The following is a 487,587-nucleotide window of genomic DNA, read 5'->3' on the forward strand; positions in this document are numbered from 1 at the left end:
CAGCACCACAAAACCAGCTTTACAACAAATACTAAAGGAACTTCTCTAGGCAGAAAAGAAAAGGGCACACCTGGAAACAAGAAAATTATGAATGGAAAAGCCACCAAAAAGGCAAACGTACTGTAAAGTTAGGAAATCATTCACACACATATATCTAAACCAATAATCATGAGAAGAGCAGAGTACAAATGCAGGATATTGGAAATACATTTGAATTTAGGAGAATAGCAACTTAAATAAACTTGCCTATATATAGACAGCTATATCACAAACTCATCGTAGCCACAAACCAAACATCTACAATAGATGCACACACACAAAAGAAAAAGCAGCCCAAACACAACTCTAAAGATAGTCATAAAATCACAAGAGAATAAAAAAGGAAGGAAAGAAAAACGACCTACAAAACAAATCCTAAACAATTAACAAAACAGCAATAGAACATACATATCAATAATTACCTTAAATGTAAATGGATTAAATGCTCCAACCAAAAGACATAGACTGGCTGAATGGATACAAAAACAAGACCCATATATATGCTGTCTACAAGAGACCCACTTCAGATCTAGGGACACATACAGACTGAAAGTGAGGGGATGGATAAAGGTATTCCATGCAAATGGAAATCAAAAGAAAGCTGCAGTAGGAAGACTCATATCAGACAAAATAGACTTTAAAATAAAGACTGTCAGAAGAGACAAAGAAGGACATGACATAATGATCAAGGGATCAATCCAAGAAGAAGACATAACAATTTTAAATATATATGCACCCAACATAGGAGCACCTCAATATGTAAGGCAAATGCTAACAGCCAAAAAAGGGGAAATTGACAGTAACACAATAATAGTGGGAGACTTTAATACCCTCCTTACATCAATGGACAGATCATCCAGACAGAAAATCAATAAGGAAACACAGACCTTAAATGACACATTAGAACAAATGGACTGAATTGATATTTATAGAACATTCCATCCCAAAGCAGCAGAATACACATTCTTCTCAAGGGCACATAGAACATTCTCCAGGATAGATCACATGCTGGGCCAAAAAGCAAGCCTCGGTAAATTTAAGAAAACTGAAATCATATCAGTATCTTTTTTGACCACAATGCTATGTGATTAGAAATCAATTACAAGAAAAAAAAACTGTAAAAAACACATTCACGTGGAGGCTAAACAATATGTTACTAAACAACAAATGGACTGTTGAAGAACTCAAAGAGGAAAGTAAAAAATAACTAGATAAAAATGACAATGAAAACAGGACAATCCAAATCCTGTGGGACACAGCAAAAGCAGTTCTAAGAGGGAATTTTACTGGAACAATCTTACCTCAGGAAAGAAGAAAAATCTCAAATATACAACCTAACCTTACACCTAAAGCAACTAGAGAAAGAAGAACAAACAAAACCCAGTGTTAGTAGAAGGAAAGAAATCACAAAGATCTGAACATAAATAAATGAAATAGAGAAGAAGAAAACAATAGAAAAGATCAAAGAAACTAAAAGCTGGTTCTCTGAAAAGATAAAATTGATAAACCTTTAGTCAGACATCAAGATAAAAAGGGAGGGCTTCCCTGGTGGCGCAGTGGTTGAGAATCTGCCTGCCAATGCAGGGGACACGGGTTCGAGCCCTGGTCTGGGAAGATCCCACATGCCGCGGAGCAACTAGGCCCGTGAGCCACAACTACTGAACCTGCGCGTCTGGAGCCTGTGCTCCGCAACAAGAGAGGCCGTGATAGTGAGAGGCCCGCGCACGGCGATAAAGAGTGGCCCCCGCTTGCCGCAATTAGAGAAAGCCCTCGCACAGAAAAGAAGACCCAACACAGCAAAAATAAATAAATAAAGATCCTTTAAAAAAAAAAAAGATAAAAAGGGAAAGGCCTCAAATCAATGAAATCAGAAATGAAAAAAAAGTTACAACTGACCACACAGAAATACAAAGGATCATAAGAGACTACTACAAGCAATTATATGCTCATGTAATGGACCACCCAGAATTCTTATTAAGGTACAATCTTCCAAGTCTGAGCCAGGAAGAAATAGAAAATATAAAGAGACCAATCACAAGTTCTGAAATTGAAAATGTGATTTTAAAACTTCCGACAAATAAACATCCAGGACCAGATGCCTTCACAGTTGAGTTCTAACAAATATTTAGAGAAGAGTAAACACCTACCTTTCTGAAACTATTCCAAAAATTTGCAGAGGAAGGAACACTCCCAAACTCATTCTATGAGGCCACCATCACCCTGATACAAAAAAACAAAGATACCACACACACACACACAAAAAGAAAATTACAGGCCAATATCACTGATGAACATAGATGCAAAAATCCTCAACAAAATACTAGCAAACCAAATCTAACAATACATTAAAAGGATCATACACTATGATCAAGTGGGACTTATTCCAGGGATGCAAGGATTTCTCAGTATCTGCAAATCAATCAGTGTGATACACCACATTAACAACCTGAAGAATAAAAACCATGACTGTCTCAATAGACAGAGAAAAAACTTTTGACAAAATTCAACACCCATTTATGACAAAACTCTCCAGAAAGTGGGTATACTGGTAACCTACCTCAATGTAATAAAGGTCATATACGACAAACACACAGCTAACATCACACTCAATGGTGAAAAGCTGAAAGTATTTCCTCTAAGATCAGGAAGATGACAAGGATGTCCATTCTTGCCACTATTATTCAACATAGTTTTGGAAGTCTTAGCCATGGCAATCAGAGAAAAAAAAAAAGAAAGAAAGAAAAGGAATCCAAATAGGAAAAGAAGAAGTAAAGCTGTCACTGTTTGCAGATGACATGATACTATACATAGAGAATCCTAAAGATGCTACCAGAAAACTACTAGAACTAATCAATGAATTTGGTAAAGTAGCAGGATACAAAATTAATATACAGAAATCTCTTGCATTCCTATACACTAACAACAAAAGTTCAGAAAGTGAAATCAAGGAAACAATTTCATTTACCATCACATCAAAAAGAATAAAATACCTAGGAATAAACCTACCTAAGGAGACCAAAGACCTGTACTCTGAAAACTATAAGACTCTGGTGAAAGAAATAAAAAATGACACAAACAGATGGAGAGATATATCATGTTCTTGGATTGAAAGAATCAATATTGTGAAAATGACCATACTACTCAAAGCAATCTACAGATCAATGCAATCCCTATCAAATTACCAATGGCATTTCTCACAGAATTAGAACAAAAACTTTTACAATTTGTATGGAAACACAAAAGACCCCAAATAGCCAAATCAATTCTGAGAAAGAAAAATGGAGCTGGAGGAATCAGGCTTCCTGACTTCAGACTATACTCCAAAGCTACAGTCATCAAAACTGTATGATACTGGCACAAAAACAGAAATATAGATCAATGGAACAGGATAGAAAACCCAGAAATAAACCCACTATATATTTATATATATATATAAATATCTGAACCACTTTGCTGTACACCTGAAACTAACACAGCACTATGAATCAACTATACCCCAATATAAAATAAAAATTAAATTAAAAAAAAAAGAAGTCTTAGAAAACACTTCAGAAGAAGAACAAAGACAAGAAATCTCAAGTAGTCCGGGACCATACTTTTATATTATATGAAATTTAACACTTCATGAAAATAATAGAACATAGAACTTTAGTGTAATAAAGTTAAAATGACTATCCTGACCCATTCTCTGTTTTTTAAAAGTTTAGGAAGCAAGAATAAAAAGCAGCAAATAATTGTGGTTGAATCCTAAGTGATTTCACTGTAGGCAAAAGAATAATAAGAAATAAGATAACACCCTTATAAGAAGAAAAAAAATGCCAGAAAGGCATGCTAGCAAAATAGGGTAAAAACTTTAACCTTGTATTTCAAACTCAGCTAAAAAATTAGAATATTATAGAAGATGGGAAAATAAAAACATAAATCAGAATTAAATGTAAGTAAGGAAGACTTCTGGATTTAGTTCCAACACAAAAAGATCTTAGAAGTTATCACTCCATCACAAAAACAAAATTGCTGAACAAACTAAAAATCAGTGATATTTCTTAGATTCATCAGAGAACTGAGGTTACAGAGCTGCCTAGCCAAAATCTGAAGAGACATATGAATGCAGAAAACCAAGTGGAGACCAGCAAATCTGAAGCAGAAGCTTTTGGAGCCAGCAACCAGTGGAAACAGTTAAATAGCAATTTTGATGAATTTCTGGAGGGTGAAAGTAGGCTAGCATGAGAGATTAAAAACTCCTGGGGCCAGTGGACTCTCATACTTGAGTGAGTTTAATGTCCAAAAATCCAACTAGGTTCTCATGGTTACAATTAGAGAAAAATCCTCTCCTGTTTCTGGCCAAAGAAGGGAAAAGTGACTATTTTAAAATATTGCCAGAAGGAAAACTGTATTACCAGAGCCTTATCTACATGCAGGAGGGGCACCTGGTCAGCTCTAATCTCCTCCAGCTTTCCTATCTCAAATAAGGGGGGACACACATAAAAGCGGCTAAGAAGCACTTCTGAAGGCCAGGCCCACTAAATAACAAAGATTTAATCGTAAGATTAAATGTCATGATTTCTCCTTCCCACCACCTTTCCACCATTTGATAGGGCTCCAGGATAATGACAGCTAGTTACAATGGAAAGAGCTGCAGGAAACAGACTCTTCAAGAAGTTCTCAGGCAAATCCAAAGACAGCAGGGGAGAAACCAAAATAAGAAAACTGGAGAATACTGACTCCTCTGGCATCCACAGTTACAGCAAACAGTAAACACAGCTCAACTCCTAGCCAAATTAACATAAAACCTCACACTAAAAGCCTAATTGTCTCAGTTTCTATTACACAATATATTGTTTCCAGCTTTCAACAACATAAGAAACTATTATACAAGGCATGCTAAAAGGCATAAAACACTCAGTCTGAACAGACAAAGCAAGCATCAGAACCAGACTTAGATTTGATATAGATTTCAGAATTATCAGACAGGGAATTTAAAATAACCATGATTAATTTAATAAGGGCTCTGACAGAGAAAGTAGACAACATGAAAGAACACATGGGTAATGTGAGCAGAGAGGTAGAAACTTTAAAAAAAGAGTCAAAAGGAAGTGCTACAAATCAGAAACACTGTAACAAATGAAGAATGCCTTTTCTGGGCTCACCATAGACTGAACATAGATAGCTGTGGACAGAATCACTGAACTTGAAGATATATCAATAGAAACTACCTAATGTAAAATGCAAAGGGAAAATAGAGCTTTTAAAAATGGAACATAATATCCAAGAATTCTTGACAATTATAAAAGATATACATGTAATTGTAATACCACAAGGAAGAGAGAGACAAGGCAAAAAGAAAAAAGGAAGGAAGGAAGGAAGGGAGGAAGGGAGGGAGAAAGAAAGAGGCAGGGAAAGAGGAAGGAAACTAAAAAAGAGAGAAATATTTAAGGTAATAATGGTGAATATTTTCAAAAATTAATGACAGACACAAAGCCACACATTTGGCAAACTCTGACAACACCAATAATTACATCAGAAGGAAGGAAGGGAGGGAGGGAGGGAGGTGGGGAGGGAGGGAGAAAGAAAGAGGCAGGGAAGGAGGAAGGAAACTAAAAAAGAGAGAAACATTTAAGGTAATAATGGTGAATATTTTCAAAAATTAATGACAGACACAAAGCCACACATTTGGCAAACTCTGACAACACCGAAGAGGATAAAACCCAAAATATCCAAATGCAGAGTTATGATATTCAAAAGCACAAATCCAAAGACAAAGAGAAAATCCTGAAAGAAGCCAGAGAATAAAACATCCTACCTGTTGTTATGGGCTGAATTGTGTCCCCTCCAAAATTCATATGCTGAAGTCCTAACACCCAATGTGACTGCCTTTAAGTAGGTAATTAAAGTTAAATGAGGTTATAAGGGTAGATTTAATTCAATATGACTCGTGCCCTTATAAGAAGAGAGACAGACACCAAGGATGGACATGCAGAGAGAAAAGGCCATGTGAGGCCATAGCGAGAAGATGGCCATTTGCAAGCCAAAGAGAGGAGCTTCAGGAGAAATCAAACCTGCCAACACTTTGATCTTGGACTTTTAGCTTCCAGAACTGTGAGAATATAATTTTCTATTGTGAAAGCCACCGAGCCTGTGATATTTTGTTATGGCAGCTTTAGTAGACTAATACATTTATAGAGGAAAAAGATAATAATTACATCAGACTTCTCATAATAAACTAGGCAAGCAACAAGAGAGTAGAGTGAAATGTTTAAATCATTGAAAGAGAATAAAAACTAACCTGGAATTCTGAAGCCAGCAAATGTATCCTTAAAAAGTGAAGTAGAAATATAGAGTTCTCAGAGAAGTAAAAATTGAGACTATTTGTCATCAGTAGACTTGCCTTGCAAGAAATGATAAAAAAAAGTTCTTCAGAAAGAAAAGGATACAGGTCAAAAATTCTTATCTCCAAAAAGAAAGAGAGCACATTAGAAAAGGAATAAATACAGGTAAATAAAATATTTTCTTTTTTGGATTCTTAATTGATCTAACAGATGATGACTTGTTTGGAGTAATAAGAACAATGTATTGGGTGATTATGTTATATGGATAAGTAATGACAGCAATATTATATGGAATAGGAAGGGAGAATTGTGAAAACTCAGTTATAAAGTACCTACCTTTCTTGTGAAACAATAGTGTTTTTTGAAAGTGAACTTAAATTATTGTAAATGTATATTGCAAACTCTAGAACAGTACTAACAAAAATTTAAAAAGAAGTATAATTGCAATGCTAAGACAATAGAGAAAATGGAATTATATTACGCATTCAAATAACACCAGAGAAGTAGACAATAAGGGAAAGACGCAGAGAAAAAAAGGATAAGAACAATAAATACAAGATCATTATAATTATGGTAGATATCAACCCAACTATACCAATAACTTTAAATGTGAATGGCCTAAATATACCAATTAAGAGAGAGAGACTGTCAGAGTGTATTAAAAAATGTGTATACTGTCTAAAAGAAACCCACTTTAAATATAAAGACAGGGATAGCTTAAAAGTAAAAGGATGGAGAAAGATATACTATGCTAACACTAATCAAAAGAAAGTTGGAATAGCTATATTAAATTCAAATAAAGCAGACTTGAGAACAAGGAAAAATAACAGGGATAGAGAAAGGTGTCACATAATGTTAAGGGAGTCAATTCCCCAAGAGTAAAATACTGAACATGCATATACCTAACACAGCACTAAAATACATGGGAATAAAACTGATAGAAACGCAAAGAGAAATAGGTAAATTTACCAAATATAGTTGGAGTCATCAATACCCTTCTTTCAGTTTTATAGATCCAGTAAGCAAAAAATCTTTAAGGATACAGGTGACCTTAACACCACCACCAATCAGTTGGATTCAACAACAATGGAATATACATTCTTCTCAAGATCACATGAAACATTCACCAAGTTAGACCACATTCTGGGCCTTAAAACACACCTTAAGACATTAAAAAGAACAGAAATAATGCAAGGGATGCCTTCAGACCTCAATGGAATTAAAGTAGAAAACAATAACAGAAACATAGTTGTAAAATCCCACAATATCTGGAGATTAAACAACTTACTTCTAAATACCACATGGGTGGGAAAAGAAGTTTCATAAATTTTTATAATATTTTAACTAAATGAAAATGAAAATAAAATGTATCTAAAATTGTAATATGCAGTGGAATCAGGGCTTAGAGACAAATTTATGGAATTGAATGCATATATTACAAAAGAAGAGAAATCTAAAATCAATAACATAAATTTCCACATAAGAAAATAGAGCAAAAAGAGCAATATAAATGTAAGTAGAAGAAAAGAAGCAATATGTTTAGAGCAAAAATCATAAAATTTAAAACAGAAACTCAATACAGAAAATCAACTAAATCAAAAGCTGATACTTTGAAAAGATCAATAAAATGTATAAACTAAGAAAAAAGTGGGAAGACATAAATTACTAAAATCAGAAATGAGAGGAGATCACTATTGGTCCCATGGACACTGAAGGAATATTATGAACAATTCTGGGATCACAAATTTGATAACTTTGATGAAATGGACCTATTATTGAAAGACACAAACTACTCAAACTCACACAGGAGAGATAGAATACACCTATATGGATAAAAGAAAGCATCAATAAATAATAATCTTCCAAAAAGAAAGCACCAGCCCCAGATGATTTCACTGGTGATTAGACTAAATATTTAAGGAAGAAATGAAATCAATTCTCTATAATCTCTTCTAGAAGACAGAAGCAGAGGGATTACTTTCTAAGGTATTTTATGAGGCCAGCATTACGAAAATACCAAAACCAGATCAAGACATTACAAGAAAGGAAAAGAAAGGGCCAATCTCCCATGAATGTAGATGAGAAAATCCTCAACAAAATATTAACAAATCAAATTAAGCAATGTACAAAAGGAACTACACAGCATGACCAAGTGGGACTTATTTCAGGTATGCAAAGCTGGTTCAAAATTCAAAAATCAGTCAATGTAATCAATCACATCAACAGGCTAAAGAAGAATCATAAACTTATCAATAGATACAGAAAAAGCATTTGACAAAATTAGACACTCAGTCATTATAAAAACTCTCAATCAGCTAGGAACAGAGGAGAACTTCCTCAACTTGATAAACAACATCTGTGAACAACCTATAGCTAACATCATACTTAGTGGTGAGAAATTAGATGCCTTTCCCCTAAACGTGAGAACAAGGCAAGTATGACCCCTTTCACCATTCCTATTCAATACTGTATGAAAATTTCTAGCTAATACAATATGACTTAAAAAATAAAAGATATATACATTGGGAAGGAAGACATAAAGCTGTCTTTGCAGCTGACATGAGTGTCCTATGAAGAATAATCCAAAGAACAGAAAAACAAAACAAAACCTACTGGAACTAATAAGCAACTATATAAAGGTTTCAGGATATATGGTCAATATATGAAAGTAAATTTCTTTCTTATATACCAGCAATAAACAATTGTAATTTGAAATTAAAATTAGAATATTAGTAACATTAGCATCAAAATAATGAACTACTTAGGCATAAATTTAACAAAACTATACAGGAGCTATGTGAAGAAAACTATAAAACTCTTATAAAAAATCAAAGAAATTTGAAACAAATGGAGAGATATTCCATGTTCATTGGCAGAAAGACTCAATATGGTTAGGATGTCAATTCTTCCCAACTAGATCTAAAGCAATGCCAATTAACATCTCATTTTGTGGATGTGAAAAACTGATTATAAAGTTTATATGGAAATGCAAAATTACCAGAAGAGCCAAAACAATGTTGAAAAAAATTGGAGAATTAATTCCAACACTTACCATAAAGTTAAATTAATCAAGACAGTATTCACTGAAGACTAGACAAATAGATCAGTGGAACAGGATAGAGAACCCATAAATAAACCCACACAAATGTAGTCAACTCATCTTTGACAAAGGAGAAAATGTCATTCAGTGGATAAAGGATCGTCCTTCCCAGAAATTATGCTAAAACAACTGGACATCCGTACACAAAGAAAAGTTGAATCTAGACACAGAACTTATACCTTTCACAAAAATTAACTCAAAATATATCATAGACTTAAATGTAAAGCACAAGGCTATAAAACTTCTAGAAAATAATACAGGAGAAAATTTACATGACCTTGAATTTATTTGGCAATAAATTTTTACATATAACATCAAAAGACTTTTCCTTGAAAAAAAATTAATAATTTATACTTTATTAAAACTAAAAACTTCTGCTCTACTTAAAGACACTCTTAAGAGAACAAAAAGACAAGCCACATAATGGATGAAAATACTTACAAGACATACATATGATAAAGAACTTGCATCCAAAATATACAACAAACTCATAAAGTTCAATAATAAAAAACAAATAAAAAACAATCCAATTGAAAAAATGGAACAAAAGAATTGAACAGACACTTCAGCAAAGATGATGTATGGCTCACAAATATGCATTAAAAAAAAGATGCTCGGGCTTCCCTGGCGGCACAGTAGTTGAGAATCTGCCTGCCAATGCAGGGGACATGGGTTCAAGCCCTGGTCTGGGAAGATCCCACATGCCGCAGAGCAACTAAGCCCGTCAGCCACGATTACTGAGCCTGCGCGTCTGGAGCCTGTGCTCCGCAACAAGAGAGGCCGCGACAGTGAGAGGTCCATGCACCGCGATGAAGAGTGACCCCCACTTGCCGCAACTAGAGAAAGCCCTTGCACAGAAATGAAGACCCAACACAGCCATAAATAGATAAATAAATAAATAAATAAATAATAAAATAAAATAAGATGCTCAACAGCATATACTAATTTCAAATTAAAACAACAATGAAGTACTACTACATACCTATTAGAATGGCTAAATTCCAAAAACCTGACAACATTGGCTCTGATGTGGAACAACAGGCACTGTCATCTTTGTTGCTGCAAATGCACAATGGTACCACCACTTTGAAAGACCATTTGACAATTTTTTAGAAAGCTAAACATAGTTTTACTACCTAACAATTTACTCCTAGATATTTATCCAGTGGAATTGAAATCTTATGTCCACACAAAAGCCTACACATGAATGTTTATAGCAGCTTTATTCATAACTGTCAGAAACTGGAAGCAACCAAGAAGTAAATAACTGGATATACAAACTGTGGTACATTTATACGATGGAATATTACTCAACAATAAAAAGCAATGAGCTACAAAGTCATGAAGACACATGGAGGAACTTTAAATGCATATTACTACCTGAACAAAGTCATCTGAAAAGCTAAATACTCTTCAATTCCAACTATCTGACCATCCTGGAAAGAGAAAAGCTACAGAGAAAGTAAAAGATGAATGGTTTCCAGGGGCTTAGGGGAAGAAATGAGGGATGAATAGGTGTAACACCCATTTATAGGGGATTTTTAGGGCAGACAAACTATTCTGTAGGGTATTATGTGACATTATGCATTTACTAAAACCCAAAGCCCTGTACAACACAAAGAATGAACCTTAATTTAAATTACTGATGTTAGTCAGTCATAATATATAAATATTGGTTAATTATTATAATAGATATACCACACTAATGTTTGATTCTAATAAACAGAGAAACTCTCTTGGGTGAGGGGAGATTATGGGAACTCTCTGTATTATCTCCTCTGTTTTTCTGTTAGTCTGAAACTGTTCCAAAAAAAAGTGTATTGTAAATAAAGTGATAGAAGCCAGAAGAGAATTAAAATAAAAGAAAAAAGCATTCAGAAATAAAGATTAAGCCAAAAGAAACACAAGAGTAAAAAAAGTCAATATACAGTAACTTAAGAGGAATCGGTGAAAAGAAAAAAATGAAATAAAAGAGAAATGTAGAAAGAAATAAAAAGTATTAGAGTGAAATTGATAAATTAGGAGCTAGTAAAGAAGCTCCAACATATATAATAGAAGTCCCTGGAAAAGTAAAGCAATGCAATGGAATAGAACAAGAGCAACAACAAAAAGCTGTAATTCAAGAAAATGTTTCAAACATAAGGTTAAGATTTGAAACCCCATATTGAAATGATTCACCACGTTCCTGGGAAATTGACCCAGAACAAATAATATCAAGTGTGGTAGCAGAATAATGGTCCCCCAAAGATATCTGCACCCTAATCTCCAGAACTGTGTGTTAGCTGCCTGACAAAGGGACTTTACAGGTGTAATTAAGGTTAAGGACCTTGAAGGAATCAAGAGGGCAGAGGACCTGTAGCTCACTTCCTTCCACAAATACATCAAAAATACATCTACAAGTGGATCGATTCACACAGAACATCTACTGAATGCTGGCAGAAGACCTCAGACTTCCAAAATAGCAAGAAAACCTCCATGTAACCAGGTAGTACAAAAGAAAAAAGAAAAAAAAGAGAGCGAGAAAGGAATTCAGGCGGGACCTGTGCCCCAGGGGAGGAGTTATGAAGGCGGAAACGTTCCCACATCCTGGGAAGTCCTCTCACTGGTGGGGAGACCAGCCTGGATGGAAGGGGAGCTTTGGAGCCAGAGAGGAGAGTTCAATAATAACCAACCAATCTGCAGAAGGCAAAATGGAGAGCAACTTGCACAGGTGGTCAGTACCACCACCCTGAGCTCCCCAGACTGAGACACTCATCTGCAGGTGTTTGCAGGGGCTCAGTGCTGAAGCCTGGGCTTCAGAGGTCAGATTCAGGGAGAGGATCTGGGTTGGCTGCACAGAGCCAGCCTGAAGAGGCTGGAGTGTGGCAAGTGAAGGTGCACTAGGAAGAAGCCTGGGCTCACTGGAGAGTCAAGGCACCATTGTTCGGGGGCATGAGAGAGAGGGGCAGGACTGCCATGGGAGCTTCTTTCCCTACATGCATGCTCTCAGGCAACAGAACACCACCTAAAAGAGTAAGTAAACTGGAGACAGATTGGTGAAAATCACTGCTGCAGAACAAAGTAAAAAGAATGAAAAGAAATGAGGATAGTCTCAGAGACCTCTGGGACACAATTAAACACACCAACATTCACATTATCAGGCTCCCAGAAGGAGAAGAGAGAGAGAAAGGGCCTGAGAAAATATTTGAAGAGATTATAGACGAATACTTCCCTAACATAGTAAGGGAAACACTCACTCAAGTCCAGGAAGTGCATGCAGGAGAGAGAGTCCCATACAGGATAAACACAAGAAGAAACATGAGGATACACATATAAATCAAACTGACAAAAATTAAAGACAAAGAAAAAATACTAAAAGCAACAAGGGAAAAGCAACAAAAACATACAAGGGAATTCACATAAGGTCATCAGCTGATTTTTCAGCAGAAATACTGTAGGCCAGAAGGAAGTGGCATGATATATTTAAAGTGATGAAAGGGGGAAACCTACAACCAAGAATACTCTACCTAGCAAGGCTTTCATTCAGATTTGATGGGGAAATCAAAAGCTTTACAGACAAGCAAAATCTAAGAGAATTCACCACCATCAAACTAGCTTTACAACAAATGCTATAGGAACTTCTCTAGGTGGAAAAGAAAAGGCCATACCTAGAAACAAGAAAATTACAAGTGGGAAAGCTCACTGGTAAAGGCAAACATACAGTAAAGGTAGAAAATCATTCACACACAAATATGATATCAAAACCAGCAATTGTGAGAAAAGAAGAGTACAAATGCAGGATATAGGAAATTCATTTGAAATTAAGAGACCAGCAATTTAGTATAATCTTGTATATATATAGACTGCTATATCAAAACCTCATGGGAACTGCAAACAAAAAATCTAATATAAATAAGAAAAAGGAATCCAAACACAACACTAAGTATAGTCATCAGATCACAAGAGAAGAGAACAAAATAGGAAGGGAAGAAAAAACATGTACAAAAGCAAATCCAAAACAATTAAATAAATGGCAAAAAGAACATATATATCGATAATTACCTTAAATGTAAATGGATTAAATGCTCCAACAAAAAGACATAGGCTGGCTGAATGGATACAAAAACAAGACCCATATACATGTTGTCCATAAGAAATCCACTTCAAATCTAGGGACACATACAGACTGAAAGTGAGGGAATGGAAAAAGGTATTCTATGCAAATGGAAATCAAAAGAAAGCTGGAGTAGCAATACTCATATCAGACAAAACAGACTTTATAGTAAAGGCTGGTATAAGAGACAATGAATGACACTACATAATGATCAAGGGATCAATCCAAGAAGAAGATATAATAATTTTAAACATATTTGAACCCAACATAGGAGCACCTCAATATGTAAGGCAAATGTTAACAGACATAAAGGGAGAAATCAACAGTAACACAATAATAATGGGGGACTTTAACACCCCACTTACATCAATGGACAGACCATCCAGACAGAAAATCAATAAGGAAACACAGGCCTTAAATGACATATTAGACCAGATGAACTTAATTGATGTTTATAGAACATTACATTAGACAGCAACAGAATACACACTCTTCTCAAGTGCACGTGGAACATTCTCCAGTATAGATCACAGGCTGGGCCACAAATCAAGCCTTGATAAATTTAGGAAAACTGAAATCATATCAAACATCTTTTCTGACCAAAACACTATGAGATTAGAAATCAACTACAAGCAAAAAAATGTAAAAAACACAAACACGCGGAGGCTAAACAATATGTTACTAAACAATCAATAGATCACTCAGAGGCAGGGAATATACAAATCAATTTTCACTGCAAAGTAAAGGAGCTGTTACAGTGGAGGATTACTGGACTGAATGGCAATATTATGACATAGTATGAGTGTGTTTCATGTTTGGTAATTGCAATCATTGTTGCTTTTGTTGTGGTCATCCATGTACAATGCCTGGTGTCAGTCTATTTATCTCTTGTAAAAATAAAATACAGTGTGTGTGTGTGTGTGTGTGTGGAAAAAAAAAAAAAAAAAATAGATCACTGAAGACATCAAAGAGGACATCAAAAAATACCCAGAGACAAAGGAAAACAAAAACACAATAATCCAAATCCTATGGGATGCAGCAAAAGCAGTAGAACTTAGAAAGAGGGAAGTTTATAGCAGTGCAGTCTTACCTCAGGAAACAAGAGAAATCTAAAATAAACAACCTAACCTTACACCCAAAGCAACTAGAGAAAGAAGAACAAACAAAACCCAAAGTTAGTAGAAAGAAAAAAATCATAAAGAGCAGAAATAAATGAAATAGAGAAGAAAACAATAGAAAAGATCAATGAAACTAAAACTGGTTCTTTGAAAAGAAAAACAAAATTGATAAACCTTTAGCTGGACTCATTAAGAAAAAAGGGAGAGGGATTGAATCAATTAAATTACAAGTAAAAAAGGAGAAGTTACAACTGACACACTGGAAATACAAAGGATCATAAGAGACTACTACTAGCAACTTTATGCCAATAAAATGGACAACCTAGAAGAAATGGACAAATTCTTAGAAAGGTACAACCTTCCAAGACTGAACAAAGAAGAAATAGAAAATATGAGCAGACTAATTACAAGTACTGAAAGTGAAACTGTGATTTAAAAACTTCCAAAAAACAAAAGTCCAGGACCAGATGGCTTCACAGGCAAATTCTATCAAGCATTTAGAGAAGAGTTAACACCTATCCTTCCGAAACTATTCCAAAAATTTGCAGAGGAAGGAAAACTCCCAAACTCATTCTTTGAGGCCACCATCACCTTGATACAAAACCAGACAAAAATACCACACAAAAAAAGAAAATTACAGGCCAATATCACTGATGAACATAGATGCAAAAATCCTCAACAAAATACTAAAACCAAACCAAATCCAACAACACATTTAAAGGGTTACACACCATGATCAAGTGGGATTTATTCCAAGGATGTAAGGATTCTTCAATATCCACAAATCAATCAGTGTGATACACCACATTAATAACTGAAGAATAAAAACCATATGATCATCTCAATAGATGTGGAAAAAGCTTTTGACAAAATTCAATACCCATTTATGATAAAAACTCCAGAAAGTGGGCATAGTGGTAACCTACCTCAACATGATGAAGGTCATATATGACAAACCCACAGTTAACATCATACTCAATGGTGAAAAGCTGAAAGCACCTCCTCTAAGATCAGGAAAAAGACAAGGATGTCCACTCTCACCACTTTTATTTGACATAGTTTTGGAAGTCCTAGCCATGGCAGTCAGAAGAAAAGGAAATAAAAGGAATCCAAATTGGAAAAGAAGAAATAAAACTGTCACTGTTTACAGATGACAAACAGTGACATGTATGATACTGTACATAGAATATCCTAAAAATGCTACCAAAAAACTACTAGACCTCATCAATGAATTCAGTAAAGTTGCAGGATACAAAATTAATACACAGAAATCTCTTGCATTCCTATACACTAACAACAAAAGATCAGACAGAGAAATTAAGAAAACAATCCCATTTACCATTGCAACAAAAATAATAAAATACCTAGGAATAAGCCTACCTAAGGAGGCAAAAGACCTGTACTCTGAAAACTATAATTCACTGATGAAAGAAACTGAGGATGACACAGACGGAAAGATATAGCATATTCTTGGATTGGAAGAATCAATATTGTCAAAATGACTATACTACCCAAAGCAATCTACAGATTCAAGGCAATTCCTATCAAATTACCAGTGGCGTTTTCCACAGAACTAGAACAAAAAATTTTACAATTTGTATGGAAACACAAAGGAACCCGAATATTCAAAGCAATCCTGAGGATGAAAAGTGGAGCTGGAGCAATCAGGCTCCCTGACTTCAGACTATACCACAAAGCTACAGTCATCAAAACAGTATGGTGCTGGCACAAAAACAGAAATATAGATTAATGGAACAGGATAGAAAGCCCAGAAATAAACCCATGTACCTATGGTCAATTTATCTATGACAAAGGAGGCAAGAATATACAGTGGGGTAAGGACAGTATCTTCACTAAATGGTGCTGGGGAAACTGGACAGCTACATGTAAAAGAATGAAATGAGAACATTCTCTAATACCATACACAAAAATAAACTCAAAATGGATTAAAGACCTAAATGTAAGGCCAGATACTATAAAACTCTTAGAGGAAAACACAGGCAGAACACTCTTTGACATAAATTGCAGCAATATCCTTTTGGACCCAATTCCTAGGTTAATGAAAATAAAAACAAAAATAAATGGGATCTAATGAAACTTAAAAGCTTTTGCACAGCAAAGGAAACCATAAACAAAATGAAAAGACAACCCACAGAATGGGAGAAAATATTTGGCAATGAAGTGACTGACAAGGGATTAATTTCCACAATATACAAACAGCTTAAGAAGCTCTATATCAAAAGACAACAACCTAATCAAAAACTCAGCAGAAGAGTCAAACAGACATTTCTCCAAAAAGATATACAGATAGCCAGAAAGCACGTGAAAATATGCTCAACATCACTAATTATTAGAGAAATGCAAATCAAAACTACAATTAGATATCACCTCACACTGGTCAGAATGGCCATTGTCAAAAAGTCTACAAACAATAAATGAAGGAGAGGGTGTGGAGAAAAGGGAACCCTCTTACACTGTTGGTTGGAATGTAAATTGGTACAACCACTATGGAGAATAGTATGGAGCTTCCTTAAAAAACTAAAATTAGAGCTACCATATGATCCAGCAATCCTACTCCTGGGCATATATCTGGAGAAAACCATAATTCAAAAAAATATATGCACGCCAGTGTTCATTGCAGCATTACGTTGCAGTTCATTGCAGTTCACTACAATAGCCAAGACATGGAAGCAACCTAAATGTCCACTGACAGAGGAATGGGTAAAGAAGATGTGGTACATATGTACAATGGAATATTACTCAGCCATAAAAAGAACAAAATAATGCCATTTGCAGCAACATGGATGGACCTAGAGAGTATCATACTAAGTGAAGTAAGTCAAAGACAAGTATCATATGACATCACGTACACGTGGAATCTTAAAAAAATGATACAAATGAACTTATTTATAAAACAGAAGCAGACTCACAGACTTCGAAAACAAACTTATCGTTATCAAAGAGGAAACGTGCAGTGGGGAGGGATAAATGAGGAGTTTGGGATTAACATTTACCCACTACTATATATAAAATAGATAATCCATAAGTACCTACTGTATAGCAGAGGGAACTCTACTCAATACTCTGTAATAACCTATATGGGAAATGAATCTGTAAAAGAATGGATATATGTATATGTATAACTGAATCACTTTGCTGTACACCTGAAACTAACACAACATTGTAGATCAACTATACCCCAATATAAAATAAAAATTAAATTTAAAAAAGTCAAAAGAAAGGTTAAGGACCTTGAGATGAGATTATTCTGTGCTATCTGAGTGGGCCCTATCTAATCACACGAATCCTGAATGGAGGAGAACTTTTCTTGGCTGTGGTGGGAGAGCTATGTGACTATTGAAAAAGGATCGAGGGAGATATGATGGTGCTGGCTTTGAAGAGAAAGGAAGGGGTCCATGACTAAAGGAACGTGGGTAGCCTCTAGAAGCTGGAAAAGACAAGGAAACAGACTGTCTCGTAGAGCCTCCAGAAAGGAATGCTTCTTTGTTGATATGTTGATTTTAGCCCAGTGAGACCCATTTTGGATATCTGACCTAGAGAACTGTAAGGTGATAAATTTGTGTTGCTTTAAGTTGTTAACTTTGTGGCATGTTATTACAGCAATAAAAAAAATCTAATGCACCAAAAATATTTAATAAAATCACTGGACCTTAAAGATAAAAATTCCAAGCAAGAAAGAAATTCAGATTGCAATTAGACTTTACAATGGCAATGCTCTTGAAGAACAGCAATGACAGGAGATAATGGAGTAACTTCTTTAGGATGCCCAAAGAGCAAAGTGTGAGACAGGAAATTATATCCAGTTACCAACAAATTGTTAACAACATACAAGTTCATGAATACCCTTAAACCTTTCCTGAGGAATATTCCAGAAAATGAGCTTCAGAGAACAAAAATGACTAGGGAGACATCAACATAAAAACTATTATGTCCTTAAAACTAAGATTGATAGCATAGGAGAAAGAAAATGCAAATGTAAAACCTGAATATTAAAAGAAAATATGATACAAGGCATGAAATATTTTCTCTTTAAAAAACAAGAACTGTTACCTAGTTCTGTCTACTGAAAAGGAAAAAATGACCAACCCAGGTGTGGCATGTGAAACTAGTTCCTAAAATCCAAGCTGTTCTCCACAGACTGGACCATTTTCTACTGAAAAGAACCTGAGGATCTTTAGAAAAAAATGTTGTCCAGGTCTGGGACAGGAAACATGCAAGATACCTGAAATATCTTGTAATACAACATAGCCATGAATCTATCAAAAACTATTTGTTTCAAAAGACCTCAACAGCCAAATTGAAGAGCCTCCCATGGGCTAAAATGATTTAATTTGAACACCAATGAAAATAGTAGATGCAATGTACTGAAGTATATTAAACATTTACTTCCATGAATTTATTATAATACCAAAAAAAGAGCTAACTGATCATCATCAGAGTATACTAGGAACTGAACTCATTATTTTGGAAATGGGTACATAATGAGAAAGAATCAAACATCTATCCTGCCTTTCCCATACTACTATACCATTGGGTAACCTAAGAGTAGATCAGCGAAGTTTCACTTTATAATAGTATTCCAGCTAATAAATGAAGAGGGAAGAATAGAGCTAGAATATCACCATTTTCTTCCCTAATGAACTATTTGATTTAAGCATTGAGCATCAAGGTCTGCTAACATCACAAAAGATAGAAAATCAGATAATTTTTGCCTTCTGATAGAACACCCCACCACCCATGAAATTGTCTTGGAAACATATCTAATCCAAATCTGATCAAACCTCTAGATCAACTACCAATGTTCAGGATATACAGAAGACAGAGGAAGCTGTTCAAGTACATAAAAACAACCTGTATTACTTTAACAGCAACACAACAAAACCAAGAAATAAAAGAGGGAGAAAGAAGTAGAGACAGAGAAGAAAGCCAACAATTAAAAGAAACTCAGTTGTTGGTGGGAATGTAAATTGGTGCAGGAAATATGAAGCACAGTGTGGAGGTTCCTTTAAAAATTAAAAATAGAGCTGCTATATGATCCTGCAATCCCACTCCTGGGTATATACCCAGAGAAAACTCTAATTCAAAAAGATACATGCACCCCAATGTTCACTGCAGCATTATTTACAATAGCCAAGACATGGAAGCAACCTAAATGTCCACCAGCAGATGAATGGACCAAGAAGATGTGGTACATATGTATAATATTAACCAGTCATAAAAAAGGAGGAAATAATGCCATTTGCAGCAACATGGATGGATCTAGAGATTATCATTCTAAGTGAAGTAAGCCAGAGAAAGACAAATATCATATGATATCACTTACATGTGGAATCTTAAAAAATGATTCTAATGAACTTAATTACAAAACAGAAATAGACCCAGACATAGAAAGCAAACTTATGATTACCAAAGGGGAAAGCAGGGGGCAGGGGGAATGATAAATTAGGAGTTTGGGATTAACATAAACACCCTACCAAAGTAAGGCCCTTACATACAAATGAGTTACATTCCGAAAGCACGTTCGTTAAGTCCAATTTGTTCGTAAGTTTAACAAAGTTAGCCTTGGTGCCCAACTAACACAACTGGCCATATAGCACTATACTGTAATAGGTTTATAATATTTTTCACACAAATAATACATAAAAAACAAACACAAAAAATAAAGAAATCATTTTTAATCTTGGAATCATTTTTAATCTCAGTATCTTGAAAAGTACAGTAGTACAGTACAACAGCTGGCATACAGGGGCATGTTTGCATCTTTGAAACCTCACAACGTATGTGGGGGACTTACCATATATATAAAATAGATAACCAATAAGGACCTACTATATAGCACAGGGAACTACACTCAATATTTTGTAATAACCTATAAGGGAAAAGAATCTGAAAAAGAATGTATGTTAAAAAAAAAAAAACAACTTAAAAAAATCAACTTTCACATATGGACTTATTTGTGTTCTGATTCAAAAAAACTATAAAATAAATACATTTATAGCATTTATGAGATAATGGGAGATTTGCATGCATACTGGATATTTGATAGTATTTTTTAAAGTGTTGTTCAATTTTTTTAGCTAGGATATTGATATTTTTATTATATTAATGAGTTCGATCCCGTCATCCTGTTGGGAAGAAGTCAGAGGTTGCAGGAGTGTCCCCACACCAGCTTTCTGGAGGAGTCCGTGGCTTTGGACTTTGTGTCCCAGCAAATAAAATTGCCTCGAATCCAGGGCAAAGGGTATTATGTGCCGTCTAAGGTTGACTTGATTAGCCTCAGTACTGGGACAACATTCTGACCCCTCTCACGTGTCACTTCCTAGTTCTCCCAGGAGCATCTCTCATGGTAGAAATGAAGAACTTAGCAGAGTTGAAGAAGGCAGGGAGAAGTCAACAACATACCCATGACTGCACATCACTTTCCCTGTGCATGTTCCAGTGGTGCTGAAAGAACAGCAACAATAGTCTTGGACCTGAAGGGGTCTATAGGGCAGAAACAAAGGATGGCTCAGCAGTGACCTTCACAGACCATATGCCAGGAGCAGCCGTGTGGCTGACAGGGTCTTGGTGCTCTGGCTAGGTGTCAGGCCTGAGCCTCTGAGATGGGAGAGCCTAGTTCAGGACATTGGTCAACCAGGGACCTCCCGGCCCTACGTAATATCAAACGGCAAAAGCTATCCCAGAGATCTCCATCTTAATGCTAAGAACCAGCTCCACTCAACAACTCAGCAAGCTACAGTGCTGGACACCCTATGTCAAGCAACTAGCAAGACAGGAACACAACCCCACCATTAGCAGAGAGGCTGCCTAAAATCATAATAAGGTCACAGACACCCCAAAACACACCACCAGACGTGGTCCTGCCCACCAGAAAGACAAGCTCCAGCCTCATCCACCAGAACACAGGCACCAGTCCCCTCCACCAGGAAGCCTACACAACCCACTGAACCAACCTTACCCACTGGGGACAGACACCAAAAACAACGGGAACTACAAACCTGCAGCCTGAGAAAAGGAGACTCCAAACACAGTAAGTTAAGCAAAATGAGAAGACGGAGAAATACACAGCAAATGAAGGAGCAAGGTAAAAACCCACCAGACCAAACAAATGAAGAGGAAATAGGCAGTCTACCTGAAAAAGAATTCAGAGTAATGATAGTAAAGATGATTCAAAATCTTGGAAATAGAATGGAGAAAATAAAAGAAACGTTTAACAAGGACCTAAAAGAACTAAAGACCAAACAAACAATGATGAACAACACAATAAATGAAATTAAAAATTCTCTAGAAGGACTCAATAGCAGAATAACTGAGGCAGAAGAACGGATAAGTGACCTGGAAGATAAAATAGTGGAAATAACTATCTCAGAGCAGAATAAAGAAATAAGAATGAAAAGAATTGAGGACAATCTCAAAGACTTCTAGGACAACATTAAACCACCAACATCCAAATTATAGGGGTTCCAGAAGAAGAAGAGGAAAAAAAAAGGGACTGAGAAAATATTTGAAGAGATTATAGTTGAAAACTTCCCTATTATGGGAAAGGAAAGAGTCAATCAAGTCCAGGAAGCACAGAGAGTCCCATATAGGATAAATCCAAGGAGAAACACGCCAAGACACATATTAGTCAAACTATCAAAAATTAAAAACAAAGAAAAAATATTAAAAACAGCAAGAGAAAAGCAACAATTAACATACAACAGAATCCCCATAAGGTTAAGAGCTGATCCTTCAGCAGAAACTCTGCAAGCCAGAAAGGAGTGGCAGGACATATTTAAAGTGATGAAAGGGAAAAACCTACAACCAAGATTACTCTACCCAGCAAAGATCTCATTCAGATTTGACGGAGAAATTAAAAACTTTACAGACAAGCAAAAGCTAGGAGAATTCAACACCACCAATCCAGCTCTACAACAAATGCTAAAGGAACTTCTCTAGGCAGGAAACACAAGAGAAGGAAAAGACTTACAATAACAAACACAAAACAATTAAGAAAATGGTAACAGGAGCATACATATTGATAACTACCTTAAATGTAAATCGATTAAATGCTCCAAGCAAAAGACATAGACTGGCTGAATGGATACAAAAATAAGACCCATATATATGCTGTCTGCAAGAGACCCACTACAGACCCAGGGACACATACAGACTGAAAGTGAGGAGATGGAAAATGATATTCCATAAAAATGGAAATCAAAAGAAAGCTGGAGTAGCAATTCTCATATCAGACAAAACAGACTTTAAAATAAAGACTATTACAAGAGACAAAGAAGGACACTACATAATGATCAAGGGATCAATCCAAGAAGATAGAACAATTGTAAATACTTATGCACCCAACATAGGACCACCTCAGTACATAAGGCAAAAGGCTAACAGCCATAAAAGGGGAAACCGACAGTAACACAATCATAGTAGGGGACTTTAACACCCCACTTTCACCAATGGACATATCATCCAAAACGAAAATAATTAAGGAAACACAAGCTTTAAATGATACATTAAACAAGAAGGACTTCATTGATATTTATAGGACATTCCATCCAAAAACAGCAGATTACACTTTCTTCAAGTGCTAATGGAACATTCTCCAGGATAGATCATATCCTGGGTCACAAATCAAGCCTTGGTAAATTTAAGAAAATTGAAGTCATATCAAGTATCTTTGCCGACCACAATGCTATGAGACTAGATATCAATTACAGGAAAAAATCTGTAAAAAATACCAACACATGGAGGCTAAACAATACACTACTAAATAACTAAGAGATGAGTGAAGAAATCAAAGAGGAAATCAAAAATTAACTAGAAACAAATGACAATGAAAACATGACAACCCACAACCTATGGGATGCAGCAAAAGCAGTTCTAAGAGGGAAGTTTACAGCAATACAATCCTACCTCAAGAAACAGGAAACATGTCAAATAAACAACCTAACCTTACACCTAAAGCAATTAGAGAAAGAAGAACAAAAAACCCCAAAGTTACAGAAGGAAAGAAATCATAAAGATCAGATCAGAAATAAATGAAAAAGAAATGAAGAAAGTGACAGTAAAGATCAATAAAACTAAAACCTGGTTCTTTGAGAAGATAAACAAAATTGATAAACCATTAGCCAGACTCATCAAGAAAATAAGGGAGAAGACTCAAATCAATAGAATTAGAAATGAAAAAGGAGAATAACTGACACTGCAGAAATACAAAGGATCATGAGAGATTACTACAAGCAACTATATGCCAATACAATGGACAACCTGAAAGAAATGGACAAATTCTTAGAAAAGCACAACCTTCCGAGATTGAACCAGGAAGAAATAGAAAATATAAGAGACCAATCACAAGCACTGAAATTGAAACTGTGATTAAAAATCTTCCAAAAAACAAAAGCCCAGGACCAGATGGCTTCACAGGCGAATTCTATCAAACATTTAGAGAAGAGCTAACACCTATCCTTCTCAAACTCTTCTAAAATATAGCAGGGGGAGGCACACTCCGAAACTCATTCTACAAGGCCACCATCATCCTGATACCAAAACCAGACAAAGATGTCACAAAGAAAGAAAACTACAGGCCAATATCTCTGATGAACATAGATGCAAAAAAACCTCAACAAAATACTAGCAAACAGAATTCAACAGCACATTAAAAGGATCATACACCATGATCAAGTGGGGTTTATCCCAGGAATGCAAGGATTCTTCAATATACTCAAATCAATCAATGTGATACACCACATTAACAAGTTGAAGGAGAAAAACCATATGATCATGTCAATAGATGCAGAAAAAGCTTTTGACAAAATTCAACACCCATTTATGATAAAAATCCTCCAGAAAGTAGGCATAGAGGGAACTTACCTCAACATAACAAAGGCCATATATGACAAACCCACAGCCAAAATCATTCTCAATGGTGAAAAACTGAAACCATTTCCACTAAGATCAGGAGCAAGACAAGGTTGCCCACTCTCACCACTATTATTCAACATAGTCTTGGAAGTTTTAGCTACAGCAATCAGAGAAGAAAAAGAAATAAAAGGAATCCAAAGTGGAAAAGAAGAAGTAAAGCTGTCACTGTTTGCGGGTGACATGATACTATACGTAGAGAATCTTAAAGATGCTCCCAGAAAACTGGCCTTCCCTGGTGGCACAGTGGTTGAGAGTCTGCCTGCCAGTGCAGGGGACACAGGTTCGGGCCATGGTCTGGGAGGATCCCACATGCCACGGAGTTGCTGGGCCCGTGAGCCACAACTACTGAGCCTGCGCGTCTGGAGCTTGTGCTCCGCAACAAGAGAGGCCGCAACAGTGAGAGGCCCGCGCACCGTGATGAAGAGTGGCCCCCGCTCGCTGCAACTAGAGAAAGCCCTCGCACAGAAGCGAAGACCCAACACAGCCAAAAATAAATAAGTTAAGAAAAAAAAGTCCATATATCGCAACTAAGAAGCCCACATGCCACAACTATAAGCCCACATGACCCAGCATAGATCCCATGTGCCGCAACTAAGACCCAGCTCAGCCAAAATAAATAAATATTAAAAAAAAAAAAGATGCTACCAGAAAACTACTAGAACTAATCAACGAATTTGGTCAAGTAACAGAATACAAAATTAATACACAGAAATCTCTTGCATTCCTATACACTAATGATGGAAAATCTGAAAGAGAAATCAAGGAAACACTCCCCTTTACCACTGTAACAAAAAGAATAAAATACCTAGGAATAAACCTACCTAAGGAGACAAAAGACCTGTATGCAGAAAACTATAAGACACTGATGAAAGAAATTAAAGATGATACAAACAGATGGAGAGCTATACCATGTTCTCGGACTGGAAGAATCAACATTGTGAAAATGACTCTACTACCCAAAGCAATCTACATATTCAATTCAATCGCTGTCAAACTACCAATGGCATTTTTCACAGAACTAGCACAAAAAATTTCACAATTTGTATGGAAACACAAAAGACCTTGAATAGCCAAAGAAATCTTGAGAAAGAAAAACGTAGCTGGAGGAATGAGGCTCCCTGACTTCAGACTATACTACAAAGCTACAGTAATCAAGACAGTATGGTACTGGCACAAAAACAGAAATACAGATCAATGGAACAGGATAGAAAGCCCAGAGATAAACCCACGCACATATGGTCACCTTATCTTTGATAAAGGAAGCAAGAATATACAATGGAGAAAAGACAGCCTCTTCAGTAAGTGGTGTTGGGAAAACTGGACAGCTACATGTAAAGGGGTGAAATCAGAACACTCCCTAACACCATACACAAAAATAAACTCAAAATGGATTAAAGACCTAAATGTAAGTCGACGCTATAAAACTCTTAGAGGAAAACACAGGCAGAACACTCCATGACATAAATCAGAGCAAGATCCTTTTTGACCCACCTCCTAGAGAAATGGAAATAAAAACAAAAATAAACAAATGGGACCTAATGAAACTTAAAAGCTTTTGCACAGCAAAGGAAACCATAAACAAGATAAAAAGATAACCCTCAGAATGGGAGAAAATATTTGCAAATGAAGCAACTGACAAAGGATTAATCTCCAAAATATACAAGCAGCTCATGCAGCTCGATATCAAAAAAAACAAACAACCCAATCAAAAATTGAGCAGAAGACCTAAATAGACATTTCTCTAAAGAAGATATACAGATTGTCAACAAACACATGAAAGTATTCTCAACATCACTAATCATTAGAGAAATGCAAATCAAAACTACAATGAGGTATCATCTCATATCGGTCAGAATGGCCATCATCAAAATATCTACAAACAATAAATGCTGGAGAGGGTGTAGAGAAAAGGGAACCCTCTTGCACTGTTGGTGGGAATATAAATTGATACAGCCGCTATGGAGAACAGTATGGAGGTTCCTTAAAAAACTAAAAATAGAACTACCATACGACCCAGCAATCCCACTACTGGGCATATACCCTGAGAAAACCATAATTCAAAAAGAGTCATGTACCACAATGGTCACTGCAGCTCTATTTACAATAGCCAGGACATGGAAGCTACCTAAGTGTCCATTGACAGGTGAATGGATAAAGAAGATGTGGCACATTTATACAATGGAATATTACTCAGCCATAAAAAGAAAAGAAATTGAGTTATTTGTAGTGAGGTGGGTGGACCTAGAGACTGTCATACAGAGTGAAGTAAGTCAGGAAGAGAAAAACAAATACTGTGTGCTAACACATATATATACAATCTAAAAAAAAAAAAAAGGTCTAAAGAACCTAGGGGCAGGATAGGAGTAAAGACGCAGACATAGAGAATAGACTTGAGGACACGGGGAGGGGGAAGGGTAAACCGAGATGAAGTGAGAGAGTGGCATGGACATATATACACTACCAAATGTAAAACAGACAGCTAGTGGGAAGCAGCCGCATAGCACAGGGAAATCAGCTCGGTGTTTTGTGTCCACCTAGATGGGTGGGATAGGGAGGGTGGGAGGGAGACGCAAGAGGGAGGAGATATGGGGATATATGTATATGTATAGCTGATTCACTTTGTTACATAGCAGAGACTAACACAACATTGTAAAGCAATTATACTCCAATAAAGATGTTAAAAAAAAAAATGAGTTCTTTTAGAGACACATACTGAAATGGAGAGATGAAATAATAGGATGTTTGGGACTTAATTCAAAAGTTTACAGGCTGGAGAAAGTAGATACATTATAGGCAATGCGGTATAGTACAAGAGTGGATAAATGCTGAAGCTGTGTAATAAGTGATTTTGTTATATTATTCTATTTTCAAATATGCTTGAAATTCTCAACAATAAAAATATCTAAAAAAAAATCCAAATAGTATTTGCATTTCTCTAGCCTTCTGATGATTATTTCGTTCTTCAAGATTACTATAAGTGTTACTGAATAACATCACGAAGCATTTTAAGATCTCTAAGTAGTTTGGAATATAATGTATATGGAATTGGAGATCCCAATATACGGACATTTCCCTCTTAACTATGTTTCCTTCCCCCCTTCCAGACTGACGATTATGGATGAGGAAGATGGCAACAAAGGACTGAGACAAGATTAGCTTAGCCTTGGCACAGGGTCAAAGGGAAGAGCTGTCATAACCCAGCAGCCCTCCAGGAATTTCTCTTCTGAGACAGGTTAGCCTTGAATCTAAATTTGAAGTAGACATGATTGATTTTCTTTTAACATTGAGTAAACCCAACCTTCATTTGGGCCAAGAGGGAAGCTACAGATAGATGTTGCAAATATTACAGCTTTAGAGTTCTTAGTAGCTGAGTTCATTGCTTTGTTAATGGGAGTACATCATTTGTTTCCTTTATACTGAATTTAAAAACCTACAGTGCTTGCTTTTCTCATTTTCACTAATATTATCTCACAATAATTTTAAAGACATTTGATGTTTTCTACCTATACTCTCCAATCTCTGAATAATATTTCTTACATAATCTTTGTGAAGGGAGAAATGTTAAAATGTATTAAAAGTTATATTCTATTGTCCCCTAACTTGAATTTAAGTGCTTAATTTGAAGCTGTTTGAATTTCTAGTTTCTCCCCTCCTGGGGATGAAACTGGATGTAGCAGTAGCATACATCCAGCTGCAGGAAACTACTGGCAAGCACAGCAATGAATTTTCACTGAAAACCCCCAACCCTGAATGCTTCATTTTTCTTTTCTTTCTTCTTCTTTTTCCCCAAGAAATCCCCTATCGTATGAGATACATGAAGTCATTTGTACCAGAATGCTTTGCATAATAATGGTCTCCTTCAGGTTTTCTGGCTCACCTAGAAAAATCACTAAGGAAAACTGTGAAAATTATCCAGTTTTCACTAAAACTGCTCTTATTCTTCTAATTTCTTTTTAGCAATTTTATCTTTTTAAATGTAAATACTTGTAAGAGTATTTACAGAAAAAGATATCCAGTTATTAACATTTCAGGTATAATTATTACTCTTCCTAATCTCTACCTTTTCCATGGAACAGTTTTCTTTAGAAGAAGTATTATTACTTCCCTACTTGGGTGGGCCCTCAGACATCTTCAAATAAATGTCTGTAGGTGGGACTCTCTGATTATAAAGGCTGAGTGAAATTAATGTTTTTAATGTACCAAGGTGTGAAGTATGAACTTCAGCTGGCTTTCCATAAAGAACTCTGTTGACTCCGTGTTTGAAGCTACAGAATATCTGTCTCGAATGTCGGTATTTAAGCCTTTTACTAGCTCTCGTGCTAATCAGAGAGGAGAGCCTGCAGCTTCGTATAACGTGGAGTCAAGAGTGCTGACAAGCAGCTTATCAGCGTTAGTGATAACCGCTGTGTTTCAGCAGCCAGGATCAGAAGACGCTTTCCACGTTTGCCTTCTCTTTTTCAGAACTGAATACTTAAGAAATCAGTAGACTGTTGTCAGGAGCCTTGCCTGCAAGATGCTGCCTTTGAGGATGTTTGCAAGCCTTGAAAAGAGTAACCAGAATGCATTCCATTCCTTATGAATTTCTTAGTTTATGGGAAGGACGGAATTATAAGGTGTCCTCCTAGGGAACATTAGACACATGTAATATTCTAATCCTTTTCTGTATACCTGCATATCTCTTAAGACTGTTATCATATTCTGAAGCATTTCAAAAGATGCAGCTTTCAGGGTGCTGATGTCAAGCTACACTTGCCCCTGACAAGTGGGGTTCTGAGTTAAAACTTCAGAGCCCCTCCTGATCCTCCAGTTTATAAATCCTTGCTAAATTTAGAAGCCTTGACTTGGTGAACCATCTTCAACACAGAGAAGTGGTTCCACTTATGAATCATTTATTAATTCATTTTCTCATTTACATTATGGGTCAGTCAATATTATTTACTGAGCATCTATTTTGTGCTGTAAGTACTGGCTTACATGCTGCTCATGTACAAGAGGATAAAACAATCCTGAAAGAACTCACAATCCATGGAGGATACAAACATAGAAGCTTTGATCAAGTACCTCTGGCAGCAAGGGAAAGAACAAAGAATGCTCCTTGGGCAGCAAGGCAGGCTTCCCAGAGGAGGTAACACTTACCCTAGGCCTTAAAGAACGAGGATTCTGTGAAAAGGAGTATTGGTACCTTTTATAGTGTGTTCTTTATTGTGCCAATGGGGCCTCTCCCTTGCCCACTGAAAAAATAAAAAATAAAATAAAATCATGATTGTAAGCTAGTAACAATGCTTTGATCTTGGGTGTCAAGAAATTCCATCTCCAGAAAGTCCCTGTTAAAATGTGAAGGAGGTTGGCTCATTAACTCATTTATAGGACTTTTAATAACTCTCCTGTTACATCACAGAACTGATATGAGGTTCAAATGATAAGATATTTGGGAAATCACATTCTTTGTCAATTGTAAAGTACAATGCAACTGTTAGATATCTGTGATCCTATCACTGTTGTCATAGTAATACCATTCTTACTGTAATAAGGATTATTTTATCAGTTTTCTGGACCCTGGAAACATAACTTGGAGAAAATCGAAAAACACAAATGGTTTTGAAATATTTTTACGTTACCTCAAAGTGGATATACTTCGAAAAAGGTTTATCAGGGAAAACTTTGTCATAAAGAAGTCCTTTTGTGCTACCAGGGAGACAAAATAACAAATAGGCTAGATTATCTCACCTAGTTTAGAAATTACAATGACCTCCACCTGGTGTTAACGTGATGGAATTTCAGGGTCCAGCCATGCTCCCGTGTTTCTACAAGGCGGCTTTAACCTTCATCTGTTTTCTCCACCCACAGGTCGGCGCAAAGTTACCCAGCGGCTAGCCTACACCCAGACTTAGGGTGCCAACAAATCAGAGACCCCAAAACTATTTTTGAAGGATGATATTTGATATTTCAATTAGAAGCATCGAAGTTAAACATTAAAACAAAAACTCCGTTGCATTATCTCAGTCTTCATTTATGAATTAAGAATTGTTTTTATTTTTAAGACATGTGGGAGAGGTACCCCAAAAGTTTCTGTGTTTAAGGCTCCCGGAAGGTCTTCAATTGCCCCAACCGGGAGTTTCAAAGCGCGTTCACAGTTTCCTGCGGTTCTAAACTCCCGTAAACCGAGGGAAGAGTGGACGCCACATTCTCTGAGCATGTCTGCCCTGGACCCCGAAGGCGGACACATGGTGCTGGACGGACAGGAAAGGATATTTGCAAACCTGAGGCCACTCCTGTGGGCGCCGGCACCAGCACGCAGCAGCTCTCCGCCCGCAGGGCGGTTCCCGTCTCCTAATAACACGTCCCACGTTTGAAAGGGGCCTGGCCCCCAGCCTTCCCGTCTCCCCCATGCCACGCACAAGAGCACGGATTTGAGGTGCACCAGGGGTACCCAGAGTGTGCAAAGACCCCCTTCGTACCTTTCTCCTGGTCTGAAGTAGCCCCCGCTGAGGTCAGGGGAGACGGGGCGCGCCAGCCCGCAGAGACTCGCGTCCGCCTGGAGGGGCCTGAGCGGCAGGAGAGCGGACAGGACTCCACCCCCTCAGACGCGCCTGCGCAGAGCGGTCAGCGGGCCGCGCCCAGCCGTAAACCCAGCTGAGAAGGTGAGGGCGGGGCTTAATGCTGGTGTGGTGATGTAGTCAGAACCCACCCTGGCAAATAGAGCAGGACGTTCAAAGTAGTAGCTTCCCCCCACCTGACATTTCTAAACTCCCTGCAACGTTTCTTACAAGCCCCCTTTCCTCTTGCGTCTCTTTCTTTTGCACCCACAGCTGCTCCTTACCTTCGGCGGCAAAATTCTCCCAGTTCCGGCCATGACTCCTGCCTTTGCACAGAGACCCCTTTCTCCTGCTTCACCACCACGTGCAGTCGCTTCATGACGACATTCTGTCACGGGAGCCCAAAGTGAGAGAGCTGGTGTGGAGCCGGCAGACCTCTCCTGCGGGGGTGCAGAAGCGGAGGGCCCTGAGAGGGACACTCTAAACATCTGACGTTTTGGACAAAAACTAATTTTTGCCCCAGCACAGTTGTCACTTCCGAAAGCTGAACATAGAGCCCTAAGTATTTGGGTGCAGGTGACGCTGAGAATCTAGGGCAGAGTCTCTGTGGGTCCAGGAAAAGCACCCCCAGAGTCGTGACTACCCTCGGAGCCACCACTGATTGGAAACCTACTACGCGCCCGGGAGTTTTACGTATTTCAGTTTTCCTCCGAGCGATGTGATGGGATGGATCTTATCATCCCTGCTTTGCAGCTGAAGAACTAGAGGAAATCAGGGAGCCTAAATGACCTCCGGCTGATTACAGCAGGCAGCATGCGGGCCCCATGCCTGCAGCGTTCAGGCCCGCGTTTCCCCCTAAGTCGCACTATGTCCACGGGGAGGGTGTTAGAGGCGGTGGTGGCTCCTCAGATAGACAGAGCTTTGCCAAAGACAACAGGCCCGCCTATCTCCCCCGCGTGCCAGGCCTGGCCCAGCCTCTCTATAGATTCTGAGACTGTTGACATCAGCACACTTTGACCTGCCCCGGGTGGGACGGGAGCTCTCCCCTCTCACAGCAGCCCTGGGGGTCTGCTCTCCAGTGCGCCGGCAAAGGGAACAGCCATCTGGGTGGCGGCCACCCACGCCAGCTTTGGGGCAGTTCAGGCCAAGGACTAGAAAGCGATCCTTCTCTTCCTGACTCTTCCCCTCTCCCCTCCTTCAGATGGGAAGGTTCACATTTTTCTTAGAGGTAAAGGGGGTTAAATCTCCATGGGCCATTCTTTGAGCTGTAAAACAAAACAATAAAAAGGTTCTGTAAGCCCTAACACCTTTTATACATTTTGCAGTTAAAAGAGAAGAAAGAACAGTGCGCCCCTTGCAAGACACTTAGATACTTTCCACTTGAACCTCTCACATTTCCATTTTTCTACACAGCCTCCAGCAATATTCTTAATTAGGGGCCAATATTTCCTTCTTTCTAAAATAAGTAGTATAAACCCTCCCATGTTCCACTTTAAGGGGAGGGACATAGAAACACTTAGAGGCTGTTTGTATTCTGTTTTTCATACTGAAGTGATCCTTGTAAAACCCAGTTCACTTTAGAATTAATGGCCTTTTTCTCATGCTTTAGGGCAGAAGCTGATCACCAGTCTGGGTCAGGGAAAACACTTCCCGGTGTAGGATTGCAGAGTTAAATGTGTGGTGAGGAATGTGGGCTTTACTTTGATGCTCCGTTGCAGGTGCTGCAGGACAGGGCACTGCATCCTCTGTTTCTCCAAATGTGCCGGTGGACAAGCTAAGACCACCGGAAACACCCACCCCACGAGCCCCTCTGATGGCCCTGAGTGGACAGCAGGTGTCTGTAAGTAAATAGTCTGGACTCAACCAACTGGAACGATTTTTTACACTGTGTGAAGGACTGTCTTTCTGGGGGAAAAGGGGCGGGAAACCCCCTGTGCCCTGACCACATTTGCTTTCACTCAGAAGTTGCCAACATATCTTTTTATTTTTTTTTTTTGGTACAGATTAAAACTTGTGTTTCTGTTTTAAACTCAAGCACAGGGAAATCATGCGTTCCCTGAAACAGAGGAAATACTGAAAGAAAGATACAGGTCATCTAGGGATTTAAATAATTTAAATGGAGATGGCTGCATAGCTATAAAGTTGGCCAAATTTTATATTCTAAAGCAGTGCTAGTAGAGCTTCCCATGACAGTGGGAATGTTCTATATCACTGCTGTCAGATATGGTAGCCACTGGCCACGTGTGGCTCACTTGAAATCTGGCTAATGTGACTGAGGAACTGACATTTTAATTAAATTTAAATTTATATAATCAAATCTGGCAAGTGGCTACCTCATTGGACAGCACAGCTTTAAATTGTAGGGAGTATTTAACATTTGCTGTGATGAGCGTCTTAAAAGAACATTAGCAAATTCAGTGTGGTTTCTCTACTGTTGATTGAATATATTTTGTCTCACACCAGGCAGGGGTTTGAAGTCTGACAAGGTTCACAAGGCAAGAAGAGGCAGCAGCTGTGTGCTTTCGCTCCATCTACAGCCCTGCCTCAAGGTGATAAAAACTAGCCCAAGAAGTGTTGAGAAACACTGGTTCTGACTCTTCCACTCACTCTCACTTCTAACTTGCCTCATTACACTGTGAATGTAAGAGAGACTTGTTAGAACTTAACAGTTGAGGGAAGACTTTGTGGTCCATTTCTACTCTCTCCACTGTTTTTGAACGACCAACAGTATGAAAGAGTTGAAAAGGCATATGGCCAACTAATTGCCAAGATAAAATAACTCTCTTTAGGTTTTTCTTTCACTTACTTTTCTTTGCCTCATTTTTCCTTTTCAAGGCTAATTTTCTTCTTTCTGGCTTGATGATCATATTACTTTTCTAGGGCTGCCATAACAAATTATTATAAACTGGAAGGCTTAAACACAGCTATGGAGGCTGCAAGTCCACGATCAAGGTGCCTGCAGGGTTAGTTTCCTCTGAAGCCTGCCCTTGGCTTTCAGATGGCTTCCCTCTTGCAGCCTCTTTACAGGGCCTTTTCCATGTGTGCTTGCATCCTTGGTATCTCTTTGTATATCCTAATCTCCTCTTCTTATAAGGACATCAGTGAGATTGGATTAGCCCTCACCCTAAGGGCTTCATTTTAACCTAATAACCTCTTTAAAGGCTGTCTCCAAATACAGGCACATTTTGAGGTATTGGGGGAGAAAAGAGTAGGGCTTCAATAAATGGATTTGAGGGGGGGATACAGTTCAGTCCATAATGCTGATGATAAGTAATATTCTATTTTTTGAAGAGTTATACATTTCTTAATTTATAATTTTCATGCTTCAATTAAGAATAAAGAACTATCTATCTTTGGCCATTATCTTTGACTTATAAGTAGGCATATAACACAATACGTAAAAATGGAAATTCTTCTGTTTGTTCTAATTCATTAATATAGGATTAAAATGTACTGTTTATCTACCACATTCTTTTTATAGCTAGTTCATCCTTGTCAAAAGTAAAGGGAAGTAACAAAAAGAGAAATTCTTTTTAAAAATATGCCTAATTTGGATGTTGAATTTTATCAAAAGCTGTTTTTGCATCTACTGAGATGATCATATGGTTTTTAGTCTTCAATTTGTTAATGTGGTGTATCACTCTGATTGAGGATATTGAAAAATCCTTACATCCCTGGGATAAATTCCTCTTAATCATGGTGTATGATCCTTTTAATGTTTTGCTGGAGTTGGTTTGCTACTATTTTGTTGAGGATTTTTGCATCTATGTTCATCAGTGATATTGGCCTGTAATTTTCTTTTTTTTGGTATCTTTGTCTGGTTTTGGTATCAGAGTGATGGTGGCCTCGTAGAATGAGTTCAGAAGTGTTCCTTCCTCTACAATTTTTTTGGAATAGTTTCAGAAGGATAGGTGTTAACTCTTCTCTAAATATTTGGTAGAACTCACCTGTGAAGCCACCTGGTCCTGGACTTTTGTTTGTTGGGAGTTTTTAAATTACTGATTCAATTGCAGGAATGGTAACTGGTCTGTTCATATTTCCTATTTCTTCCTGGTTCCAGTCTTGGGAGATTGTGACTTTCTGAGATTTGTCTATTTCTTCCAGGTTGTCCATTTTATTGGCATGTAGTTGCTTGTAGTAGTCTCTTATGATCCTTTGTATTTCTGTGGTGCCCATTGTAACTTCTCCTTTTTCATTTCTGATTCTATTGATTTGGGCCCTCTCTCTTTTTTTTCCTGATAAGTCTGGTTAAAGGTTTATCAATTTTGTTTATCTTTTCAAAGAACCAGCTTTTAATTTCATTGATCTTTTCTATTTTTTTTTTAGTCTGTATTTCATTTATTTCTGCTCTAAACTTTATTTTTCCTTGTACTAACTTTGGATTTTGATTGTTATTCTTTCTCTATTTGCTTTAGCTGTAAGTTTAGTTGTTTATTTGAGATTTTTCTTGTTTCCTGAGGTAAGATTGTACTTCTATAAACTTCCATCTTAGAACAGCTTTTGCCGTGTCCCATAGGTTTTGGTTTATCGTGTTTTCATTGTCATTTTTCTCTAGGTATTTTTTGATTTCCTCTTTGATTTCTTCAGTGACCCATTGGTTGTTTAGTAGCATATTGTTTAGTCTCCATGTGTTTGTGTTTTTTGCAGTTTTTTTTCTTGTAGTTGATTTCTAGTCTCAGCATTTTGGTTGGAAAAGATGCTTGATATGATTTCAATTTTCTTAAATTTACTGAGGCTTGTCTTGTGGCCTAGCATGTGATCAGTCCTGGAGAATGTGCCATGTGCCTTTGAAAAGAATGTGTATTCTGTGGCTTTTGGGTGGAATGCTCTATAAATATCAATTAAGTCCATTTGGTCTAATGTGTTATTTAAGTACTACGTATCCTTATTTTCTGTCTGGATGATCTGTCCATTGATGTAAGTGGGGTGTTAAAGTCTCCCACTATTATTGTGTTACTGTTCATTTTTCCTTTCATAGCTGTGCATATTTGCCTAGGTATTGAGGTGCTCCTATGTTGGGTACATATATATTTACAATTGTTATATCTTCATCTTGGATTTATCCCTTGATCATTATGTGGTGTCCATACCTCTCCACCTCTCCTGAATGCAAGCCCGCCTGCCTTCAAAGCCAGACATTCTGGGGCTTGTCTTCCCAGTGTAGGATTCCCAGCTGAGGAGGCTGATGTGGGACTCAGACCCCTCACTCCTTTGGAGGAAGCTCTGCAATTTTGATTATCCTGCTATTTGTGGGTAGCCTACCTGGGAGTGTGGGTTTTGACTATACAGCATCTCTGCCCCTCTTACCCATCTTGCTGTGGTTCCTTCTTTATATCTTTAGTTGTAGGAGATCTTTTCTGCTGGTCTTCAGGTTGTTCTCATCAATAGTTGCTGTGTAAATAGTTGTAATTTTGGTGTGCCTGTGGGAGAAAGTGAGCTCAGGGTCTTCCTGCTCCACCATCGTGGCTACCTCTTGTTTTGTTCATCTTTGAATCTCCAGTTCTTAGCACGACATCTGTCTTACAGTAGATACTTAATAGCTTTGTGTTGAATGAAACTGAATAGAATATCACTAGTCAAGATGGAAGAACCTTGGAAAAGTCTTATACCTCTCTGTTAACTCTCACATGAGTCTGATAAATTAACTATCCCTTCATTTGGAGATGGCTGTCCACTAAATATTCACACCAGGCATGCAAAACTCAAAATAGAAGGAATGGTGTTGAGCTTAGTAGCAGTAAAACTAAAAGTCTGAAACTAACTCTGAAGTTATGATGGAAGTGGGATGGAAAGAAGCAAGCAGTCAGGAACTTGTTTCTAAAACTCAAAGCCCAGGAGGAGGTTAATCCTGTAGTCATTTCTGCGTGAATTATGGGTAAAGGTTCTCAAATTACAGTACAGGAAGTTATTATTACATGTTCTTTGGAAATGAATGTAAATGTGAAGCTTTTTATTAAGCATAATTTCTTTCTTTACATATTTTTGTCCATTAATAAAGTGTTAACAGTAGAGATTATTGTGAATTTTAAGATTTAAACTGAATAATATATACAAGCAACTGACATTTCATTTGTTCCATAATTGCGCTACACATTTCTTTAATGATTTTGAAAATGTTAGCATAATGGGAAAAATTTAGAAGTTGTTTAAAGCTTATTTGTGCTTAAATTATTTGATAGAATCATGGCCATACTTGACCTTTGGCACACTGTAAAGTAAGTTATGTTCTCATTTTTTGATATCGTGAATACTTTAAATGACATGGTCAGCAACATTAGAATTTCAACATAATTCGTTGCATCTTATTTTGTGATATGTCTTGGGTGCCCTTGATTGAGGGATGAATTTTTTTTTGTAACCCTTCTCCTCCTGTCACATTTTAAATGTCACCAGGCCAGTATTTATATAATTGTATATATAGATTGTATAATTATATATATCATTGTATATAATTTATATAATTCTCCCTTCCCACCCTTTACATCCATTATACCTCCCTCCACATGAGAGGACATTATGCCTCCCTGGACAGTAAAACAATCTCCTTTCAGGATAATCGACTCCTTTCAGAAATTTCTGTGTTCTGTGTTTTGTGCAATCTTCTCTACCTCACCATTTCTCCTCCTAGGTAAGATTTCAGATGTTATGTTTGATTTCAATTAATTATGTTGTACTTAGCAGCAAATGCAAGACATTTGGTGATTTTTTTTTTCATTAAATGAGCAAAGTGAATAATTCTGCTGTTTAGAATGAATGTGAGGGAACTATTATTATATGTACTGGTTTTAAAGTCAGACTTGTATGTTCCAGACATGTTTGAATGATTCAGAAAATGTGCATTTTGAACAACCTCATTGTGGGTTGGGGAGTGTTAAAAGCCTTGGAGGTCTGGACATTCATGAAATTGTCAACGAAAGAACGGGTTGGGGTGTGAGGGGAGGAGGAGGAGACCCTTCAGACAGCATCAAATCAGTGTATTTAACTTAACTGCAGTGAATCAATACATAGAATGTGAGAGTCAGGGAATCTACCAGAGATCCAGGAGCCACCAGCTAACTCAGTTTGCTTCCTTGTTTTGGGTGGAAGAAGAAGGAAGAAAATGATCAAGGAGTGGATTTTAAACTCAGAACAGAAGAATTTATGTTGAAAAGTAAATAGTACCGAGCAAGAAAAAGTCAGATGACGTGTCCTCTCACAGGTTACAAAGGGCGACTATGCTGATATCGGAGGACTGGGACACAACAGTTCGTGGGGGAAAATGGCTACATCTGCGTAAGGATGTTTACGTTATCCTGCCAGTTTCTTGCTAGACAGAGTTTCACCGTCCACATGCCTCTGCAGGTCATCAGTTAGAGTCCTGTGTGCGTGTCTGTCTTGGAGGATCCTGGGGCAGCCAGGCCCCCGCCTCTGTGTCCTGAGACTGGGCAGCTCTTTGGGGCAGGTGGAGAGCATCGCTTGAACTCTTGGAGGGAGTCGGTGCACGTGCTTGGGAAGGTGGTCTGGACAGAACAGAGGACTCTGAAGACGTGAGGGGGGGGGCAGCAGGAGAGCCTAACCTCCTAGTGTGCTTGAGGAGACTGAAAATTCTGGGAAGTGCTGAGCACGGCGGGAGCTGAGTTACTGTCGCTGCTAGTGAGATTGGCAGAGTCACCTGTGGGATCCAGGTCGGGGTAAGGGGACAGTGCTGCTGGGTGAGGCAGCTGCTGGCCTAGGGACCTTTAGAGGACGCAGAAGCACATGCCACCCCCCTCCTCCAGCAGCGGCCTCTGGAGGTCGGGGCTGCCCCGCAGGAGGCACTGCAGCCTGGGTGGGGCTCTGGCACCACCACTCCTGACAAGGAGGAGACACCTGTAAAGTCAGCACAGCCTAGGGAGACCCACCCCCCTCTACCCCCCAATAGGTCACCTTCCAGGGATGCGGGTGCCCTTTATTATCTTGTCATAAAAGGGAAAGTGGAGATGACTGATTGATATCGCTCATGAAGATAAGAAAAAGCAACTTTGCCCCAAGAACATTATAGGGATTGGAGTTTCAGAGGTTCTAGAGGGGGCTTTGAGTTAATGAGTCTTTTACTAATAAACACCAGAAGAATATGGCTGGCAAAAGAGGGTTACACTCAGAAATTTAGTGGGAAACATACTTTTGTTCTCTATGTCTGTGTCTCTATTTCTGCTTTGCAAATAGGTTCATCTGTACCATTTTTTCTAGATTCTACATGTATGCATTAATATGTGATATTTGTTTTTCTCTGACTTACTTCACTCTGTATGACAGTCTCTAGGTCCATCCACGTCTCTACAAATGACCCAATTTTGTTCCTTTTTATGGCTAATATCCCACTGTATATATGTACCACATCTTCTTTATCCATTCATCTGTCAATGGGCATTTAGGTTGCTTCCATGTCCATATATGGACACCAAGGGGAGAAGGGGGGTGGGATGAATTGGGAAATTGGGATTGACACATACACACTACTATGTATAAAATAGGTAACTAATGAGAACCTACCGTATAGCACAGGGAACTCTACTCAGTGCTCTGTGGTGACCTAAATGGGAAGGAAATCCAAAAAAGAGGGGATATATGCATACATATAGCTGATTCACTTCATTGTACAGCAGAAACTAATACAACATTGTAAAGCAGCTATATCCCAATTTAAAAAAAGTTTAGTGGGAAACAGAAGTTACAACACACAGTTGGATTAAACACAGTTGGTCATAAAGTTCATATTTATGTCCAGTGCCCCATTTCTTCAATTATTGCTTCAAATAGTTAATGGTCACAAATACCTGGGTTTTTTTTAAAATAAAGAGAGCCGTTTCTGGAGAGAAATGATACTTACTGGATTATAAATCTTACTCCACAGCTGAGGACAGAGACTTGCTAATTCCTCCACACACCCTGACTGGCATCTGATAGCAGCAAAGAGAAGTTGTTATAGTCTTAAGGAGAAAAGAAACTGACTTTAAGAACTGAATTTTGGATATCTAACTTGTAACAGTGATGAAAAATACCACAGCAACCCAATAATCTGTTTTTATTTTGTCTGTGTAATTGATTAAATAATGTGAAGTCTGTTTGCTTAGTCTCTTGTCAGCAATGGCTTTCATGCAAAGTGACTATTTTTGATCAAATTTATTCCTGAACACTACTGGGATCTACCTTGAATGCTGAGCTAAGAATTGATCTACCATCGTGAAGCATTTCCCACCTAGCTTCATTATTTCTAGTTTTAATTTCTGGGTCAGAGAACACAGAAAGAAATATCCTCTGAGAAGAGGTCCAATCATCCTCTTTAAAATAAACAGAATATTTATTACACAGGTTTTAAGATTAACTAACTATTCATGGCAACAGTGTGTTTATTTTTGTAGCCCTTCTGAGTCTTTTACAATTGTCTCATCTCTGGACTAGTAACCCTTGAAGGCAGATGTTAGATCTACTGAAATGCATTCAGAAGGTCAAAACAATATTCATGTAAGTTACTAGAACTCCATTAAATCTAAATAAATGTAATTTTATCACATGGACGTATTTGGCTAGTTTCTTCAAGAGAGAGGTGCTGGAATTAATTTGTATTTCATTTCAAATGATTTAAAGTGGCTTCTACCAATTCGGATGACAATATCATATTTTACTTTCTCATTGAAAACAATATTTTCTTTATTCTTTTTTTCCCATGACAAGGCCTCCCGTTCTACCAAACTAATAGTATTCTATCAAATGCTAAATAAGCCGACATAACTGGAATCTCCTCTAATCAGTGATTCTGGTCATTAGATGCTTCAGATACTTAATAACTGTTAAATTGATCATCCTTGCTCCTCTTCAAGTTTGGAATTTTAAGTCCTATTACTGCAGATTCAATAACTGAACTACATTAGTACTTAGCAGTGCAGGGATATTGAATTGAAATCCATGTACTATTCAGATCACCAGGCAAGAGGACCTTTTGGCTTCTCTTCTGTCTATCAGAGAATTAAATACCAATTCATTCGAAAAACAGCAAAGACTTTTAAAAAAATTGAGCTTGAGTTCACGTGGGGATACCTATATCCCAGATCTCAGAGATTTAGTAATTTTGGGAACCTCATAAAAGCAACCTTAAGAGTTAGGCTTAACTGAACTTTTTCATATGACAAAGTATTTTCATATTAAACCTCCTCTTGGTGGTTAGTATTTAGTTATTTACCTTTTTTTTTTCTTAATATTTATTTATTTATTTATTTTTGGCTGTGTTTGGGTCTTCGTTTCTGTGTGAGGGCTTTCTCTAGTTGTGGCAAGCGGGGGCCACTCTTCATCGCGGTGCACGGTTCTCTCACTATCGTGGCCTCTCTTGTTGTGGAGCACAGGCTCCAGACGTGCAGGCTCAGTACTTGTGGCTCATGGGACTAGTTGCTCCACGGCATGTGGGATCTTCCCAGACCAGGGCTCGAACCCATGTCCCCTGCATTAGCAGGCAGATTCTCAACCACTGCGCCACCAGGGAAGCCCTGTTATTTACCTTTTTTGCACAACTAAACATCCCAAAATTATTCATATGGAGAGCAATTTTTTTGTTTGTTTTTTGGAAACAGGACTGGCCTGGCAAAATAAGGTTTCTGAATGATCTCTGGGGGAGCTCACCTAGAAGGTATCTGTGGATACCTGTCCCCGCCAGTAAAAGGCTTTTGGATGTTGACTGTGTCACTGAATGAGTTGACCTATGACATCTCCAAATCCATGACATGAAGGGCTGAGTCACCACAGGGTTCAGGAGCACCTATGCTTTGGGGACTTTTACCAACACATATACTTGTTTCCATTTGGTGTTTACTTTATTTCAGGCTGAATAAACTTCAGTTTTGGAGCCTCGAGCTGCAAACCATGAACACCTCCAGGAGGTGCTTCTTAGAGCTGAGAGAGGTGGATTCGGGAGCAGTTTTCAAGGATAGTTTGTCACCCAACCCCATGGCTGGTTCTTAAAGCGGCTGTCCTCAGGCAGGTACTGCCAAATATATTTGATAGATGTCGTTCCCAGGTTTCTGGGACCACATAAAGCAAAGCCTGGGCACCAAAATTACAGACGAATGGGCTTAAATTGGAGACTTGCATTTTTGACATTGCTTTTCAATGCAATGCACAGCAGTAAAAGTTGCACTTTTGCTGGAAGCCGGTTGAAATGTGAAAGGTCATATTCACTCCAGAATTAAGGAAAGTTTCATGATTTGAATCATACCCCTGTCGAGCATAAAACCAGGTAGAGTTGGCTAGCTAATCATCATCAAAAGGACGATTTAAACCGAGAAAGATTTAAACTCAGTCTTTCTTGCTGGTGATGATTGTAGATGATTGTGATTCCTTAACACAAGAGGTTTAAGGAGTAATGCTAAAAGGCTGGGTAAAAAAAAGTACTCTCTGTAAAGAAAACTTGTTTTTTTTTTTTTTTTTTTCATTCTTATTGCCAGTTGTTTGGGGGACTGAGGGACCTGAGACCTTTGATTTATTTTCTGACAGTTTTATTGAGGACATACAGGTGGTCTATACAGTTCATGGCAGTCTTACAGATGAAGTGATTTCTCCAGTCGGATGGGACTGCCATCACAGGGGCAATTCTGAGACATGAGAACAACATGAAAAAGTAACCTTTCTTTGCACGAAATCTGCTTATTTTACAAATACATCATAAGATGGATTGGAAGGGGATTGGAGGAGAAGTTACCCATGGCATTGGTTTGGCAGACCAATGAGTAGGACAAACCTATGTTTGTCTCCAAAGGCTCTTAAAGTGAAGATACAAGTTCCTCTTTCCAAGAGCTGTCGTAAGGTTTAAATGAGCCAGGATGCATGTAGAGTAGCTAAATATAGTCCTGGTCCTTAGCAAGAGCTCCCCAAAGGATCCCTCACTGTCACTGTAATAATGGAAGTGTTCATTACATTGATTCATTCTAGTTCTGCCTCTAGGTACTGTACCAGTTACTCTTCAATAACTGCAGCTAATACTGATTGATAATGATAATAATTGTGCTACCCGGGGCCAAACTTCCTCTGTCTGAGATGAAGGCCTGTTAAACAGTGGTCATTTAAGGAAGTGAAATAGGGCAGGTTTGACGGCTGGTTTAAGTTACAGTCGTTTGTCATTTCCTGCTGCCCTTTGCACTCACTGCGCCTACAGGAGCCGTGCGAGAGGCCCCTTGAAGGACCCTTCCTGTCCCTCCTTGTAAACACACACCAGATGTGCCTTTTGCATTGGCTGCCCGGCCAGGGTTCACCCAGGGCAGGAAGCGGGATGGCTGTGTCCCCTTTACACCCCAGCCCCTAAGCCTGTAGATGGCTGCGCTGGAAGGACAGGGGACCCTCAGCCGCCCAGACCAGGGCTTGGAGTGAATGGATTCTCACCATATTTCCCGCTCTGAGAGAAATCAGCATGTGTTTGTCATCTTTTATTAATATTGGGCTAATTATCCTTACTCTGCAGATGAATACTGCATGGCCCACCGGTTCCCAGAGCAGCAGTTTTGGAAGCAAAGGAATTAGAAGCAGATGAGTCCTGCATCCTGCTGTGTTCTTTGGTTTGCCTTGTTGGTGTGGACAGGTATGTCTCAGTCACCAACCACCATGTAACAAATCAACCTAAACCTTAGTGACGTCAAACAATGATTTTTGATTTCTCTTTGATTCTGTGGCTTGATGGGGTTGTTCCTCTGCTGGTTTCACAGGGGTCACCATGTGGCTGCATCCAGCAGGGAGGGTGGCTGGGAGCCTGGCAGAGCTGAGCCTCTCTCCAGTTGGTACATTCACTCCAGACTTCACAGCATGGAAGTCTCAGGACAACCATCTAAGGGAAGGAAAAAAACCTGCAAGTCTCTTGCACCTAGCATCATTTCCATGACATGCTGTTGGTCAAAGAAAGTCACAAAGCCAGCCCTGACTCAGGGGATGGCAAACAGACCCACCTCTTGAGAGGAGCAGTGGCAACATCACAATACAAACAAGCATGAGAGGAATTGTTTCCACCATCTCTGAAACCAAGCTAACACAAATTGCAAAAATACATATGATGTGAACGTTACATCATCTGCAAATATTTTCTCCCATTCTGTAGGTTGTCTTTTTGTTTTGTTTAAGGTTTCCTTTGCTGTGCAAAAGCTTTTAAGTTTAATTAGGTCCCATTTGTTTATTTTTGGTTTTATTTCCATTGCTCTAGGAGATGGATCCAAAAAAATATTGCTGTGATTTACGTCAGAGGTCGTTAATCCATTTCGAGTTTATTTTTGTGTATGGTGTTAGGAAGTGTTCTAATTTCATTCTTTTACATGTAGCTGTCCAGTTTTCCCAGCACCACTTATTGAAGAGACTGTCTTTTCTCCACTGTATATTCTTGCCTCCATTGTCGTAGATTAATTGACCATAGGTGTGTGGGTTTATTTCTGGGCTTTCTATCCTGTTCCATTGATCTATATGTCTGTTTTTGTGCCAGCACCATACTGTTTTGATTACTGTATCTTTGTAGGGTAGTATGAAGCCAGGGAGTATGATTCCTCCAGCTCTGTTCTTCTTTCTCAAGATTGTTTTGGCTATTTGGGGTCTTTTGTGTTTCGAAAAAATTAAAAATTTTTTTGTTCCAGTTCTGGGATTAATTTCCAAAATATACAAAGAGCTCGTACACCTTAATATTAAAAAAAACCAAACAACCCAATCAAAAATGGGCAGAAGACCTAAATAGACATTTCTCCAAAGAAGACATACAGATGGCCAACAGGCACATGAAAAGATGCTCAATATCACAAATTATTAGAGAAATGCAAGTCAAAATTACAATGAGGTATCATCTCACACCAGTCAGAATGGCCATCATTAAAATATCTACAAGTAATAAATGCTGGAGAGGGTGTGGAGAAAAGGGAACCCTCATACACTGTTGGTGGGAATGTAAATTGATACAGCCACTATGGAGAACAGTATGGAGGTTCCTTCAAAAACTAAAAATAGAGTTACAATATGATCCTGCAATCCCACTCCTGGATATATATCAGGAGTAAACTCTAATTCTAAAAGATACATGCACCCCAATGTTCATAGCAGCACTATTTACAATAGCCAAGACATGGAAGCAACCTAAATGTCTGTCAACAGATGAATGGATAAAGAAGATGTGGTATAGATATACAATGGAATGTTACTCAGCCATAATAAAAGAAGGAAATAATGCCATTTGCAGCAACGTGGATGGGCCTAGAGACTATCATTCTAAGTAAAGTAAGTCAGAAAGAGAAAGACAAATATCATATGATATCACTTTATTTGTATCTAAAAAATGATACAAATAAACTTATTTACAAGACAGAAATGGACTCACAAATATAGAAATATAGAAAACAAACTTATGGTCACCAAAGGGGATAGTGGGGGGGGCGGTAAATTAGGAGTTTGGGATCAGCACATATACACTGCTATATATAAAATATATATAAAATAGGTAAATAACAAGGACTTACTGTATAGCATAGGGAACTATGTTCAATATCTTGTAATAATCTATAATGGAAAAGAATCTGAAAAAGTATATATATATATATATATATATATATATATATATATATATACTATAATACATATTATATATATATATCTGAATCACTGTGCTGTCACCTGAAACTAACACAACATTGTAAATTAACTATACTACTATAAAAAAAAAGTTAATTAAAAAAAAAGAAGAAAGTCACCCCAACATTGGTGATGCAATTACTAGACTTTTCTACTTAAGACGAGGTTTATCTTGTTAAACATGGTTCAGTACAAATACTCCATAGGTCTAACTTGGAAGCATTCTGACATAAGATATTGTATATCTAGCTTGTTCAAAGATGCAGATTAGACTTGCTGGGCTAGTCAGTAAGTAACCTCCTATATGTTTGACACGTCCACATGGAATCATTCATTTATTCATGCCTGCATGCATTCATTCATACATATATTTGAACATGCATTCCTATGTGGAGCCCTGAACTAGGCACTGGAGGAGGGTGAGTAGCCAGATTAGTTAGACGTCTTTTCTACTCTTAAAGTATTACCATCGACAGTTATCTTTTTCTTCTTACCCTTGCTGATCCCAACAGGACCAACTTCTCCTCTGTGATTTTTTTTAGTTTGTAGTTTTTTAAAGTCAGCTACTTGGGTTTTTTTTTTTTCTTTAAGCAAGAGCTCTTTTTGTCCTTTCCATATAAGCCTCTATTAAGAAGTTGTAACTCTAATGGGATGTAAATGTAAAGAAAATGTCTTATGGCATGCTCCACATGCAGACACCCAGAGACATCCATTTTCTTGGACAAACACTTAAAACAATATGAAAACTTGAGGGAAAGCCAAAGATTAAGCCATTAATAGCTACAAAGCTATTACAGTTTAGTAGCAGGAACATCCAATGACAACTCACGCAAATCTTGGGCACTTTGGGGTTTTGCTGGTGGCAGGCACAAATAACATTCATTCATTATTTGTACATTTATGCAGAAAATATTCATTCTGTTTTTATTGTACATTAGGCCTGTTTTAAATGAGGGATTTTGCAGTGAAAGAAAAAAAAGTTCTTGTCCCCATGTAACTTAAATTTTAGTCAGGAGAAACAGACAGCAAAAAATACGTGATTTGTCATGTAGTGATAAACAGTATGGAAAAAAATAAATAAATAAAGGCGCTTCCCTGGTGGCACAGTGGTTGAGAATCTGCCTGCCGATGCAGGGGACATGGGTTCGAGCCCTGGTCTGGGAAGATCCCACATGCCGCGGAGCAACTAGGCCCGTAAGCCACAACTACTGAGCCTGCGCGTCTGGAGCCTGTGCTCCGCAACAAGAGAGGCCACGATAGTGAGAGGTCCGCGCACCGCAATGAAGAGTGGCCCCCACTTGCCGCAACTGGAGAAAGCCCTTGCACAGAAATGAAGACCCAACACAGCCAAAAAAAAAATTAATTAATTAATTAATTAATTAAAAAAATTAAAAAATAAAAAATAAGGAGGACAAAAGGGAATTTTCTCACTGCACGACTCCTAAAAAAATTTAAAAATTAAAAAAAATAAAGCAGAGGAAGATGAGGGGAAACCAGCGAAGAGTCCGAGAGGGGCTGGACAGTGGGGTAAAAGGAATATCAGGAAGAAATGGTGTCCCATTGGGTGGCAAGTATTTCGAGAAAGGAATGACCGCTGTTTCAAAGGCTGCTGAGATCTGAGGATGGGCTGCTGTGTTCGGCAACGTGTCCATTGGTGACCCTGACACGAGCTCTTTCGTGGGGTGGTGCAGAGAAAAGCTAAATCAGTTTGATTTCAAGAGAGAAAGGGATGAGAGGAAGGGGAGACAGAGAATATAAAACTCTCTTATGGACGTTTTGCTGACAGGCATAGTGAGGAACGGGATGGTAATTGGAGGGAGATGGGGCCACAGAAGGTAATTTTATATGACAGGAAATATGGCAGCATGTTTGGTGCTATTGGAAATGATCTAGTACAGTGGGAATGCTGATGATGTGGAAGGTAGAGGGGCGATTTCTGGAGTGGTGTCCTTGAGTAGTTGAGGAACATGCCTTGCTCTAGAACATATATAAAAATTCATGTTATTAATTTTTTGAGCATATATCCAAAGTATATCGGGTTGGCCAAAAAGTTCGTTCGGGTTTTTCCATAAGATGGTACAGAAAAATCCGAGCGAACTTTTTGGCCAAACCAATATATGCATACATTTAAATTTTTTATTTATATACTACTTTAATAGCATGCTATATGCATTTCAAAACACATATAAAAATCTAATTAAATCTTTGGAGGAAAAAATACATAAATAGAAGGCCCAGTATTTTCCCTCCAAACCACACAGATAGTCTTACACACATGCTCCTTGAGGTGCGTGCACTGTACTTTGGGGTTCTTACCTTTAGACAAGGTCACTGTCTGACACTGACTTATCAAAAAGCAGTTGGAAGGAAAGAGCTTGGTCCTTCAGGTTTGAGAATAAGAGGTTTCCTTTAATTCTGTTTTCTGCCTCGGAAAGTGTTTCGACCTTAAGCAACACCTTACAAAGGGCAAGGACTTTAAACGTAGCGCTTGAGGTGATTTAGTTAAAACGTTCTTCAAATGCTCCTAGAGGTTACTTTTGTCACATGTAGTGTCACAACATGCAAAAAAAAAAAAAAAACTCAGAAAGAGGAACAACCACATGTCAATTTTTATTTGTGGATGGTGAGTCGCTTTTTAACCATAGGTCTTTCCCATAACTTTCTCGAATCCATGACTGAAGGACAAAAAATGTGCATCTCCTCATAGGTACAAACTAAAACCTTTCACCACATGACAGGAAGAGTGAGAGATGTGTCTTTTTTTTTTTTTTCTGTAGTTTCTGTGTGAAAAAAATGCAGTTGCCAGCTGATGGGCAAACTAAAAACGTGTCCCCAAGTTGCAAAGAGTACAGAGTGTAAATGTCAGGCACTGGAGCTTTTCCCAGAAGTCACATCCTCAGGAAGGTATTTTTGCTAATTATGAGGCTGAAATTATTGGCACAAGACACACTGTTCCGTGATTGGCTAACATAATACAATAAAACGATGGTGTCAAGTTGAACCACTATGAACATCCGTACGGTGGTCAAAGGAGTCCTTCCCACAGTTTCAGTGTGGTTCCAGTTGTAACTTGATGTCTCCAGGTTTGTCAGAAAAACACTCAGGTACAAGTGTCCCATTCGCAGTGTGTGGATCTCTTCCTCTAGAGACAGGATGGTCCTAAATCAGCCTTTCCATTGCAGGGGGAGATGTCATGCTCCACATCTCCACGCGAGAGCCATCCTTTTCCTGACGGCTCGGGCTGTAGGACCCCTGAGTTGCCCTCTTGTTGGCGGCAACGACAGAGGCCACCACTGCCAGGAAGAGGATCAACAACAAGGCTAAAGTCACTGAACCGATGGAGGCGAAGACGTCTGAGAGCAAGTCGTCTGCCAACTGCAAGGATAGAAATAATTGTGATGTGAGTTACAGAGCAAAGGAGAACGTCCAGGTCAAGGAACTACCCTGGAATGGAAACCAAGCAGAGCGCAGGTGTCACTCAGTGCTGGAGAAAGATCAAGGTGTGGAAGGAAAGTCAGGTGTCCTTATTCCCAGATCATGAGAATGTGACTGTCTCTAGAGTCCAAGGTCTAGAGGCAGGAGACATCTACTGTGTCTTAATTTCAGTGACTGGCGTCATTTGTGTGACATCAAGGCCAAAGGATGAACCCACACGTTTATTTGTAAAATAGTTCTGCATCTATAGAGGTGTATGGCTCACAGTCTTTCGACTCCCTTGCAAAAAGTTCTGATTTTGCACTGAAAAAAAATGGTTGTTTTACAGCCTTTCTTGGGAAAGGAAGCAAATTAAATTAGTTGGGTCTCATGGGAAAGATCTCGAGACATAGGCTGGGCTGCAATGTGCTGGTTTCCACAGTCATCACTTTGACTTGGATTCGATGTGACAATTGAATGGTTGTGAAAACACACGTGCGCCACGTGGAACCAAACCTGGGAACAGAAAACTGCAGGCAGAGCCCCGCACGGAGGAGCTGGGTCCTGGACTCTCAGGGGTGTGCCTCGGACAGAGTGGTTTGCCTAATGTTGATTCCAATGTGTTTGCCAAGCACTTTTTAGCAATGGGTAAAACGAAACTGATTTAGCTGCACAGAAATATTAAAGACAGGACACAGTTGCTATTTGAATTTTTAATAGGTTTTCAAAGAAATATTTCTGTCAGGGTAAGTAAAAGCAGAAGTAAACTAGTTTACCTTCTCATTTAGCTTTCTCTAGGACCCACTCCCTGTTATCTAACCAAGCTACTGTTATAAATGTAATCTTTGTTAGTTTAACACCCTAGGGAATTTTAAACACCTTTGTTTTCCTTTGTGTTTTTAATTTTGCTGTTGTTGTTCACTGTGCTTTGATTTAGACATTATATAATTAATATAATCCTATAATACTGTACCTCTTCATAATATTGTCTTGGGTGTACTCACTATGAGCCTTGTTTGAATGTGCTTCATTAGTTTCCTCACTCATTCAACAATGCTTATTGACTATCTGCTATAAACATTGAACTGAGCTAGGAGATAAAAATAGAAGGTAAGTCAAAGTCTGAAATCTGGAGCTCAGACACACATGCACATATACACAGATAATCATACATTAGAAACACGTTATGATAATGTCATAAATGAACTGCATAGGGGTGTAGGTAGAGTAATATTGGAATGTGGCATGTGATTACCTTTTGAAAGATAAATGAACATTCAAATAGTTCGAGCAGGAAATTCTACTTGGATGAAACAATTTGAAATCAAAAGGGCAAGAGTATATAAAAGTCCTTAGAGTTTGGGGAAACAGTAGGAAATCCGGCATGACCAAATGTATTGTCCATAAATGTGTACGTTTGAGTGGGAAAAGGATTTAAAAAGTTGGTGAGAGATAGAACTATAAGGTAGATGTATCTGGACAAGAAATTTGAAAGCCACACTAAAATTCAGACTTGGTCCTGAGGTCATTGGGAGCCAGTGAAGGTGTTTAAGTGAGAGCATGATATGATCAAGTCTGTGGTTCATTAAAACTTGGCTCTGGTAACAGGGTGGAGGGTGGGTGGAAGTGAAGGTGGGGCTGGAGGTGGAGGAAATAGGAGTTTATTGTATTAGTCGTGGTGAGATGACCTCGGTCTAAGTTTGCCAGTGGAGTGAGACTTGAAGAGGAAAAGGTGGAGAGAGACTTGGGAGGCAGAGTCACTCCACGGCAGACTGTGCGAGCAAGGCTGGGGAGGAGCGGAGGGAAGGCAAGGATGGTCACCACAGGAGGTGACCCTGTTGGCTGGGGTCTCATTAACTGGGATAAGATACACAGGAGCAGAAACAGGCGTGCATGGGAAGACTGTCCTTAGGCTGGGAAAAGCTAGCGTCAGGTTCCTGGGCAACATTCAGGTGTGCGCTGCTACTCTCCACATTATTGTCTAAAATTCTGGGTCACAGCAACTTTTCCAGTTATTGGAGAAAAGCATATAGAGTTTCATAGAATTCAGTCGTTCTTGAGAAAAATTGTTTACCTCAACTAGAGGGCAGGTTCTCCGGCCACACTGTGTGGCAATGACATCCTTTATCTGTAGGGATAACTGTGGGCTGGGACAGATGAATACAGCCATAGACCTGGCCTTGAAAGCTCAAGAGTCTGGGTCTCAACAGGACAGATGGACCCCTTGGTGTTATCTGGGGACCTCTAGATTGTGTAACCCTCTTGTTCCTAGATGCTGAATTCTCCTTAATCTGTCCAGTAAACTGTGTCATCTTTGGGAGTCAATGGTTGTTCTGCTGGGTGGGTGAGTTGGGAGGGTCCACACCCACACAGAGAGGAGACGAATCACTTGGTTTGTCTCTGTTTTCTAAACTTCTCTGGCGTCTTCTCATTTGGGCTGAGAATGATTGCACGGGGAAAGCTAATGCCGCCCAGACCCTCGCACCTGCTGCCCTGCAGCTGGAGAGGGAGGGGACATGGCAGGTGCAGGCGCTGAGTTCTCATTGGGACCACAGTTCTGGCAGAACCAGAGGACTGATCCGCTTCACTTATCTCGGGACCTGTGGGGAACCAAGGCTCTTGTCTGTAGAGGCTCCACTGCTCTCAGCAATGTGGAGAGAATGGAAGGGCCAGCTCCAGACCCGAGAGAAACCCCCTGCCTCCACCGGCTGTGCGCTGAGCGGGGGGCCTCAGCCAGTACCTGCAAGACCCTGGGTTTGATCACCTGTAACACCAGGTCCTAGCATCTACTCCCAGGGATGGGAGTCACGAGACACAACAGATGCAAAAGCCAAAGAGAATGTCCCAGAGTAAGTTCTCAGCACAGGAGAACGTGAGCAGCCCTGAAGATGTGATGCATCACCTCGCTGATTTCATTTAATTCTGAAAGATGAACTAGAACTCCCTCAATGCCTTGGGATACGACCCGGGAGCCAACCTACAAACCTAACACGGCAATTCCGAGCTTCAGATAAAGTTTTGGATGAAATGGCTGCCCTAGCGATATCAGATAGGGCGCGTCACTCAGCTTTGGTGGGGAGCCGAGGGAGTCGGAGTCTGAAATCGCCTCTGGAGGGTCCTTTGCTTTTGAATTCCCCTGGCTGAAAAGCCTTTTTTGCTCTGCTATTCTTCAACTGGGCTTAAAATACACAGCCCTGGAATGGGTCCTTTGATAACTGAAACTGCTGGGACACAGGAACTGACAAGGCCGCCAGGTGTGGACCGTCCTGAAAAGCAGCGTGAGTTTAAGGCCAGGCCTGTTTGGATGGGTTGTGCTGCTAATGTTGCACTTTTGAATAACCTTTTTCAGAAAAGATAGACCCCAAATTCATGAAAACTTCATGTAAAATTACTTTTCAGGTGGCTTATGCTGCAATCTGTATTGTTACCATCCTGTTTAAATGTACATTTTATACGTGATCACATGAAACTGTGGTGACTTTGAACCCCCCATCTGCAGAATAAAATAAATAGGTGCTTCACTTTTTTTCCTCCATGGAAGATTCATTCTGAAACATTGACTGGTTGTGGCCAAATGTGGCCCAAGGCAAGGATGCACGCTGGCATTCTCAGGGGAAACTGCCAAACCTTATTTTGAACCTTCTGACCTGAGCCTAGGCTAGAACTCGCTGGAAATACACATTTGCTTTTTTTCCTTAAACTCCAGAAGAGGAATTCTATACTGTGATTCCTCTGAGGGGAGACTGGAAACAAAATGCACTTGCGAAACAGACGGAAATGGGTTTGAATCCAGTTTTGCCACTGGTGTCCTACACTTATCTCTGCCGTTTGCCCACCTGTAAAGCGGGGGTGACAGTTCTGTGTCCTAGGCTTGCTCTGAGACGTGGAGCTTCCAGGTGTGCGGAGCTTCTCTGAGGGGCAGGCTCAGAAGGGAAGTCAGTCCTTGCGGTCACTCCTGTTCGGCACTCTTCAGAGTGATGACCCTTCCCCGGCTGATTTCCCCGGCCCTGCTTGGGCGTCAGGACACCCACGAGATGCCACCCACTCTGGCAACAAGTCGGGACTCAGAGCCCAGGCTGGGAGCCGAGAGGGGCAGCCGCTGACCTGGAGCTGGCAGGGGCCTGGGCCATCTGGCCGTCAGGGCCCACAGCCCCTCGCTAGCTGACTGCTGGTCAGTTCATCTGATCTTGAAAGCACAGAACGAGCTGGCTTGTCTGGAAAGGAAAAGTAATGAGACGCTCTCTGTCCTCAGCACCAGGATCCGCCTGTCCTAATATTTAGGGCCAATCTGGAAAAATGTGAAAACAATAAACACATTGGAAGGAGCCTGGAAAAACAGGATACCTTGGGAAACTTGACCTCCTATTTCCAGGTGAAAGGAGGTGAAGAAGTTACAGCTTTGACTTGAAGTGAGGAAATTCTAGGACTGAGGCCGTGGTTACCCCCTTAGGGGCATATTTTTCTCACGACAGATTTTGTAAAATCAGCGGAAGTACGTTTGTAGTTGAAAAAAGCAGAAATGTTGGGAGTTAAAAACTGGCTCCTGAAAAACACTAGGGTGGGATGAATTCCCCAAATCCTTCTTAGAATTCAGTTTATATGTCCGTTGTGTGGAAATATGTGGAGACAGTTGAAGACAGGAAGTTAGAACGTTTGGATGTACTAGTTGATTACAGGTTATATTCCAGCTTCAATATGTGAGTTTCTGAAATGTGTGTGTGTGTGTGTGTGTGTGTAGTGTTACACAAGTACATAATAGTACGTTATGTACTATTATGAACATTAGTGATTAATGGGAAAAATACTTTAAAGATGTTGTGTTTTTACAAAGCCGGTTATAATATTTACCTTCTATCCGTGTATCTAAAGTGAAATGAGGACATCTCTTTGACTCTCATCCTTCAAATTAAAAATAAAGAAGAGATAGAGAGACAGAGAGAGACAGAGAGAGAGAGCAAGCAGTTCTTATGAATTACTATTGTAACAAGTAGGTCTTCAAGTTGGTGGATGGTAAAAAACTCCCACACAGACCTGGGTCCTTGAACTATCTCTTATTAGTGAATTGCTAGGAACAGCCGTTTCCATAGTAATATTGAATATGTGCCAGAACTCTGTTTTTAAAATGAATATCGCTGCAGCAGCCAATTTTCAACCATAAATACACTGTCCACTTTACAGTTACAAGGGGGGAAACGGGGTACTGAGAAGCTGCAAGCGGGGCCTTGGGGCAGCATCCTGGCACGGGCAGGGGACCACCCAGCAGATGCTCCTGCCACCCTGTAAAATGCTCAGGACCCGGAAGCGTGGCAGCCACGGAGCCCCTCCAGGCCGCTGACGGCTGCAGGGACCAGGGACCAGGGGGCGTCTGAACTGCAAGCCCAGTAGCATTTTCTCCTTGGTGCTCCCATCTCTTCAGCCGCTGCTCTGCCTCTCCCAGAAGACACACAGGCTCTCAAAGGAAACCGACATAGTCTTTCAACCAATTCTCACCAAGTAATTACAATTCCTTACAACTCTACTAACTGGGGACCGTCCTGACAGCCTGGTGATGGAGAAACCCGGCGACACGAGGTGGTTCCGGGCACCAGCCCCGCCCCCGGAGGGGTGCTGTCCTGGGAAGCTTCTAATGTGATTTCCACATCAGGCCCCACCGAAGACGTTGGAATTGCTACTGGAAATTTGGTACACGCGAGACAAATCAGAAGAGGAGCTGGTCCAGCACAAGGCTGCACGTTTGGGGTTCCAGCCCTAGTAGAAACCATCGCTTCTTTCACAACTGACCACCAGCCCACGCATGACGTGTGTGGGCTTTTAGGGGAAGAGCACCATAATTCTGAGATTTGAGGGGTGCTGTGACACTGGTCGTGAAGGAACACAGTTATTCCTGCATTCAGCAGGTGGTTCTTGAGCACGCCCTCTGTGTGAGCACAGTGGGAGCTAGAATACAGCGGTGAGCCCGGCAGTTCCCAACCCCACCCGTCTAGTGTTGGGTCTGGAATTCTTGCCCCGATGTCTCACAAGCTCTTTCCTACTCAGGACGCCACATGTTCAGCATTAGCATAGATGCAGCTAGAAGTCTGGAGACACAGCTTTCCTGTGTCTCTCTCCTTAAGCAGGTGGTATAAGTGATATAATTGTTCTCCTTGGAAGACCAGGCCTTATGAATAAAAATTCGCTCTTTGCCTCATACAAGAACCAAATCCCAGCGGCCCAAACTCAGATTTCATTATGTTTTTGTAAATTTATTGTTTGAAGAGAACTGCTGCCCTTTCTGCTGACCCTGGGTCAGGGGGGTTACCAGATGTTGTACGCACAGAAACGTTTAAATTCCATGTAGGAATTATCACATCCTGTCACCTTCTCAGGGAGGCCTTGCCTGATCGCCCTCTTTAACCGTAATCAGCTTCATCTCTCTCCAGCACGTCGCGCCCTGGGACACCTAACAGTTCATGGGGGGCGTCCCTCCCCTCCCAAGGCAGAAGTTCCATCAAGGTGCAGCTCCATCCTTCTGCCTCCCAGCCCCTGGACCGGCATCCGTGCCCCAGGGACCCCGCGGTGATCGCCGCTGGGCGGAAGGCTTGCCCAGCAGCACATGGCAAGCTCTCAATTTCACGCACAGAGCTTCTCCCCGGGGATTCCTGCAGGAGGAAACCCTCGGCCTGTGACCCACAGGGGGAGAGACAGCCGCTCTCTAACTCCGCTGAAGGGTCAGGGCGCCTTGGAGGGGCTGCGGGCAGACACTGGCGGGGGAGCAGGGGGTGGGGCAGATCAGAAACCACGTGATCAAAGAGTGAAGGGGTCTATTATTATTATACAACTTGGCTACTATTCCTTTCCGTGGAATCAGCCACAAACAGTCTGCTTTCACCTTCTCCTGCCCCAGAGCCCGGATGGGAATGTCGTCAGGTGACACAAGCAGGAGATGCGAGAGATCTTTTTTTTTTTTTTAATACCATTTTCTATGTGTGAAACATTCTTTTTGTCTCCGCTAGGTGACCCCCTGGACATTATCATGGCCCATTTTGGTCTCAGAAAACCTGGGTAGACAGTCATACTTCCTTTCCTTCTCTTTCTCTCTGCATTCCAGAAAACAGTGGTCGCCAGCTGAAGACTCGGGGTGTGTAGTGCGCACCGCACTGGGAGCTGCCCACACTTGTGTTTGTCAGTCGGACACCCTTTCCGTCTTCATTATTTTACACCGGGATCCACTCAGAACGCAGGCCCCTGCCCTTCCGCTCGCATTGCTCTCTTGTTCATTCTCAGGGTCACAACCTGGTTAAGACAGTAACTGTCTCTTACGTGGCTGGTTAAACGGTCCTCTAGCCATTCTTTCTTGCCCCAGAATCTACCCCAGCCAGACAGCCCTACAGAAAAATAAAAAAAGAGCTTGCTCACCTGGCTGGGAAGCCCACGGGTGCTAACCGTATCAGTGCTAACCGTGTCAAGCCTAACCTGCTGAGTTTTAAGTCAAGGCTCCTTTTGACTTTGCCCCCATTTCCCTGTGAAGGTCAGCATCAGCTACGCCCTGCACGTCAGCAAAGCGACTGTCCTTACCCGCCCTTCTCGAGCAGGGACCAGCCTCCCTCGCCCCTCCCCCGCCCATGCCGCTCCTCCAGGTTGAACACGCCCTTTCGGGAGACCTCTGCTCTGCTCGGAGCACCCTGGGGCTTAGCTGCCCTCTGCAGATCCCCCGGGGACCCCGCGGGCTCCCCTCCCAGCATCTCATGCCCGGAAGCCCAGGGCTCAGCAGCGTTTACAAGAGCTGCGGCCCGGCCTGCCCGGCGTGACCTGTCCCGTGCACTTGAACGTGCTGCCCTGTTCATCGGGGGTTAGGCCACCCTCCACCCCGCCCCTCAGGACTGTACGGATGAGTATCTGTTTCCTCTGGAACTTTCCGACACGACAAAATGCAGTGCTTTGCACGGAGCGGCCGATCAATTGTTATTGACTCACCCACTGGTAGTGCTCGTGGCTCTGTTTAACGCCTTGATTCGATTCTTTTTTCAGTCGTCGGGAGACGTCTCTACTGCCGGGAGCTTATTGGTGGGGACATCGTTCACCCATCAGTTCACGCGCTCATGCACTCACGCATTGTCAGTGAACGCCGTCACCGTGGCAGGCAGCTCCCTAGGTCCTGGACACACGGGATCCAAAGGCATAGGCAGCGCCTTTAGAGTTCACCGTGGAGTGACGGTCCCGGGCCGGGCGGCTACACAAACCGCCACAGTTCAGGCGACGGGCACTCTGTTAGAGGCGAGTATGAAGGGAAGAAAGAAAGGCCAGAAGGTGGACTTCATGACATGCTCCAGTTTTCTTAAAGGGAGCTGCTGGGAGAAGGAGGTAAGGAAGGGTGTTGAAGGCAGAAGGAAACACCACGATCCAGCGGGAGAGAGAAGGAGAAGCGGGCCTGGGCCTTTCCTGCTTGCCTGGGAGGCTGGTGGAGGGAAGTGCTTCTTGCTTCTGCAGAGCCGCACGCGGAGGAGAAGCAGCAGCCCATGTGTCAGGAAAGCGTTCACCCAACCTGGGCAGTAACCCAAACAGATTCCCCTCCAGGAAGCTTCTCTCCTCTCCCTCAGCGAAGCAGAGGCCAGAATCGCACGCGCAATTTCATGGATATTCTCTGCAGGTTCTTTCCTAGCACATCTGACCTACACCTCTTCTAAGAAACCTATCAGCCTCATATGCCAGGAGTCCTCTACTCACCTGGGCTTTGTAGGACACAGAAGGATTTAAATTTCTTTGTACCCCTTCTCTGCCATGGTCTATAGATTTTAGAAGGTGATTGATAAGTACATCAACTGATTTTATACAACATTTCAAAAGCAAGAGAATATCCAGCAAACAAGTTAAAAAAGGCAGGGAGACTTCTGAGATTAAATCATACTAAAATGACATGACAACTAACAACTAAATGCAACTGATTGTATCCTTGATCAAAAAAAAAAAAAATCTAAAGGACAATTTTGGGACAATTAGAGAAATCTGAACGTGGATAGTACATGAGATGGTAAATTTCTTGAATGCCATACTGGTATATGGTTGTAGAAGGGAGTCCTTTTTCTTCGGAGACACTTGCTGAAATATTTAGTGGTAAAGTGTTACAACATCTGCAACCTACTTTCTAAAGCTAGAGCAAAAAATGTATGTATATAGAGGTAAGAAAGGGAGCAAAATATTAAAGAACTGTTGAAACTGGATGAAGGGTATGTGTTCACTGCACTATTTTTTTTTTCTGATTTTCTTTAGCTTTCACTTTTTTCCCAAAAAAGTTAGAAAAGTAATACTTTTAAAAATGATGTTACAGTGAAAATAATTCCTCTAACCCCCCAATTTGTGGATCTTGCTTCTTCACTATCTGTTTGTTCTTCTGCTACTCTGGGCCTTGCTGATTTCTCTCCCTGCTATACTTTTATTGCCTAGTAAATCTTGTTCCCATCGATGGTTTTATCTCCCATCTAGACACTGAAACATTCATGGATCACATCACATGCCAGTTTCCTCACATATTTGGCCCTAACCCTCCTGCTGGAGCCTAACGCAGTGCCAGGCACACAGTGGGCGTCCATGGACTTTCTCACCATCTCCTGGCATCGTCCTTCCTGACCTAAAAGCTGTACCTTGGTCCTTTCCTCACTTGGAATTCTTTCTTCTTACCAACTTTCTTCAGTTGGTGAAAAGCTGCTATTAATTCATTCTCACATTAAGCAGGAGAAAGAATGCCAAATCCCCAACATCCTTATGGCTTATCACATGTCCTTTTGGCAAAGGTAATCTAGTCTGTGTCACTGTATTTATTGCCCCCAAATCAGAACCAGTTGCCAGAGTAATGAAGGTCTATTGGTTTGTGTTGGCTTAATCCACGTCAGGGGGGCTTTAGGGGCATATAAGGATAATTTGACCAGCAAAAGGAAAGCCATAAAAATGATCAAAAACGCTAACAGATATGCTGAGAACACCAAGCTTATTTTACTGAGGATTTATGGCCAACTTATCAGAAAATTATTTGGTCCAAGTCTACATTCAAATAGGTCCCTCAGTAATTCAGCAAAGATTCCAGCCTCTGAAAAAAACAGCCTCTATAATGAGATACTCCAGTAACCCCTAACTTGCAGCACATGTAGTTTAATTTTCAACAGTTGTGAGACTGCAGTAAATCCAGCTTTTGAATAACTAGTTCCACTGATACCTCAGACCTGCATTAAATTAGCAGAGCACGAAGATCAACGGCATCCTCTCTCCTGACATACCTGCGTCCGTGTTTATTAACCAAATCGAGCTTAAATGTCTGACCTCCCCCACATGGCAGCCGTGCCAGCGCCTGCTGGGTCCCAGCAGAAGTGAGTGCCAAGTCACCAGGCTCGGCCGCATGATGTCAGCTGTGCCCCAGGCCCAGCTCTGGAGGTTGTATTTTATTGACCAGACTCAAATTGGTTTCCCCTCGTGCAGGGGATAAAGTGTGGCATCAAGTCACCCATGTGAAATATATTACCTTAACTTTGACAGCTTGTCATTGAAGTCCTTGTTTATATAATCTATTGTGCCATTTACTCTATTCTTATTTTACAAAGCAAACATAGAAATAAAAACCCTTGCTTCCAGTGTTTCATGGACGAATGTCTATACCCTGTACCTTCTCTTAAATAATCTCAGAAGTGGCTATTTCTATTGTCACTGTCGGTTTACATCAAATTATCAGATTTTCAGTTTCAAAGTCTGCCTCGTGGAAGATGAAAGATGCATTGCGTGCTTTAACGGGAATCCTTTCACGGCGCAGCTCTCTCCCTTCCAAATCGTTTGAGACTTGCTACGTCTAAACAGGGAAGGAGCCTGCCATGCTGAGGTTGGTCGGATCCAAAGTGAACATTCCTAAATCTATGAGCTTGTCACTACTTAGAACACCAGGGTATCTTACCACCAGCAAAGATAGAAACCTTCATATTGGGAAGATGGATTAGAGTAGTATTTAGTTTTAGAACTAAAGAGTTCTTTCAGAAGTCAGGCTTTCAAATTCCAAATAAGCCATTTGGTAAAACTCTATGGCAGGATTAAAACAAAACAAAACACAAACACAAAAACCTTGTGTCTGATTTTGTTAATAGTCCACCTAAATGTCCCAAAATGCAACTGGGGGTAAAGATCTATTTACATTGGTATTGAGGATGTACAGCCTTCCTTCTTGGAGGGACAAAAATAAAGTCTAACAGCATTTAACTCAGTCTAAAAATCCTGCTGAACTACAGTTGCCCTATCTCTATGTATTAACGTAGCATAGAATTTAACAGCCTATTATAAAATGAGACCAGACAATATAGCTGTGCTGGTTATTTTACACTTTTGGAGCTCTAAGTGTATGTACACTGTAATTATGATATACAACGTGTCTGCATTGCCTTTTGAAATAACGGTTTAGGAGATTCTTGCCTGAGCAGTTCTCTTCCTTCCCTACAAAGGGCTCAAAGGACGACTCTTCTCCTTTTGCCACTGACTAATTTCTAGTGACTGTTTTAATAAAATGAAGATCAGATTCTGTTTCCTATCCAGTTCAGAGACCTTTTTAAGAAGAAATAAGATAACCCAGCTAACATGTTAAATTGTGTTTTAGTTCTATAATTTGTCGTTAATATTCCAAAATGTAAGACTTTTCTCTGGATAATCTCTGCTGATTGCTGCATTATCTCATATTCTGTGTCATACTGAAATTTTAATTATTTACATTCTTTTTTTCCCCTGAAGTTTGGAGTAATTGCCTAAAGAATATTCCCCTTACTAACTTAAATAATTTGAAACATATGGAAATTTTGTTTTCTAAACTCCCAAAGAGACTGAGAACTGAGAATTCAAACTATAAACTAAGCCTCTTCAGTTTTGTTGCTTCTTTTTCCCAGACCCCAGAATAACACTTCTCTCCCACCTTTATAAAACATTTCCCTTGGGTCTATAACTTTTTTCTTCCACCACCATTTAGATGACTTGTCCTCAGGGATATGGCTGTGCTAAGAGCCTCAGGAAGAAAACCAAGATTAGTCACCAGGCTTGCAGAATCCTCCCCGATTCTGTTTACGAGGATGGCTGCCAATTCTCCAAACGTGCTCTGCACTCATGTTCTTTTCAGGGTCACTCTGCTCGCAGAGCACAGATTAAACACACAGCCTCGGGACTCTCAGTGTTGTGAGGAGAAGCATTTACATTCCACTGACAGCGCGGGGTGTCAAAGGAAGCCATCTGCTCTGATTTACCGACACAAGGGATAGCTACGGCTCCGAGAAGAGAAAGAGAGTTACAACGCGGCTCACCTCAGCCAACCACTCCTCTGTGTGGCGGACCTGGGGAGGAATCGCCTCCATATTAAGAGGCATTTTTATCCTTAGAGGTTCTTAGAGGTTGGCCCTCTACCCAATGGTTTCATTGTTCTCTTTTATTAAAATGTCTTTGCTACCGTTTTTTAGGCCTCTTACCCTGGTCTCAGGAACCTAGCATAAATCTAGTATTTCTACTACAAGGTGGCAACTAGATCTTTGATTATTTGTGCATTCTACCCAGGCCATTCATCTTTTTGATATTCTACAATGAGATCAGCTGTAAAACACTTTGGAACTAAAAGGTGGTACATAGGGGAAAAAGGAAAAGTAATTAAAACCTGAGGACTTAATCTTTCCCTGGCATCTGACATGTCACCTCATTTTAATCTTCATAATAGTCTAATGATACAGAGATCATTGCCCTTAATTAAAAGATCTTTTAAGCAATTTGTCCCGAGTAACAAATTACTTAAGCAGCAGATCCGGTACCCAAATGGTCAGGGCTTGTTCAGTTATGCACAGATGCATCCTAGGTAGAGCACTATATAGATGTAACCCCAAATCTACCCTGAATTTCAACTAAGTTACCCTTATTTGACATATTTACACACTGAGAGATGAGTAATAATAGTTATTTTACACTTCAGGTCTCCTGCTATGGACAGCACTTATATAACCAGCTGCGTTTCCCTGCTTATTGGTGTTGGTTTAATTTTTTGGGACTTTGCATGTCAGAATAAGCTCCAACAAAGTAGGCTGAGAGGTGGAAGGATTTTGTTTGTGAGTTCTAGGAAGGTGCCCAGCACACAGAGGCTGTCCGGGAGGTAAGCTGTCTCTATATACTGTGCCTGCATAGACCCTGAAAAATTCAGGGGGAGAACAAAGAAAAGGACCCATAATTCACAACTTTCAGTCCCACGCTTTTAACACCCCAGCATGTCTATCAAGAAATAAAACAAGGAAACAATGCAGAAAATCTCCCAGGGTTGTTGCTTGTATAAAACAGCCCCATGCTCCCCTCCAGTTTCAACACAATGTTATCAGGCGATGATTAAGAAGGTAGCTGTTTCCTCGCTTCACAGTGTCAGAAAACAAGGTATCAAGCCAACAACTCCCTTTGTAGGTGCAGCACTGAGACTGCAGCCACGTATTGCTTCCAACTGTAAATATTAATGGTGAAGAAAAGAAAGAGATCTTCCCTGGCTCTGGGCTGCCTGAGCTCAGCAGATTACATGACACTCTGGCATGATTTGCTGAGATATAGATAATTGAACTTCTTGTTAACAAGTTTCCATGTATTTTTTACTCCATCAGCAGGTTCTTGAATCAATGCCTAGATTAGGTTTGACTAACATCAGCACAATTTGACTTTGACGGAAAGTTTAAAATTTATAATTAAAAATTGTACATCCATTTGCTAATTTCCAAGTAAAAGGAGCTAATCCTTCTGGAAGCTACAGCATTTATACCTGGTTCCCCAAAGCACATCGGTTCTTTTGCTTCCTCCTGGATGAAGAAGTCTATAATGCTTTTAGGACACTGGGGAACACTTAGGGGCAAACTAAGAAGGCCTTTCACATTTCACCCACTGCCAAAGGATTTAAGCTTTCCATGAGCTTGGAAGAATGACAGGGTTGTTTTTATACTCCTTTTGAGACACTAATTTCAAAACCATTATATAGGAGCTCCTATTTTATTGTAGATTTTAAAAAGTGGACTCAACATTGTTTATGTGAAAACACGCATGCATATTTTACTCTATATAAAGTATATAAGTATGATTTATAGTTCCTGCACTCAATAAATGCCGGTTGATGAGGATGGTGATACAGGAGTCCCTAAAATGCACTTAAGCTGTCCCACTGCAATGGCACATTACTACCCATAAAAAGTCTGACGCAAAAAGGTTATCCTACACTACCATGTACAAAATCAAGGAAGGCAGCATTACCTGGGTACAAAAATGTTATAAAGTCTACCTACTTTTATTTATAAGAACACGCTTTGAATTGTGTAGCAAAAATTCTAATTGGCATATTCTCAGCCGTGGACTCCTACAGTTCATTACATGCCATATTTCTGTCTTATTGTGTGATTTCAAGATCCATACTTTTCTATATTTAGAAAGCTGCACTCAAACAGAATATAGCATCTTCTGCTCTCCTGTCAACTTCAGAGTTCATGACACATTGTAGGTGCTCGAGTTCTTTTTGACTGAATTGACAAATTAGATAGCATTGTAAAACAAATGCAAAAGCAAACTTGACATAGATGATGAGCAGCTCCTGATCTATCCAGGTGATACTTGGTTTACTTGTCAGGTAGAGAGGAAGACCTGGTAGATCTGCACGTCAAGGCCCACCTGGACCTCACTTTGAACTCAGAGAACTCAGCAGGAGCCTGTCATTGTGATTGCAATCCGTGACCACTGGAATGAGTAAATCAGTGAACAAATCCTTAAAAGGGAATTGGACCAAGGATGGTGTCCTCGTCAAATCTGCTCTAGCTAACAGTGCCATGTGAGTTAATAAGTGGGACACAGCCTACTCTTCCCTCCCAGAATATTTTATTTGAACAGGGAGCCACTCAAATGCTTTGCCCTTTGTAAATGCACATCACCTTCATGACTCTCACAATGCCTCCCAGGCTCTTTACATCCCAGAATGCCTCTGTACAAAGGTGCACGTTGTAGTCCCAACCTCTCCCGCCGCCGTGGCGGGAACCCTGCCAAACACGCCACCATTTCTGTCTCAGGGCAGAAGACAAATTATATGCAATTACTCAGAACCTGTACCTCTTGAGCTCACCCCACAAGGTGAGTGGGAAGCTCACAGTCATCACTTAGGGTTCTGCAAATACAATATTAAACTGAGATGCTTATATTGGTTTCTGTAATTCAAGAGCATTTATTTTCGTAATTTAAGTGGCAATGGAGTTATCCCAGTTCAAACACACATGACCTTTACCCTCAAGAAGCTGCAAATTAGGATAATGTACATACTGCCAGCTGTGAATATCTTTAGCATTCACAGGACTTAATTGGTAAAAATAAATAGGTACCGGATTCCATGAGAGCCACAGAGCAGATTTTACAATCTATTTTCCATTTCCATTTTTTCATTTTCTCCCTGGAAATGTTCTTCAAAACATTCCAGAGTTCCCTGGATGCAGTTTGTCTCATGAAAAACTTGCATTTCTGTAAACTATATATAATGGTACCTATTTCAAACACCCATTTTACAATTAAGAAATGCTAACATTTCTGAAATATTTGGGTAGGGCAGTCTGCTTAAAAACAATCTCCAAGCGTTGTGTTTTATAATTTAGGAAACAGAAACCCAAGATTGTATTTTGGAGGAAAATCAGTGATGAGTCTGAGTAAATCACTTAACTTGTTTGGGCCTTAGTTTTGGCATCTGTAAAGTGGCAATAACATTCCTACTGATGTTAGGATTAAATGAGATACTACACGTTGGGCACTTTTGGTCATCAGGACAGCTCAACATCAGAGAAGGCCCAGCTCTCGGAGGAAGAGACACCAGGGGGCCCTGGTCACCTGGTCCCTGAGCCAGTGGGGTTTCCTGGGCTGGTGACTCTCCTTGGGCAGTTGATGGTCCACTTTCAGAAACTTCTGGCTTCCTTAGCTCTGAAAATAGATGGCACTAACCACAGAAATGCTTCAACCACCTCCTGCTTGGTCTAGGGTACATTTTATAAGGATTTGCACAATTGGGACATTTAGAAAAAGTGACTAAATGTATTTATTAATTTTATGTACTTTAAGATGATGAATGATAGCAGCATTAGTCTATAGCCTCAAAGAATCTTTTTTTCATGGTGCTGATCCAGGGAATTTGCTCAATTTTTAGGGAAGGGAGACAATCTGAACCTCCTCAGACCAAAACATGCCTTTGGTCCTTTGAGAAGAAAAGGGAGAGCATCATGGGCCTGAAAATCCTCAATTAATGAATAAGAACTTTAGAAAGATACAAATGAAGTTTAAAAAAGATGCTTGGGCTTCCCTGGTGGCGCAGTGGTTAAGAATCTGCCTGCCAATGCAGGGGACACGGGTTCGAGCCCTGGTCTGGGAAGATCCCACATGCCGTGGAGCAACTAGGCCCGTGAGCCACAATTACTGAGCCTGCGCGTCTGGAGCCTGTGCTCCGCAACAAGAGAGGCCGCGATAGTGAGAGGCCCGCGCACCGCGATGAAGAGTGGCCCCTGCTCGCCGCAACTAGAGAAAGCCCTCGCACAGAAACGAAGACCCAACACAGCCAAAAAATAAATATAAATAAATAAATTAATTAAAAAAAAAAAAAAGATGCTTAAAGCAAATCGTAGTTAACAAAACTATGCCTAGAGGAAATTTTAATTAGTAGAAATCAAAAATTAAGTTAAAGAATATGTGCCTTTAATAAGCTAGTGAAAAAACAGCCCCCACCCCACCAAATCTATTCAACAAAACTTCCTGCCTGAACAGCATTATTTAAAAAAAAAAAAAATAGAATATGTGGAGCAAGGAACAGTTTGTATTAGCTTGAGTTCCAATAGGAAAGAATAAGACTGAGAATATCATTGAGGCGTTTTCATCAGTCAAATAAAACCATCATTAAAGAAAGGTGCTACCATTTCTGGTGGAAGGTAATCCTTCTAATCAAAGTGAGTGGCAGCCCACAGATAATCACAACCTATTGGAAATAATTTAGAGAAAAGCATGGAGAGGCCTAAATCATGTTATTAGGAAATGACTCTTCCTTCTCGGGCTGGATTTCAACAGGAGCTTGGATCCATAATCTTGCCCTAGGTTGAATTTATCTGATTTTACACCCCGTCACTTCCCAACATCCTTCATCTGTCCTAGTCAGGCCTGGTCACTCTGTGTACTTCACATCATCCAAACTTTGTTCCCACAATCGCATCTTTTCTTGTGACCTTTCTTCTCTCTTGAATGCTCTCCCGTTTTCTGTCCTCCAAATAATCTTTCTTGTATTTTATGGTCTCGTTTAATTCCCATAACCTCCATGAAAACTCCCCCTCTTGGAACAGCTCATAGTGACCAGACTTCTGTGAATTCATACTGTGCTTTTACTCAGTAACATAAATTAGGGGCTGTTTTCAATATGTCTTGTAGTTTCTCTTTTTCCTCTGAAACTAGATTGTTATTTTCTTGAAATTCTTCGAGTAGGGATTGTAGATTATATTTCCCTGATTCCCTGCCCTCCTTCCTCGCTCCCTGTGTCCAGCCCACTGTCAGACAGGTTGTAGAAATGCATGTGTGGATGCGACGGTTACTTTGGGATGCGATGGTTACTTCTTTGACTCTCGGGGGCAGGCGACGGCACGGACTCGGCAGTTCCCTGCATCGTCGTGGGACTTGTGAAAGGACAAAACTTTGGATTTCCTGCTGAGAGGCCCAGAATGTCAGCTCATCCCACGGGAGCAGTTACTGCAGAAGAAGGTGGCTCAGAAGGAGGATGAGTTGGCAATGAGGAGGAGGGAGTGGACGGCTCAAGCCTTCAGGTGCAGCTGAACTCGAAAAGGGTAGAACATTTGGAAATTTCTTTGTGAGGCTTGTCTGACAACCAGACAAATTGTGAAAAATGATAAGCTTTGGTCTTGCTAATGGTGCTCTCCAGGCACATATAGGCATTTCATCCACATCCCTGGGCACGTGTGGCAGCCGTAGGGCCCTTTCTACTTGGGAAGAATTCTAGCTCTTTCCCGGGTCCTCCTTTTCTCCTGGCACCGCCTGAATTTCTTCGGCCTCTTTCCCTCTCTCATTGCGTAGGGCTCTTCAACAGTCTGTCCGATGTTTATCATCTTTTGGGATCAGTGCCATAAATCTCCTTCCCTCTCTTAGGTCTTTAAAGCCTCTTTCCGTGATCCCGAAGGAAGTCGATGGCTCTGATGGCTGTTCTCCAGGTTTCCTGTGTCAAACCCTTGAGATGCAGATGTAGTTATACAAAGAAGAATTCATGATCATCTAGGCAGTGGGTAATTATAAATGCAGCGTGGCCCTTACACACGAACGAGAACTTGGGATCCTGAGCTCTCTTTGCTAACAGGCACACAACTTTATTTGTGACTTAATTTCTTCTGTGAAAACCAATTTAATTAGCCCTTTGGTAACAAACAATCAAACAAAACCAAAAACCATGTCAGGAAAACATGAGGTTTTTGTTTTGTTAAGAAAATTCCTACTCATTCTAAGACCTGGGTCAATTATCTTCCATGCGTAACCTTCCCTGCCCTCCCCACCTCCGCGTAAACCCCATACCACAAATCATTCATTCGTCCATCTATTTATCCCTTCAGTAAGTACTGAAGCACCTGCTCTGCCAGGCAGGATTGCCAGGCACTGGCAACAGCCTTCCTGAAGCTCACAGCCTGGAGGAGCGTCTGCACTATTGCTCCTGGGTAAGTGGGGCACACGACCCAGAGCCTGGATGCTCGGTGCTACACCTTCTGAACTGGATCTGCTTGGGAAAGGTGCTTAACCTCTGACTTTGTGTTCTCATCAGTAAAATGGGAAGATAATACCACCTAAGTCTTGGCATTTTTGTGACAAATAATTAAGATAATGTGTGAGATGACCTTAGCATAGTGGCTGGCTCAGAGTAAGCTCTACAGTTATTAAAACTTTATTAGCCTTGTTACCATTAAATGTTACGATGGAGGTGTGTTTGGGATGGTGTGGGAGCGTGAAGGCACTCCCAGCCCTGACGGGGAGGGAGAAGAGAAAGGAAGCCTTCACTGGCAAGTTCTGAGCACATATATACTTGACCAGGCAAAGAAGGATGAAATGAGAATTCAAAGCTCACAGAGCAAAGAACAACAGATTCTTTAAAATGCCTTTTTTCAAAGTTGCAACAGTGGTCAGTTCCTACTGGTTTTAGAGGAGGTGAATTAAAAGGACATGGATTTTAACAATTCAACATATTCATCTTTGAAGAGAAGAAAACTTACACTCCTCTCCTGAATTACTAAGATTTTTAGGGTCCCTATCCATTCTGCTATAATGGAATGCTTTCCTAAAAGCAAAGAGGAAGTCAAATTAAATATATCCCGGAGGGCTGCTCTGAGAGTGTCCTTGGGTGTCCACGTGACTATGTTACAGGTGAGAGCCCACATCTTTATGAATCTAAGCTTCCTCTGGGAAATGGTTCAGGAAAGAGCCAATTTATATCAAATTTCCCTTCAACATGAATAATAGGGTTTCTGTGCATTTGTTTCTTGGATGGAAGTAATGTTCCCCTAATGGAGAATGTAGATCACTTATCCTCAAGACCCTACCATCACCAAAGGGGTTACTAAAGACCAAGCCTTGCCTTTTTCATTCTGTGAATTTGGCGGGGGAAAGTGGGCCAACTTTCTGTACTTAATACGCATTATCAGTTTCATCTTAATTTTAATAACTATGGGACAGGCTGAATACACACACATACACACAAACGGTTCTCAAAGTTAGAAACTGCCACTTTGAACTCACCTCAAAAACACTTCATTCATTATATTAGTAAGTTAGTTAATATTTATTATCTACTATACACGACATCAAGTTGGCTATTGAAAAATGTGAGGGAACATACTAGCTTTAAAACAGATGTTTTCCTGAGTTTTAGGTATCAACCAGAGTGATTTCATTCATTCATCAGAAATTAATATGTGCTTTGCCACTTTGAATAACAAATATACGGGTACCTCAAATTTCCTTTATAACATAGTCTTGCTATCAGCATAGGATTATCAAAAAATGTTAGGGGAAGTGGGTGGAAGTAATATTATTCAGAGATTTATGTGCAACTAAATTAAAGTCAGGTAGACAATGAAACAATCATGAATATGCTTTCCAAATGATCAAATATAGTTTTTTGCAAATAGGCTGTTTGTTTTTGGAGGAGTTATATTTAATACGGCGCTTCCTTCCTCTATACAGTTAGTCTCCAATAGATTTCCATCCCACGTGAAATAATCTGTGGTTCAGTAATTAGAATGTGAGAAGAAGATAATAGCCATGATCTTTATGCCCTTTTATAAGGAAAGAATTTTTTCTATTTTCATCAAGGTTGGGAAAATAATATACATATAACCCATAAATATACATTATGAGTCACAAAAGTGTCAAGGAAAAACAAAGTTAAAACAAGTACCAAGGGCTTCCCTGGTGGCGCAGTGGTTGGCAGTCTGCCTGCCAATGCAGGAGACGTGGGTTCGAGCCCTGGTCTGGGAGGATCTCACATGTCGCAGAGCGACTGGGCCCATGAACCACAATTGCTGAGCCTGCGCGTCTGGAGCCTGTGCTCCGCAATGAGAGAGGCCGCGATAGTGAGAGGCCCGCGCGCCGCGATGAAGAGTGGCCCCCACTTGCCACAACTAGAGAAAGCCCTCGCACAGAAACGAGACCCAACACAGCTATAAATAAATAAATAAAATTAAAAAACAAAACAAAACAAGTACCAATTTCAAGTCAGGTATCTTGATATTTAAATTTGTTCACATATGAAATTTCCTAGAGTGTGCCCAGTTTTTGGCTCTCACAAAAAAGATTAGCAATGGATTCAGTGAGCTGCAGCCTCCTTTCCTAAAGCCAGTATAAGTCAGTCGAGAAGAAAATCCATACTGTATAAGAATTTACACACTCCATTTTTGAAAAGAAAAATTAGGAGAAACTAAATTCATGTTATGTTAAACTAGACGACATCATGATATTCACTTGCATACTAGTAGTCTTCAGTTTTGTTGATCACAACTCTGTTTTTAGTAGATGGAACCAATGCCAAAAGTTTTTCTTGAGTAAAAAGCAAGGGGAATAACTCAAGAAAATGACAACAAGATGCAATCAACTTCATTATTCACTTTGAGTCATTTTGGTAAGTTAATTGGTTTGTAATGTGGTCATCTGATTTCTAAAATGATCTGTGATCGACTTCAGTGACGTTCTGAAGAGAATGGAAGTGTGTCAGGTAGGGATGATGCTTCTCCGGGGGGGAATAACTAGGATGTGTTTCGGTTTTCCTAGAACAATGTCAGTTCAGGCTGTTGTGCCAATGTAATTATGAATAGTGCTTCCTTTCCCTCTCAAAGTATTCCAGTTGAACAATAAATAGTACAGTCGTCCGTGTCATAACCAACACATGTCATTACATTCACTTCAAATATCTCCATGGTTTACGAAACTGGAGAACTGCATGGGTGGAGCTATGCATGGAAGTCACCCAGTTCCCTTAGTCTAAGCTCTTCAGAGCAGGAGCACATCTTTTGCATATATTTTAGTTTCTCACCAAGCTTGGCTGAGAGCCTCGTTTATAGCAGACCCTTGATAATGGTGGATGAATGGGTAAATAACGGATTTTAAAAATCAGTTTCCACAAAGTCCAATATTGTAGCAAGGCAATGATCACTTTAGGGAGATTTTTTTTTTTTTTTTTTTTTTTAATGATGAGAATTGGTTTGACAGGTAGCTAAAAAGCTGTATGATTTGGTTAGCTAGTCAACTCAGCGGCAAACTTCAATCTACACCAACCAATTAATTCACTTACGCCTGCAATCCAGGAGCCCTGCTCTCTATCGCCGGTTTCTGTTCTACTTTGCACACATGAAGAAATGTGTTCTGAAGGTGAAACTCTATGTTACATGATTTCTGTGAAGCCGGTGGCGATGACCTCACATTAAGAAATGAAGAGCATTAATTATAGTTGGTGAAGCAGAAATCTTAATAATGTGTGAAAAGATGAAAGGAAAACAGATTAGTGAACTGAATCAGACCTGATTTCAGTGACTGAGATACATCAAAATAATATTTAAGAACCTTTTCCTGTGTTAGTGCTATATTTACTCCTTCCTGAATGCTAATTAGTGGAAAGTCAGTGAAAAGTGACGGGGCTTTTTAAAATTGTGATTTGAAGAGAATGTCATTCTGGGTGCCTCTTTCCTGAAAGTCAAATTGAGAGCCCAGAGAGACTGCTGTTCAGAGAAAGATGCTGTGCCCTTGGCCAGTGCTCTGTTCCCATCAGGAGCCCGAGGATGTGGGCCGGTCGGCGCCACCCTTGACATCAGCCCTCTGGATCAAACACAACCTTAATCCTCTCAGAAACCATGCATGACTCTGTCATTCACAAATGACCCCAAGTCCCTGCCGAGTTTATTTTTCTTTTCTGCTTTGCTCTCTTAATTTAATGAATTTTGCTTAAGTTTATTAGTATAAAGAAGAATTTCCTATCACTTGCTAGATTTACTGTGTTTCAATGAATTGTTCCCACCCTGAAAATCTGGGACTTTCTGAACAAGTTCCCTCAATCAGGCCATCTATTCATTTACATGAATGTTCAGACTCTTCATTTAGCCAGGATAAAGAGTAATTCTGTTGTTAGACACATCTGCCCACTCCTCAAATACCCTGTCTTCTATTATACAGTCACCTCCCTTTTCCTTCCAGAGGTGTCGCAAACAGTCATAGGCACCAAAGTTTTAGGGTTGAATTGGAAAGAAGTTCCTGTTTGGTTTTCCAAACCATTCTTGATGATGGCTGACATTTTTTATTTTTGCCAATTTGGACCATAATAACAAAGGAACTCCTGGTAATTATCCCTACATCCCCTTCCTAATTGGTGACCTCAAATTTTTCTTTAGCATGAGATTTGGGAATGGAAGACTCTGATGAACCCAGGCTCTGATGTTTCCTATACATTTGGCCTTGAGCAATTCAGGTAACCTCTTTAAGTCTCTATGTATCTTTAAATAAAGATAATGCCTCTCAGAGTGATTATGAGGGGGAAAAACTGGAGTTATTAATGTAAGAGCCTCTCTTAAATTGAAAGCAGTGCTAGTATAGCTGTGCATATCATTTATTCTCAATTTCAATGGAGTCACGTATTCCTTTTCCTTTTCTACCTTTTCACAGCAATTATTTTAGTAGTAGAAAATGTGACAATTTTTAACCTCCCACCAAAGAAAACCACAGGACCAGATGGTTTCACTAGTAAATCTTACCAAACATTTAAAAAAGAATTAACTCCAGACCCCCCTGGCAGTCCAATGGTTAAGACTCCATGCATGCAGTGCAGGGGGTGCGGGTTCGATCCCTGGTCAGGGAACAAATATCCCACATGCCGTGCAATGCGGCCAAAATAAATAATAATAATTATAAAAAAATTAAAAATATAAAAATAAAGAAAAGAATCGACTCCATTTCTTCTCAAACTTTTCCAAAAAAGTGGAGAGGAGAGAACATATCCAAAATCATTTTATAAGATTAACGTGACCCCAATACCAAAGCCAGACAAAGACACCACAAGAAAAGAAAACTACAGGCCAATATCCTTGCTAAACATCAATGTAAAAACCACAACAAAATACTAATAAACCAAATCCAACAACATATGAAAAGGACTGTACACCATGACCAGTTAGATTTATCCCAGGGACGCAAGGATGGTTTGACATATGAAAATTAATCAGTGTAATACACCACATTAACAGAATAAAGGGAAAAAAATCACATGATCATCTCAACTGATGCAGAAAAAGCATTTGACAAAACTCAATACCATTTTATGATAAAAACACTCAAAAAACTAGGAATAGAAGAAAATTACCTCAACACAATAAAGTCCATAAATGAAAAGATCACATACTCAATGGTGAAAAACTGAAAGCTTTCCCTCTCAAATCTGGAAAAAGGCAAGAATTCCCACTCTTGCCACTTCTATTCAGCAGAGTAATGGAAGTCTTAGCTAGAGCAATTAGACAAGAAAAAGATATAAAAGTCTTCCAAATTGGAAATAAGTAAAATTTGTCTGTTTGTAGATGACATATGTAGAAAACTGTAAAAACTCCACAAACAACTTGTAAAACTAATAAACAAAATCAGCGAAGTTGGAGGATACAAAATCAACACACAAAAATCAGTTGAATTTCCATACACAAACAATGAACAACTAATTAGAAAAGGAAATTATTAAAAGAATCCTATGTATAATAGCACCAAAAGAATAATTCACTTAGGAATAAACTTAATCGAGGAGCTGAAAGACTTGTACACTGAAAATTATAAAATATTAATGAAATAAATGAAAGAGGACACAAATTAATGAGAAGACATCCTGTGTTCATGGATTGGAAGAATTAATATTGTTAAAATGTCCATATCACTTAAAGCTATCTACATATTCAATATAATTCCTATTAAATTCCCAATGACATTTTTTTCAGAAAAAAAAAAAAAAAGCTAACATTTATACAGAATCTCAAAGGGCCCTGAGTAGCCAAAACAATTTTAAGAAAAAAGAAGCCTGGAGGCCTCACAAGTTTTGATTTCAAAATATACTACAAAGTAATCAAAATAGTATGGTACTAGAATAAAGACAGGCATATAGACCAATGGAACAGAATGGAGGGCCCAGAAATACACCCTTGGATATATAGTCAGCTGATCTCTGACAAAGGTGCCAAGAATACATTACAGGGAAAGGATGGTCTCTTCTCAACAAATGGTGCTAGGAAAAACAGAAATCCATGTGCAAAAAAGCTGATATTAGACTCTATCTTACACCATACACAAAAATCGAACTCAAAGTGGATTAAAGACCTAAACATAAGACCTGAAACTGTAAAACTCTTAGAATAAAACATAGGGGAGAAAATCCCTGACGCTGGATTTGGCGATGATTTCATGAACACAATGCCAAAAGCACAGGCAACAAAGGCAAAAATAGACAAGTAGAGCTACATCAAACTTAAGAACTTCTGCACAGCAAAGGAGACAAACAACAGAGTGAAAAGACAACCTATGAAATTTCCAAGAAAATACTTGCCAACTCTCTTTCTAATAAGGGATTTATATTCAGAATATGTAAGGAACTCCTACAACTCAGTAGTAAAAATAAATAAATAAATAAGCTAATTAGAAAAGGGGGGAAGGACATGAATAGACATCAAGCAAGGCATACCCTCTCAGAGCCTTAGACTCTTCATCTTTTATAGAAAGAAGCTGGACTACATGGTTTACGAGAACTTTTTAACTCTTTTATTCTCTGTTCTGCATTAATAACTCAAAATTCAGGAGAAGCATCCTGGCACTTATCAGGCCCTTCTTATGTGCCAGGTAAAACAATATGAAGTTGCTATGTGTGCAAAATATGCAATTTCATGTGGTTCTGTCTAATATTTCAGTGTCATGTACTTCCGTGTAATGACTGAAAGAGAATTAACTTAATATTCCTTTAGAGGACACCCTACACTTACAATGGAATATTTTTCTAACGTCATGATTTTACCATAAGAGTTAAAAAAGAAAAACACCACCCAAGTAAACTTTCCCAGATGCTCTATTTTTCCCCCGGCTATTGCCTTGATTCTATTGCACATCTTGCCTGAAACTGATTGATTGCAGAGCAATGCCAACCTCAAAGTTTGCTCTCAAAAGCATGTGAAGAACAGCACAAGCATCCAGGCCCAGTCCATTCTTGCTATGGATGATAAAGATGCCTTTCAGAGGGTGAATGAGGCAGAACTGATGGTGTTCGTCTTTCAGTTTCAAAGGAAGCAGCATAATAGATTATTGTATCTAAAAATATATTCTTTTTTTAAAAAATTTAAAAATTAATTAATTAATTAATTAATTTATGGCTGCGTTGGGTCTTTGTTGCTGTGCGCGGGCATCTCACTGTGGTGGCCTCTCCTGCTGCAGAGCACGGGCTCCAGGCACGCGGGCTTCAGTAGCTGTGGCTCGAAGGTTCTACAGCTCAGGCTCAGCAGCTGTGGCGCACGGGCTTAGTTGCTCCGCGGCATGTGGGATCTTCCCGGACCAGGGCTCAAACCCATGTCCCCTGCATTGGCAGGCAGATTCCTAACCACTGTGCCACCAGTGAAGCCCTAAAAATATATTCTTAAGGAAATTTCTCATTGTCAAAAATTTATTCACTATAACAAGGCCCAAGGTGTTAATGATATAAAAATCCCAATCTTCACTCTTAACGAAAGTATCAGGTGATTCTGGTCAGTTACTTGCCCCCGACATCACACTTTCCTCAACTAAAAAATTCAAATGTCATTTCTAAACCTAGCCTATAATCTTGTTGTTGTGAGTAATATAGATAGGAATGTTGAGAAATTTCCTATGTACAAAGTGCATTAATTGTGCTTAATCAGCTAATCATAGACGCTTAAGAGTGGTCAGGTCCATGCATTGCTCTCAATTAGTGACAAATATTTTCTGCAATATTTATGACATACTGTCACTTAGTTTCTATTTGAATGCTTCCAGGGATGGGAGTTCACTTTGGTGCAAGTCAATGCATTACATTATTGAATAGTTCCAGTGTTAAATTCTTTTCCCTTATGCTGACTTGAAATATTTTTCCTATAAATTCTATTCCTCTGTCTTATTTCTGCTCCCTGTATTAATATAGAAAAAATCTACTTTTTCATTTTCATGATAACAATTCAAGCATCTGAAGGCAGTTTCATGCTTTCCTTAAGTCTTCTCTTTCTAGAGAAAACATCCCCTATCCTTAGACTGTTTCTAAAATGCCTTTCCCTAGGCCTGGAAGTCATCAAGGTTTTCCTTTGAATGTGGTGCCTGGAAGTAAAACCTACACTTCTGAAGTGACTTGGTCAGTACATAAGTCAGAAGGAAAACAATAACCCTTGTTCTGGGACCAAATGCTTATGTTAATACAGTTTAAGACTAACTTCTTAAAATTATAGTTCCCACTTCTGTTAAGGACAATGTAGCTTCTATTAGACCAACATTTTAGCATTTCACAGAAATAGAAAAAACATACTAAAATTTGTAGGGAACCTCAAAAGACCCTAATAGCCAAAGCAATCTTGAGAAGGAAGAACAAAGCTGGAGGCGTCACACTTCCTGATTTCAAACTATATTACAGAGCTAGAGTAGTCCCAACAGTATGGTATTGCCATAAAAATGGACACATAGATCAATGGAACAGAATAGAGAGCCCAGAAAAATCCTGCACATATATGGCCAATTAATTTATGACAATGGAGGCAAGAATATAAAATGGAGAAAGAATAATCTCTTCAATAAGTGGTGGTGGAAAAACTGGACAGTTACATGCAAAAGAATGAAACTGGGCCCCTGTCTTATACTATACTGTATTAAATCAACTCAAACTGGATTGAAGACTTGCATGTATAACCTGAAACCATAAAACTCCTAAAAGCATAAAACTTCTAGAAGGAAACATAGGGGGTAAGCTCTAAGACACTGGTGTTGCCAATGGTTTTCTTTGGATTTGACACAAGCAAAAATAAGCAAGTGAGTTTTATGTCAAACTGAAAAGCTTCTGCACAGCAAAGGAAGCCATCAACAAAATGAAAAGGGAATCTACAGAATAGAAGAAAATATTTGCAAATGTATATCTGATAAGGGGTTAATATCCAAATTATATAAAGAACTCATACAACTCAATAGAAAAAAACCCCAAACAATCCAATTAACAAATGGACAGAGGATAGGAATAGACATTTTTCCAAAGAAGACACACAAATGATCAAAAAGATACATGAAAAGATGCTCAACATCACTAATCATTCAGTCAATGCAAATCAAAACCACAATGAGATACCACCTCACACCTGTCAGAATGGCTATCATCAAAATGACAAAAAATAACAAGTGTTAGAGAACATGTGGACAAACGGGAAACCCCCTCATGCACTGTTGGTGGGAATGTAAATTGGTGCAGCCACTATGGAAAACAGCATGGCGTTTCCTCAAAAAATTAAAAATAGAACTACCACATAATCCAGCAATTCCACTCATGGGTATTTATCCAAAGGAAATGAAAATAGGATCTTGCAGAGATGAGTGTATTTATATACATACAGTTGACCCTTGAACAATGCGGAGGTTAGGGGTGCCCACCCTCCTCAAAGTAACAAATCTGCGTATAACTTATAGTCGGCCCTCCATATGTGCCGTTCCTCCATATTCGTGGTTCCTCCATATCCATGGCTCCGCATCCTGGGTGTCAACCAACCTCAGACTCTAGCATTCTATATTTACTATTCAAAAAAAATCCGCATATAAGTGAGTGGACCCTCGCAGTTCAGACCTGTGTTGTTCAAGGTCAACAGTATATATAATGGACTATTATTCAGTCATGAGAATGAAGGAAACCCTGCTATTTGCAACAGCATGGATGGACTTGGAGGGCATTATGCCAAGTGAAGCAAGTCAGACAGAAAAAGACAAACACCGTATGATCTCACTCATATATGGAATCTAAAAACATTGAACTCAAAGAAGCAGAGAGCAGAATGGTGGCTGCCAGGGGCTGAGGAGTGGGGAAAACGGAGAGATGCTGGTCAAAGGGTACAAACTTACAGTTATAAGATGAATAAGTTCCAGGGATCTAATGTACACCATGGTGACCATATATAGTTAATAATACTGTATTATTGAAAGTTGCTAAGAGAGAGGATCTTAAATGTTCTCACCACAAAAAAGAAATAGTAATCATGTGATGTGATGGAGGTGTTAGCTAATGCTAAGGTGGTCATCATTTTGCAAAATACAAGTGTATGAAACCAACACACTGGACACCCTAAACTTACAGGATGTTATATGTTAATTATATCTCAACAAAGCTGGAAAAATACTAAAAAAATACAAGTGAACAAATACAAAAATACAAAAAAAAAATACAGATATGGAGAATAAAATGCAAAAGTTCAATAGATCTATAATAAGACTCCCAAATGTATACTCCCAGCTTGCCATGTCTCTTGAACTTCAGACTGGCATATTCACACTAACTAGTAATTGTACTTGGATAGTCCATTGACCTTACATGTATTCATTTATTCAATTAACAAAATTTTAAAAAATGAGATTCACCAAATTTAACTTTTCATGTACTCAGATCTACAGCTTCTCCCAAACAATCATAAGATCTTACTGCTTCAAACTTTGTTAAATGAAGCCCTTTCTCTACATCCCGTTTCACTATAGAAGGTAGCTAAAAGTGCCCTGCCTTTTTGTCTGTACCACTGCAACAGCCTCCTAAATGTGTCTTTATGGGTCCAGTCTTGCCCTGCTTTGAATCCATTCTCTCCCTAGAAGCCCAAGTAATCTTCTAAAGTGCAAGCGTAATCATGTCACCTCTCTGTTTGAACCCTATCAAAGACTCTCCATTGCTCTTAGGAAGAAAAGCCTAGGTCCCTGACACGGCTTCCGAGGACTCACTTCCGCTGACTCTGCAGCCTCAGGCTTACTCCGCCCCCCCCCGCCCCCCGCCCACTTCACACGGCCACACCGCACACCTCTGCAGCCCCTTCTGCTGACATGCCCCCCGCTATTCCAGCCCTCCTGACACAACCTCACGTCTGTTCGCCTTTGAATCTCAGCTTAGGCTTTGGGACTTTCTTTGACCTTCTGCCTTTAAGACTGGGCAAAAATGCCCCTCCTCTGTGCTCTTCTAGAGCTGGCACTAAGTTCCATCCTAACACGGACCCAGGAACTCTCCTCCTCTGTTGACCTACATCCTCTATGACAGCGGTCCCCAACCTTTTTGGCACCAGGGACCCATTTCGTGGAAGACAATTTTTCCACTGACCCCGGAGGACGGGTGTGGGGTGGGGGTGAAGGGGGATGGCTCAGGCAGTAATGCCAGTGATGGGGGGATGGCTCGGGCGATAATGTGAGCGACGGGGAGCGTCAGGTGAAGCTTCAGCTCACCTGTCCACCGCTCACCTCCCACTGGGCAGCCGGGCTCCTAACAGGCTGTGGACCGGTACCAGGGTTGGGGACCCCTGCTCTACAAGACCCTCAACGTATGGGCAAGTGCTGTGTCTAATCTACAGTTGTATTCTCGGTACCTAGTCCAGGGCACAGCACATAGTGGTATTCATCAGATATTTGTTGAATAAATCAAAAGACTAAAGTGGAGAAATGAAATTAGTCCGTGTTAGTAATAATTTTGGTAATTGAGAATAATTTTCGTATTTCTTTCACTGGTTTTCTTCCTAAATTACTAAACTCAAATTTTATGTATAACCATTTCTAGAAGAGGCTCCATTTAAATTTTGCGAAATTAAAGCTGAATAACTTCTGCTTTAAAACTCAGACATGGCAAAAGGATCTTTAAATACAATTTAGTGAAGAATTTGGAAGGTGAGAGATACTGGTTGCCCTTAGATTGAAAAAAATATGTATTTATAAAAGGTTTATCACAGTCCCTGGCACAGAGAAGGTTCTTGATAGTGTTAAGTGAATTTGTCTTTCTGTGCTGTCAAAACACTAATTTCTCCAAACCTCCCTGTTTTCTCAACTTCCCTGTTCTCCAAAAAGGAGGGTGATAAAAACCACTCCCCATGTACACACACACAGAAGGAAGAGGCATGGCCAAAGATAGAGATATAGCCTTGTTTAGTTCAAATATTGAACCTTAAAAAAGAACAAAATAAAAAAAATTTAAATCCAACTACTATAGGTTATGCTTCAGAAATGGAGTCTAGAGGAGTTTGTGTGAATTTCTGTCACTCAGGTGAGACGGCCCCTCCTCAGAGCCAAGTTAACTATGGCCAGCGCTGGTGGGGACGATGCAAATCAATAGTAAGGATAATTGAGGATGTCATCAATACTAGAATTACAACTAGAGGAATACCTGCCACAGAGGGAAAGTATCAATACATGGAACTTTGACCTTGACTGCTGCAGGTGTTTACCTGCAGTAACACATCAGGGGAAAGAGACCACAATTCAGGGTGATCAGCACAGGTACTTCTGTGTTCATTATGTGGGGTGTGTGTGTGTGTGTGTGTGTGTGTGTGTGTGTGTGTGTGTGCGCGCGCGCCTGGCTTGTGGACATCTTAACGTGCAAGACACAGTCAAGCCAAATGAAGACAGTTATCAGAGGATGAGGAGTAGAGATACAGAAACAATGGTTTTATTTTTCCGTGCAAATGTGCAAAAGCCATAGTCACACACAATGCAATTGAAAATACAGAAGAAGACAGAGAAAAGGGAGTGTTTTTAAGTCAGCTATGACAAGACATTGGAAAACAGAAAAGCAACTACTGACAATTACGGTGACAACAGAGGCATCAGAATTGTACAGAGAAAGAGATGGTGAGTGATTCTTAAATATATTTGGAAGGAAACATGTTACATTTGGCATGACTTATAAGTATATAATTACGGATATGCCCAATGGGAGCAAATGTGAAAACTGTACACGTGGTCTTTGGCTGTATCAATTTTATGCTTACTTAAGATAATCTGGGAATGCAAATATTGATGGGAAGGTTTTCCCCATGTCTCTTGCCATGAAATCTAGCTTTGGAACAGATCAGCTGAGATGGCAGGATGGCACGTACTGTGTGGAGGCGAGGGGAGCGGAGAGTAGAAAGGAAAGACTTCAACATGAGTCTCTCCCAGTTAAGTGCCTGCCAGCACTCCACAGGATAAATTTGCTGCATAAAATCCTCTATTATTGTTGAAAAATAAAACTGAAGATATTTCTTTTGCTTTTATAGTATACTACTTCGTAATTCTGATTTCATGGTATAGTTAAGTTTACCTTGGTAATTTCCACAGAAAAACAAATTTCTTAAAACAATTGGAACTAAATGAGTATTGGATATCACACAGTGGATAAATTACCCTCACATTTTCAAACCAGGGCAGCTCCTAAAGACACAAACACATTTACAAAATGATATTTGGTGGGCCATTGTTATTATAGTTGCTTTCTAAATTAATTCATAGGATCAAATTATTTTCCCTTTAAATGAACACAGATAATGGCTCCTTTGGAAGGAATAGCCACACAAAGATATTTAGCATAAATGATAACATGCAGTGTGGAAGCAATAAAACTATTAGCAAATAAAGTTATTTTCTAATTACTATTTTATATACTCTAAGCAAGAATATATTAATCTTTGCATATCTTATTAATTTACTTTGTAGATCTGTCATTTCAGGTATTTATTTCTTAAAAAAGTCATAATGCCAAATATACTTTGATTATAATAGGTACTATGCTTTTTTTCTCAGATAGTTGAAGAGGATAAATTTACTTGCAAATTTTAGAAAAATATGCCTCCAAGAAATTCAAGTTTTATAATTTACATTTTTAGTGTATGCATATATAATAATGCTTATTTCTTTACTGAATATGCACTGAAAAGCAATTGAGATTAGTCCATTTGATAGAAATGTCAATAAGCTCATAAATCTATAAGCAATTAACAAAAAGTTATTATTTGGATAGAAAATATTGTAGGAAAAAGAAATGGAGAAAGGTTTTATCTGTCATTTTTTCTGAGGAAGGAAGGTTTTTATGGAATTGTAAATTATACTGGTGAGGTATATAACTTGAGAATTGATACCAATTGTATCACAAAATTTTCTTTCTAGATTTTGAGGGATTTCATGGAATTTCCCACTTTCTCTTTATATATATTTTTTAACTTACCAGAGAACTGGCAACATGTCATCTGAATAGCTTGTATAAGAGCATAGATGGATATAAATAGTTTAATCAGTAATTTTCAAATTGTCATGTCATGAATAATAGATAGGAATGAAAGAACATAAATGACTGAGGATGAGGGCAAATGAGGGCAACTTATATTGTAAAAGTACACACAAGAATGGGGTGTGGGAGAAAGTTGTTTCTTACTGCAGTGGTCATCCAAATACAGAAGCGCTAAGAATGATGGCATATTTGTACTAAATACTCTCAACAGTGAGATGTTTCTGCTCATATTAAGAACAATTCTTTTTTTGCATTTAGAGCCGGAATAGGTAAATATTTGACATACTCATAAAGTGCTTGCAATATGCTTAAAATAGTCCTTGAATTTATTTTAATTTTCAAGATGGTTTTTATTTCAAGGCATCTCTTGAAATTCATGGCTTTAAAGTTTGGGAATGTTCACAGGTACGTCAATAATCATCCTGTTCACCCCACTCGACCACGGGCTCATCATTCATGCGCAGAATGAGGTAAGAAAGAAGCTGGAAGAGGTTCTGCCAGAGCAGGAGGGAGACATAGAAGGAGAGGCCGCTTACGTCCAGCTCACAGCGCGCGCCGGCGAAGGCCAAATCACAGACGCACTGGAACTTGTTCAGCAAGTCGTGGCACTGGCCTCCATTGAGGCAGGGATCGGAGGCACACTCATCAATGTCCTTTTCACACCTTGAAAACAGAAACAGCAGAAACCCGGGCCCCAGTTCAATAAATTGGCTGTGAAATGAATGGGGAGGGAGAACGCTGGCCTGATCCACATAGAACAGCAAGGTATAATTGACCAGTCCCCATGCCCTTTGTTGTATATGCTTGATAACGTGGGAGATAATCTTCAAAATTCCTTTCACAAATTTTTCTTTTAATGAAAATAATTTGTACACACACACACACACAGTTAATTAGAAAGAGAAAACAGGTGCAAATGTCTAGAAACCAAGACAAAATGGGGCCATGCATAAGTCAATTTCTCCCTCTAGAGTGTTAGTGTCGTTGCCACCTTATAAAAGTTCAGTTTATTGGGGTACACGGGGACCAGGAGAGTGAGCTGTAGTTTTTCAACCTAGCGTCTACAGACCAGACCTCCACTGAAGCTGTGAGAATTCTAATGCATCAGTGCCCCCAGGCGAAGGGGTAAAGCCCCTCAGAAACAGAAAAAATGTATTTGGTTTATTCTGGGAGATTTGGGATTATTATCCTTGGGAAACCCATTTTTAACCAAAAGCCAAAATAGGTAATTAGAAGCTTACACTTGCTAATAAATCAGTTTCATAGCTAAGTGTAATTTTTGCATGTTCAGGTAGAATGATTCTCAAAAGCCAAATTTTCCAAAAACAAGTGATATCAATTCTAAGGTAAACAGAAACTTTCCTCTTCCCCGGGACACTGTCATTTTCCCCCTAATTTTCCATGAACTACTACGTGTTTTACCCAATCACTCCCCAATCACTCACTGAGTAGATATTTATTTAGCACTTACCACGTGCCAAACCCCCTGCTAGGCCTTGGGATAGACGGGTAACTGAGGCGTCTTTCTTACTTTGGGAAATTCATACAAAACCTCAGCTTCGGGAATCTCTACAGAGCAGCTCACAAGGTTGAAGTCCACTGTAAACAATTTTTCATTCCCCACCTCCTAAGAGGTAAGCGTGCGTGCCTGGGTCATCCACTAATCCCTAGGCTCAAACTGAAGGGATGAGGTGGAAGGTTGGGCAGGGCCAACCCAAGGCATAAAGGGAAAAAGATTTCTTCCCAGAAAAACAGCTCCTTATCCCCTTAGATACCAAGCATAGCTGAGGCATTTTGTTTTCCTTTTTTGGCTTAGGCCTCTGGGCTGGAAGGAGGCTCCTCTGATTAGACCGGAGCATGACATGGCGGTCCGAGGGAGCCTGCCGAGTACTGCCTGCCCTGGGTGGGCCAGAGTGTTCACAGCATCCATCGCGCACAGCCTGCCAGGGGGACAGCACGGAGCTGGAGGTCTCACCCGACACAGGAGAAGGCAGTTGGTTAGAGGACAGCTTTTCAATATCTTTGGACTTTATGGAAGTCACATCCCCCTAGGCCTTGGGAGACTGCCCAGTATTTTCTAGCTTTCCTCCAGCTATTCTTTCTCTGTTTCTTATCTACTTCTCTTTTGAGCTGAACAGTGCACAATATACACACAATCATTATAAACATTATTGGAGCTTTCATTAGAGGTTATGAATAGGTAGAAAATCAAAACAAATAAATCCATTGGCATCCAGTGCATTAACTAATGACGGAGAAGGACTTTGAAAGCACAGAATCCATGGGACATGTGTTCACTATTTTAGAAATCCATTTTCAGTAGAGAAGTTTATCCGGATGAAAAGACTCCTGGGAGAGGAACAGAAACGCTGAGCTTCCTTTTCGTACCACATTTCAAGTCAACAATTTGAATTTAAATGCCAGATCCCTCTCTTTTTTTAAAAACAAATAAAACGTTGGAGGAAAGGGAAATGTTTGTTGTAAATAGGAATAAGGTGTGAGTAGTGGAGAAAAATAAACCAAGGCTTTGAATGAGTTCTATGCATTGACCATTAAACATTAATGTGCCATTAAGCATTAAATGGTGACATTGAAGGCTGGAGGTAACCAGCACTTAAATATATAGTTAAAGTGTTGTTCAAATTTTAGGACAAGAAAATCTTTGCAGTGTTTTTGATATATGTGGAATTGAAGGCCAACCGAATGGTCTCTGGGTTAATAATATGGTGCAATGAAAAGTGGGACGTGACTCTAGGCTGCACACCTCCGTGCACATGGATACTTGGACCGCCTGTGCCGCTTAGAGCCAGCCACTGAGAGCAAGCCGTGATGGCAAGAGCTGGCTAGCCTTGTCATTCAATGTCGGAGGGAAAAATGCAGGTGCGGCCGAGATTGCCTGCTGTTTTGTAAACCTGGCAAAAGAGCTGTATCTCTGTGGTGCCCAAAGAACTGGTTGAAAAAAAGAAAATTCAAATTAATCCAAACTCTAGTTGTTGTGGAGCAAAAATATACCATTATTTTATTAACTACTCTTTTGGGGAAAATTAATTCAGTCAAGATCTCTTTGTCCAATGTGTTGGACTTGAATTGATCTAATTTGTTCGGAGGAAGTTTGATCAGAGATCAGTATTATCTTACCCTGGATGATATATGAGATGGAGGAGAACTCTTTCCCTTTTCTTTTAAGTGTTGCAAGTAAAGATTTAGTCATACATTTATGCCAGCACATCCACAGGTGAGCAGAGGCTTTGAAGGCAGTGCAACCTTGCAGCAGCACGTGTCTGGATTGGCACCTGACCTGTCACTTAACCTCTTGGCTTCCGTTTACACAAATGCAAAATGGAAATAATAACAAGTAGAGACAATAGTAACAGTAACAATAATAACAATTTGTCCGGTGCCTGGCATAGCACTAGAAAAATATGGCTAAGTATCTCTTACCTGCTGTTATAGTATCTCTACCTTGTAGAGCCCCAGTTCGTTACCATTCTGGGAACATTGATCCCCTTGGGAATCCGATAAAAGCTACGGAATATGCACCTTCTTGCACTTGACCTCACCTCGGCCAGTCAAATGCATATGCAAATTTGCCTGCATGTTCAGCAAGTCACAGACCGAAACCAGTGATCAACCCCATACCGACAATCCCGGCATTAGGTACCGCAGAGCTGAAGGGTTTCTTTGGGAAAGGTAGATTCATCTGGATAAAGTGTGTATACTTTTAGGGTTGAAGGTAATTCTAGGGGCAATCTTTAAGGTTTATTACATTTTACCTTCACCAACAACCGTGTTTGCATCAGGTACTAGAGTTAGTGGGACAGAAACATACATCCAGAAGTACCTCTAAGAATAAACAATATTACATTTTACCGTTTTCGAAGACATATTTCCTTAGTTAAGTCTTGGCTAAAAAAGTGTTCTTGACTTTGACCTAAACTATACTTTTTCTTCTTTTTTATTGTTTGTCTCTGTCCAGACCTATATTTCAGCATGGATTTTCCTATGGGAACTGAGATGAAAAATTAGAGGAGAAATAAACTTTGCATAATCTCGCTGTTGTTCAGCCCAGACTTTTCTCCTATAAAGCTCTGCTGCGACTCACCATTCCCCAGTGAAACCCGGCCAGCACACACATTTTACTTCACCCTGGACCTCTGAGCAGTTGCCGCCGTTATAGCACGTGAGGTTGGTCTTCTCATTCCCACAGACTGCTGAGGGTAATCGGGTGTATCTAGAGAGAAAAGTAAGAGCCACACTGTTCATCTTGCTCATTTCATTTATGAAAACGTTTTAGAAAAGTTCATGTATATAGTCAATGCCAAACTAACTAGGTACTCAGGCTGGCTGAGCCACAAATGCTTAACTGTGCTGTTTTGTTCCAGAATCACCTTCTCAGTCCACAGCTCCTGCTGGAGGCCTGCGCTGTACTGAGCATGGCTATCCATCTTCCACTGCTACCCAGTGTTCCTTCGTGAGATAAGATCTAGGCCGGGGGTGGCAATAAATTTAGCGCCGGAAAGAAACTTGCTATAGCTAGGCCAGAGGAAAATTGCATCTCTATAAAGGCCAGGAGAGAAAGGACAGGACTCTGGTACCCAAGCCCTCATGTGATTTCTCCATTGCCTTTCACAGCTGAACTCCAGTTGCCCTGCCAACACTTGCTGCCCCCATCTAATAACACACAGCTCAGCAGAATGCAAGCCAAGTGCTGTCCAGGAGGTTTGTACACGGCACTCAGTGGTGACCACATGTGAATTCTGAGCTTGGCTCTTTTGTTTATCAACAGAGCTGTATATATTAAGGAATCCTTATAAGGGGCAGAACAAATTGTTAGAAGCTAAGCAGAACTTTACTGTGTGATAAAATCCAGTGGTGTGAAGGGACTGGTTAAAAAGATTTTATGGTGCTCAGGTCCTTCGACCCACTGTGCATGTTATGCATGGAATTGGATACATAGTTAATATTCAGGAAATATCAGATGAATTTAATTTGTCCTTCTGTGCGCGCTGCAGCTAAGATGGAGAAACCGGTCTATATGATGTTAAGTGTGTCTCTTCCCACAAGAGCTAATCAATTCGACTTTAAAAAGAAAATATCGTCAGGACTTTTCAAAGGAGCCAAAAGTGTCAACCAGCGTTGAAAGAGGTCAATTAGCAATGCAAATATGAAGCTTTGTATACACCAAATGTTCAATAAACAATTTTGAATCTCATTACAAAGTACTTTTGAATCAAAACTTTAATCTTTGAAAACTTGACTTTGATGAATCAGGCAGAAAAAATACTGGAGCACTGGTTACTGGGGCATATATGTTTATTTTACTTATCCAAAGTCACCAGGGCAGTACTATTAATTTTGATCCTGAATGTCTTTTGCTTTTAAGCATTCAGATTACCTGTTGGCAAATGAGTCGGTTAACTCATGAGAAGTGACATTTTATTGGAATGTCAACACTCAGCACCTAACCCTGTGTCATGCCTTCACAGACTCTGAACAGCAATAAATGTTACGGAGACAAATACATCTTCTTATAGGTGTGGCTACATATTCTGTCTACTAGGAGATTCATCCAGTGAAGGTACCACTTCTGAATTAGTGTAACGTCTGCAGGCTGCCAGCCAACTCCAGGCCTTCCCGCCCACGTTCTAGAATCTATTTCTTGCTAGAAATAACCGTCTCACGTGCCTATAACAACTCAATTGTTTAGTGAATTCAAAACAAGTATAAGTTATAAAAACAATAATGAATTCTACTTACATACAAATACTAAAGCAGTGTGACTTGGCAGGAAAATACTCATTCCTGTTTCTACTTATATTACATGAAACGGATATGACTGCCAGAACTAAGCTTTATAGTTTTAGAAAAAACTGTGAAATGCTTTGAAATGGGCAAAAGAGATCACTGGGTATTCTTTCAATGGAATGCTGGGTGTTATATAAAAGACCCTCTAAGATTATCTGATTTTTCTAATGTGTATGACTCAGGTTTTCTTTACCAAGCTAGTTCACAACTCTGTAAGTTGTAGAAAATTATAGTAATACTAATGGATCCTGTTCACTGAAGTGCAAGTGAATTTGAAGCGATACAGTCAATTGTCACACTGCAGAAACAGTGTGGTTCAAATACTAATTTTGTTGCCCTATAGGCTATTACACAATTTTGCATTTATTGGTAAATTCATTTCCTCATCCCTATTTACAAGTGTGTATATATATTATATGGACATATTTATGTATATGATTAGATTATCCTTTGACATTTTGATTTTTATCTTACTGGTTCCCTCATTAATTAATGACAAAGTCATCAAAACGTTCATTCTGAGAGTCATGATTTCACCTTTTTGAAATTATACTTTAACATAGTCTTTTCAGAATTATATGAGTTTACCTGCCTGAAATACCCCAGAGCATTCTCTTAGGGGTAGGAGTCATGCTTCCTCCAACAATACTAAAATTCAGCTCTTGCATTTGTTGTAAATGTTATTTGTTTCCTGAGGCCTTAAGGCTGTCAGACTCTGGGGCTGTAGGTCCTGAGACATTCTAACAGAGATGACTGAGAAAACATTTTGCTCAAAGTCTGGTCCAAACCCCGCCCCTCCTCTTTGTAGAACATGCCAGCAGGTGAGATCCTGTCTTCGCAAGACCAAACTGTGATGGCCGTTGACTGTCACCCCCTGCTCAGCACAGCCTGTATGTTCACACCTGGGCGGAGAGCTTTCCAGTTTGAAGATGTAGAACACAGCTCGAAACACACTTTATGTGGATATTATGCTCACCTGCAGAATCTTCCTGTGAAATTTCCAGGACAGCGGCAAGAATAGCCACTGGCGTCACTGACGCAGGTGGCCCCGTTTGCACACAGGTGACTCTGGCAATTGTCTACATCTGATTCACAGTTCACACCGGTGTAGCCAGGCTCACACCTGCAGCGATAGCCTGCAGCTCTGTCGGAGCAGTTGCCATGGATACAGGGGTTTGAAAGGCATTCATCAATGTCGAGTTCACAGTGTGCCCCTGACCATCCCACGGGACAGGTGCAGTGATGAGAACTGTACGTGTCTTCACAACGTCCTCCATGCGAGCAGGGGTCGGGATTGCAGGCGTTTAACTGCAAACAGCCAGTAACCACTGGATGTATAGAGATTTTGAGAAACTGCTCCTCCTGAGGTTTCCTAATGAAACCATGAACATTTTCAAAGTAAGAGAGATAAATGCCACTGATTTCTATTGTACTTAGACACCCTCGCAGGCCCTGCGTGTTGTCACTAGCTCGCTCACCCACATAAATGTTTATATCATCCTTCAGGAAGTTGAGACTCCCAGTAGCAACTGCGCTGGTCACAAGAGGTGTTCGTTGGTCCACTTGCATTTGCCACCTGGAAGCCTGGGCCCGTGGGTCTGTCATGGAGAGAGTCACTTGGTGCCACACGCCATCATTCACTGACTGCAGACTTGTCAGGCTCAGCATGTAAAAACTGTTGCCACTTTGCAGCTGAAATAATAACTGGGAATCCCGAATGCTAATATTAAGGAATTCAGGCTCCTTCTCTGCGTGCAATATGATTGCATTTGCGTCCCTTGTTCTGAAACCAAATGTGATATTGGTGAGTTCTCTGGTAATATTCCCATTGCTCCTGAATAATATCTCACTGCTTTGTCCATTAAAAACAGCATTTGCGATACCTAAAGAGAGGAGGCAACGCCAATCAGCAACTTTACTAAATCTGTAATGTTTGCCTAAGTACCTTTATTGACATTAATGATCATCACGATACTACAGTCATGTACTGATTGTTTGATACAGGCTAGGCACTCTGTTAGTTGCTTTTATATTATTTTTAATATAAAGTTATCGAATACAGGTTCATTATTATTATCATCTCTATTTCACAGAAGAAATTGAGACTCACAGAGGTTAAGTAATTTTCTCACGGTCAAGTGGCTAAGAGATAATTAAGCCAGGATGTCAAACCTGGGTGGTCAGATGCCAAAACCCAAATCATTTATTTCTTTTCCACTGAAATGCAGTACCTTCTAATGTTATTTTACAGCTGCTCCCACAAATAAAGCATTGGTTACCCATTTTACACATAAAGAAATCGAGCACAAAGAACTCACAAGTCTAGCTATAAACTGGGCCTCAAGTGACACAGTTAATTAACAGTGGAGTCTGGCTTCTGAGTAAGCTGACCGGGAGGCACTTAAAAGTAGCATTCTACATGACTGATTTACTACCTGGCAAACTCCAGTTATGCGCCGAGTTACCAATCTGTGCCTAACTCCAAGTAGCATCCTGTGGCTGGGCAAAATTATACAACCGTACCCTCCGCTCTAATACACGCCCACATACGTGTGACCACGTGGGACCACAGCACTTTTGGGCAATCTTATTGCATTTTTCTGTTAGACTGTTTTTCCAATTCCACAAGATCACTCGTTCACAGCTTGCTTTATCTCTTAAAATATCTAACCCTATCTGTTTATGATCTCCTTTGTCACTTTCTTGAGAAAACAGGAGAAAGAAGAACTGCTTCAATTTCCCACCTAATCTGTAAACCTAAGAAATCTGGATCCACTCTGCTTTCCATTTGTTATAATGATTGCATTGTCCTTATTCTCATCTGTACAATAATAGAAAAAAGATCTCCTGTTCTCTGCCCCTGGTTCCTGACACAGGGCTTCTAAAACCCTGGTGAATTTCTAAGTGATAAGAGCGTTGCACAGGGAGCATCTTTGTTCTAATGAGACAACGACTCTGGGTGGGCTCCTGGATGGAGCCTGGATGCAGGCTGGTCATCAGGAAGACCAAGCCATGATTAGAAGCTTGAAATTGTCAGCCCCAGCCCATCTTCTGGAGAAGGAAGAGTGCAGAAAATGGAGTTAATAATTGGTCACGCTTACATAAGGAAGCCTCCATAAAATCCCAAAAGCATGGGGTTCAGAGAGCTTCCAAGTTGTTAAACATACCCACGCTGGAATGGTCATGCACCCCAACTCCTCGGGACAGAAGCTCCTACACTGGGTACCCTCCCAGGCCTCGCCCTATGTATCTCTTCATCTGGCTGTTCATCTGGGACCTTTATCATATCCTTTAATAAACTGGTAAACAATTAAGGGTTTCCCCGAGTTCTGTGAGCTGCTCTAGCAAATTAATTGAACCGAGGCAGGGGTCGTGGGAGCCTCAGATTTATAGCTGATCGGTCAGGAACACAGGTGACAACCTGGACTTGCGATTGGCATCTGAAGTGCAGTGGGGGGTCTTCTAGTGGGACTGAGCCCTTAGCCTGTGAGATCTGACACTATGTCTGGGCGGATAGTGTCAGAGTTGAATTAAATTGAGATAACCAGGTAGGACACCCAGCTAGTGTAGCAGAATTGCTTGGTGGGGGGACCCCCGCATATCAGGTGTCAGCAGTGCTGTGCGTGTATTCCTACTGTGGGTTTTCCCTACTCAGGTGGGAAACTGTAGGTGCTCCAGCACACATCCCAGGGCAACTCTCCCAGTCACGCCTTGGGTCCCTTTCATTTTCACCTTTTTTAGATATTACTTCTACACGTAACCTCTTTCTGTTCTGCATCATCATTTTCCCTCCCTTTTTGTTGCTTCCCATCAGCATAAGAATATGTTGTAATTGCTCCGATCTTAAAAAATAAAAACACAGGCAAGACCCAAGAGCACTACCCTGACCTCCCTCTACCCTGTTGCTTTCTTATTTCTCTAGTTCCTTTTCCAGCAAAACTTCTCCACATAGTTTTATATTCACCTTGTCTCAACTTTCTCATCCCCCATTTTCTTTTTAATACCTTCAGCCTTGTTCCCCATCACGTCACTGAAACCACTCTTGTCAAGGTCACAGTGACCTCTGTGTTACCCGATCCAGCAGTCAATTCTCTATTCTCATTATCTTCCAGCTTTCAGTAGAAATTGACCTTAAGACACTGTCTTTACCTCATGTGTGGGTCACCACACCCAACCTCGAACACTTTATTCTACAGCCTATTCCAACCACTTCTCAGTGTCCTGGCTTCTGTTGCTCTGCAGAGCAATGTACCAACCATGCCTTAGCTCAACACCTCCACGGTTACCATCACATCTAGAAAGGATTCCTAAAGCCTAAACATGGCGGACAGAGTTTATGTGACCCGACCCCTCACTCTCCAGTCCCATTTCCTGCCACTCTTCCTCATGCACGTGCTACCACCACAAAAACTTCTTGCTATTTTTTGAAGACGCCAAGCTTGTTCCCAAACCAGGCCTTTTACACTTGCTGTTACTTAGACATGATATTGGCCCCCGGTCTTCCCATACCGGACTCTTTCTCAACAAAATATGCGCTCAAATGTCACCTCCTCCGAGATGCTTTCCCCAACTATCCAAGTGAAAATGTTCCCCCCACCCAATCCACTCTCTTTTTAATTACTCAGCTTTATTTTCTTCATAGCATCTTGTAGCTATTTGAAATTATATTGTTAACTTTCCTACTTGTTCCTTGTCTGTCTTTCCTCACTAGAACATGAGCTTTTACGAGATCACGGAACTTCTCTGTCTAGGTTCTCACTAAACCCTATGGAGGGAACATTGCCTGGCAGAGAACAGGTGCTCAGTAAATATTACTAAATGAATAATCTATAAAAATAACTCAATCCTTAATTCTGAAAAGTGAGATAATGATTAGAAACCACAGCAGGAGTAAGTCCAAGGGTATCATTCAAGTGTATCATTTGACTGGATTAACATTTCACTTGATTTTATTGCTTTTGACTGTGGTGTTTTTTCCCAGCAAGTTTGGGGTTGGGATTAGGCAGGAAAAGAGCAAGAAGTGTCTCATTACATGTTTTTGCATAAATGTTAACATGACAAATCTCATTAGCCCTCCAACTCCTGAAGGAAGAATACTGTCTGTCATGCTGTATAAACTAGTTTCATTGACAGACTGAGCACATGGAAATCACTTCTTGTGATCTGAGTAAAAACCGCAGTGCACGTTAACATTTATACTTTGCCTTTTCTTCAGGGAACTTTATCATAATAAACACACCTGTATCTAAGGTGGGTTGTAATTTTTAATTGTTTTCGGATAGGATACAGAGATAGAAATGATTAAGTACTAAAGGCAAACTCCGGGTAATGCACGAGCTATACTCTCAAGAGTATGTTATTCTAGCAGAACTATCTTCTCAACACATCTCACTAGAAATAAATACAATAGTGTCATGAAGTCACATCAAATGAAAATTATACAAAATAGCAAAAGTGAATGCTAGGGTTTATACCTATCGGTTAGGAAATTTTCACCCCTCCTACTAATTTACATTTTCTCCCTTCATTAAGATAAGTCATACTTAAAAAAATGTTACTGAGACTTTTTGAAAGGTCAGAGGCAAACTTTTCTACTTTCTGTAGTGGCAATGCAGTAGCAGTGAAGATCATTCACGCCTTTCTGACGTGGGGCATCCAAATCCTTTATGTGGACACGGAGGGCAATACGCACCCAGGGTATGGTTCTTGGACCGCCACTGTTTTTAGAAACCCTACTCTTTTTTTTCCCTGTGAAAATGTTCAAAATGATTTAAACCCTATTGTAGAATATAACTGGGACTGAGAACTTTAGTATTTCTGTCAAAAGTTAACAGTAAAATTAATAAGTAGTAAACTATTTTAAACAAGCAATTCAGAAGGCAGAGCAACGGAAAAGGTGTCATTAAAGTTCTGTGTCATATTAGAGGCCTGATCTCATTCTTTACGCAAATTCATCATGCTTTATTCATGTGTGTAGCATATTATTTCTTAAATATGAAACATAAGAGTATGTGTATTCTTTTAGAAACCGTTCCCCAAGTATATACACTGTGCAATACATTTCACATACCATTTTGATATATGATTTTAAAATACAGAAACATAAAAGTAACTGTATTCTCATTCTCAGTCACTTTGGGGCTTGGTTGTTGATTTGGGCCTCAGGTCAGTCTACCCCCTAGCTCCAGACCATTATTTTAGTGCAGTGTTTTCCAAGGTATCTTATGTATTTTTTTAATTGTATGCAGATAATGTAATTTAAGTCTAGAGCAGTTAAGTGAAAATACTGAGCTAAATTGAAGAAAAATATATATTCATTTAACAAATATTTACTGACAACCTCCTACATGTTTGGCACTATTCTAAGTGCTGAGAGTAACGTGGGAAACCAGACAGAAAATCTCTTTCCCTTTTGAAACTTATATTCCATCGAGGAAAAGATGATGAACAAGTGAACAAATACCTGTGTAACAAAACATCCAAGGATGATTAGAGCCATGAAGAAAAGTAAAGCCAGGGAAGAGGGCACTTGGGTAGAAAAGGGAAGGGAGGGATGAGGCCCTTGGGAAGCTCTGGGCTGAGAGAGTTCAGGGTAGAGATGGTGACAGTGCGTGGGAGCTAACTGCTGGGGTGAAAGAACACTGGACAGAAGGACATCGGACGCACATTGAGTAAAACTCTTAGAGGGCTTCTCCCACTATGAAAGGAAGCAGGAACGTGGGATGGTGGCTGGTGGGGATGGGAGGGATATCAAGGGAAATAGTTTGTAATGAGGAAATTTGACAGTATGTTTATATACTGAGGGGAAAATTGATGATGCTGGCGGGTGAGAGAAAAATTTCAGAAGCAAAATCTTTGAACAAGGGGAAGAGATTAGAATTGAGTGCGAACATAGATGGTTGGCTATAGACTGAACTGTGCATTATTTGAACTAGGAGAAAAGACATACTATAAATAATAGTGTGGCTACTATGTAGACCTGTCCAAATTGTAAAGATAGTATTCAAATTGCTAACATTTGGGAAACTGTGTTCAGTAGTACTGAATTTGGGCAGGAAAACCGTTCAGATTGAGGGAAATACTCATGGCAAACATCAATCGAGTGCCTACTGCGTTTGGCTCTCTACACACGAGGTCATATAATCATCACACACACACCCAGAGTTACCTACTTATCAAGTAGACGTTTTATCCTTTTCTTACAGAGGAAGCTTTAGATTGTGGAGACGTATGAATTGCCAGAAGCCTCATAGTTAACCAATGACAATGTGCTCACACTGGCACTTTCACTCTGTATTGCCAGTAACAAGAAAAGAAAAGCCAAACATCACCCGGTTAATTCTTTCTCTAGAAATTAGTCTTATATTAGTCTTAAATCTGTCTTAAAAGACAGATTTTCTGTCTGGTTTCCCACGTTACTCTCAGAAATTAGTCTTAAATGATCAAGGATCTAGGCTTGGTGCTGCTATGACCGCCGTTTCCCACTCAGAAACCCAGGGGCAGGATACTGCCCAGAGGCTACTCTGGCTTATTACACTCCCATTAGGTTTGTTATACCACTACTCGCGTAGGGAGAAGCAGCTACACGTTTCTCTGCTGAGCTGGAGTTGTCTGTATTCTTTTTCTGGGTTGACTCATGGAACAACTGAAATGCCCAGCTGAACTGGATGGTGATAAGTTTGAACTGCACTTACATTCAAATCCTTGAGGCACCGCCTGGCACTGGGCCCGGGGAGGACACGGGCTGAGTTCACACCAGAGAACCTCCTGGCAAGCTTTCCCGGCTGTGTTCACAGGGCAGGAGCAGGAGAAGTCGTCCCACAGGGAGTGGCAGATGCCTCCGTTGTGACAGGGGTTGGGCTGAGCAGACAATACATCAAAGGCATAAGAAGCACTGGCAACTAAATATGGAAAAGACCCCGTTAATCTGTGAATGCTAATTTCCTACATATTTACATTTCGAACTTTTTATATCCATTGGCTGATAAATAGAATAAAACTTACTGCTACCATTGAGAGAGAGGAAAAGGGAAATAAAGAAAAATATATAATACTGATCTCCTGTAGCACAAGGAGGATTTTCAAAGGTGTAATAATATTCTCTGTAATTTATAAATTACCAGGCACTTTCACTGTCACTAACGATCGTTTGAGTTAGAGACTTTTCCTCCTGTTTTTACTGGTGAGGAAACTGAGGTCCCTTTCGTTGTCCAAGATTCTATTAAGAGTCAAACAGGGAGGTTGGTACTTGGATCCTCTGGGTCCCCAGAGGAGTGACACCACCTCCCCTCCAGCTCTGCCTCTGAATCAGAAGCGTATCATAATTTGAGTTCTCACAAGGTGTCCCACAAAGTTTTCAAAACGGAAGTATTGATAAAGGAATTTCTGAGAGCTCCGTCTTTATTTATGCCCATTCCACTGTTAACATGTGATCTAGGCTAGTGACCCAACCTTTTTAAACGCCAATTTACTTCTCTATAAATAACATCAATGGAGAGAATAAAAACGCCTGCTTTGCACAGTAGTCCTTCCACAGAATGAAATGGATTGATCCATGGAAAATAGTGCCAGGCACATTGGAGGTGCCCCTCTAGTAATGCTACAATGATTCATTTTTATATATTTAGAAGCAAGCCCAGTACATGGCAATAGCTGGAGCTCAATAAATGTTCAACAGATATAAATGCCTTTCCTTTTTTTCCTCTGAAAACTCATGCAGAGCTGACAAATTTACATATTGAACTAGCTTTCAGAAGAGCATACAAAATATACAAAGTAAAGCATGGGCTCTGAGTAATTATATTACAGAAAATTTCAAATCCAACTCCCAGAAGGAAGTTACCTCTCACATTTTTTTTCCTTATTGACTTAGTAGATGTTCAAAACAATGGTAGGTGGGCATTTAAGATAAAGTTAATTGTATCTTCAAAATGAATTAATTCAGTTAAACCTCTGGGATGCCATTAAGAATCTGGGAATTAAAATACAATTATTCTTAAGTCATTTGGTTGTAGAAGATGTAGTTATCTTGGTTGGTTAAATGGACCATAATGGCAATAAGATCAAGGCCGTACTTTCATGGCTCAACATAAATCCCTGAGTCCTGCTGGGAAAGTACGGATGAAGCATTATTCTACGGCTGGTGGGTCAGTAACACCATATTCACATACAAAGAACAGTTATAATAAATTATCTATTTAATAAAATGAAACTTCTAGCACACACTATGGACATAGTTGGTATGAATAATCCTACCTCACACAGGTTGTCTCTGGGACAGCCTTGGGTCACATTGACAAGAACAGCATCTTGGGCTGCGTTGCTCGTTGAATTTGGGAAGAATTCCAGATTTTCGTTGTTTAACCTTATATCTTGAATACAGCCTTTGAAGAATCCACCATTAACTTCAGTCTCCTGTCTGTCAGGCAGTCCACCAATGTAGAGAACGTCTCCTCTTTGGAGTCTCCACGTAGGAGCAGAAATAAATCCTAGGTTTTGTGACGACTGATACAGTTCGATTCTATTTGGCTTGATTTTCAAAGATATCAAGTGGACATTTCCATCGCTGAGAACAAATTTTACTAATGATTTGGGAGAACCTGGAGTCAGCATTGCTAGTCTGCCATGCTCTAGCCAAACACGGATGTATTGGCAAGTGCCGTTTTCCAGAGCTAGGAGCAAGCCCGATGGACGATGTGTTCGAACAAACATGGAGAGCGTGAAGGCCTCTCCGTAGCTCTTGTCAAGATGGAAAGCAGCATATCCAGTGGAGTCGTCTTGGCCAAATCTGCCTGCCACATACGCTTTAATAGAGGAGGAGAGACAAAGAGGAAACATCTGAAGACCCACAAGTAATGCGTATATATATATACACATATATGCACAAATACATTCATATTTTTAAAAGTTCAAGACAGGCTTATTCAATAGAATAACAATTTGAAAAGCCATCCCTGACTTTCTGAACTTCTGAGTTTACTTTATTCTGAAAATAACTAGATTTTGGTTTATAGTTTATAGTGGAAGTCCACTGATCACAAAGAGAAAGAGAAGATTTCTGCACCGATAAACTTTTGAACCTCTTCCTCACTGCCCTAAAAAGGTGGGGCTTAAACGTGGAATATCAGATACTACTGCACTCCAACTTGATTTGGAGAAACTTGGGGAGCAAGAGCTTTTCCTGCAACACATGTAAGCAAACTGTTTGAGCAATCGTCATCATTGCTATTTGGGGGCATGCCCAAACAAATGGCATCAAACCTGACTGTTCCTTGTAAAGTACAGAAACCAAGAATTAGATTTGCAAATCCTCTTTTGGGAAGATACCCCTAATAATATTAAGAGGCAAGGCAGTTGAACAAAGGAAGAGGAAGACTCTTCCTTCTGTGGTCCTGGGTGGGTGAAGGAGAGGCATGGGGCACAAAGTACTAGGGCAAAGCTGAGTTTTGAACTCACGCAACATTTCCTGTGGACAGAGAGGTTTCTAATGCATTGATGTGGCAATGCTATTGATGTGCATCACCACAAGAAAACTCTTGAGAAGTATAAAAATAAATGCTGACCTTCAAAATCATTGATGATATAGTAGGAACAAAAGTTCTTGTACTCCTAAAACTTACATTCCATTTGGGTGGAGGTTATATAATCTGTCAGGTGGTGATAGGTTCTTTGATATACAAAAACTCAGGCAGAGAAAGGGACTAGGGAGAGCTGAGGGTGGGAGTGAAGTTGTCATTTTAAATGGAGTTGTCAGGGAAGAACTCTCTGAGAAGGTAATATCTGAGCAGAACCCCGAAGAAAGTAGAGATATTACTGCAGAAATTCAGGAGATAAATGATGGTGGCTTGGATCAGTGGTCATGGTGCAGATGGGGAGAAATGGTCAGATTTTGGAAATATTTTGGTAGATCCAACAGGATTTTCTGGGGCAAGTTGCTCTCCAAGGCTTTTGGTCCAAGTAACTAGAAGCATTGAGTTTCCATTTGCAGAGATGGGGAAGAAAACAGGAGGAACAGATTTGGGGGAGAAATGAGATTCCATATTAAATTTGAGATGCCCTATTAGATATTCAGGTGGAAATTTCTAGTCAGCAGTTAGATATAGAGGTTCAGGGGAGACATTCTGGGCTAGTCATAGTAATTTTGGATGTCAGTGTAAATGTGGCATTTAAAGCCCTAAGATTGGAAGAGATCACCAAGAGAGTGAATCTAGAGAGAGAAAAGAAGAGGTCCAAGAACTGAGCCCTTAAGCATCAGACATGTGGAGGTAAAGGAGATGATAAAAGAGTAAGACAGAAAGAGAGCGAAGGGAGAGTGACACCCCATAAGCCTAGTGAGGAAAGAGTTTTCAGGAAGAGGGCGTATTCAACTGTGGTAACTGTTGCTGAGAGGTCAAGGCAGATGAGGACTGAAAAATGACCACTGAATCTTGCAATCTGGAAATCACTGATGAACTTGACAAAAGCATTGTCTTAAACATATTGCTATCTTCAAGTCTTCACATCCCAATCCTAACCAGAAAAAAAGCACATTCCACCATGTTTAAATGTTGTCATATGGTTCCACTGAAGTTTGAGCAAAGGTGGGACATATTTTATTTTAGCTGAATTATAGTGAAGCTTGCTTAGGTAACCATCTGTGTTTGAAGACCTTCTGCATAAAAGTCTGCATTTTCAGAATTCTACCTTGATTTCCTACAGGAACATTACATTTTGAATCTGCATTTGGAGACCACCTGCTCCAGGCAACTACAGGTAGCTTTCAAAGTGCATTGTTAGATGTAACAATCTGTTTGAAGAGGCTAACATCTCTGAATGCACGGCAGCACTTTCATATGAGATAAAATGCTCAATAAGAAAATGTGGCTCTTGAAGTTCCCGAGGTTTGGGAATATGCACAGAATTGCTCTGCCTCAGGGGTGGTCCCCGCTGGTCATCCTGGGACGCCTGCAGCATCACTTTGTGGATCCAGATGAAAAGACAGACAGAACACAGAGCTGTTTCTTTTTCTCAGAAGCTTGACTCTCCAGCAGTCCTATTCTTCAGAAATCACAAGCAAGTAGTCAGAGCCCGTGATTTACTACATGATTTTAGAAACACCTGACGCCATATATGACTTGTCTGTGGACACGGAAAGAATGATTCTCATATGTGTTGTTGATGTGTCATGAAGAGGGACGACAAATAGGGATATGAAATAACCAAGTTTTAATGATTGATGGACCACAACAAGAAGAAACTTATTTAGAATAAATAAAAGCCACTTGGGTCTAAGTGCACTTCATTGGTTTAGGGTGGAAGAAGCAGAGATCTGTGGCACCAAGAGGGAGAACAACTCAAAGTGAACCAGTCATAGAAGGTGGCTGGCCAAAGGTCAATGGGGCATTAGGCTGCAGAACAGGAGAACGTTCTCTGGAGTGAGAAGGTTCCAGTCCTGTGTCACTCTTCACTGTCAGGCACATCTAGGAGCCAGATAAGCAAATGTATTCCAGAGCAAGCAAGCGGCTGACGGAGTGTCTGAAAACGATGTCAGGTGGAACACATTAGAAGAAACTGGGTGTGTTCAGCATGATAGGAGTGATGGCTCGGATAGTACAAGACACTTTTCTTCAAATATTTGTGTTCTCAAGAGGAAGACATGTAAGTAAGGTTGACATTGGCTTCAAGAGTAACAATGCTGCCAATGACTGGAAGCTATAGGTCATCATATATTATTTTAGTACAGAAAAGACAACTTCTAGGGGATTTCTGGGAAGATGGAGTGTGAGTGAGTTTCCCATTCCTGAAAGTGTGGAAGCAGAGGTTTGGGCCACTACACTTGGGTGCACAACAGTGTAAAAAATTCAGTCATGAAGTGAAGCTCCTTCTATATCTAAGAAACTCTAATTCCAAGCAGATAAGAGTGTCAAAGCTTAGATGGACGACTGAAGATAAAACATATGTCAGTTGCCTCTCTTAATCAAATATTCTCTAGGAGGGACGAGGTCGGTGATACCTTTATCCTGAACAGTATCCTGGAAGCTCCACGTTCCTGGACACAGCCAGGGCGATAAGATCCACTGCGATGACCCTGCAGACAGCTCTGGGAACTAAGCTTTGAGAAACTCTTTTCTGAATTCTTCTTATGGAGACACTTGATCATTTTTAAAAAATCAACTTTAAAATATAGGAAGCCCGTCTGTCTGTCCTGTTTAGTCATCCAGGTAAATCCTCCATCCAGTCTGCTTGCTCCTTGCAATGGGTACCATGTTTGGGAAACGCTGAGCCAGGATCATGAACTGGGTGAAGTTTGCCTTGTACTTTTTAGCCCATCTCCTCCTGAACATCTATGTACAATGACAGGAAGATTCCAGGTTGTCCTTACAGCTTGTAAGCATCTTTTGTGATGGGAATAAACTCCCCAGCAAACATTCCTCAAGGATGATAGCAAATACAAAATACTTTAAACTTATGACTAAGAGTGATATGAGAAATATAACTTTTCTTAAAATTATACCAAGAATTTTCAGAAAGGGACGATTTTACAGAACTTACTCCCTAAAAAGATATCTTCTGACGCTAAGCATTTTCATGAGGATTAAACAGTTTCTAATAGTGGAGAGGTGGGGAGCAGCGGGGGGAAAAGGAAACTGGAGGAAGAGAGGGGATAGCTAACCAATTCAGGAACTGGGCTTAAAGACTCTGTGATTCTCCAAGTTGGAAAAAATAAATTAAAGGAAACCAGAAGCCACGGGATTGGCATCCCTTGAATCTATTTACCAGGACAGGTAGCATCGCCACGGTCAGTATTAACCTCATGGGTCGCTGCACTTGGAAGCTGGTCAAAATGAGTCAGCATCTGTTTGTTATTTTGTATATGTAGTAAAAATATTGCCTTGGGTCAATTAAATTTTCCTTCAAAAAGTGAACATTGCTTCAGCATAATCTCCCCCTTTCTCCTTTAAAAAAATCACAAAACAACTTGCCATTCCCTTTAAAATATTACATAGAGCTAGTAGACGCCAGGCCTCATAGTCAAGCAGGTCCGTGATTTGTAATGAATATTGTGGTCAGGGGGAGACCCGTGAATAGCTTCTAATAATTCTTAGCCCTTCGTACACGGAGTAGGGTATAGACCAAGACTGGTTTCAATTTTACTTCATATAAAGCAAAGAAGACTATTTACCAGATGTTGTCCTATTTCAAGTTACTCTCAAATCTTGGGGTAAATTACAGCTGCACTTCAAAGCAGTCTGTTGCAATTACCTTTCCAACATTTGCAATGCAAGAGAATAATAAAAAGAAACAGGTATGTACTGATCACTATCAACAGCAGTCTTTGGAACAATGTCGGAAGTAAGGATTTTGAAATGCATTTCAAACTGATTTGCTAGAGAAATTAGATCAATTAGTTTATGGCATCTACCAAGTTTCAGTGTTGTTACTTTTTTAAAACTTTTTTCTTTCTTATTTTCTTAAGACACGTAGGTAGAATACCTGTTTTCTCCAATGCAACTCTGGAAAATACACCTTTGAATAAAATTGGTGGTTTATAAAAGTGCTAAACTTAAGCATGATTTTGGAGCTAGTGTGAATTGCATAGAGAGGAGGGCAAGGAAGTAACTATGTATTGAGAGTCTACTATGCACGCGGCATTGTGCTAGAATTTGGCATTGACTAGTTTCATGTCTAACGGTCCTGTTTTTCCAAAAAGATCACTCCTCTTTCAAATAAGATTTACAATAAATTTCTGACACACAACAAATGGTAGAATTGTAATAGCATTTTGTAAACACCAAGATGTAAACCCATTTGGATGGGAGCTATGGGCTTATTTTTCACTTCTCTGCATGAGTGAAACCCTGGTGTCCTATGAATCCACTCAGATTTAATTAAGGTACATCATCAGCCCCTTCATTTTCCTGTCAGTGGGCAGCCAGCCGCAGAGTCCTGAGGGCTCCTGATGATTCATAAGCAGCAGGAGCGGCCCAGCTGTTTTGTCCCGGCTCTGCTCTGAGGCACAGCCTTCCTGGCGCCCGGCCCCTCTCACCTCTGTGACAGCTCCGGCCTCGGTAGGGCCGGTAGCAATCACACTGGTAACTAAGCCACAAGTTGAGGCAGCGTCCTCTGTTGTGACAGGGTTGGCTCTCACACCAGTCCTTTCTCGTGCAGCCTGCCTTGACATTTAATGACCAGCCGGACGAGATGTTCTCCGGGGTGATGGGATTCGAGTCAAGGTGAACATCTTGGAGGCAGCCCACAAGCGAAGGTACGGATGGTCTATTATAGACGTTAAGCAGAGCAACACCACTGTGGGCTGTTCCCTCTGGTAAACCCCCCAAAAAGGAGTTTTGTAAAGCACATGTTGACCCATCGCTTCCAAATGGAGAAGGAGCTCTCGTGATGCATGTCCCCAGGCAAGACTCGTCAAGTAAGGCAAGGGTCACAGCCTCTGCAAACGTCACCTCCACTGCATGCCACTCTCCATCGCTGGTGTTGTGGGAGATGAACAGGACCACCTCTGGCTGATCCCTGACTTGAATTGATAAGTGGACGTAGCCACTGAGCAGCTCCAGTATCACAAACACGTCCCTGTCACCTCGGAAAAGTAGAAGTGCCACTGGCTGGACAGTCTGAAACCTGAGGGCTATTTTACAAGCGGAGTCCTTGGCTGTCACTGAGCCACTTGGGACCCACAGGAAGCCATCACCCTCAAAAGAAAGTGTGGTGACCGTTTCACACCGTGACCCAGTATAGCCAGAGGGACACAGGCAGACGAATCCATGCTGGCCATTGCGGATGTGAGGTATGCATGTTCCATTATTTAGACATGCGTGATCAGCACAGCTGAGGAGCAAATCAGAACAGTCCCTTCCTCCATAAAATGCTCCCGAACGGTTATCAAATGGGCAACGGCAAGTGTAAGTCCCAGGCAAGTTCTCACAAGTACCACCGTTTTGGCAAGGGCTTGAAGAGCACTCATCGACGTCCTCTTCACAGTGGACCCCTGTTCGATGATAAAGAATAGATTGAAATTACATATATTCAGATCAAAAATAGAACTTTCACATAATCTTCATGTACAATCTTTTGGAGGTGCAGAACCGGCTCAGGTGTAGGACTGTTAACAGAGTGAAATGTGAACAGAGATTGAGGAGCTGACACCGATTCTATCATTCTGCATGGATGGTGCACAGAAGTGCAGTCATGGCGAACCCTGAATTCTCCCTCTAGAAATAGGTTATTTGCCAAAAAGGGTGGTTGACTCAAACTATCATTGTCAGATATATATGTGACACTGAATATCATAAACATTTTTTTTAAAAGAGAGAGAAATAGATTGCTATTGGGAGCAATGCTAGACACAAATTATTTACTTGGGGACTTAATTCCCAGATATTGTTTGTCTTGCCCTGGGCTGCTAATTTCACTCTGTTCTACTTGGAAACAGCGATCTGCCTTCTCCATTTTTTGCACCTCCCCGTAATCCCTAGACACACAGACAGTCCAGACAACTCTCTCTGTGGAGGGCTTCTGAGGAGAATGGAAGGTCCCATAACTTCCTTGCCACAAGTCTAGTATAAACCATGAAATCTATCAAATAACAAGTTCTGGTTTCTAGTTTCTTTACTTTCTTTTACTCTTTTTCCTGGTTCTAAATCAAAAAAAGGTATCTAATTAGAGAATTGTTAGAATTCATTTAATCCAGGTAACAAAAAGAACTATAACACTTTTTAAGAGTGATGGCTATTGCTTTTTAATGAAGTTCAAATGAACAAATAGTGTTAACAAAAACTGACACATGTATAGGACTCTGTGGCTTCGACGTTATGTGTTTGTGTTTACAGCAATCACCCGAGGTTTTCAAGGCAGATAGGCTTAGCTCTCTTTCACAGACAACACTGAGGCTTGGAAAGATTGACGTCTAAACTCCAAAGCACTTCTACAATCTGGTTTTTAAAATCCAGTCTGACACTTTGTTTTTTAATTGATAATTTAGTCCATTCTTGTTTTTTGTTATTACTAACATGTCTGTCCTATTTTCCCATTTAACTCCACGCCTAAATGTGTGCTTCATAAATTTAACCAAAGGCTCCTATATTGATAATGTTGGATCTGAATCCCAGCTAGGCAGTGAGCAGGTTACATTTATTTTTTGTGTCTGGGTCTTCTGATCTATAAAATGGGGTTAAAAATAGTACCTGTATCACAGGGCTTTTTAATGGTTAAGTGAGTAAAGACACGTAAAATGCTCATAACATTGCTTGACATATAAGTGACTTCTCAGTAAGTGTTGGCTGTAATTAAAAAGTAATAACCAAAGAAATTACCCTCACATGACAAAATCAAATAGCACTGTCATCATTGAGAGAGACTATTTAGAAAGTGTGGGCATACGGAATGACCCACAAATTGCATAACTTTACATAATGAGAGATTTACTTGGACAGCATATTAGGCTGGAATCTCATTAGATCACGCTCTTCACGAGGGAAGGGAAGCTGTTTGATTTACCAACGTATGTCTAAACCACAGCACGATGCCTGGCTCACGTTTGGCATTCGGTAATTAATTTTTGTATGAATTGATTAATGACGACCTTTGTAAGGTGATTAAAATTTTTATACTGCATTTAACCTGATCTAATCCAGAGCTCAAAGTGCTCTTTTTGTGTCTATTTTCAGATAAACTTACCCAATGTTGATTTTTGCCCACAGCCATTTATGTACCATACATTTAGACCCTTGATTGGACCCTCCTGTACTTATATTTTACTTTACTTAGATTACTTTCATACAATCTTTGTTAATCCAAAAGTATTTCAAGCTCCGTGAAAGCAGGGAACGTGTTACAATCTTAGAGTCTCCCACAGTCCCTGCACAGTGCTGTGCATATGTGTGTTATAAAAAGCTGGATGAGTAGAAAAAATAAAACTAAATCAAACTGATTTATGTGATCTATAATCATCCTCATAGGCAACAGAACCGACACAGAAATTAAGGGCTATATTTTAAAGGAATGTTAGAATGCAAGTTTCATTTAACTGAACTTACGAAAACTTCAAACTTTTGTATTAGAAGATAGTTTACTTAAATTTGATTTTCACAGGATTTTGAAAACACAAAAAAATCAATCCATAAGCATTTAATTAAGAGGAATGCTGAATAGCTCATGAGTTATAATTGAAGAAAAACTCTTTTTTCCCACCCATTGTGCCTTTAAACATATTTAATGGGGGATAAAATCTCCCACAGACCCCAAGTCTTTTCTGTTCAGCCTTGATTAATAATAGTCTTAAGATCACATTTTAAAGACCAATAATGAATAGGATGGCCAGTCATAAGAAATGTAAGTTCCAGTGCAGTTTGGAATTGAATCTTTTTTCTTTGTCTGTTAGGTCAACTTCAAGCTGTCTTGAAAAAGGACCAGGAAGGGTTCCCCCTTCTTTTTTCCCTCCCCTCCCCACCTCCAGACTTCTGCCTGAGTGTCAGAAGGGTTCAGAAAGTTTCCCCTGACTGGTGCTGGTGTTAGATGGCTCCACTCTCTCTGAGACTGGCAGGTGTTTCAAGGTGACTTTTGTCCCGGGGCTCTTTGTGGGGTTCTTGGAGCCCCCTGGTCCATCGCTCCAGCTGAGACTCCAACCAGCAGGCCTTGTTCTCACATTGTCCCTCCCCCAGCCCCTTCCTCATTGGTTTCCTGAGGTCTACTTGGCATCACCAACTCTGTCTGTTGTTCTTCCTGCACCTTCTGAGGGGGACCAGGACCCGTTTTACACTGACCACTGCCTGACACTCCTCCCGTGATTCCCCAAGGACCCCAGGTCCACGGGCCTCTGCCCTGCAGGTGGAGGGGAGCATGGCTGCTGCCCAGCCCAGCCCAGCCCAGCAGCAATTCCCCTTCCTTCTCTCTCTTTCCTGCTGCCCCAGGTGAGCAGTCACACCCTTTCATCTTTTTCTTTTTTTTGAAAAGACTTTTCAGAACTGCTTAGACTCTGTGTTGTTTATTACTGTCCAAATACATGAAGTTCTGATGAAATAAAATCATGTGGTACAGATAAAAACAGGCCATGAAAGCCCAGAGTCATTAGAGGGCCAAATTGCAGACCACCCAACAGTTCACATTTTAAGAATTTGAAACACCTAAAAATAGATAACGTGGTTTCTGAAAAGGAAAGAAAGAGAAGGAAAGATGAAAGGAAAAAAAAAAAGGAGAAGAAAAGGAGGGAGGGAGGAGAGAAGAAACCATTCAGGAAATGTTAGCTTACAAGAATACAGAGCTTAGAAAGAAGAGGAAAATGCATAAAAAAATGCATAAACTTTGTGCAGGTTAATGCAATAGTAAACAGTAGAATACATAGGCCTCCTAATACTTTTGTAATGGCATACATATAATGTCTCTAGCAGTTTTCTAAAATATGCAGACAGATAGAGGACCTTCAAGATGGCAGAGGAGTAAGACGTGGAGATCACCTTCCTCCCCACAAATACATCAAAAATACATCAACATGTGGAACAACTCCTACAGAACACCTACTGAATGCTGGCAGAAGACCTCAGATTTCCCAAATGCTGTGTGGCTGACAGGGTCTTGGTGCTCTGGCTGGGTGTCAGGCCTGAGCCTCTGAGGTGGGAGAGCCGAGTTCAGGACATTGGACCACCAGAGACCTCCTGGCCCCACATAATATCAATCGGTGAGAGCTCTCCCAGAGATCTCCATCTCAACACTAAGACCCAGCTCCACTCAACGACCAGCAAGCTCCAGTGCTGGACACCTGATGCCAAACAACTAGCAAGACAGGAATACAACCCCACCATTAGCAGAGAGGCTGCCTAAAATCATAATAAGGTCACAGACACCCCAAAACACACCACCGGACGTGGTCCTGCCCACCAGAAAGACAAGATCCAGCTTCATCTACCAGAACACAGGCACTAGTCCCCTCTACCAGGATGCCTACACAACCCACTGAACCAACCTTACCCACTGAGGGCAGACACCAAAAACAACGGGAACTACAAACCTGTAGCCTGTGAAAAGGAGAACCCAAACACAGTAAGTTAAGCAAAATGAGAAGACAGAGAAATATGCAGCAGATAAAGGAACAAGGTAAAAACCCACCATACCAAACAAATGAAGAGGAAATAGGCAGTCTACCTGAAAAAGAATTCAGAGTAATGATAGTAAAGGTGATCCAAAATCTTGTAAATAGAATGGAGAAAACACAAGAAACATTTAACAAGGACCTACAAGAACTAAGGAGCAAACAAACAATGATGAACAACACAATAAATGAAATGAAAAATTCTCTAGAAGGACTCAATAGCAGAATAACTGAGGCAGAAGAAAGGATAAGTGACCTGGAAGATAAAATAGTGGAAATAACTATTGCAGAGCAGAATAAAGAAAAAAGAATGAAAAGAAATGAGGACAGTCTCAGAGACCTCTGGGACAACATTAAACCTATCAACATTCAAATTATAGGGGTCCCAGAAGAAGAAGAGAAAAAGAAAGGGACTGAGAAAATATTTGAAGAGATTATAGTTGAAAACTTCCCTAATATGGGAAAGGAAATAGTCAATCAAGTCCAGGAAGCACAGAGAGTCCCATAGAGGATAAAACCAAAGAGAAATATGCCGAGAAACTTATTAATAAAACTATCAAAAATTAAATACAAAGAAAAAATATTAAAAGTAGCAAGGGAAAAGCAACAAATAACATACAAGCGAATCCTCATACGGGTAACAGCTGATCATTCAGCAGAAACTCTGCAAGCCAGAAGGGAGTGGTAGGACATATTTAAAGCGATGAAAGGGAAAAACCTACAACCAAGATTACTCTACCCAGCAAGGATCTTATTCAGATTCACTGGAGAAATTAAAACCTTTACAGACAAGCAAAAGCTAAGAGAATTCAGCACCACCAATCCAGCTCTACAACAAATGCTAAAGGAACTTCTCTAAGCGGGAAACACAAGAGAAGGAAAACACCTACAATAACAAATGCAAAATAATTAAGAAAATGATAATAGGAACATACATATCAATAATTACCTTAAATGTAAATGGATTAAATGCTCCAACCAAAAGACATAAACTGGCTGAATGGATACAAAAACAAGACCCATATACATGCTGTCTAAAAGAGACCCACTTCAGACCTAGGGATACATACAGACTGAAAGTGAGGGGATGGAAGAAGATATTCCATACAAATGGAAATCAAAAGAAAGCTGGAGTAGCAATTCTCATGTCAGAAAAAATAGACTTTAAAATAAAGACTATTACAAGAGACAAAGAAGGACACTACATAATGATCAAGGGATCTATGCAAGAAGATATAACAACTGTAAATATTTATGCACCCAACATAGGAGCATCTCAATACATAAGGCAAATGCTAACAGGCATAAAAGGGGAAATGGACGGCAACACAATAATAGTAGGGGACTTTAACACCTCACTTTCACCAATGGACAGGTCAACCAAAATGAAAACAAATAAGGAAACACAAGCTTTAAATGATACATTAAATGAGATGGACTTAATTGATATTTATAGGACATTCCATCCAAAAACAGCAGATTACACTTTCTTCTCAAGTGCTCATGGAACATTCTCCAGGAGAGATCATGGACCTATCCTAGATCATGGATTTGTGACCTTTGGTCACAAATCAAGCCTTGGTAAATTTAAGAAAATTGAAATTGTACCAAGTATCTTTTCTGACCACAACACTGTGAGACTAGATATCAATTACAAGAAAAAAACTGTAAAAAATACAAACACATGGAGGCTAAACAATACACTACTAAATAACCAAGAGATCACTGAAGAAATCAAAGAGGAAATAAAAAAATACCTAGAAACAAAGGACAATGAAAACACGATGGCCCAAAACCTATGGGATGCAGCAAAAGCAGTTCTAAGAGGGAAGTTTATAGCAATACAATCCTACCTCAAGAAACAAGAAAAATCTCAAATAAACAACCTAACCTTACACCTAAAGCAATTAGAAAAGAACAAAAAAACCCCCAAAGTTAGCAGAAGGAAAGAAATCATAAAGATCAGATCAAAAATAAGTGAAAAAGGAATGAAGGAAACAATAGCAAAGATCAATAAAACTAAAACCTGGTTCTTTGAGAAGATAAACAAAATTGATAAACCATTAACCAGACTCATCAAGAGAAAAAGGGAGAAGACTCAAATCAACAGAATTAGAAATATAAAAGGAGAAGTAACAACCGACACTGCAGAAATACAAAGGATCATGAGACATTACTACAAGCAACTCTATGCCAATAAAGTGGACAACCTGTAAGAAATGGACAAATTCTTAGAAAAGCAAAACCTTCCGAGACTGAACCAGGAAGAAATAGAAAATATAAACAGATGAATCACAAGCATTGAAATTGAGACTGTGATTAAAAATCTTCCAACAAACCAAAGCCCAGGACCAGATGGCTTCAAAGGCAAATTCTATCAAACATTTAGAGAAGAGCAAACACCTATCCTTCTCAAACTCTTTCAAAATATAGGAGAGGGAGGAACACTCCCAAACTCATTCTACAAGGCCACCGTCACCCTGATACCAAAACCAGAGAAAGATGTCACAAAAAAAGAAAACTACAGGCCAATATCATTGATGAATATAGATGCAAAAATCCGCAACAAAATACTAACAGAATCCAGCAGCACATTTAAAGGATCATACACCATGACCAAGTGGGGTTGATCCCGGAATGCAAGGATTCTTCAATATATGCAAATCAATCAATGTGACACACCATATTAACAAACTGAAGGAGAAAAACCGTATAATCATCTCAATAGATGCAGAAAAAGCTTTTGATAAAATTCCACACCCATTTATGATAAAAACTCTCCAGAAAGTAGGAATAGAGGGAACTTACCTCAACATAATAAAGGACATATATGACAAACCCACAGCCAACATCGTTCCCAATGGTTAAAAACTGAAACCATTTCCACTAAGATCAGGAACAAGGCAAGGTTGCCCACTCTCACTACTATTATTCAACATAGTTTTGGAAGTTTTAGACACAGCAATCAGAGAAGAAAAAGAAATAAAAGGAATCCAAATAGGAAAAGAAGAAGTAAAGCTGTCACTGTTTGCAGATGACATGATACTATACATAGAGAATCCTAAAGATGCTACCAGAAAACTACTAGAGCTAATCAATGAATTTGGTAAAGTAGCAGGATACAAAATTAATGCACAGAAATCTCTTGCACTCCTATACCCTAATGACGAAAAATCTGAAAGAGAAATCAAGGAAACACTCCCATTTGCCATTACAACAAAAAGAATAATATACCTAGGAATAAACCTACCTAAAGAGACAAAAGACCTGTATGCAGAAAACTATAAGACACTGGTGAAAGAAATTAAAGATGATACAAACAGATGGAGAGATATACCATGTTCTTGGATTGGAAGAATCAACATTGTGAAAATGACTCTACTACCCAAAGCAATCTACAGATTCAGTGCAATCCCTATCAAACTACCAATGGCATTTTTCACAGAACTAGAACAAAAAATGTCACAATTTGTATGGGAACACAAAAGGCCCCGAATAGCCAAAGCAATCTTATGGAAGAAAAACAGAGCTGTAGGAATCAGGCTCCCTGACTTCAGACTATACTACAAAGCTACAGTAATCAAGACAGTATGGTACTGCACAAATACAGAAATATCGATCAATGGAACAGGATAGAAAGCCCAGTATAAACCCACGCACATATGGTCATCTTATCTTTGATAAATGAGGCAAGAATATACAATGGAGAAAGACAGTCTCTTCAATAAGTGGTGCTGGGAAAACTGGACAGCTACATGTAAAAGAATGAAATTAGAACACTCTCTAACACCATACACAAAAATAAACTCAAAATGGTTAAAGACCTAAATGTAAGGCCAGACACTATCAAACTCTTAGAGGAAAACATAGGCAGAACACTCTATGACATAAATCACAGCAAGATCCTTTTTGAACCACCTCCTAGAGAAATGGAAATAAAAACAAAAATAAACAAATGGGACCTAATGAAATTTGAAAGCTTTTGCACAGCAAAGGAAACCATAAACAAAATGAAAAGCCAACCTTCAGAAGGGGAGAAAATATTTGCAAATGAAGCAACTGACAAAGGATTAATCTCCAAAATATACAAGCAGCTCATGCAGCTCAATATCAAGAAAACAAACAACCCAATCCAAAAATGGAAAGAAGACCTAAATAGACATTTCTCCAAAGAAGATATACAGATTGCCAACAAACACATGAGAGGATGCTCAACATCACTAATCATTAGAGAAATGCAAATCAAAACTACAATGAGATATCATCTCATACCGGTCAGAATGGCCATCATCAAAAAATCTAGAAAGAATAAATGCTGGAGAGGGTGTGGAGAAAAGGGGAACCCTCTTGCACTGTTGGTGGGAATGTAAATTGATACAGCCACTATGGAGAATGGTATGGAGGTTCCTTAAAGAACTAAAAATAGAACTATCATATGACCAAGCAATCCCACTACTGGGCATATACCCTGAGAAAAATCATAATTCCAAGAGTTATATACTACAATGTTCATTGCAGCACTATTTACAATAGCCAGGACATGGAAGCAACCTAAGTGTCCATCGACAGATGAATGGATAAAGATGGAATATTACTCAGCCACAAAATGAAACGAAATTGAGTTATTTGTAGTGAGGTGAATGGACCTAGAGTCTGACATACAGAGTGACGTAAGTCAGAAAGAGAAAAAAAAAATATCGTATGCTAAAAAAAAATTGTTCTGAAGAACCTACGGGCAGGACAGGAATAAAGACGCAGATGTATAGAATGGACTTGAGGACATGGGGAGGGGGAAGGGTAAGCTGGGATGAAGTGAGAGAGTGGCATGGACGTATATACACTACCAAATGTAAAACAGATAGCTAGTGGGAAGCAGCCGCAAAGCACAGGGAGATGAGCTCGTGCTTTGTGACCCACCTAGAGGCATGGGATAGGGAGGGTGGGAGGGAGATGCAAGAGGGAGGAGATATGGGGATATATGTATACGTATAGTTGATTCACTTTGCTATACAGCAGAAACTAACACAACATTGTAAAGTAATCATACTCCAATAAAGATGTTAAAAAAAATGCAGACACTAAGGATCATTCTAGATAAAAATACATATTTCTTTAAAGGGTGGGCGTGGGGGAGAGGAAGTATGGTCTTAGGTCAGATCTCCACAGATGTACAAAGATGAAACTATGTTTTTTTGGTAATTCTAGCAGATACAGCAGCAAAAGTTTGTTGTAAGGATGTTGGCTGGTTTTCAGAGGGTTACTTTCAAATATAACATTACAGCTCCATGTGTAAAAAAATCTTTGTGATTAGTTAATTTTATTAACCCTGAAAAATGTCTATATTGACATCTCTTTCTAAGGTAAAATAAAAGTAGCAGAGTTGTGAATGGGTAAGGGGTATAAGCTTTAAAACAAATGTGAACCCTCTTTGGGTTCCTCTCACACAAATGGTACAGACTCTTAATTACAATAAACTTCCTTAAAAACCTTTTATATTCCTCAGGTAGGTGGAGAATCTAGTCTAAGTTGCACTTCCCCCTCTCTCCCCAAATTTAGGTGAGACTGGAGTCTCCTTGAAGCTGCTCCCACTCGTTGGGGTTACAATGTAGCCCCCAACCCTACACTTGAGGGCTGGGCTACAGCTCGGCACAGTAGCAAGTCTCCAGAGAAAACTCTGCACAGACTCACTCCTTCAAACTGCCTCTCAAGGGCTTCCCTGGTGGTGCAGGAGATAGGAATCCGCCTGCCAATGCAGGGGACACGGGTTTGATCACTGGTCTGTGAAGATCCCACATGCCGCGGATCAACTAAGCCCGTGCGCCACAGCTACTGAGTCCGCGCTCTAGAGCCCGCAAGCCATGACTGCTGAGCCCATGTGCCGCAACTACTGAGGCCGCACACCTAGAGCCTGTGCTCTGCAACAAGAGAAGCCACCGGGAGGAGAGGCCCGTGCACCACAACGAAGAGTAGCCCCCGCTCGCCACAACTAGAGAAAGCCCACTCACAGCAACGAAGACCCAACACAGCCAAAAATAAATTAAAAAATTAACTCTTAAAAAAAAAAAACTGCCTCAAGAGTTTTCACGTACACTTGAAATGAGCAAACATTTCAAAAGCCTAAAGTCTGTCATCTGTCTTGATTTTGACATTCTGCACTATAGTCTCTCATTATTCACTTTGGTTCCTGACAGCAACCATATTTTGACCTCTTAGTTGAAACTTTAATTTACTGTTTTCTTAAATTTACAAAATCCCTACTCTGTACCCGACCCTCACAGAGGATTGTAAGAGACTCAAAGCAGAAGAGACAGACCTGACCTCTATATGCTTACAGTATAATGGAAATACAGAAATACACTGACAATACAGAAAATGTATACGGCAGGTTCTCAATGAGTATATGGAAAATATGTGAGGATCAAACTCGGGGAACATTAGAGAAGATTTAGCCAAGTTTTAAAGAAAAAGCACTGAATAAGAAATCATCACAAATCTTAAGAAAACTCAAAATTTTAAATTACATAAATAAACAAATGCTGATTACATATCTACTATGTATAGAATACTGTGGATAACATGGAATAAAAACTGGTCCTTGCCCTCAGTGAGTTTAATGGAAAAGCAAGACAAATTTGTCAAAAATTAAATGATAGTGTAAATCAAGACAACACTCAAGAGAACACTGAACAGTGTATAATGGATTCCAAGTGAATCCAGCTGCTCTGGAGAGAGAGAGAGCTCTTCAGGCTGGGCTGGGCTGGGAAGATTTTGTAGTGATAGGATTTTAGATAGGTTTTCAAGTATGACAAAGATCGGCAGAAGTAAATGAATACACAAAAACTCTTTCATGGAAAACCATACGCCATTTTGAGGTGACAGTGCGTTTGACAATCTAGTTGGGATGGAGGATTTACATAGGAAAAGCAAGTCAGAAAGATTAAATGTAGCCAGAGTGAAGAAGGTCTGGAATTTAGGGAGTTTTAAATTATTTTTTAAAAATTAATTTGTTTACTTATTTATTTTTGGAAGGCAGTGGGGAATAAACTGGTAGTTGTTGGATAGAAGACCAAAGTGGTTTCTTGTAAAGACCAGTCCCACAGGGATCTGTAACAGAGTGAAGTGGGAAGAAACCAGAGACAGGAAGATGCTAGACAGTTGTTAAAATTGTCCACACCTAAGATTATGAGGGCCTAGTATCAGACATTTATTCCTTTATAATTAACAGTACCCTTTCATTTACCATTGGTCAGCAAATAAGTACAGAGGGTGATACTTTCTTTACGTTTGCTTACTGTATTTTATCTTGTAATTACTAAAATTTATATATTTAATCTTTCACAACATAACTATCAATCACTTGATTATGTATTTTCTTTAAATATAAACAGAGAAACTAGTTTTAAATTTTACCTTCATGGAGGAAAAAAAAAAAAAAATAAGGAGAGAAAGCCCGTATTTAGGTCAATAGTCTGAAGAAAATAAGAAGAATTAGATATTAAAAGTAGAATGATACACAGTAATTTATGCTTTTACTTTGTTTAAAATCTGTTCTGTTGACATCTCCAACATAAAATAAGGTTAGACATATTTATTTGATGGACCTGGAAAATTAAAGTAGGAAGAAAGATTGAAACTTATTTTATTGGCTATTTGACTGGCTCAGCAAAGAAGATCTGCTGTCAATCAAGATAAAAGGATTAGGCAATATTTGTGGGATTACCTGTGTCATTCAGTCTTCTTAATTGTGTATTTTAGTTGACAATGAATTGGTTATTTATGTCCATGTATTTATAGTACGAGGTGGATTGCTTGAAGCTGACTGTTATTTTGTTTATGTGAAGTCAATTCATTTAATTCAAAAGGGTCACTCCTTTTATTTTTCTAAAATTCTTTTATTTGCATATCTGATTCTATGATAAGATTGCATTTCAAAAAATAATCAGGATAGGGAATAGTCCTATTACCTGGAATATCCCATATTTACATCAGAATAAATTATATTAATGGATAAAAAGGACAGGCTTTATGTTTAATATAAATATCATGGGCTATTAAAATGACCTTGCTATATTCCCACTTTATTGAAAGTCATGGTTAATGAAGTTATCAGAAAACTATTTCTACAAAAACCTATATACATATAAGTTTCATCTTTCTCTATTTTAATTGACTTAGGTGGGTTTTTATTATTTTAATAGATAGAAATCAAGAAAAAATTAAAGTCCAAGGACTCCTTGCATAAGTATTTCCTTTACTCATTACTTTCTGTTCCTCAAAACTTCTAATTTTCAGTTGATAGTAATATCTAATATAGCATTAATAGTAGTTGCTAAATAAACATCTTAAAAACTCTAACAATGGTACCAATTACCTTATACAAGTAATAAGAAAAGAGTGAGTTACCTATGAGCACCACCATTAAAATGTGAAAACCTTGTGTCCTGGCTCCAAACATTTTTCTGTAGAAAAAGAGATATCCATCCAAACACCTACTAGGTTGACAGGACCAGTTTCTGATGATTTTCTTCCATTTCCAAAAGTGTGTCACCTTCTTCTTTCAGGCAGAGTGTGAGGACTTAGTTTGGGTGCCAGATCCGTGGGGCTTAGTGTAATAAGACCCGTTTGTGCTGCTTACCAAGCAGACTTGTGACATTCTTAGTGCCTACTTACACATGGGGCCTCCTCTTTTTAAGTCACGAGAGTGAACACTGACACTTTTATCACAGAAAAATGAGTTTTGGGGGACTCTACGGACAGATTGCCATTTTTGGTAACTTCTATTATGGAAAATTAGAGCTTGGTTTTATCTTTTTCTTCACAACAGAAATGCGGTTTTTTAGTTTTGTTTTAACTCTTTTTTGTTCTGTTTTGCTTTTGAATAGCAGTTAACAAATTCATGGCAACTTCAAATCCATTGAATATCTATACATGGAATTGGAAAAGAGAAATCAAGAAAACAGCAGGGGTTTTCATTAGACTTAACAGACCGTGGCAAAAGAGTTATTTGTGCGATGCTCTCAGGCTTAAATTCCACTCTCTATGAAAAAATAACCATGCTCTACTCGTCTTAAATACAATGGTATTTGATTTTGTACAACAGAACAATTTGAACAGGCGAGGTGTTTGGGATGTACTTAGAGTAATTGGTGCTTGACATTTTTTTTTAACATTTTCTGAGAGGCAGACCTGAGGATGTGCAGAGGTTTTACTCGGGCAGTACAGGGTGAGACATCACCAAGCCTTAAAAATCTGCCATGGATCTAAGCCTGGTGAGCTGTGGTGGAAACCAGGTGGTGAGGGAGGCAGGAAAGAGACAAAGCCGGAGTCCTTGCAGTAGTGTACTTCTTCACTCGTTTGTCATTGGTTCACCTTTTACCTGTGACCTGTGCTGGACAAATGTGCTCCATTCATTTATTATTCATTCAACCTTTTAGCAGTGCTGGAAATAGGATGGTGGGTAAAAGGAGCCTGGGTTCTGCTTCACGGGGCACACAGGTTGGCCAAGTTTACAGCCCTAGGGAGAGCTGGGCAGACGGGGGCCTTGGGGACTGCAGGACAAAGCTAGGCCATGGGGGCTAGAGGTGAGGATGGGGTGGGGAAGACAAGCAACATATTCAGAGTTCTGATCAATGGATCAGCTCAGAGAGACGTTTCCAGCAATCATCAGGGAGCCAGGATAATGAAGTAGAATAAACAGGGAACAGGAGCCTTGAAAATTGATTTTCAAATGCCAACTTTGATACTAGGCTAGGAGAACCCAGGCGAGTAGCTATTTTTTTTAAGTTGAAGTTTATCTATAAAGTGGACATAATAAAACCTATTAAACGGTTACTTTGTGTGAACAAAATGGGAACTACAATTGCTTGGGGAATAGTAGTATTTTAAAATAGTTTCAGTAGTGTGAGTGTGTGTGTGTGTATGTGTGTGTGTGTGTGTAATGAATAGGTGAACTTGAGCATAAATGACTTGGATAAAAATATAGAAGGCTTACCAAATTTGCAGGCAACATGAACTTGTTAAAGATAATGACTGCTCTGAAGCAGAAATGATGGTCCAACCCAGCAGTCACTTCCCCAACTCATCCCAGCCACCTTCCTTATGGGGAGAACATGCCTCCACTGAAAGCAGATCTTTTCCCCCTTTCCTGTTTACCCATTTCTGTCCCCCTCAACCTTAAAAAACCTAACTATAGGAATGAGATTACTAAGCAATTGAAACTAACTTTTGACTTATGCTCTCCTGACTGCACACCATGCCTTGTCTAACTTGTTGATTCTTTTCCTAGATAAAAAGAAGTAAGAATGAAGAATTAAGTAGTTAAAGAATGATAAGCTCTCTACCCCCAAGAGCCCCTAAGGACTCCTGCAGGCTGGTCACATGGACAAGATAACATCTGAAGAGAGAGTCACCCAGCCGTCAATTGATGGAGAATGATGCAAAACCCAAACTCCTGCCTTGATGATTCACTGAGATTCTTCACTCCCCCCAACCATTTTTCCTTTTACAAACCATCAGGGCTCAGAGAAGAAATAAATGAAATAGACACGAAGAAAACAAGAGCAAAGATCAATGAAACTAAAAGCTGGTTCTTTGAGAAGATAAACAAAATTGATAAACCTTTAGTCAGACTCAACAAGGAAAAAAGGGAGAAGACTCAAATAAATAAAGTTAGAAATAAAAAAGGAGAAGTTACAACTGACACCACAGAAATACAAAGGTTCATAAGAGACTACTACAAGCAACTATACGCCAATAAAATGGACAACCTAGAAGAAGCATGCAAATTCCTAGAAAGGTACAACTTTCCAAGACTGAACAAGGAAGAAATAGAAAACATGAACAGACCAATCACAAGTACTGAAATTGAAACTGTGATAAAAAAACTTCCAGCAGACAAAAGTCCAGGACCAGATGGTGTCACAAGCGAATTCTATCAAACATTTAGAGAAGAGCTAACATCTATCCTTCTCAAACTCTTCCAAAAAATTGCAGAGGCAGGGACACTCCCACGCTCATTCCAGGAGGCCACCATCACCCTGATACCAAAACCAGGCAGAGATATCACAAAAAAAGAAAATTACAGGCTGATATCACTGATGAACATTGACACAAAAGTCCTCAACAAAATACTAGCAAAATGAATCCAGCAACACATGAAAAGGATCATACACCATGACCAAGTGGGATTTATCACAGGGATGCAATGATTGTTCAATATATGCAAATCAATCAATGTGATACACCATATTAACAAACTGAAGAATAAAAACCATATGATCATCTCAGTAGATACAGAAAAAGCTTTTGACAAAATTCAACATCCATTCATGATAAAAATGCTCCAGAAAGTGGGCAAGGAGGGAACATAACTCAACATAATAAAGGCCATATATGACAAACCCACAGCCAACATCATTCTCAATGGTGAAAAGCTGAAAGCATTTCCACTAAGATCAGGAACAAGACAATGATGTCCACTCTCACCACTTTTATTCAACATAGTTTTGGAAGCCCTAGCCACGGCAATCAGAGAAGAAAAAGAAATAAAAGGAATACAAATTGGAAAAGAAGAAGTAAAACTGTCACTGTTTGCGGATGACATGATACTATACATAGAGAATCCTAAAACTGCCACCAGAAAACTGCTAGAGCTAATTAATGAATATGGTAAAGTTGCAGGATACAAAATGAATGCACAGAAATCTCTTGCATTCCTATACACTAATGATGAAAAATCTGAAAGAGAAATTATGAAAACACTCCCATTTACCATTGCAACAAAAAGAATAAAATACCTAGGAATAAACCTACCTAAGGAGGCAAAAGACCTGTACTCAGAAAACTGTAAGATGCTAATGAAAGAAATCAAAGATGACACAAACAGACAGAGAGATAGACCAGGTTCTTGGACTGGAAGAATCAACATTGTGAAAATGACTCTACTACACAAAGCAATCTACAGATTCAATGCAATCCCTATCAAATTACCAACGGCATTTTTCACAGAATTGGAACAAAAAATTTTACAATTTGTATGGGAACACAAAAGACCCCAAATAGCCAAAGCAATCTTGAGAAAGAAAACCAGAGCTAGGGGAATCAGGCTCCCTGAATTCAGACTATACTACAAAGCTACAGTCATCAAAACAGTATGGTACTGGCACAAAAACAGAAATATAGATCAAGGGAACAGGATAGTAAGTTCAGAGATAAACGCACGCATCTATGGTCACCTAATCTATGACAAACGAGGCAAGAATATACAGTGGAGAAAAAGACAGTCTCTTCAATAAGTGGTGCTGGGAAAGCTGGACAGCTACATGTAAAAGTATGAAATTAGAACATTCTCCAACACCATACACAAAAATAAACTCAAAATGGATTAAAGACCTAAATGTAAGGCCAGACACTATAAAACTCTTAGAGGAAAACATAGGCAGAACACTCTCTGACATAAATCGCAGCAATATCTTTTTTGATCTACCTCCTAGAGTAATGATAATAAAAACAAAAATAAAAAAATGGGACCTAATTAACCTTAAAAGCTTTTGCACAGCAAAGGAAACCATAAACAAAATGAAAAGACAACCCACAAAATGGGAGAAAATATTTGCAAATGAAGCAACCAACAAGGGATTAATCTCCAAAATATACAAACAGCTCATGCAGCTCAATATCAAAAAACAAACAACCTAATCAAAAAATGGGCAGAAGATCTAAATAGACATTTCTCCAAAGAAGACATACAGGTAGCCGAGATGAACATGAAAAGATGCTCAACGTCACTAATTATTAGAGAAATGCAAATCAAAACTACAATGAGATATCACCTCACACCAGTCAGAATGGCCATGATCAAAAAAATCTACAAACAATAAATGCTGGAGAAGGTGTGGAGAAAATGGAACCTTCCTACACTGTGGTGGGAATGTACACTGATACAGCCACTATGGAGAACAGTACGGAGTTTCCTTAAAAATCTAAAAATAGAGCTACTATATAATCCAGCAATCCCACTCCTGGGCATATATCTGGAGAAAACCATAATTTGAAAAGATACATGTACCACAATGTTCATTGCAGCACTATTTACAATAGCCAGGACATGGAAGCAACCTAAATGTCTATCAACAGAGGAATGGATAAAGAGGATGTGATACATATATACAATGGAATATTACTCAACCATAAAAAAGAACAAAATAATGCCATTTGCAGCAACATGGATGGACCTAAAGATTGTCATACTGAGTGAAGTAAGTCAGACAGAGAAAGACAAATATCGTATGATATTGTTTATATGTGGAATCCTAAAAAAATGGTACAAATGAACCTATTTACAAAACAGAAATAGAGTCACAGATGTAGAAAACAAACTTATGGTTACCAAGGGGGAAAGAAGAGGGGAGGGAGGGATACATTGGTAGACTGGGATTGACATCTACACACTACTATATGTAAAATAGATAACTAATAAGGACCTACTTTGTAGCACAGGGAGCTCTACTCAATACTCTGTAATGACCTATATGGGAAAAGAATCTAAAGAAAAGTGGATGTATGTATATGTATAACTGATTCACTTTGCTGCACACCTGAAACTAACACAACATTGTAAATCAACTACGCTCCTATAAAAACTAATTAAAAAAAAACCCATCATGCCTGAGCAGAATCTTCAGAGTTAGTCTCTAGACACGAGTCCACCTTCTCCCCAGATTGCTGGCTTTTCTGATTTAAGCAACTTTCCTTTCTACTGACACTTGCCTCTCGAATTATTGGCTTATGAGTGGCCAGCAGCAGAACCTGGGTTCAGTAACACCACCATAAATGATGCAAATGACAAATATATTCTTTCACATCCTCCTTTACAGCTGGGTCATGGGCATGTGACCCAGTCCTGGACAACAGGACCTGAGGGAGCTCTGCTAGGGGGACTCTGGGAAGGGCTTTCCTTGCTAATACGAAAAGACATGCCCCTTTAGTCTGACGTCGTCTTGTACAGATGTGTTCCCGGAACTGCATTAAACATGCTACAGCCATGGGAGATACGTTCAAAACACATGGCAGGATACTGAGAATATGAATCCTAAATTTTCCTAAAAATAATAGATTTTCCTGAATTTATAATTCATTATAAGTTGTGTATTTTCTTTTTATCCAAAAGCATCCTAACTGAAGATGTTACACTTATCAGGATCAAGAAAGATCTGTACAGGCAAGAATAATGTACTCTAAAAGGAACTTTATCAAAGAAAAATGTAAACTTGTACATTTTATCCTTACCTTAAATTTTATTAAAATTTAAACAAGCCTGAGAAGAGTGCATAAAAAACTGGATAGGACATGAGAATGAGGATTAAAGAAAACAGTGGGATGTATAGCCTGAAAATGTGTATTACAGTTAGAAACAGATGTAAACCCAGCACCACAGATAGAGCGAAATAACATGGCACTTGACAAAAAAAAAAGAGAAAGAAAATGAGGATTTTAACAGAATACATGCAGATTTAGAAAACATTACGTGAATACATGCAAATTAATGTCTATATGTCTAATATATTACTGAGATTTCCAAAAGGAGGGAAGAAAAAAATGAACAGCGGATAGAGGAAGGAATAGAAGAGAATAGAAATAAAACGGGCGAGCCAAGATTCCCATGCGAACCAGACAAGACAGTTTCCCATGAGCCGAGGAGAAGAGTTAAGTCTTTTCACTTGAGATTAAACAGCCACAAAATTGGAGGAGACATAGTTTATCAGTTGAAGACATAGGAGCTTCAACTGATAATAAACTTAATAACAACCAATAATAATTATTATTAACATTTATAGAGTGTATTACAGTTTATGGTTTACTTTCATACATATTATCCCAATTTATCTTTGAAGTATGGATCCATGGTGATGTAGCTTCCAAAATGTTATGTGGCTTTGGGGCTTTCACAGGGAATGATAGTATCTAGGGAAAAGAAAATGATAATCCCTCTCAAATTCCAGATTTGATCTCAAAATATTTTTATTGTTTTGAATCCTTTAATGGGAAAAGTTAAAACATGCACAATCCAGTAAGAAAAGCTGTTATAATTGTAACATATTACAATTGAAATCATGTCACTAGAGAAATTCTTGAAGAAAATGAGGATATTTAACCCAGAGAAAAGCGGGCACTAGGGCACATCAGAAGGGTCAGCATGGAGCTGAAAGTCCATCCCATGAAATTCTTTGTTTGGTCCTACCAGGGAAAAGTGGCACCAATGGTAAGATACCATAGGATGTTATATTCATGCTCACTACACAGAATCTCCTAGTAATAGATGCTGCAAAGCATAGAATCAGCTGTCTTGAGAGACAGGAAGTTTCCTGACCTTGAAGATGTGCACATTTAGAAAGGATTGCCATTCAGCATGGATGTTACACAGGAAATTAAAGAAAAGATGGGCTATAGAGTTCAGTGGCCTCTAATGATTTTTTTAGCCCTGAGATTCTTTCATCATTTCTAAGTAAAAGATGTGCTGTATGCATCACTGCTAAGGAAATAATATAGGCAGAGAACATGCTGAATATAATAAGCTCCAACATCTTCATAACCTTGTCACAGCTTTTAAAATCTGTACAAAGGAGAGAGCAGTATGTCCCTTAGAAGGCTGCTACAAGGAATCCATGAGACAGTTGTTCTAAGCTTGTGGGTCCAGGTCCTGCTAGGGGCTTACCCAGCACTGCCTGTCTTGCCAAAATCTCCTACCTCCATTTTTATTTGCTCAAGAGGGTAGTTAGGCTTTTTGGTATCCATAATTTACTCTGAGTTGATTACAGTTAAATTTCACATTTCCAGAGGTCACTGGAAGTGATCTCGACCATCCAGAACATAATCATGAAGATATATTCTAAAAGCGTCTATGTTTAAAAACAGAGATTGCAAATTTATTAACTATGTCCTCAGGCCCTTGTTCACCATTTATTATGATTTTAGACACAATTAAGATAAGCTTGATTATCCAGTATCCAGGAAAAGAAAAGGGGAAGCTACCACGTATATTTTTAGCCACAAGAAATGAGAGTTGAGAGCTGGACAGTGAATGTGAGTAGATGGAGCCCAAGGTCTGTTCCAGGCACTGCGTGAAGGGTCTCAGCTACGTGGACATTTCATTATTTCAGTAACGACAGAGTGTGTTGCTACCTTCATTTCACAGATGATGAAACTGAGTCAAGGGGTGGTTGGTGCCCCAATCAGCCTAACTCCTGAGATGAGCCTTTTTCTTTTCTTCTAAGTCATGCTGCCTCCAAGGAGAATAATACAATGAGCTGGCATAAAATAATATAGGACAGTATAGCACTTGGGAGACATTGAAAACAGGAACAAAATCAATATCTATCTTAAGGCCTCATCGCATAGGACAATGACATAACATAAATCAATAACAAAAGTCATCAATAAAATACATAAGTGCATGCAAACTTTTCCACCCAGAAATGCAAGAAAATGTGTAATATATTTCTGAAATATTTTAATGCAAAATGGTTGAAAGAAAACACATTTTCCCACAAGAATTATAAAAATGTGTTATGCCTTTTACATTGGCCACCCCCCAACCTTAATGACATCAGATGAACATGGTTCTACCACTGGTGATTATTTTGTTTATTAAGACATGTATGTGTACAGCATAGTGCATGGGACTGTTTCTTCAGCATCCACTCCTTTGATCTATTTCATTATTACACTATTTTAAAGTTTTGATTCAAGAGACACATACACACACTCTCTAGACCTGACATTTGTTCAGAGCCATACAGCAGCTCAGATAAAAATACCGAGCCCAGAGGAAGATTTGATTCAGTCTATTGTGTGAAAAGTATGCTGGGATCTTCAAACAAAAGACAAAAGAGCCGCAAAAAAGCTTTGCATTTCAGGTCTATGATTCACTTGATTTTTGCACTTCAAAAGTCCCACTTTGAAGCCCAGTGGAGATGAGGGAGTGATTTTTAGTTATTTTATGGACTAACAAGTAAAAAATACAGCATTGCACATACTCACGCTTGTTTTCTTTACTTTGAAAAGTAATTTCAGAGAAACTCAATCCAGTTCAACCAGAACTATCCTAATTGGCTTTGATCAGTAAATCATCAGAAACGGCTCTGCTCTTGCTTAGTCCTTTTCCCCCTCTTCTTGTCAAAAGTGAATGCTAAAACACTCAGGTTATGATGAATTACAAAAACCTGCTTTGTGCTGGGTTGGATGCGTTGCTATTCCCCGTAATGTTTGCTTTCTCTCTGCCATGGTAAGAAGTGCCTTTCCATTCTTTGGTAGTGACAATCGTTCTCTCACACATTTATTAATATTTTGTTCTGCACAGCCACAAAATAACGTCCAAGGCTGAGGAAATTACTGACCTGGTGAGGCCTGACATTCAAGGCCGTCTACAATCTGGCTTTTATTTACGACACCACCCCTGCCCCCATCCCCGGCATTACTTTCCACTGCCCGCTACATAAAGGGTCTGTACTAAAACACTTTTAGTAGAATGAAAATTGAAGCACATTCAAAGCGTTCTCCCTTTCTCCACTTGTTCAAAATCCCAACTTTCTTCCCGGGTTCAGCTTAGCGGGTGTTCCGGCCTATGGAATGCCTTCCTTGGAAAGTCTCAGTGACGCTCTGCCCTCAACAATCCCAGGCTTGTCTCCATGGAACCCAGAATTGACTATGTTGTAGTGCTATTTATTGTTTAATATTTGTGACTTGCTTTCCTCCAACTGCACTGTAATGTTTGTAAGTATGAATGCCTCTATCTTTACTTTCTAGTTCACTGCATTATACAACAGTACTGATACTGTAAACAGTACTGCACAATGGTACGGTATAATGTGTGTATTTCTGATGAAATGTATGCAGTACAGTCCTATGTTTTCAGAATTAAAGCAAACATGCATTCAGTCTTTTTCATACATAAAAGAAAAGTCTAATGTATTGGAAGATGACTCTAGTCTTTATTCAGGTGCTCTGGACCTGGCGTTCACAGATGTCTAAAGCACCCATGAATGGATGTTTCAGGTCTGCCAACCTCTTGAAAATATATGAAATATTTTGTGATTTGTTACTATTGCATTTTCTGGGGAGAACATTCACAGTAGTGACTCTTTAAAATTTAATATCATAAGTATCATTTAGTGGGGGGGGGGTATGTGTTTAAAAATGCAGATTCCTAGGACAAAGGACCAAATTTTGATGTATAAAGGAAGATGCAGAAGATTTTAGGAGACTGCACTATGTTCATGATAATATGCAGGAAAATCTGGTTTCTATGTGTGACATAATAAGAAATACATATGGTCTCTACCCCTGGTTCCTACATAGACCTCCTAAGACTCTTATAATTTCCTGAGTGATGGGGTGTTAGGAGTGTCCTACACAGAGGTCCTAAACTCCTTGGAATTTCCTGGATGATAACACTGGCTTTTGTTCTAATGAGGCAACTTCTGGGGGGCTCCTGGATAGCTTCAGGATGGGGGGTTGGTCACCAGTAAGACCAAGCCGAGATCAGAAGCTTGGAACTTTCAACCCCACCCCATAGTCTCCAGGGATCATCCCTACGTGATCAAGCCTCCATAAAAAATTCCTAAACTACGGGGGTCACAGAACTTCCAGGTTGGTGACCACCTCAAGGTGCTGGGAGGGTGGCCTGTCGGAGAGGGGACTGAGCACCAGTCACCACCGCCCCCTTGCCCAATGCTTCGCTTCCATTTTGTTGTTCCTGAGTTGTGTCCTTTATAATAAGCAAAAATGAAAACACAACATACCAAAATTTATGGGATCAGCAAAAACAGTACCAAGAAGGTAGTTTATAGTGATAAATGCTTACATTAAATTAAAAAAAGAAGATCTCAAATACACAACCTAACTTTACACTGCAGGAAACTAGGAAAAGAAGAACAAACTAAGCCCAAAGTTAGCAGAAGGAAGGAAGGGAAGATTGGAGCAGTAATAAATAAAATAGAGAATAAAAGCAAGGGAAAAAATTGATGAAACTAAGAGTTGGTTTTTTGAAAAGATAAACAAAATCGATGAACTCCTAGCTAAACTAACCAAGGCAAAACAAGAGAAGACTCAAATAAATAAAATCAGAAATGAAAGAGAAGTCATTACAACGGATACCACAGCCTTAAAAAAGAATGAAATCCTGCACATATGACAACTTGGATGAACCTGGAGGACATTATGCTGAGTGAAATAAGCCGGAAGCAGAAAGACAAATACTGCACGATCTCACTTACATGTGGAACCTAAAATAGTCAAATTCATGGAAGCAGGGAGTGGACAATGGTGGCTGCCAGAGGACAGGAATGAGGGGGAGATGGAGAGTTATTAGTACAAAGTTTCACTTTTGCAACATGAATAAGTTCTAGAAATCTACTGTACAGCATAGTGCCTACAGTCAGTAATACTGTATTTTATGCTTAAAATTTGCTAACGGGGTAGATCTTATGTTCAATGTTGTAGCAAAATTTTAAAAAAATTTAAGAGGCTAGATCTCATGTTAAATATTCTTACCACAATAAAAATGTAAATGGTAAATATGTGAAAACATTTTAAATGGCTAAAACTGTTTTCAAAAGCAAGTCATTGAACATAATGATTTATTCCTGCTTTATAACTAAAAAATAAAAATAAGATCTTATAAAAAAATACTAAAAAATGTAGTAAAAATAAATACTGTTCAAATTTTAAATTTTGGAAGTAGAAAATAATAAAGGATCAGAAGTGGTAAATAATACAGATAAAGGCAGAGATTATTGAAGGAGAAAGCTTAATACAGAGTAGAAGTGAAAGGTTCAAGAGCTATAAGAGTTTATTTCCATGGAGGGAAAAAGATAAGTAAATAACATAATAAATTTACTCAAGAAAAAATGTTAAATTAAGAACAAATAAAAAATATACTGTAGAAACAGATACAAAAAATAAAATATATAAAAGAATACCATTTAGTAAAAATCGCTACTCATGAACTGAATTACAAAACAGAACAGAGTCACACATTTAGAAAACACACTATGGCTGCTTAACGGGAAAGGTGAGGTGGGGTGATGCATAAAACACGGGTTTGAAATTAGAACAGATACCGTTCCATAAACCAAATATGTAATAGACAAGACCTACTCCTTGCTCAGTGAACTGGACTCAACAGCCCCTATTCACCGCACAAGAATATATCTGACTAGTAAGAATCTGAAAACCTATGTATTGAGATCTCTCTGTAAGTGAGTCAAGTGGGTGTAACGCGGCATAAACACAGCAGTGAAAAGCAGCTAAACCCCATTACAAAAATAAATTACAAAAAAACCCCAAAAAACCCCAAACAAACAAACAAAAAGAATACCATTTATAATTTATAGTAATACATTCAAAAACCTGAAAACAATGTATAATTTTCTGGGAAATAAAAATGATCAAACTTGACTAAAGGAGGAATAGAACGAGATAACAGCTAGGTTAAATATTTCAAGAGGTGTTTACCAAAAAAAGGCTCAGGTGCTAAACAGTTTTTATAAATTAATAATAATCCCCATGTTAGATAATATCTTCCAGAAAAAGATGGAAAAGTATTCAAATCACTATATTTAGCTATCATAAAATCAGCATCTAAATGTGAGATTATCCAAAATAGAGTATAAACCGATCTTATTTATGTATATCGTTACAATAGCACTATTGTAAATAAGATACTAAAAAAAGTTTTTAAAAAATTTCTGCCAAACACTATTTTTAAGATGTGATCAAAGTTAACAACACCATAGGAAGTCATATTGATAGTATGTGCCCTTGATATGATATGATAAGAAGGGACTCTACCTCTGTGGTCTTCCTTCCAAAAACATTTTACCCTGCTTTTATCATGAGAAAAACATCAGACAAGTCCCAGCTGAGGGACTTTCTACACACCTGACCAGTACGTCACAAAACCAGGAAGGTCATCGAAAATAAGGAAAGTCTAAGAAACTGTCACAGCCGAGAATAGCCTAAGGAGACACGATAATTAAATGTAGTGTGGTATCTGGGATGGGGTCCTGAAAAAGAAAAAAAAGACATTAGGGGAAAACTAAGGAAATACGAATAAAGTATGGACGTTAGTTAATAATAGTGTATCAATATTGGTTCATTAACTGTGAAAAATGTACCATACAATGTAAGAGGTCAATAATAGAGGAAACTGGGTGTGGAGTGTAAGGGGACTCTGTACTATCTTTGAAATAATTCGGTATGTGTAACATTGTTCTAAAATAAAAAGTATATTTATAATGCATTAGAGGAAATGCAAATTAAAACCACAATGAGATACCACCTGACCCATTAGGATAGCTACTACCAAAAACAGAAAGTAGCAAGTGTTGGCAAAGATGTGGAGAAATCAGAACGCTTGTACATTGTTGGTGAGAATGCAAAATGGTGCAGCCACTATGGAAAACAGCATGGCTCTTCCTCAAAAACAAAAATAGAATCACCATACAATCCAACAGTCCCACTTTGGGTAAATACCCAAAAGAATTGTCAGCAGGGTTTCAAAGAAATCTCTGTACATCCATATTCATAGGAGCATTATTTATATGAGCCAAAATGTGGTAGCAGCTCGAGTGTCTGTCGATGGGTAACTGGATACACAAAATGTAATATATACACACAAAGGAATACTATTTTGCCTTTAAATGGGAAAAAATTATGACACATGCTACTGATGTCTGAACCTTGATGACATTATGCTAAGTGAAATAAGCCAGTCACAAGAGAAATACTGAAAGATTTGAATTATGTGAGGTACCTAGACTAGTCAAATGCATAGAGATAGAAAGTAGAATGCTGGTTGCCAGGGCCTGGGGAGGGGGGCTCTAGGGAATTGTTTAATGGGTGTAGAATTTTAATTTTGCAAGATGAAAAGAGTTCTGAAGATTGGCTACACAATAATGTGAAGGTACTTAACATTACTGAACTCTACACTTAAAAATGGTTAAGAAGATATGTTTTTGTTATGTGTACTTTATCACAATTAAAAACAAAAAAAGTAAAAAATCAGAATGAGGAAATCTTTTAAAAAAATTATTAAAGGAAGCAACTCAAAATTCTGATCGTTCCAGAAATTCAGACGATTTAGTACTAGAAAATCTGTCAATAGTTTACATTCAATATGTATAACAGTAAAAACATGATTCTTTTAGTAGGTGATAAAAATCAGTTCAAAAAAATCCAACCCCATTTCTAGAAATAACATTCTGTTAGAATAGTGAGGTGGAAGCATGCAAGATCAACATGATAAGTCCATCTATCTTTTACCAGATATGCACACGATGGTAACAGACTAAGGTAAAATCTGGAACCCAACATGAGTTAACACTCGATTATATTTAATTGTAATTAATTACACATTAGTTACTCTTAACACATAATTACATGTAAATATACCTTTTGAGATTTGTCGGAAGGTTTGGTCATTATAATAAGAGATGAAAAAAAAATTGTAGCTATTGGAAAGAAGAGTTATTTGCAAACAAAACGTAATCCTTTTTTATGCAGCATTTAAAATTGAGTCACTCTCCTGGGCCCTGAACATTAGCTCATTGTATCCTTTTAGTATCTCTGAAATACAGACATATTTAGGTATCAGGAAACTGAGTCTCAGAAAGGTGAAGTTCACACAGCTGGCAAGTGACAGAGTTCTCACTGGAATCTCTGCCCATAGAATCCTAAATGTTACTTTGTTTCATTAATCATGCAGTTTCATGTAAACTGCAGCATCTCTGATTTACCAAAGCAGAGATTTAGTCCACCCGAATTATGTTTTCAGAAAATACTTGAGAGGAGAGAGAGAAGAGGGAAAAGCAGAAGAAATATACCAAAATATTTCTGAGTGAGGGATTAGGATTGTTTTCAGCTTTCCTCATTCTTTTCAGTAGTTTCCAAATTTTCTACAATGAGCATATTTTACATTGCTTTGATTTCGAAAATATAACAGTCATTATATTTCAAAAAGCAAATACAAAAGCATCCAAGCCTCTGGGAGCCAAATTAAAAAAAAAAAAAAAGACAATTTAAATTAGGGCTGGCTAAATATCTGAGTGAGAAATCTTGATCATCAGTGAGGCTGAATGGAGTTTTTAGTTTTGTTTGCATGGTTTATGGTTTACTCTGGAAGAAAAAAGCCAAACAGGTTTTGCAAGAGCACTAGAGATCCAAGAGTTCTGCAAAGGGGCTTAATGCTTCTGTTTTTAAGATGTATCCTTGTTTATTTTATCATTTTTGAATGTTTTACTTCTGGTTTCTGTTGGTGGCTCCTGTGTTCAAAATCTCTGACCCACTTTAATGACAGAAGCTATGAAGGATGCAGCACCATCTAGTGGTAACTCAGGCTAACTGCAGAACCACTGATTCATTCATTAGTTCATTTACTCCTGGGATAAAAATGGCTGTTTGAGTAGTGTGAGATGTTTTGCTAAACCTTTTGTTTTCATTGATTTGATCCTCACACACGGTAGGCAGACTTCTGACATGGCTCCCAAGATCCCCATTCCTGGTATCCACACACTCCTGTAATCCCTTCCCCTTGAGTCTGAGCTGGGACTGACTTGCTTCTAAACAACAGGATATGGCAAAGGGGATAGGATTCACTTCCGTGATTATGTTAAAAAGATTGTGACTTCCATCTCGCCAGATGACTCTCTCTGTTGGTGACTTTGATCAAACTGCCATTGTTAGAAGGCCCTCAGTCCAACCACCCTCAAGGAATTGAATCCTGTCAACAAACACATGAGAAGGTTTGGAAGCAGATTACATCCCAATTGATTTGTGCTGGATTATATGTTACCTTTATTATGTTCTTTCTGCTTGCTTTGGATTTAATTTGCTTCTTTTTCTGATGTCTTATAGTATAGAAGCTTAGATTATTTATTTGAAATTCTTCAAACTTTCCTAATACAAGCAATTAATTGTATAAATTAGGGATGGGTAAACTCTTTCTGTAAAGGGCCTCTTAGTAAGCATTTAGGCTTTGTGATCCATATACCCTCTTACAACCACTCAACTCTGTATTGTTGTGAAAAGCAGCCATAGAAAATAAATGAATGGAAGTTTTACAAGAAAACTTTCTTTACAAAAACAGGCAGTGGTATGAATTTGGCCAGTGCACTATAGTTTGCCAACCCTGCTATAAATTTCTGAGATCAGGCTATTTTTTTAGTATTTTAAAGATGTCACATAAGACATAAGGCCTGAAAGTCTACTAAAATTCCTATCTTTTCTTCTCTGTATGTAATATCTCTTTTCTCTGGCTGACTACAAGATTTTCCCTTTCTCTATAGTTTTCAGCAGTTTGAAAATGATGTATGTAGGTGTGCGTGTGTGTGTGGTTTCTTTCTAGTTTTCTCTGATATTCTTTAGCTTGGGATTTAATGTCTTTCATTATTTTCAGAGAATTCTTAGCCACTTTCTTTTTAAATATTTTGTTTGTTTCATCTCCTTTCTTGCTTTTGCATCAATTATAGGTATGTTAAACTGATATTGTCCCAAAGCTCCTGAATGTACTGTCTTTTTTTTTTCTTTCAATTTTCACTCTTTTTATTTTCTGTTTATGTTCAGTTTGGATAGTTTCTATTTGTCTTCAAGTTCACTGACTCCTTCCTCAGCTGTGCTGAGTTTACTGATGAGGTTGTAGAAGTAACTCTTCCCTTCTAATACTGTATTTTTTTTTTTAAATGTAGTCCAGTTGTATTTGATGGTTATTGGAATTTCCATCTCATTGCTGAAATTAGCAATCTGTATATTGTCTGTCTTTTCCACTAGATCTTTTAACATACTGATTAGAGTTATCTTAAAGGTCCTACCTGCTACTCCCGGCATCTGGGCCATATTTGGGTCTCTTGCTCTTTCAGTGGTTGCCATGTGCCTGAAGCACAGAAGTCATCTCTCTGTGTTCTTGTCTCCCTGGTGGTGAACTGTTGCTTGTCGTTGGGTGCTGGCTAGGCTGGTGGTAGGGGCAGGGGTGTTCTCCGTTGTTATGGGGGAGCTTCAGTCTTGGGTAGAGTTTGTGGCTTAGATCTTGGGGTTGGGGCTTTTTAGGACTCCCATCCCTCCTGCCCATGGCAGCCAAATCCTGCCTTGTGCATGCAGCTGATCTTGTGCAGGACAGAGTTTCAATCTCTCTCCAGTGGTGGGAGACCTCCAGTGGTATTGGCATAGGGTTCTGGCTGGACACAGGGTTCTCTCCTGCCTCTCCTACAGGATAAGAAGGTTTTCTTCTACTCTTTCCTGTGCCCTGGAAGGACCAGGTTTGCTGCTTTATGTGGAAACTGTAACTTCAGGCAAGTTAATTAAGGTCTGAGGCCCCACCTTCCTTCTCTCTACAAGGCTGATAATAATAACTACACCCCAGGGTTGGTATGAAAACTAAATGGTGTAAACCATGCTCCTCGACTGCCTCGTAAGTCAGAGTTATTTATTCCTCTGGTTGCCTTAGGATTGCATGAAACACACAGATGTGACTTGGAGATACCCCATCTCATTAGAGCATAGCCTAATACATAAATGGGATTTCTGGTATAAAATGTGATTTCTGTGAATGGCTTAGACAACCTACTGAATTTAAAATGTTATCACCACCTTTGGAGAAATAGAGACTGACAGCTAATGCTGTCATTGACCAGACATGGTATCCCTGTGTTGAAACTGACTTTAATGAAACTGAAATCAACAAGATTCCTTGAAAGGGAATAGCAAAAAGCAAACTGAAGATTACAGTCATTAGGATTATTTTTAAGAAACTAAATTATAATTTATAATTATAGAAATTAATATATATAATTATAATTTGTTTTTTTAATTTCCAAGTGGTTTAATATGTAAACTACAATTTGGTTATAGAATATAACTCAAAGTATACTAGATTTTTCAAATTTAAAATATTGTTATTACTTTGCCACATGGCTTAATAACTATGTGTTATGAATGAAATGAACATTTTTCATCTGATACATAATAAAGATTTTATAAAGATGATTATGAAAATAACATATATGACATACTGGGAAAACTGGATGAGACTGTACTCTCTATATATATATTTTTAACATCTTTACTGGAGTATAACTGCTTTACAATGTTGTGTTAGTTTCTGCTGTATAACAAAGCAAATCAGCTATAGGTAAATATATATCCCCATATCCCCTCCCTCTTGCGTCTCCCTCCCACCCTCCCTTATCCCACCCCTCTAGGTGGTTAATTGATATAAAATAAGTACTCTTATAATATCTATATACATAGAAATTCTAGATATATATAATACCACCCAAAACTTCATAAATTTTGTGTGACTTTTTAAAAAGGCTGCCTATACACTGTTTATATATAATGAGATTTAAAAATTGGTCTTGAGACCATCATTGTAGTTTTGAACGAAAAAATATATTTCAACTGAACCACCTTTTGTTACTATATATTCACTCTTTATTCTGTTTTTCTAATGCTTATTTAAATGCACTTTGTAGAGGTAAGCATTTCGGAAAAAATAAAGTAAAAGAACAGACCAAAGTGACTTAATCTCATACAAATTCCATTCTTACTAACAGAAGCACAGTTTATAAAGGCCTAGGATTGTAATAATATATCATAACCCAAACATCTGAAATTTCGTTGGCTGAAACATGATCTGTAGTAATTGTTTGAACCACTGGTAATTACTTTTTTTGTAAAAGTTCGATTATTTAAATCCTTTAAATCTTTAGACCTTTTTTAGTAAAATAATAGTATTTTTTTCCCTTTGGTTTCACCTCTTAAACAATGAATTTTTATCCTTTGAAAAAATGACCACTTTTTAAGCAATTAGTAGTGCTGACGATACCTGGTGTATTCATCTAGATTTGCAAAGGAAAATTGAAAAGAGCTCAGCTATTTAACTGCAAATATTAGCTACTGAGCCACTGTAGCTCCCCTTCTTCTGCTACACTATTGCTGGGTCTCTACCTGTGGATTCTCTCCCAACCACATCGTGGAGGTTGGGATTCTGAAGGTATTAATTTAGCAGCAGCAAACGTAGTTTTAAGAAACAGTAGTTTATGTTAGTTCCCATGACTGCTTCTAGAAAGGAAGATAAAACACTGAGCAAGCAATTCTATTTTTTGTCTGTGTTCATTCCTGTGCCTCTTTTGCATGTACTTTTAAATTTTAATCTATTTTAAGTCTGTATCATAAACTCTATGGAAAAAAAGTTTGATTTGATTTATAGTCCTAATTATACTTATGTTGTAATAGAGATACTCAATGTAATTATCCAGTATATGTTTGGATATGACTACAGAGTATACGTATTTGTACATTCCCAGGGCACCAGGTAAGGACTTTCTCTCCAGGTGCCAAGTTGAAAGGCGGCCTGCATTTGTAACCTGATTCGCTACTTGGCTACCATGGTGGCAGCTCCAGAAAATGACATTCCCAGCTCTGCAGTTGCACTTTCTCATTTCCAGTAGGACTTAATTTCCTTGCGAGGGCAACCTCCCTGGTCCACTGCAGATCTGTCGAAGTTTTATCCAGTTGCACATCTTATATTTGATCAATGGTACTTTTTAAAGTTATATTTTATTACAATCTCTCTGTGGTCATATTGACTCATTTAAGTGAGGCTTTAGGGCTTCGTTGTTCTACGTTCCACGTTTTATGAAACTACTTTCACGAAAACAATTCATTCCCTTACACTGTCTCCTTTTCGTGGTCCTTGGCATTCAACAATATGGCAGCAGAGATTGGAAAATGGGTATCCAGTAATAGCACCAGGAGAAATAATTATTATACCTTACTAAGAGGAGTTAACATTCCAAGTATCAGTGTGAAATGTATTTGTTTCCATTTGGACTATTTTCAAAAAAAATTTAATATATACTTTTTCCAATCTAGCCAAGCTCCCAAGTTCGTCTTATTTTTACATTGTGCTTAAGCACATAATTCTGTATATATATATTTTTAATTAATTAATTAATTAATTTATTTTTGGCTGTGTTGGGTCTTCGTTTCTGTGCGAGGTCTTTCTCTAGTTGCGGCAAACGGGGGCCACTCTTCATCGCGGTGCGCGGGCCTCTCACTATCGCGGCCTCTCTTGTTGAGGGGCACGGGCTCCAGACGTGCAGGCTCAGTAGTTGTGACTCACGGGCCTAGTTGCTCCGCGGCATGTGGGATCCTCCCAGACCAAGGCTCGAACCCGTGTCCCCTGCATTGGCAGGCAGACTCTCAACCACTGTGCCACCAAGGAAGCCCAATTCTGTATATTTTTAATGCAATTTATTTCTTTCCTGTTCAGAGTGTGTTCAAGTAGAACAGGTTGAAATATGGAAATTATGGAAGTAAATTATTTGTGTTTCATCATAGCACCAGTCCCTAACAGTCTGTAATTATGATCCAGTTATCCTGCAGGTTTTCTCATCCAGCTACGCAATCTCTGAGGTCTTAGCTAGAGTAAGATATTAGGAGCTATTTTCCTCACTTGCAAGTGGCAAAACTGATATACATATATATTTTACATTAAAATTTATACATTTATATATAATTGCATGTAAGTGATTTTGGGTTTTTTTTGTCTTGTCATCAGAGAGAAAAATTAGAACTTCAGGTGTGGAATAAGAGTAGAAGGAGGCCCTCAGGTGTTGGCCACACCATCCTGGCACTTTCCACAGCTACCAGGATTCCTGAGCTCCCTTCTCTCTAGGATGTGGGCACTACAGGATGCTGTATCCTGTACCAGCCTTCAAAGCCCTCCCTGGCCTCACCCCTAATTTCCTCTTGAGTACATCCATTGCAACAAAATGTGCCTTTGGGTGCCTTTGCAGGGAGATCCCCCAAGTTTCAGCTGCAAGCTCTATAAGCAGATAGATCCCCCATCACACGCAGACCTGGACCCTCTCAGGTACTGACTCTCTCTAAGACATGAACTTGACTTGTCACCCTGATGTCTATTACTATGGGAGCGTCTAGCCCTTCCTTCCTGACATTTTTCTCAATTCTTGTTTGTTGCACCCACAAGCTGACTCACCAGCACCTCTTGGAGAGCCTTTCCATCATGGCAATACACTTCTGGGAACTGGTTAAGTTTAACCGCAATAAACAAGAAGTCAGCGCCTTGGATGTGCAAAACCCAAGAGTGGAATTAATTATAAAGTTTCAGGATGCAGCTCTCAGAAGCAGAGATGTCTGCTGGTCTGTGGAGTTATATACGGTGCTCACTCTTCTTGTTAACAGCAAAACTACAAGCAACTACAAACATCCTTTTCCATTTGAACTTCTGATGTGATCATCATCCATTACAGTGACAACTTCACAGCAGACACTTGGTTTGCATTTCTATATCTATACTCTTCGAAATGATACCGTTAAACAACTCCTCTGAAGGGAATCAGAAGAAGTCACAAGAAATTTGTGAGACTCTGTGTGGCTGTGGACCCTTTGCCCCTCTATCGAAGTGGGGTGAAATTAGCCCGTGGGATCAACAGTTATTACAGCAGGTGGACAGGTCAACAAGGCAAGCGACTTGATAAGCCTTCTTTCCTGAGGGCGCCGCCCTAAAAACAAATCTGTTTTCCCTCCAACAACCTCTAGGGGAGTTTCAGAACGTTAGCTGTTTGATGAATACCACTACTGAGAGAAATTGGGGTGTTTCTAATGAGCCATAAAAGGAATTGTGTTTCTGGTCTCTAGGTGAATTCTCTTGCTTGTTCTAATTGCAATTGGCATGCAATCGCTCCTGCTGTCTGTTAGGAAACTGGCTCTGCCTTCAACTCTTGCCCGGGGAAACAGTTTCTTTGGAAAGTATTTAGACAAGTCCTAGGAATTAAAAAAAATTTTTTTGCTCCAAAATATATGAACCTATATGAATACATGCAATGGATAAGTAACTATGCTTGCATGACCTCATTGTTAAGTCCTATCACAGCACATTCTTAAAGGCCTCAGGCTAGAAAAATGATAATTTTAATAGGAAGTGTCTCTATTTAAAAAGACATTTGATCACCAAGAATCAAGGAGAAACTCTTGGGTTGTAATTTTTATGAGAAAGGAAGGGGATTTAAATATTTTAATTAGGCTATTTTTTTTTCTTTTTTCCGCTTTATTGAGATATAAATGATCTATAAGCTTGTATAAGTTTAAGGTGTACAACGTGATGATCTGATATACATATATTGAATATATTGAGGAATGGTCACCACAAGAAGGTTAATTAATGCCTCCAGCACCTCACATACTCTTGTGTATGTTTGTGTGTGTGAAAACTTTTAAGATCTACTCTCTGAGCAACTTTACATTATATAAAATGGTATTGAGGACTCTAGTCACCGTGCTGTACATTAGATCCCCAGAACTTATTTATCTTATAGCTGCAAGTTTGTACCCTTTGACCACCTTCCCCCAATCCAGGAGAAGTAAAGGTTGCCTAAAAATTATAAGAGTAAGAATAATACTATGAATAATAATGGTGTATTTATAATAGTATATATTATATTAGAATTAATATTAATGAATGTATCTATATTGATGTCAATATATTAATATATTCTATTAACATTAATGTTATATATAGAATATGTATTGTTATAGTATAATATATACTAATATATTATTATTATTACTATTATAAATAACCTGTTGAAACTAGTACCCTGAAGAGTTGGAAAAAGACTCAAGAAAGAAGAGAAACCTGAAAACTTACTTCCTATTTCATAATTTTACATCTTACATTATATAACATACTTTTCTGATAGAATATCAAAGAGAATTACAGAGAGCATTTTCTAAAAATGCCTCATTTATCTATTTACATTAAAAAAAAGACATTGTTTTGGAAAAAGCAAATCCTCCACTGCTTTTTAATTTAAATTACAATTTGGGAATCAGTAAAACAATTTTAACAAATGACAATGCACAATTGTACAACTAATTCAACAAATTAACAACAGCAGTTCATCTCAGAGGCTAGAATTTGTGATATGGGGGAAAAAAAGGTTTGCAATAGCAACATTTCAGAGGAAAATTCCCTTTTTAGAGACAAGTTACGTGAATTAACGAGCTTAGCTGACTAAATCACATCCCTTCCTCCCTGGAAACTCCTCAGATAGAAGATCCTTCAAAGGTTTCTGCTGATCCTCTGAAGTGCAGAGCAAGTCCCATTTTATTACACGTCTCTCCACCTTTAATGAAGGAGATTAGTTTTTACTTTTATTTTTTTCTATCCAAGAATCTTTACCGGAGAGAAAAGATAACTGGCTGAGAACAGGTGGTACCCAAATCTCTCTAAGGCAGTGACTACCGCATGCGGGCAAAGGAGCAATATAAATAGCAAAGGGGGTCATTCACATCCTCATTATCCGTAAATGCTAAACAATTAAGTGTGAAATGCTTTGGGGAATAATTTAGGTAAAACTGCCTTTATGCTCTGCAAGCCTCACAGTGAAAGGTATTTCTGCGCTCATTTGCCCATTTTTTTGTCAGTGCTGAGGACTTCACAGGGAGCTATGGAGGCCTGGGGGACTCATGAATGTTAACTGACTTCAAGCAAAGGCTACACCTACAGAACGTGGAAAGTATATTTAAGATGCAACTCCATCTCAAGACAATATGCTCTGAACTTAGAATTAAGGCAAGGGTCGTAAAGTGAGATGCCCACACACACCAGGTGACCATCTGAAGAGGCAGGGCTGTTTCCAGGACCAGCTACTGATGCCAGGTTGTCAAGGGGGGACGTGGGCCCAGGCCTTTGGATTTCTCTTTTCAGGGCACAGCATGGCCCACCTGGGAGTGCAGGGAGCCCAGTGGTCTGGGTCCAGGTCCCCGCTGTGCCCTGTGCTATCTGTGTGACCCTGGAAGATTAGATACTGAATCTCTCTATGCCTTAATTTCCTCATTTGTGAAATTTGAATGATGACAATGATAGTACTTCAGAGGAGTTTTGAGAAGAGAAAAAAATGAACTCTGAGTTTCATGGCAACCGAGACAAAAAGAGAAATGCCTTGACTTTTCTGAGGTCACATTGTCCCACAGAGGGAAGCAGCATATCACACTGTTGAAAGAAATTTCTTTCACCTCTGAACTCTAAAATTTCTTAGAAGGGTCTTTGTATAAGTGACATTTGACAAAGACATTCAACATTTAACAAAGAGTAACTAACTTAAGTAGCAGTTCTATGGAAAAAGTAAAGAATTTCTATATGCGTCAGATCCTTAATTCGGCCCTCAGGACCAACACTAGGCACCTAGTCATGTAAAGGTATTTGCAAGAAGCAGGTAAGTGGAGAGGGTAGCAGTTTCAGATGCATCTTAGAAAATCTCAAGGGAAGAATTGTGAGCATGATCCCTATTTTAGCCTTCCCAAATATCAAGTTTTAATTGGGGTTCATATTGAAACTCTATAGTGATACAGATATCTTATGTGTTGACTGAAAGAAGATCCATTTACTGCACAAACCAAAGAGGTGTGTGGGGTGGAGGGAGGGGTAAGCAAGTGAGAGGGAAGAAGAACATAGGGGTGGGGGCCAAGAACTCTCAAAATGTAACTTTGGGCCCATTCAAGTCCTTGAATGATTCTGGAACAGAGCTCCAGAATTCTGCACCAAAAATAGTGGGCAAATAACCTTAGCCTAGGAGATTTTTCAGGGAAGTCATCAGTTTTCTATTTCTGCTATAGAAGAATTTGAATCTAACTCCTGTAGAAAGGACTGCATCCTGGGAGGTCAGGGAAGTTTAAAAAAGCAGCAAAATGTACCCTGAAATGAGTGCTTATGTATATACCTTTATTTTCTTCCTCCTTCCCTAGAATGTAAATCGCACAAAGGCAGAGATTATTGTCTGTTTCATATTTTCAGGACATGCAACAGTGGCTGGCACAGAGTCTGCTCTTACTATTTGTTGAGTGCATGATCATAACTGTTATTGTACATCCAGATACATACATGTGTGATTTTTTATTCAATGATAATTTTGGTTTGGGCATATTTTTTAATTTTGCAGCTTCTGCTGGATGCAATTGATAAACAGGTTCACTTGACACTTAAAACAGGCTGCTTTATAACACAGATGGTCCTTTGGAAAATGTCTTACCATCTTAGAATGACCACTGTAGCATCTTCTCTGAGATTTGCTTTCTTATGCCAATAAATAAGTAAATTATTAAATGAATTAACAAATTTGAAATGTCTATATATCATTAAAAGAGGTGAGACATTTTCACTGAATTCATTCATTCATCATTCCCTTATTACATACTTTACCAGTTATCAAGTCTGCATCAGACATGGTGCCAGGTATTAGAAAGGAAATGGTGAGCCTCAATATCACTGCCCTCAAAGAGGACACATGATGATAGAAAATACTTATATTGGGCTTTCTCTGCACCAGGAACTGTTCTAGGCATCTTGCACATATTAACTCATTTATTCCTTATAAGCACTGTGTAAATGAGGGTAATATTTTATCTATATTTTGTAAGTGAGGAGCTAGACAGACACATAGATTAATTTGCCTTTACACCAAGGAAGTCTGGCCCCATGGTCCATGCTTCCAATCACCATCAGTTTCTCTTCACTTGGCTTAATAAAGGAATGCCTAGCACAGTGCTAGGCACACCATATGTATTTGAAAATTGCATATTTAGCCAAACTTCTTACAGCCTAAAGGAGGAGAGGCCATTTGGAAAGCATCAAGCCCATCTGTGGGGAAGAGTTTACTCCTTAAAGCCCATAAATTATTCAGCTCCCTCACATTAAAGAGTGCAGAACACTTTTAAGGAGCTCAGCTATCTCACTGGTTGGTATGTACTTGACTTTGCCAATCAGCATGTAAATTTACAAAATTTTTCATGTGAGTTAAGTGGTTGTGTTAAGTTTTCATATTAATTTGAGGCAGGAACAATGCTCGTTATTGCTATTGCAATGAGTTATGCTGTCATCTGACAAATTGAAGGCTATAGGCATAACCTCTTGTGTCTTTAATCATTTTCTATAGATTCGTGGTTTGACCAAATCAATTATATACATTACAGCCAGAGAATTTATTACAAAGGACAAAAATTAATTATGTTTATCGAGGAAGCCCTTTTAGTTACACGTATACAAATTAAATTGATGTCTTAATTCTCCATGGAGAAAACCTTTCAAAGATATCACTGTAAGGCCCTAGAGAAAATACTTACTTATTCTGTGCATCTGAAAGAATATATGTGTTTATTTTCTCAGCATGCTTGCTATGGTCTAAATTTGTTGGTGAAATATGTAGTAAATGGGGATTAGGCAGACAATCTGAGTGAGCCAATTATAATCATAATCTAGTCTCATCTTATCTATTATAATATATTCTTTAAAATCACTGAAAAATTCTCTTATTACTCCAATGTTCACTGCCTGAACAAGCTACAATATTAAAATGGGGGAGGGATGAGAGTAAACCAGAATGAGGGACCCATTTAACAGAAGTTGCCTGAAGGTGCCAGTGAGGTATTGCTTAAATGAAGAGTCATAAAGCTGATAGTAATTAATGATTTGTCAGGATCTAAGAGGAATAATTCAAAAGGGAATGGCTGTCAGATGAGATACTAGGGTCATGAAAAGAAACATACCCTTCACTGGAAACAGCGAGGCGCTGAGGAATCTCTTCCTTTTTCTACTGCTTTGAGAGGCATGATTTGCGTGCTAAAAATTCTTACCAACAAGGACAGTTCAACGAGGAGAGATGCGCCAGACACACACGGTGCTGGCTCCTGGGCCCTCTCAGTCCTGCTGGGCTGCTTTGTGTAACTTGGCATGGTGATGTGTTCAGACTGGATGGATCAAAGCGCCCAAGAGCCAACTGTGAGAATTCAAAGGCAAAAAAGGCTTCAGATGATCTGGAAGTTATCTTGGTGCAAAGCTTCCCGGTGTTTTAATTTCTTGTAGCATTTTACCTTTGGGGCTTTGCAGAATTTAACTGTGGTTGAAGTTAAGTGCTCAGCTGGGTGCTTGCTTCTATCATTTTTCCTAATGAATGCACTACGAGAAATTGGATTATCTTACTTGAATTTCCTTACCTATTTGTCTAAGCTGTTCAAATCTTTTCACTGGAACAAATTCTCTGAGCTTCTTCCCGCTTCTGTGGGGGAATAAGAGATACAGGGACGCCCTTAACTGCTAGATAAATCTAGCTACTTAAGTGAAAGACCACAGCTGGATGGCTGCTCCAAGCAATAGTAGGAAAGTGGGTTAAGAGAAGAAATATAGGGCCTTATTAAAATTTCAAGGGCGATTGAGACAGGCAAGATATAATGAATGGTATTGGAGTTTGGCCAGGTCAATGGTGTTAAAGCTCACTCAAAGAAATAGATAAATTTGAGGCCCTGGCCTTTGTTTAACCTCCCATCCAAAAAATGATTCTCCTTTGTCAAAACTTTTGATGATATTCCAGAATATTTGTTTAATAGGTGACGCAAAAGGAATGCTGCCTTCAATTTAATCACCTTAGGCTCTGCAGAACCCAGGTGTTAAGTAGAAAATTAGACAGCTTTTATCTTTATTTGCCTTTTTCTTCCTACTTATTAAATCATTGAAACAAAGTAACATATTAAAACATTTAAATCACAAAATGAAACGGTCACATATGGAAGAATATTAAAGAAACGAAGTTCCCCATCATGAAAAGGTGCACAAAAAATGAAGTCTTAACTCTATTGTTGAATATTGGGTGCAGAGTTACAAAAAAAGTTTTATAGTCATTATCTAGGCAGCATCTTTGCATTAAAATAAAATTATGTTAGTTTCAATAACAAGAGGCATAAAAATTTCAGTATTTGCCAAAACTAACCCAAAGAATGAGGGTAGGTATAAATTTTCCATCTTATGAAACTTATTCTAACCTCCTACCAAGATGTCACTGATAGTATTCTAAATTTATAATAAAATATTCTATAAATATGGAAAACAAAAAAGCCATCCTACTATTCTTAATGTGCTTCCTGAAATTGAAAAGTCATTTTAAAGGGTCTTCTAAATATCACCTTCAATGATAATTAGAAAATAGAATTTCATCGTGCACGTTTATAATTGCCTTGTGCTACCACGAGGACATTGATCTTTAGTTTGTTTTTTACATACATTTTTAGAGTTGGAAAGAATCAAAGAAGTCATCCAGTTCAACCAACCACTCAATGCAGGATCTCATCTTTCCTACCCATGAGCAATTCCAATCCCGTAGAACCTTGTTTCTTCATGAGGATGCTTGTACCATTTGTAAGACAGCTTTAATTGTTTGAAAGTCATTCCTTTGAACTGAGTTTTGCTTTTGTTACTACATACGCTGATTCTAGTTGTCTCCTTCAAAAGAGAGTAGCATATGTTTAATCATTATCTTGATCTGGATTCTTGATACATGAGTGTGCTCCCTTTACAACAAATTTATGAAGCTATAAATGTATGACGTGTGCACTTTTCTGCACATATACTTCGATAAAATGTTTACAAGAAACAAAAACAAAAAAAGGAAGAGGAATCACCATATCTGGATTAGTGTGGTTTTCCAGGAGAAGGTAAACTACAGTTTTAGGAGGGAGGCTTCTAAAGAAAACCCATGAAGAAGACTATACTATATACATATGGCTTTAGCAGCAGAGTATCTGTGATACTTATGAAATGTTTCATTCAGACCTTCCTTGTCAGAGTCAGACCATGATGAGAGGAGTTGAAAATGAGCCTGAAATAGCTTCATTACATAGCTTTATCTCAGAGGCATTAAAAGTGAGTTTATTTCCTCTTCTGTCAAGAAGGGTTGACAGAGTTTTGGATTAGGGAATTTGTCATATAAAATTTTAATGAATTTATTAAGAACCATTAAAATAGAAAAAGAGAGATGTGAGCAAAGCAAGAGAGAGAGAGAGATTGAGAATGAAGAAAGATGGGAGTAAACCAGGCTAATCTATATCTATAAAACAGCTATGAACACTCTTGAGAAAGAAGAACAGAGCTGGAGGTATCACGCTCCCTGATTTCAAACTATACTACAAAGCTACAGTCATCAAAATGAGTGGCATTGGCACAAAAACAGACACATAAATGGATAGAACAGAATAGAGATCCCAGAATAGAGTTAAATGCACACATTTATGTTCAGTTTATCTATGACAAAGGAGGTAAGAGTATACAATGGAGAAAAGATAGCCTCTTCCATAAATGGTATTGGGAAAACTGAGCAGCTACATGTAAAAGAATCAAACTGGACCACTTTCTCATACCATATACAAGAATAAACTAAAAATGGATTAAAAACTTAAATGTAAGACCTGAAACCATACAATTCCTAGAAGAAAACATTGGCAGTAAGCTCTCTGACATCAGCCTTAGCAATATTTTTTTGGATATGCCTCCTAAAGCAAAGGAAACAGAAACAAAAATACACAAGTGAGACTACATCAAACTAAAAAGCTTTTCACAGCAAAGAAACCATCAACAAAATGAAAAGGCAACAGCTGAAGGGGAGAATATATTTGCAAATAATATATATGATAAGGGGTTAATATCCAAAATATACAAAGAACTCACACAACTCAACACCAAAAAAAAAAAAGATTAAAAAATGGGCAGAGGATCTGAATAGACATTTTTCTAAAGAGATACAGATGGCCAACAGGCACACGAAAGATGCTCAACATCACTAATCATCAGGGAAATACAAATCGAAACCAAAATGAGATACCACCTCACACCTGTCAGAATGGTTATTATTAAAAAGACAACAAATAACAGTGTTGGTAAGGATGTGGAGGAAAGGGAGCCCTCCTGCGCTGTTGGTGGGAATGGAAATTGGTGCAGCCACTGTGGAAAACAGTGTGGAGGTTCCTCAAAAAATTAAAAATAGAACCACCATATGATCCAGCAATTCCAGTTCTGGGTATTTAGCACCCACCCCCACAAAAGAAAAGAAAAGAAAAACCACCAAAAACACTAATTCGAACAGATACAGGCACCCATATGTTCACAGCAACACTATTTACAACAGCCAAGAAATGGAAGCAACCTCAGTGTCCACTGACAGAGGGATGGATAAAGAAGATTTGTAATATGCAAAGAAATATTACTTAGCCATGAAAAAATAAAATCCTGCCATTTGTGACAACATGGATGCATCCAGAGGGTATTATGCTAAATGAAATAAGTCAGACAGAGAAAGACCAATACTGCATGATCACACTTATATGTGGAATCTAAAAAACAAAGCAAACAAACAAAACAAAATGAAAACAGACTCATAGATACAGAGAACAAAAGGGTGACTCTTAGAAGGGAGGGGATGGTGGGGGGTGGCTGGGCAAAATAGGTTGAGGGGATTAAGAGGTACAAACCTCCAGTTATGTAATAAATAAGTCAAAGGAACGTAAATGCAGCATAAGGAATATGGTCAATAATACTGTAATTACTTTGTATGGGGCTAGATGGTTACTAGACTTACCCTGGTGATCATTTCATAATACATGTAAATGTCAAATCATTATGTAGTACCCCTGAAACTAACATAATATTGTACATCAACTATATTTCAATAAAAGTGGTGGTATAATTTAAAAAAACAGCTATGTAACTACCTGGAAAAATTCAAATAATAAACACATATTGATCTAAACTGTGAATCCAATTTAAATAAAAATCGACTTCTTTGTGGAGAGCTGGCAATCTTGCTTGGATGGGTTTAAAAAATTTTAAACAATGGCTAACATCTGCATGATTGTATGATATTTGGAAAGTATTGAAAGTTTTACGTATCAAAAAGGGCCTACCCATACATAGCTTTATCCTATCGCCTTTCTCCCCTACCCCACACACACTTTGGGAGATAAACCAGGAAAGTCAAACTGGAAAAAACAATCACAAAACATTGTGGCCTTGCCTTAAGAAGCCCACTCAGCAAGGGCAGCACTACTAAAACATGTCACTGGTAAAGCTACTTTTGTCACAAACCAATGAACTAAAAATACTTAAAGATAATGCCAAAGGGTAACAGCAGGTACAGAGCTGGGGCAGCCTTGCCTTAAGTGGCAAAGTGCTTCATTGTACAAATGATTGTAATCACATTCCCAATAATAACTCCTACAGATTTGACATTATCCATTAGAAAGAAATCATGAAATCATAAAAAAGGACTCAACCAAATTTTAAAGGATTTCATGGGTTTTTTTAAATAGATATTTACTGGAGTATAATTGCCTCACAATACGGTGTTAGTTTCTATTGTACAACAAAGAGAATCAGCCATATGCATGCACATGTCCCCATATCCCCTCCCTCTTGAGCCTCCCTCCCATCCTTCCTATCCCACCCCTCTAGGTCATCGCAAAGCACCAAACCGAACTCCCTATGCTATGCTGCTGCTTCCCACCAGCCAACTATTTTACATTCCGTAGTGTATATATGTTGATGCTACTCTCACTTCACCCCAGCTTCGCCCTCCCACCCCATGTCCTCAAGTACATTCTCTGTGTCTACCTCTTTATTCCTGCCCTGCAAATAGGTTCATCAGTACTTTCTTTCTTTTTTTTAGATTCCATAGATATGTGTTAGCATATGGTATTTGTTTTTCTCTTTCTGACTTACTTCACTCTGTATGACAGACTCTAGGTCCATCCACCTCACTACAAATAACTCAATTTCCTTTCTTTTTATGGCTGAGTAATATTCCATTGTATAGATGTGCCACACCATCTTTATCCATTCATCTGTCGATGGACATTTAGGTTGGTTCCGCATCCTGGCTGTTGTAAATACTGCTGCAATGAACATTGTGGTGCATGTCTCTTTTTGAATTATGGTTTTCTCATGGTATATGCCCAGTAGTGGGACTGCTGTGTCATATGCTAGTCCTAGTTTTAGTGTTTTAAGGAATCTTCATACTGTTTTCCATAGTGGTTGTAACAATTTACATTCCCACCAACAGTGTAGGAGGTTTCCCTTTTCACCACACCCTTTCCAGCATTTATTGTTTCTGGCTTTTTTGACAATGGCCATTTTGACTGGCATGAGGTGATACCTCATTGTAGTTTTGATTTGCATTTCTCTAATAATTAGTGATGTTGAGCATCTTTTCATGTGCCTCTTGGCCATCTGTATGTCTTCCTTGGTGAAATGTCTATTTAGGTCTTCTGCCCATTTTTTAACTGGATTGTTTGTTCTTTTGACATTGAGCTCCATGAGCTGTTTGTATATTTTGGAGATTAATCCTTCATCTGTTGTTTCATTTGCAAATATTTTCTCCCATTCTGAGGGTTGTCTTTTCATCTTGTTTATGTTTTCCTTTGTTGTGCAAAAGCTTTTAAGTTTAATTAAGTCCCATTTGTTTATTTTTGTTTTTATTTCTGTTACTCTAGGAGGTAGGTCAAAAAAGACCTTGCTGTGGTTTATGTCAAAGAGTGTTTTTCCTATGTTTTCCTCTAAAAGTTTTATAGTGCCTGGTCTTACATTTAATTCTTTAATCTATTTGGAGTTTATTTTTGTGTATGGTGTTAGGGAGTGTTCTAATTTCATTCTTTTACATGTAGCTGTCCAGTTTTCCCAGCACCACATATTGAAGAGGCTGTCTAGTCTCCATTGTATGTTCTTGCTTCCTTTGTCATAAATTAGGTGCCCAAATGTGCATGGGTTTCTCTCTGGGCTTTCTATCCTGTACCATTGATCTACATTTCTGTTTTTGTGCCAGTACGATACTGTCTTGATTACTGTAGCTTTGTGGTAGAGTTTGAAGTCAGGGAGCCTGATTCCTCCAACTCCGTTTTTCTTTCTCAAGATGGCTTTGGCTATTCGTGGTCTTTTGTGTTTCCATACGAATTGTAAGATTTTTTTGTTCTAATCCTGTGAAGAATGCCATTGGTAGTTTGATAGGGATTGCATTGAATCTGTAGATTGCTTTGGGTAGTATAGTCATTTTCACAATATTCATTCTTCCAATCCAAGAACGTGGTATATTTCTCCATCTGTTTATGTCATCTTTGATTTCTTTCATCGGTGTTTTATAGTATTCAGAGTACAAGTCTTTTGCCTCCTTAGGCAGGTTTATTCCTAGGTATTTTATTCTTTTTGTTGCAGTGGTAAATGGGAGTGTTTCCTTAATTTCTCTTTCTGATTTTTCATTATTGGTGTATAGGAGTGCCAGCGATTTCTGTGCATTAATTTTGTATCCTGCAACCTTACCAAATTCATTGATTAGTTCTAGTAGTTTTCTGGTGGCATCTTTAGGATTTTCTATGTATATTATCATGTCATCGGCAAATAGTGACAGTTTTACTTCTTCTTTTCCAATTTGTATTCCTTTTATTTCTTTTTCTTCTTTGATTGCTGTGGCTAGGTCTTCCAAAACTATGTTGAATAAGAGTGGCGAGAGTGGACATCCTTGTCTTGTTCCTGATCTTAGTGGAAATGCCTTCAGTTTTTCACCATTGAGTATGATGCTTGCTGTGGGCTTGTCATATATGGCCTTTATTATGTTGACGTAGGTGCCCTCTATGCCCATTTTCTGGACAGTTTTTATCATAAATGGGTGTTGAATTTTGTCAAAAGCTTTTCCTGCATCTATTGAGATGATCATATGGTTTTTATTCCTTAATTTGTTAATGTAGTGTATCACATTGATTGATTTGAGTATATTGAAGAATCCTTGCATCACTGGGGTAAATTCCACTTGATCATGGTGTATGATCCTTTTAATGTGCTGTTGGATTCTGTTTGCTAGTATTTTGTTCAGGATTTTTGCATCTATGTTCATCAGTGATATTGGTCTATAATTTTCTTTTTTTGTGATATCTTCTGGTTTTGGTATCAGGGTGATGGTGGCTTCTTAGAATAAATTTGGTACTGTTTCTCTATCTGCAATTTTTTGGAAGAGTTTGAGAAGGACTGGTGTTAGCGCTTCTCTAAATGTTTGATAGAATTCGCCTGTGAAGCCATCTGGTCCTGGACTTTTGTTTGTTGGAAGACTTTTAATTACAGTTTCAATTTCATTACTTGTGATAGGTCTGTTTATATTTTCTAATTCTTCCTGGTTCAGCCTTGGAAAATTGTACCTTTCCAAGGATTTGTCCATTTCTTCGTGGTTGTCCATTTTATTGGCATATAGTTGTTTGTAGTAGTCTCTTATAATCCTTTGTATTTCTGCAGTGTCAGCTGTGATTTCTCCTTTTTCATTTCTGATTTTACAGATTTGCGTCCTCTCTCTTTTTTTCTTGATGAGCCTAGCTGAGGGTTTATCAATTTTGTTTATCTTCTCAAAGAACCAGATTTTAGTTTTATTGATCTTTGATATTGTTTTCTTCATTTCTATTTCATTTACTTCTGCTCTGATCTTTATGATTTCTTTCCTTCTACTGACTTCCGGTTTTCTTTGTTCTTCTTTCTCTAGTTGTTTTAAGTGTAGGGTTAGATTGTTTATTTGAGATTTTTCTTGTTTCTTGAGGTGAGATTGAACTGCAATAAACTTCCCTCTTAGAACTGCTTTTGCTGTGTCCCATAGGTTTTGGGTTGTCATGTTTTCGTTGTCATTTGTTTCTCTGTATTTTTTTATTTCTTCTTTGATTTCTTCAGTGGTCTCTTGGTTATTTAGTAGCACACTGTTTAGCCTCCATGTATTTGTGTTTTTTACAGTTTTTTTTTCCTGTAATTGATTTCCAATCCCATAGCATTGTGGTCAGAAAAGATGCTTGATACGATTTCAATTTTCTTAAATTTTCCAAGTCTTGATTTGTGACCCAAAATGTGATCTATCCTGGTGAATGTTCCATGTGCACTTGAGAAGAAAGTGTATTCTGCCACTTTTGGGTGGAATGTTCTATAAATATCAATTAGATCTATCTGGTCTGTTGTGTCATTTAAAGCTTGTGTTTCCTTATTTACTTTCTGTTTAGATGATTTGTCCATTGGTGTAAGTGAGGTGTTAAAGTGCCCTACTATTATTGTGTTACTGTCAATTTCTCCTTTCATGGTTGTGAGCATTTGCCTTATGTACTGAGGCGCTCCTATGTTGGGTACATAAACATTTATAATTGTTAGATCTTCTCCTTGGATTGATCCTTTGATCATTATGTAGTGTCCCTCCTTATCTCTTATAACAGTCTTTATTTTAAAGTCTATTTTATCTGATACGAGTATTGCTACTCCAGCTTTCTTTTGATTTCCATTTGCATGGAATATCTTTTTCCATCCCCCCACTTTCAGTCTGTATGTGTCCCTAGGTCTGAAGTGGGTCTCTTGGAGACAGCATATATATGGGTCTTGTTTTTGTATCCATTCAGCCAGTCTGTGTCTTTTCGTTGGGGCATTTAATCCATTTACATTCAAGGTTATTATTGATATGTATGTTCCTATTACCATTTTCAAAATTGTTTTGGGTTTGTTTTTGTGGGTCTTTTTCTTGTCTTGTGTTTACCACTTAGAGAAGTTTCTTTAGCATTTGTTGTAAAGCTGGTTTGGTGGTGCTGAATTCTCTTAGCTTTTGCTTGTCTGAAAAGCTTTTGACTTCTCCATCGAATCTGAGTGAGATCCTCGCTGGGTAGAGTAGTTTTGGTTGTAGGTTCTTCTCTTTCATCACTTTAAGTATATCCTGCCACTCCCTTCTGCCCTGCAGAGTTTCCACTGAAAAATCACCTGATAACCTTATGGGGATTCCTTTGTATGTTATTTTTTGTTTTTCCCTTGCTGCTTTTAATATTTTTTCTTTGAATTTAATTTTTGTTAGTTTGATTAATATGTGTCTTGGTGTGTTTTTCCTAGAGTTTATCCTGTATGGGACTCTCTGTTCTTCCTGGACTTGGGTGACTACTCCCTTTCCCATGTTAGGGAAGTTTTCCACTATAATCTCTTCAAATATTTTCTCAGACCCTTTCTTTTTCTCTTCTTCTTCTGGGACCCCTATAATTCGAATGTTGGTGCCTTTAGTTTTGCCCCAGAGGTCTCTGAGATTGTCTTCAATTCTTTTCATTCTTTTATCTTTATTCTGCTCCTCGGCAGTTATTTCCACCATTTTGTCTTTCAGCTCACTTATTCGTTCTTCTGCCTCAGTTATTCTGTTATTGATTCCTTCTAGTTATTTTTCATTTCAGTTATTGTGTTGTTCATCTCTGTTTGTGTGTTCTTTAGTTCTTCTAGATCTTTGTTAAACATTTCTTGTATTTTCTCAATCCGTGCTTCCATTCTATTTCCGAGACTCTGGATCATCTTTACTATCATTACCGTGAATTCTTTTTCAGGTAGATTGCCTACTTCCTCTTCATTTATTTGGTCTTTTAGGTTTTTACTTTGTTCCTTCTTCTATGACATATTTTTTTGCCATCTCATTTTTTTTTTAATGAGTGGGATTGTGTTCCTGTTTTGCTGGTTGTTTGGCCTGAGGCTTCCAACACTGGAGTTTGTAGGCTATTGGGTAGAGCTGGGTCTTGGTGCTGAGATGAGGAACTCTGTGAGACCTCACGCCAATGAATATTCCCTGGGGTCTGAGGTTCTCTGTTAGTCCAGTGGTTTGGACTCGGCGCTCCCACCGCAGGAGCCTCTGCCTGACCCCGGGCTCGTGAATCAAAATCCCGCAAGCCGCGTGGGGTGGCGAAAAAAAAAGAGAGAGAACAATAACAAAGTAAAAAATAAAATCAGACTAGGAAACTAACAGATATGTTAGAAGGAATGTAAAAATAAAATATAGATGAATCAACAACCAGAAGGTACATCAGTACCACAATAGTAAAAAAGAGGAGGAGGGAAAAGAGAAAAAAAAAGGGGGGTGGGAAAGGCCTTGGCTGTAGAGAGCGGGGCCTAAGCAAGGGTGAGGTTTGGGTGGTGGGTGGGGCCAATGCTCAGGACCCACAGGGCTGGAAAAGGCCCTGAGGGCCTGGGGTGTGGGGCTTAGGCTCAAGGAACAGAAGGGGCCCAGGCGTGTCCTCCACCCCTGGTCTTGGAGGGCAGGGTACCTCACCTGGGAGCCCAGCAGGCTTCCTGGGCTCGAGTGGGCAGGGCAAACGCCCTCCTCTCCTCTCCTGCTCCTCCAGTCTGGGGTCTGGGAGGGCCCCTCCCATCTGCCTCTCCTGATCTCCTTGGCCTCCCTCCTATGCCCCCAGGACCAATGCGGCCAGGGGGAGTGGAGAGGAGGGGGGGGGCCTTGGAGGGCAGGGGACTGTCCTGGGAGCTCAGTCGGATCTCTGGGCCTGAGTGGGCGGGGCAATCACCCTCCGCTCCTCTCCCGCTCCTCCTAGAGGGCCCCTCCCACCTGCCTCTCCTGATCTCCCCGGCCTCCCTCCTGTGTCCCCAAGGACCCAGGTAAATAAGTAGGTGGTAGAGACTCAGTCTTCCCTGGGCACTCAGCATCCCTGCAGATTCTTGATGGATGTACCAAGAATGCAAGACCCTAACCATTCTTTACCTGGGCCAATACTTAGGGTTGGTTTTTGCAGCAAGGAACTTTGAGGGATGAGGTTACATCTCCCTTTGGGACAAAAATCAGACTGGCTTGCTGCTTGCTGTAAAAGCAGTGGATTCCCCAAGTGATTGCTCCTCTGTGTGATGCAAATTCACTGCATGCACCCCGTCCATTTGAGCCCATCTCACATCCCTGTAAGACTTGCTTGCTGGCAAAGTCTATGTGAACACAATGCTCAAGCTGCCTGCTGTGCTGTGAGTAATAAAGTCCTTTGTCTCTGACACGAGGTTTATGTCTTCTGTCAGAATCGATGAAACAACAGGCTAACTCACTGGCTATAAGGAGGGTAAAATTAAATCTCAGACCCAACAGTTATGGCAACAAAGATGAGATGCTGACAGAGACACAGCTTTCTGGAAGAAGAATGTCAAGGGCCCTTCAGGATGGGTTCAGGGACAGAGCACGACTCTCTGGCCTCTCCCCCAAGTGATGGGTGAGACAGGGAAGCAGGGGACCTGCATCATCCTACCTAAGATTGAGCAACAGGGGGTAGCATTAAAATAAGCAGCCCCAAATGATGCCCTGGTGGTTGTCAGATCTCCCTGGGCAGGAGGAGGAAGGGATGCTGTCCTGGCAACAGGCAGAAAGCCCCACAGCTCCAGCTGAGTGGCAGCAGGTGTGTGCTGCTAAGTCAAGGAGAATTGGAAGCTGGAATAGATTCTGTCAACAATGAGGACCTTGCTATTCAGTACAGAACCTCCGATAGACCAAAACGTTATAGGTTGGTTTGGATGAGTCACAAGCAGTCACATGAAACTGAAACTGAATGATGCAAAAACGTACTGTCTGGTGTGGACCTGCTGTCTCCCTCCATGACCCTTGGTACCTCCCTCCCCCTGTAACATGACTTCAGCTGCTTTAAGGACAAATATCCCTGTCCACACAGGACCTTGAGTCACTATCTCACCCAGAGGTGGTGCTGCTCTTGCCTGGTGAGCCTCCTTTGACAGGGCAGAGGGCAGGGCGTGCAAAGGGCAGAAACGAAGGGGCCTCCCAGCCCAGGGGCTCACCAGACATCAGGAGACTCTGGGAAGGGAGTAGCTCTGGCGCTTGGACTCCATCCATGGAGGACCAAACTGGGTGAACAGCTTTCCGGCAACCCTCCACCCTCTTCCTCAAGGGCAAACCTCCCCCCACCTAGCACTCCTGCACTCCCAGCTGGGAGACTGTGTGGGTTTTTTGGTGGCTGTTGCTTTAACTCCTAAGTCACCATGGGTTACAGTCTTTAGTCTGTGTTCCTGAGATAAAAATGGCATCCAAATTCAATGCATGGAGTTTGGATGGGGCTGGTGGAGGGAAAGGATAAAGTGACCTTATAGGTGGGAACCCTGGGCTGAATCGATGCACAGCTGTGGCTTCCACATCTGTACATATAATGGAAATAATGGGTTCTATGCCTGCACTTCCCCAATCCAGAAGTGTCAGAGGGGTTTCTCCCATTTAGGGTTTGCCACATTGTCCCCTCCAGGCTGGTGCAACAGAAACAATGTAGAATCTGAGGAGGAGAAAGGAGTATCAGAGCTTTAGATGCTGGGGAATTGATAGAGGCTGTTTCTCTGTATAATATACGTGGTCTAATCCAATTACACCCCTCTGAAAACAGACACACACAAAGGCAGCTACTAATCTCTGTTGCAACTGAATGCACCCGATTCATGGCAACCTGCGACTCTCGGACATGACAGATCCATTTTCGAATGGTCAACCTGGACTTCAGTGCAAATACGGAGAGGACCTTCAGGCCTTGTTGGTCAAATGGGAATGATTTTTCAAGATCACGGCTGATTTGGTCTTAGCAGCATTTCAGTTTTACATGAAAATGTGGCAGCTATTCCTTTGGGGAACAAAACACTTTATTCCCCATTCAACTACCTTGAATATAACCACTTACTCAACGGGGCCCTCCATCCATAGAGATTAGGATCCTCTTATGCCTGGGCCTGATCAGGCCAAGTTAAAGGCTGATGGTGTTCATGGGAAAGCATTGGTCATCCTTCCCCAACAACTCCAGAAAGCTGAATGAGATAAGGGCTGGTCAGCACAATGGCCTGAATGGAAAGCTGGTCCTCCTCACCTTAGCCAACAGTCCTATGCACCAGGCATTTTATGTTTTTACTAGTTCTTGGGCTACAGTTAATGATCTGCCACTTGGAAGACCACAGGCTGGCCAGTTAAAGATCCTCCTCTTCAGGGCCTTCAATTGTGGAAGCAAATTTCAATTGCCCATCGGACAGTCTGGTCCAATCACATGGATCACCAGGGGAAGGGCCCATTGTCTGATGAGGTTGAATCAAGATGCTCATCAAGCCTGAACCACCCAGATCACTGCTGTCACCGCCTGGATCCATTCTTGTACCAGACAAAACAATAGGTCAACCATCAGGGAAGACATGACTGTGATCTAGAAGGACCACTGTGTGCCAGACTCTGACTCCCACCACAATTGGTCCAATAGTCCAGCAGTGAAGGAGGTCACATTCCACAGAGGAGCATTTTCCTGTCTCCTCTTAGAAAATCGACTAGTGGATCTCTGACTCTCCCTGGGGACTGCCATTGGCACCTTGCCACTAGAGATACATTTTCAGGTTATGTTGTTGCTGTTCCATTCTGATCAGCTGACTCTAGTTTTCAGCATTCCAGACCATCTGCAATCTGACTGTAGCATTTTTTTTTCTTATAAAGGCCCCCAACAATGGACGGATAGTCAAGATAAACAAAGGACATTCCACACTCCTTTATTCTCTGATAAGGCTGCTGGCACCACTCAGAGGTGGCACAGACTTTTAAAAAATTTCATTGAAGTATATTTGATTTTTTTTCCTTACTCAAAAGCCTTATGTCTTCTGCCAGCATCCATGAAGCAGTAACACACTAAGTTATGAACTTGTAAGTAGGATAAAATCAAATCTCAGATTCAATAGATTTAGTGGACGGAATATGAGGTGGTTCTTCTCTGACTGAAATTAGAAACCTGATAATCAACTGAGGGTAACAAAGAGGGAGGAGGTAATGGAAGTTTGAAGAAAGAGAAAGTATAAAAAGGTATAAAAAGGTCATCTTGGGAAGTAGAACTCGAAAAGGAGTGTTCTCTAAGGGCTAGGAGTCTCCTTGAAATTTGTGGTCATAAATATCAAGTTATACTCATCAGTTAAGTGTGTGAGTTGTGAGTTTTTCTCCAGCCACACTCAAATTGCTTGTAGGTGTGCAGAAGATGAAGTGTGAGGTTTAATCTTATGTGTACTTTTGCCAAGTAAGTACAATGGAGAGAGACAGGATCTGGGGAGCTGAGGTTATATGCAAGGAAATAGTTGCAGTATTAGACTGAAGTCTTAGCTGAGACAGAGGGTGAGGCAATGAATAAAAAATTGGTCGGAACAATTGACTAGGTGCAATGAAAAAGTGTTGGCATGTAAGTGAACTGGAGAAATGGAGGTTATGGTCAGAGAATAGAACGATGGAAAATGAGGTTTTTAGTGAGTTATTGGTGACAATAAGGTCTAGATTGTGACCACATAAGTGGGTAGAAGTTGCTGGGTGGCAGTCAGAGTCATTTGGAAATAACGAGGTCTAATGACTTGGAAATAAGGTTTGCAGGGATATTCCATATGGATGTCTCCAAGAATGATAAGTAAGATAATAAAATCTTCGGTGACTAAAGTGAAGGTTCCAGGGGGTGGGAGGAGGATTGTAATAAGGAGAAGCAGTAGGTGTCATCGTATATGAAGACATATGCTTCCAAATGAGTTGGGGATTTGAATGAAGAGGGAGGAGCAGTTGCTTAGAGGTAGAAATAAAGTGAAAAGGACATTGAGTTGACTTTGGGGACCAGTCAAACATGGGATTTGGGAGAAGAATAAAAAACAACTGCCATTTGAGAGGGCTGCAGAAGAATAGTATCCTGAGAATATAGCTAGATTGTAGCTAAAGCATGTAGGTGAAAGAAATGTTTGAAAAAGAGGTTGAGGAGAGTGATAACTGAGTTTATAATAAATTTTGAGATCTTTAGCATATAGTGGGACGTTCAGAAAAGGATGGGAAATCAGGTGAAATTAGGCAATGGCCAGAGCATTTTGGCATCAGAGACTAGGGTCTGATGGGCCGGAATGCTGGGACATCTGTGAGTGATGGAGGTAAACTGACTGGTAAGCCACGGTGAGACCATTCCTGAGGACTTCAGAGGAAGTTATAGTCAGCTCTGATTTCAGCCTTTTCAAGAATAGCTGCTTAAGTGCTGACTAGGAAGAGGTGAAGAGGACCACTGTGGAAGGAGGGGTGGTTTTTACCAAGAGCAGGTATAACAAAACCTTTCATGGGAAAAAGAGATCCAACTCTTTAGTCAGAGATTTGGTTGATCTAAGGTTTTGGATGCTTTCCCAAGGCCTGGGACCTGAGCTGCTCAGGGCTGGAGTAAAGCTCCAGACAAATGTGTATGTGGAGGTGGTCAGGGAGGCGGATGGGGTTGGGGGAGAAGGGTGTTTCTGAAGAGTCTTCCGTGTTAATGTCAGAAGACAGACTTTCTGAATAAACAACCACAGCAGTGGACTTTGGTAAAAGCCATAATCTTTGATTTGGTCAGTTGGCGGTCACTAATGTTGTTCTTTCTAAAGATTAGCATGCTTAAAGAAACTTCGGGGGATCTTGAGCAGCAAGAAGCAGAATGGGGTTTCCAGATGGCCATTCTCACAAGCAGCATACACGCAGCTGGCCCGGTTATATGCAGGCTTGCTGTGTGGGCTCCTGTAAGCACAATTCCTAGTATCTTCAACCTCTTCTCTGAACATCTGTTTCAAGTCCTTGTTCTAACAATACCTGGCTATTACTAGAGAATGGTACTTCCCTTACAGGTTTTATAAATGGCGGAGGCCCACATCTCTCACACAAAAACAGAATCCAAGTTGCAAGGACAGCGCCTGTGGCATGACAATGTGGATTATTGAGAATTAAATTATGAATTTCCTGGTGAAGGATTTGCAATGGTTTTATTCTTTAGTTTTAGAAAACTGTTTTCTCTTTCAAATACACGTTGGCCAAAATCCTTGATTTGGAGAATTGACATCTGTCTGCTGATTATCCATTTGAGAGCTTTTCCTTAGCTTGTTTGAGGTTAAGGCAACAAAATAATGCTTACTTAATAAAGCAGCCACAGCCCGTGAAGCCATTGTTACCTGTCTCTGTCCTGATGGTCTCACAGACATGTCCATCTCTGGATCTGATCTGCATTTGATCTTCCAAATCATGACTGTTAAATTTCCCTACTAGATATAATATCTTTTTAGATAGTAGGTAGTAAGCATAATGAACATGATTTTCAAAATCAATCTATGTATAAGGAAGTGACACACCTTTCCTAATTGTTGTAGCTAAGAGAGCAGAATCGAAAGTAGTACAAGCAGGAATGTGCTCATACGTACTATAAAGAGTTTTGTTTATAGATGTTAATATTCATAGTAAAAGCAAAGGTAAATGAATTGGATTAATCTACTGAAAATATTAATATTAATAAATGTCTCATTAAGTAAATAAGGATGGAAGCAAAGTTGGCTCTTTTAGGGTTACAGCTTTATATGTGTATCTAATATCTGTTCAAGTTATTTAAGATCTATACTCTCAAACTTGAAATTGTAAGTAAGGAAAAAAGTGCATCTCTAAGAACAGCGAGCCAAAAACAACAAATGAACAAATTCTATGGAAGATTTCTCTGTAGGCAGGAGATGCTGACTGCCCCATATGCTTGCTTCATTGCTTCACGAATACAGGAAGGTTTCAATGTTACATGTTCGGCCCTATGTGCCTATTTTAGTTGGATTTAGGTAGAATGACAGGATTTAACTTTTAAGGAAAAGTGAACACTTCATTTTTAACAACATTGTGCTTGAGGCAGATGAACCTGAGAACGAGAGACCCCGTGAACAGTCACTTTGCCAGGTGGCACTCATCGGGGTGTTTATTGTTGAGAACCCCTCTATTTCTGCCTGAGGCTTGAAGCCAGGACGTCACAGGATCCCCTGCTGCACTGCTTAGTTCTTCCCATGCACAGAGCAGATGGGTGAAGCAGAATAAAATCCCCACCTCAGAGGCAACAAGGTAGCACTCCAGAAACCAGCAATGGCGTTGCTCTTTGCTGGAGTAAATGCTAATGGGAGTTGGTGAGTGAAAGTTAGAGCTGAAAATTGGACTTGTCTTACAAGCAGTTGGGAAGCTTGTTAAAGGTATTATCACTATCACATTTTGATAAACAGAAACAAAATGTTCACATTAAAAACATGAGTCAATTGTTTCCAATTTAGCTTGGTTAGAACACGATGCTTCAAGGGTAAGCACACAGGTCATGAGATCCTTTCTTAATTTTTAGAAGCAACATGATCATTTGTATTAAAAAAACTACCAAGTCATTTGGATTCTCGTAATTTCCACTAAATTCTATCTGGCAAAAATAGCATAAATAGGTCCTCTTTCCTGATTTCTCTGACTGTACCTTTTTATGGCTTCACTGTGGCAGTTATCGTACCATCTTGTATTCTTGTGCATCTTTTTCCTCCCACTCTTTCACTTTCCTTTGGGAAGAGACCATGTATTTTCATCATTATATCCCTAGAACTGAGTCCAGTGCCCCAAAGTGAAAAGTTAAAACATGATAGAAAGAAGCAGCCAACATTCCTTCTAGTAGCGGTCAAGGATGGTCATACAAAATAAAGATAATTTACAGTTTTGGACTGGACTGAACAGTGTTTTTCAACTACAGGCCTTCTCCAATTATAGATTTATTTAGTTTACCATTAAAATTATGTGAATATGTGGGTCTTAAGTAAACCCACAGACTTTAAATCAAGTGTTTATGCACCATTCTCATTTCAAGTTGAGCATTGCAGCTATAGGCACAAACTGGCTATGGCAGTATGTGAGGATATTTTGCCAAAGAATATTTTTTAATGATTTTGAGATTATTAGAGAAGAGTGACCATTATTGCATCTAGGCTCATGAGTTTCCAAGTTTCAGTTCTGATCATTAAAATATCTAAATGGATCTTCAGACTTTTCTCAATCATCTTATCAAATAATACTTCTGGTTTCTGTGGGCTCAACTTGCCTTACCTGTTGAAAGTCCCAGAAGAAACCCTGGTAAAAGCTGGTCCCCCTTCAGAGGGGCTTGGTTCCTCTCATTAGGATTCTCTGCCCCCTTTTACCCATGTTTTCACTATTTCCCATTTTCCATGGCTTTAAGCTCTATTTCTCTCTCTCTCTGAGTACTGTCTTCAGGGACCCTCAGTTAATTTCTACTCTGGTATATTTCACTTTCACATTATAACAAAGCTAAAAAATTGCATTCAATATCCAACCACAACCATTTTCAATTTGGAACATAACTGTACATGTAGTAAAGAGCAACAAATACATCCTTAATTATAATTAAAAAAATGGAAACCTTTGTAGCTATATTTAACAACTCTAAGGGTTTCTTTGAATGGAGCTCTGTCATTAAATGTATTAGTCACAATTATATTTTTCATCATGATGGAAATTTATTTTAATATAACAAGTGATAGAACTGCAAATATGTATAGCTTGCAAAAAGTAAACTGTGTCATTTATATGCTCAGCAGAGATCAGTGGGAGCCCCGGTGACACCAGATATACCAAGCAGACTAAACTAACACTGCCACAGTTCTGAAATTTAACTGATTATTGGACCTATATAGCCCACAAAAGTGGGCTATGACCTGTTTGCCCAAAATAAAAAGGTGACTGCCTGCTAAAATTTTAAAAATTCAAATAAGACCAATAGTTTCCTAGCATAATATCCAAAATGTCCTGGATACGACTGAAAAGTCACCCATCATACCAAGAATAGGGAAAACCACAACTTGAGTGAGAAAAGAAAATGAACTGATGTCATCAACTCAACATAAGCTGAATCAGATTTTGGAATTATCTGACAAAGATTTAAAGTAACCATCATAAAATGATTTAATAAGCAATTACAAATTCTCTTGAGATAAAAAGGAAAGGTAGATAAAAGGAAAAATAGAAATAAAAGGAAATAAAAGGAAAAATAGAAATTATCAGCAAGGAATTAGATGCTACAAAAAATGGAAATTATAAAACTGGAAAATAAAATAGGAGAAATAATCAATTCTCTGGATGGGTACAATAGTAGAGAGTAGAAGAAAGAGAAAGAGAATAAAATTAGTGAATTTGAAGACAGATCAATCGAATTTACCCATTCTAAACAAAGGAGAGAAAAACAAATGAATAGAACCTCAGGAATCTGTGGGAAAATAGCAAAAGACACAAAACTTATATTATCAGAGTTGCAGGAGAAGAAAAAGAGTAGGGCTGAAAGAGCATTCAAAGAAAAACTTGGCTAAAGAGATCCTAAATTTGGCAAAAGACATAAATCCACAGATTTGATAAGCTGAGTTAATTCCAAATAGGAAGAACCCAAATAAATTGACACCAAGACACATCATAAATAAAATTCTGAAAACTAAAGACAGAGTTGAAGGTGTTATCACTACCACACTTTTTCTCTACAAGTAGCCAGAGAAAGGCTGCCAATTTCAATGATAGCAGATTTCTCATTTGAAACCATGGAGTGCAGCAGGAAGTGATGTAGAATTTTTCAAATGCTGAAAGAAAAGAATTGTCAACCATGAATTCTATATTCAACAAACTACACTTCAGGAACAAATGGGCAATAAAGACTTTCTCAGATAAAGGAAAACCAAAAGAATTGTCACTAGCACACCTATTCTTTTTTTTTTTTTAAAGATTTTTTTTTTTTTGATGTGGACTATTTTTAAAGTCTTTATTGAATTTGTTACAATATTGCTTCTGCTGTATGTCTTGGTTTTTTGGCCCTGAGGCATGTGGGATCTTAGCTCCCCAACCAGGGATTGAACCTGCACCCCCTGCATTGGAAGGTGAAGTCTTAACCATTGGACCGCCAGGAAAGTCCCAGCATACCTACTCTTAAAGAAAGGCTAAAGGAAGTTCTTTAAACAGAACGTAAACAGTAGAATAAGAATCTTGAGGCAAAAGGCAGAAAGGAAGAACAATGGAGAGGGCAGGTAAATATAATAGAACACTCTTCTCTACATGAGTTTCCTAAATCATATGTAATGATTAAAATAAGGATTATAATACCATCTTATCCTCAAGACAATGATATTTTAAAGTGGGGAAGACAAAGGGACCTAAGTGGAAATAGAGTTTTCCTCCACTTCACCCAAAATTGCAACATGTTAATACCAATAGGCTATGATAAGCTACATGTGTATATTGTAATACCCAGAACAACCACTATGAAAGCTACACAATACAGCTGAAAATACTATAAATAAATCAAGATGAAATCCTAAAAAAAATGGTCAAGTAACCCACAGAAAGATAAGAAAAGAGAAACAAAGAAATCAAACAGAAAACATAATAAAATGGCAGAGTTCACCCCTAATATATCAATAATTACTTAAAGGTAAATGGTCTAAATATATCAATTAAAAGGCAGAGATTGACAGAATAATTTTGAAAAAGCATGACCCAATAATATGCTTTTTAATACGCCATTTAGAAGAAACTCACTTCAAATTCAATAAGTAAGTTGAAAGTATAAGGATGGAAAAAGGCATACCATGCAAATGTTAATTTTTTAAAAAGGCAGGAGCATGATTATTTATGTAGAAAATATGAAAGAATTGACAAAAAATCTCCTGGAACTAATAAATGATTATAGCAAGGTTGCAGAGTACAAGGTTAATATAATACACAAAAGTCAATTGCTTTTCTACATAACAGCAATGAACAAGTAGAATTTGAAATTAACAACACAACACCATTTACACTGGCATCCCCAAAATGAAATACTTGGGGCAGCCCAGGACTTCTTAACTCATATAGTCATTTTTGGCTGCTCTTCAGAAATTAAGGCCAACACACTTCCCTGAAACATTTCACTGCCTCTCCTGTTTGGATCTGCAGATTCTTTGGTCAACCATGTTCTTTTATCTGATAAGGCAACATTAGCAATGGCCTCTGACTTTGATAGAATCTCTTCTTTATAACCCTAAACCCAATAAAAAATTTTAGAACTCCCTTACCTTGTTCCAAGAGGGATTTAAAGTAGCTGACAAAAATACTTACACTATACCAGGATCAAACAATTAAGAAAAAAAAAAAAAGGCAAATGTAAGAAACAGAAACAGGAAATTTAAATAATCTCAGAGGTGGGGTAAATACAGAAATATATTCCAGAAAAACATATATGCTTGTAGAACCCACTTTTACCTATAAGATTTCTGGCATCTTACATTGTTGGGAAATGTGATGTATTGCAAGATTTATTTCATGCTTTTTTTCATTTACCAAGATTTATTTGCACACATTTTACTAGGGGAAAAAGCATGAAAGCTAGAAGCTATTCAGGAAAAACAATACTTATACTGATGTTGACACTGGAGAGGCTTTTCCCCTGTGTGTTTTTCGTAGAGGGGACAGTGAATAAGGAAATCTTCTACAGCAACCTTACAAGCAAACACTGCCATCAAATAAATAGACCCCCTCCCCCTTTTTTCTTATTCCTTATTTTCTTTCCTCAGAAATCCCCGATAGCAGCTGAAATATTTTCCTCAGATATCACTGGATCTATTGAGAAAAGAATAAGATAGAAATCTAGGTTGTAATTAGTTTTCTCAGTGGTATCCATGCAATTGTAGGTAAGTTGCTACTCATTACCAAATACGGGACTGTCTCCAAACTTCTGAAAATTTTCAGAAATGGGAGCAGACACAAACACAACTGTTCATTGGAAAACATACGTGCACATTTCCTCTGCATTTTAGAGTAAGAATGCTGTAGAACAAGATAGAGTCATTTAAATTTGATATAGGGAACAACTTTAGCTATAGAATAGTGGATTACTTGAGACTAGATAATTTTTCTGTGTAAATATAAGTATGTTAACTTATTTAAGCAAATTTGAATAACATAAAATGTAACATCATTATAAAATTTCATGACATAAAAATTCCAACATTTTCTGTTTATAAGGTGAAGAATTTGAGTCAGCTTCTAATTCCCAGGATAATGTATACAAGTATTTCCCCTTTCGTACATCTCTTCTATCCCTATTTTTAACATTTTCCTCATGATCTGAGGAATTACAATATGTGAAATAAGGTATTTTTCAGGCCCACAAGGGGGACCCTTTGCACCACAGCAACAGAGGTTATACGACACAGATCTCACTGCTCAGCCACCATTTGGTTGAATGCGTGATCTGCCATCAAACGCTAGAAAGTCAAGGCATCTCCCCAGCCCTGGGCCTCACCTGTGAGTCCAGGTGGACAGATGCAGATGTAACCTGAGGCTTCGGGGCGGCCGGACAGAGACAGCAGCTGGGCAAGGCGCCCATGCCCTTCCCCTGAAGACAGCTCCACGCATTCCCCATCAGACTGGCAGGGGCTACTACTGCATCCATCGATGTCGGTCTCACACTGGGCCCCCGTGTATCCTGCAGGATAAACGTTCAGAGAAGCTGCTGAGTCAGAGCCTCTCAACCATAGAGTATGTGCCTGACCGGAGGCTGGCCACTGTGCTGGCACCAGTTAACAAGGTGCTGGGCCTCCTTCAAGGAGCTGGCAAGGGATCTGGTAAGAGAGGCTTCCACGAACATGAGTAATAGTAACAATGGAGTCACTCCTATAATATCGATCAATGCTTTTAATAAAGATTGGATGAACAAGGAACTTCAGGATAACCTTGATCTAACCTGGACATTTTAACTAGACTCCAATTCCTCAAATATTCCAATTGTTTGAATGTTAAGCAAGAAAAAAAAAATGATATATTTTTCCAGAGAATAGCTGTAAAGTCAGCAGGATCTACAAAGCCAACCCTAAATTCTTCTCTTAAAACTCAAAGTAAAGGTAAATGATTGCTTCTTAACACTCAGTGAGACAATAAAAAATTGATTTGTATTTGAATGGATTTAGCTGGGTCATTTTATTAGGGACAAGAATAAAAACAATAAAACATGAATGATTTAGTACTTTATAAAACATTTTAATATTAAATATAAAAGAAAGTCCCTACCAGAACTATTCCTCTGGTTTTACATACATATGCACCTGTTAAAACTATATATGTATATATTTATTGTGTGTGTGTTAACATAACTGGAATTGTACTGCACGCATCCTTCTGCAACTTGCTTTTTGAACTCCCTTGCACAGTCTATCCATGTTAAATTTACAATCCAGAATTGTAAAAGTTATAAATCAAATCATGGTATTTCTTTACTTTAAAACCATTCAATGGCTTCGCTTTTCACACAGAATAAAATTTAAAATCCTTAACCTGACCGGCCCTTTATTATCTGGCCCTAATCCTATCTCTGCATTCCTGTCCCTAGAATGTTTTCTACCCCAGGGCCTTTATAACATTGTTCCCTCTCCTAGAAAACCATTCTCCAAGGCTTGGATAACTCTAAGCTTTCAGGCTCCATCTCTTATTACGTTCTCTTTTCCTCATGGTCAGATCTCAGTAAGATCCTTTTTTCTCTCATATACCCAATTCTTTCCTTTCATTGTCTTACAATGATTGCTATTATGTACTTACTTTTATAGTTATCTCTTAAAATTTATTTACATATATAGCTTTCATTTGTTGATGTATTTGATAGCTGTCTCCCTCAACAGACTGTAAGCTCCACAAAAGCAGGGACTGTTTTTTTATTCTCCACTCCAGGACAGAGCAACACCTGAGTAGTAGGCCTTCAATCAATATCTGAATGAGATTCAAATAGTTCTAATCAATAATTTAGATGATAATCCTAGCTTAGCAGATAAACTAGAGAATTGATAACTCTTAATAAGCAGATAATGAGAATATGATGTGATCGCTTATTTTGTAATTTTAATATAAACCTGAATGGGGCCCTATGTCTAATCGTAAGCACAACATAAATTCTGTTGCTCAACAATATAATACTTTTGTCACATTTGACCCCTGGGGTCTTTGTCAGCGGTCTGAAGAAGAAACTTAGAGTTGAAATGGAAACTGAAAGCACATGTCAGATCAAGGTCCCACAATCCTTGGTAGAGACCCTCCCCCAGAACCCTCAGTCTTTTATGCCTGAATGTCTACTTTTTAAGTGCTTCTATTTCATACTTAAGGATCTACAAATATTCACTAAATAATGGTTGTCACAAAACCATTATAAAAACTTGTTGTGCTACAGTCGACTTAAAGAAAGTTCTGACTATTTTCAATTTTCTTCTCATTCTAAGTTTGAAGACTCATACACAGGCCAGGTTAGGAAGTAATTTAGAACCTTCATAGGTCCTTTCTGGCTTTCCGGCTCATGCATTGTCTTATTCTTATCCTGAACATTAGGAGGGTTCTGATTTATAGTCTTACCAGTCCTGTCCCCACCACTGGGGCCCTGTGGGGATTCTGTTTGCTGTACCCTTTAACCACGTATATAAATAGATTCCTCCAATCAAGGCTACATTCAATAGAGTTAACAAGTTTTCCTGTAAAACTCTGTACAAAGAAACAATATGATGCTGAGTCAAGAACCCAGGGTTCTTAAATTATATCTTTTTTTTAAAAAAACAAACCCAATCTTTTCTGGGTAACAGGAAAACTTTCAAGATAGGCATTTAAAGTGAGTAACCCTTCTTGTAATTAATTACTCTTGAAATGAGGACCCTGGGCAATGCCAGCAGTGGATTCTTGCCGTCGTGCTCAGTGGCAGTGGTCTCGTGATCCAAAGGAATGGGCTCCTTTTCTTAGATATGGAGTAGCCTGTAGCATTAAATCTTCTCTTTCTATATAACTGTGAGAATTGGGTACAAAGACATTCTGAGTTTTCTCTTTAGGTAAAATCACCATCCATCCAGCGACCCAAGAAACGCAGAAGTAGAACTGTCCTAAATCGGTGTCCCTTTCTCAATCCCCTCATCATTTCTACCTCCTAAAGTGCTCTCATGGCCATCCATCCCCTCATCTCCACCCTCACCACTATGGTCTTTGTTCTGGCCAGTTGGCTTATCTCTTATTTAAACTATTGCAGAACTCTCACCAGATTCCCTGCCTTCAGCCTTATTTCTCTCAATCACCTTCCACTAAAGTGCCAGAGAGCTCTTTTTAAATTAACAGGTCAGATTATGTTACTTCTCTGCCCCGTAGTTTGCAGGGCAGACAAACAGCACTGTGATCCGGCTTCAGTCTCATCTTGCTCCCCAGCCCCATCTCTCTACCCTCAGCCCTGCGTAGTCCAGCATTTTAAACAATCGCTCAAAGTTCCACAATTGGACATGCTCTTTTCCATGTGTGCCTGCTGCCCTTTCTTCTTTCCCTCTTCTTTTTCTTCCTCTCTTCTATCCTTAAATAAGTAATGAGCTGCTACGTGCTGGCCATAGGGTCTAGAATGGCCAATCTCCTAATCTTAGTATCTAGTTGACATTTATCGAGTGCTCCCTATGGTCTAGGCTGAGCTGGGAGCTCCTTCTCTATTGCTGGAATTATCTCCACAACAACACTATGTGGTAGATATTATTATCATCATCTCCGCTTTATCTATCGATGAGGACACTGGGGCTCAGAGCAGTAACGTGGCCAAAGTCACACAGCTAGTGGGTACATTTCTGGGATATGCTTAGTGATCTTTCAAGTTTTCTAAAATGGTGCCTCCTTGGTCAAGCCATCCCTGAACTTCTTCTCTCCTTAATCCCTTTTACAGAATTTAATAGAGCTTCTTATTGTACCCAAAATTGTACTGTACACATTTTTTTCACACTGTATCCCAGATAGAATTTAAGCTCCTTGGAAGGAGGAACGAAGTCTTTTTGATTGCCAGATTCCTCATATGAGGAATCATGGCCCTGAAGTCCATGTGGCTTGAACGTATGGAACACATATTGGTCTTTTTTTTCAATAGATCGTTATTGGAGTATAATTGCTTCACAATACCATGTTAGTTTCTGTGCCCTAAAGGCTTTGTAATGCAGCCAGGCAGCTAAGAGGAGCGGCCTAAAAGAAGACCAGGACTGGCTTTGCTGTGCAACATGCTGGTCTTCTTTTAGGCCGCTCCTCTCAACTGCCTGGCTCCATCACAAAGCCTTTAGGGCACAGAAACCATCTCTCGTACACAGTTTCCACCTCCTGGTGTACAGCTTGGGGTGTAGTAATACATAGCTGCCTTTTCTTTGAGTACCTAATATGTGCCAGGCTCTATTTCTATAATTTTACCCCTCACAACAACACTACAAGTAGTTTTTTTGTTTATCCTTCATTCGCGGATGAGAAATTTAAGAATTAAGAGGTAACTCACCCTAGTTTACTTGGTTAACAAATGGTGGACTTGTCCTGCTCCCAAGCTGTCTGCTCCATGCCCTGCTTAGGGACTGAGGTCCTGCCCAGAGTGTTGATTGAGTGTTGAGTGTTGGTTGATGACAAGAATGTGGAATAACATGTTTTGGAAAAAATTCAGTATTACAGGGCTCCTGTTGATTCAAGTGTTACATACTGTTTCCTACTGACCAGAGCCAATGACCAAAGGATAAAAATATACCCTATTCGTTATCTGGAAGTGGGAAGACACATGAGATACACAGATTTCTGAGCCACAGAAGAATTCCAAACTTCCTTTTATACTTTTATGTTTGTTTTGCTTTTACCTACAAAATGTATTTAACCAAAGCGTGTTACACGTGCCTCAGGCAATGAGATGTCTTCCCATCAGAAGCTGCTACTGACAGGACTAACCCTGGTCGCCATGCCTCCTCCCCAGCCACAGGGTCGTCCTTTCCTCAGACAGTAATGTGAGTGGGGAGGAGGGGGTAGATGACCAGCCAGCTTGCAACAGCTAGATTTTAAATTATCATAAATTTATCAGTGTTTTCCAATGGATCAAGAAAGAAGGGAGACAAAATGCTCTTTCATTTCTAGCAATAAAATCCTAGTAAGAATTAGGTTAAAATATGTCAAGCAGGGTCATTGCCAAAATTAACATCAATATTTACGGGTGGCCTGTTGATTCAAGTATCACATACTGTTTCCTACTGATTCTGGTATCACCTCTACACTCAAATCTAATTACCTTTTAAGTGTAATTTTTAGTTATGGTTTATGTGTGTGTAACTTGTATTGCCTTTTACATTATAAAGGGATAGGAGAATACACCCATTTCTGGAATATCATTCTATACCCTTTATGGGGACCATTATGATCACACTGATTGACTCCATGAATTATAACACAAGCACTTGGGATTTTAATAGTGTTTCATGTGTTTTAATATATTCTAGGCGTCAAGGAAAACATCTTGGAGGAAAAGGAAGCACCTTCCAGTGAATTTTACTCCACGAAGACCATGCTGAAATTGACCCTTCCATTGACTTTTTTTTCCCTCTGTGTTTTCTTCCAGAAGATTCTGATGATTGGGCAGCTTGGTAACCTACTTCAGACAATGCATAGTGTAGCAGTAGATATGTTTGAGCACTGAAGAATACAATTAAATTAAACAATGATAACTAGAAGAAAGAGTTGATTTTAAACCTTTAGCAACAAGAATTTTTAGTTTCTATTTGCTATAAGCGATTTGTTTCTATTCTAAGCAAAAAAAAAAAAAAAAAAAAAATGGTGGAAGATATTTTGTCACTTACCAGGCCAGCAGTGACAAGTGTAATTGTCAGCACTGTCCTCACATGTAGCATTATTGTGACAGGGTTTTGACCAACATGGAGGCATCAAGGTCTCACAATGTGTCCCTGTGAATCCACTACCCATGCAGTTACAGCTGTACCTGGAGAGTAAAATGAAATTGTCACATCAACTCTTGGTCATATTGAGATCAAATATTGTTATCCTGTCTCTTCACTTGTCTATCAACCCCAGACCCATGGCATGGTTTTAATACTTATCAAAAACCTTGAGGAATCATCTCTATAAGGCTGAAAGCATTATGCATTTCCATATTAATAGCTTTTTATCTTTAAAATTTTACAGTACAGTTTTCAATCAAAATTATTTGGAAACCATGATTGTATACTTCAATTTCCTCACCCATAAATTGAAGATAATAGTACCTTTGTGACAGAGTTGTTGGCGTAATTAAATGTGCATATAAAGAATGGACACGGCATGCCAAAGGGCAGAAAATACTGAATAAAACTACTGAATAGTACCAAATAAAGTTGTTAATACTGTGAAGCAGTAGAGACTGATTTATATCATCAAGGCACTTTTTTATATAGAGAGCCCAGAAAGAGGTCCCTTATGAAAAATGAAACAATAAATTATGAAAAAAACAGGAAAAATTCTCATTATATAAATTGTGACTTATGTTTTCTTATTTTCAGAGTACAAGAATATTTTAGTCTTGCTATTTGTAATCATTCACTGATTAAGTGGGATTACTTGACAGACCTAAAATACAAATCTGTTGGGGAGAGTTGTTCACTTTATCAAGAATAGGCTTTCAATTTAGACGGTCTCTCCTCGAGGATCTAGTATCACAAAAACATGGGCTTACACACTCAGCTTAGATAAAATGAGTGTCTGGGGGGAGGGATACCTAGTACTGTATAAAGAGTAACAGTCCTGTTCACCACGGCTGTGTGTCTATTTACCACCAACACAGATATTAAGATTTCACTAAGGAAACTTAAATATTAGCAAATATAAGTGACTATAATTTTTATACATAATTTTGCTAGCTAGAAATCCTCTATTCACTATTCCATTTACTTAATTAAAAATATCTACTACAAATCTACTATGTGTAAGACATTGGAGACAAGAGCCCTGTGGTCACGGCTGGCTAGTGGACCTCAATTCACGGAATCAGTCTCCATTTGAATCTTCCTTTGTCTGCAAGAACCTTTCATGGGGTATAGTTTCTGACTTTCCCACACTCCTCATAGCAAATGTGTTAATTTTTTGCTGTGGGAAAATAAAGTCAGGTTGTAATTGCTGACCTTGCAATGATCTCAAAATTTAGGTCATAAGAGAGATGTGGATACAATAAAAAAATTATTCATGGCACACATTCAGGTGAAGAGAGGAAAGCTGGCAGGTTCAGCCTTGCTCTGTTTGCATTTCCATAGGCATTAAAAGCGTTGTGTGCCTTCTGTTCTGATGCTTTCTGGAAACAGTGAAGCATGGCTGGGAGACCATCCTCCTTTGGTCTGGAGCGCTTGTGTGGAAACTGCCTTTCTGGTCTATGTGTTGCCCAGTTACCTGTCTCCAGGCGTGAAGACTCATGCCACTGGAGAATCATTTGGGTGTAACTGAAAGTCACAGGCAAGACGTGGAGAATGGTTATAGTTTACAAAAAAAATGTTCTACCACTTCGCTCTATTTAAAATCACATTATTTTCCTGGGTATATATGAAGCACACGTGCCTTTTATTACTGCCCTTTTGAGTCTGATTCACTTTAAAATTCAGATTTGGGATAAATTATATCTTCTTTATTAAATAAAGGAAAGTTCAATTCTAGGCCTCCTTTTTCAAAGAATTAACTGTGTGAATTTGTGGGGGGGGGTGGGGGGGCCACCTAACTTCCCTGAACTTTTTAGACTCCTTATTGTAAAGGGGGAGCTTTAGTGCCCATCTTGCCGTCCACTGAGCCACTGAAGGATCTGTCAAGGCAATATTAAATGCTAATGCTGTTAAAACTTGTGTTTAATAACTTGATGCTTGTGGTTTAAATAAGTATTAGAAAGTTCTTTCAAAAATATTTATATGAATTCAACTACTATTACCCAAATTTATTGTATGCGTCATATTAAGGTGTAATTTATTGTTTTATTTTTGTTTTTGTTTTTACTGAAAAGCCAATGATAGACTCTAATTTGGAACAGAATTACATGGCTACTTCTCATTGTTCTGCTGTCTTCAAAGTATTCACCCAATTCTCCAAACACCTAGAAATTCAAGATATAATTAATTTAATATCAACGCCCTTTCCAACACTGTTTATATAAAATTCCTAAAGGATTTATTTTTCACCACTTGATTTATATGCTTGTTATTTTATAAATACAATCTTATATTCACATATAGCTTTGTTTTTCCATCTACAAAAGATACGGAAGGTAGATTCCATTTGTTTCATGGATTTGGAAGGCTGGCGCTTTTCTGTAACAGAACCAGTTCAAGACTACTACAAGAATGACTTGGAAAATGCTCCCTCTTGAGACAGATGGTGTCCAAAGGTTGCATTATTTTAATAAAATGTGAATGTTACAACTTTTTTATATTTAAAGTATAAAAAGCAATCTGCACATTTTAAGCCAGCGATGTGAGATCTCCAAATTCACCAGAATGACTGGTGCAATAGCTTCTGGTCAGTGAGTTCGCTCCAAGCCAACGACCCAAACGTAGGAGAAAATGTACCTGTTGGCTCCATCCACGCACAGCCCCCCATGGAGACACGGCCCACTGGCACACTCATCAGTGCTGAGCTCACAGCCATCACCCAGCAGGCCGGGGGCACAGTCACAGAAACGGGCCTCCACAGCATCCTGACAGGTTGCACCACTGAGGCAGGGCTGGGACCGACATTCATCAACTTCCAATTCACAGTTTACACCTTTTAAAAAAGTCGGCACAGAAAAAAAAGGCAAAGTTTTAGCAAAGCGTTAATATTTTTGCTCTTTGGCAATGCTGTACTTAGCAAGGCTCTTGTGAAACGTGATGTTGCCCCAAATAATTTTCCTCCTTAATTGTAATTGATATTAACTTTCTGGCATGCGTGTGGGACGTTCACAAAGCACAGCAGCTGTCACTTACAAAGAACTATTGCATACAACAGCTCGTGGCTTTTTGGTCCGAGGACACAAATCATTCTTAGGACAAAGTAATTGTTTACTGTACTTTTGTTGGAAGCCTGAAGGGGACCGGCCAATGTCTTTAGATTATTTTTAATAGGTGTCATATTGAACAGTGGGTAAAAGCTCAGACTCCAAAGCCAAACGGCCTGGGTTGGGATCTTGGCACAGTCTCTTTTAGCTGTGTGACCTTGGGAAAGTTCCTTAACCTTTCCTTACCTCAGTTTCTTCACCTGAAAAATGGGACCAATAGTTGTAATTACCCCATAGGATAATTATTACAATTACAGTGTGTTCTAAAGTGTTTATGATAGTACCTGGTGTATACTAAGTGTTTGCTAGAGAAAAAAAAAGTACTTGTTCTTTCCACAAAATTTATTGTACAAATATGATGTGCAATTCTTTCCTTAAGTGCCCCTTTTGCACAGAAATATTTACATTTTCTATAGTGTTGTAAAATGCTGCTTTTAAATAGAAAATCAATTTGTGACTTAAACTCATTGTAATTAGTGGTATTATTAGAAGCTACTTCATTTTAAGGTAATGTTGCATTTTTAAAAAATCTGTATTTACCCCCTTGCCCAAATAGTAGGTGAAGATTATTTTCTAAGCAAACCAAGTTTAAGATTTACAAAAATGGTCACACTGAGATAGCAAACTACCCCACTGAATCTGCCAAAACAGTATCTGATACACAGTCATCAAATTTTCACATAGGTTTTAAAAGACACAAAAGGGGGGCTACCTATATTTGCCCATCTTTATTCCTGTGCCTATGACCCAGGGTAATAAATTATGTATTAAAATGATATTGAGGAGTTTTCAAATAACTCAGAGGTTTTTAGTAGTTTGATTGATATTGTGCCCTCTTTCCTGATAGGAAATACAATAGGATATTCTAACACCACCTGCCATTTACAACTGTGACTAGATTCTACAAATGCGGAAGTGAAAAGAGACGCCAGCATATTAAATTTGATTGTTTACTGAGAGGAAAAAGAACTTAAATTTTATATCACTAAAGATGGAAAGTTGTGGAATAGTATTTGTTGCAGGTAAACGGCCTGCCATTTGAGGCTATTTCTCACCCGGTCTGTGAATGAGATTTTCCGTATCTGTTTCCATTGGTATCAGTAAGGGCAAGAGAAAGAGCCACCGAACTGTCCGGTGGAGTCCTGTGTCTCACTCTGTCTCTGAAACAGCTTTTCAGCAATGTTTCCGTATCTTTTTTTCTGCCATGTAAAATAACACAATAACAGATACCTCTTTTTTAAATACTTTCTAAGAATATATGAAAGATAAAAATGATACATTATTTTTTTAAAGTTTTATATAATTATTTTTTAAACACACGTAGCAACTGAAACTATAATGTGTTAGCACGCCGTTAAAATGACACTGATCAGTCAGGACTAAGAGAGAACTCTGCCCACCCCGAAAGGATCCATCCCTGTGGGCTCCTGGGGTGTTCTCTGAGCAGACGGCAACTGGCGCTCATTACGCAGCTACCATGTGCACATGCAGGGTGAGGTGATTTCACATGTGTGCTTTTATTCCATCCCAACACACTTAAGGTACACTGACTTGCCTGTGTTCCATAGCTAGTAAGTGACAGTGTCTCTGCCATCCCTGTCTCCTCCTAGTCAATCCACCCCTCCATAATACCTTTGGATTATGTCCTTTGGTATTTTAGTCATCTATATCTGCTGAAAACTATTAACATATAAAGCCAAACCAGTGGTTTAAAGCTTGTTAACACTTTCCTAAATTTTATTTCATAATTCAAATAAAATTCATATATTCATCTGTTATACACCCAGGTTATTTCCTAATGCTTAAGAAATACATTATAAACCATTATTTTAAATACTGCAGCTCCATTTATAACAGTGTCATTCAAATGCTTTAGCTTTAAAGTGATCCTGATGCATGTATAAGAACGTGTTTCAATAACTTAAATACAGTTTCAGTTCAAACAACTATTTACTTTGGATTTATTTGATTTGTTTGTATTACTCTTAATATTACTTAACAATGTGATTCTTACTGCAGCTTTTCACTGCTACTGATATGGAAAAAAAAAGAGATTTGGTCTATGTCTGCGTGATGTCAAAATGGCTGGGTGAAAAGTGATAAGTACAGTCAGTCATCCAGATGTTTTTGTTTTTCCAGATGCTTGGCTTCATAGGTAAAACATCTGGAAAACTAACTATGATTTTCAGTTTTCATTTGGATGTTTACTGTTACATGCATGCAGCCATTAAGTATAGACAGTTAATTGACCTTCAAAAACATACCTACACAGTGTGGTCCAGTCTATCTGGAAACATTCTTTTTATGACTAGTGTTACTATGTATGGCACCATGTCATTATAACTCTAGGTAGCAGTAGAAATTGAATGCAGTTACACTGAGTAGCACTTCTGTGGCTGATTGTCTAATAAATGGAAAATTCATAACTGTAAAATTCTTTCACAAAATTCATCCAGGAACCCAACCAATCTGTTGGAATAGGTTTATAATTCTGTATGAAACAAAAGAAAAACTCCCTGCGCACCCTGCTCATAGCTGGGAAGGCACTAAGAGGAGGAGCTGGAGAGAGACAGAGTTTAGGATGGAGCACGCCATCCATAACTACTGCCTAAACCACCAGCCAATCATCAGAGCAAACACGACGGGAGAGACATCACCCCTTTCTAAAACATCTCTGCCGTCCTTCCCCCTTGCATTCAGCTCACTGCTATTCATACAATAATGACAATAAGTGTAGCCAGAGGACAAAAGCCTCAGCTCTACATCCTGGAAGTGGTGCAGCCCTGCTCTGCTCATGGCCCACTTTTTCTCTCGAGCGTTTCCTGACTCTGAGCGGCATCTTCCTTTGTGCTTCCTCTGCACTCTGTTCAGAGAGAGATTGTAATTTTTGTTTACACTCCTCCTCCCTGAATAAATTTTGCCTTAGTCATCTTTATATTTCCACGGTCCGGCACAGCGTCCAGTGCCTTGCAAGGCTGTGATAAATGTTTGCTGAGCAAATAGCATGTGTTATTTTGTGCACTCATTCAACAAACATTTGTCAAAAGCCAGAAACTACATTTCCTCATAAAAACTATTTCAAATGGCTCTAGTCCTGAGCAAAGGCTTGAACAGTGTTTAATTGCCTTTACATGACACCACCAAAAGTTGGTCAATTTAATAACTAAGAGCATATAGAAAAACAACCATTTTCCTTTGATAAAATAAAGATACAGCCTGTGAAATTCAGAATTTCTCTTTAGGCTGTTATACATTATTTTCCTTTGAGGTCTGAAAGATAATTGTTATGGGTATATTACATGGTGAGTAAAATTTGAGATATCTAGGTAGGTGCTCACAGAATCAGTATTTAAGTGTTATTTAAACTGGTGTCATATATTGAGTATGTTTATATAAATATGGACTATTTATTAAAAATTATTCCCGGTAAATTGATGTAAGTTCATCAAGTTTTATGTCTTAATTTTATAATCAGGATTATACTTTCAGTAAAAAAAACTTTCAATAGTAACGATAATAATATTATTTCTCATGAAATAAGCTTATATTTTATAATATATAATACTTTTATTTTTTCCCAGATTATTTTCATGACCATTAAATTACCCACTTGATTCATCACAGATGCTTCAAAGTGCTTTAGTTGATCAAAAATACATTTAGGCATGATGGAACATCAAGAATAGGTTCTAATCTCCACACTGACTGAAATTCAAAATATGCCTTTAATAAATGCCACTGTAATTGCAGTGTCAGAGTTAGCTACCTCTTAGAATCAGAGGTGAGGACTACTGGAGAAAGCTCAGAGAAGAACATGAAGAATTATCAAAAAAAAAAAAAGCTCTGATAGGAAATTTAAAATGAGTAACCGTCATGTGATGCAGAGAAGTAGGGTAAGTTTCAGGTGTGGATGTGAAAGACGCTGCATGACGATATGGTTGACCTAAACTTCTAAGGAAGCCTGCATGGTTGCTAGAAATATTGTGAAGGATAGACCCGTGCCGAATAATCTGGACATCCCGCCAGAGGGCAGAAGAGAGCAGGCCGGGGAAGGTGTGCTCTCGTTTCGTTTGCGTGATCTGTGATCCTTCAGTGTTCATTTCTGTCCTAAATTTTAAAGGAAAAAAGGTGCTATTGTGATACTTCTCTTTCACTCTTTCCTCTCAAATAATAGTCCATTTACTTGGATTATTGTATTACTCTCCATTGGGCACCCTAATTCTACCTTAACCTCTCCCTTCAGCGTATCCTCAACATAATAAGCAAAGACATTTTGTTAAAATGCAAGTCAAGGGACTTCCCTGGTGGTCCAGTGGTAAAAAGGCTGCCTTACAACGCAGGGGACGGGGGTTCGATCCCTGGTCAGGGAACTAGGATTTGGGGGAACTAGGATACCATATGCTATGGCGCAACTAAGCCCACGTGCCACAACTACTGAGCCTGTGTGCCTCAACTAGAGCCCGTGAGCCGCAAACTACAGCCCCAGGCACTCTGGAACCCGTGCACCACAACGAAAGATCCCGCATGCCTCAATGAAGATCCTACGTGCTGCAACTAAGACCCAACGCAGCCAAAAATAAATTAAATAAATAAATAAAATGCGGGTCAAACCATTTCAGTCTTCTGCTCAAAACTCTCCAACAAGTTTGGGATTAACAGATACTCACTATTACATATAAAATAGATAAACAACAAGGACCTATTGTATAGCACAGGGAACTATATTCAATATCTTATAATAACCTATAATGGAAAGGAAATCAATTCACTTTCTTGTACACCTGAACCTAACACAACATTGTAAATCAACTGTACTTCAACAAAAATTAAAAAAAGCAAAAAACAAAAAACTCTCCAACAACTTCCCATCTCACGTAGAGGAAGAGCCAAAGTCATTACCGTGACCTGTAAGTCTCAATAATCTGACCGTATTATGTCTCCTCCTTGCCCACTCCACTCCAATCACATAGATCTCATTGCTGCTTCTCCAACATTCCAAGGACTCTGCCTCAGGGCCTTTGCATCCGCTGTTCCTCTTCCAGGGGTGCTATTCCACAAGGCATTTGCCCGACTCCCTTCCTCACCTCCCTAGAACTTTATTCTCCTGTCAACTTCTCAGTGAGGCCTTCCCTGGTCATTCTACCTAAAGTTTAATCCCTAATTCCCTCTATTTTTGTTTTACATTTTTCCACTGAGTTTATCACCACCTACCCTACTACATATTTTTACCTACCTATTACTTATTTTATACATGTCTATCTCTTCCTTCTTGAATGTAAGGGGACTTTTTCATCACTTTTCTTATTATATTTACAGAAACAAAACAATGCCTGACACATTGCAGGGACTCAATATATACATATGTGCTTGTTCACTAAATTAATGACTGAATTCAACAAATATTTATTTTTACCCATATCATTTATCTGGAACTGTTTCCAGTAATAAATAGTATATATACATATGTATATACTGTATATATAAAATAAATATATAAGTATGTAAAATATATAAAATAAAATATAAATATATTAAAATATACATATAACTACTTTGTGTTGACTTTTTCCTCGTCTCATAAAGTTTGTGAAATAAGAATCAAGGATGCCACATGAGAATCCATGTAATTGTCTACATCGGTGGTTCTCAAAGTGTGGTCCCCAAACTAGCAGCACCGCCTGGGAACTTGCTATACATGCAGTTCTTGGACCCCACCTCAGAGCTATTGAATCGGAAACCGTACTTTAATAGTGAGTCTGTTGCATGCTAAAGTTGGAGAACCACTGGTAGAGATTATAAATTCATTAAGCTGGAAATGGCAATTGAACTTTTAATGCATTCTCATTTCCGTATTAGGGATTTCAAGTTTTTTGTTGGTAAAATAAGTTTGGAAATATTCCGGCTTTGATAAATGTCAGCGAGTCTTCTTCCTAGGGATGGTACACCTACTCTTCCCTTACATGCCTATACCCCTCTTCCAGGCCTGGTCCTCATGTCTTACACCTGGTCTTGCAATGGCTTTCTAACTAGTCTCCATGTGCTAACTGGTCTCCGTATACTAAGACATTTTCTTGAATATAAAGTGAATTTCTTCATATATTTTTGTTTCTGAAATAGAGGTGGATCTTACAGTCGATAAGTACATTTAATATAGTGTTTTCTCTTATTTCCCAAAAGATTATTTTTATACCAAAGATCTGTTTTACAGTTGAGGAACTAAGATATTTTCCTATACTGTTTTGCTTCACCGTGCATCCAACTAGCCTTCCCCCTGCCCTCCTGTAGCTCTATTTTTCTCATGCTGCAGGCATTTTAACGTGAAAAATGTTCATTAGTCAATCGGGCTAATTCTAACGAAGACTTCAATTACAGAATGATCCATTGCAAGCCCTTGAACTAAAAGCAGTCACATGCTCAAAGCTAATATTCTTTTCATTTAAAAAAAGTTGTCCACTGTTCGCTTTCAGCTGAAACGGAGTTTTTGCTTATGCAGCGCAGATTCCCGCCAGCACCTTGAGCGCCTCTCGGAGCCCGCTGCTGTAGCTCATGAATCACCCGGGAGGAGGGCGCAGAGCAGAGGAGCCCCGCAGGGTGAACCCTCTCTCCAAGTGCTACCACTCTTTCCTCTCCTGCCTCCCTGTCTTTGAAAATTTATTGCGTTTTCTGGCTGTGCTGCTCAGAGGAACGCGGGCTTTTTCCTGTAAGCCGGGTTCTTTATGATCACTCTAAATTTGGACATAGCCCGCGACAGCTCGGGCCTGTGATATAGTTTCCGGGATGCGTCAGGAGGGCCGGGGCGAGCCGGAGCGTCTGCGAACCGGTGCTGAGGGCCGAGGGCTTCCTTCTGTCCTTTTCAGCTCCAGCTTTTTCCCTGATTCTATAGACCTTCTTTGGGTTTCTCATTAATTGGCCTGGGCTGCCATGAACACTGGCAACCACAGGACAGCGCCAAAAAAACAAGCTTCCTTGAGGGTCTAAAGGTTGGGACCGTGCAAGAAAATTTTCCAATTAGGTTCACATAAACTTAATTTCTGGCTCCCAGCCTGGCTAGAACCATCAGCTAAATGTGGTTCTCGGGAGGCAGAAACGAGCACCTCTGGCTCAGAGCTCCGTGGGGAGTTGCTCCTGTGCAGTCAGACCTGAGAACCACGGAGGAGATCCCAGACGCGGGCTACCTCACTGTGGGAGGAGACTGGTGATCAAGCCTAAATCACACCTATCTGAACAAGCTTACCCAGCTAATAATAGACCTGGTTCTTACTGCCTTCTGAGTCGTTCACCGAAATGCTGTTTGCAGGTAAGTTGTAAGTATGTCCCTTGAAAAGCTGAAATAATAAAATGTAGCTGATTTCTTGGAAAACAAAAGGAGAGTATATTTAAATAGGGAACAACACTTTTATATCAGGGTCTGGGCAAGGGAAGTGTCCTCACTGTGGACTTTGCGTGCTTTAGCGAGGAAAAGGCATTGATTCTTATTAGGCCCAGCAGGGATACGATGCAGCCACAGGATACATTAATTTACTGCACAGTGAAATGCCTTATGATGGAGTTTTACTACATTTCACATTTGGGACACACCTTTGACATTTTTTATGCCTAAATTTAAACCACTTAAAAGATTCATTACAATCCAATTAAATTAAAATGTAAATGTAAAAACACGTAGACTGTAAAACATAGTTTTTCAAGCTGTGTTTCTGCAATTATAAGACTGTTTCAGAAAACTGTAGTTAAAATGGCTGAAACACTTGATCTCACATCTATTCCTTTTAGTCACCATTCAGGATATTGTATTAGGAGCAGGAAACCAAAGATATTATCTTAATAAGCTATAGTGGTTTTTCAATGTGACCTTTATAAACAGAAGCAATCCCAAACCAGCCCTACAAAAATTTACTTCTCATTTTTATTCAAAAATTAATAAAATTGATTTTGGTGGTGAGCACACGGCAGTGTATACAAAAGCAGAAATATACTGTTTGTATGAAACATATAATGTTACTAATCAACGGCACCTCAATAAAAAAATACTTTAAAAACTTAATAATTGAAATCAATTGCTATAACTCAATTAAAAGAATGGATATGATAGTATGGCATATGAACAAGGGTTTTTTTCATGTAGAAGTACTGTTTTATAAGCTCCTTTAGTATGCCCCATAACTTTTAGCATAGTATTGGTAATTCAAAGGCACTCAACAAAATAATTTTCCACTTGACACAAGCATTCTACCACCGTAAAGTATGCATAAAGTAAAAGAGAAAGTAAAATCTAGTTTAATATCTATTTATTATACATCAGTTTCATTACTAGGAAGGGTGCCCAGAAAGATAAGGAAGAATTAATTAGAACAATTCACTAACAGTTTATTAAGCCACCATTATTCACTGTGCTGAGTACTACTCTTTTTAATTCACTAACTTAATAAATACCCCCAAAGTATTGATGAATTAAAGAACAAATATAAGAAATGACTTCTTTCAAAACTAACACTTTAGTGGGAGGAGACAAAAACACAGATATCTGAAGAAGAGGACAGAATACAGGAAGTTCTTTAATAGAGGTGCAAACTACTATGGAAGTAATAAATAATCGTAATTACTACATAGCTACTAGTAAGTCAGAAATACTTCTTGAGCTGGGTGGTGAACTGAGGATTGAAAGTAAAGAAGAACTTCACAGATTAGATATTGTGAATCGAGGAAGGGCCTTCCAGAAGGATGGAAGCCACTAGAATAAAGAGTGAAGATGCCTCGAGGAAATAGAATTCTTTGGTGGAATGGTGGGTGGAGATATGACCAATAAGTAAGGGACAAATTATGGAGGGTTTTTAGTGAGACATTAAAATTGGTCTCTATGTAGTGGGGAGCTCTCAAGGCCCTTCAGAAGGGAACAACACAGCCAGGTCTATTTTAGAAGGATTATTTTGGAGGCATTGTTCAGAACCAGTTGGGGAAGATAAGAGTACATTCTGGAGAATGTACTGTGCTTCACACAAGAGATCTGACGGCATGAGGCAAGGCACTGGTAACAGAGTGGATGAGCTCAATTTCAGAGACCTCCTGGATGTCAAAACAACAGAATTTGAAGATTAGCTGCAGGTGAAGGTCAAGGGAGAGGGAGCAAATTTTATATCAGAGCCACTAGGGATATGTCTACTTTGTAAAATAGACATTTCTAGAATCTGTAATATTAGCAAAATGATCCTGGAGGGTTCTGGTACAAATTTTGAAGGGGAATATTTTTTAAATAATTATATTGCTTAGCATACTTGGAAAAAGAATGACAAGACCAAGAAGTAAGTGTCAAAGGGTTGGGAAAAGTCAAGTTGAAAGCCAAATACCCCAGGAGGCTACAAAAGTGGCACGAACTAAGGGAAAAAGAGGCATGCCAGGAGAATGATGTCACAGAGCTAGTAGTTAGGAAGCCCGGGAAAGTGGTGAGCAGACGTTAGAACGAACGTGAGAAAGCAAAGACCCGTTACAGTAGATGGAAAATCCACAGAGTAAAACGGTGTAAGGAAGAGGGTTGGCATGAAAAACTGACCTAAATGGGCAGCTGACTCAGGAGAATGGCGGGAGGGGGGAGGAATGGAGACTGAGCGTGAGGATAATGAACAGCACGTAGCCTTGGAATGAATGAGCTGCTTGTTACTCTATTACTAAATCAACATCAGCAGAAACTTTGTGAATAGGTATGAGGGACTATTACTTGCTATTTCCAAGAGATTCAACAAGAAGTGACTTCTTTATGAGTAAACTCATGACTTATCCACCATGCTCCATCAGCCTTGCTATCCTTGGTATGTTTATCACACTTCGACACTAGAAACCCATCTACCCATATCCATCCTGTGGCCTGCCCCCACCAGGCTGCGGTGGCAGGAGAGGGCACATGTTAGGTTAGCTAGGACGAAGGGCATCTGCTCTGCCGGGGAGCCTGTACTGCCCTGACCCGGAAGGCTAGGTCCTGCAGAGCCCACTAATTCTAGGCTGAATCTATGTTTTAAACAATGTAGGACTCCATTTAAAACAACGACAGTGACAGTACACAAATGCTTAGGCTCAGTGGATTTTTAGTAGTTTAGGAAGCTTTCTATCTGTTGATGAGTTCCTGTCAAGGCCATTTTCATAAGCAGTTGGATGGGACATAATAGGTCACTTCTGCTTCTGTCACATTAAAGAGAATGCTAATTACATCATCTGGGATTCGAGTGGAATCACACTTACCGGAGTAATCGTGGGGACAGATGCAAGTGTACCGTCCTATCTCGTTGAGGCACGTGGCCTCGTTCTTGCAGGGCTCTGACACACACTCGTCCACTTCCAAGTCGCAGTGCCTGCCTTGATAGCCTGGGACACAGAAGCAGGAGTAGCCATTGATTCCATCCCGGCACACAGCACCGTTGTGGCAGGGGCTGGACGCACACTCATCGTGGTCCAGCTCACAGAATCTTCCGGCATATCCAGCAGGGCAGATGCACACAGGGTGCACAGGGTCCTGATGGCAAAAGCCTCCGTGTTGGCAGGAGTTGGTGCTGCAGGGAGCAATGGCCGTGTCACAGGTGGTCCCACTGTACCCAGGAGGACATCTGCACAGAACCCTCCTCTCTCCTGGGGCGCTCACACAAGTGGCATTTCCTGGACAGGGACTGGAGAAGCAAGGGTCTTTCTCATGGTCACAGTCTTTGTCCAAATTAATGGCCGTGCCTGAACAATGGCAACTGCCATCTTTGGAAAAATCCTTGCATGTAGAATCGTTTTGGCAAGAAGTTGAGAGGCACTTGGTGTCATTTTTATTGCAAAAGGAATCTACAAGGAAATAAAAAATATCAGGATGAAGCTTACAAATAAATGGTGGACAATAAATTAAAGAAGTTCCTTCTTTCTGCTCTTCATGCATCTCAAAGAAACTCAATGAAATACATAAATGACTGCATTCTGGTGATGAATTTGTCAAATGATGTCTAATAATGACTTTTGTCATTAATGATGATTTGTCATTTTTTTTCATAGAGCTGCTAATAAGAAACAAAAATGGCTGGTTTCAGATTCTTTGCTTCTCCTGCATTTTCCTTTCTCAGGTATAAGTGCTGTTGAGCAATGGGGTGAATTGTTAAATTGTCCCATAAATCCCAAATTTTGAAATTCACATTCTCTCATGGAGAATTTTGGGGGTATACTGGGAGATGAGATACAAAATTGTCTCTGAATATACGAACTGAAACTAATATTTGAATGAATACTATACTTTGGCTTATGACTGTTTATCACAATCACCATTTATGCTCTAAAAAGAAAAGCATAGAAAAGTAAAAATATAAAAATAAAAGAAAATACCAACTATTTGTGGAAGGTCTACTCTCTGTACCAAGCATGTCAGGTGTTTCACAGATATTATTTATAATCCTCACAGCAACACAATATTGTGTACATCTTACAGATGACAGATTAAGTCCCACTGCAAGGAAGCAGATGCTGTAAAGTTTATGAACTTTCAATTTTCTGAAAGCGTCTCTGTTCTAGGGATACATTTTAAAAATTCTAATTGGAATGATAACCTGCAAGAAAGCAAAAATTCTATGATTCTTTTCCAAATTCATTGGCTATCTGCATGTGTACAAAGTTTCCCTGAATCTACACACATTATGATCACAGAGAATCTTTATGATTTGGCAACTCAATTGCATCAGCTCACAAAACACTGTCTTTTGCATGTGGATTTATCTAATACATCATTCTCTTATTTTTACTTCCTGTCTCACAATATTACTCACTAATGAAATAGTGGGTAAGAGTATAGGCTTATAATTTTAAAAATTACAAAATGTATAGTTTGCTCTTATGAGACATAAATCAACTACTTTCAGAAGAAAATAGCATGTAAACTTTGGTAAATATGTATAATGATAAATTTCTTTCCTCTCTTCCTGCAGAAAGAGAAGATTTTTTTTTTTAACATCTTTATTGGAGTATAATTGCTTTACAATGGTGTGTTAGATTCTGCTGTATAACAAAGTGAATCAGCTATATGTACACATATATCCCCATATCCCCTCCCTCTTGCATCTCCCTCCCACCCTCCCTATCCCACCCCTCTAGGTGGTCACAAAGCACTGAGCTGATCTCCCTGTTCTATGCAGCTGCTTCCCACTAGCTATCTGTTTTACATTTGGTAGTGTATATATGTCCATGCCACTCTTACTTCGTCCCAGCTTACCCTTCCCCATCCCCGTGTCCTCAAGTCCATTCTCTACATCTGCATCTTCATTCCTGTCCTGCCCCTAGGTTCTTCAGAACCTTTTTTTTAGATTCCACATATATATATTAGCATACAGTATTTGTTTTTCTCTTTCTGACTTACTTCACTCTGTATGATAGACTCTAGGTCCATCCACCTCACTACAAATAACTCAATTTCGTTTCTTTTTATGTCTGAGTAATATTCTTTTGTATAAATGTGCCACATCTTCTTTATCCATTCACCTGTCAATGGACACTTAGGTTGCTTCCATGTCCTGGCTATTGTAAATAGTGCTGCAATGAACACTGTAGTACATGACTCTTTTTGAATTATGGTTTTCTCAGGGTATATGCCCAGTAGTGGGATTGCTGGGTCATATGGTAGTTCTATTTTTAGTTTTTTAAGGAACCTCCATACTGTTCTCCATAGTGGCTGTATCAATTTACATTCCCACCAACAGTGCAAGAGGGTTCCCTTTTCTCCACACCCTTTCCAGAATTTATTGTTTGTAGATTTTTTGATGATGGCCATTCTGACTGGTGTGAGGTGATACCTCACTGTAGTTTTGATTTGCATTTCTCTAATGATTAGTGATGTTGAGCATCCTTTCATGTGTTTGTTGGCAATCTATATATCTTCTTTGGAGAAATGTCTATTTAGGTCTTCTGCCCATTGTTGGATTGGGTTGTTTGTTTTTTTGATATTGAGCTGCATGAGCTGCTTGTAAATTTTGGAGATTAATCTGTTGTCAGTTGCTTCATTTGCAAATATTTTCTCCCATTCTGAGGGTTGTCTTTTCATCTTATTTATGTTTTCCTTTGCTGTGCAAAAGCTTTTAAGTTTCACTAGGTCCCATTTGTTTATTTTTGTTTTTATTTCCATTTCTCTAGGAGGTGGGTCAAAAAGAATCTTGCTGTGATTTATGTCATAGAGTGTTCTGCCTATGTTTTCCTCTAAGAGTTTTATAGTGTCTGGCCTTACATTTAGGTCTTTAATCCATTTTGAGTTTAGAGAAGTTGTTCTTTTTAATGTGGTCTGGCCACCAACTGGGTGATGAGAAGATGGAGAACATAATGATTGACTGGTTCATCACACAAGAGTGAGAAGATTTTCACAATTATCTTCCGTGGAGTCTTCCTGGCAGCTGACAGTTTTCCTCCAGTGCCTGAGCACAGAAGGTTAACATATGCTTATATGTTATCAGGAGGGTTGACCTGAGAGCAAACCTTTTCTAGTCCCTATGGAAAAACTCAACTAATCATCCTTTCATCCTTTTACTATAGTTTTTTTTTTTTCAGGTACTGGTTTTCCAATCACATCTTCAAATGTATGACTGGCTTCTAGTTGTTCGTGTCTTAGCTACAATGTCACTTCCTGAGAAAAGCTTTCTATGAACTCCTTTTCTAAACCTTTATTGTTTTGCTTTCTAACACATATGAAATGTTCTTATTTCTTTGTGTATATGTTTGTTTTCTGTTTTCCTCATTACAATCTTAGCTCCATGGAGGAAAGGGGAAGACCTTGTTTCTGGTATTTCCTGGGTCTATAACATTACCTGTTACATTGTAGGTGCTCAGTACATACTTATTGGAAGAAAGGGGAGAAATGTCACCACAGAAACATGGAAGGAAGAGTGCTGTGCGATCACAGGGCCCAGGGCAAATGTACCAGGGAAAACCTCACTGAAGAAAAGGTACTTGAGATGTCTTTTTAAATGAATGCAAGTGAAGGAAGGGTATCATTTTCAGAAGAAAGAAAAAAAAACATGAGAGGTACTGGCATTCTCTGCCAATAGTATGAAAAGTATGAGGGTGTAGGGCAGAGAATAGGGAGGAAAAATGAAGAGATATTTAATAGTTCAAACATTTGGGAGTACTTAAAGTTCTTGTGTCCAAACTGAAAAAAGACAATCAAATATTACAAGTCTGCTCTCTTAACTCCCACCGTCAAGGGCCTATTATGAAATTATGTTTTTGATTTTGTTCTGTTTTGTTTCATTTGTTAGTGGTAATGGTGATGGTTTTTTCCTTCCTTCAAAAATCAAGAATCTTCATTTAAGCCATGAATTGAAGCATTTGTGTGGAAAAATACACAGCAAAGAAATTAGCATTTATATCCAAGGCCCTTACAGTGCAATTTTAAAAATAAATTTCTAACAACATTTGTGTAAACATTTTACAGACGTAAAACTAAGTTTTATAAGGAATAAGTTATTTGCACAGTGTCATAGAGAGGTGGGATTTGAACCTCTGGTTTGTCTGATTCCAAAGTCCATTTCTTTTTACTGCATTATTTTAGAAGTTAGGATAATTTGGGTAGAGTTTCCTACTTAACCATGGTGATATTCACATAACTGTTACATCTGCTGCCTTCCAAACCCCGTGGAAGACCTAAAGGAATGGCAAATAAGCACAATGAAAAATGCTCAACATCATTGGGGAAACAGAAATTTAAAACAGTATGACTACACACCCATTTGAACGGCTAAATGACAAAGATTGACAATACCAAGTGTTGGGAATGTGGAGAAAATGGAACTCTCCTTCATGCCCTCTTTATTATAACTGATCTTTCTTGTCTATGTATTAATAATTGTATTAGTCTTTCAAATAATGGACTTTGACTTTGTAGAGTTTGTTTATACTATCTTTTCTGCCCTATACATTTCTGCTTTTGCCTTATTTTCTTAATTTTTCTTTCTTTGGATTTAACTTGCTGTTTACTTTTTCAGATTTTTTCTAATTTATTAAGTTAAGACTAAAATTTTTTTCTCTAAAAACACAGCTTTACTGTGTTTCTTACAATTTCTTTTCATTATATTCAGAATGTTTTCTAATTTCCATTGTGAGTTCTTCTTTGCCCCATGGAAAATCTACAAGAATCAATTAGATCAAGTTTGTTAATTGTGTTATTTAGAGTTTCTATAGCAGTACTCATTTTTTTCTACTTTTTCTCTCTGTTGAGAATGATGCATTAAAATCTCCCAGAGTGATTATAAATTTTCTATTTCTCTTTTTAGTTCTGACAATTTTCACTTTTATATTCTGAAGCAATGTTCTTATGTTCATAGACATTCCGAATGGTTACATAATCCTGCTGGTTTGACCCCAGTATATTCATAAAATATTCTTTTTTGTCCTTAATAATGCATCATACCTTAAAAGACTACTTTTATCAATATTAATATTGCTATATCAGTTACATACATTGCCGGGGGAAATTCAAAATGGTGTAGCCACTTTGGAAAACAGTTTTGAAGTGTCTTATAAATTTAAACATACATTTACCATGTAACCCAGCAATCCCACACCTAGGTATTTCCCCCAAGAGAAATGAAAACATAATGCCCATACAAAAAATTGCTTGCAAAATTCTTAACAACCTTATTCATAATGTCCAACACTGGAAAAAACCCAAATGTTCATCAACTGGTAAATAAATTCTAATATATCATATGTTGGACTACAACAGAGGAATATAAAGAAACAAATTACGGATCCACAGAATAACATGAAGGAATCTCTGAAGTATTATGCGAAGTGAAAAAGCCAGACCTGCTGATGATTCCATTTTTATGTCATTCCAGAGAAGGCACAATTATAACACTGGAAGCAGTTCAGTGGTCACCAGGGAATGGAAGTGGTTGAAGGGACTTAATGCAAAGGGGCATACAGGAATTTTCATGGAAACATTCCGTATGGTGATTGTGCTGGTAGTTACTGATCGTATGCATTTGCCACTTAAAAGTGTTGAGTTTTATTGTATGTAAATTATACCTCAATAAATCAGACCCCCCCCCCAAATCCTAAAATAATACAGAAAGGAATAAGTCATCATAAACTTGCAAGAGCCAGGACAGAGGCTGAGGAGGTAGACAGCCAGAAATACACATACACATACACCCTGGAAGTGGGCGAGCAGTACTAGCCTTAGGAAGCCAGAGAGAGCAGACACCAGGCCAGCTGTGGGAGAATCCCAGAACCAGGCCAGTTTACGCCACAGAGCCCCAGACAGGTTCAGGAATTAGGCGTTCCAGGTACTTCTGAAATGATCGTGCAAGTGGGGCTGAAAAAAGGAAGGTTGTCTGGATAACTCATTGAAAGCAGTTAGATGCTCATATTCCATCTCTCACACTAGGAAACTGCAAGTCCGTTTCTCCCATGAAGGCAGATTCAGAGACACTGGTGATGCAGGAGTGGCTGGGTCTGGTCTGAGGAGGGAATTAAGTGGATGTCTATACCGAACTGTGAGGCACTTCCCAACCTCATTTCCAATTCATTTCTAAAAATGCCAGAAACCAGGTTTACACTCCAAGCAGGAAACAGAGTTATTTCTCTTGGCCAGCCTGAGTGAAAATACTTTCAGATACTGATATGGGATGTCATGCATTGAAATGACCCAGCCTGATCACTCTAGAATAAATCCTAATAAGCTGGCAGACCCTAGAACATAAAGAAAGAGCTTTCAAATAGCTCTTTAATAAGAGCTATATATGAAATGTACATAAGTATATAGGGCATAGTTATCCTTTAATTATACTTTAAATTATACTCTAAAAAATAATGATAAATGAACATTTTTGTATTCACTAATCAACTTAAGAAACAATAGTACTTCCTTATTATATATGAACAGACTGTATGAGATTTCCAGACATTTGAGGAAAGCCTCTAACTAAGATCAAACACAAAGACCAAAACATATTTTTTTTTTAAAAAAGTAACTTGGAAGAGGCAAAGACAGTGTAGGGAGAGGACCAGAACTTATGTAAATTTGAGAATTATTATTTTTAAAGAGTCAAGAAAAGATATAGCAGCAATGAAACAAGTAGAAGGGTTATAAAGATAAACTTCTAGAAAACAAGAGATCTTTGAGATTAAAAATACAAGTAGCAGAAATTTAAAAATTCAGTTGAGTGATTGAAAGTTAATGCTGAGAAAAATCTCCCCCACCTCACCCCCACAAAAGAATTACCAAGAGATTGGAAATAGGAGGTAGAAAAAACAGGGAACTAGAAGATCAGTCAAGGAGGAATTTCGAAATGAGACACCAAAGAAAACAGGGAGGAGGTGAGGGGGACAAGGAGAGGAGGGGGAAGAAACTTAAAGTTATGACAGAATATAAAGAATGTTCCTATCATTAAAAACAAGTGAGTTTACAGATTTAAAGTTTCTATGACATGCCCTAGAAAACGAATGAAAAATAAATCCACAGCAAGGCACATCATTTCCCTGAGGTGGGACAGGAAACAGTTCATTCACAAAGTAGCAGAAATCGGAATAGCATTTGATTGATCAACAGAAACACTGGAAACTAGAGGACATTAGAACAATGCCTTAAAAATCTTGAAAGGAAATAACTTCTAAATTAGAATTCTACGCCCAGCTAAACTATCAATCACATTAGAAGGGAGAAGAGAAACATTTTCAGGGATTCAAATTTTCACTTTTCAGGGAGCTTCTTGAAGATATATGGGCCATGGAAATGAGGGTGTAAGCCAAGACAGAGAATGGAATCTAGGGTACAAGGGATCTAACAAAGGAAAGGAGCAAAAAATGTTACTGAAAATAGCTCCCAGATGGCAGGTGTGCTGTTGGCTTAGAGATTAACCAGCCCTGAGAGCAGAAAAAGTGGAGCTCCAGGAAGGATTCCAGGAAGAAAAATGCACAGAGTACCACATGTTAGAAAATTAAACAAAACAATTGAAAAAAACCTCTTACCAGTATTAATTCTAGGAAAACTGAATGTTGTACAAGAAAGGAAATGAAGTCATAATATACCATGTAACTGAAGAGAATTCTTTATAATAACAATAATGGTAATAATGTAATGATATCAAGTAGAGCTGGGGGAGTGACTGTGTGTGTGTGTGTGTGTGTGTGTGTTTGAGACCTGCAGGAAGGTTCAATCCACTTTTATCATAGTAGAATTCCAAGAGATTATGCCAGTAGCTAAAAGTGAAAAATAAAGCCTAGCCTATTATTTAAAAATATATAAAGAAGAACTGTAAGAAAGAGCAGGAAGAGTTTCAAGTAGTTGCTTCTGGGGAGCGCAGGCTGGGAATGAGAAGCAGGAATGCGGGTGGTAAGAACTGTACTATTGTTTCCTTATAACTCTCAGTAACTTTTAAAGTATTACTGAATAAATGTAATATAAAATATCCTTCAAAGCAAAATAGGTAGATTTATAATATAGTCGCACACACACACACACATGCACACACACCCATCGCTTTGCTTACATGTGCACTTTGAATTATGTTTTCAGTGCTGGTACTGGACAAGACGATCCACCAAGCACATCCTTTTACTGGGTCTTCTCTGGGGGTGATGTTGTTATTGGCACCATTTGCTGTCTGGGTTTATGGGTGTGTCCCTAGGTGAGATGCTGACAGGCCCTCTTGGAAATGCGGTCTGTGACCTAGGCATTATTAACTGATGCTTCAGCTACTAAACAAGCAAAGACAATTGCCTATCAAAAAGAAAATAATATTTTTCAAATATAAAAAGGAACTGCAATTTACTGTCTTATTAAAAACAACTAATTAAATAGCCAACTAAGGAAATAAAAGCAGAATATGCACAGACCAATGATGGGAGTGTCATGAAGTAAGGGTTATGATTATTCCAGTTTTGTGCACCTAAGTTGAAAAAGAATCTATCATATATACTATTATATTATACCATGTACACTGTGTGTATGCTCAGTGAACAACAAAATAATTCTTATAATGATAATACCTTAAGAACAAGACTTAAATGGACATACACACAAAAACCTTATATAGGAAGAGAATTTTGTTTCCAGCTTTCCTATGAGCCTTAGACACAGGGTAAAAACTTTACTGGGTGTGAAGTGTAACTGATATTCTCAGACCAATTTATAGAGTATGCCAAACTATTTTCTTGTAGTAAAGTCTGCCATCTACTGGATATTATAAGAAGTTCTAGAATAATGGATTTCAGGCTTTTTCGTTTTTCTTAATTACAGCAGAACTCCTCCAAGGAAAATGCCATGAGTAATCCCAACACACAAAACTGGAATGTGGACCAGCTCAGGCTGAAGAAGGGGAGGAGACCTTGCAGTCCAGTCACTCAGCCTCCCACACTTTCTGGAGATGCCTGCAGGGAGCCCTTAGGGGTTGAAGAGCAATTTGAACTCTCTGTTCAGGACAAAATAAAATATTTTATAGAGTTGTTGTAATTCTTTTGTATTTGCTATCTTAGTATTGCTAGTGCTAAAAACATATGCATATATTTTAATATAAATATACATTATATATACATTACATACAAATACATATACAAATATATATATGTATTTGCTGAGAAGGAAAAAGTAACTTGACCAGTTTTAAAGACGATGAGTACTCAAACTTTAGTATTTATGTGTGTGTGTATTTTCTAATAATTCGATTTACTTGGAAATTGCCATTTTGGTAATTTAGCTTAGTTATAAGGTAGAATATATTTATTCAGAGCAATGAAACACTGCAAGGTGATTTTAGGGAAAAGCATTTTAATATCTCCGAGATTACTATCTATAAAGAGTACTCATTCCTTTGTCCTTGATGGTTTTAATGTACTTATCTATGAAATAGACAGGTAATTCTCAGATTTAATAATCATCAGTCAAGAATCTGAAAATTTTATCAACTTTCTTTTTATTACCAATATTTTTGGCAACGTCTGGACTGGCCAACCATAGGAGACTTGCCAGAGAGGGAGAGAGGGTGCCGGAAGAGGAGCAAAGTCTGTGAAGTGAAACATGCCCTATCAATCCTGGCTCTGCCACGCACAGCCTCAAAGAAGGAGAGAACAGTAGAACCCACTTCTTAGGGGTTTTGTGATGATTAAGTCACTAGATTTAAATGCTTGGCAGCTCAATAAATGTTAGGTCTTATTGTTATAAGATGCTTAGAGATCGTCTGGGGTTCCTAATAGAGAAGTTACTGGATTAATACAAAATATAGCAATAACAATAATAACAAAAAAAGTGCCATTTACTAACACATTGTCACTGCAGCAATTTTATTTTAGGAAACAAAACACAGACCTAAGTATACGCTTACACGGAGAGCCTACCGATGGGCTCATTCAACACACACCAGACACTTTTCCCGTAAAGTACCTGGAGTTGCTAAGGATCAAACCGAGGTAAACGCAGTTTAGACGTAGGAAAAAAATCTGCTCTCACCCAAGAGTATCTTACCATCTCACTCTATGTTGAGTACCATTTAAGTCTGGGGCTCAGAGAAATACCACGTGAAGTGAGAGTTGTGATAAGGGTTTTACTGTTCAGAGGATCTGCTATATCCTTGTGTTCCTAGTGCCTATTCATGCCCAGCAAATGCTCAGTGAATATTCTGTAGATATTAATAGTCAAAGCCATGATCCTTACCTTAAAGATGTCCCTTGCTGTATAAAGTGTATATATGTATACACTTTGCATGTGTACATGTACACGTGTATGTATTTGTAGGGCTAACTACTGACCCTTGTTTTTTTTGTTTTTTGTTTTAATTTAAATGCCCTCTTATACAACTCTTATTAGTCTTTTCCTAGGATTTATTAATCAAATTCTCCCCATATCACTCTCTAGTCCTCATTTTTATTGATATTAACTCTAAGAATCAAATCTGTTAGCAGAAGAAGGAAGGGCTGTAGGTGGAACTATTGTTATTGCGCATACCTGGGTTAAATTAGCAGTTTTAAATACGCCTCACATTTAAGTAGATCAAACACTCACCTGTACTCCCACTATTACAAATAAAGTGTTCTGAGCTCATTGCTCTGGGGCAGGTATTTTACTGTGTTGTTTCCTCAAACTACTGAGACATGGGCAGGGACTGGGGAAAGCTGCTGCCTGGGACGGGAGCAGGACATGCCCACTGCAGGATAAAGTAATTTTTGTTAACATACTATGGCACAGGTTTGGTTTTTTTTTTAATGTTAATTATATTCTTAATATACATTTAACCTAATTTTACCTAAGTAAAAATGGAAGATGAATTGAGGAATTGTGACCATAAATTTGATATTCCCAGCAACATCTACTGAATCGTTTCTGATATTCTTTCATATAAAAGATCTTTTCCTATAGAAGAATAAGTAAACATTTGCTAGTGAGTTGTTTTTATTTTATTTGTACTTTTGTTTTTATTAAGAAACAACAAAGTCTACTGTCTTTATATAGATATTTTGTTTACATCCTTGATATTTTAGAAGTTAATATAGATTTCTATATTTCATTAAACCACATCTCAAAAGCCACTACTGATTTCTATAATTGGAATAGCCATTGCCTTAGTAAAGAGGACTTAATTCAGCTGTCAAAGAAAAAAATTTTTATTCAAGATTTATTGTCTCTTCCTTCAGAAATTTGGTAAATCGGATGGCCCTTGTCATTTTGGTGAACCACCTAACAATTTCAATCATAGTTTGGATTTCAAACAGCAAATATTTGGGACGTTCAGGTTTCAAATTATCCATGATGAGTTGCCTTTAGAATGAAATAGAAGTTACAAACAACGCTACTGGAGATAGAGGAGAAATTTCCAGATTGAAGAATTTCAACTTAGGATAGTGTCTGGTTGAATTTTCTTGAGCCTGGCATTCTGCAGAGACTGAAATATAACTCCAGGGTCGGGACTGGCCCGGGGAGGATGAATGTGGCAGGAGGGGCAGATCTTTATTTGGGAAATAGTCAAATAGCTTGCACGTGGTAGGTAATCAATAGAAATTTGTTGAATAATGGATGAATGAGCAAGAAAACCTGAATTATCATTTAAGCCTCGCTGTGAAGCTCCTATTCTCACCTCTTTTGAAAATCAAGCAGAGCAAATCATCGGGTAAATCACTTACTTTAATGCACAGAATGATAGGCTCACACGGGACAGTTAAAGAAGTAGATGGGCCCTTTAAGACCATTCCTTTCCTCTGCATTCCTGTGGCCTCTAAAAAACTAGGCATTCACTCTCTCATACGTAGCTATTTCTATAGACATGGTTTTAAGTTCTAAATTAAGGCCAATTTAATGTAATGGCATGAGTATAATTTTGTGGTAAGACAGACAGAGGTTTAAATTTTAGTTCTGCTATTACCCATACCTGTGGTCTTAGCAGAATCAGTGTCATGGAGCCTGTTTCCTCATTTCTAAGGGAGATACTATGTAGCCATATGCACGGTGCTTCAGAGCATGGACTTTGGAGCCTGGGTTTAAATCCTGACTCTGCCACTTACAGACACCGTGAGTTTTATTGAGATAATTAACACCTCTGTGCCTTAGTTCTCATTTCTATAAAAGCGATGCCTACCCCATAATTTTACTGTGGAGATTAAATTATTTAACGTAAATAAAATTCCCAGCAGTGCTTGTAACAGAGAGAGCGTTGTCACCCAATTTGTATTATAGTTATTATTGTTATTATCATGAGGGATAAAAAGTATAACATACATAAAGTTCTTTATAAAAATGTATAATCAGTAAGGATTTATCAGTATTATTTGTCTTCCCTTTCAATGCAGAGTCCAAAGCATAGTTGCCTTGGTCCCCTTCTACTGACAAGCACAGTACCTTGACATAGTGGGTGCTTGGTAAATAAATGCATGTTTAATAAAAGAATGAACCCAAGGAAAATGAGACTATATGATATTGGAAAGAGTTAATAGTTTTTGAGTTCTGGGAAGTACAAATTTACTGTCATCACACATTCTTGAGAATCTGTCCTCGTGGTTCATGTAGGAGCCCAGCATGGCCAACTGCAAATTTAGCACAGTTAACTCACATGCAAACTCTGAAGCACCACTTTGCTGCTCCAGTTGAGAAGATTGTGCCAAAGCTCACTGGTGTCACCTGCATCTCACCTCCTCTATAGAGTGTCCATAGACTCACCAAGAAATTTTTCCACAAAGGTATTTTAAATCCCCTGCGTATGGTTGCCGTCTTGCTAGGTGCTTTTATGTACAATTTCTGATCATTAACATTGTCACAGATGAAATCAGGGGCCTGCTTCTCCAAAGCTTTCTTTTGCTCTCAAATCTTCCCCATGAGAATAGAAGCCTCTGGGTCCTCATCTACACAGAATATGCCTGATCACAGGTCTGGATGGGATCAGGTCTCTGTCAATAGGGTCAGGGTGATGGACCAAGTACATCCTGCCTGTGGCTGTAATCACACACACACTAACCCCAGAGAAGGTGCCCTGCCCTGTGTCATCCTTAGAACATGACTAAATAATGCAAACTGTGAAGGTCATTTTTACTAAATGTCAATCACTGAAAGTTTTAATGAGGGTCTAATATGTTCCTTTGACATTAAATTCATTTAAAGCTAATCAGGCCTAGAAACTCTGACCTTATTATAATCCATGTACATTTTAATAAGGACAGGCTTTTAAATAACCCCTTTTATTTAATGGAATACTTACATTTTACTAGCTCCTTTGCCTCTAGCGAATTGAAATTCCCACAGAAAAGCTAAAAATGTTCTAAATGAAGAGAAAAATAAAGTTTTTTTTCCCCACTCCATAAAGCCACCATTTATTTAACCGATCAATGATCAACAGACATAATTTCAATATTAATTATAAAACCATCATGCAGAATAATTTAGCTACATGGCACTTTTGTTCTAAAAAGGCACCTGAAAGTTTAAATATCTTCCATTAGATTTTTATCAGATTTTTAAATAATTATATTATACATAACTATGGTTAAAGAAAAAAAATAAAGAAAATTGGTAAAGTAAGTGAAAACAGCCCTTCAAATTTTAGCTTGTTCCACTGTACACCAAAATAGTATGGACGATATAAGAATGAAAAAATTAGAATAATCTAATGTTTAATTTTATTATTGATATTACAAAAATGCCTCCAATTTATTGGTTTCTGGGGATAAATGTCACATTTAATTCTTATAGAAAAAATATGAGGTTGGAGGTATTAGAGCCAGTTTATAAGTAAGGAACTGAGATTCAGGGATGTTAAATAAATTCCCCAAAGTTATGCAGCTAATATGTGGTAGATTAGGATGCCAAGAAGACTTTAAAACATTTATTTGAAAAAATCCAAAAAATGAATATAGAATCATTAAAAGGAAGTACCTAAGAAGTATCTAGATAAGCACTTCTCACAGTTTTTCATTCATATGAACCACGAGGATCTCATGAACACTGCCGATATTCTGACTCACCAGTTCTTTCAGGGTGAGGCCTGAAAGTCAGCATTTCTAATAATCCCCCAGGGGTGCTGATGTTGAGGGTCCAGAGACTGCAATTTAAATAGCAAGCATCTCTACCTTGTCCAACAGACGTACAATGTGAGCCACATATGTAATGTTAAGTCTTCAAGTGAAAAGTATAATTTAAAGACACAGACGTAGAGAATGGAATTAAGGACATGGCGAGGGGGAAGGGTAAGCTGGGACGAAGTGAGAGAGTAGCATTGACATATATACAACTACTAAATGTAAAATAGCTAGTGGGAAGCAGCTGCATGGCACAGGGAGATCAGCTCGGTGCTTTGCGACCACCTAGAGGGGTGAGATAAGGAGGGTGGGAGGGAGGCAAGAGGGAGGGGATATGGGGATATATGTATGCATATAGCTGATTTACTTTGTTATACAGCAGTAACTAACACAACACTGTAAAGCAATTACGCTCCAATAAAGACGCTAAAAAAAATTATAATTAAATTAAGAAGTAAAAGTAAGCAGGTAAATTAACTTTAATAATATGTATTTTAGGGACTTCCCTGGTGGCACAGTGGTTAAGAATCCACCTGCCAATGCAGGGGACAAGGGTTTGATCCCTGGTTTGGGAAGATCCCACATGCCACGGAGCAACTAAGCCCGTGCGCCACAACTACTGAGCCCACGTGCCACAGCTACTGAAGCCCGCACGCCTAGAGCCCATGCTCCGCAACAAGAGAAGCCACCACAAGAAGAAGCCCTAGCACCGCAACAAAGTGTAGCCCTCGCTCTGAGCAGCAACGAAGACCCAACACAGTCAAAAATAAATAAATAAATAAATTAATTAATTAATTAAATTTTAAAAAATAATATATTTTATTTAACCAAACATAACTAAAACGGTATCATTCCAATATGTAATTAGGGTTAAAAATTAATCAGATATTTACATCTTTTTTCATACTAAGTCTTTGAAATACTATGTGCATTTTACACTGACAGTGCACCTCAGCCCTAGCTAGCCACAGTTTAAGTGCTCAGAGCCACACGTGACTAGTGGCTACTATGTGGGACAATGCAGATCTCAACAGTTTTCTCATCATTTTGTACAGGGAACTAATGTCTAGAAAAATTACTTTTGGTTATAATTATGAGTAAGCCATTAGTCCTCTAGTATTTAAATTATCTTCTTTTATGACATGATTATAGCAGTAGGCATGAATAAAGAGGTGTCAAGGTACTTTCTGAGAGTCTATTAATTACGATGTCCATTCAAATCGTGCACATCCTTAGAAGCCTACGTTCCCATGAGTCGTTCCCAGATCTTTGCATTCTTGTTGATCTCCTGGCCCGAGCAGACACAGAACTTATCATTGTTAAGACAACATCACACTTATTTATGAATTTCCTGAATTGTTCTGTTTCACGTATGGAGACGTCTTCATAATTAGCAAACGAACACTTTAAGTTCAGGAACTAGAACATTCGATTCTTCAGTCTGTCTGTACATATGCTCTGTGTATTCAGTTCCCACCACACTCGGAACACTAGCTCCTGAATAGTGCAGTAAGTCCACGCTGACTGTTTGCTTTGCTGATTGATTGGTTTTCCCCCGGGGGGAAATTTGTTCTGCTCGCTTTAAGGCTCACCGCACTGGAACAGAAAGAGAATGATTTGCTGGTCTGGTCACTGTAGGTTGTGAGCCAGACTTGGGAAAGCCCAGGTTACTGTGGTTACTAGATAACCTGGAAACCATCGTGAATACATTTCATTTTCTTTTTATTCAGCTAAAAGCCCCGTGACACTGAGTGCAGCAAGTACAATGCCCTTGCGCCTTTGGTCTGGGGAAGATTCTGGAGTGTGGATGGCCCCCTGCCCGTGTGCCCTGCCTTCTGAGCAGGCCCTGGGGTGCACAGGCACGCCTCAGCTCCGCTGCACACCCCGTGACACACATGGAGGATGGGTCTCCATCTCCCAGGGGCCCATTGGGCAAACGCTGCCCCAGAAGGCTGTGGCAAGCGCACACGGAATGAAGGCTGCGCCTTCATGACCGAGCACAGAACACCAGGGGAACGAGAGAAAACTCAGAGGGAGACGCGCGATTGTTGACATCCTCCTGAGAGTTGAAAGACAGTGTCTCATATGGGAATTGGCAGCTTAACTGAATAGAAAATAATAAAAGTATAAGGATAGTTCTATTGTAGAAAATGCATAGAATTGAGCTACATGTGCAGACATGAGACACTGTACCTTGGATGAAATCACCTGGGCTGAAATATGCCCATAATCATCTCTTTTAGGAAGGCATGGCTTGCCTTTGCACTTAAAATATTATGGAGGGAGGGGGTGGATGGGGAAAGAAGAAGGATGAACTCGAGCAAATAATTCATTAATTTTTAATCAATAAACTTAAGTAAACTGATATTTTGCTTAATAACAGAAAATGTTTTTACTTGACATGATAATTGTTTTCAAAGTAAATCCCATGTATTAGTCATCATTGTATATACCTCCCATATCCAGCACAGAGTCGATAATCAGTAATTCATAATGGAACTGAACCAAGCAAGCTTAATCCTTATCTCCCGAAATGTAACTGATTGTGTCACTAAATTTAAGCTTTCCGTGTGTTTTTCTTTTGAAAAACTGTCCCCAGCCCACCACCAACTATTCCTTCATCATATACCTGGTGTACACTCCCATTAATCTTTCACTTAGAAGGGGCTCTTGAATGATACTTATGTATGAAACGGGAGCCTTCATTTTCTTCTGTGTCATTTTTTACCACGCTAAAACAATAAATTCAAAACAATTCCAATAAACTTCCTTTTATAATACCTAGTAAATTATAAGTCAAATAGAAACCATGCCTAATTTGAAGCACATCTGACGTATGAGAGAATTGATAGATGCTATAGTGAGGAGTATTTACTGCTTTCCACATTTTGGGGCAATACAATGAAAGAAGCAGCTTTAAAGACTACTTCAATTTCACAATGCAGAAACAGAATAAGGATGCTATCAATTATTTTCTGAAATGAAGGAGCCTAAGATCCTATCAGCTAAAGCCAGGTCTCTATAGAAAAATAAAATGTTTAATCTTTATAACATAAAAGCAATATTTTAAAGGCTTCCATCAAATAAGCCGACTAATATTTTATCCTCCAAGAAGATGCTAATCTTGTGGTATAAAAGGGGTTAAGAGACCCTTAAAGAATCTATTTACCTCAGGTCTATTTCTAAAGCACCCTATCATGTTGTTATAGAAACTACTTGTGGCTGAAAATCTCCCAACATGATTATTGCTATAGTAACCACCAAATGACCAGAAGCTAGTTTTTGATCCATTTGCCATCACCCCCCACCCCTCTCCAAGATAGTTTTGCTTCTAAATGCTCCTATTGCTGGAAACAAAGGAGAAAAAAAAGGGTAAACAAATTTAATGGGAAAGAAAAGAAGACACAGAGAGAGAGAGACAGAGGAATGAGGGCACATTACAAGCAATAAAGAGATCCAAGGTATTTCAGTTTTACTTTGTAGAGAAAAGAAATATAACTAGACAAACAGACAAGCTTTTAAACTGGTGACCAAATCTCTTCATTACCATCTGTTCAGACTCAAAGTGAGTAATAAAAAATTAGATGTAAAATATTGCTATTCTCATATTTTTAAAGCCCCCATTGGACATTTTAGAGAATTTCCCAATAGAATGTATGCCTTTGCCTGGTGTTGTCTCTCCTAGTTTAAATCAAATTGAATATAAAACGTAATTTTCTGGGAGTTCCCTGGAGGTCCAGTGGTTAGGACTTGGCATTTTCACTGCCATGGCCCGGGTTCAATCCCTGGTCAGGGAACTAAGATCCTGCAATCCACGTGGCACAACCAAAGAATTTTTTAAATTAAAAATAAAATAAATAAATAAAAGGTAATTTTCTTATAATAGTTTCTTATAAGATATTAAGTCCTAATATGGTGTCATACTGAAAAAGTCATGTTTTGATAACCATAATCTAAATTCATCTCCTTCCCCACAAGGTTGCAATCATTTTTAAAATTCTCATATGATATTAAATTTTGGCACTGTTTTCATGTAAAAATGGCTTACATAAATTAAACCAAACAGAATTATTTCTTTACTTTCTTTATCATACCTCAGACTTTATCTTTTCATGTTGAATTGCCTTGTCTGTTAATAAATAACAAATTAGTTAGTTGGATTTTATGGTTTTTAGTTTTAGAATGCTAGCAGACACATACATAAAACTGACTTTGAAATAACTCAAAATCAGATTTTTTTGACACAAGGATGATGATGGCAAAAATGTTTAGAACCTCTGTCACCCCCATGAAGATCTTAGAAATATCGAGGGTTGGAGGGACTTGCCAGGAAGATGGTGGAGTAGAAGGATGTGAGCTCACACCTTCTTACAAAAACACCAAAATCACAACTAACTGCTGAACAGCCATTGACCAAAAAATGCTGGAACCTACCAAAAAAAGATAAAGACAAAGAAGAAGACACGGCGAGATGGTAGGAGGGGCACAGTTACAATAAAATCAAATCCCATACCTGCCAGATGGGCGACCCACAAACTGGAAACTAATTATACCACAGAAGTTCTCCTGTAGCAGTGAAAGTCCTGAGGCCCATGTCAGGCTTCCCAGCCTGGGGGTCTGGCAATGGGAGGAGGAGCCCCCAGAGAATCTGGCTCTGAAGGCCAGCGGGGTTTGATCGCAGGAATTCCACAGGACTGGGGGAAATAGAAACTCCACTCGTGGAGGGTGCACACAAGGTCTCATGTACACCAGGATCCAGGGAAAAAAGTAATGACATCATAAGAGCCTGGGCCACACCTACCTGATATTATTGGAGGGTCTCCTGTGGAGGTGGGGAGTGGCTATGGCTCACTGCAGGGACAAAGACACTAGCAGCAACAGTTCTGGGAGTACTCACTGACATGAGCCCTCCCGGAGGCTGCCATTAGCCCCACCCTACAGCCTGTAGGCTCCAATGCTGGGTTGCCTCAGGCCAAACAACCAACAGGGCGAAACACCCACCTGCCCATCAGCAGACAGGCTGCTTAATGTCTTCTTGAGCACGGCCCTGCTCACCAGAGGAACAAGACCCAGCTCCACCCACCAGTGGGCAGGAAGCAGTCCCTTGCACTGGGAAGCCTGCATAAGCCTCTTAGGCAGCCTCATCCACCAGAGGGCAGACAGCCAAAGCAAGAAGAAATAAAATCCTGCAGCCTGCAGAACAGAAACCACAATCACAGAAAGTAAGAGAAAATGAGACGGCAGAGGAATATGTTCCAGATGAAGGAACAAGATAAAACCCCAGAAGAACAACTAAGAGAACTGGAGATAGACAATCTACTGGGAAAAGAATTCAGAGTAATAATAGTGAAAATGATCCAAGATCTCAGAAAAAGAATGGAGGAACATATGGAGAAGATATGAGAAATATTTAACAAAGACCTAGAAGAACTGAAGAACAGAGATGAACAATACAATAACTGAAATGAAAAATACACTAGAAGGAATCAGTAGCAGAGTAACTGAGGAAGAATAATGGATAAGTAAGCTGGAAGACAAAATGGTGGAAATCAATGCTGCAGAACAGAGTAAAGATAAAAGAATGAAAAGAAATGAAGGCAGTCTAAGAGACCTCTGGGACAACATTAAATACACCAACATTCACATTATAGGGGTCTCAGAGGGAGAAGAGAGAGAGAAAGAAACTGAGAAAATATTTGAAGAGATAATAGCTGAAAACTTCCCTAACATGGAAAACGAAATGGTCAACCAAGTCCAGGGAGCACAGAGAGTCCCAGGCAGGATAAACCCAAGGAGGAACACACCGAGACACATAGTAATCAAATTGACAAAAGTTAAAAACAAAGAAAAATTATTAAATGCAACAAGGGAAAAGCAACAAAAAATGTACAAGGGAACTCCCATGAGGTAATCAGCTGATTTCTCAGCAAAAACTCTGCAGGCCAGAAGGGAGTGGCACGATATATTTAAAGAGAAGAAAAGGAAGAACTTACAGCCAAGAATACTCTACCCAGCAAGGCTCTCATTCAGATTTGACAGAGAAATCAAAAGCTTTACAGAGAAGCAAAAGCTAAGAGAATGCAGCATCACCAGACCACCTTTGCAACAAATGCTAAAGGAACTTCTCCAAGTCGAAAAGAAAAGGCCACTACTAGAAACAAGAAAATTATGAGTGGAATAGCTTACTGGTAAAGGCAAACATAAAGTAAAGGTAGAAATCATCTGCACATAAATATGATATCAAAACCAGCAATTGTGAGAAGAGGAGAGCATGAAAGCAGTCTATTGGAAATGCATTTGAAATTAAAAGACCAGCAACTTAAAACAATCCTGTTTATCTATAGATCGCTATATCAAAACCTCATGGTAACCACAAACTGAAAATCTACAGTAGATACACACACACACAAAAGGAATCCAAGCACAACACTAAAGTTAGTCATCAATTCACAAGAGAACATAACAGAAAGGGAAGAACAAAGACCTACGAAAACAAATCCAAAACAATTAAGAAAATGTCAATAGGAGCATACATATCGATAATTACCTTAAATGTAAATGGATTAAATGCTCCAAACAAAAGACAGACTGGCTGAATGGATACAAGACCCATATATATGTTGTATACAAGAGACCCACTTCAGATCTATGGACATGTACAGACTGAAAGTGAGGGGATGGAGAAAGGTATTCCATCCAAATGGAAATCAAAAGAAAGCTAGGGTAGCAATACTCATACCCGACAAAATAGACTTTAAAATAAAGAGTTTTGCAAGAGACAAGGAAGGACACTATATAATGATCAAGGGAACAATCCAAGAAGATATAACAATTGTAAATATATATGCACCCAACGTATGAGCACCGCAATATATAAGGCAAATACTAACAGCCATAAAAGGAGAAATCAACAGTAACACAATAATAGTGGGGGACATTACACCCTGCTTTCATCAATAGACAGATCATCCAGACTGAAAATCAATAAGGAAACACAGGCTTTAAATGACACATTAGGCCAGATAGACTTAATTGATATTTATAGAGCATTCCATCCAAAAGCAGCAGAATACACATTCTTCTCAAGTGCACATGGAACATTCTCCAGGATAGATCACATCCTGGGCCACAAAGTGAGCCTCAGTAAATATAAGAAAATTGAAAGCATATCAAGCATCTTTTCTGACCACAACGCTGTGAGATTAGAAATTAACTACAAGAAAAAAACTGTAAAAAAAACAAACACATGGAGGCTAAACAATATTCTACTAAAAACCAATGGATCACTGAAGAAATCAAAGAGGGAATCCAAAAATACCTAGAGATAAATGAAAATGAAAGCACAATGATCCAGAACTTACGGGGCTTAGCAAAAGCAGTTCTAAGAGGGAATTTTATAGCAATACAATCTTACATCAGGAAACAAGAAAAATCACAAATAAACAACAAAACCTTACACCTAAAGCAACTAAAGAAAGAAGAACAAACAAAACCCAAAGTTAGTAGAAGGAGAAAAATCTTAAAGATCAGAGCAGAAATAAATGAAATAGAAACGAAGAAAACAATACAAACATCAATGAAACTAAAAGCTGGTTCTTTGAAAGGATAAACAAAATTGATAAACCTTTAGCCAGACTCATCAAGAAAAAAAAGGGAGAGGACTCAGATCAATAAAATTACAAATGAAAAAGAAGTTACAGCTGACACCACAGAAATACAAAGGATCATAAGAGATTACTACAAGCAACTATATGCCAATGAAATAGACAACCTAGAAGAAATGGACAAATTCTTAGAAAGGTACAATCTCCCAAGACTGAACCAGGAAGAAATAGGAAATATAAACAGACCAATCACAAGTACTGAAATTGAAACTGTGATTAAAAAATTCTCAACAAACAAAAATCTAGGACCAGATGGCTTCAGAGGTGAATTCTATCAATCATTTAGAGAAGAATTAACACCTATCCTTCTGAAACTATTCCAAAAAATTGCAGAGGAAGGAATATTCCCAAACTCATTCTATGAGGCCACCATCACCCTGATACCAAACTCAGACAAAGATATCACAATAAAAGAAAATTACAGGCCAATGTCACTGATGAACATGGATGCAAAAATCCTCAACAAAATACTAGCAATCTGAATCCAACAATACATTAAAAGGATCATGCACCATGATCAAGTGGGATTTATCCCAGAGATGCAAGCATTTTTCAATATCTGCAAATCATTCAGTGTGATACACCACATCAATAAACTGAATAATAAAAAACATATGATCATTTCAATAGATGCAGAAAAAGCTTTTGACAAAATTCAACACCCATTTATTATAAAAAAAAAAAACAACTCTCCAGAACTTGAGCATAGAGGGAACCTACCTCAACATAATAAAGGCCATATATGACAAATCTACAGATAACATCACACTCAATGGTGAAAAGCTGAAAGCATTTCCTCTCAGATCAGGAACAAGACAAGGATGTCCACTCTCGCCACTTTTATACAACATAGTTTTGGAAGTCCTAGCCACGGCAACGAGAGAAGAAAAAGAAATAAAAGGAATCCAAATTGGAAAAGAAGTAAAATAGTCACTGTTTGCAGATGACATGATACTATACATAGAAAATCCTAAAGATGCTACCAGAAAACTACTAGAGCTCATCAATGAATTCAGTAAAGTTGCAGGTTACAAAATTAATACACAGATCAGTTGCACTTCTATACACTAACAATGAAATATAAGAAAGAGAAATTAAAGAAACAAACCCATCTACCATCACATCAAAAAGAATAAATTACCTAGGAATAAACCTACCTAGGGAGACAAAAGACCTGTACTCTGAAAACTATAAGATACTGATGAAAGAAATCAAAGACGACACAGACAGATGAAAAGATATACCATGTTCGTGGATTGGAAGAATCAATACTGTCAAAATGACTACACTACCCAAGGTAATCTACAGATTCAGTGCAATCCCTATCAAATTACCAATGGCATTTTTCACAGAAGTAGAATAAAAAAATCTTAAAATTTGTATGGAAACACAAAAGATCCCAAATAGCCAAAGCAATCTTGAGAAAGAAAAACTGAGCTGGAGGAATCAGGCTCCCTGACTTCAGACTATACGACAAAGCTACAGTCATCAAAACAGTATGGTACTGGCCAAAAGACAGAAATATAGATCAATGGAACAGCATAGAAAGCTCAGAAATAAACCCATACACCTACAGTCAAGTAACCTACGACAAGATGCAAGACTATACAGTGGAGGAAAGACAGTCTCCTCAATAAATGGTGCTGGGAAAGCTGGACAGCTACATGTAAAAAAAATGAAATTAGAACATTCTTTAACACCATATACACACACATAAAAAAAAGATCAAAATGGATTAAAGACCTAAATGTAAGACTGGATACTATAAAACTCATAGAAGAAAACGTAGGCAGAACACTCTCTGACATAAGTCACAGCAAGATCTTTTTTGAGCTGTTTCCTAAAGTAATGGAAATAAAAACAAAAATAAACAAATCAGACCTAATTAAACTCAAAAACTTTTGCAACAGCCAAGGAAACCATAAAGAAAACATAAAGACAACCCACAGAATTGGAGAAAATATTTGCAAACGATGCGACCCACAAGGGATCAGTCTCCAAAATTTACAAACAGCTCATGCAGCTCAATATCAAGAAAGCAAATAACCCAATCAACAAATGGGCAGAAGATCTAAGCAGACATTTCTCCCAAGAAGACATACAGATGGCCGAGATGAACATGAAAAGGTGCTCAACATCATTAATTATTAGAGCAATGCAAATCAAAACTACAATGAGATATCACCTCACACTGGTCAGAATGGCCATCACCAAAAAAAATCTATAAACAATAAATGCTGAATAAGGTGTTGAGAAAAGGGAACCCTCCTACACTGTTGGTGGGAATGTAAATTGGTGCAGCCACTGTGGAGAACAGTATGGAGGTTCCTTAAAAAAATAAAAATAGAACTTTCATATGTCCAGCAATCCCACTCCTGGGTGATATATCTGGAGAAAAACATGGTTAAAAAGGATACATGCACCCTAATGTTCATTGCAGCACTGTTTACAATAGCCAAAGACGTGGAATTAACCTAAACGTCCATCGACAGATGAATGGATAAAGAAGATGTGGTACATATAAACAATGGAATATTACTCAGCCATTAAAAAGAATGAAATAATGCCATTTGCAGCAACATGGATGGACCTGGAGATTATCATACTAAGTGAAGTAAGTCAGACAGAGAAAGACAAATATCATGTGATATTGCTTATATGTTATATGCAAAATCTAAAAAAAAAATAATATGAATGAACTTGCTTACAAAATGGAAACAGACTCACAGACTTAGAAAATGAACTTCTCTAATGTGTCAAACAGTGCATGACACACAGACACACAGGAAATACTTAATACCACTTTGTATGTGTGACTAGTTTGGTTATTTTGATTGAGCCAGTTAGGTACAAAATGCTTTTCTGTGATTACTCAAACCAGCTGCAAAGACCATACTCACTGTGATCACAGACAGTGCATTTATCTTTCTTATCTAGTCTTGAATCACATTCTTCTTACACCTGAACACATAATTAAATCAACTCGTTTTTTCTGATTATTAAGCTCCCACTGAGTGGGAGCTCTAACAATTTTAAAGGACAACTGCCTTTTCTCAGTGTTCACTTCTGCCCAAGACAGAATAGCTGGCACAGTCTTGGCACACTTGTCCTGCCAATGTAAACAACTAAAGAAAAGTAAGAATATATGAGGTAACTATTTTCAGGCATTGAACATAGTGCAGAACTATGATTTGTGTTAGAAATCAAAGATACCTAGGGCTTTCTGGGCGTGGAATGACTTTAATGCTGAGAGGAGTACAGTCAGAGAATCAGCAGTGTTTCTGAGCTCAGGAGGATAAGACCAAGTCATAGGGCTGCAGAAGCAATTACAGTTTGCTGGTCAGAGCACCAGAGAACAAAGAGACACTCTTACGAGGGCCCAAAAGATTCATTATTCATCATGGATTGTTAGGAAGCTTACCAGATATCATCTGCTGAGAGACTGAGATAAATTAAAATACCAAAAAAATAGACAGTTGGAGTTCTAGCCCAGCCAGTGTGGAGAGACTTCACTGGACATCTCAAGCATTGAGAAGCCAGAAAAGCCTTGGTTTGGGAGTAAAGACCACACCATTGAAAAAAGAAGATGCTATAAGTTCAAAGCCAAAATAGAACAACTCAAAGAAAAAATAAAACCAAGATTTATAAGGAAAAAACTTTAACTGCCTGACAGAACAAAATTCCAGATCCTTTAAAGGAAGCTCACATAATCAGGAACCCCTAGAATTATCATCTGACCATCCAGCATATAATAAAAAATTAGTAGACGTGTGAGAAGTAGAAAAGTGTGACTTATAACCAATGAAAAACTAGTCAACAGAAATAGATATTGAGATGACACAATTGTTGAAATTAGTAGACAATAACTTAATATTTTTAAGGACTTAAAGAAAGGATATATAGATAGCAAATAAGATCATGCAAGTACCTTCAACATCTTTCATCATTATAAAAATGAAAATTAAAATCTCAGTGAGTTATCACTACATGCCTATCAGAATAGCTAAAATTAAAATAGTGACAACAGCAAATGCTGGTAAAAGTGTGGAGAACCTGAATCACTTATATATACATTGCTGGTAGGAATGTAAAATGGTACAGCCTCTCTGGAAAATAGTTAGGCAGTTTTTTATAAAAACTAAGCATGCAAGTATCATACACCCAGCAACTGCGCTCTTGTTCATTTATCCCAGAAAAATAAAAATTCACATCCACATGGGAAGTTGTACACAATCGTTCATATCATCTCTATTCATAATAGCCCCAGGCTGGAAATAACACAAATGTCCTTCAATGAGTGAATGCCTAGACAAACTGTGGTACATCCATATCATGTAACACTACTCAGGAATAAAAAGGAACAAACTATTGACACATGCAACAACCTGGATGAATCTCAAGTGAATAATGTTGACTTATAAAATCCAATTCCCAAAGATTACATATTATAGGATTCCATTTATGTGACATTCTCAAAATATTTTATAACCGGAGAACAGATCAGTGGTTGACAGGAGTTGGGGATGGCGGGGGAAGAAGGTTGTGGAAGGGAGGTGGGTATGGATGTAAAAGAGCAGCAGGAGGGATATGTGTGGTGATGGAACTGTTCTATATCTGAACTGTAGTGGTGGGCACAAAAAACTACACATATGATAAAGTTGCATATGATAGAACTAAACACACACACATTTCACATCCAAGTAAGTACAAGTAAAAAGGAGGAAAAAGGAATAAGAAAACAGCAATTTAGAAGGCCAAGAATCCTTTTTTTGCGACACCTTTGTCTGGTTTTGGTATCAGGGTAGTGGTGGCTTCGTAGAATGAGTTTCGGAGTGTTCCTCCCTCTGCTATATTTTGGAAGAATTTGAGAAGGATAGGTGTTAGCGCTTCTCTAAATGTTTGATAGAATTCGCCTGTGAAGCCATCTGGTCCTGGGCTTTTGTTTGTTGGAAGATTTTTAATCACAGTTTCAATTTCAGTGCTTGTGATTGGTCTGTTCATATTTTCTATTTCTTCCTGATTCAGTCTCAGAAGATTGTGCTTTTCTAAGAATTTGCCCATTTCTTCCAGGTTGTCCATTTTATTGGCGTAGAGTTGCTTGTAGTAATCTCTCATGATCCTTTGTATTTCTGCAGTGTTAGTTGTTATTTCTCCTTTTTCATTTCTAATTCTGTTGATTTGAGTCTTCTCCCTTCTTTTTCTTGATGAGTCTGGCTAATGGTTTATCAACTTTGTTTATCTTATCAAAGAACAAGTTTTTAGTTTTATTTATCTTTGCTATTGTTTCCTTCATTTCTTTTTCATTTATTTCTGATCTGATCTTGATGATTTCTTTCCTTCTGCTAACTTTTGGGGTTTTTTGTTCTTCTTTCTCTAATTGCTTTAGGTGTAAGGTTAGTGCACTGTTGGTGGGAATGTAAATTGATACAGCCACTATGGAGAACATTATGGAGGCTCCTTAAAAAACTAAAAATAGAACTACCATATGACCCAGCAATCCCACTACTGGGCATATACCCTGAGAAAACCATAATTCAAAAAGAGATATGTACCACAATATTCATGGCAGCACTATTTACAATAGCCAGGACATGGAAGCAACCTAAGTGTCCAACGACAGATGAATGGATAAAGAAGATGTGGCACATTTATACAATGGAATATTACTCAGACATAAAAAGAAATGAAATTGAGTTATTTGTAGTGAGGTGGATGGACCTAGAGTCTCTCATACAGAGTGAAGTAAGCCAGAAAGAGAAAAACAAATACCATATGCTAACACATATATATGGAATCTAAAAAAGAAAAAATGGTTCTGATGAACCTAAGGGCAGGACAGGAATAAAGACACAGATGTAGAGAATGGATTTGAGGACACTGGGAGGGGGAAGGGTAAGGTGGGACGAAGTGAGAGAGTAACACTGATGGATATACACTACCAAATGTAAAATAGATAGTGGGAAGCAGTTGCATAGCACAGGGAGATCAGCTGGGTGCTTTGTGACAACCTAGAGGTGTGGGATAAGGAGGGTGGGAGGAAGACGCAAGAGGGAGGGGATATGGGGATATATGTATGCATATAGCTGATTCACTTTGTTATATAGCAGAAACTAACACAACATTGTAAAGCAATTATACTTCGATAAAGATGTTAAACAAACAAAAAAAAGAAAGCCAAGAATCCAAGAATCTTAGCAAACCCTAATCAAGATTAATACAAGGAAAATCATACCTACGCACATTATAATAAAACTACTTAGAACAAATATAAAGTGAAAAATCTATAAGATGCCTAAGGATTGAGTATAGGAAAAGAACCAGAAACACACTGCCTATAGACGAAGGGATTGACGACTAATCTCTCATTAGAAAAATATGGAGGTCAAAAGTAAACAATGGAATGGAATCTTTGAAGTGTTTAAAGAAAAACAACTGTCAAGCTAGAGTTGTATACTGGTGAAAACATCCTTTAAAATTTTCAGGTTAAATAAAAGTATATTCAGATAACAAAAGCTGAAAGTCACAAGTATATCTGATTCTTCAGGCTGAAGGGACATGACATCAGAAGAAACTGGTATCTATAGGAAGGAATGAAGAGCACTGGAATTAGTACACATTTCAGCATATACAAAAGGCTTCAGATGCTTTTTTCCTAATTTCTTGAAAGAAAACTTACGGTTTGAACCAAAAATAATCATTGCATTATGGGGTTTATTCATACATAAAGGTAAAATATATGTCAAGAATAGCACAAAGGACAGAGACGGTAAAGAGTTTTTTTACTGTTGTAAGGTATCTCACTTTATGTGAAGTGGAAAAATATTAACTCTAAGTTGACAATGGTAAGTTAAGGATACATACTGTTACGGTAAGAGCAGCAATTCTCAAAGTGTGGTACATGGACATCTGGGGTAGTGAAAACTTTTATATGGAATTCATGAGGTAAAAGTTATTTTCATACTATAATTAACACATTATTTTCCTGTTCACCCTGCAGTGTTATTTGTCCTAAAAATTTACAAGCAGACAAAACTAATCATAACAATGATTACCTATGGGATGTAGGAAATGACTGGAACGTGGTATGTGGTATATTTTTGGAGTGATAGAAGATTTATTATCTCTATTGTGGTGTTGCTTATACGAAGGTATATATTTATAAAAATTTATCTAATGATACAGTTAATATCTGTGTACTTCACTGAAAGTGCATTTAACTCATTAAAAAAAATGAAAAATTTAATACATCTAAAAATAGACCAAGGAAGACATGAGTCATTTGAAGAAATGCTATTAATTTACTATATTTCTGTTTGATAGTCAATATTAAGTTGAAATACAATATTTTCTTCTCTAAATAATTTAATTTTCTCAGTTTAAGCCATAGTTGACAAATGGCTTCTAGAGTTTATAAAAGAAGTGGTATTAATATTAATGAGCATTTTCTTAAAACTGCTTAGTGTTTTAGAGTCAAATTAGATCTCTGCTTCAAGGCCTTTTTCATACAATATTGATTTTTTTACTTTTTAAACAAACATTTTACAGTATTTAAGATAAAATTAATATAAAATTTAGTATTTAATTTTTATATAATATTTGATATATGAAAATAATAATACATGTTCAGAATATGTAAATATAGTACTCAAAAATTTTCGTGTTTCTACATTCAATTTGACAGATAAGAGTTCTGGTCCAAGATGATGACATAGGAGGCTCCTGAACTCCCCCTTCTCCCATGGACATACTGAGTGTATAGATACACATGGAGCAATCCCCTCTGAGAGAAATCCAGAAAATAGTTGAGTGATTCCTACACATTGGGTGAATGAGAAAATATCCACATTAAAACAGATAGGAAAGACTGAGACACACTCTCACCATAAACCTCACTGCCAGCACAGCACCAAACAATCAGGACGGAACTCTAAACTCTCGGCTTCTTTCTGAGGAGCAAAGTGTTTGGATCCTACATCTAGCACCCAACATTTAAGACTCCCATCTGAGGGACGGGCCGCCTCCAGACACCTAGCTCTGAAAACCAATGGGACTTGCATTCATGAGACTCACAAGACTATAGGAAACAAAGAAACAGTTCTTAATAAGCTCCAAAAAACTCACCATGGATATCCCCCCAGGATTCAGTACGAAGGGAACAGACAAAAAAATACCCACCTCCCTTTCTTTCCCTGGGAAGCATCTATTTTTATACACTAAAAGCTGCTGCCTGCAAGTCAGGCTTCTAATTTAGCAAGCGTCTATGGGATGACTGAGCTCCTCCCTGGAAACCAAGGAAGCAAGCCTATGGACATCTTCCCTCCCCTCTCCCTCTAGCCTGCTCCAAGTTGTCAGTATCTCTCTGGGGGGAGCTTATAAAAATATCTGGCACTCCAACTTTTGTGGCCACTGCCCAAGGGATGGGGCTCTGGATTGCCTGGCTCTGATAGCCAGTGGGGCTTGCATTAATGAGTTCCACAGATTGGATCAAACAAACAAGCAACTTTTAATGGTCAAAGGAGAACTCCCCATGCCCTGTGGATATAGATGCAGGTCAGATCATGAAGGATGAGAACAAGAGAGAAAGAAAGGGACAAAGTAATCTAAAACAACCAAAAAACAATTAACAAAATGGCAATAATTAGTCCATACCTATCAATCATTACTCATTAAATATAAGTGTACTAAATTCTCCAATCAAAAGACAGAGAGGCTGAATGGATTAAAAACAAACAAACAAACAAAAACAAGACCCAACTATATGCTACCTATAAGAGACTCACTTCAGCTTTAAGGACACACACACTGAAAGTGAAGGGATGGAAGAAAAATATTCCATGTAAATGGAAGCCAAAAGAAGGCAAGGGCAGCTATACTCATATCAGAGAAATAGACTTTGAGCCAAAGACTATAAACAAGAGTCAAAGAAGGTTATTATATAATGATAAAGGGGACAATTCATCAAGAGGATATAACATTTGTAAATATTTATGCATCCTACAAGGAACACCTAAATTCATAAAGGAAATATGAACGGAAATGAAAGGAGAAATAAACAGCAATAAAATAATACTAGAGGACTTCAATACCCTACTTTCATCAATGGATAGATTATCCAGCCAAAATCAAGAAGGAAATGTTGGACTTGACCTATACTTTAGACCAAACAAACCAGCCATTTACAGAACATTCCATCCAACAGCAGTAGAATTCACATTCTTCTCAAGTGCACATGGGACGTTCTCCAGGATAGAGCGTATGTTAGACCACAAAACAAGTCTTAATTTAAGACAACTGAAATCATATCCAGCGTCTTTTCTGACCACAATGATACAAAACTAGAAATGAATTATAAGCCGAAAACTAAAAAAATCCATAAATATTGTGCATGTAGGTTAAACAACAAGCTCTTGAACAACCAATGAGTCAAAGAAGAAATCAAAAAAGAAATCAAAAAATATCTTGAGACAAATTAAAATAGAAACAGAACATACTAAAATTTATGGGATGCAGCAATAGCAGTTCTAAGGCAGAAGTTTATAGTGATAAACATCTACATTAAGAAAAAAGAAGATCTCAAATAAACAACCTAACTTTACATCTCAAGGAACTAGAAAAAGGAGAACAAAGTAAGCCCAAAGTTAGTGGAAGGATGGAAGTTTAAAAGATCAGAATGGAAATAAATGAAATAGAGAATAAAAAGACAATAGAAAAGACCAGTGAAACTAGAAGCTATTTTTTTCAAAATGATAAACAAAATAGAGAAACTTTTAGCTAGACTAACCAGGAAAAAAAAGAAAAAGGACTCAAAGAAATAAAAATATATATGAAAGAAAATATATTACAACTGATACCACACAAATACAAAAGGTCATAAGAGACTACTATGAACAATTACATACCAACAAATTGAACTACTGAGAAGAAATGAATGAATTTCTAGAAACATACAACCTACCAAGAATGAATTATGAAGAAATAGAAAATCTGAGCAGATCAATTACTAGTAAGGTAATTAATTCAATAATCAAAAACCTCCCAATAAAGAAAAGTACAGGACCGGATGGCTTCACTGGTGAATTCTATCAAACATTTAAATATTGAATAATACCAACCCTTCTCAAATGCTTCCAAAAACTAGAAGTGGAGGAAACACTTCCAAACTTATTTCACAAGGCCAGGATTACCCTGACACTAAAGCCATACAAAGATACTACAAGAAAAGAAAACTATAGGCCAATAACCCTGATGAACGTAGATGCAAAAATCCTCAAAAAATATTAACAAACCAAATTCAACAGTACATTAAATGATCAAACACCATGATCAAGCAGATTTATGTAGGGATGCAAGGATGGTTCAACAGCTGCCAATCAATAAATGTGATTAACAAAATGAAGGATAAAAAAACATATGATCATCTCAATAGATGCAGAAAAAGCATTTAATGAAATTCAATATCCATTCATGATAATAACTCTCAACAAGTTGTGTTTACAGGGAAGATACTTCAACATGATACAGGCTATATGTGAAAAGCCCATAGCTAACATCATACTCAGTGGTGAAAAGCTGAAATCTTTTCCTTTAAGATTAGGAACAAGACAAGGATGCCCATTTTAACCACTTTAATTCAACGTGGTACTGAAGTCTTAGCCACAGCAATTAGGAAAAAAAGAAAGAAAGAAAGAATGGCATCCAAAATTAAAAAGAAGAATTAAAATTATCTTTATTTGCAGATGACATGATATTATATATAGGAAACCCACAAAACTCCACCAAAAAAAGTTTTAGAGCTAATAAAAAAATTCAGTAAAGTTTCAGGATACAAAATCAATATACAAAAATCTTGCATTTCTATATATTAACAATGAAGTATCAAAAAGATAAAATAAGAAAACAATCTCATTTACAATTGCATCAAAAAGGATAGAACACTTAGGAGTAAATTTAACCAAGTAGATCTGTATAGCGGTAACAAAAAGATTATTGATAAAATAAATGGAAGAAGACAGAAATAAATGGAAAGATATTCTGTGTTTATGATTAGAAAAATTAATATTGTTTAAATGTCCATACTACCCAAAGTGATCTATAGATTCAATGCAATCTCCATCAAATTTCCAAGGGCATTTTTCACCGGAATAGGAAAAAACAATCCTAAAATTTGTATGGAACCATGAAAGACCCTGAATAGTCAAAGCAATCTTAAGAGAAAAGAACAAAGCAGGAGGCATTTCACTTCTTGATTTCAAACTATATTCCAAAGCTATAGTAATCAAAGCAGTATGAAATTAGCATAAAAACAGATACATAAATGAATGTAACAGAACAGACACATGCAAACACATGCATGTATGGTCAATTAATTTATGACAATGGGGCCAAGAATATACAATGAATAGAGGACAGTCTCTTTAATACATTGTGGTGGGAAAACTGGGTAGTCATGTACAAAACAATGAATTGGACCACTATCTTATACCATGTACAAAAATTAACACAAAATGGATTAAAGTCTTAAATGTAAGACCTGAAACCATAAAACTCCATAGAGGGTAAGCTCCTTGACAGTGGTCTTGGCAATGATTTCTTGGATTTGACACCAAAAGCAACAAAACAAAATTAAACAAGTGGGACTACATCACACTAAAATGCTTCTTCATAGCAAAGGAAACCATTAGCAAAATGAAAAAGGAACCTACAGAATGGCAGAAAATATTTGCAAATCATATATCTGATAGAGGGTTAATATCCAAAATATATTTTATATAAAGAACTGGTGGGCTTCCCTGGTGGTGCAGTAGTTAAGAACCTGCCGGCCAATGCAGGGGACACAGGTCGAGTCCTAGTCCAGGAAGATTCCACATGCCGCAGAGCAACTAAGCTCGTGCACCACAACTACTGAGCCTGTGCTCTAGAGCTCGTGAGCCACAACTACTGAGCCCATGTGCTGCAACTACTGAAGCCCATGAGCCTAGAGCCCGTGCTCTGCAACAAGAGAAGCCACCATAATGAGAAGCACGTGCACTGCAAGGAAGAGTAGCCCCCGCTTGCTGCAACTAGAGAAAGCCCATGCACAGCAAGGAAGACCCAACACAGCCAAAAATAAATAAATAAATAAATAAAATTTTTAAAGCCCTGCCCATTAAAAAAAAAAAGAACTCGTACAACTCAATAATGAAAACAAGAAAACAAACAGTTTGATTTACAAATGGGCAGAGGAACTGAACAGACATCTTTCCAAATAAGACATACAAATGGTCAGCAAGTACATTAAAAGGTACTGAACAACACTAATCAGGGGAATCAAAACCACAATAAGATTACCCCACACCAGGCAGAATGGCTATCATGTAAAAGATGAAAGAGAGCAAGTTTGGCAGGGGAGGGGAATGTGGAGAAAAGGGAATCCTTGTGCACTGTTGCTGGGAATGTAAACTGGTTCAGCCTCTATGGAAAACAGTACGGAGGTTCCTCAAAAATTTAAAAATAGAGCTATCATACAATCCAGCAATCCCACTTCTGGGTATATTTCTAAGGGAAATGAAAATAGTATCTCTAAGAGATATCTGTACTTCCATGTTCATTGCAGCATTATTCACAATAGCCAAGATATGGAAACAATCTAAGAGTTTGTTAATGGATGAATGAATATAGAAAATGTGGTAAATATATACAATGGAATATTAAATTTCAGCCATAAGAAAGAAGGAAATCTTGCGATGTGTGACTCTATGAATGGAACTTGAGGGCATATGCCACGTGAAATAAGTCAGAGAAAGACAAATATTGTATGATGTCACTTATATGTGTAATCTAGAAAAGTCAAATGCGTAGAAACAGAGACAAGAATTGTTACCAGGGACTGGGGGGTGAGGGAGAACAGGAGATGTTGGTCAAAGAGTACAAATTTCCAGCTGTAAGGTGAATAAGGTCTGGGGCTCTAATGTACTGCATGGTGATTATAGTTAATACTACTATATTATATACCTGAATGTTGCCAAGAGTGTAGAGCTTAAATGTCCTTACCACAAAAATAAATGGTAATTATTTGATGTGATGAAGGTGTTAGCTAACACTATGGTTGTAATCATTTTGCAATACATTTGCGTGTCAAATCAACACATTGGACACCTTAAATTTACACAGCATTATATATCGATTATATCTTAATAAAGCTGGACAGAAAGAAATAAAACATTAGTTTTCCAGGAATCTAATGTGATTTGAATTCATTCATTCATTCTTTCACTATTTCCGTAGTAGGTAGAAGAATAGCCAAAAAAATTAATACACTTGCCAGAAAGTTTTTTTGTTTGTTTGTTTATTTACTCTGAGTTAGGAATGTACTAAGCACTGTGGTTTTTCCAACTACCATTTATTGTGGTATCTATATTTATCGTGATAACTACAGGTGGTGTATCGTTATTTTCTTAGGTAATTGTTATGGAAAACCTCTAAATTTAACACCATCATGAATCTTTTCAATTATTACCCTGGCCTTTCTGACTCCAAATTCCATCCTCTTTCCTCAATATCAGGCTCGCTTTCTATTACTAGTTGTATACCTATAGGCAAGTTGCTTAATCCCCTTTTATTTTAATCTCTTCATATATCAAGTGAGAGTAATAAAAACCTTGCAGAGTTGTCCTCTAAATTAAATGAAAAATTGGTAAACACTCAGCGTAAAACGTGACACGTCCTAGAAATTCAATTAATAGTATAGCTTCTTTCCTCCCCTTACCCTACTTTCTCTACTAGGATATGTGCCCCAACAGAGTAGAGAAAGTGCCTTAGTCTTTTGTGTGGTTGCTCTACCTGTCGAAGAACCTGGCATATAAAGGGGCTTAAATATGTTTGATGAGGGAAGACAAGTCTAGGCCTGTTATTGGAGTTAAATAATGTATTACAGCTACCTCCCCAGAGTTATTTCTGCTCTAACCCTGGAACATTTACATTGCTTATTATTCTGAAATTATGATTATTCAGAAGACTACTGTATGGATAGCATAATATAATAATTCCTTCAGGAGAAGCCTTCCAGAATTTGCATCAATTTATGTCAATATTTTGTCAGTAAACAATTTATTTGGCTTCATATTACAAGATAAAATCACAAAAAATAGTTGTTCTTATAGACATAAATCATCTGTTTTACGAAGAGCCTCTTTTCTGAGATTTTTAATAGTTTTTGAAATTTGATCTGAATTTATAAACATATTGGATCCTGATTTTACATTGGTATATATATGTATAACGTTTCTTCAAATTACATTTTCCTTTCTTTCACTAATTTTAGCTGTGCTATTTAATGAATCTATTACCTTCTTGAAATGGAACCAGACAAAATATTGTGGAAAAGCACTCAGGTACTTGATATATTAAAGAAAGTGAAAAATACAAGGATGATATTAAATGTTGTTATGTGTAATTTCTGGAGAAACAGTATAAAAGCACTCTCTTTTATTTGAATGGATAATGGCCCCTACTTTGTAGCCATACTCTGTTTTTCCTGCCCTAATGTGGTTTTATGAATGGTAATTTACAGAGGCATTTACAGAGGCAAGGGTTCAAATGCAGATTTGTCTTAAAATCCCTACACTATCCAGCATTTGATTACAGTATTGGCTATTCAACTTAGTAAACATCTATGAAATGACTCAAATGATACCCAGTGGCGTGCCTTGACTAATTTCAGACAAGGAACAAATTTCAGACAAGGAACAAATTTCCTTCTTTTCAAACAGTTATGAAACAAATATTATTGAGGTAGTTTTTGGTTCTCCTTAAGTAGGAAGCCTTAGTTGTATTGTTTAGGATGTACAGTTAGCTGTAAGTAAGATGTCAACCTTTGGTTTTCAACACTTTAACTGGATTACCAAAGTATCTTTAATCTCTCACACCAGTTTCAGTGACAGATTATGATATCATATAAAAATAAGTACAAATAGTTGTTTAGAAAAAGAATAAATCTTTAAATACTTGGGGTTATTTAAAAGTTGCTTTAATTACTGGAAACTTTAAAGAGATTTTGTTGTTAATTCTGCCAGAGATAGAAGGTTCTTTCCCAATGAAATTTTCTTAAGTTAAAAATCATTTCTGTAGCTGTGTTCTGTGCATGTCTGAGTAAAAGATAAGGGTTTTCTCATACTTTCTGCTTTCTTTTCTGTAAATGACAGCTAAATTATCATGTCCTCGATTTCCCGTAAATTATATAACTTAGGCATGCTGCTCCACATTGGATAAAATGAAAAAAAATTTTTAACATCCCTGAAACTAGAAAATAAAAATATGAAAATAAACTGTAGGATGGAAGGATAACTACATACTAACTGTTCATTAGTTGCTACTAAATAAAACACACCACAAAACACCATAGAAATCAAATGAGTATGTAACCCGTTTCATTCAGAGGTTTTTGTCTTGCTTAAGAAAATCTTTTTCTTTCCAAGATTATAAAAAAAGTTCTTTTATATGTCATTCAAATATTTTATAGTTTTTACTATTCTTGCTACTGCCTTAGAAATATGAAATTATGTCAAAATAAAAATATTAAGGTGAAAAAATTATTTTGTAGCTTAGCTTTTCAGGTTTAGATCTTTAATCTTCTGAAATTTATTTCTAGGCTTGATGGAAGGCAGGCGCTGTGGGTGAGATTATTGTTCAGCAAAGTATTCGTTCCTTTCCTCACCTCCGTGGTAGAATACACTTCCCCACTACTTGGATGTTGGGTTTGGCTGTGTGACTTGCTTTGACCAAAGGGGCATCAATAGATATAATGCAAACAGAAGCACATAGTGTTTCCTACCACCCCACGTTGCCTTATACAACGTTGCCTTATGTATTGATTTTTTGTTAAAATAAAAGTCATTACATAATTAGTATAATTATGCGAACATGGTTCTCAGGTGAATACTCTAGTAATTCTATGGTTCACATAGAACACTCTAATTATATATCCATTAGTATATTCTTTCATTTTTATTTACTGAGTTTTCTGTATAACTAGCTCTCATTGATCTAGGAGGTTTGTGACAAAACACTAAAGTTACTCTCAATACAGTAAAAACACATTTTAAAAATTTATAAATCCATTCCCTTTTAGACTACCTGCTCAACATGTTAATTACATGGCTGTTACTCTGAGATTTCCCTTCACGTCATCTTGGGAATTGCTTTTCCCTGTAGCCTGTAGTCTTGCACCAAAGCAGCAGCCTGCACATCCAGGGGTCCAACAACTTCCAGGAGGAGAGGCCCTCAGTTTCCAACTTAGTAAAGGAAGAAGGATTTAGGTACCACAACCTCCTACTAAGGTCTGATAATGGGGAAGGCAAGGGGAAGAGAATGTTTTCTTCTTTGTCCCCAAATGCTCAGATTTTCTTTTATATTTTTCTATTCTGAAAATTGCCAAACCAGCTGGGCTTCTGTCATTCCTTGAGGCAACAAGGAGAGTCTCAAGAGAAGGATCTTCCTTGAAGTCTGACCTAGAAATTTTAATTATTTTGTTTTCAACAGTGTGGTGACTTCTTGTAATCCCACACTGCAGGGTAACCTCTGTGGACAGGGAACTGTTATCAATCACATACATATAAACACCATACCATCTCACTGACGCTGCTCATCCCAAATGAAAAAGTTAAAAGAAGACAGCTATGCACCGAAAATCACTCATTGAACCTATTTTAATTTTATCAGCCAGTGGGCAAGTGTGGGTTTTTTTCAGTTTCCTTTTTAAAATATGTTGTTAGACCAGCGGATGTCCACTTGCTAGAAGTGCTGTATACTACATTCAAGAGCCTATATTAACGCAAGTGTGCTTATACTATCGTGCTCTGTGTTCTAAGCTTCCTGAACCCTCACTTTGAACCACTACAGTCAAGAAGTAAATTTCTCTAAATACTTGACTCCAGTGCTATTCTTTTGGAGGTAGGGAAGCAATAGAAGTAGCAGAAGGAAAAATCCACTAAACAGAAAACCTATGCCAGCCTAGGTAACAACTAGGAAATGTTGTGTGTGTGTCAGAAAGACACAACAGGACGTTCAAAGATCTTCACAGAAGTCCAAACTACCCTAATAGTGAACTACAAAATGTAATACTGGGAACAGAAAAATCTGTCCTATTTCTCTCTTTGAGCATCAGTGGATATACACTTGCACACTACACACACACACACATATACATACATATATTTTTTATACATTTATATATTCATATGTTTTTGGATTTATATATTTACATTTTTTATTTTTATATTTTATATATTTATAAAAAGCATTTGTTATATTGTGAAATGTTAAACATATATAAGGAATTATTTCTCTTAAAAATCTCTATCACCACAATAGTTAACATTTATTGAGAATTTGTTAAATCAGGCATTTTTAAAATTTAACCCTCATAACACCGTTAAGAGATAAATCTCATTCTTCTCCCTATTTTACAAAGAAATACATCAAGCGCTATCACTGGCATCATACTAAAAATAACGTGAGCAACAATAGATAACTTTGATTGAGTCCAAACCGTTTGCTAGTTTTCTAAGCACTTTATATAGATTAGCTCATTAGCTAATTAGATTAGCTTCACAGTAATTTTATGATGTAGAACTGATTGTTATTCCCATAATAGGACAGCATTTAAGTAATTTGCAAAAGATTACATAGCTAGTAAGCAGAAGGGCCAGGTAGAGGGAGAGTCAGGAATACTGCCAGGGTCATCAGGTTAAGCTAGGACGGGCCAGAGCCTGACGCAGCCTTGGGGCTCTTGCCTACTGCACCTTCAAGCTCTAGTACCATTAGATTAATGAGCAACCTGCCATCCACTAGTGTAGGTCATGTACCCATCAGTGACAGTTTATGGACATTTCTGTTCATTGTTTTTACATTTTAAAATAATTAAATAAAAAATCAGCATTTATTGAGCACCAACTGTGGTCTGCGTGTGGCTATGATTTAGTCACCCTCCTGCCAGGCTTCTCTCTGCGTTCATAGTTCCTGCCATTTTTTCTATGGTATTTGTGTGTATTTCTCTCTCCTCTTTTAGACTCAAGACCTAAATGGCAGAAACCACAGCTTCTATCCTTTGCATCCCCAGGGCCTTGCCTGCTGTTTGGCACACATTGTTCTGTTAATAAACATCCATTAAACGGACTGAGGTGCACATGTAAAGCCCTTTAATCCTTTCCATCTTGTAAAACAGCTTTTATCATTCTCATTCACAGTTGTGAAAACTGGTGACTGGGAAAATATTCTGCTGAAGGTTTCTGCCACTTAGAAATAGGTCTGAAACTTGAACCGGGCAATCCTGATAGTGGGTCTAAAGCTTTCACTGCTTCTCAGCTCCACAAGCACTTACTAAGTTCTCTGAAGACTTGTGTAAAATATTGTAGGTAAAGTGCAAGGCAAATAAAACGTGCTTAATAAATGTTAGTTATTGTTGTACTGGCCTCCAGGTAGCACATGGATTCAAAAGAAATTCGAACGGAACAAATAAAAGTAAATGGGCCTCCATTTTACACCTAAGAGTTATTTTCACAGTTATGGGGGGAAAATTGTCAGGCTACACAAATCAAGTTTCTTTTTCAGTGTGTTGCTAAGAGCACAACTGACAACATGGTATGAGTAGAATAGGGAATGTTCTACTGTATTTGGTTGTAATGGCTATTTCCGTTTGCCTGCTTTAGAAAAGAGCACCTGTGAGCTTTCATTAGCAGTGAAAATGACTGGATGACATGGAAGCACACAGTGAGCCCTCCGTGTACTTGACTTTGGGTGTTTACATCATCATTTTCTGTGCCATTTTCCTTTTGCTGCAAGTAAATTTTCAGCAATGGACCGATTTCTCTTTCTTCTTTGATCCTTGGCTCTTGAGACGTCTGTGCCCAAGTCCCGCGCTCAGCAAAGAATTCTCTTCCCACTGTCTCACTGTTCCACACAACACCCACCCGAACCTAAACTGCCACCCACCGCACGTGCCAGCCTCTTTGCCTCTGCCTCTCAGGGCAGTATTTTCGATTTCCTGGCCAGCCTGGACCGTCCACTACGGGATAAGTTCTCCCTCAGGGTTTAGAAAAACCCTAAATCTCAGACAGGAGAGCTCTGCCGCAGTTATCGCGATGATTCCCATTCTTGATAGTTCAAATATGCTATGTTTTCTCCTAGTTTCTCCTGATTATCGGTTGGAATTTTTTCACAGCTTCCCTTCTTTGACCATTTAATTTCCCTCCGACCCCCTGGGACCTATTATTCTCCTCCATCTTGGACTTCACACCAGTTTGCATCTCCGTGTTTAGCACTGTCCAGAGGCTCGGGGCCAGGTGCCTCCTCTGAAGCCGGATGACCTTGCGTGTGCCCATCTCGGTTGCTTTCCTGGCTCAGAGCGGTTCCTCTGCTCACGCTCCCCGAGGTTGCTCATTATCAGACACTCTTTACTGATGCTGAGGCTGAATCCTGTACTGCTTTTTTTTGCCTCTAATCCTCTTTGGTTTCACTCCCTATAGTTCAGTAACAAAGCTCTTCCCAGAATTGAGCCTGAAAATGCGGAGGCTTGGTCAGTTCTTATTTTGGCTTTTTAATTAGATCCCAAATATCAGTTTATAAAATGAATAATTCATCACCTGCATTAGATAGATTTTTCTATATCATATTCTTTAAAATACAAAAAATTGCAATTTGGGGGAAATATTTACAAGGATTGAAGGTGTTTGAATGTTTTTAAGTTCAAGACTGTAAAGTGTTCAGGTGCAGTTAATACTGATTATCAAAGACACCAAGAAGCTGATTATAAAAGTCAGATAATTCTTCAGGTGCTATAGTAGTTTATCCAAAATAAAAGTTATAAAAGGACCCTGGTGAAAACTTGTAGATTATTAGCAGTCATCCATGTAATTACTATTCCTCTCTCCCTCTCACATTATATATATTTTGTATACATATTATATACATATATAAAATATCTTGTCATCATCCTAACCTCCAAAAATCCTTTTAGAAAACACAATTACGTATTTTTAAATCACTTCAGACATTTTAATTTGCTGTATTACTCCACAAAAAATTTTAAACACATATACACACTCTTCACTTTTATTAACACCCCATAGTTATCCTCTCTTTAAATTAAAAGCTACTGATTCATTAACAAACATGTTTATACACTTGACTCCCATATACTCAAAACCAATGAAGATAATTATTAGATGGTATTAAAATTACACCATATATAGACTCCACATAGGGAGAAACTAAAATTATTTAAGAAAATAACCGTAAAAATTAGAGACTGTGTATTAGAAACCATATGAGGAAAGTGCCCCTGTGAAGATAACAGACTTAAAGAACATTAGAGCACAAAGCAAATGCAGATACTGCATTAGGGTTCAGTATAGAACATTAAAAAACACTAAATATTTTAAGTACAAACAGGCAGTACAGGGAATTAGATGCAAGCAACACCACTGGAGGGGATCAAGAGTGGGCTCCAGCTGGGCTTCAAATGACTTCCAGAACTCTACAGAACTATCCTTGACTCTGCCACTGGAATTGCTGAGTGCAAAACACAGAGCCAGAGCAATGATCCAGGGACTAGGACTGCCCGGCTGTCACTGCCACCGTCATCACAGTCTTTGCCACAAATGCCTCTTGACAACTAGGTAGTGGGCAACAGAATGCTGTTGCCCAAATCCTTCTATCATCACGGCTGGGCAAGCCTGTACACACAGCCCAAAAGAGGAAGAGGGTTCACTTCTGCCTTCCAAGTGCTTTTAATTGGTGGAACCTAATTTACGTATAGAACCCTACCTGCAAGGAAACAGGAAAGGCAGATTTTAGCTTTCCAGCTTCCACAATGCAGAAAAGCACAGAGGAGGAGGGTGGGGTGAAGGATGAGCAAGTCAGGCCACAGCACCTACACAGAGGTCACCTGGATGAACTCCTCTAATTCACAGAAGATGAATATGAGGATCATAGAGGTCAAGCAAGAACATGGTGGGGCTGAAACATAAATCGCCTTTATTGACTAAATCCATCGTTCTTTTTTACTGCACCCCACTGCCATTCACAGATCAATCTCTCCCAAATGTGGTTAAACATTTAACGTCATTTAAAATTAACATCAATATATTTTTAAATGTGGTCATTAGAAAGGCAGGTATCAAATTGCATTTGAATTACTTTTTAAAAATTAGATAAAATTATTAAAGGGTATATTATATTCAATATAATTCAATTCAAAAGGGTATATTAAATTCAATATTTGAGGTCGGTACTGGGAAGGTTTTAGGAAAGGATGGTCTTAGTATCATAATGACCTAGAATTACCTGATATGTCCTTTTCCACCAACAGGACTATCACACATCAACAGGTATTTTCTTCTATTTAGTAAAGGCATGCTGAAGATCTGTTGAAAGATCTTTAGAGTGTTGCCTTTTTATTCTTCTGAAACACATCTAAGTTTAAATAATATTTTTTGAACAGTGTTTTTCCCAAGTATATGATAATCTCTTTTAATGTTACAATAAGTTTAGCTATTAGAAAAAGGTAAATAGACACGGGAAATCTAAAGAGACTTATTTAGAATTTATCCATGCATAGCATGAATCAAAAGAGCTGAATTTTAGTTTGGGTTCTATCATTAACCTGGCTAGGGCAAGTGACTTATTTTCTCAAGGTCTGAATTTCATCATATTTAACCTCGAGATGATAACACCTATCCGACTGGCCACTTAACAGAGGTGTTGGAGAGAGTAAAGCTAGATAATAAATATTTATAAACAATGTCCAAAGCTATATGCAAATACAACATGGCACTATTATGTGTTATTTTACTTTTCCCTGTTAGGAGTAATAACTCTTTTGCTTCAGAGTAAAAATAAACAGAAAAAAATGACCAAGGTCTCCTCTTCATTAGGAATAACTGGTCTAGTCATTTGGATTTGGGCTTCATTTTAACAAAAAAACTGATAATGAGAAAGTAGGATGCTACAGACCAAGACACAGAATGCTTGTATTTAGTGCAGCTTCATGAGAGGTGAGAAATTTGGAAATGTGTGTGTTTTAGGTAAGCCTTGAGAATGGATCTTTAATTATCAGGAAGAACTTGACATCCCTTCCCACTTGGCTCCTGTAGCCTAAAGGGGTGTTTAAGTTCAAGAGTGTGTTCGGTTCTTCTGATTTTAATTTGATGTGATTTCTAACACTAACAAATTTTAGTTCAAGCTGACCTAAAGAGGCTCTTGTGCCCTGTGTTGATATTCCCCTACGGCTGTCCTGAGATCTTGTCTGGTGTTCTTTTACCCTGGCCTCTGACCCCACCTTGGATTTTCTACTTCCTACTGTCCATTTGTCAGTCTGAGGCAGACCAGCAGACCTCACCTTCACTCCTGACACTTAGCTCACACTTGGCCACATTTTACCCTCATCTTGTGTGTTTTAGACCCTTTTTAGGCCTTTATATTTCTTAGTTTTTGGTTAATTATGAGCTTTATAACTAGATCATGGTTGCAGTCTATGGAGTCCCGCTTCTTTTATTCAATATAGGTTTTTAAGATTCATGCATGTAGTTGCATTAACAGTAGTTCATTCATTTTCAATATTCTCTAATAATCTGTAGTATAAATATATCATAGTTTATTTATTCGTTTTCTGGTCAAGGCAGATTTTTCTTTCCTAGATTTTTGCTATTAGGAACATTGTATGAACATTTTTGTACACATTTCCTATTGCACATACACACTGAAGATTTCTCCTCTAGCATGTACTGGTGGAATTACTAGGTCTTAGAGCATATTTATGGTCAATTTGTAAAATAATGTCAAACTGCTTTCCAGAATGCTTGTGCCCATTGATACTTCCTTTAATAATATGCAAGAGTTGCCCTCATGTGGTCCCACAGTCCCATCTAGTTGGCTTTGTAAAACTTACTAATTTTTACCCAACTGGAAGCAAAATGGTATTTTTTGTGACCTTAACTTGCATTTCCCTGAGTACTAGTGAGATCGACCGTATTTTCTTATATTTTTAGCCATCCATGGTTCCTCTTCTGTGAAACAACTCTTCACGTCTTTGACCCATTTTGTTATTGGGTTGATTATCATTTTCTTATTAATTTATAGAAGTGCTTTACATAGTAATTTTTTGTTGACTATATACACTGCAAATTTCTTCTAGTTTGTTGATTGTTTTTTTCACATTCATTGTGGTATTTTTGATAATTACAGTTTTTAATTTAACATAGTTGAATCTAATCCCTAATTTGCTTCATAATTAGAACTTCTGTGTCTTTAACAAATGTATTCCTACACTGAGGTAAGAAAATGTTCTTTTGCTTTTTTTAAAAAGCTTAAAAATTTTGCTTTCATGTTAAATTATTTAATTTATTTGAAACTGTCTTTTGTGTATGAATAAGACAGAAACCAAATCTAAATTTTCTATATGAATAAATAATTGGGCAACATCATTTAAATACAGTTTATTCTATTCCCAGTGATTGGCAAGACCACTTCTGTCATGTACCATTTTCCATCTCCATATGGGTCTTTCTGAGCCTCTGCTTTATTTATTCACCCCTGAGCCAATTTCACACTTTCTCAGTTGTAGTATTATAAATCTTGCTATATTATCTGGTAGGACATATTCCTACCGCCTCATTATTCTTCCTCAGGGGTGTTTTAGCTAGTCTTAGGCCTTTTGTTATTCCACTACATTTTAGAATCAACTCGTTAAGTTCATCCAAAACACTCAATCAGGAAAATTATTAGACTCACGTTGCATTTATAGATCATTTTGTGGAGAAACTCAACTAATATTTTAAGTTTCCTGTCTCCCGAAGCATTTAATCTCCTTATCCCTCTTTTTTCACCCTCAGGAATTGCCTAGTATCCTTCTTTGCAGAGGAAAGAGAACCTGTGAGAGACCTTCTTCAACTTCTTAGCACCAACTGTACGAAGTAATCTACATCCATGTCCGTGTACTCCCCTTTCCTTCCTGTTACCAGTTTACCAGCTTTCCTCTCCTTGTCCAAGGAGAAAACACTACAGTGCTCAGAATCAGGTTAAAGAACCTGAGTCTTGCCTCTCTGTCTACAACTTCTCTCTAGAAGCATGAAGCATGTTCCAATCTTTGTTAAAAATAAAACACAAGCAAAGAAGTAAAATCCATAGGATAGCCCTCTTTTCTACCCATTTCCCTGTTGCTACTGCAGCATCTGTCTTCCCCTCCTAACAGCCAAGCCTCTCGAAACACTTGTCCATGCTGACCGTTGACTCTTACTCAGCTTCTACTTAGTACCCAGTCAGCTGTCATCTGATTACTGCTTCACCACCCCAAGAACCTACCCAAGCCAAGGTCACTGGTAAAACTCATGGAGTCATTTTCTGACTTGAAATCTTGTTATTCAAATTCTCTGGTCTCTCCCTCTTGCAAGTTACCCTCTCAAGTATTTCATAATTCCACACTTTTCTGACTTCTCTCTTATCCCCTTTAAGCTCTGCAGGCTCTTTTGTGGATTCTTTTTTTCTCAACCTGTCACTTAAAATGAGTATTCCTCAGGGGCCCTCTTCTCTTCTCCCTGTAAACTGTCCCCCTAGGCAATCTTTAACCATCACGTCTTCACTTGCTACCTATAGGTTGATGTCTCTCAAATCTGAATTTCCAGGGCACCTCTCTTTCCTCCGCTTGAGGCTTATGAGTCTAACTCCCTATTTGACAGCTCCATTCTAACTCAACTTACAAGCATGAGACTCCTCTAGTCATCACCTACCCCTGCACTCCCCACCCAACACTTCTCCTCCTGCCATATTCCAGAGCTCAGCTAGAAAGTTGATGGAAGCGCTGGCCACACAACTGACCAAAACAGAATCCTGACTGTCATCCCTGACTCTTTCCTCTCTGTTATTCAACACACTCAGTGATTCATCAGATCTTGTAGACTCTAATTCATACCTATGTAACAGCACACCTGGTATTCTCTTGGTCTGGAAAGGGATAGTTAGGATCAGGTGATCAACATTAAGGAAATCATACCGTTTGAATATCAGGACTGTTAGACAAGGTCCAAACAGAGGACAGAGGACAGAGCTGAGATCATGGAAAGTAATCAGTGAGGTTTCATGTGCCCAAGTGTTCACAGTAGAGAATCAAGCCACAGGATTCAGTGACCCAATCATGGAGAAACTCGATGTTACAGGATTAGAAAATCCAAATACTGAGGCTACCAGGTCAGACAGAACCAAATTCATCTATTAGGAATGGAGAGCAAAGAAGGGAAGTCAATCAAGGAAGAGACTTGGTTATTGGGAGAAAGAGGTCCTTGAACCCTGCGTTTCAAGCTCAGATAAGTGGGGTCTCAAAATTAAACCACTTTGCTGTGTTCCCGAGGTCTATCACTCTCCTCTTACCTGGAGACTTCAGAATCTGTGGCAAGGCAGTTTTGACAGAATAAAATATAAAAGAAATTCAGTGATTTCATTGGATAATAAAAGCAGAAATTAAAATTTACTGGTTAATATGTGCCAGGCATTGTTTGGCACTGTCCTAAATCATTTACTCATGTCAGTTAAACTTCATAAAAACAACAAACAATTTAATGTAAGTATCATTATTAGTCTCATTTTACAGATGAGGAAACTGAGGCTTGGAAAGGTAATTTTCTCAAGCTAAACATCTGGTAAATGGTGGAAACAAGCTTTAGCCCCAGCAGCCTGGCTGAAAACCCTCTGCTCTTACCTTCTATGAAAAGTGTTTCTTGTTACTACACCTAAGAACACCTTCTATGAAAAGTGTTTCTTGTTACTACATCCAAGAAGATGAAGCAATTTGTATTTTATAGCAGCGGTCCCCAACTTTTTTGGCACCAGGGACCGGTTTCATGGAAGACAATTTTTCCACGGACCGGGGTGGGGGGGGATGGTTCAGGCGGTAATGTGAGTGATGGGGAGTGATGGGGAGCGGTGGGGAGCGGTGGGGAGCGGCGGGGAGCGGCAGATGAAGCTTCGCTTGCTGGCCCACTGATCACCTCCTGCTGTGTGGCCCGGTACTGGTCTGTGGCCCAGGGGCTGGGGACCCGTTTTATAACTTAAGCAGTTCTGGGACTCAGATTCCCCAGTCGGGTGTTCATACTCTTAAAGCCCCATTCTTCCATGCATTAATGAAGGACTATATCTTATCTTGTCTGAGGAGAAAACCAAAAATCTCAAAAGAGTTCAAATGCCATCTTTCTTAGAGCCAGCGGCAGAGACAAAAGAAACCCCTTTCCAGCTATGCAATGCCTTGCTTCACAGTAAGGCTGGCTTTGCTTTATGAAGACACAGTATTTACTAGGAGCATCCTAGGCACATCTGGTCTCAAGCAGAACTAAGATTAGATCTCAGACATGTGTTGCACTTAAAAGAAAATCTAATTCACAACCTTGTTCTATCCAACAGATATTTCCATTAACAAGTCTTAATCATGGAGGCGGAAGAAGGGAGGGTGACTAAAACAAAGCTGCTGAAATACACAGCAGCTATTACATGGAGCACTGCCACAGATCCGGAGGCTTGGAATTGGGCCATTAGCAGTAAAATACAACCGACAGCACTTAACATGACGAGGCACAAACTCACTGAGACTGTAAAGCCCTTGAGTGTCTGGTCCCATGATTCGGCTCAAAGATTCTGCATCCTACGACATTCTATCCTATAGCAAGATACTCCCCTCTGCCCCCTGTGACCCCAGGTTCAGCTGCTCTCACCTTCTGGCTATCCCAAGTTGCTCTCAGTCTTCCCTACTCTCTGTCTGACCCTTGCTCTTGCCTGCCTAATGGGACTTAACACATTTCCTTGGCTTCCAACTTCAGTCCTGTGGGAGTCAGACGTTCAGAACCCGGATGACACCACCCAGTGCCACCCTCACTCAGGTCTTGGACTGGCTGGAGGCCAGGGGCAGCCGAACAGCATCTTCAGACACTGAAAAAAGGACTGGAATCAAGACTCCTACATCCTGCCAATAGGTTGAAAGAAGTTTGTGGTTTTGTAAGAATTCGGAGTATATCACTCATACCATTTAGGGAAAAGTTACTCTCCCCGTCCAAACAGTCAAGTAAAACAGTCTTAGGTCTTGATCTCACACAGACTTCCCAGGAGAAGATAGACAGGACAGGAAAGACTGGTATGTAATAAAACATGTATGTATATATAATATTATGAATTATACATATATATGTAATCTAAAACTTAAATAAATAAAGACAAGTTGTCTGGGAATGTGCTCTAGTTAGCACTAGGCATGCTAACCAAAAACTCTGGGAACAGAAAAGACCAATATAAATAGATATGAACTCTCTGACTAATTCTGCTTTTACTATAGAAAGATAATAGCATGAACTAATATCCAACAATGTCATGAATTTTTGATGACTGAATTGATACAAAAGTCAATTGAATGGAATTTTATCATGTAATTTGAGGCTATTCTGAATGTGAGATATTTGCAATAATCAAGAACATTAATTTGAAAAGATAGATAACCAAATAATATTGGAAAATTAAGGAAATATTGAGATATTAAATTCCCTAATGTAATTACAAGCTAGAATAAACTACTTAGAAATGTCTTCTGTTTGTTAGCCCACAGTGATAAGGAAAGTAAAACTCAATCATTAGAATGGAAGAAAAAGACATATATGTCTACTCTCTTACGTATTTCAACTTTTTCATTATTAATATCCCCATTCAAATGGAGTTTTTAAAGAGTATATTGTTCAAGAAATGTATTATCTTACATGGGTATTTAAATATTACTGATTAAGGTTTAAGATATTGTCATTCTGGTTCTTGAAATTATTGCTTTTACTTAGGACCTATTAAATGTGAACTTACAGAAGTTGCCAATTTTGAATTGCCTGTGAGACTGGCATATATATAAAAAAAGAGATGATTAATGCTTATAGTGTATTTTAGTTTCATCCCTTACTTTGAAAAGTATTTATTTTAAAGAAGGATTCTTTCTTCATTAGAGTCCATTACAATTAAAAAATGTACTTACATTTACTGCCAGGGAGCCAGGCACAAGAAACACAGTTTCCTGTGATAGCATGTCATTTTAACAGATAATTTTACTTCGATAAATGGATAATTAACTTCTACTTTTAGCAAGTGTCAAATGTACATAAACTTAAAATCCCCCCCCCATTATAAATACTCAGAAATACTGAATCCAATCAAACCAAAGTTATTTAAATGTGTAAGTGAAGGAAAGGGGGATCAATCAGGTGACACAAAGGCAGGAGGAGCTGCAAAGCAGCAGGAAGATTATGTACATCGACACTGTGTCTGTCCTGGTGGATGACAGGAGGGAGCGAGGAGGAGGGAAGGTGGATCCTGCACATCAGGAGCTTGGTTTTTAATGTCCAAGGAAAGCAGCTGGGGATTTGGAACCAAGGTGTTCTGTGAAAAGAAGGCCTAGCAAACAGTATTCCCCACTGTCGGTTTGTGGTGTTGGGGAGCAGCACTGAAGCTAAGGATGTCGGGGTCCTTGCACACTTGCTCTCCAAGAAATCAAACCCCAGGACTGTGCATCTGTCCCAGTTACAGCAGCCATATGATCTTCAGTCCCCTTCCCCCAAATACACACACACACACACACACACACACACAAGAAAGGGAGCAAAAACAACTGGTTCTAAGCCAGCGGTACACTTGGCCACTTGGCAAAGGCAAATAAAAGAGTATTCAGAGGGAAGTTCCCATAACTCAGGTCACAAAATGTTCTCATAAAATAAATAAAACTGAATAAAAAATTTTTTAAAAACCTCTCAAAAGAGTCTCACACACACAAAAAATCATGAGTTATTAAAAAAAAGCAATGAGTTTACAGAAGCAATAAACAGGAGACTAAATTCCCAACTCTTGAGATAACAGACCAACATATATAACTTTTATATAACTCGATAAAAATAACTATACATGTATGTATATATACATACATATTTGTATTTTATTTGTCTTTGCATTTGTACATGTATTTTATACATACACATATACAGTTGTATATAATATATATTATACATTTTAAAAGAAATTGAAATGGTAATACAAAAAAAATCATATATTGAGTTAAAAAATAGGTACTTTTTAAAAGGCAAATAGATCTCTTGGGCAGGAAAATGTAGCCACTAACATTTAAATCAATAAATTAAACAGAGCTGAAAAGAAAAAGAGAAAATATGTTAGTGAAGTTAGCAGGTTCCAAGGACAGAAGAAAAAGCTCCAGTATTCATTTAAAAGGGGTGCAGAGAGAGAACAGAGAATGCGAGACAGTATTTAAAGTGATAAAAGTCTCAGATTTCCTCAAAACCCATAAGAGGTGTAAAATTCAGATTCAAGAAGCCCAAAAAGTCTTGAGCATGACAAATAAAATAAAAATTTAAAGAAAATGCCCAAGCAAGGAACATCATAATATACCGAAGATGAAGAGAATGGATTAAGTAACCAGAAAAAGAAAAAAGAAGCTCCAAAGGAACCAAAATCAGGGTGAGAGCAAAACTCTCCACAGAAAAAACTGTGACCTGAAGACAGAGACATGATAGCATCAAAGATAAAATACCATTCAAGAGTTAAGGAGAAAATAATGACATTTCAGAAGGATGTTTCCCACTTATTGGCCCAACTACAGAAGGAAAAAGAAAACTGAAATCAGGTGGAAGAGGTAATATGTCAAAAGCTTCGATAAGCAAAGAAATTGTTAATACATAAATACTAACTGGATTAAAAATAATAACAGGGCTTCCCTGGTGGCGCAGTGGTTGAGAATCTGCCTGCTAATGCAGAGGACACGGGTTCGAGCCCTGGTCTGGGAAGATCCCACATGCCACGGAGAAACTGGGCCCGTGAGCCACAACTACTGAGCCTGCGCGTCTGGAGCCTGTGCTCCGCAACAAGAGAGGCCGCGATAGTGAGAGGCCCGCGCACCGCGATGAAGAGTGGCCCCCACTTGCCGCAACTAGAGAAAGCCCTCGCACAGAGACTAAGACCCAACACAGCCATAAATAAATAAATAAATAAATAATTAAAAAAAAAAAAAAAAAAAAAAATAATAACAAAATAGTAAATTGATGGGTGTAGACGAAGGAGATGCAAGGAAAATACACAGTAACATACAATACGTTAGCATTGTGGTCAGAGGTAAAGAAAATAAGATGCTCATATTATTCAATAGGAGTGCAGGGATATTTATTAACTTCAGACTTAAAAAAATCAGATAGTGTCTTTTAAATTGTAAGGACAACACTAAAAGAATAGAAACAAAATAATATTGTCAAATCAGAAGGTGGGGGTGGGGAAGGAATAAAAAAAACTGCATCAACCCAAAATAGTGCATAAAAGGAGGGGAAGGAAAATGAGACTGAAAAAACATGGTAAACAGAAAGCACAAAATAGGATGACATAAACAAACCCAAATGTATTAATAATCACAGTACATATAAATGAACTCAAATCATCAGTTAGATGATAGAAAGTTTCAAATTAAATATGAAATCGAAATTTAACTGTAGTTTCTGTGCAAGAAATTAACCTAAAAACATGATGATACAGAAAGGTTGAAATGAAAGAATAAAAAAGTTATCTCAGAAAATTATGAACCAAAATAAAATTGGTGTACCTAAATTAATACCAGATTTTATATAAAAAGCATTATTAGGAATAAAAAAGAATAATTATAAATAAAATAATTCACCAGAAAGATATAATTATGAACCAGTAGGCACACAAAACAAAGCTTAAAAAGATGAAAAATAGATGGAATGACAAAGATAATTGTCCACATCCTTTTGCCAACCATGTGAAAGATTTTTAGCTCAGTAATTTCAGAAGCTGATAGGTAAAGCATACCAAACTTTCTAATAATTAATATGATATGGTATCAGTACAGGGGTAGATAACAGAAGAGTGGAACTTAAGAGAGAGCCTTCATTTAGAACCATGTGTATATGCAGAGGTATAATGACAAGTCAGTGGGAAAATAATGGACCATTCAATAAGTTATAATATATCAGGAAAAGGATTTTAGTTGCCAACCACAGAGTCTTCTCTGACTACTTTAAGCAGAAAAGAATTTTATTAAAGAATATTGGGTAGCCTGGGGCCTCTCTTGAAAGTCAGAGGTCTTGGCTCTGAAGTGTGCAGCCATCCCACAAGGAATGCTTTAAGAGAAACTCCATTGTCTCTGCATCTTGGTAACTTTCAGTATTGGATGCCAGAATTCTGCCCACTTGTGTTTGAAGAAAAAACAAACAGCTCCATCATCATCACATCATGCTTCCCTGAATATGTTATACCAATTCCATTGAGCCGAGCTGCCATTTCATCTGTTCACTTCCAAATCAAAGTTTCATGCATATATTATGTCTGACTGGCAGAGTCTAGATGTCGTGCCTTGTGTTCTAGCCACCAAGCAGTCTGACTCTTATCTTGAGAGGGGATAACTTATAAAGTGGGAAATTGCCTAAATACAAAAAGGGTTTTCAAATATTGTTGTTCAGCAAAACTCATGTAATAATATGCACGCCTACTGGCCATCAACATGCACCACTGTTCCATGCCTAAACTTCAAAAAATAAAATAAAAAACAATATACTCCCGCCTAACAGAATGAAGTTATTCCTCCTATAAAAGAAAACGCCAGAACGCTCTCTCCTCCTATGTCCGTCATTCACAGCATCCTCCAATTCCAGGATCTATGAGTGCAGTGGTTATCCATTGTTGCATAACAGATCACCTCCAAAACAACAAACATATTTTAATTTACAGTTTCTTTGTGTCAGGACTCTAGGCAAAGCTTAGCTGGAAACCTCTGACTCAAGGTCTTTCATTAGGCTGGGGCTGCAGTCTCATCTGAACGCTTAATGAAGGGAGGATACATTTCCAAACTCACTTGTGTGGTTTTGGCAGAGTTTAGTTCCTTGCATGCTATTGGATTGAGGGCCTCGGTTCCTCACTGGCTTTTATCCTGGGGCCTCAGTTCTCTGCCATGTGATCCCCTCCACAGGAGAGCTCACAATATGACAGCTGGCTTCTCTGAGAGCAAGCAGGCAAGAGAAAGGGAGAAAGCACCCAAGGTAGAAGCCACAGTTCTTTGTAATCTAATCTCAAAAGTGACATCCCATTGTTTTTGTGTTGTTTTGTTCCTTAGAAGACAGGTTCAGTCCCTTCAAGAAGAAGGGATTTCACAAGGATGAATATTGCCGGGGGATCACTGTGGGCCACCTTAGTGTTGCTGGTTGATGGTTGATCACCATACTGGTTGATGGCCATTTCTCTCCTCATCTAGTGAAAATTCTATCCTGACCTTTTGTAACCCATGACCTAAACTATATTAACCATAAACAACATTCCCGATATAAAATAGAATAGAAATGGGGAAAGGAGGATACAATTTTGTATAGAATAGCATGATGGTGACTGTGTTGCTAGAGACTGTGTTACTTTGATAGATATGGTGGGTAGGAGGAACAAAACCCAAGTACAGAATAATTGTCCATTTCAGTGGGAGTAAATCACTGCCACCTCCACCTCAGAAGTGGTAAAATATAATCAACCTGCCATCAGTACCTCACTAGCTACCTATTCACCCAGGGGGAATCTGCTGACAGTCTTGTCTTTGTTCCTCTGTATGACGTGTCTTTTTTTCCTCTGGCTACCTTTAAGATTTTCTCTTTATCACTTATTTTGAGCAAAGAGATTATGATGTGCCTTTGTATAGTTTTCCTTATGTTTCTTATGCTTGGGAATTTGGAGTTTGTTGGGTGGGTTTTTTTTGGTTTTTTTGGGGGGTGGTTGTTGTTCGATCTGTAGGTTTATAGTTTTCATCCGCTAGAAAAGTTTGGCCCATGGAGAACTTTGGCCATTATTTCTTCCAGTATTTTTTGTCCTCCTCCCCTTCTGCAGGGACTCAAGGTATACATATATTAGACCTCCTGAGGTTGTAGGACAGCTCACTGATGCTCTGTTTTGGTGTGTTTTTCTGTTTGTTTTGCTTTGCTTTCTTTTTAAATGCTCTTTCTCTCTGTTTAATTTTGGACAGTTTCTACTGCTGTGTCACTAATCTTTCCTTCAATGTCTAATTTGCCACTAATCCCATCCAGGGTACTGTTCATCTCATACATTGTGGTTTTAATCTCTTTAAGTCTGACTTAAATCTTTTCTCATACTGTCCACATTTCTACTTAACTTTCTGAACATCTGGAATACAGTGGTAACTGTTTTAATGTCCTTATCTGCTAATTCCAACATCTGTGTCCGTTTATGATCGGTTTCGATTGATTTTTCTCTTCATTTGGGTCTTACTTTCCTGTTTCTTTGCATGCCTCTTTTATTTGTGAACTTTACCCCTGTTAGGTGCTGGTTATTTTTGTCCTCCTATATATATTCTTGAACTTTGTTCTGTGATGCAGTTATTTGGAAGTAGTTTAATCCTTTCAGGTTTGCTTTTAAGATTTGTTGAGTAGGACAAGAGTAGGCCGAGTCCAGAGCTAATTATACCACTACTGAGGCAGGTTCCTCTGTTTACCCAATGTCCCGTCAATCATGAGGTTATCTAGTCTGGCAGGTGGGACAGGTACTCTTCTCAGTCCTCTGTGAGTACTGGGTGCTATTATCTTCGATCATTTCAGGTCATATTCTTTTCTGGGTCTTGGGTAGTTTCCTCATATGCATGAGCTGATCAGAACTCAGCTGAATATGCAAGAGGAAGCCTCTGCATGCCTCTGGTCCTCTGTCTCTGCACAGCAATCTCCTCTCAGGAACTTTATACTGAGAATTCTTTCTGGCAGGGTCTCCTCAAACATTCAGCTTCGTCCCTCAGTTCAGTGATTTGCTGGGCTCAGCTTGGGTCCCCTCACCCAATGCTGTTTCCTGGAAACTCTCTCAAGGTCGTAAGCTCAAGAAATTTTAGGGCTCATCTTGTTTGTTTCTCATTACTTGGAGATGACTGTCCCTTATTACCTGATAGCCATGTCTTAAAAACCATCATTTCATATATATTGTCAAGTTTTTAATTGCTTCAGACAAGAGGGTAATTCCAGTTCCTGTTACTCCATCTTGCTCAGAAGTGGAAGTGCCCTTCAGAATATGACATTTAATTATTTTTTTAATTTTTAAAAACTTTATTTATTTATTTATTTATTTATTTATTTATACTGATGTAACATTGGTTTATAACAGTATATAAATTTCATGTGAACAACAATATTTTGACTTCTGTATACACCACAGTTTGCTCATCAGCAAAAGTTTAGTTTCCATCCATCACCATACAGTTGACCCCCTTTACCCATTTTGCTCTCCCTTTATCCCCCTTCCTCTCTGGTAACCACTATTCTTTTCTCTGTATCTATGTGTTTTGTTTATTTATTTATTCCTCATATGCATGAAATCATATGGTATTTGTCTTTTTCCATCTAACTTATTTCACTTAGCGTAATACCATCAGGGTCCATCCACATTGTCACGAATGGCAAGACTGTATTTCTCTTTATGGTTGAGTAATATTCCATCGTGTGTATACACACCATGTCTTCTTTACCCATTCATCCATCACTAGGCACTTGTGTTGTTTCCATATCTTGGCTATTGAAAATAATACTGTGGTGAACATAGGGGTGCATATACCTTTTTGAATTAGTGCTTTTGTATTCTTCAAGTAAATACCCAGAAGTGGAATAGCTAGCTCATATGGTCATATATCTGATAAGGGGTTAATATCCAAAAATATACAAAGAACTCATCCAATTCAACATCAGAAGAACAAACCACCCAATTAAAAAATGAGCAGAGGACCTAAATAGACACTTTTCCAAAGAAGACATAGAGTGGCCAACAGACACGTGAAAAAATGCTCAATATCACTAATCATCAGGGAAATGCAAATCGAAACCATAATGAGATACCACCTCACGCCCATTACAATGGCTATTATCAAAAGGGTAAGAAATAACAAGTGCTGGAGAGCATGTGGAGAAAAGGGACCCCTACTGCACTGTTGGTGAGAATGTAAACTGGTGCAGCCACTATGAAGAACAGTATGGAGATTCCTCAAAAAATTAAGAATAGAATACACTTTAAATGCAACATAATCTTTAAATGTAACGAATTTCTATTTTTTTGCACTTGGTTTTTTTTACTGAAGTTTAACTGACTGAGAATTTTATGTTAGTTTCAGTTGTACAATGTAGTGATTCAATATACATTATGAGATGATTACCATAATAAACCTAGTCACCATCCATCACCATACAATGTTATTACAATATTATTGACTATATTCCCTCTGCTGTACATTACATCTCCATGGCTTATTTATTTTGTAACTGGAAGTTTGCACCTCTTAATCCCCTTCTTTTATTTGTTTTTACCCAAGTTTGTATAACTAAGAAGGAAGGCAATTCCTGGTGGATCATTTGATTAGTTGTATTTCTTTTTCCTTCACGAGTAGAGTGAAAATTAGAATTTTCAGACAAGACTTAGATAAATTGAGCATGAGTGAATTTTGCCTTATTACTGCCTCCAGCATCTTTCTTTAGCATCTGTCTTTCTCACAATGAGAAGTCAGTATCCCCGTGCTGCACTGGGGTCAGTCAGGGTCCCCACTATAGGGGTCACGATAACCAGTTTCTTATGCTTACAATCTTTTCCAAGCTCTCCACAGGTGATCTACTTTAGGTCTTGTTGTTTCAAGTCTCTAAGTTAAGAAACTGAAAGTAAATCTATGTTGATGGATTGATGAATTAACGTGGAATTTTCTTTTCATAAATGAACCTTCTGGAGAGTTTGAACTAACAAAAGCAACAAACAATGGGGAGAAATGTCAGGTATTGCAGCAGGAGATTTGGAGAAGATACCAGGTTGGTTACAGTAAGTTAAAGTTACTCTACTGTTCAAAGGGCTAGGACCAATTTTATTATATCTTCCCAACTAAGGGTTTACAAAATTCAGCCTCTTTATCATCAAGTTCTACCTTCCTTTCTTTCTTTTTTTTAATAGGTCTTTATTGGAGTATAATTGCTTCACAATACTGTGTTAGTTTCTGTTGCACAACAAAGCAAATCAGCCATATGCATACACCTGTCCCCATATCCCCTCCCTCTTGAGCCTCCCTCCCATCCGCCCTATCCCACCCCTCTAGGTCATCGCAAAGCACCAAGCCGATTTCCCTATGCTATGCTGCTGCTTCCCACCAGCCAACTATTTTACATTCTGTAGTGTATGTATGTCGATGCTACTACTCTCACTTTGCCCCAGCTTCGCCCTCCCACCCCATGTCATCAAGTCCATTTTCTATGTCTGCCTCTTTATTCCTGCCCTGCAACTAGGTTCATCAGTACCATTTATTTATTTATTTAGATTCCACATATATGTGTTAGCATATGGTATTTGTTTTTCTCTTTCTGACTTACTTCACTCTGTATGACAGACTCTAGGTCCATCCACCTCACTACAAATAACTCAAGTTCGTTTCCTTTTATGGCTGAGTAGTATTCCATTGTATATATGTGCCACATCTTCTTTATCTATTCATCTGTCGATGGACATTTCTTTCTTAATTAACTCCTATTTATTCAGTCTATATTCCAGAAATTCATTTTACCTGTCCTGTGACCTCTGAATATATGATACAATGTGAATTTTTGGAATTTCAAAAGCATATAAATATTACACAATAAATGAATCTATCAACCTAAGTTTAATTTGAGAATTCTCTGATCTTTATGAACTTTCATTCATAAATGTCCAATACTCGATGAAGTAAAAAATTAATAGAATTCAAAACAGTTTTCCTTTTACCCGTGAACCAGAGACAAAATGACTCAGATAGTTAAATAATCAAATCAAATATTCATTATCTCTGATGACCATAAGGCTTTCCTTTAAATTACAGATATAAACAAAATTTTTATAAAATTATAATGCAAAAAGTGAGATCTGTGTCAGTGATTTCTTTATAAAATCACGGGGCTGGGTGGTGCATTAAGAGGGCATCCACGGCACCCGGGGTCCTTGGGTACTAAGAACCTGTGATCACACTGAAGATTAATTGTAAAAAAACACTGTGACTTTACTGTGCTGGCTAAGAAGTCCTAGACACACACACAGGCCAGGAAAACTTTATAAAAAATAGATTCTTTTCTAATTCAGAGAATAAATAAAATTAAATTAGTAATTCCTTAAAAGTAAGATTTATTGAGACAGCTTTAATTCTATGTAGATGATTCTCTTCACTATTTAATCAGCATGTGTGTTGCCCTGGCAGGCTCGTCCTCTGGTGAAAATGGGAAGAGGTTGCCTCCTGAGTCAGCATCACCTCTCAAAACTTCTGGACTATGATCTCTCAAAAACCCTTGTTCCCATCACTTTGGCCTCAGCAGGGAGGCAAATGCGAGTCACAATATACTGTTCATAGCTCAGTTCCACCATTATTACCATTATTCACAATTCCACTCCCCAAGGCTAGAAAAGTAATGAAATCTTACAGAAAGTTTGGAGGGACAGAGAGGCTTTAAAATGCGGTAATACAGAGGAGTTAAAATTGAGACTCTGACATTCTCATTCCTCGCCCTTTGAACACCCCACGGAGAGGAACGTTTCACTGGCTATTTTTCTCCGGAGGCTGTGGCCTCTGCCAAGTTGACCAAGCTCTCCCCCCTCCTCCATTTCTTTCCAAATTCTCTCTTTTTACTCTCTGACCCCCAAATCCATGGTCACTTATCATTCGAAGTAGTTTAGCCATCATTTCCTTGCACAATCTTCTTAGAAGCCATGCCCTTGGAGCACATGGAGCCTCGCCTTTCCACTCCCTCCAACCAATTATCCCAACTACCATCCAGGTCACTTCCCAGCCAGAGGGACTTCAGTGTTGATCAGAATCATCCTTCACAGGTTAACGACCATCTCACACTTCAGTAGCCTTCACTCCTGACCTATTTCAGCCACTTACACTCAAGACCACAACTTGTCATAATCCCTCACTCCCGCTACACTGAATTGTTACATGACATGATAATTATTGACCTGCAACACAAACTGCTTTCAAGGACAGAGTAGGTTTAAATTTTACTAGAAGTGAAAGGATTGTGACAGAGAATAGGGTGAACCTCTGATTTCAGCAATGATCATTTTTAAAAAACCATCAAGGAAGAAAAGATATGTCAACCAAGCAGTGGATTTCCTTGTTCTCTTTTTAAAACAATTATAGTATTATAATGAACACTTGATTTATCCATTTTTGAAAGACAAATGCAATGATTGTAAGATTTTTACGTGCTTACTATGTGTCTGTGTAAAGCAGGCCTGAAGATTTGACCTTTAGTCTTGCAGCAGTAAATGAGGAATAGTTGCATCTAAATCAGATGCAAGATAAGTGAGAATCCCATGTCCCAGACTACGCACTTGTAATCATCGTTAAGGCTGTCTATGAGTAACTGGGAACTAATGGAATGGAGCTGTCCTGGAGCATGGGGGCTATTCACGTCAACCTGGGGAGATGTGACCCACAGAGGGTATAGGCACAGGGTTCATTATAAAAGCTGAAAGGACCTCAGAGCCGATGGCTACCCCGGGCTGAAGCTGTGTCTAGTCAATTTTGCCCCTTGTGATGCCACACACCCAGTGTGCAGGATGGCCAGGACATTGAGAGCTGTCCCTAGGAAATATAGGACTACTGCCATGTTGTTTTGTGTGCCATGATGCTTGTCCTGCAAACTTTCTTAAAGATAACCAAAACTGGTGCTTGATGAAGCCTATGGTGAATTTTGAGTTTGACTGTCAATCTGAAGTTAAGACCTCAGCTCCTGGTAGAGCAGAGTGGATGTCGCGCATACGTGAATTTATTCAATCCTCACAATACTACAATGCAGTTGGACATAATCACCATTTCCACTTTGCAGGAATGGAAAACGCAGAGTTTAAGTAAAATGGTTCAAGGTCACTCACTTTACAATTGAAATAAACTATTTCTCATTTCTTACATATTTTTGAAACTGATTTCTAAGTATATATTTTTAGCATCTTAAAAACAGCAAATATTTACTTAATATTTTTGTCCCTATATAGCTCCTTCTGTTAGCAGAAGCTCTGTGACTTAAAATTTAAGCCCACAATTGTTGGAATACCTATACTATTTTGAAATAAAATTTATTTTAGTACAAATACTATTCTATGGTGATTAAAAATTTTACCTATTTTTTACATCACATATTGTGTGTTGTACATGATATACAATTTGACATCCCGCATGGGTTTTTTATCACTTACAATTTTTTGAGAGGCAAAAGTTAACTTCTGAATAAGTGTTGGCATTCTTTCCCTCTTTCTTTATTCACTAGAGGAAATTTGGCTTTGTTTGCTCATCTTCCCTACCCCTCCCCTAACCTCTATGAAACATTTTATCCTCGCCAGCTTTGTTCCTGGGTTTTTGTGATGCAAAATTGATATAATGGAAAAGGAGAGAAATGGAACTTGAAAATCTAAGACAGGGAATTTTTATGAGAGTAGAGATTTATGTCCAAGGGGCAAGAAAGGGGGGCCTATGAGGACTTCAAGAGAAAGGAGCTTTGGGGAGGCTGAGAGACTGGACTTTGGGAAGTAGTCAGAGATATTGAGAACATAAAAATGGAAAAAGTATTTTTTGAAGTTTTTCTGTGTATTATATTCTGTATTTATTTTTTTCTTAAGAGACCCCAGAAAACATTTGAATTATTTTAATTTCATTTTGGTTACTGGATTTTGTTTGTCTTTGAAAGTTATCTCTAGATACCAGAGCATAAAGCAACACAATTTATGTTTCAAACATTTTCTTAGTACAAATGTGCTTGATTGATTTCATTAAAGTTATTCCTAATTTCCCACTATATGCAAATGTTATGGCTACCTTGGCATGTTAATCTTTGCCCTAATTTTCAATTATTATTTTTCTAGAAGAGTTTCTAGGTCATTAGGTATGAACATTCTTATTTAAGGCTTTTGATACACAATGTGAAAATATTTTATAGAACTTCTCTCAGATATTTGTGTGCCCTGTTCCTGTCATGGAAAATAGTCCATAGTGTGGGCTCAATGGTAGTTATTGAATTAGCAAGTGAGGATTCGACTCTTTATCTGTAACTGAGTTTCTCCCTTAAACTTTGGAGGGGCGTCTCTAACTGCCTGATGGACATCTTCACCTGAATGTCCCAATTATATTTCAAAATAGGTTTAAAGTGTAAGCATGTGACGATGGCCATAGCACCCTGAACGCGCGGGATCTTGTCTGATCTCGGAAGCTAAGCACGGTCGGGCCTGGTTAGTATTTGGATGGGAGACCGTCTGGGAATACCTGGTGCTGTAGGCATTTAAAAAAAAAAAAGTGTAAGTATGCACCCTACTTTCTTCCTTGCCTTTATGATTTCAGATGATGACGTCATAGTATTATTTAAGGTGGGCAAGCTGGAGGCCTGGAAGTCATCCTTCACGATACTCCCTTTCCCTCTCTCATTTCTCATCAAACATGAAGCTGATTTCCCCCCGAAATATTTTAAGTCCACCCTTGTTTCTTCCTCCTTACTATAACCACACCGTTCAGGTCCCCACCATTTCATTTGAGGTCTCTGACCTACAGCCTTGCCCTCCAGAACCTGCTCATTGTGGCCATGTCAGTGTTCCTGTTTCAAGTCCCTCAGGGGCTTCCCATGTCCTTCACTGGCACTTCCCAAACGTGTGCCCAGAGTAGGTTACAGGGATGCCGGAGCCGCAGGCCACCAAGTGGTCACCCTTGCTGTCAACAGTCCTGACTACGCGGTAAGCGCGGTACACATACATTATCCTTTCTCTTTGGACCACGGTGTGAAAACACCTGGGCACCTGTGACTATCTGATCACTGCCCACTGCGGCACTTACAGCCTCTTCTCGTGTGCACCCTGCCCACAGCCCCTCATCTCACGTCACTTCCCCGTTCCCTTTTTCTATTAATAGGTCCCAAATGCACTGTGCCCTTGACTGCTTCTCGCCTTTTTCTTACCCCTGTTACTCCCCTACTCTCCCCACTTCTTCCCTCATGCCAGTTTTCACCACACTTTAAGAATCAATCATTTACCAACTCCTACTTTGTTAAACTATGGATTAGTGTCTCAAAGTCTAATCTGTAAAAGACATGCATCACAGTCATGTGGGGTTTGTTTTTAAGGAAAAGAAAAAACCTGATTCCTGGGTCCCACCAGGAATAATTGAATCATAACATCTGGATTTAGAACCCATAAAAAAAAATCCATCATTTAAATGACCCCGTTTATTTTACACTTTAAATTGTGTAAACCACTGCTGTACACACAATCTCACTGACCAATTTAGTTTACAAAATATGGTTACTTATATTCCATAAAATAGCAAAAGAAAATAGAGTTACCTAAGAAAATGTTGCCTTCATAAAATATGAATTCATCAGCTTTGATCAATTAACAGTGAAATATTTCCCAGGAAAAGGACATAATAAAAACTATCCTTCATCTAAAAAATAAACAATTATATTGATGGTAGGCACACAACTGACCCTAAGAATTAATGAGATATATCTTTGTGACAATCTTCACTCTAAACAATTCCAGTGTTCATGATTACCTATTGAGGGGGAAAAAAAGCCTTAGAGAAATGTGCTTAATAGCATACATGGTCAGTATGATATTTAGATTTTTTGGAAGTCAGTTTATTCCCAAAGTTCATGGCTCTTTGAAATTCACCAGTCTCACAACAAATTCCCTTTGAGAATATACAGTATGTTGATATTTGAAATTATACTTGTAGCACATGCACTGGTGATGAATACATGATACGTAGTCTTTAATACCTTTATTTCTTATGGTTTAAGCAATAGGTCATTATTCACAGGTGGAACCTATTCACAGGCTGGCTTGATGATGTTCCCACTGCATCTCTCTCCTTTGATTATATTTTCTGATTTCTCATTGCCCATTATATTTGCATTAATGTTTTTCTTCATCAAGTCCAAAGTCTGGAGGCAGACTCTGATGCTGTTTCTACCCAAAGGCTATATAATTCAGGGGACCAAAAGTTTTAAATTGTCCAGTGTACCAAAATTTAGAAGGTCTCATAAATAGTGCAATCAGTATTTCCAAATTCTGACTGTGCAATTTGGCATTCAAATCTATTTTTACTCAAATAAACTCTTAAAATTTTAATATGGCTCAGTTTATCTTTTGAATAATAGATTCTTATAATAGTGAGTTTGATGCAATTCTCAGGCATTGATACTTAAAATGTAAAGCTTTGCATTTTATTTCTCTTCTCTTTCCTTACCCAGCCTCTCATAGAGGTGTGTGACATTGTGATATAATAAGAAATATTTTTTTTAAGTTTTCATCCATGGTTCCTGGCACATAGCTCTTCAAATTCTTGTAGTTTCTTAAGAGCCCTGGGAGCATCATTTTTATATTATTTGGTCTTTGTCCTTGGTTCCTGAAATATCGATAGTTCCAGTGATAAAGGCAAAAGCAGCGCCTTGTTACTCATAACAGCCCTTTCAAGCACACCAGTGTTTATGTTAACGAGGTGATTTTGGAAAACCGCTAGATAAACACCTGACGGGACCTAGTTGCCAGGGTAACCAACCAAGGGATTAGAGGGTTGGAACTTTCGGCCCCATCCTCTGACCTCTGGGGAGGAGACACGGGCAGGAAGTTGAGGTAATCACCTGTGATCAATGATTTGATCATCATGCCTACGTAATGAAGCATCCATAAAAACACCCAACTGTGGGGATTTGGAGACCTTCTGGGTTGATGAACCCATGGAGGGGCTGGGAGGGTGGCTCACCTGGAGAGGGCGTGGAAGCTCCGAGTCCATCCCTCCTGCCTCCCACACCTTGCCCTGGGCATCTCTTCCATCTGGCTCTTCCAGAGTTGTATCTTTTTATAATAAACCAGTAATCTAGTAAGTAAACTGTTGTTTTCGCACTGAGTTCTGTTAGCCACTCCAGCAAATTATCAAACTTGAGGAAGTGGTTGTGGGAACCTCTGATTTATAGCCAGCCAGTCAGAAGCACAGGTGACAACCTAGACTTGCAATTGGTGTCTGAAGTGGGGGAGATGGGAGTGGGACTGAACCCTTAACCTGTGGGGTCTGAGCTAGCCCCAGGTAGACAGCGTCAGAATTTAGTTGAAATGTAGGACACCCAGTTGGTTTGCACAGAGAATTGGAGAATTGCTTGGTGAGGGCAAAACTACCCCACAGCTGGTGACCAGGGTGTTGACTGTGTTGGGTGCGAGAAGACTGGTGAGTAGAGGGAGAAACAGTTTTTCCTTTCAAGTTTCTAAGGATATCAGTAAATGAAATGAGGATGGAGATAACTAGGAATTTATAATATACAAACCGGATATGCTATTGCCTAAATTCTGAGTTGAACTTAACCTCAAAATATAATTAATTTTATTAGGGTTAATGACTTCAGAGCAAGCTTGATTATATTTCCTTTCAGAAAACATTTCTTCATATCACAAGATTAGTTAGAGTTTTTGGACTAAATTTTCTCTATCTACATTGGAAAAGAATGCCTAGATACATGCACAGATCTCTGACAAAACTTTAAAGTGTGATTATTCTCTTAGACAACAATGTGTGAACAGCCTTTACACATCTGTCCACCCCACTATAGTGTAGATTTGCCTGGAGAACAATGGTATTTTCTATAGTCAATACCTTGCTCATATTAACTACTTAATAAATATTTGTTGAAATGTTTGTCAATGTCAGTAAATTTTTAATATTCATCCTTAATGTTTATTTAAACAAATTTGTATAGAAGTTGCCCTCTGGAAGTTGGAAACAAGGGAAAAGTAAAGTAGACCATACTATTTGTTTCAAATATTTTCTGCCTTAATATATCCCTAGTTCAATGACATCAGGCTTAGCAACATGACCTGCTTTGATGAATTAAATATGAGCCAGACTGACATAGGTCACATACACACTGAAGCCATGACATGGTTCTACCAACGCTCTTTCCCTCTGTTGTGAAAACACCAGTTCTAAAAAGGGATTACCTCTTCAACCTGTGTCTCCAGATGAAGATACATGAAGTAGAGTTACAGTCAACCTGCCCACAATATGTGGTGGGAACAAAATATAAACCTTTGTTGTTGTAAACTGCTAAGATGTTGAGTTTGATTGTTGCAGCATAATCTAATGAAAGCTGCATCATACAGGGTGAATTACAAAAACACTCGATCTATATTTCTGTTTTTGTGCCAGTACCATACTGTCTGGATTACAGTAGCTTTGTACTATAGCCTGAAGTCAGGGAGCCTCATTCCTCCAGCTCTGTTTTTCTTTCTCAAGATTGCCTTGGTTATTCAGGGTCTTTTGTGTTTCCATACAAATTGTAAACTTTTTTGTTCTAATTCTGTGAAAAATGATACGGAACAGGATAGAAAGTCCAGAGATAAACCCATGCACCAATGGTCACCTAATCTATGACAAAGGAGGCAAGAATATACAATGGGGAAAAGACAGTCTCTTCAATAAGTGGTGCTGGGAAAACTGGACAGCTACATGTAAAAGAATGAAATTAGAGCAGTCTCTAACACCATACACAAAAACAAACTCAAAATGGATTAAAGACCTAAATATAAGATGGGATACTATAAAACTCTTAGAGGAAAACATCAGCAGAACAATTTCTGACATAAATTGCAGCAATATCTTTTTTGATCCACCTCCGAGAGTAATGAAAATAAAAACTAAAATAAACAAATGGAGCCTGATTAAACTTAAATGCTTTTGCACAGCAAAGGAAACCATCAACAAAATGAAAAGAAAACCCACAGAATGGGAGTAAATATTTGCAAACAAAGCAACTGATACGGGATTAATCTCCAAAATATACAAACAGTTCATACAGCTCAATATCAAAAAAAAAAACCAAACAACCCAATCAAAACATGGGCAGAAGTTCTAGACATTGCTCAAAGAAGACATACAGATGGCCAAGAGGTACATTAAAAGATGCTCAACAACACTAATTATTAGAGAAATGCAAATCAAAACTACAATGAGGTATCACCTCACACTGGTCAGAATGGCCATTATCAAAAAATCTACAAACAATAAATGCTGGATAGAGTGTGGAGAAAAGGGAACCCTCCTACACTGTTGGTGGGAATGTAAATTGGTACAGCCACTGTGGAGAACAGTATGGAGATTTCTTAAAAAACTAATAAAAATAGAACTACCATATGATCCAGCAATCCCATTCCTGGGCAAATATCTGGAGGAAACCATAATTCGAAAGGATACATGCATCCCAATGTTCATTGCAACACTATTTACAATATCCAGGTCAAGGAAGCAACCTAAATGTCCATTGATGGAGGAATGGATAAAGGAGATGTGGTGCATATATACAGTGGAATATTACTCAGCCATAAAAAAGAACGAAATGATGTCATTTGCAGCTACATGACTGGACCTAGAGATTGTCATACTGAGTGAAGTAAGTCAAACAGAGAAAGACAAATATTATATGATATCACTGTTATGTGGAATCTAAAAAATGGTACAAATGAACCAATTTATAAAACAGAAATTGAGTCACAGATATAGAAAACAAACTTATGGTTACCAAAGGGGAAAAGGAGGGGGGGATAAATTGGGAGATTGGGATTGACATATACACACTACTATACATAAAATAGATAACTAATAAGAACCTACTGTATAGCATAGGGAACTCTTATTCAATACTCTGTAATGACCTATATGGAAATAGAATCTGAAAAAGAGTGGGTGTATATATGTATACGGTATAACTGACTCACTTTGCTGTATAGCAGAAACTAACACAACATTGTAAATCAACTATACTCCAATAAAAAAATTAATTAAAAAAAAACACTCTTTACTTATCCAAGCCTATGATTCCATTACTTAGAATAATCATGGAATCAAAAAATGTGGATCTCACAGGAACCTGGTAATTATATAATCTACCCCCCTCATTCTACAAGTGAGAAATTAGCGTAAAAGATGCATTCATGGATATGCAATTAACTAATGATGGGCCAGGGCCCAAATCTGAATGTCCTGACTCTACTTATTTAAAAATTAATGCTGAATATAAATATTTGTTCTTCATATTAAAAGGATCACTAAAATTATAGACAGATATGAAATCAAAATAATGAATTCCCTGTATGAAAAAGTTATTGCTGCTAACTCACAACTGATTTTTCCAGTAGTGATGCTTGATTTGCTAAGAGCTATTTCCATTCTCTCTCCTTGTGTTCAATGCGACAAATTCGAGACCAGCAGATCAGACTGACCAGTACTCATTGTATACACTCGGTCTCTGTGCCAAGCAAACAGAACCACACTGAGATTGAACAATAAACCCAGCCTCATTAGCACTCTGCTCTCACTAATTTGCCTAAAGTGGACTTATTTTAAGGATCAAAGAATTTTGGATTCAGAGAAAAGAATCATTCATTTGGGAATTATCAGCACAATTATGTGAAGAACCAAAAAGACCACAGAAAGTTTAATCTAGGTTACATAGGAGCAAGTTTTGTCTCTGCAGATATTAGTCACAGGAGTGGAATAGCAGTTGAAACTGTAAACATTTTTAATTTGGAAAAGTTTTAAAGGTGAAATGGATACTCAGTTATCTAGGACTAATTTTTTTCAAAAAAAAAAAAAACCACCCTGATTTGTAGTGTTTGTCAATTTCTGTGATGCAATTACTTCCACCGTTGCTCATTGAAGCCACCAGCAGTTTAATAACTGGCTTGCAAAATTCCTGAATGTTTAACAAGTCTTGTCTTTTGTGAGCTGGTATGAGGCTTAGAACCTGACAGGCCTAGGATTAAATCTCAGTTGTATCACCTTGTAGCTGTGTTTTAGGTATATCGCGTAAGCTACCATGGTCTCAGGTGTCTTAATTGGCTTAATAATAACTACTCTGTAGGACTCCAGATATGGATAACAAAACCCCTGAGACCTCTCCTGCTTTGCTCTTTTTTTGCTTAATCCAATCCAGCAACGTTGGACACCTGGATACCTCAGACACTCTGGGCACACTCCTCCCTCAGGACTAGTTGCCCCTATTTTCTTTGCCAAAATGGTATTCACCCAGGTAACCTCATGGCTCAGCTGCTCTCTGTCTCTCATCCTTTGCTTTTCTCCAGAGCACTTATTGCCAGCTTATAATTACATATTGTACTTATTTGGTTTTTGAGACTTATTTGGTCTCACCCCATTAAAATATAAACTTCACAATAGCAACGATTGTGGTCTCTTTGTTTACTGCTGTATCCTCTGAGCAGTAGCAAGCATGTAGACTTAATAAATACTTGTTGAATAAAGGAGTCAATGAAGAAATGAGTGAGTAAACAGTAAACTTTAAAATATTTATTAATTATCCTATCTCGAGGCTGGGGACAACTAATCTTACCTTGATTTCCCTCTAGAACCAATAAACTTTCTGCTCCAGCCAAAACATTTTGGCTCTGAATAGTCATGCTCATTCCTACTGCCATGCCTTTTCTTGTTTTTTGGTCCCATACTGTTATTATTCTAAGTACACTGGCTTGAGTTTTCCTTGTAATAGAACTTTTCCGAGAACAAAAAGAAGGCTAGGGAATATATGACAACTTACCTAACACATTGCTGGAAAACTTTGGAGGAGTCACTGCTTTTTATTAAATTGGGAAGGAAACCCTAGAAGACTGATAAAGGGTGTTAACAATATCAACAACCTAGTTCTAGATGACTAAGTACATTCCTTCCTCCAATTTCACTGTTATGGCAAAATCATAAGAAGAAGATAAAGAATGACATTATATTAATAAACACAACAAATAATATATTTACAACAAAGTAATTTATAATCATTGTTTTGAATTGATAATGAAAGACAGTAATCTTTTGGTGCCCCAAGTAACAAATACAGTTTGTGAAAGAAAAGTAGGTTAAAGTATTGAACATTCATGTAGGGGAAGAGCGCTAAGCTATTTGTCCCAAGAAAATGTGAAAACACATTTATGCCCAATTCTGGTGCCACTCTCTATATTAACCAGACTCTAATGTCATGAGAAAAATCTATGTGGGAGGAAATTTCTGAGCCCTCAATTCAAAACCAAAGGTTTAATGTGTGGAAGGTGGGGATAGTGTAAAGAATGAGGAAAAATAAGAGAAAAATATGGACATATTACACTGAGCACTTATAAGTTTAAAAAATCCTTTTATAATTCAATTTGCATGTAAAGTTAATTTTGCCCAATAAAAGTGGTATTAATCAAGCAGTTTCATCATAAATCAGAGTTTTATTTATCATAGATATCATGGGTTGAACTGTGTCTCCCAAGAAGATATGTTGAAGTCCTAACCCCTGGTACCTGTGCCCTGTTTACTTTATTTGTAAACAGGGTCTTTGTAAGTGTAATCAATTTCAGATGTGGTTATTAGCACGGGTATGGGTCCTAACCCAATATGACTGATGTCTTTATAAAAAGAGGAGAAGAGCTATAGACAGATGAAGGGAGAACACCACATAATTATATAGGCAGAGCTTGGAGTGATGCAGCTGCAAGGCAAGGAATGCCAGGGATTGAAGACCACCACCAGATGCTGGGAAGAAGCAAGGAAGGATTTTAGAGGGAGCAGGGCCCTGCTGACACCTTGATTTCAGACTTCTAGCCCCCAGAACTATGAGAGAATGAATTTCTGTTTAAGCTACACAGTTTATGGCACTTGGTTATAGCTGCCTTAGGAAACTAATACCATAGCCCCAAATTGGAAGCAATCAAGATGACCTCCAATAGTTGAATAAACAAACTGTGGTACACCTATACAATGGAATATTATCCAGTGATAAAAAGAAATGAGCTATCAAGTCACAAAACGTCATGGAGAACCCTTAAATGAATTTTGCTACTTGAAAGAAGCTAGTCTGAAAAGGCTACATATTTTATCATTCCAATTATATGCCATCCCGTAAAAGACAAAACCATAGAGACAATAAAATGATCGGTGATTGCCCAGGGGTTGGGGACAGGAAAGGAGGGTGAAAAAGGTAAATCACAGGGGACTTTTAGGGTAGTAAAACTATTTTGTATACTATTGTAATGGAGCATTTGTCAAAACCTATAGAACCTTAGAGCACAAAGAGTGAATTTTATTGTATGCAAAGATCCCAGGAAAGAATGTTGATTGTGACACACAAAAAATGTATAAAACAATCACACAGAAGGGGGTGGGGGAAAAGGTGCTGTCCTAAGGAAACAAGCAAAGTGTTAAGACTAAAGACAAAAGGAAATGCACATAAGTAGTGTACTCAAATTGATAAGGGTATTTCTACAGGATTATGGGTTAAGAATTTGACACTCCTATATACTTTACATACTTTTAAAATTTTATTTACTGAATTTAAACAATTAAGTAAATGAATGGCAGATGGCAGGTTTCTCACTGTTAGAGTGGGAATTTACAGACAAGGAGGGGGAGGAAGCTAGAACGATCCAGGTGGTAATGAAGTTAGAGGCATCAACATAAACTCATGTTTAGCTTAATATATGCACCAATGTACATATAGATACGTGTAAGCAAATGTGTATATACACACATATATTTCTGTGCTCTATCAGCTGAGATGGCCTAAAAGAAATGATACCCCAGTGGCACCAAGCACACCTTACATTCAGATAATTGGTTTCTATTGCCATTCTCTAGTGAAAAGGAACCAGGGCTCACGGGAGCAATGGCTTATGGTGGGACTGGGGCAGGAAATACACAAGACAAGTCTGGAACATCTTGTAGAGCCAGAAAGTCAGGAAGTAAAGCACCTCACGTTGATAGGGAGTAGGATAAAAGAGAACAGGAACCAAGTGAAGGAACGCCCAGTGGCCAAAGGTAGAACAACTTGAGAAACAAAACAGTAAAGTGTATTAGATAGTAAGTATTAGACAGTAAGTATTAAACAGTAAAGTAGTAGTAGTATAACCCAGAGTACACAATAAATATCCATGACTCCACAGTGACATAAATACTCGAATAAATTAATAAACGGTGGAGAAAAGCCAAATCTCCCATGCGGAAGAATCCCAGGTAATTTATGTAGATGCTCTGCTCTCCCAGAGGGGAGCATAATTCTCCTCTCCTTAGGTGTGGGCAGTGCATAGTGACTTCCTTCCTAAGAAGAAAGTACAGAAAGGGAAAAAAGAAGTTTACAGTGGAGAATCCTGACAAATACCATGTCCCAAGTGATCAAGGTCAACATCAGAAGTCATAAATCAAAAAAAAAAAAAAAAAAAAAGGAGAGAGAAGTCATAAATCATGTTGATTGCACAGATCCTTGATGTGATATCTTGAGAATGACATTTTACCTCTGTGGTCTTCCTCCCAATAACCCATAACTCCAGTCTTACCATGAGAAAAGCATCCCACAAATACCACTATTGGAGGAGCCTATAAAATACCTAAACAGTACTCCTCAGAATTGTCAAGGTCATCAAAAACCACACCAGAGGAACTGCCACAGCCAAGAAGAACCTAAGGGTACTTGACAACCAAATATAACATGATATTCTGAACAGAATTCCAGAATAGGAAAAAAAATATCGGGTAAAAAATCTAAGGAAATCTGAATAAACTATTGACTTTAGTTAATAATAATGTATCAATATTAGTTCATTAATTGTAACAAATCTACCATACTGATGTAAGATGTTAAGAATAGGGGAAACTGAGTATGAGATATAGGCGGCCCTCCTGTACCATCCTCTCAATTTTTCTGTAAACCTAAAATTATTCTAAAATAATAAAGTCTATTATAAAAAATAAAACAATGTAAGGGTTAAAAAATAATGCCAAAATGTCATGAGTAAGGAAGATATTCAATTCTTATAGCAAATGCTATAAAAGTTCCATTATTCATTTACTCATTTAATAACTATTCCTTGAGTGACTACCCTGAGCTAGACAGTAGCTACCCACTGACTAAGGATATATCAGTTAGCAAAACACCCATGGTTTCTACAACCATGTCTTACAACCTCATAGGTAAAACTAAGTCAACACAAAAGTAATATTTTCAAATTTTGGTACATATTATGAAAAGAAATGCAAATTGTAATGTAAGTATGTATAGTGAAGCTTAATCTAATGTGAACAGGGATGGTGTGAATGGGGAAGACGGATACTCTCATTTTCATCTTCTAAAAGGAGAAACTTGGGCTTCTCAGGGATTTCCAATAAATCAGCAGTAAAATATAAAAGAGAACTAAAAACCCTGATTGTTCTTATCCTCTCGAATTTCAAAATTTGATATTGTAATACCATTAATGGTAATTTTTGAAAATCACCAAAGGTGAATAAAGAATGCAATTCTCCTGAAAAATCTGATTCGCCTAAAATAAGCCTCAAAAATTACAAGCTAAAATTAATTCTGCTGCATGATTCAGGGAACAGTGAGTAACCTTCATGAAGTAGAGACTTCTACTGTAAACTGATGAGATAATTGTTTAATTTATGAAGAAGCAAAGATATCTTTTTCTCACTCTGATAATTCTGTAAGCACTTTACAACATGCTGCTGCAAAGATGTTAACTGGAACGGTGAATATAAAAGTTTCAAATGTTTCTACATAAGTAACATTTTAAAGAAAATTAAGACGATTACTCCCTAATGAATAACATCAACCTTCTCTGACCTACTGAGCAAACTCAATTATTTCTTGATAGCGGCATTAAGATTGAATAAATACGACCATATTTTGTCTTTATAGATTCTATTTCTTTATACTTTAGGTAGATTGAAAAGAAAGCATTCTTTAAAATAACTCTATTCAAATTCAGCTACTTAATAATTGCCAACAGGTTCTAGAAGATGGGATGGTATCCCAAAGTCTTTGAAATTATTCAAGTAACTTTAATAATAATTTTATCAAACCACATTTCACTTGCATACTATGACCACACTTTGAATATGGGTTAAAACAATTAATTTTAAATTAAACTAGATGTGGAATTTACATTGACAATATTCAATTTACCTCCAAATGCATAAAAGACTCATGAAATACAGCTATCAATCACTTTTCTAATGCATGGTAGCTCTAATAAGGTAGTCTCTTTAAAGCTTTTCACCACAGATTCATGCATCAAGGTCACAGCATGCCCCTTGTAGGAGAGCAAGGCACCACTTTCATGAAAAAATATAGCATGGAGTCAAGGGTCACTCTTTTCTCTTAATTTTAAAAGAATGTATTTCGAAGTTCAAGAAGAAAAATCATTGATTCATTGAACGCATATGATCCAAAGAACTAAAATTTTCTGTGTGCTTTTATTGTGTTCTGAGCAGCGCGCTAACCCCTCCGCACTATCCCTTCAACAGAGTCTGTACACGTCAGCTAAGAGCACAGAATCCAGGGTCGGACCTCTGGGTCCTAGTCCCAGGTCCACCATTCACTGCAGCATGGCCTCGGGAAAGTAAATAGCCTCGCTGTGCCACTGTTTCTTCAGCTATAAAATCGAATTAATGACAAGTTCTACTTGTCGTGTATGTTAAATGGAAATAATGCTTGTAAAGCTCATATTGCTTATTTTCTCTCCTAAATAATCCTTCCGAGGAGAGAGAGAGATGTTTATATCTTACAACACTGATGACTAAAGTTCTCAAGAAAGATATATTGGGTAGTGTAGAACTTGTGATCACCTGCATTTGAAACAGAGAGCTTGTTGAACTACATACTCATGGGACCTACCCAGACATACAAAATATCTGGGGCTGGACTTGAAAGGCTGCATCTTAAACATTCCAGCTCTCTGCTATGTATCCCAGGCTGAGATACCTCGGATAGCCATCTGATTCTATACAATACGGATGATTATTATCATATCTATCTTATGGTGGAGTTGTAAGAATTAAATGAAATATAGCATATATAAAATGCTTAGCAATGTCAGCAACTTTTACTATTAGCTATTATTTTATTAATATGGCTGGAATATAGGATCTGTGTCATGAGTACTAAGAGGCAAGGGCGGAAAAGAAGGCTGAGGTTGTGAAAGTTTTCAAGTCAGTTAAAAAAAAAGTCTAAACTAAGTGTTTTGACAAGGAAGGCAATATCATCACAACTTGCCAGCAAATATATTAACACAGATAAGAGTCTGCCTGCCTAAAAATTAAACAAAATGAGGCTTCAAATTTTTTTTAACTAATAAAAATATTGTGCTAGAGAATATATCAAGTAATTACAAAGTACTTATTTAAAGACTATCAATAAATAATCCCCCACTCAAAGAGAGAGAAAACAAATTATTTGTATGTAATTTCAGTTGCACAGTTGAGCCCCTAAAAAAAGAGATGGTACTCTAGAGGTTACATATTCATCTCCTTAAAAGCTAAGTGCAGAAAACACTAGGAATTAGAATATACCCTGCATTGGAATTACAAAGGTCTTTGCCATAAAATGTACTGTAAACTCACTTCATCTTGCGTTTTACGTGTCTTGTCATTTCTTTTGCTCCATTTCTACTCCCACGTCTCAAAATATCGCTTCTGTGCCTCACTTCCTATTGCAGGCGGCCCACTTTAAGTTTCAAGGAGGATGAATACTATTTAAATAACAACTCTTTTCAATAAGTACCACTGTGGAAAAAAATCCTGAGTGTGTGTGTATGTGTTGCGAATTTACTGTTCCTTCCTTTAGTTTGGCTTGGTTTTTCTCCACTTGGCTTCAGCTGCCTTAGCTATAGCATCTATTCCTGTTTTCACCAAACCTCTGATATACGCTCAGCTGTAAACCATACAAGTAACAGTCTCGCTGGTGCAGCCACAGCAGGTGACCCAGATTACACAACACTGCGTTCTAACACCAAGGAGTCTTGTTCAACAGCAGCTGTGCTATGGCTTTGCCTTATTGATATTCAGATTTGACAGACACAAATCACATGGCCCCTTTGACAAGCACACACTCTGCCTGTCTTTGTTTTAAACATGTTCAATAGCTACTGTCCTTCATAAACACACAGCTGAGGCTGTTGGTCTCCTCTGATTTTCCACACTGCCGTACATCCAACAACATTATCTCAGAAACATTACTCTTGTTTTTATTTGGGGAAGTTTGTGGAATATGACATCTCCATTTATAAAACAGAAGCACATACAATAGAAAGGAAGCCCATTTCTCTCTGGCAAAAGAAATGCTTTGAACCATTATCCTTTGGGGAAAATTGAGACTCTATCTCCTTGATTGTGAGAGCAAATGTTGGGACACAAAGTTCTTTAAAAGTGAAGATACATACACAGTATTGGGAATAAAATGCTATATAGCTTATGATTAATTTCCTTTTAAAGAATATCAATTACAAAGTGCCAGATCTATTCCATAAAAGTATAAATACAACAAAAAACCTTCCCTATGTGGCCATTTCAATCTCCTGCTCACCACTCAAAAGGTCGAAAAAGAACATTTTCTATTAGAATACTTACTGGAAATCATAGAATCAGAAAATTGTTCACACTGACTGGTCCCACTGATTTGTTTAACACAGGACGCTTGCTCACACCAAGTTCTTTTTACTTTTTTTTTAAAGCCTTGCATTTTGTAGAACACACAACACTACACACTATTCCCATGAAATATTTAAAAGTCAGGAAATTGCCAGAAGTTCAATAAATGGAAGAGGCTTACTTTTTACGGAGATGAGCAGTGAGAGACTGAGGCAGAAGATGAGAAGGTGGGCAACTGTCTGAAGCGCCATGGTCTCGTGGAGGACGTGCTCCGACGTGCTGGTGGTGGTCTGGTCCCTGTCCAGCTCCCGAGCTCTGCCTGACTCAGAAAGAAGCCAGAGTCTCAGAGCCCCTGGGTGCCACCTCTGTCCCTTCCCCTCTTACAGCTCCCTCACAGAAGACTCGGGGACTTAGATTCGGAAAGCAGTTGTGATTCTTGGCATCTTACTTACACAGGAGGATGAGGTGATTTTTCAAACCTGGTGCAGATTTTTTTCATGCTGGACTGGAGTCATCCCCCCTCAGACCTTGTGTACTACTTTCCTTCCTTTAACAATGCTGCCTGAAAAGGGCCTGCTTTAGGTGAGTGTCCTGAATCATTTTTAAAAGAGGAATTAATTTCTGATGACCATCTAGGCACACAATCATTATGATCTGGCAACTATTAAAGGAACACCCTGTATTTCTGTATATTTACCTTCATCTTCAGAACACAATTCACAGACACGTCACTTTTTCATCAACATACTCTCACAACTCAGTCAGATTACGGTTGTTGATAAAATGGACAGAGTTCTGGAGATTATTTAGAAGCAGTTTTTCTTCCATAAACCTAGAGCCCATTCCTAATCCTGTTCATGATATTTATATCCTCTGGGATTTCTTGAATTTTTGCTTTACCATAATTGTTGAATGCAAATATATTTGTTTATTTTTTATATATACTTATGCTAAGTATTGTGGTATTTTTCTTCAGATTAAATTGTTCAAGTCCTTAAGACTGTATTTTCCTTGGACACTTCACGGAAACATCTGTAGTTAAAGTCAGATGTCTTATTCTCTAAGGTTAGTGCTAGTACACGGCCTTGCTCCGTTGTTAAAACTGGCTACTTGTTACACTTAAAATGCAATTTACATTTCAGATTTTGTGTAAAACTTGAGAGCTCTGTCAGAAGTTTATGTATTTTAAAGTCTCTATATTTCCTGCTTGTGTATCTAAATAGGGAATAATATTTTGATGGCTTAATGTTTTCTACTAATGTTATATGCTGACCCACTCCCAGAGGATTTTACTTGCTATAGTGGGGCTTATCCATTTTAGTTATTTATTTCTTACAGAGTTCATGATAGTTATTGTTTTTAAAGATTTTCCCCTATAATGTAAATAATTTAGCTTGAGCAATTTAACAATTAGAGTAAAATAATTACAGATTATAGAGGCAGTATTAATCCTCTATTCTAATCCCTGTATTTTATCAGTTAGAGAATGAAAATGCAGAGCAATTATACTGTCTGCCCAGAGTCATCTAGAAAGATATGGCAGAGGTAGGACTAGAGTCTCCCCATTGATTTCTAGAACATTATGCCTTCAATAAACCCTATGGTTTCCATTTCCATCTTTATTCTTACATATCCCTTTATGCTTTTTGCAATGTGGACTCTGGGAAATCCACATACTGGAATGACCAAATCTTCCATCTGTCCTAAAAAGGCCTCCAGGGAGAGATGAATAGGCAGAGCACAGAGCATTTTTAGGGCAGTGAAAAATGCTCTGTATGATATTATAATGATGGATACATGTCATTATACTTTTGTCCAAACCCACAGACTGTACAACACCAAGAGCAAGCCCTAAGGTAATGGACTTTGGGTGATTATGATTTGTCAATGTAAGTTTATTTAATAAAAAATGTACCATCTGGTAGGTGATGCTGACAATGGGGAAGGCTCTCCATGTGTCGGGGCAGGGCGTATATGGGAAATCTCTGTACCTAACTCTCAATTTTATTGTAAACCCTGCTGGCACAGTGGTTAAGAATCCACCTGCCAATGCAGGGGACACAGGTTTGAGCCCTGGTCCAGGAAGATCCCACATGCCGCGGAGCAACTAAGCCCGTGAGCCACAACTACTGAGCCCAACTGCTGCAACTACTGAAGCCCGCGCACCTAGAGCCCGTGCTCCGCAACAAGAGAAGCCACCGCAATGAGAAGCCTGCGCACCGCAGAGAAGAGTAGCCCCCGCTTGCTGCAACTAGAGAAAGCCCGCGTGCAGCAACGAGGACCCAACGCAGCCAAAAATAAGTAAATAAATAAAAATTAAAAAAAATAAATTAAAAAATAAAACTGCTCTAAAAAATAAAAACTTAAAAAAAAAAAAAAGGGCTCCACCTTGGACCTCATGGACCTCAAGGCTAAGCGAGTGACAATGTACAAGACCACTTGATAGACTGGAGAGGAAATGAAGGGCTCCAGGCATAGAATCTGACGGTACTAGAAAACTTTCTGTAAAGTTGTGTTATGAGTGTCACAATTAAAGAGGCAAAGAAGATTTGGGTTTTTCAAAAGACAAAATTATCAAAGATAATAAGTGGTTGGGGAAACATATTACACAAAGAATGTTTGAAGAAATTGTATACGTTGAGCTTGAATATAGGAAAATAATCAGATATAGCTATTAAACAAAAGAGTGAATGGCTACTATGTGTCAGATTTGGGGCAAGTTAGGAAATCTTTACAAAAGAAGTAATATTTAAGCTGAATTTTCAAGTGTGGATGCAACAAATAAATAGAGGGAAAGTGGTGTTTAACGGCTCTTCAGGAAAAGGGCATGTGTATAGGAATAGAGGCATACAGTGGATGGGCAGATCAAGGAACTGAAAATATTCTGATATTGCAGACATACAAGTATGAACAGGGCAATGTCAGCACATAAAACTCAGTAAACCACAAAATCAAGGTAGTTTAACTTCTAATATGAAGAAAGGAAACAATCAATAGGTTTTAAGCAGTGGATTGGCATAATTTAATTAGATTTGCATTTGGAAAGATAACTCCCATGGTCACGTGGCAATGACTGGCAGACGGCAGATGAGAAGCATGGAAACCAGTGAAAAGGATGTTGTCATAGCCCACAAGAGAGCTGATGGGGCCCAAATTAAATCAGACAGTGGGGAGAGCAAGTAAAAAAAAAAAGAGTAAAAGTAAACTAGATAGATCAAAAGGACTGAGGTAGAGAATAAGGCCACAGAAAAGCTATAATTTTTCCAGCTTGGGCACTTGGGATAATAGTAATGCATTCACAGAAATAAATAATATAGACAAGGGCTTCCAAACAAGAAGGAGCAAGCACTCTCCTCCAAGTCAAGCACATTGAAATACATGCATTTGGACAAACTATAACTTTTGTAAAAATACACAGCTTAGCTCTAAAAAAGGGGGGAGGGGAATATCCAATTGGGACAGAAAGCTCTTGCCTTTTGGCTTCATGCAGGGGACCAATTCCAATTCCTCCCATTGGCCTTGGAATGCAGATTGGAAGCAGGACTCCTACTCTTGAACGTGGATAGAGGGCTCCCTGTGAGAAACAGGAACCCAGACCTGCCCCATGCGTGAACCTACAGCATGTGGAGGTCTCAACTTGCGCTGAACATGGGGTGCAAAATTCTAAGCCAAAAAACTTATTAAAAATAAAAAGGAAAGAAAGAAGTACTTGTTTGGAAATAGGAAAATCAATGGTCCAGTGAGAGGAGCCTGATAGGAACCATTGTGTGGGAATGCTGTAACTCACTGTTCACACAGGGTTCCTGTGGAAGGCAGCCTCTACTGAAGATGAGCTCACAGTCTAAAACTATCGATCAAACTAGAAACCCGCTGCCATAAGAGACAGAAGACATGACAAATGGAAACATTCACACTCAAAAGACTCAAAGAAAATGGAGCTATCAGAGGAGACTTTAAAATAACACTATAAAATGTCTGTTTAAAATTTTTAAAGAGATAAAAGAATGCATGTATTTCATAAAGCAAGAAGACATCATAAAAAACAATTAGGCCTATTAGAAAGTGAACCAAATATAAATTCTAAAAATGAGAAGTAGTCAGTGAAATAGAAAAATTCAACTGATGGCTTAAATGGTAGACAACACTACACTCAGCTAACTAGGAGACGGTTCTGAAGAATTCATCCAGAATAGAGCAGTATGAGATAATGAGATGGTCCAAAAGAATGAACAACGAAGAGAGGTAGAAAGCTCTATTCCAGAAGAAAGAAGGAAGAAAATGGGGAGGATGTAATTCCTAATGGTATATATTTTTTAAATATGAGAATAAAAAAAGTGACTTCTTGAATTTAGAAAAGCCCACTGAGTCCCTAGAAGAAACCATATTTAAAGTGCATCAAAAATAAGTGAAATAAGACAAAGTGAACAAAATAAAATCTTAAAGGTCAATATTTGTCTCTAAAGTTAAAAAGTCTACCGTGGAATGACAATAAAAAGTACTGAAGACTTTTCATCAATAAGCTAGATGTCATAAAACAAAGAATATAGGAAGAGATGAAGGTGTATAGATATAAATAATAAGTACGGTTTTAAAATATGTTCAGTTTGAGGTGCCTATTCAAAAGCAAGATGAGGATATGTGATAGGATCTGAAAATACAACTCCAGAATTCAGGACAGCAGTTCTTGGTGGAATAGATAGGTGTCATATTAATGTACAAACATTTGCTGAGTGCCTGTTGTATACCAGACACCAGAGTAAACATCAGTAATTCATATATATGTGTTAGACAGTCTCATTGCCCTTATGGATCTAAACTCTAGTGAGCAGATGCAATCTAGTGAGAAAAAATACTTCATCATTCAGTTACTTGAGGTTTAAAATTGACTTAATAGAGTGCAAAGAGCGCTGGTTATCTTCAGCTGATTACCTGCTCTGGACTGCAGATTCTTTCCTGGACGCTCTCTCGTTTAATACCCACAGAACTGAATCTCCATAAAGTATATGAAACTATCCTGATTCGACAAAAGAGAGACTGAGCCAGTCAGGTCAAACATATAATAAGTGATAGAGTTCAGATTCAAACTCAGTTCTATTAATCTATTGTTCTTAATTCTTGTCATGATAGTACTTATTTTTAATTATATAAGTAAATTATAAATGTATTCTTGTAAAAATACTCTAAAGAATCTTTGATGAATACCAATCTCACACTCCTCCCCAGAAATAACCATTGTTATTGTTTGTGAAGATTGTTTTATAGCATTCTAGACTACAGGTTGACAGATATATAGATGATTGATTGATAGACTGATAGACAAATTATTTGGCTTCTTTTCATTTTTTCTTTTTAAACAATGATGTTATAGTATGTGTATTATTATGCAACTTTCTTTTCTCACTCAACAATATGTCTTGGGTATTTTTGCACATTATTAAATCTACCTAGCGCACACTTCTGTGTGTGTGTGTCTCCAGGGGGTCTCGCTCCAGGAGTCTATGCTGACCACACAGTCAACCCCCGCCCCACCCCAGGCCCTCCTCCCTGGACCCACTTCCCAGGGACCTAGAGACCCCCCCGGGCCCTCAGCCTTATCTCCGGGATCCACAGGGCTGACAGGGTCCAGCCGGTACCTGGTCATAAGGGACTTCTCCAGCATCTGTCTGCACAGATCCGCACAGAGCTGGAAACTCCTGCGCCTAAAATAGCTCCAGGCCAGGAGCAGTGGCTCCATCTCCAGACCACGGTGGCCAAGGGTCACAAAGGACCAGGACCTGGCCAGGGAGGGCAGGGGGCGAGAAGCAGGTGGTGTGCAGCTCTCCGGCTCACACTTTTTAACGCCACATGGCATTCCACAGGATGGATGTACCATAGTTTAACTATTTCTTTTTCTGGGTGTCAGTGTTGTTTCCAATTTTCTCTATGCAAACAATAATTTAACAATAATCATTTTACACACCTCTTTTGTGCAAATGCACAAGAGTTTCTCTAGGGCAAATGCCTAAAAGCAGTAATTTTAGGTTTTAGAGTATGTTCATTTATAACTTTAACAGATACTTCACAAAATGAGGTGACCAATTTCAACTCTTCTCAGCTGTGTGTGAAGGAACTTATTTCTCCACATTTGCCCAACATTTGATAAAATCAAATGATAAAACATATATCTAGGGCTTCCCTGGTGGCGCAGTGGTTGAGAATCTGCCTGCCAATGCAGGGGACACGGGTTCGAGCCCTGGTCTGGGAGGGTCCCACGTGCCGCGGAGCGGCTGGTCCCGTGAGCCACAACTGCTGAGCCTGCGTGTCTGGAGCCTGTGCTCCGCAGCAAGAGAGGCCCGCGCACCGCGATGAAAAGTGGCCCCCGCTTGCCGCAACTAGAGAAAGCGCTCTCACAGAAACGAAGACCCAACACAGCCAAAAATAAATTAATTAATTAAAAAAAAAAAATATATATATATATATACGTGAATGACCAAGCCACACTTCTTTCTTAAAAAAACAAACAAAAAAAATATCTAAATCTCAATGGGGAGGGGAGTGACTATATGAAACAAGATTGGATATTTGGTGATAAATTTTGAAGCTGGTTATTGGGTATGTAGAGGTTCATCATGGTATTTATTTTATTTTTGTATAGGTTTTTAAAATTCGTAATCAAAACCTGAAATTTTAATTTGCATGTCTTTCATATTTAAGAAGACTGAACATCTTTTGAACATTTGTGCTTTCTCTTCAGTGATTTGCCAACCCATATCTTGTTCGCTTTTCTATTAGCTTTTTTAAAAATTTATTTATTTTGTTGTAGATTTCTTTATAAAGTTGGATCTTAATTCTTAGTCTGCTACAAGTGTTAAAAATATTTCCTCCAAATAGATTGTCCTTTAAATTTGCTTATAGTTTTTATGAAGTTTTAAATTATTATTTAAAAATTTATCTGTCTTACACACATTTATTTATCTTATTTTTTATGTCCTTTGGTTTTTGTCTTATTGAAGAAAAGACTACAGGATTACTAACATAGGATCTGCTGTCTTATTCCAATATTTATTTTAAATTTAAGACAGAATCTTATTAAATTTTTTTGTTTTATGTCTTTAATCTGTATGTAATCCAATTTTATGAATGTGTAACTTATAAATCTAACTTTATTTCCAAATGGATAGCCAATGTTCAAAAAATTTCCCTTTGTATTTCAAATTTGAAATCGTGTATAAAATTCCCATCTGTACATGAATCTGTTTTGTTTCACTATTCTTGTGTGTATTTCTTTGCCAATGAACTGAGTTAAACTTAAAATAAGTTTGTTATCTGGTATGGTAAGCCTACTTGAATCTTTCTTTTTAAAATTTTGCCATTTCTTGCACAATTTCTCTTCCAGGTAAGTTTTTGTAGGCAGTTTGTCAATTTCCATTCAATAACTCCTATGTGGATTTTAATGGGGATTGCACTGATTGTGTAAATTAATTTGAGGATAATTTATATCTTTTCGGTATTGAATCTCCCCATATCTGAATAACCATACAATATTTAACACATAATAAGTCATTATTATATGTCAAACACTTTTTTAAGGCCTTTCCATATACATTCTTTCTTTTATTCTCTGTCATACCACTATGAGGTAGGTTCTATCCACTTTACAGATGATAAAAATTTGCCTCAGGTGTCACGGCCAGTAAGTCACTCTGGAAGAGGAGAGAATGTGATGTATGAAGGGGACGGAACCAGCAGCCACATCCTAGAGAACACCTATGCTCCAATATTTAATGATTGGAGGCTGAGTCAGAGATTTAAGAGGAAGAACCAGGAGAACAGAGTACAATGGAAGCAAAGAGGGGAAAGAGGATCAGGAAGGAGAAGGTAGTGGACAATGAAAATGCTGCAGGAAAACTAAGTCTGATAAGGACCAAAATGTGCCAGATGGATTTAACAGTAAGGAGATTTTTAGTGACCTTGGTGAGAAGAATATCAATGGAGAATTGGGACAGAATTCAACCTTCACTTATTTTTTTTTTTTAACATCTTTATTGGAGCATAATTGCTTTATAATGGTGTGTTAGTTTCTGCTTTATAACAAAGTGAATCAGCTCTACATATACAAAACTTCACTTATTTTTATGAGTGAATTGAAAGTTAGAAAGTAGAGACAGTGAATGTAAACTACACTTTCCAAAAAATTGGTTGCGGAGAAAACATGGGGTGGGAGAGGCAAGGTTAAAAGATGTGTGGCCAACTGTGGGGGACACTAAATAAAGCTTTCTGATTAGAGACTTCTTAGGTGCCAGCCAAGTCTATGTTACACATGTTCTGTGACCTATGAAGAAGCAGAATAGAGAAAGTGAGAAAAGCAGTTTTCTCCTCATCAGAGAAAGTAAAAAATTATATATTAAAATTTTCCTCAAAAGGGTTAGAATTTCTTTCCATATAGCTTCACTCTACTTGGAGCTCTTCTAGTTCTAGAATTGATTTATAAATCTTTAATAAAATATAACAATTCCAAAATTTTGGAATCAGTGGGTATTTCCTAACACATAAATTTCTACTTTATATGAATTCCCTTTTGCTGGATCTGATAAGATCTTGTCTTTGAAAATAATGTCAGGGACTTCCCTGGCAGTACAGTGGTTGGGACATCGCCTTCCAGTGCAGGGGGTGGGGATTCAATCCCTGGTGGGGGAACTAGGGTCCCACATGCCTCGTGGCCAAAAGGCCAAGGCATAGAACAGAAGCAATATTGTAAAAAATTCAATAAAGACTTTAAGAATGGTTCACATCAGAAAAAGAAAAGAAAAGAAAAGAATGTCAAAAATTATCTCTACTAATATAAATTTAAGTGGTCAATATTTCTTACAGAGGGCTGATAAATATGCCAAATTTCATAGGGCAATTTATATGTAATGTCTAATTTTCTAAATAATTTCAATATCATAAATTGTAACAAGATATAAATGGAGCTTAAGGATCATCTTAACACTGGGTTTTGATAACATACTGTCAGGAGATTCTTGTATTTAATTCATTTTAACCCTGTGGTTATTATTCTATTTTGGATTCCTACAGTCTAATATTTCCATTTTGCATTATTTTTGTTTATGCAAATGATCTCTATTATTAATGATGATTTCAGTAATCTTCTTCTCAAATGCTGACTATTTTCATAAGTAAAGGTTATTTGTAAATTATATCCAAAAATAAATTTCATATCGAGTTTAAAATCTATTTATTCAAAGAGTAAGAGCTATTTTTGAATCCTGAAAAGTCTTTTAACCTTGATTCTTCTTTATTCATCTTATTGTTTTCTGATTACATATCACTGATGTTTATAATGTTATCCATTTTCCGGTAGTGTTTACTGAGTTAGAGAGCTTTTCATTTGTGATTGCTTTGTTTTAGATTTTGAAAAATTATAGACTATAAAAACAAAAAAGAAAGCTAGATTTCATGAATGGATTTTAGTTGCTGGTACAATCTTTTATTCAATTAAATAAAATAAGCATTAATTTAATATGAGCATTATCTATAGTCTGTATAGATAACACAGACTCTACAGATTTATAGAGAAGTAGGTCTCGGTTTCCTTACAAGTACAAGAGAAATGATATAAAAGGAGAGAAAACACTCTATTAATTACTACACCAGAATGTACCCAATACCAACGCTAAGGCTTTCTCTTTCACAACGCCATAGCCCCACAGGGAGTCAAGGACTCCACCCTCTGTTTCGGGGAACCTTCCAAGTACCCTGGTTTTTTAATAACAAGGAGTTAAGGACACATGGGACAGTTGGGGCCAAGTATAGACCAGAGTCACTGGGCATGAAACAGAATTTTCTGTTACATAATCAACAGGCCACAGGCAGTTTTCAAAGGAAAGTCTTCTAGAATAGCCTGGAGAATAGCTGACCAACTCTTTCACATGGGTAATGGATAATATATGCACACAAGGATGGACAGGCATGGTTTTAGACGTTGGTTTAACATCCCCATGGCTCTCTCATAGTTAAGCTGACTCGCTCATCTCTTTCTAATCGACTCCCATGCCTCCCACCCTCAACCAGGTCCAACTTGTCCTTTTGTCTCCTGTCACTGCCTCTCCAGTTCCAAGCCCTATTACCCTCTCTCTATGCCTCCACATCAGATGACCTTCATCTAATCTCCTCTGGGGTGGATGCTGAGTCCCATATTTTAGAGAGTCCAACATACTACAGATATAAATATATATATATATAAAAATTAAAAAAGGAAAAATGACAAAATTATACATGACAAGGGAGATACAGTGATTTAACTCAAAGGAAGTTTTTTAAATTCTAAGAGATTACTTTTTACAACTCTATGTAAATAAATATGGAAATCTAGATTCAGTGCATAATTTCTTAGAAAAATACATATTATCAAAACTGAACCCCTTAGAGACAGAACAAAATAATGTTTTTGTGTGTGTGTGATTTATCCAGCAAGGGCCAGTTAAGGAAAGTACCACTTTATATTTTCTCCCATACTCCTCTCTCTCTCATTCACCAATTCCCACACTCCTCCTGCTCTGGAATTAAACCTCTCAATAAAACGTTAGCGCTTAAGCCTTGCTTCATTCCAGGAAATCCAAGCCAAGGCACACAACCTGATAACCTGTTAAAGAGACTCTGTTTTAAAATGTAGGTTTTATTATTATTCAGGTATAGTGAGGCCAGCAGATCAGAAGATGATTGCCACTGAAAAGATGGTTTGTTTGTTATTCACAGTTCCCAAGAGGAGGGGGCACCCCATGCTAGGCAGGGCCACACAGGAAGCACCATGGTCATCCAGGAGGCAGAAGGAACAGTAGGAAAATGTGTTCCTTCCTGTTTCTGCAGGAAGGAACAGGTGAGGCAGGGTAAGCAGGTTTAGTTTAGAAGATAAAAAAGGAATGGGTGAGGCAGGGTAAGCAGGCTAGTTGGAATAACTGCAGCAGGCTCTGGGGTGTAGAGGTCATCTTTAGTGGTCTGGTCCCTGATCCTGGAGTGATATGGGCAGGAGAATAGTGGTCTGGAGTATGAGTCTGATAAAGGAAGTGGTGGGGTGTGGGCTCTGAATTGGTTACTTTGCATCTGAAAGGCGTGCTTGCAGAGGAGTCTTACTATTTCTAGGAATTGGCTAGTCCTGGGAGGGGCAGTTTCTCAGTCTCTCCAAGGTCAGAAAAAGTTGTCAAAGCATCGGAAATACAGAAAATGAAAAGGTATGGTGAATTCAGACACTCAGTAACATCCAAAACAGTGGATGAAGTTGAAATCTCAAAGTTCTGTGTAGAAAGCTTGTGAAGGATATATTTTCTGTAGAATATATAACTATGTAGTTATATAGTAGTTATAGGTAGGTAGACAATAAATAGAAACATGATAGATAGATGATAGATAGTGCAAATTGTCACCCACCATCTGGTCTACAAGGATTGAGTCATTAGCCACTGCATTTGCTGACCTATGGAACACCCTGAAAGAAATTCAGGGTGAAGATCAGGAATGAGGCACTCTGTGCTCTGGGGAAATAGGCAGAATAGGCCCTCAGATAGTTAGAAATACTTCAGGAAAATTATTTTAATGAAACTGGACTCTTGTATCTCCTCATATTAAGAAAAGTACTAAACTCATTAACTGAGATATCTGTTCCTTGTGATTAGCAGTAACCTTCTACCAAGATGTATGCTGGATTACACGTACCCCTTTTCTAAAATCACATATATACCAGCCTCTTCCCCTACCTCTTTGGAGCAGTTTCTCAGAGCTGTATGAGAGGCTGTCTCCCAGGCTGTAGTCCTCATAAGACACCGAATAAACTCAACTCACAGCTCTTACATTGTGTGTGTGTGTGTGTGTTTTCAAGGTGATAGTTTTGGCAACCACAAAAGGACTCAGAGCAGATTTTTCTCCTTCCCCTGAACTCTGTGAGGACCCAGTACCAGCAAGGGGCTCCTTGTGCCTGTCCACCTCCTTGGTGAGTCCAGATGAATTTGGGTGAGTCTCTCCTCGTCTTGGATCACCCATCTTGGTTAAAGATCCTGAGTTTATTCAAAGGTGGTTAAACTCCTTGCTATGAGGAGCTGGTTATCCTTGAACTTAGGTTCAAGACGAGGCACCGTATTCCCCAGTTGAGAGACACTAGGAAGATTTTGCTCAGTTGAAAGGCACTAAGGAGGTGTGGACCGTGTAGGTAGGAGGCTGACCTGACATTTTTTCCCAGTTCAGCTACTTTAACAGAATTGTTGGGATGAAAGTGAAGATACCATATGAGAGCTCTCAGCTCCGAAGAGAAGGGACAGAGCTTCTCCCAGCCAGTTAGGGCTTTCTCAGGCAACTGAGAAATTTACAGGAGTGATGGAGGCTAGTCCTCATACTATGCAGCAGTCCCACAGGGAAACCCACTCATTAATTAAAAATTGCTCGTCCGGGGACAAACAATGTAGGAGTTGTCCATTCAGTGCTCTAAACACCCACGGCATTTCTAGACTGCTGGAGGGGGAAACCGAGATACCTAAAAGAGATGAAACAACGCTAGGGGGACACCTAGAGGAGTTAAGTTCACAAACAGTCCATCAACCCACTGTACAATTTCATTAGTAATTTTATCTTGAAACCAACTTTAAAATGGGGAATAAAGTTTCCCAAACAGAGAGACAAGGGATGTCCGATAGCCAACCTCCAACTAGTACTCCAGCCAGGTTTATGTATGAAACCTGTACTTGCAAGTAGTTACTTAATTGGGAATAAAGAAAATGCTGCCTGAAGTGGCCAAGACGGGGCTCTTGTGACATTCCAAAACTGATATCTCTGTACATAGTTAGAGAAAGCTAGCTTGATAAAACATCTTTTCAAAATTCTGACCCTAAGGAAACAAAAGTCCTTCTAGGATAACTTGCTTTTCTCTCCCTGTGCCTTGAGATGTAAATGTTCTAACAGGGCTCTCAGGAACACTTGTCTTATCTAGACCACCTCCAATTCCTGAGACTGAGGAAAAAAACAAAGAGAAAAGAGGCCTTTTTAAACTCAAGTGGGTAAAACTTAACTTATCCAAACTGTTATTTATAAACTAGTGAGTTTTATATTATAATACCTGATTCATGACTAAGTTTTAAAAATGAAACTATGAGATCTCTGGTTGTGTCTGTCCGTCTTTCTGTGTGCATATTATAAATATGATGTGTCTCACTTCCAGATGGTTTTGTCAAAATTTATAAATGAGCTCTATTTAATTGGCATAAAGGAAAATTAACTGCTTATATAAATTCTCAGAAGGATAAAAGAAACTAACCCAGAAGAATGTCAGGTTCATGTGATCTGGGAAATATTCAGTATTAAATTAATATTTGGTATTAAAGTTAGTTTAAGTTTGTTAGTTTAATTAATACAGACATGTCTTTAGAGCCATCAACATTAACTATAATACTTTTATTGTACCTAGGTTTACTAAAAGTCAAATAAGATCTTATATTTTCTGTTATGGAGTTTGTCAGCAAGAAAAGTTACTTGATATGAGGAAATTTTTATAAGTAACTTGAACATAAATGAGATCAGAGTTTTTAGGTGAACTCTTTAGGAATAATTATGTTTTAGGAATGTCTGCTTAAAAATAGTTCCTCTAGATTTTTGGTAACTTGAAACTTTAGAATTTGGCTAAATTAAATTAAATGATGGAAGTTTATTAAATATCTAGATCATTCCCAAATAAAATAAGATAATGAAACATTAATTACTGAACACAGGCTTCCTTTTGCAGAGAAACTGAAGATATTTAGGATTATTAATAAATATGAGACATTTTCTATAAGTACATGGTTTTTAGAAATTATAAATTGTATTTATAAGTTTGCCATTCTACAGAATACTAGTGTAAAAGACAGTTTATAATTGCTTATTCCTTAGTTTTCACTAGAAATTGAGGTTTTTAAAGGGTAAGAGTTCTAATTAAACTATGCAATAAAACTACTAAAAATTAATAAGAAAGGGATTTTACCTAAAGTTGGTTATTTCTAAATGGGAAAGAAAATAAAGGATAAATTAATACAGATATAAAAAGTTATAGAAGGTTAGTGAGAAAAATGAAAGGAATTCTATGTGTGGTCAGGACTGACTAAAATTAGAATAAAATTAATTGAGTAAATTAATTTTAATATTAAGGGTAAGATGGTGCAAAACCTGAATTTCATTTTCTCTCTGTTAAGAGCAACCAAGTTTTCTTGAATTATTGATCTGCTTTTGATAACATATTGTAAAGTTTCTTTACCTTTTATGTAATCTGTTGTATCTTTCTGTATTTGCCTTTGAAATCTTTATTGTCACTTGACTAAGTGAATAAGTATTGTTTCACAGTGACCTATGATCTTATTTGACCAAGTGTTTTAAAACCTTTGATATCTTTGACAAACTTCCTCAAAAATCAAACTCTAAATGAAGTGTTGCTGACCTGGAAATTACTTTGAAGTTTTCCAGAGGGACCCTGGAACGCTTCAAGAGATTTGTTTTCTCTTCTTATCAAAGAAAGATATTAAACTAATTAGGCTTATTTGGTATGTTAAATTACATGGGAAGCATCATCAAATGAGTGGTGATAAACCTTCTTAGATTATAGTGCATGGATAAATGTCATTACTATAAATGTTCTAGAAATTATATAAAATTCCTAAAATTCAGATATGTCCTACTATGTTATCAGTCATAATTCTAGTTATTATCTTAAAATAGTGTATGCCACAAAAATAACCACATTTCTTTGTCAATTACATTATAATCAGGTCTTTAACCATGCCTTTTTAAGTCTTTTGTCATTTATAGACAGTTGTTTTATGCTTTTGCAAAAATGCTTCATCTGCAAGAAGATTCACTGAAAGGATTTTTTGACAAGCACAGGTTTCTGATAACTTTCAAATCCTTCCTGGGTATGAACTGGGTAACAAATAAAAGAATCCTAATGAAAAACCTGATGGCTTCATAAACTGCTAACAAAAGATCAAGATCAACAAGGGCTAGTTGCATGGCTGAATAATAATTTTTATGACTTTTTGTCTGAAATATTATTGGCTTTAATCTTTGTTTTCCAGATATAAGAAACCTTTCTCTTTAAGCTAATTATGACTTACAGCAATTTGGTAAGTTATTCCTTTGTAAGCAAAATTGAAGCATTTATCTTTCCTTTCTACCTGATCCCTCCAGAATTTGGAAACTCTTAGTGAGTGTTCTTATTTTCATGGCAATAAAACTAGTTGCATAAGTCCAATAAGAGTCTGTTCTTCTTATAATAGGACATAATTGGAAACATTGGCTTTGACTGGAATGTCATATTTGAGAATATGCATAGAATCAGATATGACCAGACAGCTTTAAAGAACCAAAGTGTACTTTCTGGAGCCATAAATTCCCCTGGAAAAACAACCTGGTACCTTGCTCACAGGTTTCCCAGGAGCCTTACGAGGTAAATAAGGAAGGCCACTTCCTGGCAGGTGCAAGAATCTCAAAATATTTTGGGGACCTTGAGAAGAGAGGAATTCACCCAAATCTATAGGTATTACAGGTGAATCTAATGGCAAGTCCTTGGCATGGCTTTCCTGGCCTTGAGAGGCCTCTTAAAGTTCAATCTGAGGTTCCAGGGCAGTCAATTTAAAAGAATCTATATGATTAATTATACTTACTACATAATCAGAACAAGTTTATTGAAACCAGACTTATTTAGCTAACAAATTAGTCTTAATTTGGCTATCTTGGGTAGAAATTAGGGTAATTCTACAGAGAAAAAGATTATATTTCAGTGGATATTAAGTTCTGGTGGTGTTGTCTTTGAGGTAATAAATATGTAGTAAATATACTTCAGGTGGTATATAAACATGATATATAAATTGAGCACAGTTCTGGGAGGAGGACAGCTTTGAAAGGGAACAACTAAAGGCAGAGAGTCAAACTAGGAGGCTAGCACAATCTTCCCGTCAGAGATACAGGGTCTAGACCAGGGGACTGAAGACTTTCAGAGGGGAAGAATCAATTCAAGAAACAGTGGCAGGACTTAGTTATCGATTGAGAGTGAAGAGTGTGGGAGAGAGAGGCATAAAGGATGATCCCCAGGCTTCTGGCTTTGCAGACTGAGATGTTTAATGAAGACAGTAGAGTCAAAGGAACATGGAATTATTTTGAGTTTAAAGGCTAGGTAATGTGAAAATTTAAAAGAATACAAAAAATAAAATTTTTTTACACATAAAAATCTTTTGCTAGGAAAAGCACATGTGCGCGCGTGCGCGCACACGCGCACACACACATACACACACACACACACATAGTACAGAATGGATACAAATAAAGCACATAGCAGAGCATATGCTTCCACAAGCCTACACAGCAGATTGCCTGGTACAACAGCGGTGCTAAGGAGGCATGCCCAGAGTCAGGAGGTTCCAAGTTGGTCCATTCAGAACAGAAATTCAGCCAGTGGTCATGCCAGGAGGCACTGGGCTAGACCACAACGAGGAGAATTCTGACATGATATACTTAGGGTATTCAGGGCTCCAAGACCATGGACTGGGTTCAAACCAGGGGCTTAGGCCCAGAGTGGGAAAGGGAGACAAATCAGCAAGTCCAGGCAGAAGCTCAATGTGCTGAAAAAGTGTGAGAGGCAGAAGCTCAATGTGCTGAAAAAGTGTAAGGTGAAAGAATAAGCTTGATAGTCATGTGAGAAAACATGCTAAGGGCAATAAGACTAACTCTGGTTCCCAACTTGTACTGCTTTGGCAAAAATGTCTGCAGCTCTATGGGGCTGAGTCTGCACTTTGAAGTTCCCTAACGAATAGCTGAGACAGCCAGATCAAAGCAGTCGACCGACAGGTAGAAGAGTCCTTGTTTCTCCAAAACGGGCATAGGTGCCAGGAATCCAGATGCACTGGACGTGGGTGCCGTCTTACAATTACTAATGCTCATTTCCAACCAGGATCTGAACCATGACAGGTATTGATTCTTTTTAAGACTTTTTTTTTTGATGTGGACCATTTTTAGTCTTTATTGAATTTGTTACAATATTGCTTCTGTTTCATGTTTTGGTTTTTTGGCCACGAGGCATGTGGAATCTTAGCTCCCTGACCAGGGATTGAACCCGCATTCCCTGCATTGGAAGGTGAAGTCTAAACCACTGGACCGCCAGGGAAGTCCCAACAGGTATTGATTCTTGATAAATATTTTTCTTGGCTAGATCCACATCTAAGAGCTTAGAATACTTAGATTGTAAGTAACAGGTAACCTTAAGACAATAAAGAATTTATTGGCAGAATACTTAATGCCTCACAGGAAGATGAGAATTTAGGAGAACAAGTTTGAATAGAGCGAAACCATGGTGGTGCTGAGTCAGGACAATAAGAATCGCATAATTTCATCAGGATAATACCACTCACATGAACGAATTTGAATAATCTCCCCCATTCTGTCAAAGTCGAGGGAGAGGGAACCAGAGTGGCCTACCTAAGTAAGGCAGGGCTGTGCACCTTGATTTGCCACGCGGTGCTACCAAGCTACACCAAATGGAAAAGTGAGAACTCCCCCAAAGGAATTTAGGATGCTGCTCTCAAATGATGGGGAAATGGATGCTGGCAACCGAAAGGAGCAAATGCTCATTATAAACCTAAAGAGAAAAATATTAATGAAGAATCCATGACAAGGCTGAGTATCCTTAAGAGGTTTTTAAATTTAAACAACGACAAAATCCAATGAATAAATCACTGTACATTGTCACATAAAAATTACTCCCCATTGAAGAGACTGCCCACCACAAAATTACTAGATACATTAAAATGTACTTAGTTGTGTTACAGAGTTCTGCAAAAGTTTAACTGAGAGATATTTTCTAGAATTGTAGAGAGAACACAAATATAAATTTGTGAAGTCACATAATAAGATAAAGGCAATTATTCAATTAATTTATTGGCATATATGAACTTACTTTATTCAAACCTTACAATTGCCTTTAGAAATTATTATCTTTCATAAAGATATATATAGACATCTTTTTTATTGAAGTATAGTTGATTTACAATGTTGTGTTAGTTTCTGGTGTACAGCAAAGTGATTCAGATATATACATATATAGCTGAATATATCTGAATATATATATATATACATATATATATATATATACATATATATATATATATATATATATATATATATATATATATATATAAATAAACGTCTTCATAAAAACTGACTTCCTGAGTTCAGGTGGCAGTCCTGATTCTAGTGAATCTATGTCCCTACTCAGAAATTAAAACAGATGAGGCTCTTTTGCTCCTTCTCCTCATTCAATTATCACCACCACAGAAAAGTAGAAATAGCAACAGAGCTGGGATTTGAGCAGGAGAGACAATATAAAAAAATACATTCTATTCATACCATAAACCATTGTGACACTACTAAGAAAAGAACATGAACAATTCTGACAAGTTGTCACCACTGACATCAATATTAATTTCTAAAATCCTTACTGGACTAAAACTTTCAGCACCCTATAGTACTTTTTTTCTTCTATCTTGCTATAAATAATGATTACCTAGAATTTTTTGTGCATCACTCAGGACAAGGGAGGGCAAAGGAGCACAGAGGGATTCATGTGCTGACCCTGGCCTTCAGGGGGCCTTGGTACCATACCAGGTGAATAACTGTAAGGTCCACGAGCCTGCAGAATCTCCAGGAAACTTTTTATCAAATACTAGGGCTGTGGACTTCTTCCCAATAATTACTCTTATATCTATAAATAAATGTATCTACACCTCTGTGGAGGAGGAGGAAAGATGTATGAACTGGGAGGCTGAAGAGAACAGAGTGGAAGCTCAGAGTCTGGATCCATAGCTACCCAAAGCTTCTTCACCACTTGCGTCCCCAGGACATTTGGGATGAACTCTGAGACTATTTCAGCACCCAAGTGCTCAGTACTGAAAAAAGTCCCCAAATCTCAGATTTATAATTTCGACCTCACTGGCAGTGGCAGAGGAAGGTGTCAGCACAAAGAGCTGTTAATTCTTTAAAACCTTGATAGTTTTTGCAAATGAAACTATAGCCTTAAAAATTCAAACCCGCTAAGAAAAAATTCAAAACAAACAAATTTAAGAGTGATTTTAGTTTACCAAGTGAATCTTTGCTTTGTAAAGGATAAACCCATACACTATTTTCCTTCCAAAAGTGTTGGGGATTTTTCCTTCTTTATAAAACACATTTTGTGTGAAGTATGGCAGATATGAGCACTCAAATCTAATTCTACTGTTGCAGCATTCAAAATCATTTGTCAAGTCCCAAATATATACCAGTTTTGGAGAAAACAAAGATAAATTAACCCAGTTATTTACATTAAGAGCTCATATTAAAATCGGTGTAGACAACCATGAATACAATGAATTGTAACATAATAAGATAAATGTTTTAAAACATGTTCAAAGTGCTATGAAAGCATGAATGCAAAAGTGATTAATTCTGCCTGAAAATTCAGGGACAACTTCCTGGAAGAGATGCCATTTTAAATGGACTTTTTAAGAATAAGTAAAACTATGCCAAGAAACAATGTGTGATAAAAGTATTCAAGACCCAGGAGACAGCAGAATATATGAATGTGTTTGTGGAATCAGCAAATAACTGGGATTGGCTTGACCAGGGGATGCTGAGAGGGAAGGACTGAAAGATGTCTGGACGAGGTGGACTCAGCAGGTTTTGTGACCTGGAATGCCATGCCAAGGAGTTTGGAGGGTCAACAAAGGATCATAAGGAAGAGAGTAATATAATCAGATGAGTGGTTTAAATTTAAGGATGATAATTCCAGCTGCAGTGTGATGAATAAAGTGGAATCATCTGGATGATAGGGACTGTGGTCATTTGATGCAGGAAAAGGGGGGGGAAGCTACGGCCTGTGGTCATTTGATGCAGGAAAAGGGGGGGTACAAGCTACGGCCTGTGGAACAACTCTAAACAGCTGCCTATTTTTATATCACCTGCAAGCTAAGAACGGGATTTTACATTTTTTAAATAGTTGCAAGTTTTCAATAGAATAATATCTAACACATAAAACGTAAAAATTACATAAAATCAAATTTCTGTGTCCATAAATAAAGTTGTATTGGAGCACAGCCATGTATTCACATTCATGTTGTCTACAGCTGGCTGCATTCACAATACAGAGGCGGAGCTGAGCATTTACAACAAAGACCACATGGTCCACAAAACCTAAACTATTTATGACCTAGCTTTTTACCGAAAAAGTTTGCTAATGTCTGATCTAGGGTTCAAACAAACTGGATGGCTAGGTCCAAAATGAGTCATATTCAGAAAGATTCTACCACCAGTAGTAAAGTATCAGCATCACCGAAAAATATTCATTGTTCTAGATATTAACCAAGTTCAAGCTCTGGTAACTGATAAAAATCCTGAATACAGAAAAATATCACTACAAGAGAATATTGGGTAAGCTGGCAGTAAGCAGATAATCTAACTCTCCTTCTTCCTAACACCACAATACCAACTGAAATGATTTTTTAAAAACATTAAAATATTGGAAAGCTCCATATTGCACTGAAGACTTGGGGAGGAAGCTAGCTCTATGGGACAAATTTCAAGGAATTTCTAACAGAATGTTTCTAAGACAAGACTAAAGAAGCCAGGGAGAGTCAAGCACACAGCTTCCATTCTGGAGAAAGTGATCTTATTTGTCAGGAAATAAGTAAAAGAGATATTTTGAGGAACAGTGATTAAAAGCACAAGACTCGATGTCAGCCAGTCCTGTCTATAACTCCATCTCTATAACTTCATTCACTAAATGTGTATTTAATGAGTATTGACTGCATACCAGGCAATTACATGATATTGCACAAGCTTAACATCGCTGAACCTGTTTCTTAAAAGGTACCTTATAGGTCTGCTCTGAAAATCAAATAACAGCCACCTCCAGCACCCTGCAACAAGGACAACTACAAACACTTCTACAGAGCTTCCCACGTGCTCAGCATTGTTCTAAGCACCTTATATGTTCATTTATTTAAATCCTTACGACACCATTTTATAGATACGGAAACGGTAGTAAACGAAGTTACGTAAATTACACGAGGTTCCACAGCTGTGTGTGCAGAACTGGGATTGGAAATCAGATGGTCTGTGTACAGGGCCCATGTTCTCAACCACTGCGCTGCACTATTTCTTCAAATCAAATAAAATATGAAAAGCTGCACAATGTCTATGTTTTGATTGTTTAGTAAATGATGGTTATTTCCATATTTTACGGAATTGCTTTAATCACTGATACAGAGGTGAAGGCTACCAAGTGGACAGAATGTAGGATAGATGGAAATCACTTTGCTTGAAAACCTTTACATCAAGGGCATTCAGAGAAACTCACCAGGAGAATCAAGGGAAGGAAAAACCATATCACACAGAAAACAACATGGCGAGGAAGCACTCCTTACTAAGGTGGGGCTCTTCCCTGATGCGAAGAGCTGTGGTCCCACGAAGGATGGCAGACACATGTGTCCCGAACGGAGGCTGGTATAAAAGTCAATTCGACTGAGGAAAGCTACTGCGCAGCACTGGGACATCACGAGACACAGGACTGAACAGAGAAAACGTTCCTCTGCTATAACCACACAAGGCCTCTCTCTATGCCCCTAATAGTGCTGAACTGTTATAATTTACATCAAGCAACCCTCCAAAGTAAAATCTGGAAGGGGACAGGAACAGAATGTCCGCAAAGGACGAAACCATGGAGTTTTATGGAAACTATTAGTTTCCATACTAGTATTCAAAAATGAGTAAAGAAAGAAAAAAGGAAGTTTTGCACTATGTTTGAAATTAAAAAATATATATATTTACTTACTAATCAAGAACTAAGAGATGAGAGGAAGTGACTGAATAAAGGGGAAAGCATAAGAAAATGTCACAGAAGAATTGAAAATCAGTTTCAAAAGATTTTTCTTTGCCTAATGCTATTCATCAAGATAAATTTCTGATGGATGAATGATTTAAATGAAAAATATAAGACAATAAACAATGCATAATAGAATATAGATGCAACTATGTAATTTTGGGATGGGGAAAACTGTCTTTAACTAATACCAAAACAAACCCTTTAAAGGAAAATTATTAATATATTTGATCTGGTTGCAAAGCAGATGAAAAACTAAGAAAAACAATGGTAAGATAATTCCAGGTGGGCTTCCTCCTATCACAGGGCCTCTGCACATGCTGTTCTCTCTTTGTGTAAATGCTCCCCTAATTCATCCTTCGGTGCCTGGTGTCATCACCAACTGTCATTTCCTCAGGCAGGCGTTCATGGCCTAGTGTGTTCATTTCCTGGGGCTGACATAACAATGTATTATAACTGGGGGACTAAACAACAGGAATGTGCTTCCTCACAGATCTGGAGGCTACAAGTATGGGATGATGGTGCTGGCAGGGCTGGTTCCTTCTGAGGGCTGTGAGGGAGGGATCTGCTCCAGGCCTCCCTCCAGCCTCTGGTGTTTTGCTGGCAAGAGTTGACACTCCTTGGCTCCTGCTGCCCTACCCCAAATTTCCACCTTCATCTCTACACGGCTTTCTCCCTGGGTGCATGTCTGGTTCCAAATTTCCCCTCTTTATCAGGATACCAAGTCGTATTTGATTTGGGGCCCGATCTACTCCACTATGTCCTCATTTTAAATAATTACATCCACAATGACCCTATTTCCAAGTAAGGTCAAGTTCTGAGGTACTGGGGGTTAGAACATCAGCATATGAATTTGGGAGAACACAGTTCAACCCAGAACACCTACCTAAATCAAAGCCTCCTTTTTATATTCATTCTTCAAATACCAGGAAAATATTCCTTTCCTTTGTCCCATGAGTTAGAATTATACTTTTACAATTGTGTATGTTATTATTTTATTAATATCAATATTCTCCACAAAACTGTAAGCACAATCAAAGCTGAAATTACCTCAATGACAAATGGAACATCATTCATTTGTTCACTCAACGGATAGTTTCCCTGTGCAATCAATGCCCTGGGCAAGGTGTCAAGTATACAGCAGCATGCAAGTCAGGATAATCCTTACCCTCCTGGACCACCAGATTTAATAGAGAAGCAGACGATAAATAGATACGTAGATATATAGATAGATACACAGACACATAGGTACCTAAACTGCTAATAGATGAGAGAGAGAGAGAGAGAGACGCCACGGATGATGAGTACAGGGACAAGAGATGCACTGCTGAACAATGCTAGCAAGTACATTTTACTTCCTGCCCAAGTTTTCCCTTTCACCCTGAAAAAGTTTCATTCCTGGCTCCTCCTGCCCTCCTTCACTGCAGGTTTAGTCTCTAACAGTAAGCAATGGAAGCTAAGGTTATCAGTACACTGGAATCTCGCTGTCTCTGTCTCTGTCTTGTCTCTGTCTCTGTCTCTTTCTCCCTCCCCGCCACCAACTGTGTAGTGACATCCAGAACTCATTTACTGCTGCTAAATTCAGTCTCCAGTGCAGGGATTGATGCTGAAGCCTGGAGTCCCAGCCTCCCGCCTATACTCGGATGCACGTGTGGTGGTTTTGCTTAGTGTTTAAAAGCATGTACATAGGTATGTAGACAGCTCTGCTCTGTGTCTTTTTGCATAACCTAGAGCAAGTTGCTAAATCTATGTTTCCTCATTTTTAAAGGAGGAAAATAATAGTTCCCATTTATGATTATTGTAATTATTAGGGTATACACAGGGAAGAGATCTCATAGCTCATTCCCTGGGATCAAAATTCACCAACTGTCAATACTTTTTTTTTTTTTAACGTTTTTATTGGAGTATAATTGCTTTACAGTGGTGTGTTAGTTTCTGCTTTATAACAAAGTGAATCAGTTATACATACACATATATCCCCATATCTCTTCCCTCTTGCGTCTCCCTCCCTCCCACCCTTCCTATCCCACCCTTCTAGGTGGTCACAAAGCACCGAGCTGATCTCCCTGTGCTATGCGACTGCTTCCCATTAGCTATCTATTTTACATTTGGTAGTCTATATATGTCCATATATACACTACCACTCTCTCACTTTGTCCCAGCTTACCCTTCCCCCTCCCCGTTGTCCTCAAGTCCATTCTCTAGTAGGTCTGAGTCTTTATTCCCGTCTTGCCCCTAGGTTCTTCATGACCATTTTTTTTTCTTTTTCTTTTTTTAGATTCCATATATATGTGTTAGCATACGGTATTTGTTTTTCTCTTTCTGACTTACTTCACTCTGTATGACAGACTCTAGGTCCATCCACCTCACTACAAATAACTCAGTTTCGTTTCTTTTTATGGCTGAGTAATATTCCATTGTATATATGTGCCACATCTTCTTTATCCAATATACAATGGAGAAAAGACAACCTCTTCAATAAGTGGTGCTGGGAAAACTGGACAGCTACATGTAAAAGAATGAAATTAGAACACTCCCTAACACTATACACAAAAATAAACTCAAAATGGATTAAAGACCTAAATGTAAGGCCAGACACTATCAATTTCTTAGAGGAAAACATAGGCAGAACACTCTATGACATAAATCACAGCAAGATCCTTTTTGACCCACCTCCTAGAGAAATGGAAGTAAAAACAAAAATAAACAAATGGGACCTAATGAAACTTAAAAGCTTTTGCACAGCAAAGGAAACCATAAACAAGACAAAAAGACAACCCTCAGAATGGGAGAAAATATTTGCAAATGAAGCAACTGACAAAGGATTACTCTCCAAAATTTACAAGCAGCTCATGCAGCTCAATATCAAAAAAACAAACAACCCAATCCAAAAATGGGCAGAAGACCTAAATAGACATTTATCCAAAGAAGATATACAGATTGCCAGCAAACACATGAAAGAATGCTCAACATCAGTAATCATTAGAGAAATGTAAATCAAAACTACAATGAGATATCATCTCACACCAGTCAGAATGGCCATCATCAAAAAATCTACAAACAATAAATGCTGGAGAGGGTGTGGAGAAAAGGGAACCCTCTTGCACTGTTGGTGGGAATATAAATTGATACAGCCACTATGGAGAACAGTATGGAGGTTCCTTAAAAAACTAAAAATAGAACTACCATACGACCCAGCACTCCCACTACTGGGCATATACCCTGAGAAAACCACAATTCAAAAAGAGTCATGTACCACAATGTTCACTGCAGCTCTATTTACAATAGCCAGGACATGGAAGCAACCTAAGTATCAATACTTTTTTTACTAACTCCACTCTTGATGGATTTTTCCACTCTGGACTTTGCCTGCTATTTAGAATGTCAGTGTTAGCCTGCTTCTCTCACCTGAGTTGACCTCCCAGAACTTAGATTCTGGCTTCCTACCTGTTCCCTCCTGCAACATTTGTCTTCTCTGACCTCGCCATTTTGACTGCCTACACCTATCAGACCGCTAGTTTTATTCTATCAGGAAAAATCTCGTAACACCCTTTCTGAAAGCTCCCAACACTCCAGAGTGCAGGAAATAAGACCTCACACTCAGAACATTCATCTTCCTTAAATACTACTCATTACTTTCAGTAGTTCCATACTACTTTCTATCACATCATTAATTATCATCCACAGCATTCAGAGAATCTGTAGTTTACATCCCTCTGCTATCTAATCGTATTTCCTGCTGTCCCTTCATTCAGAAATGTTCAGAAATCTGTACACGCACCATTCACAAAATAAATAGCTTTGTATCAATCTTTCCTAATTTGAAAATTTCATGTTCTATGTACAAGATTATTCATGGCTTCATTGTAATTATAAAATATTGAGAAATTTCCCTCTTATAAAAGGGACATATAGGGAGGGGACTGGTTAAAATGTATGGTCTGAGTATTTAATGAAATACTAAACAGCTGTTTAAAAAAAAGAATAAAAGTTATTTATGAACTTGATCATAAAATATTCCAAAAGACATTGTGAAAAAGCAATGTGAAAAATGGTGTGTATAGTAAGTATGTAACATTTGTGTTACAAAAAGAAGGGATTATAATTACATGTGTCTGCTTATATATGCATAAAATATCAGTAGAAGAATTAAAAAGAAAAACCAGTAACTTTATTTCACTTTGGATAAGACACCTGGATGGTTGGAGACACAAGTGAGTTGGAGATTTTTCATAGCATGCCTTCTTATACTTATCTTTCTTAATTTTGAAATTTATAATTATAGTACTTATTTAAAAATTAGATTAACAAAACGTTTCATGATTTATTCTGAGAAGCCAGTTTTGTCTGTGGCCTTTAATCACACCTTGTTTAAAAAGTAACATTTTGTTTTAATCCTGTACCAGAGTTTAATTGTTGTGAAGACATTGCAATCAATAATAAAGATTCAAATTAAAACTAAAATTTACCTATCTGTGGGGATCTCATGAATTGGCAAATATGTAGGCAATGCTAACTGTATCATAATTTAATCCTTACCTGCTTTTTTTCACTATTTATTTTAACATCAATTTCAGAAACATTAAAATGTAAGATAATAATAATATTATTATTGTAAGAAATAGAGAATTTTTAAGGCTTAGCCCAAGTCTCACCTCCAGGCGACTCTCACCTGTCTCATTGAGTTCCTTCTTCTCTTTTGGAGTTTTTTTGTATTTAAAATATTTACCACACAATTTAGAGTTGGCTACAATAATCACCATTTATCTAACACTTATCCCCACCCTGTATGTTAGGTAGTATTGTCCTACTTTACAGATAAGAAAATTGAGGCCCAGAGTCCTTAAGTAATTAAAAGAATTCAAAATCTGGTTTGTCTGACTCCAGAGACTGGATGCTTCCCACTCAGGCATATTTTGTTTTGTATAATTTCTAGTTATTTCATTTGCTAATTCTGTAACAAATTAGCAGTAAGATTTCTGCAGATGGGAAAATTGGCAGTGCTTGGTTTTGTCCTTCACAGACCAAACTCTGGGAATTATTCTTCATAAAATGCTTTTACATGATGAGGGTATATTTTGTTGAAAATTGTGATGTTTGGAAAAAGAGCCATTTAATATACATGTATAATTAAAATGTACAAATATCTTTCCAGGCTTCAAATATGCAATTTTGAGTGATATTAATGTAGTAATCTTTTGGTGTCACAATATTTTAAAATGGCAATCTTTACAAGAGTTTATAACATGTATAACTACTATATAGTTAATAGTTAATAACATTCATAGTTAATAATATTCTCCTGGGCTTATAGGTTTAATATTTACCAAAGCACCTACTCATGGTCACCTAGATTATTTAAGGTGCAGATTTGTGTGATGATTGTTTTTCCCAGGTTCCAAAGTTTAAGCTGTTTTTCTTTAACATGCAAACTTCCCCTGAGCATTTTGCATTTTACAGACCAAACAAACCAATTCAGAGAAGATGCTGGCTACCCTCTGGGGAGCACCTGAAAGCAATGGTGTGTGGTACAGCGCTGCTTACTTTTGATGAATTCCTCCATGAAGAACATGTTTTCTCCGCCTTGCCTGGGGTTGATACCACCAGGGAGCAATTCCACTGTCACTGATGAATGCTAGCTAGGTCAGACCCTGTCAGTGCAAATGAAAGTCTTGTGATTAGCATTCTGTACCTTCTTACTAATGAACCTTCTAATCATGAAACCTGTCTGTACTTATCATAATCTTCTAACTGCTAAGTGCCCTTGAAAGGTTAGATAAGTGGGAAATAGTACCATTGGTTTGGTTTTTTTTTTTTTTTTCTTGCAATATGCCTTTCAAAGTTAGTTTGGTGCTTGCTTTTAGGACTCTTAGAATTGGTCGACATTATGACAGTGACAACCTTGGTTATACAATTCCAATATGCAAATGGAAGTTACAAACACACAACAATTATGTATAATCATAATGAGAAAATTTTTTGGAAACATTCAAGTTTTGAGGGGAACATTTTGAGAGTAGAAAAAATATTTAAGAGTATTTGTACCAGACTTTGCTAGAAAAACATTTAATTGGAAAAATTATAAGTGAAAAACGCTTTGCACTAAAAAGAATTTATTTTTTAAAAGGGTGACCTTGAGGTCAATGTTTAAGGAAAAGTTAATATAACCTGAGTAGCTTTTGGCCTAAACTCAAAAAATGTATACATTCTTAACTGCTCAAGGATGTATTTGTGACTACTTCAGATCAACTGCATATCTCATTTAATCTAAGATGTCATCAACTATAAGCTGCATCATTATTTTTTATATTACTAAGAAGGAAAAAATGCTGCCAATTAAACTATGACAAGGTATTGATTGCAAGTCACATCAGAGATGTTAAAATATACGGAAAGATACTTCTTAGAATTGATGAAATAAGTATTGTAAAATAATAAGTATGGAAAAAATATGGATACTAGGGGTAGGAACGCAGGAAACCTGTAGAAGTATCACTTTTCCTAACCAACATTTCAACCAAATCTGTATTCACCAGGGCCTAAACCTGAATAGAGTCTATCTGAATTTACACATCCTTTATTCTTTTAATTTTGATTGAGGAGGTACTCTACTCAGCTCTGCTAATAAAGTTCTAGTAATTCATTCTGTTATGTGATCCAGGGGTCAGCAAATTTTTATAAAGGATCAGATAGTAAATATTTTAGGGTTTTGAACCACACAGTCTCTGATGCAACTACTCATCCTCAGCCATTGTAGCACAAAAGCAGCCATGGACAATTAAAACTTTACTTATAGACACTGAATTTTGAATTTCATATAGTTCTCATGTGTCATGAAATTTTATTCTTCTTTTGCTCTTATTTCAAGTATTTAACAATCTAAAAATATTCTTGGGACCTCTTCCAGGAGAATGGAATATACATATTTTTTTCCTATTCCTTCTGCTAATTACAACTAAAAACCCTATACATTATACATATAAAGGAAACATAAGAGACTCTGAAAGATAGAGCAAAGCAGACTGGCTAGTGGACTCGAGGCTCAAGAAACGATACGATGATAAGCTCTTTTTTGGGGTTTTTTGGCCTTATATACCCCAGACTTGGATCTGAAGAAGCTAGAAATTCAAAAATGCCAACAGATGTAGACAAATAAACGTCGAGCAAAAGCCTGAACTCTTTAGCCAAAGGACCAGAAAAGAGGGAACCTAGCAAGACAGACATGTCACTACTGATCAGATGGACAATAAAAGGAAGTACTATGAACAACTCTGTGCCCCCAATCTGGTAACTTAGATAAAATGGACCATTTTCTTTAGAGACAGAAAATACAAAATCCATACAAGAAATAGTAAATAATCTGAAGAGGCCTATATCTATTGAAGAAATTGAGTCAATAATCTTCAAATAATAATCTTCAAAAAATAAAAGCACTATGCCCAGACTGTTTTACTGGTAAATTCTACCAAACATTCAATGAAGAAATGATACCAACTGTCTACAGTCTCTGCCAGAAAGTAGAAAGACAGACTACTTCCTAACTCATTCTATGAGGCCAACATTACACTAATGCCTAAAACAGGTAAAGACATTAGAAGAAAGAAAAACTTCAGGTCTGTATATCTCATGAACATAGATGCAAAAAAACCTCAGTAAAATACTAGTGAATTGAATTCAAAAAATATATAAAAAGAATTATACACTATGACCAAATGGGATTGATTCCTCATATGCAAGGCTGGTTCAACATTTGAAAATCAATGTAATAAACCACATTAAAAGCCTTAAAGAAAAAAAATCATATGAGCATATCATTAGATGCAGAAAAGCCTTTGACAAAATTTAACTCCCATGCATGATAGAAACGCTTAGAAAAATAGGAATGGAGGGAAACTTCTTCGACTTGATAAAGAGCTTCTACCAAAAACTCCACAGCTAAATAGTGAAGGATGGAATGCTTTCACCCTAAGATCAGGAACAAGTTGAGGATGTCCACTCTTAACTTCTCTTATTCAACATAGTGCTGAAAGTTCTAGCCAGTGCAATAAGGCAAAAAAAGAAAAGAAAAGCCATACAGATCATACTTACACAGTGTGTACAGGGCTACTTCTCAAGTTCACTCCATAATACATAAGGCTATAATCACACAGCCTTACTTCTGTCCATAATGTGTTTGTACTAGAGCTCATAAGAGCACAACTATGTGATAAGGTTGAGAATTCCAACCTGAACCAAAGCTAGAACCAGGGGATAGGCCACAGAGCATGGTTTCAGGATAAGCCTAACACAAAATAGGAAAGAACGGCCCCAAGATTCACGCATGGCTTCAATCAGGTCACCAGAAGGGTAGATGAGAAAAGGATTTTATTCAGAAACTCTAGTCATTAATAAATGTCCATTTTTCTTGGAAAGACCTTTGGATCACAGTGTTTGAGAAGAAGGATGGCCCAGTATCCTGGTTCCTAAAACCCTTCTCCTTGTGAGTTATTTATCTATACTCTGGCTCTATAACAAACTACTCTAGAATTTAGGAACTTAGAAATCTGATCATTTATTTAATTGTGAGTCTGTGGTCTGAAGCACTCAGCTATCTCTTCTGGCTTGCTCATGCCTCCAGCACACTCGGCTGGTGGTTTGGCTGGTGGGCAGATGACTAAGACGGTCTCACTCACATGACGGATATTTGGCAGCATGGGTACCTGGGCCACGTGTCTGTCATCACAGCAGGTTAACACAGGCTGTACCACATGGTGCTCACAGGATTCCAGGAGCAGCAGGGGAGCCAGCCACAGAGCACTGCATATGTCAAGCCTCTGGAGTCCTGCCTTTGCTCGGTGATCAGGTCTAATTATCCCCATCAGGATGCTGACGACTGTCCCTGCCTGCTTGCCTGTTAGCATGAGGAACCCAAAGTGCCCAGCTGGCAACTGTAGCTTAGAGTTAGTGGGACCCAAATGAAATAAGTTCCCCTATGAAATCAGGTCCTCAAAACACACTTCAGTGTCTCAGAGTTGCAGGGACAGAAAGTACAAGTTCCCCAACTGGGTCCCCAAAAGGAGGACAGGTTGGGCCACTCCTGCTTCCACCCTCGGTTCCCACATATTTGCCCACTGGGGACACAGAACCACACATTGTCACTGATTTGGAACATACATTACATCCTGGAGGATGACGTGAGCTGACTTCTTAATTGTGCTTTTGACAGACTTTTTCATCATTCTGTCAGGCCAGCAGCTGTTCAGTGACATGGGATATAACTGACACAACCTGTGGATTCCAAGGGCACATGCCCACTCCTGCCTCACAGAAGGGTCCAATGCAGCTATGTTGCCACCAACTGGCAGGTGAGTTTCCTCATAGAATGTTTCAGTGCTGGCCTCCATTGCCGCCAGTTCGGGCTTCCAGGAGCTGCAGAACTAGACAGATAAGCCTTGGTGAATGGGAGCCCAAGTTGTTGGGACCACGAATAGCTTTCATCCCTGTGCCCATGGTTTCTCATTCTTGCAACCATATTACCAGTACAGGAGTGGCTGATGACAGAGGCTGGCTGATGACAACTGGGTGAGTCACTTTGTCTGTTTAGTGCTTCTTCAATAGCGGATACTTTCAGATGGTCATTTACAAGTATATGGTTATCTATTGCTGTGTGACAAAATCCTCTGACACTTGGCAGTTTGAAACAGCAAACATTTATCTGCAACGACTTCCACTCAGGAATCCAGAAGCAGCTGGTTCTGGTTCAGGGTCCCTCAGGAGGTTGCAGTCAAGCTGCTGCCTAGGGTTGCAGTCTGGGGACTAAAGGGTCCATTTCCAAGGTCACTCACATGGCTGTTGGCAGAAAGCCTCTGTTCCTCATCACATGGGGCTCTCCTGTGTCCCCTGGGTTCCTCATGATATGGCAGCTGGCTTCCTCCAGAGGAAGAGATATAAGAGAGAAGGAGCAGGAAGCTACAGTGCCCTTTGTAAACTAGTCTTTATTCTATTCATTAGAAGAAAGTCTAGCCGAAAGTTGAGGGGAGGGAAACTAGGCTCCACCTCTTGAAGAGAGGAGTATCAAAGAACGTGGGGACACTTAAAACCACTACCACAAGTGGTACAAAGATCTTCAGACTGTGTGCCCACTCCCATAGGTCATCCACATGTCTCTACTCTACCCTACTTCTTTGTGAAGGTCATTCAGGTTCTCTGAGAAGCAGACACAGAGATAGAGTTAGGAGAAGAAATTAATTTGTTGGAGGAAGGGAGGTAACACCCATGAAAGACAAAAGGAGGAAACAGAATTTGGCAGGGGATCAATCAAATCATGATGCAGGATGGACAAGTTGTCTGACAGCTCAGTGGGGAGTTCTGGAGCAAAGAACTCATTAGAAGAGTCCATAAGAGGGATCTCACACTGGGCAGAAACGGCTAGGCCCATGTACTGCCATCTTATTCATTGGCTTCCCTGAGAAGACCATGACCTTGTCTCAAAAGTTAGGTAGATATCGAATAAGAAAACAGCTACAGATTGTTACCAACCATACCCTAGTTGCATCAGGAGAAATATGTTTGGCTCCCAACTAGGTGGCCCTTGATACATCCTTGACCGATCTTGATGGCTAATGGGCAAGTGTAACAGCTATGCCCTAAGGAAGGCCTGGAAAGCCAAAGGCTCAGACCCATCACATATTGGGGTCTAGGTCAAACCACCATTAATCCACCTAGAACAGCTGAGGGTGAGGGTCTTAGTAGAGAAGAAAGATTCAGAAGACCAGTGATATCACTTTGATTAGCTGCAATGGAGGCTGCTGTGGTTAGTGCCACTCATGTTCTCCTTAAAGATTCTCCCAGGAAAAGAGGCCCTCTAGAATCCTGAAGGAACAGCTCCTGGAATGAATATGAAGAAGTGGATCCAAGTCCCATGAGGGGTGGAACGTAGATGCCATGGGGCTTTTGAAGTATCTGTGCCCTCTGTCCCCGCTTATATCTAATCCACAGTGTAACATTTCCATTTCAAACTGGGTTGCTGCTGGGGCCCCGACCTTATGACTTGGTGTGTTTGATGGAATCTTTCTCATGCTGAGCAGCCCTGGCAGCAGGGCCATCTCACGATTCATAGCCAGGCATTCCATCTCTACCAGGGCCCAGTAGCCCATCTGGATTTGTTTTCCAAAAGCTAAATAATTCTCCACTGCAGATGGCATGGCCTTGCTTCACAACTCCAAAGGCTTGCATTGAGATTCTGGAATTTGACCATAGATTCCACACTGCATCTTATCTCACAGATACATCTAAAATAATACGGTCTGTTGAGTTGTATTGTCCAAGCAGAGGTTGCATCATCTGTTGGTCTTGCATCAGAACCCCTTTCTGCCCCAGGCCTCACTCAAAACTGTCAGCCTTTCATGTCACTTAATATTTGGGCTGGAGCAGTATTTCCAAGTGTGGTATAGTCTGTCTCCAGAACCCAAGGAGGCCTCCCAAGCCTTTTGCTTCATTCTTCATGATGGAAGTTACAAGATGCAAGAATTTGTCCTTCACTGTGAAGAGTATAGCCTAACATGCTTCAGACGACTGGACCTCTAAAATATTACTGATGTAGCAGGTCCCTGAAATCTCATAGCATTAATCTCCTTCCCTCTCAAGTAAATGTATCTTATCAATGCATCCTTGATACTTATCATTTCTTGCTCATCCAGTATGATTAGCATTGTGTCCTCAACATAATGAACTAGTGTGTTCGAACAGTTTCAGATCTTTCAGGATTATATTATGACAGATGACAGAGGAGTTAATATAGTCCTAGGTCACGACTGTACATCATACTTTTGTCCATTCCAAATGAATATGAAATGTTTCTGATCCACTTTTCTATTTAGGATGAAAAAAATACATTTGCCTGATGTATCTACTTAAGTTCTTTTTTAAATTGGCTCTAGAAAAGGTATTCTTTTATGTCACAGCAACTGCAATTGGGGCTAGTACTTGACAGAATTTATAGTATCTACTGTAATTTTCCAAGGACCATCCGCCTTTTGTAGAAAACAAACTGGTGGATCAAATAGAAATACAGGGGGGACCACCATCTCTGCATCCTTTAAGAGTGGTAGTAATTTCTGCCATTCCTCCTGACATTGAATAGTGTTTTTTATTCACTGTCTTGGCCACAATAGCAAGTAATTTCAAAAATTTCCACTTGACCTTCCTCACCCACCCATCCTCAGGCCAAAGAACCAAAGTGAGGGTTGTGTCAACTATCAAGTATGTCCATTTCAATTATACTTTCAAGGAAGGGAAATAAACAATGGGTATACTTGTGGAACCAGTGGACCCCCTGTGAACTGGATCTGGGCCAGGATTCCATTACTTGGCCTCATATGACTTCAGTCTAATAGGAGGGCTGTGATGAGATTTGGGGTTTCTGAGTAACAAAGTCAACTCAGATTCTGACTTTAAGCAGTCCTTAAAGTGTTTGGGTATTCACCTTTGTCCTGTTACCCAAAGAATTGGTCACAGGTTCTATTGTGGTAGTATTAGATAAATTATTACCATATACACTTTTCAAGAGTCCTTCCCATTGGATACCTGACCTCTTCTTCACTCAGTGGGTTTGAAAAGTGGTTCAAATCCTAAAATTGGAAAAGGAATCATGAGTTTTTTTGAAGCAACTGGCTACAGCCTCCTGGTCATCCATCCTTGATCTCTTCTCACTGTGTAGACTGAGTACTGTCTGTGTGGGCGGTCCATCTGTCTTGCCTCTTTGGGGCACTATGTTCTGGGAGCCACAGCCTCTCCATTAGTCAGCTCTCCTGACTGCCACTCAGACCTTTCTCCTCTTTACCGTAAGGGCACCCACCTGACTCCTAACTGTGAAGCATGGCCATTTGGTCTCCACTGTTTTAGGGGGTCATCCCCATTAGTTAGTCCAGTTCTTTAAAAGTGAAGTCTTTCCCTATAGCTGTTGTAACACATTACCAAAAACAGTGGCTTAAAACTACACAGATTTATCCTCTTGCAGGTCTGGAGGTCAAAATCCAAAATGAATCTCACTGGGCTAAAATCAAGTGTTCACTTAGCTGCATTCCTTCTGGAGGCTCTAGGGCATAATCCCTTTACTTGCCTTTTCCAGCTTCTACAGGATGCCTGCAGTCCTTGGCTCATGACCACTTCATTCCAACCTCTGATTCCTTCTCTGACTCTGACCCTCCTGCCTCTTTCTCATAAACACCCCTGTGATTACAGTAGGCCCACTAGAATAATACAGGATAATCTCCTCATATCAAAATCCTTAATCAAATCTGTAAAGTCCCTTTTGCTATGAAGGTTACATATTCACAGGTTCTGGGAACTAGGTCTTGAACATCTTCGGGGGGCCATTATTCTGCATTCCACAAAAAGCATCTCTTACTCTCTGGCCTGGGGAGGAGAGACTGAGATTCTTTCCAAGGTTGGTACCCCCCTCACCAGCTCATTCCTCATTGTGAACCATGAATCCTCTAGGCCCCCTTGGAAACAGGCCTCTGGTGGGCTTCCCAGTCTTATGTGGTGTATCCACTCTAGCATGCCCACTTTGCCTAGTCTTTCACCATCTGGGATGCCAATTCTGGCATTTCTACCTTGCTTGCGGCTCCTCACTTTCTCCATGGTAATGCCAACCTTTCAGCATGTTTGCACTGTTTCCCAGGGTTCTTGCCTGGGTGTTAAATCTTGCATCCTCAGAGAGTTATCCCATATTATACTTTATCCACTTTACGATACATCCCCCTTTGACTCCAGCGCCCTCAGAATCCAGTTCCATGCTTATTCTCTTGGCAATAGGCAAGTAGAAATCTATATAAGATAAGTCTGGCAGCAGGTAGGTGGAGGACACTCTTCAAGTTTTAAATGCAAATTATGAAAAGCATTGGAAATAAGATGAGGAGACAGTCCTGTCCTACTTGCATTGGGCAAAGGTGTTGTTTTCCTTAACATAAAGCCCTCAAAGTCATTTATCTTAAATTTTACTTTATTTTTTAAGGGTTTGATTTCTGTTAAAGCCTACCCACCTGTGCTGTCATTTAGGTGAGACCTCAAATTGAGTACATGAAGCAAACCTTGTGTCTTATATTTTATGTTTGTATGTATAAATCTTATTAAATGCTAAGTGTCTTTAACACACTTTATTCAGTGTACAGAGTTCTACTTCTCATATGAAATGCCCCTTCCATTCCCCTCCTCATCTGTATTTTTAGATCCTCACTGAAAATTATTTTCTTATCAAATTCATCTAGTTTTAGATATTGCTGTACTGAAGCTAGTTTCTTACTGCTCTAATTTATTTAAGTCCTGGATTTTAGGTGACAGGGACTCATCATCAGAGACAAGTTGCTGAGGAATAAGAAGAAAAGAGCAAGAGCTGAGGAGCAGACAACTCATCTTTCCTACCTTTATTTCACTCACACATTTTTTCACTCCCAGTATGTCTTTACCTAAGTGTCTTCAATACTTGTTTGCTCTCCCAGCTTTTCTAGATCTACATATTCTCCTCGTAGTTTTAGGCCACTTTGAAAGGAAATGATCTGAGAAGGTGGGAGAGAAAGCAGAAGAGCTGACTGGAGGCTCTTTTGTCCTTCCCTCGTGGGAGCAAGACTGCGAATGGGCTGGACTCTCACTATAAGAGGTGAAGTGATGGAGGACATCAGAAACAGAAACCCAGACGCTGAGCTCATATTCCCTTTGGTGTGAGGCCCCATCCCATGAATACGTATTTATATGTAATACAGACAACTCAGTGAATTTGCTCTCAGCCTTAGGATCCTGTTGCCATAGGACTGCCTAAAAAGTCCAGATCTCATATTCATTTTGCAGTCAGCTCACAAAAGTTTTAAATATCATATTTGTATCATTTTATATCCAAGAAATATATTCAGAGACAAACAGCTGGAGGAAGGTTGAAGCATTTCCTCAAATGGATTCATGTCTTAGTCGCTCATCTTCTAGTGAGGAAGTGTTACTGTTGCCTTGCATTTCCTGAAAGCCATTAAAGAATTTGAAAAATGAGATTGGGTATACAGATTAAAAGTTTTGAACTAAAAACCATAATTTTACTTTAAAATATTTGTGAAGAATATTGATGTCAAAATGCTTTTTAATTTTTTGTAACAGACTAAAACAAAACTGAAGGCTATTTTATGAGTTTAAAAATGTATGATTTTAAAATGATAAGCTAGCCTTAGGACCTGCGCAGAAGGGGAGAGGCGGCACGTTGAAAGGAGGGCCTCTGGAGTGTGGAGTTCCCTAGTTTGGAGGAAGATGGTCAAAAGTGCATTTTTTAAAATGTGACATGTGAGGAGGAACCAAGATGGCGGAGTAGAAGGACGTGCTCTCACTCCCTCTTGCGAGAACACCAGAATCACAACTAGCTGCTGGAAAATCATCAACAGGAAGACACTGGAACTCACCAAAAAAGATACCCCACATCCAAAGCAAAGGAGAAGCCACAATGAGATGGTAGGAGGGGCGCAATCACAGTAAAATCAAATCCCGTAACTGGTGGGTGGGTGACTCACAGACTGGCGAACACTTATACCACAGAAGTCCACCCACTGGAGTGAAGGTTCTGAGCTCCACATCAGGCTTCCCAACCTGGAGGTCCAGCAATGGGAGGAGGAATTCCTAGAGAATCAGACTTTGAAACGTAGTGGGAATGGATTACAGGAATTCGACAGGACTGGGGGAAACAGTGACTCCACTCTTGGAGGGCACACACAAAGTAGTGTGCATATCGGGACCCAGGGCAAGGAGCAATGACCCCGGGGGAGACTGAACCAGACCTACCTGCTAGTGTTGGAGGGTCTCCTGCAGAGGTGGGAGGTGGCTCTGTTTCACCATGGGGACAGGGACACTGCAGCAGAGGTTCTGGGAAGTACTCCTTGGCGTGAGCCCTCCCAGAGTTCACCATTAGCCCCACCAAAGAGCCCAGATAGGCTCCAGTGTTGGGTTGCCTCAGGCCAAACAACCAACAGGGAGGGAACCCAGCCCCACCCATCAACAGTCAAGTGGATTAAAGTTTTACTGAGCTCTGCCCACCAGAGCAACAGTCAGCTCTACCCACCACCAGTCCCTCCCATCAAGCCTCTTAGATAGCCTCATCCACCAGAGGGCAGACATCAGAAGGAAGAAGAAATACAATCCTACAGCCTTTGTTTGTTCCTTTGGTGGAACAAACACCACATTCACAGAAAGACAGACACGATGAAAAGGCAGAGGGCTATATACCAGATGAAGAAACAAGACAAAATCCCAGAAAAACAACCAAATGAAGTGGAGATAGGCGACCTTCCAGAAAAAGAATTCAGAATAATGATAGTCAAGATGATCCAGGACCTCGGAAAAAGAATGGAGGCAAAGATCGAGAAGATGCAAGAAATGTTTAACAAAGACCTAGAAGAATTAAGAACAAACAAACAGAGATAAACAATACATTAACTGAAATGAAAACTACACTAGAAGGAACCAATAGCAGAATAACTGAGGCAGAAGAACAGATAAGTGACCTGGAAGACAGAATGGTGGAATTCACTGCTGCAGAACAGAATAAAGAAAAAAGAATGAAAAGAAATGAAGACAGCCTAAGAGACCTCTGGGAAAACAATAAACGCAACAACATTTGCATTATAGGGATCCCAGAAGGAGAAGAGAGAAAGGACCCGAGAAAATATTTGAAGAGATTATAGTCGAAAACTTCCCTAACATGGGAAAGGAAATAGCCACCCAAGTCCAGGAAGTGCAGTGAGTCCCATACAGGATAAACCCAAGGAGAAACACGCTGAGACACATAGTAATAAAATTGGCAAAAATTAAAGACAAAGAAAAATTATGGAAAGCAGAAAGGGAAAAATGACAAATAACATACAAAGGAACTCCCATAAGGTTAACAGCTGATTTCTCAGCAGAAACTCTACAAGCCAGAAGGGAGTGGCATGATATACTTAAAGTTATGAAAGGGAAGAACCTACAACCAAGATTACTCTATCCCGCAAGGATCTCATTCAGATTCGATGGAGAAATCAAAAGCTTTACAGAGAAGCAAAAGCTAAGCGAATTCAGCACCACCAAACCAGCTCTACAACAAATGCTAAAGGAACTTCTCTAAGTGGGAAACACAAGAGAAGAAAAGGATCTACAAAAACAAACCCAAAACAATTAAGAAAATGGTCAGAGGAACATACATATCGATAATTACCTTAAACGTAAATGGATTAAATGCTCCAACCAAAAGACACAGGCTTGCTGAATGGATACAAAAACAAGACCCATATATATGCTGTCTACAAGAGACCCACTTTAGACCTAGGGACACATATAGACTGAAAGTGAGGGGATGGAAAAAGATATTCCATGCAAATGGAAAGCAACAGAAAGCTGGAGTAGCTATACTCAGATAAAATAGACTTTAAAATAAAGAATGTTACAAGAGACAAGGAAGGACACTACATAATGATCAAGGGATCAATCCAAGAAGAAGATATAACAATTATAAATATTTATGCACCCAACATAGGTGCACCTCAATACATAAGGCAACGGCTAACAGCCATAAAAGAGGAAATCGACAGTAACACAATAATAGTGGGGGACTTTAACACCTCACTTACACCAATGGACAGGTCATCCAAAATGAAAATAAATAAGGAAACAGAAGCTTTAAATGACACAATAGACCAGATAGATTTAATTGATATTTATAGGACATTCCATCCAAAAACAGAAGATTACACTTTCTTCTCAAATGTGCACGGAACATTCTCCAGGATAGATAACATCATAGGTCACAAATCAAGCCTCAGTAAATTTAAGAAAACTGAAATCATATCAAGCATCTTTTCTGACCACAAGGCTATGAGATTACAAATGAATTAGAAGGAAAAAAACGTAAAAAACACATGGAGGCTAAACAATACGTTACTAAATAACCAAGAGATCACTGAAGAAATCAAAGAGGAAATCAAAAAATACCTAGAGACAAATGACAATGAAAACACGACGATCCAAAACCTATGGGATGCAGGAAAAGCAGTTCTAAGAGGGAAGTTTATAGCTATACAAGCCTACCTAAAGAAACAAGAAAAATCTCAAGTAAACAATCTAACCTTACACCTAAAGGCACTAGAGAAAGAACAAACAAAACCCAAAGTTAGCAGAAGGAAAAAATCATAAAGATCAGAGTAGAAATAAATGAAATAGAAACAAAGAAAACAATAGCAAAGATCAATAAAACTAACAGCTGGTTCTTTGAAAAGATAAATAAAATAGATAAATCATTAGCCAGACTCATCAAGAAAAAGAGGGAGAAGACTCAAATCAATAAAATTAGAAATGAAAAAGGAGAAGTTACAACAGACATCGTGGAAATACAAAGCATCCTAAGAGACTACTACAAGCAACTCTATGCCAATAAAATGGACAACCTGGAAGAAATGGACAAATTCTTAGAAAGGTATAACCTTCTAAGGCTGAACCAGGAAGAAATAGATAATATGAACAGACCAATCACAAGTAATGAAATTGAAACTGTGATTAAAAATCTTCCAACAAACAAAAGTCCAGGACCAGATGGCTTCACGGGTGAATTCTATCAAACATTTAGAGAAGAGCTAACACTCATCCTTCTCAAACTCTTCCAAAAAATTGCAGAGGAAGGAACACACCCAAACTCATTCTATGAGGCGACCATCACCCTGATACCAAAACCAGACAAAGATACTACAAAAAAAGAAAATTACAGACCAATATCATTGATGTATATAGATGCAAAAATTCTCAACAAAATACTAGCAAACAGAATCCAACAACACATTAAAAGGATCATACACCACGATCAAGTGGGATTTATCCCAGGGATGCAAGGATTCTTCAATATACGCAAATCAATCAATGTGACACACCATATTAACAAATTGAAGAATAAAAACCATATGATCATCTCAATAGATGCAGAAAAAGCTTTTGACAAAATTCAACACCCATTTATGATAAAAACTCTCCAGAAAGTGGGCATAGAGGGAACCTACCTCAACATAATAAAGGCCATATACGACAAACCCACAGCAAACATCATTCTCAACGGTGAAAAACTGAAAGCATTTCCTCTAAGATCAGGAACGAGACAAGGATGTCCACTCTCACCACTATTATTCAACATAGTTTTGGAAGTCCTAGCCACGGCAATCAGAGAAGAAAAAGAAATAAAAGGAATACAAATTGGAAAAGAAGAAGTAAAACTGTCACTGTTTGCAGATGACATGATACTATACATAGAGAATCCTAAAAATGCCACCAGAAAACTACTAGAGCTAATCAATGAATTTGGTAAAGTTGCAGGATACAAAATTAATGCACAGAAATCTCTTGCATTCCTATACAGTAATGATGAAAAATCTGAAAGAGAAATTATGGAAACACTCCCATTTACCATTGCAACAAAAAGAATAAAATACCTAGGAACAAACTTACCTAGGTAGACAAAAGACCTGTATGTAGAAAACTATAAGACACTGATGAAAGCAATTAAAGATGATACCAACAGATGGAGAGATATACCATGTTCTTGGATTGGAAGAATCAATATTGTGAAAATGACTATACTACCCAAAGCAATCTACAGATTCAATGCACTCCCTATCAAATTACCAATGGCAGTTTTTACGGAACTAGAACAAATCATCTTAAAATTTGTATGGAGACACAAAAGACCCCGAATGGCCAAAGCAGTCTTGAGGGAAAAAAACGGAGCTGGAGGAATCAGACTCCCTGACTTCAGACTATACTACAAAGCTACAGTAATCAAGACGATATGGTACTGGCACAAAAACAGAAACATAGATCAATGGAACAAGATAGAAAGCCCAGAGATAAACCCACACACCTATGGTCAACTAATCTATGACAAAGGAGGCAAAGATATACAATGGAGAAAGACAGTCTCTTCAATAAGTGGTGCTGGGAAAACTGGACAGCTACATGTAAAAGAATGAAAGTAGAACACTCCCTAACACCATACACAAAAATAAACTCAAAATGGATTCGAGACCTAAATGTAAGATCGGACAGTATAAAACTCTTAGAGGAAAACATAGGAAGAACACTCTTTGACATAAATCTCAGCAAGATCTTTTTTGATCCACCTCGTAGAGTAATTGAAATAAAAACAAAAATAAACAAATGGGACCTAATGAAACTTCAAAGCTTTTGCACAGCAAAGGAAACCATAAACAAGACGAGAAGACAACCCTCAGAATGGGAGAAAATATTTGCAAACGAATCAACCGACAAAGGATTAATCTCCAAAATATATAAACAGTGCATGCAGCTCAATATTAAAGAAACAAACAACCCAATCCAAAAATGGGCAGAAGACCTAAATAGACATTTCTCCAAAGAAGACATACAGATGGCCAAGAAGCACATGAAAAGCTGCTCAACATCACTAATTATTAGAGAAATGCAAATCAAAACTACAAAGAGGTATCACCTCACACCAGTTAGAATGGGCATCATCAGAAAATCTACAAACAACAAATGCTGGAGAGGGTGTGGAGAAAAGGGAACCCTCTTGCACTGTTGGTGGGAATGTAAATTGATACAGCCACTATGGAGAACAGTATGGAGGTTCCTTAAAAAACTAAAAATAGAACTACCATATGATCCAGCAATCCCACTACTGGCCATATACCCAGAGAAAACCATAATTCAAAAAGACACATGCACCCCAATGTTCACTGCAGCACTATTTACAATAGCCAGGTCATGGAAGCAACCTAAATGTCCGTCGACAGACAAATGGATCAAGAAGTTGTGGTACATATATACAATGGAATATTACTCAGCCATAAAAAGGAATGAAATTGAGTCATTTGTTGAGATGTGGATGGATCTAGAGACTGTCATACAGAGTGAAATAAGTCAGAAAGAGAAAAACAAATATCGTATATTAATGCATGTATGCGGAACCTAGAAAAATGGTACAGATGAACCGGTTTGCAGGGCAGAAGGTGAGACACAGTTGTAGAGAACAAACGTATGGACACCAAGGGGGAAAACCGCGGTGGGGTGGGGATGGTGGTGTGCTGAATTGGGCGATTGGGATTGTCATGTATACGCTGATGTGTATAAAATTGATGACTAATAAGAACCTGCAGTATAAACAAACAAACAAAAAAACAGCTAATACTAAACTTTCTTTGGGTTATTCGTATGGAAATATGTTACTATAAATGTTTCAGACATTACATGAAATTTCTAAAAATCTTATATATTCTGGTATAATGTTATAAGTCATAATTCTAGTTATTACTTTAAAATGTATATCTCAGAAATAACTAAATTTCCTTGTCAATTGCATTATTATGAACTTTCATCAAATCTTTAACTGTGGTCAATTTTAAGTCTTTTTTCATTTACAGACAGTTCTGGGTGTACTCTGATGCTTTTGCAAAAATGTTCCTATAAAAAGGTTTCATCTTCAAGGAATTCATGGAAAAGACTCTGACAAGTACAGGTTTCTGGTAACTGACTATACTGCTGAACTGAATGAATAAGCATTTTCAGAACTCTAATGGAAAACTGATGAATTCATAAAAGTGCTAACAAAAGATCAAAATGAAAAAAAAAATTAATTACATGGGACTGAGTGAACTGATGAGGATGATTATAATTTTTGTGACTTTCTGTTTGAATTAAAAAAAATGATAAGCTAGGAACTGTAATCTAATTATTCAGTACTTGCAATAACATCTGAAACTTTTTATGAAAATATTTTATAAAGAAGCTATAATATCTCCTGCCTTTGTCTTGGTATGGGAACCATTTCTAAGTTGTTGATGATATGTAGATTTTATAGTACCTCCTCTCTATAATGGAAAACAAAATCTAATTAATAGTAGCTACCATTTATATATCACTTAATAGTTTGTAAAACACTGCCACCTATATCTTCTCATTTGATCCTCAAGACAATTTTATAGGTAATATTATTGTATCATTAGCTAATTTTACTAGTTAAAATCTTTATCCTCCCAGAGGTTAAGTAACACTCCAAGTTTTCTTGATTAATCAATTACAGAACCAAGATCTGACCTACATCTTCTGACACTCGAGTACATGCTCTGTATATTTTACTGCTACCTTTTGCTTGGGTAAATTATCTTGGTCAAGTTTTTTGATCAATATGGACTTTATCTTTCTCTGCAAAATACAGGCAGTATTTAATAGATTCCAAAGGATATTTTCAGCCCTATATATCATTTTCTTTTGCATACTCTTGGCAGACATGAAAGTGGATAATTTTTTTTTTTTTTTTACCTACAGGACCAACCATAAGGGAACTAGATATAATCAACCCCTTATCAGATAGATTTAATTTGCCACATGGTGATTCTTTCCCAAGACTTAATCTAAAACTGATTATAATGTCTATCCTAATACCTATATCTGGTGAGGTCACAGAAAAATAGAAATAAAATGAAAAATTTGGATAACTATCATGAATGTTTCCTTTGGAAATTAACTTGGTGAAAAAAGAATTAAAAATCTTAAATTATTCAATATTAAATTATTCTAACACTAATTCAGAATGCACCCCTATGTTCATAGCAGCACTATTCACAATTGCCAAGATATGGAAGCGACCTGTGTCCATCAACAGATGAATGGATAAAGAAGATGTGATATATGTATATACACAATGGAATACTACTCAGCCATAAAAAAGAATGAAATTTTGCCATTTGCAGCAACATGGATGGACCTAGAGATGATCATACTAAGTGAAGTAAGTCAGAAAGAGAAAGACAAATATCATATGATATCACTTATATGCAGAATCTAAAAATTACAACAAACTAGTAAATATAACAAAAGAGTAGCAGACTCACAGATATAGAGAACAAACTAGTGGTTACCAGTGGGGAGAGGGAAGGGGGAGGGGCAAGATAGGGGTAGGAGATTAAAAAAATTACTAAATATTCAATTATTAAGTATTCAAACAATGGTTTGTACAAATTTACACTTCAATCCCAAGAAAGAGGGTCTGAGAAGCATAGATCAAGAAACTATATTCAGGACTTCCCTCGGAGTCCAGTGGTTAAGACTCCGTGCTCCCAATGCAGGGGGCATGGGTTCGATCCCTGGTTAAGGAACTATGATCCCGCATGACCCACGGCCCAAAAAAAAAAAAAAAAGACAGAAGCTATATTCAGCATAGCTTTCTAAATAGTTCTCTAATTATATCTTTCATTCAGCTGATTTAGTACAATAATTATAACAATTCTCTAAATGGAGGAATACTGTATAATATTGTACTATTGCAAGGTCAAAAAGCATGGGTTCAAGTCCTGATTTCTCCATTTTAGCTGAGTGACCTTGAGCAAATTGTTTAATGTTGTTGTGGTTCAGTTCCCTGAGCTGTAAAACAGTACCTCTGTTAGAATGGAGAGAACTGAATGACTTAAATGGCTTAATACATACAAATCATTAAGTACTGTGCCAAGTACACCGTAAGTGCTGCATAAGTGAAAGACAGTACTATTAATAACCATGTTATGTTGCAACTGTTACTATTACATCTGGCAAAAACCTTAAAACCTGTATGATATTCTACCTCCCATAGACCTTTGGTCATCTACTAATCTAGGACATTTCATGAATTTTTTTTTCTCAAACATAGATTAAACTTCAAGGAAAGGGCCTTAAAGCAAACTTCTTTATTCTTTTCCTTAGAGGTAGGTGGCAAGTTTAAAGAGAGGTCAGCATAATCTAGGTTTGCGTCTGAGCAAAGAGGAAATGCTGGGAATCTAGGAAGTTTGTCAATTTTTTTATACAAAATGTGTCATGCATATTCTTTACTGCCAAATCATGTTACTAATCTCATAAAAATACTTTTTAACTTATTTGACCTCAAGAAGAGTACACCATAGTACTCCTCCTGGTTACAAAAAGGGAAATAACACCTGGCATGAATTAAAATATTTTAAATAATTGACAACGGTAAAAGCAAGCTGCAAATTTTTACCCTGAGTAGAACAAGTTTTGCAATTAATTTTAAACTATGGGTAGAAATGATCTTTAAAGAAATGATGTTGTAGAATTAAGCAAACACATATCACTAGCCCAATAACATATTCAAAATTAATATAGAAAGGATATTTGGTGGCCTCATGGTAGGGTCACATCTGTTGAGAAAGGCTGTGGTCTGGTGTTGACTGAGGATCAAAAGATAGACAACATGGGTTTTTAAACCTTATAAAACTCCTTAACTGTTAATATGATTAAAGAGCTGCCTATATCAGAAAAACTCAAAATAGAGGCTTACGGGAGATAGAAGTTCCTTCCCTCTCTTGTTCTGTCATCCTGGCTGCTTGAGCTCCAGCTGCTCTTCATGCCAGCACTGTGGGCAGTGGGAGAGGGTAAATAGGAGTAAATGTCACAGGCCACAGACCTTACTTCTTAAGGAGACCTCCTGGAAGTCCTGCCCAACACTTAACACTTCACCGCCCACTTGGTTATGCAGCTGTGCATCTCTGAGACGGCATGAGATGGGACAATGCAGTCTTTTCCTCTGAGTGGCAATCTTGGTGTTCTGCTATGGGTAGGGGAGGAGAGGAGAGCTGCTGGGGTAGACAATTAAGAGTCTGAGCCACCATTCATTTAAGTCATAATTAAAGCAGTTCTGTCAGTTCCAGGCAAGCAAAAGCCACAATATTTGATGGAGATCTTTGAGACATTAACCACAATGCAAAGTGCCTGTCTTCAAGTGTCTAAAATAAAAATCAACACATTACTGTTTGGGTAGCAGGGGTTGGCACCGACAAGTCCAACATAGCTATTAAACAGTGATTAAGTCTGGGCCATGAAGTCAGGTCACCCAGGTTGAGCTGCAGTTCATACCAACTGTATGAACGTGGGTAAGTCACGTGACACCTGAGATTCCTCATTTGTGAAGTGGGGAAAATGTTACCTATTTGTTGAGGTTGTTGTGAGAATTAAATAAGTTAAAAATGGAAAGTTAATCAGTACAGAACTCTGCTGAGACCCAGTTGGTTGGTGTTCAATAAATATTGGCTGTTATTAAAATTTATATTTTATTGGTGTTATACTGAAGGCACACATTATCTAAAAGCCTTCATACTACATAAAGATATATAATGAAAACAAAAAATTCAATTAAATGTATATATTAGTTTTATACTTATTAAATTTACATTTAATTTTAGACCACATATTATTACTGTGTGTAAAGTCTAATAATCTATATTTCCCAGAGAATTTTAAATAAATACATAGACTGCTAAAGAAAACTGCAAAAACTTCATAATAAGTAGGACTGTATTTCTATTATGAATTTTAGCATACATTTTTGCAGTATTAATAACCAAGAAAGTCATACATAGTATCCAAAAGAGAGAATAAAAGAATACCCTTAGCTTAAAAATCATTTGATCCTAATTAAATCACAAGTATATTGTAGAATAAAGCGCAGATTCCTATTAGTGAAATTCTATCTATTTAAAGTTTTATAAAATCTACTCAGCATTCTACATTAGTGTCTTGGAAATAATCAGCTCTCTGGTATTATTTATAAAGTATACTCATTAAAGGAACTGTAGAAATCTTGATACACTGATGAATTGCACCCTCCAGTGGAAAAAAAATTTATTCATAAAAACTTAGTATGCTTCTGCAATGCAGGTTTAATGCATTAAAATGTGCTTTTACCTAAAAATGTTAATGTAATTATGTTTTATAACCTGCACTAATGTATATCTGCCACTATTCATTTCCTCTGGGTCTCCAGAGAGTTGCTCTGAGTTTCAGAATCTATTGTGTAAACAGGCCATTAAATGCTGGGAAAGTAAAAGAGCTTTAAATGAAAAAATTAAAAAGAAAAAAAGATAAATTTGGACATGCGCATGCATAAATTGAATATTTTCTAAAAGAATATCCTTTACCCTGTATTTCATGTAGAAATAGTTTAGATATATTATACCATATCATCAGGCAAATGTTTCATTATTCTTCAAAATATATGATTTTTTTCAATTGGAAAAATATGAATTACTGCTTGTAAAATTATTATTTTTCAGAAAGAACTGAAAGGCTGAGCACGTCTCTGTGTTTTTCACTATAGTCTGAGAAGCATACAAGCTGACACCAACAGGATGTAAGAGGTATGTTTTGAACACAGATCAGTTTGACTCCAAAACTGAACTCATCCCACAATATTCTATACCAATCCTATGGTTACCGACCCCTTGCTCAATCTTCTTCTTCTCACGGATCAACAGCACACTATCAAAATCAGGAGCAGGTATCACCTAAAACTGAGGTCCTTTTCTTAGCTGTCATCTCTCCTTGAAATTCCTCCCTCCTTTGCTTTCCTCTCTCTGCTGCAATGTGACCTCAAAAATCCCCTCTATTTTCCCAATTCTTCTCTAGCCTTGCCTTACACACCATACACACCAGGCAAAACGAAAGCCTGATAATCCAACTTGAGTGCCTTCTATCCTAGCACGCTCATTAGAGGATTTCCAAACCTCTTTCTTGCAGATGGTCATACTAAGAAATACAATTTTCTCTCCATGCTGCCACTTTGCCAAACAAACATCTGCTGTCCTTGACAAATCAACTTAAAGCTTTCTCACAAAAGAAAGCAAACACAATTTTTTATCTTTGTTACCTGAAGCTCTGACAGCCCAGGGCCTAATTCTGACACCCTCTGTCTCCCCTGTGCTCCTTTGATCCTGTCTCTTATCAGAAACACTTCTGGAACCAGCCTAGGCATTGAGCTGTCAAGTAAGATTTGTTCTCACCCTTCTTGAATACCTTCCTCAACCTAATGCAATGTTTTAATGTTGCTGGTTCCAGGTTTAATTTCTACTTCTTCAAAGTTCTTTATTTACTCCACTTGTTTTACTTATTTATAAATATTTTACTTGGTTCTTCATCTCTTTAAAAATGTAACCCCCACTCCCTCAACTTTTTATTTTTTATTTTTTTAATTGAAATGTAGTTGATTTACAATATTGTGTTAGTTTCAGGTATAAAGCATAGTGATTCAGTATTTTTGCAGATTATATTCCATTATAGGTTATTAGACAATAATGGGTAGAATTCTCTGTGCTACACTGTATATCCTTGTTGCTTACCTTTTTTATATATAGTAGTTTGTATCTGTTAATCCCATACACCTAATTTGTCCCTCCCCCCTTCCCTTTACCCTTTGGTAAGCACAGGTTTGTTTTCTATATCTGTGAGTCTGCTTCTGTTTTGTATATACTGTACATTCATTTGTATTAGGTTTCAGATTCCACATATAAGTGGTATTATATATCAGTACTATTTGTCTTTCTCTGTCTGACACTTTACTAAGTATAATATTCTCTAGGTCCATCCACGTTTTAAATGGCAGTAGTTCATCCTTTTTATTCTGAATAATATTCCATTCTGTATGTACACCACCTCTCTTTAATCCAGTCATATGTTGATGAGCACCTGGATTGCTTCCGTGTCTTGGCTATTGTAAACAGTGCTGCTATGAACACTGGGGTGCACATATCCTTTCCAATTAGTGTTTTCATTTTTTTCTGGATATATATATCCAGGAGTGGGATTGCTGGATCATATGGTAACTCTACTTTTAGTTTTTTAAGGTACCTCCATACTGTTTTCCATAGTAGCTGCACCAATTTACATTCCCACCAACAGTGTAGGAGGATTGCATTTCCTCCACATCCTCTCCAACATTTGTTATTTGTAGATTTTTTGATGATAGACATTCTGGCAGGTGTGAAGTGATACCTCATTATGGTTTTGATTTGCATTTCTCTAATAATTAGTGATGTTGAGCATCTTTTCCTGTGCCTGTGAGCCATTTGTATGTCTTCTCTGGAAAAATGTCTATTCAAGTTTTCTTGATTGGATTGTTTGTTATTGAGTTGTATGGGCTGTTTGTATATTTTGGAAATTAACCCCTTGTCGGTTGCTTCATTTGCAAATATTTTTTCCTCTTCCATAGGCTGTCTTTTTGTTTTGTTGATGGTTTCCTTTGCTGTGCAAAAGCTTTTAAGTTTAATTAGGTCCCACTTGTTTATTTTTGCTTTTATTTCTTTTGCCTTAGGAGACTGATCCAAGAAAATATTGCCGTGGTTTATGTCAAAGAGTGTTTCCCCTATGTTTTCTTCTAAGAGTTTTATGGTTTCATGTTTTACAGTTAGGACTGTAAACCATTTTGAGTCTATGTTTGTATATGGTGTCAAGGAATGTTCTAAAAGATCTATATTTTTTACTCCTCTCCCCCACATTTTGTGTTTTTATGTCATATTTTACATCTTCATGCTTATCACTTTACTGTTTATTGTACTTATAGTTGCTTTCACAACTTTGTTTTGTTTTGTAATCTACATACTGGCTTATTTAAGCGATCTTCAATCCTTACTATATATTTGCCTTTCCTGTTGGGATTTTCCTTTTCCTATAGATTTTTGCTTCTTTTCCATTTAGAGGAGACCCCAAATAGCCAAAGCAATCTTGAGAAAGAACAAAGCTGGAGGCATCACACTTCCTGATTTCAAACTATACTACAAAGCTATAGTAATCAAAACAGCTTGGCATTGGCATGAAAACAGACACATTGATTAATGGAATAGAATCAAGAGCTCAGAAATAATCCTGTGCATATAAGGTCAATTAATTTTCGACAAATGAGCAAGATATATAATGGGGGGAAGATAGTCTCTTCAATAAAGATGTTGGGAAAGCTGGACAGCCACATACCAAAGAATGAAACTGGACTCCTCTCTTACGCCATACACAAAAATCAACTCAAGATAGCTTAAAGACTTAAATGTAAGACCTGAGACCATAAAACATCTAGAAGAAAACAGGTGGTAAGCTCCTCGACATTGGTATTAGCAATAATTTTTTGGATTTAACAACAAAAGCAAAAACTAGCAAGTGGGACTACGTCAAAAAAAAAGCTTCTGCATAGCAAACTGAAAGGCAACCTTCAAAATAGGAAAAAATATTTGCAAACCACATACCTAGCAAGGAGTTAATATCCAGGGCTTCCCTGATGGCGCAGTGGTTAAGAATCTGCCTGCCAATGCAGGGGACACAGGTTCAAGCCCTGGTCTGGGAAGATCCCACATGCTGTGGAGCAACTAAGCCTATGTGCCACAACTACTGAGTCTGCGCTCTAGAGCCCGCAAGCCACAACTACTAAACCCACGTGCCACAACTACCGAAGCCCACGCACCTAGAGCCCGTGCTCCGCAACAAGAGAAGCCACAGCAGTGAGAAGCCTGTGCACCTCAACGAAGAGTAGCCCCCACTCACCACAACTAGAGAAAGCCCATGCACAGCAATGAAGACCCAACATAGCCAAAAGTAAATTTAAAAAAAAAATGGGCAAAGGACCTACATAGACAATTTTTCAAAGAAGTCATACAAATGGCCAACAAGTACATGAAAAGTTGCTCAGCATCACTAATCCTCAGGGAAACGCAAATCAAAACCACAATATGTCACTTCTCATTCGTTAGGATGTTTATTATCAAAAAGACAAGATAACAAATGTTGGTGAGGATGTGGAGAAGAGGAAATCCTTGTACACTGTTAGTGGAAATGTAAACTGGTACACCACTATCAAAAACAGTATGGTGGTTCCTCAAGAAATTAAAAATGGAATCATTATCTCAAAGAGTTATATGCACTCCCATGTTTATTACAGTATTATTCACAATAGCCAAAATATGGAAACAACCTAAGTGTCTGTAGACGGATGAATGGATAAAGGAAATGAAATATATATACATATTATCCAGCCTTAAAAAAAATGAGAAGGAAATCCTGCCTTTGCAACCTGGAGGCATTAGGCTAAGTGAATAAGCCAGACAGATACAAAGACAAATATGAATACTACTTGTTACCACTTATATGTGGAATCAAAAAACAAAAAAGTCAAACTCATAGAAACAGTAGAAAAGCAGTTGCCAGGGGCTGGGAAGTAGGGGAAATAGGGAGAGTGATAAAAGGGCACAAACTTTCAGTTATCAGATGAATAAGGTCTGAGGATCTAATGCATAACATGGTGACTATAACTAATAACATTGTATTGTATAATTGAAATTTGTTCAAAGAGAACTTAAATGTTCTCACTAAAAAAAAAGTAAATATGTGAGGTGATGTGTTAATTAATTTGATAATGTATTAACTTACAACGTATATGTATGTCAAATCATCATATTGTACACTTTAAATATCTCACAATTTTATTGTCAATTATACCTCAATAAATTTGAAAAAAAAGTTTTACTCTAGGTAGCAGAGAAGTCCCTGAGACTACATTAAGTTTTATAGTCATTGTGTTTTCATAAGGTGAAAAAGCTTTCTTATTCCTTGCCCAGCATATGTGACATGCTCTGACTTTGGAGTCTAAAGTCTAAGGGACTGTAAGTACTATGACATTACTTGACACCTTTTCTTTATGGTACTTTAAAAAAAAAAATTTTTCCTCACTATAAAAATACATGTTTATAATAGAAAAGTTGAATTTTTTTTAAAAAAATTGAAGAAAAGAAAATCTTATGTCACTCCACAACCTAGAAAGAATTCCTATTAATATTTTGGTGCAATGTTTTCCAATCTTTACTCAGTAATAATTTTTTTATACATGTGACCATACCATATGAACAAAAAGTACTCTTTTACACATAAAAATTATTATGTAAGCATTTTCTATGTTATTACATTTACAAAAATAAATATATCATTACATAATTACAAAAATGAATATATCATTTTTATTGAGTGATCAGTTCGGTGCTTTGTGACCACCTAGAGGGGTGGGATGGGGGGGTGGGGGGGAGGGAGACGCAAGAGGGAAGAGATATGGGGATATATGTATATGTATAGCTGATTCACTTTGTTATAAAGCAGAAACTAACACACCGTTGTAAAGCAATGATACTCCAATAAAGATGTTAAAAAAAAAAAAAACTACATTGAGACACCACTTCAATTCCATTAAGATGGCTGTGATAAAAAAGACAGACAATAAGGCAAGGATGTGGAGAAACTGGAATTCACAATCCTCATACATTGCTGTTGGGTACATACAATGGGGCAGTCACCAAAAAAAAAAAAAGTATATATATATATATATAATTCATATAATATAAAGTTTACCCTTTTAAAGCATACAATTCAGTGGTTTTTAGTGTATCCACAAAGTTGTACAACTATTACCACAATCTAATTTTAGAACAGTTTCATTACCCCAAAAGAAACCTGTACCCATCAGCAGTCGTTCCCTTACTCCCTTTTTCCCTAGACCCTTACAACTACTAATCTACTTTCTGTTTTTGTGAATATCGCTATCCATTTCATATAACTGGAATCACTCAATATGTGGTCATTTATGTTTCACATCTTTCACTTAGCACAGTTTTTCAAGATTCATCCATGTTGTAGTATGTATCAGTACTTTAATCCCTTTCATGGCAGAATAGTATTAAATTGTATGAATATACCAGATTTTGTTTATCTGTTCATCAGCTGATGGACATTTGGGTTTTTTCCACCTTTTGGCTATAATGAATAATACTGCCATAAACATCTGTTTACAAGTTTTTGTGTGAACATATGTTTTCAGTTCTCTTGGGTATATACCTAGGAGTGGAATTGCTGGGTCATATGGTAACCCGTGTGTTTAACTTTTTGAGAAACTGACAAAGTATTTTCCAAAGTGGGTGCCCCATTTTATGTTTCCACCAGCAGTGTATGAGGATTCCAACTTCTCCACAGACTTGCCAATGCTTGTTATCTTTTTAATTATGACCATCCTAGTTGATGTGAAGTGGTAGGTATGTACTTGTGGTTTTGATTTGCATTTCTACACAGACTATGATGTTGAGCAACTTTTCATGTGTTTATTGGCCTTTATATATCTTGGGAGAAATGTCTATTCAAATCCAATGTCCATTTTAAAAACTGGGTTTTTTTACTCATAAGATTTTAAAATATATTCTGGATACTAGATCCTCATCAAATTTATCATATGCAAATACTTTCTCCCATTTTCAGGTTGTCTTTTCACTTTCCTGATAGCGTCCTTTCCTTTTGGTACTTTTACAAGATGGAGGGCTTGAATGTCACTTTCCAACCATGCTTTTCTTATTTTTTAAAAGTCTCTATTGTTCTTTGCAGAAACTAACAGGTAGCCAGCCTGCAAAACTGAATTCCAGCCCAGCATCACAATGCAGAATTTTGAAGGGTGGACTGGAAGTTAATAGACAATAACTTAATAAATGGCACATAGGAAGGTAAGAGTTCATTATCAATTATAAATTGTTTTTTTCTTTACAAAAAAAAAAAAAAACTTTGATACTGTTGATCTTCTCTTTTAAGTGATTGTTTCCATTTCATTGATATCTGTTCTTTGCTGTTTCCAGCCTTATAACCTCTTTGGAATTTGGTGGTGGGGGGGTGCTTATTTCTTAAAATGAATGCATAGGTCAAGGATTTTCAGTTTTTCTTCATTTCTAGTGTGAGCATTTAAAGTTAAAATTGCCCTCCAAACATGATTTTAGCTGTCACATTTGTTTTGATATATTTTTATTATTATTCAGTTCAAAATATTTTCTAAATTTTATTGAGATTATTTTCTTTTTCTTATGGGCTACCCATGTATTAATGAATTTCCAAACATTTGGGGTTTTCAAGTTATCTTTTTTTGTACTAATATGTACATATATAATAATGTTATATATATAATTAGTATATAAAATATTATGCAATAGTATACTTATCTTTTTATATAAGTAAATAAAATAGTATATAATATGTATACACATATGGATAAATAGAAATTTATAAGTATATATTATAAAATATATAGATAATTTAGTACAGGCATACGTTTGAAATTGTTATATCTTCTGCATGGATTGCAAATTATGATGATATGTCCTTCTATCTCAAATAACTCATTTATGTTAAAGTCTACTTTGTCTGATATTAATATACATACATCAATCTACCTTTGGTTAGTATTTGCATAGTGTATCATTTTCCAAATATGTCCTTTTAACTTTGTGTTGTCTGTAATAATCAAGTTTTTGTAGTAATTAAGTCTGTAGTAGCAAGTTTTTGTCTTTTTTTTCATTCAGTCTGTCAATGACTGTCCTTTTAATGGAATAGTTTGGTCAATTTACAGTTAAGTAATTAATTATTACATTTGGTTTTAAGTCGACCATCTTACTATATTTTTCTATTTGTTTCAAATGCTCTTTCTTTTTCTCTCCTTTCTTTTCTTCATCTTGATTCTTTTTTCAGTGTTCAATTTCCCCACCTCTATTAGCCTATTTATTAAACGTTTAATTTTGATTTTAGTAGTTACTCCAGGGGTTATAACAAACATCCTTGAGTTATTAAAGTTGTATATAAATTAGAACTTGTAACACATGCTGGACAGCACAGGACCTTAGAAATTCTTAATTCAATTCAATATATCTTGTCTTTTATGTTATTATTTTGTTAATCCCACAGTCATTTTCATTATTATTTTCACAGTCAATTTGCATTTACTCATGTTATTCTTTATTCTTTCCTTCACTACATTGCTTCCATTTGTGATTTTTCCCTTTGCCTAAGAGTCTCCATTTGGTATTTCTGGAACTGTGAGTCTGCAGTTAGTGAATTCTCTCAAGATTGGCTTATTTCAATACTTTTTATCTTGCTCTCATTTGAAGGATTTGTTCTAGCTCAGCAGTTATCTTTTTTGAGCGTCATTAAGATATCATTAAGATGTCTTTTGGCTTCTTAGGCTTCCATTGGGAAGTCAGCTCTTGGTCTAATTTTGCTCCTCTAATGCCAATACTCTTTTTTCCCTATGCATGCTTTTAAAATTTTTTTCCTATCTCCAATTTTCAGCAGTTTTACTATGACATGCCCAATTTTACGTTTCTTTGAACTTATCCTGCTTGGAGTTCCTAGTATTTCTTGCATCTCTGGCTTGATGTCTCTCATCAATGGGAAATTCTCAGCTACTATCTTTTAAAATACTGCCTCTTCCTCATTGTCATTCTCCTCTCCTGCTGCTGTGGTTCTATTAAGATTTGTGTTTGGTGTTTTATGTGTTCTACATATTTCTTTTTCCTCTTTTCTGTATTACCCATTCCTGCTTTCTTTGTGTTTTATTTTGGATATTTCTTCTGATTTATCTTTTAGTTCAATAGTTTCTCTTCAGCTCTTTCTAATCTTAGGTTAAACACATCCATTCTTCTAAATTTCACCTGTCATATTTTCCTGTTCTAGAATTTCTATTTGATTTCCATTTTCAATATTCTCTGTCAATTCCTTGAACATATTACTCATAGTCTATTTGTTGTTGTTGTATTGGTCCAATAACTTCATTTTCTTGATCTTCTGTGGATCTGTTTTGTCTGTCTTTTACTTTTTTGGAATAGCCTGTGTGTTTGATTCAATGCTGGATATTGTATATTAAAAATTAACAAGTTAAGAGTCTGGATGATGTCACCTTAATCAAAACAGCATTTGGTTTTGCTCCTGGCAGGCAGAGAGGCTAAGAGAAGAAGCAATTCCTGATTGTCTTTCTCAAAGGAATAAAAATGTTAAGGGCTTCAGTGCTGTGATGGGTGGTCTATTTCTAGTACATTCTTACTCATAGGTTAGGCCTTTCAGAGTCCCAGCTGAAAACATGGGGTGTTTATTAGGGCCCTTCCTTTCTCGGGGTCCTTAAATTTCAATGTTCATCTCCCTGCCTCATGAGTCTGTCAAGGATCTACTCATTTTATCAGCCTCTCAGTTGCTTCCTTCCAGTCAGTAACTGCCTTTAGGGAGAAGCCCCCGCCTCCCAAAGCCAGATCACCTCTTTGAGCCTCTTTTTCTTGCAGACCAGGCCCTCACAACTCCTCACACATAACCCTGGTAGCTATGCCATGCATTCAAAACAGTACCTTTTGTTAAAAAACATTTTGTCCTAGCTGTTCACAGCAGGAGAATTGGTTCCAGCTACTTAATTCACCATTGCTGATACTGGAATTCCTCCATGCAAAATAATTTTAAGTTTATATGGTTGATTTAACAATTTTTTTCCCTTAATTGCTTCTGAATTCTGATTCGTGGTGAGAGAGACCTTCACCATTTTACTGTTATTTAGAAGTTTGTGTTTTGTTATAGTTCTTTTATGGTTTCAGCTTTTACATTTAAATTTTTGATACATTTGGGATTTATCTTGATTCACTGAGGTTATATACAACTTACTTTTATTTCTGATGCCCACCTCTTTATCTATCTTCATTTATTGGATATTCTATCTTTATGTCACAGACTTGAAATTTTACCTTTTTATATAGTAAATTAACCTGTGAATTTGAATCTCTGGAATTTCAATTTTTCTATTGTTTCATTGTATGTCCCTGTTCAAGTGTCTGTGTGACATTCTTTTTTTTTATGACTTTAAGATTGACTGTCATGCAATACTCTGCATGCATTTAAAGTAAATAATTTGATCAGTTATGATATATGTATACACTAGTGAAACCATCACTACAATCAAAATAATTAAAATTTTCTTGTGCCCTTTTTTAATTTATCACAAACTCTGATGCCACCCATTGTGACTAAGCAACAAACTGTCATTTTAATCTGCAGTTTCTAGACATTTGATAAATGGAATCATGTAGAATATACTCATTTTGTCTTTTATTCAAGTTATTTTGAGACTCATCTATGTTGTTGTCTTTGGCATTAGTTTGTTCCTTCTTATAGTTAAGTAATAGTATTCTATATATTTGTTTATCCATTCACCTGTTGTTGGACATTTAGGTTGACCCCTATTTTGGGCTATCACAAGTAAAGCTGCTATAAAATTTTGTATATAAGACTGTGTGGATATAATGCTTTGGTTTCTTTTGAATAACGACGGAATGGCTAGGGCTTCCCTGGTTGCGCAGTGGTTAAGAATCTGCCTGACAATGCAGGGGACACGGCTTCGAGCTCTGGTCCAGGAATATCCCACATGCCGCGGAGCAACTAAGCCTGAGCGCCACAGCTACTGAGCCTGCACTCTAGAGCCCGTGAGCCACACCTACTGAGCCTGCATGTCACAACTACTGAAGCGCACGTGCCTAGAGCCCGTGCTCTGCAACAAGCCAATGCAATGAGAAGCCCACGCACCACAACAAAGAGTAGCCCCCGCTCGCCGCAACTAGAGAAAGCCGCGCACAGCAACGAAGACCCAACACAGCCAAAAATAAATAAATAATTTATCAAAAAAAAAAGATGGAATGGCTAGCTTGTATGTGTAATTTTCTGAAATTGCTCAACTATTTTCTAAAGTGCTTGTATTCCAATAAGAAGTGAATGAGATTTCCAGCTGATATGCATCTTTATCAACACTTGATACTGTCAGTCTTTATAAGTTTAGTTATGCTTATGGATGTATCTCACTGTGATTTTTATTAGCATCTCCTTTAAGATGCTATTTATGACTCTACTACCCAAAGCAATCTACAGATTCAATGCAATCCCTATCAAACTACCACTGGCATTTTTCACAGAACTAGAACAAAAAATTTCACAATTTGTATGGAGACACAAAAGACCCCGAATAGCCAAAGCAATCTTGAGAACGAAAAATGGAGCTGGAGGAATCAGGCTCCCTGACTTCAGACTATATTACAAAGCTACAGTAATCAAGACAGTTTGGTACTGGCACAAAAAGAGAAATATAGATCAATGGAACAGGATAGAAAGCCCAGAGATAAACCCACGCACATATGGTCACCTTATCTTTGATAAAGGAGGCAAGCATATACAGTGGAGAAAAGACAGCCTCTTCAATAAGTGGTGCTGGGAAAATTGGACAGGTACATGTAAAAGTATGAAATTAGAACACTCCCTGACACCATACACAAAAATAAACTCAAAATGGATTAAAGACCTAAGTGTAAAGCCAGACACTATCAAACTCTTAGAGGAAAACATAGGCAGAACACTCTATGACATAAATCGCAGGAAGATCCTTCTTGACCCAACTCCTAGAGAAATGGAAATAAAAACACAAATCAACAAATGGGACCTAATGAAACTTAAAAGCTTTTGCACAGCAAAGGAAACCATAAACAAGACCAAAAGACAACCCTCAGAATGGGAGAAAATATTTGCAAATGAAGCAACTGACAAAGGATTAATCTCCACGATTTACAAGCAGCTCATGCAGCTCAATAACAAAAAAACAAACAACCCAATCCAAAAATGGGCAGAAGACCTAAATAGACATTTCTCCAAAGAAGATATACAGATGGCCAACAGACACATGAAAGAATCCTCAACATCCTTAATCATTAGAGAAATGCAAATCAAAACTACAATGAGGTATCATCTCACACCAGTCAGAATGGCCATCATCAAAACATCTAGAAACAATAAATGCTGGAGAGGGTGTGGAGAAAAGGGAACCCTCTTGCACTGTTGGTGGGAATGTAAATTGATACAGCCACTATGGAGAACAGTATGGAGGTTCCTTAAAAAACTAAAAATAGAACTACCATACGACCCAGCAATCCCACTACTGGGCATATACCCTGAGAAAACCATAATTCCAAAAGAGTCATGTACCAAAATGTTCATTGCAGCTCTATTTACAATAGCCAGGACATGGAAGCAACCAAAGTGTCCATCATCAGATGAATGGATAAAGAAGATGTGGCACATATAGACAATGGAATATTACTCAGCCATAAAAAGAAATGAAATGGAGGTATTTGTAATGAGGTGGATGGAGTTAGAGTCTGTCATACAGAGTGAAGTAAGTCAGAAAGAGAAAAACAAATACAGTATGCTAACACATATATATGGAATCTAAGGAAAAAAAAAAAAAAACGGTCATGAAGAACCTAGTGGCAAGATGGGAATAAAGACACAAACCTACTAAAGAATGGACTTGAGGATATGGGGAGGGGGAGGGGTGAGATGTGACAAGGTGACATATATACACTACCAAATGTAAAATAGATAGCTAGTGGGAAGCAGCCGCATAGCACAGGGAGATCAGCTCAGTGCTTTGTGACCACCTAGAGGGGTGGGATGGGGAGGGTGGGAGGGAGGGAGATGCAAGAGGGAAGAGATATGGGAACATATGTATATGTATGGCTGATTCACTTTGTTTTAAAGCAGAAACTAACACACCATTGTAAAGCAATTATACTTCAATAAAGATGTTAAAAAAAAAAGATGCAATTTAAAGATAAGATCTTTCATGTACTTATCTTCTTTCATGAAGTGTCTGTTCAAATATTTTGCTCATTTTACATATTTTTTTCCTTCTCATTAGTTGCAAGAGTCCGTTTTATTTTGGGAGCATATGTTTCTCAAATACCTTCTCCTAATCTTTGGCTTGCCTTTTGATTTTCTTAATTGGTTTTGAAAAACAAAAGTTTTTAATACTGATTAAGTCCATACGTTGATGTCTTCAAATCTACAGATCAATTTGAGGACAATTGACATCTTTACAATATTGATTCTTCCAATCTATGAATATGACATATTTCTTCAATGTCTTCTTTAATTTCTCTGAGATGGGTTTTAGGGGTTGTTCTCAGAAAACAATGGCCCACAGGCCAAATTCAGCTCATGGCTTGTTTTTTGTATGGTCCGTGAGATAAGAATAATTTTTACATTTTAAAGGTTGTCATAAAAATGAAGAATAAAATGGAAAAGATACTACCCGCAGTTCACAAACCTAAAATATTTCATATCTGGTCCTTTACAGAAAAGTCTGTCAGCCCTGTTGTAGAGAATTGTGTATAGAGGTCTTGAACATAATTCATTAGATTCATTCCCAGGTATTTTATACCTCTGATGCCATCAAGTGACATCTTTTATGACTAAGTTTATTTAAAATGTTACATGCCTGGTACAGAGTGGTTGTTTAATGGATATTCAACAAAGAAATGAAGAAAACCATTTTCATTTTCAGAAATAAATTTGTGAAACAGCCTGCTAAAGGATGCTGAATTAAGACCATGACAGATCAGCAAAAGGAAGACACAGGAAAGAGATTCTGAAGAGTGTAGATTTCCTTTCTGTCTTGGCTTTCTGCCTCTGCTTTTTCCTTTTCGGCCCCCCGCCCCACTGCTACTTCCTCTGACAAAGACTTCTGACACCTTAGGGACATGGATGTTGGTGCTATACCATCGAGGAAAACATAAAGGCATTATTTTTTCAATTTTATTTTCTTACTGTTCATTGCTGGTGTATTAGCGAGGGTTCTCCAGAGAAACAGAACCAACAGGATAGATAGATAGAGGATAGACAGACAGATATTCTAAGGAACTGGCTTGCATGATTGATTCTGAGGGCTGATAAGTCTAAAATCCATAGGGCAGGCCTGCAGGCTGGAAACTCGGGTAAGAGTGGCTGTTCCAGTCTTGAGTCCAAATACTTCAGAGAATCAGCCTGGAAACCCAGACAGAGTTTCTATGCTGACGTCTCAAGGCGAATAGCTTCCTCGGTAAAGCTTAGCCTTTGCTCTAAGACGTTCAACTGATTGCATTAGGTCTAACAAAGATTCTCTCCTTGACCAAACTTTAACCAGGTGCGCCTAAACTCCCTTCTCAATTAGGCTCTGACTTTTGAACTTCTGTTATTTGTCTCTGCATTCCTCAATTTTAGCAAGGATCCTGCTAAGTCAGTTTAGCCAGAATCTCCCACCCTCAATATCTGACATCTGGTTCTTCCTCCTCCTCGAGCCCTGTCTGATCATCCCACCTGTTTCCCGCAAGAACCCTGTCAGGTCAGTTTAGCCAGAATCCGGCCCCCACTCCGCCTCCCTTTCCCCTCATGTTTTCTCTTGGCCGTTTTCCGTTCACTGACATGCCAGCCACGCCCAGCCGGCTCCTGGGCTACAAATTCCCACCTTCTCTTGTCTGGAATTGAGCCCAATCTCTCTGCCCTAGTACAAAACCCCACTGTAGTAGACGCCCTGAATAAAGTTTGCCTTACCGTTAACGAGCGTCAGCGATAACTTTCCTGTAACTCTTCCATCCACAGGGGACTCGGACATGGGTTCACCAATCTGGTCACCCATCCTATTTGGCTTCAGCCTCTGCCTTATTTTTCCTCGTGTCTGTAAAATCACAGGACTAGGACCTCGCTACTAAACATGTGGTCCTCAGAGCAGCAATACCAGCAACACCTGCGACTGCGTTAGAAACGCACAATCTTGGCTCCAAAAGTTATCCTTGTGGACCTTTTCTTTTTGTTTCGGCTTTCTTTCCTGTCCTGCCAGCTGTATACTTGTATGTACATTTTTCAGTGTTTTCTGTGGACAATAAGTTAAAAATTGATTCTAGGAGCAACTGCGTTAGCTGCGTCCAGCTGGGTTCTTCAGACGCAGGGCAGCGTTTGTGGAGACAGCTTCGCCCGCCGCTGAGAGGCTGCCACAACCGGCCACAAGCCGTGAGGACGCGGTCCGCTCGCGGCGTGGTGCCTCCGCCCACCCCTACGAAACTCCGCCTCATCTTCGCCCTCTGCCGGGGTCCCCGCCTGGCTGCCCGCGAGACCCCGACTGGCTCAGTCACAGCGGCCACCGGACCGCCACGAAAACCCGGACTAATGGACTCCTGAAGTCTCTGGGGTCGTCGGGGGCGTGGCGGGGGCGGGGGCGGGGGGCGGAGGGGCCTCACGGAGCATGCGCAGGGAGGGTGCGCGCACATGCGCAGTGCCGGCGCAGGGTCGCTCGCTGGGGTGTCTGGCGGCCGCGAGGCTGCGCGCGCGCGGTTGACGTGCTCGGTGGTTGCGGCGGCGGCGGCAGGGCGTCAAGAGGAGAAGGGCGGGCGGGGCCGGGGGCTGAACCCGGAAGTGGGTCGGCGCCAGAGCGAGCGCGCCAGGAGTGGAGCTCAGCGGCCGGGAGCCAACGGGGAGCCCTGGGTTCCCGGTAATGGACGCGCGGGGCGTCCGCGCGGGGAACCCGCGCGGGGAGCGGGTTGGCGGGCGGCGGGGGCGCCCTCGGCGGCGCGGTCTCCACCCGGCGGGGCCTGAGGAGGCTCTGCTCCGGCGGCCGTCCCCCGGGTGACCCGCTCTCCTCTCCGCGCCTCCCGGGGCCGTCCCGCCGGGCGCCTCCGGTATTTGGACGCTCGCCGACCCCGAGGAGGTGCGCCTAGCCGCCCCTGGGAAGCGTATTAATGGGGGACGTGGGTTCCGCGGCCACGACGGCCTGGTTGTCACTGTCCCGGCGCCCCTGCACCGCGAAGGTGGCCGCCTCGACCTGCACCCACGGCGGGCTTCGCGGAGCCTCCCCTTCTGCCCCCCTTTCCCCTACCCGGTTCGGGAATCGGGCCTGCAAGGTGTGCTCTGCCTCCTTTAAAATTATTCTTTTGTTGGCTGTGTTTTCTAACCCGGCCCTCCTTGTTCTCCGCCCTAAAATCTCAGCCACGAATGAGTGGAAGCGGTGACTTTATCATAATTTAGTTCTCGTTTAGGAAGGATTTGTTATAATGCCGCGAATGATTTAGGATCGCTTGGCCATGCAGTTATTTTTCATGGTTCTTACTCTTTTCGCAGAGCATGCAACCCTCGGGCACGCCCCTCCAGAAGCTGTTATCCAAGACAATCTAGTTTTCCTTCATAAATCCCTCAGGACACTTATGAAGTTTCTTGTTCTGATACCGTTGTACTGCAATGAAGAAAAGGAGAAAGGTTACTTCACATCTTGACGAGAAGATCCATCTAGGCTACCATAAAGATTCTTCGGAAGGAAATGTTGCAGTGGAGTGCGAGCAAGTAACTTACACTCGTTCTACAGAAAGACCAGCTCCTGAAGCTCTTCGCTGTTATCAGGAACTTCCTCCCTCTCCGGATCAGAGAAAACTTATAAGTTCTTTGCAGTACAATAAGAACTTGCTGAAGTATTTAAATGATGATAGGCAGAAGCAGCCGTCTTTCTGTGACTTACTTATCATAGTAGAAGGAAAAGAATTTAGTGCGCACAAAGTCGTCGTTGCTGTTGGCAGCAGTTATTTTCATGCGTGTTTGAGCAAAAATCCAAGCACGGATGTTGTCACCCTGGATCACGTAACGCACTCCGTTTTTCAGCATTTGCTTGAATTTCTTTACACATCAGAATTTTTTGTGTACAAATATGAAATCCCTCTTGTTTTAGAGGCTGCAAAATTCCTGGATATTATAGATGCAGTTAAGCTGCTAAATAACGAAAATGTTGCCACTTTTCAGTCTGAGCTAACTGAAAAATCATCACCAGAAGAAACACTAAGTGAGTTAACTGGAAGACTATCGAGTAATCATCAGTGTAAATTCTGTAGTAGACATTTTTGTTATAAGAAGTCTTTAGAGAATCATTTGGCGAAAACCCATAGATCCCTTTTATTAGGGAAAAAGCATGGGTTAAAAATGCTGGAGAGAAGTTTTTCCACAAGGAGATCAAAACGGAATCGGAAGTGCCCTGTTAAGTTTGATGACACCAGTGATGATGAACAAGAAAGTGGCGATGGGTCAGACAATTTGAATCAAGACAGTTTTGATAAGGAAAAGTCAGATAGAAATGATTCCGAGGATCCCGGCAGTGAATGTAATGCTGAAGAGGATGAGCTAGAGGAGGAAATGTCAGATGAATACTCTGACATTGAAGAGCACAGTGAAAAGGATCCCAATGATGCCGAAGAGGAGCCTGAGGCTGGTGATTCTGTCGGAAGCATTCATGAGGGATTAACCCCTGTAGTCATTCAGAACAGTAACAAAAAAATATTGCAGTGTCCCAAATGCGATAAGACATTTGACCGCATAGGTAAGAAAAGACAGCTTGTTTCCTGTCTCTAATAACTTAACTTTTCATGGATATTTTAAAGGTGATAGTTAGAAACTAAACTTTGAAAGCAACTTTTAAAAAGAAGACTTAAGTAGGGAGGATATTTGATTTTTGATACATATTTTATCCTGTTATTATAGGTTTGTTGTGATTCAGGAATTAAGTATTTATATTACCCTTTATTTTCTCTTCCTCATGTCCTGGCAGTAGGTGACAGATCATTAGTTCCTGTATTTAGTGTGAAAAATTCCAGAGTATCAATAATTATGAATGTAGAGCTTTGATTTATATGCTAATTTAATTTCATAGGTAACTGATATTTTTGAGTCATTATAGAAAATTGAATTAGGTTATATTAGATATAATTTAATAATTTGTATACTATTTCCCCTTGAGCATGGTAATATGTGAGTCATAAATATAGTCACTTTTCCAGTATCCAGTACTGTTTAGAATTGGGATGTTTCAGATTAGTCTAATACATAGTTAGGAATAAAACTGTGCTAAATGTAATTTCATTCTGTAGACAGAGACTTAAGGAAGTATCCTAATAGTATTCTTGGGTTATTATAATAATGAATAAATCAAGTTTTTCTTTATTAAAAAAGCATATGTAGGAAATGTCTCTAACCTTAAATTAAAAATTTATCAGTGAATATTTACTTTCAAGAGATCTAATATTTGCTAGTAAAATAATTTTTGGAGGTGTCTTATATGGACTTTCAATGTGAACTTTTAAATTGCAGCAGTTCAGCTATTTACATATAAATCAAAGTTATGAAATTGGGAAATATATTCGACTGCATAGAATGATAAAAAGAAGAGATAAGTGTAATTTGACCTTGTAAAATTACTTATACAGTTTAATATATCCCAGTGTGTCTTGGAGTATTGAGTTACTTGTTATTGGCATAGGTGGAAATTGGTTACATTTGCATTTACATAGGCATTGGTAATTATTTGCTCTCAAAATATTCGATAGTATAAACTATGGCATAGCAGTGGTAACCTCGTTTTTGCTTTTTATTATGTCTTTGAATATTTTTTTCTAAATCAGAATGCTTTTGATAATCCAATTTAATAATTATTTATTGCTATTTTTACTGTGTTTAAGTTTCTATACAAATGAATAAAACAACTTTTTTTGAGTAGGTCAGTTGGAAGAGTGTGCGGATACAAGTAGCATGTTAAACTCAGGTTGGTAAATGCTCTTGAAGAGCTGTGAACAGATGCTGTGAGGGTTATAGAGAAGAGAACAACATTTTTGGATTGAGATACCTGACAACATTTCATCTTTCCAGTTGATTCTCTTTTTTAGACTTTGTATTCTTAGCACATGCTTCCTGTATTACACCTTAATTTGACCTAATTTGACTTGAGGTGTGTGGGCAGGGGTCAGTTTGCAAATGGCATTGTAGGCCTCAAACTGTCCTATCAAACACTAACTAGGCCTGTGAGATGCGTTATCAGCAAGGGGTTCTGTGTTCAGGTAAGACGGGAATAACTATACTCATCTATCTGTATTAAGGCTCTCAAATTCTTTAGTAAAGAAACCTGTTCATTTTACTTAACCTGGCATTTCCTCAAATAGTTTTACCACTGGACACTTCGGGGTTCTCCTTAGAAACTCCCAGGAAAGTAGAGTTCTGTGCACACTATTTGGGGAAAGAGTGCTCAAGGTCAAGGTCCTCATGTACTAAGAGGAAGGCATTTTGCAGCTTTTTTGACCAAATTCAGTTCAGATAATCAGATAATTGTGCGAATCAATAGGGCACATTGTCAGCTTATTTCCAGCCTCCTTCCTGAATGTATTTTACATTATACCCCTCTTATTGAGACCCTCTCTTGCTTAGCTTCATGAGGGCTTGCTGACTTTTCCCCAGTACAGAGAAAGAGAGAGAGCAAGCAAGAGATTGAGATTGTGATTTTATCATATTGGTTACAAAGTATGAGCTGTGGTGATGTCAGACTGCCTGCATTTTTGAATCCAGGTCTTATGTGAGTTGCTTAACCTGTGTTTGTGCTTTTGTTTCTTCACAGATAGTGTGGGCTGATGCTAATGGTACTTTCTCATGGGGGTTACTATGAGGATTAAATGGGATAGTCCTTGTGAATCACTTAAAATATCGTGTGAAATTTAGGTGTGTAGGGAATGCTAGCTTCTCTTATTCATCATTAATGCAGTTTTTGTGTGTCTCTGCTATGCCAAACACTAAACAAATATGAAATGGTATATTCTCTGTCCTCAAGAATCTTAGAGGTTAATGAGTACATGCACAAATACAATTATATTACAATAAGATCATCTCATCAGGACAAATACAGAAGCTTATAGGAATCAGGAAGGATTTCACGGAGCAGGTAGCATTTGAGCTCAGACCTAAAGAATAGGGAGGAACTTACAAGGCAGAAGGACCACAACTGCAAAGACATGGAGGTAGCTGTGTTCTGGAAATTGCTAAGGGCAGGGTGATTTCGGGGTGGGCAAGGAGGCATAATGAAAATGACAAGAGGTGAGGATTGGCAAGTAAGCAGAGGTCAAGTTTTGAATGGTTTGTATGCAGTACAGAGGAGTTTTTATCCAGTGAGTGATAGAAAGTTGAGAAAACTTTGACAAAGGAAATGACGGCCATAGGAGTTTTAGAAAGATACTCTGGCTTCAATGATGAGAAGGAAGTTGGAGGTGTTGCAGGCTTGGACTAGGAAGATGAGCAGCATTGGGAATGGGATGTGGGACGGGAGTAGATCAGAGGTGCCCTGAATATAGACTTCAGTGGACTGGTGATGGGTAGAGTGAAAAGAATATGCAGATGGAGAAGACCTGTGTTTCTTAAATGTCCTCCTTTATCATCCCTATCAGAAGTCCTCTTTATTCTTAAAACAGTTCAAGGGCTACTTTCCAATAATCCTCATATCACCCACATTTCTTTCATAGGATTTTAATCCTTTCATAGGATTCCACCTAGAATTTTGATTGTTATTTCCCTATATCATTAGATTGTGAGCTTGAAGGTTTTGTATGTTAGTTTTGGTTAGTATTCTTCGTGATACCCCAGGTCATTTCGATAATAAGTTTTCAGTAAGCTCTTGTTTAATTGAACTAAGGTGAAAGGTTGACTCTGACTTTGGACTTGTAAGAAGGCTTTAACTTGCTGTCTCAGAGTGGGTTTAGGAAAGAGAATTAATAAGCTCTGAGACCTTCTGCTGGAACCATTAGCTCCACAGTATGTAGTTTAGTAATTTGATTCCAGCACTTTGGATCTTTTATCTTTTTTGACGTGCTTAATAGTTGCTCAGAGTGAGATTCCTGATCCAGTTGTATTTTTTCCTTAGGCTCCCAGCTGTCCTCCTCTCAGCCTATTCTCATGCAAATAAGAGTCCTTTGACCTTTCCCCCTTGTACAGAAAACCTAGCTGGTGAAAAGGCAAAAATGGGAAGAAGATGACAGATGGGGGTGAGAGAAAAAATTTGGATAATTTATCTTTTTTTTTGTTCCTACTGGGAACTAAAATCCTTCCTTAGATTAAATTTAATCTTTTCTAGAGGTAGAAAATGTTTAAAAACTTTTTAAAAAAATGTGACTCTGTAGACCATCCTGACAGATTCTGCTTGGTTCTGAATAGAAAAGTGTAATGACAGTGGCACAGTTCTCTACTTTAATGTTAAATATTTTAGTTAAATATTCTTTAGGGTATGCCAAATGAATAAATTCAAGGTTAATTTAAGATTTGGCATATGAGATATAATGAGCTAATTTGGTGATGTTTCTCTCTGTAAAACCTCCATACGAAATCTGATAATAATTTTTCATGACCCGTATGGAATGAAGCACAAGGTCAAGTTTTGTTATGTGAAAATATCTTTATTTTGTGTGTCCTGATTTGGGACACAATTCATACTGGGATTCAGTCAGAAAAATGCTGTGGATGAAATTTCTTAATATTATTTGTTTTCTGTTGGTGATTAAGAATGGTGGGGCACAGTTTAGTGTTCTGTGAAAGAATACTGAGGGGTTTTTTTTGATGCAAACTATTTGATAACTTTGAAGTGAACATTTGATTTATACATTATTATTGAATTCCCCCCACCCCATAAGAAAAGAAACAGATATACGTGTTGATTGTGTTTATGCCGAGGAGAACCCCCGCACATCCCTACCAATTGATTTAAGCATGGGATTTCTTTGGACATTTATCTGACTTTGGGGTTCAGTGTTCCCTCAGAAGTTGTGTCTCTTCTGTTGGTCAGAAATTCAAATCCATGCAGATAACAGGTCCTGCAATGCCTCTGTGCATTAAATTTGAAATAATAACATAACAAAAATGTTTTTTTACTTTAGAGATTCTAAATGTTATAATGAATTATTCAAATTTATGTATTTTCATTGGTCTCTTTGGACTTTGCTGAATTTATTTTAAAATGATTTTATTTGTTTCTTTTTGTTTTTTGGTTAAATCCTGTTAAGTCTACTGGTATGTAAGCAAATGGAAGTTTAACAATCAAAAGTGGTTTTGATTTTTAATTTAACTGCCACTTGATGGCTTTATTATTCAACTACATATAACTTTTTATTTGCAAGCAAGAATTTCTTGACTACAAATAAATGGAAAATTCTACTAATTGATCTTTCCAGCAAAGGCATTTTCATAGAAAATAAAAGTTTTGGTGAAGATTTTTCTTATAATTTAAGATTTTTATTAAGTTGCTCTTCCTGTTCACTTGGGTGTAAAAAATCAGGAGACTTGAGCGGTAGGGGGTTGATAAGTTAGCCTTCAGTCCTGAGAGTCTGTGCTAAGCAGGCACAGTCAATCCCCAGGTAAGAATGGTCCTGTTCCAAAAATCACTTGTAACTTAGTCACTTAAAATCATACTGTGTACTCTTGATTCATTTCCATAATTTAAAAAGCAAGTTTATGAAAAATGTGAAAACTTTCACAATCAAGGAAAACTTTTTTTTTAGTTCCATAAAATGACCCCTATCTTTGCCAAATTAGAATTGTGGGTTATTAGTACATATTGATAATGTTTGGATTCTCTACCTTTTCTCATATCCAGTAGATGTGTAACAAATATTAAGGAATCCAATACAAGCATGCCATATTATAATAGAGAAAGATTAAAATCAACTCAGAAAACATTTCCCCAAAGAAATTATGTTATAGCAGTATTGGTCTGGTTATACCCTGCAAAAAGTAATAAAAATCAGTGCTTTTCCAACTTTTTTGGGAGGGATGGTTCAAGGTCAGAAATACATATATTATTATGCTATATACATATGTATGTATATATATATGTGCTTATACATACACTGAAGCAGAATAATTGCATGAATCTAGTGTGAATGCACTCTGATATTTTCTACTCTGTTCCTTTTTTCCCCCCAGTGCTAATCGTAACCCACAGAATTGATTTTATTAACACTAATGATTTTTAGTTTGTGAAACACTGATTTAAGCCATAATGTAGCTCAGCTCTTGTTTTTGAGAACCTACTTGTTATTTGTGATGTCTGTGGAAAGATTTCGCCTTGGGACACACAAGCACGCCTCGCCCCCAGGCAAGCCCCGTATTAGCTCCAGTCCCTTGACCACAGCAGGGGAACTGGTGGTGCTCCGGTGTGTGTGTACATGTATCAATGCGGTCATGCCCCCGCAGTGGCAGAGGGAGAACTGAGGAGATACTAGGCATTTTTAGCAATGACCAGGGGACAAAGTCAAGTTCTTACAGTATTTTCAGAGAACTGAAACTCCAGTTTGATCTGTTATAACATATTCATAAACCAGGTGTATGCATATTTACTTGAGATATATCTATGTGCCCGTCCTGTGGCCAGTAATCCTAATAATAATAATGACGATGATGATGATGATGACTAATATTTACTAATGCTTACTATGTGCTAGGATGTTTTAAGTGTCGTGTATATATTAATTTGTTTACTTCTCACAGCCCCATGAAGTGTTAATAACGCAGGTAGACAAAGGTTAAATTACTGGCTTGATTAAGATCACACAGCTAATTTAGTAGGTGCCCAGACATTGGCTGAGTTTCCTGACTACATGCATGTAAAAGATGCATAGGTCATCATCATATGGTCAGTACTTAAATACCTACTGGGTTTTTATCATACTTTTGTTTTGCTTTGCTTGTGATTGTCATCCTTCCCCCCACCTTAAAGAAAATACCTTGGTTCCCTTTCCTCAATATTCTTATGTAAATGCAGTGCAGTTAATTTTTAGATAATATACTGTGTTTATTAAATATAATCATATTTAGATACATGTAATAAATTAATGAATGTATTTACTAAGTAGATGAATATTAATGATTATCTTTTTTCCTCAGTGGCCTTTGAATATTTTGGGTTTTATCTAATCTCCATGATATATTTATGATTTATATATTTTTTAAAAGTGTTTGGATGAAATGCTGTACTTTCACATTAGCTTTAGCCTGAGGAAAAACTTATACATTTTTTTTTCCAGGACAAAGCAAAGCTAAGCTTTTCATTGAAAATTACTCTTCATATTGATAGTATTTTTTTCTTATTTTTATTGCCTTTCACTCGGAAGTATCCTTAATTGAGATTTCTATTTTAAGCTGCTAGATGTGCACATTCACAGCTTGATTACAGGTTAATAATAATGGCCAACATTAATTGATACCTTATAATGGGTTGACCCAGGTATAAGTGTTTTGTGTGTATTAATTTATTTATTATTACAACAGTCCTCTGAGGTAAATCTATTATTCCATTATTATTTTTTCAGATGAGAAAGATTTGAGGCTTAGAAAGGTTACTTGTCCAAGGTCACATAGCCTACAATTTAAAGAATTGGGATTCATATCCAGGTGGCTGGATCCAGGGTCTGTGCCCCTACCTGTGATGCTGTTCTGCCTCTATAATGTGGAAATTTATATTCTAAATAACAATGTAGAAGAATTTTAGTATCAGTAGCAATATAAGTAAGAATTAAGCCAAAATGTATCCTTGTATTTCATTTTTTATTGTCACTTTTCTCTTTGGACAGGCTGTGTTAAAATTTCTTTTTTTTTTATTTTATATTTTTTTATTGAACTATAGTTGATATATAATATTGTATTAGTTTCAAGTGTACAGCAAAGTTATTCAGTTATATATATATAGATTTTTTTTTTTTTTTAGATTCTTTTCCATGATAGATTTATGTCTGTGAGTCTGTTTCTGTTTGTAAATAAGTTCATTTGTATTTTTTTAGATTCCACATATAAATGAGAATAATATTTGTCTTTGTCTGGCTTACTTCACTTGGTATGATAATCTCTAGGTCCATCCATGTTGCTGCAAATGGCAATATTTCATTATTTTTATGGGTGGGTAATATTTCATTGTGTATATATATATACCACATCTTCTTTATCCATTCATCTGTCAGTGGACATTCAGGTTGCTTCCAGGTCTTGGCTATTGTAAATAGTGCTGCTGTGAACATTAGTGTGCATGAAGCTTTTTGAATTAGTTTTTGTCTTTTCTGGATATATGCTCAAGAGTGAGATTGATGGATCATATGGTAACTCTATTTTTACTTTTTTTAAGGAACCTCCATACTGTTTTCCTTAGTGGCTGCACCAATTTGCATTCCCAACAGTGTAGGACGGTTAAAATTTCTTGATTCTTTCTATTGGAAATACCTGTAACATTTGTTTGCAACTCAGATATGCATTCAGAATATAATACAGATCTCACATTAATATGTCTGTGCATTATACCTGTTCATTTTTTCCTTTTCTTACTTCCCTTGATACTGCCCATATATGTTGGCCTTAGTAGCTTAGTATTAAGCATGAAGTCAAGTACAGGTGATTTACTTGTGTCTTAATGTCTTATAAGTTGGAGAGGTCTTGTAGGAATGGACTGTAGTGAAGTATAAATTTTGCTGAGTATACTAGATTTGTAGTAGCCTTTCCAGATTACCTTCTTTGTGAAGAGAGATGAAAATATATAAGATACATAACATATTATATTGCCTTTTATGATATTTTTAAAAGGTCTGCCAAATCTGAAAATTCCTTTCAATTCATGGCTTCTAAATATACTGTTAATCAGGAGATTTTATTCCACTGTCAAATTTCAATCACTATGTAGTAAATGTACAGAATTTAATTTTAATTTCTGTCTTTTTATAGGAAAATATGAGAGCCACACACGTGTTCACACAGGTGAGAAGCCCTTTGAGTGTGATATTTGTCACCAGCGCTATTCGACAAAGTCTAACCTAACTGTTCACAGAAAGAAGCACAGTAATGAAACAGAATTTCATAAGAAGGAGCACAAGTGCCCTTATTGTAATAAACTTCATGCAAGCAAGAAGACTTTAGCCAAGCATGTTAAGAGGCAAGTATTATCTTGCTTCCGTAATATACTTTAGTGTGCCTTCTAATTTAAATACGTAGTGAGCTAAAAACATCTATGGGGTGCTTGTCTCCGATTCTTTCATTGCTTAACATTTTCTAGACTACAAATTTATTAAGAAAAGAACAGCAAATATTAGTTCATATTTTTTACTACTGCTATTGAGATGAAGTTTTTTGATACTGAAACAAAAACTATAGTCTATGCTATAGAAGTTTAAGATACAGAATTTTTGTTATCCTGGGTTTTCTGTCTTGGGTTTTGGCAAGTATGTTTTCAACCTATATGGTTTTAGAACTGTAGGAAACTTATTCCGCATGCTGAACTTTGTCTTTAGTGTATGAAAATTTGTGGGAGAAAGAATATTTAGTATAGTATTGCATATTTAACTTTGAAAAATTAAATTCATTGAAATATGGACTAAAACAAGTCAAGTGAATTGCATTGAAGATTATCTGTGAATAGATAGGTTCCTGAATATGTGTAAAGTATGATTATGCTTTACTTTGACTATTTCTGCATAACTTTAGGCACACATATTCATATATTAAAATAATAGCAATACCTGTATTCTTAAAGTACTCAAATGTGTCTGTCTCTTTAAGAAAGGAATCAGTGCCTGATTCTTGTAATCACTGTCAACATATCAGATAGAATATTGACTTATATAATCTTTTCCTGACAGACTTTTAATTTTTTTCTTATAGATTTCATCCTGAAAATGCACAAGAATTTATTTCCATTAAGAAGACTAAGAGTGAAAGTTGGAAATGTGATGTAAGAGATTTTAATTTGTAGGAGAAAACCAAATTAAATGTAGTGTGACCTTTTGGGAAAGTAATTAAATTTTAAAGTAATATAAACTTAGCTTATATCACTTTTAGAATCTCTCTTTTATACAGTGTTATCCTAATATTTTTGTAAATTAAGCGTGGTATGAGTTAGTTTTTGAATGATGGACCTGAAAAATAGAAATCCTAGTTTTTATTTTTATCGTAATCACTATACCATGTTTTTATAGTTGTCTGAAACTGTGATGTTACTGTTGCACAGAATGTAAAATGTTAGAATTTTCCCTCCATTTCTGGTTGTCTGTTGCTATATATCAAACCACCTCAAAACTTAGTGGCTTTGAATTACCATTTCATTGTATCTCATCATTTTTTGGGTCAGTAATATAAATGGGGGCAGGATTTTGCTAGGCAATTCTTCTGTTCTACATGGTGTCAGCTGAAGTCACTCAATTGTTTTCAGCTGATGGATGGTCTGTCTGATCTGGTCTGGTTTGGGGCTGCTTCCAAAGTGCCTCATTCACATGGCTGGAAACCTGGTGTTGGTCGACAGCTAGAAGCTCAACAAGGACAGCTGGCTCTTCCTGGGGCTACTTGAACTTCCTTCTGGCATGGCAGCTGGGCTCCAAGAGTGAGTGTGTGTTCCAGGAAGAAGCCAAGATAAATGCTCTCAGGCTTCTTATGGCCTCACCTCGGAAGTCTCAGAGCACCACTTCTAACACGTTCTGTTGGTCACACAAGCCACTACAGCCAGGGAAGATTTAAGGGTAGTGGAATTAATCTCCATTTTACAATGATAGGAGTAACAAAGAATTTGTACGTATTTTTATTCTACCACACCCCTTAAAGTACTTTTTCATTATTTAGGTAAATATTGTTTAAAGGAGTAATCAGCTATCATTTTGTTTACTCCTAGGCTTCAACTTATATATTGGGTTGGCCAAAAAGTTCCTTCAGTTTTTAAGTAAAAATAAAAGACGCATTTTTCATTTTCACCAAGAACTTTATTAAACAACGTATCCATTGTTTTGTTCCACTACCTTCTGCCATTTTTCAGGCAACTTCGTAATTCCATCTTCCCAAAACTTTTTATCTTTTTGAGCAAAGGACTGTTCCAGGTGCCTTTTGCAGTCTTCCAGGGAATTGAAATTTTTTCAATTAGAAGAGTTTTGTAAAGACCGAAATAAATGGAAATCCAAAGGTGCAATGTCTGGTGAATACGGCAGATGAATCAGAACTTCCCAGCCAAGCTCTAACAGTTTTTTGCCTGGTCACCAAAGAAACATGCGGTTTTGTGGTATCCTGATGGAAGATTATGTGTTTTTTGTTGACTAATTCTGGACGCTTTTCGTCAAGTGCTGCTTTTAGTTGGTCTAATTGGGAGCGCTACTTGTTGGAATTAATCATTTGGTTTTCCAGAAGGAGCTCATAATAGAGGACTCCCTTCTAAACCTACCATATACACAACATCACCTTCTTTGGATGAAGACGGCCTTTGGTGTGGTTGGTGGTGGTTCATGTCACTTGCCCCATGATCTCTTCTGTTCCACATTATTGTACAGTATCCACTTCTCATTGCCCGTCACAATTTGTTTTAAAAAGGGGACATTTTCATTACGTTTAAGTGGAGAATCTCACGTGGAAATACAGTCTAGAGGGTTTTTTTCGCTTAACTTATGTGGAACCCAAACATCAAAGCAATTAGCATAACCAAGCTGGTGCAAATGATTTTCAGCCTTTGATTTGGATATTTTGAGTATGTCGGCTATCTCCCACATGGTATAACATTGATTGTTCTAGTGAATGTCTCGATTTGATCTCTGTCAAGTTCAACTGGGCTACCCCAACCGTGGAGCATCGTCCAGCGAGAAATCTCCAGCACGAAACTTCACAAACCACTTTTGACACGTTTGATCAGTCACAACACCTTCTCCATACACTGCACAAATCTTTGCGTTTCAGCTGTGTTTTTATTTACCTTTCTTGAAATAATAAAGCGTAATATGCCAAAAATGTTGCTTTTTTCTTCCATCTTCAATATTAAAATGGCCACACAAAAATTCACCAATTTTGATACTTTTTTTTAAAAATGCACACTGATATGACAGCTGTCACAATACAATCTAACAAAATTATTTCGAATGAAGTCAAAGACAACTAAGTGCTACTAGAGCCATCTTACGGAAAAAACCAAACGAACCTTTTGACCAACCCAATACACGACAAGATTCTCACCATTTCTCTGATTTCAGCTTCTAGGAATTGAAGTTAATTATTAATTATTTGGATCTTTATAAGATAGTTTCTTCTCCTTACTAAGTTTCATCATCCTCAGCTGCAAAGTGATAACAGTTATATCTACTTTTAGGTTTATTGTGAGAATTAAGTAAAATAATCCATGCATTACTTAGCATTGTGCCTGGTATATAGTACATGCTGTGCTGTTGTTGTACCTGGAGTATAGTACGTGCTGTGTTGTTATACCTGGTGTATAGTACATGCTATGTTATACCTGGCGTATAGTACATGCTGTGTTGTTATACCTGGTGTATAGTACACGCTATGTTATACCTGGTGTATAGTACACGCTGTGTTATACCTGGTGTATAGTACACGCTGTGTTATACCTGGTGTATAGTACATGCTGTGTTGTTATACCTGGTGTATAGTACATGCTATGTTATACCTGGCGTATAGTACACGCTATGTTATACCTGGCGTATAGTACACGCTATGTTATACCTGGTGTATAGTACATGCTGTGTTATACCTGGTGTATAGTACACGCTGTGTTATACCTGGCGTATAGTACATGCTGTGTTGTTATACCTGGTGTATAGTACATGCTATGTTATACCTGGCGTATAGTACATGCTGTGTTGTTATACCTGGTGTATAGTACACGCTGTGTTATACCTGGTGTATAGTACACGCTGTGTTATACCTGGTGTATAGTACACGCTGTGTTATACCTGGTGTATAGTACATGCTGTGTTGTTATACCTGGTGTATAGTACATGCTATGTTATACCTGGTGTATAGTACACGCTGTGTTATACCTGGTGTATAGTACACGCTGTGTTATACCTGGCGTATAGTACACGCTGTGTTGTTATACCTGGTGTATAGTACACGCTGTGTTATACCTGGTGTATAGTACACACTGTGTTATACCTGGTGTATAGTACATGCTGTGTTATACCTGGTGTATAGTACATGCTGTGTTGTTATACCTGGTGTATAGTACATGCTATGTTATACCTGGCGTATAGTACACGCTATGTTATACCTGGTGTGTAGTACACGCTATGTTATACCTGGTGTATAGTACACGCTGTGTTATACCTGGCGTATAGTACATGCTGTGTTGTTATACCTGGTGTATAGTACATGCTATGTTATACCTGGCGTATAGTACACGCTGTGCTGTTGTTGTACCTGGAGTATAGTACGTGCTGTGTTGTTATACCTGGTGTATAGTACATGCTATGTTATACCTGGTGTATAGTACATGCTGTGTTGTTATACCTGGTGTATAGTACATGCTGTGTTGTTATACCTGGTGTATAGTACACGCTGTGTTATACCTGGTGTATAGTACACGCTGTGTTATACCTGGTGTATAGTACACGCTGTGTTATACCTGGTGTATAGTACACGCTGTGTTATACCTGGTGTATAGTACACGCTGTGTTATACCTGGTGTATAGTACACGCTGTGTTATACCTGGTGTATAGTACACACTATGTTATACCTGGTGTATAGTACACGCTGTGTTATACCTGGTGTATAGTACACACTGTGTTATACCTGGTGTATAGTACACGCTGTGTTATACCTGGTGTATAGTACACGCTGTGTTATACCTGGCGTATAGTACATGCTGTGTTGTTATACCTGGTGTATAGTACATGCTATGTTATACCTGGTGTATAGTACACGCTATGTTATACCTGGTGTATAGTACATGCTGTGTTATACCTGGCGTATAGTACATGCTGTGTTGTTATACCTGGTGTATAGTACACGCTGTGTTATACCTGGTGTATAGTACACGCTGTGTTATACCTGGCGTATAGTACATGCTGTGTTGTTATACCTGGTGTATAGTACACGCTGTGTTATACCTGGTGTATAGTACACGCTGTGTTATACCTGGCATATAGTACATGCTGTGTTATACCTGGTGTATAGTACACGCTGTGTTATACCTGGCGTATAGTACATGCTGTGTTGTTATACCTGGTGTATAGTACACGCTATGTTATACCTGGTGTATAGTACACGCTGTGTTATACCTGGCGTATAGTACACGCTGTGTTGTTATACCTGGTGTATAGTACATGCTATGTTATACCTGGTGTGTAGTACACGCTGTGTTATACCTGGCGTATAGTACATGCTGTGTTGTTATACCTGGTGTATAGTACATGCTGTGTTGTTACATACCTGGCGTATAGTAGATGCTGTGTTGTTACACCTGATGTATGGTACGTGCTATGTTGTTATATACCTGGCGTATAGTAGATGCTGTGTTGTTATACCTGGTGTATAGTACATGCTGTATTGTGGTGGTGTTATGCTTGGTGTATAGGACATGCTATATTGTTACAGCAGTTCCTCCTCCCCTTTTCTAAATCTGATGTCTGCCAAATTTCTTTAAAATGTTGTGTATATTCTTTCTGACCACCTCAAGAGATAAACTTTTTAAAGTAATTTTTCTGAAGTTCTTACTCCTATTCCTAATCAGATATATGGCAAGCATGATAAAAACCTTTATTCATAACATATAATTGATTTAAAAATATAAATTTAATGGATTTAGAAATGTTGACCAGGATTAAGATAGTAGGATTACTGTATGATCTTAGGAATTAGCCTATTAGAAATATAAGGTGTTGAAATTTAGCTAACTTTAGTACTAATTTAAAATAAATTCTTACTGTAATTCCTCCAAGGTATTTTTCCTGCACAATAGTTGATTATACTTCTGGTAAGTTTTTTCTTTTAGGAGAAATTTCTCTTTAGCTACTTGAATATATGTGTTTATTTCTCATCATGAGCTTTGTACTTTTATTTTAAATTCAGGTTCCCTTACATTTTATGTGCATTTTCTTTTAGATTTGTAAGAAATCTTTTACTCGAAGACCACACTTGGAGGAACATATGATTCTCCATTCTCAAGATAAACCTTTTAAGTGTACCTATTGTGAAGAACATTTTAAGTCACGATTTGCACGGTTAAAGCATCAAGAAAAGTTCCATCTGGGTAAGCAGATTAATTTTTCTAGGAGCAGCATAGCAACTGTTGGTGGTCGCGTCATGCTGGAGGAGGCTGCTGCTGTTGAATCACTGAGGAGAAGGAGGTCGTGTACGTGGGGAGGGGCACTGGATTTGCTGCTGTTCTTGGAGATGAGTAAATATGGGGTTTGTTTTGTTTTGTTTTCTGGTGGCAGAGCTGTTCGTGGTCATAACTGCATTTATTTACAGTTGATTGTTGGATAGGTTTGTGAGTGCCTGGGGTAGGCATTTTTGTCTTGGAAAAGACTCATGTTTCAGAGAGTGTAGTAAACTTAGTATATTTGAAATTCAGTATTGTATTTGATGAATTCTCTCCTTCATGCTTATGGCCAAGGTGGAGACTTGTGTTCCAGATGGTAGTACAGTTAGGTACATTTATGACAGTTACTCCCAATAATGAATTATTATCTTTCAAGTAGCCTTTTCCCTATCCTATTCAATGTTTTTATTGACAACTTGGATAAAAATAATATATTTCATGCTTTATGAATACGCTACATGACATAAAGCTGGCAGGGGTAGTTGATACAGCAGAAAATAAAAAAGTAAAAAAAAAAACTCTTGGGGGCTTCCCCGGTGGCGCAGTGGTTAGGAATCCGCCTGCCAATGCAGGGGACACGGGTTCGAGCCCTGGTTCAGGAAGATCCCACATGCTGCAGAGCAGCTGGACCCGTGCGCCACAACTACTGAGCCTGTGCTCTAGAGCCCGCGCACCTGGAGCCGGTGCTCCAAAACGAGAGAAGCCACCGCAATGAGAGGCCCGCGCACGGCAATGAAGAGTAGCCCCCGCTCACCGCAACTAAAAAGAAAGCCCACGCACAGCAACAAAGACCCAAGGCAGCCAAAAATAAATTTAAAAAAAAAAACAAAAAAAACTCTCTGTTGTAAAAAAAAAAAAAAAGTTAAAATTAATTAAGAATAAATACAAAGTTGTATACATGGGAATGATCTGAATTTTTTTAATCATTGGGAGTTGCAGAGCTGTAAAATGGTACAGGATCCAAATGCCTCACTTTTCAGATGGGCTTGTTAATAGCAGAGGCACAGTCTGAACCAGTAATGTCATATGACTGACAAAAACAACTGTAGTTTTAAACTACATTAATAAAAATGTATTGTTCAGAATTAGGAAAGTAATCATCTTGCTGATTTTAAATTGATCTGGAATATTGCATTCACTTATGGATACCACATTCAAGATGGATATTGACATATGTTCTAGAAGTGGGTAATTATGGCAACATAGGGCTTTAAAATCATGTCATCTGAAAAACTTTTGAAGGACCTTGAAATATTTTGTTTGGGAAAGGAAGACAGAACAGCCATCTTCAGATATTTTCAAGGCTCTATTGCACAATGAGGAATACAGTTGCCCCTCAGTATCCATGGGGGTTGGTTCCAGGACCTCTCCAGATACCCAAATCCAAGGATGCCCCAGTCCCTTGTATAAAATGGTGTAGTATTTGCATATAACCTGTGCACATCCTCCTGTATACTTTAAATCATCTTTAGATTACTTATAATACCTAATACAATGTAAATACTATTTAAATAGTTGTAAATACAATATAAATGCTATGTAAATGGTTGCCAGTGCCTGGCAAATTCAAGTTTTGCTTTTTGGAACTTTCTGGAATTTTTTTCAAATATTTTCTATCTGGAGTTGGTTGAATCCACAGATATCGGGGGGTGGGGGGGGGACGTGAGCTGAGTTATACTTCTTTTTCACACATCCTTTGTCATCCTTTCAGTCTGCCCTTCAGTAGAACTCTGTCTTCTCTCCAGTTATTTGGTAAAGTCATGGTGAAATTTTGAATCCAGCTAAGGTCAATATTACTGTAAGAAATTTGTATTTAATTTTGTAGGACGAAACAAATGTGCCACAGTCTTTTCAGTTGACCATGAGCTCTCTTAAGTACTCTGTTTACTCTTTGAAAGTTTCTTATTACCTCCTTTCCCCATAAATTTGGTATGTAACATTTTTCAGTTTGACCCAGTCTGATTTCAAACTAGGAATTGGCTGTTTCAGTTTATAATAAACTCATTAGTTTATTCAGCTTTTATTATATTAGATGCCTGGTGCCATACTCAGCTTTAGGAATATAGAGATGATTGTAACCTGTCTGCTGGGAATAAAATAAACACTCTAGAAGGGAAGAGAAAACTATAAATAAATAATTGTGTAAAAAATAATAATTGATTGTGTTATTATATATGCATTAGTAGTGGTAGGTATGAATTTATAACATACGTATTAAATTTAACTTAGTATCTATTCTTAAAGTTTAGATGCACACTATTTTTTTCCGTTTTAGGTCCTTTTCCATGTGATATATGCGGTCGCCAGTTTAACGACACTGGAAATTTGAAACGCCATATAGAGTGTACCCATGGTGGAAAGAGAAAATGGACTTGCTTTATCTGTGGGAAATCAGTACGAGAAAGGTGAGGAATTATCTAAATACCCAGAAACATCCTGGTACTGTTATGTAGAAGTAATTAATGAATGTATTTTATAAGGATTAGGGTAACACAAGACACAAGGTACTTGAATTATGCTTTAATTTGAAATTTAATGATAAAAGAAATTATATAATATGTTATAGAAGGTGATATGAAGTCAGGATTTGCAGATTTAGATGGTGAATTTAACAAAGATACCGTTTTGTGTCTTTCTGAAACTCCACTAAATATACGTTAAAGGTTGTTTATTCATTCATTTATTTATTTTAAAGACATAAGCTACAAAGACAGCAAGACAGAAAAGTGACAAGAGCAACACAGGTTTGGAAGCTAGAAAGCAGATGTATCAGTGGTAACTGACTTAGCAGATCTGAGGAAGACAAATCCCCAAGTGGCAATGGAGAAATTGAGAACCTAGTTTACATCCCAGAATCCACAAAAGGTATGGGAACTGGCAGTCTCAGATACCTCTGGAACTAGGGTGAAGGAATAAGGAGCACTGGAGTCAGAACTGCTCTAGAAGTTAAGTTAGATCATTGGCTTCTCTTCCGTCACCCACACAGGCCGTTGCTGCTGGACATCTTGGCTTCTAGATTTTACCCTTCAGACAGTAGATTAGAAAACAATTCCCTGAAAACATGAGCAACCAAAGGACAAATATATTCCCTGGTAAATAATACACCCAGATCACCTACAGTGAAACACAGAGTCATCAAGGCCTACCCATGCTCCTTGATCCTCCCATCTGTGTTTAGCCTTTCACACTTAATCACAAGCAGACAGTGAAGAATTACAAGACACAGAAGGAGAACCTTTAACATGGGAGATATATTCCAACACAAACAAAACGAAACAAAAACTTGAAGGAAACATTATGCAGGAAGAAGAAAACTTGCAAAAAAAGAAGTAAACAATTACTAATATCCTCAGTTGAAGATACAGAATCCATTAAACAAGAACAGGATGTTATACAAAAGAGTCACTGACGTGACAAATCAGAACTGCCAGAAATTCAAAGCATGATCCACAAAGTAAAGACCTTAACAGAGAGATTGCAGGACAAAGTTAAGGGATCTCCAAAAAAGTAGAGCAAAAAAATGCAGAATTGAAAAGTGAAGATTAGAACATTTGGAAACCAGGCAAGAGGTCCAGAAGGAAAGAACAGAGAAAATGGAAGGGAGTAAAATCATCACTGAAATAGTTCAAGATGATTTCCCAGAACTGAAAGACATGAGTTGCCAGACAGAAATGACCCATTAAATGCTTAGGACATTAGATGAAAATAAACCTACTCCAAGGTGCAGCACTATGATGTTTCAGAACACTGGGGACAAAGAGAAGCCTGTCTGTGCTTCTGCTTTTTCTAGGGAGAAAGTCACATACACGGAATTAACAATGAGTTACTCGGACTTCTCTCTTAGCAGCAACACTGGAAGTAAGGTGGTCCAATTGTACCTTCAAAATTTGGAAAAAAAAAAAATTCCAACCTAGAATTCTGTTCTTAGTCAAATTGTCAAGTCTGAGGATAATAAAGATACTCTTCATGATGTCAAAAAATTAGCTTTCAGTGCAATCTTTCTCATGAAGCCGCTAGAAGGTGTGCTTCACCAGAATGAGAAAGTAAACTGATGAAGAAGAAGACCAGGGCAACAGGAAATAGGAATTTTAATACGGTAAAGAGGCAAAGGGAGTTCACGGGAGGATGGTGAATAAAGATCCCAGGATGTCACATGTGCAGGATGGTGAATGAAGATCCCAGGATGTCACATGTGCAGGATGGTGAATGAAGATCCCAGGATGTCACATGTGATTATGTGATGGGTACTGAGTCCACACTCGTAGTGGCCATGACCCATGACATGTTGAGGGTAGTCAGTGCTGAGATCCCTGCTGACATGTTTCCTCTGTTAACTAGTGGACAGAACGCTGGAGTAGGTCTGACCCCAAGGCTTTGTTGTTTTACTGTGGTAAGAACATTGAACACGCGATCTACCCTCTTAGCACATGTCTGGGTGTACAATGTGGTGTTGATAACCACAGGCACGGTGCTGTACACCGGGTCTCTAGAACTTACTCATCTTGTGTAACTGAAACCTCATACCCATGAACGGCAACTCCCCATGTCCCCCTCGCTGACCCAAATTTTCACCTGTATTCTGCTGGCTGTATAGTACCTGTATGCTACAGAGGCTCCTGCTGTTGTCTTTATGCCTGGCTGCTTGATTTAACTGAGGATACTCATTTCATTTCACAGAAATGTTCTTTTGTGACCTGTCCATGAGAACTAGACATAGGTCATGGTACGCCTAGGAGCCAAATATACACAGCAGCCTACTCACTTTGACCGTGTCTCTGCCAGCTTCCAGTACCAGGTCCCCTCCAGCCAGCCAGATGCTCTGGTTGGGATGAACCCTGTGCTTTGCAGTATTTGATTGTGACTTTACTGCTGACAGGCTGGAAAGGGCTGGTGCCAACGCTCAGGGAAGCTGAGCAGCCAGGCCGACACGGAGATCCTGATGCTATTACCTTGTGGGCCCTTTATCCAGTAGTGGCCATATTGTTAGGTTTGTGCTTGCTACTCAGTTTTTCAAAAACATACGATATATAGTTTAGTGATTTGTACTATATAGGTAGTAAAGCAAAGAAAAGGAATACTTACATAAATGGTTATTTCTGAGAGAGGGACGTGGTGGGGGATAGGACCAAGGAGGAGCATGTGGAGTGTTGTAAGGGACGGGAATGTCCTCTGTCTTGTCCTGCATTTAAGCGTTTAGTACTGTTTTTAAACAATATGTGTATATTTATATCCTTCAGTGTATAGAAGTTCATTATTTTAAAAAGATTAGAAATGCCACTTTCCTAGAAAAAACAAATGGGTATGATGGCAGGAAAATCAGTGTGCTACATTTATATGAAAACTTGTATTTACAGATTGGTAAATTATAGTTTATCTTATGCATTATAAATTTTTTTCCCTTAAAGGTCTTCCTGTAAAAACAAAAAGCAACCAAACCAAAAAAAACAACCTTTCCATGTGTTTTCCTTTCTTCCCCCCCAAAATAACTTTGTCCATCCTTACTCAGCAGTTTATGTACATGGGAAATCTCCGAATGTTAGAACTGTAGGAAATGCAGCAGTGGTTACACAGTGGCCCATCCAGGGTCGGTAGGGCGGGAGGATTTAGGACTAGCAAGAGTTGTATCCTTTATATGGTTTCCCTTTTTAACATTGGCATCTGGAAATTACAAGTACCTGTAAAGTTTTCTTTGCCTTAAAACGTTGTTTTAACAAGTTTTGAGCACATATTGGAAAGGAATAGTACTGATAAACTGGATTTCTTATATATTATTAAACACTGTCCACTAAAATTAACGTCAGTTTTACCTAATCAGTAGTGACAATTGAGCATTTTTCATTTGTATTTCTGGGAAGTTTACATAAGCTATATATTAAATCTTTGAGCAAACCAATGGCAAAGGAGGCCAAAGTTAAATTATTTGCTTTTTTTAAGGAGAGAGACATAATAAACATGTTTATTATGATGGTGCGACTAATCCAATAAAGAGCAAAAATATTGTAGGAAAAAGGGAATAATTGACATCGTTATCTGTTAGCTTGAACACTGTTCTAGTAAGCTTTCTAGAAATCTGTGTTTAATACATACGTTGGCATTAAAAAATCGGTAGGTAAATATATATATATTTTTAATGCAGAACTACTTTGAAAGAACATTTGAGAATCCATAGTGGAGAAAAGCCTCATCTTTGTAGTATTTGTGGGCAAAGTTTTCGTCATGGAAGCTCATACAGGTAGGTCAAGCCATTTTTTTCCCCAATATTAAGTATGATAAAATTATATCTCCGTTTTAACTCTCTTGTCTTATCATTGTGTTAGTTGTTTGATGAATTAAAACATGTCTTAGCACTTGTGATAAGCAAAGTTGTGCAGAAAACTTTGTGTAGACTTTTGCCCCTACCTTTTAATATTCATTGTAGTATAAAATATTTTAAAATATTTCCTCATCACTAAGTTTGCTGAATGCTTTACTGTCTAAGTCGTTGTCATTTAAATATTTCATTATTTTTCTTTGAATCAGAATTCATGAAAACTCTGGTGTTCTAAAGTTGGTGTATTTTTTCAGTCCTAATTATCAAAGAATATTTTGGTGTGAAAATAATGACAAAATTGAAAACTCCAGGATTCTCAGTTTTAGAATGTCTTCTGAGTATTAGTTGTAACTTACGTAATATTTGTATAGCTGAGTGCTGACTACATTTGCAATTTATGAAAAGTAGTTTTTTAATGAATAAATAATAGATTACTTACTGTGAGATATGTATACAATTTTAAATTTTATTAATATTCTTAAGAATCTAGTTTTTACACTATCATTTCTTACGTACCTCTTTTTAAGTTTAAACAGAATGTTTCCCCTTTAGATGTAGTCCAGTTCATTTACTGGTTTTAGTCATAGGGGAATCAACACCTGTTTGGACAACTTGAATGGGAAGGCTGTTCATTTCACTAGGATGTATTGATATATAGATGGAGGATTGTGGGGATAAAAGTAATTCAAATTAAATGAATTTTAATAACCTATTATAATCTTTTATAATCTGTTTTTGGGTGACTATGAAATGAGCCACACTTTATTTGGTTAGTGTGAAGAAAAGTAGTAAAATGTGATTGTCAGAAAGTTGATTACTTATCAAATTTACTAAGTTCTCAACTGTCAGTGTATAAGTGGTGTCAGTTGTCCAGAATAGGATTAATCCTTAGTAATTTGCTATCATCATATGTTTAAGTCACTTGTGCACTTACCCCGTGTCCGATTCTAATTCCATCTGATTCAGTCCTCCTTTTGCTCCCTCTGCAACATCGGCTGACGCCCCTAGACATTTGGTAGGTTCCCAGAAGCAGATTTAGGATCTTAAAGTCAGGAAGGCGTATCATCCAGAGGTCGTGGGAGCCTGTGCAGATGTTGAAGTGCTGCTTTGAAACTGGTGAGTGGGAGCCCTGGAGTCAGGTGGTGAAAGTGGGAAGGACCCTGAAAGTCAGAAATGGAGCAAATAATGGGTGAGCGTGGTGGAGTAAGCAGCCAGCTCTCGTTACGTAGAGTTAACCAAGTTTTTTCCTTCTGTGTCACTAGTGTCAATGGGCTTCAATTTTTTTTTCCTTCTGTGTCACTAGTGTCAATGGGCTTCAATTTTTTTTCTTTATAGACTTCACTTACGAGTACATCACGACGATAAAAGATATGAGTGCGATGAATGTGGGAAAACGTTCATTCGTCACGATCACCTTACAAAGCACAAGAAAATACATTCAGGTGAGGCGCGTTTTGTAATGATGTTTCCAAGATCCTTTTCAAAAACACCTGAAAACCGCATCGTGTTTATTTTGGCTGTAATTTAAATAATTTGGTGTATTTGGTCACCTCTTTGTAATGCTGATTGTAAAAACCTTTTTTAAAAAGCATCTGAAAGAGACATAATTTTGTGACATGTTTTTTGGTTACTGTAATTTTAATCATTTGGTTACCCTTTATGACCACAAACTGTATTTTAAAATTTGTTTTAATCAAATTCTCAAGGTTTGCATTTTGCATATTATGTAGATATGTGCAATAATTACTATTGGCACTTCTTTGAAGGAAGAAGCCAAGATAATATTTCTCATTTTGATTGGATTTGAAAGAAATTAGCAAAACTTGGATGCTTGAAGAGAGTTATTATAATTGGGGTGTTAAATTGATGTACTAGTGAGTTTTTGAAGCCCTATCTTTGGAAGAGTACCTTAATAATCCTGATCAATTTCAGATCTTTATTCTGTATTTATAATTTTTGTACTCTGGGGATTTCTTTCATATTTTCCTCTCAGACTGATGTTCAGGAAGTGCTAAAAGAGCCACCTGTATGAGCACAGTAATGGGAAAGAGCCATCTCTATGAGCCCAGTAGAACAGGTGATTATTATTATTATTTTAAACATAATTAAAGTATAAAGTATGCAACAGATATAACATTTTCTTAAATGACCCCAGTGAGGCAGGTTGCGGTTGTTATTGCCACTTTTAAGAGATGCTAAAGGTCTGATGACTTTCTCACTGGAATTGCGCATTTCCACTTTCAGGAGGAGAATTCTAAATTCCTAATCCTAGAGGTCACATGGTTTAATTGCACACGGGTATTAAGTTGAGACTGGTTTTTAAAGGCCAAGACTTTGTAACTGAATATAAGAATAGAGATGACAAATTGGACTCATCTAGAATTTTCCTTTATATTTGTATTTTGGCTCATTGCAAATGTAAGAAATCCCCACAGATAAAAAATCTTTTAAAAGTAAAGTACAAAGATCTGAAAATGTTCAGGTCCTTTTTATAAACATAAGACAGCCTCATCTTGATTAAATGTACGTTCATTTGAGGTGTTTGATATCCAGACTTACATATTCCTAAAAAACATCCTGAGTTTTGAAGTCCTTTCATTTATCTTACTCTGTTACACTGAAAGTCAAAATTTGAAGTGTACAGCAAGAGGCTACTGATTCCTTCTCCAAGTGGGAAGGAGGATTCACACCCATAAAAATAAGTACAGAGTCATTGAAGGAAGATATTTGAGTAAGAATGTAAGGCAAACAGCCCGGATAAAGGGTGGCTTTACCTTCCTGGTATATGTTTTCTACCGTGTTATCTTACTGTTGGATAATTTGTTTCTGGGGATAAAAAAAAAAATTGAAATGCACCTTATAACGAAAATATTTGGGTCTTTAAGGTGAGAAGGCTCATCAGTGTGAAGAATGTGGAAAATGCTTTGGTCGTAGGGATCATCTCACTGTCCATTACAAAAGTGTACACCTTGGAGAGAAAGTGTGGCAAAAGTAAGTGAAAAGGCAGAGTTTCTCACCATCATTACCTTGATAAGTCTGGGGTGGAGGAACGTTGTCTCATAGTTCATTTTATGTAATTGAGGTTGGGTTAATCAACGATTTTTCTCTAGCTTCTATAGCTTTTCTGCAGACCTAAAGGAATTGAATGTAGCATATTTTTCATACTTGTTTTCGTTGATTCAAAGGCTAGGAGGAGGTAGACATTGAAGTGAATGACTAGTATAAAATCTTGGCTTTCTTTGGGGATTTCATTTATGTTTGGTTTCAGGGGCTCTTGGAGAGCTAAATATAAATAAACATACTGCCTACATATATTGTCATTAATATGACAACAGTTACTGGAAAATGTTTGTTGTCAGAATTTAAACCTCTTTTTATTCACACTAAACATTTAAAATGGTATTTTATTTGAAGGAGGTATGCACTGTCTTTGAACATCAACTTTTTAGTACAGTTTAGATATCCAAGCTTAACTGAGATTAGTTGTTGAGTTTAAAATGTTCAAAGAAGTTCTGTTCTTGGACTAGGTACTTGGAGCCAATGGTAAGTAATAGACTTGGTCTAAGGTGTCAAGAAACTTAGTGTAATGATATGATCAACAAAATACACATAGTATATGTAAATGTAGTAAATGATAGGCCAATTTGAAGAAGAGTACTGAGTGTTGATTTGTATTTCTTTTTTCCATTTTCATGTATTGGTTTATTGTTTCTTTCACTGATTTTGTTCAGTGATACACTCATTGAATCAATGTATTCATTGTAGTCATTGAACTCTTGTATGCACTAGATACAAGGAATGCTGCTAAGTGTTGGGATATAAAGATATACATGATGCTGTCTGAAGTAGAAGATAAAAACTTCAGCATATTGTATGAGTGGGTGGGAAATAGAACTGCAAATTCACTTGCTCCAGAGATTCTATAACTGTTTTTCTCAACTCCTTTATACCCTTAAAAATTATTCAGTTCCTCGGGGGCTTTTGTTTATAGAAATTATATAATATAAAAATAGCATTATTGTTTAAATAAATTATATAATCATATTAGAAATTAAAATGATTAAAAATTAAGTACTTACTTATTAATTCATTTAAAGTAATAATATACCCATCATGCTAACATGAATAGCCATTTTATGGAAAATAACTACTTTACAAAGCAAAAACAAATACTAAAGAGTGGCATTTTAAAAATATTTATTTATTTTATTTATTTATTTTTTGGCTGTGCCGGGTCTTAGTTGTGGCATGTGGACTTCTTAGTTGCGACATGCATGCGGATCTAGTTCCCTGAGCAGGGATCGAACCCAGCTCCCTGCATTGGGAGTGCAGACTCTTACCCGCTGGACCACCAGGGAAGTCCCAAGAGTGGCATTGTTTCACATTTTTGTAAATATCTTTAATGGCTTCATAGAAGACAGTTGGATTGTCATATGTGCTCTTATGTGTTATTTTGTTTGAAGTAAATGAAGAAAATCTAGCTCACTCAGATACATAGTTGGTAAAACGATGAGTAGAGGAATATTAAGCCTTCTTAGAAAATTGTGGTTGTTACTCTTTGCTGCCACACCAAAACTAAACCAGTGGTAGTTTCTTCAAGGTAGTTGCAAAGAGGAATCTGAAACAAGATTCATGAAGCTTTCATGCTCTTCCATTCAGTCTATTGGTCTATCTTGTGCTCTGAAGTGGATTTTTAACCTACTGTAATATGCATTTGTCATTTGGAAAATACGGGTTCACTGAGTTATGCAGATTTTCCCAATGTTACCACATTTCACAGTACAGGAACAACAAATCACACTTGTTAACATTGCTTCCAGTCTCTCAGAAGGAGAACTGGGAAGCTGTCAAGATCACAGGGGCAGATGCAAGTTTTCCAAAATTCTTAATTAGCTTGAAAGCTCAAATTTTATCATTGATAACAAATACTGTCAGTTTTTTCCCTTGAAGTGACAGGCTTACTTCATTGAATTTCCAAGAAAATGTCTGCCACCTACTCAAGTCCAGCTGTACTCTGACTTCCGTTTCCTCAAGTGGAATGGTGCTCCGTGAGGGGAGGGCTCCGTGGGCTCACAGCGGGTCTCGCAGGCGCCTCGAGCACACAGGGTACCCAGCGTGCGGTAGAGCTTCATGCTTCCCACCTCATCACGAGGTTATCGGAAAGGCCACAGTGCAAAGGGTGAACTTTAATAAAATTAGTAATTTACTGCTTTATCACAGTTGTTTTTCTCTCTGTGAGTACATCATGGTGAAAATGTACAGTGACCATTAGTACATTTTGGTATCACTACCTCGTTTAGAGCTGAGGCACCACCACTTTCACCCACTGTTCCTTTTGCTCTTTAGTGTAAATGTCAACATCGTGAGAAAAGCAAGTCATGTTTAAAGTATGATTTTGAAAATAATTTTGATCTCGTAGACCCTATGAAAGAGCTTTGGGATCCTCTCCCCACCAGCAGGGCCTGTGACCTATCTGCTGGCCTAGATACTTGTGGAACCAGAATCTGTATTCTCCATGCTCTGCAAGGGCTGCTAAGGGTGGATCTAGAATATGGAGCCTTACAATCATTTCGTGGAACCAACACTTACTTCTAAGAGATAAAAAGCCATTGAAGATTTTAAACAAGAGGATGGCACAATTGGATTTGTATTTTAGGTACATCACTCTTATTGATGTATGGAAGCTGGATTAGTGGTAGATAAATCTGGAGGCAAGTAAATCAACCAGTTAGAAGGCTGTTATAATCTAGGGAAAAGATGGTGAGGACCTAAACTAGGCAGTAGCGTTAATAATGAACAGTGGAAGGTACTTATCTTACCAATATTTAGGCCTTTATTGAGGGAATGGGAGCAGACACAGGTGATTCCTCTTTTCAAGGAATTCCTGTTTCCAAGTGAGTGGTTGATTGATACCAGCCACTGAGTTAGAGAATATAACATAGGGAGATGATGAGTTTGGTGTATATTGACTTTGAGATGCTCAGTGCACACTGAAACATAAAATCCCATACGTGGATGGTAGTCTACGTCTCAGAAGTGAAGTCTAGGCTGTGTACAAAGAATTACATGTGAGCACATAAAAGCAGATTATTCAAGGAGAGAATGTGGAGAGTGATGAGGACTAGCACCCACCCCCCAACCAGTTATTTTCAAATGTCTCTTCTTCTAAATGTTTTTAAATGGTGACTCCTTCGGTCTCCTCTCCTTCACTTTCTGTTCACTGTTGTAAGCTGTTGGGATGTGACCTCTGACCTTACTATCCCTCTCCAGTTGCTATCAGTATGAGTCTCTTATTGCCAAATCCAGTAGACATGTTTAAATCCCTTTCATACTAGGCACCTCTGCTCCATTTGGAGCTGTGTATCACTCCTGCCCTGAAAATCTCTGCTCTTTAGCATCTGTGTGAGAATGGAGAGATATACATACATAGAGCCTGACCCATGCAGGTCCTTGTAGATTTTATCTTTTTCCTACATCCACTGTGAGGCAGTTTGTGTTTTGAGCATATCTGTGTTTAAAATGTCACTCTGTCTGTAGTACAGACCACTATTTCTTAGCCACAGTACTACTGACATCGGGGCCTGGTAGTTCTTTGTTGTGGGGCTGTCCTGTGCATTGTGGGGTGTTTATCAGCATCCCTGGCCTCCACCCACTGGATGGCAGTGGCCAGTAGCACCTACCTGCCCCCAGTTGTGAGAACCAAAAATGTCTTCAGGCATTGCCACATGTCCCAGGGGGGTCAAAACTGCCCCTAGTTGAGTTACCACTGCTGCTTTCTCTATGTGCCCATGGGAACCCTGTTTGCATCTCTATATTTACCACGGATATAATTGGAATAAGACAAACCAGGCATACAGGTTGCAAGTCTTTTGCTAAGTTTATCAATGACACTCCCAGTTCACTAAATCCACATTATCTTTTTAAATGTCCATTTCATCAAGTAGAAGTAAGTTCCTAGAAGACAGGGCCTTGCATGGTGTCTCTGTAGCTACTTTGTAAATGTAGAGTTGGATGAATTGAAAAGTGAGAATGGCACTTGAAACCTTAGGTATACTATTGCTATTGAATATTAGTAACAACATGCGAAACGTTCCAGTAACACTCAGTGGATATGTTAAGGCCAACTGTCTTCTAGAACATTATGGTAACCTGTGTTTGATTTGTTTTTCTGTGTACTCATTAGAAGTGAATTGCTTCCAAGGTGAGATGATATGGCTTTCCTAGTAACTACCACTTAAATGCTAATCATTTTACAAATATATTAATCCTAACAACTAAATTTTGAGTTTAGGATTGTTTAACTCACAAATACATACTCTTAGGCACTACACTTTGCTTCTAAGTTAACTTCTGAGTAATTTATAGCTTTTTATGTCTATTAATCTACAATAAAAATAAAGGACTGGTATCTCATTCTTTTTTACTTAGGTGTAAAATTTATTTTATTTTAAGTTTATAATATTTATTTGTTATAAAGCGTACCTACCGAGGAAAAGTGTCCCCTTTTGATGAATGCAGATTTTGAGACTGCTGCAGTTTCATTTTTGCATCTATTTTAACTAAGGTACAATTTATATACAGAGAAATTCACTCTTTTTAGTGTGTAGTTCTTCAGGTTTTGACAAATGCATGCAGTCATGTAATCATTACCATAAGTTGAGACACAGATCTATCACCCCTAAAATTTCCACCATGTACCTTTGTAGTCAACCCCCTTGTACCCCTCTCGTTGATTTTTTTTTTCTGTCCCTACAATTTTTCCTTTGGTATTTTTTAACAGAAAATAATAATACAAAAGTTTACTGATTTAAAGCTTAAAATTAAGCAGTTTAAAGTTGAAAATCTAAGGACGTCTTTTATAGATTTATTTGTTGACTATAACTGGAGAAGGAAGAATCAGAGATAAGGTTGATACTTAAAAAGTATTTCCATGTTCATCTGGAGTTCTACGCTTTACTAATGTGAGAATTATATATGAAGTCGTAAGTGAAGTTGTAACTTATTTTCATTATGTTATTTATTAAAATTATATTGAAAAACGCAAACCTTTTTATTTTCTTAGATATAAAGCAACCTTTCATCAGTGTGATGTTTGTAAGAAAATTTTTAAAGGCAAATCAAGTCTGGAAATGCATTTTCGGACACATTCAGGTAAAACCTAATGGGTATTTTATAAATATTTTTGTGTAATTATTCAGAAGTGATATAAGGACATTTATACTTTGTTGTTCTTGGTGAAATTGTTTTGTTTATTCTCCCAGTAAGATTTTTACTTATTAAAATTGATGTCATGAACAGACAATATTCTGATCTACTATTCCGTATTATGTAAGCTTCAATACTTTTGAATATCATTTTGTAGAATTTGGGAAACATTTTTTCCCTAGGGAATTTATTCAACTTTTAGTTCTCATCTTCCCATTTTCTGGTTGTTTATGGTTCCTCTATATCTATGAGACTCTCTGAAGACATTTCTTTTATTTTCTTCTCTTTTAAAAGACTAATTCAAATATGACCTCATTGTCCTGCTTACCAAGTTACTGTTTTTTATTTATTTATTTATTTATTTTTGGCTGCATTGGGTCTTCGTTGCTGCGTGCAGGCTCTCTCTAGTTGTGGCAAGCAGGGGCTACTCTTCGTTGCAGTGCGTGGGCATCTCATTGTTGTGGCTTTTCTTGTTGCAGAGCATGGGCTCTAGGCGCGTGTGCTTCAGCAGTTGTGGCACATGGGCTCAGCAGTTGTGGCTTGCGGGCTCTAGAGCGCAGGCTCAGTAGTTGTGGCACATGGGCTTAGTTGCTCTGTGGCATGTGGGATCCTCCCAGACCAGGGCTTGAACCCGTGTCCCCTGCATTGGCAGGTGGATTCTTAACCACTGCACCACCAGGAAAGCCCCCAAGTTACTGTTGCGTAGTTTTCCTTTTTACATAGTCAGCTGTGATTTATAGTAGAATGACTTATTGTGATTTATAAGTAGTTATAGTAGAATGCTTTGCTTCAGCTGCTTTCCAGAAGTTATCCTCTTAATCTTTCCTTTTTTCCCTTGGCAGTGCTACCATATATTGAAACGTAGACTGTTGGATTTTTTTCCTATATGTTGTCATAGTTCTTGTTTGACTTCTCATATAAATTAACAATTTTTAAAGCTTTCTTTCCTTCTTTTTAAGAAAGAAACCCATTAATACATTTATGGCTGCTTTGCTTTATATTTAGTTTGGATTTTGTCAAGCTGCTGCTCTGGTAGGGAAAAATAATTGATTTCATAAATATCAGAATTGGAAATAACTGGATTTGGGCAATTTTAATAGCAAAGAATTTCAGCAAAGAATTTATTACTGATATAGTACTGCTGTTAAAAATAAAATTACACCTCTCTCAAAATGAGAAAGTCATAATTTGGGGGGTATATAAATAGGAGTAAAAAATGAGGAAACTGTATTAATGCTAGTCTCCACACCAGTTATAAGTAATATGCCTAATAAACTCATGATTTGAAAAAGATGGTGAACTTACGAAAAGTTAATTTGAAACCACTGATGATTTAAGAATTGTAAAACTACAGGAATTATCTAGAGGAGAAAGTTAATAAGAGCTGGCTTTTATAACTGCATTAAGTTTTTTGAAAACACTGATTTGTAGTAATTAGTTGATGACCAATGACCGTGGAATTCTCATCTCTGGATATCTCAAAGTTAGTTGGAATTAGGGGCAAGTCCCTCTTCTGCCCATTGAAAATTGAGGAAATGAGCTCTGTTACAGAATAAGATAAAGCTTATGGCTGTTATGAAATGAGAGGGAGAAATCATTTGAAGCAGGGGTCAGCCCACTTTTTTGGTAAAGGGCTGGATAGTAAATATTTAAGTTTTTGTGGGCCAGACAGTCTCCATCACAACCACTCAACTCTCTGTGGTAACATGAAAGCAACCATAGAAGGGTATAAATAAATGAATGCGACCACATTCCAAGAAAACGTTATATATACCAAAACTGGCAAGAGACTGTATTTGGCTTTCAGGCTATAGTTTGCCGCCTCTTGATCTAAAGTGATCAGCAGGCTACCCAGACAGGACTTCACAGAGCAGCTGTTCCGAGAACTGGGTGCTGTGTTCCCAAGTCCATTCCTGAGATTTACAGGTCCAGAAACTCAATTTTATATCTGTGCACTAATAGTTATAAGTATTCTGAGGAGTTCTTCAATAACCACTGGAAGTAGAATCACCAGAGTGTCAGCTTACTATCCACCTTCTAGAGAATGAGATATTAATGTGTACTGGCCAAGGTGTCCTTTTCTCTTATCAAGGAAGCAGAGTTGCTAAATTTATTCATCAGAAGGAGAATTGCTAAATGTAGTTACAGAATAAAATTAGGTAATAATTGTATGGAATCATTTACTGAGGAAATGGTGAAGGATGCTGAGCCGTCTTTCCTGTTCTAACAGTGCACCTCTCTGGTGACGAGAGTAATTGTGTTCCCCAGATTCCTTTTCTCTAGTGCAGGTACCCTTAGTGCATTGTCTGTACTGTTAGATTCTTGTTTTTTGGAATCCCCTTGCCGGACTCCCTACAGACTTCTTCTCTTCCATTATTCCTTCTTTAGAAGAGGTACAAATAATGGATTGGTTTTAGTTTTGGCCAGGTCAGTACCCTTAAGTGCTTCAAATGAATAGATATGATCAGCGCCTAGCCCAGGACTTGCAAATCGTAGGTGCTTAATAAATATTTATTCAAGGAATGAATTTATCATGTTTTCCTACAACTACCCTCTAAACTCATGTATGTTTTCAAACCACACAATTAGAGAAATTCACTGGAAAATGGATATAAGATTTTTTTCTACAAATGCCTTATTCTCATCTCTTATGTGCTTTGCTTGTGTAATCCTCAGAGTAGTAATTGTGTCTATTCAGCAGTAGTCTTGTTGAGATGTAATACATTCAGTTAAAATGGGTGTAAAGCTGGTAAATTTAGGGCTTGATTTTAGACTTGGCAGAATTTTTAAGCTGTTCTTTATTGAAGTATAACACATAAAGTACACAAATGAATTTTTATAAATGAGTGCTTCTCCGTAACCACCATTCAGATCAGGATGTAGGACATTACCAGAATTCCAGAAGCACCCTCCCTGGCCCCTCCCAGTCAGTAACCTCCTCGCAAAATAATCATTATTTTGACTTATGTCACCAATAATTAGTCTGCCTGTTTGAACTTCATATAAATGGAATCTTACAGTATGCACTCTTTTGTTTCTTTCAGTCATATCATGTCTATGAGATTCATCCATGGAAGTAGTTTGTTTCTTTTCATTTTCATATGAATATATCAAAATGTATTTATCCATTGTACTTTGATAGACACTTGGTTTGTGTTTACTTGGGTCTATTATAAATAAAGCTGCTCTAAATATTCTTGTCTATGATTTTTCAGACACACGTGCATTCATTTCTCTTGTGTACATGCCTAGCCCTGGGATTGCTGGCTCATAAGATATGCATATGTTTTAATTTAGTAGACACTACTAACCAGTTTTCCAAGGTAATTGTGACAATTTACATACACTCCTACCAGTAGTGTATGGTGTATGAGAATTCCGGTTGCTCCACATTTTCACCAATACTTGATAGTGTCTCTTTTTTTAGCCATTCTGATGGATATGTGGCACTGTCTCAAAGTGGATTTAATTTGCGTATCTGTGATGAGTAATAATATTGAGCACCTTTCCATACGCTTATTGGTCATTGGATATTCACTTTTATGGAACACATGATTCATTCTTCTGCTGATTTTCTTAAATTGGATTGTCCATCTTTTTCAAATTGATTTATGGGAGTTTTTTCTATATCCTGGTTATGAGTTCATTGTTGGATATCTAAATTACAGGTGTCTTCTAGTCTGTGGCTGGCCTTTCCACTCTAATAATGATATCTTTCAATGACTGAAGGTCCCAGATTTTAAAGAAGTCTTATATCAAGTTTTTTCTTTCATGTTAGGTTTATTGTATCCCCTTTAAGAAACTTTTGCCTACCCCAGGGTCATTAATATTTTTTTCTTTTACCTTCTGACAATTTATTTTAACTTACATATTTAGATTATGAACGTTATCTTATTTTTGTGTTTATTATTAGGTAAGGTCAAAGTTCTTTGTTTTTTCGACATGTGGTTATCTAGTGGCCCTAGCACCGTTAATTGGAAAGACCATCCTTGTCTCAGACCATTTCAATGGCATATTTGTTTTAAGTGATCATATATGTGTGGTTTGTTTCTGAACTCTCTTCTTTCATTGGACTATTTGTATATTCTTTCACCATTACTATACCATTTAAAGTACTGTGGCTTTTGATATCTTGTAGTGTAAATCCTCCAACTTTGTTCTTTTTCAGTGTCTTTCTTATTCTTTTTCCTCTATGTTTTCATATGAATTTAGAAACAGCTTATTAATTTCCAAACACAAATACCCTCTAGCTACTTTTGGATTTTTCTAAGCATACAAACTGGCCATCTGCGAATAATCACAGTTTGTTTCTCCCTTTTTAAGTCCTTGCATGTCTCTCTCTCTCTCTCTCTGCCTTATTGCTTTGGTTCATATCATCAGTGGTATATTGATAGTGGAAATCCTTGTCTCCAGGGAAAAGCTTTCAATATTTCATTACTAAGTATGTTTTTTATAGATTTTTGTAGATACTGTTTTTCAGATAAAGAAATTATCATCTGTTCCTAGTTTATTTAGAGTATTTGTCATGAATAGGTGTTGAATTTTATCAGATTTTTCCCTGCTTTTATTGAGGTGATTATATATTTGTTCTTTATTATTGTGATTAAAATACATTGATTTTTTTGTTTTGTTTTTGTTTGGGGTTTTTTTTTTTTGTTTTGGTCTATGTTCATGAGATATATTGTCTTTTTTTCCTTGTTATGTCCCTAACAGGTTTTATTATGACTATGCTGGCATCAAAAAATAATTTGGGAAATAATACATCTTTTTCAGTTAACTGGAGGAGTTTATATAATATTGGCATTATTTCCTCATTACTATTTGGAAGAATTCACTGATAAATTCCACTGAACTTGTTTTCTTTGGAGAAAGGTTTCAATTACAGATTCCTTAATAGTTTCAGAGCTGTCAGATTTTCAATTCTTGTTTCATTTTTAAGGAATTTTATTTAATCTAAAATATAAAATCTATTGGCAAAATTCAGAGTATTGTATTATTTATCTTTTTAATGATTATAGGATCTTAAGTGATAACCTTATTTTATTCCTATTGGTAATTTGTTTTTTCTTTCTAGAAATTTATTGATTTTATTAATCTTTCAAAGAACTACTAGATTTTGTTGATTTTTTTTTCTCTTTTATATTTGTTGTATATTTCTTTTCTGCTTTTCTCTTTTTTATTCTTTCCATTTTATTTGGGTTTAATTTCTGTCTTTCCCTATCTTCTTTATATAGATGCCTAACTTAATTAAATTTGGCATTTCTTATTTTTTATTATACATATTTTAAAGTTCTAAACACTTTAAACACTGCTTTAGTTACAGTTCACACCTCATTTTATATTTTATGTTTTCATTAGAATTCAGTTAAAAATAGTTTCTAATGTCTTCTGATTTATTCTCTCATTTGTGCTTTATTTTAAATTGTACTATATTGCCCAATTCCTAAATATTTGGGGATTTCTAAGTATTTTTATGTTACTGATGTCTAGCTTAATTCCACTTTTGTCAGAGAATGTATTTTATGCAAATATTCTGCATTCTAATATGATATTTTTGTCTACTTATTCTATAAGTTACTGAGAGCTATATGTTAAAATCTCTAACCTAACTGTTGATTATAAATTATCTATTTTTCATTTTGAATTCTTCAGTTTTTTGCCTTATATATTTTGAGGCTGTGTTATTAGCTATGTGCAGATGGTTATATCTTACTGTTGATGGTCCTTTATATCATTGTAAAATGTCCCTTTTTATACTGGGATAAAGGACCAGCTCTCTTTTGGATAATATTTATGTGGTATTTTTTTCTTTTTACTTTCAGTCCTTATATGGGCCTGTATTTAAGATGTGTGTCTTTGGAGTATTATTTTATTATGATAATCTCTTTTAATCAGGATGTTTAGTTCATTTAAATGTCACGTGATTTCTCATTTATTTGGGTTCAAATCTGTCATCATGCTATTTGTCCCATCTGTTTCTTGATGCTTTCTTTTTTTTAATCTTCACTTCCTTGTAATTATGAAGTATTTTTATTACCCATTTTCCCTCAGTTTACTTGTTAATTGTATGTTCTTTCAGTATTCTTTTAGTAGTCACCTTGAAGATCACAACATGTGTTCTTAAATTATTAGAGTCTATCTTAAATTAGTTCTTGATACCTTTCTAGACAATTCAGAGACCTTACGACACCATCTCTCTCAGCCCTTATGTGTTATATGTATTTTAATTTTACATATACTTTAAACCATGTAAAACATTATTATTTTGTTTGTTTGCTTTCAATAACTCATTTATTTTTAACCATATTTACCCTTTACTCTTCACTCCTTCCTTCATGACCATTCTTCTACCTGAAATCATTTTCCTTCTTCATGAAGGATTCCCTTTTGTGCGTATCTGCTGGCACCAAATTCTCTTAGGTTTTGATTGTCTGAAAATGTTATTTTACTTTATGGAGACTCTTTGGCTGACTGTAGAATTTACGTTAGCAGTTATTTTTCTTTCAATATTTTAAATGTGTCATTTTTTTCCTCTTTGACCTTCTCTAGTGTTTGTTGAAAAATATACTGGCAGTCTTACTGTTGCTCATTTAAAAGAAATTTCTCTTTAATTCACTGCTTTTTAAGATTTTTCTGTCTTTGATTTTCAGTAGTTTTATTATAGTGTGCCCAGATGTGTTTTGGGCTTGTTTTTTTTTTTTTTTTCTTTCTTTTTGTATTTTGTAAGATGGGTAGAACTTATTGCATCTATGACTTGTCTTTTATTTAGGAAGATTCTCAGTCAATTTTTCTTTCAAATACTGTTTTTGACCTATACTCTATTTTCTTTCGGGACTCCAATTATATGTATGTTAGACTGCTCACTTTGTCTTATGTACCTCTCTCTTGCAGATGGCTTACAATACAAGTTTATGATGTAACAAATCTGTAGGTGAGAAGTGTAACCCAAGCTAAAACCTCGGTGTTGGTAGGGCTCCATTTCTTTCTGGAGGCTCTAGAGGAGAATCTGTTTCCTGTGCATTTGGGTTATTGGTAGAATCGATTCCTTGAGTTGCAGGACCAGGGTCCAGGTTCTAGTTTTTTTTTTTTTTTTTTTTTTTTTAAGTTATACAATTTATTTATTTATTTATTTATTTATTTACTTATGGCTGTGTTGGGTCTTCGTTTCTGTGCGAAGGCTTTCTCTAGTTGCGGCAAGTGGGGTCCACTCTTCATCACGGTGCGCAGGCCTCTCATTATCGCGGCCTCTCTTGTTGCGGAGCACAGGCTCCAGACGCGCAGGCTCAGTAATTGTGGCCCACGGGCCCAGCTGCTCAGCGGCATGTGGGATCCTCCCAGACCAGGGCTCGAACCCGTGTCCCCTGCATTGGCAGGCAGATTCTCAACCACTGCGCCACCAGGGAAGCCCTGCGCCACCAGGGAAGCCCTCTAGTTTTTTAACTGGTTGTAAGCTGAGAGCTTTCTCAGCTTCTAGAGGCTGCCACATTCCGTGGGTCCTAGCCTCCTTCTTCCATTTTCAGAACCAGCAGTTCGGGATTGAGTTCTCTTGTCACAGCTCTCTGACCTTTTCATCTTTAGTTATCACTGCTTTTAAAGACCCACGTGATTAGATTGGGCCTACCTGGTTAATCTCCCCACTTCAGGATCTTTAACCTTAATCATATCTGCAGAGACCCTTTCACCATGTAAGGTAACAAAATCATACCTTTCGGGGATTAGCCAACCACCCTGGCTACTGTAGGAGTTTATGTTTCATGTGAAAAAAACAAAAACCAAAAACTGCCGTGTGAGAACCTGACTCCAGAAGAATTGAAAACTGGCCAAGCTTCCTTATTCTTGATCCTCATCAACTCTCCTTATTCTAATGTCAGGCTAGACATTGGTGTTACTACTTCTCATTCTGATCCAAAGAACCAGGTTAATCGAGTAGCTGTTTTATCCTTCTTGGGTGGGAGGAAATCAAATGCTCTAGTGTACAACTCTTTTAGGGGCTATAGTGGGAATAATAGCAAGCAAGCAATAATGACAACAGCCTAGGTTTATCAAGTACTTACCACGTGCCAGTGTAATGCTAAGCACTATTATTTCATTTTCTCATTCAGTCCTTTCACCAAGTCTGTGAGGTAGGTACTGATATTATTCCATATAACAGGTGAGGAGACTATGCTTAGAAGTTGGGGAGCTTGCTCCAGGTTTGCCTGGTAAATGGTGTAGCTAGAATTCAAACTAAGATCTTTTGGATGTTTGAGCTCATTCTCTTTACCAGTTACTATACCGTCTCCACTTTGTGATAGCATATATTACTGCTTTTATTAAGTTCTTGTAAGTATTCCCATGGAAAATTTGCTACTTAATTAAAATCATTGTCTTACCAAGTGACTGCGTTTTACAGTTAATTTCATTTGTGTTCATACAGGTGAAAAACCATACAAGTGTCAAATTTGCAATCAATCTTTTAGAATTAAGAAAACTTTAACAAAACACTTGGTCATTCATTCTGATGCCCGGCCTTTCAACTGTCAGCACTGTAATGCAACATTTAAGCGGAAAGACAAGCTGAAATACCACATTGACCACGTTCATGGCATCAAGTCACCTGACGATCCTCTCAGTGCTTCTGAGGAGAAGCTTGTATCCTTGCCAGTAGAGTACTCATCCGATGATAAAATCTTTCAAACAGAAACAAAACAGTATATGGACCAGCCCAAAGTTTACCCGTCGGACACCAAGACTATGTTGCAGAGTGTGTCTGCTGAAGTGTGTGTCCCCGTAACGCTGCTTCCAGTCCAGATGCCTGACGCTCAGAGCGACCTGGTGCATCACACCACCACTCTCCCTCCACCTTCTCACGAGATCCTGTCGCCACAGCCGCCATCCACTGATTACCCACGAGCAGCCGACTTAGCTTTTCTGGAGAAATACACTCTTACTCCTCAGCCTGCAAATATAGTTCATCCAGTCCGACCTGAACAAATGCTAGATCCTAGAGAACAGTCTTACCTTGGAACGTTATTGGGCCTCGATAATGCCACTGCTGTACAAAGTATTTCTAATAGTGAGCATCATTCATGAGTAAACCTAAACATTCCACAGACTTTTTCCGTGGTTACGCGTTAATGGTAGCCTAGAGCTGACAGCTTTTAACTTAGTGGGGCTGCTATTTTTTCATTTTCTCTGGTTTCTCAAGTCCTCAGAACCGTTTCAAATCAAGAAAAATATGTATCTCTGTTTACTGAACATATGAATATTTGGACATATTTTGAGGTATAATATTTGAAATGGACATTTTTGTGATTTTTTTAAAGACTAGTGCTAGTTTTTAATGGTTTCTCTAACTTTTCAAAACTATTAGCTGTTAACATTATGAGGGTATTTGTTTTTAGTCATCAGTGGAAATTTTTATTCTTCTTTAGTCTCATTCCTCGTTTCTCCCTTCCCCATCTTCCAAACAAGTGTTAAGTATGATGTAGCTTTTAAGAAAGAATACAAGAGTATATAGTACTGATAATTGCAACTGTTCCTTATCCTAACTAAGGTTTCATTATTATTTCTTCCAGATTTTTAAAAACTGAAATCAGGAATTTGAATTTATAAGAAAGTCTTGGATAGTTCTGTGTTCTTTTTTCATCTGGCCATAATTTCAGTTTATCACTATCCTTTGGTCTTTTGACAAACTCAAAGCCAGAAAGCTAACTAATGCAGGATTAACTCATTAAAGGAAATGTAGAATTGAAATAATTACCCAAATGATTGGTTTTTGCCTGTGCTTCAATTATTATGAATAAGAAATGCAAATACAGGTCTAGGCATTAAATTACACAAGTTAAAAATGTGTTAAAAGCAAAATATGACAGTTTTAACTAGATATTTTTTAAGGTAAGTTCACCTTTTGTATTTTGCCATTTATTGCAGAAACAATAATATATCACAACATATATCTTCGTCTTACTATGGGAAGGGCAGTTATAAGTAATTAATGAAAATTTAATTAACAAGCTACTTTTGGTCTCATTTACCTTTGCTAACTGAAACTCTGGGAAATAGAACCTACAGGTTTCATATATGATTGTTAGAAAAGGTGCCAAACAAACATAAAATTTGTGTCTAATTGAACTTAATGTTTTTTAATTAAAGGGAACCATTATTTGTATACAGATTTACATGTAATCTAGATCTTTATTTTTGCTTTACACATAGCCTAATGTCTGTAATTATCCTTGATTTTTAATTTTGTATGAGACAAAAGTTGAGGACTTGATAAAAGGAAATAGCAGTTCGAGCAAAACCTCACTGATTAAAATTAAATGAGGAAAAAGTCAGAATTGTAAAATACCTTTAAAGATGTGCACTTTCCATATTTTCAAGTCAGTTTAAACTTAAACTAGGATGTTTCCTAGTAGAGCTGCTTAAAGGGTTAGAGAATAGGCAGGGTTGATTTATTATTAGATTAGCATGTCATTTGTATGTAAACTACTGGAAAATAGCAATTTTAAGAGTTTTCTATTTCAGTTTTGTTTACACTCCTAATTGCTTTAAGCACTTTTTTTGTGTAAAGTCTGGCCCAGCCCTTGTGAAAAAAATCACAAATAAAATAATGAAGTTTTAGTGAATAAAATTTAACCACTTAATGTGGAAATTTGTTTGCTGAAGCACTTAAGAAATGAAGGTACTTTACAGGAATACTCACCACACTAATGGAAATAAAACAAAAGAAAAAATAAGTTGAGAATTAGGGCAGTTAACCAAAGCAGCTCATATAAGTAATAAAACCAACCTGAGTTTTGCCTCATTTATCAAAGTTTGGTTATAATTATCCTAGGACCGATAGATAATAGTTATGTATTAATTCTTTATAAAACATTCTTACTTTTGTGTGGAAATGTTATGTCTGGAGTACTTACATGATAGAACTTGACTATATGAGGTACTATTATTCTGTCTTTCAAAATGACTTTAAAAAATACATCTTTATGATTTTTATCATAAAGACGTATAAGACTTAACTGAAAAACTTAGTATGATGAAAAGATATCATATCTAAAAATGTACCCTGCCTTGCATATAAACCAATGTAGAAAAGTTTGGACTTATAGAAAGGCAAATGGTATATATGTGTATGTGTGTGGTATATTATATGTTTGGTAGCAGAAAAAGAGGGTGTTGCGGTGTTGCATTTTCACATTCAAAAGAATACCTTGCTTTTTGAAGGTATTGACTTTAGGGTTCTTTTAATAATAATCTCCTAATGCTTTAAATATATGATTTGATTGTAGGAATTGGTTTACAGTATAGAACTTTTCTGGAATACATCTCTTATATAAAGTGAAACATAATTATATTTAGTTATTATTGTAGATAACAAACTTGAATAGTAATTTACTGTTTTATACAATGCTTTCACAGTTATCTCATTTAAACCTCATAACCAGCTCTGAAATAGAAACGACATACTGTATTCCCATGTTAGAGATGAAGAATCTGAGGTTAAGCCTACATCATTAATAAGTGGCAGAGCTACTAATAGGGAAAGAAATGGAGCATTAATGAATGCTTACAAGGTGCCAGGCACTGCGTTTTCTCATGTAATCTTGAAAACAGTCTGGGAGGTAGGTAGTATAATTCTTATGAAGAAATAACCTCAGCGGGTGAACAGACAAACAAATCTGCTGCCTCTAATTTCCAAATTAGAATATAAGAAATTTTACAATTGTGAAAACCTCATGGATTTGAGCAAACTGAATGTATATAAGTTTTTGAAGTTGGCACAAAAAATACGAAATGAGACCTACTCTTTTCAGTTAACCTTTTGTCACGTTGTGATTTGGAGCATTTTGAACAGATGCTCCATTAGCTCTAAAACCCATTAATTCTGTAAATTATATACTTAAACTTTTGAATCTTGCAACTAAGTTTAGCCTCCTGCAGAATTTTTTATTTTGAGTATAATTTATTGTTTTAAATTAATTTTGTAGTTGATAGCAGTTAGCACTTATTATGTAAATTGAATAATTTATCAAATGTAGAAATTTGTTAACCTAATCCATTTTTACTTAAATGCACCAAAGATTTTTAGTAGGTATTAAAATAGTTTAAAAGAATTTAAATTCTTTGTTGTTTGAATAAATATTTGTCCAAAGAAGCACAGTTGAAGTCCTAGGATTATGGATTTTTTTAAAAAATCGTTTGAATACTAAGGTTAAGTGTTTGTGTTTATATGTATAAAAATAAGAACAGAAGAAAATACTCTGGGAATAGTCATACTGACAAACCAGTTACAAATAAAAATACTCAGTTTTCCTCAGTTTAATTAATTGAATGTTATCTTTTAAGTGGACACTATTAAATGCTAAAAGTAAGCTTACTTTTTACACTACACTATTAATTAATTTTGCCTTAGAATTTTTTTTAAGACAAGCTGAAGATTTTTTTTGTAAGAAACCCCACCTATTTTTTGCAGCCTAAAATGCTGTTTAAGATTAGGGTTTGTTCTTCATGCCAGCAAGATTTCACCAACAACTGTGAAGGCAGTGATCTTTGCATACTTTTAAGTAAGTAACTTAGTCATCTGTTGAAGAGGAGTAGCAAAAATAGAGTTTTAAACTGGTGCTTTATTAAGTGACTTAATTTAAAGTGACGGTAGATCATGAAGTAGGTACATTAATAATTTTCTGTCAACCTTAAAATTGTCAAAACATCTTTGAGGAGTGACTCTCAGCTATTAGTTAAGGGCTAACAAGTATTTAAATATCATTCATTGCTTTTCACTCTGTAATTGCAAAGGAATTAACAACACCATTCACTGGTGTGTGTGTGTAAGTTTGCGTTCTCCTCCTAGCAGATCACTCTGCGGTATCATTGGTGGAAAGTCAGACGTGAAGCATCAGCTAGCTCTTTGACAGTGTCCTTTTATATATGCCCAGTCTTCTCTGGATTGAATGCATTGTGCCTTTTCAGTGCGCTATACTTGCTTGGAGTTGACTCTGCTGGCTGGACTGTTTTGGTTAATAAATGATTGTGGTTGTTTTGTTGTTGTTGTGGGTCTTATGTATGTGTTGCCTGCTGGTCAGGCAACAGTTTTTTTTAGGTTGCTTTATGTTTTTGTAGGAAAATTGGCACCAAGTACTAGTGTGATTTTTTTTTTTTTTTTTTTTTTTTTTTTTTAATCTCTACTACTGTGGCCTTTCTAGTTACTGTGAAGCCACTCCTGGGCCTGTCTCTAGATGCTCATTAGAGGAATCTGACAAGTAAAGTAAAAAGAGCCGTGTGTCTGCCTCTCCTCCTCCCATCCCCCACCTTTTCTTGTTAATAATCAGTTACCAAACCACCCAGCTCTACACTGAGCAGCTTCTTTTTTCAGTTTGCCTGAAACTGAGCCAGAGGTGATGGCTTGAGATGGGTCTCATAAAAAGCAGCAACATCCCAACCAACAGACAAATTGAGTTGATGAACTCAGGAAAAATTAGGACTTTTAAAGTCATGTTGGATTAGTCTAAGATTCAGTGCCAAATTTAAAATGACTCGAAATGTATTTTTTAATAAGAAACAAAGTAGCATTTCTAAAACTTTTAATAGTGTTATGGTAAATGTTACTATTAGATTGAATAATGGATAATGTGAGGATAATTTTTTGATAGTTTCTAGGAACCACAGACAATTCTTTTTAGGTCCCCCCCTTTCTTTTGCACATTCCTCTCAGTAAAGTCTATAGTGGTTTTTGACAGGGGGGATCGTTCCCTTATTTCCTCTAAAATTGTTTCTACTTCAAGGTACTTTTTTCCTGCAATAGTGGCATGTTTTCTGCGCTTCCTCTTTGGAAGTGGCCTTAATAAGGTAGAAGTTACAGCATTAGGTCATGTGGAGGATGAGGGAAAGGTCTGGTAGAGAGAGCGTCTGTACTGTGTTTACTCTTCACCTTTCAACTTGATGTGCATTGATCTTGAGTCTGTGACTGTTGAAAAATCCCCAATTTAAATTTAGCCTCTGTAGCCATTTATAAAGAGAGAAAATAAAAATTATATTCAGAGACTAGAGGTTATACAAAGATGGATATACGTCTTTTGTTCTGCTTTTTTCCAAATTCTTAGGTAAAGAAGTAGTTTCGGTGCTTGCATTACTGCTGGCGATTTTAAAACATTTCTTGAACGAAGAGCATGCACACTTCTCATTGTTATTTCGCCTTGTTGTTTGGTATTCCTGCTTTGTAATTACAAAATTTTTATTCCTTGTAACAATCGGACTTTTCTTATCCCTGTGGACAAAACTGTATTACAACTGATGAGTGCAGCTGCCAAAAAATGAGCACAGAGGTGGGCATTTGGCTGCTCCGTGTTGTGTAGGAAGTGTTCTGATTACGGGATTTATGATGTACACTAAAGTGGAAATGCCTTTGAACTTAGTTTTCAGTCTCCAATCCTAAGTTTTCTTTTTAATCATTAGAACTCTTTTAAAAACAATTGCAAAGAAAAATCTAAAATATCAAGATTCATTATTTTGTCAACTGTGTGTAAAGTATCTTGTGAGTTTTATAGATATTTTGACTGTCTCGTGTATCCTGAGTACCAATGTCTTTATAGAAAAATTCAGTTCTCTGTGAAGACTAGGAAGTGTATTGTATATTGAACTAGTTCTATGTGTTGTTTTGATATTTAAAATAAAGTTCTTTGGTCCTAACAAAGCATATCTAGGTTTTATTGAACACATTTTCACATCATGACAATGCAGTGCTCTGCCTGCCTCCTGAAAAATTGAATAAAAAGATCATGAACACATAGAAAACCAGTGTCTTGGGGCACAGTTATTAAATTTTTCTTTATTTTTCATAAACTAGATACCACTTTGAAATATTTTATATGTTAAAATGTATAAATCATTATTTAATGGTTTTTAAGTGCCTAATTAATATAAGTTTAAATATTAATAGTGGACTATTATGCTTGAAGTAGTCATGCGCTGTTTTTCCCCAAGGAGCCTGAAGTGTAGAAAATCCCATGAATGGGCTGGTCCCTGTGACAGTGAGAGGGGTCACTCTCACCACTACCCCTCATTCCCAGAACTGTACACTCTGGCCACGGGACGGACCGCTGCTGGTCTAAGGCATGAGCTGAGTGACAGGACACACCCGACCTGGCCAGCTGTCATCTGCATCTGGCACCATAACTGAGCCTCCGCAGGCAGCTGGTAGAAGACTAGTGAATTCCAAGCCTTCCCACTAGAGGCGGTGTTGTGTGGGACACCTAATTCTCTATTGCTGTGTAACACACTAGACCAAATGTAGTGGCTTGAAACAACAGACATTACCTCACAGGTCCTGTGGGTCAGGAATCGAGTGGCTGAGCTGGGTGGCTCTGGCTCAGGGTCTCACCGGGGGTTGAAGTCAAACTTCATGGGAGCTGAGGTCTCTAGAGGCCATCCTGGGGTTGAAGTCAAACTTCATGGGAGCCGCCGTCTCTAGAGGCCATCCTGGAGCAGGCTTCACCTCCAAGCCCACTTCTGGCCATAGTTCCTCCCCACACAGCCTCTCTCTACAGGGCTGCCTGGTGACAGATGCACAGCTGGCTGCCCCCAAGAAAAAATGAAAGAACACAGGCAGGATTTAAGTTGCAGTCTTTTATAACCTAATCTAGGAAGTGATAGCACATCACATCTGCCACTGGGAGTCCCTAAGTCCACACCACTCAAGGGACACAAATTAAGATTCCCCTCTTGAAGGGAGAAGTGACCAAGAATTTTTAGACACACTTTGAAAACCTCCGCAGATTCATTGGTTCTAGAGAAAGCATTCTGTACGTCCGTGCATGGATAGTGGGGGCAGGTACAGCAATCTATACTCAGAAAACGCATCTACTCCAGAGAGGAAAATACCACCTCTTCTGTGATGGAAAGGGTTTAATGTAACCCACATGCCACAGGTAACTGGTTGGTCCCTGGGGAGTGGAGTCACACTGGGGGTTCTGCTTGGCCTCTGTTCGCAGGTCAGGCTCTCAGCGGTGGGACATCCGATCAGCCTTGGAAAGAGGGACTTTCGTAGCCCCCACATCTGCGGCCATGGCCAGTGTATACATGGGTTCACCAAGTAAGAATGGGGTCTCTGAGGAAAGAGGTCTGACATCTAAGCAGGACAGGTTGTCTTGTTGGCCTGATTTTTGAGCTCTTCCTTTGCCTTGGATATTCTCTGATGGCATTTACTAGGGACACAAATTTCTTAACTTTCTGTCCCTATTTTTCTTTTTAATTAATTATTTTTGGCTGCGTTGGGTCTTTGTTGCTTAGCAGTTGTGGCGCACGGGCTTAGTTGCTCCGCAGCATGTGGGATCTTCCCCGACTAGGGCTCAAACCCATGTCCCCTGCATTGGCAGGCGGATTCCTAACCATTGCACCACCAAGGAAGTCCCCCGTCCCTATCCCAGATGCCCTTTTACATACCTCTCCTCCCCAGACTTACTTGTCACCAAGTTTTCATTTTGCTTTTTCCACACCCTGGACCCGCTGCCCAACCTGCTGACTGTGCCCTTGAGTCAGCAGAGAGCAGAGACGTGTCTTCTCCCTTTTGAAGTGGATTAGATGCACCATCCAAAATTCTGCTGAGTGTTCTCATCTACCTTGAGGGGAGGTTAGATCATAGCTCTGCTCACATCTGGCCTACCATACACATCCATCCATAAACCAGACTTTTTCTTCCTTTATGAAATGGTCAAGGAAATCCCCAATTTCCCCGAGGTATAGACTGAGAGAGGCAGTGTAGGAGGAGGAGATATTACAGGACCCGAGTCGTCTGTGTAGCTTGTGAACTTGGGGCCTGCTCAGCCCTGGGCTGGTGTTCACCACTTTGACTTGATAATGGAATGTTGCTTGTCACATCCAGTTGTTTGGCTCCTTGGATTAGATCCCCGGTCAGCAAACTTCTTTGTAAAGGGCCAGATACTAAGTAGTACAGGCTTTGCAGGCAATATGATTTCTCCTGGAACTATTCGACTCCGCCTTTGTAGTGTGAAAGCGGTTGTAGATAACATGTAAAGGAATGGGTGTCTCTGTGTTCCAGTAAAACTTCAGTGGGGTAATTCTCAGACCCTCCCAGTTCCTGACGGCTGTTTCTTGCTCATCAGATTTAATTAGCAAATGTCATCAATATAACGGAACCGTGGAGGGGCTGCCTCTGCTGGTGAGGGAGGTTTGTGGGAATAGGGAGAATTACAAGCTCTCAGCCTTTAAAATTTTGCCCAAATACTATACTCCTTCCCAGGGTCCCCCTCCCTCCCCTTAGCTAGGGGGGCTGGTAGGGTCGAGCATTTAATCAGTGCTGCCACATTTACCAGCAGCCTCGGGATTAGTCCTTGGCCATGTGTTCCCTGAGACCACAGGAAGTGAGGGGCTTCTTCAGGCCTTCCGTCCACACATTCTTGTTCTCAAGATATGTTTTTTTTTTTTTAATTTTATAGCTACTTTATTTATTTATTTATTTATTTTTGGCTGTGTTGGGTCTTCGGTTCGTGCAAGGGCTATATCTAGTTGCGGCAAGCGGGGGCCACTCTTCATCGCGGTGCCCGGGCCTCTCACTATCGCGGCCCCTCCCGTTGCGGGGCACAGGCTCCAGACGCGCAGGCTCAGTAGTTGTGGCTCACGGGCCCAGCTGCTCCGTGGCATGTGGGATCTTCCCAGACCAGGGCTCGAACCCGTGTCCCCTGCATTAGCAGGCAGATTCTCAACCACTGCGCCACCAGGGAAGCCCTCAAGATATGTTCTTAGTGGTACCCTTGGATGTTCACAGAGTTTCATTTTCTTTTTCCCTACGTATGCTCTCCTGGGTGGTCAGGTAAAACCAGGTGACACTCTAAGCTTTATAATCATTTATAAAGTGTTGGCATAGCCACTGTGTGCCCCGGCCACCTGATCTTTGAATAAATTGCCCTTCATATACACTTCATCTCATGCTGCCACCACAGATAGATAATTTGAGGACTCAGGATGCTACCACATCCCTTGGATTATCATGATGTGTTTCTCGCTAGCAGGAGTTTATCCCTGTGCTCCTCAAATATGAGCAACTCAATTCAGAATTCTATCTTAAGAGGCAATTTCCTAAGGCCACTATTGCATCAGCCAGGGACACTAAGGAAATAGTTGGCCCTCTCCAATTTAGTGGAATTCAACGAAGTTTAATAAAGGGACTATTTGCAAAGATGTGACGGGGATGCAGGGAAACAAGCAATAGTGCCATATCCTGGGACTAGTAACACCATGGTATCCCCACACCCAGATCCCCAGAGACCCATGAGGAGAGGGCACCTCTCCAGCTACTTGTGATTTTAATGTTGAGATGGAGCCAGCCCAAGAGGGGGTGGGGGGGGGAATGGGGGAAGTACCCTTACCTCCCTCTCTGAGTAAAACAGAAGCTACAGAGTAAAAAACCTATGGATGTAGCAAATACAGAACACAGGCCAGCATCCCACAGCAAAGAGCAGGCTGGAAAAGGGTTGAGGGTGGAAGTGGAGGGCAAATGAAAAATATCCCATGCAGTTTATCCTGGATTTTCTAAAACTGTGCGTCAACAGCATTGCTTTATGAAGAGAGACTGCAAGGGGAGAGCATAGATAAACAAGATGTGTTACTATCATGTTAAAAAGCGTTGAAACAAACATGTCAGTGACTTAAGCTTAAGGGCTTATATTTGTAATGTTAATTTGATGAACAACATTCACAGTATGAAATAATAAATATAAATTAAGTGTATATGAAGGTTATTGTCGTTCACATTAACATTTTGCTAAAAAATTATGGAGTAGTGGAATCCTAAATTAGGATTTTAAGAAACCTCCATGAACACTTTTGATTAAATATCGTTAAGATAACAGGGTTCAACATCAGGTCAAAATGGGTGTCAGTGAATATAATTTCAGATCCCACCTTCCTCATTTTGGTTTTCCACCCAGGGAGTTTTCTTTTGATATATTTCGTGCACGCGTACACACATCCACACGTTATTTTTTAAAGTCTCCTCCTGTCTTAAGAGGCAGTAGGTGCAGGGGTGAGAGCAAGACCAGCCGAGCTGCCTGTGTCCCTCTCCTGGCTTTGCCACTTCCTGGCTGGCTGGACACCAGCCTCGCTCATCTGTGAAGCACGAATAATGGCACCTCCCTCACAGGGTTGAAGTGAAGGTTGAGATAAATATGTCCAGGGCTTAAGACAATCCCTGGCAAAGAGTAACATGTAAGCGATAACCATTATTATCAGATGTCTACAATTAAAATTAAAACCGAGAAGTTATTTGTCAAGGGCAATCAATGCCCGTCAAGACAATCGCTTATGAATTTCTGGGAATCTCGGGTTTTGTTTGTTTACCTAGTTTTGTTCCCAGTATCACGGAGCCCCTGCTGGGGTCAGGCACTGACATCAGCACGTTCACACTAACTATACATTTAATTTTCCTCATTTTCTCCCATTTGGGCCCAGGAAGCCTCTGAGGGGAGCTCAGGGTTGTGACCCTGGGCGGGTATACTGGGGGAGGGAAATGACTGTCCCAGCACCGCAATGACTGCTGCATTTACGGTGGAAGTGCTGTGACTCTCTTTCTTTCAAGCAACCTGTTCACAAAACCGAAAGGCGAATTCCCAATCTGAGCCCCGGGCCTCAGGGGACGCCGAGACCCCGACGCCACTGTCGCCTCCGCGCGTAGAGCGCCGCGCTGCCGTCGACACGTTTAAATAAGGCGCCGTCTTCTCATTGGCCGGGGCTGCTGCCCGGTGATTGGCCCCGCGCGGAGGTGGGTGGGGCCGGACGCGCCCATTGGTGGAGGCGGGAAGTTTAAACAGAGCAAAGAACCTGCGCTGTTTGCTCCTGTTTCCAGTTTGCGAGTCTGTGTGCCCAGCTTCTTTCCCGGGTCCCGGAAAAGAGAAAGGGGGCGAATTCGCTTCAGTTCCCCGCAGCTTCCCGAGAGGACACGGTGGGCGTTCCTACAGGGGCGGCTCGGAGCAGCCCGTTGGTCCCAGAGGCCGCCATGGCGACCAGGCGTCGGGGGCGCGACAGCTGGGAGCGGAGCCCCCCGGAACCGAGGCCGCGGGCGGGGCCGCGGGGCCCCCGGGCCGAGGAGGAGGCGGCCTCCCCGCCGGTCCTGTCCCTCAGCCACTTCTGCAGGTCGCCCTTCCTCTGCTTCGGGGACGTGCGCCTGGGAGCCTCGCGGACGCTGCCCCTGGCCCTGGACAACCCCAACGAGGAGGTGGCCGCCGTGAAGCTGTCTCGTGGCCCGGCCGCCGAGTGCGGCTTCACCGTCTGGCCGAGCGCCTTCGTGCTGCAGGTAGGAGGGGAGTGGGCCTTCCGCGGTCTCCCCGCCGCGCTCCGGGAGGGGCCTCGGAACGCGCAGCAGCGGACCTGAGGCCTGGAGATAAAGCCAGGTCCTTCCCTCTAACGCTGGGTGAGCCCTGGTCCCCGGCGCAGAGCAGCTGGGTCGGCGGGGACTCGGGCGGTGACAGCGCGTCCACGCGCCTGCGCGGAGCATCCTTAGAAGCCCTTTCCTAGCTTTCTGTTGCAGAGAAGCGTTTTTCATAGACTTCAGGCCTCGAGAAGACTTGCGGTTCTAGAGTAATGGATGGCACTTTTAAAATTAATATTCTTATCTTTCATCTGTCTCTCTATCCATACATCTATCCATCCACCCATCTGTCTGTATTTAAAACTGCCAGGAGTACTTTGGTTAGAGCAGGGTTTTTTAATTGCTTTCCATCAGTCATATTAAATATCCACTTTAGTTTCCATAGGGAAACTGATTCCACAGAGTCAGGGTAACTACTATTCCGGTGAACTTTGTTTTGGCCAAACGTCTATAGCAACAAAACCAAAAACACTTCCTCAGTGTTGTTTTCAACAAGTATGAACACTTTATTATTTTAATCTTTTTTTTGTTTGTTTGCTGTAGTGTAGTTTTACCGGTGATTCAAATTTAATTTTATGACTGTTGTTTCAAGAACTTCCTGGGTAGCTTTTCTTCATTGCATTGGCCAGAGTAATGCTCCCATTCCTGTCACCAAAATCTAGAGAATTTACTTTCTTTTTCTGATTTCTTGGTCTTTCCATTGATTAGAATCTCTGAAAGGGTGAAAAGAAAAAAAAAAATAGCTGAGGGAGCCTCACTCCTTATGTAAATAACCGCTTCCTAAGGCAGTGAGAAGAGGCTTTAATCTGAGGTCTGTTGACTTGTGCATAAGCAGTGGTTCAGCTACACTTAAGAACCTGCCCGTTCTCTCTAGTTTATAAATGTTTGCTTTTCTTTTCGTGAAAAGATATATACTTTTTTCTATCTACATAATACTTCTACTTGTTCTTTTTTGTTTTGTGGAACTAAAGTTTTTGGGTTTTGTTTTTTTAGAATTACACTTTTTATACTGTAAAAGTTAACTGTTCTTATCTTTTAAACCATCCGTTTATGATGTTTTATGGTTTCTGCTTTAAAACAAAACTTGTCTTTTATTAGCTGTTGATCTCCCTCAGCTTCAGGTCTGGGTGTGCTGATTCCACTCAACCCACCAAACCACTAAGATAATACCTACAAACATGATGTTTACCTTTTACAAATTCTTTTAAACTCTGTTGCCTTATTTAATCCTTACGTCACACTCATGGAGTCCTTACCCACATTTGCAGATAAGGCAACACTATCAAAGGGTTTGTGTGCAGTGGATCAGGGTAGGCAGCTCAGTCCACTCTTCTGAGTCTTCTGTGTCTCTATTTTCTCATCTCTTAGTTGAAAGTAATGCCAACTGCACCTGTGCATGGTGCTCAAATGAGAGAAAGCTTCAAGCAAAAGTCTGGGCTCTGTGTCCTGAATAAATGTTCTCTTCCTGATTCTTCATGAGGAAATATGCTCAGAGGGTGGAAATATTTATGCATGGTTTTATTCTAAGCAATTGACAGAGCTGGAATTCCCATCTAGGTTTTATAGTTTTAAATCCCATGCACTTTCCCTTATATTGATTTATAGACATGAGACATGGTTCCTTCCTAAAGACATATGTTAGGAGGTTGAGGGAAAAATTCTAAGAACAAGAAGAAGCTGCATCGAACAGCTATCAAGGAGGATGGGATGGTTTGAGGAGACTGGACGCAAAGTTGAGTGCATCAGAATCACCTGGAGGGCTGGTTAAAATACTTTTGGGTCCCCACCCTCAGACTTTCTGATTCCATATGTGTAGAGCAGGACTAGAACTTGCATTTCTAAGAAGTTCCCGGGTGATGCCTCTGCTACAGGTCCAGGGACCACGTTTTGAGAAGCACTGTAGTGGAAAATAAATATTAGAACATCCCTCATCTAAAACACACCCCGCACCTCCAGTGAATTAGCATGTCACGGTCTGACTAAGCAGCGCTTCTCTGAGGTGCCTGCAACCACTTGCATCAGATTTGTCCGGATTGCTTGTTAAATGAGGGAGATTTCTACTCACCACTCCACACTTACTCATGTGACTTTCTGGGGGTAAACACAGAAAACTCCATTTTAAACAAGGTCTTATGTATGCAGATGGCATCTCAAGAACCACTAGGTAAAGTGTTATACTTGCCAAAGAATGACAGAAATTCACAATTAGTATAAAAATAAGTCTACCATACAATATATCTAGGCCTGAAGCGGAATGAAGACCAGGAGACTGTCATTTGGGATATTTTTGTAGAGCAGATTTATTGGGGCCTATCCAAGGAAGACTTTTTTTATAAATATATTTATTTATTTATATTTATTTATTTATTTTTGGCTGTGTTGGGTCTTCGTTTCTGTGCGAGGGCTTTCTCTAGTTGCGGCGAGCGGGGGCCACTCTTCATCACTGTGCGCGGCCCGCACTGTCAGAGCCTCTCTTGTTGAGGAGCACAGCCTCCAGACGCGCAGGCTCAGTAGTTGTGGCTCACGGGCCCAGTTGCTCCGCGGCATGTGGGATCTTCCCAGACCAGGGCTCGAACCCGTGTCCCCTGCATTGGCGGGCAGATTCTCAACCACTGCGCCACCAGGGAAGCCTCAGGAAAACTTTTTAAAATGATCTCTTGGGTTTCTTTTAATCTCCTAGTCATTCTTTTTAAAACTTCAATAATACTGGTCTGTTAGAATCTGCATAGGACTGCTGTAATGTAGGGTGTTTGTCATTTGGGTCTAGGTCTTCATAATGACATTCAGTTAAAATCACCAGCCATCCTACTGAATGGGATTAAGCTACGTGGTGTTTCCATCCTGATTGCACGTTACCTTAGTGGTGAGCTTTAAAAAAACCACTGGTACCAGGACCTCGCTTCAGCATCACTCCTGGGGAGGACATAGAGGAGGGTCGGGGCATTTTTACTTTTTACAAACCCCTCAAGTGATCTCTGTAACCAGGATTATGAACAACTCAACTGGATGGTTTAACTGACTCATTGGTGCCAGTTCTGGAAATAGGAGCTTTTGCTCTGCAAACGAGTAGAGGCTAACATGAGGCCGCTCGCATTTCTTCAAGAAAATAAGCCACCCGTCTATTGTGCAATGAGTTTGATGCTAATTTGATGTGACTGGGAGACTGGCAAGGCAGCCCCAAACCTGACTCTTCCCTCCTCCTCCTTCACAGCCAGGCTTCAGACAGTTATGGTCATTGCACTTATGGCCACAAGGGGGCGGGCCAGATCCATTTAATAACAAGGCAGCTTCAGTTGTCACTGGCTGCAACTACCATTTTCTGATTTGTCACTAATAAAAAGTTTGTAAACAAAGACCACAGACTCTTAGGACTAGATGGAATTATGAGAGATCATCTTGTTTATTGATTGTCAACATTTTTTAAATCTTCTCCCAAAGGAGGGAGATGCAGCCCACTTTTTTTATTGTAATTCTGACTTTCTGCCGTCTTTCAGAATCTAGATAAAATAGTAAGATTCTTACCTCAGACACATGGCAATGCTTCTGTTCAAAAAATTAACAGTGATGCATATCCAAGAATGCCATTACTGAAGGTAATAGAGGCATATTTAAAAGAAAGTAGTATGACAGATCTGTTCCCTCATTTGTTTGAGTTACCTAAGACATTTTTTTAAAGGGTGGAGTTGGGGGACAGGGGAGACCAAATAAAGATTTCCAAAAGGGAAAAAGTAAAATGCTTTATGTTTTATCTCAGTTTTTGCACCTCTGAGGGTATTTGTCTCCATAAAAGGTGAAGTTTTGTAGCTAGACTATCACTGCAGTCCGAAAAGCATGTATCAGTTATAAATCCCTTGACATATTTTTCAGAACTGACTTGCTCTCACCGTCTCGGTCTACGGATTGTTACAGATTACCGAAGGGCTTCCTCATGGGCAGGTGGATGGAGGAGGAGGAGGCATGGAGAAGGGAAAGGGGGTGAGCACTCTGACCGTCTCCCTCCCAATGTGCTCTCCTCCTGGGTCAGCTGAGTAACCTTGCAACTACGGAGAAAAAGACGAGCACTTCGTTTTGGTATGCCTTAAAGAAAATAGGCAAACAAACAAAACAAAACCAAACCTCTGCAGCCACAAAATGTACACCTAAGTGATGCTGTTTATGATGTTCAAATCTGTTAAAGAGATTACATCTATACGATAGTCCTCTGCTTCTCTCTCCGACCTCATGTATCGCAGGTCATTTGCCTTCCCACTAACGTTAAGCCGCACTGGTCCTCAGTCTGTTTCTAGGGCTACACTAAGCAGTTTCTTATTTCAGGGCTGTGTACATGCTGGTACGTTCTGCTGAACTGCTCCTCCCTTAGCTCTGTCTGTCCAGCTCATTCTTATCCTTTGTCTTAGCTTAAATATTAATATTATACTCTCTGATCACCCAGTTAGAGATTATAGGTCCCTTCACTATGGCTCTCTCAAACCTTTTTTTTTTGTTTCATTGATAACAGTATTGGGGACTTGTATTTTTGTCTTTATCTTTTCACTTAGATTTTGTAATTTCTTTTATTGAGAAGAATATAGTGTCCATGAGGCCAGAGACCACGTCTGCTTTTCATTCATTCAATAATTTTGTCACTTAAATATTTAATGTATGCCCATCCTGTGTCAGGCACTATGTATGCCATTAGGCACTCAATAACTATTTGTTAAGTAACAGTAACTCTTGAGAAGGGACACCCCCTTTTCAAATTTTCTATATATAAATTGAGAAGCAAGTAGTAAGAGTTCACACTCTTGAATTTATCCTAAACAGATAATTTCATTTGAATCTCAATAAGAACAAAATTTGATAGATATGCCCATTAAGTAAGTTGTACAGGCAGACCTTGGAGATATTGTGGGTTCAGTTTCAGACCCCTGCAATAGAGTGAAAATCACAGTAAAGTGAGTCGCATGAATGTTTTGGTTTCCCAGTGCATATAAAAGCTATGTTTACACTATACTGTAATCTATTAAGTGTGCAATAGCATCATGTCTAAAAAGACAATATACATACCTTAAGTTAAAAAGACTACTACTGAAAGATGCTAACAATCTGGGCCTTCAGCAAACTAATCTTTTCACTGGTGGAGGGTTTGCCTCGATGTTGATGCTGCTGACTGATGAGGCTGGTGGGTGCTGAAGGCTGGGGTCGCCCTGGCAGTTTCTTCAAACAAGACAACAGTGAAGTTTGCTGCATTGATTGACTCTTCCTTTCATGAACAATTTCTCTGTAGCCTGCGATGCTGTTTCTTTTTTGTTTTTTTTTTTTAATCAGTCATCAATTTTACACACATCACTGTATACATGTCAATCCCAATCGCCCAATTCAGCACACCACCATCCCCACCCACCCCACCTCAGTTTTCCCCCTTGGTGTCCATACGTGTGTTCTCTACAGCTGTGTCTCAACATCAAAGATCACAGAGCACCAGAACACATATTATAATGAAAAAGTTTGAAAAATTGCAAGAATTACCAAAATGTGCTACAGAGACACAAAGTGAGCAAATGCTGTGGGGAAAATGGCACCAATAGACTTGCTCAATGAGGGGTTGCCACAAACCTTCAATTTGTTAAAAAAAAAAAAAAAAAAATACAATATCTACGAAGCGAAATAAAGAAAAGTAAAACAAGGTATGTCTGTATATGACAAAAAAAGAAAGAACATTCACCGACCTAATGATTTCTATACGCGGAACACACACCACACAACCAGAAACATCCTACCCTGGAGCCAGAATAATCTAGCCTACCACAGATGTGCTGTTAAACATTAATTTAACAAAGTGATGAGTTGAAATTTAGTGAAATGAGACAAAAGCCCATTTAAGCTCTAAATTCGGGGGATCTTCCAACCCTAACCTTGGCCTGTAACCCCCCTTCCTTTTATTAGAGTTGTGTGAGTCTGATCTGACAAAGGGTAACAACAGGTGGGTTGAAGATGGTGTGTGTGGTCTCTGGGCCTGAGATTTTTCCAGTTTATCCATCTACTAAGGCCTTCAAAGCTCTGAAAGCGAGTCTCGGACACTCACCTAATTATTGATACTAAGTTGTTGAGAAGCTCAGGAATTCTGCAAGGCCAGGCAAGGGGGAGGCTAGCCTTCACCAGAGTTTTTCTTGTGATTTTATTCTTGTTGTTTTTGCTGTAGCTGGTCACTTAACTGATTTAGCATAATTCAACAAGAAAGAGCCAAAGATATTCATTCAGTATCGTGAAACTGGAGTATGCTTCTACTGGGCCCATGGCCAAGCATAGGGAAGGGAATAAAAGACAGGTATCAAAGTAAGGACTTTTATTATATGTCAGGCAAGCTTGGTACTAAAAACAGGCACCTATATAACTAAACTCTAGGAGTATGAGTTCTAAGAAGCCCAGGTTCTGTGAAGAGGACAGGAGAATTGCTTTTTCTGTCCAGGGGAAAAGCTGTAAAGGTCTGACCTTCTCTGTGAGGCTGATACCGGTTCAGCTCTACCATTTCTTGGCTGTCGGGTTCTGTGATCGTGGGTCCTAATGTTGGTAGCTGGTCTACCATCTCTCCTCCCTTCTGGCATTACCGTAATACAACTTCTGCAGTAAAACTTCTATTTTAATTTGTCTAAATACATGCATACATACATACAAACAAACAAAACTTGTCTTTTTTTCCCCCTGAAAAACAACAAACACAGAGTTTGTTTTGTCATGTGAGGGTTTTGCATTTGGCAAATTCCTGCCAGGCTGTAGGGTGTAGATGTTAAGGTTTAAACTCTGGACTCAGAATGCCTGGGTTCTAATTACTAGCAGTATGACTTTGGCAAAATACTTAAAGCTTTCTGGACCTTGATTACTTCATCTGTAAAACGTGCATCATCACGGTATCTGCTTCCTAGGGATGTGAGGATTTGACTAGTTATATTAGATACCTGAAACTATGCCTGGAACGAAGTAAGTATTTAACAAATATCAATAATGATAATATGGACTTTAGAGAAGTGGAGAGCAAGGAATTTAGCTGATCATCTTTACATTTCTTTTTGAAAAAGTCTTTCTAATGTAAGGTCATTATATTTGAAATAGAAGTTCTGTACATATTCTAAAGAAGTGGAAATATGTGATTAAATTTTTAAAAACCACTGAGTGATTATTATAATTTTATTTTGTTGTGAACCTTGTTATTACTAGTAACTTTTTTCCTTATAATGAAACGAGATAGGGTAGGAAAATATATTTGATTTCTAAATGTTGTTAGGGTATAGAGTGTTGGTGAGTAACAATTATTAATCGTCTACTGTATTCTAAGTTACATATAATATATTTTGGTTATTATACATCACTACAGTTATAGTCATTTAAAATGTATTCTTTTGATTATAGCCTAAAGAAAAAATTGTTATTTCTATTACCTGGACACCATTAAAAGGAGGCCGAGTAAGAGAGATCTTGACATTTCTTGTAAATGATGTTCTGAAACACCAAGCTATATTACTAGGAAATGCAGAAGAGCCGAAAAAGAAAAAGGTACTAAGTTTTCATCATTCTGTAATTTACTCTAGGAAAATAATAATATGTAAAAATTATTTTGTTAACAGTCTTGAGGTAGCATACATAATTTTGCTTAAAGGTACTATTCAATTCAATAGTTATCAACTTAATCTGTATGTTTTGCTTATTTTTGCAGAGGAGTCTTTGGGATACCATTAATAAAAAGAAAGTATCAGCCTCTTCAGGTCATAACCAGAAGATTTCAGATATTCAAAATGTAAATAAAACATTTAACGTTTCCTCAAAATTTGACAGAGTTAGGAGCCCACTACAAGCACGTGAGAATCTGGCTACGAACGAAAGCTGTTCCCCAACAGAAAACAATTCTTTAATCCTTGAAGAAAATAAAATACCCATATCACCTATCAGTCCCACTTTCCAAGAGTGCCATGGGGAGACCTGCTTGCCAGTTTCTGTCCGTCGATCTACTACCTACACATCCCTTCCTGCATCTGAAAATGGGGAACTATTAAAAGTAGAAGGTGCCAACATTGTAAAAGATTTTCATTTTAATGAGACAGTCATAAGTGAAACTTCCTTGGACTCCATAAATAATGACCAAATTGAAGAGAACAGTAAACTTATCCTTACCCCAAACTATTCTTCAACGTTGAACATCACACAAAGCCAAGGAAATTTTCTAAGTCCAGATTCCTTTGTGAATAATAGCCGTGCAGCTAATAATGAACGAGAGTTAGTGATGTGTCTTTCACCAGATATGTGTGTGAAAGGTAATTCAAGGCCTGTGATTTTGGAGTCAAAAAGTGTATGTGAAATTTATCGGACAATTTTAAGTCCAGATTCTTTCATAAATGATAATTATGGACTAAATCAGGATCTAGAATCAGAGTCAATTAATCCAATTCTATCCCCAAATCAATTTTTAAAAGATAATATGGCATACATATGTGTATCTCAGCAAACATGTAAATTGTCACCATTATCAAATGTAAATTCTCAGGCCTCACAACCTTCTCAGGAGGAGAGAAGAAATGAAGTTTTACCTTGTATTCCTGAATGTCAGGGTTCAAAATCTCCAAAAGCTACTTTTGAAGAATCCAAAGCTTTAGAAATGAAGTCAAATTGTTATACTTTTAAGAAACGGAACCAGCCTAAATTTTCTGCAGTTCAGGATGTTTCTAGTCACAGCCACGATAAACCTCTTAAGAGACGCCCAATACTTTCTGCCACTGTTACTAAAAGAAAGCCCACTTGTGCCAGAGAAAACCAAACGGAGGCTAATAAACCGAAGGCAAAAAGATGTCTCAGTGTTGTAGTGGGTGAGTGTGAAAAAGAAACAGATGATCACAAAGAGAAAGATGATTTTCATTCTTTTCTCCCAGCTAGAGATTTAATACTGAGTAGACCTAAGAGTTGTAAAAATGTGATAACTCCTCCCTCAAAGGTAGCTTTAGTTGCTCGTAAAAGAAAGAGTGAGGGAAACACAGAAGATGCAAATTTGAAGGTTACAGTTACAGAATACACAGAAGTACAAGAAATCAAAAGGATCCATTATTCTCCTGTGGAGTCCAAAACATCAACTGTTAAAAACACAAAAAAAGTGATAACCTCCACCTTGAAACGTATTAGCAACAAAGAGAAATTAAAGCTGAAGAAGAAAACTGGTGAGTCTTGTTAATAAAATCTTTAATGAAAGTATACCTGTGCAGGGCATATTTTCTGTTTCTTTTGGTTTAGTAGATTGCTATCGATATGCTTGAATTTACTTGTACTTTTCATTTACCAATTTGCTTAGTGGAAGATGGAGCAAACGTAGTGCAGGGCTGAATTCTGCAGTCACTGTGATCTCGTTCTTTTTTAAACTTTTAATGTTTTGTTCATCATGATTTTTCTGCATTAATTTTGATTTTTAAAAAATATTGCATTAAAATACTTGATGACTGAGTTTTTTGGCCCCCGCCTCAAGTGTAGTACTTTACGTGCCTCACCTTGGTCCAGGCCCTGATGGGAGGACCCAGTGGATGCCTGGCCCCATCACACCACCTGGGGGGATGCAGAGGAGGCCTTTCCACTCCCTGTGCTCCGGGGGCATCATTCTGCTCAGCCTTTACTCGGCCGTTATTTAGGAATGAAGACAGGGCACCTGAGCTCCTCATTCCTCTGGGGAAAACCTCACCGTTCCTTCCCTAGTGCTCACAGCCGTACTACTACTGTCTGCCTTGAAAACTGTTAGGACCAATCCCATCATGACGTTTTAACCCCAGTTCCCTCAGATGCCCATCAAGGTCCCCACAGGGAAACAAACCACACAGGTTATTTAACAGGTAATTTAAAAGAGCTCTAGGACTCCTAGGAAATATCACACCCCTGTATTTTATCTCATTTTTCTTTGCACACCGCCTAACTGGAACCACCTTCACTCCTTGTCCGCAGCTCTTTACAGGGTCTGTGCCCTGTGGACTCACTGCCCTTCCTTAGCACCTGTCCCCACGCTGAGCCTGGCCCTCCCCCGAGAACACTGCTTTCCTGCAACCCTCTCCAGCACTGGCTGTCTTCTCTCCTGCTCCTCTGACCTTGAGTACCTCGGTGGGACAATGGACCACCCGCCATCTCATATCTGCTTCCAGACTACTGCTTCTCCTTTCTTCCTTAAAAACAAACGAAAAGAAAGCAAACAGCAACAAACAGCTTGAAGTTCGTTTTTCATACTATCCCATCCAGAGTTCTCCTTGTTACAGTGAGAGATAACTCGAGATTTTTTACATTTGGCTCACGAGACCTTCTCCAAAACTACTACTTTAGGATGATTCTTTATGATTTCAAGATCCTTGTAGGAGAGCCTTCCAGTATCCTGGCTTGTTAGTTCCAGCCTACTTAGGCCACACTGTCCTAAAGGCATCTCCCTCGCTATGATCTCAGCATTTTCTCTAGAAACCCAACTAATCCAGCCCCGTTTCCCCAGCCCTCACCTCATTATATCCTCACTTCCTTACTTATTCAGCTTGGACTCCACAGTTCCTCATAATCCCTTTGTTCACCTCTCTTACGCTCATTGTACTTGTCTGGCAAATTCCAATCCGAGTCCAACTCTGCCTGCTCTGTGCCTGAACCTTGCTGGTTGGTCTTGAAATTCATGACCACTAACCGCTGTGGAGCCCGTGGCTCTTCTTGGCTCTATCTTCCTGGCTTATTGACTTGATCCCTTTGCTACAGGCTATCTCATCCCTCCCTTTTTCTCGAGCACCGCCTTCCTCCGCTCGGGATGGATGACAGCAGTGAACATTTACTGACTGCATTCTCCGCGGCCCCAGTTGTAAGTGCTTTGCTATTACCTCCTCTCATACCTACCTACAGCAATCATACTGAGTAGATGTTGTCATGAATCCACGTTTAAGATGAGGACATCTACGCGTCCAGAGGCCGAGTACTTTGCCTAAGGTCACGGGTGGTGAGTGGTCGGGCTGGGGGACCACCTGGGCGGGAGGCTCTGGAGCTGGTCCTCTGCTCCTCACCCACGCTGCCAACCTGCTCCCTGCCTCACTGAGGGAAACTTCCGCAGCATCTACCACCCCGCTGTGCTTTCCTCCGCTGCTCCCTTCCCTCCTGTTACAGCCTGAAAGGTCTGCATGCCCAGTGAGGCCGGGCTCTACCGGCACCCAAAGCCCGGACGCCCTCTACACGGACGTTGCTTTAGCAGCTGCCTTCTCTCTCCCACATCTCCAGTGTTTTACTCCCTCCTGGGTCATTTCTGATTAACACACAAATGTGCCATTCTTACCTCCAACTCCTAAAGAAACAGAAAGACTTTTTACTGATACCACTTACTCGTTCAGGCCCTGCTCCTTTCTTCTGCTTTCTTTTAAGCAAAACCCTTGGAAAGAACCTAGATATTCACTTTGTGATAGTTCACTGAGTTCTGTATACTTTCCTGGGTAAACATTATGCTTGAATTAAAAGGTGCTTTCTAAGGTAAAAAAAAAATCACTTTGAAGGTTGCTTACGTTAGCTGTTTCCAATTCCTCTCCTATTTGTTGAAACCACTTCAACCAGATTTTGACGACTCTACTAAAACTTTTCCTGTCAAGGTCATTAACACATCCACACTTTGAGTCCAGTGGTTACCTCTCAGTCTTCATCTTGAACTATTAGGCAGACTGATGCTTTGAGTCTCTTTCTTCTCGAAATGCTTTACCCTGCCATCCCCACTTCCTCCTGGTGCTTTTCCCGCGGCACTGGCTGCTTCTCAGGTTTCTCTGTGGAGCCCTCTGTGTCTCTCCAGCCTCTCGACCCTGGAGTACACGAAGACTTAGTCACTGAACCTTTTTCATACTTTCACTCACTCCCTTAACGATCTCAGGCCATCTCACAGCTTTCAGTACTCTCTATACAGGGAGGCCTCACAATTTTATATCTTTGGGATGGACCTCTAATCTGTAGACTCATTTATCCAACATCTCATATTTCTACGTGACTGCCTAATGAGCATCTTTGATTTGTCCAAAACCAGCCCTTTGCCATCCCCACTCCCGTGACACGTGCACCTGGTGTATCACTCCCAACACAGCACTTCTGTTATGACCTCCTCTCATTTTCAGGCCCCACACCTTGGGATTGTCCCTAAGTGTGTTTCTCTCCTACCCTTTCTCTATAAATGCACACAGTCTGCCTGATTCCAAATTCAGTCCATCAACAAGTCCTATCTTCTGTTCCTTCCAAGTATCAATACATTCAGGATTGGATCACTTCTCACCATTTCTGATGGCACCATCCGAGCAAGTCTGTGACACTGCAAGCCCCCTAACAGATCTTGCTTTCACCCTTGCCTTCTCTGGAGTCTATTTTCCACTTAGCAACCAGGGCGATACTTTTCAAATATTTGTTAAGTGGATTCTGATATTGTCTGTTTCTATGCCCCTGACGACCTTTCATCTCACCGGAAGCCAAGTTCTTACAATGATGATGCACAAGGCCCTGTAAGGTCTGTGTTGCCCCAATCTCCTCCCAACCTCCGTCGTTCCTCTCTGTCCTTCTTGCTTCTGTCACCCTGGCTTCCTTGTTATCCTTGACCCTTCAACATTCTCTTCCCTCAGGGTATTTGCTGTTAATTGTCCCCTCTATATAGAATGACTTCCTTCTCTAAGTCCCTTATATCAACCTCAAAAGGGCCAGTAACTTGCCCAAGGTCACAAAAGCTCCTAAAATAGAGCCACGGTTTAAACTCAGGTCTCCCTGTCTACAGCGTACGTGTTCTACCACATCTTTCTATCCTACTGTGATTTAAGTAAGAGAGAGAGCGGGTAGACATGAGGTTTTTATTTTGGGCACTGACCAAGGATGACAGTTTTGGAGATCCACCAGCCTCAAACTTGTGATGTGCCAGTTAGCTCGAGGCACTTGCTGTCCAGTACGTGGCTTTACCTGCTTCCTGCCTCAGAACCTTCAGTAGCCCTCTGCTGTCACCAGATGATCTCCAAGCTCCTTATTCTGTCATTTAAGATTGTCTTCATGTGACCTCCCCTTATCCAGCCTGCTGTCTTATTATTCAACAACATTCTAGCCATGCTACTCTTGCCATTCCATCCAGGTATCCTCTTTTGTTGTTGTTATTGTTCTTAACATCTCTCATCATACATAATTATAATAAAAAATTGTTTCTTATTATGTGAGAGCTTTTCAGATTTGCTCTCACGACAACTTTCAAATACACAGCACAGTCTTGTCCAGCCACCCCACTGGACATCACACCCCCAGGACTTACTTTATAACTGGAAGTTGGTAACTTTTGACCCCCTCACCCATTTCACCACCACCCCCAGCCCCATCTCTGGCAACCACCAATCTGTTCTCTGTATCTGTGAGTTTTTTTGTTTTTGTGTTTCCATCAGGTGCCACATATAAGTGAGATCATATGGTATTTGTCTTTCTCTGACTTATTTCACTCAGCATAATGCCCTCAGGATCCAGCCATGTTGTTGAAAATGGCAAGATTTCATTCTTTCTTATGGCTGATTAATATTTCATGGCATATGTATGCAGCATCGATGACCACTTAGGTCGTTTTCACCTTGGCTGTTGTAAATGATGCTGCTGTGAACATGTGTCTTTCCAAGGTAGTGTTTTCATTTCTTCAGAAAGTACGCAGGAGTGGAAGTACTGGATCATTTGGTAGTTCTGTTTTAAATTTTTTGATAAATCTCCATACTGTTTTCCATAGTGGCTGCACCAAAGAGGGTTCCCTTTTCTCCACACCCTTCCAGACTTGTTATTTGTTGTCTTTTTAATAACAGCCATCTGACAGGTGTGAGGTGATTTGCTCAATGTGCTTTTGATTTGCCTTTCCTTGATGGTTAGTGATGTTAAGCATGTTTTCATGTATCTGTTAGCCATCTGTATGTTTTCTTTGGAAAAATGTCTATTCAGCTCTTCTGTCCATTTTTTAATTAGATGGTTTGTTTTTTGCTACTGAATTGTATGGGTTCTTTATATATTTTGGATATTCACCCCTTATCAGATATAATATTTTCTCCCATTCAGTAGGCTGCCTTTTCATTTGGTTGGTGATTTCCTTTGCTGTGCAGAAGCTTTTTAGTTTGATGTAGTCCCACTTGTTTATTTTTACTGTTGTTGCCTTTGCTTTTGGTGTGGGATCAAAAAAATCATTGCCAAGACTGATGTCAAGGATCTTACCCCCTATGTTTTCTTCTAAGAGTTTTATGGCTTCAGGTCTTGCATTTAAGTCTTTAATCCATTTTGAGTTATTTTTTGTGTGTATGGTATAAGATAGTGGTCTAGTTTCATTTTTCAGCATGTGGCTGTTTAACTTTCCCAACACCATTTATTGAAGAGACTCTTCTTTCCCCATTGTATATTCTTGGCTCCTTTGTCATTAATTAATTGGCTATATGTGCATGGGTTTTTTTCTGGGCTGTGTGCTGTTCCACTGATCTATGTGTCTGTTTTTATGCCAGTCTCATACTGTTTTGATTACTGTAGCTTTTGAATCTAGTTTGAAATCAGGGAGCACGGTGCCTCCAGCTTTGTTCTTTCTCAAGATTGCTCTAGCTATTTGGGGTCTTTCGTGATGGTTCCTTACAAATTTTAGGATTGTTTGTTTTCATTCTGTGAAAAATGCCATTGGAATTTTGATAGGGATTGCATTGAATCTGTAGATTTCGGATAGTATAGTCATTTGAACAATGTTAATTCTTCAAATCCATGAACATAGGAATATCTTTCCATTTATTTGTGTCTTCTTCAATTTCTTTCAACAATGTCCTATAGTTTTCAGTGTACAAGCCTGTCACCTCCTTGGTTAAATTTATTCCTAGGTATTTTAGTCTTTTTGATGTAGTAAGAATCTTTTCGATAGTTTGTTATTAGTGTATAGAAATGCAGCAGACTTTTGTATATTGATTTTATATTCTGCAACTTCATTGAATTTGTTTATTAGTTCTAACAGTATTTTGGTGGTGTCTTTAGGGTTTTCTATATATAGCATCATGTCATCTTCAAATAGTGACAGTTTTTACTTACTTTCCAATTTGGATGGCTTTTCTTTCTTTTTCTTGCCTAATTGTTGTGGCTAAGATTTTCAAGATTATGTTGACTAAAAGTAATGAGTGGGCATCCTTATCTTGTTCCTGGCCACGTATCCTCTTACTAACTTTCATATATGTTGTTTTCTCACTAACTCAAATCTTTCACTGATTTCTAGTACTTTACTCCCTGATGACTTTTTCCTCTATGTATATTCCCTTAGCAAATTTGAATGCAGCATATGAGACATCTCGTATCTACCTGTTAACTCCATTTCTTTGCTCGCATCATTTTATTTCCTATAGAAATATTCTGACCAGACAACAAATTCTTTGAATGTAAGGAATGTATCTGTTTTGACCTCCTACAAGGTGTACAATAAATGATGATTGAATGACATAGTAAATGAATGAATGAGCAAATAAACCACTGATGTGTTGACACTTGAACCTGCAGTTTGTTTGAGGTGGCCTCCTAGCTGAGCTGAGCCTCTTTGCAAGGTTTAAAGAGAATTGCACACACTGGATATCTGATTTATGAGCATGGTAATTCACTAAGAGTGTCTGCCTTCTTTCTATTCTGACAAACCCAGGAGAGCAGAAAAAGAAGTCAGTTTTTCAAGATTCATTTATTCAGCCTTGATAAGGTACCTACTATGTCCTATGCATTGTTCTGGGCTCTGCGGATACAAGGAGAAAAGGTATCATGCCTGTCCTCAAGTTGTTCCCAGTCCTTTGAGCTATGCACAGGGAATCGCGAAAGCACAGAAGGGGGGGCACTTTACTTGGCTTTACGTGACTGACAAGAAGCTGTGAGACCTGTCCAAAGAAGGTTCCCACAGAATAAAATGGTTCTAGGCAGAGGGACCAGCTTTTGCAAGCCTTCAGAATAAGGAACTTTCCCTCATATTTTTATTTTTAAATACGTTAAAATGCAAAGACCTTATAACCTAATAACTATTATGTAACAATTTGGTCATACTCCTTATTTTGACAGTTGTCATAGATTTGCAATTCTTCTAAATCAAAGCTGAGCAAACTTTTTCTCTAAAGGTCCAGATAGTAAATATTTAGGTTTTGCAGGACATATGATCTCTGTCACAGCCGCTGAGCTCTGCCATTGTGGAAGGGAAAACAGCCATGGACAATGTGTAAATGAACAGGTGTGACTATTTCATATCATCTTCATGTGTCATGAAATATAATTGGAGGGTTTTTTTTTTTCAACTAGTATTTATAAATGTGAAAATTCTTCTTAGCTTGCAGACTGTAAACAAACAGCCGTGGGCTGGATTCTGCCCTGGACCTTATCCTTTATTGGCCTCCTCTGCCTTTATTGGCTTCTTGTTTGTATCGGGCAGCAGCCCAAGCTGGTGTGAAACCTGCCTCTGAGGGAGTGAACTGCGTTCGGACAGGTTATTTGTAGGGACCACCCACCACCTCCCTCATCACCAGGGTGAGGCACGGGGACCCATCGGGGCTCTCATTCTCCATCACTTGCCTAGTCAGTTGACATTAAGCCTTGTTAGTTCTGCTGTGAAAATAGCTCTTCTCTAATCTGTCTCCACTGCTTCCGTGTTCCTTTAAGTTCTCATCATAGCTAACTTAGGCCCCTGGGATAGCTTCCTTTTGGCTTCCATCTCTAGTCTTGACTCCTTTCAGTCCATTGTCCATTCTGTCTTCTGAAATATATATGATGGTGTTACTGCCTGGACTTTAATCCTTCACTGGCCCACCAGGTACTTCTAACTGAATGAATAATAGTGTAGGCTCTGGAGCTATACTGTCCAGCTCTGCCACCTACTAGCATGCGTGACTTTGACCAGGTGGCTTAGTTGCTCTAAGCTCCAGTATCCTGATTCCATAAAATGTAGAGAATAAAAGTGCACTTCTCATAGGTTTCTGGTGATGATTGCATGAGATAACCCAAATTACAAGACTCTGATAGTGCCTGGCACAAAGTATTCGACTATTAGCTGTCACTGTTATTTTTAATAGTATTGAATTCTTTTCTTCCGCTTCCAACCTCTTCTTTTCTTGTTTTTCTTATCTGTGTTCTTGGCTCCGGGCACTTTGCAGTTCAGCGAAAGGCCCCCCATTCCTGGTGTGTCACATCCACTGCAGGGTCAGCTCAGGGTCGCCCCCGCCAGGAGGCTGTCCTGCCATTTAGGTGACTTAGCTCTCCCTCCCCTTGTCCCATGACTCCTCATGTGTACTTCTCCTTACGTAGTGTATTGTGATTCTTTCTACACTTCTGTACTAGACCGAGAACTTCCTGAGGGCTGGGACCACATCTTTCCATTCTGCATTCTCAGCACCTAGCACGGAGTCTGGTGTATATACACACACAGTGAACTGGTTGAATCTGAACCCTAGCTTCTGTAGACACAAAATACATTGTAGTTTCTGGTCTGTAACTTCCAGACATAAGTTTTATTACCCGAGTTCATACCCTGGCACATAGTGTTTATTCAGCATTTTCTAAACGGATATGATTTTGGAGAGCCCAAATTTTAACTTGACAACAGTTCATTCACAGAATTTATTTCATTTTTTAAATGCTATTATTCTGTTTTCTCATATATTTTAGATTCTTTAGGACACAGAACTCCTAATTTTAAAACAAACAAAAAGACAAAACCCATTGTTCCTGTGGCACAATCTAATTTGACCTTCATAAAACCACTAAAAACAGGCAAGTGTTTAATATCTTTAAAGTCTATAAAAAACTGACATGGAATGAAGCATTAATTGCATTTCAAATGGAAATGAATTGATACTTTTTGTCAAATAAAAGCTTTGAAGAATTGTTAAAGTGTGTATTCAAATAACAGGATATTTTCTCAGAGTTCAGTGAAATTGACTCACTTTACTTGGGATTTTTAAAAAACCAGGAGGTACTGCCTTACTTTTTCTCTTTTACTTTGACTACATTTTAGACCCAAAATGCTTTCAACTATTTCTAACAAGTAGTGAAAAAGCAAACATTGTTCAGTGTTTTAAAGGTGCTTTTGCTGGTAAAAATGGTCTTTTGCTATAGATTGTATAATAATTTAAAGGAAAATTTCTTATCCCATAACCTAATTGTATTCTTAGGTATTCCTAGACACCCAATGCCGTTTGCTGCAAAAAACGTGTTTTATGATGAACGCTGGAAGGAAAAGCAGGAACAGGGCTTTACTTGGTGGCTAAATTTTATATTAACTCCAGATGACTTCACTGTAAAAACAAATATTTCTGAAGGTAAACATTTAGTTAATGTTTAGATTAAATAATACTTTTAACAGGTAGTTTTTTAACGTGATTTTTCGTTCTTTAGTTATACATGTTTATTATATTGTCATTAATGGCATGGCTCACTAGATCATTAACACAAATGCTCAAGATTGTGCAGGTGAGAACTTTTAGGGAATTTTGTGCTGAAAGTTCCAAACTTTACTTTTTCTTTTTGCTTTCTCTTCCTGCTCCTCAGCCAGTTCGATTTCTAGCCTTTCCAGTGAATGGGTTTTATTTCAGTATAGATTCAATCTGCACTAACAGTGAGACATGGCTGCCTAGAAATCCAGTTCAGTCTTAGCTGCATTAATGAAGTGTGATGTCCTGGTGAATCAGTTTAAGTCTTGTGTGGCCTGATCACTTTAGGGATGTTGTCTCCACTGTACCTTAGTTTAAGAAGTTTGTAGACAAGTATATCATTATGAGGGCTCTGAAAACCAGTTGATATGGGGAATTTTAAAAATATTTCAGTGTTTGCTCTGGAAAAGAGAAAAACTCAAGTATAGAACAGGATGGAAACATGGTATCCTTCAAATATTTAAAGAGTTTTCTCCAGAGAGAAGGAAGCTTCACTTGGGCTGCTCTCCCTTGGAAGTTACAGGGATCAGTCCTACTCAAGATAAGGAAAAACCCTTTTAAATATTTAACTTGCCAAAGCAACACGCAGGCTGACTTTAGGGAGATGCTTTCTCCTTTGCGGCAGTGTTCCAGCAGACACTGGTCTGTAAGTGTTAGAGAAGTGTGTATGGGAATTTTACATTAAAAGGCCCTTTGATTAGATGATCTCTGAGGTACTTTTCTTTATTTTCCAAAAGTAAACAAAGCATGATTTTTAGTTCTCTCTTTGAGAGAAAATGTGTTTTATACAAATTCAAATTGCATTTCAAAATGTAACTGATTTTAACAAATCACATTCTTTAGCAGCTTAGCTTTCTAATTTATAACGAGGGTGGAAACAGCGAAACCAGTTAGGAGGCTCTCCCGTCAGTCTGGGTTAGAGGTGATCATGTTGGAACCTGGACAATAGTGGTTGTGAGAAATGGTTAGACTTGGGATACAGTTTGAAGGCAGAGCCAAGAGGTTGCAACGATAGGATGGCCTAAGGTTCTGAGTGAACGGTGACACCTTTATTTTGAGGTGGGAAAGAGAAGAAGCAGGCTGGAAGGGGCGGGGAACAGGTTCTGTCTTGGCCATCTTCAATTGCATTTATTGCTGGGTTTTAAAATGTATATAAATATTGTTTAACCAGAAACATTCTTTCTTTCGTTTTTACCCAGTAAATGCTTCCACTCTTCTTTTGGGAGTAGAGAGTCAACATAAAATAAGTGTCCCGAGAGCTCCTACCAAGGATGAAGTGTCTCTCAGGGCTTATACCGCTCGCTGCAGGTTGAATAGATTACGTCGTGCTGCGTGTCGCTTATTTACTTCTGGAAAAATGGTTAAAGCTATGAAAAAGCTTGAAATTGAAATTGAAGCTAGGCGGTTAATTGTTCGAAAAGACAGACACCTCTGGAAAGATGTGGGTAAGAAGATTATAGAAATCTTGAGATTAATTGTTTAAAAACACTCTAGAAATTTTTTATTTCAGAGTCAAATATATATACATGGTTTCACTTTGCGGCCTAAAATTTCACAAACTTAAATGTGATCATGTACGTATATTAAAGAGTGGAAATATACTTTAACTTATTTCATATATGCGATTTTCCTTTTTGGCCACTGATTTCTCTCCATGAAATTTTATTTACTGTCTCTATTTGATTAGTGATCTGACCTTACTTGCTTTTCACATGTATTTCAGGAGAACGGCAGAAAGTCTTGAATTGGCTGTTGTCATATAATCCTTTGTGGCTACGAATCGGCCTAGAGGTAAGTACACCTTTCAGTTTTTGAAAAAGGAAACATCTTTTTATTATATACTTTTAATAGACTCTTTAATAAAATGATGGTTTCACTTATAAAGTCATTTGGTTAGCTTAATTGATCTTTCAGTATGAAATTTAAGGTCCCTTAATAAATGCTCATTAGGTTAATAGACCCCGTCATTATATATTATTACCATTTTATTATATAGCAATTTTCCTGTTAGTTTCTTAAATATATACAATATATAATTTGGTACCAGATGTAATAACAAGTATAGTTAGCTCCTTTCTGAGCATTTACCAATGACAATACCAGGCTGTTGTAAATACATTTCCTAGTTTAAATCTCTATAAAACCCAGTAAGGTATGTATTATTATTTCAACTTCACTGACAAAACAGAAGCTCAGATGTTAAGTGACTCGCTGAATGCCCATGACTGGTCGGGACTGGAATCTACACCAGTCTGATGCCTTTGGAACCGTTTTGATGGAACACCTCTCATGAAAGCGTCATAGGAATTTGAGTTTTTCACGTGGTGCATGGTTCAATAATATTTAGAATGTTAAAACTAACCGAATTAGAAAGCCACTAGGAGTCGACTCTTAAAAATATTCTTTTATTATAATCCTCAGTGTTTCCATTTCCTTTAGTCTTTTACTGGTGTACTCATATTTTGTTTAGGCTTTTTACTTTTGTCATGTAGGATATCTCATTCTTGCTTCAATTACTTCTAGGCTTTTGAATAAAAAATTCTTTGGTACTGAAAGGAATCTTTACAATAATCTGGCTATTTATCAAGGAATTGAGGCAATGAATAAGAAGCCTACTCTGGTCACTCAGCTCGATAGTGTCCTTGCTAAGACTTCTTACTTTAATTCTTATTTCAATTGATTTGAAATTCAATTCAATTTCTTATTTCTTTCAGTGAAAGATTAATTAGAAAATTACGTATCAACTGGCTGCACTTTCACATGTCAAATAGTTCCAGAACCTCAATTAAAGTAGAACCTGTCTATTGGGGCATAGCTTTATTGTGGCAGAGGTAGAACGTAGGAGAGTTCGGTGGAAACACGCAATGCCTTTCAAAACTTCTGCTTCCACGTAGTGTGCATCACTACCAACCATATTTCTGGCCAAAGTGCATCATCTGTCCAGACACAAATGAGGCAGAAATATTTGTTCTCTCACAAGAGGCACAGCAAGTCTATGCCATTTGTTGGGAATAGGACCTTTTAAAGGGAAGGGAGGGATGAATAATTGTGGACAAAACATTCTACCTTACACCACACCTTAGGGTTCTGCTAGTGGGTGTGACCTTTGAGGATCTTAAAAAAGCATCACAGGCCAAAAAAAAAAAATAAGTAAATAAAGATAAAATTTCTGTATTTTGGCAGATATTAATACTTTTCCATGCTTTTGCCTAGTATTGTCAATGTAAGGTTATAAAATATAATTTGATGTATTTTTAGTTTTTTCTAATTGCTTTAAAAATCGTTAATAGTAATCATATTGATGTTAAATTAATGACATATTTTAATCATTGATTATATACAGCTCTGAACGTCCCAGATGGTTTAAAACCGTGGTTTACAGATGGTTTTCCATTTGTTAACTATTAGAAAGTTTAGAATTATTTACATGTCTGTTGTACCTTCATGATATACTCTGTGGGACAGTCATAATTAAATTTGAACAACAGGCCTACATTTGATAGTTCTTAAAGGAAAAAATTAAAATGTAAATATTACTTGTCACATGATTTTTAAGAACTTGTCTTAGTCATGAGCTTTCGTCTCTTTTTCATTGTGAAATATACTATATGCACTAAAAATTGCACAAAACATATATGTTCAGTCCAAAGAGTTGTAGCAAATATCCCTATTATTCCCATACTCTCTAGGATGTAGAACAGCGCCAGTTCCTTAGAATGTCATGGTCTGTCTTCCCCCTTTTGCATCCCAATGCTCCTTAGAGATGACACAGTCCCAACTTTAGCATGAATTTCTTTTTAGACAATATATGGAGAACTCATCCCTTTGGAAGACAACAGTGATGTCACAGGGCTGGCAATGTTTATTCTGAATCGCTTGCTTTGGAATCCTGATATTGCAGCCGAGTATAGGCACCCGACCGTTCCTCATCTATATGGAGATGGTAAGTGGTTCTGCCTCAACTGCAGATGTATCTGTATGTCTATATATTATGTACATACCACATCTTCTTTATCCATTCGTCTGTTGATGGACGCTTAGGTCGTTGCTTCCATCTCTTGGCCATTGTGAATGATGCTGCTGTGAACGTTGGGGTGCATGTGTCTTTTTGAATTAGCATTTTTGTTTTCTTTGGATGTATACCCAGCAGTGGAGTTGCTGGATCATATGTAGTTCTAGTCTTAGTTTTTTGAGGCATCTCCGTACTGCTTTCCATAGTGGCTGCACCAGTTTACGTTCCCCCTGCCAAAACAAAGCAACCAACCCAGCTACAAAAAAAGGTAAATATAAGGAGTTTCATAATCTTATAAAGAATTCCAAGATAATTTGACTTTAAAATATAAAATACATCTCAAGCATCCTTAGTAGGAATATATAGACTAAAAGCACAACAGAATAAATAAATATAGAAAAATATTTCAGAACCAAAAAAAAAAAAAAAAACTTGCACAGATTAACTTGCTAGGCTTTTTTGTATTTTATTTCAGGTCATGAAGAAGCTTTGTCTAAGTTTACATTGAAAAAGCTATTGTTGTTGGTTTGTTTCCTTGATTATGCTAAAATCTCCAGACTTATTGACCATGATCCTTGTCTCTTCTGTAAAGATGCTGAGTTCAAGGTATAGTTTTCATTTTATATTTGTTTTATATTTCACATTTAAGACTTTTGCCTGTTTTTATTGTATATTTCCTCCTTAGAAAAAGTGAGTTTCCCAAAGAACAGGACTCTGGAGTAGGATAGGAATGCCTACCCAATAGTTCTAACTCTGCCTAACTTTTGTTGGTTGACATTTCACCAGCATATCACCCTGTTCTTAACTTTGATTTGAGAATGAATGTAACTATGCTTCTGAGGAATTAATTTGGGAGAAAATTTCTTTCCTAATTTAGTATGTTACCAAATTAATGCTAATTTTTAGAGTGTATTATTAATTATGAGCACTTTCGTAAAAGGTCTTAAATTGGAAATATATGAGGCTCGCATTGTTACTATAGGATATGAAACTGACAGTCTTTTTATACTACTATTAATTTTATTTCTATATGCACAGAATGATTTGAAGAATTTGTTTTTATTGTAAATAAAATTATAATTCTAGAATATACTACCTGCCACTTGTTTTTCCATAGGCTAGTAAAGAAATTCTTCTGGCTTTTTCACGAAACTTCCTAGGCGGTGAAGGTGACCTTTCCCGTCACCTGAGCTTCCTGGGATTACCTGTGAACCATGTTCAGACACCTTTCGATGAATTTGATTTTGCTGTTACAAATCTTGCTGTAGACTTGCAGTGTGGGGTGCGTCTTGTGTAAGTATAAGAAATGGAATTATTTTGCTCACTAGGATAGACTAAAATTTTCTGGAAAACACTTTTTTCTATACATACACAATCTTTCTTGCTCCTTTATGTAATGGGATAAATCTAGGGTTTAAAAAAGTTGGGATAAGTTCGGGAAAATGGTGTCAATTTTAGGCCCAGAAACCTTGTCTCCTATCCACATTTTTTTCTCCCTGCTGGCATGTGACAGTGTCTGAGTAGGAACCACTGATACCCCAGAATAGGAGTTGGGGAAAGCATGGAACTAATTAAACTATCAAACATTTCAATAATGCTTTATGTCTGCAGTGGGTTCATGAGCACATCATTTGAGACCAGTTTTAGTCGTGTTAACCTTGTTTTACATGTGAGGAAACGTGAGATGAAGACGTAAAGTGGCTTGCCCAGGTTTTATACAGTGGTGGTGGACATCAGCTCGGGATGCCTGGCTTCAGATCACACGCTGTTTCCTCAGTAACAAACTGGAATCCTCAACATTGGCTTTGGTGTGACAACAGTTACCAGTGCCTGCTCTGGAAGGAGTGGCCTTTACACTGTGCCTTGGTTGGCTTCTTTAGGACATGTGGATTGAAGACATCCGTCTTGTTTCTAGGAAACTCTCTAATTTATATTACGTTTGACGTTTGTGAGGAAGGGATCCCTATATCTCTGTGAATCCCCAGTTCTTCAAAAACAGCATGCATGTCCCTTGTTGTCTTCTAAATTAAATCTCCATGAAATTTCTTTTCTTTTCTGATCATATATTCTCATGTCAAGGTAACAGTCTTTTGAACTTTATTATAGTTTCCTCTCACTTGAGTAATTTCCATATAGGCCAGAGCATTTGCTGATAATGTTTTCCATATTATTTTTATATTTAATTTTTCATTTCATAAATCCAAGCCACCACATCTGTTTTCTGGCCAATAGAAATTCACAATTTTAGACTTTTTCCACTGTCCAGGAGGAGCAGTGATTGGCTTTATGTTCAGTGCTATTTTTGACAATGAAGGACATTTTTGTGCTTTTATAGGAGTTACTGAGGATTTCCCAGTGTTGGGTGTTGATGCTTTGTCATTGGTCAGGAACTCTTGCTAGTTAAGAGACTCGATCTTGCATACCAAGTTTCTGTTTTCTTCAGTGTCAGCAAAATGACCATAGGTCTTCAGGGTCATTTGAGGATACTTGGGAATGGTTAATCCACTGATGCTGTAGGTGATGGTCAGTCTAATGTTGCAGAAACACTTCAGACGTTGACTGAGTGGTTGGCCTACAATGATCGTACATTGCTTCCTAACCTTTAGAAATATGGTTCTGTAAACAATTCTGCCAAATTTTAACGATATATGGTAATCAGTTGGGGCTTGATTTTTCTGTGGAAACAGGGATCTTTGTCTAGTATAAAACACTAGATGATACTAAGAGTTTGAATTTAAACTGTGGTATAAGTGACTTCTTAAGGTAGGCACTCAAACATTTTTATCTTATCTGGTATAGGTATAAGGGCATGGCTTTGGAAACTGTAAAACTGGGTTTTAGTTCTGATCTTAGTCCTGTCATTACTAGCTGTATGATCACAGGCAATTTACTTTACTTTTCTGGGCTTTGGTTTCTTCATCCGCCAAAAATGGGATAATAATGCCGGATTGTGGGATTTGCCATGGGGACTAAAATAAGAAAAGAAAGCACTTACTTGATGTGTAGAATACAGTAGCCCCTCAATAAATGTCCATTTTCCTTTCCTTTCCCTATAGAACCTTGTTTTTCTGTTCCTGTGTGCCTTTGTGTGTGTGCATCTTATTTTTCATTCTTACATTCTGTTCACAGACCTTAACCCCCCGACTTAAATGAGAAATAACTCTATTTGCTAACTATGGAGCAACAGAGTTTTGAGATAGTATTTTGGGGTCTTTCTAACCTAAAACCCTTTAAATCGGGAAGATTGATGTGGGTCTTTACTTTATTTAAATGAAGTTCATTTTTCGTGTATGTTTTTATCTAACAATTTCATCTGAAAATTCCTTTATTGTTAGGCGAACCATGGAACTTCTCACACGAAACTGGAATCTCTCAAAGAAACTCAGGATTCCTGCAATAAGTCGTCTTCAAAAGATGCACAATGTTGACATTGTTCTTGAAATTCTTAAATCACGAGGAATTCAGTTGAATGATGAGCATGGTAAAAATTGAGTCACTATAAAACTTTTCTTCTCACTAAAACTTGGTGTGTACATATATTGTGCTAACAGACTATCTTTCCATTTTCAGGAAATACAATCCTCTCTAAGGATATTGTGGATAGGCACAAAGAAAAAACTCTGGCTTTGCTTTGGAAGATAGTATTGGCTTTTCAGGTATTGTACATTTGGTACATTTTATACTTTTTATCCATTTTCAATATTGATTTATAAAAGCATTTTGCATCAAATAAAGACTAACAGTAGTAGTTATTACTAACTAGACTTTCTTCTGTCCCAGGAACTGTGGTAACTGCTTTAAGTATATTCCAGTCTAATCTTCACAATGCCCCTATAAGGTAGCTATTGTCATTACTTCATAGGGGAGGAGACTGGAGTTAGGGTTCAGCATTGAACAGAAGCAGAGAGGAGATTAGAACCCAGGCTTGCGTGGCCACAGATCCCATGCACTTAACCACTTACACATTCCATCACTTCCACGTAGATTGTGTTTGCCTTAAAAAAAAAATCATGATAATAGAAGACTTTAGCTTCTGTGGGTCAAAAATAATATATGAAAAATATAAAGATTTGTATCCTCTTTTCGTATTTCAGGTGGATATTTCCCTTAATTTAGATCAGTTAAAGGAAGAAATTGACTTTTTAAAGCATACACAGAGTATGAAGAGAACAATGTCTGCAGTGTCATGCCATTCTGATGCTGTTATCAGTAAGAAAAAAGACAAAAGGCATAGTGGTCACTTTGAACAATATAGTGAAAGCGTAAAGCTGCTGATGGATTGGGTAAATGCTGTCTGTGACTTCTATAATAAAAAAGTAAGTTCTTTGTTTTAGGCCAGTTTCTTTAAATAAATTTTGGTTAAAGTCAAACTTAGCATGTGAAATATTTTCTTTCATTTCTTAAATAATTTAGTTGATATGTATAAGCAAACTTTTCCTCTAATGAGTAAGGGTACTGTCACATACCTAGTGTCATCTAATCTGTCACCAATTGTATAATGCACGATTATTTTATGTATCACCAAGAAAAAAAAAATGCCCTAGTTGGGAGTCTTAATAGGAGATGCTTGCGTAGAACTGTGGGCCAAAGGATCACACCCTCATTACAAGAGTGAATGCAAATAAACGCCCCCCCCATGCACAGAGGGACATTAGAGAGGAGGAGAGGAGTCTTAGCTGTGTCTTTTATAATCATTTGTTAGATCGATCCTGTATTTCTGTATGAAATGTACGTTTAAGTGTAAATACATGAAAATAAATGGTCCTGACACATGTATAAAATATCTGGTAAAGAATATAAAACAGAAGAACCATCAAATATATGGGTAATCATCTATGTTTCAATTAAGTACTAGAGAGCCCTGAAGACCCTAGTGCTGAGGCTCTAGGGGAGAATGTGTCCCATGCCTTTCTCTTAACTTCCGGTCCTGCTGGCAACCCTTGGCCTTCCTTGCTGTGTAGACACATCACTCCAATCACTGCCTGTCTTCACACGGCATTTTCCCTGTGGGTCTGTCTCTGCGTCTCTCCTTTTCTTATAAAGACACCAGTCACATCTGATTAAGAACTCGTCTTACTCCAGTGTGATCTCACCTTAACTAGTTAAACCTGCAGTGACCCTGTATCCAAATAAGGTCACATCCGGAGATTCTGGGAAGGACGTGAATTTTTGACGAACACACTATCCAACCCAGAACAATAATATAACTGATATTTTATAGGTGAGGATTTGGCCATGAATATGGTATTATACGAGGCGCTACTAGAAATTAACGTGATAAGTCAGTTATTCAAAGGAAATATGGACTATAAAACTATTAGAATCTATATTCCTATCTAAATACAGTTCATTCTTTTTCTGATATTTCCAATCAGGTGGAGAATTTTACAGTGTCTTTCTCAGATGGCCGGGTGTTATGTTACCTGATCCACCACTACCATCCTTGCTATGTGCCTTTTGCTGCCATATGTCAGCGTACCACCCAAACCGTAGAGTGTACGCAAACTGGTTCTGTGGTGTTAAACTCATCATCTGAATCTGATGAAAGTTCCCTGGATTTGTCTCTTAAAGCACTTGATCAGGGTTAGTCCCTTTTGGTTGATTAACTTTTCCAGTTTTTTCGTTGGCCTGTCTGATTTCTGGCAAGAGCAGTCTAATCTGATCTCTCTCTTTTACTTGCATTGCAGAAAATACTTCGGAACTATACAAAGAACTCCTAGAAAACGAAAAGAAAAATTTTCAGTTGGTCAGGTCTGCAGCTAGAGACCTCGGTGGAATACCTGCTATGATCCATCACTCAGATATGTCAAATACAATTCCCGACGAGAAGGTAAGTAAAAGTGTCTTAACCAATCATACCTCTTAATAATCAGAGTCTCAGATGATAGGAAGTTTTATATTCTCTGTCTCATGGAAACTTCTGTTTTCACCTTTTATGTTGTCTCTTAGGTGGTTATTACCTATTTGTCATTTCTTTGTGCAAGGCTTTTGGATCTTCGTAAAGAAACGAGAGCCGCTCGACTTATACAAACAACTTGGAGAAAATACAAGCTAAGAAAAGATCTAAAATGCCATCAGGTACTCCTCAGAAATGAAAAAACACTATAACCTAAATTGTAGTTCATAAGATGTCAGCTGATTGATTCTTGATACTGTTCTTACGTTTTACCGAGGTAGGAAATTACTGAGGTAATTTTCATAATTGTGTGTGTTTCGAGTTGGGGATGAATATTTTCCCCAAACTCCTCATGTTTCCTTCGTTCAATATTTCTTCCAGCCTCTGCCATCGTTTCACTTAATCTGCTCCAGGGGACATGGAGTACCTGAACCACATCGTAAATTTGTGAAAAGCTAACTGGGGAGGTCTGACTCCACTCTTCCCTCCTTCCTCCTGGACTCTTGACTTGCCTCCAGGAAACAGGAGTTTTCCTTTAATTTTTCATGCTGTGCTCTGGAAGGCTTGACCTCCACCAGTGCCATTCGGGCCTGGGTGTCACCTGCCTGATTCTGCAGTTCAATTAGCCAGCTCATTTTGTCTGCCATGAAACTGTCTTCTAGGTTATCCTTTGTTAGTTTAAAAGTGGCATTTCGGTTTCCATCGTTTTATGTCTCAAAATGTTTAGGACCTAAGCACAGGGAGAAGGATGTTATTTACTGTTTTCCTTTGCAACCCCAATAGTATGAATTTTGCAGTAACATAAAATAAGTGTTTTCTTGAGTTCTGAGAAAACATGTCATTTTTAACAATCTGAGAAATGGTCTCCTTGATCAAATTGAACAAACTATTTTAATCCTTTTATCTCCATACTCTTTCCACTAATAATGCTGTATTTATTTGGAGAAATCAAAGAAGCAGCCATGCTTAAGAAATCTTATCAGATATGTTCCAGAAATACATTTCACCCAGGATAGCTCCTCGGTTTTGAATTACAATGCATTTATGATAAAGTTCTTAGTAGCTGTGAAGTAGCTAAATTTTGGCGACTCATAAACATACCATGTTTTCTCTCACACCATATCAGACCTGGAAATAACACTAATTGAAATAATCTGCTCTGGCCCCACTAAAGTCTTGGTAGTAACTTTTGGGAAGTAGGCAGTGGCTTACACTCGCAAGGGGTCTTCTCTGCTGCCACGTATTCTCTGTGCCTTCTTTCCCCCCTTATCTTCCCAGGGTCTGCCTCCTTGCCCACATATCCTTGGAAGATAACTTGGCACTTCCGGAGGCTTCTCGGAGAATTGTCTTAGGAAAGTTTTCAAGGAGGACACCCTCCTGGCCAGTCCTCAAATTAGTTCATTAATTCTTTTTATAGGACAATAAATGAGACATTTAAGATTTTAAGAAACAGGTATCAATTAGATTTTTTTTTTCTTTCTTTTGGTAATGAAATCTTAGTTTTCTGCTCAAGATAGTCTTGTATTAATCACATATCAATTGCAGAAATGTCTTAGCTTTTTCCTCACGAGATCCCTTTTCTTGATTTATTTCCTTTGTCCAAGTATTGGAAATTTCCCTTTTTTTTTTTTAGAAAACCACTGCTTCTCTCCTTTCTCCAGGTGACAATGCTCCTTTTCTTATACAATTACACTAAGATCCAAGAATACCTCTTCATTTGCTATTAGGAACATGAAGCACCAGGTTCCCTTCATATTCCTGTAGAAATATCCCAAGCTAGTAAGCACATAAACACTACCTTGAGGTAGCTATTTTCCAGGTTCTATGTTTTCCTTTAGTCATTATTGTAATTTAGATAAACTATTTATTGAGAATAGAATGGTTCAAGCTCTTGTTGTGACGGAGAAGCATTGGCTAAACGCCCAAATTCCCTGACGAATGAAGCAGGCTTATCCAAGGGTCCCCGACACATTCTACCTCTTAGTTCTTCCTGAGTGAGTAGGCACCAGTTCCAAAGCAAAGTAAATCCTTTACATATACAAAGCAAACTAAAAATAAACTGGTAACAGATTGGCTCAGCCACATGGTAGGATTAAAAACGATGACATGTGGTCCGTGACTGCGGGTATGGCAACTTTTGCCATTGGTTTATGTAAGTTTTCAAATAGTTGCTAGTTTTTGTAATATATTTGGCTCTTTGAACTTATCTACTTTCCTTTCCCTGTAGCTTTTCTAATGTCACATACAATTGTTCCACATTAGTTTGCGTGAGATTGAGATGATCTACAAGCTGAATTAATTCAGTTTCATTTTATGTCAACTTACTGCATCCAAAAATGCCCCTGGTCCTTATAGCTTTTGACTCAAAAGCTACTTTTGAACTGCATCGTATTCTTTTTTAAGCTAATAAGTTGGGTGGTTTTTATTCCCCTGAAATATTTTTCTTTTAAATTGTGGTAAAGAACACATATCATAAAATATACCATCTTAACTGTTTTTTAGATTATTCATAGTTTTTAAGTTTACCGAACACTACCATTTGTAGTGTTAAGTATATTTGCATTGTTGTGAAACAGATCTCCAGAAATTTCTCAGTTTGGAGAACTGCAACTTTGTACTCATTAACAATTCCCCATTTCCTCCCCCACTTATCCCTCGTAACTACCTTTCTACTTTCTATTTTGACTACTTTAGATACCTAATATAAGTGGAATAATACAGTATATTCGTCCTTGTGTGACTGGCTTCTTTCACTTAGCATATGTCCTCAAGGTTCACCCATGTTGTAGCCTGCAGCAGAATTTCCTTCATTTTAAAGGCTGCATAGTATTCCGTTGTGTGTATATACCACATTTTCTTTATCCATTCAGTGGGCGTTTGGGTTACTTACACCTCTGGGCTATTGTGAATAATGCTGCTATGAACAGGAGTGTACAAATCCCTCTTTTCGACCCTGTTTTCAGTTCTTTTGGAGATCTACCTAAAAGTGGTATTGCTGGATCATATGGTGATTCTATTTTTGATTTTTTTGAAGAACCACTATACTGTTTTCCAATAGTAGTCACTGTGGGTTACATTTTACAATCCCACCAATAGTGAACAAAGATTCCAGCTACTCCATGATCCCTGCCAGCAGTTGTTGTTTTCTGTTTGTTTGTTTGTAGTAGTTTAGAGATATCTCATTGTGATTTTGATACGCATTTCTCTGATGATTAGTGTTGTTGAGCATCTTTTCATATGCTTGTCGGCCATTTGTATGTCATCTTTGGTGAAATATCTTCGTTTGCCCATATTTTAACTGGGTTATTTGATTTTTTATTGTTGAGTTGTAACAGTTCTTCATATACTCTAGATACAAGTTCCTTATTAGATATATGATTTGCAAATTTTTTTTTCAATATGTAGGTTTCCTTTTCACTCTGTTGATTGTGTCATTTGATGAACAAAGTTTTTTGTTTGATGTAATCCCATTTTGTCTAATGTTTACTTTTGTGCCTGTGCTTTTGGTGTCATATCTCATAAATCATTGCTAAATCCAATGTTATGAAACTTTACCCTATGTTTTCTACTAAGAGTTTTTATACCTTTGGGTTGAATGTTTAGGACTTTCATCCAGTTTGAGTTAATAAATGTATAGTGTGTGAGATAAGGGTCCAACTTCACTCTTTGATATGTTGGTATCCAAACACCAGTTTTCACAACACCATTCACTGAAGAGACTGTCCTTTTCCCATTGAGTGGTCTTGGCACCCTTGTTAAAGATCAATTACCCAGTTATATGGGGGTTTATTTCTGGGCAGTCTATTCTATTACATTGGTCTATATATCTGTCTTTATGCTGGTTCCACACTGTTTGATTATTGTAGCTTTGTGATATGTTTTGAAGTTGTGGGTGTTGGTGAAGGGGGATGTGCTTTTAACTTGGATCTTTACAGCCTTAAAGGCCACAGGCTTCACAGAGTACTGACAATGATGTTAGATGGCTTAATCCACTTGTTGGACATAATTCCTCAGCCTAATTTTAGACCTGTCTAGTCTTTCCTCACTCAAGGGTGTGATCCAATGTATGGCCCCCACCATTCCTTAGTATATCTTTCAGTCCATTAGTTCCCTTTTTCCTCTGTCAGAATAGCAGTTTGATCCCTTCCCTAGTTGTGTTCTCATACTGTGCAGTTTCTGTCCACAGATACCAACAACTGATTCTAATTAAATAATAATTAGAATTTATAGCTAATCTCTGTGTAGAGCCCACTCTTGCATAGTGCACTGTCCCAGACAGCAACGCAAAGGGTTATCAGACGATCTTTAAGTTGTTCCTTTTCACTAGATGAATAATTTATATTCCAGTTTCTAATTCAGGTGAACTGAAGTGATAGATCTAGCCTTGAAGAGTATAGCAAAATGATTAAGAGCACAAACTCTGAAGCCAGACTACCTACGTCCAATCCTGGCCATCCTCCTGGTGGACTGACTATCTACCTGACCGCTCAGCCCCAGTTTCCTCATGGCCATGAGAGTAGTGCCTGTTCATCTGTTCTTAACGGTTGTTGTGAGGTTGGATGAATCATTCCTGCAGTGTTTAGAATGGTGCCTGACACCTGGTATTTAATCTTATTATTCGTACTAATTCATGATTAGAAGTAAGAAGTAGAGATGTGCAGGGCACTGGCCTCTAGTGCTCCCGGGGCAGCCAGCTCCTCTCTGGCCACCGATGCCGCAGGGCAGTCCTGGCATCACTTATCACGAACCAGTACTCTGTTCTCTTCAACCTCTATGGCTTAAAGCCACAATGTATTCTGGGGCTAAAGGAGGGTATTTTGCCTTTCCTTTTTTGTGAATTCCTTTCTTCAAATTGTAGCAAAACAGTACCACCTTATACTGTAAAGCATTTTGTTTTAGAGTCTCTTTTTTCTCCTATAATCCATCCCTTTCTCAAAAATCAAACGTGAATTCACTGCACCATAATCTGAGACACATATCACATTTAAATTGACTTTATATTGATTACCAATGATCTGTGATAAATCAAACATGTCTGTGATCATTATCTTAAGATGATATTTCCTAGGAATCTTTGTTTTATCATATAAATATATCTGCAAGTCTATTCAATATGTTCAACAATATATCAGCTATTTCAACATGCCCAGAAGTGTCTATACTCCAAAGATGAGCATATTTTACAATAAGTCTGGGGGACATTTTATTTCCAGGATCAATTCGATTAATATTTAACAGGTGATTTTCTTACAAATAATGGTTTAGGGTCTTAAGTGATTAAGTGCTTTTTTTTTTTTTTTTTAGAAGAGAGACAAAGCTGCAAGAATTATTCAGTCAGCTGTAATCAATTTTCTGACTAAACGACGATTTAAAAAGGAGGTCAACGCAACATTGGTCATTCAGAAATATTGGCGAAGACTCTTAGCAAAGAGAATATTATTAATGTTAAAAAAGGAAAAACTAGAAAAAGTTCAAAATAAATCAGCATCTGTTATTCAGGTATAGTATTCTGAATTTTTGAATTTAAAAAGGTTTAATGACATTTTTAAGAAAGTAAAATATGATAAAGTTTTAAATTATTATATTTTAGGCTTCTATATTTTATCTAGTGCTTAACCTTAACAAATATTTGATACCTCCCTACTACATGTAAAACTCTTGGCTGTGTTCAGCATAAGGGTCAAACAAATCAAAACACCTCCTTTGCTCTGAAGGAGGGAACAGTCTAATTCTGTACCCCGTGCCGTCTTCTTTGTTTTACATTAGAGGTTTGCAATCTTCCACTGTGGGTCATGCTGGCACACTGTACCCTTCTACCTTGTATATCCATAAACCCAGCCACACTCTTTTTCATCTTTACTATGAGTCCTGGAAACTTTTCTTTGGGGATAACAGTGTACATCTTCCTCTCCAGCCCACTTAGTTGGCAAGTGCTGGAAATACTACTTATAATCAGTTTATAGAATGCCTATGTAATTTTTCTACTGAGTAAAAAAAAAAAATTTAACGTATCTACTTTACTTAATGGACATATTCCTTACATCCAAATGTTAGTCTTTGATATTACATTCTATTTTAATAACATCAGAGAGGTGTACTATTTAAATTTACCCTATGTAAATGCCATTGAATTTTATCTATTTTATAAATTTGGAGATTTGTTTCTGGCTACTACTACTGAAAGTGAGAGATTCTGATTTGATAAATTCTCTTTCTTTGAACCTTTTTTTTTTTAAATTATTGTTTATTTATTTATTTATTTATTTATTTATTTATTTATTTATTTATGGCTGTGTTGGGTCTTCGTTTCTGTGCGAGGGCTTTCTCTAGTTGCGGCAAGTGGGGGCCACTCTTCATCGCGGTGCGCGGGCCTCTCACTGTCGCGGCCTCTCTTGTTGCGGAGCACAAGCTCCAGACGCGCAGGCTCAGTAATTGTGGCTCACGGGCCCAGTTGCTCCGCGGCATGTGGGATCTTCCCAGACCAGGGATTGAACCCGTGTCCCCTGCATTGGCAGGCAGGTTCTCAACCACTGCGCCACCAGGGAAGCCCCGAACCTTTTTTTTAATGTGGAATATTACACATAGAAAATTGCACAAAACACAAATGTAGAGCCTAATGGTTTTTCACTAAGTGAATACTTATGTAACCACAACCTAGGTCAAGAAATAGAATATTGCTACCCTCTCAGAAGGCATTTCTCAATCAGTTAATCCCCCAGCCCAGCTGAAGGTAACCATTATTCTAATGTATGCTAATCATGCCTTTTTCCTATACATCTTTCTTAAATGCTCTGATATTGTCTTGCCTGTTTTTTGAATTTTACATAGAGGGGTTCAGACAGTGTGAATTCTTTTATTGAACATGAAATTTGTGGAGATTTATCAGTGTTGTTGAGTGTAACTGTGATTTAACTTTCATTTTATAATATCCTGTAATTTATTTGTCTGTTCTGTTGTTGATGGACATCTGGCTTTCTGGTTTTGAGCTGTTATGACTAAAGCTTTTATGAACGTGCCTTTTGGTGTGAAATATATTCACTCTGTTCAGCATATACTTACGAGTACAACTGTTTGTCTTAGGGAATATATATTTCAGTTTTAGTACATACTGCCAAGGACTTTTCTAAGGTGGTTATAGCACCGCCAGCTGTTTATAATACTTGGAAGTTATCTCTTTAATTTTAGCCATCCTGGTCACCATTCTGGTCGTTGTACGGTGGTATCTTAGAATAGATGTAATTTGCATTCCCTTGGTAATGAATGACATTGAACACCTTTTCATATTGAAAGTCTTCTTTCCTGAAGTGTTTTTTCAAGGATCTTCTTTTCTGTTTTTTATTTTGATTGTTTGCTTTCTTGTGGATTTGTAAGAGATCTTTATCTATTCTGGTTATCAGACCTTTGTTGGATATGTGCGTTGTAAATGTCTTCTCCCAGACCGTAGTTTATAGTTTTATGTCTTTTCAGTGAAAGTTCTTAATTTTCTTTTATGGTTAGTGGGTTTGTTTTTTTTTTTTTTTTTTTTTTTTTGAACCATTTAAGGAGTGTTTTTTCAACCTAAGGCCTTGAAGATATTCTCCTGTATTATATTCTGAAACCTTTAATGTGTTGTCTTTCACATTTAGATCTCTCTTGAAATTAATTTTTGCAAATGATTTGTGTTAGGGACCATTTTTCTTTTTGTATATATGGATAGCCATTGTTTCAGTTACAATTTACTGAAATGACCACACTTGCCTCATTGCTGTGCTATCTTTAGCATACATCAAATATTCTTATATGTGTGGTTCTGTTTCTAGAGTTTTTTTCTATTTCATTGTTCTTTTTGTCTACCAGTGAGCCATGTACTTTAGCTTTACAAGAAATCTGGATGTCTGGTAGATAAAACTTTCTTTGTTTTCTTTAAGAAGTTTTTGGCTATTCTAAAGTCCTCTGCATTTTCACACATATTTTGAATCTGAAGTTTAAAAAATATTGGAATTTGATTGAGATTTAATTGAATAGGTCAGTTTAGTTAGAGTTGATATCTTTACTACTAAACATGGTATTTATTTCCTATTTATTTAGGCCTTCTTTAAAAGTCTCCTAAAATGGTTTTATGATCTGATACAAGAGGTCTTAAATATCTTCATTTGTTCCTAGGTATATTATAAATTTTTTAAAATTTAAATTTAATAAATTTTAACTTTACGTTGATTAAAATTAAAATTTTAATTTTTAAATTAACCCTCAGTAAAATGTGCTTTTCTTTTTTTGGTCTGTGGTTCCACAGATTTAAACACACGTACACATGTGTTTAAACACAGTTGTGAAATCATCACCTCAATCAGGATACAGAGCAGTTCCATCTCCCAGAAGAACTGTTGTATTCTATTTCTTTGCAGTCCTTTCTCCCTCCTCACCCAGCCCCAGGCACCCAAGCTCTGCTCTCTATTCCCATAGTTTTGCCTTTTTGAGAATGTCACATAATGGAGCCATACAGTCGGTAAGTTTTGAGACTGGCTTTTTTTTCTCTCTGCAGGATGCCTTTGAGTCTCATCCAAGTTGTTGCATGTATCGGTGGTTTATTCTCCTTCATTGCTGAACAGTATTCCATTGTATGGATGTACCACAATTTGATTATACATAAATCTGTTGAGGGGTATTTGCATTGTTTCCAGTTTTAGGTAATTTCATTCCATTAGGGTAAACAGCTAGGAATGAGATTGCTTGGGTCATTTGGTAAGTGTATGTTTAGCTTCATAAGATATCACCAAACTGTGTCTAGAGTGGCTTAACCCACTTTGCTGCCCACCCCCAAAGTGTAAGGATGCTAATTGCTCCATATCCTTAGCAACACTGATTTCTATGTTTTTCAGTCATTCTGATAGATGTGTAGCGGTGTCTTGGTTTTAGTTTCTATTTTCCTAATGGCTATGTATATGTCTTCAAATGCTTAATTGCCTTTCGATTATCTTCTTTATGAAGTGTCTCTTGAAATCTTTTGCCCATTTTTATAATTGAGAACTTATCTTATTGAGTTTTGAGACTTTTTCTATATTCTGGGTACAAGTTGTTTGTCAGTGATTTGCAACTATTTTCTCTTAATCAATAGGCCTTTTACAGACAGAGTTTGCTGGTCTCTGATCTTGGTGAATGTTCTGTGTACATGAAAAGAATGTGTATTCTGTTGTTGGGTGGAGTGTTCTATAAATGTCAATTAGATCTATTTGGGTGATGATATTTAACAGTTCTTTTATATCCTAACTGGTGTTCTGTTTATTTAGTCTTGTACCAAGAGAGCAGTATTTAAGTCTCTAACTATAATTGTGGATATATCTTTCTCCCTTCGGTTTTATCTACATGTATTTTGAAGATGTTTTGTTAGGTGCATACACATTTGGAATTTTTATGTCCTCTTGGTGAGTTGAGTTTTGGTTTTTATCATTATCATTTTTTATCATTGGTGAGTTGAATTTTTTTTAATCATTTTTTATCATTGTGTAATATTCCTTTTTTATCCTTCATAATTTTCTTTGCTCTGAAGTCAACCTTGCATGCTCTTACTATAACCACTCCAGTTTTCACTTGATTATCATTCGCAGGGTATATTTTTTTCCTTTCTTTTACTTATTAGTTGCTTACATCATTATATATGGCTTAAAGTCTTGACAGCATATAGTTTTTATGTTTTGAAAATCTCTGTCTTTTAATTGATGATTTATACCATTTATATTTCAGATATTTATCAATATGTTTGGATTTAGATCTATCATTTTATTATTTAGTTTTCTGAATGTTCACTTTCTTTCATTCTTCTCTTTCCCCTTTCCTGTCTTTTCAATTATTTGAATACATTTTAGTATTACATTTTAGTTTATCTTTTTTCTTTTTAGTTATTATTTTATCCCCTTGTACAGGGGTTTGGTTATTTGGGTTTTGTTTGTTTGGTTGGTTGGTTTTTTGCCTTTTTTTGGTTGCTATAGGCATTTCAGTATACAAAACTTTTAATCTACTTAGAATCAATATTTTATCCCTTTAAATGGAATGTAGAAAACTTGCCACTATCTAGGTCCCTTTGCTCCCCCCACTTTTATGTTTTAGCGGTCTTATTTATTAAACCTACATACAAATAAAATTACATCAGGCAATGTTAATAATTTTTTCTTTCAATCATAATAAATATTTTAAAGAGTACATGAGAATAATATCCTATTAATGCAGATATTTTTCATTTCTGTTGCTTTGCTTTCTTTTTTTATAGTACACTTTTTGCAATTTATGAACAAATGATGATACACTGTAATTAACTAAAGTCCTTAGTTTCCATAGGTTTCACTCTTTATGTGGTATAGTTATGTGTTTGACAAAAATCTTGCCCTAAAAATCCTCTCTGCTTTACGTATTCATCTCTTATCCCTCTGCAAAATCTTGGGCAACCATTGATCTTTTTACTGTCTCTATACTTTTGCTTTTTCCAGGATGTCCTATAATTTGAATTCATCAATATGTAGCCTTTTCAGATAGGTTCTCTCACTTCACAATATGCATTTAAGTTTCTTTTATGTCTTTTCCTGCCTTGATAGCTTGTTTCTTTTTATTGCTGAATAACATTCTATCATATTGATGTACTGCAGTTTTTTTTATCCTTTCACCTATTGAAGGACATATTGGTTGCTTCTAATTTGGGGCCATTATGAATAAAGGTGCTATAAACACCTGTGTGCAGGTTTTTCTGTGGACTTGGTTTTCAACTTCTTTGGGAAGGTACCTAGGAATGGGATTGCTTGATCATATGACAAAACTATGTTTAGGTTTGTGAGAAACTGACAAACTGTCTTCCAAAGTGGCTGCACCATTTTGCATTCCCACCAGCAATGAGTGAGAGTTCCTGTTGCTCCACTTCCTAGCCAGCATTTGGTGTTGTCACTGTTTTAGACTTTACCATTAAAATAAATGTGTATAGGCATCACATTGCTGTTTCAGTTTGCAATTCCCTAGTGCATTTGATGTTAAGCATCTTTTCATATGCTTATTTACAATCTGTATATCTTCTTTGGTAAAGCATTCCAATATTTTCCCCATTTTAAAATTCTTATTGCCCATTTTTGAATTCTTTATTGTTGAGTTTTAAGGGTTCTTTGTATAACTGGATACAAACCCTTTATCAGATTTATATTTTATAAATATTTCCTCCTAGTTTATGGCTTATCTTTTTGTTCTGTTAACAGAGTCTTTCACAGGGCAGATTTTTTTTTTTGATTTTAATAAACTCTGACATCAATTTTTTTCTTTCATGGATTATACTTTTGGCATTATATCTAAAAAGCCATTGCCAAACCCAAAGTTACTTAGATATTCTATTGTTATCTCTCAGAAGTTCTATAGTTTTGCATTTTACATTCAGATCTATGATCCATCTGAGTTAATTTTTGTGAAAGGTTAAGAGTTAGTGCTTGACTCACTTTTTCTTTCATATGGATGTCTACTTCTTCCAGTACCACTTGTTGACAAAACTTTTATCCATTCAGTTGTGTTGTTTGTTTATCAAACATCAGTTGACTATGTTGCATGGGTCTATTTCTGGGCTCCTTATTCTGTTCCATTGATCTAGTTTTCTATTATTTTGCCAGTATCACACTGTCTCAATTACTGTGGCTTTATAATAACTTTTGAAGTTGGATGATGTTAGTCCTCCAACTTTGTTTTTCTTCACTATTGTATTTGCTATTCTGGGTTTGGTTTTGTTTTTTAATAAATTGATTTATTTTATTTTTATTTTTGGCTGCGTTGGGTCTTTGTTGCTGCACGTGGACTTTCTCTAGTTGCGGCGAGCGGGGGCTTCTCTTCGTTGCGGTGCACGGGCTTCTCATTGCGGTGGCTTCTCGTTGCGGAGCACGGGCTCTAGGTGCGCAGGCTTCAGTAGTTGTGGCACGAGGGCTCAGTAGTTGTGGCTCGCGGGCTCTAGAGCGCAGGCTCAGTAGTTGTGGCACACAGGCTTTAGTTGCTCCACAGCATGTGGGATCTTCCCGGACCAGGGCTCGAACCCATGTCCCCTGCATTGGCAGGCGGATTCTTAACCACTGCGCCACCAGGGAAGCCCTATTCTGGGTTTTTTGCGTCACCTTATATACTTTAGAAGCAGTTTGCCAGTGTCCACAAAGTAACTGGATGAGATTTTGATTGAGACTACATTGAATTGATAGATCCAGGTGGGAAGAACTGACATCTTAACAAAATCCAGCCTTCCTATCTATGAATATGATATATCTCTATTTATCTAGATGTTCTGTGATATCTTTCATCAGAGTTTTGTAGCTCTGACAGATCTTGTGCATATTTTGTTAGATATACTTTTAAGTATTTCTCTTTTTTTTGCTACTAATGTTAATGTTTCCATATTCTACAAATTTGCTATAGTTGCTTATTCCAGGAGTTTTTGTTTTTGTCATTTCTTTGAATTTTCTACATAAATGATCATGTCATCTATGAACAAAAAAAGGGTTTATTTCTTCTCTGTCTGCATAGCTTTTATGTCCTTTTCTTACTGCATTAGGCAGGACCTGTAGTAGATGCTGAATAGGCTTGGTGAGAGGATACATCCTTGTGTTATTCCTGGTCTAAGATGGAAAGCATTTAGTTTCTCACCGTTAAATCTGATGATAGCTGTAGGTTTGTGTAAATGTTCTTATTATACTGAGGAGGTTCCCCTCTACTCTTAGTTTTTTTTTTTGTTTTTTGTTTTTTTAAATTTTATTTATTTATTTATTTATTTATGGCTGTGTTGGGTCTTCGTTTCTGTGTGAGGGCTTTCTCTAGTTGCGGCAAGTGGGGGCCACTCTTCATCGCGGTGCGCAGGCCTCTCACTATCGTGGCCTCTCCCGTTGCAGAGCACAGGCTCCAGACGCGCAGGCTCAGCAATTGTGGCTCACGGGCTTAGTCGCTCCGCGGCATGTGGGATCTTCCCAGACCAGGGCTCAAACCCGTGTCCCCTGCATTGGCAGGCAGATTCTCAACCACTGCGCCACCAGGGAAGCCCTCTACTCTTAGTTTGTTAAGACATTCTTTTTTTTCCCAATCATTTTTTTTCTTTCTTGTTCAGCCTAGAGAATTTGTATTGATCTCCAAGTTCACTGATTCGTCTGTCATCTCCATTCTGCTACTGAGCCATGCCAGTGAGGTTTTTTGTTGCTGTTGTCTTGGTTATTGTGTTTTCAGTTCTAATATTCCCATTTGGCTCTTAGTTGTATCTTTGATGTTTTTTTTCTGAGACTTTTAATCCTTCCATTAGTTCCTGCCACATCTTAGCAGTACTTGGAGTGTTTTGGACAAAGGAATGGTGTTATTGCGAGAAGAACGTCCAGAGCTTGATGACCAGTAGCCAGGATCCGCTTGAGACTTCATAGCTCACATGTTGCTGGGATAACTAAGGAGTTAGGGAACGTGGGGTGGTGGGGAAGGAAGCAAGAGGAAAAAGCTTTATTACTTCTCAAGTCTTTCCAGAATTCTGCTTTTTAACCGTGTATCTATAATTCCTAAATTTTATTCTTAATGAAAATACTGACTCAGAGAGTGATCTGGCTCAGTGATATTTCTCAAAATCCTGTGTTGACATTACCAGGCCTGTAACACAGACCCCCTCCTATAAACAGTTTCCAATCATTATAAGATAGCTTAGCAACCTTGATAAAAGGGGAAAATATAAGATCCAGAGATACATTCATAGGAAATTACTTAGAATCAATAGATAGCAGAATATTACTATAGTTTCATTTTAAATCTTCTAATATGTTATTCTAATATAACATAAACTTGTTTATATTTCTTATGTCTCCTGAATACAAATGCCATATAAATATCATTAGTTTGGATTGGCTACAGTTGTATCAACACAGAAACTAAACTATAAACAAAAGAGACAAGTATCTTCTTCAAAAATATATCGCTTTTAAAATTAATGTCTTTGTTTTTAAGCAAAATGTTAGAAAAATTAATACTTTCAAGGATGTTAAGTATAGAAAGATGTGTCTATTTTACTTTGTGTCCTTTCTTACCTTTTTCAGAGATATTGGAGAAGATATTCCACTAGAAAACAGTTTCTGAAACTGAAATATTATTCAATCATCCTGCAATCTAGGATAAGAATGATCATTGCTGTTGCTTCTTACAAACGATACCTTTGGGCTGCAGTTACAATTCAGAGGCGTTGGCGTGCTTGTTTAAGAAGAAAGCAGGATCAACAGAGATATGAAATGCTAAGATCATCAACCCTTATAATCCAGTCTGTGTTCAGAAGATGGAGGCAACGTAAAATGCAACTACAAATAGAAGCTGCAATAACACTGCAAAGAGCTTTTAGAGAATGGTGTGTCAGGAAACATGTTAAAGAAGAGAAAGCTGCCACGGTCATACAATCCTGGTACAGGATGCAGAGAGAATTACGGAAATACATTCATATTAGGTCTTGTGTTGTCATCATTCAGACAAGATTTCGGTGCTTTCAAGCCCAAAAGTTATATAAAAGGAAAAAAGAGTCTATCCTGTCTCTCCAGAAGTACTGCAAAGCATATCTGAAAGGAAAGGTTGAGCGCACCAGCTACTTGCAGAAACGGGCTGCAGCCATCCGACTACAGGCCGCTTTCAGGGGAATGAAAGCTCGTAACTTATGCAAACAGATCACCGCTGCTTGTGTCTTTCAGTCATACTGGAGAATGAGACAGGACAGACTTCGATTTCTAAACCTTAAGAAAAATATTATCAGATTGCAGGCACACATAAGGAAGCATCAACAATTACAGAAATATAAGAAGATAAAGAAAGCTGCCCTTGTAATTCAGATTCATTTTCGAGCTTACATTTCAGCCAAGAAAGTTCTAGCTTCTTACCAGAAGACGCGATCTGCTGTCATTGTTCTGCAGTCTGCATATAGAGGGATGCAGGCCAGGAAAAAGTTTATTCACATCCTCACATCTGTTATAAGGATTCAATCATATTACAGGGCCTATGTTTCCAGAAAAAAATTTCTGAGGCTAAAAAATGCTGCAGTAAAGTTACAATCCATTGTCAAGATGAAGCAAACTCGTAAACAATATTTACATTTAAGAGCAGCTGCACTAAAGACAGAACACATGCGGGCATCTTGCATCAAACTGCAAGCTTTTGTCAGAGGGTACCTGGTTCGAAAGCAAGTGAGGTTGCAGAGAAAAGCTGCTGTTTCACTACAGTCTCATTTCAGGATGAGAAAAATGCGCCTGTACTACCTGAAAATCTATGAAGCAACTGTTGTCATTCAGAATTACTATCGTGCATACAAAGCACGGGTCAATCAGAGGAAGAACTTCTTGCAAGTCAAAAGAGCAGTTATCTGCTTGCAGGCCACTTACAGAGGTTATAAGGTACGCCAGCTAATCAAACAACAATCTACAGCTGCTCTTAAAATTCAAACTGCTTTTAGAGGGTATAGTAAGAGGATGAAATATCAATCTGTGCTTCAGTCTACTCTCAAGATTCAGAGATGGTACAGGACACACAAGACTGTTTCTGACACAAGAACACATTTTTTAAAGACAAGGGCAGCTGTGATTTCTCTACAGTCCGCTTACCGTGGCTGGAAAGTTCGGAAGCAGATCAGAAGGGAACGTCAAGCTGCAGTGAAGATTCAGGCTGCTTTCAGAATGGCCAAGGCCCAGAAAGAGTTCGGGTTGTTAAAAACGGCAGCATCCGTCATCCAGCAACATCTGAGAGCGTGGGCTGCCGGGAGGAGGGGGCGGATGGAGTACACTGCGCTCCGCCTTGCAGCAGTGATGCTTCAGTCCACGTGGAGGGGCAGAGCAGCGAGAAGACAGATTCAGAAGCAGCACAAATGCGCTGTCCTCATACAGTCGTGCTACCGAATGTACGTGCAGCGAAAGAAGTGGAAAATAATGAAAAAAGCGGCTTGTCTGATTCAAATGTACTATAGGGCTTACAGTACTGGGAGAAAACAGCATCATTTGTATTTGAAAACCAAAGCAGCAGTAGTCATCCTACAGTCAGCTTACCGAGGGATGAGAGTGAGGAAACAAATAAAGGAGCACCGCAAGGCGGCAGCCGCTATACAATCTAGTTACAGAGCTTACCAGACCAAAAAGAAGTACGCCACCTACAGAGCGTCAGCTGTTAAAATCCAGAGGTGGTATCGAGATACTAAAATTGCAGACCGTCAGCGTAAGGAATATCTTACTTTAAAGAAGGCGGCTGTGAAAATCCAAGCTGTTTATAGAGGTGTTAGAGTGAGAAGACAGACTCAGCACATGCACACAGCAGCCACCCTTATTAAAGCCGTGTTTAAAATGCAGCAGTCCAGGAGGAGATATCATCAAATGAGAACAGCAGCCGTCATAATTCAGGTAAGATACAGAGCATACCATCAGGGTAGAACTCAACGTGCAAAGTACCTGACAACTTTGAAAGCTGTTACCGTTCTTCAGGCCAGTTTCAGAGGAGGAAGAGTTAGGCAGACCCTGAGAAGGATTCAGACCGCAGCAACAGTCATCCAGTCCCACTACAGAAGACACAAACAACAAGCTTATTTTAGTAAGTTGAAGAAGGTGACAAGAATGGTGCAGCAAAAGTACCGGGCAATGAGGGAAAGGAACATACAATTTCAAAGGTATAGCAAACTGAGACATTCTGTAATCTGCATTCAGGCTGCTTTTAGGGGGACGAAAGCTAGAAGACACTTAAAAGTCATGCACTCGGCCGCGGCTATAATTCAGAGGAGATTTAGGACTCTGATGATGAGAAGGAGATTCCTGTCTCTCAGGAATACCGCTGTGTGGACTCAGAGAAAATATCGTGCAAATGTTTGCGCAAAGCATCGCTTACAACAGTTACTACGGTTACAAAAGGCAGCCCTCAAAATCCAGTCCTGGTACAGAGGGTGGATGGTGAGGAAGAAGGTGCAAGAGATGCACAGGGCTGCTACCGTCCTCCAGGCGGCTTTCAGAAGGCACCGTGCACGTGTGAGGTACCAGGCCCGGAGGCACGCCTCGCGGGTCATCCAGCAGCGATACCGGGCAAGCAGGGCCAAACTGCTGCAGAGGCAGCTCTACCACCAGCAAAGGCACTCTGCTATGGTCCTGCAGGCTGCATTCAGGGGTATGAAAACCAGAAGACATTTGAAAAGGATGCATGCCTCTGCAACCCTGATTCAGAGCAGGTTCAGATCTTTAGTGATGAGGAAAAGATTCCTTTCCCTCAAGAAAGCTGCTATTTTTGTTCAGAGGAAATATCGAGCCACCATTTGTGCCAGACATCACTTGCACCAATTCTTGGAGTTACAGAAGGCAGTCATTACAATCCAGTCATCTTACCGAAGGCTGATGGTAAAGAAGAAGTTACAGGAGATGCACAGGGCTGCAGCCCTCATCCAGGCAACTTTCAGAATGCACAGAACACACCTTACCTTTCAGACCTGGAAACACGCCTCGCTTCTCATTCAGCAACATTACCGAGCATACAGAGCTGCAAAATTGCAAAGAGAGCGTTATGTCCAACAAAGGCATTCTGCAGTGGTCATTCAGGCTGGATATAAGGGGATGAAAGCAAGGCAGCTTTTAAGGGAAAAGCACAGAGCTGCTGTCATAATACAAAGCACATACAGAATGTACAGGCAGTATTTTTTCTACCAAAAGCTTCAGTGGGCTACAAAAGTAATAAAAGAAAGATATAGAGCCAATACAAAGAAAGCTCTTCAACACAATGCACTCAAGAAAGCAGCAACCTGTGTCCAAGCAGACTTTCAGGATATGATCATAAGGAGAGAGATTCAGGAAAAGCAGCATCAGGCTGCCATTACTGTTCAGAAGCATTTTAAAGCCTTTAAAACAAGGAAGCACTATCTCTACTTTAGAGCAAAGGTAGTTTTTGTTCAAAGAAGGTACAGAGCACTAGTTGCAGTGCAAACCCAGGCAGTCATTTGTATACAGTCTTATTACAGAGGCTTTAAGGCACGAAGGGGTATCCAACTCATGCACCTGGCTGCCACCCGAATTCAGTCATTCTACCGAATGCACAGGGCCAGAGTGGATTATCAGGCAAAGAAAATGGCAATTGTTGTTATACAGAATTATTACAGGTCATATGTCAGAGTTAAAATGGAAAGAAAAAAATTTTTAGCCATTCAGAAATCTGTAAGACCTATTCAGGCTGCTTTTAGCGGCATGAAAGTTAGACAGAAATTTAAAAACATGCCCAAAGAAAAAATGGCAGTCCCTGCTACCCAATCTGCATTCTGCTGTCACAGAACTGAAACTCAGTATGAAGCTGGCCAAATCCCAGCACTTATGGTTCAAAGACGGTGTAAAGCTTCTCTAGTTGGTCCCTTACAGGAAGCAGAGTATCATTCTGAAAGAAAGGCTGCAGTAACAATTCAAAAAGCTTTTCGTAAAATGGTCACAAAAAGATTGGAAAAGCACAAGTGTGCTGCCGTGCGAATTCAGTCCTTCCTTCAGATGGCTGTGTATCGAAGAAGATTCATTGAGCAGAAAAGGGCAGCTATCACTTTACAGCGGTATTTCAGGAGAAGGCAAACCAGAAAACAGTTTTTATTGTATAGAGAAGCAGCAGTTGTTTTACAGAATCACCACAGAGCCTTTTTGTCTGCAAAACATCAAAGAGAAGTTTATTTACAAATAAGAAGCAGTGTTATAATTATTCAAGCTAGAATGAAAGGATTTATACAAAAACGGAAGTTTCAGAAAATTAAAGATAGCACCATAAAAATCCAGGTATTTATATATTGAAATATAAAGCTTTCATTCTTTCTTTGACTAATATTTCTTAGAATTTATAAAATGAGCTTAAGCAGGTTGTAAAGATTAATGGTTAGTTTACGTGGCCATTTCATTTACCTTCCAAAATGGAACATTTTTGAGATTGGGCAAAGGGTGCCAAAAATAATTCACTGAAGACGGCACAGAACTGGGATTGTTCTGGATGTGACACCCTAAGCTTGTTGCAATTATGGTTGCACAGTTAAAAGCAGAGACCTTGAGACCATCAGGTTGCAGCTGGCAGCTGTGAGCCGATATTGTTTTGAGAACAGCTGGTGGTGTCCTTGAGTCTGATACAGTTCAAGTTCTCAGTGATGTAGGAACATGTCTGAAACCACATCCACAATGGCCACCCGGCTCCATTGTGGATGCCTGAACCACAGTTAATCCATTTTGATTTTTAAATGCATTCTTTTCTTTAATGGTTAAAGCGGATACACAATATATGTTTAACAGGCCACAAGACAGCCTGTTCTAGTTAACATAAAGTTCAAATTAAATCCTGTATTAGCCCAAATGACTTCCCCATACCTCAGTGTGTGGAAATTTCTTCATGATAATACAGAATGAGAAATGTTTGTTGCTGGGAATGCAGAGAAGAGAAACCTAAGCTAGTCCCAGTGATCAGAGATGGCTTCCCGGGATAAATGGCATTTAAGTTGAGATGTTGAGCTGAAGGATGAACTGGAAATAGCCAAGTAAAATGTATGGAAGGAGTATTCCAGCTGTAGGAGGTAACACGGAATTCAAAAATGAGAGAGAGAACAGGTGTGCAATAAAGGGTGACCTGTGACCAGGATGGCGGTCCATGGAGTGAGATGTGGGCAGCTGTGTAAGACAGAAAACGTTTAGTCTTTATCCTTGGGACTAAAAGAAGTTCTAGAGGAGTTTAAGTAGGAGAAGACCAGAATCATAGTTTATTTTTTAAAAATTACTCAGATGGGATTTCCCTGGCGGTCCAGTGGTTAGGACTCAGCCCTTTCTCTGCCATGGCCCGGGTTTAATCCCTGGTCACAGAACTAAGATCCCCCAAGCCATGCGGTGCGACCAAAAAAAAAAAAAAAAATTACTCAGGCAGGGATGTGGAAGATGGACTGAACTGGATGCCGGGCGGCTGGCCAGGAGACTGCAGGCAGTAGGTCAGGGAAAGTGATCCACCGTTTAGCAGAGGGCAGTGACAGCAGGATTGTCAGGGTCAGTGTGCGTGGAGGAGGGGATTGGCCTTGTATAGAGCGTAAACAAGGAGCCCAGCCGTCTTTATGGCTGAGGTGACTCAGCAGATTGTACCCTTCACTGACGTGGGAACAGCGGGAGGAGCAGGTCTGGAGCCCGACGAGCTCGGCCTGGGGTACGTGAAGCTGACGTGACCACCTCGCGTCCAGCGGGGCAGTTGCTGTGTTTGCTGTAATTAGGACAGCAGTACGGATTTTGGAATTTGACTTCTACATTGTTGGCATACACTGATAATGGAACTTGTGGGAGATAGGGGATCACTTAGGGAGAATGCATCAAGTGGGCAAAAGAAGAGGGCCCAGGACTGGAGCCCTAAAGAGCATCAAAATTCAAGGGTGCTGAGAGGAGAAGCCAACCTATGGTATGGAGAGGGAACAAAGGAAGCTAAAGATTGTGGTATAAAGAAACCAAGGGTTGAGGGAGGAGGCAAGGAGTGCTCAAGTTCCAGACGCTGCCAGGAGTCAAGGACTGGTGGGTGTCAAGTGCATGTATTAGTTGGGGTCATGTTAGAAAAGCCAAAATAACAATCTTAGGAAAATTCAACTCTTTTTTCTTTCTTTTTTTTAGTAATTAGTTGTTGTTGTTTTTTTTGTTTTTTTAAAATTGTTTATTTATTTTTGGCTACATTGGGTCTTTGTTGTGGCACAGGGGCTTTCTCTAGTTGCTGCGAGCGGGGGCTACTCTTCGTTGCGGTGCAGAGGCTTCTCATCGTGCTGGCTTCTCTTGTTGCAGAGCACGGGCTCTAGGCATGCGGGCTCAGTAGTTGTGGCTCGCAGGCTCTAGAGCGCAGGCTCAGTAGTTGTGGCGCACGGCCTTAGTTGCTCCGTGGCATGTGGGATCTTCCCGGACCAGGGCTCGAACCCATGTCCCCTGCATTGGCAGGCGGATTCTTAACGACCGCACCACCAGGGAAGCCCTGTTTTTTCTTTTATATAGCTAAATTATAAAAATGCATGTTGCACATCTAGTTTTTTTGTGTTTTTGTTTTTGTGTGTGTGTGTTCCAATAAAACTTTATTTACAAAAACAAGCTTGGGGCCAGATTTGGCCCAGAGACCATAGTTTGCCAAGACCTGAGTTTAAAAAAAAAAAAGCAAATTCCGGATCAATATGCACAAGTTGAAAAACAAATCTACCCCCATTTATATAAAAAGAAAATCGTATAGATCTGTATATGTTCTTTACTAGCGCATCTAGTTTTTAACACATACCAACCAGTGGTCTTAAACTTTAGCACACATTGGAATCACTTTGGAATCTTTAAAAATACTGATACCTGGCTTCCACTATGAATACTACTATGTTGGTATTCGGTTTTGTTTCCATGAGAACCATATAGAAATACTCTGAGTTAAGGCCATCACAAGAGTTAAGTTTGACCGTATATATCATTCTTGCCTGTCAACTGAATTTAGAGCCTGATTCCCCATGTTAGGTGGAGCTATTGTATTTGCTGTAGGTGTTTTGAAGTCAGATAGACTCAGGTTCAAATCTTGACTCTATCGCTTACTGGCTGTGTGGTAACAAGTCTCTTGACGTTAATTTCTGTTTTGTATAGAGATCTTAATAATCATCTCACAAGATATTTATAAGGATTAAATAAGATATGTCTGTCACTTATTACCTGTGACATCAACAAGTAATTTTACTGGTGTCAGTTCCTCTGGGCCTTCATTTTTTTCATCTCTAAATTAGAGATAATAGTATTACCTACCTATGTTACTGTAAAGAATCATAGTGCTTAGTACAGCGCTAAGCACTTAAGAAGTTGTAGCTGTTACTTAAGCTTTTAGTCAGCCACAAGGTTGCCAAAGTCGGAAAATCTGATGATCCTCAGGTAGATGGATGCCCTCAGGATTCTGCAACAGGCTGGACACAGAACCCAGGATGTGTCTGCAGTGGGTGGGGAGGGCAGTGGGAAGAATTCCTGTCCCTTCCCTGGAATTGGAGGCATCAGTGTGTTCATTTCCTTTCGTTCCTTCACATGGACTGAGAAGGTGAGGGCAGTGCACACACCTGGTGCGTGCATCTTACAATTTAAATACTTTTCAGGGTTGCATTGGGCTTAGCCCGCAGCCAGCCACAGGGTATGTGCTGAAGCAGGTAGTAGGAGGTCACAGGTCAGCCCGCTGTTCTCAGAGGGCTCACGTGTCCGGAGTGAGCGAGTCCCATAGAGGAGTTGGGGTGTGACTGCATTTCTGCAGTTGATCTTGTCTGCTTGACCTTATATTAACTGTTATCAGTACTGAGTCTTATTTGTTATGTATTTCTGAGTCATATTTGTTATGTTTATATGTTTAATAGACTGTGTGGAGGAGACATAAAGCGAGGAAATATTTACGTGAAGTGAAAGCTGTCTGCAAGATTCAAGCCTGGTACAGGTGTTGGAAAGCACGTAAAGAGTATCTGGCTGTGTTAAGAGCTGTTAGAATCATTCAGGGTTGCTTCTGTACCAAACTGCAGAGAAGACGGTAAATGTGTCAGCTGCGTGGGCGAGAGTGTGTGTGGGGTGTGTGTGTGTGTGTGTGTGTTTGTAAAGTTCTGATTGCTAGAACCTAAGTATGAATTATCCTTTTCTACTTTTTTTAATTCCCTCATTGCCTTTCTTATATTTTCTTTCTCCTCTAGTATTATAGGGGATGGGCAATGAATGCTTACTAAATGAGTTAATTTGAAATTGCTTTCCAATAATCACTTTTTAGGTTTTTGAACGTGAGAGCATCAACAATCATCATTCAGAGAAAATGGAGAGCAGTACTTTCTGGAAGAACAGCTCATGAGCAATTCTTAATGACAAAAGTAGGTGTTAAAAAAACAGTTCATATATAAAGAACTACTTTAAAAAACAGAAAAGAAAAAATGATTTAAAGATCTAACTATACATTTACTATAAACACATCATTGCAGTCAATTAAAAATTATATTCACTCATAAAAATGCTATTTGTATTTTTGTTTGTGTATCTGTTTTTATAACATATTCTCAAACCCAAGTTTGAAGTGACTTATTTGAAGAAAATCATAATAGATGTAGCATATCCTGTCTGTATGAGTCAACACACACTCTTTAAGCCACATTTGGTAATCTATTTAAAATATTTAACATTGGTTCTAGAACAATGGTGGTACCTATGGTCTTTTATTAAAGAAATCAAAATTAAAATTTTACTTGTAAATTTTGATGTTCATATTCACTATGTATGATTATATACCCACTATTATTATTACACCTTCTATTATATATTTACTAACTAATCGGATCCTCATGATAACTCTGTGAGGTAGCTATTATCAGCATTCCCATTTTACGGATGAGTAAACTGAGGCCTGGAGAGGTTAAAGAGATTTGCTCAAGGTCACTCAGCTAGTAGGTGGGGGTCTATGTTGTAAAACAAACCTAGTTTTCATTTCAATCCAGATACTTTATGTGTCTTGGAATTTGATTGTCAGGATGTTCTAGAATTGAGGAATCTAAGATGTGCTGGGAGTACACTGGTTCTCGAAGCAGCAGACAGCTTCCCTCACAGCTGCTTATAATGCCCATTCTGTTCTCTAGAGTGTAGCTAGCTTTTGTATTAAATGCATTTGTCCTGTAGTAATACTAGTCCTTTGCTCATTCACAATGAAAAGTATCAAGAGGAAGGTAGGGAAAAAGCACCAGGTATCTATGGTCCCTGGTTTGCACCTTCATAAAAACTTCATTTTCAGCTGTAGCCCTCTGTGGGTTTCGAAATCTGTGAAATATGACATTCTTCAACTAAAAATGTTAAAAAAAAAGATCATAATTATACCATCTTATTTTTCATTGAGAAATTCCAGAACCTCCAGTGGGTTGAATTATTATTTCTATCTATTAATGTCACTTGCAAATTTTTCCTTATAGAGACATCAAGCTGCTTGTTTGATCCAAGCAAATTTCAGAGCATATAAAGGAAGGCAGGTCTTTCTCCAGCAGAAATCAGCTGCTTTGACCATACAAAGATACATACGAGCCAGGAAGGCTGGGAAGTGTGAAAGGATAAAATATGTTGAATTTAAAAAATCTACAGTTGTTCTACAAGCACTGGTGCGTGGTTGGTTAGTAAGAAAAAGGGTAAGTATTTTTAAGTAGGATATCTCAGTCTTATGAAGTGGAAATACCTGATGTTAAATTGTGTTAAGAAATTTGAGATTTTGGAGGATAATTTCAGAACTGATATAACCATTAACTAGAATTTATTCAGCTTCTGAAGAGCCCCATGTAGCAAGATCACTGGTTGCCATAGATTTTTGTTCTATGATCTTATTTCCCATAGATGCTCACCAAAAATGCAAAATAACTTTTCTCATGTAATAAATCTTAACAAAGGAACTGAAGTATGAGGAGGGCTCCACACGTGAAGGAGGTTGTTGGTTTTTTTTTAAGTTTTTAACATCTTTATTGGAGTATAATTGCTCTACAATGGTGTGTTAGTTTCTGCTGTATAACAAAGTGAATCAGCTATACGTATACATATATCCCCATCTCCCCTCCCTGTTGCGTCTCCCTCCCACCCTCGCTATCCCACCCCTCTAGGTGGTCACAAAGCACCGAGCTAATCTCCCTGTGCTATGCGGTTGCTTCCCACTAGCTATCTATTTTACGTTTGGTAGTGTATATATGTCCATGCCACTCTCTCACTTCATCCCAGCTTCCCCTTCCCCCTCCCCACACGTGAAGGAGGTTGTTATTCAAGTCACCTTTTGCTACCACCAAGCAACTCTCTCAGGGGTTGTAGGACCATTCCATTGATAACTTCCACACCTTCAGCAGGAGAGAATCCTCCCTAGGGAATTCTTGGCATTCTGGGCATCCAGTACATGAAGCAGTGGTAAACAGAAAATAATTAAATTAAAGGAGAAACCTTTTGTGTTTTGTTCACTGAGTATAAATTGAAACTCTGAAGGCCAAAGGCCCCTCCCTGGCGGGAGCTTCTGCTGCAAAAGTCTTGTGCTGGATGTGGCGAGACTGCTACTGGAGAAGTCGGATCAAATGTTTGTCCGATTTAACATCACCATCTTCAGCGGTTCTGCTTGGAGCACTCTAACCCTTTCTCAGTTTACTGTTCCTAGACTTCTCCCATTATAATTAGTACCTTCAAAGCCTTATCTAGCTGCCCTTGGGTAGTCTAGTTAAATTCTTGAGTGAAGTGCCCAAATATAATTGTGCTTTCTATACCCTCAGTTAGGGGTTACACCATGGAAAGTATTGTATAGTAAAGGAGTATAATTACTTCAGGTTACAATGTAGATAATTTTAATAGTTACAAGTTAGTTTACTGTTGCTAATTTATATAATTTGGTATTGAGGATATACAAAAATAAACATTGGTTGATTGTCTTAAGAGTCAACTATTTGGGTGTTAATCTTTTTTTCTCCTTTAGATTTTAGAACAGAGAGCCAAAATTAGGCTTCTTCACTTCACAGCAGCTGCCTTTTATCACCTGTCTGCTCTTAGAATTCAAAGAGCGTACAGACTTCACAGGGCTCTGAAGAATGCTAATAATAAACAGGTTAACTCAGCCATCTGTATTCAGGTTAGCTTTTCCTTCCCAGTAAAACTACGACATAATTTTTGTTTGAAACTTTTTAATATTTCATAAACAATTTACAAATACCACTGCTAAAGTTATATAGTATTTAGCTTTTGCCACGTGGCCGTTAGGGTGGTTGGCTGGCTTAGACGTGAGTTGCGTTTTATGGCGCAGGACTAAGGCTGCAGGTTATCCTGGGGTGCACGGTACCCATTTACCCCTCATGTAGCGGCACCCAGGGCACCTGTCTCTCTCTCGACCTCCGTGCCAACCCGTGACATTACAAGACTTTGTGATTTTGTCATTTTGATGAATGGCAAATTATATCTCATATTTGGTTTGGATTTCCTATGATTGCTAGCAATTCTAAAAAATCTTTCCTCTGTGTTGGTTATTCAAATTCTTATCTGTGCATGGTATGCTTTTTAAATTTTTTTTTCCACATACTTTGCTCATTTTTCTGTTGAGTGTTTTATTTTTCTTAATGATTATAGGAGTTCTTTATGTATTCTGGATAAGAATCCTGTTTGTACAGTATATGTTAATATACTTATATATAAAATATTGAGTAAAAAAACAAATTGAAGAATAATATACAGCTTGATAAGATTTATATCAATGATGAAATGAGGCATATGTTGTGCAGGGTTAAATTCTCACACACACACAGAGTCACACACTCACACACACAACTCACACTCACACCCACTCACCCACACTCACACACACACTCACCCACACCCACACTCACACACAGTCACACACACTCACACACACACACTTACACCCACTGTGGCCTGGAATTTTCTGCACCAACTAGAGTGGAAATGTAATGCCACTGGGGAGGGTTGAAAGATATTTCAATAAATGTTCTATTTATTTCATTAAGAAACCTGAAGTAAAAAAACTATTCATATGTTTTAAACAGAGATGGTTTCGAGCAAGATTACAGCATAAGAGGTTTCTTCAGAAACATAGCTTCATAAAAATTCAGGATGAAGCTCAAGAACGTATGAGCCAGCAAAATAGGGCTGCATCAGTAATACAGAAAGCCGTATGCCATTTTCTCCTCCGTAAAAAGCAGGAAAAATTTAATAATAGAATCACTAAAATTCAGGTAACTGAAAATATTATGATTTTAGTTCAAGACTTTGGTTTGCAATTCATCTACACGATATATAACATTTTATTGAATTTAGTTTTATTTATTTATTTTATTTCTTGGCTGCACCTTGCGGCTTGCGGGATCTTAGTTCCCCAACCAGGGATTGAACCTGGGCCACGGCAGTGAAAGTGCCGAGTCCTAACCACTGGACCGCCAGGGAATCCCCAATATCTAACATTTTAAAAAGCACAGTCATGCTAATTTTAAAAAGCTGAGATTGGCCAATAGAATAATTCATATACACTATGCTACCATAATTTCATTGTTAAGCCCTTTATTTTCACATTCCATAGAGGAAGTTGATGATTGAAAGATGCAAAAGTATTTTTGCCTTTTGAATAGATTTAGCCGTCTTTGGCCAGTGAATGATGCTTTAACTTATATACAGGAATATTATATGTATTTCTTCCTAGAAAAATTGCTTTTGCTATTTATTAGAACCTGAACTGAAGTTGTAGTTGCAAAGTTGCAAAGAACACATCGTATAATTTTACTGAAAATATTTACTTTGTGGAAGTAGATGTAGATAAGTCCACAACATCAGAGGTTGTAATCTTAAAGTTACTGGTTTGTCTCTTTAAGGCGTTATGGAGAGGATATTCTTGGAGGAAGAAAAATGATTGTACAAAAATTAAAGCCATTCGACAGAGACTTCAGTGTGTTAACAGGGAGATTCGAGAAGAAAACAAGCTCTACCACAGAACTGCACTTGCCCTGCACTATCTCCTGACATACAAGTACCTTTCCGCTATTCTTGAGGCTCTAAAGCACCTGGGTTAGTTTGTTTTAACAATATCTTGTATAAGGTTAGAAATGTGTTTTTACCCTTGAGTCGTACAAAGAATATAATAATATGATACTGATTTTGTTGCTGTGAATGTATCTCTTTTTTTTTCCCCCCCTTTCAGAGGTAGTTACTAGATTGTCTTCACTTTGCTGTGAGAATATGGCCCAGAGTGGAGCAATTTCTAAAATATTTGTCTTGATCCGAAGCTGTAACCGTAGTGTCCCTTGTATGGAGGTCATCGGATACGCTGTGCAGGTCTTGCTTAACGTCGCCAAGGTAGTTTCCGTCTTGATAACGAAGAGTTCCTTGGTCAAGAAACCTCCCCCAGCAAGTTAGGTTGATGCTTGCTCATCACTAGAACTCAGATCTCCGAGTTAAAGGTCATTTACTATGTGCCAGAGTCTTCGGGGTGGGGGGGGGAATGGTTACTCTGTTAACATAACTGTACATAGAAACTGTAATTTTTTATGATTTATTTCTCCTGTTTTTATAACAGTAATAACAGCAAGTTAGTTAAGGACTTGCTAACTATGTGCTAGTGCTTTCCATGCATCATTTAATTTAGTCCTCCCATTCATCCTCTAAGGCGGTTCATATGGTATTATCTTCCCATTTTGTAGTGGAGGGATAATCTTTACAGGAGGTAAGGTCCTCGCCCGAGGACCAGCGTGTGGTCAGTGGTGGAGGGCTCATGTCCGTCTCCCTCCAGAGCTGACAGCCTGTACACTGCGCTGTATCAGAACAGCAGAACCTCTTCTAATCACGTCTGGCTTCCTTTTTGGTTGGTGTTTCTAAAGTACTGGGTTGGCCAAAATGTGCCTTCGGTTTTTAAGTAAAAATAAAAGACACATATTTCATTTTCACCAAGAACTTCATTGAACAACGTATTCACCCTTTTGTTCCACGACCTTTTGCCATTTTTCAGGCAACTTCATTATTCCATCTTCCCAAAACTTTTTATCTTTTTGAGCAAAGGACTGTTCCAGGTGCCTTTTACAGTCTTCCAGGGAATTGAAATTTTTTCCATTAAGAGAATTTTGTAAAGACCAAAATAAATGGGAATCCGAAGGTGCAATGTCTGGTGAACACGGCGGATGAAACAGAACTTCCCAGCCAAGCTCTAACAGTTTTTGCCTGGTCATCAAAGAAACATGCGGTCTTGCGTTATCTTCATGGAAGATTATGTGTTTTTCTGTTGACTAATTCTAGATGCTTTTCGTCGAGTGCTGCTTTCAGTTGGTCTAATTGGGAGCTGTATTTGCTGGAATTAGTCATCTGGTTTTCCGAAAGGAGCTCATAATAGAGGACTCCCTTCCAATCCCACCATATACACAACATCACCTTCTTTGGATGAAGACTGGCCTTTGGTGTGTGGTTGGTGGTGGTTCATGTCACTTGCCCCACGATCTCTTCCATTCCACACTATTGTACAGTATTCGCTTTTCATCACCCGTCACAATTTGTTTTAAAAACAGAACGTTTTCATTACATTTAAGTAGAGAATTGCATGCAGAAATAGGGTCAAGAAGGTTTTCTTTGCTTAACTTATGTGGACCTAAACATCAAAGCAATTCACATAACCAAGCTGGTGCAAATGATTTTCAGCGCTGCATTTGGATATTTTGAGTATGTCGGCTATCTCCCACGTGGTATAATGTTGATTGTTCTCAATTAATGTCTCGATTTGATCGCTATCAAGTTCAACTGGTCTACCAGACCATGGGGCATCGTCCAGAGAGAAATCTCCAGCACGAAACTTCGCAAACCACTTTTGACACATTTGATCAGTCACAGCACCTTCTCCATGCACTGCACAAATCTTTTTTTGCATTTCGGTTACATTTTTACCTTTCTTGAAATAATAAAGCAGAATATGCTGAAAATGTTGTTTTTTTTCTTCCATCTTCAATATTAAAATAACTACACAAAAATTCATCAATTTTGATTAGCCTTTTTTTAAATGCACACTGATATGACAGCTGCCATATACAATCTAACAAAATTGTTTTGAATGAAGTTAAAGACAACTAATGCTACTAGATCCATCTTATGGAAAAAACCGAACGAACCTTTTGGCCAACCCAGTATCTGTGTTTATTATAATTTGTAACTTGGTTCTGTTCTCTTCCAGTATGAGAAAACGACTTCAGCAGTTTATGATGTAGAAAACTGTGTAGATACACTGCTGGAGCTTCTGCAAATGTACCAAGAAAAGCCCGGTGACAAAGTTGCAGACAAGAGTAGAAGCATTTTCACAAAAACTTGTTGTTTGTTAGCTGTTTTACTGAAGAGGACAAATCGAGCTTCTGTAAGTATTCATCAGTTTTTTCCCTTTGAGGTTATTTTTACATGTTCTTAAGCCCAAGACTTTTAAGCAGTTATCACAACTTAAATAGGGCTTTGCGTGTGTTCACACCTGCTTTTTGCTGATATGAATTGTTTCTTATGTGTCAGAGAAGCTGAATTCTAGAAGTAGAATTTATCACAGCCCTAGGAGTAACCAGCTCCCATGTACTTGAGAGAAGCAACAGCTGTCCCAGCAAGGTAGAAATCCAGATGTGTACAACTCCTCATCCTCCTGCTGTGACATAAAGGCGTGACAAGCGTTTCTCTGGTGAGGCCTCTGAGTATCGTCTCCAGGAGTTACAGTCAGCAGGGGTGACTGCAGGCCATGATGGGACTGTGGCCTTTATCCTGAGAACAGTGGGAAACCACTGAAGGATTTTAAACAAGGAGATATGTTCCAGTTTAAGTTGAAGAATGGATTTTGGTTGAAGAATGGATTTGGGAGAGCGTGTGGGGTATAGGGAGACCATTAAGGAAAGAGGCAAGTGTAGACACGCAGTGGTCTGGGCAAGAGACTGTACTTGACCTGGGGTCACATCAGGCAGAAGTAAGTGGGTAACGCTGGAAACTTTAAGAAGGTAAAATTCACAGGACTTGGTAACCATATGTAATAGGTATATTGACTTTAATGTTTGCTTTTTTATTTAGTGTGGAGTTAAGTGTACAATTTTTGAATATTTGCCTTCTTCATAATTGTCTTATAAATTCATAATTTAAACCAATCTAACTGCTGAACTTGGAGAGCTCAGCTTTTTATTGTTAAAAGCTCGTAATTTACTGCTTAGTGTTTGTATACTGTGATTGATTTTGCTAGCATAGAAGGGATACAGAATTCTTATTAGTTTAATAAATGCACATTTTCTTTTGTAGGATGTTCGAAGTAGGTCCAAAGTTGTTGATCGTATTTATAGTCTCTACAAACTTACAGCTCATAAACATAAAGTGAATACTGAAAGAATCCTTTGTAAACAAAAGCAGAAATCTTCTATGAGCATTTCCTTTATTCCAGAAACACCTGTAAGAACCAGAATGGTTTCAAGGTGAGCAGTAAATGTACCCTATAGTTTTGTGTCACCATTCATTCATTCGTTCATTCATCCACTTAGCAAACATTTATTGAGCACCTACTATGAGCAAGAGACTGTGCTTGACAATGGAGAAACAGCATGTGAACAAGAAGAAAATCTTTGGTAAATCGAAAGGAGACGATCTCAGCAGTTAATGAAGTAATAACACTGCAGCTATGAGTATTTAGTAGTTATTGGGTAAATTCCTGGTATTAACAAGGTACGTGCTAAGGCTGATAATTAGCTCTGAATAAGCTTTGCCGTATCATTTTTTCCCCTCCATGTAGGACAAGCTGCACTGTTGGGGAGCTGGCGAAGGTCCCTGGTGGCCAAAACATCAACCTCCAACTCCTTGCATAATCACCCCAATGCCTGAAATTTCTCCTCCTAGAGAAGTTCTTTTTGACCTTGTATTAGTTACCTAGAGCCGCTGTAACAGATTAGCACAAACTTAGTGGCCTTAAACAACAGTAACTTACTCTCTCACAGTTCTTGAAACTGGAAGTTTGAAATGAAGGTGTCAGCAGGGCCTCACCTTGTCTGAGGCTCTAGGGTGGAATCTTTCCCTGGCTCGTCCAGTTTCTGGCGGCTAAGTGTCCTTGGCTTGTTGCTGGATAACTCTGTCCTCCGCCTAAGTCTTCACAGGGCTTCTCCTCCCTCTCCCTCCTCTGTGTCTCTTGTAAGGACATTTGTTGTTGCTCTCTGGTTCTGGGCAGAAGAAACAGTCTAGAGATATAAATTAGGGAAATGGTCTAGAGATATAAATTAGATGCAGGAATCATTAGAACCCCTCCCTCTCTCTCCCTCTCTCTCCTTCCTTTCTATGACTGGACAGTTGTCTACTAGGTATAAATCCTGCACCACTGACAATGCACTATTTCTTGACCTGGGTTATATAGCAGTTAGCTTTATAATTACTCATAATTACAAACTGTATAATAGTTGTTAATTGGTTTTGTTCTTGCATGTTTTACAGTATAACATAAAAATAGTCTGCTTAAAATTTATTAATGGGAACTATTTCTACGTACGGTTTTTATTTAAGGACTTGGCATATTATAATATGAATTACGTTGTAAAACTATTAACATATGAATGAGTAGATTCTTTTTTTTTTTTTCTCCCCTTTTGACACTGTCAGGGTTTTTTGAGGTAAAACTCCCAACAGTATAAATGTACCCTTTATTTAGGTATGCAATTTAATGAATTTTGACAAATGTATACAGTTGTGAAACCACTACCACTGAGATAAAATATTTCTGTCACAACAAAGTTCCCTTGGGCCCCCTTGCAGTCAGTTCTCTCCCATTAACCCCTAGGTTCTGGAAACTGCTGATGTGAGTACAGTACCTTTAGTTTTGCCTTTTCTGCTTGTCCCATAAATGGAACCATACAGAGGTAGCTCTTTGCGACGGGACTCTTTTATTTAGCGTGATGCTCTTGAGGTTCATCCATGTCGATGCATGGCTTAGAGCGCACCTCTTTCTCCACAGAGTGCTGTTCCACGGTAGGGGTATGTACACCCACCCTGTCTGACCACCCCCCAATCAACAGCTGTTCGGAATTTTCACTGGAAAGAACAGGAAGGTGGAAATGCGTATGGGGTGGGGATTCATGGGAGGAAGGTGCATGTGCTGCGGTTTCCTCAGTGAAGGAGGAGATGATAAACATTAGCTCAGAAGCAGATGGGGGAGGGTGTGGAGGGGACGTTTGGAAAGAAGGAAACAGTCCTCTTGGGGAAAGAGAAAGGAAGCAACTTCTAGGTAATTTCAATCATTGGCATAAAAGCAGCCAGCCTGGTGGTGCAGGTTTTCTTTAGCAACGCCCAGCTGTGCAGGAATGGAGAGGGCCGATGCCTGCATTCAACTTGGAATCCACCTAGAGCTTTCCAGTCGAATTCAATAGGGAAGAGCAGCAAGAGCGTTAACGGCGTTTGCGACGGAGATGATACTGAGGGACCCGAGCTAGACGGGAGGGAAAGGAGACCAGCATTGTGCTGGGTGACAGGCACGTGCTGAGGTCCCCTGAAGCGGACACCGCAGTGGGAGGAAGCTGTGAGCCGTGGACGTATCAAGTCAAAGGGCGTGGATGAATCCCAAGTGGTGGTTCGGGCTGGAAGGCTCAGACTGAGCAGTCGGTGGCCGGGCACTTTCTGAGGGTGACAGAGGCTAATCTTGTGATTGTGTGACGGGGGTGTGTGCTGAGTGGACCCAAAGGAAAGGGGGCAGAAACGGAGAGGTGAGGGGTCGGCTCTTTAGCTACAAGGCTGCTGAAGTTCTGAGATGGGGCAGGAGTTGAGGGAAGACCAGGGACCAGGTTTACAGACAAAACCCTGGGGTTTGGTAGCTGAACAGCCTGAGCTTCAAAGGAGCCAGGATCACCCTTCAGGGAAGATGGAGAGAAATAGTCTAAAGTCGTAAACGGCGATAACATGAAGCCTCCCACCCGTGTGAGGGCCTGTGAGGGAGGTGATGCGTCCAGGAGGGACCACATTTCACTTAAGACAAAGCGATGCACGTGAGTCTTCTAAGAGAGGAACTGGATTAATGCAAGGTTTTTATTCTTCTCACAGACTTAAACCGGATTGGGTGTTGAGAAGAGATAACTTGGAAGAAATGATGAATCCTCTGAAAGCTATTCAAATGGTGATGGACACACTTGGCATTCCTTATTAGCAAAGGCAAACGTCTCAGTATGTACAGGAAAAGAAATAGGAAAGCTGATCACGCGTGTGGAAAGTGCTTTTGGCTTTCTTTGTACAACTTTTAAAATCTGACTTTGTATTAAAGTTAAAAAGAGATATGTAACAAATAAACTTTTTATATTCTTTGTTTCTTTTATTTAATAGCTTTATGCAGAAAACAAACTAATGTCATGGCATGATTCCAACACTGTTATCTATGTCTGTCGTCTTAAAATATTATATTAGTTTGAATATAATCATATTCCTAAAGGGAAAAGATTAGCTTATTATTCCTGTTTTATAGGTAAATTGAGGCATTTATCTAAAATAAATGTTGAAACTTTAAGATTCTGCCAACTCACGTAGAAGTGGGGATAAAATAATCCCACAAATGCCATAGACAACACCCCTGTTTCCTGACTGACGGGACCATCAAGATGGGCAAATGAGCCCCTCTGGGGAAATTAGACAAATTCAGCCTACCCCTTCATATATTAAAAACTCTTGACTTTGAACTGAGTGGGGCTGTAATTTGACCTGGGAAGAGCAAGGTATTGCTTGTAGTAGAAACTCATTGTGTAGTCACTGAGCACAGACCTGAAGATGATTCAAGTGTTGAAACATGACTTGTTATTTTCAGTAGCTTTGGGTCACTGTTACCAATACTGAACCAGTGTGATTCCAGAGCCACAGAAGGCTAATTCCAGTGGCTGTTTGCAATCTGATCGGGTCCCAAAGGCTGTCTAGCTATGGGGGCCAGGACAGTTTTTAAGTGTTTGAAATAAATCAGTAGTAGCTAGAAATGGAGAGACCATTTAACTACTTAACTTTATTATTTTGTTGGAATGAGGATTAAACCTAGTCAGAGACTGTTGAGATTTGGTTAGAATAAAGACCATATTGACATATTAAAGAATATATTGAAAGTAACTAGAAATTTTTAGAATTTTTTTTTTCTTCCAATGAAGTGTTTGGAGTTTGGAGAACTGTTGTTACTTAGAATTTGCCAAATACTATAGTTTTTGTTGACTCTCCTAAATTTTTCTCTTTCATTTAACAGAATTTTAGTGTAAGCAATTTATTTACTTGGTAAATTATACCACTAGGATATAATCAACCAACATAAAATGTTATTGGTATTAATTTCCCCTAAGATGGTTATAACCAATTAGTATTTGCACAAGAAATATTTCTATGAAGTTATACATGAAAGGTGATTTCAAGATGTTCAAAGTTTTTCTATTGTTGGAACTCAGACTAAAAATTTTTAAATTTTACATAATATTCTATTTTCATGTGAAGGATATTCCTCTTAAATGTATGTGATAAATCCATATCAGGATTCTAAGGCTTCCTGAAGGCTGGAAGGCTTGTGTGTGTGTGTGTGTGTGTGTGTGTGTGTGTGTGTGTGGTTGGAAGGAATGGTTGAGAGGTAATTAAGCCTTTTTCTTTAGAAGTTGCTGTTTCCTACAAGAGAGATTACATTGTATTAAAGAAGGAATATAAATACGTTAACTCCAATCTAGTTCTGTGTTAGGTGAGTTTATTACTGGTGAAATTAGGTGAATTTTAAATTCACCTTCTTGTCTGTAATTAACCCAGATTTCCAGTAGATGTCATTATAACCATAGAGTGTCATTTTTAATTTAGTGGGTTTTTTTGGTTGTTTGTTTTTGGTTTTGGTTTTGGTTTTTTTGGCCATGTTGCAAGGCATGTGGGATCTTAGTTCAGTTCCCAATCAGGGATCGAACCTGTGCCCCCTGCAGTAGAAGCGCAGAGTCTTAACCACTGGACCACCAGGAAAGTCCCTAATTTAGTTTTAAATGTATACATATATAAAGTTACATAGTTATGATTTTCACACACACAAAAAAAAATCCATACTTTTACAACCTTGGAAATTTTTATCTATCCCTAATATAGCTTGTTACCCATACCATATTTTGACTTAATGCTTGAGAGGAAGAAATTCACATTGTGCAATCTGTTATGCAAAGTTGTTGAATTCTTCTCAATAGGTGATTTTTTTCCAGGTTTATTATGTTTATAACTTCTAATTTTTCATTGTAGCAATGAAAGCCTAATACATTTAAAAATCTTTGTGAATTAAGAAAATACTGTCTTTTGGATTACTTTTTGCTAGTAGCTAAGCTTGCTAACAGGCTTGCTTTTAATTTTAATATTGTTTAACTGCCACTGTTTCTTGGTATAAAGAAAGAGTGATAAACTATTGTAGTTCTGCTTTCAACAAAGGAAGAATTCCAATGAAAATACTTTGCTTATAACCTCTTCACAGGAGGTAAGAGTAATGCAGATGAATATTTATTTACAATTTACATTTGAGGGCATGTGTATTTGTGGGTGTGTGTAAAAATTTCCAACCTATGTAAAGGAAGAAGAAAATAGTCCAAAAAGCTGCTTATTTCAATAAATGCTTATGGAGGGCTACATAAAGTAGTGCTTCTGCATCTTGCATAAATTATGGACCCTTTTTTTCTCCAATTTTACAGAAGCCTTTTCAGAAACCAGTCTTAGAAAGTAGAGTTTTATTCTATGAATAATATTCCATTATTACTGCAGATAACTTTTGTATTTGGAATAGTGATGGTTTATTTTGAATTATCTAAATGAGACCAAAATGAACCTTGATCTAAACTTTGCCCTTGCTTTGCCAAAGCATCATTAAGTTTCATACCTGCTGAGCATTGTTGGAGTATTTGGAACAGATTCTTCCTCTTATCAATAATTTTGATTGATCTTTATTGTGGTACATTCAAAGAATAGTCCAGTAACATTTATATTCACCTTAACAGTGTTATTAAAGACGTAAAGCTACTCAGTGTCTTCCTTCTGTTACTTTCTCTCTGAGGCTATCTGGGTTCCATGGCCACTTTCCTACAAGACCATTCAATTCCTATCTTCTCTAAAATAAGTGCTGACCTACTAGGACAGGCAGCAGTGATCTGCTTCCCTCACACCCAGGCAGCTTTCGAGTGAAAATCCATCCTGATTTGTAGCCTCGCTCTCTGCGTGCAGGTGTTTGCTCTTCAGCAACCTCTGTGAGTGTGTCTGGACCACATTCTTCTGACTATTTGTATATCCATAGTTTTGTCTTGTATCCTAGACATGTTGAATGTTATATTGTGGAGACTCTGGATTCTCGTCTAGTCCTCCAAAAATAATTTTTTTTTAACAACTTGGTTGGCTCAAGCTGAACACTGATTTTGGGGTGGCAGCTCAAATCTTATTTCAATTATTTTTTATTCTTATCTGAGTTACTTTGAATTTGCCCAATACATAGATATTCAAGAGTCATTTGGAGATTTATGTAGAATTTACACCCAAAATTTGGGGCCCTCTTTTTGCTCTCACTAGTCTGATATACCCATCCGCCTCCTTTCTCAGTGGATGTGACTGCCCCACACCCGCTTCACTGGTACCTCTGGCTAGAATGCTGTGGGCTTTTTCTTTTAGTCCAAGGTTTAACTCCATTGCAAAAGTGTTGATTGCAGACCTCTCTCAGGCAGTAACCTGTAAAAATGGGTTACTGCCTGAGAGAGCTAGCTCCGTTACCTTCTTTCAGCTGAATCCTCCCATCCACCATCTGCTATTTTGCATTCTGCTGTGCATCCATGTATTTGGTTTTCTGGTTTGGGTTGGGGGTTAGTTTGGCTTTTGTTCAGAGTTTATAGTTGTTATCTCTTACAATTTTACTTGTGCATATTCAAAGCAGAAGTTGAAGAGGTGGTTTATCATCTGTTTCGTTCTCCTTCAAAAAAATACAATTTTACTTTTAAAAAATTAATTGAGGACATTAAATATGAAAACTCAGATACAATGCAAGGTTGTGAATGATGTCATCTTCTCCACAGAGTTTATTGTGCTCCCAGCTGACAACTAGGCTAGAAACACCGGCTGCCTCACATCACCTTTATCCAATTTAGGTTGAGATGGTTTCGAGATGGATTTTGGTCCCTAGGCAGGCTAGTCTATGTCTACTTCTCACATACTCTTATTTTTTAAGGCCCTAGAGTTTCCTGTTCTCTTACAGACTCTGAAAACCACTGTTCGGTTTTCTAAACCCCAGGGTCTGTTGATAGCTCTGCTCATCTTCTGAGTCTTCTTAACGTTACTCTGAAATCATGGATTGCTGTGAGAGGAAAAGTGCTTCTTAAATGCTGAGATAAGATCTCTGCACTTTCTTTCTCTTAAATCCTGGCCCTGAGATTCTTGTGTCTTAGTCATGCACTACTGGTTTCCAACAGCTTTTACAAATATTTTCGAAGTATTCATTATTTATAGTTGCTATCAACAAGAGGGTTGAGCCAGAACAACCCAATCCACTTTTGATGGAAGAACTCCCATTCTTCTGATTTTTAAAAATGTATGTTGAAGATGATGTGATGAATTGTCATGATGTCAGCAACTTAGTTTAACTTGGTTCAGCGAAAGTAAAGAAAGGTAAATATATACATGAATTTATATAGCTGTACAAGCTGGTAAAGCAGATATGGTAAAATGTTAAGAACTGTTGAATTTAGATGTTTCAACAATTGTTGAGTAAAACTGTTTAATCAAATATTCTGTGTGTATACTTGTCGTAAAATAAAAGCTGACGGGGAAATGTGTGATGGGCGTTTAAAACAGGCTTTCCCATCTTGCTCTCCTTTAGAACTCAACATGGATAAATGCATGAATACATTATGGAAACTGGACATTTGTCCCGTTCAAATGCAAAAGCACACAGTTTATTTTCTTAACAGACAGAAGGGAAAAAGCATGACTGTACATCATCCTAATTCAAGCTCAATGTTCACATCAGGAATGTTTAGTCAGCGAAACATGTCTTTTGTGGTGATACAATATAAAATCCACGTCAAAACGTATTTGCCGTCGATTCAATATAATAATCAGAAATCTGAGCTTGGTCCAAAGTGAAGCTTGGCCTCTCTTGCCCCAGGCCCTCCAGGAGGTGAAGGTGTGGGTAAGGGCCCGGCCAGCTTCCTCTCTGTCGCCCCAGAGCTCTTCCCACACTCTGCTCCCTCCAACTCAACAGCCAGGACTTTGGCCCCTCTGGGAAACATAGAAGAAGAAAAGGTGGAGTGATACACTTGTGGATAATTACTTAAACAACATTTTGGGACCTGTTTTTGTTTTGCATTTCAGTCTTGCTGACTTTTTTATGGCTGAGTAATATTCCATTGTATATATGTGCCACATCTTCTTTAACCATTCATCTGTCGACAGACATTTAAGTTGCTTCCATGACCTGGCTATTGTAAATAGTGCTGCTGTGAACATTGGGGTGCACGTGTCTTTTCAAATTATGGTTTTCTCTGGGTATATGCCCAGGAGTGGAATTGCTGAATCATATGGTTGTTCTATTTTTAGTTTTTTAAGGAACCTACTGTTCTCCATAGTGGTTGTACCAACTTACATTCCCACCAACAGTGCAGGAGGGTTCCCTTTTCTCCACACCCTCTCCAGCATTCACTGTTTGTAGATTTTTTGATGATGGCCATTCTGATCGGTGTGAGGTGATACCTCGTTGTTTTGATTTGCATTTCTCTAATAATTAGTAATGTTGAGCATCTTTTCATGTGTTTTTGGCCATTTGTATGTCTTCTTGGAGAAATGTCTATTTAGATCTTCTGCCCATTTTTTGATTGGGATTTTTTTCGTTGTTGTTACTGAGCTTGCAGCAACATGGATGGACCTAGAGATTGTCATACCGAATGAAGTAAGTCAGAGAAAGACAACTATCATATGATATCGCTTACATGTGGAATCTAAAAAAAAAAAAGGCACAAATTAACTTATTTACAAAACAGAAATAGAGTCACAGATGTAGAAAACAAACTTATGGTTATCAGGGGATGAGGGGGGGAGGAGTAAATTGGGAGATTTGGATTGACATATACACACTGCTATATACAAAATAATTAACTTATAAGGAGGACTTACTGTATAGCACAGGGAACTCTACTCAATACTCTGTAATGGCCTATATGAGTGGGTATATGTATTTGTATAACTGATCACTTTACTGTACACCTGAAACTAACACAACATTGTGAATCAACTCTACTTCAAACAAATTTTTTTTTAAAAAGTCTCGCTGGCTCTCCTTTTGTTAACTAGAGCTGCTGCAGGTGGACCTTTTGGGTAAGTCCTTTAAAGTTGGCTTCATGCCAGTTTCTCCTTTGCCTCTGACTCTTCTTCTCTGCCTGTTTCTCTTTCCCTCCTTAATTTCATTCAGTCGTGAATCAGACACAGTCCATAAAAAGTAAATATCAAGGCTTCCAAATAGCCTCTTCGAAGCCCTTCTGACTAGATATGAGGAACAGGGAATGAAATGCTACCCCCCTCCCCAAGAAAGGTGGTTGTGACTCAGCACCTGACGCTTACCTATAAAATGCTTCCTCCAGCTTCCAGTCTCACCCCTGTTGTGTTTTCTGACTCCTTCACATCGTGGAGGAGGGTAGTGAGCTGAGCAACCAGCTCTGCCTTGCTGCCCAAGCTCCTTGCTTTGGAATATGTGCCACAAAAGAGTTTGAGAATGAAAGAAATCCTCAGAAACTGAGAGAGGGTATCCAAGTTTAAAATACTGTTTCAAATTGTGCTCTGAATAAAACATTTTTATATGTATTTTGTTATTCTGAAAATTTTAGGTAATAGTTCCATTTCAAGATTTCCCCCTCCAAACTGAGGAGAAATAAAACTTCTACCTGCCTCCTTCCTAACCAAGAGATCAGCTGTTTTAACAGATAGCAAGTGTGAGTTCCAGGTTCTTATTTTTTTCTTCAACCCCACCAATCTTTGAGTTAGTATAAATTCCTTATAAATTTTGATACTGTCTTAATTTTTAAGTTTTTTGATTTTTAAATTCCCAGTGTTTCTTTTTCATTGACTTAAAAATGTTGACCACTATTTCTTTAAATAACTTTATTGAAGCATAATTCACATACCATACAATTAACCCATTTAAAATATACAATTCAGTGTTTTCTGGTATAATCGCAGAGTTGTACAATAATCGCCACAATCAATTTTAGAACATTTATCACCCTTAGCTCTCAACCCTCACCCCCTCCCCCATTCTAGCCCTAAGCACCCACCCATCTACCTTCTGTCTCTATATAGATTTCTACTCTGGATGTGCCATATAAATGGAACCCTATATCATGTAGTCTTCTGTGACTGGCTTTTTACACTCAGCATAATGTTTCTGAGGTTCATTCACGTTATGACATGTAATAGTACTTCGTTCCTTTTCTATGGCCCAATAATATTCCATTGTTTAGACATATCTTTTGTTTATTTCTTGTGTATATTAATGAGCATCTTGGTTGTTTCTCCCTTTTGGCTAGTATGAATAATTCTGCTAGGAACATTGAGGTTCAAGTTTGTGTAGACATATGTTTTCATTTCTCCCAGGTATTTATCCAGGAGTGGATTGCTGAGTCGATGGTAACTATGTTTAACCTCTTGAGGAACTGCCAGGTTGTTTTCCAAACAGAGGGCACCATTTTACATTCCCTTCAGCAGTGCCTGTGGGTCCCCATTTGTCCACATCCTTAAGAACGCTTGCTACTATCTGACTTTAGTTATTGCCATCCCAGTCAGTGTGAAGTAGTATCTCATTATGATTTTGATTTCAATTTGCTTAACGATGATGATGTTACACATCTTTCAATGTGTTTATTGGCCATTCATATATCTTCTTCAGAGAAATGTCTATTCAGATCCTATGTTCATTTTTCAATTGGATTATTTTTCTTATTCTTTTGAGTTGTAAGAGTTCTTTATATATTCTAGATACAAGGCCCTTAACAGTTATATGATTTGTAACTATTTTCTCCCATTTTGTTTGCTGTACTTGCATTTTCTTTTTTTTTCTTTTTTACTTTCTTTGAAGCATGAATGTTTTTAATTTTGATGAAGTCCAATTTATCTATTTTTTCTTTTCTTTCTTGTGCTTTTGATGTCATATGTAAGAATCCATTGCCAAATCCATGGTCATGAAAATTTTAGGCCATATTTTCACCTTTATTGGTAGTCATCTGTTTCATAGATACTTAAAAACAAAACGGAACAAAACAAAAACTATACCAGCCAAAGATTATTTTAACTAAGACATGCTGTCTACAATAGAAGAACATCCAAAGTGTAATTCTCAAACTTCCTGTTCAGTATTTCCCAAACTATGGTACATCAAAAGATAAAGGAATTGTTGCATGAAATCAGCATCATGACCCAAAGGGTCTTTATACTTTCATCTTCTATTTTCTTGGTCTCTAATAACAGTTCTTGATCACTCTTTTCTGACTATAAAAGCAATATATATTCAAAATGAAAGTGATAAAATATAGGAAATATAAGTAATTTGAAAGTATTCTAATTTCTTAAAACTATTAATCTCAAATCACATAGAATTATTATAGCCAGCATTTTTATTTCCTCTCAGTTTTATCTTCTTTATCCATTTATTCCTACCTAGACAATTCTATACATGTAATATTGTAGCCTAATAATTTTCACTTATAGTTACCTTTTTGTATGTGTATGTCGCCTCTTGTCTATATTAGAAGTCCCTCAGTAAGATTTGTGTAAATTTCAAAGTCTTGCACTTATTTGTAGAAGGTGGTGTATTCAATCCCTTAAGGGGTATTTAGTGTTTGATGGATGGTTAGAGTCACATTAGAGGACTTATAAATACTTACTAATGCTTGCTGCAAACATACGAGGTGACGGTGTTTGTATTTTTATGAAATGATAGGAATACAAAGAGAGAGATTACCCTAACAACTCCATTTCCTCTGAAATAGAGTTGACTCAGAAACCCTCGAAGTTATCTTATAAATTTCAGACAATGAGAAGAGGGTACTAGAATTAAATGCTGAATGTGGGTACGTTTCTGTGTATATTATAGGAGTGGGAGACCCAGGACGGTGATGTGCCCAGGTATAAATGGTCATCCTAATAAATGAAGCATCGGTTTCTCAGCTTAAACATTTAAGAACCTCTGGAAATCCAGAGTTCTAATTAAAACTACGATAAACCATCCTTGAAAGTATAAAGACAATATAGAATTGACTACATAACAAATACTTACAGCTTACCTGTAAGATTACTTTTAAGAGTACATCCAGGGAAGCTGTGCTTGTTTCATTCACACATAGGATATTGAAATTTCCCTTCCTGACAGACGGCTCGAAATGATTGTATAGATGTTCTCGCTTTATGTGGCTGTTTACATTCAAATTCAACGACATCGCCTGTCCTTGCATATATTTTTTGGGTTTTTCTCCATTTTAACTGTATGTTATTTTTGTTCATGTTATCTTCAGATATGACACATGCATCTGAAAGAAAAAAATAATAAAATAAAATAAATTATTAATAATATATCTTTCCCTATCCAAGAATGGTGAAATCTCATTTAAGAAAATTTGGAAATAAATAAAATTATAAAAGGACATTAAAAGTTAATATTTATTGAGTTGTGCCAGGCACTGTTCTTAGCATTTTGTATGCATCATCTCTAAACACTCTGCATTATTTCCCTGGGCTACCCAGGAGGAGATGGAGGCTCAGAGAAGTTGAATGAATTTTTCCAAATTCACATAATTTAGTGAGTGTTTTGAGCCAGAATATGGACCCCGTCGGTATGAATTTAGAGCCTGTGCTTTACCTGCCTAAAAACCGGATACCAAATAGGGTTAAATTAAAATGTTCTATTTGGGTCAGTGCTATGTACCCCCCTTTCCTAACTCAAGATTCTTTTACATTTACAGTTTCTACAATGTGCACGGTGTGAACACTGCAAATGCATTAACCTCTTTCCATATATTATCATAAAAATAAGTTTATTTCTTCCTGTCAGGTACACAGTATGGAACGTGAACTGGAGAAGACACAATACATCTAAAAACCCATTATCTCTTTGAATATTCACTTAACATATTCTTGAAGATAACTCTTTATCAATGGGACAAAAAATTCTACCAGCTTTTATGTTGCTTATTTGGAGCTTCTTTTCCACAATGTCATCATCTCTGGTGAGCCCTTGATTTCTGTGGAAAAGCAATGTTACCTTCCCGCATGATCACTGACTCCACTGATTCTTTTTGAAATTAGCCATTTGAAGAGATCGCATTTCCCTGAGTAGAGAACTCACTCTGGCACAGCTAAGCAGTGTGTTCTCCACAGCCCATAATCCCTCATCCAGGGATTGTCCAGAGATGCTGAAAAAAGCCCAGGGTTTAATTTAAGGAGCCATCCTAGGAAGTGGCAACCATAAGGAACTTCATTTTGTACCTAGATTTACCTGTGCCCAGGAGACCCTAAGATACATTGCCAAGTATTTTCCTGATGCCATATGACAGACCAGTCCTTATACTGCTAAGGAGAGGCTGACCTCTATCTCCCTGACGTTTCTATCTATGGATGTGAGAGGCCACCACAGCATAGGGCTTAAATGTATGGAATTTGGAGCCAGATTGCTGTGTCGGAATCCTAACTCTGCCAGATACTTGCCAAGCAGCTTGAATTAAATACTAAGGCTTTCTGTGTCTCTGTTTCTTTTTTTTTAATCGAATTTTTTGATTGAAGTACAGTTGATTTACCATGTTGTGTTAATTTCTGCTGTATGGCAAAGTGATTCAGTGGTACGTATCTATAATTCTTTTTTTATATATTCTTTTCCATTATGGCTTATCATAGGATATAATTCTCTGTGCTCTACAGTAGGACCTTGTTGTTTATCCATTCTATGTATAAAAGCTTACATCTGCTAATCCCAACCTCCCACTCCATCCCTCCCCCATCCCCCCTCCCCTTGGCAACCACCACTCTGTTCTCTATGTCTGTGATTCTGTCTCTGTTTCATAGAGAAGTTCATTTGTGTCCTATTTTAGAGTCCACAGATAGGCGATATCGTATGATATTTGTCTTTCTTACTCACTTCACTTAGTATGACCATCTCTATGTCCATCCACGCTGCTGCAGATGGTGTCTCCATTTCTTCATGGATACGCACAGGTTGTTAATAATACCAATTCCATAAGACTATTGATAGGAATTATGTAGTTTCCATTTCTTGCTATGACAGACAATGTGGCAAAAAAATATCCTTGTACAGATTCTTTTACCCTCACAGGAGTGCGTGTATAGACTAGTCTTCCAGAAATAAAATAATGATGTCAAAGGATGTGTGTTTTTAAATGTTGAGGCTTATTCCCAAACTGTTCTTCAAAGAGTTTGGCCCACTTTATAATTTCATTAAGAGAGTATGAGAGTACTTAACTCCCCACACCCTTGCCAAGCCTTAGTATTGTTCTTTTTTTCCCTCTTTTGCCTCACTGAACATTGCCACTTCATTAAAATTTTACTTTGGTGTGGATGAGCATTTTTCATGTTGCCATGTTTTTCATTTTTTTGTTTATGTAGTTTGCATATTTTTCTGCTGAGTTTCTGTTATTTCTAGGAATTATTACATGTGAAGGACCTGAGAATTCCCCCCCATAAGTCATTGAGGATTTTTGAAGTTTAACTCCTCTTTCTTTTGGTCTGTATTTCCTTGCTTACAAGTCAAGACCCAAATCTGTCCAAGCAATCTCTTTAAAGTATTTCTTCTCATTCGTATATAACCACATGGTCTTAGTGAACTGATCCTTTAAAACACTGCATCAGAAAACTGTGATTAAAATTTTAATGGCTCCCAACCACACTCAGTAATTGTGAAGCATCCAAAGAAGTCTAGATCTGGCTTTAGAAAAAAATTGTTTCTCCAGAGTTGTCTACCTTGAATCTTCTAGTCTAAGGAAAGCTATTAGATCATTTTCCTTGAATAGTCTACATGACTATGATGAGGTATTTTATTGTTCTTCAAAGAATTGTTTCTCCTTGCTAGAATGCCCTTCCTGCAAACTCTGTTCGTCTACATGGCATATACTTTTTAGGTTGTAACTTTGGTCTTACCTCTCTCCTGGAAATCTATTTTAATGCCTCTGCCCATGATAATGTCTACCTAATTTCAAACCTCATACTATCTAAAATTTTGCTGCATTTAGTATCTTAGGTAATAGCATCTTCATCTACCTATCAGTTACTCTCACTTAAATCCTAGAAGTTACCTTTGAATCCTAGCTCTTCTTTGCTCTAGCAAAACTGTACAGATGATACTTTTGCCATATTCTAATTCAACACTTTCTGAGTTTGGTTCCCACATTACTGTAATGACATCCTAGGAAAAGGGACTCACATACGAGTGGCTAATAGCCTAAGGAACAGTGCACATCATAGCAGCACTGAGATCATTAGTGATTACAGAAGGCGAGAGAATGTGGCAGAGTCAGAGTGATAAAGTCCCAAGAATTCAAGGAGCATCTGGTCTAGCCCTGAGGAGTGAGGAGTTGGCAGGATTGAGAACTGTTGCAAGAACATGTCCTTATTAATGTGGTGTCCTTCTTGGGAACAGAAAACAGAAGGACTTTATGAAGTCCTAGCTTTCCCTCACTTAGCCTGGAATAAGTTGGTGTTCATGCTCTTACTGGTGTTGCCATTGTTATTGAGACCCATTCCCTTATATTTTGTCCCTTTCAGTTTGTGAGACCAGTGAAGTCCCTGTTAAACCCTGCCTGTGACTCTCCTTTTCATAGTGTCAACTATGTTTATTGCTCTTAATGCTACAAGATTCCCATGGTTTGGGGGTGATGAATATGTGTATCGGTGGCCTGGTGTAGATGAAGAAGATAGAGTGAAAAGAAGGGAACGTGAAGATTTGGGAAATGACTTGTTAGCCTCTCCAGTTTCTCTACTTTCCTTGTCACAACTCCTGGCAACATGCAAGTAGAAAACCAGGTCAGTAGCAGTCTGCTGAGAGTTCTACCAGGAAGAGCCTTCAGGTTTACAAGTAGAATCTTATATACTGATAAAGGACAACTCCTGGACCAATCTTTCACAAATGATCTCCGCAAAAAACCCTCAGATGTTTATAACGTGAAAATGCTTAGTGGCGTGAGACTATATCCTGCGGTTAAGTAACTTTGGATGTTCAGGGAGTTTTATAATGCACCTTAGCATACGTAGGTCTCTTAAAAATTGATTTATAGTTTTTATTTTGAAAATTTTTAAAATTATTTATTTATTTATTTATTTGGCTGCCCCAGGTCTTAGTTGTGGCACGTGGGATCTAGTTCCCTGACCAGGGATTGAACCTGGGCCCCTGCATTGGGAGCACAGAGTCTTAACAACTGGACCACCAGGGAAGTCCCAAAACTTGATTTATAGTTTTTAAAGAAACTTTTTTCCACTCTGTTTAAAGCAGATTTTTCAAAATTTTCTGTTCTATGTCTACACTTGTTAGACAAGTTTTCGGCTGAATGAAATTTAAGTAAAAATTATCCTACAAAATTAGTGATGAAAATTCTATAAATATCAAATCTCAGACTCTGGAAGAATATGCAAAGCTCACCTATGCACATGGGTGGTTCTGACCACTGTCCGTTTCTGCACGTCACATTCGGGGAGCCCCGAAGCTCATAGAAAGACTGGCAACGGTACTCAACTGTCGATCCTGGAGGGTATACTGATAAGGAGAAGGAGGTGATGTCTCCATTGTTAATAGGTGGAGGGGACCCACAGTATGGTGTGGACTCTGGAAAATAACATGAGAGTGTTGAAAAAAATCAGTATATAGTTTAAATGGAATAATACAAAGCTCCATATATCATATCTTCAGTATCTTATGTGATGTCTGAGAGTCCAAATAACTCATTATAGAATTTCTAGCATACAACCTGATGACCAAAAATAATTACAGCACTTTCTTTCACCCTAAAGTAAAACACACAAAAAATAAGTATTAAGTATATATAAGGACATATAAGTATTAAGAATCATTTTTGTTTAAAGCATGACGAACAGGTGAGTAAACCTCTGGTCTATTTCACCCTTCCTCATAAAAATGTTTACTTAAAGAGGAAAGGTAAAAATAAATGACTCCCTTCCCATTTCTATTCTCTGGGGCAACTGTTACTTTATGCAAATAGAACATAGATATCAGTTATGATCATGAACTTTTAGTTTTACTGAAATGACTTGTAGATAATACTCTTCTGCATTTATTGTTTTGACTCCAAATAATATCATAGGCCTCTTTCTCTGTCAATAAATGTTTCAACTTCATGTGAAGATTGGCTGGAATACGTTCCAATGTACTGATTGATCTCCCTACATAATCACGCAAGCTACAGATACGGAGTGACCAAATAAATAATCTTATCACTAATAATTTGTTTTATCTCCTGTTTCATTGAGTTACTGTCTCTTTTCTCAAACCAACTCCTTCATGTGGGCACTAGGTTCCACACCCTTTAAATTAGGCAAAGACCCTGCTCCATTAATTGTCCTCTTTCTTCTGTATCATCTATTTCTCCTCTATTGAATCAGTAACCAACATAGAAACATGCTGGAAATGTCACAACTTAATAAGGTAAAAGCAAAGTCACCAATGACTTTCAGGTAGCTAAATCCACTGTTCAATTATCAGGCAACTTGCCCAGTTCTAAGCAGTCTTTGACACGTTTGATGTCCTGTCAAATAACATTTTAAAATAAGTCTTTTTGACTTATGTCACTGGCATTGCTTCTGGGACACCAGCTTTGATATTGTGATTCATAATAGGAAACAAATTTTGGTCATTTCTGGCACAGAGCTCCCGAAATCCTTGGAATTTCCTAAGTAAGGAGAGCAATAAAGGCACCTTTTGTTATGTCAATGAAGTGATTTTTAGAAAGCCCTTTGGTAACCTAAGGATGGGCTGGTTGCCAGGAGAAGCAACCACGTGATTAGGGGGTTGGAACTTTCAGTCCCATCCTGACCTCCTGGGAGAGTGGAGGGGCTGGAGGTTAAATCCATCACCAATGGCCAATGATTTAATCAATTGTGCCTATGTAATGCAGCCTCCAGAAACCCCCAGAAAGGACAGGGTTCAGAGAGCTTCCAGGTTGGTGAACACATGGAGATGTGGGACGAGGGGGCATGGAGGGGGCATGACCCTGGAGGGTGCATAGCAGCTCTGCACCCCTTTCCCCATACCTTGCCCTGTGCATCTCTTCCATCTGGCTGTTCTGGAGTTATAGCCTTTTATAATAAAATGGTGATCTAGTAAGTAGAATGTTTCTCTGAGTTTGGTGAGCTGCACTAGCAAATTAATGGAACCTAAGGAGAGGGTCATGGGAACCTTCAATCTATACATGGTCGGTCAGAAGCACAGGTGACGACCTGGACGTGCAGCTGGCATCTGAAGTGAGGCCACAGGGAGCAGCCTTGTAAGACTGAGTCCTCAACCTGTGAGATCTGATGCTGCCTCTGGGTAGACAGTGTCAGAATTGAGTCGAATTGTAGGGGACGAGCAGGTGTCAGACACTTGCTTGTAGAATGTGGGGTAACAGCCCCACATTGCAATAGGGTCCTGGAATCATTTTAGCAGCCATCCCTAATTTTTCTCCTACAACCCTGTCTGACTCCTTCTCCTTGCCCAGATCTTCCTCTTATTTAGACATTTGAGCTCTTCACGTGATCCCATCCAGTCCCAAAGCATTAATATAATCTCTACAGCAGCAATTACCAAATTCATTCCCTAGCCCTGAACACTCTCAAATTGCCCATTCTACATCTTACGCTGGATATCGAGTAAATATATTTAATAGAATTGGGTATCCAGTAGATATCTTAAACCTATTTCTTCTATGATCACTGTCAGAGATACCTCTTAGAGAAACAGTTTTAAAAAATGGACAGAATTGGGTAACTAGATGACAATTTAACGCTTCAGAATATTGTGTAACAAATAGGTCATGAGTTTTTTTTCCTATTCTTTAGATAAAGAGGATCAGTAACCTCTTTTTAAATGACATTATTTAGAAATAAACACTAACCGGTACAGCGTGGTAATGACTGCCATAGTCCACTTTTACACACAAGTTCTTTTGCTTCATGAAGTACATAGTTTTCTTTACAGAGAACAGCTACCTTCTCTCCTTCCTGATAATTCACTGTGGTTAGCATATTATGAGCATTAGGTATCTGAGGTGGAGGTGGGCAGAGTTGTTTCTTTTTTCCTATGAAAGATTAAATTATTTGATTAATAAAAGCTAAAGAAAAACAGCTCAACAAGATAACATTTTGGTATAATGGAACATCCAATAACTAACACTCTCTCTCTCTCTCTCTCTCTATCTATATATATATACATAGTATATGGATGTATGTATTTATGATGCTATAGTAATAACTGTATTTTATGTTAACATAGTTTATGGTTTAAAAAAGCACTTTCATGTTATAGCAATTGATTTAAAATTTCTCAGGTGCCCCGTTCTATCTCCTACTCATTATGCAGTCAGTACTTTTGTATAATTTTCAAATTAACCCTTTTAATCTTTTTCTAGCTAATCCATATCATTCAAAAAAGTTATGCACACGTGATTCAAACAAGTTAGAATCAAAAAATATATATAAATAGGAACAGTAATGATAGAATCAACTAAGACTTCCCCTTACAACCTAACCTTTGATCACAATAAAAGATTTTCATGATTTGCATTTTCTTCTAAACGGAACAACGCTTGCTGATGGATGTAATTCGAATGCCTCTGTTTGACTAGGAATTAACTTCTTTTTGGTTGCTTGGCTTGTTCTTAGGGAAACATTTTAAATAATCACCTTGATGCCAGAGCATCATGGTCTGAGCCACAGGCGCACTACTTGACCAAGGCTCGTAGCAGTGTTTTCCTTCAGCTCATCTCCTCCCCTCCCCGCCCCCGCCAAGGGCAGCGGCTGCTGTCTAGTGGCAACTTCCCTTCAAAATTTTCTTTTCTCTCAGCCCCACCGCACAGCTTGCAGGATCTTAGTTCCCCAACCAGGGACTGAACCCGCGCCCTCGGCCATGAAAGCACGGAGTCCTAACCAATGGACCGCCAGGGAGCCAGGGAATTCCCACTCCCTTCAAAATTATTACAAAGAAAGTATTAGATATGAGTAAAACCAAAGGTCAGTATCAATTAAGCCAAAGCATGCATATTATCTGAATTTTACATTGGATTGTGGTTTATTTTTTCAAGGGAAGGAAGGCACACTAGCATTCTATAGTGCAAATTTTCTCAGCAAAAGCTGTTTCTATGAAAAAACTAGAGCGGTATCTGGGAGCTGGGTCCATTCATGCATTTTCCTATACTCTATGGGATTTGCCCTGTTTATTTATTGGCTTAAGAAATATGTGAATTGAAAGAATTTGATTCCAGTTGCATCATTTTTCTAGTCAAACTTTAATAGGACCAAGTCTTTTATAGTCTGTTTTGGTTCAGTAACTAACTCTGCAAAAGAAGATAAGGATTTGCCTGGTGTTATTGTTATTGTACATTTTTGATTCACAATGTTTGTCTCATAAACTTGAGGACAAGCTCTGGAGAGCACACGAAAAGAGGATTTCAGACTCATTCAATAGAGAGATGAATCGGTTTATTACCTCATTTATTATGTAGAAGATTTCCTACTTAGATATTTCCTTTCCTCTTTGTTTAGGTATTTTGTATTGACATTAATTTGTTTCTGTTTAGTTGTTCAAATATTTTTATTTAAATAAAAAGTCACAGGGATGAATACTTATTGGGTATCGTCAAAACTTTTAAATGAGCATCAAGCCTGCGCTGCCAATCTTGGGTTGGCAATCACGTGCAGACAACCTCTTAGAGGTCCCAGTGCAGGGAAGTGGGGAGGTTGATGTCGTCTATAATCTCAAACATATAAATCATGATAAAAAAAAAGGGTAAATAAAGTCCCAGCTAATCAAGTTAGATGTTCAGATACCATACAAATATCATTGCTGTTATACTTCAGATAAAAAGAATTGTACATGACGATCTCAGTTGTCCAACTTACTTGCCTTACAGAATTAGGGGCAACGTGGTTGGAAATTTCAACCTAGTGTAGGTAGTCTAGTCGAGACTGAACTGATAGAGGAACCCAGAAACAGGTTCCCATCTTGACTTTGACCAAGTAACTTCTTGGGGCTTTGTATTCCTGATTTGTAAAATAAAGAACTTTATTGTCTTTCTTTAGAACAAATCTGGCAGCTTGTGTGACGAATTTCCCTGTCTCTCTCCACCTACCACCACCACTACTTCTCAAAATTGTTATCTGACTCTTTCAACTTTCAAGAACTCCTCCTCGGGGATTCCCTGGTGGTTCAGTGGTTAGGACTCGGTACTTTCACTGCCAGGGCTCCGGGTTCAATCCCTCGTCGGGGAACTAAGATCCCCTCAGGCCGCATGGCATGACCAAAAATATAAAAGAAAAAAGAAAAAGAAAATGCCCAATTATTATTAAAAAAAGAAACTCCTCCTCATTTTTTTTTTTAACCTCATTCTAGGAGTATAATTTTACTAACTGCAAGTACAACCCTTATGAAAATCAATTTGATGCAATAAATCAAATTTTTATAGTTTTTCATCTAGCTCATATTGAATATTTGGAGATTCTAAATACCACTGTTAATTAATGTGTTCTTGTAAATTTTATAGCAGTTTAAAGTATTAAAATTATCAGTAATCTGACAACAATGGAGGAATGGAACATTGTGTACAGCTTTATATAATATATAAACACATTTCGGTTCTAACGTTAAATGAACAATGCAGGATAGGTATTAATGTATGTGATATGAGAATAGGCTTAATAGTGAAGTACGACTGGGGTAGAATTAGAAAAAACAAAGCCTGTTGCTGCTCCATTTAGGCAGATATGGTTTATTCCAGAGTCACTTGAGTGGCTCCCTCAGACCAACGTAAGGCATTTCCTGCAGAATGAGAGTGGCAGGATATTTTGTTTTTGTCATTTGGCAAACACTACCTTTTTTCCTCAAACGGAGATGAGGGAATGGGGAAGGTCGAGAGGAGAAAAGGGCTGTCAGGAAGTGGACAAATTTACACAAAAATCCCTGGGATTTCCAGGCACCATTGGACCAATAATTCCAACCTCTTTTCCCCAAGATTTTGTGTAGATCTTGTCGAGGTGAAGGAATGACCAAGGAATAGAATATGGAAAGGGAACTCAGGAGGAAGAAAGACAGGCATCCTGACTTCATCTCAACATTGAAGTTCGGGAGAGAGAGTTTTTGAATGCTTTATCTCAGTTTTCTTCCCCTAACCTCAGATTTTAGCAGGACGCTTGGAAAAGATTGAGAGACGTTTTTTGTTTCGGGGCTCCCAGAAAATTTAACAGTCATGCCAACTTTCACACCACCTGTAAACCTTCTCTGAAAGTTCTGCTATTTTATTTATATCCATGTATCTGGTGGCTTTCTTAGCCTCTCACTGTTCCAAGAAGGATGAAAACAGTGATGTGACTTTTTTTTCCTTGGAGAGACATTACTTCCTGGAATTTCACTCATTAGGGTTCTCTGCGTTCTTAGCTCTCTGATGGACTTCTTTTACAAACCTATGATTTTATAGTTTATCTTGATTTCTCTTGGTTTTAGGGTGTAAGTAACAGTCTCTTCTTTCTTTTCTTAACAAAAACCCCTAAATTTTACAGGTAAAATAAAGTTACTCTTGTGAAATACTTAGTTTCATTATTTTTCCTTCTACCCCTTCACATATGTGTAACTACAGTTCTTATTTTCTAAACACATACTTGTGAATCCATATTTAACATATTTTTAGTGTCTGTGAATTGGGTTTTTTTGGCATCCATAAGAGCTATGCTATAGCATATAATGGGGAAGCTTGTTTTTTTCCTGAAGTATTGTGTTCTGAGATCCGTTTGTATTTGTACATACAAAGCAGAGCATTAAAATAATTAATTTTCTTATTTCCTTTGCCTGGTCTTTCAAGTTCGATTATCCCAAGATTTAAAGTAAGATGACAAACAACTTTTAAAAGACAAGAGATTTTAAATGTCAAGAGATTATAAAACGTGCTCTACAAGCCTTAAAATACTACTATAAGCATAGGAGGGTAAAGAAATGAGTTTTTAGGGGCCAGTAGTGAAGGTTTCTTTAAAAAATGCTATCTGTATGTTATATCATAAGGGAGAGTAGGGGAAACTCCCATTCATCTTAAGCTAAGTGAAAGTAGGAAGCTTCTAGACCACCATTTTCCCCATGGAATTGATGGTACAGGGAATAGTCCCTGACTCACACTTAAGATTAACTGAAGTGTGGGAACATAAACTGGTGCAGCCACTATGGAAAACAGGATGGAGGTTCCTCCAAAAACTAAAAATAGAACTACCATATGATCCAGCAATTTCACTGCTGGGTATATACTTGAAGAAAACAAAAACACTAATTTGAAAAAAGATACATGCACCACTATGATCATAGCAGCATTATTTACAATAGCCAAGATGTGGAAGCAGCCTAAGTACCCATCAATAGAGGAACGGATAAAGAAGATGTGGTATATATATACAATGGAATACTACTCAGCCATAAAAAAGAATGAAATTTTTGCCATTTGCAACAACATGGATGGATTTGGAGGGTATAATGCTAAGTGAAATAAGTCAGACAGAGAAAGACAAATACTGTATGTTTTCACTTATGTGTGGAATCTAAAAAATAAAACAAGCAAAGGAATATAACAAACAGAAGCAGAGTCACAGATACAGAGAACAAACTAGTGGTTACGAGTGGGGAGGGGACTAGGGGGAGGGACAAGATAGGGGAAAAGGATTAAGAGGTACAAACTGTTAAGTACAAAATAAAAATAAGATACAAGAATGTGATGTACAGCACAGGGAATATAGCCAATAGTTTACAATAGTTTTATATGGAGTATAATCTATAAAAATATTGAATCACTCTGTTGTACACCTGAAACAAATATAGTATTATATGTCAACTATACTTCAATTTTTTTAAAAAATGGAGGAACACACACACACGCAAAAGATTAACCAAAGTGGTCTGACTGATAAAACATCTGAAGACATGGCTGCACTGGTGACATCACCCATTACTAAATCTCAGTGGCTAGAATGGTACCCGTGGGTAGGCCTCTACCTGGAAAGTCAGCTGTGGGGAGTGAGAAAAGGTCAGCAGAGAAATGGACGTGAAATCCAGGGCTGGCAGAGCTTTTACAAGGTAACTAACCCATGTCAAGGGAGATCTTCAGAAAAAGCATTCTCCCAAGAATCTATAAATGCCCTGTGGTATTTTCCTTTTCAGTGATGTTTTACATTTCTTTATTTTATTTAAAAATTTTTTTTAAATTTAAAAAATTTTTTGGCCGCGCCGTGCAGCTTGCGGGATCTTAGTTCCCAGACCTGGGATTGAAGCCAGGTCCTCGGCAGTGACAGCTGTGAGTCCTAACTACTGGACCACCAGGGAATTCCCTAAATTTCTTTATTTTAAAAACTGTATTCTCATATTTTCCTATATTTGTATTTTCACCTACTTTTTGGTTGCAGAATGCTTTTTTTCAGACTGCCCACCATTCTTCTTGATTAGAGTAAAATTCGTTAGATCTGCTTAATTTTTTCAAGAATTAGTTTTACTTAATGGATCAGCTGTAAGTAAAATAGTCTATTTCATTCACTTCTGCTTTTATTTTATTATTTCTTTTTCCTCTTAATATCTGGAATGTACATTTTCCCCTAGCTATATATTTAGCTAATATATATATATTAGCTAAATATATATCTATATATACACAAGTTTATTTTTTCCAGAAATAATGTGCATTTAAGCCTGTGAATGTCACTCTAAATTTTGGTTACTGCGCACCTCATAGGTTTTACTATGTGCTTTTATAATTATAATATAAATTTAGTATTTTAGTATTTTAAAAATATTTTAGTATTTTAAAATTTAGTATTTTAAATACTATCTCATTAGGTTATTTGGAAGTGAATTATTTCACAAAACGAAGGCTAGGGGAGTAGACAAATTTCATTATTACTTTTAAATATTATTTCTTTGTGGTTATGAAAGTGATCTATAGTGTTTAATATTGGAAATGTAACAGTGAAAAATAACTGGTTAATTTAAGTAAACATTCCATGGGCACATAAAAGACTTTGAAATTCTTGAAACTCTCAGAACAATATTCACTTCCATATATAAAAATAAAAATATGTTGAAAAAAAATTTAACAAAAATGAAACATTTTAGTTGTTTTAAACAAATTATAGTTACCTTATCTTCTTGAAATCATTCTTTATTTAAATTTAATAATATATTCCAATTACTTTCTCCCTCACAATTTCTAATGCTATCATACTCTTTTGTTAAGAGTTACTATTTCATCATATATATTTTATATGATCTCTTTCAAAGTATGTCTTTGAGTGGTAAATTCTCTTAGTCTGTCCTATGTTTGAAATTTTCTTTATTTTGTAATCATTAATGGATAATATTGGTATATAGAAAAATTGGTCACCAATTACTTTCTTAAGTACTTTGAAGAAATCACTCTGTTTTCTTCTGGCTTCCTACTTTGCTGACAAGGAGTCTGTAATCCACCCTCTCCATTTTCTCTATCTTGTTGCCGTTTCTCTGTTAGCTCTCTGTCTTTTTACCTGGTTTATTTTAATCTAATACAGTGTCCATTTATAATTGTGATTTATAACCTTATTATTCAAGTTAAATGATTTGAAAATAGGCCTTCAAAGAATGTGAAACTTATTCTTATGGAAATAATTTTTACATCAGGTACTTTTTTCTTCCCAGCTTACTTTCTGGACTTCTGGTCCAGAATTCACAATATATGTCAATTATCCATCACAGTGTGTAATTTGGGTTTTAGTTGTTTCCTAATGTCATTGAAGATTGACTTTTTGCTCTATTTTTACAGGTTTTTTTTTTTTTTTAATGGCTTAGAGAGACTGTAATAGGGTAAAAATGGCATTACTACATCATCTTGACCAGAAATCCAGGGTTCTTAAAGGATAATGTTTGTCTGGAAACAGTGTTATGAGTGGTTTATAACTTATCTTCAATTTTAAAATTATATGTCACAGTAAATAATTTAATTTAAAAGCATGTCAATTTCAAGAGAATTTTTCTGGTGAAGAAGCAAAGAATCTACAAAATCTTTCAAACAAATCTTACCTATGCAGTCTGGTTCAGGGTCCCATTTCCCGTTGATGCAGACTGTTTGTACGTATGTATCCTTCCCAGTACATTTGTAATTTATTTTGGCATTATGATTAAATTCATGCCTATATGAACTTAACAGTCCTCTTGCATAAAGCCTTGGTTTTTCACACCTCTTAAGTTGGTTTGTTGCTATCAAAAAGGAAAATATCCATACAAGATAAGACTATTAAACAGAAACTAAGCAATCACCTCAATAAAATATCTGAAATACTTATGGTATCATTAAATTATGCTTGATGCGTTTAAGCAATATCCTACAAAATTATTCTTCATTTCATTACATGAGGTAGGCTGTGCTGTCAAAAAAATGAAAAAGAAAGCAAAAAACTGTATCCGGTCTTTGAATGACAAAATAATATGTCAGAAAGTCTTTTGAGAAATGAGAGTGCAAGATGGATTCCTCAGGTCCAGGGTTTTGACTGAAGGACAGTCCTTTTGGAGTTACATTCAAATATTTTCAAAGCATTTAAATAATAAAAAGAGGTGATGCACAAGTATGTCTGTGGGAGTATAGTATTAATAAGGAGAGATAAATCTGGATGTTCTTTGAGGTTCAATCACTCCCACATTTCAGAAGCTTAGCAAAGACCCACAGTCCCATGCTCCAGGGAGAATTTCCCTGATAACACTATCCACCCTCCAAACATGCATTTCCAATAGGCTCCTGCTTGTTGAGGTGGTTTTTATTGTTACATCTCTCCCCTTTTGTCCACAAATATATAGATTGTTATGGAACCTTCCCCTCAGTGTGTCAAAGGATGGGATAATGAGACATGGAGGGTTCTGCTACTTCTCTGCTGATAAGTGGTTTTTCTCCAGCAATTCCTACTTTAAATGTACAGCATGTGACGCTGGTGATTGGATGTCTGCATCCCCCTTCTACGATCGGTGACCATGAACAGCTTACGCCTTCCTGGGGGTGGGAGACATTTCCTCCCAGTGAGTCATCACAGACTGCCAGTGACCAGGTGTCTGCCAGGCTCAAAGGGGTACAACAGCTAAGCTTTTCATCCCCAGAAGTAGGTCAGTTGATGATCCAAAAGTCTAGGAGATGGGGAAAAGGAGTGGCTCTGGGTTGCCTACTTTAGAATCTGGAAGAAGAACAGCAGCAGAGAGTCTTGCTAGTTTTTAAAGCTCAAAATGAAAGGCTTTAATATATTGGGGTTGCTGGAAATGGGACAAAAGAGGCCAGTATCTGACCTTATCAGGAAAAAACTGGCAAATACTTACGCATTATGGCTGGAAGTCCAAGGACTGCTGGAACACAAGGGGAAAGAGCAGAGCACAAGGCAGATAGACTGATAGAAAAACCTGGAATAAATCTTATGACTTCTGTGGAGGAAACGTATAAACAAGCCCCCTGTATTGGGAGCACGGAGTCTTAACCACTGGACCCGTGCTCCCAGTGCAGGGGGCATGGGTTCGGTCCCTGGTTGGGGAACTAAGATCCCACCTGGCATGGCCAAAAAAAAAAAAAAAAAGCAGAGGTCCAAATGTTCTTGATTCACAGAGCCCTTAGTGTCTCAGTAATCTTGCACAGTATCTGTAGATCAAAGGAAATCCTTAACCATTCAGTTTATTAAGTAATAAGGAGCAAACAACAAGTGTCTTACATCCTAACAATTTAATACCTGGTGGGCACCAGCATGTGCTGCTATAAATATATTTATTGATTTAAAAAGTTATAAACAATCACATATAAAATTGAGAAATGCATTCTCACCAACACACTTAGGAAGCTCAGTCCACATTCCACCAATACAAGTAATTGTATTATTTCCAATCACTGTATATGTATTTCTGCAATTCAACACCACTGAAACTCCATGTCGATAGGGAGGGACAGAGGGCTGGCCAAAGCCATTCTCAAGTTCAGGTATAAATTCACATGTTTTCCCTGGTTCTAAGAAAACATGATAAAAGATATGTTTAGCTTTAAAATATTTTAAATCTTTTTACATATGTATTTATATATAAGTACAAAGTAAAAGTAACTCTTCTGTTTAAACATAAATATCTATTTACCAACACAGGTGGGCAAAGTTGTCCATTCTCCATCCATACATTGTATTTTCTTAGGTCCCTTCATTAGAAAATTAGGATTGCAATCATATTCCACCATTTCACCGTGTTCATACTTTTCTTGTTTTATGCCCTTGATTTTCCCATTGGGGAGTTGAGGAGGTTGACCACATGACTGTACTTGCCCTATAATAAAATAAACTGTGTAAATAATGCTTAAATGGTCTTATAAATATGGCAAAATGTGGAGTTACTATTTTGGTTGATCTGGAACTAAATTACATTTATACTACATTCCTATTTTTTTCAGGTTTGTTTTTACTGTGTATATAGTTCATTGACTATTATTTTTCTCAAATTTTGACATTTTAGTATGAATAATTTTGAACAAATTAACGAAGAAAAATGCATAATAAACACATATATTGATCATCTAGGTATATAAATATTACATTTTTCCCAATTTGCTTTTTTGTGAAGTAATTTAAAATAAATGATAAACAGTGAGATTTTACTTCTAAATTCTTTGGAATATCTATCTAAGAAATAAGGACATTTACCTACATTCATAAAACATCTTATTACATTTCTTCAAACTAGCAATAATTTTTTAGTACAATCTTATATTCTTTCTAAATCCAAATATCCTGGTTTTCCCCTAACCACAATATTTTGCAGGTTATTTATTACATAGCCAGGCTATTAAGTTGCACGCTTAAAGATTTTAAAGTAGGTCAATAATCTGTATATTATACAAAAGTTAATAAATATCAAATGTGTGGTATGATATACACATACAATTATAGTTTTTATTAAGTAATATCTATAAACACCTACAACAATTTGATCAAATAATGTCAACTGAAACAAGTTACAAATTATCATTGTTTTAAATTGAATAACACATATTTACAATGATTTGATTATTTCCTTAATTATTTAATAGAAATATATCAAGGCCCACGCAATATTTTTTAAAGTATATATTTTTAACGAGATTAAGGGGAAAACACCTTAGCACTTCTTAATCCCAGCCACTATATTTTGATCTATAAAATCCCATTATATATTTCAAAACTCAGAGGTAGAATTACCTCTTGATAAAAAAAAAAATTAAATAATCTATGCAACTCAATTACTATGGCCTATCACCCCTCCTCCTTCTCAGTTAAAATACCACCTTTGACATTTTTTGCAGTTTGTCAATTACAGATATGAGTCAATAAAATACATAGATTTAATATAAAAATCTAATTCTTGTTTCATCAATTCTAAAATAAATATTGACCTTTGCATGTTGGAAAATTAGGTGACCACCCAAATTGGTAACATTGAACTGAATCCGGCCCAACTCTTCTAAGTCTTTGTCTGCAGGAGAATTTCAACACGTCTCCAACTTTGTATTTTTCTTGTTTTGGATGAGCATCTACATTTGCTTCCAAAAATGGAAGATGACATTCTATTTCTAAAGATAAAATTAAAGTAAATGAATATATGTGAAATAATCATCGCAAAAATGAATTTAACATCTGCTATATAAAAATAAGATTCAGGGGGCTTCATATACAGAGCAGCATATACTCTTGCCTTTAAAAAAATATTTGCATCCAACAAATATGTGTAAGACCCCTCAGAAAAATTAGGAAATTGAGTAGCAAGGTAAAATTTGTATGACAATCTCTTCAGGATTGTAATAGACAAGTTCTGAGAAGTTACTTATAAAATAAATTATTCACTTTGTTTAGTTAACAATAAAAAGTTAATAACTTCTATAATTTGTTTATAAAATAGAATAGGAATAATTTTCACACTCAAAGCACATGAAAAGCCTTCTTTCCAGTAATAAAAATTAAAGCACAACGTATTTAATTACATTTTCTCATTAAAAATGATAGTTATGTTTAGAAAGTAGATAACTGGAATGCTTGAATAAGACATAGAAATTTTAAGTAGGAGGGAGCATTAAAAAGCAATTCTTAATTTTATAAACAAGGAACTAAATATCAAAAACACGTGGCTCAGTTGTCTCTAGATTTCTGAATCTTTCCGTTATATCCAACTGTATCACTTGTAACAAATTAACAGAAACCTCAATTCAATAAAGTCAGGAGACCAGAAGGGGGAGCTCTCACACCCTGTGATCATAACAGAGCCCAACAGGAAGAAGAAAGACTCTTCTTTCCTGCAAGAACTCAGCCAATGAAAAGCCATTGTTTACATAGTCCTCCTGACTTCCTTTTCTGCTCTGGAGCAGAGGTCTCCTTCCCTTGCCATGCAGGGACTTGCACGTGGCTCTTCATGGTTGCAGACCCCAAGCTGCAATTCTCTGCTGATCCCAAATAAACTCATTGCTGGAGACATAACTGACAGTCCATTTATTTCAGGTCAACCTAGTATGTTTGTAAAAACTAAAACATTATGGATACCTTCTGATTCAATTAGAAATGGATGTATACATGAATATACGTGTGTATCTTTCTCATTTGACCTTCTGTTATTAAAGATTCATTTATAAAAGAATATATTGAAATTCACATGTGAAAATATAAATGACAATCAAGACAAAATAAACACTCTCAATAGATCAGGCACACATCAAAAAAGTGCAATGAGATATTTTCTAATTAAATAATCTCAGAAATATTATCTAAACTACCCAGTTTTATGTATCGTTATTGGCAATGTAATGGTTTAATAACAGTTTATTTATGCATATCCCTCTGGAATGCAACTCACTCAGCTTCTATAAAATTTGCATCCTTGTATCTGTATTTTATTCCAATATTTTGCACAACAATTCTTTACTGATTGTTTACATTATTTTTCTTATCCAATTGGGAAAAAAGTTCCATTGAAAATACTTGATCTTGGATGATACAGAATTTTCCAGCTTGTTTATTCACGTAAAGTTATTATATGATGCTGTAGACGGAATAATGGCCCCCAAAGATGTTCATGTCCTAGTCTCTGAAACTTGCAAATGTGTTACCTTACATGGAAAACAAACTTTGCAGATGTAATTAAGGTAAAGACCTTGAGAAAGAGAGATTATTCTGAATTACCTGTGCAGTGGTGGGTCCAACGTAATCACAAGGGTCTTTATAAGAGAGAGGAGGGTCAGAATCAAAGTAGAAAATGTGACAACAGAACCAGAGGTTGAAGTGATTTGAGGAAGCAGCCATGAGCCAAAAAATGCAAATAGCTTGGAGAAGTGGTAAAAGGCAAGGAGACAGATTCTTTCCAGAAGGAACCTTGACCTGACACATTTTACGTAAATGCATACACCTTACCAGAGCAAGCATTCTTTTTTTTTTTAACTTTTTATTTTATATTGAAGTATAGTTGATTAACAATGTTGGCTAGTTTCAGGTGTACAGTAAAGTGATTCAGTTCTACATATACATGTATCTATCCTTTTTCAAATTCTTTTCCCAATTAGGTTGTTACAGAATATTAAGCAGAGTTCCCTGTGCTCTACAGTAGGTCCTTGTTGGTTATCCATTTTAAATATAGCAGTGTGTACATGTTAATCCCAAACTCCCTAACTATCCCTTCCCCCCACCCTTCCCCGCTAGTAACCATAAGTTTGTTCTCTAAGTCTGTGAGTCTGTTTCTGAGTTTCCTTAAGAAACTAAAACTAGAGCTACCATATAATTCTGTAATCCCACTCCTGGGCATATATCTGGAGAAAAACATGGTCCAAAAGGATACGTGCACCCAATGTTCATTGCAGCACTGTTTACAATACCCAAGACAAGGAAGCAACCTAAATGTCCATCAACAGAAGAATGGATAAAGAATATGTGGTACATACGTACAATGGAATACTACTCAGCCATTAAGAAGAATGAAATAATGCCATTTGTAGCAACGTGGATGGACCTAGAGATTGTCATACTGAGTGAAGTAAGTCAGACAGAGAAAGAGAAATATCGTGTGATATCGCTTATATGCGGAATCTAAAAAAAAAAAGATACAAATGAACTTATTTACATGACACCTTGATTTCAGGACACGGACCTCCAAAACTCTAAGATAATCCGTTTGTGTATGGCATGCAAGCAACCTTATTCTGAGCGGGCTAAGTGCTTTGCAAAGATCTGTTATTATATCGTATTTTACTTTGGCTTCTTAAAGCTATGTGGACATACCTTGAATTTTGACGATTGCTACTTAGGAAACATCTTTCTAGAAAGCCTACCAAAAAGAAACCCATTAGGAATTGTTTTTATTTTCTAGATAAACAAGTACTTACCATGGCATCTGGGCAAATGGGACCAGCCGTCTTCACCACACACTGTGGAGCCCGTGGTGCGTCCATCCCGGTCCTCATAGCCGTCGTGGCATTCGTAGTCCAGCCTGTCGTTGAGCTTAAACCACGTGTCCTTACCTTTGCTTCTGGCATTCACGAATACCGGCCTATCACAGGACTCTGAGGCAAATAAAAAATCAGAATTTTATTTCTACTGTTAACCCCAAGCACACAACCAGCTAACAATAACATTTAACCATCATTATGTCTTAATAAATAAATGACCTTATAGAAAACATCATTACTAATAATTTAATAAAAATTAATTTTAGTTACATTTTCCTTATCTATCCATTCTTGGATAAAATACACCAAGTCTTTGGTACAATATACATATATATATGTAGTTCTATCTATCTATCTATAGTATATATTCTAACAGTAATGCACTAAATAGCAGGCAGCATATATACGTACCTACACACACACACACACACACACACACATCGTGACAGGAAACATTAGTTCTCTGGATAAGATACTATGTAGTTTACTGCCTACCGACAGCCATAGTGCAAGTTCTCAGAGCCCGTGTCCCTAATCCATCAGGCCCCGATGAACCAGATGCAAAGGCAGCCTGATGTTATCCTGCCCATGCAATGGCTTTGCACCGTAGGAGAGGAACCTCAACATTATTAGACTTGAGCTCTTATAGGGTAGCTGGCATATTGATCTATTCTCCTCTCAGTAGAGAAAGGGAAAGAGAACTCTCCTCTGGAAGTTATGAACATCTCCTAAAACAGACACCTGTGGCCTTAAAAGACGCCAGGCTGCTACAGCCCCACAAACTCTCTGTCCCGAGCCGCCCCGCTGTGCTGGGAGTACCCCTCAGATGTGTGTGAATCTTCCTTTCTGAGCCCCTCTGCCCCAGGAGCTCCCTTGTTTTCTTTCCCCTCTGGGTGCAGCCACGCACTGCTGTCTCTGGAAAGTTCTCCTGCTCTGAGGGACTTTCCTGGCATCCCCCTATCCCCATGGCACCCAAATAAAGCTCACGGTGTGCAACTGCCACCCCGAGGTCATGTCTTTGTCCTCAATGAGCCTCAGAATCACCTAACTCTTCACAATGACATAAATAGCATTTTTGGACTGTGCTATTTTCACTTTGAAGCCTGTCTATAGATGGGGGAAGCAACAGAAAAAAATTTTTTTCCAGACTCCGTAATAACAGTTTCTGTGTTTATGTGTTCAGATAGATTTTCAGTTACAGTTAAACAATAATACAGTAAGTATCCGAAAGAGTTGTATTCAGATACATAAGTACATATACTAATAGAAAGAATTTTCTCTTCTGTAGTAGTGTAGTTTGTGATAGATTATTCTTCCTAATTTTAGTAAAAGTAAAGAATACACACTTGGCTTTTAGAACTCCATAAACTGAGGATATTATAAGAAAAGATTTTATACCTCTTCTTTACTAAGAATCTATGAAAAGAACAGAAATTAAAAGAAAGGATAAGAAGTAGAAGAAGATATAGTAGAAGTAGAAGTTGAAGTTTCTGAAAATATGACTGAGTAAAACTTAGATAATAATACACTTACGACATCAATTTTAGGATGTCTGCATTAAGAAAGAGAATAAAATATCCCTGTATAACTTCAAGTCCTACCAAATTTAAGATTTTTTCCATGCCTCTTAACTTGATTAAAGAGTACAGATTTAGCACTTTTTTTTTCCCCTAAGAAAAACTATAAAAATCAGAAATCCATTGGGTGTAAGTTTCCCAGAAACAAGAGCCTGCCACCCACCCATACGTCTCAAATATTCACAAATTATAAGAATTTCTAGACCTGTTCCTTCTCTGCAGCATCAGATTATGGATTGAAAAGAGCTTAGTGTTAGTGTCCTTTGAACGCTGCACCACGGATGCAGCTTATTCCCTAGACTCACAACTTGTATTAAAAGGAACAAGAAATCAACTACAGGAGACTGAGAATTTGAAAATGGTGAAGGTAAGTGCATAAAGATCTTAGTCTCAAGTAAATTAAGCTGTGCCTGAAGCTCTGTAAACCTAATTAGTTTTCTTTCCATTTTTAAAATAATGGCATTTCTTCTAGGAAAAACAAAAAAAACCCAAGAGAAGGATTATCTCCTTTGAAGAGATGGAAAAACATAACCAAGGAAGTTAAATCAATCTGGCATAGGAGTATAATGTACTTTATTAATACATTTTTTAAAAAAGGGTTTGACATCATTTTATATGGTGTCACCTAATCCCTGAAGAAGGAAAAAATATAGCTGAAGTAAACTTTCATGTTGCAGGTTCAGAAAAATGCATAGGAAAATATAAAATTACTTACTAATACAAATTGGTTGAATTGACCATCCACCTTGCAAACACTGAACTGTCCCTGACGTTTTTCCATCTGCTGTTGCATATCCTGGTTTACATTTATATTGTGTTTCTCTATTTATGGGATAAGCATATTCTGATTCAGACAAAAACCCATTGCCAACTACAATATCAGTTTTTAAACATTTTTCTGAAAAAAAACCATGGAAAATATAAGTATTTGTTAAAATTTTTCATGATAAATCAATGAATACGACTATAAAAAGAAAAAAGTAAGCCGCATGCCAGGAAAACTACAGCTTAGAATTATCCTTGCAGTCCACATTTTTAGTCTGTTAAAAATAAACTAGCTATAAAGTCTCAAAGAAAATATTCTAGGAAACTATATAAAATATTTTACATAGAATAAGGCAAATCATAAATAACTGTGTTGCTCTTGAAAAAGCAAGCAAAGAACTCTTGCCAGTACAGTTTTGGTTTGCAAAAGAGAAATTTGATTCAGTAATTTAATAATTCCCTATAAAGAATTATGGGTGATTTGCAATAAACTGGACCCCTTGCTTAAGTTTTTACACTGGTTTGGACTTCTTAGTCGTCAGAATTCACCTAACTCGAGTCTCAGACCAGGTCCTGTATCAGATCAGAAGTGGCACTGAATTCGTAACTGGGGGACCAAATACTACATAATAAATAGTAAAGCAGTTGTCTCTTGAAGTTTGGGATATGTTGAGACAGGACAATGAGAACAGGGAAAATGAGGCTGTGGATAGCTCCTCTGAGGCCAGGTTTTTACTCAGGTAGACTTTCCATTCCTTTAGTTGTTAAGGAGTAGGATTCTGTGATTTCATATGCTCATTGTTTTTATTGTAAATGACTGTGGTAGGCTGAACAGTGGCCCCCAAAGATGTCCACATTCTAATCCCCAGAACCCGTGAATGTTACAAACGGCAAAAGAATTTTGCAGCTGTGATCCAGTTGAGGATCTGGAGATGGGGCAGTTTTCCTGGGTTATCCAGGTGGGCCTGATGTAATCACAATGGTCCTCGTAAGAGGGATGCAGGAGGGGTCAAAGTCATACAGAAGATGATGTGATGGTGGAGAGAGAGGGACAGGGAGAAAAATATTTGAAGATGTTAAACTACTGGCTTTGAAGATGGAGGAAGGGGCCGTTAACCAAGGAAAGCAGGTGACCTCTGTCAGGTGGAAAAAGTACGGAAACAGAGTCTTCCCCAGAGGTATCAGGAGAAGCCAGCCCTGCTTACACCTTGACTTTAGCCCAGAGAAACTGGTTTTGGATTTCTGGGCTCCAGAACTGTAAGAAAATAGATTTGTGTTGTTTTAAGTCACCAAGTTTGTGGCAATCTGTTACAGCAGCCATAGGAAACCAATACAATGACAAACAAATTGTGAAGCACCATTGTTTAGAGTTTTACAATTAGATAAATTCATTTTAAAGTTTGCCTTTAAATACTCTATCAATTTAATTATAGCCTATAAAGATAGCATCACACATGATCACAAATGACCTCTGACCTTTTCAGCAAGAATATGGGAGCTATACTGAAAATCATTTTGATCCCTGAAGCCCATATGACTTTCACTAAAATAGCAGAAACTTCAGAATCTTAGACTTTGTTCATTTTTGAAAATTTTTTCAGAAACATATTCTTAAGTTACATACAATTGTGTATCCATAAATAAAGAAGAGGTAAATTAGCAGGTAGAGCAGATACAGTGGTCTCCTAATTTTAAATAATTGGGAACTGATAGAACACTTTAGAGATGTCTATGAACATTTAATAACTCAACAAATGACCAAAATAATACTGTTCAAACGTAGTATTGTGATCTGATGATAAAAATAAGCATCAAGTTGTTTTTATCAAATAATATAAAAAGTTATAGTAAAAAGAGGATGCGACAGAGTATAGAAAATGTCAAATGTAGTCCTTAAGATGAATTTGCGAGTTGGTAACATTGATACATAAAGTAGAAACAATTCATAAAATAGTTTTTGTTTGTTTGAACCTATGAAAATTACCATAAGAGAGAAATCACTATATCTACATATATATGTAGATATGTGTATATATATATGTATATGTATAAATGGTCAGATAGATAGATGTAATAGCCTGATTATTGTACCAGGGCTGCAATGGGTTTTGCACATATTTTGTTTTATATAACTTCAGGGGCTGTCATTTACATGACTTGAGTAACTGAATGCAGGTACCTGTTTTGGAAGGTAAGCTAATATTGCTTCATGTTGACTGCCTGCACTGGTAGTGACCTTACTATGCTAAGAAAATAAAACCAAAGATAATTTGTTACTGCAAGAAAATCTGTGGTATTTTAAAAGAGTTTGATATGATGAAAGGACTTCCTTGAAAATTTATTTGCTATATTTAAGAAAATGTTAGTGTGAGACATGGTTTTCTTCACTTTTGCAGGTTCTAATAATGGCATGAAGCTGCTTAAATACAAATGACATGATTTTCAAAGATGTGCTTTCTTTCTAAGACAATGGCATTAAGAGAAAACCCAATACATGTGATTTACAATGTTGTTATTATTGCCACAAAATTTAAATGCATGTATCATGATTAATTTAATGAAAGGATTAATGATTTTGTCAGCATTTCCACAGCCTATTTTGGGGAACAAAAGGTGTGCGAACTTCAGGAAAGGTTTAGTACCCTTGTTCTAGATATTTATTTCTTTTTCTCTATTCTTTCCTCATAGTCCTCTTAACTGGTTTTTCATCTTCCTGTATCTCTCTCCACTATTTCATTATCCAGTCTTTTTTATTTCCTCCATTGCCACTTGAATCCTCCTTTTTAAAAAAGCCATTTCTCACTAAATATTTGTCAATAAATCTAACACAGTTGGTATAAAATATGAGCTTCCACCACAGGTGGGAAAAGCTTAGAGATTTAAATAAAGAAAAATCTTTCAGGTTTTAGTCATTGTTAATGAGAGAGCAGTGGGAGGGACCTACTGGTTTAACATTCTCATTTTACAGATGAGCAACCTTAGCTCAAATAGGTGGTCATTTACTCATGGACACAAAGGTAACGTTTCTCAGAACCGGTGCTGGAGTCTAGTTGCCCTGGAACGTCATTGACCCTCCACGGTGTTCTGAATACACCACCCGACCTTGGATCCACAGTGTTCCGCTGGGTACCTCCACTTGGGAGACCCTTGACTTCCTGCTTTTACTCTGCTAAACTCAGAATGTCCTCTTGTATTCGTGGAATATTTAGCAACAGGCAGAAAGAGAAGGCGTCAATTTTCAGATGAGAGATTGAAAGATAAGTTGCTATGCTTCTTGTCTGAATGCAAAATACACTAAATTTTGAAGCAGGTTAATTTTGGCTACTTAGTTTCTAAGTACTATTACCCATTAAAAGGAACTAGGACTCAATGGAGATGTGGCTAATTCCAGTTCTGGGTCAGGGTGAGTATGAATTAAACCTGGGATGCTTTTTGTGCCACAAAACAACAGAATTGTTCAAAGGCAAATGGAGTCTTACAAAATGTACTCAGGACCCAGCTTGGGTGGGTTACCACTGCTCAGATGGAGTTGTCAGGCTTCTGAAATTCAATTGCTGGGCTGGCAGTTGCCATCACCCCACAAAAAGAAGAGAGCTTGTTCTAGAGATGGAGAAGACAATAAAATATTTGTACCATAACTGAAGCCTATACATCATGAACCCTGTTCAACCACTGGACATTTCAGATACGATGTCAATAAATTCATTCTTTTATTTTTTTTGGCAAATATTGGTCATGTTTAAGCCCTTTGTAATTGAAAGAAACCATGGCCTCACTGGTAACTGAAAGACTGTTGTCATTCAAGCTGCTTTAATAAGACTCTGTTTTCTAAAGTTTTAAATATTGAAGATGTGGAATAATTTTGATAACATAATTGTTTTTTTTAAAAAGCATACCAGAAGACTCCACTTCCTGGCACGATGTAGTAGCTGGTATCAGCATCCCCTCCCACTGGTTAAAAAGTTAGAAAACTGTAAAAAATATATTTCTGGAAAACTGGAAACTAGGCAGTGCAGGCCCGTGATGGCCAAGAAAAGTCGGATAAACAAAATCCAAACCCCAAAGCATATCTGTGAGTGTCCCAGCTCCCAGGGAGGGAGAAGCCAGGCAGGGTCCTGTGGTCTTTCTGAGAAGAGCAAGATAAGAGTTTTGGAGGCCATGGTGGCTAGAATTCACAGGGCAGAGTAACAAAGAATGGGCGTTATGATGAGAAACAGCTAGAGACGTTTTTATGTCTCCTTGAATCTCTGGTTGAATACTAAACTGTGCAGGCATAGAGTTAAGAATGATTACAGGAAGCTAGAAAGATAATTATAAGAGTTCACGCAGATCTGGGAGATGCCATCATATTATAAAGTTTCCAAAGGAATTGTTTTCCAGATTTTAAGCCACTGACAAATAGAAATAACTCTCACAAGTGCAAAATTTTTAAAGCATAGAAATTGATTGCTTATTGAATCAAGCATGTGAATTTAATATTAACACAAAAGGTTAATTATTAAAAACTGTCTTAGCTTTAAGACATTTTAACTGGTATTGGATTTTTTCCCTTTAATATTCTACTTTTGTAGTTGTTTATTTTCAACTAACGTGACCATTTTAATGTACTGTAAACAATAAATGGGTGTTACTTTAACATAAAGTACTATCTTCAAGTGTTTGTATTCTTGTCTAATATTTCTTTTTATTACATACATTTGATTTGTGTAGGCAGGCAAGTTGTTATTTGTACAATCATTCAGAGACAATTGGAACTAAAAAACAAATGCGTAATGATAAAAGCAAGTGGTGAAATCTATATTTAACACCTGACAATAGATTTATTTCTTTTTAAAAAATCATGACATATTCCAGGATCTAAGAAGTCAGCATTTTACTTACTGGTGGGTATGCATTCAGGAGGGGAGGACCAGCCACCTTCTGCACATGCAATGATGCTCTGATTATTTGGGAGGCTGTAGCCTTTATCACAGGAAATTTGAACAGTGTCGCCTTCCAGGTGTGTTTGTCCTGAAGATATAGAACGACCGTTTTCCACAAAAGGAAAGAAACACAGTCCTAGGGACCAAAAGTTGTTCAATGTACCAGATGGAAGTGGTAAAACAATAGTAAAATACATTTGCATTTTACAATCTTTTTTTAAATGGAAAAATTTCAAAGCTAAAATTGAAATATGAAAATAAAATTTTAAAAGAATTTAGATTATACTACTATATTGATGAAATATATACTTTTCATATATATTTCATATACAAAAGGAAATGAACATTTCATCCTGTTTTTCTATGGTTTTTATAATAAAATATTTTATTTTTATAAATGTTTTTAGGTATAAACAATATCTTAATATATCTATTTTTCTCTTAATTCTCATAAATGTTTCTTACAGAAAAATCATTATTATCTCCTTTGTTGGCTCATTTATTCTGCTCCCCCATTGTTTTTCTCTTTTAATACACTTATTACCTCCGGAGTATGCTCTTCACATTTATTGAAGGGTTAATACAGACATAATTTTAAGGGCAAAAGAAGTGATTTATGGAAAATGTAAAAGCGTAGATACTAAAACTTATGTAATCCTTGCAATATTCAAGAGAATGGTCCATTTCAAAAGAGAATGTATATGCACAATGACTGTTTTTTAAAGAAAAAATATGACCAGGCTGATTCCAAATGAATATTAGGAAATAAATATTAGGAGTGAAATATATTAATCATCAGTTTTTAAAATTAAAATATGCAGCATACTTCTAGATAATACGAGAAAGTTCACATATTTATTCCTCATTTGGTTCTCATAAAAGGCTTCTCAATAAGAGAAGGACTCATCGCTCATCTCTGCTGGCTCCTCTAGCCCTGATCCCTGTGACTGTCTGTCAAGACCTCGTGACCCCATCTGCCACATCCTTCTTCTGAATGATTCATCCACATTAAGCGTTTACTCACTGAGACACTTTGGTGTCGGTGACCATCCTCCCTCTGTGCATGTTATGCGAGTCCAAAAGGATTTTGAAGGAGACATAAAATTATATTCACAGGAATAATAGAAAAAATTCCCAATAGGAAGTGGGAAAAATGGCTTGTATTTCTTTTCTTCATATAAAATTCCATGGTTTATTTGTGGAAAATCACAATGTCTCACTGGGAAAAATAAAACAAAACTGAAGTATTAAATATGAATCTACATTTGTGAATCATCAAATCATGTTTTAGTCATCTTATGGATATTGTTTTCTTTCATCCAGCTTAAATTCCTTTAGCTTAATGCCTTCCACTGTACTAATTAGTTAAGAACAAAGAAAGATCTCTAATTATGAGTACAAGAGTATTTGAAGAGGCTCTTGTCAATGAATGTAAAATGTACATGTTGGAGTCATGTAAAATATAACCTGTTTTGTAGTATCTTCAAGAAGAAAATTTCACACAACGAGTTAAGAACCAAGCAGAGTAGGACAGTAGGAGACCTCACTGGTCTACATGGCATGCTGGCATCTCCATTCATGTCCTTTCTCTAGTCTGAATCATAGTCCTAGGTGTCTCCACCTGAAGTCTCTATCTTGTCTGTTTTTTCCTGGTGCAGTGAAGATGAAGTAGTTTTTTTTTTTCTCCTTATTTGGAAAAAGAAAAAAAAAAAAACTTACAGAGACTCAGCTCACAAATTAGCTAACCAGGGAAATTCCCCCTTTCCACTTATCTGGAGGTAATTCTCAATGTTGCACAATATTTGCAACTAGTAATTCCAGAAGTATTTCACCTGTGAAACCTGACGCTGCTTATCTAAGTGTTTAAAAATGTTACATTAGATAGTTTTGAGAAAAGACCCTCCTCACATATTGAGAGTAGTACCTCCCATAATTCTTTTACAGATATTCTTTGTCTACCCCTCAAATTACGGTATTTGATTTCCATGCATTTCTATATAGCACCTACATATTCTTTGCTATCCATAATAACTTTGCTTCTATCCTCCAATTGTCCCTAGTCTACCCATGCTTCAAAGCTCATTCTTCAACATTTAGCAAATAGGCATTGTGCATATCAGCACTGGTGCTGTCTCTGAATGTTAACTTCTCTTCATGGTCTCCTTTACCCAATTACCCACTCCAAAAGTAGAAAATAATTTCTCAAGTCCCTACTTTCTGGTAAAACTTTGTGAGTATATTTCCTATGGGATGCGCATGGATACACACACACACACACACACACACAGTCTTGCAATCTATTTGTTTACATGGTTTGCTTTCCTCATAGGACACTGTAAGTTGTAAAGAGACATGGAGTTTTCATTCTTTTGAGCTTTTTGATGCAATGTGAAGCATATAGTGTTTGACAAATATTTTATTACTGAAAGCATGAAGAATTTTCGACTTATACAAAAGTGTTACTTTAGAGTGTTGCTTTTGCTCTTTGGCCAGTCTCTCAATAGGCATATAAACAGTAGTGCAACACAAACATACAAGTCATTTAACATCTACACAACTTTCGGATAGAGCTTCGCTAAAGGTTCTCCAGGAGACTAGATTGAAGCTTGAGCAGCTTTTTCTGGATTAGGGGTTGTCAAAATCATACATATGATTATATTTCACACTCATCTTCCTCTGCTTTTTTCCCCATTTAGAAATCCCCTCTTACTGTCCATTCTAAGTGGTGTTTAAAACAACATATACCAGACACACAGGTTAAAAAAAAATCAAATACACCCATACACACAGTTCTTCAGTGAGGATGTGGTGAAGATCTAGACCTTACTGTAGGCTAACCAGAGAAGTCGGTATTTTTAATTGGCAAAGCAATGTCTGTTATTGGAGAAAAATTCCTTTTTTCCCATTAGTTAACTCTTGTCCTGTGATTATAACTCAATGATAAAAGTAGAAACAAACTAGAATGAGTTTCAAGTCTGTAGAGATAATGTTTTGCAACTTTTTAAGGGAAGAATTTTATAGTTCCTATTTTTTATTATGTTAGGACTGAAGAGACACTGCCCAAAGAAAACTTCAACTACGTGCAAAAATCAGCAAGCAACAAAGCAGCAAAATAAATGCTTTCTGAAAATCAAACAGTAAAACACATGACTAAAATCCCATTTTAGTTTAATCAGATAGCCTAGACCTTGTTAGAGATTTCATTTGCAATTATTTGGAATTATTTGGATATGATGGATTTTATTTCAGCATGAAATAAAATGTGACAATTTTTTAAATATTGTGAGACATAGTGTTTGGTGTTAATGGAGAAGTGATGTACATTTTTTTTTCATTTTCAACCTCTGTTGAAAAGCTCAGAAAAAGCAAATAACTTATTGATATCTCACTAGTTTTTTTTTTTTTTGTTTTTTTTGTTTTTTTAAACATCTTTATTGGAGTATAATTGCTTTACAATGGTGTGTTAGTTTCTGCTTTATAACAAAGTGAATCAGTTATACATATACATATGTTCCCATATCTCTTCCCTCTTGCATCTCCCTCCCTCCCACCCTCCCTATCCCACCCCTCTAAGTGGTCACAAAGCACCGAGCTGATCTCCCTGTGCTATGCGGCTGCTTCCCACTAGCTATCTATTTTACATTTGGTAGTGTATATATGTCCATGCCACTCTCTCACTTTGTCACATCTCACTCCTCCCCCTCCCCATATCCTCAAGTCCATTCTCTAGTAGGTCTGTGTCTTTATTCCCGTCTTGCCACTAGGTTCTTCATGACTTTTTTTTTTCCCCTTAGATTCCATATATATATGTGTTAGCATACTGTATTTGTTTTTCTCTTTCTGACTTACTTCACTCTGTATGACAGACTCTAACTCCATCCACCTCACTACAAATACCTCCATTTCATTTCTTTTTATGGCTGAGTAATATTCCATTGTATATATGTGCCACATCTTCTTTATCCATTACATATAAAAATGAGGATATACTCTACTTCTATTAAAAGAGATAAGACACTAATTCAAAAAGATACATGCACCCCAAAACTCATAGCATCATTATTTACAATTGCCAGGATTTGGAAGCAACCTGTGTCCATAGATAGATGAATGGGTAAAGATGTGGTATTTGTACATATCATGGCATATTACTCAGCCATAAAAAAAGATGAAAATCTTGCCATTTGTGACAACATGGTTGGATCTGGAGGGTATTATGCTAAGTGAAATAAGTCAGACAGAGAAAGACAAAAACTGTGTGACCTCACTTACATATAAAATCTAAAAAGCAAGACAAACAAAGAAACAAACAAGACGAAACGAAAACAGACTCACAGATAGAACAAACAGGTGGTTTCCAGAGGGGAAGAACGTGGTGGAGCGGTTAAATAGGTGAAGAGGATTAAGAGGTACAAACTTCCTGTTATAAATAAATAAGCCACAGGGATGTAATGTACAGCATAAAGAATATGACTGATAATTTTGTAATAACTTTGGGGACAGATGGTTACTAAGACTTATCATGGTGACCATTTCATAATGTAAGCAAATGTTAAATCACTATGTAGCACAACTGAAAGTGACATACTATTGTACATCAAACTATATTTTAATAAAAAATAATAAATAAATAAGAGATTTTTCTTTAGCAAGTGATAATTAGATTGAAATAGGAAATTCTTGGTTTTAATAATATTTAAATCTTAAATTCAAAAATGAAAATTCAAACACGTTGAAGGTGTCTAAATTTTCTTGGCATACTTTTCCTGGTCAGTGGCATTGCAGAATTTATGCAGAATTACACTGGTAGTTCACTCTTTTACTTTCATTATATGCAGATTTTTCAGCATTTAATTCCTCTCCAGATTTTGTATTTGGTGGCTATTTACACTTCATAACTTAAAGAACAGAGAACATTTATTTAATTCCATTTTCCTCTAATTGCATATTAGAAAATATTTCCATAAAAATAAAAGTGATGATCCTTCCTTCACAATGTTCTCACCCATGTATTCATTTCAAAATATATGTACACACAACCAACACACACATTTGAGAGAGGAAATACATATTCAGAGCTATTTTCATGTTTTCAGCTTACCTTGTCCCCCCACAGTAGAAATCCATAAGATTAGAAGGACAATTGAGACCAACATGCTAGTTATTCCAGTCGCGTGTAATTGAAAATGGTCCACCACTGATGGTGTTGGTCTGAAGGCTGCTTTCATTTACAGTTATGCGCATGACTGTGAATTCAGTGCACTACCAGGAAGCCAGTGTAATGAAATCCTTTTGGTAAACATCAAAGTTCACACAGGGTAGTGTGAAATAACTAAATAATGTCTGATCAATGTTTTCACATGAATGCTCTGAATTCATCACTTGATATTTGAGCACAATACTAGCTGTGCAACTTCTTTGTGGTTGCACTTACTCAGTTTCCGAGTTTGAAGCGTGCTGAAATGGACCACTGAGGGGGAGAGATGAAGCCCCTTCTTGTCTACTTGCTGACCAGGAAGTCAGCTGTTTCAGGGACAGCCAGGTGTAGGTCATCAGACTTCATTTTAATACAGCATCAATCTTACAGTTATACACTCCTTTTAAAGTGGCATGAAGAATTAAGTTCCTTCTTAATAGTTTCGTATTTGTAAATATTTTGAAAATCTAGTCAAGAATAATTTTGCCAAATAATGCTCCCTGAAATTTTTGAACAAATTATATTTCATAAATCTTTTTTTTTTAATTTATTTTTATATTTATTTTTGGCTGTGTTGGGTCTTCGTTTCTGTGCGAGGGCTTTCTCCAGTTGCGGCGAGCAGGGGCCACTCTTCATCGCGGTGCGCGGGCCTCTCACTATCGCGGCCTCTCTTGTTGCGGAGCACAGGCTCCAGACGCGCAGGCTCAGTCGTTGTGGCTCACGGGCCCAATTGCTCCGCGGCATGTGGGATCTTCCCAGACCAGGGCTCGACCCCGTGTCCTCTGCATTCGCAGGCAGATTCTCAACCACTGCGCCACCAGGGAAGCCCCATAAATCATTTTATTTAAGAAGGACTTTCAGCATGTCTATGAGAGGAGCTTGATATATTCTCTCCCCCAAGGCAGAAATAAAATTGGGCAAAAAAAATCAGCATTCACAGTTTCTGGAAATTGGTCAAAGAGTATGTTCTTGAGAAATGTTTATTCAGTAAAAAAGAGTGGCTGCTCCCTGGCTCCTCTCTCCCTCTGGCTCAGAAGTTTTACCCTGGGCAGGCGGGCAAGCCAAGTAGAGTGGAAGCTCTACTCCCCTCCTGGAGGGAACCGACTTCATAGCAGAGCTTGGAAAAATCCACGCCCAATGACACCATTGAATACATCAGAGATGATAGTGGGAAACAATCTGGAAAGGCCAACATCTCTAGATGATACTGTTTGGGGCAAGTAGGAAAATGGCAGCCCAGCCAGACATTTAACAGAGCAATTTGGAGAAAGGGACAGCCCCAAAGGGTCCCCCTAAGATGCCCCTTATTTCTAGTGGTCAGAAGTCAACGGATATGCACACGACTGCTCAATCAGGGAAACCAGAGAGACACTAGCCCTTGGCTAAGTATGGAGCAGACTTGTAAACTCCCTGAATTTTGTAAGCATTTTCCCAGACCCCACGCAGTTCCAGAGACAAAAGGTGGGATGCTTACTTGGTCAATATGTTTAAGCAAAACCTCTGACCAATTATTGGTTGACTACTGAGCTATGCTGACTCAGGAATGACTCCTAGGAAGTCAGACTGAAAAATAAAAAACTGAGCAATGCCATCAAAATCTATGCACTGTGGAAGAATCAAAATCCACAGAACTAGCCCAGGCTGGTCACGAAGCAAAGAAACAAAAGTTAGCAATTGCAGCAAGCACTTGACTGGGGAGGATTCAGAATTCATATTTATTACCATATGTTATCTAAAATATCCAGTTTTCAACAGCAACAAAAAATATGATGAATTTTCAAAGAATTTGAAAAAGAATAGATACATGTATATGTATAACTGAATCACTTTGCTGTACACCTGAAACTAACACAACATTGTTAATCAACTATGCTCCAATATAAAATAAAAAGTTTAAAAAATGTGATGAGACATGTAAAGAAATAGGGAAGTGTACCCCATACACCGGGGTAAACACGCTTATTTTATTCACATCCTGGCTATTACAGTCTTTCTTCCTAGCATATTGCTAAGAATGATTGTCTTGATGTTTTTGTAGTATATCCTGGATTACATACAAGTTCAATAATAACTGCTTTGCACAAAGCTTTTTTCCCAAGTTTCCATTTTAATTGTATGTTGTTTTTGTTCATATTATCTTCAGATATTACATATGCATCTAAAAGAAGAATAAGCATAGAATCAATAAATTAATCATCTTCACATTTCCTTCCATAGACTAATAAAATTTCATCTAATGAAAATTTTAGGATTGAATAAAATAAATTATAGTAATATCCAACATTTAATTAGCAGTTCTAGGACTTGCCCTTACAATTTTTATCTCTTTTAAACCCCCAAACTCCTTCTTCAAAGTAGGCATAATTATCTCATAGTTACCAATGAAGAAAGTGAGACAAAGAGAAATTAAGTGAAACTTTCCCCAGGTGATTTTTATCAAGTGTAGGAGAAGATTATGGACCAGGCAGTCTTAATGCAGAGCTGTGCTAGTCCTGTCTATTTTACAGTTTCTGAATTACAGTCTACATATCAAGTAGGATTATGTTAAAACATATTTCAGGACTTCCCTTGTGGTACAGTGGTTAAGAATCCTCCTGCCAACGCAGGGGACAAGGGTTCGATCCCTGGTCTGGGAAGATCCCACATGCCGCGGAGCAACTGGGCCCGTGAGCCACAACGACTGAGCCTGCTCGTCTGGAGCCTGTGCTCCGCAACAAGAGAGGCCGCGATAGTGAGAGGCCCGCGCACCGCGATGAAGAGTGGCCCCCGCTTGCCGCAACTAGAGAAAGCCCTCGCACAGAAATGAAGACCCAACACAGCCAAAAATAAATAAATAAATTTATTGAAAAAAAAAAAAAAAAGTTCCTTCCTCTTCACATTTTTGGAATACTTGTGGAAGGAAAGGCACTAACTCTTTTTTAAGTGTTCAGTAGAATTCACCCTTGATACTTAATCTAAAATTAAAATATTTAGATGAGTGGAGCTTCTCTATACATTCTGTAAAGACTGTTATTGTTATTTTTCATTCGATTTTCATAAAAGGCTACTCACCCGTATGTATTCTCTGCTTGTTCATCACGACCCACCTATGTAATTGCCTTTCTAGATTCTGTAAACTTTTCTAGTGCATCCCTTTCCTACCCACTGAATAATTAACCTAGATATAATGATTAGAAAATATTAGTATGGAAAATATACTCCTTACAAACACTAAGCATATGATATGACTGAAAAGGGGTTAATATCCAACATATATAAACAGCTTATATAACTCAACATCAAAAAACAAAACAAACAAAAACCCAATTTAAAATGGACAAAAGCACTGAATGGAAATTTTTCCAAAGAGGAAATGCAGATGGTCAACAGGCAGAGTAACCTTCCTTGTTTCTGATTTCCCACTCCAACACTTCTACGGCCAAAATTCAATGAAAACCAGCAAAAAAAGAAGAGCGTGAAATATAATCGTTTATAAGCTCTAACCCCTAAGAGTACCTAGTAGTGTGTAGAAGTTGGGTGTGGTGCTTGGTGACACCAATTAAATAATCAGTGTCGTTCACTATTGTCCACCACAATAACAATAATGATGTTTCCACAAAACAATATTAAATGTCATCTAAAATGATGATTCCTTTGTTCTCTTTCTATAAACGGGAGTCAAAACTTCCAAGAGTCATCCTATATATGTTTGGTGACATTACTACCTTATTTAATTAGTCACAATCCCACAGAGATGTTCTGTACCATAAAAATAGAATAATTTCTTTTTAAAAAGCATAAGGGCAAAGAGGAGAAATGGTTAAAAATATACAACTATATTTATAAATATCACACTAGAAAGCACACTGCAACAATTCTCACTTCAATAGTGATCACTGGAGTGTGTTGATATTATAAATTCTTTTTCCTATACCTCATTATATGTTTCCTTCTTCTTCAGCCAGCATCAAAACTAGTCCAGGTCCTTTACCTGATAGGGATAACTTAAACTTCATTTCCAAATGGTCAGAATCTACAGAGCTCTTACACTTAGTAGGTTCCTATTGTCTTCTATTAACCTTTATTTATACACAGAGAAGTACAAAGGAGAAACCTCAGAGAATCTTCTGAATCCAAATATAATTTCCCTGTCCACATTATGTAGCAATAGACAATGACCCTTTGACATTTGACTTCAATATCCCTAGCCTGTGTCCATAATCCACTTCTATGCCTGATAGTTCAATGACATGAGAGGCCCAAGATGACAGAGAGTTACTTTCAACTTCCAGTAAAGGGAAATATTGATTTCTCCCCTGGTGAAAGGATTGTATCTTATCATCTAAACCTTCTAAACTAGCAGAGTACAATGTTGTAATCCTGGAAAAAGAATATTATTCATGATTAAAAATCTTAACAGGTGCAGATAAAAAAATAATCCAACACAATCCAACACTAATACTTGGTAAAAAAAAAAAAAAGAAAATCCAGTATAAAAAATGAAGTTCTTGCAAAGAGAAATAGAAGAAAATGTCTTCAAGCAAACAAAAAATAGCAGTTGAGATAGTACTGCCAATATGCTACAATCCCAATTGCCTTACAATAATGTTTGTATAGTTGTGATATTATGATTAATAGTAAGGAGTATATACAGGCAGACCTCGGAGATACCGTGTGTTGGTTGCAGACCACAGCAAAAAAGCAAATATCACAATAAGACTAGTTACGTGATTTTTGGTTTTCCCAGTGCATATAAAAGCTATGTTTACACTAGTCTGTAGTCTAGTAAGTTTGCGATAGCATGATGTCTAAAAAAAAATGTACATGCCTTAATTAAAAACACTTTACTGCAAAAAAAATGCTAACCTTCATCTGAACCTTTAGTGAGTCGTAATCTTTTTGGTGATGGAGAGTCTTGCCTCTATGCTGATGGCTGCAGTCTGATCAGGCTGGTGGTTTTTGAAGGTCACGGTGTTTGTGGCAATTTCTTAAAATAAGTATAATGCTTCAACTTCAAGTCACCTGCTGTATTAACCTCTAACAAGAGAGTCAGCCTGTCCTTTGAAGTTTTGAAACCAGGCATTGACTTCTCCTCTCCAGCTATGAAAGTCCTAGATGGCATCTTCTTCCAATAGAAGGCTGTTTCCTCTACACTGAAAATCTGTTGTTTAGTGCAGCCACCTTCATTAAATGTCTTAGCTAAATCTTCTGGGTAACTTGCTGCAGCTTCTATATCAGCACTTACTACTTCACCTTGCTCTTTTGTGTTATGGAGATGGCTTCTTTGCTTAAACCTCATGAACCAACCTCTGCTAGCTTCACACTTTTCTTCTGCAGCTTCCTCATCTTGATAGACTTGAAGAGAGTTAGGGCCTTGCTCTGGATCAGGCTCTGGCTTAAGGGAACGTTTGATCTTCTATCCAGACCACTAAAAAGTCCCCCATATCAGCAATAAGGCTGTTTTGCTTTCTTATCATTCATGTGTTCACTGAAGTAGCACTTTTAATTTCCTTCCAGAACTTTTCCTTTGCATTCACAACTTGGCTAGCTGTTTCACGCAAGAGGCCTAGCTTTCAGCCTGTCTCAGCTTTTAACATGCCTTCCTCACTAAGCTTAATTATTTCTAGCTTTTGACTTAAAGTGAGAGACTTGTGACTCTTCTTTTCACTTGCACATTCGAGGCCGTTGTAGGGTTACTGGCCTATTTTCAATATTGTTGTGTCTCAGGGAACAGGGAGACTGAAGGAGAGGAAGAGAGACAGGGGAGCAGCTGGTCGGTGGAGCAGCCGGAACACACACACATTCATTGATTAAGTTCTCTATCCTGTAGCACGTGGTTCACGGAGCCCCAAAACAATTACAGTAGTAACGTCAAAGGTCACAGAGCACCGTAACAAATATAATAGTAATGAAAATGTTCGAAATATCGTGAGAATTACCAAAATGTGACACAGCGACACAAAGTGAGCAAATGCTATTGGAAAAATGGCACCAATAGACTTGCTTGATGCAAGCTTGCAACAAACCTTCAATGTGTGAAAAATGCAATATCTGAGACCCACAGTCAAGTGAAATGTAATATAAAACATGCAACAAGAAGTACCTGTATTTGGTCTTTGTCCCTGTTTCTGTCACAGAGCTTGAAAAAACCCTTAGAATTTCCTAAGTGATGAGAGTGATAAAGGTATCTTTTTTATATTAGTGAGGTGACTTGGAAAGCATCTAAGGATGGGGGCTGGTTGCCAGGGGAATCAATCGTATTATTAGAGGGTTGGAGTTTTCAGTTCTAGCCTCCCCCTCGCTCCCAACTTTCAGGGAAGGGGAGAGTGGCTGGAGGTTGAATCAGTTGCCAGAGGTCAATGAGTTAATCAACCATGCTATGAAAGGAAGCCTCCATAAAACCTAAAGAGACCAGGTTCTGCGAGCTTCCAGCCTGGTGAGAATGTGGAGGTGCTGGGAGAGTGGCCACTGGGAGGGCCTGGAAAGTCTGCGCCCCTCCTCACACCTTGCCCTGTGCGTCTCCTCCATCTGACTGTTCCTGGGTTATATCTTTTTGTAATAAACTGGGAATCTAGTAAACCAAATGTTTCTTTGCGTTCTGTTGAGACACTTTAGCAAAGTAATTGAACTCAAGGAAAAGGTCGTGGGAACCTCTGATGTATAGCCAGTTGGTCAGAAGGACAGGTGACAAATTGGACCTTCAACTGGCTTCTGAAGTTGGGGGGAGGAAGGAAGTCTTTTGGGCCTGAGCCCGTAACCTGTGGAATCCAGCACTTGCCACCAGGTAGACAGTGTTAGAACTGCATTGAACTGTAGGACACCCTGCTGGTATCGAAGAATCATTTGGAGGTGTGGAAAACACACACACGTCATAACAAGAAAGATCATCAAACTCAAATAGCATATTTCAGTCAGGATTGCAAACAGACTTATCCTCAGTGGGAGTAAAGTAAAAGACATGTGTGGTAATGGAAACTTTTCAGTTTTACCAACTTGGTTTTGCACAGTTAAAACAAAGCTAGTTTTTTCCTCCTTTTCTTGCCTTTCTTTATATCCTCCACAAACCTGACAACTAACCTTGTCAGAGTAATACAACTGTGCCACCTTTTAATGTATTATGAACCTAGAGAGTGTCATACAGAGTAAAGCAAGTCAGAAAGAGAAAAACAAATATCGTATATTAACGCATATATGTGGAATCTAGAAAAATGGTATATGGATGATTCTATTTGCAAAGCAGAAATAGAGACACACACGTAGAGAACAAATGTATGGATACTAAGGGGGAAAGGAGGGGGTGGGAGGAATTGGGAGATTGAGATTGACACATATACACTATTGATACTATGTATAAAATAGATAACTAATGAGAACACTGTGGTGACCTGAACGGGAAGGAAATCCAAAAGGGAGGGGATACATGTATACGTATAGCTGATTCATTTTGCTGTACAGTAGAAACTAACACAACATTGTAAAGCAACTGTATTCCAATAAAAATTAATTTAAAAAAAGTATTATGAGAGAACCATACTTTGACTTGCTTCTTTTGATGTATTGTTATATTGTGTGATATTACACAGAATTCTATATAAACCATCCTGTACATTTGAGAAGCAGTATAGCATTGTTAACGGTACAGTCTTTAAAGACAGACTAACATGAATTTGAGTCCTGGCACGAGAATGAGACAGATGTGACGTCTTCAGTAATACATTATGAATTGTGTGGCTTCCGTCTCCCCATCTGTAAAATATCTACAATCATATACTCACTATCCAAGCACTTTTGTGAAGATCACAGATATTAATTATACAACGTTTTGAAACATAGTATATGATAAGTATCTAGTTGTTAAAATTTAGTATTTCTTAATTTGATGTCTTCTTAGGCAATGACCTTACCACTAGGTATTCCTGGGGCTACAAGCTTCAAGGGAAGCTAGAAAACATAATCTCTTAACAGGAAGTCATATCTCCAGATACAAATTGGGATTTTCTAACGCTAAAATAAAGAATACAGTGAAGGATGGATAAGGTAATCATACAATTTATTGTACAAATTACTTCATTTTTAAAAGTAAACTTTATGTTTTAAAGCAGTTTTAGGTTCACAGCAAAACTGAGCAGAAAGTACAGAGTTTCCATATATCCCTTGCTCCCACAAGCACCCTATGCCCCGCTATCAACACTATCCTTCTCCCACTATCAACACCCCGCACCAGCGTAGGGCATTTGTTACAATCAATGAACCTAGGGCAACACATCAATATCACGCAAAGTCCACAGTTTACATTAGGGCTCCCTCTTGGTGTGTGTATATACCGCGTGATAGTGTAAGTTTGTAGGAAAAATGTATAAATGATCATTCAGATGACCAAAATATATGAGAAATATATAGTTGGCTTTTATCCACAGTTCCCGGCTCATAGCTCCCCAAATCCTTGGAGTTTCCTGAGAAGTGAGAGCAACGGGATAAGTCATCATTATGCAAATATCTTTTAATGACACCCTATTCCCTCAACTTTGGGGCAATGTGTATCTGTCCCTCTCGTGGGAAACAATAAATTTAGCTACAACTTCTCCCTTCTCCTTCCCTCCCTCTCCTCCATGATCCAAGTCTATTGAATGTTAAGACCTTTTATATTTGTTCTTTTAAATACACTTAGAATTCTACAATTTCATTTTGGCTTTACATTATTTTTATTTGATTTCCACTTATAACCCATGAAGGAAGGAAGGGAGGAAGGACAGAAGGACAGAAGGAAGGTAGAACGGAGGGAAGTGAGGAAGATAATTAAAAGTCCATCAATCAGGGAATAATTAAATAAAGTGTGTTACCTCTAGCTAATGAAATACTATGCAGATATTATAAAAAGTGAGATCAATCTGGGTTTACTGTTATGGGGATAGGTCTATCATATATCAAGAAAAAAACAAAAGACTTAGGATAATATACAGTATGATATGTAATATACATCTCAATTTATGTATATATGTATAAATTAAAATATGCATGTGTGTGTATAAATATATACTTAAGTGTGCCTATTTACATCTGAAAGACAGAGCAAATGCTTTTCATTGTTGTTCTGTAGACTGAGGAAGTACATCTGGGGTGTTGGGAAGAATAAAGGAAATCTTCATTCTTTATCCCATTACATTTGTATTGTTTGAGCTGTTTACAATGTTGCAGAGCTGCTCTTATACTTGAAAAAGTAATAAATTATTTAAAATTGTAATTCTTAAGAGATCTGGTTATAGAAAAATGCACTTGATGCTAAGTAAATACAAAACTGAACTTTTATTTTCTCACAAACTATTCTGAAAGTATATAAAAACAAGTTAAAATCCCTGTCAGAAGGAAACCTTGTATACTGTCTAACACCTGGTCTTCAATTTGTATTTGAGAAGAAGTATATTAGGTAAACCACTTCTCAGTTTGTGTTTGACTTTTTACTCTGTCCATTTTCTCCATTTTTCCTCCAAAGGAATCATGCTGTGTGCCCCTGAACTCAGTTTGAAGGTGTGATGTTCTTTAGTGTTTTGATCTTTCTTTTTTTATGAAGAAATAGGCAGCTATCTGTGACTTCTTAACTTCCCTTTGAAAATTTAAAGTTTCTCTGTGCAGAACTGGGCAGCCCTAGGGTGGTCACAAAGTCAGTGATCCTTTGACCTTTGACTAAGTGACCTTGC

The 487,587-nt window shown here is 38.2% G+C and overlaps 4 protein-coding genes across 24 annotated transcripts; 2 read left to right on the plus strand and 2 right to left on the minus strand.

Annotated features, from left to right (window-relative positions):
• Window positions 1–45,727: 45,727 nt before the first annotated feature.
• Window positions 45,728–322,422, minus strand: CRB1 (crumbs cell polarity complex component 1). 10 transcript variants are annotated; one of them, XM_082425366.1, is made up of 14 exons: window positions 321,786–322,421; window positions 306,073–306,147; window positions 260,034–260,171; window positions 183,410–183,991; window positions 172,713–172,908; window positions 169,977–170,116; window positions 164,636–164,818; window positions 102,794–103,750; window positions 97,024–97,571; window positions 95,463–95,628; window positions 88,745–89,651; window positions 86,066–86,194; window positions 82,500–82,626; window positions 45,728–49,115 (listed from the first exon to the last, which is right to left on the minus strand). In XM_082425366.1, exons 2-14 carry the CDS (start codon window positions 306,107–306,109, stop codon window positions 48,900–48,902), a joined length of 4,326 nt encoding a protein of 1,441 aa, XP_082281492.1. In that variant the 5' UTR covers window positions 306,110–306,147; window positions 321,786–322,421; the 3' UTR covers window positions 45,728–48,899. The 10 variants fall into 10 exon arrangements, with proteins under 10 accessions (XP_082281492.1, XP_082281490.1, XP_082281499.1 ...); XM_082425364.1 differs by lacking the exon at window positions 306,073–306,147; XM_082425373.1 differs by lacking the exons at window positions 260,034–260,171; window positions 306,073–306,147 and adding an exon at window positions 287,289–287,395.
• A 143-nt stretch (window positions 322,423–322,565) lies between these two features.
• ZBTB41 (zinc finger and BTB domain containing 41) lies at window positions 322,566–366,801 on the plus strand. Of its 2 annotated transcripts, none has more exons than XM_082425514.1 (11): window positions 322,566–322,719; window positions 323,346–324,585; window positions 332,772–332,979; window positions 333,705–333,774; window positions 338,911–339,058; window positions 341,406–341,535; window positions 345,267–345,362; window positions 346,776–346,882; window positions 348,326–348,431; window positions 353,503–353,591; window positions 362,062–366,801. In XM_082425514.1, the coding sequence occupies exons 2-11, from the start codon at window positions 323,463–323,465 to the stop codon at window positions 362,715–362,717; spliced, it is 2,733 nt and encodes a 910-aa protein (XP_082281640.1). In that variant the 5' UTR covers window positions 322,566–322,719; window positions 323,346–323,462; the 3' UTR covers window positions 362,718–366,801. The 2 variants fall into 2 exon arrangements, with proteins under 2 accessions (XP_082281640.1, XP_082281639.1); XM_082425513.1 differs by having other exon boundaries at window positions 322,616–322,719; window positions 338,911–339,205.
• Window positions 366,802–373,422: 6,621 nt separating this feature from the next.
• On the plus strand, window positions 373,423–436,092 carry ASPM (assembly factor for spindle microtubules). 6 transcript variants are annotated; one of them, XM_082425238.1, is made up of 28 exons: window positions 373,424–373,932; window positions 381,394–381,537; window positions 381,698–383,186; window positions 391,648–391,752; window positions 392,154–392,300; window positions 393,611–393,856; window positions 394,135–394,202; window positions 396,213–396,354; window positions 396,899–397,029; window positions 397,541–397,716; window positions 399,759–399,904; window positions 399,994–400,079; window positions 400,518–400,739; window positions 401,799–402,006; window positions 402,111–402,253; window positions 402,373–402,501; window positions 407,624–407,818; window positions 416,362–421,068; window positions 424,650–424,816; window positions 425,048–425,144; window positions 426,228–426,437; window positions 427,748–427,900; window positions 428,826–429,014; window positions 429,645–429,837; window positions 429,971–430,125; window positions 431,981–432,157; window positions 433,066–433,235; window positions 435,835–436,092. In XM_082425238.1, exons 1-28 carry the CDS (start codon window positions 373,636–373,638, stop codon window positions 435,935–435,937), a joined length of 10,395 nt encoding a protein of 3,464 aa, XP_082281364.1. In that variant the 5' UTR covers window positions 373,424–373,635; the 3' UTR covers window positions 435,938–436,092. The 6 variants fall into 6 exon arrangements, with proteins under 6 accessions (XP_082281366.1, XP_082281364.1, XP_082281367.1 ...); XM_082425241.1 differs by having other exon boundaries at window positions 416,362–420,198; XM_082425243.1 differs by having other exon boundaries at window positions 416,362–418,686.
• A 662-nt stretch (window positions 436,093–436,754) lies between these two features.
• CFHR5 (complement factor H related 5) lies at window positions 436,755–486,403 on the minus strand. 6 transcript variants are annotated; one of them, XM_082425643.1, is made up of 13 exons: window positions 477,818–486,403; window positions 473,741–473,935; window positions 472,676–472,852; window positions 467,745–467,927; window positions 465,390–465,566; window positions 462,423–462,599; window positions 461,138–461,320; window positions 460,836–461,015; window positions 459,065–459,241; window positions 451,890–452,072; window positions 449,423–449,536; window positions 445,068–445,310; window positions 436,755–439,714 (listed from the first exon to the last, which is right to left on the minus strand). In XM_082425643.1, exons 1-12 carry the CDS (start codon window positions 477,942–477,944, stop codon window positions 445,114–445,116), a joined length of 2,070 nt encoding a protein of 689 aa, XP_082281769.1. In that variant the 5' UTR covers window positions 477,945–486,403; the 3' UTR covers window positions 436,755–439,714; window positions 445,068–445,113. The 6 variants fall into 6 exon arrangements, with proteins under 6 accessions (XP_082281769.1, XP_082281766.1, XP_082281767.1 ...); XM_082425640.1 differs by having other exon boundaries at window positions 449,423–449,605; window positions 477,818–486,402; XM_082425641.1 differs by having other exon boundaries at window positions 436,755–441,734; window positions 449,423–449,605; window positions 477,818–486,402.
• Between the last annotated feature and the right edge of the window lie 1,184 nt (window positions 486,404–487,587).

The sequence above is a fragment of the Balaenoptera physalus genome (assembly GCF_965194825.1).
Source record: "Balaenoptera physalus genome assembly, chromosome: 1".
Lineage (NCBI taxonomy): Eukaryota > Metazoa > Chordata > Mammalia > Artiodactyla > Balaenopteridae > Balaenoptera > Balaenoptera physalus.

What these genes read in the sequence shown, in the direction of transcription:
- CRB1 (XM_082425364.1), bottom strand. Translation starts at nt 321,870, where the DNA reads ATGGGTGACCAGATTGGTGAACCCATGTCCGAGTCCCCTGTGGATGGA. An exon ending in GGTGCCTCAAGGATTTGAAT is followed by an intron (nt 89,652 to 95,462) that starts GTAAGTGCAGTT and finishes TCCTCTCTTTAG; the next exon opens with GTATCGCAAATGCTGTTTTT. An exon ending in GCGCGCGCTGTGAGCTGGAC is followed by an intron (nt 49,116 to 82,499) that starts GTAAGCGGCCTC and finishes CTATCCTTGCAG; the next exon opens with TTGGCAGACGACTTGCTCTC.
- ZBTB41 (XM_082425513.1), top strand. Translation starts at nt 323,463, where the DNA reads ATGAAGAAAAGGAGAAAGGTTACTTCACATCTTGACGAGAAGATCCAT. An exon ending in GGGAAATCAGTACGAGAAAG is followed by an intron (nt 341,536 to 345,266) that starts GTGAGGAATTAT and finishes TTTTTAATGCAG; the next exon opens with AACTACTTTGAAAGAACATT. An exon ending in CGTCATGGAAGCTCATACAG is followed by an intron (nt 345,363 to 346,775) that starts GTAGGTCAAGCC and finishes TTTTCTTTATAG; the next exon opens with ACTTCACTTACGAGTACATC.
- ASPM (XM_082425238.1), top strand. Translation starts at nt 373,636, where the DNA reads ATGGCGACCAGGCGTCGGGGGCGCGACAGCTGGGAGCGGAGCCCCCCG. An exon ending in GGCTACGAATCGGCCTAGAG is followed by an intron (nt 394,203 to 396,212) that starts GTAAGTACACCT and finishes ATTTCTTTTTAG; the next exon opens with ACAATATATGGAGAACTCAT. An exon ending in AGATAGTATTGGCTTTTCAG is followed by an intron (nt 400,080 to 400,517) that starts GTATTGTACATT and finishes TTCGTATTTCAG; the next exon opens with GTGGATATTTCCCTTAATTT.
- CFHR5 (XM_082425640.1), bottom strand. Translation starts at nt 477,944, where the DNA reads ATGAAAGCAGCCTTCAGACCAACACCATCAGTGGTGGACCATTTTCAA. An exon ending in ACCGACACCAAAGTGTCTCA is followed by an intron (nt 472,853 to 473,740) that starts GTGAGTAAACGC and finishes TTTGGTCCCTAG; the next exon opens with GACTGTGTTTCTTTCCTTTT. An exon ending in GTCATTACCACGCTGTACCG is followed by an intron (nt 449,606 to 451,889) that starts GTTAGTGTTTAT and finishes GTTATTTTCCAG; the next exon opens with AGTCCACACCATACTGTGGG.